We start from the raw sequence: 571473 nt of genomic DNA, 5'->3' as shown, positions 1-571473 counted from the left end.
TTGGGGAAGGCGTGCGAGGAGCCCGAAGGCGCGCCGCCACCCTCCACATCCACAAGGGTTGCTCCCGTGGGTCGCCGAGGTGGAGGTCCCCACGCCCCGGTCCTGTGTCCCGGGAGAGGACAAAGGGCTCAGCAAAGTTACTCAACGGTCCTGTCCTTGCAGAAGCCCCATGCGTTTGATATTGTTTGGAAGCCCTGGCATTTTCTTATCCGTGTTTGCTGGGATACTTGCTGCGGGGTTGAATTCAAATACCAAATCAGGCCCCAGAAAGGGCTGTCTGGGCGCGCTGAGGTCTCCATCGGAGACCGTTTAGATGGCTCCCTGTGGGGCTGTAAAGTCCCCGTGGCTGCTTCTCCGTCTGCAGCCTCTGGTACTCTGCTCCTCGCTTGGCAGGGATGCGAGTGCTGGGCGGGCAGCAGAGGGCGCCCGCGTGGACGGGGAGAACCGATAGAGACAACCGCAGAGACAGCCCTGTCCCTGCGCCTTTAGGATAGGATTAGAGTCCAGGATCCCTGACAACCCTAAGCCATTTGTTTTCAGTAAAGACGAATCAATTCACCGGACCGTAATTCGACAGGGTCACCCAACTTGTAGATGACCTGACCCATTAAGAGAGATGGCAGAATGTTCCAGGAATAGAGTCCTGGGGGGTCATAGTACTCTTTGGGGAAAACCATGAAATAATGACGTATTTACTTTTAGCATTTGAATTCAAAACAATGTCACTAGTAGAATGCATGATTTCATTATGTGAATGCAATAGAAAGTCCATAGTCATAGCAGTCTTCTATTTTTATTATTTTTAAAGCCTTTAACTTAAGAATGATAGTGTGTTTCCAGGGCTTTGGTTGTTCTTGTTCTTATTTATTTGTGGCTTATCCTTTTGTTTTGTTGCCTTCTTGCATTGGCTAGTAGACAATTAATAACAGGTGACAATGGTTTAAGAAGTATTAATGGAAAAAATCATTTAACCCTAAGGAAACTTAACCCATTAATTAATTTTTTTTCTGTACATTGGACCTCCAATATTTGATTTGGCAGGCAGGGCCTCAGTCCAGCTGCCTGGGCACTAGCTGCTTGTGAGAACATGGTTTGAGAGGCACTGCCATGGAATAAATAGCGCTGGACTGGAGGGAAGAGCCCTCAGGTCCAGTCCTAACACTGCCTTTAGCTAAAGCACCACAGGCAGCTCACCTCTCCTTCCCAACCTCCACTTCCTCCTCTGTCACAGAGGAATTGGATGAAAAGTCCCTTCCAGCCCCAGCAGTCTGTGTCTCTGAGAACATCCAGGGTCCTTCTAGACAGAATCATTCTAGGTCAGCCTCTGAGCCAGGCCAAAGTGAACAAGCTGAGAAGATTGAGGACTGAGGTGAGTCACAAGGCTGCCTCCCAGGTTGGTTCGAAGGTAATGAGTTACCTCAATTGACTGTTCACAGTCAGTTACAGATCCAATTCCTTGTTCTACTCTTTCCCCTCTTCTCGGTACTGTACTTGACTAGTCTTAAGAAAAGTTTAAAAAACAAACAACAAAAAAAGCTGTCTCAGCACCAGGTTCTGTATGAAGGATACAACAGAAGCTAATAAATACCCACCCCATCTCTGAAGGAGGCACTGAGGCTGTGGAAGTACAAAGGATCCACAAGGCATAAAGCCCTTGTCTTGAAGAAACATCCTCTCTTGTTAGGGAGAGAAGATGTAAATGAAAGCTTAAAAAATGAAAAACAACAACTGAATGAAGCAACGCTTTGAGATGATGATAGACCTCTCAGGGGAGGACCTGATTTGTATGATGCCTGTATCATAGTATAGCCCACAATTCTTTGTCATCTTATGGAAAATTCACCAACATGTAGGGAAAATATTTCCTACCTGAAACTCAGATCAGTTCACAGAGCTCTTACCTCTCAGGTAGGAATTCTGTAACAGCAGTTGAAATAGATGGAGGTGGGGAGGAGGGTGATTAGCATAGCTACAACGTTCTGCAGAGCCAGGACAGGAGAGGAGAGATGTCAGACAGGGGAGAGCTCAGGAAAGAGTAAAGGACAGCATCCCTAACAGGACCAGGCTCTACCTGTCTTCAGTGGTGGATCAGCTATTCTAGTAGTTCACTCCCGGGCCCCAGATGGACAGATGGCAAGCATTAAAGCTGCTTTTGGGCAATAAGTGGCAGCTACCTGTGGAGGGCACAGCCTGGATGCGGACTCTGGGGAGGTGGGCTCTACCTGCTTTACTTCTGTATTAGTCCGTTCTCACGCGGCTAATACATACCCAAGACTGGTTAATTTATAAAGGAAAGACATTTAATTGACTCACAGTTCTGCAGGGCTGAGGAGGCCTCAGGAAACTTACAATCGTGGCAGAAGGGGAAGGCAAACACGTCCTTCCTCACACGGCGGCAGCAAGGAGAAGTGCCGAAGCAAAAGACGGGAAAACCCTTAAAAACCCATCTGATCTCCTGAGAGCTCACTATCAGGAGAACAGCATGAGGGTAACCACCCCCATGATTTAATTACCTCCCACCCGGTTCCTCCCACGACACGTGGATTACAATCCACGACGAGATTTGGGAGGGGACGCAGCCAAACCATATCAACTTCCCATGGAAACTTGAGCAAGTCATTTCACCTCTTGGAGCCTCAGTTTCCAGAAGGCCTGGGACTCTGCCTGAGATCCTAGTATTTGGGAGAGAAATGACCTTAACCATGCTCTTTGGCTGTGCAGAAAAATGTTTTTTAACCATTAAAAAATACATAATGCAGTTTTCCTCTCAACCCACAGCAATGGAGAGGTGGGCATTTCCCACCAATCTTCAACCCAATTACAACCTGCCTTATGATAGATTTGGATATATCACAATCAGATCATCTCTGAAATAAAACCACAGGAAAAAAAAAAAAACACCTCTAGTGTGAGGCTGGGCACGGTGGCTCACACCTGTAATCCCAGCACTTTGGGAGACCAAAGTGAGCATATCACCTGAGCTCAGGAGTTTGAGACCAGCCTGGGCAACATGGTGAAACCCCAACTCTGAAGAAAAAAAAAGGCCAGGTGCAGTGGCTCACACCTGTAATCTCAGCACTTTGGGAGGCCAAGGCAGGCAGATTACTTGAGGTCAGGTGTTTGAGAACAGCCTGGCCAACATGGTGAAACCTCGTCTCTACTAAAAATACAGAAATTAGCCAGGCATGGTAGTGCGTGCCTGTAATTCCAGCTACTCAGGAGGCTGAAGCAGGAGAATCACTTGAACCCTATAGGTGGAAGTTGCAGTGAGTCAAGATTGTGTCACTGTACTCCAGCTTGGGTGACAAAGCGAGACTCCATCTCAAAAATATAATAAAACTAAAAATAAAAAAAAAGTTTTAATACAAAAATAAATCTCTAATGTGAACATTAACCCCATCCCTCTACACAATTGTGTACGTGCATGTATACACACTATTAATACGGAAATATACACATGAGCAAGCAGCCCCACTCTGTAGTTGGGGGACTCCAGCAAAATCACAGTTTTCCACATAAGTCTCTTGCTATTTACGTAACTAGCAAGATAATCCTTGAAAAACCTGTTATGTACCCCATGTACTATCATTTGAGATGGTCACTCATCCCAAACACTGAACTCACTATTATTCTGAAAGTGAAAGCCCAGTTTCTGTCAGCCATGGGGATGGGCCTTTGCCAATTCTAGACCCAGTTTAATGCTATGGATGCTGGACTCAAACCCCCCTAGAGTTCAAGGTCCATTTATATTGGCAGTACACAACTTCCTGGTTCAAAAAACAAGCCTTTAAAGATCTCATAAAACTTCTTGGACTTCAGATGGTTTTTACAAAACAATACTCAGATGAGCTAAGTGTAAATGAATCAGAAAAGAGGATTATGTTTCCCATAAAAACTCATGAGTTTGAGGATTAGGAGAAGAAAGAAAGGCTGGCAAATGCCAAACATTTTAAAGCGCTTTGAGACCATTAGTCAAACTCAAAACGCAGCCAGGTTCCCTCATCTTTACACTTTATGAGTTTTGTAATTGAAAATCTTTTCCTACATTTAAGATCAGCTACAAATCAAATTTAGTGGCTGCCTATGATCAGAAGAGCATCCACCCATGTTTTCTTCCAGGCAAGGATTTCATGGAGCTCCTTTTAGTCCTCTTTTAGGTTCATCAAGAAATTCTTAGAAAGAAAATGGGAGGGGAGAAGGAAAAGAAATAAGAAGCCAATAGGCTGTAGATAAAAGGAAGAGAGACAGAGCAAGAGCAAGAGAGAGACTGTGGGAAAGGAAAGTCAGAGGAGAGGAAGCAGGAGAGAGAGGACGAGAAGGGAAAGACAGGCAGAAAGGCAGAAAGATGGACAGAGGCAAAGAAGGAAGAGAAATGAATGGAGAAAGGGGGAAGGAAGCAGAAAGCAATGAGTGAGAAAGGGAGCAGACACAGAAGTAGGCGGAGAAAATGAAAAAATGAAGTGAAGGGAGAGAAGAATTTTAAACAGAATCTATGCCTCCATTTCCTCAGGCTGCTCATTAGGATTCTGGCAGCCTTTTCTGAACATCAGCTAGCTCTAACCTGAACATCAGTTTGTCCAGATTTGGGCTAGAATTAAATCTGCAACCTTATTAGGTGCTAGCACAGTGTGGCTGGCTGTCCCACACCTCACACAAAGTGGTAGGGACTGATAGGGACAGGAAGTCCCGTGTTCTCCTACACAAGGAGCAGGCCAAGAATGGAATCTTCAGCTCATGACTGCTCAAAAATAGGTACCTTATTCACTCACACAGTCTGTTTTGTATTTTTAACCATTTCATCAAAAAGTAAGGGTGGGGGGCCGGGCAAAGTGGCTCACATCTGTAATCCCAACAATTTGGGAGGCGGAGGCAGGTAGATCAATTGAGGTCAGCAGTTCGAAACCAGCCTGGCCAACGTGGTGAAACCCTGACTCTACTAAAAATAAAATAAAATAAAATAGAAAAATGAGGCCAGATGTCGTGGTGGGTGCCTGTCGTCCCAGCTACTTGAGAGGCTGAGGCAGGAGAATCGCTCGAATCTGGGAGGCGGAGGTTGCAGTGAGCTGAGATCTCGCCACTGCACTCCAGCCTGGGTGACGGAGCAAGACTCCATTAAAAAAAAAAAAAAAGTAGGGGTGATGGAGTTTAGAAATGTGTGACCTCCTCCACCTATGACTCTGCTTCCATGAGGAAAAAAACATGAAGCTTTACAAATGCAGAATTAAAGCAGAGGCTCATGTGGGCTCATGTGATGAAAATGTTAGTGTCCGTCTACCAAGCTGTGTGAGCAAAGGTAGAAACAGGTCTGCTTTGCAGAAAAAGATGACGTACCCCCAGGAATAGAGCAACAAGTAGAAATGAGGTTTACCCTAGCATTTCCCTTCCCTTCCCTTTTGTTTTCATATAACAAGCATTTATTGAACAACTATAGGGTCCTCACCTAGCTTCCATAGAAATTTACAGAAAATTCAGAACAGATTTCCATTTTAGATGGAGAAGTTAGAATTAATATGTTGTTTGATTGCAACCCAAAGTTGCCCCTGGACCAGCAAGTGCCTTTGTGCTGGCCCTCAGTGCCCGGCTGTGGCAATAACAGACCCTGTCCACTGGGAGCAGCAGCCTCCTGGGGTAAACAGATCCTGAACAAATCATCGCATGTGAAGCAGGTATTAAAAAGGAGTTACAGGCCGGGAGTGGTGGCTCACGCCTGTAATCCCAGCTCTTGGGGAGGCCAAGGTGGGAGGATCACGAGGTCAGGAGTTTGAGACCAGCCTGGCCAACATGTGAAATCCCGTCTCTACTAAAAATGCAAAAATTAACTGGGTGTGGTGGCGGGCAGGCACCTGTAATCCCAGCCACTCGGGAGGCTGAGGCAGGAGAATCGTTTGAACCTGGGAGGCGGAGGTTGTACTGAGTCGAGATCATGCCATTGCACTCCAGCCTGGGTGACAGGCGAGACTCTATCTCAAAAAACAAAAAAAAAAGGAACTACAGGGTGGGAAACAAGACCCATCAGAGGAAATGGGTCAGGGGCATGGTCTGCCTTGCTACAAATTTAGAGGAGTCAATCAACAAAAAGGGAACTCACTAAAAATAAAGTTTTCCTTTCCCCTCCTCACTTGCCTTACATAATCAAGATGAGTATCACACCGTGGGGACTCCTGGAGACAGCGAAATGGCTCTCTGCAGCTAGCCAAAATGTGTTAATTAATTTAGCTTTCACTGAGATTTGTTATGCTCATTTATTCAGAACTTTTGAACATTCAACATGAAACTACATGATAATTAAATAGCTGTCAACACAATTTTATTTACACTTGTCATTCACACCCTCCAAACCTCATCAGGCCACTGGTTGGCCTGCATTCAATGAGGCATAAAGGAAATATGTTCCTGCTCTCAAGGAGTTTTTCATCTTGGAAAACACTTGGATGCATACCAAAATGAGATGCACCTCAACAGAGAAATCTATGAAATACTTGCTTTTGAATCACCAGATGGCCTCCAAGTTTTATTTTACTTTGGTATTTCAGTTTTAAACACTTCTTTTTTTTTTTTTTTTTTTTTTTTGAGATGGAGTCTCGCTCTGTCGCCCAGGCTGGAGTGCAGTGGTGCATCTCAGCTCACAGCAAGCTTTGACGTTCCATTCAGTCATAGGAATTTTTCCAGTGACTAGTTTCCCTGCTTAAATTTCAGCTCAGAGGTACCCAGACACATGCAAGGTTGTTTGAGTGCGGGATGGCAATAATGTTCTCTCCATTTGGATAGAGCTATTTATAAATTGTGATCCAGTTTTAAAAGGAACCTCCTGCTTTGCTTCAATTTCAGTGTCTTTCATGTTGTTGAGTTGCTAGAATTGCTTCTTTTATTTTATATATATTTTTTGGAGACGGAGGCTCACTGCAACCTCCACCTCTCGGGTTCAAGTGATTCTCCTGCCTCAGCCACCCAAGCAGCTGGGATTACAGGCACACGCCACCATGACGGCTAATTTTTGTATTTTTAGTAGAGACGGGTTTTCACCATGTTGGCCTGGCTGGTCTCCAACTCTTGACCTCAGGTGATCCACCTGCCTCAGCATCCCAAAGTGCTGGGATTACAGGCATGAGCCACTGTGCCCAGCCTAGAATTGCTTCTTTACTTAAATTTCAGGGAGTTATTAAAGTTGTTATATCTTTTGTCTACATTAGAATTTTCATCCAATAGCACTAGAACATGATGCTGCCTGAGTTTAACACTTGATCCTATTTTTTTTTCCCAATAATCTTTCTGTCTGCCATCAAACTGAGGCAGACATTATATAGTGACCAAAGCAACCTGGAAGTAAAGAAGAAAACGAGGAGAAAGAATACTATTCCACTTCTACATATCAAGTCCTGGCCTTGTCTGCTCTTCTAAAACCTAAGGCCCATCACAGGTTGCCTCCTTCTTAATTTTTCAACCTAATCTTGGGTGACATCCTCAAACAAACCTTCTGTTCCAGCTACATTTCTCTACCTATTTAGGTTGGCGCAAAAGTAATTGCGGTTTTCACCATTACGTTACAAAACCTCAATTACTTTTGCATCAACCTAATATTTTTCTTCTCTCTCTTTGGAAGGAAAAAGAAGACCCTGATCAGTTACTAGTCTGTAGAAATATGACACCCAAATTCCTGCTTCCAAGCCTCCCTTGATATCATTCTGAAATTCTCTCACCTCCTCAACTAAGTCTTCCTTCTCCTTCAATTGGAATTCGAGATGCTTTCATCCATGAAGCCCTTTGAAATGCCCTTAACTTCAGTTTACTCTCTCTTCTAAACTCTTATCATGTATATTATCCATTCTCTTATGGCCATTGAACACGCAATCGATGCTTTGTAATAGACATAGAATACTTCTAGCAGGGGAACACTTTTTTCTCCTTGCTCATCATGAGACAAACCAGAATTAAGGCAGGTCTTGGTTAATAATGCCTGAGGTTTGCTCAGGGACATTCTGACTTGTCTTTAGCTGTTTTCAGGCAGCATTTTGCTAAGCAATGGAGTTTGCTTAAATTTCACCCTAACCTGAATTAAGTTGCTTTAACTGAATCAAGCAGTGGCCCTCGGGGGAGTGAGGGGAGTTTCCTAATCCTAAATTAATGGTTTGAAAAGTTCTGTACAAAGAATCCTGTTGTTTTTGCGTCCAAACACTGTAATATTGACAGAATTATGTCATTAAAATAGTCAGTGCTTTTAAAACATCTCTCTTGTTGTGCTCTCAACTTCCCTTGTTTCTGGAGACCAGGACATACTCTGAGAATTGCAACTAGTACAAATCATCATCATACGGATAAAATGAGCAATATACAGAAGTCCCTCTCACCACCAAAGAAACGCTAGCTATGCAAGGCAAGAGCTGTCTTTCTAAACAGAGAGGGGAGACCAGTAAAACCAGCCCAGTGTCTTGTGATTCCTCCAGGTTTCCCGGTTTTAAAGCCCAGGTTTAAAAAGCTACCGCTGAGAGGGATCGGGTTACATCTCCTGGCTGCCAGAGAACCTTACACTTAACCCTTCCCAATCCTCGACCTGGATGTTGCACTCCCATTTCACTTCCTAGAAAGGGTATCTTCTATCCATGTATGCCTCCCTATGTTCTATTCCCTACATACGAGCAACTGGCCAAAACCCCAGGTGAAGTTTCCTGTGGCCACACTACGTTCCATGCCTCATCTCTGGTGGCCTGCCTGTGCTGAGAGCAGAGACCTTGCATGTCATATCCTCCGTGCGTAACACGGTGTGCAATTCATAGTGAAGGTTCAGTGTTTGTTCAATAAATGATTGTGTACCTTCTGACGCCTACGTCAGCAATAAGAAAACTGCTGACTATCTTTTTTTTGTTTGTTTATCAAGGGCATAAACCTTGCCCAAGATCCTTAAGTTGTCAAGGGTCTGGAGATTAATTCATTCATCCATTGACTCATTCGTTCATTTGTGCACCATTCCCTAGACGTTTTTGAGGGCCAGTTGTTTTTTAATGAACCAAGAATGAGGATGAGAAATTACTTAATGGGTATAACATGTACTATTCAGGTGACAGCCACACTAAAAGCCCAGACTCCACCACTACCCGATATACCCATGTAACAAAACTGCAGTTTTGCCCCTTACATTTATACAAATATAAAACAGGCTGGGCACGGTGGCTCATGTCTGTAATCCCAGCACTTTGGGAGGCCAAGGCAGGTGAATCGCTTGAGCTCAGGAGTTCAAGACCAGCCTGGGCCACATGATGAAACCCCATCTCTACCAAAAACACAAAAAGTTAGCCAGGTGTACTGAGAGGCTAAGGTGGGAGGATCACCTGAGCCTGCGAGGTCGAGGCTGCAGTGAGCTGTGATCACACCACCACCACTCCAGCCTGGGTGACAGAGTGAGACCCTATCTCAAAAACAACAACAACAAAGAATGGGGAAAGGATTTTAGACATTTTTATTTAGGGATCTAATATTCCTGACTAAATCCAAGGATTCTCTCTGAAAGTCAGGGACGTTCTCTTCAGAAGGCATGGTGTAAAGAGATGGATAGGTAGAATCTCTTCCTATAATCCTCTTGCAGCTAATTGCCAGACAATTTACATGAGCACGTATAACAGTATCTGTAGAAAGTAAATACATGATCCTGGATATTTGTGTACCAGAAGGGAGTGAAATGCATGGTTAAGAGCACAAATTTTGGTATCAAACAACCTGAGTTCAGTTCCCAGTTCTGCTTCTAAGTATGGGAGTGAATTTAGGGGCATAAGGCCCATGTTCTGGAAGAATCTAGGAAGCAGCTGGATGGGCATTAAGGAATTAAACTCTTGAATCCCCCTTGAACAATCACTTTTATGAGGAAATGCTTTTGAGTACTCAGTACTGCCCTGAGAGCCGCTTCTCAGCTGGAAGCAGTTGGAAACCGATAATCTCAGCCTTAGATTCTAGGGGGTCTGTCAAGGCTGTCATTTTATGTTATCACTTTAAGGTTCAGCATGCAGAACAATTTCTTAGCCATCATGAAGTGTTTCCTGGTAGCCAGCTCAGGCTCTACAGATACACCACCCTAACTCTTCCAGTAAAAGAAAGCCATTTTCAGAGAAACAGAACTTCCTCCAGAGGTTTTATAGTCAAAGGTACCAAAAACTGATGCGTCTCTTGTGTTTTTCACTTGCTGGAGAGAAGCCACAGGGTTGCAATTTCAGATACGCTTGTCTCTAGAAAATAGAACTTGCCTGGGAGGGGATTTAGAGCAAAGATGGAAGAGGAGGCCTCGATTTTACAAAGAAGGATGGTGGGAAGAAGAGAAGGGAAGAAAATCATTCATAATCATTCACTGAGCACTTACAAAGGCCCATCAATGGCATGGGGGTGGGGGGGTCTGCACCTGCCATCACAGAAGGGGGCTGCTGTTTCAATGTTTGTCTTCATGACTGTTGACAAAAAGAGTCAAACTGTAAAACATTTCAAGAGATTTATTCTGAGCCAAATATTAGGACCATTACCCATGACAGAGTCCCAGTAGGCCCTGAGAACATGTACCAAAGGTAATGGAGATGCAGTCTGGTTTTATACATTTTAGGGAGACATAAGACATCAATCAATACAGGTAAGGTGTAGATGGGTTCAGTCTGGAAAGGTGTAGATGGGTTCAGTGGGACAACACAAAGTGGGGTGGGGCAGGGGATTGTTAGGTCATAGGTGGATTCAAAGATTTTCTGATACAGATGAAGCCTCCAGGTAGCAGGCTTCAGAGAAAATAGATTGTAAATGTTTCTTATTAGACTTAAAAAGATGCCAGACTCAGGTAATTATCTCCTGGATCAAGGAAAAGACCTGGAAAGGGAAGGGGATTCTCTACGGAACGTAGATTTTCCCCACAAGAGACAGCTTCGCAGAGCCATTTCAGAATATGTAAAAAAATATACTTCAGTTTCTTTCAGGGTCTGCTATTTGTCATGTTGGTATCTTATTACTGCAAAGAGTCTGTTTTGTCAGTCTTAAGTCTCTTTTAATGTTTGTTGGTTTGTTTGCTTTTGAGACAGAGTTTCACTCCTATTGCCCAGGCTGGAATGCAATGGCTCAATCTTGGCTCACTGCAACCTCCACCTCCCAGGTTCAAGTGATTCTCCTGCCTCAGGCCTCCTGAGTACCTGGGATTATAGGCATGCACCACCATGGCCGGCTAATTTTGAAATTTTAGTAGAGATGGGGTTTTGCCATGTTGGTCACGCTGGTCCCAAACTCCTGACCTCGGGTGATCCAACCGCCTCGGCCTCCCAAAGTGCTGGGATTACAGGTGTGAGCCACCGTGCCTGCCCTGTTTTAATGTTGATGCTGGTCAGTTGTGCCTGAATTCCTAAGGAAGGATGGTATAATGAGGCGTATCTGACTGCCCCTTTCCCATGATGGGAACTAGTTTTTCAGATTAACTTGGAAATACTCTTGGCTGGGAGAAGGGGTCCATTCAGTTGGTTGGAGGACTTAGAATTTTATCTCTGATCTACATGACTAAAAATTGACATTCTTGTGATTTAACAAACCACACACTTCTGCAAGCTTCAATTTTGCTATCTATAAAATGGAAATAATACCTAAAACAGGATTCGGCAAGCTTTTTCTGAAAAGGACTAGATAGTAAATATTTTCAACTTTGTGGGTCATGCAGTGTCTGTCACAACTCAACTATGCAATTATAGCATGAAAGTAGCCATAGACAATACATAAAGGCACAGGCGTGGGCAGATTTGGTCTGCAGGCTATAGCTTGTCATTGCCTAGTCTAATCCTCTGTTCTAATACACAGGGCATTGTGAAGATTAAATGAACAAATCCAAGTAACATATTTTAGTGCAGCATGCGGCAGGTAAGTGCTCAATAAATATTAGCTATTAGCATGGTTGTGATCTTAGTCTCTCCCCTCTATAAGGGCTAACTGTGTTCACTTTAGTGAGTATGGTAGTCCTTGGTGTTCCTCAGGAGATATTCCAGCCTTCTCTCTCTTAGGCACATGGTGAATGTCACAGATTGGGTTTTTGGAGAAGAACCCTGAGATGGAGTTTAGTGTACAGGATGCTTATTAACGAGTATCCTTGGGAACAACCCCGGTGGAAAGGAAAAGAGGGAAGCAGGACTGGGCAGAGGGAGAAGTCAAGTTGCCAAACAACAGGCTGAGCCAAATCCCAAAACTGTCCCACACTGGGCTGAAAGGGCTGGGCCTTTCTACCCACACAGGAAGCATTCCCTGGATGTGAGCTGCCCTGGGAAGCATATGGCCTTGGGCGAGTAGCTCTGCACTTCTAGGCCTTCCTTGGAGGGGCCAACAGATGAAGCTTGTCTGTGACAACACGCCCAGCAACCCAAGCAATAAGCTAGTGGGAGAGAAAGATGTGACCAACTCTGACTGTGAACTGCACACAGAAATAACACATCTCTTGCAGACCAAGCATTTAATTGTTATTTAAAGACCCTCCAAAGCTCCTTTCCCCTGTAGTGACCAGTGATTTCAAGATGGTGGCTGCTCGATGAGCCTGGGCCCCAGAGCAATGACAGTGAGGAGAACCCCTCATCAACCAGTGTGATGGAATGTAGTATGAGCAAAACTTAAATCTGAGTTCTTCAAAGCCACTGAGATTTGGGGGTCGTTCGTTACTGCAGTATTGTGAGCTTTCTATTGTGTGTCATCAGTAGCAGCATAGGAAGCTACATTGGATGCATGTAAATGATTTGAAGATGAGACACCTTATGATCTTAAAAAATCAAGAAACTGGTTTCAAATCATCATCATCACTTCCAGCAGCGACATCATAGCTAACGTTAGCACTAACATGAATTTGTTACTGGAAAGGGGTCCTGCTCCAGACCTGAAGAGAGACCTCTCGGACCTCAAGCAAGAAAGAGTTCAGGACAAGCCCATGAAGTGAAAGCAAGTTTATTTGAGAAATAAACAAAAGAATGGCTACCCTATAGGCAGAGAACGAGGCATGGGCTGCTTGACTGAATATAGTTATTTCTCGACTATATGCTAAACAAGGGGTAGATTGTTCATAAGCTTTCCAGGGAAAGAGGTGGAGATTTCTTGGAACTGAGAGTCCCTCCCCTTTTTAGACTATGTAGGGTAACTTCCAAACGTTGCCATGGCATTTGTAAATTGTCACAGTACTGGTGGGAGTGTCTTTTAGTATGCTAATGCATTATAATTCGCATATCATGAGCAGTAAGGACAACTAGAGGTCACTTTCATCACCCTCTTGGTTTTGGTGGGTTTTGGAGGGCTTTCTTATGACATCCCGTTTTATCAGTAGGGCGGTTGTGACCTGTATCTTGTGCTGATCTCCTATCTCATCCTGTGACTAAGAATGCCTCCTCTCCTGGGAATGCAGCCTGGCAGGTCTCAGTCTCATTTTACCCCTATTTAAGATGGAATTGCTATGGTTCACATGTCTCCGATAAATTCGCTAATTTAATGCTCAAACAACCTATGGATGACACAGGTATTATTATTTTCTCCATTTTAGAGATGAAACAACTGATGCTTAAAGAGATTTATTAACTCGTGCATGGCCAGGGGTGTGCAATCTATAGCCTGAAGTTCAAATCCAGCTAAGTGCCTGCTTTTGTAAATAAAGTTTTGTTGGAACACAGCCATGCCCATTCATTACATATTACGTATTTATGGTTGTTGTCATGATACAGTGACTGAGTTGAGTAGTTGCATATGGCTTGCAAAGCTCAAAATACAGTTGGCCCTCCATATGTGAGGGCTCCACTTTTGTGGGTTCAACCAACCAAGGATCAAAAATATTTGAAAATAAAAATAAAAAAGCAATACAATAAAAATAATATAAATTAAAACCAATACAACACTATAACTCTTGCATAGCATTTACATGGTATTAGGTATTATAAGTAATCCAGAGATGATTTAAAGTACACGAGAGGACGTGCATAGGTTATATGCAAGTACTGGGCCATTTTGTATCAGGGACTCAAGCATCCATGGATTTTGTTACCCATGGGGTATCCTGGAAGGAATCCCCTATGCATATTGAAGGACAACTGTACTTACCATCCAGCCCTTTACAGAAAAATTTGCCTACCCTCACCCCTAGCAGTAGTAAGCGGCAGAGCCTGATTCCAAACCCAGGTTGTCTGACTCCAGAGACAACACTCATAACTCAGATATAAATAAACATTAGGTAGACTTGGAACCCTGTTGGAATGTTATGAAACTTTTCTATTTCCATTTTCCTAATCGTGTGTTTTTTTCATTTAAAAATTTCCTGATGTTTACTTCCAGCAATATGACAGACTCTATATCCCAAAAATTCTCCCCCAAAAAAGCACCTTTAAAATGCTGGATAAAATAAGTAGCTAACTTGGCAAGAAATTAAAGTATCTTAATCTCCAGAGGCCAAAAATGAAGTCGGAAGCCAGAATTCAGAATGAGCATGGTAAACGTTCACTGGAGCAGGCATCAGACCCTAAGGGCATTTGCCAGTGTTTTGTAAATTAGAACTTTCAGTTTTTACATCCATGTTGGGGGAAGGGGGGACAGGAGAGGCAGGCGACAAAGCAGTGCAGTGTCAGCATGAAGACTTTGGAATGAGTCCCCAAAGGCCCACATTCCCAATAAAAGAGTGAACTAGAAAATATTTGCCATGCAAAGGAAATAGCAAAGAAAATTTTGCATCTTAACCTTGATTTTGGTTGGAAGAAAAAATAAAAGTCCCTACCCCCTACCAGAAGTTATAATCACCAGTCAGGCCTCAAGCCTGGGTTCAAATTCACTCTGTGTACCTATTCTGAAACGATTTTAAATAAACAAACCAAAAAAAAAATTTTTTTAAATGACCAGGCACTTGGCAAAGGTAAACACAAATATAAGGAATGTTCTCCAATTCAAGCCTCATAAAATTCTCACAACTAGTGCCTCAACAAAAATGAGCTCACAATTTTTAGAAAATCACAAGACCACCCAGGTAGTAAGACATCATCAGACAGGGTTAGAAACATCAAACAGTAGAATCAGACATTCAGGCTTTGGGTTGGAATTATTACACAGAGCAAGGTTAGCAAACTTTTCTCTAAAAGGCCAGATAGTATACATTTTAGGCTTTGCAAGCCATACGGTCTCTGTCAAAAACACTCAGCCTTGCTATTCTAGTATAAAAGCAGCCATGGGCAGTATGCAAATGAATGGGCTTGCCTGTGTTTTAATAAAACTATATTTACGAAAACTGAGAGTGTGCCAGAAAACCATACCTTATAAATAAATATGTTTTCAATATTTAAAAAAAGCTTTAAAACATGAGCAAGGAACAAAATACTCTTAGAAACATCGAAAAAGATTCTTAACTTCTGAAAGTAAAATAGTTGAATTTTAAAATTCAGCATATGAGTTGACTAACAAATTAGAAATGAAATGTATAATTAATAAATTGAAAGTTGGATAAGACAAAACTACTTAGAATATAGTTCAGAGAGAGAAAGAGAAGGATATCATGATATAGACATGAAAGTAAGTGAGAAGTGTTAACATTCATCTAATGAAAGTTCCAGAAAGAGTGACTAGAGAAAATGAGATGGACACAATATTCAGTCATTTGTATGGTTCCTTATATTTAGGAAGTACAAAAAATTCTAAAGAATATTCACACCCAGACTTATCCTGGTGAAATGAAAGAACATTAAAGACAAATTTAATAGCTTAAAAACAGCTAGAGAAAAAGACAGCTTTCCTGTCTTACATCTAACTTCTTAAGAACAGAGCAGAAAGCAAAAGATTACAAGATGATGTCTTCAAAGTGCTGGGAAAACTGTTTCAATTTACAATTGGATACCCAGTAAAACTTATCTTTCATAAGGATGCAATAGAATATATTTAGGTGAACAAACGCCAAGATAATTTACTATGGACAGATTCTTAGTAAAGGAACTTCCTGGGGATATATAGACTTTGGAAAGAAGGATATATATACTTCTCCAGAAAGGAGATGTGAGCTGTAAATTGTAAGAAAGATAACCATGTGATCAAAGACATTTGTAGTCACATGGATACATCTAAATAAATATCAACACTAATAAATCTAATTTGGGAAGTTATAAAAGTCAGAGGTTGGGAGAGATGAGCTTCTAAAGCAGAGGTCATATTCTATTTCTTAAAATGGTAAATATATGAATGTATGTGTGGTGTGTGTGTGTGCAAACATGCACACACACATGCATATTGTAAACTTTTGTATATATGACACATTTCACAAGATTTTTTAATAGAAAGAAAATACTGGACAATACTAGCTTATAAACTGAGAAAGAGTTAAAATACTCTAAGTTTTAGGAGGAGGGTGAATCTAATTAATAACTTTAACCATTAAAAAATTAGAATCTATACATTCTAAAATATTAGAGGAGAAAAAAAATGGAGTAGGAATTTCACCAACTAGAAAGTGTAAAAAGATGGTAAAAATAAATCCAAATATATCAATGATCATAATTAAATAAAAAAGAATTACACTTATCAGCTAAAAGATAGTTAATTTTTAAAAATCCAACCATATTCTTCTTACAAGAAACACATGTGAAACAGAAGTGCATCAAATGTTTGAGAGTAAAATAATGGGAAAAGCTACATTAAGGGAAGTGAATTTTTCCAACAAGCAAAAAATAACTTCCTGTTTGCTTTCAGATGTAACCACTGAATCCTCATACAAAGGATATGTTAGTTTCATATATCATAATGAAACTAAGAAAAAAAATAAATGTAAAGAGAGAAATCAGGAAAAAAAAAAAAAAAACCTTAGGTTAAGGATTACTATTCTCTGACAAATCTAAAAATCTGAAAAAGCATGTCCACCCGTGCTATACCCATGGAATTCAAACGAGCATTGATGGAAACCTAGGGCTGAATGGCATGAGTCAAGAGTAAATGTATCATTTCTCAAATTTGGGTCAAATGTCTTAATAACGGAGTTTACAAAATAAAATCAGATCACATTTCAAAATAACTTGCATTTGGACACAAAAGATGCTGTGATCATTTTCAATCGTATTAATATTGCTCTTTGAAATGAATGAGACATTAAACACAAAGATTCTCAGAAAAAGTAAATACAAATATAATTTTGAGATGTGAATGAATTTGACTACTTTTAAGATTCAGGAACAAATATTTATGTATAAAGGTAGACAATTGCTGCATTAAAATAGAGGAAGGGCTAAAATGTGAAGCTTATGTATAACTAAATGATTTTATAGTTATTTTAGTGGCATAGGGAAATGTCCATGATATAATTAGTTAGCAAACAAAACCATATATGAAACTGCAGATTAACAATAAAAATATGTTTAAATGTCATCAAATGTGTCTAGAAACAGGACTGGGAAGAAAAACAACAGGACACTAAGGGTGGTGGGGAAATGAGTGATTTGCATTTTCTACTTTATATTGTATTTTCCAAGGCTTTTTTTTTTTTTTTTAAAACAATGACCACTTTTATAATCAGATAACAGAAGAATTTTATTTTCAATCTTTAGTATTTTGTGTGTTTACATATATTATGGTCCAGAATCCCAGTGAATGAAGATGTGAAAAATGAATTCTAGAAAGACGAAACATGACAAGACTTTAAAAGAATGTTTTAAGAGACAGAGAAATCGCTAGCCTAATTGGTAGGTAACTTGATATAAAGTAACTTCTTCACTTCAGGTCTCAAGAATGTGCGGCAAAGTGAGTCCTAGAGGTTGCTATGGCAATGGAGGTAAACCTGATTAGGTCAGCATTCACTCTGCTTTCTAAGATAAGGCAAGGGAAAAGAACACAGAATTCTTTTTTCTTTTATTTTTTAGATGGAGTCTTGCTCTGTCTCCCAGGCTGGAGTGCTGTGGGGCAATCTTGGCTCACCGCAACCTCCGCCTCCTGGGTTCAAGCGATTCTCCTGTCTCAGCCTCCCAAGTAGCTGGGTCTATGGGCACCCGCCCCACCACGCCCAGCTAATTTTGTATTTTAGTAGAGACAGGGTTTCATGATGTTGGCCAGGCTGGTCTCGAACTCCCAACCTCAGGCGATCCACCCACCTTGGCCTCCCAAAGTGCTGGATTACAGATGTGAGCCACTGCGCCCAGCCTAGGATTCTTGAATCAGACAAATCCCCACTCTGTGCCTCTGTCGTCTCTCCTCTCCCTTCTCTCCTCCCTCATTTGTCCCTCTTGCCTCCCCAGTTCTCTCCTTTTCCCATCTTTTCCTCCCCACCTCTTAGCCTCCACTGCACTTGACACCATCAGACTGCTTTCTTCCTGACTGCCCTCCTTTCTGGGCCTCCAGCGGGTGCTGCATTTTCCTGAGTGCCTTCCTCACCGGACGTTCTGGAGGGCATCATTTCTGGACTCATCATTTCTGACTGTACCCTTGGTGCTCAGGACCTGTCCATGGGAGGTGCCAAAAATTATTTGTTGACCAAATGAATGCATGCATGAATGAGTGAATGAAGACAATTCCTCCGTCTCTTTTGTGGGCTCCTCTTCATCTGCTCACCTTTCAATGAGGACATTCTCCAAGATTTCATGCTTCGTTGCCTTTTCTTTTCATTCTGTACTTTTGTCCTGGATGACCTCTCTTCCCTTCGCCTTAGGTAACATTCAGGTGAAAATGAGCCCCAACTTTTCAACTCTACCGCATCTATTTTTCACATCTATATTTCCACTGCTTTCAGTTGGACCCATGCTCACCCCATATTCAACTTGTCAAAAACCTCATCCTTTTCTTCCCCATCCTTCTTTCTCTTAAGAGCTCCAGCTCCATTGATAATACCACCATCTCCTCAACATCTGGATTGAAGCTCAGAGGACCCTTTTACTCTCCTCCTGCCCTCCCTGATTCCTGTCTACTGAGCACAGCCATACTCTGGAATTTCATCCTTTCTTTCAATTCCATTCCCACTATCCCTGTGTCACTTCTCACCAAGATCATCACCAAACCCTGGGAAGCCTCCTTGCTTTGAATCTGCACTTCCCGTGGCTGCTGGCTTTCCTAAACCACAGAACTCCTCATTGTCCCATCATGCTCAAAAACACTTTCTGTTTCTCATTGCCTCCAAAATAAAGCCCAGGCACACAGGCTCCTCGCTGTCTCGTTTGATCTATCTTTCCTGCTTCATCCGCCTTCCCCCTTCCCCCTACCCCCACTCTGCCATCTTCAATCTGTCTGTCTCTATTATCTCCATCTCCATCCCCATCTCCCTCTTCATCTCTGTCTCTAAGGAGCCTCGCCAGGTTTCTGCAGCCAACACTCCCTTCATGCTGCCTCCGTGACCACTGACATTTCTTACCCACCCGGATGCCATCTCTCACTGCTCTCTTCTCAAACTGTTCCTCCTCCTCCAGGGCCTGTATCAAGTATTACCTCTTCTGAGAAGCCTTTTCCCAAACCTTCAGTCAGGATTAAGGGCACTCTCCTCTGTAGTCTGGTAGCGTCTGACGGTGCTTCCAGGAGAGCACAGCCCACAGTTGTTAGGTGCAGGTGGGTGGGCAGTGGGAGACAGTGAGGTGCTCCTGAAGAACTTGAGCACAGGGATAGAAGGTTTCTCCTCTAGAATGAGCTCATAAAACAATGTGTCATGGGAAAGAACAAAGTGCCTGCTAGCTCAAAGGAACAATGCCTTTTACTAGCAACAGCTGTAGCCTGTAGCCAATGACGTTAAGGAAGCTGCGAAAGGCTGTGTTAACAGAAGCAGGGCTGTTAGAGGAAGGCCAGAGTCAAAGAAGCACATTCTTGCATGTTCCAATCTTTTCCAGGGGAGGACTATGCTGATGGGGGTGGGGAGGTTGGATTTCAGGCACTGGAGTGGTGGTGTCCAGCAAGGCACAGGGCTAGTTTCTCCTCTCGTCTCACCTTGACCTGAACAAACTACCCTGGGGGCCCTCTGCTGTCTAGTCATGCTCATCAGAAAGTCTCAGCGTAAGCAGCCACACTTGAATGTGTACTGTATCATGTAGAAAGGGTGGCTCTCTAGAAATTATTCTAGTCCCCGAAAGGACTATTCCACCCTACGTGTTCATTTCTAGCCTATAAGTCAGTCTGTGGTTTGGGCATCTTCAGTCCATCACAAACTCTGTAGTCATGCCCAAGTCTAGTTTCTGGGCCTGCAAGTCATGGTAACGCCCCTGGGAAGCAGCCGGCCAGCTGTCCCCCTCAGCAGCCAGGGATTACCACCCTATTCAAGATGCTACAGACAAGAATTACAGTTAACTGTGCTCGGCAGTGTCCTCCCACAAGACCAGAGGTTGGCAGACTTTTTCTGTAGAGGGCCATCCAGGCAAATATTTTAGGTTTTGTGGGTGATAAAGTCTCTGTCTACTTAACTTTGCCCTTATAGTGGGTGCTCAGCAGCCATAGACAATATGTAAACAAACAAGTGTGTCTGGATTCCAGTAAAACATTATTTACAAAAATACACCTATTTTTATAGCCAGATTGGCCCATAACACATAGTTTGGCAAACCCTGCAGCAGGTCATGACTTCTTGACAGTAGTGACTGTGTATTTCCTCCTTGGATCCACTCATATATGCCTAGGGCATATACATCCTCACTGTATCTGTAGAATTGGACTGAATGTGTATATTTCCTCCTTGGATCCACTCATATATACCTAGGGCATATTACATCCTCACTGTGTCTGTAGAATTGGACTGAATGTGTATATTTCCCGCTTGGATCCACTCATATATGACTAGGGTATATAACATCCTCACTGTGTTTGTAGAATTGCACTGAATGCTTTTCTCCTAAATGGCCCACAGGCCTTTGCATAGTAGCGATCACAGTGAACAGAGAATCATCCCATCTGAAGGAACCTTAGAGGTACCCTCCTTGTCAGCAAAGAGATCCTTCTATAGTATCCTTGACTCATGACATCTAGTTAGCATCCTTCTGCGATGCCTCTGCCTTTGTGTGATCATCCATATACTCGCCTGATAGCTGTCAGGGACTGTTAGCATGTCCAACCCACGTGTGATGAACTGGAAGAATGATCCATCCCTCTTGTGTTGACTGCCTTCCAAGAGCTACTCAGTAAATACTTGCTATACAACTGATTATACTAGTAAACTAATTTTGTGAGCCAATTTTAGCAGAAGTTGTTTGTTTTCTGCAGAAATTTTAAGCAACCAAAATAAGGATCTGAAGCAGATAAAACATATTATCCACTAAAAGCAAATAGTGGACCCTTCAGTGGCTGCAAACTCAGCTGTGATAGCACTTGCCTTCTGCCGGCTGGGATGCAGGCTGCAGCCTTGCCCAAGAGTCAGTGGGCAAATGGTGCTCCTCCCAGCTTGGCTACTCAGACCCAGGGATCTCACAGAAGCCTGGCAAAGCTGACAGCTCTCAGGGGGCCTGTGTGGGTTCTTTCCAGTGCACACATTCGCTCTGGAGCAAGCCTCAGTATGTGGACTGGGGAGACAGACTCCTTTTGGATGGTGAGCTCCTGAAGAACAGAGACTGAGAATTAATTATATTTGAATCCTAAGCAGATAAAAGAATTCTGAGGACATAGCAGGTGCTCAACAAAATTCCCATGTGCTGCTTCAAGGAGCATTTCTTTCTTTTTTTTCTTTTCAATGAGACAGAGTCTCACTCTGTCACCCAGGCTGGAGTATAGTGACTCAATCTCCACTCACCGCAGCCTCCACCTCCTGGGTTCAAATGATTCTTCTGCCTCAGCCTCCCAAGTAGCTGGGACTACAGGTGCATGCCACCATGGCTGGTTAATTTTTATATTTTTAGTAGAGACAGAGTTTCACCATAGCCAGGCTGGTCTCAAACTCCTGACCTCAGGTGATCCACCCGCCTCGGCCTTGCAAAGTGCTGGGATTACAGGCATGAGCCACCACGCCCGGCCTTTGGGGAGCATTTCTGTATCCCTGTTACCTGATGCCTCTCACCTGAGTCTGGCCTTGGCAGAGCCACCCTAACAGGGGCTGTGCTTGATCCCAGAATGTCTTCCTCATAATACCAATTCTGCACTTTTCTGTAACACTTTAAAATTTGCAAAGTGCTTTCACATGGCCTTTCTCTTTCTCTTTTTAAATTCACACTGAAATCCTATCGAGGAAAACTGTTTCACATGTCCCCAGGCCTCACCAATTTGTGAGGTCCCATTACAATGAAGCCTCCATCTGTAGATCTACGAGTCCTCAATAACCCTGGTCCCCCCACACCCTCATCACTTGCAGTCTCCTTTATTGCCTTCTAGGTGTCCTAGAAGCTGTCTCAGATTGGCCCATGAATAGGTACACACACCCCTCTACTCTCTGGGTCCTCAAAGTTGCTCACTCATGGCATTCAAGCCATCTGAGAGCAGCACTTTGCCGCTGGTGTTTGCCCTGAGCCCTTAGGATACAACAGATTTTTGGTGGAATGAGCAACAGTGGCTCTGCTCCATCTTCAGGTAAGACTTTTGTCACCTAGACTACTTCTTCTTTTTTTTTTTTTTTTTTGAGATGGAGTTTCACTCTTGTTGCCCAGGCTGGAGTGCAATAGCATAATCTTGGCTCACTGCAACCTCCGCCTCCTGGGTTCAAACGATTCTCCTGACTCAGCCTCCTGAGCAGCTGGGATTACAAGCATGCACCACCACGCTTGGCTAATTTTGTATTTTTAATAGAGATGGGGTTTCTCCATGTTGGTCAGGCTGGTCTCGAACTCCCGACCTCAGGTGATCCGCCTGCCTCAGCCTCCCAAAGTACAGGGATTACAGGTGTGAAACACCACGCCCAGCCACCTAGGCTTCAGGCTATGCTGTCCTCCAAACCCCACTCCATTTGGCCAGAGGTGGGGGAGTCAGGAACAGAGAAACTTATGCCCAGGATGAGGGCCGAGGCATGGGACACAGTTGTCATACCACCCTTCCATTTTCCTCCTGCCATCTCTTGGCTCACTACATTTAAAAACACCTATTATAGAAACTCCCCTTTCTCCTCCAGTGAAAAAAGAAAATTCCTCATACGTATTATCACATTCACACAAATGGCTTGAGAGAAGGGTCACTTGTGCACACATCTAATTTCTGCTAAGCTTCAGCCAGCCCTGCTATCTAGGCATTATCTTCCCATTTTATGGCTAATAAAACTGAGATTTACAGGCCATATAAATAAGTGAATAGGAGAAATGGGGCTTGACCTACTTGAAGCCCTCCTCCTTTCACTCTACCACAACTAAACAACTTAACGGTCAGCCTCATCTCCTCATTGAACGAGATGTGGTCCATCTTCTATGTTTTAAAATGCCAAAGCAAAACTCTGGCCCGTTCCTGATTCCTCCTTCCTCCTCCCGTGCATGGTTACTTGGCAGAGCCAAGAAGCAGAATGACAGTTCATTAGCTTCAAGAAAAAGTCACTTCCATAGGCCATTAATGCAACAGAGTATTTTCTTTGTAAAAGTGATTTTGGCAGAAACTGGTTGTTTGCTGTAGAAATATTAAGCAACTAAAATAAGGACCCTGATTGCATTTCCAAACAAGTAAAAGCTGCCTCTGTTTAGCTCATGCTTCTCTCTAAAAAGTGGAAATTTTTATATCAAAAGTAAGTCTCTGCATTGTTCCATCCTCCTCTCAATGTAACCCTTGCCCTTTGGAGCCTCCACCTAGTGCCAGAGGGTAGACCGCTAAATAGAAAAAATAAACGTAAACCATTGGAAATAAAAAGTTCATCATTCAAAGCATTACATTCAAGCCATTGTCTCCAGTGTTTGGGGTAACTCTCGTTTTTAGTTTAGGGAAGAAAATCTGAAACAGAACAATTACATCACAAATGGAACATTTATATAGTTACTGGGATAGAAAAATATTCAGTGAAGAGAAAGGCTGCATGATTTCAATGAGATCCAGGTGGAAGAGTCCTTTCAACAAATGTCTGCACACCAGCCCATAAAAGTGATGGAAAAGGCATAAGACAAGAATAAAAGCAACAAAGTGCCAGGTGCTTATCCCCACTAAACCCACATCCTTTCTGAACTTGTCCTTTTCAGCCGCTCCTGCCTTCCACTTTCCTCTCTCCAAAGGGCTGGATTTCGTGCCTTCTGGGTTCTTTTACTCTTTGTCCTCCTCTCCTGCCCCACCAGGCAACAGAAGTTGACTCCTGGTCCAGAGCTAGGGAGTGCAGCAGGGAGAATAAAATAACCAATACAACTAGTAATAGTAACAGCAGCAACTTGTGAAGCCCTGGCTGAGCACCAAGTGCAGGACTGGATGCTGTCTGTGGATTATCGTGTTTCATTATGACACTTCTATAGTGTGGGTTCTGTAATTGTCACTGATATGGTTTGTCTGTGTCCCCACCCAAATCTCATCTTGAATTCCCATGTGTTGTGGGAGGGACCCAGTGGGAGGTAATTGAATCATGGGGGCAGGTCCTTCCCGTGCTGTTTTTGTAATAGTGGATAAGTCTCACAAGATCTGATGGCTTTAAAAAGAGGCATTCCCCTGCACAAGTTCTCTCTCTTGCTGCTGCTATGTGAGACCTGCCTTTCATCTTCCACCATGATTGTGAGGTCTCCCCAGTCACGTGGAACTGTAAGTCGAATAAACCTCTTTCTTTTGTAAATTGCCCAGTCTCAGGTATGTCTTTATCAGCGGCATGAAAATGGACTAATACAGTTGCTATTTTATAGTTGGGGAAAATGAGACTTAGAAAGGTTAACTCTCCTGCCCATCACACAGCTAGTTAGAGGCAGAACTAGCTCTCAAACTTAATCTGACTCTAATCACCCTCGCCAGTAGCTCACACACCTCTCCACAATACCTATTAATTATGGATACAATTTATTGTACTTATTTTCCTCCTTTATCTTTCCTCAAAATAAACACTAAAAGTAGATGCCATTTGGCCAGGCACAGTGCCTCATGCCTGTAATCCTAGCACTTTGGGAGGCTGAGGCAGGCGAATTGCTTGAGGTCAGGAATTTGAGACAAGCTTGGCCAACGTGGTGAAACCTCATCTCTACTAAAAATATAAAAATTAGCCAGGTGTGGTGGTGCATGCCTGTAATCCCAGTTTCTTGGGAGGTTGAGGCATGAGAATTGCTTGAGCCTGGTGGCAGAGGTTACATTGAGCCGAGATCATGTCACTGCACTCCAGCCTGGGCAACAGAGCAAGACTCAGTCTCAAAAAATAAAAAAATGGCCGGGCGCCGTGGCTCATGCCTATAATCCCAGCACTTTGGGAGGCTGAGGTGGGTGGATTGCCTGAGGTCAGGAGTTTGAGACCACCCTGATCAACATGGTGAAATCTCGTCACTATTAAAAATACAAAAATTAGCTAGGCATGGTGGCGGGTGCCTGTAATGCCAGCTACTCGGGAGACTGAGGCAGGAGAATAGCTTGAACCCGAGAGACAGAGGCTGCAGTGAGCCGAGACCACTGCACTCCAGCCTAAGCAACAAGAACGAAACTCTGTCTCAAAAAAAAAAAAAAAAAAAGCCAGGTGCGGTGGCTCATGCCTCTAATCCCAGCACTTTGGGAGGCCGAGACGGGCAGATCACGAGGTCAGGAGATCAAGACCATCTTGGTTAACACGGTGAAACCCTGTCTCTACTAAAAATAAAAAAATTAGCCAGGCGCGGCAGCAGGCGCCTGTAGTTCCAGCTACATGGGAGGCTGAGCCACAAGAATAGCGTGAACCCGGGAGGTGGAGCTTGCAGTGAGTGCAGATCGCCCCACTGCACTCCAGCCTGGGCGACAGAGCAAGACTCTGTCTCGGAAAAAAAAAAAAAAAAAAAAAAAAGTAGATGTCATTAGATGGGGAAACATTGATACATTAGTTGAACATATATGCCAGGAAATATGTGTGTGAATATGTGTGCATGTGTGTGTGCAAATTATCTGTGTGCATTACTAGGATTACTATCCATATTTTATACATCGGGTCCCTGAGATTCAAAATGATTAAATAACTCAACTGGTTGGAAGGCAGCAAAATTTGGATTTGAACCCAAATCTGCCTTTATCTAGTGTTGACTGCTAATACCATACTGCCTACAAACAGGCCTTTGAATAAGCCTTAAACTATAGCCCAGGAGTACATGCAACCTCCTGGATCTGCATCCTCAGGTACAGTGTCTGGGGCAAGGTGGGGCAGGCATGAATGCCAGAGAGAACTCCTGGGGTGGCAAAGGAGGTGAGGGTGGGAGTGGTGGGGCGGGGCCACAGGCCTAGGCAACTTGGAGATGAAGCCACCTGCTTCCCTGAGGTCCGGGGAGAAGCCACCAGGGCAGGCAGTGCAGGAAATGGGGAGTGTTTAGGTGGGACACAATCCTGCAGGAAGAAAAAAGGCAGTGATAGAGAACAATGGCAAGGGACTTCCTCCTAGTCTCATGGGAGCCAGAGGGACAGAATGATTTATCTGATGGAAAGAAGGGTAGGAAAGGCCAATTCCTGCAGTCCTCTCCCCTCCCCAAAGGCCCCTTCCAATCCTAACTGCTTCCAAGAACCTCCTTCTCCCTTGCTCACAGCCCCTTCCCCTACTCCAAGGAGAAAGGAGACACTTCTTTCTGTACCACAAAGGGCATTGCTTTGCAGTCTGCATGGGACCACTTGTACAAGTTGTGTTCCTGTATCTATGCTTCTCATATCGTTCTTCATTAGAATCACATGGTCAGCTAAATTAAGATTTAGAAATCATTTTCCTGCCAGTTTGTGCAGGGTATCTTCTATAATGGTTCCTGGAGTAACCACCAGTTACTGTGATGATTAGCCAACAGAGGAGCAGGCAAAGTCCAAGAGAAATGCCTTTCCATACACAAGAGTATTGGCTCAATGAAAAAATTAAGGGCCGGGCATGGTGGCTTATGCCTGTAATCCCAGCAATCTGGGAGGCCTAGGCAGACGGTTCACCTGAGGTCAGGAGTTTGAGACCAGCCTGGCCAACATGGTGAAACCCTGTCTCTACTAAAAACATTACAAAAATTAGCCAGGCATGGTGGCACATGCCTGTAATCCCAGCTACTTGGGAGGCTGAGGCAGGAGAATCACTTGAACTCGGGAGATGAAGGTTGCAGTGAGCCGAGATCACACCACTGTACTCCAGCTTGGGTGACAGAGTGAGACTCTTGTCTCAAAAAAAAAAAAAAAAAAAAAAAAAAAAAATTAAGGAAGACTTTTTTTTTTTTTCTTTGAAATGGAGTCTCACTCTGTCGCACAGGCAGGAGTGCAGTGGCATGATCATGTGATCTTGGTTCACTGCAAACTCTGCCTCCAGGGTTCAAGCAATTCTCTACCTCAGCCTCCCGAGTAGCTGGGATTACAGGCCCCCCGCCACCACGCCTAGCTAATTTTTGTATTTTCAGTAGAGACAGGGTTTCACCATGCTGGCCAGGCTGGTCTTGAACTCCTGATCTCATGATCCACCTACCTCAGCCTCCCAAAGTACTGGGATTACAGGCGTGAGCCACTACATCCAGTCAAGGGAGACTTTTAAAGGGATAGAACACTAGAAAATTAGAGGGAAGAAAGAAATATAAAGGGTATTCAGTTAGGAAAAGAAGAAGTCAAATTGTCCCTGTTTGCAGATGACATGATTGTATATTTAGAAAACCCCATTGTCTCAGCCCAAAATGTCCTTAAGCTGATAAGCAACTTCAGCAAAGTCTCAGGATACAAAATTAATGTGCAAAAATCACAAGCATTCTTGTATACCAGTAACAGACAAACAGAGAGCCAAATCATGAATGAACTCCCATTCACAATTGCTTCAAAGAGAATAAAATACCTAGGAATCCAACTTACAAGGGATGTAAAGGACCTCTTCAAGGAGAACTACAAACCACTGCTCAGTGAAATAAAAGACAACACAAACAAATGGAAGAACATACCATGCTCATGGATAGGAAGAATCAATATTGTGAAAATGGCCATACTGCCCAAGGTAATTTATAGATTCAATGCCATCCCCTTTAAGATACCAATGACTTTCTTCACAGAATTGGAAAAAACTGCTTTAAAGTTCATATGGAACCAAAAAAGACCCTGCATTGCCAAGAAAATCCTAAGTCAAAAGAACAAAGCTGGAGGCATCACACTACCTGACTTCAAACTGTACTACAAGGATACAGTAACCAAAACAGCATGGTACTGGTACCAAAACAGAGATATAGACCAATGGAACAGAACAGAGCCCTCAGAAATAATACCACACATCTACAGCCATCTGATCTTTGACAAACCTGACAAAAACAAGAAATGGGGAAAAGATTCCCTACTTAATAAATGGTGCTGGAAAAATTGGCTAGCCATAAGTAGAAAGCTGAAACTGGATCCTTTCCTTATTCCTTATATGAAAATTAATTGGGATTAGAGACTTAAATGTTAGACCTAACACCATAAAAACCCTAGAAGAAAACCTAGGGAATACCATTCAGGACATAGGCATGGGCAAGGACTTCATGTCTAAAACACCAAAAGCAACAGCAACAAAACCCAAAATTGACAAATGGGATCTAATTAAACTAAAGAGCTTCTGCACAGCAAAAGAAACTACCATCAGAGTGAACAGGCAACTTACAGAATGTTAGAAAATTTTTGCAATCTACTCATCTGACAAAGGGCTAATATCCAGAACCTACAAAGAACTCAAACAAATTTACAAGAAAAAAACAAACAACCCCATCAAAAAGTGGGCAAAGGATATGAACAGATACTTCTCAAAAGAAGACATTCATACAGCCAACAGACACATGAAAAAATGCTCATCATCACTTGCCATCAGAGAAATGCAAATCAAAACCACAATGAGATACCACACCAGTTAGAATGGCAATCATTAAAAAATCAGGAAATAACAGGTGCTGGAGAGGATGTGGAGAAATAGGAACACTTTTACACTGTTGGTGGGACTGTAAACTAGTTCAACCATTATGGAAAACAGTGTGGTGATTCCTCAAGGATCTAGAACTAGAAATACCATTGGACCCAGCCATCCCATTGCTGGGTATATACCCAAAGGATTATAAATCATGCTGCTATAAAGACACATGCACACGTATGCTTATTGCAGCACTATTCACAATAGCAAAGACTTGGAATCAACCCCAATGTCCATCAGTGACACACTGGATTAAGAAAATGTGGCACATATACACATGGAATATTATGCAGCCATAAAAAAGGATGAGTTCGTGTCCTTTGTAAGGACATGGATGCAGCTGGAAACCATCATTCTCAGTAAACTATCGCAAGAACAGAAAACCAAACACTGCATGTTCTCACTCATAGGTGGGAACTGAACAATGAGATCACTTGGACACAGGAAGGGGAACATTACACACCCAGGCCTATTGTGGGGAGCAGGGAGAGGGGAGGGATAACATTAGGAGATATACCTAATGTAAATGACGAGTTAATGGGTGCAGCACACCAACATGGCACATGTATACATATGTAACAAACCTGCACGTTGTGCACATGTACCCTAGAACTTAAAGTATAATAACAATTAAAAAAAAAAAAAAGAAAATTAGAGGGAAAAAAGTCTTCTCAGGGGATGAGGGAGAATGAGAGTCGAACATGAGAAGAATGGGATACCGGGGAAACCGCTGGAGTCTTGTAGATGGTACTCATATGTCAGTTTTTGTTAAAACTGAGAGAAACTCCTAAAAAAAAATCCCTTAAGCACGAAAATATCTCTGACACTGATTCACAGAGGATGAGATGCAAAGAAAGAGAAATTAACTTATGTTAACATAAGAAGCACAGCCATTCTCACATAGATGTGATGGGACTCCTGCCTGAAATACAGCAATACAGTCATTGTTTTGAGAGAGACAGGAAGAAGCAGCCTTATATGTGAAAAAAGGATGCAAAAAGATGGCCCATTTCTGTACAGAAAGTCACTCAGTAAGAATGGAAGCAGTCGGGAATTACAGGCAAAACATAAACAGGATTCCTTCGAGGGTGAGGGCTTAGGTTGGGTGCCCAGGCATGGAGGAGTCTTCCTGAAAGCAGACCACATAACTACAAGCAAGCAGTCATAGGGATAGGAACTTGAACTATCTTTATGTCTGTTGGAGGTCATATTTTGCTAAAATAGAGCAGCTTATAAAAATTTTGAGACATTCCTAGCTAACAATTTCAGCTCTCAGATCAAAGGAGAAACTGGTATTCTGCATGTAATTTTAACCAATGAGAAAGAACTGGTTTCTATATGGAAATTATAGAGACCTTGGGAGAATGTGACCATGTCTTTTGGGAGTCCATAATAGCAAGGAAAGAGAGCATTACATAAATTCCAAGGCAATGGAATAACGAACAATCCTGTAAATAGGGAAAGGATAAGTAAACTTATAAGCCAGTGTGGCCACTCAGAAAACTTTCTCATGAACTCATTTTTTTTTTAAAGGACATGTTCACAAGCAATAATAAGGGACCCATATCCAAGAAACAAGACAAAAAAAAAAAAAAAAAAAAAATGAGAGAAGGCTTTTAGGAAGGCTAAAGCCTTAGCTAGTAGGAAGTCTCAGAAACAAGTGAGATTAAAAAGGTTTTCTATGATAGATTCAGTTCAGAGAGAATGGGGTGGGAGAGAAGGAAGGAAGGAAGGAAGGAAGGAAGGAAGGAAGGAAGGAAGGAAGGAAGGAAGGAAGGAAGGAAGGAAGGGAGGGAGGGAGGGAGGGAGGGAGGGAGGGAGGGAAAGAGGGAGGGAGAAGGGAGATGGAGGAAGAAGGAAAGAAGGAAGGAAGGAAGGAAGGGAGGGAGGGAAGGATGGAGGGAAGGGGGAGGGAGGAAGAAAAGAAGGAAAGAAGGAAGGAGGGAAGGAAGGAAAGGAAGGAGAGAGAGGGAGGGAGGGAAGTAAAGCAGGAAGGAAGGAGGGAGGGACGGAGGAAGGAAGAAGGGAAGGAAAGAAGGAGAAAGGAAGGAAGAAGGAAAGAAGGAAGGAGAGAGGGAAGGAAGGAAAGAAGGGAGGAGGGTGGGAGGGAGGGAGGGAGGGAGGGAAGGAAGGAAGGGAGAACAAAAGAAGAAAGACTAAAGAAGAGAAGAAGGAGGAAGAGGATAAGGAAGAGAAGAGGAAGAAGGAAGTGACAGGTCCAAGAAGATGGTGAAATGTTGACAGGTGACAAAAAGTACAAACTACCAAATACTCAAATTCTGTCTTCTGGAGCGGGGAGAATGGATTCTGATTTCTAACTGTGCAGCAAAGGAGGTGATGAAAAGGGAAAAATGGAGCCTACAGTAAGTTAGAGAACAAGGAAAAGTCTAGGCATATTTTAAAATAAAATATATAATTTAGGCATGATTTTAAATTTCCAGGTCCAAACAAATTATATTCCAGAGTACAAAAGAAATTTGCAAATAGAATCGCAGAGCCACTAGCGGTGTGTTTGAGAAATCCTGGAGATTGGGGAAAGTGCCAGAAACCTTGGGGAATGTTCTGTTTTGCAACATACGTTGGGGGGAAAAAAACAATAGATCCTGGACACTACAGACCATAAGTTTGATGGGATTCTAATCAAGGAGAATGAGTGCTGTTAGACCTTGCAGTGGTCAGAACACGTGTTTGTTTGTTTTTTGTTTTTTTTTTTTTTTTGAGATGGAGCCTCGCTCTGTCGCCCAGGCTGGAGTGCAGTGGTGCGATCTCAGCTCACTGCAAGCTCCGCCTCCCGGGTTCACGTCATTCTCCTGCCTCAGCCTCCCGAGTAGCTGGCACTACAGGCGCCTGCCACCACGCCCGGCTAACTTTTTTTGTATTTTTCAGTAGAGACGGAATTTCACCGTGTTAGCCAGGATGGTCTCCATCTCCTTACCTTGTAATCCGTCTGCCTCGGCCTCCCAAAGTACTGGGATTACAGGCATGAGCCACCATGCCAGCTTTTCTTTTTCTTTTTTTTTCTTTTTTTTTTTTTTTGTTAGTGAGGGATGTTGTCAAACTAGAGTCTTCCAACAGTGATTACTGCGATGAGAAAGTCAGAAGCCATGCCACACAAAGGAAGGTTGAGAGGTATAAATAGCACAGATGTAAGATGCCTAAGAAGGATATCAAAGATCTGGCCAGGCATGGTGGCTCACTCCTGTAATCCCAGCACATTGGGAAGCCGAGGTGGGTGGATCACCTGAGGTCAAAAGTTTGAAACCAGCCTGGCCAACATGGTGAAACCCCGTCTCTACTAAAATTACAAAAAAATTAGCTGGGCATGGTGGCAGGTGCCTATAATCCCAGCTACTTGGGAGGCTGAGGCAGGAGAATTGCTTGAACTCAGGAGGCGGAGGTTGCAGTGAGCCCAGATCACACCACCGCACTCCAGCCTGGGCAACAAGAGCAAAACTCTGTCTCAAAAAAATAAATACATACATAAAGTAAGGGTATCAAAGATCTGAAATGTGATCATGTATATGAAGCTGCAGAATTATTGTATGTTGCCTTAGAATTGGAATCAATAATAGAAACAGAATTAGAACCAATCATAGCAATTTTAAGTAGGCAGATTTTTCCTCAATATTTGAAAGGATTTTCTGTTCGTTCGTTCATTCAACAAATTTATCAAGCACTTTCTTTGCGCCAAACACTGCACTAGGCACTGAGGGTGCATGATAGATAGGGTTCCTACTTTCATGGGATTTACAGTCTTATGGAGGAAAACAAATAATAAACAAGTAAATAAGCAACATAATCACAGATGATAGCAGAAACCAGGAAGGAAAGAATAGGGAATGAATAGAGAATAGCAGGAAGTGTCTACTTTTAAAATGGTGAGGGACAGCTGGGTGAGGTGGCTCACGCCTGTAATCCCAGCACTTTGGGAGGCCGAGGTAGGTGGATCACCTGAGGTCAGGAGTTCAAGACCAGCCTGGCCAAAATGGTGAAACCCTCTCTCTACTAAAAATACAAACATTAGCTGGGTGTGGTGGTGCATGCCTGCAATCCCAGCTACTCAGGAGGCTGAGGTGGGAGAACCATTTGAACCCAGGTGGCAGAGATTGCAGTGAGCCAAGATGGCACCATTGCACTCTAGCCTGGGCAACAAGAGTGAAACTCCGTCTCAAAAAATATACATAAAATAAAATAACATAAAATAAAATGGTGAGGAAAAACCTCTTTGAGGAGGTGACATTTGTGCCAAAACCTACATGACAACAAGGGTGGGATTGTATGAACACTTTGGGTCAGAGAGATCAACAGAGGCAAAGGCCCTGAGACTGGAAAGAGCTTGATTTGTTCCCAGAACCAAAAGGAACCAGGAACAGAGATGTGGTGAGCAAGAAAGGGGGAAAGTGAGATTATGAGATAAGGTTGAAGAGAGATACAGGAACCAGGGAATAAGATGTTGCCATCCTAAGGAATTTAGGATGTATTGTAAGAGATGTGGGAAGCCATCCAAAGTTTTGAGAAGAAAAGTCATAAGATCTGATGTATGTGTTTTGATGATCACTCCAGCTGCTCTGTGATCAAGGATCAGTGAGGGGCCAGAGGGGAAGCAGGGAGCGTATTTAGGAGGCTACTGTAGTTTCCAGATGAGAGATGGCAGTACAGGCAATCTCCAACTTACATTAGGTTGACTTGCAATTTTTCACCTCTATTTTGGTACAAAAGCAAATACACATTCAGCAGAAACCGCACTTCAAGTACCCATACAACCATTCTGTTTTTCACTTTCAGTACAGTATTCAATAAATTACATGAGGTATTTGACACCTTATTATAAAATAGGCTTTGTATTAGATGACTTTGCCCAACTATAGACTAATGTAAGGTGGGCTAAGCTAACCTATGATGTGTAGTAAGTTAGAGGTATTGAACGCATTTTCAACTTAAGGTATTTTCAATTTGTGATGGGTTTATCAGGAGATAACACCATCATAAATCGAGGAGCATCTGTAGCGAAAATTAAGGGCATAGAGTTAGAGTGTTAATTGAAAATGCTTTTGAGATACCCGAGAAATAATTTACTGATGAGTTGAATATGGAGTTTGAGGGATAAGAAGAAAAATGACTCAAGGATCCAAAAATGGACTTGAATGACAGGCACTGAATGGCCACCTGAGAGGACACTGCAAAAAGAAACCTGGCACTAGGCTCACAGAATGGACTGGAAAGACTAAGGTTACGTTTGATTCAGTGATGACAACAGAACTCCTGAAAATATGTGTCAATCACCTACTTGGTGCTGCATATCTACAAAACTTCCAAAGAACAGGCTTTTTATTTGGCACTTTTTTTTTTTTTTTTTTTTTTTTTTTTGAGAGATGGAGTCTCACTTTGTTGCCCAGGCTGGAGTGCAGTGGCATGATCTTGGCTCACTGCAACCTCCTCTGCCTCCCAGGTTCAAACAATTCTCCTGGCTGGGTGCGGTGGCTAACGTCTGTGATCCCAGCACTTTGGCAGCCTGAGGCGGGCGGATCATGAGGTCAGGAGATCGAGACCATCCTGGCTAACACAATGAAACTCCATTTCTACTAAAAATACAAAAAATCAGCTGGGCGTGGTGGCAGATGCCTGTAGTCGCAGCTACTCGGGAGGCTGAGGCAGGAGAATGGCATGAACCTGGGAGGTGGAGCTTGCAGTGAGCCAAGATTGCGCCACTGCATTCCAGCCTGGGCGACAGAGCGAGACTCCGTTTAAAAAAAAAAAAAAAGAAAAAAAATTCTGCCTCAGCCTCCCAAGTAGCTGGGATTACAGGCACGTGCCACCATGCCCAGCTGATTTTTGTATTTGTAGTAGAGACGGGGGTCTAACCATAATATGTTGGCCAGCCTGGTCTTGAACTCCTGACCTCAGGTGAGCCACCTGTCTCGGCCTCCAAAAGTGCGGGGATTACTGGCATGAGCCACCATGCCTAGCCAATTTGGCGCAATTCTTAAACTGTAAGTGGTTATAGAAACTTACAGTGCTCCCAGTGGCAAAGTGTATATATACTTTACTATATATAAAGAAAGATAGATGATTGATAGATAGATAGATAGATAGATAGATAGATAGATAGATAGATAGAACACACACATACACACAGCTTATAAAATTGTGGACCTTTTCTCATTACTTAAAATATAGAAGGCACCCATTATTCCAATGCACATAATACACATTTATACCCAACAGACACAAATACCACACATTTTACTCAAGATAGTACAACATTCTCATCTCGTTATATCATCAGAAGAAAACTATCCCTTAAAAGACAAGTTTTTGAAATTCAATGGCCTTAAGACGTTTTCATGTCAGAATGTATTTCAAAAATGAATCTCTACCACTCCCAATAATATCACTTTCCATTATGAAAAAATTCCTGCTCTCAAGTATCATAAATATTGAGTCCTAACAGCAGAACACATGAGGATTTAACCATGGCAAGAATTTTTGTTAGAATATATTGATCTTAAACAGATAACCAGCCCCAAACCACAGACAACTGTTAAGGCTAACTCTGTTGTGTTGTCAGCCATTGTATCCTATAGGAGATTGGCAATAATTAAACATAGGATTTAAACTCCAAATCACAACCAGCTTACACTCAGCTGCACCACTCAAGCTATAGCCAGACCACACAAAATATCACTGACTCAATTGAGTTTATGTGGGAACCTCACCCTGGGTCCTTTTCTCAATATTAAATTGATTTTACATTTAATTTTCTTTGTGGTAAAGAAAAAAGGAGGAGCAAGACACAAACAGCAATGTTGGCCAGCAGGTGTGGTTTTGCATATTTCTTATTCAGAGACCTCGCCTGTGGTTTCAGCTCCGATGGGCTGTTTTGTCTAACTGTCTGGGCTGCAACGTGTGTTGTCCCACAAACAATTTGTCACACCATAAAAGTTGCATATTTGGGGACAGAGATAGCACATACCATACGGCAAAATGTGCTAACCTTGCCAATCAAGATCTTTGGCCACAGGTAATTTCTTAAACTCAATGTCATGACCTCATCGGAATTTCAGTGCCCACTGAGGAATGGGTGATAACCTCTACCAGCCAGAGTCAGCCTGGAAGACACGCTTGTTAAAACCCACAAAATGTAAATGGCTAAAGAGCTTTCACACGGTAGCAAGTTTTTGAATGATTCTTTGGAGAAAACAATGTCTGGAAAAGAAAGATTTTACTACCAGATGCAGGTTTCGGCGGAAAAAAAAACTTTAATGATGTTACGATGTTTTAAAAAGATCTACTTTTGATTTTTTTCCCATTCAACGTTTGTTTTATGCAGCTGTGCTGGTGAAATGTCTTTAGAGAAAATTGCACAGTTTACAGGATAATGGAGGCAGCCAGTTGAACCGAGCCTTGCAGACAATGCAGGGTCGATTGATTAAGCATGCTCTCATCAGAATGATTCCATGCAGTCAGGAGTAGGCATCTGGGGAGCTTCTCTCTTTAAAAATCATACTACTGGCATTCTGCTTATTTTTATCCACAAGAGAAAAGTAATTATGAGCTTTTGAGTAAACAGGAGAGAGAAGCCACGAAAAAATATGGGCCTGCCAACAGGGAGAAGCAATGGAGAAGAGATTTGTGGGAGATTAGTATTGGGTCCAGAAAGGGAAGGCTAGAAATGTGGAAGGGTAAGTCAGAAAACCTTCCAAAATAATGTTTAAAAAAGATATTCAGGCCAGGCGCAGTGGCTCACACCTGTAACCCCATCACTTTGGGAGGCCGAGGTGGGCAGATCACTTGAAGTCAGGAGTTTGAGACCAGCCTGGCTAACATGGTAAAATCCTGTCTCCACTAAAAATACAAAAATTAGCCGTGAGTGGTGCCGGGCACCTTTAATCCCAGTTACTTGGGAGTCTGAGGTAGGAGAATCACTTAAACCCAGGAGGCAGAGGCTGCAGTGAGCAGAGATCGTGCCACTGCGCTCGTCTGGGCAACAGAGCAAGACTGTGTCTCTAAATAAATAGATAAATAAATATTCAGAGTATGGTAAAGCGGAGGATGGAAGAAAAACCACCTGGGCCCCTCTGGGAGCTCTTTCTTCCTGAGTCATAAAACCCTTCTGGTTTTCCCTTCTCTGGAACCACTGTCCACAATCTAGAAACAATGTGTTCTTATTTCCAGTTTTGGAAAAATCACCATGAAAATAATGTTAGGGTAGTTTTAATACAGAAGACAGGAAATGCTCATTGCAGCGAATTAATCCAGATATTGGGGAAATGGCCAAATGCTAAGGTGGTGGGGAACCAGCAATGACAGTTGTGTCCCCAAAAGTACTACTCCTTGCTTTTGGTCCCAGCCGCCTGCACATGTGCTTTGGTCTTCCATAGGAATGGTTAAGAATAGGTTTGCTTCCCGGGAGGCGGAGCTTGCAGTGAGCTGAGATCCGGCCACTGCACTCCAGCCTGGGCGACAGAACGAGACTCTTTCTCAAAAAAAAAAAAAAAAAAAAAGAGTAGGTTTGCTTTAGAGTTCATTCAATGGAACAAATATGTATTGCATATTTTCTATGGCTTTCCTGCAGATTTAGGGATGTGGCACGGGCAGATTTTCTAAGGCAGCGCCAGCACTTTGATCTTCCAGGGGCCCTGGCATCTGTACTTGTCATCTGCACATTCATATGCACATAGCAAGGCAAAGAGCAAGACCAAGGAACAGCAATCTGAATCCCCAGTGAGTTGTATGGTTTGCCTAAGCTAACAGAGTTGAGATTTCTGCTTATGGCAATGATAGCATCTCACCAATGCAAGCCAAGAGGCAATCAACTCATTTGGATTATAAAATATTCTATATGCTGCTAGACAGAGAATACCGTTTTAGAGACGAATCCTAAATTTCCTAGGCTTGCTGGCCCTTGTTTGCAGTATTATGGGCCAAATTAGGACGGTTCTCAGCCCCTACGTGGAATGTTCACCAGCATCTCCTCAAAGGTTCTCCCCAGTTAATAAAAGGGTGCCAGGGTAGTTGCATCTCCTGGTGCTCAGGAACAAGCCCACCCTTCCTCTCCTGCTCAAGTTTCATGCCACTGTGAGGTGCTGGTGGCCACTATGAAAGCCTTGCCCTACAATGCCTGGCTTTCTCCTGTAGCGGCATCTCTGAGATTTTGGAATGCCCGCGCTATTCCGTGGATCAGGGAGGCTAGCATGGCCCACATGCCAAATCTTGCACCCTGGGCTCAGAAGCCACTTGCTCAACCCCAAGCCTCCAAGATGTTTCATGAGCACAGCTCCTGCGGCTTTTGTCCTGAGCTACTCTGTGGGGGGCATGTGCTTTCCAGCTTGCCAGCCTGCCCAATCCACTGTTTCATTACTCTCTGGCCCCCATAGGCCATTCATTTGTGAGCCCTCCATTCAACCAGTGGATTGGCTGCCGGTGAAACTGCAAGTACGGTAGCAAGTTATGGAGAAGGGAAATGGTTTGTGGGAGGTAGGGGAGGTCTACTACCCCCTAAGGTCCCACTCTGGGAAGTCATCTTCACCATGGAAACATTCCCCTCCCAGACTCTGGAAAGATCGATGGTTTACTCTAGATAAGAGTCATGGGGTTAAAGATGATGTCCATCTAGATGGGAAGGGGATGTAGGTTGGGAGACCATGGCTCTGTGTCTGTCTCTGTCATTCACTGGCTGTCTTACCTGTAGTGGTCACCCCACCTCTCTAGGCCTTGTCAATAGAATCAGGGTCTCACCCAGCAGGTGTCTGAGTTCCTTTTGAGCTGTCAGTGTTCTAAGGATATGATGCTGTGATAAAAAATGGAGTCAGTTTTCTATCTTTTGATGAGAAAGCTTTATATTTGTCAATAAAAGAATTGTTATTATTCTAAATCACAAAAGCTTTTACAGCCTTTAAAATATATACAAAAACCCAAGAGAAGTGAAAACATGACCACAGAACACACAACAATTTGTTCATGAATGCTTATAGCGGCGTTCTTCATAAGAGCCCAAAACATGGAAATAACCCAGAAATGTCCATCAATTGATGAATGGGTGAAAAAAAATATGGTATAATCATACAATGAAATATATATATATGTTTTCCTTTAAGTGAGACTTGCTTTAGACAATGTAGTATTATTTGGCAATAAAAGGGAATGAAGGACTGGTACATACTACAACATGTATGAACCTTGAAAACAGTATGCTAATGAAAGAAGCCAGACGTACACACACACACTCGCGCGCGCACACACACACACACACACACACACGGCCACATACTGTATGATTCTACTGATATGAAATGTCCAGAATTGGCAAATCCATAGAGACAGAAAGTAGATTCGTGGTTGCCAAGGGCTGTGGGGAGTGGTGTGTGGGTGTAACGTGTAAGAGTGTAATGTGTAAGGGAGTGGGTGCTAATGTGTAAGAAGTTTTCTGGGCTGGGTGCAGAGGTGCACGTCTGTAATCCCAGCACTTTGGGAGGATGAGACAGGTGGGCCTGGGCAACACGGGGAAACCCTATCTCTATGAAAAATACTAAAATTAACTGGGTGTGGTGGTGTACACTGATAATCCCAGCTATTGGTAGGGGAAGCAGGGGCTGGGAGGGAGGTGGAAGGATAGCTTCAGTCTGGAAGGCCAAGACTGCAACAAGCCAAGACCACGCCACTGCACTCCAGCCTGGGTGACAGAGAAAGAGATCCTGATCCTGTCTCAAAAAAAAAAAAAAAGTTTTCTTTCATTTAATTATCTAGTATAGATATGTCACATTGTGTTTATCAATCTTCAGTTGATGGACAATTAGGTTGTTTTTGCTTTTGAATTATTATTAATAATGCTGCTATGACCATTCATGTACAAGTTTTTGTATAAACATCCCTTCAATTCTCTTGAGTATATACCTAGGAGGGGAGCTGGGTCATATGACAACTTGATGTTTAACTTTCTGACGTACTGTGAAACTGTTTTTCAAAGTGGCTGCACAATTTTATATTCCCACTAACAATATATGAAGATTCCAATCTCCACAGCCATGCCAACGTTTATGTTCCATTTAAAAGGAATTTATTATAGCATCCTAGTGAGTGTGAAGTGGTATCTAGTGTGGTTTTGATTTTTACTTACCTGATGGCTAATTATGTAGAGCATCTTTTCATGTGTGTATTGGCCATTCGTGTATTAGAGAAGTGTCTATTCACATGTTTTGACCACTTTTAAGTTGAGCTATTTGTCTCTTTATTATTGAATTGTAAGAGTCCTTCATATATTTTAGTTGCTAGACCTTTACCAAACATAAGATTTGCATATATTTTCTCCCATTCTGTAAGTTGTTTTTTTACTTTCTTGTCTCCTTCGACACATAAAAATGTTTAATTTTGATGAAGTCTGATTTTTCTCTCTTTTTTTCGTTGTTTGTGCTTTCAATGTCATAACTAAAAAACCATTGCCAGCTGGGCACAGTGGCTCATGCCTGTAATCCCAGCACTTTGGGAGGCCAAGGCAGGAAGATTACCTGAGGTCAGGAGTTCAAGACCAGCATGACCAACATGGTGAAATCCCATCTCGACTAAAAATAAAAAAATTGGCTGGGTGTGGTGACCTGCACCTGTGGTCCCAGCCACTCAGGAGACTGAGGCAGAAGAATCACTTGAACCTGGGAGGCAGAGGTTGCAGTGAGCCAAGATCACACCACTGCACTCCAGCCTGGGTGACAGAGCAAGACTCTGTTCCAAAAAAAAAAAAAAAAAAAAATTGTCAAATCCAGGGGTCACAAAGGTATAGACCTATGTTTGCTCCTATGTTTGCTTCTAAGGGTTTTATACTTTTAGCTTTTACACTTGGGTCTTTTGATCCATTTTAATTCTTGTATATGGTGTGAGGTAGAGTTCCAGATTCATTTTTTTGCCTGTGGATAAGCAGTTGTACCAGCACCAATTGTTGAAAAGAAACATTCTTATCCTATTGAATGGGCTTGATATTCTAGTTGAAAATCAATTACCATAGATGTATGGATTTATTTTTGGAATCTCAATTCTGATCCATTGGTCTCTATGCCTAGTCTATGCCAGCACTACACTGTCTTGATTACTTAAGCTTTGTAGTAAGTTTTGAAATCAGGAAGTATGAATCTTCAATTTTGTTCTTTTTCAAAATTGTTTTGGTTATTCTGGGTTAAAAACTTTTAATACACCTTCTATCCACTTTGAGAAACTGTGTTCTCTCTCTGAGATGCACTATAAAGAAGTAAAGAGAACCAACAATAATGACATTATTCCAGATTATTCTGTACTTTACCTGTATACCGTTGCTTCTCTGACTTGGGTATACTACTCAGTCTGAAAGTACAAAAGAATCTCTCTCTCTCTCTCTCTCTCTCTTTCCCTCTCTCCCTCTCCCTCTCCCTCTGCATTTCACTACATATCCCCATGGACTCATACAATATTTCCCTATCTGTAAAACCCAGAATCCATGTCCATATAAACATGGTAAAAGGCACCTATGTTCCCTTTCTGCCAATGTCATGCTTCCTGTACTCATTCTGTGATAATTCTAAAAAGGCTAGAATCCCTTCGAGTCTTATATTTCTCATAAAGAACAAGTGTAGGCCTTGGGCCAACTATTTCCACTTGGGTTTAACATCTATGAGAAGTTTAACTCTTTCTGGAGAATCAAAATAGCACACAGCAGTTACAAAGTGAAAATAAGAAGAACATCAGGTGATAATTTAAGAGTCAGAGGTGATGTACATTTCTGAAAATAAATTAGTTGTTTCATTATCCACATTTGAAATCAAATGGAAATAAAGGACTTAAACTATCTGTTCTTCACAGATAAAATGCTGTATGGTCATGACCCTGGGAATAATCCTATGTTTGACTTGGGTGTTTTGCAGAATCTAAAAAATAGAAATGTATGGTTCACTCTGTGAGTTGGTCCTGGAGTCAGTACTTCAGCCCTTTTTGTTCTGATCAATACATTTCACTAAACTAGATATAACAAGGGTTTTCAAAAATGTCACAGGAAAGCCTAAGGCAGCATGAACAATCTGGCACTATCAGGGCCACAAGAAGCACCCAGCTGCTCTCTCAAAGTTTAACAGCTATACTGGGGGCAATCGATTTGGTTCTAAGGGCCTTTTCTGCTTTAATTGGCTTTCCTAGAACATGCCTGAAGGTCCCTGTAACAGCAGCCACACAAGAGAAAAGCATGAGCCCAGGCAAACCTGCTGCTTCAACTGCTCCCTCAATCCCGCCCTCTTCAATTGAGGAGCTGCCCTCCACTAAAGGAAGACATCAAGTCCCGGAGGCAAGGAAGGCCTGTATTTAAAGAGGCACTGACTTTAGGCAGCTGTGACTCCTCTATCCCTTTATCCTCTATAACAGAAACAGCTCTCAAGAAATTCTCCGAGATGAAAATAACCTCAGCTGAGGAACTTCGATTTGGAGAGACTGGATGTGTTTAGTTTAGGACAGAAAGTGTTAAGAGAACCACAAATCTATGAACCCATAACTGACTTGCATGGGATAAAAAGTAGCACGCTTTAACTTCTAAATATATTCTTCAAATACCAGACCAAGTTCAAACAGAGACTAACATGAGATGGGGAATTTAATATTATTACCTAATCCCGGAAAGTAAAATGAAATAGACAACAATGTTACCGTTGCAACCCTGGCTGTAAGGTTAGGACTGATTTAGAGGGAAAAAAATGTATATTTTTAGATTCTGTTTCACAGGATATCCAATAATATGGCAAACATTGGGATCAGATTTGATGACAAATAATGCTGGCCATGAGAAGCAGCAGGTGGTGTGATGCTAAACAAGTTTTGGGTGTGTCTCATTATTAAAATATTCTAGAATAGCAAAGAGAGGTCAAAGGAGGTGCTATTCTAGAATAGCAAAGAGAGGTCAATACCAGCCATGTGTTGGTTCCCAGTAGCTGTGGAAGTCCCTGAGTTTGCTGTTCTGTGTCCATTCAAATTTTCTGCCTAAGTTTCTTTCTTTCTTTGTTTTCTGAGACAGAGTCTCATTCTGTCACCCAGGCTGGGATGCAGTGGTGCTATCTACGCTTGCTGCAACCTCTGCCTCCCGGGTTCAAGCAATTCTCCCGCCTCAGCCTTTTGAGTAGCTGGGATTACAGATGCACATCATCATGCCCAGCTAATTTTTTGTATTTTTAGTAGAGACGGTGTTTTACCATGTTGGCCAGGCTGGTCTCAAAATCCTGACCTCGTGATCCATCCACCCCGACCTCCCAAAGTGCTGAGATTACAGGCATGAGCCACTGCACCCAGCCCTAAGTTTCTCTCAAAGATCCCCTTTCTTCCCCGCTCTTTGACCATCCCACAATGCCTTCTGAGGTGTTGGGAGTAGGTCTCCCTCAGAGATGGCAGCCCCTTCAGCCTTTAGTCCTCTTCTCTCCTCAACTTCAGCCTGAGCTTTCCCAGAGAAATGTTTCTTCAGGAATTTGCCTTTCTCTATCCCATTGAAAATCATACTCCTGGAGAAAAGATCAGAGGAACACGATCCCATAAAAATTGGTCTGCTTGGGAATGACTTTTGACTCTGGGCAGGGATCATGACGGGGTCCAAAATAGCAGATTATTCCTCTCTCCAGGGGAAACATAAGCCTGAAAAGGTCTCAACACCACATGAAGGGTTTAACTCAAACATCAACTAAGACCAGCCTAACAACCACAGATTTGTGATAATGTTACAAAGAGAAGGTTCTAGAACTTCTCTCCAAACCACTGACACTTTGTGATGGGACTTATAAGGTTTAAACACGGGTCTGTTAAAACACATGGATTTTAAGGTTAAACAAGCAAACAATGGAAGGGGAATTTTAATTGAATGGAATTTTTTAAAAAACACAAGGAAGTCTTAGAGCTGTGCTCATTAACCAGCACCGTAGCCACTAGCCATTTGTGGTTGTTGCACACTTGAAATGTAGCCAGTGTGACTGAGGAACTGAGTTTTAAATGTTACTTAATATCAATTAATTTAAATGTAAATTTAAAAATGGAAGCAGTGTAAAATATTTTTCTAGTAGACACAACTTTATTGCTGTGGTGGGACTTGATTTTAACTGTTGTATCAGGTAAGATATTAGTGTTGCAGTGTACATGTTGTTAGCACATGTGTTATTTCTGATATTCATTATTAACTTTGGAAATATTGATTACATGTTGAAATATAATATTTTGCATATATTGGGTTAGGTAAAGTATATTATTAAAATTAATTTCACCTGTTTTTCTTTTTTGAGATGGGTTCTTACTATGTTGCTCAATCTGAAATCAAACTCCTGGGCTCAAGCAATTCTCCTGCCTCAGCCTCCCTAGTCGCTGGGACTATACACCTATAGTTTACCACTTTGGAATATGACGAGTCTAAATTCAAATCCTGATCCCAAGCATTACTTGCTGTATGACCTGGAGCAAGTTTCTTAACACGTCCGAGCTTCAATTTCCTCATCTCTAGAATGGGGCGGTAACTGTACTGTCCTGATAGAGACATTGGGAGGACAGTAAGCAAAAGCTGTGAAAAGGTGATCAATATATTTCAGCTAACACGCTCCCAAGCCTCCTTCTTCCTGGCCTGGTATCACACATCTGTGGTTTTATGCTAATGTCAAGGGTTCTTCTGGTCTCTGTGTTAGTGTAGCAGCTATAAACCTGGCCTCTGAAGTCGCAGTACCATGATTCAAATTCCAGTTTTCCCTCCTGTTAGCTGTGCAATCGAAAACAAGTTGTTTAACCTTTGAAGCCACTGTTTTCTCATCTGCTGAGAGACAGAGAGAGACAGAGAAAATGAAAAGACTCTCTTTCCCAGGATGGTTGTGGGGAGGATGAGACAGATTCAAGGGTGAGCTTATGAACTCTTTCAGGGGCTGCTAGCTCTGGTAAAAACTAAGAAAGATGGTTAGTAAAATTGCAACAAAATCATGATCTTTTTCAGCCTCTTTCCCTACCTCTACCCTACCCTGAGGAAATCTGCTGGGGCCCCAAAGCCCTCAGTCCTTTTGTGAATGCCCAAAGGCGTCTCATGGGTCCATCCCCGCTACCTCCTGAGAATCCTCTCCTCATCTCTGGAAGCTCTGCTTAGGTCTCCCTGGCTGCACAATTCCCTGGTCCACTCTGATGGCCCTGTGGGGCTTGCTGTGATGAAGCCAGTCTTTCTCCCATGCCAGCCATGCTGAGCTGGAGGAAATGCCCTCCATGCGTCAGCACTGTGGTCTATAACTTGGCCACAGATTACCTGCTGAGCCTCAGTTTTCTCCCCTGTAAAATGGGGCAATAACTGTGTCACCCTCATAGAGACACTGGGAGGATGAATTAGCTAAAGCTGCAAACACGTGACCACATGGGCCTGGCCCTTCCACTCCTTCCACTGACAGCCTCTTGCTACACTCTGGTCTCCCACTTTCCAAATCCTTTGCACCCTCGCCCTGCTGAGGACCAACATCCTGGGGTCAGGGCTGCTTGGCCATACTCCTCACCAGCTTTGAACGAGGGATTGTAGGGGAGGGGATAATGTCTGGAGCAGTCATCAACTCCATGTGTCCATCTTCTTATCCCCTGTGAAGTTCTCTGGGCACCGGGCAGAGAGCCCCAGAGAGGGGTTCCAGCCCTACTCAAAGACGCTTCCAGACTGCTACTTCTCCTTCAGCCCTCATCCCCATCTAGCTCCCATGACCTCCCAAGTTCCTCTGCAACTGTTTTCTAATTCATCCTTCTCTTCCCGCTGCACTGCCTCAGTCCAGACCCTCAACATCTCTCCCCTGAATAAAGTTCCTCTTGTGGCTGGTCCCTGCTTTCAGTTTTGCCCTGAGCTGATCCATCCTCCCATCTACCATCCACACAACTGCACATCTGCCATCGTTCCCCTGCTTGAAACCCGTCAGTTCCCACCCCATCCCTGAGCTCCTTCACACGGCTTTCAAGCCCCTCTGGGCTCTGCTTGTCACTTCCTTGGCTCTTTCCTCTTGCAGGGAGCTTTGCCTGGAGAGATACAACACACACAGCGAGCTGTTTCCCACCTCCACGCGTCAGCTCACCCTGTCCTGCTGCCTGGAATGCCCGTCCCTTGTCCCTGCTGCCTTTCTTTGCTGAACCTGCTCTAATTCCACTTCGCTTTACAACCAACCTGTGTGTGTCTATTTCTTTTTCTTAGCCGTGAATTCCCTTAGGTAGAGCATTGCATTCTATTCATATTTATGTCTCATAACACAGTTGCTGCCAGAAGGTAAATGTGTGTTGAATGAATCGGGGTGGGCGGCACATGATAACTTTAAATGAGCATGACAGGGTGGGATGGGATTTTCCTCCCCTCTCACCCTCCTCTGCCCTGCATCCCCACCCTTTGCTGGGAAAATATCTTTTGCACAATGAAGCAGAGGCAGCTGTTAGCATGATAATTCATGGATGCAGTGCTATGAAAAGTGGTTAATATTTGCAGGATAAATGTGGTTTGGGCTGTGGGGAATTTCTCTGGGAAGAACCTAAAGAATCTACTGCTGCCTCTGACTGAAAGCCATTAGCTGAGAACGCAGGGTCCTGGGAAGAGCGGGTCCAATGGGAAGAGGTGACTGGGGTTGACAGGACACACAGAGAGAAGAAAAATTCATTAGCTTCCAGAGTGGGTTTTCATATGGACTGGCAGTGATGTGGCAGAAAAGGAAGCAAGTATCTGGCCCTGTCCTCACCCTCAACAGAGTCATCTCACATAAATGAGAGAGTTCATTTAAAAATAAATAAATAGTAACACAAAGGGTAGGTGTTTGAGAGAAGGGATACCCCAGTGTCCATGATGAGATTATTACACACTGCAGGCCTGTATCAAAACATCTCATGTACTCCACAAATATGTACACCTACAGGGTACCCACAAAAATTAACAAAAGAAACAATGTTTGACTGGGTGCAGTGGCTCATGCCTGAAATCCCAACACTTTGGGAGGCAGAGGTGGGAGGATTGCTTGAGCCCAAGAGTTTGAGACCAGCCTGAGCAACATGGTGAAACCCACCTCTACAAAAAATAGAAAAATGAGTCGGGTGTGGTGGTGCACACCTGTAGTCCCAGCTACTCAGGAGGCTAAGGCAGGAGGAGACTGCATAAGCCAAGGTGGCACCACCGCACTCCAGCCTGGGCAATAGCACGAGACTTTGTATCAAAAATATTTTTTTAATTAAATAATACATATCTCCCTGGAAAAAAAAAAACCATAGTTGATATTTGTAGTTCAGAAGGACAGAACTGTCTTCTGGAGTTATATAGAAAGTAAAGGTTTTCTTACCACCCATCCATCTAAGAGACTGCATGCAGTTACATTCCTACTGACACCATTAACCTCCAGGTCAAAACTCAGATGCCCAAGTCCCAGTCTCCCCACTTGCAAAAATAACAAGGCTTATAACTTTACTATAGGTCAACTCAATAAACGAAAGCGCCATGGTATAGTGGCGAGGACCACAGAGTAAGAAACAGATTCTGATGCGAACTCTGCCAATAATCTGCAATGTGACCTTTTTTAAGTTAAAACTTTCCCAGGTATCAGTTTTTTAATATGTTCAATGGAGCTATTACTACTTGTTACATTGACTTCAGAGGGATGTTGAAGAGACAAAATGAGGCACTAGATTCAAAAGTCCATCAAAATGGTTAGGTGCTGTGCATATTCAAGATACTGGTTTGTTTAACCCATTGATTAACTAATGTTTGAAAGTTTTATTTGTTCCATGGGCTGTACAGCAAGTGCCTAACTGAGGGGGTACCTATGTGTTGGCAGAGGGACAAAGGGAAGGTGGCGTGGGAAAGAAGCAAGAGGAGGGAATGTGGAAATGAGAAAGATGTGTCCTTTGTCACAGGAGAGATGAAAGCACATAGAGCAATAACTCTCATGCAGAGGGTGTTAAGCACCAAAGAAAACAGGTAAAGTATTTCTAGAGGAGGGATTACTTCTCATCACAGAGATCACTGTCATTCACAACCAGCCACACTAAACTCCTGGGGGGTTAGTGGAGGCCCATGGATTTGGGGTAGTCAGCTCTAGTCTCTATAGGTTTTATTCTGATGTACATCAGATCCAAAGTTAGATTAATTGAGTGAGATGGTGTTGCAGATGTTTAGAGAACACTGCAGCCAAAAGGTCTGATTCCATACGAAATAAACCCACTTGTCAAGAAGAAAGCAAGCAACAGCAAGCTCATCACAGACACACCAGACACCATCCAAGTGACTTTCAGCGATCCTTTTCTAGCCTGAGCTTAAACATACACCTGCATAAAGAGAAAAATGGAGAATGAGTCCAAGGGCTTGGAGCTGAAGGGAACTAAGAGAGGCCATTTGGGAAAAGTGCAGCAGCTGTTTTCAAAATGGCCTGAGCTTTTTCTCTGCACCCAGGGGAAAATGGTACTGAAAGCGAGTCTCTTCTTCTCCCATTACTGGATGTTCACTAAGCCTCAACAGCATCCACAGTCCTTTGGGACTAACCTGGGGCTTATGTGGAGACAAGAAGTGGGAAAGTTTCCTGATAATCTCACCACAAATACTTCCTGTGACTCCAAAGGGCTCTCACAGTAATTTCAGCTACGGGGCTTCTCACCATTTCTTTGTGATCAAGAGCTTAGTCCAGGCTCTGACATTTTGGTCAGGAACATTTGTCCCTTCAATTCCTCCCTGAGTTTTCCTTTGCTCCCTTCCTTTCCTTTCTACCTAGTCTCTGAAGGCTGCATTACAAATGCTCCCTCTCGGGTGTGCTTGGGACTATTTATGGATCCTATCCATCCTTTGATTGTCTGTCAGTCGAGCTATTAACGGACTGATACATTATAAATGTCAACTGTGGGAATAAAGCTGAACACATCTATAGCCCTTTTCGACATTCCTTCGCAGTTATTTTGAGGAAACACTCTTATTCTAAAGTGGTGTGTCAGCTGGGATCTGGCCTCCCACGTGGTTTCTGAAGCACGCCCTTTTGGTCTGTGTGACTCTCTTCCATTCTTACTTATATTGTCTGTTTCACAATACCTTGTCTCTAGAAGAGTATCTAGAAAACTGATAGTGGTTGCGACACACACCAAAATCCCAGACTTTTAATTAAGATTTTAAAAATAGGCCGGGCGCGGTGGCTCACGCCTGTAATCCCAGCACTTTGGGAGGCCGAGGCGGGCAGATCACAAGGTCAGGAGATCGAGACCATCCTGGCTAACACGGTGAAACCCTGTCTCTACTAAAAATACAAAAAAACTAGCTGGGCGTAGTGGCGGGTGCCTGTAGTCCCAGCTACACAGGAGGCTGAGGCAGGAGAATGGCGTGAACCCAGGAGGTGGAGGTTGCAGTGAGCTGAGATCGCGCCACCGCACTCCAGCCTGGGTGACAGAGCGAGACTCCGTCTCAAAAAAAAAAAGATTTTAAAAATAGTCTCAATTTTTGCTGTGTGTATTAGTTTCCTTTGCCTGCTGTGACAAATCACCACAAACTTGGTGGCTTCAAATAACACACTTTTATTCTCCAATAGTCCTAGGGGTCAGAATGTAAAATCAGTTTCATTGGTCCAAGATCATGGTGTTGGTAGGGCTGTACTCCTTTTGAAGGCTTTTGGGGAGACTCCTTTTTCTTATCTTTTGAGCTTCTAGAGCCATACTCCTTGCATTCCTTGGCTTGTGGCCCCTTCCTCCATCTTCAAAGCCAATAGCTCAGCCTCTTGCCTTAATGTCCTATTTCCTTATTTGGTGTCAAGTCTCCCTCTGCTTCTCTCTTATAAGGTCATTTGTGATTGCATTTAGGTCCCATCAAGTTAATCTAGGATAATCTCTTCATAAAAAATTCCTTAACTTAATCACATCTACAAAGCCTCTTTTGACACTTAAGTTAGTATCCACAGGTGTTAGGGATTAGAACCTGGGTATCTTTGGTGGCCACTATTCAGTCTACTACACTGTGGCAAATGCACAGTAATTTACAGCATTTACCTTCTGCTAGGGATCTGAAACACTGCTCAGGAAATATGCTACACCCCTTTGTTCTCGCTGGCATCGTATGGATTTAGGATAACCCACTGTCTTCTGTTTTGTGCTGCTATAACAGAATACCTGAGACTGAGACTGGGTAATTTATAATGAACAGAAACTGACTGGCTCACAATTCTGGAAGCTGGGAAGTACCAGAGAGGCCAGCATTTGGAGAGGGGCTTCTTGCTGTGCCATCCCAAGGTGGAAGGTGGAAGGGCAAAAGAGAGAGAGACAAAAGGGGGCCAAATACATCCTTTTATAACAAACGCATTTCCATGATAACAGTACTAAACCCATTTATGCCTGAGGTTGCAATTTTTTGAATTTTTGCAATCAGAACTTGAGCAGTAGATATAAATAGCTCCCAAATGCCTAGGGTTCCAATAATGGAACCCTAGGCATAAATGGGTTTTAATCCATTTACTTCCCCCTCATGGCCTAATCACCTCTCATTAGGCCCCAACTCCCAACACTGCTGCATGAGGATTAAGTTTCCAACATGTGGTTTTTGGGATGCATTCAAGCCATAGCACCTACTATCATGCAGTTAGGAAAAAATGGGTTTCAAAAATCTAAGTATCATTAGTGCAGAAAACCTTTTTGTGTTAATTATGGTGAGGCATCACTAAAAACAACAAAAAAAGAACGAAACCCTTCCACTTAAGCAGCTCCAGATTCTAGGTTTGAAATATTTGGGAGAAGTAGAGAGAAGTGTTCCAGGAGCAAAGGCCACTCTCCTGGCCCACTCTTAACATTTGCAAGGCCAGTGCAAGAGAACAAATGAAGGCAAGCATAGATATGTCTAGAATGTTTAAAAGCATAAGCCAAGCTAGCATAATATTAAATAAAATAAGTTTTCTCCTACTACTTTGGCCAATAGACCTTCACAATGACATGAAAGCTGTATTTGAACTTAAAATTTTGGGATTTCCCACGTTTTAGCAGGGAATGTTGAGGTTACGTGTCAACAACCATCCATAGCCTCTGGCCCCTGGCTAGTCCTCTCTCCTCTTCCCATCTTTCTATCTAGCACTTCCAGGAGCTCATATTCATGTATGAACATGCCAACCCACACATGTGAAGCTCCATCTTCAACCCCCATAAAGAGCTGTTTCTTGGCCAACTGTCAGGGCCAGGGGTTAGTTCAGCAGCAGCACTGTCTGCCCTTAGACAGGCAGACCAAAGAAAGAGGACTGAGTAGGCCCTTGAAGAGCTGATTCATTCCTCTTTCAGGGTCAGTTGGGCAGAGAATTCAGAATTCTAAGAAGGCAGATCATGAACTAGAACAGTACTTATCCGGTGAAAAATGATTTTTTAAAAAAATGTTCACTCTACTGTGGATCCACATTTTTATAAAATATAATTTAAATGTTTTAGCAGTGTTAAATTGCCATAGAAAGTACTACTTACTCTCACTTTCTATACTTAGCTCATCCTGGACCAGTAGTAAACAGATCACACTTTGTGTGCCATTGGACTAGAAGATGAAGCATGGGTGAATTCGTGTTCTATGCTGCATCTCAAATTATTGCCAACTTAATGGCTTACAACAACACATGTCCATTATCTCATGATTTCCCTGGGTCAAGAGTCTGAGTGTGGCTTAACTAGGTCCTCTACTCAGGGTCTCACTGGACTGCAGTCAAGGTGTCAGCCAGGGCTGCAATTTCATCTGAGGTTCAGAGTCCTCTTTCAAGCTCATGTGGTCATTGGCAGAACTAATGGCAACTTGATTCTTCAAAACCAGCCCAGCAGTAGAGCCTCTCTTTTCATGAAGGGTTCAGCCCTCTTTTAAAGGATTTCACCTTACTAAGTAAGGTCCATCCAGGACAATCTTTTTTTGTTAACTTATAGTTAACTGATGAGAAACGATAATTATATCTGCAAATCCCTCCACCTTTGCCATATAATGTAACCTAATCATGTGGTGTGATGTATAGGTTACACCCACACTCAGGGAGGGGGAAAATAGAGAGTGCGTGAATCTTGGGTGCCATCTTAGAATTCCTTCTACCACAGTGGGCTTAAGGGGGGCACATCCCTTTAACCTGCGGACTCCTCTTCTCATAGAGAGAAAAAGGCTAGAGTATGACCCTCTAAAGCTCAGCAAAGGGCAGAGATCCCTCTTGACACAGTCTCAGAGAGATACTGCACCCTTCCTAACAGTTTAGGATTGGAACTGTGTCAACATCTCCTTCACGTAGCCCAGACTCCAGTGCTGAAATATTTTCCTTCCAATGACTGCTTGCTGCATTTCTTCTAACATTTCTTGCCTTTGCCTAACCATAGTAGTTACTTTTGAACAAACAGGATTTTCTTTTTTCATTCCTATTTTTTTTTTATTTCTTGAGACAGGGTCTCGCTCTGTCCCCAAAGCTGGAGTGGCTGGAGTGCAGTGGTGCAAATATGGCTCACTGCAGTTTCAACCTCCTGTGCTCAAGCAATCCTCCATCTCAGCCTCCCAAGCAGCTGGGACCACAGGCATGTGCTACCACAACTGGCTAATTTTTAAATTTTTTGTAGAGACAGGGTCTCACTCTGTTGCCCAGGCTGGTCTTGAACTCCTGGGCTCAAGCAGTCCTCCCACCTTGGCCTCCCAAAGTGATTCACAGGTGTGAGCCACTCTGCCTGGCCCAAACAGAAAGGATTTTCACAACTGTATTAAATCTATATTTTATAATTCTGGGGTTACAAATAGTTGTTTGCTTGGAGATTAATTGGAGATCTTCCAAAGAGTTACACAAGATATACATCACTGAAGACATTCTTGTTATGTTATTAGTAAGCACCAGAAAGCTCCAATTCCCTCTCTATCAGAGGCTGAGAATTCATCTCGGCTACCTTGTTTATATCCATAGAGATTACTGCAGGATCAGTCTGTGACCATCATTCTGATTCAAAGCACAGTAACTCTGCTATACATCCATGAGATTCTAATGCAAAATGACGGATTAATTAAACAAGCTAACAGAAGGTTACACATTCAAGTGAGTTTCGGCCTTCAACATTAGCTCCCTTAGGAGACCATACTCTTACACTAATGAGGCTGCAATTGCATAAATCATTTCTGGAATTCGTCTTTGGGAAGAATCTTCAAAAGCCTGTGGCCTATGCTTTTTAATAACCCAGTGGTAACAAATCTTCATCCACTAATAGTGAATTCGATTTTGGGGAACAAGGATATCATTTGAATCCAAAGTTCCTGATCGATTTGTAGGTGATCTAGCTGAATTATCAAACCACCGTGTATTAGTCAGGATTCTGTGGAGAAACAGAACAAATAGAATAATTAAGGATACCTAAGAGGAGATGTACTATGGTAATTGGCTCACACAAGATTGTGGAAGCCAAGAATTCCTACGATGCTGGTTCTCCAGTTTGCAAATGGCATATCATGGGACTTCCTGGCCTCCATAATATCGTGAGCCAGTTCCCACGGTTTGGTCCAAATCCAAAGGCCTGAGAACCACAGGCTGTAACTCCCAGTTTGAGCCAAGAGGGCTACCGATATAAGTCCAAGAACCAGGAGCTCTGATGTCCAAGGGCAGGAGAAGACGGACATCCAGCTCAAGAAGAAGAGAGAAAATTCACCCCTCCTCTGCCTTTTTGCCCTGTTAGAGACCTTGATGGATTAGATGATGCCCGCCCACACTGGTGAGAGGTAATCTTCTTTACTCAGTCTACTGATTCAAATGCTAATATCTTCTGAAAATACCCTTCTAGACACACCCAGAAATAATGTTTTTTTCATTTTCTGGGTATCCCTTAACATAGCCAAATTGACACATAAAATTAGCCATCACAGGGACATGTAAAAGTGCTTCTACCAAATTGCTCAAACTGTTTATAAATGCACTCCCAAAAAATGTGCAATGACTGAATTGTTGTGAATAAGATCATAGCCTACCAAAGTGACTTCTTTGAAGAATAACTTGCTATTAATGCACTGTTAAGTTTCAAAGGGGATATCACATGTATACCTATGAAATAGAAAGTAGAAATTTTTTGTGACCAATTGCCATTAAGTAAAATAAATTGAGACTCAGAGAACGTGTTTTCACAAGACCTCATGGTTAGTAGATGGCAGAGCCAAATTTATGCTCAAATCTTCAAACCCAAGGCTCTTACCATTAACCCAGGAAGGGCAATTATGTACCACTTGTGTTGCCATGGACCCTAGCCATGCTCATGGCAGACCATGCTCACAGATGACTCTTTCCTGCTGAGCTAGATTCTACCTTAGAATCCCCAATGCAACTCTCTAGGGAGTGAAACCAATGAGGCAGTGTTGATACTCAATTTCCTTTTGCCTGCTGAAGAGAACAGCACTCATTTGAGTGTGTAATTTCTGGTATATTTGTTAAAAAATTAGAGTCCTTTCTTCATAGCCACATAATATCCAAGTTAACATCTTTAGCTCTTGGTAATTGTTCCAGGCCATGGAACCTTAGGATTAATTGGTAAATAGCAGATCTAGGTGTCCTCAATCATTCATATTCTTCTTTGGAGATCTTTCAAAGAGTTATACAAGCCTGCCTGTACACATTCTTGTCTCCTAAAACTGTCTAATTATGACTTTAGTTGGCTCACTGAGGAGCCACAGCCCAGGATAAAAACAAGAACAAATGAAATGGAGTAATGACCTGGCTTTTGGAAATTACAGGCCATGCCTGTTTCCATATTTACCAGTTTATTTAAATTAAGTTGTCCCTCCACCAGCTTTATTAAGGTATAATTGACAAATAAATATTGTGTATGTTTATGGTGTACAACCTGATGTTCTTACATATACATTGTGAACTGATTATATCAAGCTAATAACGTATCTATCACCTCATATACTTATCTTTTTTTTTGTGGTGGGAACATTCAATATCTATTCTCTTAGCAATTTTCAAGTATATAAAACATTATCATTAACTATAGTCACACTGGTATACAATAAATCTCCAAAACTTATTTATTCTGTCTAATTGAAACTTTGTACCCTTTGGCTAACATCTCCCCACCCCCACTCTACCACCTCACCACTCCCCAGCCCCTAGCAACCACCATTCTACTCTCTGCCTCTGAGTTTGACTTTTGTAGATTCCACATATAAATGAGATCGTGTAGTATTTATCTTTCTGTGCTTGGCCTATTTTACTTAGCGTAATGTCTTCCAGGTTAATCCATGTTGTCACAGATGACAGGATTTCCTTCTCTTCAAAGGCTGAATAGTATTCCACTGTGTGCCAATACTACGTTTTCTTTATTTATTCATCCATCAGTGGACACTTGGGATGATTCCATATCTTGGCTATTGTGAATAATGTGGCAATGAACATGAGAGGTTAGATATCTCTTCAAGATGCTGATTTCAGTTCCTTTGGACATATACCCAGAAGTCCGCTCATAGGTGAAGGTACTAATCTGGATCATATGGTAGTTACATTTTTAATTTTTTGAGGAACCTCCACACTGGTTTTCATAATGGCTATGAGTTTTTGAAAGTTGAATTTAGTAAAGCAATCTGATAGCCTCATTGATGGTCTTCCTGAGGCCTCAACTGAAACTGATTTGCATTTTTTGACTGCTAACTACTTATTTTGACTTCAGCTTTTAGCAACAAATTAGTGTTTCTCTCAGGGTGTGTGGGGACTCCCGCATCAGAATTACTTAAGGAATTTTTTAAAATATCCTAGATATTGTCTGATGTCTGATAGTATTTCTCAGAAATACTACATTTTTAGCATGTTCTTTGTATAAGACAGCTTAAGAACCACTCAAGGTTCTATTTCCAATTAAAATGTAGACAGTTGTGAAAGACTGTTACTCATGCCAAGGGAAAAATATCTGTCTGTCTACTTTTTAAAGCCAGTGAACAATGAAGAGGAGGATATATGAACTAAATTCCTAAGAATACAGGACACAGGGAAAAGTGATTGGAAAATTTAAAGACAAGTGAATAGAAATTAACAGAGGCACAGAGAAGAAAAAGATTAAAAATAAAAATATTAATTTAGGGGGACAATATCAAATAGTCTAATATACATAGAACTGGAGTCCCAGAAAGCAAGGACAAAGAAAATTGGATAAAATAAATATTGAAAGGTATATAATCCCAGCATTTTGGGAGGGTAAGGTGAGCAGATGGCTTGTGTCCAGGAGTTTGAGACCAGCCTGGGCAACATAGTGATACCTTGTCTCTACAAAAAATAAAAAATTAGCCAGGCATGGTGGTGTGTGGTCTTAGCTACTCAGGAGACTGAGGTAAGAGGATTACTTGAGCCTGGGAGGTCAAGGCTGCAGTGAGTTGTGGCAAAAACAAAACCCACTGCATTCTAACCTGGGACAGAACTAAGGCCCTGTCTCCAAAAAAAAAAAAAAAAAAGTCAAAGAAAAAAATACACTTTATATTTGGGAGGAAGAGGGGGTTTGGAATGTGGGAGGAGAGACATGGATGACAACTGACTTTTCATCAGAAATAGTAGAATCCAGAAGATAGTGGAATCATATCATTGAAGTGTTTTTTTTTTTTGTTTTTATTTTATTTTTTGAGATAGAGTCTCACTCTGTTGCCAGGCTGGAGTACAGTGGCACAGTCCCGGACACTGCAACCTCTGACTCCTGGGTTCAAGCAATTCTCCTGCCTCAGCCTCCCGTGTAGCTGAGACTACAGGCACACACCACCATGCCAGTTAATTTTTTTTTTTTTTTTTTGTATTTTAGTAGAGATGGGTTGTCATCATGTTGCCCAGGCTGGTCTCCATCTCTTGAGCTCAGGCAATCCATCTGCCTCAGCCTCCCAAAATGCTAGGATTACAGGCGTGAGCCACCGTGCCTGGCCAAGTGTTTTAAAAATATATAACAATTGTTACCAGGCACGGTGGCTCACGCCTGTAATCCCAGCACTTTGGGAGGCCGAAACGGGCGGATCACGAGGTCAGGAGATCAAGACCATGCCGGCTAACACTGTGAAACCCTGTCTCTACTAAAAATACAAAAAAAAAATTAGCCGGGCGCGGTGGCAGGCGCCTGTACTCCCAGCTACATGGGAGGCTGAGGCAGGAGAATGGCGTGAACCTGGGAGGTGGAGCTTGCAGTTAGCCAAGATTGCGCCACTGCACTCCAGCCTGGGCAACAGAGCGAGACTCCATCTCAAAAAAAAAAAAAAGAAAAAAAAAAAAATATATATATATAAAACAATTGTCAACCTAGAATTCTACATCCTGTGAAAATAAACTTCAGAATGAGGGGAAAATAAAGACACTTTTAATGGGGAAAAAAAAAAAAAAGCTCAGAGAATGTGTTACCAACAGACCCAAAGTACAAGAAATAGGCCATTTTGTTTATATGTTTATATCACTAAAATCTCTAGAGGTTTTTTCAGCTAAAGGGAAGTTATCACAGATGGAAGCCAGATTTCAGATGGAATCTACAGGAAGGAATGAAAAGCACTAAAAAAGGTAAATATGTGGGTAAATATAAAAAACTAGTTTTTATTTTTTTAATTTGGAAAAGATGTTTGAGTGTTTAGATAAAAATAATAGCAAGTGTCGTGGGGTTTATAACATATGTAGAAGTCAAACACATAACAAAATAGCACAAAGGGATAAAGGCTGTAAATGGAATCATAGTGTTTTAAGTCATTATTTTGTCCATGAAGTGCTGTAATATTTATTCAATGTAGACAATGATAAATTAAGGTTGCATATTGAAATCACTAAAGCCATCATTATTTTAAAGAAAAAAAGAGACATAGGTAAGAAGCAATAAAGAAGATAAAAAGAATATGAAAATAATCTAAGAGAAGGCAATCAAGAAGGAACAAAGAATTAAAGAACACATGGAAAACAAAGCAACCTGATTCATAAACTCACACCATCAGAAATTACATCAATCACATGTAAGAGATTAAACACTGAAATTAAAAAGTATAGATTTTTAGACTGGATTAAAAAGTGACAGCCATCTATATGCTATGTAAAAGACATGTAATTTATTCTGATGTTTTGGGGAGGAATTTGTTTGAGTCTTTATCTTCACTTATTTTGTATTATTTTCTCTTTTCTACTTGTTCTATCATTACTGATAGAAGAGTATTGAAATCAACGAAAACTCTTACTCTATTCTCCTTTCTGTTCTATCAGTTTTTGTTTTGTATATTTCAAAGCTGTTATTAAGTACCTACACATTAGGATTGTTATGTCTTCTTAATGAAATACTACCTTTATTATTATGAAATGCCCCCTTTATCTGTGATCATATTCCTTGTTATGAACTCTGCTTTGTATCTACTCCAGCTTTCTCTTGATTATTGTTTCATTGGTATATGTGTCTCCATCTTTTATTTTAATCTATCTATATCTTTATATTTAAAGTGGTTTCTTGTTAGACAGCATACACTGAATATTGGATACTGCTTTTTTTTTTTTTTTTTTTTTTTTAGATGGAGTCTTGCTCTGTTGCCCAGGCTAGAGTACAATAGTGCGATCTTGGCTCACCGCAGCCTCCACCTCCCGGGTTCAAGAGATTCTCCTGCTTCAGCCTCCTGGGTAGCTAAGATTACAGGTGCATGTCCTACCATGCCCAGCTAATTTTTGTATTTTTAGTAGAGACGGGGTTTCACCATGTTCGCCAGGCTGGTCTCAAACTCCTGACCTCAAGTATTCTGCCCTCCTTGGCCTCCCAAAGTGCTGGGATTACAGGCATGAGCCACCACACCCAGCCTGGATATTGTATTTTTAAAATTTTCTGACAATGTCTGGCTTTTAATTGCAGTGTTTAAACCACTTACAATGAATATATTTATATGGTTGAGTATACATTCATCATCTTGCTGTTTGTTTTCTATTATCTCATCTGCGTTTTGTTTTCCATGTCTTTTTTGTTGTTGTTGCTGTCCTAGTAGCCTGATTAATTGTTGACAAACTTTAAATTTTAGAATAGTTTTAGATTTACAGAAAAGAAAATACAGTACAGAAAGTTGCTGAATATTCCATTCTTGGTTTCTCGTATTAACATCTCACATTCATATGGCATATTTATCAAAACTAAAAAATACTGATGCGTTCTTAATTATATCCTTAGTTAATTCAAATTTCTTTAGTTTTAACCAAGCATCTCTGTTCTGCCCCAGGATCTCATCCAGGATACAATGTTACATTTAGTTGTCATGTCTACTTAAGCTCCTCTTGACTGTGACAATTTCTCAGAATTTCCTTATTTTTGATGACCTTAATAGTTTTGAGAAATACTGGTCAGGTGTCAGGTATTTTATAGAATATTCTTCACTTTGAGTTTGTCTGATGTTTTTCTCATGGAGAGGTAGGGATTATGCGTTTTTGGAAGGAAGATCACTGAGATAAAGTACCATTCTCATGGCATCACCTGAAGGGTACCTACTATCAAGTTGACTTATCACTATTGATATTAACTTTATCTTCTGATTGAGGTAGTGTTTATCAGACTTCTCCACTGTAAAATTACTCTTTTCTCCCTTCTTTCCATCCTGGACTCTTTGGAAAGAAGTCATTATATGTAGCCTCCACTTAAGGGGTAAAAATATCTTTCACCTCCTTGATGGGGGAGTATCTACATAAATTATTTGGAATTCTTCTGCAAGGGAGATTTATCTCTTCTCCCCCATTTATTTATTTATACAATCATGTATTTCTGTTAGGTGGACTAACATTTATTTTATACTTTGGGTAATCAGCCAGTGCTACATTATTTACTTATAGCTCAAATTGTTCAAGCTTTGGCCATTCGGAACCTTTTCAGTTGGCTGTTGCATCCCTTTGACATACCCCTATCTTTTTTTTCCCCAGCATTTCCTTACTTTCTGGCACTATAGTCTCCTTTTGTGTGTTATTAGTGCAGCCCTAGAATCAGCCATTTCTCCAGTGATTCCTGGTTTCTTTTACTGGAGAATGGTATTAGAAACCAAGATCTGGGTGCTGGAGGTGCTCATTACTACTGGGGTGTTGTGGTTTCTAGGCCCTTTTAGCTGACAGAGCAATAAAATGTATGTATCTATACATACTAATCTGTGAATCGATATATATCTGCAACTATCTATTTGCAACCATCTGTAGCTATATTAAACTAAATTCATGAGTTCATTCTGATGTCTCTAACTCTAATCCAGTACCACATGGATCATTCTAACCTTCTTCCCTTAAGAGCACTTCTTGTGAAATGTTATTTCCTGTCCTGGTCACTTCCTTCCTCTTTCCCCTACATCATCCCACCTAGAAATAGTCTTTATAAGTCCTCCATTTCTGAGCCAATATTGTACATTTGCTCAATAAAGTCACTCTCCAGCTGTGAAATCTCTGCTTAAAAATTGTGTTAGAATGTGGAAGATCTGCAATGAGAAGCATCGAATGGCTGCTGTGTTGACTTCTGGCTCTACTAGCGGTCTATAAAGTGAGTCTTAACAGGCATTCAGCTGCTCCGTGCATCAGTTTCTCCACCTGTAAAAGGGGCATATAGTTGAACTGTTCTCTTATTAAGTTTTTGTGGGAATCAAATATATTATGGGAATAAAAATAACTTTGTAAATAAAAAGCACTGAGAATAGATAAGGAATTATAGTGACCTTTGTCCAAGTTGTTCCTAATCCTGTACCTGAGGTTGTGAAGAAAGAATAAACAATGTCTCATTTCATCCTCAAAATGAGGTACATTTTATTATTCCCATTTTACAAGTGAGGAAACTGAGGCTTATAGAAGTCAAAAACTTGGTAAGTGGTAGTAATGATAATGATAATGAATAGTTAACAATTCCTGAGGGCTTACTATGGGCCTGGCACTGTTCTAAGCACTTTACATGTATTGATTCATTTAATTCTCACAACAACTTGATGAAGCAGGTTTCTATTATGCACATTTTATAGAAGGGGAAATTGAGGCACAAAAAGGATTCTACAGGCTGGGCATGGTGGCTCATGCCTGTAATCCCAACAATTTGGGAGGCTGAGGCAGGTCGATCACTTTAGCCAAGGAGTTCAGGATCAGCTTGGGCAACATGGCAAAACCCCATCTCTACAAAAAAAAAAAAAAAAAAAAAATACAGAAAATTAGCCAAGCATAGTGGTGCCTGACTGTAGTCCCAGCTTCTTGGGAGGCTGAGGTGGGAGACTCACCTGAGCCTGGGAGGTCGAGGTTGCAATGAGCTGAGATCACACCACTGCACTCCAGCCTGGGTAACAGATGAGGCCCTGTCTCAAAAAAAAAAAAGGGATTCTACAGCTAGTAAATGATATAGTTGGTATTGGAACCCAGGTCTCTCTAACACTCTCTCTCTTTCTCTCTCTCTCTTTCCGGGTCTTTTAAAACTATTTTTAACTGCCCCCACCATTACTCATTCATTTGACAGAGATTTGTTGAGAAAGTACTGTGTGTTATTCATTGGTCTAATCACTGCAGATCCAGTAGTGAATAAGAAAAAGAAATCCTGCTGTCATGATGCTTATATTAACAAATATAAAGGTAAGGCATGATGGCATGCGCCTGTAATACCAGCTACTGAGGAGGTTGAAGTGGGGGAATCCCATGAGGATCCCATGAGGACTGCAGTCTCCAGAAGTTGGAGACTGCAGTGATCTATAATTGTGCTACTGCACTCCAGTCTGGGCAACAGAGTGAGAGACCCCATCTCTTAAGAAATAAAAATAAAAAGGCTGGGCACAGTGGCCCACATCTATAATCCCAGCACTTGGATTGCTTGAGGCCAGGAGTTCAAGACCAGCCTGGGCAACATGGCAAGACCCCACTGTGGTCCCAGCTACTTGGGGCGCTGAGGCAGGGGGATTACTTTAGCCCAGAAAGTCAAGGCTGCAGTGAGCCAAGATGGTTCCACTGCACTCTAGCCTGGGCAACAGAGCGAGACCTTGTCTCAAGGAAAAAATAAAACCAACCAACTAAACAAAAACAAATATAAGGCAATAATGTTATCACTCTTGCCTTAACTTTGAAAACATGCATCTCTGCTTACAGTAACCTCTTTCATTTAAGATCACTTAAGATTTGTTTTCTCTTAAGGGGTTATGCCAGCAGTAATATATGGAGTGTAGTATTGCTCTCACTTGATTTGCTGGTTGTTTTATCCCAGATATCAGAAAAAGGTGACTGAAGGTAGGCACGTCCTCCTCAAGAGCTGGGGTTGACCTGTTCACAATTATACATTCCTTTCTTACTTTTGTAGTACCTCTCAGTCTTTTCAGCCTCTGCTCTCCTCACTGGCAGCTGGTTCCAGCACCTACTCATTGAGAAGAGTCAGAACTCCCTAATGAACATACACATGTCCAGGCAAGGCTGGGGCCAAACAGACCACAAGACTGTTGTGAATGGATGTGATGCTCAGAGCTGCTGCAGGATGAAGCCCACAAAGAGAAGAGGACAAATCCAGAAGCCACAGAGAAGCAGAACCAGCAGCCTGGTGTGCCTTGGGTAGAGCACGGCTACTTAAGCATTTGTTACACAAGATAATAAATCTCCTCTTGGCTTAACCAATCTTGAGTTGGATCTGCGGTTACTTGCAGCTAAAAGCATCCTCACTGATGTAGCATCCCAAAGGCCCCTTTGTTCTTAAGAACACATGTGCCTCGGAATCTCTGCTATAAACTATTCCATTTCCCAGAAGGATTCTTCTACAAGCCAATGAAATTCTCAGTCTTTGTGGTCAAATGCCCTCTGTCTGCCCTCTTCTTTTTCTTAGCTTTATTTCCTTAAGGCACTACTCAAAGACACTTGGTATGCTGAAATAACTCTAGCATTATCAAAAACATTTAGTAAAGCTATGTGATGCTGACTGGAAACACCTGAAGAGAAAACAATGCTTTGAATTAAAGCATGGTTTCTAGTGTCGAGGAATAACACATAAATAGGACCCACTTAGCCATCTATGCCCACTGTGTTATTCATTGTCCCCTGGCTTTGGTGAGTGCCAAAATGCTTCTGGGCACTTCTTTCCTTTCCATTCCTTTCCTTGATTACATTCAAAAGATCTAAAAACAAACAAGCATGTTAATTACTAAGGGTTATTCATTATTTTGTTCAAAGCCTCAAAACTCTAAAGAATCAACACAATTTATTTTCTGAATTCACTCACCACAGTTTCAAACCAGCCAACATGGAGACAATCTTCAGTACTTGCTGAAAATATGCTTTCACTGTAAGCTTCAGTGCCCTGGAGCAGTGCTGTGAGATCATTCTATGAGCTCTAGGCAGCAATTAAGTCTATTTCAAAAGATGTGCAGGTAAGATTGCTTAGGAGTAGGAAGTCCAGTTATTATTATTCCAAAAATAATATAATGTTGAAATTTTCCTTGCTTACCCCAGGAGGAAAATGTCCTCTGCTTTGTCAATTCTACAAATTACATTTATTCATTTTTGTAATGGTAGGTCCAGAAAGTACAGAGAATAATAAAAACAATACCCATATGGTAGCCATAATGATTTAACAAATGCTAATGTTTGGCCATATTTGCATCGCATATAATTAATGATAGATAGCACTATTGACTCATAAAATAAATTGTTACATTAAACCAGTAGTCCCCTTTCCATTTTTCTCTTTAACGGACATTTATAATTAAACCTTTAAATTCTGAGCCTTTTGCACACATGCTTTCAGAATAGAAGAGTAGGGGCCAGGAATAGACCATAAATGCTCCAAATGGGACTTCAACAAACCTTCGTTGCCACCTGGAGTTGGGTCATGGCTCATGGGAGTCTATGTGGGATATTCACATGGGACAATTAGAAGATATAAATGTTCTGTAAGCACCAAAGTTGTTAGAGCTGAACATCTTGAGCTTCATGAAGATTAAAATTCTAACGTTACTAAGGTCTGTGTTTTGTTGATTTCGTTCAATGCACACATTTTCTGACATGTCATTTTACATGATCTTCATTTTATTTTGATTTTTTTACTATTTTACAAATTGACATCAACTCTTTATTAAAAATACCCTTTTTATAATAAAAAAGATACATTTTTTCCATAATAATAGAAAGTTGGAATATAGGCCAGGCACAGTGACTCATACCTGTAATCCCAGCACTTTGGGAGGCTGAGGCAGAGGGATTCTGAGGTCAGAAGTCTGAGACCAGCCTGGCCATCATGGCGAAACCTTGTCTCTACTAAAAAAAAAAAAAAAAAAAAATTAGCCGAGCATGGTGGCACATGCCTGTAGTCTCAGCAACTTAGGAGGCTGAGGCAGGAGGATCACTTGAACCTGGGAGGCGGAGGTTGCAGTGAGCTGAGATTGCACCACCGCCCTCCAGCTTGGGTGACAGAGCAAGACTCCATTTCAAAAAAGAAGAAAAAAAAAATTGGAACATACACAATGGGTGAGGCGATCCAAAACCTGCCCCATAAAGTAAGAAAAATTTCAACAATTAACAGACTCATTTTTAAGGGTCTATTAATAATAGATTAATTAAACAATTATCACTTAAAAGTTAGCTACAGAATTTTCACCTCAATCTTTTATTGCAAAAACAGTGGAAATCTATAGTCCAGAGACCTTCTTTAATAATGAGCCACTGATAAACACAATATATATATAATTCATATAACATTTATTTCACATTGTAATTTTTTTCAAGCATTATACAATAATGAATTTGCAACAGGCTTTTCATATTACTTACATTTACAAGATTTCATTCCAGTAGGAGTTTTCACATGACTTTGAAAGTAATTGTTAAAATTGACAACTTTTCTGTATTTTCCACACTACTCGGGATCCAGTCAGGTGTGATTTTCCTGTTTATAGGGTCCATCTCTGTGCATGATCATGCGTCTATGAAAGGATATGGGAAAAACAAAGGCATTCCCACATCTCATACATTCATAGAGCTTCTCTCCAGAATGAGATATTTTAAGTCAGCAAATGCAACTAAAAGAACTAAATGGGCCGGGCACGGTGGCTCACGCCTGTAATCCCAGCACTTCAGGAGGCCGAGGTGGGTGGATCACCTGAGGTCAGAAGTTTGAGACCAGACTGACCAATATGGTGAAACTCCATCTTTATGAAAAATATAAAAATTATCCGGGCGTGGTGGTGGGTGCCTGTAGTCCCGGCTACTCGGGAGGCTGAGACAGGATAATTGCTTGAACCGAGGAAGAAGGGGTTGCAGTGAGCTGAGATTGCGCCACTGCACTCTAGCCTGGGTGACAGAGCGAGACTCCATCTCAAAAAACAAAAACAAACAAAGACTCCATCTCAAAAAAACAGAAATAAACAAACAAAAGAATTTAATGCCTGATCACATTTCTTATACTCATAAGGCTTTTCTTCAGTGTGAGTCCTTTTACTTTTTCAAATCATGTTTCTTACAGTTATAGGCTTTCTTTCTCCAGTTTGATTGCTTTCATATCTTTGAAGAAAACTGGGAAAATTAAATATTTTCCCATATTTCTTACATTTATAGTTTTTCTCCACTATGAGTTCTTTCATGTTTGCAATGGTAACTGGAACAGTCTAAAGCTTTACCACATTTTTTTTTAATACTTTAAGTTCTAGGGTACATGTGCACAATGTGCAGGTTTGTTACATATGTATACATGTGCCATGTTGGTGTGCTGTACCCGTTAACTTGTCATTTACATTAGGCATTTCTCCTAATGCTATCCCTCCCCCTCCCCCCACCCCACGACAGGCCCCAGTGTGTGATGTTCCCCACCCTGTGTCCAAGTGTTCTTTGTTCAATTCCCACCTATGAGTGAGAACATGCAGTGTTTGGTTTTCTGTTCTTGCGATAGTTTGCTCAGAATGATGGTTTCCAGTTTCATCCATGTACCTACAAAGAACATGAGCTCATCCTTTTTTATGGCTGCATAGTATTCCATGGTGCATATGTGCCACATTTTCTTAATCCAGTCTATCATTGATGGATGTGTGGGTTGGTTTCAAGTCTTTGCTATTGTGGATAGTGCTGCAATAAACATACATGTGCATGTGTCTTTATAGCAGCATGATTTATAATCCTTTGGGTATATAGCCAGTAATGGGATCACTGGGTCAAATGGTATTTCTTTTTCTAGATCCTTGAGGAATCGTCACACAGTCTTCTACAATGTTTGAACTAGTTTACAGTGCCACCAACAGTGTAAAAGTTGTTCCTATTTCTCCACATCCTCTCCAGCACTTGTTGTTTCCTGACTTTTTAATGATTGCCATTCTAACATGTGTGAGATGGCATCTCATTGTGGTTTTGATTTGCATTTCTCTGATGGCCAGTGAGTTTTTCTCCAGGATGATTTGGATCTTCATTTTAAATGATATTTATACACAATTTGAATTACAGAAGTTTCAAACGAAACTCTCTCTTCTCCTACATAATTAACCCACACAGTCACATCTAATCATTGCAGGGCTTAAATGACTTTTTCCAAATACGAACATAATAAAGTACCCACAGCTCCCATGCCAGCCATATGGTCCTGTTGAAAATCTTTTAGAGCATTTATAGATTTTTGTTGCTTTTCCCTGGTTTACCATCATCCTAGAATAAAAGCCAAGTTCAAAAAATGGTGAAGTACAATATGTTGACAGATACAGGCATTCCTAACAAGAGCTGGTCTCCGAATAGTCTGCATGCCCAGCCAGAAGAAAGCAAACCAACAATTGAGTATTGATCCCAGCAAAATCATGCATTCTCTGTTTGGGAATACATACTGCATCTTGGAGAAGCTCGAAAAATCAGAAATCAAGTTCTGGAAATAGATAACGGTGATGGTTAAACAATGTCATGAAAGTGCTTAATGCCAGTGAGTTGTACAATTAAAAGTGGTGAAAATGGTAAATGTATATTTTACCACAATAACAAATGCTTTAGAAATCATAAAATATATAAAGAATAGTTGAATAATAGGTCAAGTGAAAATTTTTTAAAAACTAATCATTTATCATGGTTTTTGGGCAAGCAGCACTTTCGGAGTTGACAAGGTCAAGTTTCCAAGTACCACAGGTAGTTCTATTTCTCAGACACTCTGGATTGAGGCTGCCTCGTGCTTTTTACTTTCTCCACCAGGAAAAGAGCAAGCTCTCTGATGATTAAAACAGTCGGTGATTCCAAAATTACAATCTGGTTTTCCTCTGCCTCTGGACAGGACCCTCTCTGCTATCTTCTCCTGTCTGGCCATCTCCAGTCAGTCATCTGGTCACCTAAGTCCACATGGCATTATTTGATATTAAGAAATACAATTTTAATCTGTGTTCATTCATCCTTGTTTACTTTGAAATGCTTTTTCCTACTGGCATATTCTGTAGATTGGGTAACTGTGGAAAAGCCTTAATAAACTGTATGTGGATTTTGTTAAACATTTAGCATCTGTTTTCTAAAATCCACTAGTGAAGGACTCAGAAAATCTAACAAGGTGACCAGCTCATTTTATGACAGGGTCCTGTCACCTAAGAACTGTGTGCCTTAGGTACCCCGGAAATAGCTGACTCTAACCAAATAGAAAAACAAGCCATCCGCATTTCTCCTTGCCATGGCCTTAGTTTACAACCAGCCAGTATATGATGAAAGTTTATGCTCCTTTTCCACATAAGTTATTTTTCCAACTAGAAATTGTTCCCAGCTGTTCGGACCCAGATGTGTTGGCAGCCCATGCTGTGAGGGCCTTTTTACAGGTGATGAAGTCCTCAGACAATAAAGTTTACACAACTTGTATACAGCTGGTCTCCAGTATAACTTTGGACCTACCATACCCCTTTCCCCCACCAGCAAAAAGCAGCGGTTTGCTGACGCTTCACTTGGGGCACAGTTCAAAGGGGATTTCAGTGCTGTAGGCCCAAACTTACGTAGGCCCTGGACTTAGGAAGCAAAAGTAAGATAAATTACTCCGTTTTCCTCTTCCCCTGGAGAATTCAGCCTGCTGTAACTGAAAATAGCTCCAGTAAGAAAATGACCAGAAACTGTCCCTGGGATATGGCTTCCAGGAGAGGTTAGCTGTGATATCGGAAGGCGCCCATTGAGTTGACATTCGTCTTTTAGCTTCACATTGTCTCATTTTTCACTCCAGCCTCACCCTTTCCTTTACATTTAAATGAAAGGTCATTTTTATTACGTAGAAGTTGTTTGTAAAATTAGTGCAAGATGATGTTTCATCAGGAAGTTGTAGGATAAGCAGAGCAACGGATCACAATTGGGGTGACTGTACATCCAGGTTTTCTCAAGACAGTCCAGACAGTTGACGTCTATCAGGCGCTTCATTTTTAGAAAAACATTCATAACAGTGGAATTCGATAAGCTGCAATGGGTTTAGCAGCCGTCTCCTTGGCATTCTCAGTTGCCACCAGTCTTGAACAACAGTGATGAGACCTGTGCAGTAAACTGAGTCCTCACTTTAACTCCTGGTAAAATCTAAGCATGACCGGCAATACCCTTCTCTCTTTTCTCAACCATTCCCTGATAAGTGGCAATTAGCACAGTCTCTGAAAGACAGCTATAAATTATAGTATGTCCAGTTACAACTTTCCAGGGACTCAGTGGCGTTGGGAGATGTACTGACCCTGCTTCCAGCCACCTCTCACTAGCGCCTGCTGTAGCCTGGGAGGTCCATGAAGCTGCCTGGCCACCATGTCAGGAAGGTCAGTGGGAAATGTGAGAAAGTATAGTTTAGGTGAAATGAAATATGTGCAGGAAATGGAGGCTGAGCAGCTCATCACAGAGCACAGACACTGTTTGAATGTTCTTGTGTATGGTGGTTTTGTCACTTACTTTACAATTTGTCTACATCTATTATTTATTGCATTGTTTGGTATTGTTTGGTAACATACATTTCTTTTACAATAAACCCCCTGGCAGCAATCAATCAGCTTGAAAAGGTCAAAGTACATTTTTTAGTGAAAAATTAAAATATTGGGTTGTAGATGAATGTGTAATTTGCATAAAATATTTGTTGATATGTAGCATCCACTGCTGGGATGTCATAATGATAACACTGGCCACCTGAAAACCAGAAAACACGAATTTTCTGAAGAAGCGTCAGAATTTACTTCAAAAGTCAGTAGTTATCTTAAGTAGATCATGCCCAAAGATTATTATAACACACACAGCTGCATGAGGTGTGTTTTTATATTATTCTGCGAAGCTTAATTTTTCGCATAGATGCAATAACTATTCTAAAATAATTTCACTCAGTTTCCACTCCCAATTTTCTGGTGCATGCCTGAAAAAGTAAGTATTAGCTGAAAATGAGTCTCCTTTAGCAGAATGAGAACTGTGTAAACAGTGACATGACACCAGTTTTATTTCAATTTGATTGAATATATTTATGTTATAAATATGTAACGTAATGCTTTGAAGTGACATATGGTGAAGTGATTACTACAGTCAAGCCAATTAATAAGTCTATCATCTCATAGTTATCCTTCTTTGTGTGTGTGGTAAGAGCATGTAAAATCTACTCATAGAAAATTTCCAGCATGTAGTATAATATTATTAGCTACAATCATGATGATGTACTTCCAATCTCTAAATTTATTCATCCTTTTAACACATAACTGCAGCTTTGTGCCCTTTGATCTACAGCTCTCCATTCTGCACCCCATGTGCCCACTTCACCTCTAGTAACTGTCAATCTATGCTCTGTTTCTATGTATTGAACTTTTAAAAATATTCCATGTATAAAAGAGATCATGCACATTTTTCTTTCTGTGTCTGCTTTATTTCACTCAGCATCCATCACTCTCGGCTCATCCATGTTGTCATCAATGGAAAGATCTTCTTTTTAGAAGCCGAATAATATTGCATTGTCTTGGTCTATTTAGAGAGATATAGATACCACAGTTTCTTTATCCATTCCTCCATTGGATAGACATTTAGGTTGATTCCATATCTTGGCTATTGTGAGTAATGCTGCAACAAACAAGGGAGAACAGATATCTCGATGGGGTGTTGACTTCATTTCTTTGGTTATTTGTGTGTTTTGTTGGTTTTTTTTTTCTTTTCTTTTTTTTTTTTTTTTTTTTTTTGACGGAATCTCACTCTCACCCAGGCTGAAGTCCAGCAGCACAATCTCAGCTCATTGCAACCTCCGTCTCCTCGGTTCAAGCAATTCTCCTGCCTCAGCCTCCTGAGTAGCTGGAATTACAGGCGTGCACCACCATGCCTGGCTAATTTTTGTATTTTTAGTAGACGGAGGTTTCACCATGTTGGCCAGGCTGGTCTTGAACTTCTTACTTCCAGTGATCTGCCTGCCTTGGCCTCCCAAAGTGCTGGGATTACAGGCGTGAGCCATTGCACCCGGCCTGACTTCATCTCGTTGGATAAATACCTGGCAGAGGGATTGCTGGGCCATATGATAGCCCTATTTTTAATTTTTTGCAGAACCTCCATGCTGTTTTCAGTAACGACTGTGCTAATTTATATTCCCACCAACGGTGTACAAGGGTTCCCTTTCCTCCACACCCTCACCAACACACACTATCTCAAATTTTTTCTTATAGCCATCCTCACAGGTATGACACCAGTTTTATATCAGGGTCGTCAGCTGCTTCCAATGAGAAATCAGTCCATTGTAATAATAGTTCTTTTAAAAAAGGAATTTATGAAATAAAATTAAAATTCTGGAAAGTTCATTCTGTCAAAGGTAAAAAATCTGTCATCATTCTGACTGCTGTTATAAATCCAGTTTCAAAGTTTCATCATTGAAGAGAAAGTTTGCTGTTGAGGTAATAAGTTTTAGTGGCCAGAATCCTGGGGGAAACAATATTCTTACTAAATCAAGAGCCTGTGGAACAGAAATGTACTTGGACTGGAGTAGAATGTGTGTAATGTGTGTAATTAGCACATTGTACAAACCAGCTGTGGTGGCCTGCCAATGGAAATGAAAGCTGAATTGTCAAATTTACACACACACACACACACACACACACGGATCAGAAAATTCTCCCTGCTGCCTACCAATTGACTTAGAAATAGCAAAGCCTTTATAATAAACTACTTTATTCAAATCACCCTACATGTTCTACAGTGCTCCAAATTTTGTTGCATTTTGTTCAAAATAATTTGGAAGTTTTTAACCCTTTCCCTGTTTGCCCCGAGAAAACTTACCGGCAGCGCTTTTGCAGCTGCAGCGTTTACCCTGAGATAACTTTGCCACGAAATATCTTGCCTTAAACAAAAGGTATCATTTTATTTACAGCATTCCAATTTTAGTAGTGGTATTTTCATTTACAAAATGCAGTAATTCTCGATCACTGAAAATGTCAAATCTTAGAAAATGTAGCACTCCTATGCCTGATGTTAACATCGTTCTCAAACAGTTACTGGCCAAAGAGTCATTTGATGAATCTGATTTTTCCGAGATACGCAATTCTGATGTTAGTTCTGTTTAGAAGTAACTCCGAGAACCAGTTTTTATATTTTATTTTCACATTGAAAATCAGTCAGATTTGCTTTAGCCTCAAAGAGTGTGTTTATATAAAATTCAGTGAGCACTGGCAGTAAGATGCACTTTTTGTTTTTTTCTAAATGGGAACTAATGTATTGAGCAAATGGGTTCTTTTTAAACCTTCAGCTTTTGAGCTTGAAAATTAGAATTACAATTACTGAAAACCAAATTGACAAATAGGCAGAATCAGCTACATAATCGGCAGGACCTAGAATAAAACTGAAATTGAAGCATCACTTGGTCAAAAATTAAGAATTGGCTGGTGTGGTGGCTCACATCTGTAATCCCAGCACTTTGGGAGGCTGAGGCGGGTGGATCACTTGAGGTTAGGAGTTCGAGACCAGCCTGGCCAACATGGTGAAACCCCGTCTCTACTAAAAATACAAAAATTAGCTGGGTGTTGTGGTAGGCACCTGTAGTCCCAGCTACTTGGGAGGCTGAGGCAGGAGAATCACTTGTACTTGGGAGGCAGAGGTTGCAGTGAGCTGAGATCACGCCTCTGTACTCCAGCCTGGGCAACAGAGAGAGACTCTGTCTCCTAAATAAATAAATAAAATTAAGAATTAAGATGGTGGCAGCAGAACATGAAACCCATTGTGGGGTCCTTCTAGGCACTGGTTTCTGTGCGACTGCGTGGTTATAAACCCATCAAGCCAGCTCTGCAAAGGAAGACGCTGAAATGTATCCCTCAAAGCTAGCAGGGGAGGGGGTGAGCTCTAAAAAAGTACAAATTTGGAAATGCTATAATTGTACACTGGACTATCTCAACCTGTGAGAAGAATATTTTGATGGAGCCTCTATTTTTACTTGGATTTAGATTCTGTCCCAGAATAGAATGTAATTGAGAAGGTTTACAATTTTGAACCACCTAAATTTGGTGAGCCATTCAAAAGAATCACAAATAGCGACAACCTATTTGACAAGTTGTATCAATGAAAGGCTCTCTGAATAGAGGCCAAAAGTATCTAAGAGAATATTTGAGCTAGATTAGTCACACATTTAATATTTTTAAAAATTAGAATTGAGAATGGCCTTTATTTAGCAGAATAGTTTTCATCTTACAAGGTAACATCACTCCTATAGAGAGAGTAATTTTTTCAATTAAATATACTGTGGTTTACATATAAGCATCAAATGCAAGTATTCATTTCAAACTTTTTAAGCCCCAAATGCAGACAATTTTATGAAAAAAGTCAGAAATAGTAAAACTACTAAAAAGTACACTCTGCAGAAAAATACTATGACAGATAGACCAAGAAATTAAAATATGTAACATGGATCGAGTTATGATTTTAAATTTTTAAATTTTCAGATAACAAAAAAAATTTAAATTTGCTTTAATGAACACAAATATATGCCATTTTCTTTTTAAAAAATAATTTTGGCCGGGCAAGGTGGCTCATGCCTGTAATCCTAGCACTCTGGGAGGCAGAGGCGGGAAGATCACCTGAGCTCAGGAGTTCAAGACCAGCCTGGCCAACATAGTGAAACACTGTCTCCACTAAAAACACAAAAATTAGCTGGGCATGGTGGTGAGCGCCTGTAGTCCCAGCTACTTGGGAGGCTGAGGAAGGAGAATCACTTGAACCTGGGAGGTGGAGGTTGCAGTGAGTCAAGATGACGCCACTGCACTCCAGCCTGGGCAATAGAGCAAGACTCCGTCTCAAAAAATAATAATAACAATAATAATTTCAACTTTTTATTGTAGATTAAGGGTTACATGTGAACGTTTGTTACATGGATATTCTGTGTGCCACTGAGGTCTGGGACACAAATTATCCTGTCACCCATGTAGTGAGTGTAGTACCCAATAGGTAGTTTTTAGCCCTTGCCCCCTCCCCATCTCTCCCATCTAAAAGTCTGCAGTGTCTATTTTTCCCATCTTTATGTCCAAATGTACCCAATATTTAGCTCCAACTTATAAGTGGGAACATGCAGAATTTGATTTTCTGTTCCTGCATTAATTCACTCAGGATGATGGTGTCCAGCTTCATCTACGTTGCTACAAAGGACGTGATTTCATTCTTTTTTTGTGATTATGTAGTATTCCATGGTATACAGGTACCACATTTTCTTTATCCACCCACTGTTGATGGGCACATAGATGGATTCATGTCTTTGCTACTGTGAATAGTGCTGTGATTAACATATGAGTGTATGTGTCTTTTTTGTGGAATGATTTATTTTCCTTTGGATATATGCCCAGTAATGGGATTGCTGGGTTGAATGGCAGTTCTGTTTTTAGTTCTTTGAGAAATCTCCAAACTGCTTTCCACGGTGCCTGAACTAACTTACATTCCCACCAACAGTGTATAAGCATTTTCTTTCCCTAGCAGCCTTGTCAGTATCTATTATTTTTTGTCTATTTTTTAAATTTTAAATTTTTATTTTTTGAGATAGAGTTTCACTCTTGTCACCCAGTCTAGAGTACAATGACACAATCTCAGCTCACTACAACCTCTGCCTCCTGGGTTCAAGTGATTCTCCTGCCTCAGTCTCCTTAGTAACTGGAATTACAAGTGTGCACCACCATGCCAGGTTAATTTTTATATTTAGTAGAGACAGGGTTTCACCATGTTGACCAGACTGGTCTTGAACTCCTGACCTCAGGTGATCCACCCACCTTGGCCTCCCAAAGTGCTGGGATTATGGGCATGAGCCACCACACTGGCCCTATTTTTTGTCTTTTTAATAATAGCCATTCTGATGGTGTGAGATGGTATCTCATTGTGGTTTTGATTTGCATTTCTCTAATGATTAGTGATGAACTTTTTTATGTTTGTTGCTCACTTGTCTGTCTTCTTTTGAGAAGTGTCTGTTCATGTCCTTTGCCCACTTTTTAGTGGGGTTGTTTTTTGCTTTAAGTTCATTATAAATTCTGGATATTAGACCTTTGCTGGATGTATAGTTGGCAAATATTTTCTCCAATTCTGTGGGTTGTCTGTTTACTCTGTTGATGGTTTCTTTCGCTGCACAAAACCTCTTTCATTTAATTAGGTTCCTCTTATCAATTTTTGTTTTTGTTGCAATTGTTGTTGAGGACTTAATCATAAATTCTTTGCCAAGGCCAATGTCCAGAATGGCATTTCCTGGGTTTTCTTCTAAAGTTTTTATAGTTTGAGGTCTTACATTTACATTTTCAATCCATTTTAAGTTAATTTTTATGTATGGTGAAAGGTTGGGGTTCAGTTTCATTCTTCTGCATATGGCTAGCTAGTTATCCCAGTACCATTTATTACATAGGAAGTCCTTTCCCCATCGCTTATTTTTGTCAACTTTGTCAAAGATCAGATGGTTATAGGTGTGCAGCTTTATTTCTGGACTCTCTAATCTGTTCCATTGGTCTATGTGTCTGTTTTTGTACAACTACCATGCTGTTTTGGTTCTTGTAGTCTGATAGCATAGTTTGAAGTCAGGTAATGTGATACCTCTGGCTTTGTTCTTTTTGTTTAGGATTATCTTGGCTATTTAGGTTCTTTTTTGGTTCCATATTAATTCTATAATAGTTTTTTCTAATTCTGCGAAAAGTGATGTTGGTAGTTTGATAGGAATAGCATTGAATGTGTAGATTGCTTTGGGCAGTATAGCCATTTTAACAATATTGATTCTTCCTATCCACGAGCATGGAATATTTAGCCATTTGTTTGTGTCATCTCTGATTTCTTTCAGCAGTGTTTTGTAGTTCTCCTTGTAGAGATCTTTCATTTCCTTGGTTAGATGTATCCCTAGGTATTTTATCTTTTTTGTGGGATTGTGTTCTTGATTTAGCTCTCAGCTTGAACATTATTTGTGTATAGAAAGTGCTGCTGATTTTTGTAACTGTTGTATCCTGAAACATTATTGAAGTCATTTATCAGGTCTAGGAGCCTTTTGGTGGAGTCTTTAGGGTTTTCTAGATATAGAATCATATTGTCAGTGAAGAAAGATAATTTATCTTCTTCTTTTCCTATTTGGATGCCTTTTACTCCTTTCTCTTGCCTGACTACTCTGGCTAGGACTTCCTGCTATTTTATTTCTTTGAAAGTATTTTATCTTTGAAAATAGTTTTTGAAAAGAACTATTTTATAAGTGCACTAATATAAACCAATGTATTGGTCAAGAAATAAATCTTTCAGAAAAGTTAACATTCTAATTTTTATGCCCTCCTCAACTGTCAAAGTATCTTGGTTTGGATAACATATGGTTACCCTAATAATAGCCACCATTTATTAAGCATTTGTTGTGAACCCAACACTTTGCAGGTATTAGCTCATCTGACTCATAAAACAAGCCTATGAGGGCAGTAACGTTGGTATCAACCAACTTAACTGATGAGAAAAATGTACCTTTAGGTGTTTTGGCCGCTTATCTAAGGTCACGTGGCTTCACAAGCCTCTAAACCCAGGCCTTGTCTGACTCTCAGACCAGGACATTTTAACTGATCCATTAGATGAGTTCACCGTAGATTCTGATTTAAAAAGGAAAATTGCCCAGTGATGTTTCTAGGAATGAGCCCAGATCTCTGATGTAACCATCAGAAACCTGCTGCCTCCAAACATGACTAATTTGTGGTGCTCACCACAGCTGATGAGCTATCTTCGCATCCTGGCACTGCTAATAAGGGGTCACAGAAAAGACTGTTCAGTCTCCAACAGTAATTAATCACCAACTCTACTTGTGCAAGTCCCTGTGGGGTTACAAAAGGGACAACAGATCTTGCTCCTGCTCCCCAGACTTTTCCTTGAGTGAGGAAGTGGTGACATGTGCCACTTAAGTCCCCCCGGGGTAATGTCACCTTCCTCCATCTTGCAGGGGCTCTCCTCTGGCTGAGAAACAGAGAGAGAGGCAGAGGGAGAGACGTGGACAGTGACCTGCAGCATGAGGTCTTATACCCTTGTCACATATGTGACACTAGGTGCTAAAGAAGACACCAACCCTATAATACCCAGCATGAATGTTAGAGAAAGACAAAAAGTGTTTATCAACCCTTCTGGCAGAAAAATCCACCCCCTGCCCTTTTCTTAGAGACAGGGTCTTGCTCTGTCACCTAGACTAGTGTGCAGCGGTACGATCATAGCCGACACAGCCTCAAACTCCTGGGCTCAAGTGATCCTCCTGCTTCAGTCTCCCAAGTAGCTGGGACTGTAGGTGTGTGCTCCGATGCCCAGCTAATTTTTTAATTTTTTGTAGAGATGAGGTTTTGCTATGTTGCCCAGGCTGGTTTCAAACTCCTGGTCAAATGATTCTTCCGTTGCAACCTCCCAAAGTGCTGGAATTACAGGCATGAGCCACTGTGGCCGGCTGAAAGTTCTTGGATGTTATCATTTCACTATTAGTATGTGCTGTGGACTATATCTTATAAACAAATAAAGGCACATAGTTGCTTGGATAACTGGCTAAAGAATTTGCTCCAGAGAGACTAACAAATCAGGAAAACTCATGAAAACTTATTCCATTCCAAAACTCATGATATTGTACAGAAGAGATGTGCTGTACTCTAGCATGTATGATCTTCCCTTATAAAAGGGATCATGACATCATGATGCTTATAGATTACAACAAATCAAATTTAAATATGAACCATAAGGATCATAATCAGTCCATAGGTATGACACATCTACTAAGTACTCAATTTGGTGCTTTCAAAATTCCCTTATTTACTCTATCACAAATTGGCCAGGTATTGAGAGAAGGCACAAAATGGAACCTTCTGGTTGGAGGATTAGCCTCTCTTCTTTGGTAGCCCCCAGTGGCCTTAGCTCAGAGCCTTCTGGTAGACGTCCAACTATTACTAAATAAACACAATTACTGCATATTTCTGATACCAACTCGTCCTTGGCAGTCTGAGAAGGGATTTCTTGAAAAGCCATTAAAAGTCTGACTCCAAAACTCATTTCTAGGCAATCCTTATATAGGGCAGGATTGCACACGATGGGGTTCTTTTATAGAGCTGGCAAAGAGCAATTTAGGAAATTTCCATTAGCAGCTATAAGGAACAGGAAACCTGGGACATCCCAGGATCTTCATATGCTTCATATCTAACCTGCTCAGCATCTCAACAAAGTGGGTGTCACTAACTGTGTTTTACAGATAAAACTGAAGCTCAGAGAGGTTGCGTTCCTCGCCTAAAATCACACAGCCCCCGGGCTGTCAAGCCAATATTTGTAGAAGACCTCTCTAGTTCTTCAGCCTTAAATTCCACACAATTTGCTACATACATGGCACTACACTAGGCTCCATTGATTCTAATCATATATACTTTATATAAAGTATAACTTTCACTAAAATAAGGAAAAACAGTATTTTAAAGACTAATGGGCCGGGCGTGGTAGCTCACACCTGTAATCCCAGCACTTTGGGAGGGAGACGGATCACTTGAGGCCAGGAGTTCTAGACCAACCTGGTCAACATGGTGAAATCTCGTCTCTACTAAAAATACAAAAATTAGCCTGGTGTAGTGGTGCACGCCTGTAGTCCCAGCTACTTGGGAGGCTGAGACAGGAGAATCGCTTGAACCTGGGAGATGAAGGTTGCAGTGAGCTGAGATTTTGCCATGCACTGCAGCCTGGATGACAGAGCGAGAATCTGTCACCAAAAAAAAAAAAAAAAAAAAAAATGACTACTGGTTTGGATAATGTGCTATGATCATGTAAGACATTATCACTGGGGAAAGTTGGGTGACAAATATAAAGGAAATTACTCACTGTACTATTTTCGCACCTTCTTTTGAGTGTCAAATTATATTTCAAAATAACATGTCAAAAAGTCTAAAACAAAAAAGGAATAATATATCAGAGATCCTGATGTCTTAAGAAGAATAATCTTCAAAAGGGAATTTAAAAGGTGTTTCACAATAATTGCCAAGGAGTAATATTAGTTAGTTATCAATAAATACTTAATATCAATGTTTTTCTATAGTTACTGAAGGTTAAGAGAGTCTTTTTCCCTATAGACTAAATATGTGAGATTTTGGTGACTCTGAAGTTTCCTTCCTACTTGCAGTTTCAAATAAAGACATGCTGGACAATAACCCGACCCATCTCCTAAAAAAGTGGAAGAGAATATGCACCAGTTACCCTCCCCACTTCAACTGCTTCTCAATATGGACTTCTTTGTTTTGAGATGGAGTCTCGCTCTGTTGCCCAGGCTGGAGTGCAGTAGCGCGATCTTGGCTCACTGCAACCTCCAGCTCCTGGGTTCAAGCAATTCTCCTGTCTCAGCCTCCCAAGTAGCTGGGACTACAGGCACGTGCCACCACACCCGGATAATTTTTGTATTTTTAGTAGAGACAAGGTTTCACCACGTTGGCCAGGATGGTCTTGATCTCCTGACCTCATGATCTGCTCGCCTCGGCCTCCCAAAGTGCTGGGATTACAGGCGTGAGCCACCACGCCTGGGGGAGCCACTGCACCCAGCCCCAGCATGGACTTCTAGGCAGAAGTAGGGATGTGAGCACAAGGGCTTGTTAACGGGAGCCTGTCCCTACCATTTTCTCCTGTCAGCCTCCAGGGCACTAGCCTCTCCCCACTGGGCTGGCTTTAGCCTCCCACTACTGGAATTACAATCCCTCCTGGACCCCCAGGCAAAGGGGCTGACCAAACAGCAGGTGTCATCCTCCCAAGGCTAAGGTCCAGGGGCTGCTATCCTGGAAGTCGGAAGTCAGCCCAGCTCCTCCCTGGGTTAATTCTTCTGTCAATCATAGTGGCACAGTATGTCTGAGGGGTGAAGTGCAGAACAGTAACTGGAGGGGAGGAAGATACTGGATGGCACTGGTATTAGGAGGAGGACTGCCAAAACCTAGAGAGGGGAAGATATATACAAAGAGTGGGACAAAACTGGGTAATGATTTCTTGGATATGACAATAGAAGCACGGGCAACAAAAGCAAAAATAGACAAACAGGATTGCATCAAACTAAAAAATCTTCTGCACAGTGAAGGAAACAATTAAGACTGAAGAGACAATCCATGGATTTGGAGAAAATATTTGCAATCATATATCTCATAAGAGGCTAATATCCAAAAAGGAACTCAGGGGTTAGGCACAGTGGCTCACACCTGTAATCCTAGAACTTTGGGAGGCTGAGGCAGGAGGATTGCTTGAAGTCAAGAGTGCAAGACCAGCCTGGGCAACATAGCAAGACTCTGTCTATACAAAAAGTTTTTTTAAAAATCAGCTGCATGTGGTGGCATGTGCCTGTGGTCCCAGCTATTACAAAGGCTGAGATGAGATGATTGCTTGAGCCCAGGAGGTCAAGGCTGCAGTGAGCTATGATCACACCACTGCACTCCAGCCTGGGTGACACAGACCATGGCGCTAAGAAAAACAAAACAAAACCAAACCCCCACAAAATGTATATGGAACTCAAACAAGTAAATAGTAAGAAAAATTAAAAACCAACTTAAAAATGGGCAAAGGATCAGAATGATATTTCTCAATACAAGATATACAAATAGCTAACAGATCAACAACAACAAAAATGCTCAACATCTCTAATCATCAGGGAAATGCAAATTTAAATCACAATATTACCTTACACCTGCTTAAATGGCTGTTATCAAGAAGAAAAAAGTAAGTGTTGGCCAGGATGTACAGAAAAGGGAACCCTGGTATACTGTTGGTAGGAATATAAATTAGTATGGCCATTTTGGTTACTTATCCATCTATCCATCTATTTCTAGAGATGGGGTCTCACTATGTTACACAGGCTAGATTCAAATTCCTGGCCTCAAGCAATCCTCTCACCTCAGCCTCACAAGTAGCTGGGGTTACAGGCATGAGCTACCTCTTCCAGCTGGTGTAGCCATTTTGGAAAACAGTATGGAGTTTCCTTAAAAAGCTAAAAATAGAACTACCATATGATCCAGCAAACTCACTCTGGGTACATACCCAAAGGAATTGAAATCAGTTTGTCAAAGAGATATATACATCCTCAAGTTCATTTCAGTATCATTTACAATAGTAAAGATATGAAAGCAACCTGTCTATCAACGGATAAATGGATAAAGAAAATTGATATATACACATGATAAAATACTATCTGGCCTTAAAAAGGAGGAAATTCTGTCGTTCATGGTAACATAGATAAACCTGGAGACCATTATGCTAAGCGAAATGAGCCAAGCACAAAAAGATAAATGTTGAATGATCTCACTTATCTGTGGAGTCTAAACAAGTTGTTAGAAACAGAAAGTAGAATGGCAGTTACCAGAGGCAGTGAGGCCAGGCAGAGTTAAGGAAAGGGGAGATGTTAGCCAAAGGATACAAAGTTTCAGTTGGGACAATAAGTTCTGTTCTTGCACAGCGCGGTGACCATAATCCATAACGATATATTGCATATTTCAAAATTGCTAAAAGAATAGATTTTAAACATTCTCACCACAAAAGAATAAGTAGGTGAGGTGATGGCTATGTTAATTAGGTTAATTTAATCTTTCTACAATGTAGAAATGTACATATCAAAACCACATTGTATCCCATAAATATATACAATTATTATTTGTCTCATTAATTAATTATCTTAAAGAGTGTAACATAAGATTCTGGCTAAGTCCCATTCCTGAATATCTCCATGTATCTCACCAGAAAAGTTTTTAAGTATGGGACACTTTTAAACTCATGGTGGCATTTATATATTTTCCAAAATTTCAATTTGTATTTGAAAGTTCAACTTTTAACTTTGGCACCAAGTACTGACAATTATTTTTCTTGATGTGACAGGCTCTCTTTATTCATTTTTGAGGAAATCTCTGCCAGATTTCCAAGTCTGACTAACTATAGTCTGTCACTTCTTCCTTCAAGTAAAAATGGTGTCTCACAGAAAAGGCAGCTAATTCAGCTTGTAACTCATTCGCACGGGTGTTTTTACCTGAGACAGCCATCCTACATAAGTATGCAGAAGTGCTTCACGCATACTTCCTATTTCATTATACAGAATATTTAAAAATACATGCACACGCACTCAAGGGTCAAAATTTAACAATTTTTACTGCCTCATCATTCTTAAATGAAATTGGCTTTTCTTTTTCCTTTCTTTATGGTGAGTATATAATGATGAAAGTCCAATGACTAGTAGTACAGTTTGGTGACACTTGATTTTTTTTTTTTTTTTTTTTTGAGACGGTGTCTTAACACTGTCACCCAGGCCAGGCAGGAGTGCAATGGCACAATCTCAGCTCACTGCAACCTCTGCCTCCCGGGTTCATGTGATTGTCCTGCCTCAGCCTCCTAAGTAGCTGGGATTATGGATGCCTGCCACTGCACCTGGCTAAGTTTTGTATTTTCAGTAGAGATGGGTTTTTGCCATGTTGGCCAGGCTGGTCTCAAAGTCCTAATGAGAGGTGAAGCCAGCTGGAATTCCTGGGTCGAGTGGAGACTTGGAGAACTTTTTTGTGTAGCTGAAGGATTGTAAATGCACCAATCAGCATTCTGTAAAAATGCACCAATCAGCACTCTGTAAAAACACACCAATCAGCGCTCTGTGTCTAGCTAAAGGATTGTAAACGCACTAATGAGCACTATGTAAAAACCCACCAATCAGCACTCTGTGTCTAGCTAAAGGACTGTAAACACACCAATCAGTACTCTGTAAAATGGACCAATCAGCAGGACATAGGTGGGGCCAAATAAGGGTTTCAGTGGAAACCCACTAGGGTCCCCTTCCATGCTGTGGAAGCTTTGTTTTTTTCCCTCTTCACAGTAAATCTTGCTTCTGCTCACTCTTTGGCTCCGCACCACCTTTAAGAGCTGTAATACTCGCCATGAAGGTCTGCAGCTTCATTCTTGAAGTCAGCAAGACCATGAACCCACCAGAAGGAAGAAACTCTGGACACATCTGAACATCTGAAGGAACAAACTCTGGACACACCATCTTTAAGAGCTGTAACACTCACCGTGAAGGTCCATGGCTTCATTCTTAAAGTCAGTGAGCCCAAGAACCCACCGGAAGGAATAAATTCTGGACACGCTAACCTCAGGTGATCCACCCGCCTTGGCCTCCCAAGGTGCTGGGATTACAGGCATGAGCCACCGTGCCCAGATTTATGCGAATGCAGTTACATTCATTCAGCAATGCTTTTGCATCATCAATGCAAATGTCAACACCGTGAACAAGGCAAATCACCTCTTAGGGTTGTGCTCACCCTGCCAGGGGTGGTAGTGGTAATGTTCTGCTTCATGATCCGTTGAATTCACTTTGCAACAATTCAAAAAGCCATACCCTTGTGCACTTTTCTGCAGTATATTTTTTACTTTTATTAACTTCTAAATTTTTATTTAAAATTTTATTTTAAAAGGAGTTTGTAGACCATACTTTGAGAACTTCTGTGGCACAACAATGAAAGCAGGGATGGGGATAGTATTTGCTTGGGAGAATGTGGGAAGGATACCCGCAGGACTGGTCCATCCCTTTGAGCTGAGACAGGAAAGAGGAATGGAAATTTTCTGTGGGAATAAAAGGGAAGCTGATAAGCTGGGCAGAGGGAAGAGCATGTGCAAAGGCTTAGAGGCATGACAGACACAGTGTGCATGGGGAACCTCAAGGAAATCAATGTTCTTACTGCAAACAGCTCAGTGGCCACCACAGCCCAGCCTCACACCTTCACAGTTCACCATCCAGGAATAAAAGTCCACTTATCAGCATTTAATTTGTGCCTGGCGCAGTTCTACGCACTCATTTAATCTTTGAAATCACCCTATGGAGTAGATGTTGTTATTATCTCCTTTTACAGAAGAGGAAATTAACACAGGAAACAGAGAGGTATAATAACTTATACCAGATCCCACACCTAGTAAGTGATGCAGCCAGGATTGGGCACAGATGGCATGACTCCAATCTGCTATGATATACCCTTTCTCATGAGGAAGAGAGATACCTATCCAATTTCCCTTCCAATTTGGGAAATCCCAATGGGCCAACCTAGGTCACATGCCAATCCCTGGGACCGATCCTGTCAGGGGACACATGCCCACCTCACTGGGTACGTCTCCAACAAGGGAGGACCACACCATGGACACTATACAACAAGAATGAAGGGTCTATAACAACACTCAGCAACATGGATGATATGTGTCCCTAACATCATACCTCCTGTACAGAACAGTACATCCTGTGAGATTCCATTTACACCATAAAGCTCAAAACCAAGCAAAGCAATTCTGTGCCATTCTAAGCCAGGACTGTGCTCACCCTCCGGGGGTGGCAGTGGTAATGCTCTGCTTTGTGATTGGTCAAATTCACGCTGCAACAATTCAGAAAGCCATATACGTGTGCACTTTCTTGCAAGTATATTTTTTTCACTTTTACTGACTTTTTAAGTTGTATTAAGCCTGTGGTATAAAAAAATTAAAAGTGTGAATACAAGAGTCACGAAGGGGTTGTATTTAGCCAGGGTGACAAATGGGCTTCTCAGGGTGAATAAAGGATGTATGCCCCACATCCTAAGGTATAAGGGGAAGAATAATGAAAACCCAAGGATGAACAAGCGTCATGTTTCAAACGGTTTTTAAAGAACATTTTTTCAAGTTTCACTGATTTGCATTATAAATCAAAAGGAAATGGCTGGAACACAGAAGTGCCAGCTTTTTCCAATGAGGCAGCTTGCTGGACTGCACGGGCTCCACCACCCCCTGCCACCCTGGGGATAAGTGGGCGCTGGGCAGAGGGGACAGACGGTGCTGAGCCTGATACCTCCCTGTACCTGTCACATTCCTGGGGGTTTTGCTGTGTTTCGTAGGTTATAGAGGATTTCTCAACCTTTTAAACCTATGTTCCCTTCTTTAGCAGCTGTAAATATCTCACACTTTTCTTGAATGTTATTTGAAATTGCAAAATTAATTAAATATTGTGACAAAAAGCAAAGCCAGGCCCCGGGACAAAGTGCCGCTTTGTTTTCGAGCTGCCGGCGAGGCCCCCGCCAACCCCCTGAGTGTGTGCTTGCCTTCCCCTCCCCTCCCCTGGCCCCCATGAGAAGCCTTGGTTTATAAATTACAAGCCTTTTCATTTCCTCCAGGTTTTTGATGAGAGATTTGGGGATGCGGCCACCAGGTGGACGCCATGCTAAGCATTTACGAGCTTGTGGTCTGGCTTCCCCGAGGGATGGGGAACTAAGAAGCAGACTTACCTACTTTGTTTCTAATAAAACCCACAACTGCGACTCCTTACTTATTAACTAAGTATCATTTCATGGTAATAGCTACTATTTATTGGATGCCTCCCCTGTGCCACACACAGTGTGAGATGCTTCCCACCCATTCCATAACTCAATTCTTACCAAAACCCTGTGAAGGACAGAGTGTCATCATTTCTGCTTTATGGCCGAGGAAACCTACACTCAAGAGTGATTGTGTGACCTGCCCAAGGTCTCACAAGGAGAAGGCGAGGATTCAGAATAGAGATCCCAGTTAGGCTGGCCCCAAAGTGCAGGTCCTTGAGAAGCAGGCTATGTAACTATTTGGCAGAGCCAGGATTTGAACCCTTGCTGGTCAAGTCCAGAACCCCCACATGTTACACCACACCTCTAATTATTAGAACAATTGATGATTGCTTGGGCATGGGTTCTGCACGGGAGCCTTGAGCCTCACTGTCCAGGGCAGTGCTCAGTCCTCCAGGCTTACTGGGTCCAGCTGGAAATCTGACTTCAGAGGTGAGGTTAGAAGGGGCCAGGGCCTAATTATGCAAATAAGCAGCCTGGCATGGCCATCCCAGGAGAGGAAAACAAGATGACCCCGAAATGGTCCAAATAGATCACTAAGAGAAATACGGTTTAAGATGAAGAAGAGGGACAAACGGTTATCCTATATTTATAAGTAGACAACTCAACATACATTCATGGGCATACACACCCCTTATCCAGCTCCAGGAGAAGTTCAAAGCCAGCCCTCTTGACTCACACAAAGGCCAAGGGCCTCTGCTCCAGGAGGGCCGATGTGAAGATACAGCTGGTCTCCCAGAAATAAAGGGCCCCGTAGAGTAACAGGGAACAAGCCAGCAGGACTTTTTGGAGCCGGGAAGAGCAGCTCGAGAGGCCATCAGCCCGTGAGTGCCCACCCAAAACGTGGCATTCCTGCTTTCCTGCTGCCAGTTTGGTCATCAGCCTCCCACCATAAACTATGACCTCGAGGTAATCCCCAGCCTCTTCCAGGCTGCAAACTGACTCCAAACACTGGGTCAGGATGGGCTCGAGGATCCATCACTTCTGGACAAGTATTCTTCCTTGCTTGACTTCTGCAGGGTCCTGAAGCTGCTCCTATAGCTCCCCCTAACACAGAAGGGAGGCTTCTGGGATGGTGGAGGGGTCTCTTTCCCCTTTTCGGCATCCCCCCACTCCCTCATACACAGGGAAGCAGATTGTCCTGAGGGGTTGCTTACAACTTCTATACCCAGAAAGGCTGTCCACACACACTCTCCTGGGGAGAGGACCACCGTTTCCATGGGTCAAATTAGAATCTAAGAAACAAATGCAAGTTTAATCATGTGCCAGCTTCCTGCCACATTTAGAGTGAGATTTAAAGAAATAGTAACACTTAGACGCAATTGGGTCACTTTCGCGTGGATCTTCCAGCTGTTATAAATCACTGCCTAAAATTAGCAAATGTGAGTAGTCCTGACTACTTGCTACTCAAAGGGTCGTCCCTGGACCAGCAGCATGAGCTTCACCTGGGAGCTTGTTGAAACTGTATATACTCTCTCAGGCCCCACCCAGACCTACACATGCAGAATCCACATTTTTACAAAATCCCCAAGTGGTTTGTGCATACGTTAAAGTTTGAGAGGCACTGCTCTCACTCACCCAGCATCCCTTGTTCCTGGTCAGGTGTTTTGCCAGACCGACACCAAACGCTCTGTGAGATGCCAGAAGCCTCTGTGGCCACAGGCTTCCATCAACAGTCCTCTTCCTCCTGCACAGGGGGCCTGACCATTTCCTGCCCACTGTGGAAGGTCCCATCTGCCTTCCCAGTCCCCTGCATTCCTCTTGTCCTTCCTGTATCTCCCGTCTCCCCCTCTTCTACTCGAGACCTGCGTATTAGCATCTCCGATCCTGCCCCGCCCCCGACTCCCAACCTTAATAACTTTCAGATCTACCCCTCCCCCACTGCTTGCTAACTGATGTCCAGGCTCGCTAGCCTGAGATGTATTGATCAATTTGTCACTCCCTCTTCATCTCACTGTACTGTCCTCCCACAACCTGGACTCCATTACCATTCTTGGCAGATTTTTGCTCACACGTTTTGTCTGCCTTCAACACCTAACCACACACCTCTGCTGTTGCAAAGCTTTTGGGTCCTTCAACACTCGCTAAAATGCTTCCTCTCAGGGGCCTTTCCGGCAGAAGGTAATGTCCTTCTTGGCAGTGCCCATGTTTCCTTCCTCATAACATTTGTCCCTTTCCAACTCCTATTAGAACTATTGGTATATACACCTCCTGTCCCCTGCTACAGTGAACACATTTAAAGCAGGAATCATGGCTTATCCATCTTTGCTCCTAACAAAGATACTAACATACAGCAAGTCAAATCGCAAACTTGGGGCACATCATCCAACCTCTCCCCTTGTTTTCCTATTTTATGTATTTATAAGAGTTATTCTTCCTATAAAAAGTCAGATTTTACAGACTACCTTCATCCTGCCTCTGACTTCAGAGATATAAACATAGTCACATGTGTCTTCTTTCTGCAAGAAGTGGCTGTTGTTTCCAAACAAGGGGCAGCTTTAAAAACTAGAAATGAGCTATCTGTGAAAACGCTTTGCAAAGTCCTGTTTCATATCACAAAATGGAACCTGTGTTTTTATTCACCAGGAGCTCTTCTGCCCTAGAGAAGGTATAAGATTAATATTTTTGGAAGGGCATTTGTTGTCTTAAGACTCAGTTTGGCTCTATTTATGGATTCTGTCATTCAGTTGTGATAAGAATTTTCCCAGAATCGTGATGCTACACCTCAAGTATTAAGACGATATTTAATACATAGTTAATAAATTGCTTTCGTGTAAAATATCAAAATTTCTTTATTTTATTTTTTGGAGACAGAGTCTCACTCTGTCGCCCAGGCTAGGGTGTAGTGGCGCAATCTCAGCTCTGATAGCTGAGGTTGATTATCGCTGCAACCTCTGCCTCCCGGGTCCAAGCGATTCTCGTGCCTCAGCCTCCTAAGTAGCTGGGATTACAGGCACGCGCCACCATGCCTGGCTAATTTTTTGTATTTTAGTAGAGACAGGGTTTCACCGTGTTGCCCAGGCTGGTCTGGAACTCCTGGCAATATGCCCACCTTGGCCTCCCAAAGTGCTAGGATTACAGGCGTGAGTCACCACACCCGGCCTCAAAATTTCCTTAAACAAAGCTATCTTGGAAAATCTAGACTATCTAACGGCTGAACAGACATTCATAAATGGTTGCTGAATAATGAGTGAATGAGAATAAGTCATTTCCCTCAGTGCCATGATGTGTTAATCCTCAGGTCTCCACTGTATGTAAGCTAAACACTGAATTTTGAGATGAGACAAGCATGTAGTTTAAGACGAATGGCCTGATGAAAGCAGGAATTAAGAAGAGAGGTTGCTGGCCCAAGGAGACCACGTGACGTGACTGTGAAGTAATGAGGCTGCTTTCCCCATGTGGCTGGTGGAATCCGTTTTGTTGCTGTGTAGTCACACACATTCCCATCAGGCCTCAGTGGCAAACATGCTGACGGAAGACTGTTTCCCAGACTCACTAAAGCCTGGCCAACATCTAAGCTGCCACTGAAAACTCAGGCAATTTAGAAGCAGTGGAGTGTGTCCGTGGCAGGGAAAGAGGAGCACCTACTAGACTCAGCTGCAAAGGGAGTGGCGGATGGTGCAGGTGTAAGAAATGCAATCAGATTTCTCTCATTTTGGCCAAATGTGGCAAACCTAATTTGCAGCTTAAAATGGACAGTCTGGTGCCGGGCGCAGTGGCTGTAATCCCAGCACTTCGGGAGGCCAAGGTGGGCAGATCACTTGAGGTCAGGAGTTTGAGACCAACCTGGCCAACATGGTGAAACCCCCATCTCAACTAAAAATACAAAAATTAGCCAAGTGCAGTGGTGGGCGCCTCTAATCCCAGCTACTCAGGAGGCTGAGGCAGGAGAATTGCTTGAATCCAGGAGGTGGAGGTTGCAGTGAGCCAAGATTGTGCCACTGCACTCCAGCCTGGGACACAGAGCAAGACTCTTTTTTCTTTTCACCATGACCCCACTGAGGTAGGTTTTGTTTTGGGGCTACGTAGCCTAGAGTTACCTGTGCAAGAAGGAAAGACAGCTGCTAGAACCACCTGACTACCTGACGCAGGGATCATTGGTGCTCAGGTAGTTCCTGCAGAACTGGGCTAAGCCTCATTCCTGGCCTTGGAAGATGACTAAATGAGCTGGATCATTCTCTGTGCCTTGTAAAGATCTCAGAACGTGGGGGTGCCTCATCTGCTTGAACAGTCCTGTGGAAAACTTAGAAAAACCACAGTTAGTTCACAAGAGTTAGCAGACAAAAATATCAGATTTTCAAAATCACTAAAGTCTTAATAAAATAATGAAGTGGAAAGTATTTGCTTTATCTTTTTTAAAGAGAAGTTACAATGCTAACTTCTCTTTTTAAACAATGTTGTAAGCTTTAGATATTATCTTAGCAGCAGTTCTCCTGGGAAGAGCCAATAAACAAAACGCCTGTGATATTTTGTCATTGGAAATTCAGCTAGAAAAACAAAACTCGAGCAGTTTCAGTGTTTGGTCACCGAATAGACTCTGGTTTTAATTATAAACACCAGCAGTTTCAAAGATCTGTCCCTAGATGCCAAATATATCCAGAGCTGGGGGTGGGCACCCTTGCAGAGTGTACCATAAGAAGCCTGGACAAGTGAAACACCCAGCGTGTCCTACCTGTAACCAACTACCGTACTACCAAATGGAAGTTCTGGCTAATTAGTTTGAAATTGTTTCCCTTAAAGCCTTAATGGAATGAAAATCAGCTAACTTAACAGCTAGAGAAACAGTCACAACTAAATTACTTCCCACTGTTCCCAATTAAGTTGGAAACCTTGGGTGCAGTAACCACCAACATCACAAATTACAAATCTTTGCCAGAGATGAAGGCCTTCCGTTTTTCTTAGACCCATCAACAGCCTTTGCTAATAGAATTAGGTAACTGAATGTATGCAGAAAAATGGAGGAAAGCAAGCCACTTAAAATCATTAATTGATTAAATGACACATTTCATGCCAAAGGCTAGGTGCAGGTAAGACTTGAAATATGCGGCTCAGATGGCAGACCTCCACATGAGAAGAAAGCAATGACTTGTTTATAATTGCCATTCCAAGCACACTTGAGGAATCATTGCCTTCTGAAATCAAAAAGAAAAACGATCAGACTGGCCAGTCACGCTGAACCCTTTGGCTCTTCTGCCATTGTTGGTAGCTTTGGGTTACTGAGGTCAAACTAACTATGATGTCAATATTTACAAAGCAGTTTCCAAAAACTGATTTGTAAATTAGGATTGTTCTCCAATCCCTAAGAGAGGCATGATCTTAAGGAAAAGGACAGAACCTTTGTTCTAGTAAGTATATCTTGATGTCCGTCAAAAGGCTATCAACAGACTGCAGTTAGTTTGTGATTTTGGTGGCTCTAGGAAAGCTGTAATGCCCCCAAACCCATTCCTTCCCAATTTTGGTACCTGTCCAAAATTGTGCTATTGTAGCTGCGTGGCTTTGGACTTGGGCTCAGATTCCCATGAAAGACGCCCTGGAGGAGAGACACTTGGCTATTGCTACCTATGAAGGACCTAAGCAGGCCGGGCACTCTGGAAACTATAAAAGTGAGTGAGGTCAATTTCCGAATCTGATTTTGCCATCCAGCCTGCCCCACACATCTTTCAGTAAAGCTCCTTTATTCCCATCTTGAGTCCCAGGGCTTTGATGTATCTCCTTCCTTTATCACATCATTGAAGATCTTTGGTTTTACAAAGATGTAAGTGACTGATACAAGTTTGGTGTGTTAGTCCTCCAAAGGACTTTTGTATTTACCAAGATCCAAAGCCTGAACATGGAAAACCGGAGGAGTTTCAGGGAGCAGCCAGCTACATGCCCAAAACTGTTTGCTTTTTGTCCGTACGTAGATTTTGCCCAGGTAGACTTTGGGAGCTGCTCCCCAACGATGACCCCCAGTGAACACCTGGTATTCTCACTCACCCCATGATTCAGTTACCTCCCACCAAGTCCTTTCCATGACACGTGGGAATTACAGGAGCTACAATTCAAGATGAGATTTGGGTGGGGACACAGCCAAACCATATCAGCTTCCATCACACTCACAGCTAGAGTTCATAGCTGGAAGGCAGATTCCACCACGTAGAGAGATGTAGCTACTACTGACAAATACTATTACATCTCATGGTTCCCAGGTAGTCTATTAAGAAATGGCTTATGTTGACTAGAGATTTACAAACAAAATGACGGGGGCGGGGCGGGGGGGAAACAAACACACGCAACCTCATAGGAATCTTTCCAGCTATACCAAGCACAAATAAACAGAAAATGTTATTTCACTTTGCCAACTAGCTCAGACAGATTTTAAGGAGGAAAAGTTATTAGTTAAGCTTGAGAGGAAACTGGCAAGAAATGTATATGGCCTGAGGCATCCTTGTTCAAGAGCAGAACTGAATGTCCTTTCGATTCATTTGCTTATGCCACAGGATGGCCCCTCTCGTGACCCTACTCCACCCCTACCCTCAAGATCGATTTCTCTTCTTTTCTTCTCCTCCAGCTCCATGACCCACCTCATACACAGAATTTGGCATCTTGTGCAGTGCCATGCTGGACATTGTGGCTGTGTCTGCTCAGTCCTTCTTGCTGGGGTCTGCTTCTCTGTCCACTCCAGCCAATGGTTCCAGTGAGGGCCCTGGCCACCTGCCCTCAGAGGTGCACACTTGACCCAGCCTGTGCTGGTTAATACTGAGTGTCAACTTGATTGGATTGAGGGATACAAAATATTAATCCTGGGTGTGTCTGTGTGGGTGTTGCCAAAGGAGATTAACATGTGAGTCAGTGGGCTGGGGAAGGCAGATCCACACTTAATCTGGTGGGCACAATCTAACCAGCTTCCAGAGAATATAAAGCAGGCAAAAAAACATGAAAAGGAGAGATGGGCTGAGCCTCCCAGCCTACATCTTTCTCCTGTCCTGGCTACTTCCTGCCCTTGAACATCGGACTCCAATTTCTTCAGTTTTGAGACTCGGAATGGCTCTCCTCACTCCTCAGCTTGCAGAGAGCCTATTGTGGGACCTTGTGATTGGGTAAGTTAATACTTAATAAACCCCCCTTTTAATTTGCTTGCTTAAACTCAAATATATATTTCCTATTAGTTCTGTCCCTCTAAGAGAATCCTGACTAATACACAGCACTTCTCTAGAATATTTTGGCGTGCAACTAAGGAAAGAGATGCAGCTCCTCTTTGATAGTCAAGATTGAGACATAAAAGCAGTGTGTGAAAAATAAAAACAAAAATCTGAAGCCAACACATAGAGAAAGGGAGAGGTGAGACAGAGTGCTGGTGGCATGCCACTCCCCGCTTCTAGATGTCCCCAGATCAACCACACTCCTACCCCCTTGGAGAGTGGTTACGTGAGCCTCAAACATCTGCCCCTTTGCCAAAGCTAGTCAGAGTTGGATTTCTGTCCTCAGAATTCTATTACACTGTAAACACCTAAAAATAAGTGGAGCCCTTTGTCCCCAGGCAAGAGGATTCTTAAACAAGGAAGATAGGTATCATCCTTAAGATCCCCCAAGAAAATGCTACTCTTTCTTTCATAGCCTTTATTCAATATTTAAGTGTATTAGTCCATCTTCACGCTGCTGATAAAGACATAGCCAAGACTGGGCAATTTACAAAAGAAAGAGGTTTAATGGACTTACAATTCCTCATGGCTGGGGAGGACTCACAGTCATGGTGGAAGGCAAGGAAGAGCAAGTCACATCTTACATGGATGGTAGCAGGCAAAGACAGAGAGCTTGTGTAGGGGAACTCCTCTTTATAAAACCATCAGATGTCATGAGACTTGTTCACTATCACGAGAACAACCTGGTAAATACTTCCCCCCATGATTCAATTACCTCCCCTCGGTCCCTCCCATAACCCATGGGAATTCAAGATGATATTTGGGTGGGGACACAGACAAACCATATCATTCTGCCCCTGGCCCATCCCAAATCTCATGTCCTCACATTTCAAAACCAGTCATGCCTTCCCAACAGTCCCCCAAAGCCTTAACTCATTTCAGCATTAACTCAAAAGTCCACAAAGTCTCATCTGAGGGAAGGCAAGTCCCTTCTGCCTATTAGTCTGTAAAATAAAAAATGAGTGAGTTACTTCCTAGATACAATGGGGATACAGGCATTGGGTAAATACACCCATTCCAAATGGCAGAAATTGGCCAAAACAAAGAGGCTACAGTACCCGTGCAGGTCTGAAATCCAGCAGGTCAGTCAAATCTTAAAGCCTCAAAATGATCTCTTTTGACTCCATGTTTCAAATCCAGGTCATGCCAATGCAAGAGGTGGGTTCCCATGGTCTTGGGCAACTCCACCCCTGTGACTTTGCAGGGTACAGCCTCCCTCTTGACTGCTTTCACGGGCTGGCATCAAGTGACTGCAGCTTTTCCTGGCAAATGGTGCAAGTTATTGGTGGATCTACCATTCTGGGGGCTGGAGGACAGTGGCCCTCTTACAACCCCAGGAGGGACTCTTTGTAGGGACTCTGACCCCACATTTCCCTTCCGCACTGCCCTACCAGAGATTCTCCATGGGGTCCCACCCCTGCAGCAAATTTCTGCCTGAGCATCCAGGCACTTCCATACATCTTCTGAAATCTAGGTGGAGGTTCCCAAACCCCAGTTCTTGATTTCTGTGCACTCGCAGGCTCAGCACCACATGGAAGCTGCCAAGGGCTGGGGCTTGCAGTCTCTGAAGCCATGGGCCAAGCTCTATGTTGGTCCCTTTCAGCCATAGCTGGAGCAGCTGGGACGCAGGGCACCAAGTCCTTAGGCTGCACACAGCACGGGGACACTGGGCCCAGTCTACAAACCCACTTTTTCCTCCTAGGCCTCCGGGTCTGTGATAGAAGATGCTGCTGTGAAGACCTCTGACATGCCCTGGAGACATTCCCCATTGTCTTGGGGATTAACATTCGGTTCCTCATTACTTATGCAAATTTCTGCAGCCAGCATGAATCTCTTCTCAGAAAATGGGATTTTCTTTTCTATCGCATTGTCAGGCTGCAAATTTTCTGAACTTATGCTCTGATTCCCTTTTAAAGCTCAATGCCTTTAACAGCACCCAAGTCACCTCTTGAATGCTTTGCTGCTTAGAAATTTCTTCTGCCAGAGGTTGCAGTGAGCCAAGATCATGCCATGGCACTCCAGCCTGGCGACAGAGCAAGACTTGGTCTCAAAAAAAAAAAAAAAAAAAAAAAAAAGAAAAGAAAAAGAAAAAGAAGAAGAAAGAAAGAAAGAAAAAAGAAATTTATTTCACCAGATACTCTCAAGTTCAAAGTTTCACAAGTCTTTAGGGCAGGGGCAAAATGCCACCAGTTGCTTTGCTAAAACATAACAAGAGTCACCTTTGCTCCAGTTCGCAACAAGTTCTTCCTCTCCATCTGAGACCACCTCAGCCTGGATTTCATTGTCATATCGTTATCAACATTTTGGTCAAAGCCATTCAACAAGTCTCTCGGAGGTTCCAAACTTTCCCACATTTTCCTGTCTTCTTCTGAGCCCCGCAAACTGTTCCAGCCTCTCTCCCCATTGCCCAGTTCCAAAGTCCTTTCCACATTTTGGGGTATCTTTTCAGCAGTGCCGCACTCTACTGGTACCAAAAATTTACTGTATTAGTCTGTTTTCATGCTGCTGATAAAGACATACCCAAGAATGGACAATTTACAAAAGAAAGAGGTTTAAGGGACTTATAGTGTCACATGGCTGGAGAGGACTCACAATCATGGAAGAAGGCCAGGAGGAGCATGTCATTTCTTACATGGATGGCAGCAGATAAAGAGAGAAAGCTTTTACAGAGAAACTCCTCTTTATGAAGCCATCAGATCTCATGAGACCTATTCACTATCACAAGAACAGCATGGGAAAGATTTGCCCCCACGATTCAATTACCTCCACCGGGTCCCTCCCACAACCCATGGGAATTCAAGATAAGATTAGAGTGGGGACACAGCCAAACTATATCATTAAGTAACCTGGAGATGATGTATTTCCTTACTTTTCTCTCAGCCAACATGTCTTTCAAGCTTCCTCTCTAGAACGGAACCCTGATTCTCCACCATGTGCTGTCACTGGGTAGGCTTAAAAAGTACCACTAATACCTGAGAAGCCTGGTTTGCATGAGCCATGGAGATAACTCTGTCCCTCAGCGTCACTCCCCTGAACTGAACTCTCCGAGTCTTTCCTTAGAAGATTCTCTGATTCAATGCCTTCCCTGCCTATGATAGAAACTCAGGGGAGAGCGGCAATAAAATCACTGAATTAGCTGACAATAGAAAACAGATCAGCACTCTTCAGATAACCAGTCTCCTTCTTTTACTTAAACGCAGAGATTTTATCATCCTGTGGCTTTTTCTTCCCAAGCTTAGGAATCACAACACATTTAAGCCTTCTGCATGGGTTTTATTTTTATTTTTGTCCACGGGTCACAAGAACTTTGAATGCGTAGGCTTAATCTTCATCCTTTCTTTTTATATCATAGTTTTCCGTCTTCTCGGGATCTCTTTGGTATCTCTTTGGGATCTCTTCAGTCTATCTCAAAACGTAGAGCCCAAACCTCAGACTGATACATGGGTGAGGCCTTGAGCCGTGACAAGTGGAGTGGGGAGTTATTTCTCAACTCTTGTATGCCAGGCCATGAATACATCCAAGTATCAAGTTTGGGTTTAAAATAACATGGTGACCTTTCTCTCTACTCTTCTAGGACTTTCTGAGTCAAAACATGTGCCCAGGGCTTCTTGGTAGCCTCTCTGGACATGAGAGCTACTTTCTCTGTTCATAAAATGAGGGGAGAGGGCAGTCAAGAGGGACTTGCTCATATCCAACACGGTGCCTGTGTCTCTGATGCTCTGACAAGGTTATCTGAACAGGACCAGAACTCCTGCCTTGTTCTGGAGACCTGTGTAAGGTCCAGGGTTTCTCTGGGAACTCTGAAGATTTTTGAAATGATATATTGGGAGCTTCTGAGGGGGTCCCTCATTCTTTGGGGGCTCACCAGAGTTAGAATAGTTAGAATAGACTTGTTAGGGCCAGCTGTGATCCCAGTGACCACATTCACTCATTGTCTCCATTTGGTTGGGCATTTCTGTTATGTCTTTGAGTATCCTTTCTGTGACAGAGCTAGGCCCTTCCTTGCTTCAAGGAAGAAAGGTTTGGGGAGCGTGAAGATGATGTAGGTTTCCACAACCCTCTGATCTTCTGCACCCCTATGGCTTCCTCCACCCATAGGGATGAGGAGAATCACAGCTGCCAAGAAGTTAAAGATGGTTCGCAGGCAAGGCTGTGGCAGTGGGGCCGGGTGGGGCAGGTGGGGCGGCGGGGCGGGGTGGGGCAGGTGGGGCGGCGGGGCAGGGCGGGGCAGGTGGGCGGCGGGGCGGGGCAGGGGGCGCGGCGGGGCGGGGGCAGGTAAGGCGACGGGGCCGAGCGGGGCAGGTGGAGCGGGGTGGGGGGGGCAGGTAGGGCGGGGAGGCTTTGGCTTTGGCAGCAACCTGACAATCACAGGACCTCAATCTTGGTAAATGGAGTCAGCAGAGACTGCAGGTCTGGTTTCAGTGTGTTGAGTCCAGTGGGCTACCAGGAGGTTAAAAATGTCTGAGGCATATGTTTGACCACCATTAACAAATCTAAAACAACAAAACCCTTTAGAAACATAAGAGAAAGGAATTCTCAACTTCCCAAACACTCCTGGTTTAGAAGAGCTGGGAGAAATGCAGTCTATTTTAGGGGTTTTATCAGTGACATTAAAAAAAAACAGTAATACGTTTGATATTTCACTTCAATTATTCATCTAAGGAGCCCCTGGGTGGGGATAGATATGGAACCATTGGTTGCACAGTAGCCCAGAAGACAGTGTGAGATGCGGGGCCCTGGGAGCTGGGAATTCCTTCTTCCTCGTTCTGACCCCCGCAACTGCTGCCAGAAAGGTTTATGAGCCCTCATCATTTATTATGTGAGTTTTCTATATTTGGAAACACTTTGGGGGAAAATTTTCCACACTTAGAAAGTCATTACCCGAGTCTCCAGTACATCCATTTTTCCACGCCCTTCTTTACACATGGAGAGGTTTATCGTTAAGAATATTCATCTTAAATGCAGTTGAAGCAGAGACACAGAGATGATCCCGCTCCCCAGAGGTTCTGCTCCCTAGCAAGTGGCACACTCCGCCCCTCCTACGGGTCATTCGCGGTGGCTTCTGGAAGGCTGGGTGGAGGTGGGGTGTGGGCAGCTTTTTCAGAGATGGAGTAAGTGTCCGCTGCGCTTCCATGAGGAGGAGCTTGGCTCAGGCTCTGAAAGGCTTCTATCCTTTCCTCCCTCGTGCTGGACATGAACCAGTCACATGAGCAAGTCACATAAGCAAGTCAGGAAGGGTGTATTAGTCCCTTTTCACACTGCTGTAAAGACTGGGTAATTTATCAAGGGAAGAGGTTTAATTGACTCACAGTTCAGCATGGCTGGGGAGGCCTCAGGAAAATTACAGTCATGGCAGAAGGCGAAGGGGAAGCAAGGCACCTTCTTCAGAAGGCGGCAGGAATGAGAAGGAATTCAGGAGGAACTAACAAACACGTATAAAACCATCAGATCTCGCGAGAACTCACTATCACAAGAACAGCACGGGGGAGCTACCCCCACGATTCAGTCACCTCCACCTGGTCTCTCCTTTGACATGTGGGGATTATGAGAATTACAGGGATTATAATTCAAGACGAGATTTGGGTGGGGACATAAGGCCTAACCATATCAAGGGGCTAACACCGTGAAACCCCGTCTCTACTAACAAAAATACAAAAAATTAGCTGGGCATGGTGGCGGGCACCTGTAGTCCCAGCTACTCAGGACACTGAGGCAGGAGAATGGCATGAACCTGGGAGGTGGAGGTTGCAGTGAGCCGAGATTGCACCACTGCACCCCAGCCTGGGTGACAGAGCGAAACTCCGCTTCAAAAAAAAAGGACAATTATTTCCTCTCTTCTTGTGACAAAAGCAGAACACATTGATTTCAGGAATATACAGGTAAGAAAAGGCAAAGGCACCTAAAATTCCACCATCTTAGGGAAAATCACTATTACCCCCCCAACTTTCATCTACACATGTATAATAATGAAAGTAGTAACTTACTGAGGGCCCAGCACGGGTCAGGAGCTGGGCTGTGTGGTTTATATGCACCGTTCCACCTAACCCACACAACCAGTCTGCTGGTCACTCCACGGGGTCCCAGCATGGTGTGTGGATGGAGTGTGGGCTCCAGAGCCAGGCTGCCTGGTTTCGAGACCCACTCTGCCACTCATGAATGTGATCTCCAGCAAGCTGATTAGCATCCATGCCTCAGGTCCTCACCTATCAAATGGGGGTAATAACATCACAGGTGTCGCACGGGTTGTCAGGAGGATTAAATGAGTAAATAGGTGTAAAACACTTACTGCTTGGTACTCGCAAGTGCTCAACTCAGCAGTCACCTATTGTTTCCTTTGTAGAAATATGGAAGCATGTTCAGAGAAGTCAGTGACTTGGTTGAGATCCCACAAGCATTAACTGACAAAGCCAGGTTTGAAACTTAAACCTCTTCTGAGTTCAGATCTCTTATGATATAATATACAAGAGAGACAGAGAAAAAAATCAGTGTTCCCCCGCTCCTTAACGCTATTCTTTAAGTTGCAAATATCTTCTGCTCACTGTATAATACTCCAGCCCTAAATGTGCCCTTGACCGAGTCTTAGCCAGTGGGTAGAGACCTAGAGGAGTTGGCAAAGGCTCAGCTTTGTTTAGTGCAGTGCCGTCAAGCACAGGAACCCCTGGGTCTCTCACTGACAGGCAGATTCATTTCTAACAAGTCCCCAAGTGAGCTGATGCTGCTGGTCTGGGAACCACACTGCAGAGAGGCTTTTGGGAATTCTGGCCAGTGAATCTGCTTTCGCTGGGACCTTCCTGCTGCTGCCTCTTTGGTTTACACAGTTGCCTTCCATCTTCCCTTGTGTCCCGAGTCTGGAATTCTGAGTCCATCGGCACTGTGCATCACAACCTCTGACCTCTGGAGGCAGGTTCCTTGGCTGGAGCCCAGGTGGACTCACCTGGGGCCCACCCACCTGGGGGTGCCAGGTCACGTGTCACAGTCACCAGTGTCAGCTCTGGGGGTTCTGCACAAACACTGGTAGGGTTGCTGCTGATCCCGCCTGTCTGAAACACTTCAGGGGACATGTGTTTAGGACTCAAAAGAAAAGAAAGATTCACACTGGAGTCAAGCAAGCGCTAGGGGTGGTCGGGAGCATAGGAGGGTGTGAGGCCACAGCTTGGTAAGGGATCATCCACCTCCCATCAGCAAGTCCAGGGCGTCGAGTCCTTCCGTTCTAAAACCTCTGGGGTCCTCAGCAATACAAACCACTATTCCCATCTAGTGCCCTCTGGGAGCCCATCCCTCAGACAGGAAAGGGAGGTCACCTTTGACGCCCTCTGTGGAAATTCCAGGTAGTGGCAACCGAGTATAAGAGACAAACTAAGAATTCTGAGTGCGGTAATCAGAGTGGGCATTCATGTGAGTGGAATAGCCCCAGCTGCCCAAACCCTTAACCATGAAGGAAAATTCTGTCTTAAAAAGGTCTTTCACTGTGATTTTTCCATGACGTGACTAGCTTTTCATTCAGTTATCTATCCCAACAGATACCAGTAGGTCCTGACAAAACCTAAAATATGGGGAGAGAGACCCTGGAAATTAGAAACTTTTTCTTGCCTTCTTCCTCAGGACACTCTGTTTCCATAGCAGGCGATATCTGCGAGGGCTGGTTCGGTTTGCTGCTATTTTCGACATTTTAGAATGAGTTTCCCTCACTTCTGGGGATTTTCCATGGGGACATAAATCTCTAAGCCTCGTTCTAGCAAAGCGTCCTCATTGCTACCTCAGTTGGGACAAGTGAAATATTTGGAAATTCCCATGGCCTTGGCCAAGACCTTGAAGGGGCGGGTTTTAAAAAGTTCTAGATTCCCTTCTTTCCATGGCAGCCAAGGGCATATTTCCCTGGCACAGCACATCCCCCTGGAAAAAGCAAGCCCCTGGATTGGAGGCCTCTGGAAGCCTGCCTATGTAGGCCCAAACATAGCATGAGAATACTCAATGTACGCAAATAAGCAGAACAGGAAACTCATTTATTAAGCTAAACCTCCCAATGTTGGGGAGAACTTCCTGTTATCAGACATCTGAGTACGGGGTCAGGCCTAGTCCCTCCAGCCCTTGTGACCAGGACCCTGGCTCAGAACCAGAAATCTGCCTGCTGGGCCTGCCATAGCAGGAAGAGGGCTGATAGGAGGCAAGCTTGGCCTTTCATGTCAGGTCTGTCCCTTCCTGGCCGTGTGACCTCTTGGAGCCAATGTTTCTTTAAAATAGGGACAAGGATACCTCACGGGGTATTGAGAGAGTAGGGCAACGCATTTAAAAGTGATTTCAAAGCTGTCAAGTGTTAGTCCATGCATCATATCTGGGTTTATTCTGAAGATTACACTAAATAAGAAACATATATACACACACAGTGGTGTTCTGGTAAATGTTTAACAACTGGCTTTCTAGAGGGGAAAATGCCCCGGTGTTTAGCATTTGTCAGTTTCCATGCTGTAATACTCCCACCAGGGCTCATTTCAAAGTGCTAGTGTGATGTCACTGAATGTCAAGTTGAGAAGAAAGGTACAGAGTTGACCCCTCTGGGCTGGTGTGAGCCAGCAGAAGCACACCGCTGTTCCTATATTTCACTTCCTCTTATATAAAGCACTTAGCACAGTGCCTGGAAAACAGGAGTGTTGACCTCCTCGTCCTTCTCTTTCTATTTTCATTAGCTCGAGGTTCACCACCAGATAGGGAAATGGCAGTCCCACCCTGTCCTGCTGAATCTGAATCTCCGGACGGTGTGTGTTTTAAAAGCTCCCCGGGGTGATTCTGCTACGCAGCCCTGAACAGGAACTGCAGCACCACGTGGCGGGCTCCCTGGGAGCAGTGACGGGGTCCTGCTTGTGTTTGCATCCCCAGTCCCAAAACAGGGCCTGACCCATTTGGTGCCTTCCTAAATGAAGTGATGGAAACTCATTATCTGGAGCTAAAATGAAAGGGGTGAGACCTGCGGAGAAGAGTCAGGAGAGCAGGCCCCACTGATGGCCATGCACCTGCTGGCTTCTCTCCACTCTTCCACGAGTCACCCCCATTGGCCTGGGCTGTCCCCATCACCACCAGCCAGGCTTGTTCTGCTGCTGTCCCCCAGTCCTCTCTGCACAGTTCATCCTGTGGGACCTGTGCCCACTCACTCCACCTCTCTGAGTTACCCCTTTTGATCCTTGGAGCCCAGGGCCCTTTCCTGCCCCCTTTCTCTTATTACTGCATCTGTGGAGCTCCTCAAGAGCCACCCAGGACAGATGTGTCAGACTCAGACAAGGATGGGGGCTGTGAGTGCATGTGCACCTCTCCCCGCAATTTCCTCCTGCCCCTGATGCCTTTTCCTGGGAGCTCTGCCCCTAGTACAGTGTGTGTCCCTAAGAGCCCTCAGTATATGTTCTTTGAATAAAGAAAAACAAGCTACTGCGAAGGGACAACAGGAAGGGAGGAGAGGAAGGCATTATAGGTGAATTAATTACTCCAGGAAAGACCTGAAGTAATTGGTGCTTCCTTGGCCTGAGTATAATAGCAAAGGAAATTTGATTTTTAAGCCAAAAGTGTTCACGTCTCCATCCATCACTGCATATATATGTCCCACCCATTTTTATGTTCTCTCTCAATCCTTCACGCCAATATAAACACCAGCTCCTTGTCTTAAGGCAAACCAGAGAAAATGAGAAGATAAATCCAAGGAGTGGAAAAAAATTCCTAAGTCATCTGTGTTAGGTACAAACACAATGACACAATTTTCCTAACTACTAGGTATAACAATTAGACTTTGGAGGAGAAGGGAAGAGCTTACGTGCAAACGGACTAGCACAGACAAATCCAGCTTTACATAGTCCTGGTGGCAGCATGACTGAGCTGAAATATACCCTCAGACCAAGTGTGTCTTTTTGATTTAAAGAAAAAGAGGAAGGGAATTACACCTAAAATAGTCTTTTGGACAGTGTGCTCAGTGCATAAGCACTAATTCACACACAGCCCTGTGAATATCTTTTTACCCCATCTTGAAGATTAGGTAAACACACAGAGCCTCAGTTAACACGCCAGGTGCACACAATCAATGAATAGCAGAGACAAAACTAACACGGGTCTCCTGACAGCAGAGCCTGTGGCTTTTTCAGCCATGGACATAGGTTCCAGACATGGCTACTGCCATCGCTTTACAGCAAGTCCTCCAAAACAGATCCTAGGATTAGAGTTGCCATGAGCACACAGGGAGGCAAGCACTTTTCCTTTTCCTTTCTTCTAATGCCCTCCTTCATGGAGGTGAAGCACAAGAAGAGAGAGAAGGGAGGGACAGTGTTTCCAGCAGGGAAAAGGTGACCAGGGACCCGACAGAAATTCTTCAATTCACAGTTATCAAGTCTACAGGCTCAAGACACCCAGAGGAATGATGCTAGCTCTTAAAAAAAAAAAAAAAAAAAAAAAAGACAATAAAGCTTAGAGACAAGACATGATTATTTAAATTAAAATTAGATATATTACCTATTCTTGGAATTCACGTTGCCTCTGGATTCTCTTTCCCTTAATCCGTTCCTATGAGTCTTGCCCGACTTCAGCTCCAACCAACCTCAGCTAAAGTCCTGGAAGGGAGGGAGTGGGCCTTATTCATCATAGAACCCTTAGGACCTTGCAGAAAGAGTTGCTGGCAAAGAGTGTATTTAAAAAAAAAAAAAAAAAAAAGTTAAATTAGATTTTCTTTCTGCTATCTTTATTCTCAGCGTAACTTTTCTGCATCTTTCAACTAACTCTCATCCCAGGTTCTCCCTTTCCTCTCCGCTAAGCGCCTTCAACTGGTGCCTCCCCATCTCCTGCTTATGTGCAGGTGATAACAGAGTTTCAGCACTCGCAGAATTACGTTAAAATAATATGTTATGCTCTGAGTCAGAATAGACATTGTTTAGGGCAGGAACAGTTTATTATTACATTTTGTACCCTAAGCATCTAGCACAGTGCCTGACACATGGGAAAGGCTAATTCAACATCCATTAAATAGAATTAAACCTGGTAAAGACTGGTGAAAAAGTGGGCATCTAATATCTGAACTCTTTAGTCACTGCACTCTTGAGCAAAAAGTCCCTTGAGGACAGGAGTCACCATGTCAAACTAGTTATCAAATATGGTTCTAAATGCAATAGAAGTGGCTTAGCTCCTAACAGCGGGATTTCTGTATTTTTAGGAGAATCTGCTCAAAGCATCATCAATTGAAATCGCCCTGGAATCACCTGCGACTAAACAAGGGAAATGAGTATAAAGTGTGATAAACTCACAGTCTTACTGAGAGAAAAGAACAAAACAAAACACACAGCATCCACTCTGAGATGAGCTCTACATGGGCAGAGATGCTGTAGAGAGGTAAGCAGGCAGCTTCCACACCTTCTGCCCACATCACAGCATTACAGAAAGCCAGAGCTGAATGTTGGGCTCTGCCTGTTTCTTTACTGCAGGGCTTCTTAGAGACTTTCATCATCTAATGCCCAGGGCGGCTCTTCTCTTCATGGAGGGTGTCTTAGTCCATTTAGTGTTGCTATAAAGAAATACCTGAGGCTGCGTGATTTATAACGAAAAGGAGTTTATTTGCCTCTGCAGTTCTGCAGGCTGTACAGGAAGCATGGCACTGGCATATGCATCTGGTGAGGACTTCAGGCTGCTTCTACTCATGATGGAAAGCAAGGGGGACAGGCACGGTGGCTCACTCCAGTAACCCCAGCACTTTGGGAGGCCAAGGTGGGTGAATTACTTGAGCCCAGGAATTTGAGATCAGCCTGGGCAACAAAGGGAAACCCCGTCTGTTTAAAAAAAAAAGAAAAAGAAAAAGAAAAAAAGAAAAGAAAAAAAGAAAGTGAAGAGGAGCCTGTGTGTGAAGAGAACACGTGGTGAGAGAGGAAGCAGAAGAGAGAGGGGGAGGTGCCAGGCTCTTTCTAAACACCAGCTCTCTTGGGAACCAACAGAGTGAGAACTCACTCACCCCTGAGGGAGGCCATTAATCTATTTATGAGGGATCCACTGCCATGACCCAAACATCTTCCATTAGGTTCCACCTCCAACATTTGGATCAAATTTCAACATGAAATTTGGAGGGGACAATTATCCAAACCAGAGCAAAGGGACAGAGCGCACTTGGTTTCTCACACTACTTTCGCCATAGAATCTCTTGTTAGTAGAACTTCTGTGAACACCATCTGGGTAATGCTGCACCACATCATGACCTGCCCTTCATGAAATTCAACTCTGCAAACACTGTGTGACCATCTCTTCATTATGCCGAAGGAGATGTTCTAGGTTGTAGGAAGGGCCACCAAGAATGAGGGACAGTTTCTGCCCTTATGTAGCTTTTGGTCTCACATGGGAAGTCAGAAGAGGCCGAATCAGAGAACAGACAGAGAGCAAACCAGGATGAAGGGCAGAGCATGCAAATATCCTAAGCAAGGCCAAAAGTGCTATTGGAGTATAAGGGGGAAGAGACAGAGTACCTGGCTTAGAGGTGGATGTGGGACCTGTAAGAAATCCCATGAAGGGGTGGTCTTGAGGAGGCAGGCTTTCCACAGCAGACATGAGGTAGAGAAAAGCAGGGAGAGCACCAGAAGGACAGCAGGAGAAAAGACAGATGGGGAGGGCAGGCTGCAGTGTGAAAGGGTGGTCAGGAGTGTTGTGATGGGAAGGAATCTCGGGAAGGTGGTTTGGAGTCACATTATGAATGTCACAGCAAAGAGTTTGTACTTCATGCAGAACTCCAGAAGGTCTCAGACGAGTGACACTTTAGACCACAGTGTTCTTAATGCCTGCCCTTATATGATCTGTTAGTTTACAAATAATTCCCTAAGGAGATGACTTACTTTGACACAATGTGACATACAGTGAAAGCATATCCGTTTTAATTATTTTGTTAGTCTATTATCTTTGAAATGATAATATATATCCAGAAATACATTTTGTAATAATTAGTGACTATTAAGTGAAATATACTGTATTAATTACCTACTGCTTTATAATGCAGTGCTAAGATGCAGCTGGCAACTTAAAAACCACACACATTTATTATCTTATGGTTTCTGAGGGACAGGAATCCAGGCACAGACGGGCCAGGACTAACTTCAGGGTCTATCACAGAGCTGCAGTCAAGATGTCAGCCTGGGCTAGGGTCTCATCCAAAGGCCCATCTGGGTTTGCCTCCAAGCTCAAGTGTTTGTTGGCAGGATTTGGTTCCTTGAGGGTTGCTGGGCCATCTGACTTCCTCAGTTCCTTGCTTCCTTCAGGGGTATGGGGACAGGTGGCCCAAGGCCACCCCTAGTTCCTGACCACATGGTCCTCTACAGAATGGTGGCTTGCTTTATCAAAGGCAGCCAGAAAGTGTTTCTGTTCACAAGATAGAAGTCACTATCTTATGTAACCTACTCATAGAAATGACATCCTTTCAATGTTGTCAATATTTTATATAGACCCAAGGCACTCCAGGGATGGGGATTCCACAAGGCTGAGAACACCAGGAGCCAGAGATCACTGGGGGCCATCTTTCAGGCTGCCTGCCACTTTGATACTTCACAACATTCCCAGGTCAAAGTAAACTTATGAAAAACACTCATAATATTTTAAAATAATTATGTCCCAACTGTACCCATAGAACTCGGGATCAACATGGTGAAATGCCGTCTCTACTAAAAATACAAAATTAGCTGGGCATGGTGGTGCATGCCTGTAATCCCAGGTCCTTGGGAGGCCGAGGCAGGAGAATTGCTCGAACCTGGGAGGTGGCGTTTGCAGTCAGCAAGATCGCGCCATTGCACTCCAGCCTGGGCAACAAGAGTGAAACTCTGTCTCAAAAAAAAAAAAAAGAAAGAAAGAAAAAAAAAGAACGTGGGATCAGTGTGGGGAAGCAGTCAAGGATAAATAACCCTGTCAGTCACTGCTCCCCTTAGCAAGACAGGACTCCATTATAAGAACAATCATGGAGGAAGGAAAGTTATCCCCCAGACCCCAGAGAACCCCTCTTCCCTGCCAACCGTGTATCCATCCTTAGGACTAAGCTCAGCCAGTCTGCTTTCATTCAAGTCCTTAGACTCATGCAGGCATTGGAAAACGAAAGACACTCTTTTGTTCTGTGCAGATGAAATAAGATACTGTTCAGTCTGGTTCATACCCCTTCCTGGGATTGCCTCTTTCACATAAAGAATGTACCAGCAACATTCCTTAAGATGAGAAACCAAATGTTGTCAGGGTTGATTTGTGATTCTCAGAGGCAGAAAGTAAAGACAGACAGGGGAGGGTTTATCTGGATGCATGTAACAGTTAGGGAAGGACAGTCAGATTGGCTGGGTCAGGAGACGGCTAATAAAATACAGTGTCTTTGATCTATAGGTCACCAGTCTATTTAAGGTTGCCCTGAGACATTCCCTTGAAATATGCATTTTTGGAATTCTTCCAGAAAAACTTCAAACCTTAGCTTTATCTTTTTCTTTTCTGTAGTGTGCTGGATTTTGATTTATCATTCCCTATGAAGTTGTGGGTGACATTTCCCCTTTATTTGTCCAAAACCATCCAGGCACACATAAGTGGTCTCCCTATAACCGGTGGTGTGTGGATCCTGCCAGGATATGACTAGCGGTATTTCTACAACAACTTGGTGAGAAATCACCACCCTAACTGGAGCTATGAAGTGGAGGGTCTCAAGGCTGTGCTATTCAACTTGGCCATCAGACATTAACAGGGACCTTTTCCATCAGTCTACAGAGCCCAAAAGAAATGCCATAGGATATTAAACATGTCAGCACCATGCTTTTCAAGAAGAAATGTGAGAAGCTGGCTTTGGTCACCAAGATGACCACACTCAATCACTGCCTAAATGCTGGCCTGGGTTGCCTTAGGTTAGTACCCCCCTGTTTATCCAGACAGCCTAGGATCTTAACTGTATTAGACAAAAGAAATAAAGAATTTAGAGAGTAATATCAAATTATCCACATTTTGGCCTTAGGGTAAAACCACCTTGTAGTTGTAAAATGCTGTTATATTTTGTTTAAGGAGGTGTTTGGTAGTGGAGGTGGGTGGGGAGTTAAAGTTACATGGAGTTAAGTTTGGGTTTGTGTTGCCAAGTTTCACCTCAAAATGCAGTATGATTTTTCAAAAGTCAATTATATGAGTTGCGAGAAAAATTACTTGAGGAAAGAGGTCAGGTTTCCTCAAAAAGAAGGAAAAGACAAAGAGGTAGAAAAGTACAAAAACTTGGAGAGGAGAAAGCAGACATTCAGGTTCACATTAAGAGTTGACTGCACTCTTCCTAATATTTTAAAGTTTTTTACTGTGAAATACAACACACATTTGGGAAGAATGCACAAAACAAAAATGTATAACTTGATGATTTGGCAGAAGAACCATGTTAGCCATGGGCCAGGATAATAACTATGATACTGCCAGTTCTCCGGAAGTCCTTTAGTACCATCCATCCATCACCCGTTTGTACCCACAAGAGTAGCCATTAGTCTGTCTTTGGTGGTGATCACTTCCTTGCTTTCCTTTATAGTTTTTATACCAAGCATGCATCACTAAATAACACAGTTTAATTTAATCTGCTTTTTGAACTTATTATACATGTGGAAATATGCAGCATGCACTTTTTAAATTTTTAAGGTTTTTAATATCTGGCTTCCTTTGCTGAACATAGTGTTTGAGAGATTCACTCATGTTGTTGCTGTGGTGTGGCTAGAACGTTCACTTTCACTGATGCAGACCACACCATTGCATGAATATCCCACCATTTATGCATCTATTTTACTGTTGGTAGATATTTAGATTGTTTCAATTTGGGGACTATTATAGATAATGCTGCTATAAACATTCTTGTATGACAGTTTTGGTGCCTGCATTTGTGCTTGGGTGTGTGTGCACCCCAGGAGTAAAACTGTTCAGCCATAGGGTATGCATATCTTCGAAGTTAGCAGATATCACCCAGCTGTTTTCCAGAGTGTTTCTATCAGGTGGTGCTCTCATTAGCATTGTTAAGAGTTACTCCTACTCCACATCCTAACACTTGGTATGCAGTCATTTTAACGTTAGCCATTATTTTCAGTATGTAGTCATATCTCTTTATTTTAATTTGCATTTCTCTGATGACTGAGTCTACTTTTGTATTTTTATTTGGATATTATCCTCTTTTGCAAAATACTTGTTTTTTCCCACTGAACTTTTTTTCTCATTGATTTATAGTTTTTATATTTTTAAACTTTTATTTTAGGTTCAGGGGGATATTTGCAGGTTTGTTATATAGGTAAACTTGTGTCATGGAGGGGGAGGTGGTTGTTCAGATTATTTCATCACCCAGGTCCTAAGCCTAGTTCCCAATAGTTATTTTTTCTGCTCCTCTCCCTCCTCCCAGTCTCTATCCTCAAGTAGGCCCCAGTGTGTGTTGTTCCCTTCTTTGTGTCTATGAGTTCTCACACTTAGCTCCCACTTATAAGTGAGAACACATGGTATTTGGTTTTCTGTTCCTGTATTAGTTTGCTAAGGATAGTGACCTTCGGCTCCATCCAGGTTCCCACAAAAGATATGATCTCATTCTTTCTTGTGGCTGTACAGTATTCCACGCTATATATGTACCACATTCTCTTTATCCAATCTGTCATTGATGGGCATTTACATTGATTCCACGTCTTTGATATTTGAATAGTGCTGCAATGAACATTCACGTGCATGTGTCTTTATGGTAGAACGATTTATATTCCTCTAGGTATATACCTAGTAATGAGATTGCTGGGTTGAATGGATTTTCTGTTTTTAGGAAAATCACCATACTGCTTTCCACAATGATTGAATGAATTTATACTGCCACCAGCAGTGTATAAGTGTTCCCTTTACTCTGCAATCTCACCAGCATCTGATTTTTTGACTTTGTAATAACAGCCATTCTGGGTTTGAGATGGCATCTCATTGTGTTGATTTGCATTTCTCTAATATCAGTTATATTGAGCTTCTTTTCATATGCTTGTTGGCTGCATGCATGTCTTCTTTAGAAAAGGGTCTGTTCATGTCCTTTGTTCACTTTTTAATTTTTTTTTTCTTGTAAATCTGTTTAAGTTCCTTATAGCTGCTGGATATTAGACCTTTGTCAGATGCATAGTTTGCAAAAATTTTCTCCCAATTTGTAGATTTTCTCTTTACTCTGTTGATAGTTTCTTTTGCTGTGCAGATGCTCTTAATTAGGTCCCATCTGTCCATTTTTGCTTTTCTTGTGATCGATGTTGGTGTCTTTGTCATGAAATCTTTTCCCGTTCTTATGTCCAGGATGGTATAGCCTAGGTTGTCTTCCAGGGTTTTTATAGTTTTGGGGTTTACACTTAAATCTTTAATCCAACTTGAGTTGATTTTTTTTTAATATGGTATAAGGAAGGGGTCCAGTTTCAATCTTCTGCATATGGCTAACCAGTTATCCCAGCACCATTTACAGAATAGGGATTCCTTTCCCCATTGCTTTTGTCAGCTTTGTTGAAGATCAGATGGTCGTGGGTGTGTGGCCTTATTTCTGGGCTCTCTGTTCTGTTCCATTGGTCTATGTGTCATTTTTATACAACCACCATGCTGTTTTCGCTCCTGTAGCCCTGTAGTGCAGTTTGAAGTTGGGTAACGTGATGTCTCCAACTTTGTTCTTTTTGCTTAGGATTGCCTTGGCTATTTGGGCTCTTTTTTGGTTCCATATGAAATTTTAAAACAGTTTTTTTCTAGTTTTTGAAGAATGTAATTGGTAGTTTGATACAAATAGCATTGAATCTGTAAATTGTTTTGGGCAGTATTTCCATTTTTAATGATATTGATACTTCCTATCCATGAACATGGGATGTTTTTCCATTTGTTCATGTCATCTTTGGTTTCTCTGAGCAGTGTTTTGTATTCTCATTGCAGAGATCTTTCACCTTGCTGGTTAGCTGTATTCCTTGGTATTTTATTCTTTTTGTGGCAATTGTGAATGGGATTCTGTTTCTGATTTGGTTCTCAGCTTGGCTGGTTGTTGATATATAGGAATGTTACTGATTTTTGTACATTAATTTTGTATCCTGAAACTTTGCTGAAGTTGTTTATCAGCTGAAGGAAGGACTATAGGGTTTTCTAGATACAGAATTTGGGATGCTCAACCTGTATGTTTTAGAATCATATTTTTTAATTTCCACAAAAAAGTAGACTAGAGGCCGGGTGCGGTGGCTCAAGCCTGTAATCCCAGCACTTTGGGAGGCCGAGACGGGCGCATCACGAGGTCAGGAGATTGAGACCATCCTGGCTAACACGGTGAAACCCCGTCTCTACTAAAAAATACAAAAAAAAAAACTAGCCGGGCGAGGTGGCAGGCGTCTGTAGTCCCAGCTACTCGGGAGGCGAAGGCAGGAGAATGGCGTGAACCCGGGAGGCGGAGCTTGCTGTGAGCCGAGATCCGGCCACTGCACTCCAGCCTGGGTGACAGAATGAGACTCCGTCTCAAAAAAAAGAATTAAAAAAAAAAAAAAGTAGACTAGAATTTTTATTAAGACGCTACTGAATATATAGATCAGTTTGAGGAGAAACAACATCTTTACTATATTGAGTTTACCAATTCATCCGCATAGTATTTCTCACCATTTTTAAATTTAGGACTTTTTAAAAGTTATTTTATTTTTTAATTGATATATAATAACATGCAGATATTTATGTGCTATAGTGATATTTCGACACATATAATGTATAGTCTGCCAGAGAATGTTTTTTCCTGCTGATATATGTGCCTTTATCAATCTTTAAAAAGATTTATTGCAAAGTATCTGAATTTTTCATGCTATTATAAATGGTATAATTTAAAATTTTTTCCTTTTAAAAATCCTTTAGGCTATGTGTATGTGTAAATTGAGAGGTGATTTTAAGTCTATGTGGATATTCTGAATTTGAGAATAATTTTCATCAATTCTGAAGAATTGTCAGCCGTTAACTCTTCAAATACTTCTTCCCAATTCTCTTTCATATCCTGAAATTCTGATTAGATATATTCTTCTGGAAATCTGTCCTATGTGTCTCTTAACTACTTTTATTTCTCTCCCTGTCTGATGCAGAATGTTCTGAATTATCTCTAGAGCTATCCTTCCTTTCACTAATTCTTTCCTTATCTGCCTAATCTGTTGTTTAACCTACTGGTTCTCAAAAGAGGGTAATTTTGTCCCCCGGAGACACTTGGCGTGTCGTGATCCGCCAAGATGGATCACAAGTTCAGGAGATTGAGGCCATCTTGGCTAACATGGTGAAACCCCTCTCTACTAAAAATACAAAAATAAGCTGGGCGTGGTGGTGGGCACCTGTAGTCCCAGCTACTTGGGAGGCTGAGGCAGGAGAATCGCTTGAACCCAGGAGGCGGAGCTTACAGTGAGCAGAGATCGTGCCACTGCACTCTAGCCTAGGTAACAGAACGAGACTCTGTCTAAAAAATAAATAAATAAATAAATAAATAAACAAACAAAGAAATAAAAATAAAAATTCACAGGACAGCCCCCAACAACAAAGAATTATCCAGCCCAAATGCCAACAGTGTCAAGGTTGACAGACCTTGGTTTTACCTATCTTGAGAGAGAGACAGAAAGAGACACACACACACACACACACACACACACACACACACACACACACACACAAAGAGAGAGAGAGTTGGATTTGTCTAGTTCCTTAAGTCACTCCTCCTCCCTTGGAATAAATATGGAGTAAAGAGAGGCTCCTATTCTTTTCCTTCCTACCTTGTGGAACAGAAATTTTCTCTCTTTCAAGGAATATTAAGGAGAGAGGAATAGGTGTTTTTCCCAACAACTCCTGTATCTGACACCATTTTCCCACCAGTACCACCCTTAAACCAAGGCAAGGAATGCCTATGTTTTGGGATTTTCTGTTTCTCCCTCCTCCAGACACTTTTTGCTCATGCCTAGAGCCTGTATTAGCCCCATCTTCTAGACCGTGCTCAGGTAACTGGGACCCCAAGAGTTCCCTGCCCACAGGCCCAAAGCCTGCATCCGGAGGCTGCATGTGCCTCTCTTCTGTGCCCATATTCCTGAGGATGGAGTGCCCTCTGGTCTGTGAACCCCCAGGTCTGAGTGGTAGCCATGCAGAGCTATTTGTGGGTGCTGAAGACATGCCTGAGACCTGTAGCCGGCGTGTGCACATGTGTACCTGGGACCCTGCAAAGCAGGATAGGGGAAGGGAGCTGACTCTCTCTGTTCCCCTTTCTGGTTGAGTTCTGAGATGTTTAAGAACTCCAAATTAAAATATGGCCTTCCAAGTCATTATAAAGGAATATTTGTCACAATCAAAGCATAAAACCAATTTTATTTAACCATTTATTTGCTTGATTTTTAACTTTGAAATATTTAGATATATAGTAAGCAGGCCTCTATATTTACTCTGGCCTGGAACTCCACAAATGTTCATAAAGGGCCTGCTTCCATGTGTTTTACTGAAAAGCTTAATTAAGTAAAAACAAACAAAAAGCCAGTATCTCTCAGATATATGTGTATTTATTTATATAATAAATAGTCTGGAAGGAAATACAAAAAAGTGAACAGGGTTATATCTTCTACAAGAGTGGGATTTTGGATGATTTTTTTTTTTCTTCTTGCTTATTTGTATTTTCTAATTTTTTGTAGATAAACATGGAACACTTCTGTAATTTATTAAAGGAGGAGGGTGAACATTAATCAGGGCATACCTATCTGAAGAAATCACCCTATGTCCTACTGATAATGATCAGGGGAATCAACTTCATATGTAAAGCACATTCTAGTGCTGTTTGCATGTGTGTGTGTGTGTGTGTGTGTGTGTGTCTGTATGTGTGTGTGAGAGACAGACAGAGAGAGAGAGAGAAGGAGCTGGAGCTGTTATGGCATAAGCACGTCTTCTAACCAGACAGCTGTAAAAATACCAAGACAGCTTTTATCAACCCTGGCACCAGATATCCTCTAGGCCAAATTGATTCAGTAAATAGAGTGATGAAGGGCAAGACTGAAAGATATTCTGCAGCATTGTTTCTCAAACCCCAGGGTTATGACCCCCATGGGATTACAGAAACTGGAGCCAAGTTGCTGCATACTCCTATCCAGGGACTCCACCAGGCCCTGGGAACTGATAGACCATCCACAATGCCCCTTTCTCTTGATCATAACAATAACTAATTGTACACAGTTGCTCACAAAGTACTTCACATACATCATCTGATAAATTCAGTCTGGTCTGTAGGGTGGGTATTTGCATTTTTATAGCTGAGGAAATTGGGGCTGAGAGGTTCAGGAGATCAGGTGTGGTCACAGCTAGGAGGTGGTAAAGCTGAGACTTCATCCAGGTCTTCTAATCTTCTGACTTCATCCTAGTCAGCCACTTCCCCGTTTCATCAGTTTTTTGTTTTGCTTTTGCCTGTTCCTCCCCATCATTCTTTTTCTTTCCTTTTCTTAGCACCAATCTGAGAAATCCTAATGATGGGAACTTGGTTCTTTCTCATTTACTTCATAAAAATCCATCATGTTCTCTTCTTTATCCCTTCCCTTATTATCACGTGCCGCCCAGAAATGGGGAAAAGGTTGCTACAGAATGAAAATGCTAATAAACATTTCGGTATTGCGGCCCAGCAGCACTGAATGTCATCAGGCTCCTGAGTGGGGCACAGAAAAGGTTGTCAGTGTTAATAATCAAACAGTTTTTAAGACACTCTTGCTTGCATCATGTTTCTATATCATTTATTTTTAAAGCACTTTATATGCATCTTCTCAATTTGTCTTGTATATAGCACCCCTGTACAATATGGATCACTAACAGGCTACAGATAAGGGAACTGAGGCTCAGAAATTAAGAAACTTCTTCGAGACTCACAGTAATAGAGTCTTCAAGAAGCATGTCTGTCTGTGAATAGCGCTGTGCAATAATTTCTGTGTGCCTATAGACACTGATGTGCATCTGAGCCCCCAATCTGGAAAAGGTTAGCAATGCATGGGTTAGATCCTTAACATTAACATGATTTACCTCCCCCTCCCCCTTACTGGCAATAACATCACAAAAGATTAGAAAATGGCTGATACTTACCGTTCAGAAGACCACTTTAATAATATCAGTTTTCTGCCTCGTAGCCCTTGGCAGGACTCTCTTTTCACAGATCACAATGTTGGCACAGGGCCAGGAGATGGTGAAGTTGACTCAGAGGTCACTGCAGTTTATAAGTCAGAATAATAAAAAGGAAGGCAGATGTGACATCACTGGCAAGGGAAAAATTTTGGTATTGTGCTAAGCAAACGGATTACAGCTAGCTCTGAGTAACACAGGAGAAGTAAAGAGCTATTGAAGGGGAAAAAGTCCATGTAAAAAGGCAAACCACTATAGTGAGAGCTTGCAAATGCTCTCAAAATTGATCATTAACTTGTTATTTATCCTAACATCAAAGAACAAAACAATGTGCTCAAGCGAACACTTCTGTTAACCAAGGTGAAAGAGAGAAATGCTTTATGATAAAGTATTGAGAAAACATACACAGACACACACACACACACAAATTGATTTTTGAATTGGCTTTGCTGCAAGCTACATATCTAGAGTAAAAAGCACCTCTTTCTTCACTAAGCTCCAGCAATTTAAAAAATAAGAATAGAAAAATTCCAAGATAAGCTCAGCTTTTAACCCATTCATGCTTAGTGTTCCATTATCGGAACGCTAAGCGTGTGAGAGTTATTTATATTCTACTGCTCAAGATCATCACCAAGCTCTGATTGCAAACATTTTAAAAATTGCAACCTCCAGCATAAATGGGTTAAGTTCACTTGATGAAAACCAAATACAGCTACAATTATTATTAGGCCTTGGTGTGTGAAGGACTCTAAGAGTTAAAAGCAAACCAGCACCACCTTTAGCCCATAAGGGATTACTCTTTTATTAGTATAGTCTTGGGATTAGTGGAAATGTCTGTCTAATGAATGCAGCTACTATATTTGAGCACATGCCTGAATAAGCTACTTGTTGATTGAAACGTATCTATTTATAAGCACTTCTGCATGTTGTGAAAAATCCATCTGTATTACCACAGCATGGCACCCACCATTTGAATAAAGGCTCTTTGCCATTTCACTATAGGGCCTGTTGAATGAACAGGCATAAAGGAAATGTGTTGCATCCACTTAACAGATTTTATTCCTCACTCTTGGCCAGTAAAGTAGAGTTACCTTATCTAAACAGCAATTTAGATTGATGTGGATGTTACAAAAACAGCAATGGAAAAAAAGAAATACTTTTCATCAGACTCACTCAGGGATTTTAGCTAGTAAACCTACTATAATTTGGACAAATGTTCACAAAGCCTAAACGAACCAGACCTCTGCTTAGGTCATACTCTTTGAACTAAATCTAGAAAGTAGGTGGATTTACTACACATACTTCTTGTCATTTCTTTTTTACATTTCTGCTTATGAATACCACACTAATGGCATGCCCAAGAGAAACAAGTACAGCATAAGAATAGTCTTGATACACAGTCAAACAAGTTGATGCTTTCAATGGCTGCGGTCCTCATCCGTGCTAAGGCTCCATCCAAGGTGGGTCCAAGCCTTCCACCCGTAAATGGGGACCTCAGCGTGCACTCTGGGAATCTGAGCTCTGAGTTCCACCTGCTCCCACCTCTCAACACACGGCCACTGCTCTGCCTTCCAGTCTCAGTACCAGCTCTGCAAGCTTCTTGAATTTGCATTATGGTATTCCACTGAAGTCTATCTTCTCTCTTTTGCAGTTAGGGGCCCCATTTACAGTGCTTATTATGCTACCTCTGGGGAAAAGCTAGTAAGGAATTTATTAAAATTTTATTTAAAAAGAGTAAATAATATATATATTTTTTGAAACGGAGTTTTGCTCTTGTTGCCCAGACTGGAGTGCAGTGGCACATTCTTGGCTCACTGCAACCGCCGCCTCCCGGGTTCAAGCGATTCTCCTGCCTCAGCCTCCTGAGTAGCTGGGATTACAGGCACCCTTCACCACGCCCGGCTAATTATTTTGTATTTTTAGTAGAGACAGGGTTTCACCATGTTGGTCAGCTGGCCTCGAACTCCTGACCTCAGGTGATTCACCCTCCTCGGCCTCCCAAAGTGCTGGGATTACAGGCATGAGCCACCACACCCGGCCAAGAGTAAATCACCTTAACAAACCACAAGCTATTATTAACAGAGACATCACAGGATTTCTCTTGGAGAACTTTATAAATGATGCCGGGCAAACTTTCCAGATCCCATTGTTAGAAAGAGAAGATTGAAATCAGTGGTCAACTGGAAGCTTCAGCACAAGCAGAAACAATGCAGGCTTTAGCAGTTCAAATCCTGGCTCTTTCTCTTTCTAGAGTTTGTGACCCTTAGTTTTCTAGTGATATCACGAACAGACCTAGCAGGGCTCTTTTGATGGTCAAAGATGATGCTATGTGAAGTGCCTGGTACATAATGAGAACTCAGTAACTTGTAGCTATTATATTTATTATTCACAATCTGGGAAGGCAGTAAGATTAGAGGATCATATCTTCTCTATTTTTCTAGTTGAAAAAGCAAAAGAATAATTCTGAAAGCAAACGTGTTAATATTAGGAAACCAAAGTGAAACTTATAGAACATAAGGCATTTGGAAACACAAGTATTTAACCATAATATATCAACACCAAGCACCAAAGATCGTATAATAAATAATACAGCATTGTTTTAAGGTTTTTTCCTTTTTGTTTTTTGAAACAGGGTCTTGCTCTGTCACCCAGGCTAGAGTACATACAGATTCTGTATCACTAACTCTGAGGCTAGGTGAAAACGTTTTAAGAGAGAGGAACAACTTGATGGAAAGTGCTATTATCACCACACTCATCTGTCAGATGAAAAAACCAAGTAGCTAAATTAAATATTAAATGTTAGGTAGGAGAGATGAGGCTTTAATTAGAAAACCCCAAGCTTTCCCTACTTTACCTCCCCACACATTTTCTTCAATTATCTTAAACACTCACATAAGTAAGATTTAAAAAAAAAAAAAAACCTAATAGATCTATGCCTTTAAAGAAAGGAAAACATCTAATAGCTCTTGCTTTTGTGAGATCACTCCAAGATAAAAGAGGGCACAGACTTTGTCCAGCACAGCATTGGAGAACGCGACTGCGAGGAGATAGCTCTTCTGTGACTTGGTTTGTGACTTCTCACAATCACTGATGCCTTTCTACCTTGAACCCAAGGAAAGCAAACTGAAGACCAAACACTTCTACAACTTTGATGTTCTACTTCAGTCTTCTACTTGATTGCTGGAATGATTGTCCTTTTCAGTATTTATTTTCTGTCCATTTTCTATTAGGGTTCATAGCTTGATACTAATAAAAATTAATCTTAAAACCTTGTTCCATCCACCCATTCAAGCATCCACCCATCCATTCACCCATCTGTTCCTCAATGACTTCTAGAAAAGGTTTAAGTAGACCCTTAATGTTAACTCATTGTATTGGTCTTTCTCACAGGTATTATCTCTGCTATAAGAGAAACTGCTTTGGGGTATAGGCCCACTTTTTTTTTTAAGGTTAATATGCTAATAGAAAAGAAGCAGGTGGTTAAGGAATGAGAGCATTGAGCACTGGTAAGCATTCAAAACCAAAATTCATTAATGAAAGAGTTTTTTAAAGACTGTTTTTAAATGGTCAGAATACTTAATGGATTATGAATTAAGTTTCCAAAGGCAGTTGAAACTCACAAGGAAGCTACGAGTAGAAATTATTTACATCTTATATATAGCAACATGGAAAAAGAAAAAAGGGCCAAGTGATTTATACATGGGATCCAAAATTTAGCAACGCAAGGCAGGACTTAGAATTCCTCACTATGACTTTTGTACTAAGATTATTAAGCTCAGCTGCTGCCTTCAATATTTGGTTCTATAGACATTGAAAGCATTTTACTTTGGCATTTCTGTAATATGGCACCATTAATAGCTGTCTTCACCCATAATACCCTAATTAAACAACCATCTTTGGGGCTGGTAGTATACATAATGAAGGAGCAACAGCCTAGTTCCTAGTAACTAAGTAAAAATTTAGGTTATGCCATTTTTTTCTTGCATTTTCTTGATTTAGAAGTTAAACCATGGTCACATTTCCAGTTTCACCAAGTCTGTATCTTTCTGAAACAAGCACAAAATCTCAAGAACCATAAGTGTTTCTACCTCCAAATCCACTCTTTTATCACTTTTGAACAATAAAGCAGTTAATCTAATGATTTCACAAACTTGTAGTATGTGATTTTCACCCGTTTAGACTAAGGTTTTCCAAAGTATGATCTAATTAATGTTAGGCTGAAAGAGAATAAACCCTATATTTAAAACAAAATGAATTTATTTGCCCTTTGTGCCAAAATACCTCAAGAATTATAAAAATACTGAACTCAACTGTAATTAGACCTAAAGAAATAGAGAATTTAAAAAATTCAATGTACTTCAGAAAGCATATAAAATTGAGAACATCACAAAACCAAGAATGTTAAGTCGTAAAACAAATTTATTTTAAAAATCAATATCTTGCATTTCAGATATACAGATGTATCTTTTACCAGAAGGTGAAAACACCTTTTCCAGAATCTGCTTTCAGCAGCATCAATACTGATTTCGAAACTGGTTGCTTAGGTCTTGGAGCTCTAGCACTAAGGTGTCCATAGCTGTTATGTCATCAGCTAATTCCCTGGACATTTCTCCAGTGGCCACATCTGTAAAAAGTTGCTGTAATATAAAAAACAAAGCAGAAGTATTAAAATAATAAAAATTTCTTTAAAATAAAATAGATACAGAGTATGGAGTTGAAAAACCTTTTGCATAATAATACTATACAATTAAAATAGCAATGGTAGTGTTTTTTTCTGTTCACTAGCCTAGAAACGTACAAGCTGCAATTAAAGGGTGAATCAAAACAACATGCGTGAACTTATAAATTCAAATAAGCTCTGCTCTTCAAAGCATTTGCCTAAATTCTGGTTATTCACTTCAATGTTATAGGATGGTTTTTGGATGAACAGGCATAATTCAACCAAACAAAACGAGTTTATTTATTGCGTATGCAGCAAAACAAATATGTTCTATATTCAAATTCATATAAATCATACCCTCTATGCTGCTTATTTGAAAATTGATTTGGCTTAGGCCTCAGAGACCACAAAGATTATCCTAGCAAAAAAGTCCAGCAAAATCAAAATAACTGTGTCCTCTCCCTGAAAAAGGAATTGCCTTGGGAGGTTTAATGCAACATATTTCAATAATGCTACCATAGCTGAAAACATTTGGAAATGCCTCTCCAGGAACTGCCTGCTGAGCCAACACAGGCCCCCAAGAAAATCAGCTTCAGGATTTTATGACCCATTGTATGCGTGTGTGTGCACACGTGAGTACATGTGTACATGCAACTGTATATATGTTTTATTCAGAAATATCATTTACGTAGCTTGCCAAATATCTGTTTCATTGGATTTGATTATATGATTTGTACAGCATTTCATAACAAAATGTAGTAGGAACTGCTCCAATGTCATCAGTAGAGAAGACACCTTTTAGGAAAATAATCTAGCCTCATATAGTTTTTTTTGGCTTTTTTTAGTTTTGTGTGTGTGTGTTTTTAAACTAAGAATTACAGTACTTGCAAATCATAATCAATCTGCATCACTTCCCTGTGGGGTAAGGAGGAAGCACAGAGAAACTGAGGCTTAGAAAAAAAATGAGTAATTTGCTGAGACTCTGTTCTGTGTCCAGGCTCTCCAGCATTCTCATGAACAGCCCCTTCATGCCACTCTTGGCAGCAAACCTGTATAAGGACAGGGTGCAAATGGGCAGGGGAGTCACTCTGTCCTGGGAGAGCATGGGCTGGATGATTTGTTAGGTGAGTCTCTAGGTACTAGGAGCTTATTTCCATGAAGTCCCTGGCCTGGCAAGAAAAGACCCGAGATTCATTCAAGTAAGCCTATTTAACGTAGGCTGCAAGCAATTTAACATAGTTATCCTCATTCATTTTCAATCTTAATTCATTTTCACTTTTTAAAGTATTCTAAAAAAGTGACTTTTTTGGAATGCATTTCAGTATGACAAACCTAATTCATTAAACAGAAAAGGTATAAGATCTATGAAACCAGAGACTACCAAATATATGTAAAACATGCTTCAGAGGAGGCACTGGGAGGTAATTTTTCCCATTTTTGGATAATCCAGTTGGCACCTAATGAGAACAAAAATCTAAACACAGATGATGTTCTGGGGTCACATTTTCATTATTTGGGAATCTACCATAATATGGAAAGGTGTGCAGTACCTGCACAGACGATACTATTCAAGTCATGTAAGTATAGATTTATATAAAGTAGTAATTCATAAGACAAAGCTCTGCACAGACAAAAGGAAGCCACAGCACACCCTGAAGAAGTAAACTAGTGTGGATGGGTTGGTGATACAATCAAAAAGTAGGAAACAAAGCTCCCACTTTGGGAAGGGAAGTCACAGGAAAAAACCCTGCCTTTCTGACTTTGAGGGAGCTCTTAAAGATTTCTGAGAGACACAATTCTGAAGTGCTGCCAAGCTAGGAGGAAATACAGCTCTCCTGGGTCATGCAGATAAATAGGAAAAGTGAGTAAGTTAATTAAAGAGGCAAAAATGATGCCTTGATCTGAAAAGATCGAACTATTAATAAGAAAAAAAAAAACTCTGGTAAGGCAGTTACAGAGTAAAAAAGTATTCAGAAATGGCCTCTGTGTACCAGAGACTTACTCTCAGAAGTAAGTCAAAATTACTTTGCAATCCAATATGCAATAGTGAAAGCAAGTAAAGGCTAGAAAAGTAAGTGGTAAATTGTGCTAGAAGTTATATTTGTCCAAATTTTGCTTCCAGAGGTATAATCCAAATCTGGCTGCACAGTAAAATCACACAGGAAATTCAACAGATCTCCTAGGTCCATCCCAGACCTGAATCTACATCAATCACAGATAGAGCCCAAGAATCAATCCAGTTTTCAATAAAACTCCCTGAGTGATTCTTAGGCATCTCCGACCCAGCACTAGTCCATAAGTTAGTTGTTGTGAACTAATGACATATTTCAGTTGTCAAACCTCAATCGCCATCTACCTTAACAATTTTGCTCAAATCCATACACCACCTATTTAACATTTTTATCTAAGTCAATTTTTTTTTTTTACTTAAGAGTCTTTTTAAAAGGAAACATTACATTTCGACGTGAAATACAAAATAAGCAATAATATTCATGAAATTATAGGCTTGATGAGCTAGTCTACTTTTTTCTAACATGTACTGAAACGAATATATATTTGAACCAGAAGTTTACCAGTGGCATATATGCCACACTTTGGGGGAAAATGACAATAAATACAAGATCATTGTTTTAATTTAATTTAAGGAAAGCATTAAGGGCTGAATTGTGAACATTAATTTCAAAGACTTTTTTTTTTTTTGGAGACGGTATCACTTTGTCACCCAGGCGGAAGTGCAATGGTGCAATTTCGGCTCACTGCAACCTCTGCCTCCCGGGTTTGAGCGATTCTCCTGCCTCAGCCTCCCGAGTGGCTGAGATTACAGGCACCCACCACCACACCCAGCTGATTTCTGTATTTTTTAGTAGAGATGGGGTTTCACCACGTTGGCCAGGCTGGTCTCAAACTCCCGACCTCAAATGATCTGCCCACAATGGCCTCCCAAAGTGCTGGGGTTACAGGCATGAGTCACTGCACCTGGCCAATTTCAAAGACTCAAGTCACATACATTTAGAGTGGTGTAGCCATTGGGCCAATAGTATCCTCACTAACACAATCAACCATGAGGAGGCTGCTATGTAAAATATAACATAGGCCTAAAATTATCACTGATGTAAAAGAAGATTTAACAGCAATAAGCTGATATTAATGACCTTTTTCTTTTTTTTTTTTTTTTTTTTTTTTTTTGAGACGGAGTCTCGCTCTGTCGCCCAGGCTGGAGTGCAGTGGCGCAATCTCGGCTCACTGCAAGCTCCGCCTCCCGGGTTCCCGCCATTCTCCTGCCTCAGCCTCCCGAGCAGCTGGGACTACAGGCGCCCGCCACCTCGCCCGGCTTATTTTTTTGTATTTTTAGTAGAGACGGGGTTTCACCATGTTAGCCAGGATGGTCTCGATCTCCTGACCTCGTGATCCGCCCGTCTCGGCCTCCCAAAGTGCTGGGATTACAGGCTTGAGCCACCGCGCCCGGCCCTAATGACCTTTTTCTATATGACAATTCCAATTAATTCACATGTCACTCTCACCTTTGCTTTAGATAACAAGCCCCGTAAATTGAGTCGAACAGAGGAAAGCATTTGTACAGCTTCTTGGGGACTGGATTTGTTTTTACTGCATTTTATGGCCACTGGAAGATAAATATGGAGAGAAATATCCATTAAAAAGTGTTAATAATAATTCACAGGGACAAAAGCCAATTATTTAATTAGAATTTTATAGTAACAGACTTTAGAAACACTTCTACCTGGAAAGTTTTTATTTTTGAAAAAGAAAAATTGTGTACATAGCTTTTCCCTTTATCCTTCTTCTTCTTCTTCTTCTTTTTTTTTTTAAAGATACAGCATCTCACCCTGTTGCTCAGGCTGGAGGTGTGGCACACAGCCTTGAACTACTGGCCTCAGGCGAGCCTCCTGCTGCAGCCTCCCAAAGCACTGAGATTACAGGTGTGAGCCACAGAACGCAGCCTTTCTTTATCCTCCTTTAAGAATGATCATTTACAGCTCCAGGGAATTTTGAGAAAAACAGGTGATTTTTGGTGAGTTATGGATCACTGAGAAGAGACCCTAAACACCTATACATGCAGGCATTTGAGCACACACACGCACACATGTGCATAGACAAATAAAATTAGGCGAGGAGACAAAATATTATTGAAAACAAAGTACCCACACAGACAAAAACAGATGCAGCACATCTTTGTGTGGCTTTCCATGCTACCAAGTCCCCAATGGGGACCTCACAACTGCTGATGACACAAGCCCAAGGAAGTGACGTGCCAGATCTGTATGGCTCAATTCTTACTGCATTTTCATAATCAGGGTTTGAAGTACCATTCAGGAAGCACTGACAACAACCTATGTGTCTTCATTTAGAGAACGTGACCACAACCAGGTTCTTGAGTTCCTGAGCAAGGCTTGGCATCAGCAGGGAATGGGGAAGAGTGACTCACAACTCTGCTCGCAGCATTCTGTGGAACCCATTTGGCCAAAACCTGAAATTACGAAGAAGCCATCCTCCTTCCTGGTAGAAGGCCTGGCTATTAATGCTTTATGAGAACAAGTGAAGAGCTTTGTACAAACATAATGCCCAATATTTCCCCACTGACTTGTTCTTGGTTTTGTTCCCTAAATTATGCTCACCAAATTTAAACAGACCAATAATCAGATAGTATTTTAACACGACACTAAACAGCACAAGGATTAAAGTCTACTTCATACTCCAGATTGTAGACCAAGGATAGAAAATCTTTTTTTTTTTTTTTTTTTTTTGAGACAAGGTCTCACTCTGTCACCCAGGCTGGAGTGCAGCGACACAACCATGGCTCGTTGCAGCCTCAACCTCCAGGATTCAAGTGATTCTCCTACCTCAGTCTCTCAAGTAGCTGGACCACAGGTGCATGCCACCACAACAAGCTAATGTTTTATTTTTTAAAATTTTTTGGTAGAGATGGGGTCTCACTATGTTGCTCTGGCTGATCTTGAACTCCTGGGCTCAAGTGATCCACCCATCTCGGCCTCCCAATTACAGGTATGAGACACCATACCCAGCCCAAAAGATTTATTTTTGCATGCAAACACTAATGAATTGGTAGAGGCTGACTATGCCAGGCAAAACAGAGTTCTGTCATTAATTAATAATATCTTCCAAGGCCAGCAAGAACTAGGTTTGACATTCCTATTTTAGAGTAATAATGAGGAATAATAATTAGACTTTGACATTTCTCATTAAAAGGCGAAAGGATGCATAGTAATTAGCAATGTTAAGCCCATTTTCAAAAAGCAGAGTTAGCCCAGAGATAGTGAGGATTATTAGTCTGTTTTTCTTAGTAGAGGAAAGTTGTAACCACCATGCCAGCGGTATTTGAGCTGTTTAGTACCTAGCAGTTCAGATCAGAAACTGCTGTATTTCTTTTTTTAATCCCTTATTTTTATTCTGACACAAAAAAAGTAAAGCAAAAAGACAGATATACTCTATTAGTTTTCCTACTAATCCCATTTCCAAAAGGCATTATAGGTTGAGACAGAGAGAGACTGCCAGAGGGAGAGAAATAACTTGCTGTTTCAAATCATCAGAAAATCTGAAGCAGCAGCGCCTCCTCTGTAGACTGCAGTTAAAATGCATTAACTCTTATTTTAAAAACTCTCGGATGGCAAAGAGCTAAAACACTTTAGCCCACCCTTTCCCAGAAAATAAAATAGCAGAAACTATAAATGTATACCTTCCAGACAATACAAATGAGCACACAATGATGACACTGTTATAGGGAGGCCTCAAATACTATATCAAGATTGCAATATCTTATCAAACTTTCTGAAGCGCATGGCTACCTTAATGATAGCAACCCAAGGAGTAAACCATGTGGAGATTTTTAAAAATGTTATGCAGTCATGCATCACTTAATGATGGGGATACAGTGTAGGAAATATGTGGTTAGGCAATTTTGTTGTTGTGAGAACATCATAGGGTACACTTACACAAACCTAGGTGGTATAGCCTCCTATGCACTTAGGCTACATGGTATACAGCCTACTACTCCTAGGCTACAATCCTGTACAGTACGTGACTGTACTGAACACTGCAGGCAATCAGAACACAATGGTAAGTATCTGTCTATCTAAACATTGGGAAGGTGCAGCAAAAATATGGTTTTATAATATTATGGGGCCACTGTCATATATGTGGGTCCACTGGTGACCAAAATGTTGCTATGGGATGCTTGACTGTATTTCCTTTTTATAATTGGGTGGGGTGGGAGAACAATGTTTTGAAGAGTCTCACACACAGAGAAACCCAGCTTATTCTTTGAGCACTGATGTACAAAATTTAACAAGGAAATGGTTAAGATTTATCTTTGTAAATCTAAAATATCATTAGAAACTAAAGCTGGGCATCCACTCAAATATGCTTAAAATGCTGTAGGAGCATGAACACATAATTCAATGATGTCAAAGGAGAACTTAAAAGAATGGACACTTGTTTTTCTCCAAGTATTGCCCTGATGAAGAAAATGATGCCAATAATAGTTTAAACCCAACTTTAAGATGCAAAATAAAGATTTTTTCCTAGAGTATCTCTTTAACCTGCATATTTCTCTTTGACAGATTTAATACCATTACTTGGTGAGTACAGAAAATATCGTGGCTTTGACTGTTACAGACCAGCAGTTCATATAAATGCTTAGAGTTGGCAAGTTGAAGTAGATAAGATAAATTTTTCAAAGTAAATCCCACCCTGCTAATTATGTACCTAATACATCAGTGTGGGTTTCCCCAAATATCATACTATATCCACAACGACCAAAAGCATAAGGACTGGATCCCATCTAAGCCCATGCACATGAATTCTAACCACCCCCAAAACATCCTTCTATGCTCTATTAGCAGTTATCCCAAACTTTTCTACATTGCCTTTCAGCTATATAGAGCTCAGTACTTCTACCTTCTCTGCCAAAAGCTAGGTGACCCATGAAATTAGATATTTATATCCTTTAGGTCAAACACATCAAAGGTCAAAAGCAGAATTTTCAACTACCAAGCTTATTTCTAAATTGTTTGAAAGTTCTGTGACTTCTTTATAAGCAAGCCAAACTTTATCCTTGTTCTTAATTTTTCTCTTTTTAGTTTTGAGTCCCTTATCATCTACAGCTCAAGTCCTCTATTTTGGAAGGAACAGGGTGGTGGTGAGAGGGTAGAGTATCAACATCTACACCACGTGTGAAATACTGCTAAGTGTTTGAATGTTTTCATTTATTCTTCATGGGTAGGTATTATCCCATTTTACTGATGAGCAAAGTAAGGCTCAGAGAAGTTAAATTATTTACCCAAGGTCAACTAGCAAGCATGTGGTAGAGCCGGTCCTGGAGCCTAGGTCTCCCTGATTCTAAAGCTCTGCCCTTTGCATTCTTCCCTGTTTGCTCCCTATTTGTTGTAATCATTAGTGGCAGCAAGGAGGTTAGTTGGGCAGGGAAGTAGGAGGAGAACTTTAGGATTGGTTTAAGGTCCTTGTAATTCAGTTCTTAACATTGGGGGCATCATTATTTTATTGGGACTGCATCACGTACCCATCTTCAAATATAAATATAAAAATGCATTACCAAATTTAACTGACATTTTTAAAAATTAATAATTGAAAGCAATACTTATTTGGACTATATTTACCCAACAGGCATATAATTTTGTATGTAAGGTTAAACCTCTCTTCAAACAATATCCTCTACCATTCCCCAAAGGTAAGGCTTATATTTTATATTTCTTTTGTATATGCTATAGCTCTTTGCATATTGCTATGTACTCCAGAGATCTATGTGTGAGTCAAGTTAAAGTTAACAGATTTCCTTAATGCTACGTAATCAACACAAAGAGACTCAGTGTGGAATGAAGGTTATACAAAGTTGTAAAGGTGTTTCACATCTGTAAAAAAGTTTCTAATTTCTGTTACTTGTTCCAGCAGAATATAAGCCTCCATCCTGTTTCTTCTTATTATTCCAAAATGCCTATTACATAGTAGGTGGTCTATGAATGTTTGCTGAATTAAAAAAACAATGTCAATATAATGAAATAATTTGATATTATTTATAATGGAACTTAACTTTTGACCAACACTCTTTTTTTTTTAGTAGAAAATAAGTCAAAACATTCCATGGATATCAAATGTTACATCAAATACCATGTGCAAGTCCTAAGGCTCTTTGAACAACTTCCTTAAATGATGTAATATCTTTCTCCCAACAATTGGACTGGGTGTCACACTTGTATGCCTTTGAGAGGCACTGGAAGGCCTGAGGAAAGAGAAAGAACAACATTCAGTATAACAAGTAGAATTCACATTTCAAACTCTGTTTCCTGGAAGTCATATGGAACTAATTCCAATGTGAAAAAGCAGCATCTGCGTTGTACAGCACAGCGTCTAATACTCTCATCAAAGAAGGGGTAGAAATGCACACCCAGCGGCAAGAAACCATGGCAAGAAATCAAATGGATGTACCTGGATTGAGACACTTCCCTGTAACCAGAAAAATATAAAGGCCAGGTTTGGAAATCTGTAAATGTACAGATTTTCTCAGCATTTGTAGCCATCAGTTTAAAAACCCTGTTTGGAGAATGAGGCATGAACTTGGTTAAAACAATGAACTTGCTGGTAGATATAGGTAATCTCACAGATGTTTAAAACACCCTCTTTCAAATCCTTGAGGGAGAAGTCACAGATCAGAGAATTCTGGGTACTCTTAATTCCATATATGCAAGAAAGTCCATAATTCAAGGAGAAATGGAAGGACATGAAAGTAGGAGTATGCATGTGTGCAGGTGATACGTGTTCTCTGGGCTGACAAGGCCACAGTGGAAGCCAGCTGTGTGGACTGAGGGAGGAGAGAATGGCTAAGAATCCCACAGATTAGCTGTGCCGTGGCTAATTCCAAACCCACGTAAGGAGTATACTTGATTTGTTGTGGGTGTTTTGAAAAGAAACATAAAACAATTATTCCAACCTTGGAAACTCTGCAGGCTCCTTTAAGTTCTAAGATAAGAAGCTAAAGGCATAACTTGAGTGGAACTTGTGTTCTATCACACTTGTGAGAAAGGGCAGGGTAACCTTTGTAAAAGTATATGTTTTGACTTAAAAGTTCTCTTTCAATATCCTTATCTTGTTCCTTTTTCTCTTTTCCTTTCCTAGTTCCCACCTCAGATCTAAACACTCCTTCTGTCCTTGTACCCATCTACTGTAGTCTTTAGCAACGTGCCTGCAGAAAGGGGTGTAGAGTAAATAACAAAAGCCAACTCTTTGCTGCAGATTTAGTAGGGGTGGCCATTTCAGGAGGCCCTTTAGGAGGAAACAGAGAACCATGTAAGAAAACTTCGTGGAAAATAAAAAGATGAATGTTACAGCCCACAATTCAAATTATGTAGGTTAAAGACTCTGAATCAGAACTGAACTCAGGCATACTAATCTTATCTTTCAGATTCTTAAACTCTTCCTCCACCCATCAAAAAAGTAGATCTACTACAGACATGTTCAAATGAAAGGTAAGGACTCAGGAGGAACGAAGGACTTGCCTTTTCATTTTCATCAGGCTTTTCACTCTGCCCATTTCCATATACTTGAGCATACAGCCTCCAGATTTCTCCATCATTTGTCACTCTTGAAGTCACTCTGCCAAATAACTCCTGCAGCTTTCCTTTGAGGCCAGTTGTGACATCTCCACTTCGATCAGTCATCCCATTAATCACTGCCCTGACTAGAATTTTAAGAACCTTAAAAATGCACAGGAGAAACTGGTAAGCTAGAAACCAACAAACAATAACAAAAACAAAGAGCTACCTCACCATCATCAAAGACAATGACAATGAAAAACCTTGTGAAATTTGTTAAGAGTATCACCTTTAAGCTTTTGAAAAACAAAATAAAATTCAATCCTGAAGCATTCTCTAGGATCTCATGCTGACTACCTCTCTGGATGTCCCTTCAAAAGCTTCTGCAGAGGGTTCTTTCACTCAAAGGGCCCCATGTTCGGTGCTTGGCTCTTCTCACCTGGAACATTCTCTCTGATGACTGGAGGCTTCACTAGTGTCTATGCAACTCCAGCCAGATTCCCCTCTGGAGCTCCAGGACTGTGCACCTCAGTACCTACCAGACAGGTCATACCGACATCCCTCTCCATCTATCCAAGGTGAAACATAGATCTCAAATCGCTCTTCTTCCTGGAATCTCTAGGTGAGCCTATCCACACAGTTCCCAGAGCCAATAACCTGAGCATCAACCTAGATTCTCTTGCACTTCTGCCACAACTACTAATTTGATTTTCAACATTCCTAATGTTGATTTGTTTTGGTTTTCAACATTTTCTTTCATGCTCCCCATGTGCATGTTCAATGGCCAGTGAAATAGCTGTTGTCCTAAATAGAACAACATTGAAAACAACGTTGAAAACAATCCTAAATACAGCTTCTCCTACCTTAGTTTAGGCCTCATTAACTTCAATCTGGGCTGCTATAACAACCTTTCTAACTCTGCTTAAAGAAGTCCTCAGCCCCTCCTAATTACTAAAAGACAAACTGCTAATATATGTGCATGCGAAGTATCTAGTAAGTGTCTCTTTTTCCAACCACCTCAAGTTGGCTCACCATTTTTTTTTTTTTTTTGAGATGGAGTCTTGCTCTATTGCCCAGGCTGAAGTGCAGTGGTGCGATCTCGGCTTACCACAACCTCCGCTTCCCGGGCTCAAGTGATTCTCCTGCCTCAATCTCCCAAGCAGCTGGGACTACAGGTGTGCACCACCATGCCTGGCTAATTTTTGTATTTTCAGTAGAGACGGGGTTTCACTATGTTGGCCAGGCTGGTCTTGAACTCCTGACCTCGTGACCTGCCTGCCTTGGCCTCTCAAAGTGCTGGGATTACAGGCGTGAGCCACTGCGCCCAGCCTAACTTCTTGGCTATCTTATTATCATCAGTTAGTCTGTACACATTCTATCCCAGATGCTTTGAATGCTGACAGATGGATTAAACTGCAGCCCACAGCAGGTTATATTATAAAAAGGCACATCTATGATATCTACATTAGGCTGTGTATCTGAAGGCACAGAAAACACAACCTCAATCTTCCACTCCTTTGATGGTGGGACAGCAAAAGAACCAGCTTGAGGAAAGTACTGTAACACCATGCTAGTCAGCGCAGTCCATGGACTGACAGCACCGGCATCAGAGCTTGTTAGAAATGCAAAATCCTGGATAAAAATGCTGATCCATCTTGGACCAAGATTCTGCATTTCCAGTAAGCTCCCAGGTGATGCTGATGTTGACGGTCTGTACAGCACACTTCGAGAAGCAAGACTCCAAGAGACAGCTGCCCGCATCTTTATTTTTACTGTGAACTGTGGGGAGAGGATGGCATTTTATCATTTTGTATCACCAGTGTTTAATATACTGCCTGGCATATGGCAATTGCCCTGACTCAATAAATGCTTGTGCCGGAAAGTGTAGCTAAGAGAAATGCAACCAGTGTGAGATCTTGCTGTCTCCTCCTAGAACATTCTGATCTGTGTATGAGATGTGGCTGAGGAATAGGGGCTCCTCTGGAACGTGGATACTTTTAGGAATGTGAACTCAGACTCATGGTCCTAATTATCTATAGTGATAAAAGAAGACAGAAAATTCAGTTGTGCTTTTTTTTTCCTGTTTGGACAAGGTACATTATCTCTGTCTGTAAATTCACATTACAATCCCACATGTGTACTTTTAAATCTGAAAGTAATGAAAATCATATTACAATCCCATTGGTGTTTTAAATCTGAAAGTGACAATGCAGAAGAAACAGTCTGAATGTGTACTACTTGTTTCAAGTGGTCATTCTATAAGCATGTCAGGTATTAACATGTTTTGAAAAAGATGGTCTATTAAAATAGTTACTAATATGTAAAAATGAAACACAATAATGAGTGATACTTTGCTTCTTCTGGAATCCCACAGTTGGTTCAACATCCTGTCCCTTCACTTTAGCCTACTGGGGAGACGATGTGGGGAGAGAAAGCTTTTGGTGTTCTTGCCAATAAAAATGAAGAGCTGTAGTACTGGCGTTAAAGATGGAAAAAGTTGGTCAAGTGGGTGTGTGCCTCCTCTGTGTATGTGTGTGTGTTTGCAGGGGCATGAAGGGAACTGCAGAAGGGCAGGGAGGTGAAGCATCTGTCTGTTGTAGGGGGTAGACAGGGGATGAAACTGTAGGTAGGGCAGATACTGAATGCCCCTGCCCAGTTCATATGCAGATGTCCCCCGAAGAGAGAGGAGCGGGGGCAATGACCAATTTGTTTCATGCTCCCCATCTGCATGTTCAATGGCCAGTGACATAGCTGGGCCTGGAGCTTAGAAGAGTTCCACACTGGAGGAATAGATAATGAGAGTCATTGAGGGTCATGGCAGATATTGCCTAAAGAGACTGTGTTGGGCAAGAATAAGGCTGAGGATAGAATCTTAAAGAACACAACACTTAAGAAGAGGGCAAGTAGGCTGGGTGTTGTGGCTCACACCTGTAATCCCAGCACTTTGGGAGGCAGAGGCAGGCGGATCACCTGAGGTCAGGAGTTCAAGACCAGTCTGGCCAACATGGTGAAACCCCATCTCTACTAAAAATACAAAAAAATTAGCCGTGCATGGTGGTGGGTGCCTATAATCCCAGCTACTCGGGAGGCTGAGGCAGGAGAATCACTTGAACCCAGGAGGCGGAGGTTGCAGTGAGCTGAGATTGCGCCACTGCACTCCAGCCTGGATAACAACAGTGAAACTCTGTCTCCAAAAAAAAAAAAAAAAGAGGGCAAGTAGAGAACTCACTCATCAAACTAAAGGAGTGGTCAGAAAGGTAACAAAGTGATGTCATGCAAACCAAGGAAGGAGAAAGTTACAAGGAAAGTACATCCACGAAGGATCAGGAATGGAAGATTCCACTGGATTTGGCAATCATAAGGGTGAGTGACCATAATCCAGAACCAAAGCCAGAACAAGAAAGGCAGGAGAGATCATGACTTCAGACAAGAGGCTTAAAAAGAAAGAGAAAAACATAAAAACCAAGATGATTATTAACATCAGAAAAAAATGAAGAGAAGCCCCCCATAATCACAGTATCCTATAATACTAATTTTGAATATCATTTGCATAGGCATTTAGTGTATTTGTTTAACCAAAATCGTTAATATAAACATATTAGGATAAGAAAGAGAAGTAGTGGAAGTGCCGGTATGACAGTTCTCATTTACTATAAGAGGAAGTCAACAGATAATGCCTCATTTTGTTTAATTAAAAAATAGCAGTAATATAATACCTATTAATATGAAATATGGAAATGTGCAAATAGCAGAAGAGATGCTAAAGGGTTTCTTTTTTTGGGAGAAGGATTTTGAAGAGTAAGGAGGGGTAAAGAAGGAAATTGGTATACTTTGTAATGAGCCTTTACTATTATTTGACTTGTAAAACTATATACCTGTTATTGTAATATACATTTAAAAACAGAAAAAGCAGACATAAATACATTCAAAGATTGGCAAAGAAGAAGAAAAAAATGATGACGCACATGAATATTCATTTATTAGACTTGCCTTTAATGTCCCATAGTGGTGATTACCTGGGGATATTTGGGGGTGGTAGTGACTAAAAGAAGGAAAGGAGGGTTTGGGGAATTTGGGGAGTGCTGGTAATGCTCTGACTCACCTGCTTACACAGGTGTTTTCTCTTCATGAAAAAAAATTCTTATGTTTACTTATGATTTGTATACTTTTCTGTACGTACACTACATTTCAATAAAAATTTACTTTAAAATTATTCCCTGTACTTAAGAAAACCTCATAAAGTGAAGGAAAAATATGTAGTGTTATTTAAATACATTAACAAATGAAGTTAATATTCAATCTCAAAAAGTGGTTCTAGAGTGATAACAATTTTTTTTTTTTTTTTTTTTTTTGAGACAAAGTCTCGCTGTTGACCAGGCTGGAGTGCAGTGGCATGATCTTGACTCACTGCAACCTCTGCCTCTCGGTTCAGGCGATTCTCCTGCCTCAGGCTCCTGAGTAGCTGGGACTACAGGTGCATGCCACCATGCCTGGCTAGTTGTTTTTGTATTTTTAGTAGAGACAGGGTTTCACCATGTTGGCCAGATGGTCTCGATCTCCTGACCTCATGATCTGCCTGCCTTGGCCTCTGATAACAACTATTTTAAAAAACCATTACAGTAATTGTATAACTTACTGGCTAATATTATCATTCCTATTCCCACTAAGTCAGAAAATTCAAATTCCAGTTATCCAGACTGACTGCAAAAGCAATAAATTTTAATATAACATATACATAACTTTTCTTTAGAAAATAGATATTTGAGATTAAAACGAGTAAAGAGTGTTATGATAGTATTTCTTTGATTAAACGAATCACCCATGAGTACAATTACCTCTTGGGCAGTCTACAAGTTTACCAGTACTACACCCCTTGCCTCATCAAAAGTGAAAAAAAAATTAACTAGGTAAATGTTTTTATCCACGGTTACAAGTAAGTTGTTATGAGTAATTAACCTATCAGCAACAAGTCAAAACTATAAATTACTACATATATAAAAAGTGGCTCAAGAGTAGAAAATTGAAGTTTAAGATTTTAGAGGTGGAAAAACTCTCGGGGAAACAGGATCCAAGATATGGCCACAGGGATGGGTTGTCGCCGAAATAAAGACTAAGGCCTCCATTATGTCCAAAGTACTGGAGATATTATCTACCTAAACACCAAGTATCAAGACCAGCTAGATCTAGAATGGACAGGAGGCTACATAGTGGCTGAAGTAGGCCATGAACATGGGGAAGGGACTAGGAGACTGGTAAATAGCAGTAATGAGCACAGGCTCTCTGTCCACTACATTACAGAACTGTTCTATTAAAGGGGCCAATATACAGGTAGAGGTTTGAAAAGTATGAAGCAATATAAACATATAAACTATTACGATTATCATTGATCCTCAACTACCTTACTCTGTTGGAAGTGGACAGTAACGCCCACATTGCTGGCTCACTCACTGTACTGCCCTGCCCATCAGCTCACTTCCATGTTTCCTTATGGTTCAAAATGGAACTCAAGAAAAACAGAATTCACCACCATGGTGTCAGCCCTTGATACCTCCCTACTATTTCTGCTGTGAGCACTCACTATGTGTCAAGCCCTGTGCTAAGCATGTGACCTACCTGATCTCATTAAGTTCTCACAATAACCCTAGGAAGCGGGTACTTTATTACCCCTACTTTACAAATAAAAAAATTGAGGCTTAAAGAGGTAAAACCAACTTTCTCATGGTTATACAGCAAGTAGGTCATGAAGCTGGATTCTGATCACCAGAGACCTGTGACTCCTGAGCTTAGATAAGGATGAGGAGATGAAAACAATGAGGTAGATAACACCTCTTACATATATAGTCCTTCCTTTATGGCTCATGTGCCACATGCTTTATGAGCCCATGTAACCCACCCAACAACCCTATGAGGACAATGCTGTTGTTATGTGCATTGTGCAGATGAACAAACTGGAGCACAGAGGAGCTGAAGAACCTCTTCCAGGTCACACCTAGGGAAAGCAGGCTTCAGGCTTGAATCTGAATTCAGTCTGAGTCCTGGATCCTGTTATCAAGCATTTGCTACATTAATTTACAAAGCACAGCTCCCAACTCCTCTTTCTTCCTTTCTATTAAGTTCTTTTACATTGGAAATGTTTCTCTTTTAAGAAATACGTATGCTAGTAATTTTTATCATTTCTTTGCTAAATCTCGAATCAACCAGAACCAGAATGGGTTTTGTTTTTGTATTTTTTTTTAAATTAGAATTTCCCCCACGTCAGAGCTAATACAACATTTAAAAAAGAAAATTTTTATTGGGTTTATCGGCCAATCACAAACATTACTAACAGAGTAAATTTCTTTCTAATCTTTTTATTATGTGTAAGTTTTATAATATAATATTACATAAACTGTTTTATCTTCCTTTTTCACTGTAACATTATGCTATAGAATTTTTTTCATGTTTTCCACATACCCTTTAAGTATAGTATTTTGATAGATTAAAGATATTACACTGGGTTGATAGACCATAATCTATTTAGCAATTCCCCCGCACTTAGATCACTAGGCTGTTTCCATGTGCTGCCACTGTTATCAGTAGTAGTATAAATAAAACACTTCAGTGCATATCTTTGTGCCTAAAGACTTTTTTCATACTGAACCTTTCCTTAGGTTAGAATTCCAGAAACGGAATTATGGAGTTAAGAGAATAAATATTTTAAGAGAATAAATATTTTAAGAGATAAATGAGGTATTCTCTAAAAGGGCTAAATCAAATTAGGTGCCAATGAACAGTACTGTGTATGAAAATGTCATTTAATTGCATATTACCAGCACTGGGTATATAAATATTTTTTAATCTTTGATATTTTATTCTACAAAAGGTATGCACAGCTATTATTCTGAACTATGTTTCTTTCATTATTAGTGAAGTTAAACTTTTCCATTTCCTTAAATATTTCCAAATGTTTGTGGACTAAATATATTTCCTTTCTAAGAAATTTACATATTTTCTTTCTTTCTTTCTCTCCCTCTCTCTCTTTCTTTCTTTCTTCCTTCCCTCTCTCTTTTTTCTTTCTTCTTCTTTCTTTCAGATGGAGTCTCGCTCTGTAACCCAGGCTGGAGTGCAGTGGTACAATCTTGGCTCACTGCAACATCCACTGCCAGAGTTCGAGTTTCCCTAGTGCCTCAGCCTCCCAAGTAGCTGGGACTACAGATGCACGCCACCACGCATGGCTAATTCTTCATATTTTTAGTAGAGATGGGGTTTCGCCATGTTGCCCAGGCTGGTCACTCCTGACCTCAGGTGATCCACCAATCTCAGACTCCCAAAGTGCTGGGATTACAGGCATGAGCCACCATGCCTGGCTTACATTTTTTTCTTATTTTGTACTGAACTCATTTTTCCCCAATGTGAAGTTTTATTGTTAATCTTCATTATAAACTAACACAAGTTGCCAACTCCTTCTGAATCCTAACCTCGCACAACATCAACCTTGCTTGAAAAAAGGAAAGTTAATGATCTGAAAAAGTTACAGTAAACATGTGAGAAACCCTGGGGAGACAGAAGCGGGTTGGATCCTAATATGGTGGAGAATATAGCTCAGGTGGAAAAGGGCTAGGTGCCAAGGTTCACAGATGGGCTGAGAAAAGTGTTTATCTGTCCCTTTTACTTCCACTTCCTACTATCCATGACATTTACCATCAGCATGGAGAGACTGAAACAGCAGTGCCAATCCAGTACAAAGCAGGGACCATGTGTGCACATCAAGGCAGAAGGCCTGGCTAGGGTGGACAGCAGACAGCAAGGGCTTGGGCAGCCTGGCTGGCCCCTAAGGGTGCCCTTCTATTTTGCCCTCTACTCATTGAGGTTAGATAACTACTCAGGAAGATGGGTACTGCAAAAGAGCAATGTCTAGTGAAGGTAAGGGAGGTTTCCTGAGGAACCAGGCCACTTGGTGGTGGTGGGAGGTGGCAGTGGCAAAGTGTATCCAATGGGTGAGCTCCCCCTATGGCCCAGCCTCACCAGGAAGGTCACAAGTTAGGTCCTGGGCTTTAGCCCCTCCCATCAAGTACATATTACCAGTTGAACAGACAATACCCCAGGGAAATATGAGCCAACGGGAAAAAAATTAAGACATCCAAAAGTACAACCATGATAAAATAAACAAATTCAACAGCCTATGTGAAAAAGAGTTAAAGGGTCATGTGCAGAAACTCTTGTAACTTGTTTTTATAATATGTATTCTCAGGAAGTGAGAAGAAAACCAAGGGAAGAGATGAGCCCCCTTGGGTAGCAATATATATGGGGAAGGAAAATAATGTGAGGACTGAACTTGGGGTTGTTTTCACAGAGAAGGGAAGATGAGGATGAGTCTGCAAAGAAGATTAGGATGCAGCAGCTGGTGTGATAAGAAGTGTGGAATTCTGGAAGCCAACGGAGAAGAAAGGAGAAAGCAATGGTGTTTAATATTGCTGGAAACCTGAGGACCAGCAACTGTCCACTGGATGTGGCAATCGGAACTTGACAACAGTACTCTAAGTGGACTAGGGGAGATAAAACTGCAATGGCGTTAAGTTCCAAAAAGGATGAGGAGAGGAAGCAGAAATAATGTGGAGAGATGCCTGTCTTGAGGGATTGACTACAAAAAGAGCACCAGAGAAATGGGCTGATAATAGGGAAAAGTAAGTTTTAAAAATTATTTATACACAGTTTAAAACATTGGTAACTTAAAAACTAGGGCACTAAATAAATGCATTTCATATTTTCCTCTTTGTACTGTAACAAGTTATAAAGGTAAATTTTAATTCATGATGTTTATAAGGAAAGGCCCACTTGCCTTTTCATCTGAAAACTAAATCTAACAGTCTACTCCAAAGATAAGCTTTAATCTCTGGGTTTTTTTCCTTGGGGTTCTGGACACCCTTGTGGATCTAATGAGAGTTTTTCATCCTCTTCCTAGAATATGCACATATCCATATACACAAATTCTTTCAGGGTATGTCAGGGAATGTCATAATCTGCTGAAGACTAATAACAGAAACTTCTCAGAAATCCTAATTTGTCCCACATGACCTGGGATTCCAGTCTTATCTCCCAATATTGTATATGACTAAGTTTGCATCTCTTTTAAAAAGTTTTATTAGTTTTCCATCAACTCCCTTCCTAGTCTCATCAGCTATTTTGTCACTTCCAGATGTTCGAATCTCTGGTGGTGTTCACTAAAGGCAAGACTTTCATAGGAGTGGTTGAGGTCTTTCTGGTCTTCCCTTGCTGTACCTCTGTGCCTGTCACCTCTGCTACCACTAACAGCTCCCAGTGAGGTACTAGATCTACTCCCCTCTTCATGAACACCACTATTCTCAATGCTACTGCTACAACTGTTTTCTTCCTGAAACAGAGCACAAAAGCTGTGGTGTGGTGGGCTGAATAACATTCCCCCAAAATTCATGTGTACCCAGAACCTCAGAATCTGACCTGAAATAGGGTCTTTGCAATGTTAACTAGTTAAGATGAGGTGTCATTCTGGACTAGAGTTGGCCTAATTCCAATGACTTCTTCCTCAGAAGAAGGGAACACACAGAGGAGAGGAGGTGAAAATGGAGGCAGTGATGGCAGTTAGGCTGCCATAGCTGAGAAACACCAGGAGCCACAAGAAGCTGGAAGAGGTGCAGAAAGACTCTTCCCTAGCGTCTGCAGAGGAACATGGCCATGTCAACACCTTGATTTCGAACTTGACTTCTGGTCTCTAGAACTCAGTGGGGAGAACAAACTTCTGTTGTTTCAAGGCAGCAAGTTTGTGGTAATGTGTTATTGTAGCCCTAGAAAACTAACATTGCATTTTTAAGCAGAAAGACTAAGACAGTTAAAACACTGAGAAAAACTCTTCCTAGGGCACTCTCCTGGCTTCTGGAAATCATTTTCTGGTTTTAGTTCAGAAAGCAATAAACATATGAATATCACTGTCACAGCCTACCCTTACTATGGCTGGTGACCTACAGTACCCCACTCACCGGCCAGAAGTCCTTATTTTTGCATGTGCATAAGTTTTAAATATCAAATCTCTTGATCTTTTCCATAATGAAGTATGGCTTTTTGTCATGATAAAAAATGTCGTCTTCATCACCAAGCCAATAAAAATATTTGCCATGCTTTCTTTTAGTGTTTTTATGGTGTCATATTTTCAGTGATGACAATGAGGATGACAGCAGCTACATTTAAACAGCACTGTGACCAGGCGCGGTAGCCCATGCCTGTAATCCCAGCACTTTGGGAGGCCGAGGCAGGTGGATCACTTGAGGTCAGGAGTTTGAGATTATCCTGGCCAACATGGTGAAACCCCGTCTCTACTAAAAAAATACAAAAATTAGCTGGGCATAGTGGTGCATGCCTGTAATCCTAGCTACTTGGGAGGCTGAGGCAGGAGAACTGCTTGAACCCAGGTGGTGAAGGTTGCAGTGAGCGGAGATTGTGCCACTGCGCTCCAGCCTGGGCAACAGAGCGAGACTCCATCTCAAAAAAATAATAATAAAAATAAAATTAAAATAAAGGATCAGGCACAGTTGCTCACACCTGTAATCCCAGCACTTTGGGGGCCAAAGCAGGCAGATCATGGGGTCAGGAGTTTGAGACCAGCCTGGCCAACATGGTGAAACCCCATCTCTACTAAAAATACAAAAAATTAGCCATGCATGGTGGCAGGTGCCTGTAATCCCAGTTACTCAAGAGGCTGAGGCAGGAGAATCACTTGAACCTGGAGGCGGAGGTTGCAGTGAGCTGAGATCATGACATTGCACTCCGGCCTGGGTGACAGGACGAGACTCTGTCTCAAAAAAAAAAAACCAAAAAACAAAAAACAGCACTTGTATGTATCTGCCAGGTACTGTTCCCAGCCCTTTACATATATTAACTAATTTACTCCTCTTAATAGTCTATTAACTCATTTAATCCTCACAAGAATCCTACTAGACAGGTATCGCTTGGAACTGAGGCAAAGTGGTTAAGCAAATTGCCCAAGTCGACGCAGCCAGTGACTGGCAGAAATGGGCTGCCTAACTCCAGAGTATGTGCTCTTCCCTACAACACATCCTGCTTCTCAAGAAATTCCAATTTAAATATTTTATTTAACTGAATTTATTTTGGTTTCAAGCTTTTGGTCCTAAACGTTTGGGCAGCTATTTCAATACGTATTAAATATCCTATTTTTATCCCACAGATTTAAAATGCCATCATTATTACGTACTAAATTCTCATTCCTACTTGAATCTGTTTCCGAATTCTCTATTCTGTTCCATTTCATTCCTGCAGCAGATGTTAACTCTTTATATAATAAGGATATTATTAGCTTTTTATCTTTCTTATTTGTTACAAATATCTTGTCACATATTTTTTAAATGTGATCATAAAAATTCCTTCCAGCTTTCTTTTACTGCTTCAGAGTTCAAGAACTTTTATCACTATCTACTTCTATTGCCTATTCCTAATTTTTCTATGAGATTAAAAAACATTTAGCATAGATTTAGTCTATCTGGAGTTTGTTTGGTGTATCATAAACTAATCTGATAAACTTTTTAGACTCGGATATTTAGAGAGATTTTTTTCTTCTACTCTTTCTCATTTTAGTAAAATATACATAACATGCAATTTAGAATCTTAACCATTTTTAAATGTACAATTCATCAGTATTAAATACATTCATAATGTTGTACAACCATCACCAGCATCCATCTCCATAACTATTTTCACCTTGTAAAACTGAAACCCTACCCCATTAAGCCATAACTCCTCATTCCTTCTCTCTTCAGTCCCAATGACCATTCTACTTTCTGTATCTATGATTTTGACTACTCTAAGTACTTCATATAAGTGGAATCATAGAGTATTTGTCTTTTTGTGACTGGTTTACTTCACTAACATAAATCTCCTCCAGGTTCATCCATTTCGTAGCATATGTCACAATTTCCTTCCTTTTAAAGACTAATATTCCATTGTATGTACATACCACATTTTGTGTATCCATTCATCCACAGATGGAAATTTGGGTTGCTTCCATGTTTTAGCTATTGTGAATAACGCTGCTATGAATGTAAGTATACACATTTCTCTTAGAGATTCTGCTTTAAATTCTTCGGGGTATACACCCAGAAGTAAAAGTGCTGGACCATATGGTAATTCCATTTTCGATTTTTAAAGGAACTACCATACTGTTTTCCACAGCAGCTGTACTGTTTTACATTCCCACCAACAGCACACAAGGATTCCAATTTCTCCATGTCCTTGTCAACACTTATTCTTTTCTTTTCTTTTCTTTTTTTTTTGAGACAGAGTCTTGCTCTCTCGCCCAGGCTGGAGTACAGTGGCGCCATGTTGGCTCACTACAAGCTCCACCTCCTGGGTTCACTCCATTCTCCTGCCTCAGCCTCCCAAATAGCTGGGACTACAGGCACCCACCACCACACCTGGCTATTTTTGTATTTTTAGTAGAGATGGGGTTTCACCATGTTAGCCAGGATGGCCTCAATCTCCCGACCTCATGATCTGCCCTCCTCGGCCTCCCAAAGTGCTGGGATTACAGTCGTGAGCCACTGCACCAAGCCTATTTTCTGTTTTTTTTCTTTTTAATTTTTTGCTAGTAGCCATCCTAGTGGGTGTAAGGTAGTACCTAATTTGATTTGCATTTCCTTAATGATTAGTGATGCTGAGCATCTTTTAATATGCTTATTGTTCATTTGTTTATCTTCTGTGAATAAATGTCTATTCAACTCCTTTGCACATTTTTTAATTGGGCTGTAAACAGGGTTTTGTTGTCGTTGAATTTTAGGAGTCCTCTATATATTCTGGATATTATTCCCTTATCAGATATATTACTTGCAAATATTTTCTTTCATTCTGTAAGTTTTCTTTTTACTCCATTGATACTGTTTTTGGTGCACAAAATTTTTAAATTTTCACAAAGTCCAATTTGTCTGTTTTTTCTTTTTATTGCATGTGCTTTTGGTGTCATCCAAGAAATTATTGCCAAATCTACTGTTATAAAGTTCTTGCCCTATGTTTACTTTTAAAAGTTTTACAGTTGTAGCTCTTAAATTTAAGTCTTTGATTCATTTTGAGTTAGCATGTGTATACAGTGTTTGGTAATGGTCCAACTTTATTCTTTTGCATGTGGATATGCAGTTTTCCCACGACAATTTGTTGAAATTTCCCCATTGAATGGTCTTAGCACCCTTGTCAAAAACCATTTGAGTCAGGCGCAGAAGCTCATGCCTGCAATTCCAGCACTTTGGGAGGCAGAGGTGGGTAACCTGCTTGAGCTGAGGGGATGGAGACCAACGTTGGCAACACAGCAAGATGCTGTCTCCACAGGAAAAAAACACACACACACACACAATTAGTTAGATGTGGAGGCATATCCTGTGGTCCTAGTTACTTAGGAAGCTGAGGCAGGAGGGCTGCTTGAGCCCAGGAGTTCAAAACTGCAGTGGCAGTAAGCTATGATCATGCCACTGCACTCCAGCCTGTTTGACAGAGTGAGACAATGTCTCTTTTTTTTTTTTTTTTGAGACAGATTCTCACTCTGTCCCCCAGGATGGAGTGCAGTGGCACAATCTCGGCTCACTGCAACCTCTGCCTCCCAGGTTCAAGTGATTCTCCTGTCTCAGCCTCCCCAGTAGCTGGGACTACAGGCCGCACCACCATGCCCAGCTAATTTTTGTATTTTTTATAGAGATGGGGTTTCACCATGTTGGCCAGGCTGGTCTCGAAGTCCTGACCTCAGGTGATCTGCCCGCCTCATCCTCCCAAAGTGCTGGGATTACAGGCATGAGCCACTGTGCCCAGCTGAGACACTATCTCTTAAAAAAAAAGAAAAAAAAATCATTTGACCATATATGCAAAGATTTCTGGGCTCTTAGTTCAATTCCATTGGTCTATATGTCTGTCTTTATGCCAGTACCACACTGTTTTGACTACTACAGTTTTGTGGTAAGTTTTGAAATCAGGAAGCGTGAGTCCTCTAGCTTTGTTGTTCTTTTTAAAAGTTGTTTGGACTACCCAGGGTCTCCTGAGATTCCATTTGAATTTTAGGATAGGTTTTTCTATTTCTGTGAAAAACCAATCCATTCAGATTTCCTATTTCTTCATGATTTAGTCTTGGTAGGTAAGTTTCTAGGAATTTGTCTATTTCATCTAGGTTATCCACTTTGTTGGCATACACTTATTCACAATATTCTCTTATAATCTTTTTATTTCTGTAGAATCAGTAGTAATGTCCCCATTTTCATTTCTGATTTCAGTAATTTGAGTCTCCTCTTTATTTTTTCAGTGCAGTCTCTGCACTGAAATCCAGACATCACTTTGGGTAGTATTGACAACAATGTTAAGTCTTTCAATCCATGAACACAAGATGTGTTTCCATTTATTTATATCTTCTTTAATCTCTTTCTAGTTTTTGTGGTCTAAGATTTTTACTTCCTTAGTTAACTTAATTCCAAAGTATTTTTATGCTATTGTAAATGGAATTGTTTTCATAATTTCCTTTTGGGATTGTTCACTGTTAGTGTACAGAAATGCAGCTGATTTTTGCGTGCTGACTTTGTATCCTGCTACTGTCCTGAATTCATTTATTAGTTCTAAGAGCTTTTTTGTGGAATCTTTAGCATTTTCTACATACAAGATCACATCATCTGCAAACAGATAATTTTATTTCTTACCAATTTGGATGTCTTTTACTTCTTTTTCTTGTATAATTGCTCTGCCTTAAACTTCCAGTGCTGTGATGAACGGAAGTGAAAGCAAGTATCCTTGCATTGTTTCTGATCTTAGAAAAGAAGCTTTCAGGCTGGGAGCGGTGGCTCACGCCTATAATCCCAGCACTTTGGAAGACCAAGGTGGGCGGATCACCTAAGGTAAGGAGTTCGAGACCAGCCTGGCCAACATGGTGAAACTCCATCTCTACTAAAAATAATAATAATAATAATAATAATAATAATACAAAAATTAGCTGGGCATGGTGGCATGTGCCTGTAGTTGCAGCTACTTGGGAGGGTGACACAGGAGAATCGCTTGAGCCTGGGAGGTGGAGGCTGCAGTGAGCTGAGATTGTGGCACTGCACTCCAGCCTAGGCAGCAAAGCAAGACTTTGTCTCTAAATAAATAAATAAGAAAAGAAGCTTTCAGCCTTCACCATTAAGTATGATGTTTGCTGTGGGTTTTTCATATCTGGCTTTTATTATGTTGAGGCTGCTGCCTTCTATTCCTAGCTTGTTGAGTGTTTTCTAATTCAGGAATGTGTGCTGAATTTTTTCAAATGCTTTTTCAACATTAATTGAGACAATCCTGTGACATTTTTTCCCCCCTCATTCTGTTAATGCAGTCTATTACATTGATCTATTTCATATGTTGAACCATCCTCAAATTCCAGGAATAGATCCTACTTGGTCATGGTGTATAATCCTTTTTATATGCTAGTGAATCAATTTGCTAGTGTTTTGTTAAGGGTTTTTGCATCAATGTTCATAAGAGATTTTGGTCTGTGGTTTTTTGGTTTTTTTTTTTTGTAGTGTCTTTGCCTGGCTTTGGTATCAGGATAATGCTGGTCTCATAGCATGAGCCAAGAGGTGTTCCTTCCTTTTCAATTTTTTGGAGAAGTTTGAGAAAGATTGTTGTGACTTCTTTAAATGTTTGATACAATTTACCAGTGAATCCATCAGGTCCAGGGCTTTTCTTTGTTGAGAGATTTTTGATTCCTGATTCTATCTCCTTACTAGTTATACATCTATTTGGATTTCTGATTTCTTTATGATTTAGTCTTGGTAGGTTTTGTGTTTCTAGGAATTTGTCTATTTCATCTAGGTTATCCACTTTGTTGACATATACTTGTTCACAATATTCTCTTATAATCTTTTCGTTTCTGTAGAATCAGTAGTAATGTCCCCATTTTCATTTCTGATTTCAGTAATCTGAGTCTCCTTTTTTTTTCTTAGTCCCTCTATCTAAAGGTTTGTCCATTTTATTAATCTTTTCAAAGACCTAATTTTTAGTTTCATTGATTTTTCTCTATTATTTTTCTACTGTATATTTCATTTCTCGCTATTCTAATCTTTATTCTTATTTTCTTCCTTCTGCTAGCCTTGGGTTTAGTTTGCTCTTTACATTGTAAAGTTAAGTTATTGTTTGAAATATTTCTTGTGTTTTAAAGTAAGCATTTAGAGTTACGAATTTCTTCCTTAGCAATGCGTTCGCTGTGTCCTACAAGTTTTGGTATGTTGTATTTTCATTTTCATTCATTTCTAAGTATTTTCTAATTTCTCTTGTGATTTCTTTTTTGATCCATTGATTAAGAGTGTGTTGTTTATTTTCCATAATTTGGTGAATTTTCTAGTTTTACTTCTGTTATTGATTTGTAATTTCATCCTGGGGTAGTCAGAGAAGATACTTTTATGACATTTATCTTTTTGAATCTACTGAGACTTAATTTGCGATCTATCATATTGTCTCTCCTAGATAATGTCCCATGTGCGCTTGGGAAGAATACGTACACTGTTGTTCGGTAGAATGTTTTATATATGTCTATTATAAAATTCATTAACATACAAAATCCCTGCTTCTCTAACAGAGCCATACTCACCCCTTTTGGTTGTTGATGTCACAAAATTACATCTTTATAAATGGTGTGCCCCAAAACATACACTAATATGTTTAATGCATTAGGCTCTTAAATTACATAGAAAGCAAAATATGGAGCTACAAAGCAAAGTTACAATACTATTAGCTTTTAGACTAATAACTGTTTTCTTTAGTGTATAGTCTCTTAAATCATGTGGAAAACAAAGAGTACAGTTTTAAAAAATATCATAACAGGCCGGGAATGGTGGCTCATGCCTGTAATCCCAGCACTCTGGGAGGCCGAGGTGGATGCACCAGCTGAGGTCAGGAGTTCAAGACCAGCCTGACCAACATGGTGAAACACTGTCTCTACTAAAAATACAAAAATTAGCTGGGCGTGGTGGCAGGCCCCTATAATCCCAGCTACTGAGGAGGCTGAGGCAGGAGAATCACTTGAACCCGGAGGCAGAGGTTGCAGTGAGCCGAGATCACGCCATTGCACTTCAGCCTGGGCAACAGAGCAAGACTCCATCTCAAACAACAACAACAACAAACATTGTTGCAATAATATTAGTTTTTATAATTGTTCTTATATTTATCTTTATTGAGATGTTTATTTCTCTATCCAGCTTTGAGTTATTGTCTAGTGTCCTTTCTTTTCACCCTGTAGGACCCCCTTGAGCATTTCTTGTAGGGCAGTTCTAGTGGTAATGAACTTCCTTAACTTTTGTTTATCTGGGAATGCCTTAATTTCTCCCTCACTTTTGAAAGGCAGTTTTGCCAGATAAAGGATTCTTGATTGACAGTTTTTTCTTTTAGCACTTTGAAAATATCAGCCCACTGCCTTCTGGCCCCCAAAGTTTATGATGAGAAATCTGCTGATAATCTTATTGAGGATTCTTTGTATGTGACAGATTTCATTTTAATCAGTATAAACAGCTCTATACCCCTCATATCCCACCCAAACCAATACCATGCCACTGAGTTCATGTAATGGCCTTTAAATCCCTTACCCACATCTCGATTTCATTTAGGCAATAGTAGAACTTATGTTTCATTCTCTATCTCAACCCTATTTCTCACCTCCATCAGGAGCCACACTTAGGGAATGCAGCAAGCAGAGAATGACTGGGAAACTAACACTGGCCTGTGAAGAGAGTTGAAGGCCTCTCACATAGAGGAGCGGCAATTCCAACATAAATGTAGAAGAATCTCCACAAAGAGAAACTTTAACTATTGTTTCCCAACACTAACCTTGACTTCTCTGGGCTAGTCTCATCAAAGTCTTGGCCTGCAGCGCAAGGCACTGACCCGTTGAATCCTGGAGGTCCTTATAGCAGGAAGAAATAGGACTGCCTTAGGACCCATTACAAAAACTTCCAGGAGGGCTCCAGGCCAGGAATGAAGCAATTTCCCAACTCCCCTGCTTGGCTAGCTCCCTGCTCCACTTGGAGCTCTCTAAGTACTTGTTCTATTTCCTGGTCTGATAACCCTGGCCCTTGGCTTCCCCAAACCTCAGTTATCAGAGAGAGATAGGCAGTTTAGCATTGTCTTTTTTAGTGCTTCAGGAAAAAAAAACAAAAAACAAAACAAAACAAAACAAAAAACAGTTCTTAGACCGTGGAAAGGGCTTCAGGTTAAATAGGCCAGATGTCAAGACCTAGCTTTACTGCTCGCTAGCTATAAGAAATCGACCTATTAATTCACTTTGCTGAGCCTCAGGTACCTCAACAGTTAAATGGGGAGAATACCTATTTTCTAAAGCTACACTTTGTATAACATACATCCATTCCCTCCTCCTTTTACTTTCAGGTAATGCACAGCCAGCAAGTGTCCCAGGACTTCAGTTTCACTGGCAACTTGCCTCACTGTACATCAACACCATCTTCTCCTGTCCCCAAAGAAAGCATCAAATAAAAATACACACAAAGGACAACCTCAATATGCAAGAATACATATTGTATGATTCTATCTATATGGTATTCAAGAAAAAGCAAAACTGAACTGTGGAGACAGAAATCAGAAAGTAGTTGCCTCATGGGGAAAGGAGGTGATATTTCGACTGACTGGAAACGCACGTAAGATAACTTCCTGTAATAATGAAAATGTTCCATAACTATTTGGGGTGGTGATTACCTAAGAATATATACTAGTTAAAATTATCTGCATTTTTTTTGTTATTTTATTTCATATTTTTTTGAGATGTGGTTTTGCTCTGTTGCCCAGGCTGGAGTGAGGTGGCACAATCACAGCTCACTGAAACCTCAAACTCTGGGGCTTAAGTAATCCTCCTGCTGTAGCCTCGCAAGTAGCTGGGGCTGTAAGCATATGCCACCATGCCTGGCTTATTATCTGCAAATTATGCCTGAATTTTTAAAAACCTTTGTTACATACAGTTCACAAGCACGTTAATATGATGGGAAAATGTGCTTCTGACATAAATCTTCTCTACAGACTTCAAGGCATGACATAAAGAAAAAAATAAGACATGCCTACCTATGATTTCTGTCTTCGGTTCCTACTAGCCAAATTACTGCTCAAGTTATATAAGCTCTCTGGGTCTCATATTAATCAACTACAAAATGAGGAATATTTAGTATCCACCTCACACACTGTATGCCCAATAAAAGATAATCTGTGTTAAGTGGCAGAAATATAGGAAGCACTCAATATATGTTAATCCCCTTTCCTTCCTCTTCCACATATAAACAACAAATGAATGTCAATACTGCAATACTTAAATTATTTTCCCAAAATGTTGCCCAAGGTATCCAGAAAAAGAAAGAAGGAAGAAAAGGAAAAATATCCCAACAAATCAACATTAGAATTTACCTTGAGGAAAGAGGTATGGCTACATATGAGGATTTGTCTGCAAGGATATTCATGACATTATTTATAATAGTCAAAAACTGGAAAACTGAACAGGAACTAATTATGTAGAAACATGAAAATCAGTTTTATCATAGATGAATAAAAATATGTATAATCTAGAAATAAATACAAATAAGTGTTATTATAGAAAAGCATTCCTGGGTCTTACCAAACCACACATTAGTCAAAATTAGGACAAAGGTTTTTTCAACATAGTACTGGAAGTCCTAGACAGAGCAATTAGGCAAGAAAAAAAGAAATAACAGATATTCTAATAGGTAAGGACTAAGCAAAATTGTCTCTATTTGCTGACAATATGATCTTAGCAAAAACCCTAAAGAGTCCATGTAAAAACAATTAGATGAAATAAATTCAGATACAAAATCAACATACAAAAATCAGTAGCATATCTATAATACTAATAACAAACTATACAGAAAGGAATGATGGTCACTAGAGTCAGGGTAGGGTGGAGGTGGGGTGGGGAGGAAATGGGGAATTTTTGGGGAAAGGATACAAAGTTTCAGACAGAGGATTAAGTTTGAGATCTTCTGCACAGCACAGTGACTACAGTCAATGATAATGTATATTTCAAAATACCTGAGTAAAATGTCAAATATCTCACCATAAAAAGATAGGTAAACAAGGTGATGGGTATGTTAATTAGCCTGATCTAATCATTCCACATTGTATACACATATGAAAACATCATGTGTTACTCCATAAATGTATACAATTAGAGTTTGTCAATTAAAATATTATTAATAAAATTATAAGATGGACAAAAAAGAAAATGATAAAGGTAGTATATCCACTCATTCTTCAATTACAAATAGTGAGGAAAAAACAGAAAAATTTGAGGCTAATTGACCCTATGTCTGTATTAAAATAAGCATGAATTTACCCTCCTCACAAAAATTTTAATGACAATAATCCACATCCATAAAGTAGAAAGAAACAGGTACAGGATTAGAACATGTTAAATTGGAATCAGAACACGATTTTGCTATATTGAAAATTCCCCATGATTAGAAAAGTAAGAAGCTAAGACTATGACCACTAAAACATGTTTGAAAAAATCTTTTTAAGATAAAAGTTAAATCATAGTATCTGAATTCATACTAGGAAAAAATAAATATATATATATTTAGACTTTTTTTCCTTTTCTGAAAAATGCTCAAATGCATCTCTATGCATTTTGGGTCCTTTTATTCTTTCTTAAGGAAGGCCCCTGAAAGACTTCTCTTTTTTTTTTTTTTTTAAGAGACAGGGTCTTGCTCTGTCACCCAGGCTAGAGTACAGTGGTGTGATCATGGCTCACTGCAGCTTCAACCTCTCCAGGCTCAAGGGATCCTCCCACCTCAGCCTCCTGAGGAGCTACAGGCACATATTACCAAGCCCAGCTAAATTTTTTTGTATTTTTTTGTAGAAAAAGCGTTTCGCAATGTTGCGCAGGCTGGTCTCAAACCCCTGGGCTCCAGTAATTTTCCTGCCTTGGCCTCCCAAAATGCTGGGATTACAGGTAGGAGCCACTGCGCCCAGCCGGCTGAAAGATTTCTAAGCTAATGTTCTTAAAATTCCAATGATTTTGATTTGGCATCCAACAGGGCAAATCACAACTGAAAGTTTTATCAGAATCAACTATCTACATACTCAGGTTATTTTTACCAAAATTATATTCTTTGGTATCTATAATACCACTGTTACTACCAATAGATTATTCTAAATATCACTTCTTTCCCTATACATTTACAGATACTCAAATACAGAAGTATTATCTAAACATTAGCAAAAATGTTTTTCATCCTGAGAGAGAATGAGACTCCTAATCTGGGGGTAGTGGGGGTGGTAAGAATAAATAAATTGAAGTAAAATTCTTCAATATCTTTTCAGCTATTATAACTGCTTCTGCTTTGCTTTTTCTTGCCTTTCTTTTAGAATACATGAGTTAGCAAGATTTGCCATACTTAATTCATCTAAGTCAACTAAAATCAGCATTATTTTGATGACTTTATAACTCTTTACGATGTACAAATAATAGCTCTTCCAAACAATCTTTGAACAGTTATTTTGTCTAACATCAGTTTCCTTAAAACAAGTGGGTGGGGAGATCCATCTATCCATCCATCCATCCATCCAGAGTTAGACATAACTTATGATAGTATAATCCTATCCCCTACAGCCGTGTTGAGAATTAAATGAGCTAATACATGTGAAGTGCTTAGGATAGTTTCAGACACACAGCAAGCCCTCAGTAAATATTAATTATTGTTATTTTACCACACACCACTTTGACCTGCTCTACGTGCCGTGGGAAGTGAAGGAGAATAAAAGAGCAAACAGAAAAGTCACTTCCTTTCATGTGCACATACAATAAGTCTGTCTCTTATTGGAGGAGAGGCCTAGACCCATTTGGGTACCTTATATAAAACAATTCCTACTGGTGCCAAGCATGAAAGGATGATCAGGATATTCTCAAGATCCAAAAAGCCAACCTGGTGAGCCAGTTGTTACTAATCCTTAGCAGATATGAAGGAGATTACTGGGGTTAAAGTATAGATTTAAAGGGGAAATCCCACTCACAACAGAAAGACAAGCAGATCAGTTAGAAAATGGAGGCACAGGACAGAAGATTAACAGGATCAGACTGACCAAGGAAGCCGATTCTAAGACAGTTAAGAAAGAGATGACACAGCCAAGTTACCAGCAGCAATACCCAGAGGATAGAAAAGCAGACTGACAGCTTGAAGAAGACCCCTGTCTGGCTTATCAGGAAGGAGGGGAGCTTCACACTCCTTTCTGACTTGGTGTGTAAACTTATTCAGCATAGCCCTAGAGGACTTCTAAGGTCCCTTTTTGCTCTGACGGTGTGAGATTCTAAAGAATTCTAAAGAATTCAATTCAGCAGCAATGTCTAAATGAGGAGTGTTGGATGTGAATGTTTCATGTACATTTTTTTTTAATATGAAAGAAAACAATAGAATTTCCTTCAAGTGTAAGATGGAATATATTACCAATATAAATGATTTACATTCTCCTTGAGATTTTAGGAACAGGTTTCAGAAATCTTTCCTAGTAAAGAAAGATCTTAAAAATCACAATTGCAGTAAACAAGAGATATACAGTATCTTCAGTGGTCACAATACTGAGATCTGTTCAGAGTCTCATCAGTGCCCTTTGCCAAGGCGCTAAGTGTAGAAGAAGAAGAACTATCTCAATGGAAAATTTCAGCAGTGTGAACAGGACAACTATTGACTGTCAGGGGACTGCACAAACAGATTCACAAGAGCCCCTACCCTTTCTAGGGATGTAAAACTCTGCTATCCCTCCATTCACTTGGCTATCATTCTATTCAGTTTTGTTTGTTTGTTTGTTTGTTTATTTTGAGACAGAGTTTCACTCTGTCACCCAGGCTGGAGTGCAGTGGCATGATCTCAGAGTATCACTTTACACTGAAGACAGCATATTGTCTTCAACTACAATTAAACCAAAAAGGTCTTTTCTATTTAATCTTTTGGATGATACAACGGCTTTGAGTCTCCCATACATTCTGGAGGGATAACTTTATTCCACCAAACAGAGCACCATCTCATGAAACACTGCAAAGAAAATGTTAGCCATCCTCTCTATATTGTTCATACCATCTGAAGGTATACAGTAAATGCTTGTTAAATGAATGAACAAATGAGTATAGGACTTATTCCAGCTACCACAAGTCAGAGAATACACTGAGATACCCAAAGTACTAAGTAATACAGTGTTTTATTTAGTTTCGGCAAAGTGACTATGTAACCCACACATCAGATTTTCGTAACTGAGTCACAGCAATATTCAGTTTATGACTGTACAAACAAATCTGACATCAGAATACCAGAATTCCATATATCATGAAGAATATTTGACTAGAAAAAAAAATACCTTTTTCATATGTTACATGTGTTTAACAAAATTTTCCTGTGCATATTCAAGGAAATAATTTATACCGGATCAAGGATTCCTATCAAACATAAACTGAAATAACAAAATATGAATATCCTACCTGAACATCTTTGTATTTGTCACGTAAGTCCAAGAGTCGGTGATAAGCTTTAATGGCTTCTGAAAATTCCCCAACGTCAGTGCTGGTGAGGATGTAGTTTTCCCAAATTTGCCAGTGTTCATAGTTACACTTTAGAGCTTCTTGTAAAGTTCTAAAAGCTTTTACTCTATTGAAGGTCAAATTTTAAAGAGAGCAATAATGAACTCTTTTTTTATTAGAATAAAGCATAGCTAAATGTATAAAATGCTAATGTGGACCGTCAGTCCTTATTCGTTCATATTAACAAACAAAATTAGAGACCCAAACAACACAAAACCACCTCAAACTTCCCTACAAAATTCAGTGACGGACCCTATGGTATATGTAGCATACATACAGAGATACTCTTTTCCTAATCTATTTACTGGTAACAAGGACATTATTTTAAAACTGGGTATCAATCCCAGTATCACCTCAGGAGAAGGCACACTCAGGTTCCAAATCTGGAGTCAGAGTGGCCAAGCAAGTACAACTGCAAAACTGTAAGACAAAAGGTGCAGACCATAGTGGAGGGACCAGAGGCAAGGAGGTCAAAACAAAACAACACACTCCTCATGAATCTGCAACCAAAATGCTGCTAACCAAAATTCTACACCCTGTGAGAAAAAAAACCCTCAGTCAACAAAACTAACCAACAGGACATACATTTACTAAAGATAAAATTTTAAGAGGGCCAGGCATGGTGGCTCACATATATAATCCCAGGACTTTTTGAGTGGCCGAGGTGGGTGGATCACCTGAGGTCAGGAGTTCGAGACCAGCCTGGCCAATACAGGGTAACCCCATCTCTACTAAACAAACAAACAAACAAAAATTAGCTGGGTGTGGTGGCACATGCCTGTAATCCCAGCTAGTCAGGAGGCTGAGGCATGAGAATCACTTGAACCTGGGAGGCCAAGGTTGCAGTAAGCCAAGATCATGCCCCTGCATTGCAGCCTGGGCAACAGAGCAAGACTCCATGTTTAAAAAACAAAAAACAAAAAACTAATTTTAAGGGGGAGAGGGAGGAGTGAAAAAAAGTTTTTCTGAATTGTTTAAGGAATAATCTATCAAGTCTTTAAATAAATTTGTTTAGAATACTGAGACAAAGAAATATTTACATTGAAAAGGAGCAGAAAATTGTGAAACAAAAACAGGGAGAAATGAAATATGAACAAGGAGATGTGAATAAAAACTAACTGGAAATTTTAGTATTGAAAGAGGCATTAAAACAACAACAGGCCGGGCACAGTGACTCACAACTGTAATCCAAGCACTTTGGGAGGCCAAGAAGGGTGGATCACGAGGTCAGGAGATCGAAACCATCCTGACCAACATGATGAAACCCTGTCTCTACTAAAAATACAAAAATTAGCTGGACATGGTGGCGCATGCCTGTAGTCCCAGCTACTTGGGAGGCTGAGGCAGGAGAGTCCCTTGAACCTGGGAGGCAGAGGTTGCCGTGAGCTGAGATCGCACCACTGCACTCCAGCCTGGGCAACAGAGCGAGACTCTGTCTCAAAAAACATAAACAAAACCCTTAATAGCCAACAAAAACTAGAATGCACATAGTCAAGGAGAAACTGATGAACTGGAAGATAATAGTAAGGCGTTCACACAGAATTTGAATTATAAAATAAAAGCTGGAAAGAGACAGAGGAAAGAATGAGAGGTAAGACTCAAAACATACATCTGATAGAGATTCTACAGTAAACAAATGCAGAGCCTGGTAGGATTCTTTATATCAAAAGATAAAAGCTGATAATTTTCTAGAAATGAACAAATTTCAAAAAATTTTTTGATCATAAATTCTATGATCAAAAGTATATTTCACACACTGAGCATTATAAGTAAAGATAAACGAACATCTAGAAATATTGTGTGAAATTTAGGAAAGATATTCCTAAAATCCACAAAGAAGTGACGACAGATACTTATTGCATTAGCAGTAAGATGACAGAAGACAACAGAATATTACTTTTAAAGTGCTGAGTGAAAATAACTGTCAGCCAAAATTCTATAATCAGCTAAACTTACTACTCAGGAGTAAATGCAAAATGAAACATTTTTAGATATACAAAGTTAAGAGCATTTACCATCTATTGACTCTAAGAGAACTATCTAAGGGATTCCTTTTTGCAAAAATACAAGGGAACTCAAAAAGAAAGGAAACATGTCTTCAATTTCAGTCATAAATTGTTTCCACGGAATATTTTTTTTTCCTTTCTCTACTCTACCATATCACCACCTCTATCTAATAACAACTGCCTCCAATAGTGTTAGAACAAGACTCCCCAGCTTTCCCATCCACAGGGGTTGGGGGTGAAGGATTTATCCTATTGGAAAATAACTCAACAAGTAAAAATCCACACCATGAGGATTATCCTTTTTCCTATATGTCCTCCCTTATGATCCCCCTAATCATAATTTCCTAGCCTCAAAATTGTTCTGTGAATTCTTTTTTTCCTTTTTGGTAAATGTAGCTTCTTTGTAAGGTGCTTCATTTCAGATTTCAGGATTCACTTATCAAAACCCCTCTATAGTAGAGATATTACACCATTAAAATTACATCCGAAGATGAGACATTTTTCCATGGGACTGGTAGGAACAGGATATCGATGGGAATCAGATGAAACAGCAAAGAGAGCACTTTAGTGAAGAATCTTGTGACCACAAAAGGATAAAAGAAATAGTTTAATGGGCTGTTTTAAGGCATGAATAGGATCTTCTGAGAGAAGCGTTAATAATTGCCTCAGAAGTAACAATCCCATTAGCTTTGTCTGGAGCCTTAGCAAAGAAAGAAAAGAGTAAACAGGAAAGAATAAAAAAAAGATTTATCTCAGACCTTACAACTCCACCTTTGCACAAAAACCTATTTGTGGAGCTGCAAGAGGTAAGAAAGTTGAGCAACAATATGCAAGAACCCCTAAGAGAGAAAGCAGAATTCCTAACATGATTGGGCTGGAAGACAAGGCATCAAGAGCTTCACTACGTACAAACTTATCCGAGTTGCCAGAAAAACTCACTGAGATCACTCTACAACTATGACAGGGACTTCCGAGCCTGTTGCTTTAAACCAAAAAGGTCTCCAGAGAGTTTTAGCACTCAGTTGCAATCAAGAACATAATATTATCTTCTGAAGAGAATGGTAGAACAGATAGTACTTTATTTACGTCATCCAAGAGCAGAGGCAGCATTTCATGAGCTCTACGTAATATGGATTTAATGATGTCTTCAGAAATTATCTTGTGATCCCACCAAGAAAAATTAAATTAAGTTTGAAAGTAAGGCCAAATAAAAATGAAAATATATCCATCTTTTAATTAATTTATTAGAGTTTTGGCAACAGCGGTCCTTGTCTCTTCCCTTTCCTTTGCTTTTCGTAGCCAGTCAATAAGCCCAGTTAGTGGGTTGCTTCCTTTATAAAGAGTTTGGCATCTGCCCCTTCTTTTTCCACTCTAGTTATCTCATGCCTGAATTGTTACAACAGCTGTGTCCTAACTGGTTTCTCAGCCTCCAGTTTCCTCTAGTCTGCCTCACATACTGCCACCAGATAAATCTTCCCCAAAAGCTTCTTTCTTCATGAAATTACTGCACTGAAATCTCTGGCTTCCTATACTCAACAGGACAGTCTCAACTCATTGGTCAAATAATCAGAAGATGCTGCAATTTTACTTCAACCTACCTTTCTAACCTTATCTCTCACCGTATATTTCACATTACTCTATAGCTGGACTATTTTGCTTCTTATCTCCTAAAATACTACATTCATTCCTGTCATTCTGCATTTGGTCACATCATTTCCCTTGCCTAAGAGGCATCCCTCTGCCCCTTCTATACATCCTTCAAATTTCTGCTTGAGTCCAACATCTTCTCAGAAGCATTTCTGATCCAGAATGACAGAGTTTCTCTCTTCTTTGATCCTCATGGGACTAAATGAGTGGCTGGCACATAATAAGTGTGCTACAAATATCATGTATGATTATTTTAGCCTTCTTTGTATTCTCACTTGATATTTGCCACAAATAGCTTATACGCTAATCAATTTTTTAAATAAGATGGCATAGTATTTTATTTTTTAAACCTACATTCCCTGAAGGCATTGGTTCATATTTATTTACATTTCTCAATAATGTCTAGTACAAAGCAAGCAATGAATAAAAATAACTGTCAACTGAGTTGACCAATTAAACATATGTTTGCTTTTATCATGTAATAAAATGTAGAATGTAAAACTTCAGTACTACATAAAGATTTCAAGTAACATTTCTTATTTTATTACATATGAAATGTTTTCAAGAAATATACTGTATATTTAGAATTCAAGTTAATTTAGTTTGAATTAAGCTATTCTACTTAAGTTATTCTATTTCATATACATGGGTGAGAAAGATAAAACAAGGAGAAACATTGAAACCATGTTCAGTTGTAGAAAATCTCACTCATTTATTTGGGAAGCGAAGTTCTTCATATTTGTCTGATGTACTTACTTTTGTTTTAATCGGATATAGGAAGTTGATAAATTGTTCCAAGCTTCAGCATTCTGAAATGATAGAGGACTCAGTTAATTAACTATTCTCATTTAGGTAAAATTATTGCTGAAACCAAAAGTACAGCACACTTTCCTAGTCCAATATATGCTCTTTAAAATCACAATTTTCAATAAGGTGTGTTTAAAGGTAAACAGCAAAATTAAATCAAGCTGAACTTTTATAATTTAGAAAAAGGTTTAAACAATCAACCAAGAAATATAACTATGATTGTACCAATCAGCAATTCAGTTAAGATTTTATTTTCAAATTTAGACTTACAAAATAGCTAATTTACAATATGCTCTATATAGTACGTAGATTTATTACAAAAAAGACAATGCAGTATACTGTTTTTTCCTATCTTAAAAGTTTTTGCCATTATACCATCATCCTTCTTCACTGGATAGGGGGGTTAAAAAGAATCTGTTCTCCAGTATTACTACTAAGTATTTCATCCATCAAACATATTTCTCTACCTATTCCTCTACCCAATGACAAAAATAAAGCAAAAATGAATTTTTTTAAATCAGCTTAATCAGGTTGAATTTATATAAATGTTGATTCAAATAAGAATGACACAAATTATATATTTCGCTTTGTTCCACTTTTCATCTAATATAGTATATATCGCTCAAGTCCCATACATATGATTCAAAAATTAAGTGGCAGTGGACCTCCACTTCCAGACATGGCAAAATTAATAACTTTTTGAAGTCTAGCAAAGAACAATTACCAGAAAGCTGTGAGCTGAATGGAGATTTTGGAGGTCACACTGTGCTAGAAGTTATTCAAGTTCCAAATGAGCCAAAGTGGAGAGTTCTTATTGATTGCCCATGGCATTAAATTCAATCCCAGAGAGGTTATACCTTAAGAAAAGGTTATTAGAGGTCTGGGTGCAGTGGTTCACATCTGTAATCCCAGCACTTTGGGAGGCCAAGATGGGAGGATCACTTGAGGCCAGGAGTTCGAGACTAGCCTCGTCAAGAGAGCAAGGCTCCATCTCTACTTTTTTTTTTTAAAGGGTTATGAGAAAATAAGGAGAACTCCAGACCCACTTTAACGAGCTTAAAAACAAGATGATTTATGAGTAATTTAACTGAATGCCACAATAAAACTCAATCCTTCTTAAGAGAACAGAATAAAACCAAGAAGCACAACATAGCATCCACAATGCATAGAATACAATTTAAAAAAAAAAACGGTGGACATGGGAAAAAGCAGGAAAATTTCCTTCATAACCAAGGAAAAAAATCAGTTAATAGAAACAGTACTAGACATGAAAGAGACGTTGAAATAAGCATAGGATTTGAAAGCAGTTATTATAAACATGTTCAAAGATGTAAAGGAAAACATGAACATAATGAGGGAATGTTTGGGGGAATGTTAGTAAGACATTAAAGCTGTTAAAATATCCAAATGAAAGCAGCCTGACTGCTGGAACTGCTTGTTGTAACCTGAAACCAGTTTTATCTGCACCTTCTGAGATAATTTGCTGAAACTCTGGGACTAATTTTGCCCTCTCTCATCCCTCATCAATGGAAGCTTGGCAGCTCCCCAAACCCTTACTGTAAGTGCCAATGAATTCCTCTAAGAGAAATATGTAACACTTCTCCTTTTTATAAAACTTCTAACCTTCTCTTTGTTCTTCAGACTTATCAAAGACAACCTGGCATGCATATATGCTCCAAATTGCAATTCTTTCTTCTCAAATAAAATATTAAATTTAGATCTTTTTTAAGGAGTCCAAAAAAAAAAAAAAAAAGCCAAAACCCTACTAGAAGTAATAAATGAGCTCAGCAAGGTTGCAGGATATAATTAATATATAAAAAACAATTGTGTTTCTATATACATGAAGAATTTAGCTATTAACTTATTTCCAGATTTATAAATCCTATACCTTGAGGTATGACCTTCCCTCAAATGTATACTTTCCTCCAACACAAAAGGAATTGCTGTTCTGAACAATAAAAAGTAAAAAGCCATGTAAGGACAGAAGATCAAACAAACTTACGTCGGGTTCTAGAGTCACACAGCGCTGAAATGCCTTTGCTGAACCTTGATAGTCTTCCAAGGCCAAATAAGCACAGCCGAGAGAAAACCACACCCCGAGCTGCAAAGACCAAAAAGTCAAAGTCATTCAAACACACAGAAACATTTACAGAATATAATCTGAAAATTAAGATACTATCAACAAACACACTCCTAGAAAGAATGCAGAGCTATATAATAAATATTTGCCTTATATTTAGTTTAAAGGTAGAATATTTAGCAATGGAGATAAATTTTTCCGTATAATTTTCAACACTAACACTGAAAACATGCAATATTACTGCATGTGTTTCGCGGAAAAAGTCCATACTTTGTGCTAACCGAACTCCTTACTGGGCATGTTGGCCCTCTTTATCCGTGGGTTCCACAACTGTGGGTTCAACCAGTTGCAGAACGAAAATATTGGAGAAAAAAAAAACTCGATGGTTGCATCTCTACTGAATATGTACAAACATTTTTTTTTTCTTGTCATTATTCCCTAACAATACAAATTACACAGTGTTTGCACTGTGTTAGGTACCATAAATAATCAAGAGATGACTGAAAGTTTACAGGAGGATGTATGTAAGTCATACGCAAATACTACAGTATTTTATACAATGGACTTGAACATCATGGATTTTGGTATCAGTGTTGGCGGTGGGGCCTGGAAGCAATCCCCCATGCATTCTGAGGGACCACCATACACAAAGTATCAGCAGATTCACAACTGATGAATGTACTACAAACTCAAAAAAAAGAAATTTATTTTTTCATTTTCAAACTAGACCGCAAGAGCTTCTGCAGCTTAACCAGGAGCCAAACTGCCCTCGCATATATCTGCTTTAGGCAAGCCTGAAAATAATTTAGAAAAAGGAGATTCAGAATCTGGATTATCAAATAGTTACTCAAAATGTAAAGTATGACCTAAGCCAATTAGATTTGTAAACATTGAGATTTAGAAAACAGATAAAATAGGAGGTAGCTATACAGATTACAAAAAAAAAAAAATCTGTACATCATAAGGTTTCCTTAAAATTTGATAGCCTCTGTCAAAAGGGAGATAAAACTAACAAAAATTCGGCTGGGTGTGGTGGCTCACGCCTGTAATCCCAGCACTTTCGGAGGCCAAAGTGGGTGGATCACTTGAGGTCAGGAGTTGAAAACCAGCCTGAATCCAATCTGTCACTGATGGACATTTGGGTTAAGAAAATGTGGCACATATACACCATGGAATACTATGCAGCCATAAAAAAGGATGAGTTTGTGTCCTTTGTAGGGACATGGATGCAGCTGGAAACCATCATTCTTAGCAAACTATCACAAGAACAGAAAACCAAACACCGCATGTTCTCACTCGTAGGTGGGAACTGAACAATGAGATCACTTGGACTCGGGAAGGGGAACATCACACACCGGGGCCTATCATGGGGAGGGGGGAGGGGGGAGGGATTGCATTGGGAGTTATACCTGATGTAAATGACGAGTTGATGGGTGCAGCACACCAACATGGCACAAGTATACATATGTAGCAAACCTGCACGTTGTGCACATGTACCCTACAACTTGAAGTTTAATAATAATAAATAAATTAAAAAAAAAAAAAAAAAAGAAAACCAGCCTGACCAACATGGTGAAGCCCCCGTCTCAACTAAAAATACAAAAATTAGCCGGACGTGGCGGTGTGCACCTGTAATCCCAGTTACTGGGGAGGCTGAGGTAGGAAAATCACTTGAACCTAGGAGGTGGAGGCTGTAGTGAGCTGAGATTGCGCTACTGCATGCCAGGCTGGGTGACAGAGTGAGACTCCATCTCAAACAAAACAAAACAAAAACAAAAACAAAAAGCAAAAAACAAAAAATTAACAAAAATTAAATGGAATTAGTCAGAAATGCAGCCATTATGAGTTGTTTTCCTTCCAGACAGTCAGCAAAGCCAACTTTATAAGCAGATTGAAGTCTCCTTTCTTACTGACTTCCAGAAAGTCACTGAGCCAGCTGTCAGATTTGCCTGAACAGTTTAGGGTAGGAAAGAAAACAAGGTGCTCTGTTATCTATCCACAGCCTTCCACAGAGGCAGAGCAGGAGGCTGCCTCTACATCACTCCTCCTTCAGCCATTCCCACAAAACTTGTACCATATGGCTAGCAGAGGCCTGAAAGTTCTTTAAGCAGATAAAGATATTTAGCCAGTAATTAGAGATAAAGCTTAGAAAGCAAGCATACTTGGGCCATTTAACACTTTGCCATGAATTCACAAGAGGCTATAAATAACTGTTATCAGGAGACTTTATGGAGAACAGATTTTGTTAGAGGGACAGGGACAGGTAATCACTGAAAAGAGGATGGATATATGTCTAGTGGGAGCGGGGAGAAGCAGAGGTACTAGGTTGAAACTAAAAGTTAGAAGTTCACTTTTCTGAATCATGGGACTTTCAACAACCTAAAAATGAGCTCGTCACTTTGCTTTCATCTGTTTTTTTTTTATAGAATTAAATGAAAAGAGCTTCAATGCATCCAACCACACTTGCTGAACATGATACATTCTGAGAGAAACTAAAGTCTGATGCTAACATATAAAACAAGCTCTCTAAACTCCAACCAAGTAAAAAGTTTCAAAATCTGTGTATTGGCTGGGCGCAGTGGCTCACGCCTATAATCCCGGCACTTTGGAAAGCCGAGGCAGGCAGATCACGAGGTCAGGAGATCGAGACCATCCTGGCCAACATGGTGAAACCCTGTCTCTACTAAAAATACAAAAAAAAATTAGCCAGGCGTGGTAGTACACGCCTGTAGTCCCAGCTACTCAGGAGGCTGAGGCAGGAGAATTTCTTGAACCCAGGAGGCGGAAGTTGCAGTGAGCTGAGATCGTGCCACTGCACTCCAGTCTGGGTGACAAAGCAAGACTCCATCTCAAAAAATGAAAAAAAAAATCTGTGTATTATACTTCATCAATGTTAAAGTACACTCTTTCCCCACCATTTAGCATTTCTGAAATAGGGATGCATCTGAAAAACCAATAGCTTGTCAGTTTTATTGGCAACATTTTTTTTTCTATATAAAGTGGTACTTAAAGGTACTTCTTACAACTGATGGCATCTTAGATACAAAGAATGGTACCAAGTATACTTGGAATAAGGGATTCTTATTTTGAGACGAAATCAAGAATAATGAGAACTGACTTCAAGGTCCTCAAAACGCATGTGCTCTGTTTGTGTTCTGCACCAGCAAAGAACAAACACTATTTCCTATGTGTTGTTATAAAAACCACACGTGTGGCCGGGCGCAGTGGTTCACACCTGTAATCCCAGCACTTTGGGAGGCCGAGGTGGGCGGACCATGAGGTCAGGAGATCGAGACCATCCTGGCTAACACGGTGAAACCTCATCTCTACTAAAAATACAAAAAAATTAGCCAGGCATGGTGGCAGGAGCCTGTAGTCCCGGCAAATCGGGAGGATAAGGCAGGAGAATGGCGTGAACCTGAGAGGCGGAGCTTGCAGTGAGCTGAGATGGCGCCACTGCACTCCAGCCTGGGTTACTGTTTCGTCTCAAAAACAAACAAACAAACAAAAACACATGTAAATTCAAAATCTAAATAAAAACTTCATTTCTCAATCCATCTAAGAAGATTTACAAAGGTTGCAAATGTCCAAAATTAGCAATTATTCTTCTAGCTCTAAAACAGATTGGTGATGAGGTTATCTTTTATTTTTAATTTTTAAAACTACTGAATGTTTTGTAACCAGTGTCTTTAAAACCAAAACAAATTTAATGAAAATCAGACGGATGACTTAATTTAACATAAAGTATTATGGTTCTCTTTTCGTTTTACTCTTGGGTATTTTTGCAGTGTTTTAATACTCTGCATTTGAAGGAAAAATCCTAGGATCATTAACTGCTAGGTTTTATCTACTGATAACATGAAGGGAGATGAGTTTTGCACATGGTGGTGTTCTTTGAAATCATCCAGTGGCTTTTCTTTTTTGAGGTCTTCAGAATGTGGGGGACTACAGATAATATTTGGTGCCTCTTTTACTTTTTTCTTTTTAAACTATTACTTAAACTGCTATTACCAATAGTGATAGGCATCTCAGTTCAGAATAGTCATACTCTTAAGAACACAAAAGAAAAACAAAATCAAAAGAAGCTTCAAAAAAAAGCTTTTTTTTTGCTTTTCAAAAAAAGAAAAACAAAATCAAAAGAAGCTTCAAAAAAACCTCTCACGATTCCTTAGAACAGAGTTGTATATGTTTGGGTACAAAAATACCTACCTTCTAGTCCAGCGCTATCAGATAAAAATAACATGCTAGTAGCCTCATTATATTTTCTACATTTCAAAAAGTCAAAGGAAGGTGGTCCACGCCTGTAATCCCTGCACTTTGGGAGGCTGAGGTGGGCAGATCACTTGAGGTCAGGAGTTCAAGACCAGCCTGGCCAAAATGGTAAAACCCTGTCTCTACTAAAGATACAAAAAAATTAGCAGGCATGCATCTGTAATCCCAGCTACTCAGGAGACTGAGGCGGGAGAATCACTTGAACCAGGAGGCGGAGGTTGCAGTGAGCCATAATCACGCCACTGCACTCTGGCCTGGGCTACAAAGTGAGACTCCGTCTCAAAAAAGAAAAAAAAAAGGGTAAAAGAAAGGGTGAAATTTATTTTCATAACATTTTATTTAACTCTACATATCCAGTATGCGATTACTTCAATATATTATTACTATACAAAGTTATTGAGATATTTTATAACCACTTTTTCACACCAAGTCTTTGAAATCTGATGTGAATTCAACACAGTATGGATCAATTTCAACTAGTCACATTTCAAGTGTCCATTGTCACACATGACTAGTGGCTACCATATTAACACAGTTATACTGTTTCTCTAAAACACTGACATGGGCCCAATACCTTGCATCCTTCCCTTCTTTCTCCAATAAAAAACTAGCTCCTTTGGCTGAGACCCTCCCTTGAGCTTCTTTCATATACTATAGTTACTCCTGTTCCTCTCTTTACAATAACGACCAAAATAATTAGCTCTTAATGAGCATCTGCTATGTGTGCCAAGCACTGACACCATGAGCTTTCCACACATTACTCATGCGTTCCTCACACCCACCCTGCAAGGTGGTCAATCTTACTCTCCTAAGAGAGGCGACAAAGAGTCAGAGTCAGTCATGGACAGAGGAGAGGTTCGACACAGTCAGTGTGACTCCAAAGACCACATCCTCTCTGTCTCTGACAACACCATTCTGCCCATACACAAGCCATGATTTAAGGCAATACCATTCTTGTCACCAATAAAGAGAGAGGGGGGAAATATGGCAGTTAACATGTGCTGGAGAAACCCAGAAGATAATTCTTTAAGAACCAGGAGCATATCTCTTCCCTCACAAAGGCTCTCTTGATTGGGCTAGTCAGGTGGACAAAAGAAGACATAGAAAAATGGGTGGCCACAGGACGGGGCAAGAATGGAGGGAGATAATCACCTGACAGAGAGGCCCTGGTTGAGCTTTCTGCAGACCTTATTTCCAGGGCAAATCGTGAAGGCCAGTTGGCCGTAGGCAGGCAATAATCTTTAAAAGCTGACTGTCTAGCGTTTATCTCTCAGGGAGCCAATATAGAAACACAAAAGCAGGCCAACTTTTTATTTTGAACGTGATAATACTTGTACTTAACCAACGGCTTTAAATTATTTTAAAAATAATTCACAAAGAATTCAAAAGCTTGAGAGCATGGTTTCTCTGAATTTCCCTCACAAAGCCCCCTAGAGTGTGACAGAGGAGAAAGATGACTGGGATTCAAGCGGCTCTGGGTAACTGTTAAACGACCCTGGCTATGTCACTTAACCTGCGTGTCTCAGTTCCCCGAGTGTGAAATAAGCAGGGGTGGACTCGTCTAAAATTCCTGAGTTCTTCAGATGCCCTAGATTCTGAAAACCCAGAGGGGACTGGGTTTGAAGGTACACTATTGCCATCTAGTGGCACAATAAGGACACTGACAATAGAATGGAATACAGAAGCACTTCAACTTATGAGAGGGTTATGTCCTGATAAATCCATTGTAAAATGAAAATATTATTAAGTCAAAAATGCATTAAATTCACTTGATTTGCTGAACCTAATAGCTTCACCTAGCACACCTTAAACATGCTCAGAACACTTACATTAGACTACAGATGGAGAAAACCATCTAGCACAAAGCCTATTTTATTTTTTAAAAAGTGTAGAATATCTCATGGAATTTATTGACTACTATACGGAAAATTATCAACAGAATAGGTGTATGGGAACTCTAAGCATAGTTTCCACTGAAAGTGTATCATTTTTATACCATCATAAAGTAAAAAAGTTATTAAGTGGAACTATCATAAGTTAGGGATCGTCTGGTATTTAGAATCAGCAGGTTTGAAGAACTAGAAGGGAATCAGTTCAATTAAGAGACCTTAGAAATCAATTCAAAAGAGATCTAGAGGAAAATGATGCTTACAAAGGAAATAACTGGCTTAAAGCCACACAATAGTTCCTTAATCCAAGTGTGAAATATGTGTGCTGAAGACAGGGACTGTAATACTTATTAAACCTTAATAATTAAAATAAAAATTAAAGTTTGCTGCCCTGAGGGTTAGCAAAGACTAAGCACCACTAGATAATTGGCATAGATAACTTTTATAATTAAAAAGTTAATTTTTACAAGGGTTATTTAAGGCATCTTAAATAGGTACTACTTATGAGCCTACTACTCAAGCTCCCTTACTCCTGAAAGTTTCTACATAATCAATCATCAGTATTCACACTTTTGGCTGATTTCCCTCATAGGATCCACTGTTTTAAATTTTCCTGTCACATATAATAAAGGTTAATGTAGAATAATCTAATCCTAAAGCCACACCACACTCTCCACTCTTTCTGTACCCCCGCCTCATTTCTATGACCCCAAACGCAGATGAGTTGTTGAATGTAGTATCATTAAACAGGAAATGGCCACAGTCAAAATCCAAGAGTGACATCAACGGTGTCTGGTAGTAGCTTTTCCTAAAGTGATGCTTAATGCTCATATTTTTCCTAATGTGCACCGCCAACTCTTTCATAACCAAGTTTCTCATTTACTAAATTCTAAGTTCTCCTTCCACGAGGAAATACAAACCTTAACCTGTCAGCTTACTGGTCTCTCCAAAGGAATAATTTCTTCTATTTTATTGTCTTCCCTTAAACTAAAGGATCAACTAAATTTTATACATAATTTTTCTTTTACTCTAGGCTATTAATTATTGAATGCCCTTCTCTTAATTCTTGACCTAGATTTGGTTACCACTGGTCTTTATATTTGCCCAGTCTTTTCAAATAATTCACAATGCAAGGTAACATAGGTGTTTATATGTCATATGCATGTGAGAGTCTCCTGTTAGATATATCTCCCTAATTTTAGCCTACAGATAATGGGGCAGCAATGGTTTTTCTACAGTGCAACAGGCAGAAAAGTAAAGAACCACTATGTAACATCTATAATTGTGAACTTACTACGGGCCAGGAAATACGTTAGACACCTAACAAATATTGGCTCTAATTTTCTCAGCAGCAAATCCAGGTAGAGATTGTAAACTCCATTATTTAAAAGCTCAGAAAGATGAAGAAATTTGCCTTTGTTATCTTCCTCGGGATTACCAGAATTCAGAATCAGGTCTATGGTAGCAAAGCTTTCGGCCTCCCCACTATGCATCAGTCACAGCTACAGCCCAGATGTTATCACAGCACTCACATTTCTTGGCAGTTATGCAAGTTACACCTTAAGACTTTCATTCTGTACTGCTTACCAATACGAGAAGGGAGGAATAAAAAGGAAAGAATGTCTGTTTTCTGTACATATTATTCACACATGTTCATCCTGTCCTCTCTCTTGGAATGTGAGCTCCAACCTCCTTGAGTCTTCCCACCACAAATAACGTAAGTTCAAAACAGAAACTATATAAAGCCATTTCAGATAAAAATATTTTATCCTTTCCAAAGCTAAAATGAAAGAAAAAGTGAAATCAAGGAAGAGCAGCATGTACAAACCACCAAGATGATTAAAATGCCAGAGTACTGTATCGTAGAAGTCTGGTCTTGTTAAGTATAACAATGGCACTTGGAAAGGTCAGCTCCGTTAAATCCGTGGTCTCCAAGAGAGTCACTCACTAACACGTGCTGGATGGTTCCAAAACATCAATCTTATAACCTCACTTTGTTTCTGATGAAAGACCCGATGGTTCTTCATTAAAGGATGAAAAAAGTTCAAACCTGACAGCCTGGTATTCAGGGCTTTTTATAACTTGACCTCGACCAAATATGCCATTACTTCCTAGCATGCTATGATATCCTCCAGGGCAAAACTGTGAAGAGGTTAAGAGCAAGAGCTCTGGAATCAGAAAGCTCAGGTTGAAATCCCAGCCCCATCCCTCATAAATTGTAAAATCTAGTACAAATTACTTAACCCTCTATTTCTTCTTTTATGAAAGTGGGTAAAAACAGTAAGTACCTCAGTGACTGCAGAGAATTAAAAATAAATGGAAAATGCTTCTAGAACAGTACCTGGCACTGAGTAAATACTCAGCATTAGTTGCTTATTTTCACTATTATAACTGAATAAAATATAAACCATCAAAACTGTTACCAAGAAACTGCTCTCTGCAGCGTTGGTTTTTATATCTGCTAGTTTCCTTCCTTGAAACACATTTTCCCAATTTTTTCCACCTATCCAAATCCCAACCATTCTGGTAGTTCATGCCAACATTCACTTCCATCAGGCTTTTTCTGACCATTCACATCCTTATTGACAAGGCCACCCAAAAGAATCGCCAGGCACCCAAAGCATGTTGCCTATTCACCCAACTCCTTCGTTACACGCAATGCTATTCATGTCTCCTCTCTCCATTTAACCCATATAAACCCCTGGAGGGCAGGAGTCTGTGTCTTAACACAACTCTCCTGTATCCCCCTCAATACCTCAATGGTTTACAAAGAGTTCATACTTACCTAAGAGCTTAGAATATAGATGCTTAATGAATAGAAATAGCTATTATGTTAATGTTCTCATTTTCCAGTCATTTTTAATACTATTCCTTATTTCCAAAGCTAATACCTTCATCTCTTCTCCTCATTCCACTCTCCCCTAGAATGATATTCCCTATTTATCTCCCCTCTCTCCTTACAACATTCCATTTCTCCTTTATCCATTGGAATCTTTCATTTCTGCCTTCCTCCATGTAAAGGACTCCAGTATCTTTTTTTTTTTTTTTTTTTTTTTTGAGATGGAGTCTCGCTCTGTGACCCAGGCTGGAGTGCAGCGGCGCGATCTCAGCTCACTGCAAGCTCCGCCTCCCGGGTTCACGCCATTCTCCTGCCTCAGCCTCCCGAGTAGCTGGGACTACAGGCGCCCACCACCGCACCCGGCTAATTTTTTTGTATTTTTTAATAGAGACAGGGTTTCACCATGGTCTCGATCTCCTGACCTTGTGATCCGCCCGCCTTGGCCTCCCAAAGTGCTGGGATTACAGGCGTGAGCCACCGCGCCCGGCCAAGACTCCAGTATCTTGAAATGTTTTACCTGACTTTTCTGCCCCTTTGAGTACAAAACTCTACATTTGTCTCTCATCTCTCTGATGTGCTCCTAAAATGAACAGTCTATAGATTATATCTCCGTTTCTTCATCTATCACTCATCCTTTAATCTCCTGAATCTGTTTTTGAATATCATTAGTGAGCTCAAAATCCAATGACCTCTTCATAGCCCTGTGGACTTCATCATTACATGTGACATAACTCACTGACATTTGCTCTTGTTTTAGGTGCCATGAACCCCTTGCTGGGGTTTCCTTCTATCCCTCTGATCAAGACTCTGATGTACTCTGAGTCCTATTTCACCGGTGCCATTTCTCCTATCTTCTTCCAACTGCAGGAGATGCCCAAAGCTCAGGACATTGCCTGTTATTCTCTTCCATCACAGTTTTCCGTGAAGAACTCACTTTCATGGCTTCAACTAACTTCCACAGAAAAGCCCCATCTGCACGGTCAGGCCTCACTGTTGGGCTTCACTAGGGCTTTCATCTCCAATGGACTAGCAACCATTTCTGCTACAATACAGCACCATCTCCTCATATTCAACATCCAAAACCACATCACCTTGCTGGCAAAAGATATTTTCCCTTCCTCCTAAATTCCCTATAACTATCAATAGAGACATTTTTCCTTTTTAATCAGACAATTGAGAAAACTGGCCTCCTCTCTGATTCTAACATCTCCCTCAATACTGCCAGCCCAATGTGCAAGTCCCAGAAAATTTCCTCTGTAATGAGGCTTCAGTCGTTCTATCTTTTCCATGCTCACCACTCAAGCCACTGATAACTCACCCATGATATTCATTCCTTATTTAAACTTCCCATAATACCAGTTTTGTCATATCACTTTTTAATTCAAAACCACAAAGGCTCCCACATCCACAGGGTTAGATAATCCTGATACCAGGCATTTAAGGCCCTTTGGAAACTACTTCTGTCCATTATCGTTTCCTGGCAGAAACTCTCTGTTCTCTGTTGATAGATTGACATAGCACAATTCATGACCACATCCATATCTGATATACAAGTACTTGATAATACTTAGTTAGGCAACCACATAATATAACGTCCAAACTGCATCACTTCTGAAAGTGAACCAGAGAACTAAAGAAAATAATTTAAATTATATGGTTTAAAAAAATATTTATCAACCAACAAACTGTTGATCAATAAATTGGTTTTACTCCATCAGGAGACTTATAAAATGATTCTATTCAAAAATTATTTTCAAAAATAAAATTTATTGAAAAATAAAACTATATTAAAGTAAAAAACTTTAATCCTGATTATGTGAACATTAAAAAATAATAAAGGATCATTAATCAAGCTGTACAATTATAATTTTGTATATTTCCATAATCTATTACAGAATTAAAATTAATTATTCTGAGTAGACATTCATGTGTTTTAATCAGTATTTTAGTCATATTTTATGCTAATACCATGTCACTGAAATTTTACTAATGAATATATTTTTTTCAATATGATCTTAGTGTTTGTTTTTTACTTTTTCCTAAGATTACCTGCTACTTCAAAGTTGTTTTTTATTGTTAATTGTCAGATTCATTGTTTATACATTTTAAATTGTTGAAAGTTTTATTGACTCTTTTCTAGGGGACACAATCATTTTAACTGAAAATATTATTTCTAAGTATACTGATGTAGCTGGTAAGCTCAGAGCAACTTCTGCTAAATAGAACATATTCTTAATTCTAGCCTTGTTAATATTAAAACTTAAAAATATTTACTTAGTATCTTTTGGCTTCCATTTAGGGTACTGTTCTTCAACAAATATTTTTAACAAGACAAAATGTATCAAACATGTTGTCTCTATTTATGACTCTTTGTAATGTTTCACTAGATTTAGATGCTGCTAAATTATGGGCCTCTATTACATTCTGTTCTAGTAAAGGATATAAATTTATTTAATTAAAATCAGAAACTCAATTAAAAGTTTCTTACAAATTATTACTGATGTTTTAAGTGCAATGGTATTACAGTTTTTAAAAATTGCCTATTTCTTAGAAAAATATACTCAAAATTTTTTAAATGAAATTATTTGATGTATGGGATTTTCTTTAAAATGATATGAGGCCAGGCATGGTGGCTCACGCTTATAATCCCAACACTTCGTAAGTTCAAGGGGGGCAGATCTTTTGAGCCCAGGAGTTAGACACCAGCCTGAGTAACATAATGAAACTTTGTCTCTGCAAAAAATACAAAAATTAGCTGGGTGTGGTGGTGCATGCCTATAGTCCCAGCTTCTCAGGTGGCTGAGGCAGCAGGATTGCTTGAACCCGGGAGATGAAGGCTGTAGTGAGCAGAAAGCGCACCACTGCACTCCAGCCTGAGTGACAGAGTGAGACCCTGTTGCAAAAATAAATATACAAATAAATAAATAATAGAGCAATATGAGGTGGCGTAGGGAAATACAAGTAAAACAAGATCAGCCATTTTCCCAACACTGTATGTTTACTTCGTGTCTCTGTCACATTTTGGTAACTCTCACAATATTTCAAACTTTTTCATTATTATTACGTTTGTTATGGTGATCTGCAAGCAGTGATCTTTGATGCTACTATTGCAATTGTTTGGGGGCACCACAAACTGCACACATATAGGACAGTGAACTCAACTGATAAATGCTGTGTGTGTTCTGACTGCTCCACTGAGCAGGTGCTCTCCTATCTTCTCCCTCATCTCAGGCCTCCTGCCTCCCTGAGACAGAACAATATTGAAATTAGACAATTAATAACCCTACAGTGCCCCTCAGTGTTCAAGTAAAAGAAGAGTCACACATCCCCCACTTTAAATCGAAAGCTAGAAATGATTAGGGACTGCGGATCACAAAAGAACTAGAAGAGAGGCTTTTGAATGTCCTCACCAAAAGAAATGATAAATGTATAAGGTGATCACATGCTAAATACCCTGATTTGATCATAATACAACATATACCTGTCCTGTAACAGAAAATTGTACTCCATAAATATGTATAACTACAATGTATCAATTAAAATGAAAAGAAAGCTAGAAATGATTAAGTTTAGTGAGAAAGGCATGTCGAAAGCTGAGATAGGCCGAAAGCTAGGCCTCCTGCACCAAACTGTTAACCAAGTTATGAATGCAAAGGAAAAGTTATTGGAGGAAATCAGAAGTGCTACTCCAGGGAATACACAAGTGATAAGAAAGCAAAATGACCTTACTGCTGATATGGAGAAAGTCTGAGTGCTCTAGATAGATCAAACCAGCCATAACATTTTCTTCAGTCAAAACCTATTTCAGAGCTAGGCCCTAACTCTCTTCAATTCTATGAAGGCTGAGAAAGGTGGAGAAGCTGCAGAAGAAAGTCTGAATCTAGTAGGGATGGTTCATGAGGTTTAAGGAAAGAAGCCATCCCCATAACATAAAAGCACACAATGAAACAGCAAGTACTGATGGAGAAACTGCAGCAAGTTATCCAGGAGATCTGGCTAAGACCACTGATGAAGGTGGCTACACTAAACAGATTTTCTAGGAAGACAAAACAACCTTCTTTTGGAAGAAGATGTCATCCAGAACTTTCATAGCTAGAGAGAAGTCAATTCCTGACTTCAAAGGATGGGCTGACTTTCCTATTAGGGGCTAATACACCTGGTGACTTTAGGCTGAAGCCAATGCTCATTCACCATCTGAAAATCCCATAGCTCTAAAGAATCAGGCCAAACCTACTCGGCCTGAGGACTATAAGTGGAACAATGGAGCCCGGATGACAGTACTTCTGTTTACAGAATGGTTTACTGAATATTTTAAGCCCATTGTGTAGACTTACTGCTAAAAAAAAAAAAAAAAAAAAAAAAAAGATTCCTTTCAAAATATTACTGATCATATTACTGATCATTGACATAGCACCTGGTCACACAAGAGCTCTGATGAAGATGTACAAGGAGACTAATGCTTTCATGCTTGCTAACACAACAACCACTCTGCAGCCCATGGAACAACGAGTACTTTAGACTTTCAAGTTTTATTATTTGAGAAATACATTTCATAAGGGTATATAGCTGCCATACATAGTGATTCCTCTGATGGATCTGGGCAAAGCAAATTGAAAATCTTCTGGAAAGGATTCACCATTCTAATGTTCACCATTGAGAACATTCCTGATTCATGGGAGGAGGTCAGAACATCAACGTTAATAGGAGTTTGGAAGAAGCTGATTCCAACTTTCATGGATGACTTTAAGGGGTTTGAGATTTCAGCGGAGACAGTCACTGCACATGCGGCAGAAATAGAGAACTATAATTGGAAGGGAGCCTGAAGATGTGGCTGAATTGCCACAATCTCATGATAAAACTTGAAGATATGAGAAGTTGCCTCTTATGTGTGAATAAAGAAAGTGGTTTCTTGAGATGGAATTTATTCCTCGTGAAGATGTTGTAAACATTGTTGAAATGACAAGGATTTAGAATATTACATAAACTTGACTGATAAAGTAGCAGCAGGGTTAGAGAAGACTGACTCCAATTTTGAAAGGAGTTCTACTGTGGCTAAAGAGCTATGAAACACCATTGCGCGCTACAGAGAAATCTGGTATGAGAGGAGGAGTCAATCTATGCGGTAAACTTCACTGTTGTCTTATTTTAAGGAATTGCCACAGCTACTCCAGCCTTTAGTAACCACCACGCTGATCAGTCAGCAGCCATCAACACCGAGACAAGACCTTCTACCAGCAAAAGGATGATAACTCACTGAAGGCTCAGATAGTCATTAGCATCTTTTTTTTTTTTTTTTTTTTTTTTGGCAATAAAGTAGTTTTAAATTAAGGTATGTAGGGTTTTTTGGGTTCTTTTTAAGACATAATGGTATTGCACACTTAACAGACTACAGCATAAACTCAACTTTTATGTGCACTGGGAAACCAAAAACTTCGCATGACTTGCTTTATTACAATATTCACTTTACTGCAGTGGCCTGGAACTGAATCTACAGTATCTCTGTGGTATGCTTGTACATATACTGTCCACAATATCATATAATCTCACAAAGGCGAATGACTGGTTGATTGAGGAGGAGGTTAAGGAAAATAAATTTTTAAAGAGGTAGAAGAGACTGACAAAAGTAAAGGAAAAATGTATGCGTGTTAAGTGGGAGATGGAAAAATTGATAGGACATAATATTTCTCTTTTTCAGTGCTACACGCACTGGTTTGATAGCTGAGCAATTTCTTTTGTTTTTACTTTTTTGCATAAAAGTAGAGTATAACAGGAAGAATAACTACCTAAGAATAGGTATAAGAATAAGAACGTATATTTTAATTCTAGCTTCTGCCTGGGAAATTGTGCCTGGGAGATTTGGTCAGATTTCCCTCTCACTTTCTTCAGCTTTCACTATCCCACAGACCTCAGAAGCCTAAGGCTGAATTTAAGTAGTTTCAGAAGTCACTTGCAAAAATGAAACAAGTGGGTATAAGTGAACAACAGCTAGCAATCTCCAAAGCATAAATATAAGTGGTACATGTCTTTTAGTTCTCTAATGAATGCACCATAGACAATGTATTTAGTTTTGCATCCCATCCCTGATATAAGAGCAAACCCCTCTATTTTGTATAGGAGCTCTCATTTTTTAAACTTGAGCTCTCACTCACTTTATAGTTCTTTGTTTTTATTTAAGCTCTCACTTTAAAATGTGCTTAAATCTAAAAGATGAACAATAGCCTTTTTTCCTCCTAACCCTTTCCAGATACAACTATTCTTATACCAATTTGATTTCAGAAAGTTATTAAGATGTGCAAAAGCCATTCAAATACCACTTTTGGTTTGTCTAAATTTTGTTATTTAACCTAAATCTTTGGATATGTCTAAAAAAGAGGATAGAATTTTTTTAATTCCATTTTTCTATTTTCCCTTTATTACCAGTCTTAAAGGAGACAACATAGCATATATGCTTTCTCCCTCCAGACAGTTCAAACTTGGTTCACAAGTTAAAATGAGTCTATAGTGTTCAAGTTTGCATCTTGTAGTAGTTCTGTACAATTACAGCATCCAATGCCTGCATATTTTGGCATGGTTTACTGCCTGCCTGAATTGGATCCATATGAGAAGCTCTAAAATATTCTCACATAACATCTGTTTATACTGTGACTCTGCTTTGAGCAATTGTCATTTCTTTGTCTATGTAAATAATTAATTCTAAATTATATAATGAGACCAGCAAGCCCTGTCAAGTTCTCCCGTGTGACTTCCCTCTCTTCATCCCTTCCTTCCTATTGCCCCTCCCACACTGAGAATTGCCATGGCTAAAAACTAGGCTATTGGGCTGGGGGAAGTGGCTCACACCTGTAATCCCAGCACTTAGTGAGGCCGAGGCGGGCAGATCACAAGGTCAGGAGTTCAAGACCATCCTGACCAATCTGGTGAAACCCCGTCTCTAGTAAAATACAAAAATAAGCTGGGCATGGTGGCACATGCCTGTATTCCCAGCTACTTGGGAGGATGAGGCAGAAGAATCGCTTGAACCTGGGAGGCGAAGGTTGCAGTGAGCTGAGATTGCACCACTGCACTCCAGCCTGGGTGACAGAGCGAGACTCTGTCTCAAAAAACAAACAAACAAACAAAAAACCAAAAAACTAAACTATTGCTATAGTCTCTTAACTCAGCCTCCATCTAGAATCTCCCACAGCCAGTGTTGCCAAAACAATATTCCTGAATTACCTCTTTACACACCACATTCCTTCATTTAAAACAAATCTCCAAAGAAATCAACCCTTTAATGGCTCTCTATCTGTCAAATAAAAAACCCAACAGTTTAGACTCACATTGAAGATGTTTCACAACCTGGCTCCAGTCTAAGGTTCCCACTATAACTGCCCTACTTCCTTCCACCCTAAAAAAACTAACCTCTTCACCAAACCTCTGTTCCCCCTGCAAACACACACACACACACACACACACACACACACACACACACACACACACTTCTCTCTGTGTTTCTAGAGCTTTGCTCATACTCTTCACCTGCCTAGAATGCCCCAACCTCTGCCCTTCCTTTGCCTATTCAAGTCCTACCTGTCTTTCTTTTTTTTTTTTTTTTTTTTTTTTTTTTTGAGATGGAGTCTCGCTCTGTCACCCAGGCTGGAGTGCAATGGCCAGATCTCAGCTCACTGCAAGCTCCGCCTCCCGGGTTTACGCTATTCTCCTGCCTCAGCCTCCTGAGTAGCTGGGACTGCAGGCGCCCGCCACCTCGCCCGGCTAGATTTTTTTTTTTTTTTTTTTTTGTATTTTTTAGTAGAGACGGGGTTTCACCGGGTTACCCAGGATGGTCTCGATCTCCTGACCTCGTGATCCGCCCGTCTCGGCCTCCCTCCTACCTGTCTTTCAAAGCTAACTCCAACAACCTCTCTTCATTGTCTACCAAAGGTAGAAATGTTCTCTTTGGCCTCTATATAACTAGTGCTTTACACATAAATTGCTAGGTATTTCTTTGACCCATCATTATTGTTAGCTAATTCTGTCTGTGTTTGCTTCACTAGATTGCCAGGGTACAAATGGGACTATCTGCTGACTTGCTGCTATGTCTTCATTCTTTGGCTCAGTGCTATGTGCAGGGTAGACAATTAGTATATATTTGACTGAAAAAAAGTAGTTGAAGATACTATTTATTCACCCATTTAACAAATATTTATTGAATATTTAATATGTACAAGGCACTTTTACAGGCACTAGGAAAATGTAAACGAACCATACAGATGAAAATTACCATCTTCATGGGACTTGCATTCTAGTGAAGACAAAACAGAACTTTTTTAAAGAAGTAAGCTATACATAAGTGCTATGGAAAAAAATAAAGCAGGGAAGGAAAATTAGGAATATAAGGTGGGAGTATGATTTTAAATAGAATGATCATGGAAGGCCCCTCCTAGAAAGTGACCTTCTAGCAGACTTGAATGAGATATCTGGAAGAAGGACATTCCAGGCAGAGGAAGAGCAAGAGGAAGACCCTGAGGCAGGAATGTGCCTGGCATATTCAGAGAACAAAGAGGGCAATGTGGGGTGAGAAAAGGGGAGAATTGGAGGAACGAGGGAGAAGTGGTGCCGGGAGCTAGATACTGGGGAAAGTCTTGAGAGCCATTAAGAAGAGACTGGGTATTACCATATCTGACCTGAGTTTGAAAGATAAATGTGGATGCCCTTTGAGAACAGGCAGATGGGCAAGAAGAAAGGCAGGAGGTAACACAATTAATCAGGTGCAAGACAATGGGGATTTGGACTAGGATGACAGGAGGTGGTAAGAAGCAGTCTCATTCTGGACATATTTTGAAGGCAGATCTGCTAGGACTTGCTGATTGATTAGATGTGGGGTATAAGGGAAAGAGGAATTAAGCATGACTCCAAGGTTGGATGGGGTTGCTATTTATAGGGATGAGGATAAGCTTGGGAGGAAGAGGGATTATGGAATGGGGAGAACACTTCAGATACTGGAAATGCTAGGTTGGAGTGAGGAATGGGGAGATTGGGTAAGCAGTTAAGTACTGGAGTCGAGTTCAGGGGAGAAGACAGGAGTGGAGATAAAATCTGGGAGGTTGTCAGCGTACAGTTGGAACTTAAAGCTCCAGCACTAGATGAAATCAAAGATCGGGTAAGCAGTTAAGCACTGGCGTCGAGTTCAGGGGAGAAGACAGGAGTGGAGATAAAATCTGGGAAGCTGTCAGTGTATAGTTGGAACTTAAAGCTCCAGCACTAGATGAAATCAAGGAAGTAAGTGCAGACAAAGACAAGGTCCAAGGACTAAGCCTTTAGGAACCAGCAAGGGAGCCTGAGAAGGAGCTGCCAGTGAGGCAGAAGGAAAAGGATAATGCTAACATGTTGACAACAGACTGTGGGCTGCAGAGAACAATTCATGTCTGTGAGGTGCCTGGCACTGATTTAACTGAGATTGTGGCAGGCTAAGGGAGGGAACTCACTTAATCCAGTCATAAGGCAATCGCAGTTAGGGTAAACTTTAGGCAGAAGCTTCCAAGATATGCAAGGATATGATACAGTTTTTCAGAAAAGTAAAATTTTAAAAACAATATTGAGTGAGTTCTCCCTTCTACCAAAAACCAAAAACCAACCCCTCACTCCCCACCAAAAAAAATAGAGTGATAATCAAGTTAGAGGAGGGTTTCTCAACCATGGCACTACTGACATGATAGGCCAAATAATTTTTATTGTAGGGGGCTGTGCTATGTATTATGGGATGTTTAGCAGCATCCCTGGTCTCTACCCACTAGATGTCAGTAGCATATCCCCACACTTCCCCATTGCCAAAACCAAAAATGACTACATAAGTTGCCAGATGTCCTCCGGGGGACAAAATCATCCTGAGTTGACAACCACTGAGTTAGAGCCAACTGTCAACAAAAAACAATTCCTTAGTACACTCTAAGCATCCTTGCTGTCAAATACACCCATTAGTTTCTGCTGATATTCTGTACTTACAGCTGTCCTACTCTCTTCTCCAGGCTTTTTACTTGATTTGGAAAGTTCTAATTATATTCACCATCCAGAATACAGAAAGTAAGCAATTAGCTCAATCTGTCATTTTAAAAAACACACGTCTGATTTTCTTCAATGTAAAAGGCATTCCCTCAGTTATCCAGTTCAAAAATGACAATTTCTGCACGCCCATGTTCACAGCAGCACTACTCACAATAGTCAAGAGGTAGAAGCAAGCTGAGTATCCATCAACAGATGAATGGGTAAACAAAAAGAAGTATGTACATAGAATGGAATATTATTCAGCCTTAAAAAGGCAGGAGGTTCTGACACATGCTACAACATGAAGGAACCTTCAGGACACCATGCTAAGTGAAATAAGTCGGTCTCAAAAGGACAAACATTGTATGATTCCACTTTTACGAGTTACCTAGTAAAAATCATAAGATAGTTACCCAGCTAAAATCATAAGAGAGAAAGTAAATGGTGGTTGCAGGTGCCAGGATGGGGACCAAAGGGGAAATAGGGAGTTGTTTAATGAGAATAGAGTTTTGGTTTTACAGGATGAAAAAGTTCTGGAGATTGGTTGCCCAACAATGGGAATGTACTTAACACTACTGAACTGCACTTTCATTTAATTTTATTTATTTATTTTTTTCAGAGATGAGGTCTCACTATGTTGCCCAGGCTGGTCTCAAACTCCTGAGCTCAGGTGATCCCTCGGCTTCCCATAGTGCTGGGATTATAGACGTGAGCCACCACGCCTGACCCTGAACTGTACTTTTAGAAATGGTTAAGATGGTAATTTTTCTATGTTTTTTACCACAATTAAAGAAAAAAAGATAGTGTAGGCTCTGGAATCAGACCATCTGGATTCGAATACTAGCAAAATGCTTAATGAGTTACCTGGCTCCTAGTAAGTGCTTGGTGAACATTAGCCACTAATTATAAGTTAGTATTTTAACTGGTGATTACGGCAAATCAGTGTGCATGTTTTTCAAGAGCCATGGTTGACAGTTATACATGCCTTTGATTGGTGAAATGGGAAGGCAGTTATAAATAAAGTTTGGTAGAAAAAATGGCCATTTCTAATAATAAGACATTCTGATAACTGAATATCATTAAGCACAAAATAAGGTTAATCTCTCTTCCCTCAAAATTAGGTCCACTCCTGTGGATTTATCATGTCACTTAGTTTAAAGATCCAGACCCTTTTGTATTGTTTTTTCAAACCTTTAAAAACTTTTTAACATTTAAAGTTATTTATATGTATATAAATATACGTTTTTCTTAAAATGATCAAGAATCCATTCTATACGCTATCCTATTTATATAAAGGTTTTTCTTTCATTACTGATTTCAGCAAATACTTGCAAAGCCCTATGCTGTCTGCAATTTTGACTCTTGTTCATTTTCTTCCTAACGTATCTGCTCAAAATTGTACCTAATTTTAATAGTTGTATGTCAATAGTTAAGGACAATGAAGGGGAAAAAATAACAAAATGAAACAGAAAGTTAAAGTCATAGAAAGTGAATTAAAAAAAAAAACATACCTATCCACTTTTTGCAACAAGCAAGTTTACAACAAGCAAGAAGTCTATTAGAGACTAAGTTCTTAGCTGTCAAAAACAAACTCACCAGTTATCAGGTTAGAAAACGGATACTCATTCTGTAAGATCAAATCCAAAGAACAGCACAAGCACTGAGAGCAGCAGGGGGTTATGAGTTGTCTAACCTGCATGGGATTAATCTTAACTGAGCGTTCGAAGCACTCTACACACTCTTGAAACTCCTTGTTCCGAAGATGAAGGAGGGCTTTGGAGCGCTGCGCACGAGCACTGCGGTACCGGGACAACTCCCAGGCTTTGTCATAGCAAGAATGGTCTCCAAGGACATCTCCAAGCAAGCAGTATAAACTTGGTGTTTCTTTTTTCTCCAACTCTTGTCTCAGGATCTCTTCTGCCTAGAAACAATAGAAATAATGAAATTGCTTAAGAGTGACTAACAGCTTTTTTTTTTTTTTTTTTTTTTTTAGCACATATACATCTTTAATCTCACACAATCCAAATTTTTATTTTCAACGTTTGAGATTTCTTATTTCACACATCAAGGACACAGGTTGAGTAAGAGGACCAATACAAAATAAATACAGGCATACCTCAGAGATATTTCAGGTTTGGTTCCAGACCACCGCAATAAAGTGAATATTGCAATAAAGCAAGTCACAAAGTTTTTGGTTTCCAGGATATATAAAATTTGTTTTTGGCCGGACATGGTGGCTCATGCCTGGAATCCCAGAATTTTGGGAAGCTGAGGCGGGTGGATCACCTGAGGTCAGGAGTTCAAGACCAGCCTGGCCAACATGGTGAAACCCTGTCTCTACTAAAAATACAAAAATTAGCCGGGCATGGTGGCGGTTGCCTGCCTGTAATCCCAGTTTATTGGGTGGGAAGCTGAGGCAGGAGAATCACTTGAACCCAGGAGGCGGAGGTTGCAGAGAGCTAAGACCGTGCCATTGCACTCCAGCCTGGACAACAAGAGTGAAACTCTGACTCCAAAAAAAAAAAAAAAAAGTTGTTTTTATATTATACTGTAGTCTATTAAGTATGCAACAGCATTATGTCTAAAGAAAAACAATGTGCACAGCTTAATTGCTAAAAAATGCTGACACAGAGATATGAAGTAAGCACACGTGGTTGGAAAAATGGTGCTGACAGACTTGTTTGACACAGGGTTGTCACAAACCTTCCATTTGTAAAAGGCGCAGTATCTGAGGTGCAATAAAGTGAAATGCAACAAAAAGAGGTATGCCTCTAAGGTCCAAGTAAAAGAAAGGAATGAGGAATAAAAGGGGAACACTGCTTCACTGGCCCTCTGGGGTCCTCAAGGAAAAGCACCGAAGAGAGGTTTACTTCATGGTATCAGGTGGACCCATTACCTGCGCCAGGTGTCGCCACTGTGACCATATTTTACAGCAGTCTTTTCATTCACCTCTACCCAAAGGCAATGAAAAGCATGTTTCTCCTTTTTCAAAATGGTATGGTTGGGGAGCCTGGGGTCACTGAGGTATTTATAAAGGAGGGATTTTTAGCAATGTCTATTAAATTGTATATAAATTTACATATAACTTAGTAGGCACTGCTTAAAACGTACCTCTTAATCAAACTACATCCTACCTCACAGATAAAACTTGCTCATACAAGACCTATCTGATTCCAGACAGCCCATTCACTTTAGAAATTAAAAGTCATCCTCAATACATTGCACAGACTTCGGCATTATTCTCGTATGTCCACAGTTTGGAGCTACCTCATCACTCAGGCTAACTGTGTACCTGTTGCCACCACTCCTCAACTCCCTCCCACCGCCATGTCCACCACCCCACTGCTGATAAATTTCAACATAGAGCGAGAAGCACAGCAGCAGGTCTACTTTGCATCCTCATACACACACCTTCACGTAAACAGCAGTGGTGCTGCCAAGGATGCTAAGATAGCCATTGCCAAAATGGATGTACATATCTAGGAAAGCCATCCTTTAGTAGCTAAAATGAGACTTTAAAGCCCCTAACATACATCAGTTGGCAATCCAAAAGTCTGTACGTTTGATTTTCTTTAGATGGGCATATCTTTACTCCTTAAGCAGTCTAATTTTTGTGAAATCTTTTAAAAGAAGACTGCGCTTCTAAAAGTGTCTTTGGATGTTGGCTCCTCTGCATTTCTGATATAGTACAGGTTATGTATGCTTTTAGACCTAATCTAAAAGTGAAACTGGAATTTATAAAACAGTTTCTAAGAAAAAATAATGCTAAGTCCCAAATAGGCAAAACAAACATAAAGTTTTAGAATATAATCCATGTAATTCCTCTCTTCAAACATAATACAATAGCTATTAAAGTATCTAACTGTAACTCTAGTCACCCATAAAGAGACATATTCAACCACAGACTGTAGCCGCAGCAGAATTTTTGCTGAAATCATCTTACCACGTGATTGAAGGCATATCTCTTGACAGCCTGGTATTGACGGTATGATACCCACATCACCCTAGAAATTCTGGAAGCCAATTCACCTAATAAATTTCTTTGTGCTTTAGCCAGTTACAGTGTACTGTAGTGGTCTGTAATTAAACAATGACCATTATAGTAACTGGGTATAGGAATCATTTCAGGCAATGTACTCCTAGGGCAAATGGAAATATGTGATTGGTATCTGATCTGGTTGGGTTTGGAGACAGAGAGGCTGCAGTGATCATGAGGGGGTGAAACACTGGTAGTCCATGATATCCTGTGATGAAAGAATTACTTAAGTTATCATGTGTGGTAACGGAACTAAGACACCTACCTAATGCATGGCTTTGTGTATTGAGTGATAGGAGATTATGAGGGAATATAACAACTGTGAGGTAAGTTGGCTGTTTCCAAGTTCACTAGACAGCTCAAAGAAAGCAAATGACATTCAGTGTTTTAAATCCCCTAGGTCAGAGAACCAGGGAATTTCTATGATTATCTAGAAGAATTTATTTTCCCCTGCAGCTACCAACCTGGTATAGCCAAAATCAAAAGTAGGTAGATACTGCTCCTATAGGATAACTGAATTAAAATGTAGAATGAATTCAGTTTTATTAGTTCTTTTATTTTTTATTTATTTTTATTTTTTGTTTTATTTTTATTTTTGAGATGGAGTCTTGCTTCTGTCACCCAGGCTGGAGTGCACTGGCACGACCTCAGCTCACTGCAACCTCCGCCTCCCGGGTTCAAGCGATTCTCCAGCCTCAGCCTCCCGAGTAGCTGGGATTACAGGCATGTACCACCACATCCAGCTAATTTTTGTATTTTTCATAGAGAGGGAGTTTCGCCATGTTGGCCAGGCTGGTCTCGAACTCCTGATCTCAAGTGATCTGCCCACCTTAGCCTCTCAGAGGGCTGGGATACAGATGTGAGCCACCGTGCCCGGCCCAGTTTCACTAGTTCTATGTGAATGTTAGGGCATTTGGGCTCGACGCGGTGGCTCAAGCCTGTAATGGAGGCCAATGTGGGTGGATCATTTGAGGCCAGGAGTTCAAGGCCAGCCTGGCCACCATAGTGAAACCCTGTCTCTACTAATGATACAAAAATTAGCTGGGCATGGTGGCACACACCTGTAATCCCAGCTACTCAGGAAGCTGAGGCAAGAGAACCACTTGAGCCTGGGAAGCAGAGTGGGAGGCGGAAGTTGCAGTGACCTGTGATCAAGCCACTGTACTCTAGCCTGGGTGACAGAGAGACACTCTGTCTCCAAAAAAAAAAAAAAAAAAAAGTTAGGGTATTTGATTGGATTAATCGAGTATGCTTTAGTCTTCCATTTTATTTTATTTTCTCTATTGGCTTTCAGTTATACATCATTTTATACTCTTTAGCAATTGCTCTGGGTGAGCGTGGGACTATGGTAAAAGTGACACTATGCGACTTTCAAAGCTGGGGTATAACAGGTCAATCAGCCTCTGTGTGGTTCTCTTGGAATCCTCCTTGGAGTCCTGAGCTGCTCGGTAAGTAGCCCTACTCCCTGCAGTCACCATGCTGTGAAGAAGCCCTAGCTAATTCATGTGTAGAAATCCTACTGAGAGGCCCTGACATTAGATGAAGAGAGCTATTCAGCCAGTCTCCAAGTGTCCAAGACCCGCCACCATCTGAATGCAACTACATGAGTGATGCCAGACCACTGCTCAGTCAAACCCTTCCTAAATTCCTATTCTACAGAAACCATGAGAGAGAAACAATGATTGCTGTTGTTTTAAGCCACTAAGTTTTGCGTAGGTTTGTTACACAGCAATAGGAACTGCAACCATTGTTTAAAGAAAGGGTAAGTCTAGTACCAGTTACTTCATCCTGGCCAGGAGCAGAAAAGGGCACTGATTATGAAAGAGAAGGATCCAAGGATTTAAATGGAGACATTTGGAAGGATTTAAATAACAGAAATTCCCCAAATCTACTAAGTTTCCTATACCAGCAGAGTGTATCTAATAAGACTAGTGCTACTTTGCTTAAAGACACCATAATGACTGTACCCTTCCATCCCTCATTGCCTCCAGACATAAAAATAAACCAACACGCAAAAAGAACAGTTCATTTTGTTAATTTACAGAGGGAAAACCTTGGGACCATATGGTAAAAGAGATTCTAACCATGCTAGACCAGAAAGAAAAAGGATCATAAATTAAATCAGGCTGAATTAAGATATTCATCAGAAATTTTTGATTTGCAGTGCTAACTCAAGCAGCTGGGGATGGTTCTAAATTATTTGCTCAACTGCTTGACTAAAATCTGGACTCAAATGTGGCCAAAACTAAACAAAATTGAGATGCCAGAAATTCCTTTGTGTAATGTACAGGAAGGCATCCAACAACTTAGAACAAAAAGGCTGTTGTCAATTTATCACTTGCAACCTGCTCATCTACCCCTAACTATGTCCCCAACAAGGCCAAGAGGATATTCCTTTTACATTTTAAATGGGAGAACCAGCATTTTTGAAAAGTGCTATGGTAGATGTTCCGTGTAAGCTGGGGAAAAGCATGGAGGTCCTTTGTTGAAAAGGGTTTCCTGATTTTAATGGGGGTAATTAGAACCCAGGGTGGGAGAGACTTGCTGATAGCACTGAACCTAGAAGCATGATGAGCACAGTTATTTGCAATAAGCATGGCCAGAGTGATAATTAGATAATTAGGTTGGACTAGCATGGATCTTACTTGAGTAGTGACTGACTGATACTGAAACTTCAGTTTCAAACTAGATGGGCAGCTGATGAAGTTCAAACTTGATATGTATGACATTAAATTTAAAAAATTCTAGGTTTGGAGACCAGATGCCTGACCTGAGTCTCCATGCTAAGACATTGTCTCTCACCCAGTTCCTATCTTTGAGTCACTTCAAAGACTCACAGCCTTTTACAAAAAATAAACAAGAAGCCAATACCATTCAGGAAGGACTCTGGAATAACATAACAAGGATATATCATAGCTCTTCTCTAGCATTTCCCCAAGAAGTAAACATAAATATTTGCCAAATAATTGTATCCTGGGGAAATAGAAATACCCCATCTTCTTCGGGTTAGCTCTTAATGTTAACCCTTTGGGACTCAGAATATCATCATGATGAGTGGTTGGGTTAATGAAAGTCCATCCATCCCATGGTAGGCCCAGTAAGTTTCTGAATCTACCTGGTGGTGATTTCTCTAGTTCCCTTCTCTTCCCTCCACTGTAAATGTACAGTGAATTAGATATATTAAGCAACCAGCAGATTCTCTAGTAAGTGCTACTACAATATAAAGCGCCAAGCAAAAGCCCCTGAAGTGTACTCTTCTCATTAAAAGAGTAAACTCAAAGCAACACTGCATATCCAGTAAACCAGAGATTGGTGCCATTATCAAAAACGTGTGTGTGTGTGTGAGTGTGTGTGTCTGTGTGTGTGTGTGTGTGTGTGTGTGTGTGTGTGTGTGTGTGGTTTAACCTACCCATTTAAACTGAGCAGAACAAAAACGGGTCCTGGAAAATGTCATGGATTATGATAAACTTAACATAGTGGTGGCTCTGATTACAGCTACTGTTCTGGACATAATCTCTGCTGGAATAAATCATTACATGGGAAGCAGGGTACTGATACAGCAAATGTTCTTTTCTCTACACAATAACCAGACAACACCAGATGTAGCAGCCTTTTACCAGCACAGAGAGAAGAACACTTGTCCTATCTTGCCTCAGAACAACATGGACTTTATGATATAATTTAATCTGCAAGGAACTTGATTGTCTCACCATTCCATGGTCTTGATGACATCATGCTAATAGAACACAAACTAAGATTTAAAAAACTTCTGTGCCAATGTCAACCGAAAACCAATTAAAAATTATCATACAGTTGATATTAATACTTAGGGAAATCTTGAATTTATAAAAATCCATTTGATATATCGCCTCTAAGGAACTCATCTATTAAACAAATCAAGGTTTGTTAAATTAAATATTTAATGTTATATGTTGTAAGAATGCTTTAATATCTTATATTCCATTTGAAGAAACTTTTAAAAAGTTTCCCCATGTCAGAAACCCTTCTTTATGTAACACAGTCTGTGGAATAATCTGTACCTGCTAGTATGTTGCAACTTTCCAAATAAGTAAATTCCCAAGTTAAACAACTAAACTCTTGCATAGTCATATGTACTGGATTACGCTATGTCAACTTGCTTAAACTGGAAACTGTTTCCTAAAATCCCTTTTCCTTGTGATTTCATGTTAGAGTTCATCATGGGAGAACCTATTAAGGATTTGAAAGGCAGAAGTGAAGCAACAGCCTTTACTCTTGGAAAGTTGTCATGGTCTAATATGGTAACAAACAAGATGTGGAGATGCTCTGCAGATCCCAGATCCCATGCTCTGTGTGTCTACCTTGTCCTTCCAACTGCTGGCTCTGCTGACCTACAGCAACCTCAGGCCCCCATGAAACATTTGCTGTGTGGACTCACAGGGTTAATAGCTATATAGATATAATGGCTTTCCATAGATCCCTCCACAAGCCCCTGTTTCATGGTCCCATTTCAATGGCTGAAAGTATTTGGCTTCTTGGATTTCCCTTAAGTTCTGACTTACCCACTTGTGCCAATGTGTCAAGTGAACTAGTCAATGATTCTTGCCCTGATCTTCTGATTCCCTCTTCCATACCTTCATTTCCCTAGCTCTTCTCACATGTGTGTTAAGATTCAACTCCTTTAATAAACCCCTTATTCTCTAAAATACTCAAAGTGGCTCTGCTTCCATAAAACAGGCCTAAGTGATAAAATCTTTTTTTTTCTATTTCTACCTTTTAAACTTCTTATGTATTCTTCCATTTGGTAGTAATATACAGGTTAGTTTTTATCCAGTTCATTCTTAAATGCAGTAATCCCTACAATAATTCCAAGTAGTATATATTAACACGCCCATTTTTGAGAGAAGGAAATAAAAGCTTAGATTTCTTAGTCAATTGGTCACCCACAACCCAAAGAACACTAAGTTAAAAAGCAGGAACTTGATTCTAGGTTCAACACTATTCCACAGGCAGACATAACAGTATAAGAACATCTGAAAATTCCTTCCACTATAAAATAACCAGAAAACTGGCCCAAAGTGTCAGAACCAACGTTTTCAGAACTCTGAAAATTAACCAAAGACCTGCAATTATACAGGAAGCATTTATTCAAGAGAAACGGCTAAATCTTGGTAAGAAGAGCAAGCTTCATGGCATTTCAACTTGTACCATTCCAATCCCCTCTTCTCCAGTTCTGTAGTAGCCTTGAAAACCAAGAGCCTGCAATCATCGTGATAACTAGTGGCCTGGCAGCCACTGGAGGGGGCAGAATGGATTTGAAACACTTTTAAAACTGCATTCCCGGAAAACTGTCATCATATGCCCAGTCTAGTGGTTCCCTGGAAAAGCTCACTTGCAAGACTGTCTTTATTTGACCTAATTCTAAGCTTGTCCAGTGAAAAGCCTTTCAAAAAACAACTAGAAATGACTGATTAATTTTGCAGCTGCCTGAAGTGGTAAATAACAGTTGGGGCAAACAAATGCAAAGAAACAAGATAGTATGTTTATACCGGGAAAAGGCAATCAACAGAAACTATCCCTGAGGATGCCCAGATATTAGACTTACTAAACAAACACTTAAAATCAACTATTTTAAGTAATCCCCAGTACAGGCATTAAGAATATAACTCAGGCCGGGCACAGTGGCTCATGCCTGTAATCCCAGCACTTTGGGAGGCTGAAGCAGGCGGATCTCCTGAGGTCAGGAGTTCGCGACCAGTCTGGCCAACATGGTGAAACCCCGTCTCCACTAAAAATACAAAAATTAGCCGGGCATGGTGGCGTGTGCCTGTAATCCCAGCTACTCATGAAGCTGAGCAGCAGAATCGCTGAAACCCGGGAGGCAGAGGCTGCAGTGAGCCGAGATCACACCACTGCACTCCAGCCTGGGTGACAGGGCAAGACTCCACCTCAAAAGAAAAAAAAAAAAGAATTGTTAGAACAAAGGCATATTTTTATGATAAAATGTTCATTCCATCAAGAAAGATATAACAATCACAAATACATGTGCAGCTAAAAGAACTCCAAATTGCATGAAGCAAAAACTGAAAGAACTAAAAAGAAAAATAAATAATCGAACAATAGTATTTGGAGATGTCAATACCTAACTTTTAAAAATGGACAGAATAACTACACAAAAGATATAAGAAGAAGACTTGAATAATGCTATAAACCAACTAGACCTAACAGACATTTAAAGAACACTCTAGCCAACAGCAGAATACACATTCTTGTCAAGTGCATATAAATATTCTCCAGGATACACTATATGACAGGCCACAAAACAAGTCTCAACAAATGTTGAGACAAAAGACTGAAGTCATACAAAGTATGTTCTCCAAACACAATTGGGACAAAATTCAAAATCAGTAACAAAAGGTATTTTGTGGAAATTAAACAATATACTCTTAAATAATCAATGAAATGAAATTACAACAAAATTAAAAACACTTTGAGATTAATAAAAACAAAACCAAAATACGCTGAAACTTATGGGATGTAGCAAAAGCCTGATTCAATGGAAATTTATACCTGTAAATGCCTATATTGAAAAAAAAGTTTTCAAATCAATAATCTAACCTTCCACCAAAAGTCACTAGAAAAAGAACAGCAAACTAAACCCAAAGCAAGCAGAAGAAAGGAAATAACAATTAGGGTATAAATTTAAAAAACAGAAAATCAAAAAATAATAGAGAAAATAAAAAAACCAAAAGTTAAATCTTTAAAATCAAACTACTAAAATTAGAAAGAAAATAGGAGACATTACTATCAATCTAACAGAAATAAAAAGGATTACAGGGAAATACTATACTCCCCAGGTATCCTACACTGAAAATAGGATCCAAGGCTCAGACATCAAGTCACACTCTCAAAGAATCTGCTTGTTTAAAAACACCACTCTACAAATATTTATTCCACTTCAAACTATACCACATTATAGATTGTGAAGATTTACCAGAGTCTAATACCTAGTATTCTGCAACCATTGCAAAGAAGACAAAATAAATATAAACAGTTCCCAACTTACAATGGTCTGACACACAATTTTTTTAATTTACAAAGGTAAAAAAGCAATACACATCTGGTAGGAACTGTACATCAAGTACTCAAAAAATCATTCTGCTTTTCACTTTAAACTGCATAAGATACAGGACACTTTATTACAAAACAGGTTTTGTGTTACATTATTTTGCCCAACTTTAAGCTAATGTGTTTTGAGCACATTTAAGGTAGACTAGGCTAAATTATGACGTTCAGTAAGTTAGGTGTATTAAATGCATTTTATATTTATAATTATTTTCAACTTACGATGGGTTTGTTGGGAGGTAACCCCATTGTAAGTCAAGAAGCATCTGTATACAAATGAAAAATGAAATCATAAGCAGGAAAATCTTCACATTTGGAAATGCTAGGGTACTCAGGATTTTATATATTTCCTCCACCAATTCCCACCTACCACAACTCTTTTAAGAATGAGGAACATAGTGGATGGTGTGTAACTTGTTGCTACCCAACAGTATCAGTTCTGGATATTCTATTCACTGCAAGATGGGTCTGAAGGGCCAGAGTGTGTAGTTTTCCAGAGAAGGTGAGAAACACCAGAGCAGTCACCCTGCTTGGTCTGAACTGACTTCTTCTTTCCTCAAATTCTATCCCACATTTTTGTGTTAGATAAGTTAATTCTTTCTCCTTGAGATCTTATACCTCTTCTTTCTGCCAACAAAATTATCTTTCCCAAGGGCAATGCTTGCAGTATTTCCTTTCTTCAGCTAGTCATATTGCATTCCTCATTCTTCTTCACTCTTTCCAAAATGTTCTGTTTTCTCTGTCTTCCTCCACTTATCCACTCAATTTACATAATTTATTACCAAATAATGAGCTACAAAAGATGTGCCCACTGAACATAAATAAAGTACTAGGGCCTACATAACATCACTTCTGCAATATCAAAATGTGAATGGCCAGAAATCTTCACAGAATGCAAAGCTTTAGAATTTCTGGCTATGGGTTACTACTTCCCCACGGGAATATACAGATGTGCTTTTTTTTTTTTGAGATGGAGTTTCACTCTTGTTGCCAAGACTGGAGTGCAATGGCGCAATCTCAGCTCACTGCAACCTCTGCCCCCCAGGTTCAAACAATTATCCTGCCTCAGCCTCCCAAGTAGCTGGGATTACAGGCATGTGCTGCCACGCCCAGCGAATTTTTTGTATTTTTAGTAAAGTCAGGGTTTCACCATGTTGGCCAGGCTGGTTTCAAACTCCTGACCTCAGGTGATCCACCCGCCTCGGCCTCTCAAAGTGCTGGGATTACAGGTGTGAGCCACTGCGCCCGGCCAGATGTGCATTATTACACGATGCAAGAAACTTTCCATCTAAATGTCTATTAAAAATAATAAAAACACATTCCCCAAACAAACAAAAACATATTTAAATGGGCAACTGATTGCAATGAACCTGCAGCGCTTGGAAGAATCTTGTCAGATGCAAACTCCAAAGACCATTACCCCCTGACATACATATAAATCTAAGCTGTTTCAACAATCTGTTGTGATCCCACACAACTAATTATTAATTTTAATACTTTTTTTGGCAATGACTATGCGTAAGTAGTGAATCTCAGCATAAAGCTAAGTTGGCCAAGACTTAAGCAGAACCTGTGATTATAACCAGAATAACACACTGTTTACTTGACCAGGGAAACCTGCACTATTTAGAGTAAGGGTCATACCCTAAATTGCCCAGAGATGCGTGCCAGTTTTTGAGATGAATGTAGTGGGCTGGTAGATGAGCATCCAAAGGAAAGAGTCCCTCACTGCTTAGCTCCAGCCAGTTAGAACACCGGTGTGGGACTCTGGCCGCTCAGTGTTTCCACATCTTTCAATTCTTTAAGAGAGGCCAAGAAATTTATAATTTTTTAGGTGAAATATCCTTAAAATATTTATTTATGTATTTATTTATTTATTTCAAAACACTGTGTAAGGCAAACAAACTGCCTCTCTGGCCTATATTCACCCATAAGCTGCCAGTTTGCAACTTCAGATTTAGGTCATTAAACTCCCACCCAACAGTGGACATCACAGTTGCTTTTTTCCTGTTTAGCATCCCTTCCCTGATCTTCTGAAAATTGAACTCTTCTTCCCTGAGGAAAACCCACTCCATGTGTGGTCCAGGTAGTTCCTATCAGATGAGAGGGCAGAAGGCACATGACTCAAGCCCTTCAGTCTTCCACTGAATCTTTCTTTAGAGATGTGGAATTGACTATATTTTTCCACTGAGATTACTAAACTTGGGCTTCCTGTGGCCATGACGTCTGCCTCAGGGAGAGAGCTACAAAGTCCTGATGATATCATCTGAGCCCCTGCAGGAGCTCTCATACGAAGTCTACTAGAATTTTCAGTTGCAAGAACCAATAAAATTTCCTTTTTTGCCTAAGCTAGTATGTGTTAATTATTTTACAATCAAAAGAGTTTTAACATATTGCTTAAAAAACTGTGTTGCATAATCGAGTTTATAGACTTCCAACTACAAGAAGATCTGTGAGGATATATGTGCTTTTTTTTTTTTTTTTCCGAGACGAAGTCTCACCCTGTCACCCAGGCTGGCATGATCTTGGCCCACTGCAAACTCCACCTCCCAGGCTCAAACGATTCTCCTGCCTCAGCCTCCTGAGTAGCTGGGATTACAGGTGCCCACCACCATGCCCAGCTAATTTTTGTATTTTTAGTAGAGATGGGGTTTCACCATGTTAGTGGGAGGGTCTCAAACTCCTGACATTGTGATCCGCCTTCCTAGGCCTCCCAAAGTGTTGGGATTACAGGCGGGAGCCACCGCGACCGGCCATGGATGTACGTGCTTTTAATCAGATAGTTCAAATGTCAAATCTACTTACTAAATGAATGAACATGAACAAGTTAAACTAACATTTTGAGGGTTTGTTCTTCATTTTTGGCTTACCTACCTCAGAGAGGTTGAAAGAAGCAGTAACCCCTAAACTGTTTATCTTCTTCCTCAACTCCTTCCATTAGAAAACCAGACTGGAAAGCAAGACATTTGAAGTTGCCCTACCTCTAGGAAAAGGGGACTTGAAAGAGCTTCAAGGAACATTAATATTTTCCATAAATAATCACATTGGTCAACTGTGTAGTTTCTCCAAAAACAGAAAAATTGCTATTATCGACTATTAAATAGATGATTACAGAACTTGGCCAAGAAGAAGCAAGAAAGTGAGGTCAAAGAGAAAAAAATTACTGATAGTAGAAGATCAAAACTAAATTTTTCCACATAAGGCTAATTTCAACCAAACATTGGATTTTTTATTAAAAGTGTGGAAAATCACAGGAGTCCTAGAAATCTCAGAAAGGAATCTATGCAAGATACAAACCAAGGGGGATCATTGCTTTAGAACAGGACAGCAGAGAAAGAAATATGTAGCTAGAAATATGAGAGCCACATAGAATTTGGAATCTGTACGTACTTTTATCTTAGCACTGTCATACTAAAATATTCGCTCATGTGTATCTATCATATCAGACTACAACTGTGTTGGGAGTAAGCTTTGTCTATTAGTCATCTTTGGAATATCCTTATCCAGCAAACAGTAGGTAGTCTATAAACGCTGGATGAACTCAACTGGAAATAATACTAAAGTCACAAAGGGCTAATGGTATTTTCTAAGGTCCTTCAGATTCTAAACAGAAACATAAAAGATCCTTCCCATTTGGGAACAACGGGAGAACTCCTTTAGGTGACATGCTCTAGCTGAAATCAATACTGAGTATCACCATATGACTAAATTAGGACAGATCTAACAAAAATTTATCCTAGTAAATAGAGACGTCATATAGCAGAATCTGAATTTCACATGCCCTTCTAACCAAATAGTGATAACTAGGAAGCAATGCTTCTTAGGACTATAAACACAGAGGAGCAAAACTGATGGCCTGAAAGGGGATTCTGGGTATTTGACGGGTTCCCCATCCTGGTAGTGTATTTTCTGATCAAACAGTCCAGTGCTGAGAACTGAGAATTTCAGATATGTGCAAGCAAAGGAACTAATATATTGAAAACCTGCCATATTGGGGCTCATTTATATTTCTGATGATATGGTTTTTCTACAAGTTGCTACGTGGGAAATTTGAGATTTGCGGGAGGGAAGATCCTACCCTAAGCACTACTAGGATTCCAGGAAGCATTCTGTCAGGGGTGAAGCCTTGGGTTTGGGGTAAAGAATATGGGTGAAAAATGAAGCTAAGCTTCCAGTGAAAAGGCAGACAAAATATTTCAGGAAAATTATTCATACTTGAGTGAGAAGGAATGATCAAAACAAACTACCCTTTTTGGCTGTGATCTGTGCCTTAACTTTGTGAATTAGCGGAAATTTTGTGAATTAATGGAAAGAATTAAAATTCTAATGTGTGATAAGAGTGGTTCTTATCTGATCTTGCATCTGGTCAGTATATCAGGAAGGGAAATTGGCAGATCAACAACTATAGGAAGCCCTCCACGTAAAAAATGAAGGGGAAAAAAATAAGCTCTAGACCCAGAGATGATACCAACTATAAATAGCATCTTTGAGGACTACATGAAGAGGAAAATTAGGCTTAATAAACACAAGTTTGCTCCAAGAATGGAGAAAAGGCAGGCTAAGAACTTAAGGTTCCCCAATTAGCCAGATTTGGCCTCTTGACAACAGCTTTAGGATTAAAAAAAAAAAAAAAAAGCACACAAGGAACTCACAAAACATTGGCCATAGTCTAATTCTAGCCTTCTACCTTGAAGCAGAGAGCAAAAATGGATTCTGATTCTATTGAAAAGGCTGATTCTCAACAGGGAGACTGACCACTGAAAGGTACTCTGCGTCCTCAATATAGTACATAAAGATGACAGGGGCACAGCTGACAGAACTCCAAAGCACGTTTCACTCTCACCAAGAACAACCCTTTTAGCAGAATGGCAATTTACTCCTAGTCTAAATTCTTATTCTATGAGCAGCAACTGAGAGCTGACAAGTGCAAAACGCTTTGCCCCACCCATCAGACACTCCCAGCTAGACTTCTGTGTGGTAGTGCCTACTCCCACTTACTCTCTCATGGAGCCAAATGTTCACTAATTGTTTTTCACAGTTATATGTGTGACAACACCATGCTCTGGCTTGATTTTTTAAAAGTTACTTGCCAACATAAATACTCAAGGTCCAATATGAAACAGAGTAATTAAAAACAGGCCTTATTATTCAATTAGTTGATCATCTCTTATTTGCATTACTAATTTATATTTTCAATTATTTTGCCTATTTTTCTCAATCAAGTGAGCACAACAGGTTTTAACTTACAAAGCTAATATCCAATTTTTAAGGGATTAACAATAACCATGACAGGAGGCAGGTGTGGGGAAAGGGGTACCAGCTTCAAAGGAAAGAAAGGTCTGAGCTCATATTCCAAAACTGCCACTTAGTAATGCTAATCAGTAAAGCGACAAAAACAATCCATATTTTGTGGGTTGTTATGAATAGCATATGACAATTATAAAATAATTATATAAAGAATGCAGTACATATAAGGCACTCAAAATATAGCATTACATAATAATATGCTGACAGTGTCCTTAGCATTTACTGAGCAAGAATCAAAATTCTTGAAGGTTTGCTCCTATTTCTACTCCTAAAGTTAGAAGGTTCAAATGGGAGCAGAGGAATCTCATAATTTGTTTTTGGAGAGAGAAGAGTAAAGCAGTGGTTGGAGGGGTACCTTCTGCCACATGCAGATATTCATAAGGAGTGTCCTACATAGAAATTGCTTCAATGAGATAACTATTCAGTGATAACTTACTAGTTACTCATCCAGCAAATATGATTGACTTCTTGCTACATGCCAGAACTTTGCTAGGTTCTGGGGCAACAGCTGTTTTTTGTTTTTCGTTTTTGTTTTTGTTTTTTTTTTTTTTTTTTTTAATGGATTGTCGCTCTGTCACACAGACTGCAGTGCAGTGGCGCGATCTTGGCTCACTGCAACCTCCACCTCCCAGGTTCAAGTGATTCTCCTGCCTCAGCCTCCCGAATAGCTGGGACTACAGGCACGTGCCACCATGCCCGGCTAACTTTTTTTTTTTTTTGTATTTTTAGTAGAGACAGAGTTTTACCATGTTAGCCAGGATGGCCCCCATCTCCTGACCTCGTGATCTGCCCGCCTCAGCCTACCAATGTGCTGGGATTACAGGCGTGAGCCACCACGCCTGGCCAACAGCTGTTTATTTTAATAGACACAGGTCTGGTTCTTAAGCAGCTTACATTTAGTAGATCAGATGAGCCAACAAATGGGGTACCCCCAGTAGTTGGGTGCTATAGGAGTACACAGGTGGACAGCACCACGAAATGTGGGAGGAAAGTATCTGGGAAGGCTCTCTGTAGACAGCAATCTCCTAAAGAATAAGTAGCAGTTGGAGAAGGAAGACAAACGTTCTAGACAGACAACAACAATTACAAAGGTCTGAGGTGAGATGGTGCTGCAAAATCAAGAACTTACAAGTAGTTTCATTCAAGTTATTAAAGTTCTGCTGGAACTTCAGGTGCAACCTGGATGACAGAGTAGGTATGAAGCAGGGTAAAAGGGGAAGGAGAAAATGCAGTTGGCAATGGAAACAGGAGCCAGATCATAAAGTGAGGCTGGGCGCAATGGCTCAAGCCTGTAATCCCAGCACTTTGGGAGGCCAAGGCGGGCAGATCACCTGAGGTCAGGAGTTCGAGGCGAGTCTGGCCAACACGATGAACCCTCATCTCTACTAAAAATACAAAAATCAGCCAGGCGTGGGCCACACACCTGTAATCCCAGCTACTTGGGAGGCTGAGGCAAGAGAATCGCTTGAACCCAGGAGGTGGAGGTTGCAGTGAGCTAAGACCGTGCCACTGCACTCCAGCCTAGGCGACAAGAGCGAAACTCCATCTCTAGAAAGAAAGAAAGAAAGAAAGAAAGAAAGAAAGAAGAGAGAGAGAGAGAGAAAGAGAGAGAGAGAGAAAGAAAGAAAAGAAAGAAAGAAAGAAAGAAAGAAAGAAAGAAAGAAAGAAAGAAAGAAAGAAAGAAAGAAAGAAGAAGGAAAGAAGGAAAGAAGGAAAGAAGGAAAGAAGGAAAGAGAGGAAGAGAAGGAAGAGAAGGAAGAGAAGGAAGAGAAGGAAGGAAGGAAGGAAGGAAGGAAGGAAGGAAGGAAGGAAGGAAGGAAGAAAGAAAGAAAGAAAGAAAGAAAGAAAGAAAGAAAGAAAGAAAGAAAGAAAGAAAGAAAGAAAGAAAGAAAGAAAGAAAGAAAGTAAGTTAGTTAGTTGTCTGTAAGCCACTCATTCGAAACAGCTCAGACTTAACCCTGGAAACGGAGAGAAGTTACTTGGGGTGAGAATGACACAGCAAATTTGTCTTTAGGAAGACTATTCTGGTTATAGTGTGGGGAAAGAACTTCTGGGAAAATCTTTTAAACTGTATAAAGAATCTCTAGGATAGAAAAGAAAAAAACAAAAGCCCCCAAAACAGGAAATTCAAACCAACTGCTAAAAAAGTCTCAGCTGTTTCAGAAATACAACGGTAACTTGCAATTTAAAGGAAAACTTGGAGTCCATGATTACAATGATCTGCAAATGCAGCATAATAAAAGATATGACCATGTAATCTCAGGGAAGCCTTGCTTCCTAGAAACAAGAGAAAACAAGAGACGTCCCAACCCTTATCTATCCCTAACCACTCACCCTCAGTCTTTGTCTCTCATTTAGAATCAAATTTGCTCAACGAAGTAAGAATACATCCATCAGCTAGGGGAAATTGCTATAAGTGGGTCAGATAACCTTTAAATACTAAATACTAACAGGCGAAAACCAGTTCTGATACCAACGTCGAGCAAAATTAATCTTAGCTATTTTGCCTATGGTCATTAAATAACAAGAATGTATGCAGGTAGTTTCTAAGCCAGAATTTCTAATACCCTACAACAGCAGGGTGTAAACATGAGCACCGGAACAAAATAATTAGAATTAAACATTTCTCCAAATTCACCTTTTAAAAATAAATTATGCCAATTGAGCATTAAATGCAAGGATTACAATTTCACAGACTTCTAGTTAAATCAAAATGTGGTGACAACTACTGGCACATGACCAAAAGAATATGAGCTGTTTTAGAAATAAAACATTTGCTTCTAAATTATAGCAAAACTTTTTAGGGTCTGTGGTTAAAAAAATCTGCAAATATAGCATTAAAAAAACAGGTAAAGGAGGTCTTTTATGGGTTAAATAAAATACTAAAATCAACTTTTAAGATCAAGATTTTGGGGGGGGTGTTTGGCTAAAACTCACAAAAAACTTAAGACAAAGTAAATGACTATACATGTCTAAAATTGTAAATATGCACATTTTCTAGAGGATTTAGAAATAGAAGCATTTGTCATTATTACAGACAATTTTTTTTTTTTTTTTTTTGAGACGGAGTCTCGCTCTGTCACCCAGGCTGGAGTGCAGTGGCACGATCTCGGCTCACTGCAAGCTCCGCCTCCCAGATTCACGCCATTCTCCTGCCTCAGCCTCCTGAGTAGCTAGGACTACAGGCATCTGCCACCACATGCAGCTAATTTTTTGTATTTTTAGTAGAGACGGGGTTTCCCCATGTTGGCCAGGATGGTCATGATCTCCTGACCTCGTGATTCGCCTGCCTTGGCTTCCCAAAGTGCTGGGATTACAGGCGTGAGCCACGGCACCCAGCCTATTACAGACAATTCTTACAAGGTCATGTACACATTTAAAAAAATAATAATCATCACAACTGCTTAGGGAGACATAGTCAAATCCCTTCTCTGAAGGGGATGGATTCATTATGTTTTTTCTCCTGCAATTAAGGAAAGTCTCATCTTTCCATACTTTCTAAAAATAATTAAATTAATATTCTAAAATATGTTTTGAGTATTTGTGATTTACCAACTTGCTTATTTCAAATATTACTATTTCAGAAACTACCATATTTTTATATAAAGTTATTACTTATTTCTTGGCCAATGTAAAAAGACTAGCACAGTAAAGAATGATGCAGTGGGAACTACATCAGACTGGAAATCAAGATATTCATTCATCCACTCATTCCTTTGTTAAACAAACATTAGTGTCAGACAATGGGCACTAAAAAGATATTTAAGTCACTGAAGAAATACATTACTACATCATTAAATTTGAGATGCTATCAGTTGTAAGACAAACTCTGTTAATGAAAGAAAAAATGCTTTTAATTCATAACCTAATGCCTCTTGTTTGCTTTGATTTTTTTCAATCTATTCAGAAAAATTTGGCAATTCTTCCTGCCTTCAATACGTTGCTTGACATTTTAAATGATAACCTTTCTTTATACATCTCAGTACAAAACAAAGCTTCATCTATTTTTGGGTATTCTTCTTTCTTGGCTCCCATAAAGCACTTGGTTGCTGCTTTTAAAGAAAAGTAAATGGAATTGAGATGATATTTCCAGTGGCAAATATTTATTTCAGTAACACCAAATTTTCATTTCTCTACTTTGGTTCTCTTTTTCTCTGTATTCAATAACTTTTTGTTTCAGTGCAAATCATAATGAAATCCTTTTGAAGATATTTTAAATGGCAATTAAACACAACATATGTAGTGCTGACACCGTGTCCACAACTCAACTGAAATGGTGGCCTAAATGTAGCTATAATTAGCTTTCACATGCATGGGTATGGACAACCTGACAGGACAGTCACCTGACTTAGAGCAAAAGGAAGATGCTATCAATTGTTAAATACATTCCAATTTCAGAGACATTAAAATATGAAGAAAAAACATCTCATAGAATCATAGCAAGTAATGGCAGCAAGCACTCATGTCACATTATGAGGTAAGCACCATTGTATGTACTTTACATACATTATCTCACAAAAACCTATAAAGCAAATAGATTAAGTGCTTCCAGATGAGGAAACTAAGACAAGGAAGATGAAAGCAACTTGCCCAACATCACAAAGCTAGCATGAAGCAAGGCTGGCATTTGACTACCGGCAGCCAGAGACCAGAGGCTATGCTTTTAGCCACCATGCCATACTACCTTGCAAGTAGTCAATAACCAGCTTGTGATCTGAAGCAAATCATAAGGGAAACCTTTCCTTATTTACAGAAGGAGGGAGATAGAATGGATGTTTATGGGGTTCTTTTCCAGGATAAAAATATTATAACTCTATCAATCTTTTTTTGAGATAGGGTCTCGCTCTGTCATCTAGGCTGCAGTGCAGTGGCGTGATCACAACTCACTGTAGCCTTAACCTCCCAGGCTCAAGTGATCATCCTCCCTCAGTCTCCCAAGTAGCTAGGATTACAGGCATGCACCATCACACCCAGCTAATTTTTAATTTTTTAAATTTTTTTTTTTTTTTTTGTAGAGATGGGGTCTCACTTGGTTGCCCAGGCTGGTCTTGAACTCTTGGGCTCAAGCGATCTTCCCACTTCAGCTTCTCGAGGTGTTAGGATTACAAGTGTGAACCACCATGCCCAGTCAATAATCTTCCACAGTAAAACTTTGTTCTTATTCTGGTTTCTCCTTAAGTCAGTACAGTTCAAAGACCTTCACTGCCATTAATCGATTAGTGAAAGAAATGCAACTTTCACTATTAATCTAAAATAGACATACTTAGGAAGGTATTTAAGAAAAACACATGCTTGAACCACTACTGCTCTTTTTTAGGGTGATGGCAAAAGGTTGACTGTAGGTATAAATGATCTAATTTGTGGGCTTTACTCTGCTTGCCTGTGTAGTCAACTTAAGTTTTTTGAATTTTTAATCCAAAATTTAACATATGATTTCAATGTGTCAGTTTTTAAAGTGACCTACAATGCAGAGCCCCTTATGCTTCTTAAAATTCTGTTTATGTATGAGGGGAAAAAACAACAGATTAATAACAGATGCAAATATTGCAACATTTTCCCTCCTGACCCAATTTCAGGGTGGAATTAAATGTGCATTACACACTTGACAACTCTTCTGCCTCCAGAGGGGTCATCACCCCTTTGGATTTTCTTTTACAGACCAAGCCAACTGCTCTCACTGTCTCTCCTAGGTAACCTCCCTTGAGACCCATGGCATCTGATCATCAGGCAACCCAGTGATCATTAAAATAATTCCAAATATTTCACTTTGAAGTCATCCTATGGAAGAAGGTGAGTAAAGGAAAGAAACGAAAATGCCACGTCTTCAAAGCTCTTGTTAGTCTCTTACATGTCAAATCCCAATCTCAGTCCACTTTTCTCTTCTATATACACATACCACCACGCATACACATAAAATAATCTGTCCCAATGGAAATCAGAGAAAACATTTAAAAGTTTTCTGGAAAAAAGTGAAAAAAAGCAATATAAGTGAACATTGGCAAAAGTGGGCTTGAAAAACAAAACAAGTGAGAAGATGCTCCCAGAGGGAAGGCTCTCACCAGTACATCAGATTTGACTATTACATACCTTTCCATGCTGCCCGGCTCTTTCATAACAAATGACAACATCTTCCCACATTTCTAGCTTTTCAAATATCTGAAGGGCTGAACTGGTACATCCCAACTCAAAGAGCAAACTTGCAAGTTGGCGCTAGAAAAATCAAGTTGAAATAATTAATACTTCTTGGTGTAAAGAGAGATTCCTGTTTCACTTCCAAGTATACCTAATCTGCCTTTTTAGGGGTCTGCTTATTGTAATAAATGTATAATTTCTAGAATCTCTACTACTTAGAAGTTTGTAATAATTCAATACATACCTTTACTTTAGAAAACAAGCCTCTTTATAGGGTATAAGGAATTAAAGAACAATGTGGAAACTGTTGAAAATACTAAATATATCCAATTTTTTTCTAAGAACTTAAAAAGCAAAAATCAGTATTTCTTTTTTACCTAGACAGTCTGTATACAACAATCTCAATTTATGAGGCTGAGATCCAATAAATTAATTTTTAAAACTCTGAGCAGTCAATAGAGATGACATAAAATCTATGCATTAGCCCTGCTGAATTTTATTCAGAAGGGCATCATATCTAGCTCTCTCTCACTCAAAGCTACTTAGATTTATTTCAAGCACATTCTAACAAACTTAGCTTCCTAATTTCCCAGTCCCTGGCAGATTAAAAAGAGAGCAAACTGAGTTAAGGTCAGTGAAGGTTAAACATATTTAAAAATAAATATATTATGGTTTGTAAGTGTTAACACCTGCACAAATGGGAAAAAAAAATTTAAAGGTTTAAAAAAGTAGGTAAGGTTAGAATAAGGTGTAGTTTCATATTAGAGAGAGCTGTGTTGCTCTCTCGTAAGTATACTTTTACTACTCCGAAAATTCAATACATATTTAAGAGTTAAGCCCAGAAAATCCGGGACTGACAATATCAGAAAGTAAATGAAATATTCCTAAAAATTACAAGCTACAGATTATCAAAGTAAATAATGAGAATGGTCCAATACATCAGTAACCCATGAAATACAGGAGAATTTGGCTATTTTAGAGAATATAATTGGACATTTTCAAAAACTGCCCATAGCATGTGAGAGCTGGAATAAATCTTAGTGCTTATGCAGTGAGCAGTACATCTTCATTTAACAGATCAACAAAGTTGATGACATCCAAGATGACATGGCTAGCTAGTAGCAAAGTAGAGACTAATTCTCTTTTTATAATAAACTGTTCTGTCATTTCTCAATCTTTAAAATAATATACAAAGATATGGTTAGTCCCCATGATACCAGAAAAAGTAATTAACTTCCTAATGAAAAAGGATCCTTATCTAACTGCCTGAAGATCCTGAAATCCACAGCTTGCTAAGCAGATAAGCATTTGGCCTAAATTCAGTTTGAACAGTATTTAAGTTTCCTAATGTTTCTGTTCAGAAAAAGATAAAAAGCAACACCCACAATAGACACATTTTGTCATAACAGCTCATTCTGAAATGTTTATCCACCAAACCACATAATAAAAAGCACCTAACAAATTTCACAGATCAGAGTCAAAAACACACTAAAAAATTCCAGCTGTTAACACATTCTTGATGAAGAAGCTATTCCTTTTGAGATATCATAAAGCTTTTTTACTTGTCTATGTTTTATTGAGGTTCCTTCAATATGTAAACTGAACTCCAACGCATAATAAACCTCCGAGTTCACCCTGTTTTTTAGAATATAACCTACTCTAAGAAGTCTTATAATGGGGATTTTGAACAATTGGATGGTGGGTTGGCATTTATGTTTCTAACTCACTACCTATGTGTATGATCCATGATAGAGAGGACAGAAAACTGATTAAAATGACAATAGTAGATAAATCATCTGTAATCCCCTGGCTGGCTCCATCTGATTCCACTTAAGCTCTCTGTGACTTAGCTTCTTCACGTGTAAAACAGCTATTTTTAAAAATCGTTGCAATAAAATAAGAGAATATGTGTGGAATGCAGAATAAAATGTATGCATCATACTAAGTATGCAGTAAAAGTTGGTTGTTATTAGCTGATATAATTACAACCCAATGAAAAGCTAAGGAATAGAGGTAAAGTAGACTAACAGTGAGGAAACTAGAAACCTAGTTCACGTACACTTGTGTGATCAACACTGGAAAGCTAATTGCACTGAGCCTCAATTTCTTCTCTGTAACATTAAGAAACTGGACCAGGTGTCTAAGTTATTTTCGGTGCTAAAATTTTACAACATAGGGAGTTACACCTGTAATACAGGAGAACCATGTACACAAGGGGCCAGAATCCCCACCTCAGCATGTGGATTAGGAGCTACAGTAGGTATTCTCATACCCTCAGGAAGAAGAGAGTAGTCATGTGTATCTCACAACATAAAGTATACCAAATAAATGCTTTCTTTTGCTTTTTGTAAGCAACTTGGTTAAAAGGTTCCTTCTTTGGTAGAAAGTCCTTAAAATAATTTTAGTATAAGAAATTATTTGAAAGCCAGGTATGGTAGTGCACATCTGTAGTCTCAGCTGCTCAGGAGGCTGAGGCAGGAGTGATTGCTTCAGCCCAGGGGTTCAAGGCTGTAATGCACAATGATCACGCCTGTGAATTGCCACTGCACTCCAACCTGGACAATGAAGCAAGGCCTCATCCCTTAAAAAAAAAAAGTTACTTTGAAAACGCAAGCACTTATGATTCTCCTACAATTTAATTTCTAGGATTCTATTTCATATAGTTTTAAATTCTTTTAAAAATGTTTTATGAGTCTAATATCACTTTAATCAAAATAGCAATTCGAAGTAGTTAGCAATTCCCAGGTAGATACATTTATTATATCAGCAAAATATTTGAAAATTCAAACATAAATTGAAATCAATTTATAATGCATTTACCTTTCTAATGCCAAGTATTTTCCATACCCAATGACAAACAACAAAACTACCTGAATGGCCCAGTGAGGTGGTACTTGACAGCAATAGAAAATCTTTAGGCGTTCCAATACAGATGTAGTTTTATCTTCAAATTGATCTGCAAGAGCCTTAAAGAACATATATCACAATCAGAATCTATATGTATAACTTGTAATATAAATAAGTGCTTATTGTAATAGTTATACAAATGTACATATGAACAATAAAGAACTTAAGTCATTTTGATAAGGTGATAGGATATGTGAAATTTTTCTTGAATTTCTTTAAATGTGCAAAAAACTTTAAACCTAATCCACATTTACATAAACATGTACAATAAAAACTTACCAGAAAAAGTTTTCTTTTCCTATAATAGTTCTTTCAAAGAACTAGCCTTATTGATAAGCCTTTTTACTTCTTCTATGAAGAACTGTTCTTTAGTATATCTATTTCACAACATAATGCCACTTTGATGATGGCACTTTATAATATAAATCAGAGAAAAATTATATGAAGAACTCTCTTTAGGACTATTTGCTCAGGAATAAAATTAAAGGAAAAAGTAGCCTATTTGATCACAGACAGCAAATCCTCTCACTCTTCAGCAACAGAGCAATACGGCTGGACACTCACTCAGGTGAGACCATCTGTATAGTGCAGTGGGCAGCTGCAACCCACATACATGAAAGAATCCCTCTGATGTACTGAAATGTCTACAGTGGTACTGAATAACTAAACTCTCAGAAGTTACATCAAGAAGCAAACCAACAAGACCAAAATAGCTGACTCTGAGACGAGGTATCAGGGCCAACTGCAAAGTCAAAGGCTAGCGCTATCCAGTGGTCAAGTGATCCATCATAGAAGAGATCAGCATCAAAGTGAAGGAAGACACATTGTGAGATTGCTAGAGAAACATGTGGACAGCAGCCCCATTATCATGATCATTTTCTCTTGCCTCTTCACTTGCCATTCAGTTTACATTAAGTGTTCATATTTTTCTGATATTATACACTTACACCTTCTCTCAACTGAGAATTATCAAGATCCTTTGTCTACAATGCAGTACTAAAATTTTATCTTTTTTGCCAGTTGACTAGTTTTCACAGACCTCTCTTATGAGGATTAGATGGTAGTAAGAAGTCAATGTTAATTTTCTGATTTTATTATACATACTGGGTTATGTAGGAGAATGTCCTTGTCACATTTGAGGACAATGAAGCACCACGTTGGCAACTTACTCTCCAAAACTTCGGGATGCATAAGACAGTTGCACGGTTCTTGCAACTTTTTGGTAATTTGGAAACTGTTTAAAATTTTCACAAAATTAATTTTTTAAATGGAAAATTTCAAAAAATAGTAAAAAAGGTAGCAAGTCCAAGCCTCCGAAGAAAAAAAAGGACAGGAATCTACCATGTCCTGGTAAAAATCTAAGACAGGGAGACCAGTTTCTGAGCAGGGAGGTTTCTTCTAAATTGAGAGTTCTCTATTTTACACTGGGTGGCAGATACATTTATCAGCCTAAGAATATCTTGTAGTATGAGCTCAAGTGTGAAAAAGCATACATTACACAAAACTTCGTTGACAATCCAAGATGTTATTCGGTCAAGTCAGTCAGAGCAAACTGAGACATAACCAGACTCCTAAACCATCTTGGTCAAAATATGTTTAAAGCTTTTTGGCCTTACTTCACAGAAACTTAATAGCAAAAAGATTGCATGCTGCTGCCCAAAGCTGTTTAGTTGTGGGAGGGAGAGTAGAGAAGAATAACTTCTGGCTGTATACATATGGTTACAATACATAAATAAAGAGATCACTGAGTTACTTCATAAAAGGGGAACAAATTACTTCATAGAGAAGGAACACATTTTTATCAATACAGTTTTTTTTGGAAAGAAAAAATAACTAATGCTCTCTATTAATAATAAAAACAAAAGCAACATTGTATAATTTACTGTTACTAACACCTAACAACATGCAAAAAATTTATTTTCAAAAAACTCATGTTGTTGGCTGTAGTTACTGCAACTAGCTAAAACATAAGAGGTACTCAATAAATATTTCCTCATTTACTAATAAACACATTTATTATGTATTTCAGATACTCTCAGATACTTTTGGATGATCTCAGAGTATCTAAGTGTCTCTTATAACTCTCGAATACTCTCCAAAATGGCAAAGCCCACTGAAGACAGTGCAGAGAACCAACACTCATTTGACCTGGATACCATGAATAAGCCCCCATACAAAAACCTGATTAAGCTATATGTATGATAAAGATCAAAAACAGAATTCTAGGTTGGGTGCCACCCCAAGCACTTTGGGAAGCCAAAGTAGGAGGATCACTTGAGCCCTGGAGTTCAAGACCAGTCTGGGCAACATGGTAAGACCACATCTCCACAAAAAATCTTTTAAAAATAGCCAGGGTTGGTGGCATGGACCCATGGGTCCAGCTACTTAGGAGGCTGATGCAGGAGAATCACTTGAGCCCAGGGAGGTCACGGCTGCAGTGAGCTATGTTTGTGCCACTGCACTCCTGCCTGGGTGACAGAGCAAAGCCCTGTCTCAGAAGGAAAAAAAGGGGCCAGGCACAGTGGCTCACGCCTGCAATCCCAGCACTTTGGGAGGCTGAGGCAGGTGGATCAGGAATTCGAGACCAGCCTAGCCAACATAGTGAAACCCTGTGTTTACTAAAAATGCAAAAATTAGCTGGGCATGGTGGTGCATGCCTGTAATCGCAGCTGAGGCTGAGGCATGAGAATGACTTGAGCCCAGGAGGCGGAGGTTGCAATGAGCTGTGATTGCACCAATGCACTGCAACCTAGGCAACAGAGTGAGACTCTGTCTCAAAAAACAAACAAAGAAACAAAAATGCAAAAAAACCCACAAATACACACAAAACGGAACTCTAGGCTATTTTCACTCCTGCACAGAAAATATTTCTTCCTACCTTAGGCATGACAACCATCTACATAAAATTTAACTATCAACGAAAACTAAGAACATTAAATTAATATACAAAAGTTAAGGCTTGGCCAGGCGCGATGGCTCACCCCTGTAATCCCAGCACTTCGGGAGGCCGAGGTGGATGGATCACTTAAGGTGAGGAGCTCTAGACCAACCTGGCCAACATGGTGAAACCCATCTCTACTAAAAATGATCAGCCAGGTGTGGTGGTGCAGGCCTGTAATCCCAGCTACTTGGGAGGCTGAGGCAGGAGAATTTCTTGAACCCGGGAGGCAGAGGCTGCAGTGAGTCAAGATCACGCCACTGCACTCCAGCCTGGGCGACAGAGTGAGACTCCGTCTCAAGGAAAAAAAAAAAAAAAAAAAAAAAGAAGTCTTGATAGGTGTACTGTTTATTTGCCTATTTCCTCTACTGGATCCAAAGTACTCTTTTTTTATTTGCTAATTTGCTAAAAAGACAGGGACATTGTTATAGTGCATCTCTACGTTTTTCAGAGCAGGATTATTTCTAGCAACTCAACCTGAAATAATTCCATCACATCAACCAAACTGGAGTCCTTTACAGGCAGAGTAAATGGAAAAATATCAGTGATGGCAAGTGAAGCCACTTGGATTATGTCTTTGTTCTATCCCCAGCAAGCAAGTAGTTTAACTACAATGGCACTTATCTATGAGATGATTTTTTTAAACAATACTTGTATTTCCAACGGTCTAGGAGTATGGCTTTATCAAAGGAGTATTTTCTTTTACTTCAAGCATTTCAGAAGATCTGTTGATTAATTTTAAGCTGAACACAAGTATTAGGTACATTCATGAGAAGCAAACCATGTGCCCAAATAGTCTGGAAGAAGACAATGGAAGAACGTCAGGTACTGTGAGAATGGGACTGAATGCAAGTGAAGCCTCACTACTACTGAGGTATTTATGTGCATGAATGTGAACATAAACAATGTGCTCCATGAGAAAGAAGTACCTCGCAAATTTTCACACACGCCCAGAAATTTAGGTAAAGGGTCTCTAAAGCAGTGTGTCCTACCCTTTCACTTACCCATGTTCTCTTTCCGGTTTCTAAATTTCACTAATTTTACACCTGAAAATCACAGGACTTAGTCATAAGTAAAAAGTGGTATGAGGAGGTGGTCTTTAAGGAAAGATGATAATGTCAAAAATGGAGAGAGGGGGAGAAGCAAATATACCCTAAACCAATCATTAAGGGCAGTTTGAAGCAAGACAGAGTCTAGGCGGATGACTGAAGAGCTGTGAATAAATGGAAAAGGTAACAAGCAGAGAGTGAGGAGCCCCCTGGGGCGCAGTCCAGAGTAGGGGTTGGATATACCAGAGGTGACTTCATGTTGCATGGACTACTGTGACATGAGACTGTTTTCAAGTTTTAAGACTCCTTTTTAATGCCATTTACTCCCTAACTCCACCTAAAGGCATTTATACTTTTGTGTCCTTTGAGAATATGTGTTTGTGCATAAAGACCCCCTAACCCCATGCAATAACAATTCCCAAATCTTCCAGGAGCCACAGTATCACAGGTCAAGGGATATCTCTAAGGAATAGGGAATAAAATCCAAGAAAGCAATGATGTACTTCTCCTTTCAATGCTCTGTTTTCAACAGAGAAGGAATTTCCCAGAAAAACTACAGAAGATCAAAATTACATTTTAAAATTAGCACATAGAGAATGATGGAGTATAAAAGGACAATTTTGAATAACGTCTGGTATGATTTAGACTTATTTATGTGTTCTCATCTAAAAGTATGGCACACGTCTTCAAAAGAGTAGAGATAGTCCCAAAGGACCTACCCTTTTCCTGAAAGCTATTCATTCTCACGAGCATGACATCTACGTGTTCATCGGCTTTCTGAAGAGCCAGGTAGAAATTAGCTGATAATCTAAAAGTTGTGACTGATCATATGCCAAATCACTTTATACTGGCTTTGCTGTGCAATCTTTGTATGTGTGTGTGTATAGGAAGATGGACTTTATTATAAAAATATGTACATAATCCAACAGGTGAGCTGAACAGCTTTCTCTAACAGGAGTCTGCAGTCAATTCAGCTGTGATTTACAAATAGACTAGTCAAGCTCATTGCCATCTCAAACCTCCAAGCCCAAGAAAATCGCCAATGAGAACAGGGAGAATAACAATTAAAATTGTTAACACACCTAGTAAGTATCAACACTATCATTAAACTTACTGTGAACCCAGCCTTTCCTCATACATAGAACACTGTTGCTCTGAGAGATAAAAATGACTTGCCCGAAGTCATAAAGCCATGTAATAGGTGAGCCTGTCAGACTCCAAAGACCACAGCTGGCAACTTCATTAAAACCTTCTGTAAAACTACATAATCAATGTCAGATCTGTGAAAATTGAAAGCAGCTTCTCATTGGAAAAATACTAAAAACTCTATCTAACTATCTTATTTACACATAAATCCAAAAACATGGGAGAGAGGGTGTGGCCTGATCAAGGAGATGCTCAGTTATTGCTTCTACCCCAGGAACGACAGACTTTAGGGTGTGGGTTGGTAGGATCTGGGTCTACTAATAGGAGATGGGAGAACCTAGATCACCTTTTTGTGATTACAGGCTGAAAAGATGAACATTAAGAGGCAGTCCTCTCAGGAGGCCAAGATGGCTATCATGCAGCCATCCCCTTAATCAGTCACACCTTGGGTCAGCAGTTCAACCCTCTGTTTCCAAGACCCCTTTAAAATCATACAAATTATTGAGGGACTCGAAGCTTTTCTTTCTGTGAGTTATAATCTATCAATATTTATCATATTAGAAATAAAAACAGGAAAATTTAGATGTTCATTAATTCATTTAAAAAGAAAATAAATCTATGACATTAACAAAAATAGCATGCTTTTATGAAAAATAACTACCTTTTCCAAAACAAAACAAAACAAAAGTCTTGAAAAGAGTGGCACTGTCTTAATGATTTTGCAAATCTCTTTAATGTATGGCATAACAGATAATAGCTGGATTCTCAGATCTGCTTCTGCAGTCAATCTGTTGCAATATAATATTTTGCTTGAAGTTTATGGAGAAAATCTGTCCTCACACAGATAGGTAATTGAAAAGGGGAAGAGTATGTTAGTAGCTTTTTCAGCTAATTGTGGATATTATTATTTGATACTACACCAAAATTCAACTGATGCTGGTTTCTTAAAGGTTATTTGTAACGTGGAATTTGAAATCCTATCAATGAACTTTTCTTTGTTACACTAAATACTCTGTTACACCAAAATCCACTGGTCTGAAAACAAACAAAAAAGTACTCACTGGTCAATCCTGATGCTGAACACTAATTATGTAACATCATGCACTGGTTTTTTTGAAAATGAGCTGACCTTCCCAATGTTGACATATTTCGTAAAAATTTTTAAAACTACATGCATTAATATCACCATCAATCTCATCAGAAAAATCTTGTCTCAATATTTGAAATATTGGGAAGGTATGAAGTTCACAGTTGCAGATAGAGGTTTTCCAAAACTCTCATTTTTTTCTTGGAAGTTCAAAATTTCATCATTGGTAACCGATATGGTTTGGCTGTGTTCCCACCCAAATCTCATCTTGAATTCCCATATGTTGTAGGAGGGACCTGGTGGGAGGTCACTGAATCGTGGGGGCAAGTCTTTCCTGTGCTGTTCTCGTGACAGTGAATATATCTCATGAGATCTGATGGTTTTATAAAGTGGAGTTCCCCCACGCAAGCTCTCTTTCTTTGCCTGCTGCCATCCATGTAAGATGTGACTTGCTGCTCCTTGCCTTCCACCATGATTGTGAGGCCTCCCCAGCCATGTGAAACTGTAAGTCCATTAAACCCCGTTTTCCTATGTAAATTACCCAGTCTTGGGCATGTCTTTATCAGCAGCATGAAAACAGACTAATAGAGTAAATTGGTACCAGTAGAGTGGGGCGCTGCTGGAAAGATACCCAAAAATGTGGAAGCAACTTTGGAACTGGGCAATAGGCAGAGGTTGGAACAGTTTGGAGGACTTAGAAGAAGACAGGAAAATGTGGGAAAGTTTGGAACTCCCTACAGACTTGTTGAATGGCTTTGACCAAAATGCTGATAATGATATGGACAATGAAATCCAGGCTGAGGTGGTCTCAGATGGAGATGAGGAACTTGTTGGGAACTAGAGCAAAGGTGACTCTTGTTAGGTTTTAGCACAGAGACTGAAGACATTTTGCCCCTGCCCTAGAGATGTGTGGAACCTTGAACTTGAGAGAGATGATTTAGGGTATCTGGTGGAAGAAACTTCTAAGTAGCAAGGCATTCAAGAGGTGACTTGGATGCTGTTAAAGGCATTCAGTTTTATAAGGGAAGCAGAGCATAAAAGTTCAGAAAATTTGCAGCCTGACAATGCAATAGAAAAGAAAATCCCATTTTCTGAGGAGAAATTCAAGCCAGGTGCAGACATTGGCATAAGTAACCAGGAGCTGAATGTTAATCCCCAAGACTATGGGGAAAATGTCTCCAGGGAATCAGGGGTGTTCGCAGCAGCCACTCCCATAACAGGTCCAGAGGCCTGGGAGGAAAAAGTGGTTTGTGGGCTGGGCCCAGGGTCCCTGTTCTGTGTGCAGCCTAGGAACTTGCTGCCCTATGTCCCAGCCATTCCAGCTGTGGCTGAAAGAGGCCAATGTAGAGCCTGAGCCATGGCTTCAGAGGGTGCAAGCCTCAAGCCTTGGCAGCTTCTTTTAGTGTTGAGCCTGCCAGTGCACAGAAGTCAAGAACTTGGGTTTCAGAACCTCCACCTAGATTTCAGAAGATGCGCGGAAATGCCTGTGTCAGGGAGAAGTTTGCTGCAGGGGCAGGCTGTCATGAAGAACCTCAGCTAGGGCAGTGTGGAAGGGAAATGTAGGGTCAGAGCCACCACACAGAGTCCCTACTGAGGCACTGCCTAGTGGAGCTGTGAGAAAAGGGCCACCATCCTCCAGACCCCAGAATGGTAGATCCACTGACAACTTGCACCGTGTGCTTGGAAAAGCTGTAGACTCTCAATGCCAGCCCATGAAAGCAGCCAGGAGGGAAGCTGTACCCTACAAAGTCACAGGAGCAAAGCTGTCCAAGACCATGAGAACCCACCTCTTCCATTAGTATGAACTGGTGTGACATGAAGTCAAAGGAGATCATTTTGGAGCTTTCAGATTTGACTGCCCTGCTGGATTTCGGACTTGCATGGGGCCCACAGCCCCTTTATTTTGGCCGATTTCTCCCATTTGGAATGGCTGTATTTACCCAATGCCTGTACCCCATTGAATCTAGGACGTAACTAACTTGCTTTTGATTTTAAGGCTCATAGGCAGAAGGGCCTATGTGTTCTTAGGCCTTGTGTTGGATGAGACTTTGGAATGTGGACTTTTGAGTTAATGCTGAAATGAGTTACGACTTTGGGGGACTGCTGGGAAGGCATGATTGATTTTGAAATGTGAGGACATGAGATTTGAAGGGGCCAGAGGTGAAATAATATGATTTGTCTGTGTCCCCACTCAAATGTCATCTTGAATTCCCACAGGTTGTGGGAGGGACCCAGTGGGAGGTAACTGAATCATGGGGGCAACTCTTTCCTGTGCTGTTCTCATGATAGTGAATAAGTTTCACAAGATCTGATGGTTTTATAAAGAGTAGTTTCCCTGCATAAGCTCTCTCTTTGTCTGCTGCCATCCACGTAAGATGGGACTTGCTCCTCCTTGCCTTCCACCCAGATTGTGAGGCCTCCTTGGCCACATGGAACTCTAAGTCCATTAAACCCCTTTTCCCGTATAAATTACCCAGTCTTGGCTATGTCTTTATCAGCAGCATGAAAACAGACTAATACAGTAATAAATATTGTCAATTATTTTCCTTGAAGTGATGCACTTACTTCATTTATTTTTTGGGGAATTTCTACCAAATACCCAAGTCTGAATAACCAGTTCATCTGTCAATAGTCCTTTCAAGCAAAAATAATGTTCCATGGGAAAAAGTTTCTTCCTGAGACAACCATTGTACTTTAGCAAGTGGCACAAGTTTTTTGTAAGCACTTTCCATTTTATCACATAGAATTTTAAAAAGGCATGTTCTTAAGGGTAAAGACGACAAAATAATACTGCTTCATCAAAAACATTTGTAAACACAACCGTCTTTTAAAAAATTTAAAAAAAACTGTGGTGGTAAAGCATTCAGTGACTACTAACACAGTCTGGTGTCCCTAGTCCGGTGCCCCTACCTTGATTTTGACAAAGGGGCCAGGAGTTTGACTCCCCCGCCCTCCACTGCTTCTGGACCAATATGCAAATATCAACACAGTGAAAAAGCAAACAATATCTCAGCGCCCTTATTATGAAGATGGTTTTGACCTATGGACACTCTGAAATGGCCTAAGGACTCCCAGGGATCCACAAGCCATATTTGATAACTTCTGCCTTAGGATTAGTAAAAGTACAAGTTCTTCTGCCTTCCCTACAGCCCATCTACCTCCAATTTTCTCCCAAAACTTCTCCAAGGGACTCTGCTTGGTGTCTTAAGACATTAGTGTCTTCATGAAAGCACAAGTCGACCTGTTTACAATCTGCAAATTTTATAAGGGCAAAGAATAACAAATATTTATTTATTATTAAAACCTGAGTGAATGTTTTAAACTCTTAGTATTATCCTTTCTAAAAAAAAATAGTTTGCGTATGCCAGTTGGTGGCAATCGTAACACTTTGGGAGGCCAAGGCAGAAGGATCACTTGAGGCCAGGAGGTTGAGCCTGCAGTGAGCTATGATTATGCTACTGCACTCCAGCCTGAGTGATAGAGCAAGACAAAGAAAGAAGAAAAGAAAAGGAAAGGAAGGGAAGGGGAGGGGAGGGGAGGGGAGGGGAGGGAGAGAGGAGCTGAGTCTAATAATAATTAGCTACTACTTTCCTGAGTAAATGTCAGTCAAATGCAAGGCATCTGTTCTAAGTGAGCTCAATTTCAACTGGTCCCAGATAGTTGGCCCTCAATAACACCTTAAAGGTTCCTGCTGGCATTCATCCATTAAATTACAGCACTATACCCCAGAGCTTGGTGCATACCCATTTGGCCTCTGTTCTATGTGTACTTGGGGAGAGAGAAAAACATCTGGAGATGCTAAAGAATGACAGGCTACCTCTACTTAAAACAGCCTTTCCCAAACATGCCCATAATCATCACCAACACGCTGACCCTGAATCTCTGGGGGCTAGGCTGAAGATCTATATTTTAACCACCCCCCACCATTCAGCAAATTTGGAAAATGTTGTGTAAGGATGTTAAGATGTACGCAGAGTGTTATCACAGGGAAAACTAAAGCATGAATTCAATCATCATAATCTGACCTTGTCCAAAGAACTTAAGTCCGTTCCTCCTTGGGAATCTGACTAAAGTCATTATTTAGTGTCTTTGAAAGTGTGCTTTACGCGAGTATATTTTACTTCATCCCATTAATACATTCCTTTATTATTACCCACTTTTCACTTTTCTGTAACTTTCTAGGGCTGTTTTTTAGTATCACTAGTAAAGGTTACTTTATATTGTGTGTTACTTGTCCCACTCTTATCCCACTTACCTATAAGCTAGTCGTTGCATATTTTTTACCCCTCTATTCTCAGGAAGTTCATATCCTGGATTCAGTCCATCAGGGTCCCTCCGGGCAGCCCCCTTTCTTGGACTTATCAGAAGCCAATTTCATTCATCCATTTACATGTTCTTTTCCCACACAGGACCATATCCTGAGATTCTGTGCCCTCCATTTCTTCCCTCCCCTTCCAACTTAATTATAGGACTTAAGAGTTCTGCAACCTAAACCTTTCTCACAAAAGTCTCGATTAACTTCTTCCTGCCTGTGCTCATTCCACTCCTTTCCTCCAGATGATGCCAGTCTTCTACTGATATCACGTTTCCTTTGTAAGCCAGTTCTCATAGCTTCCTTAGAAAGTAGGGCATAGTGGATAAAAGCATGAACTTCTAAATCAGGTGGACCTGAGTTGAACTCTAGCTCAGCTATGAGACCTTGGGTAAGTAATTTAAACTTTCTGTCCCTCAGTTTCTTCATCAGTAAAAATGTAGATAATGCCTCTACCCTAGGATTAGTTACCATCTGGCATATGAGTGTTCAGTAAATGGAAGTAACAATACACAGTTAATTAAATGGTAGTAACTACACACAGCTCTGTATAAACAGTAGCAACTATAATTATTCCAACAAATAAAACCACAGCTACAATCACATGAGCAACTCCTAATATACTTTTCAATAACTTTCAAATGCACATAGTTATTAATGCAGATGAAATACAGAGCCAGAATGAAAGACACATGTTCATATCTCAGATATTTGAAAATCTTGACAGCATGACACAGCGCACTATACAAGAGGCACTGTAATTATCTCAATGTTGTTCAGGTTTCTCAGGTAGTAATGACTGCTTTTAATCAGTTATGAAGGAATGGCAGTTTTCTTACTCTTGTACCTAAACTTTCCCTCCTATAAAGTGAAGATGATAATAAGAGTCGACGATTATTGAAGATTGACTATGTACCAAGCACTATTCCATTTCACAAGTATCACCATTGGTATGAGGTTGACTTGACAGCCATGCCCACCCTAAGGAAAGTGAAGCCAGGCACGGTGACTTATACCCAGAATCCCAGTACTTTCAGAAGCTGAGGTGGGAGGATCACTGGAGGCAGGAGTTCAAGACCAACCCGGGCAATATAGCAACATCTCAACTCTACAAAAAAATTAAAAAGTTAGCCAGACATGGTTGTGTGTGCCTATAGTCCCAGTTACTTGGGAGGCAAAGACAGGAGGATGATCTGAGCCTTGGAGCTTATGGCTAGAGTGAGTTATAATCACTCCACTGTACTCCAGCCTGGGTGACACAGCAAGACCCTGAAAAAAAAAGAAAGAAAAGAAAAGAAGGAAGGAAAGAGAAAGAAAGAAAGAAAGAAAGAAAGAAAGAAAGAAAGAAAGAAAGAAAGAAAGAAAGAAAGAAGGAAGGAAGGAAGGAAGGAAGGAAGGAAGGAAGGAAGGAAGGAAGGAAGGAAGGAAGGAAGGAAGGAAGGAAGGAAGGAAAGAGGGAGGGAGGGAGGGAGGGAGGGAGGGAAGGAAGGAAGGAAGGAAGGAAGGAAGGAAGGAAGGAAGGAAGGAAGGAAGGAAGGAAAAGAATAGAGAGAAAGAAAAGTGAAGCCCACATGAAGTGAGGAAGTTTAACAATCTTGGCCATAGCAATTTGTGATTTCTCTTCCTCTTGGATTGTGAAGTCTATGGATAATGAAATCTGGTGCTATTGTGACAACAACCTTCCTGATACCGAAGAAGGTGGAGAAAAGCAAAGATATGAGAATGAGGATGGGAAAAGAGAGAAAAAGAAAGGCCTGATGATCTCTTTGAACCCCTGAATCCAGCTATCTCCGAGACTGGGATATCCCTAGAACTCTCAGTTATAATAGCCAATTTATTTCCTTTTCTATGGCCAGTTTGAATTGGGTTTCTGTCCCTTACAACTAAATGACTCCTCATTGAGACCTGTTATTAAAAATTCTTAAATATTACTGAGAGAGAAGGTCAAGAGTCATGAAAAGCTCTAAACTTCTATTTGTCCATTATAAGCACCTTACATTTAGAGGGATTTAAAATAAGCATGAAAATCAAATGTAATTTTTCAAATTTTGAAGCCATACCCACTCATTAGGCAAACCAAATACAGCCACGGTCAGCTTAAATGACTAGATCATGTGCTGCACTCCACTTCCCAGTCCTTCTTTAATGACTCCATAATGGCAGCTGGAGATTCTCTACTCAAACAAATAGTTACACATCAAGGGCAATACCAAGTCTGCCAAGTATAATGCACGTGGACGTACTTCTGTGAAGAAGATACGTGAAAACACAATAGAGCACGTGAATATTCTGAGATGCTAACACATGAGAGAGAAATCTTTAATACAGAATAAATGACTAAAGGAAAGCTTTGTCTTCTGGTATGCTAAAAAATACAGAATGAACATATTTCCCATAAATTAAGGAGTTAATTTGAACTTTAGGCTCTTATTACTTCTTAGAAGCACATGGGGTAGTGATTTATGCATTAATTCACTATTTTTTAGGAAACCCAATAAGAAAATGGCTTCATCTCTTTTCCTTTCCCTTAAAAAAACACAACCGACCAAACTGAATTACTACCCTATGTTAATCTCAGTGTAATCACAGTGACTATTCTGTTCCTGTTAGCTTTGGCACTGGGATTTGTTACTACACTAAAAATTTGTACTGGAATGATATCAGAAAGGCTGGTCTCTACAGCTCTCAGATTATTGAAGTGCCAGATGAAAACATAGTCTTTAACTCAGCTAACTCTCAATTAGTCCTGCTAATAAGTAATTCAAAATTCCATTTTTCTAATTAATCATTTAGCAAACATCCATTGAGTGTTCATTTTGTGAGTTTAAAAATAAGTAAAATATAGAAACTGACCCCTCAAGAAGCTCACATTCTAGCTGTTATGAAGGAAAGGTTTCCAAATAGAGCATAATAGAATTAATAAATGCTAAAACACAGCTGTGACAACAGAGGCCAAATATAAACCATATACATACGGTCCGTTGATTTTTCAATGAAGGTGCCAATAAGAATGGGGAGAGGCCAGTCAGCAATAAGGACAGAAAGTAAGGAGTGTTGGAGCACTCCTTACTGAGTCTACCTGAGAAGTGAAGACCCTGAAGTAACATAATTCACATATTATGTTGCTATTATTAGCTACAGGATACAACTAGACTTCTGAAAGCCCCTTCTCATAAAATTTAGAATGGAGCTAAGACAGGTCAGAAGCCTGGGCCGCTGAGGGAGACTTACCCTCATGATCAATATTTGGCTGGGGGATGGGAGGTGGCAGGTTGGCATAAACCATCCGTTCCCCCTGTGAGAATACCAAGGGGAGCTTCTGGTACTGTACATCCACAGGGAGGCATCCTCTATCCCTGGATGTCTTCATGGGAAACTCTGGGGGTACTGGGAAACCCAGATCTGCATCTGAGATCATGCTGTATTGTCTCCAGCTTAGAGTTACTAAATATTACCTCCTGCAGTTGTGTCTGTTAGCTTCTTTCTTGTAATCATAGTCTCACCCCTTTGAGAACCACACACTTACTTAATTATTCTCAAGTTGAGATGATCTTCATAAGCTAGCTCTCTGTCCCAAACTACTGTATTGCTGCCCAATGTTCTTCTTTATGAGCACATGCAGAAGGCAATTCTGAAGAGCTGCTTTGACCTGAGATCTTGCTCTGGTCTAGGGGCATAAAAGGAGGTCCTGTGTTAATATATTTGATGCAGAGCTAATATAAGTTTCCCATATAGTTAACCTCAATACCTGTCATCTGGGTTGTTGCATCTCTTTCTGACCCTGCTATTCCATCCTTTAAACATTTTGACCTTTTTTCTTGATGACTAGGTCCCTCTCCCAATCACTGCAAAGCCTTTTGTATCTTTTGTAGCCTCCCTGAGTGTATTATCTAAGAATATCTCATACATTGTTTAGTCCACTGCTCTATGCACAGTTTCATCTGTTGGATGTCACTCTGGTGAGGGTGATCCTGCATTCCATACTATGACTTCCGTAGCTCAGAACCACTGGCCAATGCTTCAGACACCATACTGAGAGGAGGTTCTCCTCACTGGGTCTCTATCCTTTTTTTGTGGCTTTTCACTTGGGATCTTGATCCTGCTACCAGCTCCTCTGGATGCCTCCTCTGCCCCCTAGGCTTGGTTAAGCACAGTGCCTTCTTGCACCACTTAGGAGATACTATCTCAGACCTCACATGTCTGTTCAGAAGGAAAGGAATGAAAGAATGAAGCAACAGGAGGTATGAGGCTTATTTAAAAAGAGAAGCATCTTTGTTATAACAGCAAGAGTGCCCAGTTGCCTCAGATTCCTGGTTCAGAGCCTTAGGGGAAGATTTAGAGGGAAGACCCATGCCAACCCTATAGAAGCCTGCTAGTTAGCCACTCTCGGGTCACGGTGCAGAGTCTGCAGTCAGCCCTGCACTCAGTGGAAAAGCCTCTAAGACAATGAGACCCACACCGCTACAGAGGGGACTTGTGCTAACTATCAACACAATCGGCTTTGGCAATCATCAGCCATTTAAGAAAAAGCAATACCCATGAAAAAGAAAGGCCAAGAGGAACATATAAGACAGGTCATACCTGAGGATAGATAATTCACAGGAATAATTTTTAAAATTCTAATTAATAATGCGCAAATAAATTTAAATGAGGTACTGTATCTGTAAAACACAAAAGACTATTATGAAAAAGGACAATCAGAAAAATGCAGATTTACTGGAAATTAAAAATAATTGTCAAAATAAAAAAATTTATGAATGGACTAAATATTATTAATTGGGCTTATGGTCAAAATTAGTAATACAGGAGAAAAGATGGGAGAAATCTCCTATAACTGCAATAAAAAAGACAAACAGCTTAGAAGAGGCACAGAAGATAGATCTGGGAGGTCTCTACATAGTTCTACTAAAATTCCAAATGCAGAACTGAATTGGATAAAGAAGTTTTTTAAAGAATGAAGAAAAAAGTATAATTAATTAAAGTATAATTAAATTGTTTCATTTATAGAGCCATAATTGCTTCTATTTAAATAACCCAATATATAATCCAGAAAGAGAAATAATAATTATATAACTAACATTTATTAAGCACTTCCAACCTGAGATGCTGATCTAAATATTAACTCATACAATGCTCATAAAAACTCCATTTATTCCATTATTTATGTGAGCCATCTGAGGCATAGAGACGTTCAGTAGCTTGTCCAAGGTATAAGCAGGTATATTATATGGTAGCGCTGGGAACAGAAACCAGGCAGTATGACTCCAGAGCCCATGGTCAAATTTAGATACATCCAGAATTCCAAAAAATAAAGAGAAAATTCTAAAAAATTTCAGAACAAGAAGAAAAGAAAGAACTTAAAACAAGACAAAAATCAGACTGCCATACTTACTAGCAAACTTGGATGACAGGAGATATTAAGGTAATGACTTCATTTAAAGTCCTAAAGAAAAATGATTTTGCAACTAGAATTCTATACACCCAAACTCCTGAATTATGATGGAAAAATACTTTTCACAAAGACGCAAATTTAACTACATTTGTTCTTCATATGAAAAAATTACGCAATGAGGCAATACAAAAAAACAAAAAAGGAAACAAGAAAGACAATAACTAACAGGAAAGCAGCAGTGGTAGCTGACCATGCAAAGAGCAAAAAAAAAATTCAGTGGAGAATCCCCTGGACCTTGATTCTTGTGACAGCTTCCTTTAAGTGGCAAACACTTAGACACAAAGCACTGCATTTCCTTCTCCATGGGTCCAATTGCACCATTTGGTGTATAATCAACAATCAGTACACTCACAGCATCATCATTACAATGCTGTAAGACTGGGTTGAAGTTTTAAAAAATTCAACATATAGGCCAGACACAGTGGCTCACGCCTGTAATCCCAGCACTTTGGGAGGCTGAGGTGGCAGTATCACTTGAGGTCAGAAGTTTGAGATCAGCCTGGGCAATGTAGTAAGACCCTGTCTCAACAAAAATACTGCAAATTAGTTTGGCGTGGGGGCCTGAAACAGGAGGATCACTTGAGCCCAAGAGTTCAAGATTGTAGCGAGCTGTGATCATGCCACTGCACTCCAGCCTGGGTGACAGAGTAAGACTGTCTCAAAAAAAAAAATCTGAGCCAGGTGTAGTGGCTCACACTTGTAATCCCAACACTTTGGGGGATTAAGGCTGGAGGATTGCTTGAGCCTAAAAGTCTGAGGCCAGCTTGGACAACATGGCAAGACCCTGCCTCTACAAAAAACTTAAAAATTAGCCTGGCATGGTGGCGGGTGTCTATGGTCCTAGCTACTGAGGAGGCTGAGGTGGAAGGATCACTTGAGTCCAAGAGGTCAAGGCTGCACAGTGACCCATGTTTGTACCACTGCACTCCAGCCTGGAAAACAGAGCGAGACCCTGTCTCTGAAAGAAAAAAAAAAAAAAATATATATATATATATATATATAGAACAAACATACGTGACAAAAATTACCCAACAGAATATAGAGTAACAACTCCAACAATTGAAAAATAACATAAAAATGGAAGAGGAGATGAGAGGTGCGCTGATTTCTTCCTTAGTTATAGTGTGGAATCAACAGATTCTATCTAAAAAGTTGACAAATCAAGAGACAGAAGTATTAAAGAAATGTAAATACTTAAAGTTATAATGGAAACCACTAGAATAACAACTAAAAAAGAAATAGCTAAAAGTGAACTCAGAATTGGGGAAGAATTTATATCTTTCATTTAAAATCCTCCTGAGTGAACTATTTTATTATATGCAGTACTAAAATTTTTAATATGCAGTTTAAAAATAAAATATTAATTAAAGGACACTTTCAAAAATAGAGGATTAGTTAAATAAGTTGTAGCACTTCTATTTAAAAGAGTAACATATGGCTGCTGGAACGAATGAGCTAGATTCACAAGTATTGGCATGCAGAGCTGATCAAGCTGTTATGTTTAGAGGGAAAAGGTATAAAGCAATGAAGACTGGATGATCCCACTTATGTCAAAGTATATTTATGTTTACGCACAGAAAGAGGTTTAGAAGGTATAAATTGTTGAGACTGGAAGGCAAGCAAGAGGAAAAGGAAGCTGTTGTTTTTTACTTTCCACTTCCATATTGCTTATATTTTTATAATGAGCAGTATCATTTATATAATTAAAACAAGAAGAGTGACATAGTTTAAAAACACAAAACACACTTCACTACTACTGACCGTGGACTTGGTCCAGGTGTTACATCTAATTCCTGCAGAGTGTGGTAATTCCATCAGTATTTAAAAAAAAAAAAAAAAAAACATAAAGGTTCTCTTTCTCAAATTACTCAAACACAAGTACAAGCCTCAGAGTAACAAATCTTGACAGTACATTACTGTGACTAATATTCCTCCAATCAAGGGTTTCATTATGACATACCCTTAATCATTACTAGAAATTAATGAGATAGGTCATGAGGGCCATATAAAGAAAGGACTACCAACTTTAAAGAGAAATGTTTCAGCCCACACAGGAGCAATAATCTCCACAATGGTAACAAACATGGTGTTTTGGGTCTTCCTCCCTCCATAATTAACCATGATAAAAATCCCCACTCCTTCAAAGCATGCATGCAACTACACAGTATCAAGAACAGATGTTCTAAAGCTGGAGGAATCACATTAGCATACTTCAAACTGTACCACAAGGCCACAGAAACCAAAACAGCATGGTACTGGTACAAAAACAGACACACAGGCCAATGAAACAGAATAGAGAGCCCAGGAACAAAGATGCACACCTACAACCATCTGATCTTGGAGAAAGTTGACAAAAACAAGCAATGGGGAAAGGACTCCTTATTAAATAAATGGTGCTGGGATAACTGGCTAACCACATGTAGAAGACTGAAACTGGACCCCTTTCTGACCCCATATACAAAAATCAACCCAAGATGGATTAAAGACTTAAATGTAAAACCAAAAACTATAAAATCCCTGGAAGATGACCTAGAAAATACTACTCTCAGTGTAGGGACTGGCAAAGACTCCATGACAAAGATGCCAAAAGCAATTTCAACAACAACAAAAATTGACAAACTGAACCAAATTAAACAAAAGAGCTTTTGCACAACAGAACAAACTATCAACAGAGTAAAGAGACAATCTACAGAATGAGAGAAAATATTTGCAAATGCACCCGACAAAGGTCTGATATCCATAATCTATAAGGAACTTAAACAAAAAACAAAAAACAATCCCATTAAAAAGTGGGCAAAGGACATGAACAGTCACTTTTCAAAAGAAGACATATGCACAGCCAACAAGCATATGAAAAAAACACTTAACATCACTAATCATTAGAGAAATACAAATCAAAACTACAATGAGATACCATCTCACAACAGTCAGAATGGATATTAAAAAGTCACAAAACAACATGCTAAAGAGGTTGTGGAAAAAAGGGAACGCTTATATACTGTTGGTGAGAATGTAAATTAGTTCAGCCATTGTGGAAAGCAGTTTGGCAATTTCTCAAAGAACTTAAAACAGAACTACCATCAGACTCGGCAATCTCATTACTGTGTATATACCCAAAAGATTATCAATCGGTCTACCATAAAGACACATGTGTGTGTATGTTCATTGCAGCACTATTCACAATAGCAAAGGCATGTACTCAACCTAAATTCCCATCAACAGTAGACTAAATAAAGAAAATGGGGTAGGCATGGCCAGGTACAGTGGCTCACGCCTGTAATTCCAGCACTTTGGGAGGCTGAGACAGGCGGATCACGAGGTCAGGAGATCGAGACCATCCTGGCTAACACAGTGAAACCCTGTCTCTACTAAAAATACAAAAAATTAGCTGGGCATGGTGGCAGGCGCCTGTAGTGCCAGCTACTTGGGAGGCTGAGGCAGGAGAATGGTGTGAACCTGGGAGGTGGAGCTTGCAGTGAGCTGAGATTGCGCCACTGCACTCCAGTCCGGGCGACTGAGCGAGATTCCGTCTCAAAAAAACGGGGTACATATACACCATGGAATACTACAGAACCATAAAAAAGAACAAGTTTATGTTCTTTGCTGCAACAAAGATGGAGCCAGAGGCCATTAACTTAAGCAAACTAATGCAGGGACAGAAAACCAAATAGTGCATACTCTCACTTGTAATTGGGAGCTAAACGTTGGGTACACATGGACACAAAGAAGGGAACAACAGACATTGGGGCCTACTTGAGGGTGGAGGGTGGAAGGAGCATAAGAATTGAAAAATTACTTAATGAGTACTATGCTTATTACCTGAGTTTCAAAATAATCTGTACACCAAAACCTGAGACACACAATTTATCTATCTAACAAACTTGCGCATGTACCCCTGAGGCTAAGTTAAAAGACAAAAAAAAAAAAAAAGAACAAATATTCTAAGAAGAAAAAAGTCATTTAAAAATTGTGAAATCTGACTTCATTACCACAGTTAAGAAAGTCAAATTGCAGTATAAACAGACTCCAGGGACAGAAAACTGCAATAATCTCAAATTTCCAATTCAATGCAATGTCCTCCCAGAAATCCAAGGAGGAAGAAAAATTTCCTTGTTGGGCAAACATCTTCAGAGGCACAACTGCTTGGACAGGGATAGACTTTCATGACTTAAATTAACAGGTGTAAGAGATAACCAAGTAATTAAATTCATTATCAAGATTATTTCAGTAATAAACATAAAACAATCTAACATTGATCTCCAAAGACTGAACTGAGTTTATCTAACACCAAGTAAAAGGAGTTTGATATGAAAGAAGACAATGACAAATTTGGTTTGCACAATTTTTTTTTCAAAAATGTTTTGGTTTGGACATAAATAAGATGGTCCCTTTGAATGTATGTAGTTTCCATTAATTTGCTTCACATTTGGATTACAAAATGTTTTAGCCCCTTTGTGTTGCTGTAACAGAATATTAGGATTGGGTCACCTACAATGAGCAGAGATTTTACTTCTTATAGTTCTGGAGACGGGGAAGTCTAAGATGGAAGGGCCTGTATCTGGAAAAGACCTCTTGCTACATGATCCCATGGCAGAGGCACAAGAGGGAGAGTGAGAGCAAGAGAGATAGAGGGAAGGAAGCCAAACTCATTCTTTTATCAGGAACCTAACCCCTGAAATACTGGCATTAATCCATGAATGACTTAATCACCTCTTAAAGGTGCCATTTCTCAATACTTTTGCATTGAGGATTAAGATTCCAGCACATCAACTTTGGGAGATGCACACGAACCACAGCATATAAAAGGATGTGATCTTATGATAAAATGTTGAATATAAGAATTTAAGGGTGGGTGCAGTGTTTCACGCCTGTAATCCCAACACTATGGGAGGCGAAGGAAGGTGAATAGCTTAAGCCCAGGAGTTCAAGACCAGCCTGGGTAATGTGGTGAAACCTTGTCTCTAAAAAAAATACAAAAATTGACAGACATGATGGCGCACACCTGTAGTTGGGAGGCTAAGGCAGGAGAATCAGGTGAGCCCAGGAGGTAGAGGTCGCAGTCCCGAGATCATGCCATTGCACTCCAGCCTGGGTGACAAAGTGAGACTCTCTCTCATTAAAAAAAAAAAAAAAAAAGAATTTAGATCAGATTGGGACGGAAAGGCTGAATGACGATAGAGAACACTATTTTATACTCCACTGGTAGAAAAGTAGGGTATAAATGATTACTGAAGAATATAATCTTATTTTATTTCAAGCAGCTTCTGAATCATAGCCATTAAAATAGTTTCCATAAACATGATTTTCTTCATTGTCACTAACATCACCACTGCCTTGAACATGCAATACAAAATTGCAGCCTAAAATAATTTCAGAAGACAAGATGTTTTTAATAGATTGTCCTCAATTTGGAGTTCCTTCTTCTTCTGCGGATCTTATAATCGTGATTTATTTACCTTTAGGTATGGTGAAACATTTTCTTTTCAAGTTTGGCATGTCTCACTTAGAGATCTCTTCCAAATCTGCCATTCCTTAGGACTTGCCGTTGAAGCCTTCAGTGTAACTGCCTGCAACCGTGTAAGTCTGTGTAGTCCAGACTGTCACTAACTAGCCAGACAAACTGGGGCAAGGTTACCTGACTTCATCACACCTGCATCTCCTCAATACATAATAGAACAAGATCAAACTTTTCCTTAGGGGGGTCCTTTCTAGCTTATTTTTCCTCAAGTCTTTTTTTTTTTCTTTTTCAGACAGAGTCTTATTCTGTCACCAGGCTGGAGTGCAGTGGCGCGATCTCGGCTCACCACAACCTCCGCATCCTGGGTTCAAGCAATTCTCCTGCCTCAGCCTCCTGAGTAGCTGGGATTACAGGCGCCCGCCACCATGCCCAGCTAATTTTTGTATTTTTAGTAGAGACAAAGTTTCACCATCTTGGCCAGGCTGGTCTTGAACTCCTGACCTCAGGTGATACACCCGCCTCGGCCTCCCAAAGTGCTAGGTGTGATTACAGGCGTGAGCCACCACACCCAGCCTTTTCCTCAACTTTTAACAGTTTATCATTTTATCACTTTACACTGCTGTGGAAGGGAACAGATTTTCAAAGAAACTAAAACAGAATTAAAAAAACACAACACTGTCTTAATATATACATGTAATTTTAAAATCATTTTCCTCTTTTTCCTCAGGGATGCAGTAACTTCAACAAACAAAGTAATATCAAGTTCTGAATCAGGGGAATTGGCAGAAGTTCAGATGATGAGCTAAATGCCTCAACACTGACAGAAACAGACAAATTGTACATTCATCCTGTCACATGATCTGACTAATTTCCAAGATTTCTGGGTTGGGGAAGTAAAGAGCATTTTCTACAGTACTACCCTGCGGGGGCAGAAGTAACAACTCTCTAATTCTGTTCTACAGTTAGTGGGCTACGCAACTCTCTTGATAATGCAGCATTTGAATGGCAAAATGAACAGACCCCAAATATAGTAAGGCCAATGCAAAGGAAAAATGCCAGAGCACAGTGATTTGACTCTTCTTCGTCTTATTTTTTTTTTTTTTTTTTTTTTTTTTTTTTTTTTGAGACAGAGTCTTGGTCTGTCGCCCAGGCTGGAGTGCAGTGGCGCAGTCTCGACTCACTGCAACCTCTACCTCCTGGGTTCAAGCAATTCTCTGCCTCAGCCTCTCGAGTAGCAGGGATTACAGGCGCCCACCACCATGCCTAGCTAATTGTTTTGTATTTTTACTAGAGATGGGGTTTCACCATGTTGGCCAGGTTGGTTTCGAACTCCTGACCTCAAGTGATCCACCTGCCTTGGCCTCCCAAAGTGCTAGGATTACAGGTGTGAGCCTCTGCTCCCAGCCTTCTTTTAAATCCATGTTTCCCACCCAAACACATTCTTGTTATTTGATATCTAAAAACATAATCTTCACAAATGCAGGTTTAGAATTGAATAGATATATACAGGCTGGGCGTGGTGGCTCACACCTGTAACCCCAGCACTTTGGGAGGCTGAGGCGGGTGGATCACTTGAGGTCAGGAGTTCAAGACCAGCCTGGCCAACATGGTGAAACCCGTCTCTACTAAAAATACCAAAATTAGCCAGGCGTGGTGGCATGTGCCTGTAATCCCAGCTACTTGGGAGGCTGAGGTAGGAGAATCGCTTGAACCCGGGAGGGCAGAGGTTGCAGTGAGCTGAGATCACGCCACTGCACTCTAGCCTGGGTGACAGAGCGAGACTCTGTCTCAAAAGAAAAGGAAAGGAAGGAAGGAAGGAACGAAGGAAGGAAGGAAGGAAGGAAGGAAGGAAGGAAGGAAGGAAGGAAGGAAGGAAGGAAGGAAGGAAGGAAGGAAGGAAGGAAGGAGAAAGAAAGAAAGAAAAGCTATATACTTATAAACACATAAAAGATTCACTTTTTTAGTTTAATTAGATGCTATAAAAGAAAAATGAATGCTGACCTACTTATTTTATGTGCCAAAGTTATTGAAAGAGATGGCTAAAGGGTAAATTATTTCTAGGTCAATATGTCCTTCACCAATAAGTGAATGTAGTCTAGCACTATTTCTATTAAGAAGGCCAAAACTAGCCTGACCAACATGGCAAAACCCGAACCCTACTACAAATACAAAAAATTAAGCAGGCGGTGCATGCCTGTAGTCCCAGCTACTCGGGAGGCTGAGACAGGAAAATCACTTGAACTCAAGAGGCAGAGGTTTCAGTGAGTCGAGATCACGCCACTGCACTCCAGTGTGGGTGGGAGAGTGAGACCTCCCATCTCAAATACAAACAAACAAAAAAAGAAGGCTGAAGCCTTAACAACAACAGACACTTAAACTTTTTCCATAATGTAAAAAAAGTATTATGTGTATTTCCTTAAATAACTATGTTTTAGTCATTTCAACATTTTACAATTTTAGTGTAAACTGAATTTTTAATAAACTTTAAAACAATGGTGTAATCCACCATAATTGAAGATGCTAATCAACTACATCTTCACCTTCCCTCTTTGCTCTACATGGTGAGGTCTAGCTGCGGGAGTGGGGACAACAGATTGCCTTGAACTATCAGCTTTTTCAGCATCACCTCAGCTAGAGAGCACCTAGCCTGAGGTCATGCCCGTTCCTGAGGCTGCCCATATCCAGTGATAGGGAAGAGAAGGCAGAGGACAGGTCCAGCCATTTCAGCCCAAGGAGACAGCAAAGTGGGAAATACTGTAGGTTCCTCTGAGCCAACACCTTGGATTGACATTTTCTTCTGCTTCTTTCTATTTCTTTTCAACAGGTGTTGCACCCTAGTGACATGAATTTTGTGTTTAGATTTGGGTCCCATCCCCAAAATATCTCATTATGTATATGCAAATATTTCAGAGTCTGAAAACAATCCAAAATCCAAAACATTTCTGGTCCCAAGTATTTCAGATAAGGGATACTGAACCTGTATCAACGGTTTTATCACCAATGATATTAATCATAATCACGAGGTTACGGTAGTGTTTGCCAGTTTTTTCCACTATAAAACAATACTGCTTTGAACTGTATAGGTTCGCTTATATATGGGTTTTCATCCGCCTCTGCCGTCCATGAGACAGCAAGACCAATTCCTCCTTTTGCTCCTCCTCCTCAGCCTACTCGATGTTAAGACAATAAGGAGGAAGACCTTTATGGTAATCTACTTCCAGTTAATGAATAGTAAATATATTTTCTCATTTTTTTTCTTAATAGCGTTTTTTTCTCTCTGCCTTACTTTTTTTTTTTTTTTTTTAATGAGATGGAGTCTCATTCTGTCACCCAGACTGGAGTACAGTGGCACAATCTTGGCTCACTACAACCTCCGCCTCCTGGGTTCAGATGATTCTCCTGCCTCAGCCTGCTTACTTAGGATATAGGCTAAACTGCTATAACAAAAAGATCAAAAAGTAGACTTAAGCAAGACAGAATTCTGTTTCTCTTTCATTTCTAAATTCAACAGTGCTATAGTTTGAATGTGTCCTTTAAAAGTTCATGTGTTGGCAACTTGGTGACCAATGCAACAGTGGTGGGAGGTAGAAGCTCTACCCTCATGAATGGATTAATGCTGTTACCATGGGAGTGGGTTAATTACCATGGAAGTGGCTTTGTTATAAAAGGGAGCTCTCTCTTGCATATACTTCCTTTTGCCTTCTACCCTTCTGCCAGGGGATGACCCTCACCACCTCCTGGCACCATGGTCTTGGGCTTCCCAATCTCCAGAACTATAAGAAATAAATTTCTTTTCTTCATAAATTACCCAGTGTGTGGTATCCTGTTATCACAGCAGAAAATAGACTAAAACAATGAATGGCTCAGAACTGCTAAAAGGGCTCAGCCACTTCAAAACATCTGTGGTCTAAGTTGGCGGCCCAGTTCTCCTGATTTCCCAGCCAACGGGAAGGGACAAAGTACCAGGAGAGCACACATTCCCTTTTAAGGGTATGACCCAGAAGTGGTACATATTATTTCATCCACATCCTAGTGTTCACAACTTAGTTACCTGGCCTCTCCAACATGCAAAAGAGGACCAGAAGTCATATGCCTGGATAAAATTCAGGAGGTTCTATCGCTAAAATAAAGAAGGGGGCCAGGCACGGTGGCTCACGCCTGTAATCCAGCACTTTGAGAGGCAGGTGGATCACCTGAGGTCAGGAGTTCAAGACCAGCCTGGCCAACATGGTGAAACCCCGTCTCTACTAAAAATTCAAAATTAGCTGGGCACAGTGGCACGTGCTTGTAATCCCAGCTACTCAGGAGGCTGAAGCATGAGAATCGCTTGAACCTGGGAGGCAGAAGTTGCAGTGAGCCAAGACTGCACCACTGCACTCCAGCCTGGGCGACAAGAGTGAAACTCCATCTCAAAAACAAAAAGACCGGGGAGCAGGGAGAATGGATATTGTGGTTCTAAAATTAGCATTCTCTGACAGAGAAACCCCACTTCTGTTTTTATCACAGCATTCTGTCTGTGGATTTATTTTTAATACAGCAACAAATAATACGCTTAATACTTATTCAAATGAGCTAAAATTTTGTCACAATAAGAAATTTAGAATAAGATAGGCCAGGCATGGTGGCTCATGCCTGTAATCCCAACATTTTGGGAGGCTGAGGTGGGCAGATAACTTGAGATCAGGAGTTCAAGACCAGCCTGGCCAACATGGTGAAACCCCATCTCTACTAAAAATACAAAAATTAGCTGGGTGTGGTGATGGGCGCCTGTAATCCCAGCTATTCAGGAGGCTGAGGCAGGAGAATTGCTTGAACCCAGGAAGCAGAGGTTGCAGTGAGCCGAGATCATGTCACAGCACTCCAGTCTGGGTGACAAAGCAAGACTCTGTCTCCAAAAAAAAAAAAAAAGTAAATAAGTAACGAAAATGTAAGATTACACCCCATAAAATAAAACAGGAATCCATGAGTTCACAATCAAGTAAATAAATACATAGAAAAACAAATGAGAAGAGAAAGCTCTTCCTTACAGTAGAATACCAATTTAAAAAATTATTAAAGAATCATGGAATTAGAAAATTACCAGTTGGCAATACATAATGCTAACTTATGCAGAGAAGATACATCAAAAAATAATAAAACCAGGCCAGGCACAGTGGTTCCCACCTATAATGCCAGCACTTTGGGAGGCCAAGGCAGGAGGATTGCTGGAGGTCAGGAGTTTGAGACCAGCCTGGACAACATAGTGAGATCCCATATGACAAATTAAAAAACTGTCCAGGCACAGTTGCATGCACCTGTAGCCCTAACTAGTGGTAAGGCTGAGGGATGAGACAGGAAGAATATTTGAGCACAGAAGGTGAAGGCTGCAGAGAGCAATGATCGCACCACTGTACTCCAACCTGGGCAACAGAGCAAGACCCTGTCTCTAAGAAGAAATAAATGAATAAATACACACATTTTTTAAAAATGCTAAAACCTCCTCATTAGTATAGTGGCAAGTAAAAATAAATAAATAAAAATATAAAAACAAAAGAATAAATGCTAAAACCAATGGGTGAAAGTCAGATGACAAATCAGATGGTCTCATAGTAACTCCCTGTGTTAATCTGTTTTGTGTTGCTGTAAAGGAATACCGGAGGCTTGGTAATTTATAAAGAAAAGATGTTTATTTGGCTCATGGTTCTACAGGCTATACGAGCATGGTACCTCGGCTTCTGATGAAGCCTCAGGAAGCTTTTAGTCACGACAGAAGGGGAGGGAAGCAAGTGAATCACATGGCGAGAAAGGAAACAAAAGAGAGGCCAGGCTCTCTCAAACAAGCTCTCACATGAACTAACAGAGGGAGAAGTCACTTACTACTGTGGAGAAGGCATTAGGACATTCATGAGGGGTCTGTTCCCATGATCCCAACACCTCCCACCAGGCCCCATCTCCAACAATGGGAATCACATTTCAACAAGAGATATGGAGGGGACAAATACCCAAACGATACCACTCCCTGAAAATGTTTATTAATTACAATAGGAAAAGAGTAACTTTACTTGGGGAGAAATCTCACAAACACAAGCTTACTGAATGATCAAATAACATCCCCAGTGACAGCATAAGTGAACATCATGTGCCACCTGAGGGGAGAAGAGTACTACATTATTTCTATAATATGACAGCCAAAATTCTATGACCTGAATCAAATAATGAAACATCAGACAAACTCAAACTGAAGGGCAGTCTCCAAAATAACCCATAATCTTCAAAAGCATCAAAGCCATCAAGGTCAAAAAAGGACTAGGAATTGTTCTGGAATAAAGGAGCCTGAAAGGATATGACAGTGAAATGCCAGGCTTGGATCCCTGTGCTACAAAGGACGTTATGAGGACAAATTGATAAAGCCTAAACAGGATCTCATGGTGAAGGGTATATGGGAATTCTTCATACTGTTCTCATGACTTTTATGTAGGTTTGAAATTTTTATAAAATAAAAATAAATTTTTGGCTGGGCACAGTGGCTCACGCCAGTAATCCTAGCACTTTGGGAGGCAGAGGTGGGCAGAGCACTGGAGGCCAGGAGTTCGAGACCAGCCTGAGCAACAAGGTGAAACCTCCATCTTTACTAAAAATACAAAAATTAGACGGGCATGGTGGTGCACGCCTGTAATCCCAGCTACTCAGAAGGCTGAGGCATAAGAATTGCTTGAACCCCAGAGGCAGAGGTTGCAGTGAACCGAGACTGTGCCACTGCACTCCAGCCTGGGCAACAGAGCAAGACCCTGTGCCAAAAACAAGTAAAAAAAAAAAAAATCACTTTCATTAATTACTGTAGTCTGAATGTGTCCTCCAAAATATATATGTTGAAACTTAATGGCCAATGTGAAAGTATTAGGAGGTAGGATGTTTAGGAAATTATTAAATCTTGAGGGCAGAGCCCTCATAAGCCAGACTAGAGCCCTTATAAAATGGTGTCAAAGGATGGGTTCATTCTCTTCCACTCTTCTGTCATATGAGAACACTCAGACAGTGCCATCCATGAGCAACGAGGCTTTATCAGACACCAAATACGCCAGCACCTTGATCTTAGACTTTCTAGCCTTTAGAACTGTGAGAACATGAATTTCAATTCTTTATAAATTAAATTACCTAGTCTCAGGTATATTGTTGTAGCAGCACAAACAGACTAAGACACTGACGTTATGAAATCCTGTATCTATTGCAAGATTTTCCATTTTTCTTGGTAATAAATTTGCATCATGGATGGTTTATGAGAAAATGTGTGAAAGACTAAATGCTATTGACTCATTGGATAGGAATAAACATTAGCATTAAATGAAGAACGTTACTTGAATATGGATTAATCTTACATGTGGTTAGTTCATTAATGAATATTTTTTGCATCAGGATGAATTTTATTTCTTTATACAACCCATACCTATGGGGCTGCATATCTTTATTTATTTATTCTTATATTGTCTCTTTTAATGCTTACCATAAACCTGTAAGTGCTATTATTATTATTATTATTTTTTTTTTTTTTAATTTTTTGAGACAGTCTTGCTCTTGTTGGCCAGGCTGGAGTACAATGGCACGAATTTGGCTCACTGCAACCTCTGCCTACTGGGTTCAAGCGATTCTCCTGCCTCAGCCTCCCAAGTGGCTGGGATTACAGGCACCTGCCACCATGCCTGGCTAATTTTTGTATTTTTAGTAGAGACAAAGTTTTGCCATGTTGGCCACGCTGGTCTCGAACTCCTGACCTCATGACCCACCTGCCTCAGCCTCCCAAAGTGCTGGGATTACAGGCGTGAGCCACCATGCCCAGCCTAAGTGCGGTTATTATTATTATTAACCTCTTTACAGATGATGAAAATGAGGTTTGGAGAGGTTAAGTACCGAGTTCACAGAGTTGCTAAGTCACAGAGCTGGGCTTTGGAACCAAGAAGTTAAATTATAGAACTTATTCTCTAAACAGTAACAAATTATTTGAGTAAAATGTAAGCCGTCTCATTCTTTCATTCATAGCAAACATGTATGCTTATTGATAGCAATAGAGAGTTGGAAGAAGCATACAAATTGCCACATTAATTCCTACCTGTGTCTGCCTCATTGCCCGTTCCACTCGGCGTGTACTTCCTCTCTCAAGTTTTGTCCGGAGGATCAAGGCCGATGTCTGAATGGCCCAGAACTTTGGTTGTGAAAGCAAACACTGATAGAAGCAGGAGGAAAAAAACATAGAAAAGAGATAAGCTAGGTGATCTCATTCTGAATAGGACAAAATTAAGTCTTCCAAAGATATCAGGGTACAGTTAAACACAGATTTGAAAATCTTCCCAGTGAACAAAAAGTTCTTTTTCTCAATTTGTATTACAGAAATCATTCTAAAACATATAAGAATGCTTTCTGGCATTCGTTAAGGTAGGGACTCTCCAATTTTAATGAAAATGCATTCCTAGAAGGGGCATCTTAACAAAGACTGGCCTATATCAAAACCGAATATGCACACAGTGAAACCTAACCCCAGAGAAAGCTGTGACCACCATTACTCAGAGAATATAGTAGAAACCATCCAGTATGATCACAAATGTAGTGGGAAACAAAGCGAAAGTACTGGATAAGTGAAAACAGGGACAAAATGTACTATGGATAAACACTGACTCCTTGGTATAATAAGCACAATTTAAACTCTCTTTGATGACAACTTGGAATCTGATATTGTCTCTGGGTTATCATTCACAACAGTTACTTTCAGTAAAGATTACTACAAATAGAGGAGAAAGATCTGTTTATTTATCTGAAAGTTGACGCCATCCTTGGTCCTTCTCTTGTTTCAAAAAGTCAGGTCTGGAAAACATCTTAGAGTACAATTAACCACTGAAAATGTAGCTACTCATTAGAAGCACCTGGGAAGTTTGGTATTCTAAAAGCACATCAGATCTCTGAGAGCAGGATGTGGGTGGCAGTTTTGGTGACTGTTTTTTGTTGTTGTTTTTTTTTTGAGACAGGATCTCACTCTGTTACCAAGGCTGGAGTGCAGTGGCATGATCACAGCAAGCTACAACTTCGGCTTCCTGAGTTCATACAATCCTCCCACCTCAGCTACCCCAGTAGCTTGGAAGGCAGACCTGCACCACCATGCCCGGCTAATTTATTTTATTTTAGTTTTGTAGAGACAGGATCTCCCTATGTTGCCCAGGCTGGCATCAGTGTTTTTTAAAATACCACTTCCCTCCCCCACCCCAAGTAATTCTCAAGTGTAGCAAACTTTAAGAACTATTAGGCTAAGATAAAGTATTTGTCTTTTATCAAATTCATTCATAACTCCAAACTCTCATTAAAGGTTAGCAAGAAGTCCTTCAGCCTATAACTCCTTACAGTTCATTTCACTCATTTGTATTACCTGCTTGACTCCTATAGGCATTTGAATTTTTAACCTCTAATCTAGACCAACTAACCTCTAATCTAGACCAACTCCCTTACAATTAAGAGGAAAACGAAGCACCAACAGGTTAAATTACCTGCTCAATGTCACACTTCTATTAATAGCAAAAGCTAGTACTAACACTTAGTATCCTAAGCCCCAGAACACCTTTATATTATTTTATAATATTTTCTCCAGATAAACTTGTGCTTATTTAAATAGCTAAATTAAGATATGACTACTTCCTGGACATGGATGATACTACCACAGAAACATTAGAAAGTAGAGTAATGTAAAAAGAGGACTCAGTAAAGAGCGTTGGAGATGGTGAAGGAAGAGGATTAGGTAAAGAATACATGAATAAGAGAGGAGAATCAAAAGAACAGAACGTTAGTGAAATTTGTTCATTACTTCACTTGAGCACCTACTCCCTACATGGCAGTGTGTACTAGGCCCTAAGGACAGAAGAGCAAACAAAACAGACAGGATCCCTGCCCCCATAAAACATACATTCTAATCTTATTATTATATAATTAACTTTGCAAATTAAGATATTTTTATCCCCTTGATATATAGTTTCCAAGATTAATGTATAACCTCATCTCATTGGCCTCCATTAACTTAAATCTACAAAAAGAATGAATTTACTGACATAAATAGGTGCATATGGCCCTATAAAAATATGAATGATGAAAGAGAAGACATTAAAAAAACTAATTCTTTAAAATGTGCAACACTACTTGTCAGATTTTATTATAAAATGTGATCTCAAGAATTTTCAGGCAGGGCATGATGGCTCACGCCTGTAATCCCAGCACTTTGGAAGGCTGAGGAGGGTAGATCACCTGAGGTCAGGAGTTCGAGACCAGCCTGGCCAACATGATGAAACCCAGTCTCTAATAAAAATACAAAAAGTTAGCCGGATGTGGTGGCAGGTGCCTGTGATACCGTTTACTCAGGAGGCTGAGGCAGGAGAACCGCTTGAACCTAGGAGGCAGAGGCTGCAGTGAGCCGAGATTGTGCCACTGCACTCCAGCCTGGGCAACAAGAGCAAAACTCCGTCTCAAAAAAAACAAAAACAAAAAAAAGAATTTTCAAAGGAAAGGACTTTTCTCCTCAGGTAAATCTGCAAAACTGATTCCACTACCCACAATGGGTCACATCACTGTCTTCATTTTCTTTTCATCTTATTAAAGGGATTATCATCTATAATCCCATGACAACAGAATGGAAGAGTACTGAGGAAACGGCTCTGTAAAACAGTGGGAAAAGTCTGCAGAGTAAAAGATCAAGAGGCATCCCAGCCCCACCAAGTGACCTGGGGAAGTTACTTGATCTCCCTGGATGTCTCACTTTCCTCCTCTCTAAAATTGGAGCGGCATTCCCATCTCTCACAGAATTGGGAGCATTAAGTATAAATAAGTAAAGCTTAATGGAGCCTATGAGAGTTCCCACTGAAGAGCATATCTGGCCCCTCCAGGAGCTCCAGTGTTAAGCTCACCCTTAACAGAAAATCTCTCTCCGGAGTGGGCATGGGCAACAGTGCTCACCTTCCAACCACACTGATCATTCTGCCAGCAACAATGGTGCAGTGCACAGACCAGCTCAGCCCATGGGCTTGTAAGAGTTAAAACCTACCTTTAAAAAGGTTGTCCCAAAGGCTTGCACAGCAAAGGGATGAAATATCTTCCTCAGATAAACAACAAAGTCACGCTGTTTTCTACACTGGTATGAGAACAAGAGGCTTGCCTAAGATTTTTATTTGAAGGTCAACCAAAACATTCTCACTAAACACTGAAAATAAGATACAATCTGACAGACATTTGAAAAGCTTTGAAGAAGGAACTAACTGGATAATAGCATCACTAAAGAATGTAATGATGTCTACTTGGCTGGGAGATATAAAGACTTGAAAAAGTCTTTCTGAAAGAAAGCAATTGCACATAGGCTATATTCAATATATTTTATAAAACACTGCTGCCCATGAGGTGAGAATTGATCATAATATGGGACATTGGGTAAATAAGAAGAAAACTACACAGGAAATATGTTGATTTATGAAGCTCTATTGACTTATTAGAAAATGGCATTTTAAAAAAATTTCAGCAACCAAATGCAATGGAGAGAACACCAATCTAACCTACCTAAGCAGCAGGCCAACCCCAGCTGGTGAGAGCTCAAGCCATAATCTGCACAAACATCTGGATAGAGTTAACTCAGAGTCTTCACCATGTCCCCCAACAGGGGGTTACTGCTCTTATTTCCATTCCATGTAGAACTTGAGAAGTGATCACCCCTATGCCTTACAAGGCTGGCTCTGTCTCATTTAGGTCTTGGCCTAAATGCCACTTTGTGAGGGAGCCTTCTCAACCACCTCATCTAATGACTCCACCTCTATTCAGTGATTCTCTATCACTGCATCTAGTTTGGTTCCTCCAGGGCAGAAGTCCCAGCTATTTGATTCCTAGTGCCTTACATACTGTCTGGTACACTGCAAGAAAGGGATAAAAAGAGGGACAAAGAAAGAGACTTTTCCTTTCTCTTCTGTTACAAAGGGACAGGGGCATAAAAAGGTGGTTCTTCTGAAACAAAAATGTAAACAGTGACTGGTGCTTATGAAAATCAACCTAATAGATTCTTTTTTGGAGCATTCCCTAGATAGAATTGGGAACATATGCTCCCAAGGACACAATATTGTAAATAACAACTAGCTATCATGACAGAATACTTTTATTACTATGACCTAGGCAATCTGGGGTCTACATAGGCTTTTGTAAGGCAGCTCAGAAACTTAAACACTACTTAAAATATTTTTTCTTTAAGACAACACGTACCAAATGCTAAAAAAAGAAAAAAGAAAAAGAAAATTACTTTACGGCTGGGTGAGATGGCTCAACTATAATCCCAGCACTTCTGGAGGCTGAAGCGGGAGAATCACTTGAGACCAGGAGTTTGAAATCAGTCTGGGCAGCATAGCAAGCCCCTGTCTCTACAAAAAAATTTATCAAATTTGCTGGGTGTGGTAGCATGTCCAGGTAGTTCCAACCACTCAGGAGGCTGAAGTGTGAGGATCACTTGAGTCCGGTCAAGGCTACAGTGAGCTATGATCATACCACCGCACTCCAGCCTGGGCTGAACAGAGTGAGACCCTGTATCAGAAATAAAAATCGTAATATTCCATTTGCTTCATGGCAAGTAAAAATTAAGATTAATTATTACTGGCCAGCCACAGTGGCCACTTTTGGGGCTGAGGCAGGCAGATCACTTGAGGTCAGGAGTTCAAGACCAGCCTGGCCAGCATGGTGAAACTCCATCTCTATTAAAAATAACAAAAATTAGCTGGGTGTAGTAGTGCGCACCTATGATTCCCGCTACTCAGGAGGCTGAGGCATGAGAATCGTTTGAACCCAGGAGGCAGAGGTTGCAGTGTGCCAACATCATTCCACTGCTCTCCAGCCTGAGTGACGGACTGAGACTGTCTCAAAAAAAAAAAAAAAAAAAAATTAATTCTTTCCTAAACTAGCTTGAATTCCTTTACCGTCCCAGCCATTATCTATGTGTCCTTGAAAAAGCAGGTTAAGCTCTGTGGGACTAAACATGTCTTATTCATAAAGAGAAAAATGTAGACTAAAAGTTGACCAACCACCTCCAAAATTCTGTAGTAATGAAGAGAAATTAAGTAATGAAGGGAAAATAAATTCCAAAGTTCAACTTCGTCGGATTTTGGTTATTTTCTATTTTAACATTAAGCTAAATGCAATTATTACAAACTTCATACTTACTGAAATATCTTATAAGCACATTTCTTTACTATTCAGTAAAAGTGTAAGAAAGAAGTACTTGAGAACAGCTAAATTGCTCAGATGCCAAAAATTAGTAAAGATAAAAAAAGAGGTTGTAATTATCAAATCGTGACTCATCAGATTTGGAATGGTGTCTTACATATTAAGAGGTTAAATAAGCAACAGAGTTTCAGCCTTGATTATAAGAGGCAATGCGTGACTGAGTACATAGACCTAAATATAAGCTAATATAATTTGTTATTACCATAGAATTCTAGCTACCCACTATTTCTTTTTGTTGGTTTGTTTTTGAGACAGTGTCTCATTCTGTTGCCCAGGCTAGAGTGCAGTGGTGCAGTCTTGGCTTACTGCAACCTCCGCCTCCCCGGTTCAAGTGATTCTCCTGCCTTAGCCTCCCTACAGGCACTTGCCATGACACCTGGCTAACTTTTTAAATTTTCTGTAGAGACAGGGTTTTGCCCAGGCTGGTCTCAAACTCCTGGGCTCAAGCGATGAGCCCACCTTGGCCCCCCAAAGTGCTAGGATTACAGGTATGAGCCACCACGCCCATTGGCTACTCACTAATTCTGTGAGTGGAAAACAAAATACATCAGGGAATAACAGGAACTGTAAAACTTTTAGTGACCGCTGTGCATTCTGCAGAAGATACTTTATGCTATCTTTGTATGAAAAAAGTAAATCTAAGCATTAGAAAAAATTCTCTCCAAATTAAATATAGTATTCCACATGATTCAGTAATTCCATTTCTGGGTCATGCCTGAAAGAACTGAAGTCAGATATTTGCAGACCAATATTCCTGGCAGCATTATACACATACCCAAAAGGCAAAAACAACTCAAATGTTTGTGAAGGAATGGATGATAAAACGTGGTATAGGCTGGGTGCGGTGGCTCACGCCGGTAATCCTAGCACTTTGGGAGGCCGAGGTGGGTGGAACACTTGAGGTCAGTAGTTTGAAACCAGCCTGGGCAACATGATAAAACCCAGTCTCTACTAAAAACACACGAAAAAATTAGCTGGGCATGATGGTGGGTGCCTGGAATCCCAGCTACTCGGGAGGCTGAGGCAGGAGAATTGCTTGAACCCGGGAGGCGGAGGTTGCAGTGAGCCAAGATCGCACCACTGCACTCCAGTCTGGGCGACAGAGCAAGACTCTGTCTCAAAAAAAAAAATTAAATTAAATTAAAAAACAAAAAACAAAAGACATGGTATAGAAACAACAGAGTATCAATCTGCTTTAAAAAGGAATTGCATTCTGATATACACAACACAGATGAACCTTGAGGACACCATGCTGAGTGAAATCAGTCACAAAAGAACAATTTTTTTTTTTTTTTTGAGGTGGAGTCTCGCTCTGTCACCCAGGCTGTAGTGCAATGGTGCAATCTTGGCTCACTGCAACCTCTGCCTCCCAGGTTCAAGCAATTCTCCTGCCTCAGCCTCCCAAGTAGCTGGGATTACAGGTGCATGCCACCAAGACCGGCTAATTTTCGCATTTTTATTTATTTATTTATTTATTTTTTATTTTGTTTTGTTTTTTGAAACAGAGTTTTGCTCTTGTTGCCCAGGCTAGAGTACAATGGCGCCATCTCAGCTCATTGCAACGTCTGCCTCCTGGGTTCAAGGGTTCAAGCGATGGTCCTGCCTCAGCCTCCCGAGTAGCTGGGACTACGGGCATGCACCATCACGCCTGGCTACTTTTTATATTTTTAGTAGAGACGGGGTTCCACCATATTGGCCAGGCTGGTCTTGAACTCCTGACCTCATGATCTGCCCGCCTCGGCCACCCAAAGTGCTGGGATTACAGGCGTGAGCCACCACGCCTGGCCTGACTTTTTATATTTTTAGTAGAGATGGCATTTCACCATGTTGGCCAGGCTGGTCTTGAACTCCTGACCTCAGGTGATCCACCCGCCTTGGCCTCCCAAAGTGCTGAGATTACAGGCATGAGCCACTGCACCTGGCCTACAAAAGAACGAATATTTTATGATTCGCCTTAAATAAGGTACCTAGAGTAGTCAAACTCATAGGGATAGAAAGTATAATGACAGTTGCAAGGGCTAAAGGGAGGGGAGAAAGGGAGTTATTGTTTAATGGGTGCAGAGTTTGGGAAACTGAAAAAGTTCTGTACATGGATAATACTGATGGCTGCACAACACTGTGAATGTACTTAATGCCACTGAACTGTACCCTTAAAAATGGTTAAGATGGTACATTTTGTGTTATGTATATAAAAAAACATGTATTTTACAAAACCATTACTGTTAAAATCCTTAAAAAGACAGAGCAGGCTGGGCGTTAGGGGCTCACACCTGTAACCCCAGCACTTTGGGAGGCCAAGACAGGAGGATTGTTTGAGCCCAGGGTTTGAGATCAGCCTGAGCAACACAGCTAGACCCTATCTCTAGAAAAAATAAAAAACAACAACAAAAAAATTAACTCAGTGTGGCAGTGCACATCTCTGGTACCAGCTACTTGACAGGCTGAGGCAGGAAGATTGCTTGAGCCTGGGAGGTCCAGGTTGCAGTGAGCTGTGTTCATACCAGTGCACTTCAGCTTGGGCAACAGAGCAAGACCCTATCTCGAAAAAAAAAAAGCAATCTTACATTCAAATTTAGTATTGCTAAAAACATAAAACATATAAAGGACAAAAATATAATTACACCCAAAATAATATTTCATTCCTTTTTTTAAGCCACTAATAATTTCTTTCCTTCTTTTTTTTAATAGAGACAGATCTTACAATGTTACCCAGGTTGGTCTCGAACTCCTGGCCTCAAGTGATCCTCCTGTCTTGGCCTCCCAAAGTGCTGGGATTACAGGCATGAGCCACTAGGCCCAGCTACTAATAATAATTTTTATGAAGCATCCAGTATGCATATATACAATGCTCCCAAATTTCAGAATTTTTTTTCCCAAATGCTGGGTTATTTTAGCACATGAAAAGGCTCTGATATGATTCCATATAATTATAGTAAACACTTTATTTTTAATTATTTATTTCTCCCAAGGGACACATTTTTATGAAGATACAAAATACATGTTGTTAATTCTTTATTTCATATTTTTATTCCAATAATTCATACTCATATTTCAGAAATGCTATGAAAATTTCTGAACAGTTCGCTCTAAATCTGGTCCTAAATAACAGAGGTTACCAAAAGGCTAACAACTAGAGAGTTAGCCTCTTGTTCTGAGAAAAATGCAGTAACTACTCAACTGCAAAAGCCACTAAAACGGTGGTTCTAACCAGAATTTTATTTGTTCTGGATACAAGTTTCCTGTTTTTGCTGTTATTTATTTTATTTATTTATTTTTATTTAATAAACACATAACACATTCTATGTGCTGGTCAGGAACTGGTCTAAGTGCTTTACAACAGTAATGGTATCTTTTCATAAAAAGAAGTGCTAACTATGGTCCAGCGTATCACTTTTTGTTTTGTTAGAGCTTTACTGTCCTGTTTGACTGTCCGAAGGTCTCAAAGATGTTCTCCTACATTCTTCCTCTAAGAGCTTTATAGTTTTGCTTTTCACTTTTATATATTCGATCTATCTGGAATTACATTCTATATACAGTATGATGTTAAGATGCCCATTTTTCCTATAGAGATATAAATTATCTAGTAATTATTGAAAAGCCTATCCTTTCTCACTGTATTACAACTCCACCTTTGCCATAAATCACATGAACTGTACATGTATGGATCTGTTTCTAGACCACTGGCTGATTTATATTTCCTCGTGTCAAAACGTCTTAATTCTGTGTTTTTAAAGAGCATAAAAATAACCTCGAGAGCTTGGTAAAACACAGAGTTCTTGGCTCCAACCTCAAAGGTTCTGATTGAATAGGGTTTAGGGTGGAGCCGGAGAAATTCCATTTCTAACAAGCTCCCAGGTGACGCTGATGCTGCTGGTCCAGGGACCCCAATTTGACAAGCACTGTCTTAAAATAGGTCTTGCTATCTGACAATAGAAGTCTTCCACTACAGCTCTGTTCTTCAAGACTGCCTGAGCTATATCCTTAGCCCTCTGCATTTCCATATGAATTTCAAAGTCAGCTTTAATTCCATGAAAAAACAACAGAAACAATAAAAACAACAAATTCAAACTGCTGGGACTTTCTTAAGGATTGATTAATTATGTAGGTTAATTTGGAAAGACTTGAAATTTTTTTTTTTTTTTTGAGGCGGAGTCTCGCTCTGTCGCCCAGGCTGGAGTGCAGTGGCCGGATCTCAGCTCTCTGCAAGCTCCGCCTCCGGGGTTTACGCCATTCTCCTGCCTCAGCCTCCCGAGTAGCTGGGACTACAGGCGCTCGCCACCGCGCCCAGCTAGTTTTTTGTATTTTTCAGTAGAGACGGGGTTTCACCGTGTTAGCCAGGATGGTCTCGATCTCCTGACCTCGTGATCCACCCGTCTCGGCCTCCCAAAGTGCTGGGATTACAGGCTTGAGCCACCGCACCCGGCCAAGACTTGAAATTTTAAAACATGAAGTCCTCCAGGAACAAGACATATCCCTCCATTTATTTACATCTTCATTAATTTATCTTATGTTTTATAGATTTTTTTTTTTTTAGACAGATTCTCACTCTGTTACCCAGGCTGGAGTACAGTGGTGCCATCTCAGTCCACTGCAACCTCCGCCTCCTGGGTTCATGCGATTCTCCTGCCTCAGCCTCCCAAGTAGCTGGGATTACAGGCGTTCACCATGACGCCTGGCTAATTTTTTTGTGTGTGTGTTTTTAGCAGAGATGGGATTTTACCACGTTGGCCAGGCTGGTCTTGAATTCCTGACCTCAAGTGATCTGCCTACCTCGGCCTCCCAAAGTGCTGGGATTACAGGTGTAAGCCACCGTGCCCAGACAGATTTTTAGTATAGAGATCTTATAAATCTTTTGATAGGCTTATTCCTGGGAATTTGATGTTTTTTGACATTATTACAAATGCTTCTTTTCTCTTTTTAATTTTTAAAAACTGTGGTAAAATACATATAACATAAAATATACCATTTTAACAACTTTTAAACATACAGTACAATGATGTTAAGTACGTTCACATTATTGTACAACCAGTCTCCAGAACTCCTTTCATCTTGTAGCTGAAACTCTATACCCATTAAACGACTCCCAATCCCCCTTCCCCCAACCCCTAGCAACCCGTACTGCTTTTTGGTTCTATGAATTTTGACTACTCTAGGCACTTTATGTGGAATTACATAGTTGTAAATGCTATCTTATTTCTAACCATGGATTCTATTAACTGTGGTAATCTGATGAAGTATCAGCTCACTAAATTATAAGTATTTGGTCAAAAATCAAAATGGGTTTGAAAAAGAACCCTAAGAAAGTTGGTGGATTCATAAATCCCCACTTTCATGGCTGGGTGCGGTTGTTCACACCTGTAATCCCAGCACTTTGGGAGGCCGAGATGGGCAGAATACTTCAGCCCAGGAGTTCAAGACCAGCCTGTGCAACATGGGGAGACCTGTCTCTACAAAACAAACAAACAACAAAAAAAAACTAAAAAATTAAAAAATAAAATCCCCACTTCCAGAATTCTTCACTGCTGAAGAACCTCATGCCATTTGCAACCATGTACTTATCCATGAGATGGAATTTCCACCACTTTTACACATCAAAACAAAGGCCAGAAACCACTTACAAATGAGTGATAACATTTGTATGCCTGTCTTAGGAAAAGTTCTCTCATTTCTTACCTCTCATTGACCAAAATCCATAAAAGGTGACCCATTGAACCAGTAAACTTTTACAAGTATATAATTTTTCATATACTTTTAATATTTTTATGATTGTTGTGAATAGCAAAATAAACTTTAGTAATATTTATTTTATTCATCGTCATGTTTTATAAATTAAAGAATCAATTTAGCAATTGTTGATAAGGTATGTAAGAGGATATTTTGAGAACAAAAGAGAGGCATTCATTGAAGATTAAGAGATGCAGGCCGGGCGCGGTGGCTCACGCCCATAATCCCCGCACTTTGAGAGGTTGAGGTGGGTTGATCACCTGAGGTCAGGATATCAAGACCAGCCTGGGCAACATGGTGAAACTCTTGTCTCTACTAAAAATACAAAAATAAGCTGGGCGTGGTGGCGTGTGCCTGTAATCCCAGCTACTTGGGAGACTGAGGCAGGAGAATCACTTGAACCTGGGAGGCGGAGGTTGCAGTGAGCCAAGACTGCACTACTGCACTCCAGCCTGGGCAACAGAGCGAGACTCTGTCTCAGAAATAAAAGAAAAGTAAATATTCATATGATGACGAGCTATATATGTACATAAGAGGGACTTATTATTTTATTCAGCAAGCAATTTCCCACTGTATGGGCATTTCCCTCATGCCCCAGAAAAGTAGCAAAGAAAATTCTGTACCACCATCAAAGAGGATTTAGAGTGTTGTTTCTATTAAAAACAAATTTCCTTTTCATTCTTATGACTGCACATTTCAAATAATCTCCTTCCAAAGGTCACTAGGATCTCTTCAGATGACACACAACCAGGCTACTCCTTTAAACAATGAAAGCACTTTCAGATAGCTGCTTTTTCCACACATAAATCAAAGCCAGCTCGGAGCTCTCCTTGTGCATGATTGTTTGGCTACACTAAAGCCAAATCGAAGGATGCCCACCCAGGTCATACTGACCTCCCAAAGCAAGGAACAAAGAAATACTATAAAAAGCAGAACTACCCCTGCTTTTTCATTATCTACTTAAAAGAGCATTCATTTTTGAAATCAGTACCAAATGACAATAAGTTTAAAATTCCAAGTTTAATCTATAAATAATTCTCAGTAGAAGTGGAAGAGCAGCCCAAATCCCCTATCCTTGCGAGGGAGGTCATTTAAAAACCTGCTCAAATCTATTTTTCCCTAAATCTCACTATTACCCTCAATGAAAGGACCCAAATACAACTTACATTCTCCCATCTCCTTGCCTTTGCTTATGCTATTATCACTCCATCTAAACCCTATCTGTTGTTCAAGTTGCAACTCAAGTCCTCCCCGAGTGAACAAAGCCTTCTTTGACTGCTCAGTCCTAAATATTGTCTTCCTTTCTTAGCAACTAGGGGATATCTTTATCTGTGCTATCGATTTGTAGTTTAAACTGCCTAGTATTGCTAAGTACAGTTTCATAAATTTATCTGACCTGGGCTAAATTAAAAATTCCATGAAGGCAAGTCCCATGCTTTATGCCTTTATTTTTTCTACAGTATCTAGTAGCATGCTTGAGAAATTCTGGGACTCTGGATCTTCTGCCTTTAAGCTTTTAAACCTCTCTCTGCTATGCAAATTTTCATATGGACAGCAAAGACACCAGCGATCAATCTGTTGGTCCCTTGGCTTCCTCAAAAAAGAAAAACCTCTGCATTCGGGAGACTTTAAGCAAAATGTTCTATAACAAAACCATGTTTTTTTCCTCATCATTGTTAAAGCAAGCAATGTTACTCGAGGACCTGTTGTACACTGTCTCGATTCAAGTCAGTTTCCAAAAACCTGCTCATGATGACCTTAAGCAAGGGCTTACTGTATATCCTTCACCCAATTCCCCAAATGTTAATGTTTTGCCACATGACCAATAGTTTACTTTTCATACCAGATATAGATTCTACTTAAAACCGTATTTACAGACTTAAAATAAATTCTACTAATTACCTATTTTTATATCGATTAACACAAGTTGCTACAAATCATATATTAATACTTCACTTTATTTCTATTACCTATGATATTCTATATGCAAATCTCATGTGCTAAGAAATCTTAAGATTTTACATTCATCCTAGCTATCTTTCTATTTGTTATTTCTGTCAACTCCCAATCAAAAGGGGAAAAAAATTTAATTCAACAAATATTTTTTCAATATCAATAATCTGTGTTAAATGCAAAGGGTCAAAAGTACCCCCAACTTGAGCTCTAAACAGTATATTCCTCCCATTAAATTTGGGGTTTCTTTTACATGCAGGTTTCCAAAAATATATGGGGAAACCTAGCTTGATTTTGCCTCAAAAAAGCGGTAAACTTCATAATGAATTTGAACACTAAGCAATTTCCTATTGGGAATTTGTTCTCCTAAATTTTTGCACTTAATAATCAGGTAAATTGAATAGTTTGTGTTGTACTTCTGAAACTGGTGGCATAGAATAATCAATATTGAAACCCAAATCTACATTGATAATCTTAAATAGTATAGCTCTAAATAAATCTGTTCATGTGCATTCTTCCCTTTAGTGAAGTATATGACAGATGAATAAAATCCATATTCAGTATTGTGACCTGTTTTGACAAATGCATACACCTATATTACCACTATTAAACCAAATTGTAGAAATTGCTCATTATCCTAAAATATTCCCTTGCAACATTTTATAATCAATCTGTGATCTACTTTCTGTCATTACAATGTAGTTTTGCTATTCTAGAATTTTCATTAAATGAAATCATACAGCCTGGCTTCTTTAACTCACAATAATGTGTCTGAGATTCATCCATGCTGTTGCATTTATCAGTATTTCATACTTTTTATTGTTGAGTATTATTTCATCAGAGGGCTACACGGCACTTTATCATTCATTTGTTGATGGACATTTGGGTTGCTTCCAGTTTTAAACTACTATGGATAAAACAGCCAAGAGTATTTGTCTACAACTCTTTGTGAGGACATATACTTTCATTTCTCATGGCTAAATACCTGGAGAAGCAATTGATGATTAATTTTATAAGAAAATGCCAACCTGTGTTCCAAAGCAGTTGTGACATTTTACATTACCACCAGCATGTATGAGAGTTCTAACTACCCCACATGGTGTTATGTAAGTCTTTTCAGTAACGTATAGTGGTATCTTGTTGTGGTTTTAATTTGCATTTCTCTGATGACTAATGTTATTACATATCTTTCAAGCTCCTTTTGGCCATGCATATATCTTTGTTCAAGTGTCTGTTCAAATATTTTTATCCATATTTAATTGGTTTGTTTCTACTATTATTATTGAGTTGAAAGGGGTCTTCATCCTAAGTAAAAGTCTTCTGTGAGATACATGCAGTGTAAATATTTTCTCCTAGTCTACGGCTGGCGTTTTCATTTTCTTAATGTTGTCTTCAAAAAACAGAAGGTTTTAATGTTAATAAAATCCAATTTATCAATCTTTTTCTTTTATGGTTCATGCACTTAATGTCCTAGCTAAAATTTCTTCACTACCCAATGTTATAACAATTTTACTTGAAGAAAACATAGGAGAAAAATTTTGTAACACTGAGATCAATGATTTAACTTCATGACTGACCTTCACCTATAAATTTCTTCTGTGTTTTCTTCTGTGGTCCATGGATAAAATACGCAGTTTAATTGTTTGGTTTACAAACATCTGGGGTTTTTCTAGATACGCAATAGTTATTTATGTCACTTAATTCAATTATGGAAAAAACTATGTACTATATGTAATCAATTTCTTAATTTATTCATTCATTCTTTCATTTACAGAGATTTGTTTTATGTCCCAGTATATGGTCTTGCTGCACTTACCATATACATTTGAAAAGACCATGTATTCCAAGTGTATTCCATAAACATCAATTCAGTCAAAATGGCTGACAGCGTTGTCCAATTTATCTATGTATTTACTTGCTGTTTGCCAAGTTGTTCTAACAATTGCTGACAGAGGGGTGTTAAAATATTCAACTATGATTGTAACATTGCCTATTTTTCAATTTAGTTCTATCCATTTTTGTTTCATGTACTGTGTAGCCATTGTTAGATACATACACATTTATAATTATTATGTCTTCCTGATAAATATTCCCTTTATTATTATAAAGTTGTCCTCTCTGTCTCTGGAAATATTTTTTGTAATGAAGCCCATTTTACTTTATAATAATTTAGCAAATCTAGCCTTGTTATACTTACTGTTTTCATGGGATAATATTTTCCATCCATTTATTATCAACCCATCTGATTCTTTACATTTAAAGTACATCTCTTGCAGGAAGCATATAGTTGTGTCTTGCTTTTTAATTCCATTATCAATCTTTGACTTTTATTTGGAGTATTTATCCATTAGCATTTAATATAATTATTCAAATGGCTGGGTTTAAATATACCATTTTACCCTTTTTTTATTATTGTTCCATCATGCTGCTTTTCCTGCCTTCTTTTTAGATAACCTGAATATATTTTACGGTTGCCACCTTGCTTTATGGATTTTTAGCCAGCTGCCTTTGCATTTTTAAGTGGTTGCTCTAGAATAATAATATCTTTAATTTTTCACAGCCTATAATAGTGGAAAATTAATAGTGTAATTCTTCACATAAAATGTAGAAACTTTGCAACCGTATAGGACCACTTGTTCACCCTTGCATGCCTTCTAAATATGTTAGAAAATACCAAGAAATGGCCAGGTGCAGAGGCTCATGCCTGTAATCCCAGGCTTTAGGAGGCCGAGGCAGGTGGATCACCTGAGGTCAGGAGTTCAAAACCAGCCTGGCCAACACGGTAAAACCCCATCTCTACTAAAAATACAAAAACTAGCTGGTTGTAGTGGTGCATGCCTGTGATCCCAGCTAATCAGGACACTGAGGCACAGGAATTGCTTGAACCCAGGAGGCACAGGTTGCAGTGAGCCAAGATTGCGCCATTGCATTCCAGCCTGGGCGACAGAGTGAGACTCCATCTCACATATACACAAAAGAAACCTAAAAATAAAATCACACAATGTCATTCCCTTCTTCCAAGCAAAAAAGTCATCTCCAGAATCTTTCTGCCTTTGATCATTCCCCAGTATCACCAGGTAGTTGAATTTTTTGTTTTTGTATCTTGCCCACAGGTAATTTTTTTCTGCAGAAGGATAGCTCCAATAATAACCACTACAGAAGCAGCCGGGCGTGGTGGCTCACGCCTGTAACTCCAGCACTTTGGGAGGCTGAGGCGAGCGGATCACTTGAGCCTGGGAGTTTGAGACCACTCCGAGCAATATGGTAAAACTCCGTCTCTACCAAAACACAAAAAAATTCGCCAGGAGTGGTGGTGCACGCCTGTAGTCCCAGGTACTCAGAAGGCTGAGGCAGATAATCGCTTGAGCCTGGGAGACAGAGGTAAGCTGAGATCGTGCCTCTGCACTCCAGCCTGGGCAACAAGAGTAAGACTACATCTCAGAAAAAAAGGAACCACTATAGAAGCAGAAGTCCTCCAAATGAATTTTAGAATCAGCATGTCAATTTCTGCAAAGAAAAAAAAAGAAAAAAAAATGCCTATGGGGATTCTGATTGCTACGGATTTAATTTTAAGCTCAATTTTACAAGAATTTTGAATTCAACATACTGAGACTTATGATCCATGGATATGGTAAATCCATTTATTTAGATAATCTTTAATTTCTCTCAATATTCTTTGTCATTTTCAGCATAGAGGTCTTGCACTTTAGTTGTAATTATTTGTAAATAATTTGATTTATTTAAGGCTACTGCGAATGATTTTAAAATTCTTTTCCCAAGTATTCATTGCTGGTAAATGTAATTGACTTTTTTATGTTGACGTTATATTGTAAGAACTTGCTTGTTAGTTCTAGTAGCTTTCATGTTCATCCGTAAGGAGTTTTTCTATGATATAAACATGTCACCTGTGCATAAAGGTAGTTTATATCCTAATTTCCAATCTATATACCTTTTATTTCTTTGTATCTTCTTATCTATTGCACTACTGGGATTTAGTTCAACGAGAAGAGAAGTGAAGAAAGCAGACAATCTTCCCTTTTTTCTGAGCTTAGGGGAGAAAGACTACTTTTCACCATTAATGATTTTAGCTAGATACACTTAATCAGGTTGATATTCTCTTCTATTCCTAGTTTACTAAGAGTTTTTATAATGAAAGGTGTTGAATTTTGTCAAAGCCTTTTCTGTTTCTATTAAGATAATCATTTGGTTTTTCTCCTTTCTCTATTAATAAGGTGAATTGCATTGTTTCATATTAAACCAATTTTGTACTCCTGGGGTAAACACTGGTCATGATATATTATCCTTTTTATACATTACCGTTTCACATATTTTATCCAATTTTATAGTTGTTGACAACAGAAATTAAAGTCCAGTAACAGTTGGCCAGAAGGGAAATTCTAGTAAGCATTAACCTCAAGACATGGTTAACTGCAGAAGCCAAAAAAAAGTGATCAGTCCCCAGGTCATTTCTAATTTGTAAGAGAACTTAAGGAACAGTCAGGCTGGGCGCAATGGCTCATGCCTGTAATCCCAGCACTTTGGGAGGCCAAGAAGTGCAGATCACCTGAAGTCAGGAGTTTGAGACCAGCCTGGCCATCTGTACTAAAAATACAAAAATTAGCTGGATGTAATGGCATGTGCCTGTAATCCCAATTACTCGGGAGGCTGAGGCAGGAGAATCACTTGAACCGGGAGGCAGCGGTTGCAGCGGGCCAAGATTGTGCCACTGCACTCCACCCTGGGGGACAGGGCGAGACTCTATCTAATTTAAAAAAAAAAAAAAAAAAAGGAAAAGGAAAAGGCAAAGCAGAGCAATTAGTTTCAATGAGAAGGTGAAGGTATTTGCAGTTACTGTTTCCTCTTATTTAATGTGGTTTTTTTTTTTTTGGTTGCTGTCCAGACATTCTCTTTATGTTTTCTTTTCACCAGGCTGACTATGACATGTGTAAGTACAGTTTTGTTCGTTTTATTTTGCTTAAGTCTCACTGTGCTTGTTCCTCTACTCTGTGAGGTAATTCTGAAGAAATTAACTCTAGTAACAAACTATCAAAAGTACAAACACTAACAGTTGTATTGCCTATCTTAATAAATTACAGTTAAGAAACGAGTAATTCCCTAGAAGAAAAATGGGTAATCATTTCATCTGTAAAATGGACTAGCAAACTATGTTATGATCATAGATAAGTATTAAATAGCTTTAAAGTCAATAGCAGAAAAAGAAAATACATAAAATACAATGTGTAACTTCCAAAGATCTTTTTCCTTCTTTCATTTACAGAGACCTAGGGGCTTCAGGTAGAGTCAAGAGGCAAGCTGCCAGTATCAATTCACACTCACTTAAACAAACTTTCTTTTTTTTTGTTCTTCCCGAGTCAGAGTTTCACTCTGTCGCCTAGGCTGGAGTGCGGTGGCACAATCTCAACTTACTGCAACCTCCGCCTCCTGGGTTCAAGGGATTCTACTGCATCAGCCTCCTGAGTAGCTGGGATTATAGGCATGCACCACCATGCCCAGCTAATTTTTGTGTTTTTAGTAGAGACAGGGTTTCACCATGTTGGCCACACTGGTCACAAACTACTAACCTTGTTTTCCACCCACCTCAGCCTCCCAAAGTACTGGGATTACAGGCATGAGCCACCCCGCCCAGCCTAAACAAACCTTTGCCAAGGAAAACTGAAACACCTGTATGTATTAACTAAACTGCTCCCATTTTCAACAATAAAAGGAAATTAAAAACATTACTAAATGTCACTGACTTGGCTCATCTGAAGGGAAATAATGCAGATAACATAGCTAATTTTAAATTATCAAGCTGATACAACATAAATGGCTCTCTAAAACAATATGGGTTATTTTTACTCTGACTCAGCTTTCCTGAAACATGCAGATACAATATCTCAGAAATAGCACCACATAACAGCAACCTTAAACAAGTAAATATATTCCTCTTAGTACAAGTTTCTGACTTTGCTAAATTAAAACATTTCCCCAGCATATTTCATATATATTTCAACCTGCCGTACCAAAATGAAAACACTGGCAAAAATTTCTCCAAAAAAGAGATTTCACCATCATTATAGTAAACTCTGGGACATTTAATTAAAACTGAACAAAATTCAGGACCAAGAGCCATTCATTTGTTTATTCAATATATTTTTACCAAACACCAAATAACCACTGTCCCTATCTCTCCAAGTGCTTACAGACTTCTGGTAGGAGTATTAAGACTTCTATTGGTCGGGCGCGGTGACTCATGCCTGTAAACTCAGCACTTTGGGAGTCTGGGTGGGTGCATCACCCGAGGTCAGGAGTTCGTGACCAGCCTGGCCAACATGGTGACGCCCCATCTCTACTACAAATACAAAAATTACCCAGGTGTGGTGGTCTGTGCCTATAGTCCCAACTACTCGGGAAGCTGAGGAAGGGGAATTGCTTGAACCCAGGAGGTGGAGGTTGCAGTGAGTTGAGATTGCGCCATTGCATTCCAGCCTGGGTGACAAGAGCAAAACTCCATTGCAAAAAAAAAAAAAAAAAAAAAAAAAGACTTCTATTATACTTGCTCTTCTATCAACAGAGGAAGACATCTTGTAGCCTCAATAGTTCACAACCCTAGTCCCAGGCTACCAAGCTGCTGCTAGAGCAGGGAAATGGATGTCCAGCAAGAAAAACCATGCTGTTTCTTTCCTCTCTGTTCCCTTCTCTTCCACATGTATGGCCAATTCCAAGCAGATCTTATCCATTTAGCCTGCTTGAAAAAAGGAATGCTCTACTACAAACTAGCATCACTGAATGCTATGAGTGTACCAGCCTCTACCTACTCTGGAGTACTTTCATAGATGATCTGCAATATGATCCTCAAGTAAAGTCTTCCGTGTTGGGATAGGGGAATTTTACTCTTTCCCCCATTTTACAGAAGAGAAAGATGAAACAGATGGTTATTCCTAGTATCACGTAGTACTGCCTAAATCATGGAACTAAGTAAGTGATGCAGCTCTTGAACAGAAATCAACCCTATTCCAAGGTGTAGGGCATATATTTCATTCATTTTCTTATTCTGCATGCATTTATTCACAAGAACTATGAGTAAAGCATTGAAGCACTGTCATAACCCTTGTAGAGAGCCTAGAACAGAGCCCAGTCTCTAAAACTGAGAGTTTATAGTCTTGTAAGGAAAAGACATATATATATAAAATAAGCCAAAATATGAACCCTGCAAAGAGAGAGGGACAAATAAAAGTTCAAGAGTTCAGAAGTGGGATAGCACCTAAAAGTGGTCCCTCTTGTCTCAAATACAAATGCCCCTTAACATATGATGGAGTTACATCCTGATAAATCCATCATGAGTTCCAAATGTCCTAAGTCAAAATGCATTTAATAACACTTGTCCTACCAAGCATCATAGCTTAACCTAGCCTGCCTTAAATACGTTAGCCTACAGTTGGGCAACATCATCTAACACTGAGCCTATTTTATAAAAAAACCACTGAATATCTCATGTGATTTATTGAATACTGTACTGAAAGTGAAAAACAGAATAGTTGTATAGGTATTCAAAGTATGGTTTCTACTTGAATGAATATCATTTGCACACCATTGCAAATTCAAAAACATCGTCAAACTATTGTAAGTTGGGGGCTGTTTATACTCTTTTGGAGTTACATACGATTTAAATAAAGCTTCTTTCTTCATTGAAACCAGGGACTACTTTTAATTCATCATCTTATCCACTTTGGTATCATGCACAAAGAAGGGACAGGAGGAAGGACTGATAGATGAAGAGTTGACGAGGGCTGACAGGTTTTTCTGATATATTTCATATGTTTCATTTGGGATTTAAAAAAGGTCGGGAGGACAGTGCAAAGCCCAAAGTAAATGTGGGGCTCTTAAAAGTCCTCCTTACATAGAAGCTTCTTGCCCTACTTCTCACCAATTAAAGATTTACTTGGGATTAACTCATCTCTTTAGAAGAGTTAGGCCACTGTAATCAAACATTTTTCCTCCAAAAAGAGGTCGGTCTTCAGGACGGTTCTGATTTGAAAGAGGGTGGGAGGAGAGCAGAAAAATTACACAGAATAAAGGCTTGAGGGGAAAAGTATAAAACCTGAATTTATGACCTTCACTGCAAGCTAGGAGTGACGAGTTACCCACCATCAGAAGAAGCTACTAGAGTTAATTACTTCACAGGTACCTCCCAGTGCAAGGGAATGAGAATAGGTTAAAGAAAGGAAAAGTTTTAAAGAAAGGGAAACCCTCCCACATACACACACAAGAAATGCTAAAAAATTAACTGTCTGAATGTAAAAAGAGTGTGTTAGTGTCTTTTCAGGATAACTGTTAATATATATGCTGCAATATATATATATGTAATATTTATGCTGCAATAAACTGCCTATGAGACCAATCCCAAGAAACTGTTACTACTGGCCAGCAAGCGCATTTCCTGTCATATGCCAAGCATCCAGGTCACCATTTATCACCTAGACACTTGAACCCATCCAGTCCCTACCATGACTCAAGCTCATGGCCATTCCAGACCTTCCCTATCCTTCCCCCATTCCTCATTTCACACAGATCTATGTTAATGTCACCTTCCCACTGAGACTTTCCCTGACCACCTTGTCTAAAACAGCTGTGCCCATCCCATTCTTAGTCTCTTAACCTGCTTTATAGTTCTCCTCAGCACTTCGTGAAATAGCTGGTTCTCTCTTTGTCTACTCTGTATTTGACGTAAACTCCAGAACAGAAAAGGCTTTGTTTACTGCTATATCCCCAATGACTAGTACAACACCCGTATATATTATTTAGTAGATATATATTAGCTGAATCAATAAATGAAAAGTACATAATACGTTTTTATATGCCCTTTAAAATTTGTTAACACTTTGTCAATTCCTTTATAGCACATGTAATAAATAATGAGGAACATTTCCACAGTTACCTAAAACACACATAATATGATGATGCACACCAAAGACTTCGGAGGATACTGAAGTGGGAAAATAAAACACGCAACCAGAGGACTCATACGACGAACACCTAACCAGTTCCAATAGGGTATGTAGGAAATAGTAATGTGAAAAAATTATATTACAGTACAAGATAAGCTAGCTTTTTTTGTTTTGTTGTGTTGTTTTGTTTTGTTTGTTTTTCAGGCAGAGTCTCGCTCTCTGTCACCCAGGCTGAAGTACGGTGTGGCTCACTGCAACCTCTGCCTTCGGAGTTGAGGCGGTTCTCCTTCTCAGCCTCCAGAGTAGCTGGGGTTACAGACACGTGCCACTACACCCAGGTAATTTTTGTATTTTTGGTAGAGACACGGTTTCACCATGTTGGCCAGGCTGGTCCGAACTCCTGACCTCAAGTGATCCACCTGCCTCGGCCTCTCAAAGTGCTGGGATTACAGGCATGAGCCACCTCACCTGGCCACAATCTACCTTTTCTTTCTAGCCAGTAAAAGTATTTTATTTTGCCTTATCTGAAAAATAACAAAAAAAGAAAACATCAGAATTCCAACTGATTCCCAACTAAGATAATGAAAATGCCTTTGAAAAAATGATATATCTTAAGCAACTTGTATTCATTAAAGAACATATGTATCTTCCTTTATCCATAAAGCCAAAATATACTGACTGACCCCTTCATCTGTGACTTTTCTCTTCTTAAAAGTCCTTCTTGATCTAAAATCCTCAAATATCTATTAGTCCATCTTTCCTTCTCACTGCCATTCTTCTCCAACTGTGGTCTTTATTAACTTTATTTCCTTACACCATAATCCCCCTGAATTCTCTGTAATGAGGTAACTGTGCAGAGAGTCCACTAAAACTGTCCTAGAAGTAACCAATGCACTCTTAATTGTCCAATCCAGTGGTCTCTTCTCTGTCCACATTTATCTCCTGACTGCTCTACACTGTTGAATACTGATGAGCACACCATGCTCTTGACACCTCTCTAACCCATGGTCTCCTGGCCCTGCTCCCAGCTCTCTTTTTCACCGCAACCATGTAGGCATAGCCCTCGATTTCAGGTATACGAGTTGCAGACTCTATCAGCAGCAAGATACATGTGACTTAGAAACTAAAATAAGATTTTTCTCCATTTATTTCCTTAGGTGGCAGTGTATCAACATAAACAATCTAAGGCAAGACCATACCAGAGGAAATAATTTACCAGGAAAAAAATGAAATGGAAGAGAAAAAGACATTACTCACTGATGTAAATGCCAGAAGCTCTTCTTCAGTTAATTTATGCACTGGGTTATTCTTTTGAAAATTCGTGCTTTAAATTAAGAAAAAAGGTAAATTAAGATGCATGTTGCAGCTAATGAAATATAATTTTTAAAAAGCAAAGTAAACTGCTATATTTTATATATTTGAAAGCAGATATTTAAATATTATGGGGGCCGGGCGCAGTGGCTCACGCCTGTAATCCCAACACTTTGGGAGGCCGAGGCGGGCAGATCATGAGGTCAGGAAATCCAGACCATCCTGGCTAACAAGGTGAAATCCCGTCTCTACTAAAAATACAAAAACTTAGCCAGGTGTGGTGGCGGGCGCCTGTAGTCCCAGCTACTCAGGAGGCTGAGGCAGGAGAATGGCGTGAACCTGGGAGGCAGAGCTTGTAGTGAGCCAAGATCGCGCCACTGCACTCCAGCCTGGGTGACTGAGAGAGACGTCATCTCAAAAAAAATAAATAAATAAAATAAAATAAAATAAAATATATATATATATACACACACATATATATATAAAATGGTATTATATACAAATGTGGAGTTTGTCAAAGATAAGCATAACAATAAAATGCTGACAAATAAAATGTGATTGGTGTACTAAATGTCAACATAATTTATCTTTTTTTTTTTTTTTTTTTTGAGACAGGGCTCACTGTGTCACCCAGGTGGGAGTGCAGTGGCACACACTTGGCTCATTGCAACCTCCACCTCCTGAGTTCAAGGGATCCTCCCAGCTCAGCCTCCCGAGTAACCGGGACTACAGGGATATGCCACCATACCCAGCTAATTTTTCTATTTTTTGTAGAAACGTAGTTTCACTGTGTTGTCCAGGCTGGTCTTGAACTCCTGGACTCAAGTGATTGCCCACCTCAGTCTCCCAAAGTGTTGGGATTACAGGCATGTGACACTGTGCAGCCAACATAATTTATCCTCCTAGGAAAAAAGAAATTCAATATGTGCCACTCAGCAAAGAAAATGAAAAGAATTATTATGACACCAAGTCTTATTTATTAAACTCATGCTTTTAAAAAAATGTTTTTATAACAGCTGTCAAGGAGGCAGAACAACAGGCATTCTTAGATCTTGCTGATCCAGGATCAATTACATTATTGGTAGAATCATTTTAGAAAACAATTTGGGCTGGGCACGGTGGCTCGTGCCTGTAATCCCAGCACTTTGGGAGGCCGAGGCAGGCGAATCATGAGGTCAAGAGATCGAGACCATCCTTGCCAACATGGTGAAACCACATCTCTACTAAAAATACAAAAAATTAGCTAGGCGTGGTGGTGCACACCTGTAGTCCTAGCTACTCAGAAGGCTGAGCCAGGAGGATTGCTTGAACTCGCAAGGCAGAGGTTGCAGTGAGCCAAGATTGCACCATTGCACTCCAGCCTGGGTGACAGAGCAAGACTCCATCTCAAAAAAAAGAAAGAAACAATTTGGCACTATCTTTGTTAACATTCATATATACTCAACTCAGTACTTCCATCCTAGATATAGAGCCCAGAGAAATTCTTGAACAGATATATCAAGAACCAGATACATAAATATCCATAGTAATACTGTGTATAACAGGAAAAATCTGGAAACAATCCAAATGCCCAAAAGGAAAATGACAAATTGTTGTATAATCATCCAACAGAATGCTATACTGCAAAGTATATTGCAGCTACATATAACAACATGAATCACAGGAATACAATAATGAGAGAAAATAAGCACATCACAGAGGACTATATGTTTATTATAAGATACCACTTTTATAAAGCTCAAAAACAAGCAAATTTAAGCAACTGACTTATAAGCATACAAAACATGAAATTAAAATTTCTTTTAAAAGGCAACAAAATCACAAACATGAGATTCAGAATAACAGTTGACTTTTCACCAGTGTTAGTTTTATTATTAGACTATTCCAAATGGAATATTAAATATTCTTAATATATGGAAATATGAAATATTCCACATATAATTATAATATATATGGAATATATATATGTGGACATATAATACATATGGAATGTAATTCCAAATATTCCATATATTAATTTAACAAATTTTAAAGGGCATATAAATGTATATAAATATTCCATACATTAAGAATGAAAACAGGCCAGGCGCGGCAGCTAACGCGTATAATCCCAGCACTTAGGGAGGCTGAGGTAGGTGGATCACGAGGTCAGGAGTTCAAGACTAGCTTGGCCAAGATGGTGAAACCCCATCTCTACTAAAAATACAAAAATTAGCCAGGCATAGTGGCAAGTGCCTGTAATCTCAGCTACTCAGGAGACTGAGGCAGAGAACTGCTTGAACCTGGGAGGCAGAGGTTACAGTGAGCCAAGATCGTGCCACCGCACTCCTGCCTGGGCAAAAAAGCAAGAATCCATCTCAAAAAAAAAAAAAAAGAAAACACTGCCTTATAAAATAGTAACATATCTTTATAATTTTCAATACTGTTTAAGGATTTTATAAAGACAATAAATTGTTTATATAATAATTTTTAAATGAACCAATTTTTAGTGTTGGAAAAGAAAAAAATCAATGAATGGAATAGGAAAGAACTATGAAATGATTTTTTAAAAAACACCTACAAGACAAACACACATGAATGCATACAAGCAGTCAGGTAGAATGAAGTGTAAGAGAGGTGGGGCAAGTTCCAGCATTTCATCTTCAGGTAAAAATCCAACTCAAGCAGGAGGCCAGTGAACAGCAAGAGTTTAGGGAAGGAGCCTGAACCTATCCCCACTGTTGTACCAATCTACTATGTATAAGAATTTACCTTCTCAGGCTAGGCACAGTGGCTCACAGCTATAATCCCAGCACTTTGGGAGGCTGAGGCGAATAGATCACCTGAGGTCAGGAGTTCAAGACCAGCTTGGCCAACATGGTGAAACCCTGTCTCTACTAAAAATACAAAAATTAGCTGAGCATGGTGGCGGGTGCCTGTAATCCCAGCTCCTCAGGAGGCTGAAGCAAGAGAATCGTTTGAACCTGGGAGTTGGAGGTTGCAATGAGTCAAGATTGCACCATTGCACTCCAGCCTGGGACGACAGAGCGAGACTCTGTCTCAAAAAAAAAAAAAAATTCTGTCACTGGAATCAATAATGTTACAGGAAAATTGCTTTGGATTTAGAAACAGAACTCTGTATGTGTGATCCATTTTAAAATAAAAAGGAACTGTAGAACTGAATTCAACTTTTATATAAATGAAAACTTACTGTTGCATATATGAAGTAAAATGCTATGTGGTGAACACTGAAGGGTGAGTTCTACTGAATTAAAAGAATAAGATTTTGGCTGGGCGCAGTGGCTCACCCCTGTAATCCTAGTACTTTGGGAGGCCAAGGCGGGTGGATCACCTATGTCAGGAGTTCAAGACCACCTGGTCAACACGGTGAAACCCCATCTCTACTAAAAATACAAAAATTAGCCAGGTGGGGTGGCACATGCCTGTAATCCTAGCTGCTTGGGAGGCTGAGGCAGGAGAACTGCTTGAACCTGGGAGGCCGAGGTTGCAGTGAGCCAAGATTGCACCACTGCACTCCAGCCTGGGTGACAATACAAGACTGTCTTAAAAAAAAAAAAAAAAGAACAAGATTTTTTTCAAATGCTCCCTTTCTTAAATTGCCTATTACTAATTTAACTGGTATCAATATTATAGCTTTATGGGGGATTCTATTTTGAACATCAATAAATCTTTTGATGACAAATGGGATATTCATTTAGTCTAAAAATACCTTTCAAAGAAGTTTTTTTTTTTGAGACAGAGTTTCACTCTGTCACCCAGGCTGGAGTGCAGTGGCGTGATCTCGGCTCACTGCAATCTCTACCTCCCACGCTCAAACAATTCTCCTGCCTCAGGCTCCCAAGTAGCTGGGATTACAAGTGCCCACCACCACACCTGGCTAATTTTTGTATTTTTAGTAGAGACGGGATTTCACTATGTCGGCCAGGCTGGTCTTGAACTCCTAACCTTGGGTGATCCACCCGCTTTGGCTTCCCAAAGTGCTGGGATTACAGGAGTAAGCCACCGTGCCTGGCCAATAAAATGTTAGTTACAAAATAAAAGAATAACTTTGGAGAAGCCTAGCAAACACCACTTTAATCATGTGATCAAAGTTAACATCACCAGTAGATGAGCAAACCCAAATCATATTCTACTTGGTAGGATGCAATGAGAATAACAGAACTTCATTTCTCTGACATCCCAGCTAAAAACGCATAATGTGGCTGGGTGCAGTGGCTCATGCCTGTAATCCCAGCACTCTGGGAGATGGAGGTGGGCGGATCAGCTGAGGTCAGGAGTTCGAGACCAGCCTGGACAACATGGTGAAACCCCATCTCTACTAAAAATCCAAAAAAATTAGCTGGGCATGGTGGTCTGCGCCTGTAATCCCAGCTACTCAGGAGGCTGAGGCAAGAGAATTGCTTGAGCCCGGGAGGCTGAGGTTGCAGTGAGCCGAGATTGTGCCATTGCACTCCAGCCTAGGCAACAATAGCAAAACTCCATCTCAGGGGAAAAAAAAAAAATGCATAAGGTGAATCTAACTATTTAAAAAAAAAAAAATCAGACAAACTCAAATTGAGGAAAAGTCTAAAAATAATGGACTTGTAAATTTCAAGTGTCAAGATCATGCAAGTCAAGCAAAAATGAGGAACTATTCCAGACTGATAAAGGCTAAAGAGACATGACAACTAAATGAGACACATATATTCTAGACTGGATCTTTTGCTCTAAAAGAGAATATCTGGACAACTAGCAAAATTTGAATGGGGTCTGAGAATTAAATGATAGCAAAGTATGAATGTTAACTTTCTGATTTTGACAGCTGTATTGTGACTATGTACAAATATACACCAAATTCTTCAGGAATGATACAGTATCATGTTGGAAACTTACTTTTTTTTTTTTTTTTTTTGAGACGGAGTCTCGCTCTGTCGCCCAGGCTGGAGTGCAGTGGCCGGATCTTAGCTCACTGCAAGCTCCGCCTCCCGGGTTTATGCCATTCTCCTGCCTCAGCCTCCCGAGTAGCTGGGACTACAGGCGCCCGCCACCTCGCCCGGCTAATTTTTTTGTGTTTTTTAGTAGAGACGGGGTTTCACCGGGTTAGCCAGGATGGTCTCGATCTCCTGATCTCATGATCTGCCCGCCTCGGCCTCACAAAGTGCTGGGATTACAGGCTTGAGCCACCACGCCCGGCCGGAAACTTATTCTTAAAAGTTATTTGTATTGCCCTGCCCTTAAACATTTTTCACGAATTTGATATTATTTCTAATCAGAAAAAAAAGGAAAAACTATTTCGACCACAGATAGGGTTCTACAGTATTAAAAAATAATCCTATCCTTTGAAATGTAAATATCCTCAAATCTCAAAATAGTCATTCTCACCTGTCTTTAATATTTTATTAAGAATCTACTCCTAGCTAAAGCTAAACAAAGAAATTGTGCTTATAAAGGAAACAGAAGAATACATATACCAACTCATAGGAGATTCGTAATGTCTAGTCCTTTAATTGGCTCTCCAAGTATTTCCTCTTGATCTTCATAAGCACTAAAAAATTCCCTATTCATCCAGAATTCTTGGAACCTCCTTGAATGAAGATTCTCCACACGTAAGAGAATCAATATGCAAAGTGTTCAAAGTAGCCAAGTCAGTCATTAACTTACCAGATTCCAAGGATAATAGCGAGCTCTTCAGCACACAGATCGGGCATCTGGAACTGTTCACAATCTGCTAACTTTATGTCATTCAGAATGGTGTCATCATTGAGCTCAAGATTCTAGTGGAATACAAAAGAAAATACTTAAACCAAAAATTAAATTTTATTCATTCACCAAAATGGCATGTAATAAATTGCTAGAAAGGATAAAGTTAACTTACCTTGTCTACCTATGGTCAATAGGCTGTTTCTTGTGAAACACATATTTGGAAACAATTTACCTTCCAGCAATGAAAGATGTGCCATTCTATACCTCAAGAATGCACTAACAATGACAATAATAGGCAATAACAGCTATCATTCATTGAGCCAAGTATGCAAAAGCCCCTCTGCAGATAACTTGACATTTTTCAAATTCATCCTCACAATAATCACAGACAATAGGCATTTCTATCCCTATTTATTGATGAAAAACAAAGAATCAGATACTTGAAGCTCATCCAAGATCACACTCAAAGTATGTGACAGCATCAGGATTCAAAACTGGATCTTTCTATTCTGCCTCTAAATTCTAATCAAAAACATCAACTTCCCAACTCTGTGTCTCAGCAATATAGTGCGATCAGTTGAGAAATTTCTCACAAATAGCTTGTTATCAAGGATGGAAATGCCAAACTGACAAGTTCGTTCTAAAATTTATATGGAAATGCAAATGATCGACAATAACCAAAACAATTTTAAAAAGAATAAAATACAAGGAAGTACTTGATTTCAAGAATTACTATAAAGCCCAGACAGTATGGTACTGGCATAAAGACAGATATATAAAGTGAATGGAAAAGAATACAGTCCAAAATGTTAGACCCATGCATATGTGATGGATTGATTTTCAGTAAAAGTACCTAGGTGGTTCAGTAGATAAAGCCTTTCAATAAACGATATTAGAGAACTTTGGGAGGCCAAGGTGGGAGGAAGCTTGCGGCCAGGAGTTTGAGACCAGCCTGAGCAACACAGCAAGACCCTATCTCTCCAAAAAAAAAGTAACTAAATGATGTCAGAACAACTGGATATCCATTTGTAAAAAAAAATGACCCTTCATGTTTATCTCAATCATATACAAAAATTAAATCAAAGTTAAACACAGACCTTAATACAGAAGTTAAAACTAAAAAAACTTCTAGAATAAAACATTCAAAAAAAAAATTTGTAACTTTGAGATGGAAAGGCATCAGTCCTTAATTAGGACACAAAAAGCATGAATTATAAGAGAAAAACTTCATAAATTAGACTTCATCAGATAAAAAACTTCTGTTCTCTGAAAACATTGTTAAGAAGACAAAAAGTCAAGCTCCGGATCCAAATATATTGACAAAACATGTATCTGAAAAGGGACTTGTATCCAGAATATGGAGAACTCTTAGAACTCAATAAAAAGACAAACAACCCAAATAAAAAATCGGCAAAAGAGGCCAGGCATGGTGGCTCATGCCTGTAATTCCAGCACTTTAGGAGGCCAAGGTGGGTGGATCACTTGAGGTCAGGAGTTCAAGACCAGCCTGGCAAACATGGTAAAACCCCGTCTCTACCAAAAATACAAAAATCAGCCAGGCATTGTGGCATGTACCTGTACTCCCAGCTACTCGGGAGGCTGAGGCAGGAGAATTGCTTGAACCCAAGAGGTGGAGGTTGCAGTAAGCTGAGATCTTGCCACTGCACTCCAGCCTAGGCAATAGAGCGAGACTCCATTTCAAAAATAAAAAGAGAAGAGAGAAAAAAAAAAAAACTTATGTTCACACAAAGACTTACATACATATTTTCTAGGCAGGTTTATTAGTAATAGCTGCTAGAAATAACTTAAACATCCACCAACAGTTCATATTGGTATTTCAACATGGATGAATCTTAAAACCATTAAGCCAGACACAAAAGATTACATACCGTATGATTCCATTTATTGGAAATTCTAGAAAAGACAGATCTAATCTACGACAGAAAGCAGATTAGAGAGCAACTGACTGAAAAGAACTATGGGGGCACTCTTTGGAGAAACTTTTTTTCATTATAGTGGTGGTTACATGTGTCTAATTGTTAAATCTCAACAAAGTGTAATTCAAAATAGGTATACTTTATGTAAATTATTCCTCAATAATCTTGGGTGAAATTTTTTTCTAATTCAACAAAAAAATAAGGAAGACTTTAGGAGCTAAATGAAGCTAGACAGAAGCTGGGCGCAGTGGCTCATGCCTGTAATCCCAGCATTTTGAGAAGCTAAGGTGGGTGGATCACCCGACGTCAGGAGTTTGAGACCAGCCTGGCCAGCATGGTGAAGCCCTGTCTCTACTAAAAATACAATTCTCCAGGCATAGTGGCATGTGGCTGTAGTCCCAGCTACTTGAAGACTAAGGCAGGCTACAGAATGAGACACCATCTCAAAAAAAATAATATATATTTTCAAATTGTAACTTTTTTTTTTTTTTTGGAGAAAGTCTCACTTAGTCACCCAGGCTGGAGTGCAGTGGTGTGATCTCGGCTTACTGCAACCTCCACCTCCCGGGTTCAAGCAATTCTCCTGCCTCAGCCTCCCAAGTAGCTGGAATTATAGGCACACACCACCACCCCCGGATAATCTTCTCTGTTATTAGCAGAGACGGGGTTCCAGCATGTTGGCCAGGTTGGTCTCGAACTCCTGACCTCAAGTGATCCTCCCACCTCGGCCTCCCGAAGTGCTGGGACTACAGGCGTGAGCCACCACACCGAGCCACATTGTAACATTTCCAATCAGGATATATTTTGTAATCACTATAAATGGTATAGTAGTGTTCTTTCCTTTTCCTGAAAAATGGTTATTAAACAGATGGTGTATATTACAATCTAATAATGTGTTTGACACAAGGAAATATGATATATAACCAACTTAACAAACAATTATCTTCCACCCATGAGAATAAAGCTATGTTTCTATATAATCTATACCTACATCATACAACTTGTACTCCCATCTTCAAGTAGTAATTAACAAAGACCCTAAGATTATCTGAATGTATTTTATTTCACATATAAAACGATTAAATTCTGGCCGGTGCAGTGGCTCATGCCTATAATCCCAACAGTTTTGGGAAGCTGAGGCAAGTGGATGGCTTCAGCCTAGAAGTTCAAGACCAGCCTGGGCAACATGGTGAAACCCCATCTCTACTAAAACTACAAAAATTAACCAGTCTCATAACCTGGTCTCTAAATAGATAAACAGGTAAAACTTTTTTTTTTAATTTTTTTTTTTTGAGACGGAGTCGCACTCTGTCGCCCAGGCTGGAGTGCAGTGGCACAATCTCGGCTCACTGCAAGCTCCTCTTCCCGGGTTCACGCCATTCTCCTGCCTCAGCCTCCCAAGTAGCTGGGACTACAGGCATCCACCACCACACCCAGCTAATTTTTTGTATTTTTAGTAGAGACGGGGTTTCACTATGTTAGCCAGGATGGTCTGGATCTCCCGACCTCATGATCCATCCGCCTCAGCCTCCCAAAGTGCTGGGATTACAGGCATGAGCCACCGTGACCAGCCAAAATTTTTTAAATAAAATAAAATAATCCTGAAAAAAATTTCTGATAGTCACATGTAATATGTTAAAAATGTTAACCATATTGGACGGGCACGGTGGCTCAAGCCTGTAATCCCAGCACTTTGGGAGGCTGAGACGGGCGGATCACGAGGTTAGGAGATCCAGACCATCCTGGCTAACACGGTGAAACCCCATCTCTACTAAAAAAAAATACAAAAAACTAGCCGGGCAAGGTGGCGGGTGCCTGTAGTCGCAGCTACTCGGGAGGCTGAGGCAGGAGAATGGCGTAAACCCGGGAGGCGGAGCTTGCAGTGAGCTGAGATCCGGCCACTGCACTCCAGCCTGGGTGACAGAGCGAGACTCCGTCTTAAAAAAAAAAAAAAAAAAAAAAAAAAAAAAGTTAACCATATTAACCCTGTAACATGTGTTACATGGTTAATCCCAGCACTCTGGGAGTTGAAGCAGGAAGATTGCTTGAGCCCAGGAGTTTGAAACAAACTTGGGCAATATAGTGAGACATCATCACCATTTAAGAAGCAAGCAAGCAAGCAAGCAAACAAGCAAACAAGCAAGCAAGAAAGCAAGCAAGAAAGAACAAGCAAGCAAAAAAAACATTAAATTCTGTATTAAATTGTACATCATTTGTATACATTTCTCATAATACTTATCATATCCTATTTATCACCAGGAGATAATTTTCTTTTTTTTTTTTTTTTCAAAGGGAGTTTTGCTCTTGTTGCCCAGGCTGGAGTTCAATGGTGCAATTGCACTCATTGCTCATTGCAACCTCCACTTCCCGGGTCCAAGCAATTCTCCCACCTCAACCTCCCAAGTAGCTGGGATTACTGGCACGTGCCACCACAACAGGCTAATTTTGTTTTTTTGTTTTGTTTTCTTTTTTTGTTTGAGATGGAGTCTTGCTCTGTCACCCAGGCTGGAGTGCAGTGGCGTGATCTCGGCTCACTGCAAGCTCTGCCTCCCGGCTGGATTCACACCATTCTCCTGCCTCAGCCTCCTGAGTAGCTGGGACTACAGGCACCTACCACCACGCCCGGTTAATTTTTTTTGTAGTTTTAGTAGAGACAGGGTTTCACCATGTTAGCCAGGATGATCTCCTGACCTCGTGCACCCACCTTGGCCTCCCAAAGTGCTGGGATTACAGGTGTGAGCAATTGCACTTGGCCTAATTTTGCATTTTTAATAGAGACAGGGTTTCACTATTTTGGTCAGACTAGGCTCGAACTCCTGACCTCAAGTGATCCACCCACCTCAGCTTTCCAAAGTGTTGGGATTACAGGAATGAGCCACCATGCCAGGCCAATCACTGGGAGATAATTTTCTATAGGACAACTCCACATCAAAAAACAACAAACACAGCAGGGCACGGTGGCTCACGCCTGTAATCCCAGCACTTTGGGAGGCCGAGACACGCAGATCACCTGAGGTTGCAAGTTCGAGATCAGCCTGACCAACATGGAGAAACCCCGTCTCTACTAAAAATACAAAATTAGCCAGGCGTGGTGATGCATGCCTGTAATCCCAGCCACTTGGGAGGCTGAGGCAGGAGAATTGCTTGAACCCGGGAGGCGAGGTTGCATAGAGCTGAGATCACTCCACTACACTCCAGCCCGGGCAATAGAGTGAGACTCCGTCTCAAAAAACAAAAAAGAAAAAAAAGTAATTGGGGGTTCCTGGGATCAGAAAACACATGCATAAATGCTAAAGGGCTTCATGGAAGCAGCTAGAGTGGACTATAATTAGGTAAACTGACCAAGAGTCATAATTGAAACTAAAGAAGAGAATTCATTAGACATGTCAAATAAACATACTAAGGCAACCACCACCCAATAATGGCAGAGAAACAAAAGCTCGATCACAAAACTAGTGAAAAGGAATTCTGATAATCTGTTTATATATTTAGAAAAAGCCTAAGAGATTCCAAGAGAAGACAAACACAAGGAAACAAACATGACAGCAGATAGAAAAATTGGTCTCCACCCAGGATGCCTTTTGAATTTCTAAAAGAGGGGTAATATATAACTAACTGCATTACTAATTCATAGTTACTGAATTCTAGAAGAAAAGGACTATTTATCTCTATATACGGGTTAGGAAAAAAGACAGTTTAAACACGGGTTCTCCCTGACCCATAAACCTTGAAAAGGCAAAAGAAAGAATAAAATGAAGTCCGTCCCCAACCCACTCAGTGTTTCTATGGTACTCACCTATTGAAATTGTTAGATTCAGGTATTAATTGAATGTAATAACTTGCAATCCTACTTGCCTTGGTTAAATGTTCCTGAGGAGTGGGTGCTGGAGTGAATTCACAATTTGAAAGGACATCCCCTTCCCTTCTTACATCTAGAATCAGTTGTGCCACATAATTTTCCTGGAACCGTGTTCTTTTTCCCAAAGCACCTGAAAAAACAATAAAATTATATCTACTGAGTTACCTATCAGATCTACTGTACAGTCATGAAGAGCAATATTTTCAGAGTGCTTTAGAGTTTACAAGATATTTTCTCCATTTCACATAAGAAAGTCCTGAGGCCCAGTCTCAGGTTTTAAATGACTTATAAAATTAGAAAGTCATTAAGCTCTGGTATCAGACTCAAACCCAGGATTTCTGCCACTAGATTCCACGTACTAATTATTGCTTCAAACTACCACCCTTTGAAAAAAAAAAAAAAAGTAACACATTGAGCATTGTAGGTAGAAGAACTATTATTATCTCTTTTTCACAGATGACAAAAACAAAAGTTCTAGAGAATACAATCACTTGTTCATGATCACAGGGCTTCTCAGCATCAGAACTAGAGCTGAAAGACAGGATCTTTTGGTTCTAAATCAACAGTTTATTACACTATCTGACTTCATGTAAGACCAAAATTTTTTCATTATGTCTCTGAAATAACTTGCTGCAGAATAGCTGTTTTCAAACCACTTTAAGGGAAGCAAAAGTCCCAACATCCACTCTCTGGACAAGGTCAGATTACAAAAACCCTTGATTACAGAGACCAGTCTAGGAAGTCTGGATTTTACCCTGTTATGAGTCTGGCTCTAAATTATATATTAACCTTTTAAATATGTTATGCAAAATATAGACACTGAAATTGTTCAACATAGCTTACTATTTCATTTTTATTTTATTTATTTGTTGTTATGAGACGGAGTCTTGCACTGTCGCCAGGCTGTAGTGCAGCGGCACGATCTCGGCTCACTGCAACCTCCCACTCCCTGGTTCAAGTGAATCTCCTGCCTCAGCCTCCCGAGTAGCTGGGATTACAGGCTGGTGCCACTATGTCCAGCTAATTTTTGTATTTTTAGTGAGACGGGGTTTTGCCATGTTGGCCAGGATGGTCTCAATCTCCTGACCTCATGATCTGCCCGCCTCGGCCTCTCAAAGTGCTGGGATTACAAATGTGAGCCACAGCACCTGGCCACAGCTTACTTTTTATAGTAAGGCTATAGATGAGTGGAAAAAAAGAATAAACTGATTCTCGTATTTGTGCACACCACACTTGTATTTCTAAGTTCTTCAACCCTAACTTAGAAAACAAAATATGAAGAACTAGCTAGTAAATATACCAACATTTAAGTATTATGCCATCAAAAGTCCCAAAAAAGCCTCCTAGGATCAAAATATTTAAAAACATAACTTCTGAAACTAACCTCACAAGATACATTACATATATTTTCATATACAGACAACTTACACATGGCCATTGTTCCAGCTGATACACGGCCATTGTTCCAAGTTACAAGCTCAATATTAAACAATTTTACCCTCACACACAATGTAACAAAAGGTAGCTACAATCTGAGACAAGCCCACAAAATCATGTTTATTCATAATACATCGGAAGGATTTTACTTATAGAACTAGCTCGATAAGAAGCAGAGAATGTGGCTGGGAGTGGTGGCTCACGCCTGTAATTCCAGTACTTTGGGAGGCCGAGGCAGGCGGATCACTTGAGGTCAGGAGTTCAAAACCAGCCTGGTCAACATGCTGAAACCCCATCTCTACTAAAAGTACAAAAAAAAAAAAAAATTAGACAGGCGTGGTGGCGGGCACTGTAATCCCAGCTAGTCAGGAGGCTGAGGAAGGAGAATTGCTCAAACCCAGCAGACTGAGGTTGCAGTGAGCTAAGATGGCACCACTGCACTCCAGCCTGGGCAACAGAGGGAGACTCATTCTCAAAAAAAAAAAAAAGCAAGATGGAAGGAATAGGTGGGTATTTACAAGAAAGGGCAATGCAGAGAGGCCAAACTTAGTCAGGAAAGGCCTCTATGGGCCCATCCCCCAAAGGCTCAAAAGCATGTTTCTGTACTGCCTAGCTGCTATTACTAACACGTCTAAATAGATCAGTGCAATAAATGGAAAACTCTAGAAATAAGGAAAATATATCATTTCAAATTTGTTATAAACTATAAATTTGTAAATGAAACCTTTAAAGTCTACATTTGTAAAGCAAATAGGATATAGAAAATCAAATACCAACATACAATACAAACTGCCAATGTATACAGTTTTATCATAAAAATAAAATCAATTATCCACAAAAAATAAAAGTCTTACCTGTCAAATCAATTTGTAATTGGCTGATGTTCTTAGCAATATTCAACTGATCTTTTGCTTTTCTGTACTCATAATAATATAAAAACACATATGCACATTCCAGATGGAACTGAATAGCCAAATATCGACCTGAATCATCTACGAACAGATTCTGTAGTTTCATCACTGTAAGACAAAAGATAAAACATTAAAAATTATGAGAATAAAAATATATTAATGTGGAAAATAGAGTCTATAAAACATAAAGTATATAGTACATAGTCTCTGTTGTTAAATAATTTTAAACGTTAAGACGTGAGGAATACAGGAACACTAATAGTTACCAGCCAGCATTCTCTAAGCACTTATATGCTCCAGACATGAGCTAAGGACATTATGTACACTATCTCCTTTATTCCACACAATCCTGGGAGATGATTCATAACCTTGCTCTTTCTCAGAGGATTTGTCTAAACCACGCAAAAAAAAAAAAAAAAAAATTTGGTGAGGGGACGGGCGCAGTGGCTCTCACCTGTAATCCCAGTACTTTGGGAGGTTGAAGCGGGCAGATAACGAGGCCAGGCGTTCGAGACCAGCCTGACCAACATGGTGAAACCCCATCTCTACTAAAAATACAAAAATTAGCCAGTATGGTGGCGTGCGCCTGTAATTCCAGCTACTCAGGAGGCTGAGGCAGGAGAATCGCTTGAACCTGGGAGGCAGAGACTGCAGTGAGCTGAGATCGCACCACTGCACTCCAGCCCGAGCGGCAGAGCAAGACACTGCCTCCAAAAAAAAAAAAAATGGCCAGGGGTGGCTGGCTGTCAAGAAGGCCAATAGGAACAGCTCCGGTCTGCAGCTCCCAGAGAAATCAAGGCAGAAGGTGGGTGATTTTTGCATTTCCAACTGAAGTACCAGGCTTATCTCACTGGGACTGGTTAGACAGTGGGTGCAGCCCATGGAGGGCAGGCCAAAGCAGGGTGAGGCGTTGCCTCACCCAGGAAGCACAAGAGTTCTGGGAACTCTCTCCCCTAGCCAAGGGAAGTCCTGAGGGACTGTACCATGAGAAACGGTGCATTCTGGCCCAGATACTAAGCTTTTCCCATGTTCGCAACCCGCAGACCAGGAGATTCCCTTGGGTGCCTACACCACCAGGGCCCTGGATTTCAAGCACAAAACTGGGCAGCCATTTGGGCAGACACCAAGCTAGCTGCAGAAGTTCTTTTTCACACCCCAGTGGCTCCTGGAATGCCAGCAAGACACAAGAGCCATTCACTCCCCTGGAAAGGGGCCTGAAGTCAGGGAGCCAAGTGGTCTAGCTCAGCTGATCCCATCCCCATGAAGCCCAGCAAGTTATGATCCACTGGCTTGAAATTCTCGCTGCCAGCATAGCAGTCTGGTCGACCTAGGATGCTCCAGTTTGGTGGAGGCAGAGGTGTTCGCCATTACTGAGGCTTGAGCAGGTGGTTTTCCCCACATAGTGTAAACAAAGAATCTCTGGGACACAGCTAAAGCAGTGTTTAGTGGGAAATTTATAGCACTAAATGCCCATAGGAGAGAGCAGGAAAGATCAAAAATTGACACCCTAACATCACAATTGAAAGAACTAGAGAAGCAAGAGCAAACAAATTCAAAGGCTAGCAGAAGGCAAGAAATATCTAAGATCACAGCAGAACTGAAGGAGACAGACACACGAAAAACCCTTTGAAAAAAATCAATGAATACAGGAGCTGGTTTTTTGAAAAGGTTAACAAAATAGATAGACCACTAGCCAGACTAATAAAGAAGAAAAGAGAGAAGAATCAAATAGATGCAGTAAAAAATGATAAAGGGAATATCACCACTGATCCCACAGAAATAGAAACTACCATCAGAGAATACTATAAACACCTCTACACAAATAAACTAGAAAATCTAGAAGAAATGGATAAATTCCTGGACACATACACCCCCCCAAGACTAAACCAGGAAGAAGTCAAATCCCTGAATAGACCAATAACAAGTTCTGAAATTGAGACAGTAATTAATAGCCTATCAACAAAAAACAGCCCAGCACCAGACGGATTCACAGCCAAATTCTACCAGAGGTACAAAGAGGAACTAGTACCATTCCTTCTGAAACTATTCCAATCGATAGAAAAAGAGGGAATCCTCCCTAACTCATTTTATGAGGTCAGCATCATCCTGATACCAAAACCTGGCAGAGACACAACAAAAAAAAGAAAATTTCAGGCCAATATCCCTGATGAACATCGATGCGAAAATCCTAAATAAAACACTGGCAAACTGAATCCAGCAGCACATCAAAAAGTTTATCCACCACAATCAAGTTGGCTTCATCCCTGGGATGCAAGGCTGGTTCAACAGATGCAAATTATTAAATGTAATCCATCACATAAACAGAACCGAGACAAAAACCACATGTTTATCTCAACAGATGCAGAAAAAGCCTTCGATAAACTTCAACACGCCTTCATGCTAAAAACTCTCAATAAACTAGGTATTGATGGAATGGATCTCAAAATAATAACAGATATTTATGACAAACCCACAGTTAATATCATACTGAATGGGCAAAAGCTGGAAGCATTCCCTTTGAAAACTGGCACAAGACAAGGATGCCCTCTCTCATCACTCCTATTCAACATAGTATTGGAAGTTCTGGCCAGGGCAATCAGTCAAGAGAAAGAAATAAAGGGTATTCAAATAGGAAGAGAGGAAGTCAATTTGTCTCTGTTTGCACATGACATTATCGTATATTTAGAAAACCCCATGGTCTTAGCCCAAAATCTCCTTAAGCTGATAAGCAACTTCCGCAAAGTCTCAGGATACAAAAACAATCTACAAAAATCACACATATTCCTATACACCAATGATAGAGAGCCAAACCATTAGTGAACTCCCATTCAAAATTGTTACAAAGAGAATAAAATACAACTTACAAGGGAAGTGAAGGACCTTTTCAAAAGGAGAACTACAAACCACTGCTCAAGGAAATAAGAAAGGGCACAAACAAATGGAAAAACATTCCATGCTCACGGATAGGAAGAATCAATATTATGAAAATGGCCATACTGCCCAAAGTAATTTATAGATTCAATGCTATCCCCATCAAGCTACCATCGACTTTCTTCACAGAATTAGAAAAAAACTACTTTAAATTTCATATGGAACCAAAAAGAGCCTGTATAGCCAAGACAATCCTAAGCAAAAAGAACAAAGCTGGAGGCATCACACTACCTGACTTCAAACTATACTACAAGGCTACAGTAACCAAAATAGCATTGTACCGGTACCAAAACAAATATATAGACCAATGAAACAGAGCAGAGGCCTCAGAAATAACGCCAAACATCTACAACCATTTGATCTTTGACAAACATGACAAAAACAAGCAACAGGGAAAGAATTCCCTATTTAATAAATGGTGTTGGGAAAACTGGCTGGCCATATGCAGAAAACTGCAAATGGACCCCTTCCTTACACCTTATACAAAAATTAACTCAAGATGGATTAAAGACTTAACATAAGACATAAAACCATAAAAATCCTATTAGAAAACCTAGGCAATACCATTCAGGACATAGGCATGGGCAAGGACTTCATGTCTAAAACACCAAAAGCAATGGCAACAAAAGCCAAAATTGACATATGGGATCTAATTGAACTAAAGAGCTTCTGTACAGCAAAAGAAACTACCATCAGAGTGAACAGGCAACCTACAGAATGAGAGAAAAGTTTTGCAATCTACTCATCTGACAAAGGACTAATATCCAGAATCTACAAAGAACTTAAACAAATTTACAAGAAAAAACAACTCCATCAAAAAGTGGGCGAAGGATATGAACAGACATTTCTCAACAAAAGACACTTATGAGGTCAATAAACATATGAAAAAAAGCTCATCATCACTGGTCATTAGAGAAATGCAAATCAAAACCACACTGAGATACCACCTCATGCCAGTTAGAAGAGCGATCATTAAAAAGTCAGGAAACAACAGATGCTGAAGAGAATGTGGAGAAATAGGAACACTTTTACACTGTTGGTGGGAATGTAAACCAGTTCAACCATTGTGGAAGACAGTGTGACAATTCCTCTAGGATCTAGAACCAGAATTACCATTTGACCCAGTAATCCCATTACTGGGTATATACCCAAAGGATTATAAATCATTCTACTATGAAAACACATGCACACATATGTTTACTGCAGCACTGTTCACAATAGCAAAGACTTGGAGTCAACCCAAATGCCCATCAATGATAGACTGGATAAAGAAAATGTGGCACATATACACCATGGAATATTATGCGGCTATAAAAAAGGATGAGTTCATGTCTTTTGCAGTGACACGGATGAAGATGGAAACCATCATTCTCAGCAAACTAACACAGGAACAGAAAAACAAACACTGCATGTTCTCATAGGAGTTGAACAATGAGAACACATGGACACAGGGAGGGGAACATCATGGTGGGTAGGAGACTAGGGGAGGGATAGCATTAGGAGAAATACCTAATGTAGATGATAGGTTGATGGATGCAGCAAACCACCATGGCATGTGCATACCTATGTAACAAACCTGCATGTTCTGCACATGTATCCCAGAACTTAAAGTATAATAAAATAAAATTTTTTTAAATGGCAACATAAGGTGTTGATGCAAAGTACCATGAATATGCAACAGTTAAACATATTTATGTAGTATGAAAATGTATGCATGGAAGAAACTGGTTAGAACCAAATATCAAATTGGTAAGAAAAAGAAAAAATAAAGAGTTGTACTTCAATGAGACCCTTAAAAAAAAGAAAAAAAAAAAAGAGGCAACACGGAAAATCTGATGATGAAGAGGATATCAGTTTACAAGTTTGCTTCATAGAGAATGTAGAATTTCTCCCTTGAAAGAAATGGGGAGGCTGGGCATGGTGGCTCACGCTATAATCCAAGTGCTTAGGAAGGCCCAGGCGGAAAGACTGCTTGAAGCCAGGAGTTCACGACAAGCCTGAGCAACACAGAGTGGCTTCATCTCAACAAAAAAATAAAAACGTTAGTCAGGCATGGTAGAGCATGCCTGAAATTCCAAGTACTCAGGAGGCTGAGGCGGGAGGATCATTTGAACCCAAAAGTTCAAGGTTGCAGTGAGTTATGATTGTGCTACTGCACTCCAGTCTAGGTGACAGACTAGACCCTGTCTCTAAAGATCAAAGAAAAAGGGAAACAGATAAACATCCATATGTCCAATACAGTATGAACATCAAATAAAGAATAAGTGAATATTAGCTTGGCAGTCAGATTCCAATTTATTTCTCTCAATATCTAAGATGAAAAGAATGGAGGATAATAACCTAGTAAAACAGCATCTGAAATAAAATGACTGTCAAAATTAATTACATATAAAGACAGGCTAGTTGACATACACCAAGTAACAAGGGTGTCTAACAGGTACCCTTGTCCAATTGATCCCCCAAACAGAATTCCCTTCTATAATATCGCTGACAAACTATATCTCACAAATGTTTCCAATATGTTAGCCAGCATTTCACAAAATAACCTACCAGAATGAATACATAATGAATGAATGGAACACAAAGGCTGATGACAGTTTTCCCATCATTCAAACTGAAAGAGAAGTGATTTTTACTGATATCTACTCTGCCTAGCAATGGGTATTTTACATGTTGTGTTATTTAATTCTCACAATGATGTATTGGAGGCTGACATTATCGCCACTTAATTCATTATAAAATTGAGCTCAGGCTGGGCACAGAGCCTCACACCTACAATTCCAGCACTTAGGGAGGCTGAGTAAGAGTATCACTTGAAGCCAGGAATTCAAGACCAGACTGGGCAACATAGCAAGACTACATCTCTACAATAAATTAGTCAAGCATGGTACTATGCTCCTGTAGTCCCAGATACTGGAGAGGCTGAAGTGGTAGGATCGCTTGAGCCCAGGAGGTTGAGGTTGCAGTGAGTTATTATTATACCACTGCACTCCAGTCTAAGCATCAGAGCAGTCTCTGAAAAAACTTTAAAAGGCCAGGCACAGTGGCTCACACCTGTAATCCCAGCACTTTGGGAGGCCGAGGCGGGCGGATCGTGAGGTCAGGAGATCGGGACCATCCTGGCTAACACGGTGAAACCCCGTCTCTACTAAACGTACGGGCGTGGTTGCGGGGGCCTGTACTCCCAGCTACTCGGGAGGCTGAGGCAGGAGAATGGCGTGAACCCGGGAGGCGGAGCTTGCAGTGAGCAGAGATCACGCCACTGCACTCCAGCCTGGGCGACAGAGCGAGATTCCGTCTCAAAAAAAAAGAAAAAAATTTTAAACAGGGTCGGGTGCAGTGGCTCATGTCTGTAATACTAGCACTTTGGGAGGCCGAAGCAGTGGATCACCTGAGGTCAGGAGATTGAGACTAGCCTGGCCAACGTGGTGAAACCCCGTCTCTACCAAAAATATAAAATTAGCTGGCCGTGCTGGCACGCTCCTGAAATGCCAGCTTCTCAGGAGGCTGAAGCTGGAAAATCACTTGAACCCTGAAGCTGGAGGCTGCAGTAAGCTGAGATAGAGTCACTGTACTCCAGCCTGAGCAAAAAAAGAATGAAACTCTGTTTCAAAAAAAAAAAAAAAAAAAATTAAATTAAATTAAATGAAATTAAAATTAAAAAAAGAAAAGAAAATTGAGCTCAGTTTACTGACTAGTCACCTCATTAAGTAGCAATGCCAGGATGTGAATCCAAGCTTGTAGGGAAAAGGGGTACGGAGAAGTTGTCAGGGGAAGGATAAAGGTGCAGAGCTGATGCTACAAAAGCCCAATCTACTTTATCACCTATAATCTGGCAGAAACACCTACAGCTAAGAAACAGACACCCCTTTGTCTTTATGTGAGCTGAAATTTAAATGGGTCTAAAAAAGAAAGACAGTGTTTTTCTATAGTCCACTTAAGAGATTCTCTGGAGTCAAAGAGAGTAAGTCAAGATGCACATGCCTCACCTCAGAAGGCACATAGGCATCCTAATGTGAACTTCACTATGAAAACCCCTGAATAGATTTCATCCATGCAAACCAAACCCAGGAAAAGCTGGATTCAATAATACTTAATGCTCTTGATGAGGGCTTCTTTTTTTTTTAATGTTCTTCTCCTTTTGTCTGCCCATTATTCCTGAGTGTCTAGTCATTACTCTCAGAAATATAATAACCTTCTATGACCTTAGTACAATTCACAAGTGACACAATTTTGCTTGGCTGCCAATGACAGTAATCTTCCCAAAATGTTCTGGATGCAAAAATCAAGGGATACAAGGGTTGGCCAAGGTTCTTAAAAATCTTCTCTCAAGTATCATGGAAAGGACATTTACTGCATTTAATAAGGCTTACTAAGTTGTGATAGCTCAGGTAGGTCTACTATCAAATTTAAACTGTACTAAGAATACATAAATAAGTCACACAAATGCCCTAAGTTGGTTGTATGTATCTATCTTCCCTCCCATCTACCTACCAACTTTTCTGCCCACCTATCTATACATATGTATATATGCATGTACTATCAGTATAACTGGCTTTGTGATTGTACTTCCGTGCTTTCTCTGCATTATCTTATACGTTCAGAGATCAAATGTTGGATAAATAAAGTAGGGGAGCTCGGGCATGATGGCTCATGCTTGTAATCTTAGCACTCTGGGAGGTCAAGGCGGGTGGGTCATCTGAGCTCAGGAGTTCGAGACCAGCCTGGCCAACACAGTAAAACCTCATTTCTACTAAAAATACAAAAATTAGCTGGGCATGGTGGTGTGCGCCTTGTAGTCTCAGCCACTCAGGAGGCTGAGGTAGGAGAATTACTTGAGCCTGGGAGGTGGAGGTTGCAGTGAGCCAAGATCATACCACTGCACTCCAGCCTGGGTGACAGAGCCAGACCCAGTCTCAAAAGAAAACAAAAAAAAAGAAAAAAAGAAAAAGCATCCATACCTACCTCATAGTTCACCTAAAGAACCGCAAATACAAAGTAAAAATCTTAAGACGAGCAAAAGAAAATAGGTGGACTAGTTACACAGAAAGAGCAATTGGACCAATACTGATTTCTCAACACCAACGACGGAAACCAAAAACATAGGCCAGGAGTGGTGGCTCACGCCTGAGGTCAGGAATTCAACAGCCTGGCCAACATGGTGAAACCCTGTCTCTACTAAAAACACAAAAATTAGCCGGGTGTGGTGGCCTGCAATCCCAGCTACTAGAGAGGCTGGGGTGGAAGAATTGCTTGAACCCAGGAGGCAGAGGTTGCAGTGAATGTAGATTGTGCCACTGCACTCCCACTCTAGCCTGGGCGACAAGAGTGAGACTATCTCAAAAAAAGAAAGAAAGAAAGAAGACAGAAAAGTATCTTCATGGTGCTGCCTAGTCAACAGTTCAAGGAGAGAAACAAGAATATCTCCAAGCAAACAGAAACAGAGAGTTTATCACCAAGATATGCTTGTTCAAGTGGAATAACTGCTAAATTATTTTACATCACTTTTAGCATACAAAAACGTAACTTTTGAGTTTCACCTGCCCTAAGTGGAAAGAATAATGAGAAAACGTTGCCCAAAGGCAGATGAGAAAAGAGACAAAGGCTACGACCTGACACAGCAGTTTCAAACTTCAAAAAATCGTACATTTTCAAAGTTTGGAAAGTAAGAAGGCCCAATCTCTGTATGAACAAGTTTAAGAAGGATTGAGGCTTTTATCTATTTTTAAAGCTTCCGACATAGAGTAAAAGTTGAAAGCTGTCAGAAGTATTCAGCAGAAAAACTTTCCAATGTAATTAAGCTACTGATGAAGACATAAAACTCTGAGGAAAAAAGAGCAATGAAGATAGAGAACTGCTGTTTCCCCCAGAGCAGTACAGTCATCCAAACATCCACATTCTCCTGAGAAGCTGAATTTCATAAATATCGGACAAGCATAAAGAAAAACAAATAACGTCTCCAGGTAATACCTGCATAGAGATACAGATTCAGAAATAACAATAGTATGGAAGATGATGGCTTGAAATATATCTGAACCCAGGCCAGGCACAGTGGCTCACACCTGTAATCCCAGCACTTTCGGAGGCTGAGGCAGGCAGATCACTTGAGGTCAGGAGTTTGAGAGCAGCCTGGCCAACATGGTGAAACCCCGTCTCTACTAAAAATACAAAAATTAGCCGGGCGTGGTAGTGAGCACCTGTAGTCCCAGCTGCTTGGGAGGCTGAGGCAGGAGAACCGCTTGAACCCGAGAGGCAGAGGTTGCAGTGAGCCGAGATTCCACCAGCACATTCCAGCCTGGGTAACAGAACAAGACTCCATTTCGAAAAAAAAAAAGAAAGAAAGAAAGAAAGAAAAAAAAAAGAAATATATTTGAACCTGCAAAATGAGGAAAAGTTACAGCTGGTAACTCTGGATTAGAATAAAAATAAGTAGGGGTCGGGCATTGTGGCTCACACCTGTAATCCCGGCACTTTGGGAAGCTGAGGTGGACGGATCACTTGAGGTCAGGAGTTCGAAACCGGCCTGGCCAACATGGTGAAACTCCATCTCTACTAAAAATACAAAAAAATTAGCTGTGCATGGTGGTGGGCGCCTGTAGTCCCAGCTATTCGGGAGGCTGAGGCAGGAGAATCGCTTGAACCCGGGAGGCAGAGGTTGCAGTAAACCGAGATTGCGCCACTGTACTCCAGCCTGGGCAACACAGCGAGACTCCGTCTCAAAAAAAAAAAAGAAAAGAAAAAAAAAGAAATATATCTGAACCTGCAAAATAAGGAAAAGTTACAGCTGATAACTCTGGATTAGAATATAAGTAGGGGCTGGGCGAAGTGGCCCACGCCTGTAATCCCAGCACTTTGTGAGGCCAAGGCGAGCAGATCACTTGAGATCAGGAGTTTGAGATCAGCCTGGCCAACATGGTGAAACTCCGTCTCTACTAAAAATACAAAAATTAGCTGGGCGTGGTGGCGGGCGCCTACAATCCCAGCTACTTAGGAGGCTGAGGCAGGAGAATCACTTGAACCTAGGATGTGGAGGCTGCAGTGACCCAAGATCACGCCACTGCACTCCAGCCTGGGCAACAGAGCAAGACTCCGTCTCAAAAAAAAAAGTTTGTGACTGTTTCAAATTTTAATTGTTCCAAGGATTTTCTTGATAAGCCATGAAAACCAGGGAGGAACATGGCCTATCATGTCTAAATAGGAAAGTGCTTCCCAACTCCAACTCATTTCCTCTAAAAAAATCCTCTTCCTGCTATACTTTGCAAGCTTCATTTCCTATTGCAGACCCCTCTAATTTTTCATTCGTTCTCCTGCCTCTCTCCCTTCCCAACTATCTCCCTCTCTTCCATTGTATAACCTTTAATCCCTATCGATTGAGTTATTAGTGATTCTTAGAACTGTGCTAGATCAGGCAGGGCACAGTGGCTCACACCTGTAATCTCAGCACTTTGGGAGGCCGAGGCGGGCGGATCATGAGGTCAGGAGATCCAGACCATCCTGGCTAACACGGTGAAACCCTGTCTCTACTGAAAATACAAAAACTTAGCCGGGCATGGTGGCGGGCGCCTGTAGTCCCAGCTACTTGAGAGGCTGAGGCAGGAGAATGGCGTGAACCTGGGAGGCGGAGCTTGCAGTGAGCTGAGATCATGCCACTGCACTTCAGCCTGAGCGACAGAGCAAGACTCTGTCTCAAAAAAAAAAAAAAAAAAAATTGTGCTAGATCTTACTGCAAGGTTTAAGTCCTACTCTTCCCTAAAAATGGGGTGGGGTAGGAAGAGCTAGGTAGCTAAGAAGCAAAAACACACTATTATTATTGAATGAGTCAATATGCAGTTAGTTTGATTCTAAATTGTGTGCCATTGACCAAAAGTAGCAGAGGGGGAAACCCATAAAGATTGGATAATTGAACAAACCTCATCAGAAGGGTGGGGCCGTAAAAGATGGGTAGAATTTGGCTGCAACCTCACATCAAGTTTGTAAGGTTTACCAAGGAGGGTCTATGTGTGTCTTATCCATGGGCATAGGCCCAGCACCTATCACAACTCAAATAATATCCTCGGTGTGAGCAAATATTCTAAAAACCCTTTCGTGGTGATCACCAAGGAGATGAAAATCCAGCATCCTCATGATCTAGCTCTTCCCCATCCAGAAAACCTCATCAGCTGAGACACACGCCCTTCACACTCTGCTCTAGGCATTCCAAACTACTGCAATTCCCAAATTCACAAAGACGTTCCAAGTCTCTGTACCTCTCTTTGTACATAGTACAAGTCCTTTCCAAGTTCTCTACCTAAAAAATCCCCACCATTCTTTAAGATTCAGTGCAAGTATCAGCCACTTGGTGAAGCTTTCTCTGACCTCCTGGTTCAGAACAATCACATTCTCTCCCTTATTCCTTACTCTGCATTACCTGTTTGTCCTACCTGTATTTTAGTCCTTATCTCACTAAGTTCACTGATATCCACAGCACCTAGCACAGTGTCTGAAACACAACATGCACTCAAGAGTTTATTAAATTAAATATCAAATTCAGCAGGAGATAGAAGGCAGGTCAAAGATAAAACTGGGACTAATTAAAAATTTCCTCATTAAGGCCGGGCGCGGTGGCTCACGCCTGTAATCCCAGCACTTTGGGAGGCCGAGGCGGGCGGATCACAAGGTCAGGAGATCGAGACCATCCTGGCTAACACGGTGAAACCCCGTCTCTACTAAAAATAGAAAAAATTAGCCAGGCGCAGTGGCGGGCGCCTGTAGTCCCAGCTACTCGGGAGGCTGAGGCAGGAGAATGGCGTGAACCCGGGAGGCGGAGCTTGCAGTGAGCCGAGATTGCGCCACTGCACTCCAGCCTGGGCGACAGAGCGAGACTCTGTCTCAAAAAAAAAAAAAAAAAAAAAAATTTCCTCATTAAAAACATAAGACATTATGAAATTGGCATTTAGAACACTCAAGCCAGTACTCAATAGCAGTGTTGTTCAATGCAACTTTCCCTGACGTTATTGAGCAGTCTACAGCTGCACTGTCCAGATGGCAGCCATTAGCTACATGTGGCTTCTGAGCACCTGAAATGTGGCCAGTAACTGAGGAGCTGAATTTGCAATTTCATCTATTCTACTTTATTTGAATTTAAGTAGCCATACATGGCTAGTAGCTACTATATTGAACAGTACAGCTCTAGTTAGCAGAAATACTGCATGAAAGTGACAATATAAGATTTTGTAATTAATTTTAAAAGTACTGGGTGACAGAGCGAGACTCTGTCTCTCAAAAAAAAAAAAAGTACTTTGTAGCAATCATTAATCTTAACAATGAAATGAGCTCCTTCACCAAGTAATCTCTGAAACTGTCCAATAAAAAAGGGGATAATTTTTTAGACACAAACTTCCAAGAGTCCACCATTAGTATGAGTGAGAAGCTGGACTACAAAACGTCACATTACTTTATACCTGGAAAGAATTCAAAGATTATTTTATAAGGAAGCAAACCTTGGTTTAGAAGTCAAGTGAACTGCTTAAGTTCACATAGGGAATCAAGAACTAAAAGCTAGACTTTAAAATGCTATGTCAGGCTGGGCATGGTGGCTCATGCCTTTAATTCCAACACTTTGGGAGGCCGAGGTGAGAAGATCCCTTGATGCCAGGAGTTCAAGACCAGCCTAAGCAATATAGTGAGACTTCTAAATTTTAAATTTCTCTACAGAAAAATTTAAAAACTAGCCAGGCAGGCCAGGCACAGTGGCTCACTCCTATAATACCAGCACTTTGGGAGGCCAAGGTAGGCAGATCACCTGAGATCAGGACTTCAAGAGCAGCCTGGCCAACATGGTGAAACCTTGTCTCTACTAAAAATACAAAAAAACTTGGCCAGACGTGGTGGCAGGCGCCCGTAGTCCCAGCTGCTTGAGAGGCTGAGGCAGGAGACAATCACTTGAACCCAGGAGATGGAGGCTGCATTGAACCGAGGTCACGCCATTGCACTCCAGCCTGGGTGACACAGCAAAACTCCTTCTCAAAAAAAGGCCAGGTGCAGTGGCTCATGCCTGTAATCCCAGCACTTTGAGAGGCTGAGGAGGGTGGATCATTTGAGGTCAGGAGTTGGAGACCAGCCTAGCCAACATAGTGAAAACCCATCTCTATTAAAAATACAAAAATCAACCAGGCATGGTGGTGGGCACCTGTGATCCCAGCTACTTGGGAGGCTGAGGAAGGAGAATCTCATGAACCTGGAAGGCAGAGGCTACAGTGAGCCAAGATTGCGCCATTGCACTCTAGCCTGGGCGACAGAACGAGACTCCATCTAAAAAAAAAAAAAACGTAGCCATGTGTGGTGGCACGCGCCTATAGTCCCACCTATTCAGAAGGCTAAGGTAGGAGGATCACTTGAGCCCAGGATTTCAAAGTTGCAGCGAGCCGAGATCGCACCACTGCACTCCAACCCGGATGACAGAGCAAGACCCTGTCTCAAAAAAATAGTAATAACATGAAATGCTATACCCTGTTATCACCTTAATTGTGATTATTTCACAGGTGTATACATATACAACATGTCATAAATTGTACACCTTAAATATGAGATCTTATTGTAGGTTAATTAAACTTAAAAAAAAAAAAAAAAAAAAAAAAAAAAGCTGGCCAGGCACGGTGGCTCACGCCTGTAATCCCAGCACTTTGGGAGGCTGAGGCGGGTGGATCACGAGGTCAGGAGATCGAGACCATCCTGGCTAACACAGTGAAACCCCGTCTCTACTAAAAATACAAAAAACAATTAGCCAGGCATAGTGGCAGGCACCTGTAGTCCCAGGTACTCAGGAGGCTGAAGCAGGAGAAGGGCGTGAACCCGGGAGGCGGAGCTTGCAGTGAGCCGGGATCGCGCCACTGCACTCCAGCCTGGGCGACAGAGTGAGATTCTGTCTCAAAAAAAAAAACAAAACTGTTTTTTAAAAGGCACACTATATCCACTATTACACCATCTTTGGCTCTACCTCATAGTTGTGAGGAATAAGCTAGTTAATATAATTAAAGACTTCAAAGAGGGCTTGATATGGTGTATACACTACAGAAATGTTAGCTGCATTATCAAAAGCAAGGGAAAGCGTTGGCAGGACTTGGAGTAAGAAACTCCACATCGTTGGCCGGGCGCGGTGGCTCAAGCCTGTAATCCCAGCACTTTGGGAGGCCGAGACGGGCGGATCACGAGGTCAGGAGATCAAGACCATCCTGGCTAACCCGGTGAAACCCCGTCTCTACTAAAAAATACAAAAATCTAGCCGGGCGAGGTGGCGGGCGCCTGTAGTCCCAGCTACTCGGGAGTCTTGAGGCAGGAGAATGGCGTGAACCCGGGAGGCGGAGCTTGCAGTGAGCTGAGATCCGGCCACTGCACTCCAGCCTGGGCGACAGAGCGAAACTCCGCCTCAAAAAAAAAAAAAAAAAGAAACTCCACATCGTTGTGCTGGTTCTTGGGCAACTTCTCTAAGTCTCAATTCTTTGTAAAATGATTTAGCTAGACAAGATTTTCTCTAAAGGGCCTTTCCAAACTAAAGATTTCAGATTAGGATAAAAGCTGTAGATATGGAAAAGAGAGATCAATATAGGTCCCTTGGGGAAGAACTGGTAAGATTTAAGAACTGGCTAGAAATGCACAATGATGGAAAACAATGAGTCAACAATGGAAGCAAAGTTTTGAGCTTTGAAGATAGATAACCCAAGGTTTAAATTTAAAAAGGAGCATGTTGACCCAATAGGCATATATTATTATTTTAATAAATCAGGAGGTTCTCCCTGGAAATGAATATTTGTGACATTCTGGATCAAAATGTCACCCACACTTAAAATGTATGCTAAAACCAAAATCTCTTCTCATGAGATTACTTAAATGCTATGCTAAAATGAAATCCTTAATGGACAATTATAATTACAGACAATGATGTTTAGTACATTCAATAACATTTATTCCAAAGTAGCAAATTTATAAAAAGAAATCAATGTATGCATCAGTTACCAAATGACTGTTTTCTTTCTCTTTTTTTTCTTTTTTTTTTTTTTTGAGGTGGAGTCTCACTCTGTCACCCAGGCTGGAGTTCAGTGGTGTGACCTCGGCTCACTGCAACCTCTACCACCGGGTTCAAGAGATTCTCCTACCGCAGCCTCCCGAGTAGCTGGGATTACAGGCACACACCACAATGTCTGGCTAATTTTTATGTTTTTAGTAGAGATAAGGTTTCACCATGTTGGCCAGGCTGGTCTTGAACTCTTGACCTCAGGTGATCCACTGCATCAGCCTCCCAAAGTGCTGGGATTACAGGCATGAGTCACCACGGAGACTGTTTTTTTGAACACTTTTTCAATGTGGAAACAACCTAATCCCAGAGTCACAGAGCTGCCTGAAACGTCACAGCAGGACTTGATGACAAAGTATTTTAACCCGGTTTCTCTTAGTGACTTTATGAGGTCATCTTCAAACAGCTAAAGTGCAATATTACCTCTCATGCACTATACATAACATGTTTTCAGCACTGGATGCCACGATCAATTGTTGTATGCCCCGAAGTAGTTCTTTAGAGAATCATGCTTTCATTTAGTGTGACATCCAAAAGAATGCTTTAGATTGTACTGAGGAATATATTTTCAAGATTCTGACCTACTCCTATTATAGACGTAATCAGCCCAGCAAAGTTATGCTGACATTATGATAGGCTCTATTCCACTGTATTATACTGGTGTAACATGTCTGGACAAAAACCTAAATATCATACTTGTTCATAAAATCCTTTGCTTATATTTCACAGAATGAAAAAAACAATCCTGCCAACTTTCTGATGATCCTTCAAGGGCAAGATTTCAAATACAATACCCTTCTCTGGGCACTGAATACTATTTCAGTTGTAAGTGACCGTTTGGACAACATCTGGATCAAATCCCAGAACAAAACATTTTAAAAATGAAATCGTTCATGAAAGGTTATAATTCAGTACTATCTATGAACCTATTTAGACCTAGCCAAAATGGACCATTTTATGACTAGATAAACTGAAAAGTGCCATTGATTAGCCTAGAACAGCAACATAAAAAATTCTTAGTTGCAAGGCAAAGCAAATGACATGCTGAAATACAACACAGAAAAGAACTGAGACCTCTTGGGGAATGAGTCACTTAAAGTCACATTTTCCAGCTATCTTAGTTTCTGGTTTGGAACTTAATTTTAACTCATAGAATAGAATCCTCTCCAAAACATACCATATGGTTCCTACCTTTTATTTTATTTTTTTTTTTATTTTTTTTTTATTTTTTATTTTTTTGAGATGCAGTCATGCCCTGTCGCCCAGGCCGGAGTACAATGACGTGATCTTGGCTCACTGCAACCTCTGCTTCCCAGGGTTCACAAAATTCTCCTGCCTCAGCCTCCTGAGTAGTTCGGATTAAAGGTGCCCGCCACCACGCCCAGCTAATTTTTGTATTTTAGTAGAGACGGGGTTTCACGATGTTGGCCAGGCTGGTCTCGAACTCCTGAGCTCGTGATCTACCCGCCTCGGCCTCCCAAAGTGCTGGGATTACAGGCGTGAGCCACTGTGCCTGGCCAGGTTCCTATCTTTTAAAAAGATACATAAGGAAAGCATACAAGGATGTCGGTATGAGAGGATCAGGTTCCAGAACCAATCCTCGGATACCAAGGGATGACTTACAACATTTACGCTCACATCTAATAGGCCCTCTGCTTGACCTTCAGCCTTATGTTACCTAAACATCTTGAAAGAATATAAATTAAGTCCTGGAACAAACAACATAAATGAATCAATTATTATACTGATTGAATAATACTTTCATTATTATCTCTATTTGAATTATGTATACATGGTCATTTTATCTAAGATTAGCATATGTTTATGTATTTCTGTCCTAGAATAAAATAAAAACTGAGAAATTAGTTTCAGCCACTCACCTGGCTTAGGAATATTTATGACTAAACAAGCTATAGTCCTCTCCACTGTATTCTGGCCTAACTTGTTACTGTAAAAACTCTTGAAGGATTGCGGGCTCAGTGGCTCACGCCTGTAATCCCAGCACTTTGGGAGGCCAAGGCAGTCTGATCACCTGAGGTCAGGAGTTCAAGACTAACCTGACCAAAATAGAGAAACCCTGTCTCTACTAAAAATACAAAATTAGCCAGACGTGGTGGCACATGCCTGTAATCCCAGCTACTCAGGAGGCTGAGGCAGGAAAACTGTTTGAACCTAGGAGGCGGAGGTTGCGGTGAGCCAAGATCGCGCTCACCTGGAGTACCCAGGCACTCCAGCCTGGGTAACAAGAGCAAAATTCCGTCTCAAAACATAACATAACATAACATAACATAAAACTCTTGAAGGAAACAGATGCCCAAAAGGTACAGGAGCCTCTTATATATGCATATATGCACATAATATATATATATTATATATATAATATATATTAGATATAACACGAGAGTTATGTTATACCTTCATGAATGTGCTACCTCCATCAAGTACAGATCACTTTTCTCCACACAGAATGATGCTAACTACCACTCCCCATGTCCCTTGGACACACACATACATATTCATTCCATACTCTTTGAATCTGAAAGGAGTCTGGGCTTTGGAACCAGACACAGCTAAAGTCAAATCCCATCTCTGTAACTCAAAAACTCATGGTCAAGTCCAAGCTCATTTACGTTCACGTATTCCTTCACCACAAGAGAATCTGTTTTTGTTTTGTGTGGCAACTTTCGCCAAAAAAAACCATCCCCAAAACTAGGAAGACTGGAAACCAAGTGTTAAGGCACCTAAGATTCTCCTCTTTTTCAAAGTCTTTCCCTAGGATACAGGAGGGATATCTGCAACAAAGGCAGCAGGAGGCACTTACATGGATGTTTGGTTTATAATTATTTGGCAAATTTTTCATTTAAGTTTTAGGTATTTTTCTGCATGTATATTATACGTTACAAAAAATACTAATAAAATCAAATACAAAATAGCCTCCCTACCCATTGTTAACTTCAGTGAAACTTGTTTTCTGTCAACTGTTTTCTTACGCTTTTCTTGATATACTCAATAGGATATAGGATAATTTCTTATTCTTTGTGTCATTTAATACAATTTACTCCAGCTTAAGTTAGTTAAGGACTTTTTTTTTAAAAAAAGAACTAAGAAGAGTACATTTGTTTCCAATGAGGCTTCTTAAAGAACAGAGAAAATATTACAATATCTTTAAACAATTTGAGATAAAATCATACAGCAAATCACCCTTTCTCAGTAGGTAAAGTAAGTGAAAGTAGGTATCTTTTTTAAACTAAAATGACCAAAAGGAACTCTATAATCTGACAACATAACAACTTGTGATATTCTACATCAAAAAAAAAAGAAAGAAACAACTCCAAACAAAAAGGCACTACTACCGGACAAAAAAATAAACGAAAAAGGAGTATATCAGTCAAGTAATTAGAACGGAACTACATGCCCATATCAAACAAAATCTGCTACATACCTTGATCAATACAGTTTTCAGCAAGAGTAAAAAGCAGAGGTGAGCGTTCCTCAAGCAAATGCTGATGAATATTCACACATCTCAAAGTCCACCATGGCAAGCTCTAGGAAAAAAACACCACGTAAGCTGAAATAAAAGGATACTTTAGAAAACTTTTTACATTAACTGAGATGTTTAGAATTTTTTTACATTCATAAAATTAAATTTATTCCTCAATAAGATTACCCATCCACTGCTCTCTTTAGTAATACCAAAACCCACATCTATATCTTCCATAAGAATAACTAACCTCACCTCCATTCTCTCAAAGCCTGTATTTTTTTTTTTAGCCACTGGACTTCCTGATGCCATTTTGAACTTGTCATCTCCTCCTTTAAAATATAAGTTGTGGCTGGGCATGGTGGCTCACGCCTGTAATCACAACATTTTGGGAGGCTGAGGCGGGCAGATCACAAGGTCAGGGAGGCTGAGGCGGGCAGATCACAAGACCAACCCGGCCAACATGGTGAAACCCCATCTCTACAAAAATACAAAAATTAGTCGGGCGTGGTGGCAGGCACCTGTAGTCCCAGCTACTCAGGAGGCTGAGACAGGAGAATCGCCTGAACCCCAGAGGCAGAGGTTGCAGTAAGCCAAGATCGTGCCACTGCACTCCACCCAGGGTGACAGAGCAAGACTCCTCAAAAATATATATATATACACACACACACACACACACACACAAACATACATATGTGTGTGTGTATACATATATATATATATATATATATATGTTGTAATTGCCAGGTGCAGTGGCTCCCGCCTTTGGGAGGCTGAGGCAGGTGGATCACCCGAGGTCAAGAGTTTGAGACCAGCCTGGCCAACATGGTGAAACCCTGTCTCTACTAAAAATACAAAAATTAACCAGGCAAGGTGATGCGCGCCTGTAGTCCCAGCTACTCAGGAGGCTGAGGCAGGAGAATTGCTTGAACCTGGGAGGCAGAGGTTGCAGTGAGCCGAGGATGCGCCATTGCACTCTAGCCTGGGCGACATGGCGAGACCCTGTTTCAAAAAAAAAAAAGGTTGTATTCATCCTGCTCTGTGGCACTCTCTTACCACTTTAATCCAAGTACCAACTCCTTCAGAGGCCTCCCGCAAGAACCCCCAAGAACCCCCTATGGGGGTGATTTTTCCATCACCTGAACTTCCAGCACATTATCTGTAATTCCCTTGCAAACACATTCCACTGCATTTTATGTATGTCATCCCAGGTTCCAATATTGTCTACTATCCAACAAGATAAGAAATCACGTCTTATTCATCTCTATGTCCTCCTCAAAGCAATATATTTTACACAATCTACACAGTAAGAAATACGTTGGATTCAGATGATCCCCCAAACTGAGAAGATTGCTTCCACACCCGTATGAAACCTCTTCCTTACAGTCTTCTGCTAGTGTGGCGCATACTGATCTTTCACTTCTTTGAATTTCTACACTGTTCCTAAAAGTTGGCACCATATTGGACAGCACTTGTTTTTCAAGTTTATAACTCTACCTGAGCCATACATTTCTGAGGGCAGAAACCGTTTTTTTTTTTTTTTTTTTTTTTTCCTTTTTGAGGCAAAGTCTCACTCTGTCGCCCAGGCTGGAGTGCAGTGGCGTGACCACACCTCACTGCAGTCTGGACCTCCCCAGGCTCAGGTGATCCTCCCACTTCAGCTTTTCTAGACACAAGAATTTAGATACATCCAGTCAAAAAGATTTCACTTTTAAGAAAACACATAATACAAGGCCAGGCACAGTGGCTCACACTTGTATTCCCAGCACTTTGGGTAGCGGGAAGCTCACTTGAGGCCATAAATTCAAGACCAGCCTGGGCAACACAGTGAGAACCCATTTCTACAAAAAAAACTTTTAGATAGCTGAGCGTGGTGGTGCATATCTGTAATCCTAGCTACTCAGGAGTTTAACGTTATAGTCAGCTGTGATCATACCACTATACTCCAGGTTGGGCAACAGAGAAGACACTCTGACTCTTAAAACAAAACAAAACAAAAGAGCATGCTGAACTCTTAAAAATCAGATCTATAAATTAACTCTCAAACCAAAAATCTTTATATGGGGGAGGGAAGAATAAAACAAATATAGAAAGCATAGCCTATTTTGCTACTAGTAAGTGTAACAGACCTTTTTTCAGTTTGTCAAGAATTGCTTAATATAAAAATAGAGAGCCGTCACAGTAGCTCATGCCTGCAATCCCAGCACTTTGGGAAGCCAAGGTAGGAAGATCACTTGAAGCCACAAGTTTCAGACAAGCCTGGGCAATGCAGTGAGATCCCAACTCTACAAAAATAAAAATAAAAATTGAAAAATTGAAAATTGAGGCCAGGCACGGTGGCTCACGCCACCCAACACTAAGGGAGGCTGAGGCAAGCAGATCATCGAGGTCAGGAGTTCGAGACCAGCCTGACCAACATGGTGAAAATCCATCTCTACCAAAAATATAAAAAAATTAGCTGGGTGTGGTGGTACATGCCTGTAGTCCCAGCTACTTGGGAGGCTGAGGCAGCAGAATCACTTGAATCTGGGAGGCAGAGGTTGCAGTGGGCTGAGATAATGCCACTGCACTCCAGCCTGGGCGACAGAGTAAGACTCTGTCTCAAAAAAATAAAAAAAGAAAGAAAAAATTGATGCATTAATAAAAAAGCAAACTGAAGTCTTGCTTTAGATAATTTCTAGATTTTATCTCCTGATTATAACACTTATTACAGAATGGTCTGATTGAGAAGTCACAATAGTCAAGAACCTCCCAGACAGCAGGGAGCAGTAGTATACTCACAAGGCACCAAATAAATATTTGCCAGTTTATCCCATTTTATAAATGGAAACTGATATTCAGAGAAATTAACTAGCATAAGGTCACACAGCTGTTAATTTCAAAACCAAGACTCATTTTACTCAACCACTTACATAATACTAATTCTAGTCTATATACTTCATAGATTAGGGGTTATGGGAAAATCTGCTTCTTCTATAATTTCGCAAAAATAATATCATCATAAATAATTTGATACATTTCTTAGGAGTCAGGTTACTCAAAAATTAATTTAAAAGGTTAAAATTAACTTGGATAAGTATGTAATGTTTCTTTACTACTTTATCTTAATTCATCAAATAAGCCATTTTTAATAACACCCTTAAGAGAATGATATAAGCCAGGTGCCTGTAGTCCCAGCTGCTCAGGAGGCTGGAGCAGGAGGATCACTTGAGCCCACAAGCTGAAGGCCATCCTGGACAACATAGCAAGACAACATCTCAAAAAAAAAAAAAAAAAGCCGAAAGGAAGGAAGGAAGGGAGGGAGGGAGGGAGGGAGAAAGGGAGGGTGGGAAAAAAGAAAGATATAGTAAAGACACACAGGAAAAATCTATAATAGAAAGAATAATGCTTCAATTGAATGATAAGAGAAGCCAGGCAGGATGGTGTGCTCCTGAAGTTCCAGCTACTCAGGAGGCTGAGGTGGGAGGATCACTTGGGGCCAGGAGTTCAAGATCAGCCTGGGCAACATAGTGAGACCCTGTCTCCCATCTCAAAAAAAGAAAAAAAAAGAAAAAGAAACTCAAAATTTCAGCACAAAATGATGTATACATAGTGATATACTACAGGAAAACGGGTTTTTAAGCAGAAGTCAAAAGTTGTTTATATCTGGCAAGCAATTAAGGTAACTTGCCTCTGCAACCCTACAAGAATGACATCTACAACCAGTAGAGCACATATTTATTAATTCTCCTAAGTTGTTGACAGTATATATATTATTTTTCAAATGATGCTTAACATACTTTTTTTTTTTTGGAGACAGTCTCACTCTGTCACCTGGGCTGGAGAACAGTGCGCGATCTTGGCTCACTGCAACCTCCGCCTTCCGCATTCAAGCAATATTCCTGCCTCAGCCTCTTGAGTAGCTGGGATTACAGGCACGCACCACCATGCCTGGCTAATTTTTTTTTTTTTTTTTTTTGAGACAGAGTTTCACTGTGTCACTCAGGCTGGAGTGCAGTGGAACCATCTCGGTTCACTGCAAACTCCGCCTCCCGGGCTCAGGAGATTCTCCTGCTTCAGCCTTCCAAGTAGCTGAGATTACAGGGACCCACCACTACACCTGGCTAATTTTTGTATTTTTAATAGAAATGAAGTTTCACTGTGTTGGCCAGTTCGGCCTCAAACTCCTGACCTCACGTGATCCATCTGCCTCGGCCTCTCAAAGTGCTGGGATTACAGGAGTGAACCACCGTGCCCGGCGACGCCTGGCTAATTTTTGTATTTTTAGTAAAGACAGGGTGTCGCCATGTTGGCCAGACTGGTGTCAAACTCCTGACCTCAGGTGATCCACCAGCCTCAGCCTACCAAAGTGCTGGTATTACAGGCGAGAGCCGCTGCACTCAGACAACGCTTAACATACTTGAAGAAAATTTTTGAGCAACTTAAAAACCTTCTCACTCATTCATTAGTGACCATAAGATCTCAATAGAAAGAAAATAATGCCATTTGGCAGCCTCATGGCTTGGCGATACTTTACTTAAAGCGGCAGGGCACGGTGGCTCACGCCTGTAACCCCAGTAATTTGGAAGGCCGAGGCGGGTGGATCACTTGAGGTCAGGAGTTTGAGACCAGTTGGCCAACACAGTAAAACCCAGTTTCTACTAAAAGTACAAAAAAATTAGCAGGGCATGGTGGCACATGCCCGTAATCCCTACTAGGGAGGCTGAGGTAGGAGAATCGCTTGAACCCAGGAGGCAGAGGTTGCAGTGAGCCGAGATCACGCCACTGCACTTCAGCCTGGGCAACAGAGCAAGACTCTGTCTCAATAAATAAATAAATAAATAAATAAATAAATAAATAAAACAATAGCGCAAAGTAATCGTCAGTCTATAAGACCATTTAACTCAGATCAACTTACTTAGGGGAAAAATGTTTTACTCAAGTTACTATCACTAAGAGCTCAAAAGATGAAGCCTCATATATGCTAAGACATGTTGAAATCCATGTATTAAAAACCCTTCAATTAGCCAGGCATGGTGGTACACACCTGTAGTCCCAGCTACTTGGGAGGCTGAGGCGGGAGAATCACTTGAACCTGGGAGGCGCAGGTTGCAGTGAGCCAAGATCGCACCACTGTACTCCAGCCTGGGCGACAGAGCAAGACGCTGTCTCAAAAACAAAAACTCTTCCAGGCTGGGAATGGTGGCTTATGCCTATAATCTCAGCACTTAGGGGAGATGGAGACAGGTCAGTCACTTGAGCCCACAAGTTCAAGACCAGCCTGGGCAACAGGTGAGACCCTGTCTCTACAAAAAAAATACAAAAATTAGCTGGGTGTGGTGGCACATGCCTGTAGTCCAAGTTACTTGGGAGGCTGAGGTGGGAGGATGGCTTCAGCCCAGGAGGCAGAGGTTGCAGTAAGCTGAGTTCATGCCACTGCATTCCAGCCTGGGCAACAGAGACAGACCCTGTCTTAAAAAAACAAAAAAAAAAAACAAAAACAAACAAACAAAAAAACACCCTCTAGTGCAATGGATTCCAAATCCTCTGGCTCTCATGAGAGTTGCAAATAGAGGCATTACTTCCCTTCTTACCTCTTCTTTTAAAACAAATTTAGGCCAGGTGTGGTAGCTCATGACTGTGATCCCAGCACTTTGGGAGGCCAAGGCAAGCAGGTTACTTGAGGTTAGGAGTTTGAAACCAACATGGCCAACATGTTGAAACCATGTCTCTACTAAAAATACAAAAAATTAGCCAAACGTGGTGGTGGGCACCCATAATCCCAGCTACTCAGGAGGCTGAGGCATGAGAATTGCTTGAACCTGTGAGGCAGAGGTTGCAGTGAGCCAAGATCACACTACTATACTACAGCCTGTGCGACACAGTGAGACTCCATCTCAAAAAAAATAAATAAATAAATAAACTTTAGTGTATAATCTTAAATGCTTAGGAAAGTAAGCCCTTACATAGCACAGACCAAGTCTCCTTTCACCTATAGAAATACTGTGATTCTTGGGCAGGGCACAGTAGCTCACGCCTGTAATCCCAGAACTTTGGGAGGCTGAGGTGGGCGGATCATCCGAGGTCGGGAGTTCGAGACCAGCCTGACCAATGTGGAGAAATCTCATCGCTACTAAAAACAAAAAAATTAGCCAGGCACAGTGGCAGCCGCTTGTAGTCCCAGCTGCCTGGGAGGCTGAGGCAGGAGAATGGCATGAACCCAGGAGGTGGAGCTTGAAGTGAGCTGAGATCACACCACTGCATTCCAGCCTGGGTGACAGAGCGAGACTCTGTCTCAGAAAAATAAATAAATAAAAATACAAAATTAGCCAGACATGGTGGCTCATGCGTGTAATCCCAGCTACTTGGGAAGCTGAGACAGGAGAATCACTTGAACCCAGGAGGCGGAGGTTGTGATGAGCCAAGATCGCGCCATTCCACTCCAGCCTGGGCAACAAGAGTGAAACTCCATCTCAAAAAAAAAAAAAAAAAAAGAAACAACTATTGTGTTTCTTAAAAATTGTCAGCCAAAATTGGGAGATTTCACATAAAATTTAGATGTACTATTTCTGACACTATGGGGTCTGCAGCACACCAGGTTGCAACAATCAGATGAAGCAGGGGTCAGCCAGGCACAGCCTGTGCACAAATCCAGTCCACTACTGGTTTCCACAGAGCTCACGAACTGAAAATCGTTTTTACATTTTTATATCACTGGGAAAATCAAGAATAGTATTTTGTTAATGTGAGAAGTATAGAAAATGTAAGTTTCAGTGTCCACAAATAAAGCTTTACTGGAAGACAGTCATGTCCATTTAATGAAACATTGTCTACAGCTGCTTTAACACTACAATGCAGCAGAGTTGAATAGCAGCAACACAGACTGCACACTGCATAGCTGACAACCTCCACTAAACCTCCAAAGACTGTCTTTTCTTTCTGCATATTAGCATGCTGTGTGTATATTTGTCCTCACTAGTTTATATGAAGAAACCATATAAATCCAACCCAAATAATGACATAACATAGAATGTGAGCCAGGAAACAGAAATTAAGACCCATTAAATTTTGGTCACTGCTCATTATCCTGTATGAAATTCATAAAAGACTATGAGGTATGTCTTTTTTTCATTGTTTTTGTTTTGTTTTGTTTTGGTTTTTCTGAGACAGAGTCTCGCTCTGTTGCCCAGGCTGGAGAGCAACGCCGGCTCACTGCAACCTCCATCTCCCAGGTTCAAGCAATTCTCCTGCCTCAGCCTCGCAAGTAGCTGGGATTACAGGCGCCCACCACCACACTCAGCTAATTTTGTATTTTTAGTAGAGATGGAGTTTCACCATGTTAGCCAGCCTGGTCTCGAACTCCTGACCTCGGGTGACTCGCCCACCTCAGCCTCTCAAAGTTATGCACGTGAGCTACCGGATTGTGCACGTGAGCTACCGGATTGTGCACGTGAGCTACCAGGTCCAGCCCAAGGCATATTTTTAAATCAATATTTAAGATTTCTGCAAATGAACATTTATATGTATACAGTACACACATAAATCCTATTAAGGAGGTACAATATAATCTCATTCTAAACTAGATCAATCTCATGAGGGAAAAAAAGTTTTTGCTTATTTTCATCAGATTTTTAAATTACATACATAGAAGACTTAGAAAACAAAATAAACCAAGACATTGTCAGCAACACATCTACAGTCTGGTGTTAATAAGCACAAAAGTCACACCAGGGTATGAATCTCATGGATCCTTCCCTTACCTGAATAGCTGTCAGTTTATGTCTTACATTCACTAGGATAACGCGTGCTAATAAAAGCAGTATGGGCTTCAAGGTCAGGCTGTAGATCGATTCACCATCTAGAGCAAGCAGGCTCAGAACAAATGCATCCAGTCCTTTAACCTGAAAAAAGGATTATAAACTAAGATGATATAATTTAACAAAAGATTAATCTTTATAGGTCTTATAATAATACAAAGATTTTCCAGTCAACTCAGTTTTGAAACAAAAGCATTAATATATTACACAGCAATTGGCACTGGACAGAATTATAACACTGCAAATGCCCTTAGACATCTATAAACCCAGCCCGCCCTGATGGATGGCCATCCATCTGATCAAACTTGATTTTTTAGGTTTTTTTTTTTTTTGAGATGGGAGTCTCACTCTGTTGCCCAGGCTAGAGTGCAGTGGCGCGATCTTTGCTCACTGCAACCTCCGTCTCCCGGGCTCAAGTGATCCTCCTGTCTGGGCGAACAGCTGGGACGCCAGGCACGCACCATCACATCTGGCTAAGTTTTTGTATTTTTAGTAAAGATGGGGTTTCACCATGTTGGCCAAGCTGGTCTCTAACTCCTGACCTTAAGTGATCCCCTGCATCGGTCTCCCAAAGTGCTGGGATTACAGGCGAAAGCTACCGCACCTGGCATGTTCAAACTTTAGAGAAACAAGGAACTAAAAAAAATGATAGCATTGAAGAGATATCATCACTTCATAAATTTACTTACAACAAAATACTATCTCAATGAAAAGCATCCCTATGTTAAAGTATTTATACTAAATAGTGTATTTGATATTTATATTAAACACCAATATTTCACTTAAGCTTCAATACATGGAAAATGTCATTATAAAGTAAGTCTCTCCTCCGTAATTTCTATCAAGCCAAACAATCAACAAGGTCTCATACATCAAATGCTGAATGGGCATATGACCACGCACCAGAGTGAGCAGAAGACTGCAAAATAAAAAGGATGCCTCTGAAAAATGCACTCCTGTGTTGTACAGAGATTTTTTACAATGGACAAGGTTGTTAAAATTTGGATGGCAGAATTTTAACAACTGCCATAAAATAGCAAGCAAGAATCCTCACCCATCAAGAACATGGGTTCCAATGTCAAAGGATAGTGTCCTTTCTCTGCTTCTCATTAGTTTGTGAGTACATGTAAATTTTTCCCACAATTTTTTCCCGATGAAGCCTCAGTTTCATCAATTATAAAATGAAATACCTGGGCCCAGTGCAGAGGCTCACACCAATATATACTACCTGGAGAGCATTACCTGTGACACTCAAGCTAGGCTGTGAGTACAAAGGAGATTTATTATTTAAATTGTATACATTTCATATGCTCTTTTAAGTGTTGGTGGTAGTTCCAATAAAAAAGTTAAAATCAAAGACTTACTCAAAATTTCCTACAACTCCAAATGATCTCCATCAAGTCTGATTTTTCACTGATAAAAGCGGCAAGCTCAAAGCATCCTTTTCCCACAAACACTATGCTGTTCTCTCCTCTAAATTCCTGCTCATATGACTGCACCTAGAATGTATATTTTCCTCTTCTCTATCCATTTTCTAACCACCCTTCAGGTTCTAGCTCAAAGTCCACTTCCAACTAAAAGGTCTTCTTTGACAAAATCCAGCTTCCAGAAATCTCTTTGTTAATGGCAATATTTCTTATGGTCTGAACTTCTCATGAAATTCATTTTCATACTGTTTTGATTTGCTACCTGAATTTACAGGTGCTTCTACACTAGTGTAGAAGAGTACTGGATTTTGGAACCAGAAAATGTGGATTCCAATGCCCCAGCTATAAGATCTCTGACAAGATTATTTTGCCACGCTGAGCTTCAGTCTTTTCATCTATAGATTACCTCAAATCTGTAAGGACCAAATTGACATAAGAAATGTGAATTAAGGCCAGGCGCGGTGGCTCACACCTGTAATCCCAACACTTTGGGAGGCCGAGGTGAGTGGATCATCTGAGGTCAGGAGTTCGAAACCACCCTGGCCAACATGCTGGAACCCCGTCTCTACTAAAAATACAAAAATTAGCCGGGAATGGTGGTGAGCGCCTGTAGTCCCAGCTGCTTGGGAGGCTGAGGCAGTAGAATCATTTGACCCGGGAGGCAGAGACTGCAGTGAGCCGAGATTGCACCACTGCACTCCAGCCTGGGCGACAGAGTGAGACTCTATCTCAAAAAAAAAAAAAAAAAAGGAATGCGAATTAAGCACCATTCAAACCACACATCAGTGCTCAGGAGATATTTATGGCTTTGGTTGTTTGGTAGATTTCTAATCTATACTATAGGGCCATAGAAGCCAGAAACTGATTCATACATAAGAGAGGGAATGAGATGTTTCATAAATACATTTCTAGATAATTGAAGCTTATCTCTTTAAGTGCTACAATCATTTGGGGTTTGGGGTTTTTTACCCCCATTTTGGATGAAAACCTCTGTAGAACATAAATTATAAATTCCCTTCATAGACATAAGATACAAAACATCTTTTAACCTTTCAATTATAATTAGGATCAGCATTATGAATTAGAATTACTCTAATGAAGTATATATAGTGACTCACTAACCCGATATGCAAAGAGTTAATTATTGTGGTTTTCACATTATGCTTGTTTTTGCACTTCTTCTCTTCCTACTGCCCCCTCATCAAATTATTAAGACATAGCTCTAATAATTCTATTCCACATTTACTTGCTACTCCTAATTCTTTTTTTCCTTTTTTCTTATTTTTTGAAATGGAATCTTACTCTGTTGCCCAGGCTGGTGTGCAGTGGCACAATCTTGGCTCACTGCAACCTCTGCCTCCTGAGTTCAAGCGATTCTCCTGCCTCAGCCTCCTTAGTAGCTGGGATTACAGGCGTGTGCCACCACGCCTGGCTAATTTTTGTATTTTTAGTAGAGACGGGGTTTCACCATGTTGGTCAGGCTGGTCTCGAACTCCTGACCTTGTGATCCGCCCGCCTTGGCCTCCCAAAGTGCTGGGATTACAGGCGTGAGCCACCGTGCCTGGCCTACTTGTGACACCTAATTCTGAGAAACCAGGTAACACTAGGTCTGTTTTGCTGCAGAAGCTCTGGATGCACTTTGGTGATTTTGAACATAGCTATCAATCACTCAGCTTTTTCCAGGTTGAGTGGTTGATAGCCATGTTCAAAATCACCAAAGTGGCTGGATAAATCAAAGTTCTTACTTTGATTTAAACCATACTTCTTTTGTAGATATCTCATACTAGCCAGACCCTCTACATAGGAGCTCAAAAATTCCTGAGGAACTCAAACTTCAAGCTCTAATGATGGCACACTGGCACAGATCAATAATATTATCTTCACAATGGATAATAATCACCATAAAGCAATGCTGTGCCAGGCACTTTAATAAAGTATTTGTAATTTAAAGCCACCCCTGGGAGCAAACCACTCCTGGGAGCCATTCTTAAGTATAGTATCAAAACTTACCTGCAAGCTGGGAATGGTGGCTCACACCTGTAAACCCAGCACTTTGGGAGGCTGAGGCAGGCAGATCACTTGAGGTCAGGAGTTCAAGACCAGCCTGGCCAACATGGTGAAAACCCATCTCTACTAAAAATACAAAAATTAGCCGAGTGTGGTAACGCATGCCTGTAATCCCAGCTACTGGGGGAGCTGAAACAGAAGAATTGCTTGAACCCATGGGGCAGAGGTTGCAGTGAGCTGAGATCACGCCACTGCACTCCAGCCTGGGTGACAGAGCAGACTCTGTCTCAAAAAATTAATTAGTTAATTAATTAATTAAAAACTTACCTGAAATAAAATTAGATTTCCAGATTTGCTGTTTTGCCATTAAAGATCTTTATGTACAGTGCTCACATCTATAATCCCAGCACTTTGGAAGGCTGAGGCAGGCAGACCACTTGAGCCCAGGAGTTTGAGACCAGCCTGGGCTACATGGCAAAACTCCATCTCTACAAAAAAATTAGCTGGGCATGGTGGCATGCAACTGTAGTCTCTGCTACTTGGGAGGCTGAGGTGGGAAGATCACCTGAGCCTGAGTAGGTTGAGGCCTGTAGGTATAGGTCTAGCCACTGTACAATGGCCTGGGTGACAGAGTGAGATACCATCTCAAAAAAAAAAAAAAGTCTTTATGTAACTGAGGTGATACAATCAACTAAACAACTGGTGCAGCTGTCTGTACTTTCATTAAAAACACAGCCAACATGGCTCCATAAAATGGAGTGTGTATGAAGAGGAGTTTGACAATGGAACTTCTGGAAATATGTGAAAATCTGATCAATGAACAAGCATTCTTAGTAGTTTTGTGCAAACCATAAAGTCATGTTTCTTTCCTACCTACTATTAGTTCCAGTTTATAAAGATCTGCTTATAAAAAATAAATACAATAATAATTACATACAACATTCTCAACAAGCATACCTCACTGAATTGCTGGGACAAGACAGATGACAAAAAATCCTGAGGAAGTAAATCAACAGGAGGCCCCGTCCAGTTGCTCTGAACAAAAAGTTGCAAACTGCTCACACCAAGTAGAAATATCAACTGTTGTCTGCATATAAGAATGGTTAAAGAAATAAATATGAACTACTATCACTGTATAATCTCAAACACACTATTCCATTTCAGTTTTATTAAGAAAATAATATCTATCAACATTTATTGAGACTACCCTAGAGTATTACCAAAAAAAAAAAAAATTTTCTGAAACTTAAAACAATTTAGGTTAGCTAGGCACAGTGGCTCACGCCTGTAATTCCAATATTTCGGAAGGCCACGGTAGGAGGACTGTTTGAACCCAGGAGTTCAAAACAAGCCTGAGAAACATAGTGAGACCCTGTCTCTACCAAAAATTAAGAAGTTAGCCAGGGCTGGGCACGGTGGCTCACACCTGTAATCCCAGCACTTTGGGAGGCCGAGGCGGGCGGATCACGAGGTCAGGAGATCAAGACCATCCTGGCTAACACGGTGAAACCCCGTCTCCACTAAAAATACAAAAAAGCCGGGCGTGGTGGCAGGCACCTGTAGTCCCAGCTACTCGGGAGGCTGAGGCAGGAGAATGGCGTGAACCCTGAAGGCGGAGCTTGCAGTGAGCCGAGATCGCGCCACTGCACTCCAGCCTGGGTGACACAGTGAGACTCCGTCTCAAAAAATAAAAAAAATTTAAAAAATAATAAAAAAAAAAGAAGTTAGCCAGGTATGGTGGTACATCCCAGCTACTCAAGAGGCTGATGCATGAGGATTGCTTGCAGTCCAGGAGTTCAAGGCTGTGGTAAGCTCTGATTATAGCACTATACTCCAGCCTGAATGACAAAGCAAGATCCTGTCTCTCTTAAAAAGAAAACATTTTGGTCTACAATATCCAATATTATAGCCATGAGCCACACATGGTTTAAATTGACATTAGTTAAAATTAATAAAATTTACAATTCAGTTCCTTAGTCACACTTTCCATATTTCAAGTGCTCATAGTTTACAGTGTGGCTAGTGGCTACCATCTAGGCAATGAAGATAGAGAGCACTTCTATCTCCACAGAAAATTATCCTGAACAGTGTTGATTTAGGTTCTGATCAGACGTCTGTAAGTTTTTCTTGCATTCCCTTTAACAGCTCTGACATTGCAAGATGTATAGAAAACTGACTTTATACAAAAGAAAAGTGATGATATAAAGTTGTTGCTAACCTTTTACCGATCCCATACCACCAAATGCTAGAACAACAACAACAACAAAACATAGACATTTTAGTGAAACTTGTATTTTTCAGTCTTGCTGTGATGTGAGACAGGGATAGGCAAACTTTTTCTAAAGGGACAGATAGGAAATATTTTAGGCTTTGCATATCATGTTTGTTTTTTTCCAACCCTTTAAAAATGTAAAAACCATTAATTCTTAGCCACTTAGTTAGCCTGCCAGCCGTAATGTGCCAAACCCTAAATTAGGACCTAAATAGGTACAGATTCAACTCTAGCAAATAACAGCCAGGGAATCCTGGAGTTTCATTCTGAAGAGAAAGTATTAGGAGCCACTTTTTTCCCCACAGCCCCTAGGCCCTTCCTTAAAAGGAAGATTCTTTGAGAAAAAGAAAAAACAAAAAATCAAACATACAAGCCTATGGTAGCAAAAATACAAAACTCCGGATGCAATACAAAGAATAAGCAGCATTAGAGAAAAAAGATAACAAGAGAGCTGGTTTCAGAAGTTTGGAAATTTGGAGAAAACAGCCTTAATAAACTGTCCTAATCAAAAAACAAAATCCATAAAGCGAACTGAGAATACACTTTAACTTTCAAATGTCTGAAAATAAGTCAACTGAAATGGCTCTTTTTAGCTTTGTATGACAAGATAGAAATGTGATCTATCAGTGAATAACGCATTTGGGTGAATGTGTTGTTTTAATGGGGACCACAAGGCTACTTGCTATGAGAATGCACACGTATCACAAAGCAATAAGAATCTGGCTGGGCAGAGTGACTCATGCCTATAATCCCCACACTTAGTGAGGCAGAGGTGAGAGGATGCTTGAGCCCGGGAGTTCGAGACCAGCTTGAGCAACATATCAAGACACCATCTCCACAAAAAGGAACTAAAGGAAAAAAAAAAAAAAGAATAACACCAAAGGAACATAACTACTAGTAAACTAAAAAAATGAAATGGAGGCTGGGCGAAGTGGCTCACGCCTGTAATTCCAGCACTTTGGGAGGCTGAGGTAGGCAGATCACCTGAGGTCAGGAGTTCAAGACCAGCCTGGCCAACATGGTAAAACCCCATCTCTACTAAACATACAAAAAAAATTAGCCAGGTGTGACGGAGGCCTGTAATCCCAGCTACATGGGAACCTGAGGGAAGAGAATCACTTGAACTTGGGAGGCAGAGGTTGCAGTGAGCCAAGATCATGCCTCTGCACTCCAGCCTGGGCAACAGAGTGATACTCCATCCCAAAAAAAAAAAGAAAAGAAAATGAATAATATTAATTTTCAAAATAAAATTAAAAGCCTCTAGTAGCATTCTTTTGCAAACTCCTTATGAATATGGGTTATGCTTTATTCATCTTCAGAACCTCCACATCTACTATAATAGTTTATTTGTTGAAGGACTAAATGAAGCTATTTCCTAGAAATAATGGTAAAATAAAATTGCATGTATTTATAAGATAATTAAAGCTTGACATGGTTGCCACAGATAGTAGATGAAAGACAGAGGTATCAAATTTATAACAGTGAAATATAAGCCACTGAAAAGTTTAGGTTTCCCTGCTGTACTTGACCCTATAAAATTACACAAACTTTAATGGAAGAAGGTAAACCAAGGGCTTCATAACAAAAACATTAGTTCACTGAGTTCTATAAAGATAATAATCTAAAACATAATAAATAGTTACAAATTAGCACCCAGCTATGCAGAAATAACAAGATTGAAAGTATGTTTTTTGGTATTTTTTTTTTTGAGACAGATTCTCGCTCTGTCGCCCAGGCTAGAGTGTAATGGCACGATTATCGGCTCACTGCAACCTCCGCCTCCCAGGTTTAAGCGATTCTTTGGCCTCAGCCTCCCTAGCAGCTGGGATCACAGGCGCACGCCACCATGCCCAACTAATTTCTGTATTTTTGTATAGATGGGGTTTCACCATGTTGGCCAGGCTGGTCTTAAACTCCTGACCTCATGTGATCTACCCACCTCGGCCTCCCAAAGTTCTGAGATTTCAGGCATGAGGCACCGCACCCAGCCTGAAAGTATGTTTTTAAGTTAAAAGGAAATAAGGTCTGAAGTTTTGCTGGTGGGTGAAGCCAACAAGACCTAAGCATTTGGGAGCTCATGGGAGTGGGTTAGCAGTTAACACCCAAATATGTGCCAGTCTCACATATGAAACCATTTTATCCTGCACCACTTTACTTTTTCATTCTGGACAAGAGTTTTTACATAGATTACTTGGTATATCATGAGTCTTGAGTAAATGTAAGGCAAGGTTTCTCAACTGCTAAAATCAGTGCCTTACCCTGTCAAGGTGCTATTAAATGTATTCAGTCTGTTCCTCTATAAAAATTTCAAATAAAATTCTACCTTTCCATTGTGTCCAAATCTGTTGAGTAATCCAGGAATGTTACTACCTGCTTCTCCAGGTAGCTATCAATCTTTTCTTCAGCGGTTGTTGCTGAATTAAAAATATTTTGAGTCACTGAATTTAAGAATATGGCTTCATAGTTCCCTTCCAGCAGCAATTGTAGGAAAGATCCAGTCTCTGTAACATAAAAAATTAGTGCAGTAATCCAAAAAAATTTTTTTTCATACCGTAAAGGATAACATTATTAGGTAAATCTACCATTTCAGTGTGCAAAAACAATCTATAGACTTAAAATGTTTACTGTATGTCAATCACAAGGCACTCAGTAAGTCCCCATCATTCTACAAACATTTTCTCTCCTAGAATTAGCAGCTCACTCATACTGACTATGAGCCCCAAAGTGGAAGTCAGCCCCAGAAATAGCATTGCTCATTAATAGGTATTTACTCTTTTGCTGGGAAATTCACAAAGATTCCTACTGACAACAGAAAAGTTTCCTTAGTCAAGGTTCTAAGACTTTTCACAATCTGGCTCCTTCTACCTCCACTATCTTCTCTTCATGAAAAGTCACTCCAAGAACACTAGTTTACTCATTATTTCCCTAATGTCCCATGCATATTCCTGACTCCACACTTTGCACTTGTGATTTTGCCTGTTGAACTCTTCTCCACTTGTTAGTCTTTCCCTTTAACCCAAAATCAGCTCAAGTCTGACTTCTAGGAAACTTTTCCAGACCACCAAACTTCAAACTTCCTGTCACTGAAAGCACCCACTGTGTCACATGAGTGCCCACACACACATACACACAGAGTACTTTACACACTACATTATTCGTTATTACTCTTCTGGGTCCAGCCTAAATCCCACAACCAGATGTGCCAGTAAATGTGCCTTTTAACTCTTTTATCTCTCTGGTAGGTATTCATTGCTCACAAGAATTAATCTTTGCTGCTTAGGCCGTTGCGTGGTGGCTCATGGCTGTTATCCCAGCACTTTGGGAGGCCGAGGCAGGTAGATCCCCTGAGGTTGGGAGTTCCAGACCAGTCTGACCAACAGGGTGAAAGCCGTCTCTACTAAAAATACAAACTTAGCCGGGCATGGTGGTGCATGCCTGTAGTCCCAGCGACTTGGAAGGCTGAGTGAGGCAGGAGAATCGCTTCAACCAGGGAGGCGGAGGTTGCAGTGAGCGAGATGGCACCATTGCACTCCAGCCAGAGCAACAAGAGGGAGACTCCATCTCAGTAAAAAAAAAAAAAAAAAAAAAAAAAAAAAAAAAAAAAAAACCACAAAACTTTGCTGTCTCCTTTTAGCTTCTCTGCTTACCAACTTACTTAACCAGTAAACAAATTACTTAACCAGAACCGGGCGCGGTGGCTCAGGCCTGTAATCCCTGCACTTTGGGAGGCTGAGGCGGGCGAATCATCCGAGGTCAGGAGTTCGAGACCAGCTAGGCCAATGTGGTGAAACCTCGACTCAACTAGAAATACAAAATTAGCCGGGCGTGGTGGCGCGCGCCGTAATCCCAGCTACTCTGCAGGCTGAGGCAGGAGAATCACTTGAGGATACCACCACAAGGAGGCGGAGGTTGCAGCGAGCTGAGATCGCGCCATGGCACTACAGCCAGGGCAAAAATCAAAACTCCGTCTCAAAAAACAAATAAATAATTTAAAAAGATAATAAATAAATAATAAATACATAAATAGATAAAAATAAAATTACTTAACCAAACTGTATTTACAGGTCTTCACCGCAAGTGGGATTAAAATGGTATCTGCCTTAAGTATCTGCTATAAGCATTAAATGACTGAGTACATCTTAAGGGCTTAGAAAAATAACTGGCATTGCCATTGTTATTATTACTGAACCTGGGCGGTAAGACGTTTTGGGCAGAGTGAGGTCCACGCCCATGATGTCAAAGACTCAACGACCCAAAGCCTGAAAGAATCAGCTAGATTTTGTTAGCAAAAAACGAACGGAGGGATGAGAATCAGTCGCTGCCATCCCTTTTCCTCACAGTTCCCACGATAGCCTAAGGCCCTGGTAGGTGCGCCTCTCACCTGAACCGACGAACCCCTCCTGTTTCCATTGCTGCCGCTCTGCCTCAGTGGGGAATCCCCTCAGAATTGCCAGCTCCGGGGTCCACATCACCCCAGACACAGCTGCAGCCAAAACAGGCTCCCACGAGGGCCACACGGGAGTCAACAAAAGAAAGTGAAAAGTGGAGAGTCCAAAGACGCTGAAATCTAGTGGCGACGGTTACCGTAAATACACCCGCGGCCCTAAAACTCCATGTGCGGATACCACCACAAGGAGGTGGCCATAACAGCAGCGCGGGGCACCTTGGGAAAAACACGCACGCTCTCTGGTCCGGCTTCCGCCTAGGAGACGAACCCGAGCTTGGGTACGGAGCCTGTCGCGTGGGTATGCCCCACCCCGGGGCGGGCAATAGGAGGAGTTGAGGGCGCGGTCGCGCTCAGCCCCGCCCCCAATGGGACCGCTTCCAAGAACTGTGAACGTGGAAGTGAGTATGCCTCCCACCGAGGGCTAGGGTTCAAATGCAACTCAAAACGGACATCTTAGCCAAAGCAGTTTGATTGGAAGGGCTAGAGTTGTGATTCTGAAAACATTTTGGGTTTGAACGCTCTTGACAACCCGATGAAACCCACAGTCCTTCGCGCAGAGTGCAAGTGGGCCCTTGCTCTCAGGGTTAGAGTACCCTCTCAGGGAATCACAGACCCTCTGACGTGGAGTCGGTGAAGCCCAGGTTGGAACCCCGTCAGCATAGCATGGGTCTTTGGGTGAATGAGCGTGTACGGAAAGGATCTGGTTTTGACACTGCCACTACATGAATCATGGCCAGGTGGGAAATCTGCCCCTGCCGCTGTTGCAGGGAAATTTTTGGAACACTGTCTGAACGCTGCAGAAGAGTGATCACAAATTTCTTTGTAATCCCACAAAGAAATTGCAAGGGGACAAACCAGCCTCCCCTGCGTGCTTGCTTGCGAGGACAGAGCTGGTACCTTATTTGTACTTCTTTCAATCTTCCTAGCAACATTCCTAAGAAACAGCCAGAGGGCGGGCGCGGTAGCTCACGCCTGTAATCTCAGCACTTTGGAAGGATGAAGCAGGTGGATCACGTGAGGTCATGAGTTCGAGACCAGCCTGGCCAACATGGTGAAACCCCGTATCTACTAAAAATACAAAAATTAGCCGGATGTGGTGGCGCGCCCTGTAATCCCAGCTACTCGGGAGGGTGAGGCGGGAGAATTGCTTGAACCCAGGAGGCGAAAGTTTCAGTGAGTTGAGATGGTGCCACTGCACTCCAGCCTGGGCAATAGGAAGGAGGGAAGGAGGGAGGGAAGGAGGAAGGGAGGGAGGGAGGGAGGGAAGGAAGGAAAGAAGGAAGGAAGGAAGGAAGGAAGGAAGGAAGGAAGGAAGGAAGGAAGGAAGGAAGGAAGGAAGGGGGAAAAAAAAAAAAAACAGTAAAGAGCCACTCCAGAATGTGGAGGGAGAGGAACTCAGCTCAGCTCATTTCAGTCACTGCCAGCAGATACCAAAGGAAGCCGGACCTGACTGTGATTGGAGAAGAGCGGATGCCCTAAAATGTCCTCCCATTGAGAAGTAATTAAAAACTATTTTTCTAGAAAATGATACTTGACCAGAATGTCTGTTCATTTCCTTAAGTACAAAAGCCAGCACTGTCTAAACTAATTTGAAGATGAATGTCTGTAGAAACACACTGGCCGCTCTGCCAAAGTTCCTCATCTGTATGTAGCACCCCATTGATCCACATAGTAAACTTGCAACTTTCACTTAAATTCAAGGTTGGTTTGTTTTAAATGTGGTATGCTAGACCATGATGGTGACTGAAGTCTGCCTCATCTCCCTTCAAGCAAAGTGAATTCCAGTAATAAAGTAGGGGGGGAATATGATCTCGATTAAAAGTATGTACATAGTGAGTGGAAATTGAACAGGCAATGAGATATCTACTGTAGGATTCAGTATAGAATGCCTCGGCTGACGAGTCTGTTGGGAACAGAGGAGTCTGTATGTCACTATCTGAAAGTCTTTTTTTCTTGGGCTGGTCAGATTTCTCCAAAAGACTCTTTAAATCTCCTATCTGGAAGGTGAGGCTCTGGCTGCCACAGTTCCAGAACCCAGTGGAGACAGAAAGCTAGAAGTCTCCATATTCAAGACCAAGAATGAGTTAAGTAAGAGATACTTTTAACATAATTTAGCCCTATCCTTGGCTTGTTTTATGCCTCTACTCCATGTTGTTTCCTTTCTCGTCTCTTATGTCAAATAGTTCCCAACCTATTACAAAATTTCATCTTCTCTAAACTAGTGATTCTAGCTAAATGTTTATAGTAACATTTGGTCTACAGCAAAAAATAAATACAATTATAACACCTCTATTTCAGAATACTGGGTGATAAGGAAACAAGGTTTTGCATCATTTCTTCCTAAAGGAGAAAAAGTAGGAAGGAGGAGGGGTGGAGATGTAAATTCAACAATTATTACAAGAGGCTAGGAGATTGGAGAAAATAATGGCGCCATGGGAGCATCAGAGGGGTCAAGGAGGACCCAGATCTGTTTGGTTGCACTGACTAGAAGGAAGCACAGGGCAAGGACTGGCTCACTCTCTAAAGGAAAGCGGTGGTTGCGGGGCCATTGTTCCAAGGGACACAGGGTTTGGAAAGAGCAGGGGACAGCGGTGTCAGGAGAAGAAAGAATTGTTACGTCAGGAGAAGGCTTCTGGAGAATATTGGTCTTGGGAGACCAGATTTTAAGCTTCATACAACAATTTTATAAAAAGCATTACTCAAGTATAATTGGCAAGAAGTGCACATATTTTAACTGTACAATTTGTTAGGTGTTAATATATGTATGTACTCATGAACCATCACCACAATCAAGATGGTGAACATACCCATCACTCCTCCAGGTTTCCTTGTTCCTCTTGATAATCCCGCCCTCTTGCTGTCCCCATCCTCCACACCCCAAGCAACAACTGATCCGCTGTCACTATTGATGAGTTTGCATTTTCTAGAATTATATAATGGAATCATACAGTATATACTTTTTTCTGGCTTCTTTCACTTAGCATAATTATTTTGATATTCATATATAGTATATATCAACGTTCGTTTAAAAAATATAACTGAAGAGTGTGCATTGTATGAATATATCACAATGTGTTTATTTATTCATCTGTGGATGGATGTTGAAGTTGTTTCCAGGTTTGGCTACTTCAAATAAAGTTGCCACAAACATCTGCAAACACTGTTAAAATTATTATTAAATGTGAGCTCTGTTAATGAATATGAAAGGAGATGGGTCATGAAATGCTGTTCGCGATCCTGACTTCCTTATGCTTGAGCTAATGACAGATCCAGCCTCCCTTTCACCACTTAAAAAGATAGCAGACAGAATTAGTTCAAACATATGGCTGGGTGCGGTGGCTCACTTCTGTAATCCCAGCACTTTGTGAGGCCAAGGCAGGCGGATCACCTGAGGTCAGAAGCTCGAGACCCACCTGGCCAAGATGGTGAAACCCCGTCTCTACTAAAAATACAAAAATTAGCTTCGCGTGATGGCACACACCTGTAGTCCCAGCTACTAGGGAGGCTGAGGTGGGAGGACCGCTTGAACCCGGGAGGTGGAGGTTGCAGTGAGCTGAGATCGCACCACTGCATTACAGTCTGGGCGACAAAGCAAGACCCAGCTGGGTGTGCTGGTGGTGCACACCCATAATCCCAGCTACTAGGGAAGCTTAGGCATGATAATCGCTTGAACCCGGGAGGCAGGGGTTGCAGTGAGCTGAAATCATGCCATGGCACTCCAGCCTGGGTGACAGAGCCCACACTCTGTCTCAGGAAAAAAAAAAGAAAAAAAAAAAAGGTTTTACGTCTTAAGTCCCATAGGTGCTAATAGATACTAACAGAAGAGGAGAACTATTGTTTGAGTATACTGAGGGCCAGGTACGGTGGCTCACGCCTGTAATCCCAGCACTTCGGGAGGCCAAGGCGGGCGGATCACGAGGTCAGGAAATCGAGACCGTCCTGGCTAACATGGTGAAATCCCGTCTCTCTTAAAAATACAAAAAATTAGCCGGGCGTGGTGATGGGCGCCTGCAGTTCCAGCTACTCCAAGGCTAAGGCAGGAGAATGGCGTGAACCCGGGAGGCGGAGCTTGCAGTGAGCCGAGATATCGCGCCACTGCACTCCAGCCTGGGCGACAGAGTGAGACTCTGTCTAAAAAAAAGAAAGAAAAGAAAAATAGAAGATGGGGTGAGGTGGGGGTCGCCCGCTAGAAGCAAGGACAGACTGATTGAAGGGAGAGGATAGATGGTATGCTTCCGTGTCTCCACAGTGTGATGCTTTTTCCCTAGCAGTTGGCAAATTGAGACCAACTGATAATGAGATTAAGCTATCAAGTACTAAACATAGGATCCAGGACATAGATACCAAAACATGTTAGCAATTATTAGCTAAGTATTAGGGATTCCTCCTTTGAGGCAGACGAGGGTATAGTTTTCTCATTGTGAAATCAGAAGCCAGATGACTGAAGAGTATAAGCTTTTCCTAGAGCTGCATGAAGTCTTCTCAGGGATCTGTCCTTCCTTGACTCACAATCCAAGGTGATCGCTTCGGCTCAGAGACCGAAATTGGTGATAACTGGAAGACTCCCAAAATACTATTGAAATGATGAATGTTATTTAGACTGACAGCTTCCTGGGGGTAGGGTCAGACTCATATATGACATTTTATCCCAAGAATCCAGCACATTGCAGAGCAGGTACAAGTGCTCAGAACAAGTTAAGGCATTATCTTTCCTTGGTAAAGAGGCATTTACAAATCACACCTAAGAGTAGGGAGCTTCAGGCCTTTCTGAGCTCTCCCTTGCTAAACTTCTTTGGGAGATTAACTTGGCCCTTTGGGTCAAAGGAAGTATTTGCCTTGCTTCAGGAAGTAACTGCTACCTCTGGGGTATGGAGACAACTGGGGGAAGATTTTTTTTGTTTGTTTTTTAAACCAAGACTACCATATGAGTGATTTGGGCTTGAAAAATATTTTTTTTTCATTTGTGAATGTATAGCAAAAAACAACAACAACAACAACAACAAAAAACTAACAAAGTTTTATATAAAGAGGAAAAAAAAAAACAAAAAAAAAAAACAGGACAAATATTTGAAAATTGTCCAGGCTTGGGAAATCTCATACTCATCTAGCAAGAAGGGCAATAACAAAAATAGCAGCTCCCAGAAAGGGGGCACAGACAGGTTAAAGGAGCTCTAGCTGGTTCCTCTAAAGATGGGAAAAGCTCCAGAGATGGAAGGCACTCTATGGCTGCATTTGCTGACTTTGCAGACAGCAAGGTGAAAAAGGGAATAAACCAAAGAAAAAAACCTATAGAAAGGCTGGGGGAAAACAACAGCAAGGAACAGAAGTGGTAGGAGTAAGAACGAGGGAAATGCATGTCTACCTTGTGACCCAGAGCAGTACAGGGAGGTGGGGAGGAGCAGTGTCCTGGGGACCCCAGCAGACAGAAGTGTCTAACCTGAAGCCATAGGTCTCCCAGCGGCCCAGGGGAGCCTGCAGCTGACATGATTGGACTGGGAATTCCCTCCCTGGAGAAGTGAGACGTGAATAAACTGAAAACAATTAAAATGGTGGTGGGCTGCAGTCTCTTCCTGCAGAGGAAAACAGCTGGTGCAACCTTAAGAGGGGCACACACGAAGGAAGCAGAGGAAAGCAGACTTTTGGTGGAGTTCATGGGAGCACTACGGGATCACATCCAGGAGCTAAGGGAGAAAGGCGGCCAGAGAATGCCTCTTCTATTCAGGAAATGTATAGGCTCACAGGGTTCAAGTCAGTCCCTTTAGAGCTTGAAGCAGCAGGAGGCTAGAAACTGAGAGAAAGGAGGCTTGGATAGCTGCTAGAAACTGGGCAGAGTTTGAAGAGGAAAGAGAAAGGTTGGAGCTTCCTTTCAACGTGGCTTGTATCTTCCATCCACATTTGGACTCTGGCTTGTCACCACCATGCCTGCCTCTGCAGGGTGGGAGATGGGAAGTAGCTCAAGCCTGTTGCAATTCAGTTGCAGCCAAGCCTACAACAATACCAAAAATCAATCTCAGTTAGAAAATATATAGCCTTTTTTTGTCTTTGCATAGGGAATCACTTCAAAAGAATAAAATGTAATTAAAATCAGAAAGCAACAGATCAACAGATGACTTCACAATTTATTTTTTTTTTCTTTTTGAGATGGAGTCTCACTCTGTTGCCAGGCTGGAGTGCAGTGGTGCGATCTGGGCTCACTGCAACCTCTGCCTCCTGGGTTTAAGTAAATCTCCTGCCTCAGCCTCCCAAGTAGCTGGGACTACAGGCGCGAGCCACCATGCCCAGCTTTTTTGTGTGTTTTTAGTAGAGACAGGGTTTCACCATGTTGGCCAGGATGGCATCAATCTCTTGACCTTGTGATCCACCCGCCTCAGCCTCCCAAAGTGCTGGGATTATAGGAGTGAGCCATTGCACCCGGCCCCACAATTGAAAACTTCTATGAGAAAAATTAAACAAAAATTAAAAGGCCATCTGGACAAATACATGGAAGTTTGACAAAAACTAATATTCTACTATAAATAGCTGATACGTATTAAAAGACTCTAAGAAAATACACAAAATAGGGAAAAGGTATAAACTGGTAACTGACAAAAGTAGAAATTCAAATGGGTAATAAATATAAACAATATTGAATGCAGATTAAAACATGTTTGATGATAATGCTAATATCAGATCAAAAAATTATAATCTCCAATGCTGGCCAACACATGGCAACACTAAATGATTTTCCAAGCGTGAATCAGTACCTCTCCGGAAAGTGGTCATTATATGTCAAAACCTTTGACCTAGGAATTCTACTTCTAGGATTTATCGTAAGAAAATAAAGATAAGACCATGCTCATCACAGCGTTAGTTATAAAGCAGAGACAAAAGCAATTCCAAACTGTCCAACAGTAAGAGATGGGTTAAAAACATCCATTAATTTTCTTTTTAAGACAGGGTCTTGCTGTTGCCCACAGTGGAGTGCAGTCATGTGATGTAGGCTCACTCCACATCCTGGACTCAAACAATCCTCCCACCTCAGCCTCCCAAGTAGCTGGGACCACAGGCATGTGCCACCATGCCCAGCAAATTTTGCTATTTTTTGTAGAGACGGGGTTTTGCCATGTTGCCCAGGCTGGTCTCAAACTCCTGATTTCAAGCAATTCTTCTGCCCCGGCCTCCCAAAGTGCTGGGATTATAGGTGTGAGCCATCACGCCCAGCCTACAGTCTCACTTTTTACATTTGTCTGACTTTGGACATTTTTGTCTTAATGCTAGGAAGGTATTTAAGCAGTTTTACTTTTCGTTTTTTTACTTTTCATTAAGATAAAAACTTTAGTTAAAAGTTTCACAAATAGACCAATTCACTTTACTGATTTTCACATCTCTTCAAGCTCTCCGCATGTGCTCTTGGACCTAGGTCATTTATGTCTGTTAGGCTTTGCTCCATCCTTCCCCAAGGACTTCTCCCCTGGCTCCCCAGCCTAAAAACATGCTGAAGTTATTCTCATATCAAAATATATGTATTTCCCAAAGTCCTGTCAACTGTCTCTTAATCTTCACAGTTTATGTGCCCGAGTTTATGACCTATTGCTTGGATGTGAGCAGGCTTTTAACTGATCTCCTTCCTTCCCAACAGCTTGCAGAACGATCTTCCTGAAATAGTCTAATCAGGTTGCTTCCTTAGAGCTACTTGTGAGTTCTCCTTCACCTACAGGATGTCAAAGCTCCTCAACAGGGCAAGCAAAGGCCTGGGACGAACTGACCCCTCCTCTCTTTCCAAAACCACTGCCTCCCATCCCATTTGACTATCCTCACTTTGCCTGTTAAAAATCCTCTAACATGGTGCCATCAACCTGAGCTCTCCTTTTGCTCTCCTGTGACTGGATTATCTTGTTTCTGCCTGGCTAACTTCTTTATCCTCATCCTTGAAGACTCAGTCTGCACTCAGGAAGCCTTTCCAGACCATTATCACCTCAGTGCCCACCCAACGTTTTGCCTGAGATAAGGATTCTCCTCTGTGCTCCCAATATTACCCTGTAAATAACTCTACCAGAAAACTTACCAGATGGCACTGACATGTTTTCATGTCTATCATTCACTCCTCAAGTGCAGGAACTTGCAACTAGTAAAGAATGAGTGCTCAAATATTTGTTGACAAAAAGTCTGGATCTCTGGTGGAACGTTTTAATGTAATTGGTTACAATTTAGGTGTTTAGACTTTGGTTTTTAAAAAATATGAACTGGACCTTATAGTACTGGTATTGTTACTTTCATTTTATATGGAAGACAAACAATACATTTGATACAGCTTTTTATCAACCAGCACTCACGGTCCAAAAACAAACAAAAACAACAAAAAATAGCCTAGAGGATTAATGACTTTTATTATTGCTGATAATTTTATACTTAGATTTTAGCTGGCATGTCTGTGGGTGACATACAATTTTTTTCTTCTCGTAAAGTACCACTATATTGTCATTCTTGGTGTAGCTCACTGCCCACCAGACCTAACACTATGTATTTTAGAATCTTTGATTTCCTGTCCAAATACTATTTGTTTCTCCTTTTTCCATGCTGAAGGAGCTCTATACTTCGTACATAAGAGAGTATCATTTCCCCAAGATCCCCTTTTTCTTCAGAGCAATTAGTCTTTCAGAATACAGCTTCTGCTGGTCAGCTCCAGATTCAGGTCTCAGCTCCAGCTCCTGCCTCAGCCTCCTGAGTAGCTGGGATTCCAGGCACGTACCACCATGCCTGGCTAATTTTTGTGTTTTTATAGAGATATGATTTCACCACATTGGCCAGGCTTGTCTCAAACTCCTGACCTCAGGAGATCTGCCTGCCTCGGCCTCCCAAAATGCTGGTATTACAGGCTTGAGCCACCGGGCACGGCCGCCACTTTTATTTTATAAAAATACTGTCAAGGATCACCTTAGCTTTTCCCCTGCAGTAACTGGTCTTGGAAAAACATCCTTTGTTTTCCCATTCTTCAGTCTTGAAAGTGTTCAATTCTTTATAGAAATAGCATTTCACACCATGGCAAGGGGGTTTAGAAACAAGACATACTAATTTACCTAAGTCTTTATTTATTTGGCTCTAGGAAGAATTTGCATGAAAATGAGCCTGTATGGCAGGTACAGAATGTACTGTAACAGCACCAGAGAGGTACATCCTCTCTCCTCTACAGAGCCTCAATGTTTAATACATACATGTGACTTTAGTCATAAAACCACATAGTCCAGGAAAAAAGAAGCCCTTTAGAAAAAAAAAAAAATCAGTTTAGAATGACTTTCAAATTGACCATTCCTTTTCAAATACTTAAATTCAAATAACAGATACATTCAGAGGCCCAAATGTTGGCATAGAATAAAATCACGTTCATTTATTTTTTTCTGCATCTTAGAATTAGAAGGCATAAAATTAAATATGTTGAATGTAATAAATTCATCCATACAAGTGCAAGTCTCCAGATATAATGCATTTCATGGCAGATTTATTATTTTAAAAATGTACCAGTAAATCAAAAAAGAGGGAGTATGTCCATTTAACTTTTATTGAAGTGTATGTAAGAGGTCTTCAGAAATCAAATGTGAGCATGAAGATATGGCCAAACATAAAATCTATCAAATTCAGTGAAAAGTTGCTGACTTTAAATAGTAGTTGTAAGAATGACCAATATATATTCTTTGTTAACAACCCCTCACTCTACAGTAAAAAATAAAATAAAATAAACATTCAGTAAACATTCTTTCCTAAGGTAGTTTCCCTTATATAGCAGTGATTTATCCATTTCTTTGTATACACAAATTTGTTGAACATACCAATCAGTGGTTCTCACAATTGAAAAATAAAAGCACAAAAAAGTTTACACTCCTGTACAGGTAAATAAAAGATCACCTTGAATTAAACTGGATCTCCTTAAGGGCATAGTATAGTTTCAGTTTCATTACCTATTACATAATTAGTTTCTTACATACAAATATTGACATATTTGGCTTGTGCTTCGAAGCCTTTGTGTCTATGAAGTCCATGTCAATGCAGCTCATAACTGGAAGTCACTGGGGAGTTCTTTGCTGCTGCTGGGTTTAACCTGATCGTGCATTAGAGTCTCCTCAGCACCTGTTGTGGTCCTGCACACCTCTGGGGCATCGTCAGTGTCAGGATCCAAGCCTTCGGGGCAGGGAAGTTTTAGCAACTCTTCACGAAGCTGAGCAGTGTGACGCTATGCAGGAGAAAAGGACTAATGTTAGAACTGTAAACCCTCTAGCACAACATCATTTGAGGCAGGAACTAAATTTTAACAAAGCCCAAAGCATTAAGCCTACAAATGTTTACTGAGCCCCCCCTTGTGAAAGCCACTGGTACAGGCACTTGATATAGCAGGTAGTAAGCAAAACTGACAAGAATCCTTAACCTGATGTTGCTGAAAAGACGTCAGTAACCTACCAGTAGATCCTACTCATGTTCCCAAGCTATCACAGAAATAGCATTACTGACAACTTAAAGGACATTATTAGATACATATACTCTTTTATTTATTTATTTATTTTTGAGACGGAGTCTTGCTCTGTTGCCCAGGCTGGAGTGCAGTGGCGTGATCTCAGCTCATTGCAACCTCCACCTCCCAGGTTCACGTCATTCTCTTGCCTCAGTCGTCCGAATAGCTGGGACTACAGGCATGTGCCACCATGCCCAGCTAATTTTTTGTATCTTTAGTAAAGACGGGGTTTCACCATCTTGGCCAGGCTGGTCTCAATCTCTTGACCTTGTCATCCACCTGCCTCGGCCCAAAGTGCTGGGATTACAGGCGTAAGCCAACGCACCCGGCCTAGATATATATATTCTTTTATTTTGTTTTAAGATAGCTTTGTTTTGTCATTCAGGCTGGAGAGCAATGGCACAATCACAGCTCATGCAGCCTCAACCTCCTGGGCTTAAGCAATCCTCCCACCTCAGGCTCCCAAGTAGTTGGGACTACAGGAATGAGGCACCATGCCTACCTGAGTTTTTATACAGATAGGGTTTCGCCATTTTGCCCAGGCTGGTCTCAAGCGATCCACCTGCCTTGACCTCCCAAAGAGTTGGGATTGCAGGTGTGAGCCACTGTGCCCAACCTATACACTCTTTCAAATTAAACACCATAATCCCTTGATTTGTCATACATGCTGACTCTGGCTAAATATTTTTGAGAGAAAGACAAGTCCATAAATTAAAATAAATCCACTGATACTTTAGCGAATGAAAAAAATATTTATCAGGTAGTAGGCCATATGTAAAATGTCTGCAAATGTTCACACTAATTTTCCCACTTAATGCTCAGAATAAACCTTAGAAATAATTTTATCATTAGAATTTTTTTTTTTATTTTTTATTTATTTTTTTTTTTTTGGAGACAAGACCTCACTGTGTCACCCATGCTAGAGTACAGAGGCACAATCTCAGCTCACCGCAAACTCCACCTCCCAGACGCAAGCAATTCTCGTGCCTCCCGATCAACTGGTATTACAGGCGAGCACCACCACGCCCAGCTAATTTTTTTATGTTTTTGGTAGAGACGAGGTTTTGCCTTCTTGGCCAGGCTGGTCTCGAACTCCTAATCTCAAGCAATCCGCCTGCCTCAGACACCCAAAGTGCTGGGATTACAGGTGTGAACCACTGCACCCAGTCTATCATTAGAATTTTTTTTTTAAATTAAGTTAAAAAGAAGATCTATAGATATTAAATAAACTTTGTTTTGCTCTATATTGCAACTTAGAGAAGGATATAGGCATGTTAATTGGGAGTGCGTGGTTGTCTACACACGCAAAGATTTGGTTCATAATTTTCTGGTGAGAGAGAAATGACCTTAAATAATCACACCAAAGGCTTTTAAAATTGTGTCGGCCAGGCGCGGTGGCTGGCTCACGTCGGTAATCCCAGCACTTTGGGAGGCCGTGGCAGGCAGCTCACGAGGTCAAGAGATCGAGACCATCCTGGCCAACATGGTGAAACCCCAACTCTACTAAAAATACAAAAATTAGCTGGTTGTGGTGGTGTGCACCTGTAGTCCCAGGTACTTGGGAGGCTGAGGCAGGAGTATCACTTGAACCAGGGAGGCAGAGGATGCAGTGAGCCGAGATCGCGCCACTGCACTCCAGCCTGGCAACAGAGTGAGGCTCCATCTCAAAAATAAGATAAGATAAGATAAGATAAAATAAAATAAATAAAAATAAATAAATTGTGTTAACAGCTGACTTTGAAAATTAGCTAAACAACATTTATAGAACAATTTTTATGTATGTGACACTGTGCTAAATACCAACAACAAAAAGCAATGAGTAGAATGAGGATAAAATCTTTAAGCTTATAGAGTCTAAAATTCTGGCTGAAATTATAAGACACACAAATAGGAAAAAACAACTATACTTTGCAGCTATTTGCAAAGTTTCAAAGCACATTTACATGCCGGTAAGTGAAAATTTCCCCAGCCTTGATTTTCCTTCCACTGTGGACAACAGGTGAAAACACTAACCAGGGAAGGAGAAAGAAAAATCCGGCAATCATGAGGACCCAGTTAAGGTTGGGGATTGAGCTAGTTTGGAAATTTGTCCCTGCCCAAATCTCATGTTGAAATGTAATCCCTGTGTTAGAGGGGAGAGAAATGGGGATCATGGGGACAGTTTCCTCCTGGACTGGTGCTGTCCTGAGATAGTGAGTGAATTATCACGAGATCTGGTTGTTGTAAAGTGTGGCACCTCCCTTGCCCCTACTCCTTCTTGATTCCGCTTCGTCTTCCGCCATGAGTAAAAGGTCCTGAGGCCTCTTCAGAAGCAGAGTAAGTGCCAGCTCCATGCTTCCTGTACAGCCTACAGAACCATGGGTCCACTGAATGTCTTTTTGTTATAAATTACGCAGTCTCAAGGATTTCTTTATAGCAATGCAAGAACAGTCTAATACAGGGATACTATGATTTTATTGTGGAGTCAAGCTAAACAACTACATACTTTTCTTTCTTTTTATTTATTTTTTTAAGAGGGAATTTTGCACCCTTGTTGCCCAGGCTGGAGAGCAATGGCGCAATCTCGGTTCACTGCAACCTTCACCTCTCAGGTTCAGGTGATTCTCCTGCCTCAGTCTCCCCAAAAGCTGGGACTACAGGCATAAGCCACCACACTTGACTAATTTTTGTATTTTTTTTTAGTAGAGTTGGGGTTATACCACGTTGGTCGGCCTGGTCTTGAACTCCTGATCACAAGTGATCCGCCCGCCTTGGTCTCCCAAAGTATTGGGATTATAGGCGTGAGCCACTGTGCCTAGCCAATTATGTACATTTCTTGTGCAGCACTCAACAGCAAATGTATAGTTAAAATGATATAAATTTGGATTAATTCAGAGATGGAAAATTCCAGGTGACAGTGACACAGAAGAAATAAAGGAATGTGGATATAAGCAAGAGACTGAATGAAAAGAAGCTAGACTTGAGCCAGTTTTGTATAAGTGAAAAACATATCTAAATAGATATTTGGGGAAGATCAGCCTGGTAATGCACTACAGGAGGAACTGAAAGGGGGAGAACCTGGTACAAGGAAGCTGGACAAACAGACAAAGCTGTGGGAACTCAACAGAATCATGAGTTGGGGAGAGGGACAGTCCCCTCATGAAGGTCCTGTATTGACAGGACCTAGTACTGACCAGGGGTGCTGGATGAAGGATGAGATACATAATACTTGAAGATTCTAAGACAGAGAAAAATGGTTTAAAATCAAGTAAAATTAAGTAAACAGAAAACTAGAAAACTTGATTTGAGGAAAATCTCCTTTAAGGAGATGATGACAGGGCATCTACGTAAAAAATGTCAGTAATACAATTCAAGAGAAAGTTAAGAGCTGACAACAGTTTGAAGTGTCAATTTTAGAGAGTAAATGGCCAAAGTCAGGGTTACAGATACAATGAAGAAAAACCAGAAAGAGAAAAAAAAATCGTTCTGAAGGCCAAAAAGTAAGCCTCAGGTAAACAATTGCTCAGGAAAAGAGAAAAAGGAAAACATACTGAAAGGATTAAGAGCGTAAGCAGAAAAGCCAAGACAGTCTACAGATGAAAAGTATACTACAAAAGACAAACATTAGGCAAATGTTATCAGTGTTTTAACAGGTAGGCACAGAGGGTTAGAAACGCTTATACTGAAATGATCTAATCGTCTATCAGTTGGACGGGGCGCGGTGGCTCATTTGAGGTCAGGAGTTCGAGACGAGCCTGGCCAACATGGTGAAACCCCATCTGTACTAAAAATGCAAAAATTAGCTGGGCATGATGGCAGGCGACTGTAATCCCAGCTACTCAGGAGGCTGAGGCAGGAGAATAGCTTGAACCCAGGAGGTGAAGGTTGCAGTGAGCTGAGATCAAGCCACTGCACTCCAGGTTGAGCGACAGAGCAAGATTACATCAAGAAAGATAGGCAGAAAGAAAGACAGACGGATGGAAGGAAGGAAGGAAGGAAGGAAGGAAGGAGGAAGGAAGGAAGGAGAGAGAGAGACAGAAAGAAGAAAGAAAGAAAGAAACAAAGAAAGAAAGAAAGAAAGAAAGAAAGAAAGAAAGAAAGAAAGAAAGAAAGAAAGAAAGAGAAAGAAAGAGAGAGAAAGAAACGAAAGAGAAAGAAAGAGAAAGAGAAAGAAAAGAAAAGAAAAGAAAGAAAGAGAAAGAAAGAAAGAAAGAAAGAAAGAAAGAAAGAAAGAAAGAAAGAAAGAAAGAAAGAAAGAAAGAAGAGAGAGAGAAAAAAGAAGGAAGGAACAGAAAAGAAAACAAAACAAAACAAAACAAAATAAAAATACAAAAATTAGCTGGGTCTGATGGCAGATGCCTGTAAGCCCAGCTACTCAGGAGGCTGAGGCAGATGAAACGCTTGAACAAGGGAGGTGGAAGATGCAGTGAGCCAAGATCACGCCTGAGCAGCAGAGAGAGACAGCGTCTCAAAAACAAACAAACAAACGAACAAACCAGTCAAGGCAGGGTTCCATGAAGTTAAATTTAAGCTGAAATATGAATGGAGGTGAGCAAGCAGAAGAGCTGAAAACTAGAGGAAAATGGAAACCATGTGTAAAAGCCTGGAGGAGGGAGAGCAGACGAAGTGAATAGAGAAGTGAGCTGGGGTCACTGGCTTTGAGAACTGGAGAGAGGGTAACTTTGGTAAAACAGAAGTCAAACTGCAAAAGGTTGATTAGTGAAACAAAGGTTAAAAAATGGAGGCAAGCAGCGTCAACTGCTATAGTCTGAGGGTGAAAGAAGACAATCTGTTTCATAATAATAGAAGCAAAATAGAAGTAGCTTAGGGAATTTTTCTGCAAGTGTTAGTTTCTCTCTTTTTAAAAACATTTTTATAGTGAAAAAATTCAAACATATACAGAAGTGGGCAGAAGAGTACAACGAACTCCCATGTATCCATCACACAGCTTCAACCATTATCAACTCATGGCCCATCTTCTTTCATCTATATCCCCAGACTTTCTCCTTCTCATTTTATTTTGAAGTAAATCCCAGACATCATACATTTTGTCATTCACAAATATTTCTGTACATGTCCTGAAAAGATAGGGATCTTTTTAAAAATCACACCTAAAAAACTAACAAATCCTTATCATCAAATAGTTGCTTGAAGTGAAGACAGCTTTAAAGTTAGAAGATAACAAGCCAATAGAAATGGAAAAACCTGAAGATAGAAAAAGGGAAGATATTGGTGGAGGATGAAATGAGTAAAGACATTCAGATGCAGGAAAAAAGGAAGGCTGTTACAAAGAAAGATCTCCATGGGTAGACACAAAATCTTCCAAACCATCACATTTCACATTTCCACTCTGTGAACGTCCAAACTGAAAACAATTGCTTGTCTCCCTTAACACAGCCACTGCTACCATCAGCTGAGGGAGAATCTGCAACTCACATCTCCCTCATCCCTCCAAGTAATAAAAATATGGAAGGCAGGAGGCCTAGGGGAAGACTAAGGGAATAAAAGAAGTCCCTCAAGTCTGGCACGGTTGCTCATGCCTATAATCCCAGTGATTTGGGTGGGAGGTGGGAGGATCACTTGAGCCTAACCTAGGAAACAGGGTGAGAGCCCCTCTACAAAACTGAAAATAAAAAAATTTAGCTGGGCACTGTGGCAGCTGCCTGTAGTCCCAGCTACATGGGAAGCTGAGGTGGGAGGACTGCTTGAGCCCAGGAGTTCAAGGTTACAGAGAGTCAGTCATGATGCCACCACTGCACTCTAGGCCGGGATAACAGTGAAATACAGTCTCCAAAGAAAAAATGAAAAAGGAAAAGGCATTCATGGAGCACATCTTGTCATCCTTATCTTCAAGGAACTTTACAAAACTCTGCTGACTCAGTCCTTGGACCCACTTTTTATTTTAGGAACTGTCAATCTACTAGCAAAAAAAAAAAATGCATCTTTTCTATAGACTTCTGAGTAACAATTTATTCCTCTGAACTGAAAATAAATATTATGTTTCTTTAATTCCCTCCCTCCGCTTATCTTCTGGTAGGCATGGTTCTGTCAATAATTACACAACTCTTAAAGCAACAAGGCTCATGTTAGAAAGGCTTACTCACCTTGAGAGCTGCTGCATGGTGAGACATAGTCCTGCCTACCCGCTTATCACTGCTGTACTGCTGGATATCCGCAATCCACTCCTCACACTGGGCCATTATCTCAACTCTTTTCAAGTAAAAATGTTTGTGTATTACCTTGAGAAAAAGTAAGCAGGAGAACAAGCAGTGTTTACAGTCAAATTTAAAAGACACAGTAAATGACATTACAACGAAATAAAATGTATTATAAATACATTTAAATAAATATATGTATACTATAAATACATTTAAATTAGTATTTAGAATATTATTACAAATACATTTAAAGAAATAAATATACAGACATTGCAATGTTTTTCTGTCCATAAAACTCAATTTAATCAACTCTACAATATTAGCAGGGAAAAATGAAGCTCATGATTTGAGATGACATGTGTTGAAATATATATATATATGAAATTTATGGCCTGGTGTGGTGGCTCATGCCTGTAATCCCAGCATTCTGGGAGGTCGAGGCAGGCAGATCACAAGGTCAGGAGTTCGAGACCAGCCTGGCCAATATGGTGAAACTAAACATACAAAAATTAGCCAGGCATGGTGGTGGGCACCTGTATTGCCAGCTACTTGGGAGGCTGAGGCAGGAGACTCGCTTGAACCCAGGAGGCAGAGGTCGCAGTGAGCCGAGATCCCATCACTGCACTCCAGCCTGGGCGACGGAGCAAGACTTGAGGGGAGGGGAGGGAGAGATTTATAGCAGAAAAGAGTGTACAATCCCGGTCAGACACTTGGAAAATTAATCCTGTTCAGAGACCACAAGACACATACGATACAATATATTCAGAAGGCAAATGCAAATTAATTAGTAACCAGGAGAAAAGATTTTAAAAGATAACTCAAAGAATACCTAGATAAGTATATTCTAAATGCCAAAGGCATTCACACAGAAATCCCCAGAAATGGATCCCCCAGAAATGGCACTATTCTTACTTGCTTAATTGTATCTTCTGTTTAATTTATAGATAGGATTTTATTTTAGGAAGTTAAATTTCCATATTATTACTGTGGTTTACATTTGCGATTTTTAAATTCTATCTTTGAAAAACTGAGTAAAATTTCTACCAACATATAGTAGTAAGAGTCTATTTCTGACAAATTTAAACTAGAAAACAATTATCAATTTGGAAACATTACTCTGTATTCTGGTTGAGCATTGCCCAGGGAGCATGTCTGCCCTAAAGAACAGACAATCAAACCTACAAAGGGAAAATCACTAGAAAGCTCTGGGAATGAATGTCAAACACCAATACAATCCCACCACATTTAATAGTTACTGGGTTTGAAGCCTCTGGGATACAGAAGTATGACACAGCTTTAAATGAAGAACAATGATAACAAAATCAGATGGGAGGTGAATGTACTGGAAAAATATATTTCAAAGAACAACAATAAACAAAAACAAAAAGCCCAGGGCATTCTAAGAGTAGTGAGTGGCATTTGATTAGGAAAACTGGGAAAGCATACATGGCCGACGAGTGGCGCCTTTAAAGCAAGCTAGGTTCTAAAGACTGAGAAAATGATTGTCTCAAATGATACATATTTGCTTTCTGTAAACGTCATCCCCTTCTCTGAGTTCCCTGTGTTTATCCTTCCTGAAAAAAATGATACGCATAAAACGAATTACTTTTTTTTTTTTTTTTGAGACAGAGTCTCACTCTGCTGCTCAGGCTTGAGTGTAGTGGTGCAATCTTTGCAAAAGTAACGTATCCAACTTTGTCATTCAAAGGACACTGGAATATAAATTTACTCAGTAACAGCAAAAGCCAAAGAAAAAGAAATATTCATCAGTGCCATCTGATGAAGAAGAAGGCTTCATAGTATTCATGCAGAATATCTGGATAGTTATATTAAAGATCAATTTTATGGCAGGTAAATATACCATTTTTTTCTCTAAAATGTTAACTTTCCAGCACAATTTAAGAAATTAATGATCAAGTGAAACAATTTTAAGAAAGAAAAATGTTTCTGGACACAACTACAGCAAGTTGTGATGCTAAAGTAATTTGATATGGCAGGTGAAAAGTATAATTGTATTTAGGCACACTGGAGAGACAACTAATCATAGGCAAAGAGTTACACACACACACACACACACACAGAGCAACATTTCAGGATGAAGTGAAAAAAACCACTTCGGTGTATTAATACAGGTTTTGGAAACTCATATCATCCAATTTTTTCCTAAAGAAAAGGAAATGTGGCCAGGCACAGTTGCTCACGCCTGTAATTCCAACACTCTGGAAGGCCAAGGCGGGCGGATCACCTGAGGTCAGGCATTCGAGACTAGCCTGGCCAACATGGTGAAACCTGGTCCCTACTAAAAAATACAAAAAGATTAGCCAGTTGTGGTGGTGTGTGCATACAGTCCCAGCTATTTGGGAGGCTGAGGCACGAGAATCACTTGAACTGGGGAGGTGGAGGGTGCAGTGAGCCAAGATTCCGCCACTGTATTCCAGCATGGGCAACAGAGCAAAGCCTTGTCTCAAAAAAAAAAAGAAAAAAAAAGAAATGGCATTCTCCTTATATATACACATTAGTACAAGGGCAAAATTTCTATTTGCAAGACAAATTTAGAAACCATCTTCAATAAAAAACAGTTTTATGAGAAATACTTCAGAAACATATTTGGAGAGTTTGCTAGTAGAATGGTAACTAATAAAAATAAAGAACAGGCCGGGAGCAGTGGCTCACGCTTGTAATCCCAGCACTTTGGGAGGCCAAGGCAGGTGGATCACCTGAGGTCAGGAGTTGGAGATCAGCCTGGCCAACATGGTGAAACCCTGTCTCTACTAAAACTACAAAAATATTAGCCAGGCATGGTGGCACCTGCCTGTAATCCCAGCTACTCGGGAGGCTGAGGCAGGAGAATCGCTTGAACTTGGGAGGTGGAGGTTGCAGTGAGCCAAGATCATGCCATTGCACCTGGGCGATGAGAACGAAACAGGACGGGACAGGAGGAAAGGAAAGCAGAGGAGAGGGAGAGGAGAGGAAGAGGAGAGGAAAAGGAAAGGAAAGGAAAGGAAAAAAGTTCTCAAAAATTTAGTCAGATGTCGTTTAGAATACAGATGGTTTTATACTTCATCTGTACTATCTACTACCATTTTTTTTTTTCCTGAGACTCTGTCACCTAGGCTGGAGTGCAGTGATGTGAATACAGCTTACTGCAGCCTCAAACTCGTGGGCTCAGGCAAACCTCCTGCCTTAGCCTACTAAGTATCTAAGACTACAGGTGCCACCATGCCCAGCTAAATTTTTTAACTTTTTGCAGAGATGGGGTCTTTCTATATTGTCCAGACTTATTAATGATCTTTGGGATTAACCCTAAAACCTACATATTCATATACTAGATACATATAAAAGCAAATATAATACCTAACAAACTATATTATAAAATGTCTTTTTTTTTTTTTTTTTTTTTTTTTTGAGATGGAGTCTTGCTCTACTGTCTCCCAGGCTGTAGTGCAGTGGTGCAATCTCAGCTCACTGCAACTTCCGCCTCCCAGGTTCAACCTCACCCCCCAAGTAACTGAGATTACAGGCACCTGCCACCAAGCCTGGCTAATTTTTCTTTTTCTTTAAGTAGAAATGGGTTTTCGCCATATTGGCCAGGCTGGTCTCAAACTCCTCACCTCAAGTGACCCACCTGCCTCGACCTCCCAAAGTGCTGAGACTACAGGCATGAGCCACCGTGCCCAGGCTATATTGTAAAATGTCTTTAACAAAGTATTTCACTAATTTTATTGAACATACCTCTTTAAAACATGGTGAAGGGTTTCTGATTTGTTCTAGCATTGCCCACTTAACTGTTGCTTGTCGAATGTTTCCATCATATTCTCGAGAACTCTGTGTGCCACTGGGAGTGCCTCTAGATCGTTCGTATCCCGGTTCATTAAAATAAGGCTCAGCTACTAATATAAGGGACTGGACAGACACCAACACCTAAGGAATAAAGGAAAAGAACAGCTATGATGGGACATTTTTACTATGGGTTAACTGATATCCTGCTCTATCCACAAAGACTCTTCTTTAATATGTGTTTCCACAAATTTCTATCACAATAAAATCAATGTTTATGATTATAACCTGAAATATTTCATTATAAAAGCAAAATAAAATTAGGCACGATACAGCCATAAGTAACACTTATACATCTGTTTTTACTCTTGAATTCTTGAATAATAATAGATATGAAAAACCTATGAAAAAATTTTGTTTGTAAACAACTCATACCAACATTCTGCTCCAACTATTCTTAAGGAGCATAAAGCCAGTCATTCACTTTTTTTTTTTTTAAATAAGACTGAGTTTCACCAGGCTGGAGTGTAATGGCATGACCTTGGCTCCCTACAACCTCCGCCTCCGAGATCAAGCGATTCTCCTGTCTCAGCCTCCCGAGTAGCTGGGATTACAGATGCCTGCCACCACGCCCGACTAATTTTTGTATTTTTAGTAGAGACGGGGTTTCATCATGTTGGCCAGGCTGGTTTTGAACTCCTGACTTCAGGGGATCTGCTTGCCTCGGCCTCCCAAAGTGCTGGGATTACAGGCGCCAGCCACCGTGTCCGGCCTAGCCATGCGCTCTTTAACAATACTCACTTAGAAAAAAACTGCCTGAGATCATTTTAAATTTTTATTCCAAGGAAAATTAACTGCTACAGTATCACAAAAACCTTATTAGAAATTCTCATTTTATTTTATTTCTTTGAGATGGAGTCTTGCTCTGTTGCCCAGGCTGCAGTGCAATGGTACAATCTTGGTTCATTGCATCCTCTGTCTCCTGGGTTCAAGCAATTCTCTTTCCTCAGCCTCTCAAGTAGCTGGGACTACAGGCGTGCATCGTCACCAAGCCCGGCTAATTTTTTTAAAATTTTTAGTAGAGATGGGGTTTTGCCATGTTGGCCAGGCTGATCTCAAACTTCTGACCTCAGGTGATCCGCCCACCTTGGCCTCCCAAAGTGCGGGGATTACAGGCGTGAGCCATCGCACCCAGCCAGAAATTCTGATTGACGAGATGGTCTTATGGTTCTAAGACCACTTCCAACCCACCACTTATTTACCAGAAGGCTTGTTTCTCCAATGTAACATATATAAGAGAGGTGATTTCTAGCTAATACAGTATTTTCAGTTAACAGATCTACAGAAGTCAATAAAGTAACATCTTTGAAGGCAGGAAAACATCAGATATTATCTACCCAATTCATAAATGAAAAAGAACAGCAATTACACTTTGGTTAGGCACAATGATTAAACAGTCCCATAGATATGCATCTTATAAGTCAAAGTTAAAGAGAACTTTAAAAATGAGTACTCAAAAGTAACATATTTGACCCAAAACAGAAAGGGTTAAATGTGACCTGAAGTGACCACACTGATGCCAAGGTCAACTATGGGAAAAATTTTAATTCATATTATTTCTGAGACAAAGATCTCATATTTTTAATTTTTATTTATTTATTTATTTATTTTTTGAGACAGTGTCTTGCTTTGTTGCTCAGGTTGGAGTGCAGTGGTGCGATCTCAGCTCACTGCAACCTCTGCCTCCCGGGTTCAAGTGATTCTCCTGCCTCAGCCTCCTGAGTAGCTGGGGTTACAGGTACCTGTGACCCCATCCCACTAATTTTTGTATTTTTAGTAGAGATGGGTTTCTCCATATTGGCCAGTCTGTTCTTGAACTCCAGGCCTCAAGTGATCTGCCTGCCTCCCAAAGTGCTGAAATTACAGGCATGAGTCACCTCGCCCAGCCAGAGATCTCACATTTACTGACACTTCTGAGATAACTTTCCAAGGCATAGTTGTTAGTTACTGTCCTCTTCCCTCTTAAATAATTGTCCTCTTCTGTTAATATAAGTAGGGTATAATTGCATTTTTGTACAAAAGCACAGAAAGAAATTAAATATCCATTACAAATTTATAAAAAAGGACTCATTTATTTATTTAACCTCATCTCCTTTGATACACAGTATGGTTTTATAGATCTCAGTTAGAGTAATCTAAAAATTACTTTAGATTCACAGCCTATTTTGTTTAAAACAGCAAAGTAAAGCCCACTAAAGGAAGCATAAAAAGTTATGCAGATGCTGGGGCCTATTTGACAGTGAAAGGTGGGAGGAGGGAAAAGATCAGAAAAAAATAACTACCGGCTGGGCGTGTTGGCTAACGCCTGTAATCCTAACACTTTGGGAGGCTAAGGCAGACAGATCACTTGAGATCAGGGGCTCGAGGCCAGCCTGGTCAGCATGGTGAAACCCTGTCACTACTAAAACTACAAAAATTAGCCAGGTATGGTGGTGCGTGTCTGTGATCTCAGCTACTCAGGAGGCTAAGGTGGAAGGATAGCTTGAACCTGAGACGCAGAGGTTGTAGTGAGCCAAGATGGTGCCCAGCCTGGGCCACAGAGTGGGACCCTGTCTCAAAAAAAAAAAAAAAAAAAGAAAAGAAAAAGAAAAAGAAAAAAGGCAAAACAAAACAAAACTACTGTGTACTAAGCTTAGTACCTGGGTGACAAAATAATCTGTATAGCAAACCCTTGTGACGTGAGTTTACCTATGTAACAAACCTGCAGTGGAACCCCTGAACCTAAAACAAAAGTTAAACAAAAAAGAATGAGGGTTTTGTGTACCAGAAAAAAGGAACAAGAAATTACATCTGAGAAATAAATGTGGCTATAATTTATTGTCTGCTAAGAGAGAAAAATATAAAGTTTATATTTGATAACAGGAACAACAAAAGATTCATTATCAGAGACCAATACTTCCTGCAATTAAATTCAAAAAATACTTTATGACATGGGTTATCTTACCACTGGGTGGCCCAGCAGACATTACCTTTTTGGAAGAGCATAAATGCCACTTTATTTTTCAATAGTGAACTTGGCTATTTAATAGCGATAATACACATTTTAAGAAATTTCTGGACCCCTGGATTGTCTGAACTGGACAGTCATTTTAATGCACACTATATTTTACTTGAGGCAGGAAATAAGCAGAGAAACAGTAAACCCTTGGGATGAAGGATTTCCTTTTTAAAAAAAAATCTGATTTTCAGTATTATAAAATAAAACTTTAGGCTTGAGAAACAGTGTAAAATATTTGAAGTCATAGGGATCACAGTATAGTTATCTGTACATTTAGAACCTGTATTTTCATCATCTGTAAAATGGGCATCAGATCTACTTGTGTTACAGGATGAATGAGAGAATTAAATAAACTTTAAACTACAGAACAAAATCAACTCTGCACTAAAAATAATTTCTATAAGTATATTAGAGGCATGCAAAAAAGCAGCCCGCATGAATTGTCTGATCAACGGAACTTCACTTAAAAAGCTATTTGGATCAAACCAAAAAATAGTATTTATTTTACTTTTACCAGGCTAAAGTGTTTTCTTAGAATCTGAGTCGAAAATCAATTGGTAATTAACATAAAAACATATAGTATACTTATATATTATATATATACATATATTTACATTGATGTAATAATAATCAGTATGTATTTTCAATCCATAATGTAGGCTCACTGATTTGAGTCAATTTGTTGATATTTTCAGAGTAAAGACTTTTATTGACAGGCCAAATTTACTGTCTCTCTCCTTTTTATTGATTGCTTTTATTTTTTAGATAGAGTCTCCCTCTGTCACCCAGGCTAGAGTGGAGTGCCGTGATCTCGGCTCAATGCAACCTCCTCCTCCCGGGTTCCAGCGATTCTCCTGCCTCGGTCTCCTACTTGCTGGGATTATAAGCACACAACACCTCGTCTGGCTAATTGTACTTTGTATTTTTAGTAGAGATGGGGGTCTCACCATGTTGGTCAAGCTGGTCTCGAACTCCTGACCTCAAATGATCCACCCATCTCAGCCTCCCAAAGTGCTGTGCCAACACATCTGACCCCCTCTCCTTTTTTAGTTTCATGTTAGCATTTGCACAACCATAAGAGTCTCTCATAATCTGTTCAGGAACAGAAATCAAGAAACACAGAAAACAGTGGGCACTGCGCCTGGCCTGGTATTTTTTTTGAAGGGAGTTTTGGCTAAACTCTATTTTTGTTTTATGCCCCAACTTGAGATTTTTAGATTACACATAAGATGAGACTCCACTATGCTAATTTCTCACCTATAAGCTATTTAATATGTATTTCCTAGTAATCTATCTTTTTTTTGAGTTTACTATATTCTTGGTCACTAAAAATTTTTAAAAATACTACACAGTTCTTTATTTCTTAAGTGAAAATATCAGAGAAATTTTGTTTACTTGCAAAAAGCTTGAGGTCTGAGGATTCCACTTCTCTTCTGGTCTTCCATGCCACGTGTTTAAGATGCTTAAACAAACCTGACAAAGGAAAAAAGCGTCAACAGAACTGAAAAAAGAGTGCTTAACAGAAATGCTGCAGAGTATATAAAACTTGAGATATTTTTGTAGGATGCCTGACGAGGTGTAGCTTTTTATCTTGTTTCCAGATGCGTATTCATTACGAGTATTCTGGTTAAATATTGAAAAGTTATATGCTGTAGTTTAGTATTTTGTCTTTGTAATTTACAGAAGTTATTGGAGAAAATAAACTTGTTTCATTTAAAAAAAAAAAAAAAGAGAGAAAGAAAGAGTGCTTAAAAACAAACTGTCCTAATGAGAAGTAAAAACACAATGCTATCATGTCAAAATATCTCAGTTTTATATGTCTCCAGACAAAACCCTAAGGGTTGGTCTGTTAAAACAAATTGGCATCTTCAGATGTGATTCAAAGTTGTGTGGCATTATAACTTTTTCATAATGCAAAACGGACCAGCACCTATTATATGTCAACACAAATAACATTTTAATGAAAACTAAATTATTTTAAAAGGAAAATATTTTTAATTAGCACATAGTTGTACCTATTTATGGGGTACAGTGTGATATTTCAATATGTGTATACAATGTGTAATGATCAAAATAGGGTAATTATTGTATCCATCACCTCAAACCTCTCAGTGTTGGTAACATTCAACATCCTCTCTTCTAGCTGTTTGACAAAACAAAATTTTTATTTACTATAGTCACCCTACTGTGCTATACAACAGCAGAACCTATTCCTCCTATCTAGCTGTAATTCTGTATCCATTAACCAACCTCTCCCTATTCCCTTCTCTGTACCTTTCCCTCCCAGCCTTTAGTACCACTATTCTACTCTCCACATTGATTGAGATAAATTTTTTTAGCTTCTACATGAGTGAGAACATGCAGTATTTATCCTTCAATGCTTGATGTATTTCACTTAACATAATGTCCCACCAGGGACTAAGTTGCTATGAAAGGAAGGATCTCGTCCTTTTCATGGTTGAATAGTATTCCACTGTGTATAAATAACCATGTTTTATTTATCCATTCACCTGTTGATGGCCACTAAGTTGATTCTGTATCTTGGCTATTCTGTACAGTGCTGCAATAAACAGCAGTGCAAATATCTCTTCAAGATTATGATTTTATTTCCCTTGGATGTATTTTCAATAGTGGGACTGATAGATCATATGCTAGTTCTATTTTTAGTAAAATAACTATTTTTAGTAAAGAAAAGTGGTACTATTCCATATTTTTGTATATTTCTTTCTCAATTCTGAAAATGCAAAACAGCTTAAGAGACCTTGATTTAATTATCTGCCTCTACATTCAACTAGCTGCAATATACTCCTTTGATTGAAGTATATGGATCAAATCTAGCCTCACATAAACAGACGCCCTAAAAGAGTATTCAGGCTTCCCAGGGTTCCTCAAAATATACTTAAAGATAACGTTAGATACTTACTCACTTAGCAGGGAGAGAACTGGGGACACTTAATCTGACCTGTAACTACTCTTGTAATAAAAATAAAACTGGGCCATATCACGTGTTCTTCTGGCATATACTCTATCAACATAAAATATACTCATCAGATTTTGTAAATTTTTAACAATTTCATATAATGGCCAACAGATTTGGATAACAGGTGGATAGGTGGTTCTTTTTTTTTTTTTTTTAGACAGAGTTTTGCTCCTGTAGCCCAGGCTGGAGTACAATGGTGCAATCTGGGCTCAGTGCAACCTCCGCCTCCCGGGTTCAAGCACTTCTCCTCCCTCAGCCTCCTGAGTAGCTGAGATTACAGGCATGTGCCACCACGCCCAGCTAATTTTCTATTTTTAGTAGAGACAGGGTTTCTCCATGTTGGTCAGGCTGGTCTCAAACTCCCGACCTCAGGTGATCCACCCGCCTCAGCCTCCCAAAATGCTGGGATTACAGGCGTGAGCTACCAAGCCCAGCATAGGTGGTTCTTGTAAATGCAGAAAGGTCTGTCTCATTACTCTTTCAATGCTCTGTGAAAGCAAGAACGCAAAATACATTAATTCATTCAACAGGTAGTTGATTAATAATTTAAAAAGAGTTGTATCTGTAAAGTCTTGTGTATTATTCAAAGTGCTGTCATACATATACCATTTGACCTTTAGTGCAAGCTTGTGCAACCCGCAGGCCACATGCAGCCCAGGACGGCTTTGAATGCAGCCCAAAACAAAATTGTTAAGTTTTAAAAAATATTATGAGATTTTTTGGCTATTTTTTTTTTTTTTAAAGATCATTAGCTATATTGTTTGTGTTAGAGAATTTTCGTGTGGCCCAAGACAATTATTCTTCTTCCAAAGTGGCCCAGGGAAGCCAAAACACTGGACAGCCCTGCTTTAGAGCATTCTTGGGACTAACAATGGCAGATATGTATCCTCATACCTAACTGTAGATATAGGACCTAAGGTAAATGCTAACAGTGTGTAAACTTGAAAAATAAGTCCACAATTGTGTGTACCATGGAACACATAGGTAAGTATGATGGTAAAAGACTATTAATTTAAGACTCCCAAGCCCTGACCCTCTATGCAATGAAGCCTTGAGAATTATTTTCTTAAATACATCTTAATATTTTACACTTACACTCTATTCAAGTTACAGTGTCTCAAGTAAAGTCAACGTTGCTATTTCTTCTTCCCTACTCACTTATAGAAAACCTGTTGTTTGTTCTTCCAAAGAAAGTTCTGCCTCTGGTCAAATCTTTTGTAACAAACCCAAAAAACTAATTCTAGTTTTATGATTTGAGCTAATGATAATTTGCAACCACATATCTGAGGCAGGCTGTACCTTTTGAAATTCTTCTCTTCTAGATTTTAAAACACTGAACACTCAGCACAGAATTTACCACTGAAATTTTATCAAAGTATCCAAAATACCTCTGAAAAAAGAGATTACTCTTCTAAATCTAATTTTAAAAGGTTTATGGTAATATGAGATGATTTTTATTATATCTTTTGGTCAGCTTTTTTGTAAATGGGAATGCATCTTCCTACTTTTAATACAAGAAAATGTAAAAACACTTGAATATAAAGTACACCTTAAAATAAGTTCATAATAGTGTGTATCATAGAACTTTACGTTAAGTCCCTGAGTAACTTCTTAAGACTGTAAGTGCTTCTTAACACTTAACTGTTTCTGCTCTTTTCACTTTCTTCTCTTCTATTCCTTAAGCTAATCTGGATGTAGGGAAGAGAAGTACAAAGAAACCCATGCCCTCTTAGAAAGCAGATAACTGAAACAAAATTTTTCTTCAAATTACAAAGAACCTTTGTATACAATCATTGGCATTTGAAACAAAAGACTGCAATTAAATTACCTTGCCGTCATTATAAAGGTTTGGATTGAATCGCACGCTATGACCACCAGTTGTCTCTAGATTCACAAGAGGCGGTGAACTGGGATAATCTTGAGGAAAATACACATCAAACTCAAAGCAGCCATTTGCGTAAGGGGTGTCTGCCGGACCAGTTATTAAAACCTGGATATATATAAACATACAAAAGCCTATGTTAATATTCCTAAACATTGATATTTAGAAAAATGCAATCCAACATAAGAACAACCTTCGTTTTTGGAGATGGAGTCCCACGCTGTCACCTAGGCTGGAGGGCAGTGGCATGATCTCAGCTCACTGCAACCTCCGCCTCCTGAGTTCAAGCAATTCTCCTGCCTCAGTCTCCTGAATAGCTGGGATCACAGGCACCTGCCAACATGCCCGGTTAATTTTTGTATTTTTAGTAGAGATAGGTTTCCCCCTGTTGTCCAGGCTAGTCTCAAACTCCTAGCCTCAAGTGATCCGCTTGCCTCAGCCTCCCTAAGCGCTGGGATTACAGGCTTGAGCCACTGTGCCCGGCCGAAATAAGAACAGTTTTCTTTTTTTTGTTGAGACAGTCTCACTCTGTGGCCCAGGCTGAGGTCCAACAGTGTGATCTCGGCTCATTACAACCTCCACCTCCCGGGTTCAAGCAATTCTCCTGCCTCAGCCTTCTGAGTAGCTGGGATTACAGGCACACACTACCATGCCCAGCTAATTTTTGTATTTTCAGTAGAGATAAGGTTTCACCATATCAGCCAGGCTGTTCTCAAACTCCTGACCTCAACTGATCTGCCCACCTTGGCCTCCCAAAATGCCAGGATTACAGGCATGAGCCAGCATACCCTTTTTCTTTTCTTTTTTTTTTTTTTTGAGATGGAGTCTCACTCTGCCACCCAGGCTGGAGTGCAGTGGCGAGATCTCAGCTCACTGCAACCTCCGCCTCCCAGGTTCAAGTGATTCCCCAGACTCAGCCTGCCAACTACTGGGATTACAGGTGCCTGCCACCACACCCAGCTGATTTTTGTATTTTTAGTAGAGACAGGGTTTCACCATGTTAGCCAGGCTGGTCTGGAACTCCTGACCTCAAGAGATCTGCCTACCTCGGCCTCCCCAAGTGCTGGGATTACAGGCATGAGCCTATCCAAAAAATCAAAAGGAGCAAGCAAACAAATAAAACTTTCTACAAGTCAATGGGCCAATAGTTTTAGCTGTGTATCTATGGAAGACAGAATGCCTAACCCATGAATTAAATCATAAATATAAAGAAAAAGAAAATTTTCTTTTTCAGGTTAAATGTTAAACATTTTCTTGATGCAGCAGACTCTTGGAATTTAAGGCCAGATTATCATGTGTTAAACATAAAAGTAGCGATTATATATTATTGTATTACCCGTAATTCACAGATCTTAGGAATTTTAAAAAACACAAATTTCCTAGAAAAGAAAGAAAATGATTAAGTTTTGAAGAGTGACACTATAAAACAGGAGAGAAGTATCTTGGACAACAAAACGGAAATCCTGTAACATTTTTTAACTGATCAGCATTAAATCCTTTGATACTGTGACCAGCTTCATACGATCTTTGCTCAAGGATGATGGCTCTTTTGATATTGTCTAAATTTTTATTTTCAACAGCAGTGTGATCCACACACTCTGAACTAACATTAGAAAAGGGCTCTTTATGGAGGCTGCAGTGAGCTGTGATCACATCACTGTACTACATACAGCGTGGGCAACAGTGAGACCCTGTCACCAAAACAAAAGGAGTGGGGTGGGGGGGCTCCTTTCACTGCAGTCTAAAATGGTCACCAAAATTTCTAGTGTTTTGTATAATTTATTTGTATAATATTTCTAATTTTGTATAAATATTTGAGTATGAGCCAAGGAGATAAGGGAGAATGCTTCGTTATCATTTTTTACCTTCATGATGTCAAGTCGCTCCTCATCACAGCGTACAAACACACTAGAGGATGAAGACAGAGGCAGTGAGGTTGAAAGTGTCACAGCTTCCTGGGCAAGGCGGCGAGCTCGGGCAGCACTGTTCGCATCATTAGCATTTTTCACCTGAGACATGTAGTGGTAATTGACTTTAAATCCCAATTTCCCATCTTCATCTTCAGAAACCATTTCAAATGTATCTAAAAGGAGAAGAAAAAATAAAACCCAGAACTGGAAAAAACTGTCCAGTTCCATAATGACAAAAATCACAAATAATTACTAGTCCTTCTCTCACCCAACTGGAGAGAACTTCCAACCATGGAAGAATAGTAGAAGTGTAAATGTTTACATAACACCTATATATTAGCACTGCCAGATGGATTAGCACTGCCAGATGGATGGACTGTTGTCTTTCACATGCTACAGGGATACATTTTAAGTTTTATAAAAAACAATCTACCAGATGCAAGAAATGGGCCCATTACTATGCCCAGTGGAAAATTTTTACATCATGTAGAGGACAGGGTCTATTAACTCAAAGATTTTTTTTAAATGATTCAATCAAAGACAATGGCTACTTGATAAAACATGCACAGCCTGTTTTAATCAATAATTTCTCTTCTGTTAATTCGTCCTATAGAATCTTGGATATGCACAAATATTTACAGGTAATGATAGCCATTGAGATGTTGCATATGATATTTAAAAACTGGAAACAACCTAAAGTTCCACTTACTGGTTAAACAAATGGCAGCCAATGATATTATGGAATATTAGGCAGTTAGTAAGTATCAAGTTGTAAAAGAATGATACTACCACATATTTGATACATATGGTTGAAAATGCAGTTTCTTAAAAAAGCATCAACTGAAAACTTGTATGTTTTCAGACATATTTTGAAAGCCAATGGGGAGCAAACTTGATTATGTTTAAAGTCACATACTTGGAGAGTTTATGATTTTATGTAGTATGAGAGAACTCTTCTAGCTAGCTAACATTAATGAAGGGCTCTGGACATATGATTCTAAATTTCTGACAGGTAGTAACTTTAAACCAGAATCTCTCACACGTAAGGATCCATAAACACATTCATGGTCATGAAATGAAACTTTCCAGATTGAAAGAACTAGTTAAAGAATTTGTAGACATGAAATGTAACTAAACACTTTCAAGTACAAGAACAATGCCACATATTTTTAAAAGCCATTAGCTGACATATTTTTGATGACCTAGGAAGTGGAATGAAATCTAAAGCCCAATAAAATATTTATGTACAACAGAAACACACATACACAAACACATGTCTGCAAATTCTTTTCTGACCCTCTTCCCCTCCCCTTGAGTGTTGGCTGCACTTAATGAGTGATAGTGTACACTTTCTAAGACAAGGTCATAACAGGCACTATGGCTTTTTCTGAATTCCTGACCCATGTAAGGAGTGAGATAATAAAGGTCAGATTTTTTTTTTTTTTTTTTTTTTTTTTTTTGGAGACAGAGTCTTGCTCTGTCGCCCAGACTGGAATGTCTCGGCTCACTGCAACCTCCACCTCCCGGATTCAAATGATTCTCCTGCCTCAGCTTCCTGAGTAGCTGGGATTACAGGCACCTGCCACCACACCCAGCTAATTTTTGTATTTTTAATAGAGATGGGGTTTCACCACGTTGGCCATGCTGATCGCAAACTCCCGACCTCGTGATCCGCCCACCTTGGCCTCCTGAAGGGCAGGAGTAGAGGCGTGAGCCACCATGCCCAGCCATGTCAGTTTTTTAAAGCAAATAAGTTATAGTGGTAATTTATGTGACAATATATAATACAGAACTATTTGATAAAACAACAAACAAGCCATAAAAAACCTTGGTAATTGTTAAATACATATAAACTAAATAAAGTATTTGGTTTTAGTACTTTAATACACAAAGGAATTTTCAATAAAAAAATTCAATAAAATATTTATTATTTAAAAACCAAGTTAATATTATTACTTAGAGTGAAGTTAACAGATTAGATTGCCAAGCTGAGTCAGGAAAAAGGCTGTAAAATCATTAGACACTGACCAAAACTCTAAGAAAAGTATAAATCACTTTCATATATATTATCTCTTGTGCTCTTTATGGCAAACCTGAAAGGTAAGCAGAGCAAAAGCTAAATGATTTATAATGAGGTTTCAAAGACAATAGGACAAAAATCTCTTTTCTGAATCCTACTTTAGCATTTAAAAAAATACAGTCCAAGATTTTTGGGTTGTTTCTCAAGGATGAAAAAGCAGCATAGACAGTAATAGTTAATAATGGTCATCAAAATTTGGTATGTAAGTGTTTTCTCATAAATCAGTACCATATAAAGGGTACTGATACGATCTTTTTGCCAGTTCTTACTTGTCAAGAGTTTTGGAATGGGAAAAGCTAGAACTGAACTACGTGTAACTACATTTTCTAGAAGTGAATTGCAAGGCAATCTAAAATGGCAAGAGTAACAGACTTAGTTCAAAATTCCGGGTCTTGGCTTCCTTCAGGCCAGGATGTACAGAAATGAAGAAGTAAATAAGGAAAAACATTTTCTGCCTGTTTTGTAGACACTTGGCTTTGATTTCATTTTTTCTAGGCTCTTACAGTCCTATTGAAGTCACAGTTTATAACTAAAAATATAGACATAAATTCAAGAGGCAAAGATGATAAAAAATGTTGACATGTATGAAGTAAAATTCATGTTACAAGCAATTTTTAAAATCTTTAATTTGCTAAAACACATTTCAATAGCACTGTTAAAAAATAGAAAGTGAGATCTTAAGCAAATCAAAAACTTCATCTTACCAAACTGTAATTTCTTCATAACAGCCACATATTTTTCTTCAAGTGACTTTAATACTGACAAAGGTTTGGGTTTCATAGCCGCCTTCTTGGAGTATTCACCTAGTTTTTTTTCTGTTATTTAATATTTCAAGATAAATAACATAAGTATACATTTAAAAAAATAAAACTAAAAACAATTCACCTCTAGAGTTCAAATTTTGAATTCCAAAAAATTGTCAACTTCTTCCCAATTATCTTATTACAACCACTCTGAAAATAACAAATTTCTATTTCATAAACATAATAAAGCAAACAACATAATCATCTTTATGAAAAGCAGAAGTGAAACAATAGATAATTCAGATCACTTTCTTCAGCTAACATAGGAAAATCTCTTTCTCTCTCTCTCTCTCTCTCTCTCTCTCTCTCTCTCTCCCAGGCCTGGAGTACAGTGGTGCAATCACAGCTAACTGCAACCTCAACTTCCTAGGCTAAGGTAATTCTCCCACTTCAGCCATCCAGGTAGCCGGGACTACAGGCACATGCCACTATGCCCAGCTAATTTTTCATGTATTTCGTAGACACAGGGTTTCACCATGTTGCCCAAGCTAATCCCGAACGCCTGAGCTCAGGTTATCTACCCACTTAGTCCTCCCAAAGTGCTGGGATTAAAGGTGTGAGTCACTATGTTGACCAAAAATATCAATTTAAGCTAAATTCTCATACACAGTCTTAATGTACTATTTTCTATCTAATACAAAGGCATTTTTCAATTTCATGAATTTCAGTGGGAAGAAATATTTATGATGTATGTTCTCAGCCTACTAAACTTAGCAATCATATATAGCAGAAATATTTTAAAATTAGACTATACATGATTGAAATCAGATAAAGAACAAAACCTAACAGAGAACAAAATTTTTAGGTAAATGAACTTGCTTTAAAATCATTAACATAAAGCAAAAAGAGAAAGGCAGTTTTCAGTAAGTGAATGAAACATCTTTAAATCAAATGAAAAGTGGCATAATAGGAAAAGTTTTGTACCTTGATTTGCTTGCCGCAAACTGGTGGTGGCTGCATAAACTATCTCAGCAGTCTTTTGGATGTCTGGTACCAAAAGAGTAAGTCCTTCTGGTTCTTGATCAGATGCATCTGGTTTTACTCCTGTTTTAACATTTTCCCTTTTAGATCTGAATTTTTTTTAATATGGAAAGAAATGCAAGGAAAATTAAGATTTTACGCCTAAAACACCTTCATAAATCAATAATAGTGGCAAAATATAGAAATGAGAGTGTGCATTTGTCACACACATGATCTGTACTAACTTGCTTTTGAAGCCATTGGTTAATAAAGTTATGGGTAGGTTTTCCCTTCTAACATAAAATCAGACAAGAGACAGACATTATACAAATGTCATCCTGTATAAGACCCAGATACCTGATGTCCTTAGAGACACACTTTTAAAAACACATCTAATTATAAATATTGAGAGAGAGAAATCACTTATATACCTAAAATATTTGAGAATTAAAGGACCACAAGCAGTTTTTAAATTTTAATACTATTTGTATTTCACTCAGAATTAAATTTCTAAGGAAAAAAAAACATATTTTAGAGTAAAATGTAGGTTCATTACTGGGTGTCTTAATACAATGTGTTTCTATACACTGGATCTTTTAATGAAATACTAAGTTTTAGGGCATGTTCATTTTAAAGATATTATTCTGTCATTTCCTGTCAGGATCCAAAATGTACCCAATTTCATTTCAAATTGTTATCACAATAGGATGTGTTACAGCAAAGTTTAAGAATATAGGACATTAAATTTTTATTTAAATTTTCTAGATAAATGTACTAGTAGTTTAATACAAGAGTCACTGAACACAACTAAACATTATTTCCTTTTCTCTATTCCAACTCTCAGCACGTTATTCACATAATAAACATCTTTACACTACTGCTTAGAACTTTAAAAATCTACATCTTTATAATTCCTTAAATAGATCATTTGAAACAAACTAAAATCATATATAAATAAAAGTGTTAAAAATATTTATGCTAAGGTATGATCTAAACTATACATCACTTATTTTTTTAGTTGTATACCTACCTAAAAAGGGACTTGGTCATTATATCAAAATACGATCTCACAAAGTGGTCATGGAGCCTTAGAAAACTATAAAAAGGATAACAGACAGTAGAAGAATCCTTAACAAATAGGCTGGGCATGGGGGCTCACGCCTGTAATCCCAACACTTTGGGAGGCCGAGGCGGGCGGATCACCTGAGGCTGGGAGTTCAAGACCACCCTGAACAACATGGAGAAACCCCATCTCTACCAAAAACGCAAAATTAGCTGGGCATGGTGGTGCATGCCTGTAATCCCAGCTACTCGGGAGGCTGAGGCAGGAGAATCACTTGAACCCGGGAGGCGGAGGTTGCAGTGAGCCGAGAGATCGTGCTATTGCATTCCAGCCTGGGCAACCAAGAGTGAAACCCCATCTCAAAAAAAAAAAAAAGAAGAAGAAAAAGAAGAAGAATCCTTAACAAATAATACTATGTCATCTACATACAAATGAACCTTTCCTTGTCACAAAAACAAAAATCTGCTCAGAAGCAATTCAATCCTTAAGGTAGATAAACAGTAAACTAAGAAGCCACTCAAGTGGGTAGGAAGAATAAATGAAAATAGTATCATGCATGTGTTCTGAATTTAGTTCCTATAACGTGTAAACAAAAACTAGTTTCTACAGAGATGTTTAACTAGAAGGTAAAAACTTAATGTCACTTGACTTAACTGAAGGGTAGAATATGTCACTGAATGACTGCCTTTTCTCCTGTGGTCTCTTCTTATCTTCCCTGAGCTATAAGAAGTCAGAGAACACATAGCCACTTTCCTTTACCACTCAGGAAATGACTTGGCAGATGTTACACTGTACACCATTTCAGTCATCAACTGTCGTCTGTGTACATGTATCTGAATACATGTTTTTGTACATACAAAGAGAGTATAGTGTATGTCTGAAGACTGAAATATCAGAGGATTTTACTGCTACAGTCAACTACTATACTGTGTCTTTTATAGCTATGAAATTAAGGTGAGACTGTAGTTTAACAGTGAGTCACTTCTTAATAAAGATATGATTCTGGCAGACTAACTCAGATTACCAACTTCTGCATTTGTCAATAGCTATTAACAATCAGTGTCGAACACTGAGAATGAAGAGAAGTGCATAAGCTGCTTGACAGTACCCACTTTGAATTTACAAGGACTCTTCCTCCCCAGTTGTAAATGATTCTCTATTACCAGGTCTTGAAAAAATTATTAAGTAACAGGGCCACTGAATAAGAAAACAACAGTAAGTTGTTTCAGAAAGCAGTTATGATTATAGTCATAATAAAACATCATTTCCTAAGTCTATAATCAATGAGTTAATCCACTGTACTCTCAATAAAGATTTCACTTAAAGAAACATATCTTGCAGAGAAGGAAGATATGAAAGTGAAGCTCTTTTTCCAGAAAGGTTATTTTCTCCTTGAAGAAACAAGAATCTCTAGCATGGAGCATGAACTGCATTAATCCAATTTAGGTCTTTATTGTATTTACCACCCCAGTGTGCAAATTACCTTTGGAGCTACTGATTCTAAATCTCAAGCTCTATTCATGCCAATTTCCTAACTCTACTTTTAAAAAGAAGATTAGTAGGAGATTATTAAAATAGTGCACAAGGTTAGGATGATAAAATTTTATTTTTTTACCATAATTAAGAAAAAGTAAAAGAAAAATAATTGTGCAAGAATCCTCAGAAGTTTAAAAAAATTATTTACACCAAATGTGTGAAAGAAATGATATATATTTCATATTGAAGACAATGGTTGAATCATAAAGCAGATATATATATTAGACCTTTGCACCAGGTTCTAATGAGAAATTTTTACTTGAATAGTCTCTTTGACAAAAACACACCAAAAAAAAAAGAAAATCTCTAAATGGTGAGAATACTTTGAATATATGAAGAACACACACTACCTGCCTATCAATGATTCTAACTAGTCATTGTCTGACATTAAACTATAGCCAGTAGTCTCTTCTCTATAAAAGTTGCAGGTTACTGTCAACCCATATGTAGGCCCAGCTCATGAAAAAAGGCCATACCTTAGCTCACATCCTGAAGTCTGTGTGAAAAGCTATTTGAGTTCAAGGCACCTAGCTGGAAGTAGGTCTTTGTGACTGACAATGGATCCAACATGGTAAAAGCAATCAGCGACGGCCGCTACCATGGTATCCGCTGCTTTGTGCATACGTTGAATCTGGTTGTGATCACTGCCCTGAAGAAATACGAGGAAGCAACTGAAGTTTCTACTATTGCACAGAATTATCTGCAAACATTTTCCACTATGCTGTGAATTCCAACTAAATAGCTAATTAGTTAAGAAAACTTTGGCTCTGTGACACATATCTGAAGTAGGATGTGAGCAAAATGGGCAAATCTTTCTCCTGAAAACAAAACAAAAAAAAGCAAACCCATACCTCAACATTCAATTATATTGAACTGCCTCTACCAGTATCTACTGCCCAAATAAAGTTGAATATTAGTAAGACTAAAAACACCATGCCAGAATTTTCTTTTATAATCCATAAACCAAAAACAGCTTAATACAGCTATTTCCTTGATAAAACAAGACCCCTTTAGCCCTTTGCACTCCTAAATCTAAGCTAAATGTACTGCAAAGTTGCAATAAACATTTTAAAAAGGGAAGCCATTTGAAGACGTTATCTGGAGACTACATGCTGAAATGTAGATTCAGAACTATTAAGAATTAGCACTGCAGAAGAAGATTCTAAAACTGTAAGAGAATGAAACTTCTACATTTACCAAAAAGCATGGATCACACTGTACTCCTCAGTTCTAAAGTTCTTTGGTAGTAATTATAGTTTAGAGTAGAGGTAAACTGAAAGATTAAATAAAAATATTACTGTAGGAAATTGCTTCTAATATCTCCAGGATGCACGAAAATAATTCTTGAAATGCACCAGTAAATGGACAAAGATCTCCACACAATAAATGTTTTCTGTGATTAATTTAAAGCTTAGTTTTTAACTCTATGATCCCCTTTTGTTTTTACGTAATCTCTAAGTGGAAGTACTAGTTTAATTTTTAATGATTTAAATGAATGTTGCAAGACAAATCTTCCTTGTCTTGGTAGCATACGTGAGAATGAAAGAAGGGAATACTTAAAATAGTTATAAGAAGCCTTTAAAAATAAAACCTTGATTTCTATATTAGACACAAATATACTAATTTTTAGGCCAAATAAAACACCACCAGACATACAGAAGGTACTGCATGCTACTGTTAAATAGAGTTGCCAGAAATAATATGCTTCAGCAGTTTACCAAGGGACAACCCAACTGAGCCAAAGAAGAGATATTAAAATAAATATTTGCCTATCTGTGTGAAAAAAGACTGACGAACAACTGAACTTGTTTACCACCATCAAAAACAGAAACGTTTAAAGAAATATACAGGTATAACAAATGCTACCTGTCTAAGAAATCAGGACGTTTTCATTTTTAGGTATGAGAAGCAGATGTAAAAGAGGAGAACCAAGGGAGTGTTTTTCAACAGAAATCACAAGTAGGAGGGCTGGAACTGGAACTGAATTTTTTTAACTAAAGTACTAGAAGATCCAGCTTATGGGGGTTAAAATAAGAGAGTCTGGTAGAAAATATGCCTGGAAAGATGTAAATCAAGTGATCTCCCATTGCTGAGGTATATAAAAAGGAAGTGGGGTACTTCTACAAGTGACTTCAGTTATTTAAAAGTATGATGAACAACTTTCCATTAGGAAGAAACTTTGAGATAGGTAAGAAAAACAGCTATAAAAGATGCTTGCTTCAATGCTGTTCAAAGAGAAGTTAAATATCCAGAACACTTTATACTGAACACAGAGTCATTTGTGTCATGCCCTGATAGCAAATAAGACTTTTTGATTCACAGTAAGTTTCTCTCAAATTTTTGGTGAAACCATCAAACACCAACTATACTAAATATGATTTTTGCTTATTGGAGTACAGCAGAAAAAGTCTGCACAGAAGATCAGATATAAAAAAACTGCCTTCGTTCCTGCTTGAAGGAAGCTATGAAGTATCACATTTATTCAAAAGTAAAACTACCGTGGCTATATTTTAATTTCGTCTTAAGATAATACCAGCTGGAATGACCAGCAGGAGATGAATTTCACCAGAACTAACTTGTAAAAGCTAAAGGGTCCCATCTTCAAAGTGACTATTTTGTGGGTAACAGAATTTTCACAATAGAAAATAATATTTAAATTTAAGTAAAAACAACATGTATATACAGATTAAAGGTATTATGTTATCCATGCCAGAAATCCCTTTACTAGTGGAGGTAACTGAGAGTTACTTTCAAATTCTGTCTTTTTTAACAGTCTAAAATAAAATGTTGAACAATACTCATAAACGGGGAGTGTTTTTGCTTACTCTTTAAATATCAAATATTGCTGCATAAACCCTTTAATCATCTCTTCTTGACAAAGGAGCTAAAGATATTAGAAATATTGGGTACATTAAACCACAATAAAATGTAGGAAATGAAAAATAATACTGTGTTCGTGTGTGGGAGCAGGGGGCTTCTAACGGCAATGCTATTTTATCACCAACACATTCCTCTATTCTATGAAAGTGGATACCAAATCTCTTGAAAAGACAGTAGAAAAGTACATCCATCAATAATTAAGAAAATTTCAGAAAAATCTTATTTATTTATTTACTGAGACGGAGTTTCACTCTTATTGTCCAGACTGGAGTGCAATGGCGGATCTCGGCTCACTGCAACCTCCGCCTCCCGGGTTCCAGCAATTCTCCCGCCTCAGCCTCCCGAGTAGCTGGGATTACAGGCGCCTACCATCATGCCTAGCTAGATTTTTGTATTTTTAGTAGAGACGGGGTTTCACCATGTTGGCCAGGCTGGTCTTGAATTCCTGACCTCATGTGATCCACCTGCCTCGGCCTCCCAAAGTGCTGGGATTACAGGCGTGAGCCACCACACCCAGCCTTATTAATTCTTCAATTAGTACAGCAAGAAAAACATCAGACATGGATAAAGCTGACCTACTCTTCATATAAGTGATTATAAAGTTGCTTATACTAGAGAGACAACCAAACACAATGAGACTCAGTTTACTTTGGTAATACAGTAATTAGGCACAACTAGAATACTATGGATACTTAGTGAAATATGCTGTCTTTTAATATGCTATCATAGGATATTACAAATTATTCAGGAGAGTGAAAACACATGAGTAAAAGGAAAACAGTAGGAAAATTCTGTAAAATCCATATTATTCTATGTAGTTTTTAAATTATCAAAAACACTATTTTCTTCTCTTTTTATTTTTCTGAGATAGAGTCTCACTCTGTCGCCCAGGATGGAGTGCAGTGGCACCATCTCAGCTCACTGCAACGTTCCACCTCCCAGGTTCAAGCGATTCTCATGCCTCAGCCTCCTGAGTAGCTGGGATTACAGGTGCACACCACCACGCCTGGCTAATTTTTGTATTATTAGTAGAGACAGGGTTTTGCCTTGTTGCCCAGGCTGGTCTCAAGTGATCCACCTGCCTCGGCCTGCCAAAGCACTGGGATTACAAGCATGAACCACCACGTCTAGCCCAAAAGCAGATTTTTTTCAACTCAAAATATTTTACTCCATTGCCATCATTTAAAAATAATTTTTTTTTCTTTTGAGACAGAGTCTCACTCTGTCCCCCAGGCTGGAATGCAGTGGTGCAATCTTGGCTCACTTTAACCTCCACCTCCCAGGTTCAAATGATTCTCCTGCCTCAGCCTCCTGAGTAGCTGGGACGACAGGTGCGCGCCATCATTTCCAGCTAATTTTTGTATTTTTAGTAGAGACAGGGTTTCACCGTGTTGGCTAGGATGGTCTTGATCTCTTGACCTCATGATCTGTGAGCCATGGCCTCCCAAAGTGCTGGGATTACAGGCGTCAGCCGCAATGCCCGGCCCCTTAAAAATAATTTTAAAATATTGTAAATATTAGAACCAACCCAGAAGCTCCATGTTCTGATATTTAATTAATCATTTATGCATAAACCTAATTATTATTTGGGAGTTAAGTTTAATTTAGCAGATAAATGTATTTGATTGAGACATTAGGATATATGAGTTCTTATCATAGCTATGTCACTAACCATGAGATAATTGAGAACAAATAAGTCTGTATGAACTTCGTTTTGCTCATTTATAAAAAGGTGGAATTTGAACTACCCAAACTCTAAAATCCATAGATAATATGAACAAGTTACTATTGTAATGTGCCCAGAAAGACTTGATATGAAGTAAATTTTACTTAGCAACAGACTTCAAATTCAGTAATTAAGACTGGCTGAGATTTTGGCTGGGTGTAGTGGCTCACAGTTATAATCCCAGGACTTCAGGAGGCTGTGGCAGGTGGATTGCTTGAGCTTAGGAGTTCGAGACCAGCCTGGGCAGCAAGGGGAAACCCCATCTCTACTATAAACACAAAAATGTGCCGGGAGTGGTGGCGCATGCCCGTAATCATTTGGGTCAAGGTGGGAGGATCGCTTGGGCCTGGGAGGTGGAGGTTGCAGTGTGCTGAGATAGCGCCATGCAGCCTGGGTGACAGAGTTTAACCCTGTCTCAAAAAAAAAAAAAAAAAAAAAGAATGCTTGAGATTTTGTCTGAGATAATACAGTGAAAACTGTCGTGAAACATAAAGCTCATATGATGCAATTTGATACAGAATAAAGTGATCATTTTATACTAATGTGATGCTTCTGAGGTAGAAACACTGAGTCAATTTATAATTTAAAAAAATTTTTTTAATCACTTAAGTAACAGAGTAAGTTGTATTCTGGCACTTAATCAGTGTTTTCCAACAACCAATTAAGGCTTAAGTTTAGCCATTAAACAAGCGTGAATCCTAATAATCAATGAACTATTTGGGTAGTGGGTAGTAGTGGTACATAAAAATAGACGTAGCTAGACTATGGTTCAATCAACTTATCTTTCTTCATCAATACTCTTTTCCATGATGAACATCAACAGTATCAGGAGGCTTAGAAGCTAAATCTCAGCTTTATTACCTATTACTAAGTTTGTAATGTAACATTCTAAGTAACAGATTCATTTTCTGTCAAATAAGAATAGTACATACTTTCTTGCCTACTATATAGAGCAGAAAAATCAATATACACCTAAGCAATTCAGAAACTATAAATCCTACATAAAAGTTAGGGCTGTATTATTAACTCCTCATATTTTTATATAACTATATACAACTATGTATTTATTACAACATATGCTCCATTTAGGGCAAATCGGCTTATTTTCAAGAAATAAGAAGAGAAAAAAATGAAAGCACAGAGACTAGAAAAGAAATACTGTACTAACTGGCTAGGCACAGTGGCTCACGCCTGTAATCCCAGCACTTTGGGAGGCCGAGGTGGGTGGATCACCTGAGATCAGGAGTTCGAGATCAGCCTGGCCAACAAGGCAAAATCCCATCTCTACTAAATATACAAAAATTAGCCGGGTGTGGTGGCACGCGGCTGTAGTCCCAGCTACTCAGGAGGCTGAGGCAGAAGAATCGCTTGAACCTGGGAGGTGAACGCTGCAGTGCACCAAGATCACATCACTGCAATCTAGACTGGGTGACAGAGTGAGACTTTGTCTCGAAACAAAACAAAAACAAACACTGTACTAATCAAAATTTAATTGGTAAAACAAAAGGAATGCATGAAATAATTTTGTTTTGTATCTGCCTAAGTCGTCAATCAGAACATTTCTAAAATTGATTTTCACCAAATTTTGAGCCCTCACAATTGGTATGGAATGAGGCTTGGAGCATATGCATCAATAAACATCTTTTCACAGGTTGTCTTTGGCCCATGTGCAACATTGCTTGCACCTGATATGTATCCTTTGTTACTTTTCAAGTCTCTTTTTCTGTCTTGGTCCTTAGGAAACTATTTCCTCCCACTCTTTATAGGCCTAAACCTAAAAAATATTACATACAAAAATGACTAAACTATAAAGCTAAAGAAGTAAGCCAGAATCTAAGGCTTTGGGGATAGAATTAATGATAATCTGGTACATTTTTTTCTCTGCCAGAAATAAAAGGGTTTCAATCACAAAGCGATTGAATATTGCCAGCCTATGGGCATTAAAAAAAATAAAACGTTTATGGTAATAGGCATTTTCAAACACTAGCCCAGGGAATGGATCTCACCTAGAGTGCAAGTCCTTGATGGGTGACTACTAAGTTTTTTTTCTTCTGCCTAATATGACAGTAGGCAAGTAGAGGAAATAAAGTTCTTAAACAATTCCTCTGAAATAAAATAAAGAACTACTTAACGTTATCCAGGCAAAAAAATTAAATAGAACCAACATTTAGGGTTTAATCAACCATTTTCATTCAAACTATTATTAAAAATAATTATAATTGAACAAGAAAAACATACAATGCCAGCATCCTGATATGCTCCACTTTTTATTGTTTAGGTTTTAAAAAACCTTTTTTTTTTTTTTTTTTTTTTTTTGAGACAGAGTCTCATTCTGTAGCCCAGGCTGGAGTGCAATGGCACTATCTCAGCTCACTACAACCTCCGCCTCCCAGGTTGAAGTGATTCTTCTGCCTCAGCCTCCCAAGTAGCTGGGATTACACCCACTGTGCGCCACCACATGCAGCTAATTTTTGTATTTTTAGTAGAGACGGGGTTTCACCATGTTGGCTAGGCTGGTCTTGAACTAATGTCCTCAGTTAATTTGTCTGCCTCAGTCTCCCAAAGGGCTGGGATTAAAGGTGAGAGCCACTGCACCCAGTCAAAAAAATTTTTTTAATTTAAATATTATTTTAAAGAATAGAGATGGGGTCTCGCTATATTACCCAGGCTTGTCTTGAACTCCTGGGTTCAAGTAATCCTCTCACACCTCAAGCTCCCAATGTGCTGGAATTACAGGTGTAAGCCACTGCACCCAGCCTATTCTTTAGGTTTTAAATGATAGATGATATTAGAAGAATGGTCTAAGTGAAATTTACAGGCCAGGCACAGTGGTTTGCGCCTGTAATGCCAGCACTTTGGGAGGCTGAGGTGGGCAGATTGCCTGAGGTCAGGAGTTCATGAACAGCCTGGCCAACATGGCGAATCCCCGTCTCTACAAACAATACCAAAAAATTAGCCAGGTGTGGTGGCAGGCACCTGCAGTCCCAGTTACTTGGGAGGCTGAGGCAGAAGAATCGCTTGAACCAGGGAGGTCGAGGCTGTAGTGAGCCGAGATCAGGCCACTGCACTCCAGCCTGGGCGACAGAATGAAACCCTGTCTCTGGGGGAAAAAAAATTACATTTTAGCATTATAGGTACAGGTAAGGTACACAATCAAAATGCTATTAAACTGATGTACGAAGTGTCACATATATTCCTTAAAAAAAACAAACAAAAAAACAAACAAACAAAAAAAACTTTAATTTCTGAAGAAAATCCTGAGAATACTTAACTCTAACCTTGTCTTTTAGTTCAAAAAATGCAAAATGTTGAATGTAAAATTCTCTATTTTGGCATAACATACTGGCCTAATCTTTTGTTCCTCCAGAAGGAATGTTATCTCAGAAATTGCCTTAGTTCAAATTCTGGTGATTAGTAAACCAGCCAGCATCAATATTCATCAGTTTATCTGTGTTAACTTTTACACTTAACACCACGCAGTTATTACAAATCGCAAATCTTGAAAGGGGGTATTAGGAAAGACAGTAAATTACAGAAACACAAAACCCTGAACCAAAAAATATTAAAACATCGTCTTTATGAAGCTCTTAAAACAATCTGTAGAGTGAATACCCAACAACTGCCTAAGGAATTGTCAACTTTTAAAACACAGACTAAATCACAATGAAATACCCCCAGCTGCCACCTTACAGTGTCAATAGGTTACTGTAACAGGTAAATCAGAAAAGATGAAATTAACTAAAAGTACACTCATTCCTTGAGCAGTGCACTAGTTTACACTATCAATCCCATCAGAGTACTGTAATTATCACACACCAAACTATAAGAGATTAATCACTTAGTATTAAGGTGTAATTGAGGACAATTTAAAATATGGCTTAAAGTCTACTATTTCAAAAATAAAAATTCAGAGGCTACCTTTCAGATATATGTATGTATGTATATTAGAGATATTATATATAATTATGTACTTGATATATTACCATATATAATAGTGAAAACTCTATAGTAAGAGAACTACAGGACATAAAAGAAAATCCCATGGTATTAATCCCGAGTTCCTTCTTTAAGCAGTCATTCTGGTATTTTGTTTGTTTGTTTGTTTTTGAGACAGAGTCTTGCTCTATACCACAGGCTAGAGTGCACTGGCGGGATCTTGGCTCACTGCAACCTCTGCTTCCTGGGTTCAAGCAATTCTCCTGCCTCAGCTGTCCCAAGTAGCTGGGATTACAGGTGCGTGCCACCACATCCAGCTAATTTTTTTGTATTTTTACAGAGAAGGGGTTTCGCCATGTTGACCAGGCTAGTCTTGAACTCTTGACCTCAGGTGATCCACCTGCCCCGGCCTCTCAAAGTGCTGGGATTAGAGGCGTGAGCCACCGCGCCCGGATAAGCAGTCATTCTTACCAAAACCTTTGGATGAACAGAAAGTTCAGTGATATGGCTGCAATATTGATTCTATCTACTCTACTCCCTAGCACACCACCTAAAAGGAGTACAGTGTACAAGGCAACCCAACTAATATATCAGGGTTTTACTTACCATGTTGCCCAGGCTGGTCTTGAACTCCCAGGCTCAAGCAATCATCCTCCCACCTTGGCCTCCCAAAGTGCTGGGATTATACACATGAGCCACCATACCTAGCCCAGCTTCCTTTTCAAAATTCAATGATACATCCAAGACCTGGCTGTTTTTACATCTAAAATACAGATAAGGCCAGGCGCGGTGGCTCACACCTGTAATCCCAACACTTTGGGAGGCGGAGGTGGGTGGATCACTTGAGGTCAGGAGTTCAAGACCAGCTTGGCCAACATGGTGAAACTCCCTCTCTACTAAAAATAACAAAAATTAACCGGGTGTGGTGGGGGCCTCTAATCCCAGCTACTGGGGAGGCTGAGGCAGGAGAATTGCTTGAACCCAGGAGGCGGAGCTTGCAGTGAGCCAAGATCACCATTGCTCTCCATCCTGGGTGACAGAGTGAGGCTCCATCTCAAAAATAAATAAAAAAAAAATAAAATATAGTTCACTTCTCTTTTCCACTGTTGCACAATTTTACATATATGAATATTCTGTGGTATAAACAATCCTCCTTTTGACAGACATGCATTTATTTTTCCAGTGTTTTATTTAACAAACAAAATCTGAATTATTCCTGATTGTGTCACTTTGCACACATGGTCTAATATATTTCAAGGATTAATAAATAAACACTATTTTATTCACAGTAAATGGTTCACTCATGTTTATACTATCTCCTATTTATGGCAAATGATAATGGTCCATCCGGGTAACTTGAAGTTTCCTCTTTAAAAGCCTGAGAAAAACTTTTTTTTTTTTTAAGTTGATCTAAACAAAAATTCTAAGTAGAAAAAAAAAAAAAGGCAAAGGAAAATTTAAGTAAACAGTAGCATAGGTGGTATAACATCTTAAAGTTCTTCCTCACAAATGCCAAGGTTCTGCAGTCTAATAAAGAATTTCCACCAAGAAAATTTCCTTCAGTTTTCAACATGAAAACTGACTTATTTAATAAAATTAATAAAATTTCATTATCATATGAGTTCTCTTTTAGATTTGGGTATATCCCAAAATAATATAGACAATAGGACACAAAACTGAGTGTTGTATAAGTGTTCCATGTCTACAACTTCAGCTGGGTGACAGCAAACAGTAGAGGAACAGGAAGACATGAACATGTATGGAGTCTCACCTTGTCATTCCAGGACCTTAATACAAAAGATTTAAGATGGTTTTTGATTTAATGACTTAGCTTCTATCAATTGACGGATCATAGCTTTCTGCCTGAGTCAGTCAAATAACCAAGTAGTAGGATTAGTGTTGGAAAATTTCTGCCTAGCATTGTAGACATCCGATTCATATATAAGAACAAAGGAAGCCATGTTCCCAGATCCATATATGCTATGGCACTTGTACTCTACTGAAGGAGATCCCTAGAGATAAATCTGCAGTTGCCAATATGAACACATACAATAATGCAATTAGTAAGTGACTTAAAGTCTGAGTTCCATGATTGCTTTTTAAGACAAATATCTGGAGCATGGAAACTATTTCTACCTAGGAATTATCTATCTATTAAGTCCATAATATAACAGCAACAGTGCTGATGAGTACCAAGAGTGCTGATCAGTCCCCCAAAACAGTAGGACAGGGAGAAGACATGTACAGCTCTATCTGCTGAGATGAAACAGATGAAAATCTCTTCCATGGTAGTTTGGTCTTGTTCCAACTTCCCCTCCAACCATTCAACTACACCTGGAAGACCATCTTTCTATAACGCAAACCTGATGAGAGCAGCTGAAAACCTTTCACTGGCTCAACATCACTTTTAAAGGTAAGTAACTGTGATACATTCCTCTTTATCCTCTAGCCCCTGATTTCCTCTCCAGGCTCATCTCTCACCACTACCTTCCAGTTACACTACACTCAGACACACCAAACTTTCCAAGGTTCCCAGAATACGTGATGCTTTCCTTCACTGCTAACATTGTTTTCATACCCTTGGGACACCAATCTCTTGCCCCTCTTCATTTGTACTCTATTCTTGGTTAATTCCTATATCTCCTTTAGGCCTCCAAACCTGGATTGATTTTCCTGTAGTATCATGACTTCTACTAGTATTACTAATATGTCAGATACTATGTTGTTACAACTGCCAGGCTGGCTCAGCGCAGTGGCTCACGCCTGTAATCCCAGCACTTTGGGAGGCTGAGGCGGGTGGATTACGTGAGGTCAGAAGTTTGTGACTAGCCTGGTCAACATGGCGAAACCCCATCTTTACTAAAAATACAAAAATTAGCTGGGTGTGGCGACCGACGCACACCTGTAATCCCAGCCACTCAGGAGGCTGAGGCAGGAGAACTGCTTGAGCCCAGGAGATGGAGGTTGCAGTGGGCTGAGATCATGCCACTGCACTCCAGCCTTGCCGAGAGAGTGAGACTCTATCTCAAAACAAAACAAAAAAAAACCTGCCTGGTTATTATTTCCCCCATTTATACGTCAGCCCCTTAGAAAGAAGACCAATTTTCTAGTTATGTGCCATGGACATTAAAAAAAAAAAAAAAAAAAATCTGTGAGGTGAATGCATCAGTAATGATTTTGTGACCAGGCCAGATCTCACCTACCAATGTTAATCATGAATGTCTTATAATCATGAATATGTTACAAATTAGGTAAATTTAAGGTAAATGATCAACCTTTCCAGCTTTCTGTCTTTTTTCTTTTATTTGTTTTTGTTTTTAAACATGTGGATTGGGTCTCACTCTGTTGCCCAGGATGGAGTGCAGTGGTATAATCACAGCTCACTGTAACCTCAAAATCCTAGTCTCAAGCGATCCTCCCACCTCAACCTCCTGAGCAGCTAGGACTATAGGTGTAGCCCACGATGCTGACTAATTTTTTTTTTTTTTTTGTAGAGACAGGGTCTCCCTAGGCTGGTCTTGAACTCCCTTGTCAAGGCTGGTCTTGAACTCCCCGCCTCAAGTGATCCTCCCACCTAAACCTCCCAAAGAGCTGGCACTGGGATCCAGCTTCTTAATGATGTCTTTCTATCTCCTCTTGTAAGGTTTTGGGCTTGGGGGTGCACAAACCTATGGAATCTCCTCCAGTCTTTGAATTATCAGATCAAAATTAATTGGGTTTAGGCTCAGGTTAGACTTCAAGATAGATAGGATATTCTCGGCAGTAATAGTAAACATCTTCTTTACACCTGACCTTTTTCTTTAATGTCTCTCATCCCCAAAAGGAAGGTTAAAATTATATTACAAATACAACGTACACATCATTTCAATGAATATCATTATATGCAACCACAATCATTACCTAGAGATCTGCAGAATACACAATGAATCTATTTTCTTTATCTAAGATGATAAAAGAGTTAAACACAATTTTATTTGAAGAAAAGAAATTTGCATGTCTTGAATATGCTTGTTAAAAACAAAGACAAAAGAGAAATAAGAATAAAAAAGGCAATATATTAGGTATATAAATAAAAATAAGTAGTAAACTACTATTTCTCTTACTTAAAAAAAGAACTATACCAAATACATGTACTTTATTAACCCTTGGATTTCACAGTAATACAGACAAAAATAATGTAAAATGTTTCTGAGTGTGTGATACATTATATGTATGTATGTGTGTGTGTGTGTGTGTGTGTGTGTATGTATTTATTTTTTGAGACAGTTTCCCTCTGTCACCCAGGCTGGTGGGTAATGGTGTGACCTCAGTTCACTGCAACCTCCGCCTCCCAGGCTCAAGCAATTCTCGTACCTCAGCCTCCCGAGTTCCTGGGATTACAGGTATGCGCCACCATATCCAGCTAAACTTTTGTATTCTTAGTAGAGATGGGTTTCGCCATGTTGGCCAGGCTGGTCTAGAACTCCTGGCCTCAAGTGATCAGCCCACCTCAGCCTACCAAAGTGCTGGGATTACAGCTGTGAGCCACCACACCCGGCCGCGATACATAGCATTTTTAAAGTTACAGCTCCAAAACCTCAAAAAACACTAAAATAGATCCTGAAAGTGATACATTAACGGAACATATTTTCCTGAATGATTCTATTCTCAGAGTATTCTAGGTTTTTTGTGAAATACAGTTGGGAATGAGGCAGACAGGTAGGGTGGGGAAACTTTAAGTCAGTGTTAAAATTAAACTAAGGCCACTTTCTGTGGGTATACGCTCTAAAGGAATAATGTATTTGTCAATTCTATTAGAAAAAAATACATCTTAAGTCGTGACAACTGGAAAAGAATAGATTTTACTCTCTCTGTGAAGCTGAAAATGAATTCTCTATATGGTAAACCTTGAAAAGGAAGATATAATAACATTATTAGTCTTTACTGGTTTCTTCTTATAACAGAGACTGCATAGATTAGCAGAGACCATGAGAGTTTCAACTAAAAAGTATATTCAAGTCTTAATACAAAATACAATAATGTTTATTAGTAATCACTAAAAATATGCACTGCACATGGTCATGGTAAAGACAAAACTATCTAATGAAATGAGTTTTATGGACAGTCATTATATCTTCATATGCATATTTTGTTGGTACATAATTTATAAGTCTGAAGAATGTTCTCTGGATGAAGTAAGAAGAAAAGAATTTAAATGGAATAATTTCATCCAGTTAATCAAATAGAGAAATAAAGAGCTCCAGTTAATTGAAACTCAGTTATACTCTATCTGAAATTAAATTTTCATAGTGAATTAACTGGTATATTTTTATATAGAAGATCCCTTTCTCAAAAAATTATACAGTGTGTTATGTGAACACGAAATAGATTAAGCTAAGAAAAGCAAATAGACCAAAGCAGCACTATAGGTGTCCAAATTTCCTGCAGTAAGAATATTCTATAATTACCTTAGAATTCAATACTCTAGAACTCCATTTTTGCAGAATCTAATAGAAATTATAGCATAAGGAAATACACAGTTTAAAGAAGGATACGGCCGGGAGCGGTGGCTCACGCCTGTAATCCCAGCACTTTGGGAGGCGGAGGCAGGCAGATCACAAGGTCAGGAGATCGAGACCATCCTGGTTAACACGGAACCCTATCTCTACTAAAAATGCAAAGAACTAGCCGGGCGTGGTGGCGGGCGCCTGTAGTCCCAGCTACTTGGGAGGCTGAGGCAGGAGAATGGCATGAACCCAGAGGTGGAGCTTGCAGTGAGCCGAGATCGTACCACTGCATTCCAGCCTGGGCTACTGAGTGAGACTCCGTCTCAAAAAATAAATAAATAAAAAAATAAAGAAGGATACTATTATTTACTGGTTTAATTTTCACTTTGTAACACTATAAATGTGTGATACTGTTTTTAATCAAGGCTAAACTTAAAACAACATTCCAAATCATTACATAATTTTTGATCTAAAAGACAAAATATACCTGGGTAAAAAACACTCAAGGTTTTATAAATTTTCAATTTTAGTTATAAGCTAACAGAGTCATCCCAAAACACAGAAATATAAGGTACAGAAATACAGGGCAAGATTCCCCCCAAAAGACATGATGGCAGTTTCAAAGCTCCGTATATATTATACATATTGATTTACTGAAAACTATGTTTATTCTACAAGAATAAGCAACACAGATGGCCAGGGAAGGGAGTAAGACATTTTAGTAGACATTTCGCAAGGAGGCATTAGCTCAATGAGACATTCAGATATTCAGTTCAATTATAATACCACACTATTGTTACATTATTACACTGGCTTCCTTGGTTACCAGTGAGAAAGATTCTGGGTGGAGCCACAAGATAGGAGGGGACCAAATACAACACTATTCTCTCCTCTATAACAGAAAAAATATCACACTATCAAAGAAAATATACCTTTACATTTTCCATTACTAGTAACAGAGTTGCATGACTCTACAGCTTTTTATCTCTACCAACTGGCTCTTCTTTTCATCTTTTCCATAATTTATGATTCTCACTGCCTGGCAACGAGCCATCACCACCATATAATTCATCCATGTAATCAAAAACCATTTGTATGCCAAAAGCTATTCAAATAAACAAATAAAGTGATAACAACAACACATTAAGCCAACAAAGTCAGGATTCTTTCATAAGGTGATTATTCCCTCATAGGCAAAGACTGACAAGAACTATTCTTCCAACGACTAATTCTCTATGATCTTTTGACCTACACTATTTCTTAAGTTATAGGTTCTTAAAAGACAAGTGCGAAAAAGCAAAGTAAATACAGCACAAACACGGTAAACGACATTAACTGACTCAAAAGATAATTGACAAAGGAGTAAACTTCCATTAACAGTATAAATGCTTTAAAATTCAGAATTAGGCCATCTTTGAGGAATAAACTAACAATCACTGAACAGATTCTGCCATGAGAAAAGAAAAGGTCACTGAACAGATTTTGCCAAGGGAAAGGAAAAGGTTTCCTAGGTTATTTAAAGAAGAGTTTTTGACAGAACTCATCCTCTGAATCTACTAATGTGTAAACAAACTAAAAATAACAATTCAATTTTCCATAAAGATAAGCATTACAACTTATTTTAATTCCATCAAATACTGAATCCTTTGACTTCTAAAATAAAACAGAAGCAATCCATAAACCTAACAATTATACTTCTAAGATTGTATCTGCAGAAACTTCTGCAAGCCCCAAAAGATGTATGTATAAGGTTATTATGAACTGAAAATAACCTAAAATCTAATAAATAGTTAAATAAAATATAGCATCTAAATACAACAGTGAATTCAAAGTATTTAGAACAATGTCAGTGATACATATTTACTGAAACTGAAAGATGTCTCTGACATCAACATTGTGTGAGAAACTAGCATCTATTTGTCTAACAGGTACAATGGGACAGCATTTAAGCAAAACTTGACACCTATAGCTGTAAGATCACACAGGGAGATACTGAATAAGCAATTGTGAATAAATGTTTCTAAGTGTAGAATTTGGGTGGATACTTTTTCTTTGTATGTTTATATACCGCTTGTGTGTGAGGGTGTGTATATTTTTCTCTCTTTTTTTTCTTTTTTGAGAAAGAGTCTCGCTCTGTCGCCCAGGCTGGAGTGCAGTGGCGCGATCTCGGCTCACTGCAAGCTCCGCCTCTCGGGTTCACAACATTCTCCTGCCTCAGCCTCCCCAGCAGCTGGGACTACAGGCACCCGCCACCATGCCAGGCTAATTTTTTGTATTTTTAGTAGAGACGGGGCTTCACTGTGTTAGCCAGGATGGTCTCTATCTCCTGACCTCGTGATCCACCCGCCTTGGCCTCCCAAAGTGCTGGGATTACAGGCGTAAGCCACTGCACCCAGCTGAGGGTGTATATGTTTTTAAAAAGCATATATCACTGAAAAACAAAAACACACATGGAGTTATTTAAAAAACATTGTTAGAGGCAAACTCAAGAGAAATAAACATAATATAGTACCTTAAACGGTTGGTATAGGTATCAACACAGGTCTTCATTTTGGCTAATAATGTACCAACAGAAGTTTGACATTCTGACTGTTCTTCTTCCTCTTCACCATTCTCTGTAGAAAGGGGCAACAACAGGGGCACCATGGCAGTACAAGAAGCAATGGCCCGGAGCAATTCCAACAGCGCCCGATAAAGTGGCACATGTCTTGCCATGTCCAGAACTATAAGGAGAAGAGGAAAATGCACAAAATGAGAAAATGTACAAAATAAAAGTAGGTCCACAGCAATGTAGCTTTTACCTAGATCTTACCTAGGTCCACAGCTGACCCAGTCGGGCACAGTGGCTCATGCCTGTAATCTCAGTACTTTGCAAGGCCGAGGCAGGCAGATCACCTGAGGTCAGGAGTTTGAGACCAGCCTGACCAACATGGAGAAACCCTGTCCCTACTAAGAATACAAAAATTAGCCAGGCATGATGGCGCGTGCCTGTAATCTCAGCTACTCGGGAGGCTGAGGCAGAAGAATCGCTTGAACCTGGGAGGCAAAGATTGCAGTGAGCCAAGATCATGCCACTGCACTCCAGCCTGGGCCACAAGAGTGAAACTCCATCTCAAAAAAATTACAGCTGACCCTTGAACAACACAGGTTTGAACTGCACTAGTCCGCTTATATACAGATTTTCTGCCAGCCTGAGACAGCAAGACCAACCCCATCACTTCTTCCTCATTAGGCTGCTCAACATGAAGACTCTGAGTATGAAGACTTTTATGATAATCCACTTCCATTTAATGAACAGTAAATATATTTTCTATGATTTTTTTCTTAATATTTTCTTTTCCTTAGCTTACAGTATACAATGCATACAACATCCAAAATGTGTTAATTGATTGTTTATGTTATCAGTAAGCCTTCCAGTCAACAGCAGGCTATTAGGAGGTAAGTTCTGGAGGAGTCAGGAATTATATTTGGGGCCGGACACTGTGTTTCACGCCCATAATCCCAGATCTTTGGGAGGCTGAGGTGTGACGATCAATTGAGCCTGGGAGTTTGAGACGGGCATGGGAAACATGGTAAAACCCCCATCTCTCCAAAACGATAACAAAAAATTAGCCAAGCATGGTGGCACACACCTGTAGTCCCTGCGACTGGGGAGGACAAGATCATGCCACTGCACTCCAGCCTGGGTGATAGAGCAAGACCTTGCCTCAAAAAAAACAGGGGGTTACACTTGGATTCTCAAGTATGTGGGGGGTTGGTACCCTTAATACCTGCCTTATTCAAGGGTCAACTTAATAGGTTAGCTGCTAAATGGAAGAATGCAGCAGATATTTATGAAGCACCAATATACAAACTATAATAATAGGCACTTTTGGAAAACAAAAAAGTAAAGTATCAAGTTTAGGGGAGAACAAGAAATATAACTAAATATCTAGTTATATTACATATAGAAATGATTAAATACCCCAGATAATATTTATCAGTATGAGGTGGAAACTTTTTTTTAAACTAAATTGAAATGATGAAGTTATTTTATCTTTTGTAAAAATGAACGACAGAATTGTAATTTATCCAAAGTCTATTTCAATAAATCAACTTTCTTTTTAGTAAAAAAGAAAATGTTGCCTATGTTAGCTTTAAATTACTAGTTATAAATCAAATTAATTCTGTATTAAAATCACTTGCATCTAAGAGTGAATTCCTTACTCTAGTAACATACATTGCTTCTAAGGCTTTTATAAGTTTTGTTGGTTTTTGTGTTGTATACCAACTGGAATTTACTTTGGTGAACAATGTGAGATAAGGATCTAACATCTCTCTTCCAATGACAGTTACTGAACAGCCATTCCATAAACATTTACTGGCAGGGCGTGGTGGCTCATACCTGTAATTTCACCACTTTGAGAGGCTGAGGCTTATGGATCACCTGAGGTCAGGAGTTCAAAACCAGCCTGGCCAACATGGTGAAACTCCGTCTCTACTAAATAAGAAAATTTGGGCATGGTGGTGCAGGTCTGTCATCCCAGCTACTCAGGAGACTGAGGCAGGAGAATCGCTTGAACTCAAGAGGTGGAAGCTGCAGTGAGCTGAGATTGCACCACTGCACTCCAGCCTGGGTAACAGAGCGAGACAGTCTCAAACAAACAAAAAACATTGAATGAAAATCTGTTGCTGGACAGGCTGGAATAAGCAGTAAAGAAAACAAAAATCTCTACCATCAAGTATCTAATGTTCTAGGCAAAGGACATATGAGTTACATTATTTTCAGGAGCTAGTAAGTATTCTGAATGCTATATAGAAAACTAAAACAGGGGAGGAGAATTGTGGGAGTCCAACTAGAAGTAGGAATTGCCTCAGTGCCCACAGAGCTATATGGGGATTAAGCTGTAACAGGATGAGGCATCACCTAGCATCCTGTACTTTCTATGGTAACTGATGTGAAAGAGATCTCTACAACTGATGTAAAATAGAGACAATCAGAGCTTAATAACAGTGAGGCTATTTGGAGTGACGTTCAAAGTGATGGAAGAGGAGGTCATTTTACACCTTCCAGTGATGATGCAGAGGACAGGGTAGTATGACTGTTTCCACACATTCTTTCCTTGTTTCCACACATACTTGAGTATGAAAGCCCATTTTCCAAACCATGAACAATGTCACAACATCCTACTTACTATAATTTTATAGTATTATAAGACAGTATGTTATTCAGGAAAATCCAAAAGTTACTAATTGATAAGCATAAAACACAATGCCAGTACTTGTGAGGATGTGGAAAAGCTAGACTCATGTACAAGTAAAAGTGCAAACAGGTATAGCCAATTTGCATTATCTATTAAAATTTTAAAGGCCTATATTCTATGACTCAATAATAGCACTTGTTACTGTCTACTCTGTAAAGAAATGTTCAATACAATACTGTTTTCAATAGTGAAAGCTGGAAATGGTCTAACAATAATACCATAATCAATAACATTCATAGTAATACAATAATACTGGGAGACTTCAACACCCAACTCACAGCACTAGAAAGATAATTGAGACAGAAAATTAACAAAGAAAACATTGGACTTAAATTGGACTTTGGACTAAATGGACTTAACAGACATAGGACAGTCTACTCAACAATGACAGTATATACATTCTTTTCAACAACACATGAAACATTCTCCTAGACAGACCACATGTTAGTCCATAAAAGGAGTCTTAACAAATTTTTTTAAACACTGGTATCATATCAGGTATCTTCTCAGACCACAGTGAAATAAACCTGGAAAATAATACCAATAGGAACATCGGAAACAGTACAAATACATGGAAATTAAACAGCATGATCCTGAATGATCACTGGGTCAACAAAGAAAGACAAACTTTAAAAATTTTTTGAAATGACTGAAAATGAAATGCAACATCAGAAAAACTGTGGGATACAGCAAATGCAGTGCAGAGAGAGAGAGGTTTATAACCTGCCTCAGAAAAGTAGAAAGGTAACAAATGAACAACTTTACATGTACCTCAAGGAACTAGAAAAGTAAGAACAAACCACGCCCAAACTTAGAAGAAATAACACAGAACTAAATGAAATACAGCCGCCCCCCAACAAAAATATACAAAGCATCAGCAAACTGAAAAGTTGGTTTTTGAAAAGATAAACAAAACCAATAAACTATTAGCTAGACTAACCAAAAGAGAGAAGATCCAAATAAACAGAATCAGAAATGAAAAAAGAATACAACTGATACTACAGAAATACAAAAGATCAGGGACTATTATGATCAATGATATACTCACAACCTAGAGGAAATGAGTAAATTCCTGGAAACATACAGCCTCCTGAGATTGAACAAGAAACAAACTGAACAAGTAGTGAGATTCAATCACAATAAAACAGCTCTCCCCCCCCAAAAAAAAAAAAAAAAGGCCCAGGACCACATGAATTCACAGCCAAATTCAACTCCTCCTGAATCTATTTAAAAAAATTGAGGTGGAGGTTATTCTCCCTAACTCATTTTACGAGGCCAGTATTATGCTGATACCAAAACCAGGCAAAGATATAATAAAAGAAGAAAACTATAGACCAATATCCCTAATAAAGTCAGACACAAAAATCCAAAACAACAAACAAGTAAATCAAATCCAACAACACATCAAAAAGATAACACAATAACTGGGCATGGTGGTTCATGCCTATAATCCCAACATTTTGGGAGGCTGAGGCAGGAGGATCACTTGAGACCAAGAGATCAAGACAAGCGAGGTCAACAGAGCAAGAACCTGTCTCTACAAAAAAAATTTTTTAAATACTAGCCAGATGTGATGGCAAAAAGCCTGTATTCCCAGCTACTTGGGAGGCTAAGGTGGGGGGACTGCTTGACACCAGGAGTTTGAGGCTAAAGTGGGCTATGATGACAACACTGCACTCCAGCCTGGGCAACAGAGGAAGACCCCATCCCTTAAAAATTAACAGGCCAAGCGTGATGGCTCACGCCTGTAACTCCAGCATTTTGGGAGGCTGAAGTGGGTGGAAAACTTGAGGTCAGGAGTCCGAGACCAGCCTGGCCAACACAGTGAAACCCGTCTCTACTAAAAATACAAAAATTAGCTGGGTGTTGTGGCACAAGTCTGTAGTCCCAGCTACTTGGGGAGGCTGAGGCAGGAGAATCACCTGAACCCAGGAAGTGGAGGTTGCAGTGAGCCAGGATCACACCACTGCACTCCAGCCTGGGTGACAGAGCAAGACTCCATCTCAAAACAAACAAATAAATGGCCAGGCACTGGAGCTCACACCTGTAATCCCAGCACTTTGGGAGGCCAAGGTGAGTGAATTGCTTGACGCAAGGAGTTCGAGACCAGCCTGACCAACATGGTGAAGCCCTGTGTCTACCCAAAATAAAAAAATTAGCCAGTCTCATAAGCTGATCTCAAAATAAATTAAAGGCCACATATGAAAAACCCACAGCTAACACCACACTTAATGGGAAAAAGCTGAAAGCATTCCCTCTAAGAACTGGAACAAGGCAAGGGTTCTCACTTTCACCACTCTTATTCAACATTGTCCTGGACATCCTTGCCAAAGCAATCAGGCAAGGGGGGGAAAAAAAAGGCATTCAAACTCAAAAAGCAGGAAGTCAACATTTTTCCTGTTTGCTGATATGATCTAGAAAACCCTAAAGACTCCATCAGAAACTCTTGGATTTGATACATGAATTCAGTGACAATTCAGGATATAAGATTAATATATGAAAACCAGTAATGTTTCTAAACACCAATAATCATCTAGCCAAGGATTAAATCAAGAAAGTAATCTCATCTACAATAGTTACAGGAAAAAAAAAAAAAAAAAAGACCAGGTGTAGTGGCTCACGCCTGAAATCACAGCACTTTGGGAGGTCCAGGCTTGAAGATTGCTCGGGTCCAAGGGTTTAAGACCAGCCTGAACAACATAGTGACACCTTATCTCTATAAAAATCAAAAAGGAAATTAGTCAGGTGTGGTGGTTCATTCCTGTAGTCCCAGCTACTTGGGAAGCTGAGGCAGGAGAATCGCTTGAGCCTACCAGGTCGAGGCTGCAGTGAGCTCTGATAGCACTACTGTACTCTAGCCTGGGGGACAGAGCAAGACTCTGTCAAACACAATTAAAAATAAGATAAAATAATAAAACATAAAACAAAATACCTAGGAATATATTTAACCAAGGAAGTAAAAGGTCTCTATGAGAATAACTACAGGCCAAACGTGGTGGCTCACACCTATAATCTCAGCAGTTTGGGAAGCTGAGGTCAGGAGATCACTAGAGGTCAGGAGTTCGAGACCAGCCCGGCCAACACAGTGAAACCCTATCTCTACCAAAATATAAAAATTACCTGGGCCTGGTGGCAGGTGTTTGTAATCCCAACTACTCGGGAGGCTGAGACAAGAATCACCGAAACCTGGGAGGCAGAGGTTGCAGTGAGCCCAGATCGCACCACTGCACTTGCACTCCAGCCTGGGCAACGGAGGGAGACTCCACCTCAAAAAAAAAAAAAAAAAAAAGACCCAGGAGACTCCAAAAGGTGGGGTTTGAAAAATATCTACTGGGTACAATGTTTACTGTTCCAGTGATGGGTACACTAAAACCCCAGACTTCACACTATGTGTAAGAAATGTGTACTTTTTTTTTTTTTTTGAGACTGAGTTTTGCTCCTGTCGCCCAGACTGGAGTGCTATGGCGTAATCTTGGCTCACTGCAACCTCCGCTTCCAGGGTTCAAGCAGTTCCCCAGCTTCAGCCTCCCAAGTGGCTGGGATTACAGGTGGATGCTACCATGCCCGACTAATTTTTGTATTTTTGGTCAAGATGACGTTTCACCATGTTGGTTTGGCTGGTCTCGAACCACTGATCTCAAGTGATCTGCCCACCTCAAACTCTCAAAGTGCTGAGATTACAGGCATCAGTCACTGCGCCCAGCCAAAAAAGGTGAACTTCTAAAAAATAACTTTACATTAATATTTATATATACATTTTTTTGCACCAAGGTCTCACTCTGTTGCCCAGGCTGGAGTGCAGTGGTGTAACCACTGCACTTTGTAGCCTCGACCTCCTGGGCTCCAGGATCCTCCTGCCTCACATGCCAGAGTAGCTGGGATTACAGGCACATGCCACCATGTCCAGTTAATTTTTTCTATTTTTTCGTGGAGTTGGGGTTTCACCATGTTGCCCAGGCTGGTCTCGAACTCCTAAGCTCAGGCAATCTACCTACCTTGGCCTACTAACGTGTTAGGATTACAGTGATTAATATTTCAAACAGATTATCCTGAAAAAAAGATAAAACTTTCATTACAAGGTTTTCTTTTGACCATTTCTCTCCTTCCCCACTCTTGTTTTTTTTTTTCTTTGAGATGGAGTCTCACTCTGTCGCCCAAGCTGGAGTGCAGTGGCACGATCTCGACTCACTACAAGCTCTGCCTCCCAGGTTCACGCCATTCTCCTGCCTCAGCCTCCCAAGTAGCTGGGACTACAGGTGCCCACCACCACGCCCAGCTAATTTTTTATTATTATTTTTATTTTTACTAGAGATGGGTTTTCACAGTGTTAGCCAGGATGGTTTCGATTTCCTGACCTCATAATCCACCTACCTTGGCCTCCCAAAGTGTTGGGATTACAGGCGTGAGCCACCACGCCCAACCTCCTTCCCCACTCTTTTACCAGGTACGTCATTTTGGTATACATCCATCTAATCCATTTTCTATATGATGATGTTTCTATGTGTGTACTATTATGTGGATTAGGTATTATCATCCCCATTGTGTGTATGGGAAACTAATATTTACTAAGTTGCACAAGCAGCTAAATAGGAAGTAAGAAGACCAACAGTGAAAACCTGGTACATTTAGCTTTAGTGTTTTTCCCATTATCCCATGATACTTCCTGAACTATTCAGCATGGCAGTTACTGGCCATATGTTATTTAAATTTTAAATAAAATGTAAGAAAACTAAGAATTCAGGTCTTCAGTTGCACTAACCACATTTCAAGTGTCCAACAGCCACACAAGTCCTTAATGAATGGCATCGATACAGAGTGTTTTCATCACAACAAAAAGTTCTTTTGGATAGTATCATCTTCAAGAGACAAATTCCTGACATTCTGTTTTATAAATACAAGCCAGGAAAGGTATGTGCATATGGGGATTCCCTCCAAAAAATTTTTTTTTCTTAAAAAAAGCATAAGAAGTGTGAAGGCCAAGTGCAAGTGGCTCACGCCTGTAATCCCAGCAGTTTGGGAGGCCGAGGCAGGTGGATCACCCAGGAGTTCAAGACCAGCCTAGTCAACATGGCAAAACCCCGTCTCTTCTAAAAATACAAAAATAGCCAGGTGTGGTGGCGTGCGCCTGTAATCCCAGTTAATTAGGAGGTTGAGGCAGGAGAATCACTTGAACCCTGGAGGTGGAAGCTGCAGTGAGCCAAAATTATGCCACTGCACTCCAGCCTGGGTAACAGAGACTCTGTCTCAAAACAAACAAAAAGAAGTGGGAAAAGAGTAATTTCTTCATTCTCAGAAAACTGATTCTCTAATTGGAAAATAAGACAAATTCACAGAAATACTATTAGAATACTAAAGTCTGTGGATGCAAAATTCACATAAATGAACACTGTTAATTTTATATAACAGTCAACTGCAAAATAGAGAAACTGCACAATATGAAATACAACAAAAATACACAGAAAAACTTATGAAGAAAATATCTATGCTGCAGGGCAGAGATGATAAGTCTCAATAAGCAGGTATCATATTTACGATGGGCATATTCAACAGAATAAAAATGTCAATAAAAAAATATGTGAGCTGGATGCAGTGGCTCATGCCTATAATTCCAGGATTTGGAAGGCAGAAGGATCTCCAGAGCCCAGGAGTTCAAGACCAGCCTAGGCAATATAGAAAGATAAAATATCTACACAAAATTTTAAAAGTTAGCCAGGTGTAGTAGTGCCTGCCAGTAGTCTCAGCTACTCATGAGGCTGAAGTGGCAGGATCACTTGAGCCCAGGATGTCAAGGCTGCAGTGAGCCATGATTACACCACTGTACTCCAGCCTGGGAAAGATCCTGTCTGTATAAAATTAAAAAAATTATCTGGGCATGGTAAGCTGCAGTTAGCCATGATTACACCACTACATCCTAGCCTGCGCGACAGAGTGAGACCTTATCTTAAAAAAGAACCTATTTCTGTTTATTAATATGCAATTTTTAAAATTACTAAATGCCCATTATGTAGTCATAAAAAATGAGAATATGCTTCATGCTGTAATGCAGCAAATTTGAAAGTACTATAATGTCATTTTGGGGTGGGGATGGGACAGCAAGGTATAAAAACGGGTTATACGGTAAACATAACATATAAATGTTAATAAAAATAAATGATTATTTGCGTAAACATAACATACAACAAAACACAAACAACAACAAAAACATAAAAAGAGGGAGACTACATGATATGGTTTGGCTGTGTCTCCACCCAAATCTCATCATGCATTGTAGTTCTCATAATCCCCCTGTGTTGTGGGAGGGACCCGGTGGGAGGTAACTGAATCATGGGGGTGGTTACCTCCATGTTATTCTCCTGATAGTGAGTTCTCACAAGATGTGATGGTTTTATAAGGGGCTCCCACTGCTTTGCTCTGCACTTTTCCTTGCTGCTGCCATGTGAAGAAGGACATGTTTGCTTCCCCTTCTGCCATGATTATAAGTCTCCTGAGGCCTCCTCAGCCCTGGAGAACCATAAGTCAATTAAACCTCTTTCCTTTATAATTCACCCAGTCTCAGGCAGTTCTTTATAGCAGTGTGACAATGAACTAATATATATTTATATTTACTTGTTATATATAGATTTCCTATAAAGAAATATAAGAAATTAGTAGCACTGGTTAGTACTATCTGTAACTATTAGTACTATTAGTTAGATTAGTACTATAGGGATAACTATAGTTTATCCCTAGTGAGCTGTTATCGGCAGGCTATAGGAGAGAGGCAGGAAAACAGCTACCACCTTAAAGCTTTTGAATTTTGAAATGTGGAGAACAGAATACTTAAGAAAAACTTGATGTAATTTAATTAATAAAATGTGTTTTACAGAGGAGAAGTACATGATATTGTATATTTAGGTACGTGTTGAGTTTTATAAAAACTAGATACTCCATAGTGTCTAACTTCCTCTTTCTACCCAATATGAAGATAGATGGTTTCTAAACTTGATGGATGCAAAATATTCCACTGTAAGGTTCTAAAACATTTAATTAGTAAGTAAGTTTGAATATTTTATTTGGTTTATGAGAACTCAGTTTTTCTTGCTAGCATGAAAGAGGGAGGATCACTGCAGATCTGCTCCCTAGTGAAACTGGTACATACTCTTTAAAAGAACACAACTATCTAAAATCTCTGGAAATCGTCCTAAAAGCATGCAGCAAACGAAGAAACATTTAGTAAGAAACTCAATAAGAGAAGCAAGAGTCTGTGGTATGTGAATCAAGATGCTGCTCCTTTCCTCCCCAGCCTCAGCTCAATGAGAAAGAAAAACCACTCCAGCTGGCTACAGCCAAGAACACAGGCGTCCCTCTCCCAAGAGTCCAAGTTGGAAAGCTATGCCTTAGTACACAGCTGAAAGCCTGTCTTCCTAGTGGTGTGAAGGGCAGGATGTCAGCATTTCTAATCCACCACAGCAACCTGCTGCTGCTAAGTTAGAGGCACGCATGGCTGAGAAGTTGACATTTAATCCCCTCTTCTAGCCAGCCCCCACTCTTGGGACAGAGAATTTGTAATATTTCTCTAGAAAGGATACGTGAATAGTCAATGAACACATGAAAATATGCTTAACATAATTAGTCATCAGACAAATGCAAATTAAAACCACAATGAGTGAGAGACCATCTCATACCCAGTAAGATTATTGTAATTTTAAAAGTCAGGTAATCCATGTAAATCAACAATTCCACTCCTAGGTATATTACCAAAGGAATTCAAAGCAAAAATACCAAGAGATATTTGTATGCTAATGCTCACTGCAACTGCCAAAATGCAAAAACAAATAGATATCAACTGATGGATAAGCAAAATGTGGTACACAGCCATAAAATGGAATACCGTTCAGCCCTAAGAAGTTATCACCTACTGATACATTCAACACCAATAAACCCTGAAAACATTCCGCTGCATGGAAAAAGTCAGTTTAAAAAGATCACATATTATATGATCTAATTCACATAAAATATTCAGAAAAGACAACTCTATATAAGGATAGAAAGTAGACTGTCAGCTGCTTAGGGCTAGAGAAGATGAGGAGATGGGGGATGATAACTAAAGGGTACAGGGTTCTTTTTTTTTTGAGACGGAGTTTCACTCTTGTTGCCCAGGCTGGAGTGCAATGGCATGGTCTCGGCTCACTACAACCTCTGCCTCCCGGGTTCAAGCGATTCTCCTGTCTTAGCCTCCCAAGTAGCTGAGATTACAGGTGCCTGCTACCACGCTTGGCTCATTTTTGTATTTTTAGTAGATACGAGGTTCACCATGTTGGCCAGGTTGGTCTCGAACTCTTGATCTCAGGTGATCGACCCACCTGGGCTTCCCAAAGTGCTGGGATTACAGGCATGAGCAACTGTGCCCAGCCAAGGGTACAGTGTTTTTTATGAGATGATTAAAAAAATTTATGAAACTCACTTTGGTAACAGTTGTACACACTTGTGAATATAATAAAAATCAATGAATTGTATACTTCAAATGGGTGAACTGGAGGGCACTGAATTATCAACCATTAAAGCTGTCACTAAAATTTTTTTCTCTTAAGTACTTATTCATATATATTTGTTCCTTTTTATACTGAGATATTTATTTTCTTCAATTACTTTATAACACTAATACAAGGAAAAGCACCCAATAAACGTTGCACATATTTTATAAATATATTTTATTTTTCAAATATATGAAAATAAAAGACTAGAATGTACAATCATGTAGCCTCTTTTCAACTTGAGACTGGCACAATAATGAAGCCTTCAAAAAACCTTCCCTATTCCACAGTTTTCTCCTGTCCCCCCTCCTCCCATTTTAGCTCCATTTGCTGGAATGGAATCCACAGAAGTTTTGAATGATTTCCCTGTCTACACTGAAATATTTGAAAGATCAGAATTTATACTGATATAAATATAGCCAGGTACCCAAAGATTACCACTTGCACTGCTTTATGAACTCATTTAGCAAAGTAGTGCACATAGTATTTCACTTTTCTCAACCCACTTCATGTAACACTCAAAGAGAAATAAAACAGAGGACACATTGTTCCAACCAAAACCCCAGCAAGTTATTTTGTGGCTACCAATCAAATGATTAAGTTTATATGGAAAGGCAAAATACGTAGAATAGCCAGCACAACACTGAAGAACAAAGTCAGAGGACTGACACTATATGGCTTGACTACCTGACTATAATGCTACGACAATTAAGACAATGTGGTACTAGCAAAAGAATAAGCAAATAGATCAATGAATGAAAATGGAAACAAAAATCTGTATGTGAATGTTTGTAGCAGCTTTATTCATAAATACCAAAACCTGGAAGCAACCAAGATGTTCTTCAAAAAGTGAATGGATAAACATACTTACATATTCATACAATGGAATATTTTTCAGCAATAAAAATGAAGTAGCCACCAGGCCATGAAAACACATGGATGAAACTCAAATGTATATTATTAAATAAAAGAAGCCAAACTAAAAGGCTAGATCTTATGATTACAACTATATGACATGCTGGAAAACACACAACTATGGAGACAGTACAAAGAACAGTGGTTACCAGAGGTCTGGGGATTAGGACGGGATGCAGGATTAACAGACTTTCTTAGGGCAGTAAACTCTTCTGTGTGATCCCGTCATGGTGCAATACATAAAACTGTGCATTTGTCAAAACCCACACACTGTAGAACATAAAGAGCAAACTCGAATTTCAACTATAAATTTATTTAAAAATAACATAGCACTATTAGTTCATCAATTATATGTACTACACTAATGCAAAATATGAATAATAAGTAAACTGTGAGTAGGAACTTCATATATGGGAACTCTGTATTATCTGCTCAATTTTCTGTAAACCTAAAAATACTAGCAATTCAGATAAAATTATAAAAGAATACAAGTAATACAAGATATGTTTATTTTTAAAAATTAAACTGTTATGAAGTTATCAAGAACAACCAAAACCACAAAATGAGAATCTTCTTCTCCATACATGAATAATGAAAACAGTCTAGCATGCTAACGTTCAATAAAGAAGAGAAGGGGAAAAAAAGATCCCACAAATTTGCAAGCACACATATAATTAATAATTCCAATTTTTAAAATCTAGAAATAATATATTTTTTTTGAGTCAGAGTCTTGCTCTGTCACTCAGGCTGGAGTGCAATGGCGTGATCTTGGCTCACTGCACCTCCCGGGTTCAACCAATTCTCCGGCCTCAGCCTACCGAGTAGCTGGGATTACAGGAGCCCACCACCATGCCCAGCTAATTTTTGTATTTTTAGCAGAGATGGGATTTCACCATGTTGGCCAGGTTGGTCTCGAACTCCTGACCTCGTGATCCGCCCGCCTCAGCCTCCCAACGTGCTGGGATTATAGGCATGAGCCGCTGCCCCCAGTAAAATCTACCACACACACACAAAAAAATATACACATACACACACATACACACACACACACACACACACATATATACAGATATATATGTGTATAATCTGATTAAAGCATTATTTCTTCATATAAACACAAAGATAATCCCAGAAACTTTAAAAAGACTTTAGGTTCAAAAAAAACCTTGAATATAATTTACAACTAAAAAAAATCAAAATGAAATGAAATTAAACGATTTCAAATTTCATAATTAATGAATATTAATTAGAAAGTATATCACTCATGGGCGGGCACAGTGGCTCATGCCAGTAATCCCAGCTATTTGGGAGGCCGAGGTGGCAGATCATTTGAGGTCAGAAGTTTCAAACCAGACTTGTTAACATGGTGAAATCCTGCCTCTACTAAAAACACAAAAATTAACCAGATGTGGTGACACGCCTGCAGTCTCAGCTACTCAAGAGGCTGAGACAGGAGAATCGCCTGAGCCTGGGAAGTGGAGGTTGCAGTGAGCTGAGATCGCACCACTGTACTCCAGCCTGGCCAACAGAGCTAGACTCCATCTCAAAAAAAGAAAAAAGAAAAAAAAAGTATGTCACTTGCAGGTCAATTTTTTTGAGATATAGTCTCACTCTGTCACCCAGGCTGGAGTGCAATGGCACCGTCTCGGCTCACTGCAACCTCTGCCTCCTGGGTTCAAGTGATTCTCCAGCCTCAGCCTCCCAAGTAGTTGGCACTACTACAGGCACCTGCCACCACGCTCAGCTAATTTTTGTACTTTTCGTAGAGATGGGGTTTCACTATGTTGGCCAGGCTGGTTTTAAACTCCTGACCTCGTGATCCACCCGCCTCAGCCTCCCAAAGTGCTGGGATTACAGGCATGAGCCACTGCGCCCAGCCTACTTGCAGGTCAATTTATAAAGCACGATATGTTATATTAAAAACAAAAAAACAAATCAGGTTGGGCACAATGGCTTATGTATGTAATCCCAGTGACTCAGGAGGTTGAGACAAGAGGATTGCTTGAGGCCAGGAGTTTTGAAACTAGCCTGGGCAACATAATGAGAACCTATTTCTACAAAAAATTTAAAAACTTAAGTGGGCACGGTGGCAGGTGCCTGTGGTCCCAGCTAATCAGAAGGATGTTTAAGCCTAAGAGTTGAAGGCTACAGTGACCTATGAGCACACTACAGCACTCCAGCCCAGGTGACAGAGCTGGACTGAAGAAAAAGAAAGAAAAAAATATAGTTACATTATATTCACATGTAAGAATAAAGGCATAGATAAAATAAGACAGCTCCTCTGAAATAAATGAAACATGCTATTCCCTCTTATTTAACTGGTATCTATTTTACTCTATTGAGTTAGCATTAGGAGAGGCCAACTGGGAATCTTACATTATGGAAACAGAAGAAGATATTCTCTTCTTATCAAGGAGTATGAAGGCAAAAGCTAGCAAAACAAGGTAATAATAAGCATTGCCCCATGAGACTGGGAATAGTCCAAAAAATGTGAGAGATAAAATTGTGTGTTTATTTCACAAAAATCTTTAAAATTTAAAAAATAACTTTAAATTTCATTACTATACTTTTAAAAGTATCTCAAGATATCAAATTTCTTTATTTTAAACTAAAAATATCAAGTTTTTTGTATTTCTGTATTTTTCTTGACAACCGTTACATAAATATGCTTATCTTTAAGTGAAATACTATGAGATATTAATGCATATGACAATCTATGCCTATGTCTGGAAACTGATGTGTTATTTATATCTGAGTTTTTATTAGTAGTAGTTTTAAAAGATTTTGAAGACCCCCCCAAGAGGAGAACTTGGAAAACTAATGGAGAGCTGATTTATGCTCTCCTTTTAAGACATGTGCTTTTCTTATCAATTAATGTGTACCAGTGGTCAGTCAGCAACAAGAATGGAGAAAGATAATAAACTCTTAATAAAAACCTGCCTGTTAAAGCACAAAACAACATAAAAACTATTTCGATCTTGAATTATTTAATTCTATTTTTGCCATGAAGAGCTTCATCAGAAAACCCTTAGGTATCTTTAACTTTAGCTCCTTTACATATACTTCATTGTTATTACAGGATTCAATGTGCTGCCTGACTGACAAAGAAAGAACAGAGGCACAACACGCTGTTAGGCAATGCCATGTCTCCAAGTGGAGCTTGTAGCTCCTTTACTCAGCAAGGACCAAATGCATGTTTAATCAGTGTTACAGCTTACAACCAGGCAAGTAAAGTCACTATCCTTCCAATCCTCAAAAGGACCTGTTGCTGAATTATGCATAGCTTGAAGACTATCTTGGAATTGTCATTAACAGCTACAGATGCAGGTGTGTGACATTACTATACTTATGCCAATAAACATTTTATACCAGTAGTAACTGGTAGTACGGAGAGGAATAAAATCACTTTCTGCATTTGGAACTACAACATTTCATGAGGAAAAGTATCTTCAAACAGCTGAAAAGAAAAAGAACAGTGTAAAGGTTCATCAGACAGAAAATTCAAGAGAAATAACCGTAAACATTAGCATTTTGGAGGAAATATGTGATTCAGCATATACAAAAACCTAAAAATACTAAAAAATAGAACCTATTTACAGTGTGACTTACTACTTGCAGAGGCCAGCAATTTATATCAAATAGATACAGTGAAATTTACCACAGATTACTAACAGAGAAGATACATTCCTTCAGGATATACTGAAAACATTTGCCATCTTTGACATAAGCTTGTCCAGGTTTTGTTCGGAAGCCCTCCATGAAGAGAAAAGGTTCATTCATCACTATTGTGGACTAAAGCAACATAACTGGTAACACTTTATTCCTGATGCAAAGTAGGGTAAGGAGCACTTCTCTTTTAATTATTTTAAAACGCTGACATTTAGTAACTCCATTATTTCAAGCTTAAATATGTGATATGCTTAATCTGTGGAAATAAATATTTTATTAAGAAGAGATGAACTCTGCTATTAATTGCTTTACCAAATATTAGTAAAATGGAATTAGTTTCAATACTAGATTATAAAATTAATGACACAATGATCCCCTAATCTTCAAAGGAAAAAATTATTTTAAATCCCTATTCTGCTCAACTGCTCCCCAAAAGAGTTGCTTTAAAAAGGAGTTGAGGTTCTAAACTTACCAAATTGTATACACTAAGTATGTGCAGTTTTTTTTGTATATAAATTGCAGTTCACATTAAATACATCAGCCTAGTTAGATATGTAAAAAATTTTAAGAATCTTTGTAGCTACTAAATATAAAATACACAAATGGCAGAATCTAACTTCTACATTTTCATTATATTTTCGGCTCTTCAGCCCAACTGTTAAAATAACAGATTTTAAATTCTATTAAAATACACTCATTTACTATCATTTTCCAATACGTTAACAGACTAAAGTAGGACTGCACACTGGGCCGGGCGCGGTGGCTCAAGCCTGTAATCCCAGCACTTTGGGAGGCCGAGACGGGCGGATCACGAGCTCAGGAGTTCGAGACCATCCTGGCTAACACGGTGAAACCCCGTCTCTACTAAAAAATACAAAAATTTAGCCAGGCGAGGTGGCGGGCGCCTGTAGTCCCAGCTACTCAGGAGGCTGAGGCAGGAGAATGGCGTAAAAACCCGGGAGGCGGAGCTTGCAGTGAGCTGAGATCCGGCCACTGTACTCCACCCTGGGGGCGACACAGCGAGACTCCGTCTCAAAAAAAAAAAAAAAAAAAAAAGGACTGCACACTGAAAAACTATGCAAGAAACACAACACATATAATAAATACATTTACCAGCTCTCTGCTAGTAAATACATTTCCTAGCAATTTTCTAGTATTTACTAGCTAGTACTTCTTGTCTAGCAATTTTCGAGTATTTACCAGTATTTCTAATAATTACCAGTATTTCTAATAAATATATTTTATAGCAATTTGCTTCACAATCATTCTCTTTTTCTCTAAATGAAGACATTTTCTGAGAAAACTGGCACTTCTGTCATCACTACAGCAGAAGATGTAAAGAAGCAAGAAGAGAAAGAAAAAAAAGAAGAAAGTATCTTGACTATGTTAGGTATAGCTGGAACAGTACTTAACCTCTTAGTGATTGTTTTTGTCTACATCCATACCACACTCTGAAGGTCTCGTTCAAGGGACTGCACTCAGGGCAAAATCTGGCTCTAACAAGAAAGACTGAGAAGACTATCCTTTAAAAGCACACCTCCAGAATATTAAAACATATATCCCAGGGTAACTCCCTGCTCTAAGAGCAATTACTATATGATGCTTCCAGCTTGAGGAATAAAATTACAACAAAGCAAATAGGCAAATTTTAACTTTTCACGGAGGAAAAAAACAGGGAAGACAAAACAATGAATATGGACACTGAAGATAGACTACTCCAAAACATGCAAGATTTGGTAATGTATACAAGACACAACAGCAAAAATGCCACAACAACTTTTCTAAGAGTACATATAAAATATATATTAATTAAAATAAAACTGCATTTAGGTTTACATTTTTTTTAAGCCTCTAGTAATCTACTTAATACAGGAAAGGGAAATTTAGTCAGTATGGGACAGAAGACTATGAAAATGTTTAGAAAAATAAAGTTTTAGTTAGCATTAATGAACACTGAATATTTTAAAAACTGTCTTTGGAAATTATATTTTAGTATCTCAAAAGAAATAAGTATTAGCATGACTTTTGGTAGTTAAGCAGTTGTAAACATAAAGCCACACAGAAAAATAAAGACTACATAGAAAAGAAACTTTCTTGTTTCAATAAAGTATTGACATTATTTCTCTTAATAAATGCGGGTAATACAAAATAAAATTACCATTGTTAACATTTTAATATATTCCCTAAGTAAACTGGAGTAACTCTTTTTCTTTTTGTTTTTTGAGATGGAGTCTTGCTCTGTCACTCAGATTGGAGTGCAGTGGCTCGATCTCGGCTCACTGCAAACTCTGCCTCCTGGGCTCAAGCAATTCTCGTGCCTCAACCTCCCAAGTAGCTGGGACTACAAGTGCCCATTCACCACACCCAGCTAATTTTTGTATTTTTAGTTTCGCCATGTTGTCCAGGTTGGGCTCGAACTCCTAACCTCAGGTGATCCACCTGCCTCAGCCTCCCAAAGAGCTGGGATTACAGGCTTGAGCCACTGCACCTGGTCTGTAGGACTTTTTTTAAGCATTTCATGATTTACCATAAAAACATCTAGTTTGCATAATAATTATATAGTGTAAATACAACTGGCATAAACAAATCTGGAAACAAACACAACTCACACTTAACTGGGATGTTTGATAGAAGAAATGGAGAGTTACGGCTAATCTGGTAGGTAGTTACGTGGAAATCTGATTAAGAAAGTATACACTTTCTTAATAGCTGGACTATAATGTGAAAGGTGACAATATAAGGATTAGGTATGTGAGCAGTTCATAGGAAAGAAAGGACTACTCTGGGTAATCAAGAATGGTATCCCTAAAGTGTGTGAGAAGTGAACTAATACTTTATCCTTACAAATCTGTACAAATCAAAGCAATTCAAAACTCATCTAAATTTTAAGCAACCAGTCCTCCCCTTATAAAACTTACCAGTCATAATTATTTAACACATAGAATGATATGTTCTATACGAAAGTTATTTCCATATTGGATGACCTTGACAAAAATGAAAACTCTAAATAAAAGGAATTAACATTTGTTGATAAGCATTTACATTATAGATACTTAGTGGCCATCAACATATCTTATGAGTGACCATATACAGAAATAAATACATTAAACATGGGCAAGTGTTTTAAATTTTATTTGTATTGCTCAGCTAATTCTCACAAAAACTAGAGCCATATTAAAATACTATTAAAGTAAAGTTTGGGCTAAAAATAAAGTGTCAGGTTACTCTACCTGTTTTTTTTGAGATAGGGTCTCACTCTGACACTCAGGCTGAAGTGTAGTGGTGTGATCACGGCTCACTGCAGCCTCACCCTCCTGGGATCCCACCTCCCAAGTAGCTGGGACTACAGGCGAGTGCTGATTGTTTGTTTTTTATAGAGACAGGGTCTAAGTTGCCCAGGCTGGTGATCCTCAAACTTCAGCCTCCCAAAGTGCTGGAACTGCAGGTGTGAGCCACCACTCCTGGTCTGCTACTCTACTTAGTAGAATAATCTGATAGATTATTTTATTATTTATTTTTTATTTTTTTGAGAAGGAGTCTCACTCTGTCGCCCAGGCTGGAGTGCAGTGGCTCACTGCAACCTCGGCCTCCGGGGTTCAAGCGATTCTCCTGCCTCAGCCTCCTGAATAGCTGGGATTACAGGCACGCGCCACCATACCCAGCTATTTTTGTGTTTTTAGTAGAGACAGGGTTTCACCATGTTGGTCAGGCTGGTCTCAATCTCCCGACCTCACGATTCGCCCGCGTTGGCCTCCCAAAGTGCCGGGATTACAGGCGTGAGCCACTTCACCCAGCCTATTTTACTTTTTCATAAAGATGAAGTCTCACTATGTTGCCAAGGCTGATCTCAAACTTCTGAGCACAAGCAATCCTCTCATCTTGGCCTCCCAAAGTGGTGGGATTACAGGCATGAACCACCACCACAGCAGCCAGACTCTTTATTAAAACAGTACAAAGAAACGGCATAATTTGACAGTTTCAAATGAACTAATACCATGAAAGCTAAAAATAAGGATATACAGTTAAGTATCATGTTATGACAGCTCGGTAATTTTTAATTGTTTCTCAGGCAGTGTATATCAACAAAATAAAGTGTTTAAAAATTATATATTTTCTATTGGTATCAAATCTTATCTTTTCCTGTAAGAGCACTAATACAATTTCTATGTCCTTTTTAATCTAGAGAGCCCTGAGACCTAGCAAGATGGCTAGTTTCCAACTGCAAATTTACTTTGAAGTAACTACTAAGTAATTTGAATTTAATAAATATGGTCATCTTTAAATTAAGACATTTGTCATAACAACAAAATTAACCTTATTCTCAAACAGTATACTCATGAAATTAAATACCAACTCTTAAAGAAACATATCCAAAGGTAATAACAAAAACAGCTTTAAACACACAAAATACTCTGTGAGAAAAATCAGATGGTATATCAAAATGCAGTAATGGGTTTTGACACATTATAGTTTGTCATAAAACTGTCAAACCAATATTAGGGAAATCAAAAATTTTAATCCTAGTATATACCATCATTTAACTAAGATAACCAGCCAAATCAGTACTTTATAATTTTCCCAATGAAGTCCTGTGCCTGCTCTCTCATGTCTACCTTACTCTAACATATCAGTTACTCATTTTTCTTTCTCATAATGACAAAATCCACTTATACCTTGCTTTTAAACTTGAAAATAAGTGAGTTTTATAATCACCATGTTACCGCTAACCAGTTAAACTTGAACTGAATACATTTTTCTATATTTCATTTGTTCTTCCCTAATCTGTAAATTGTCAGATTAACCAGGATAACAGCAATTTCCCTTTATACTCTGAAAGAATATTCATCCCCATATAATAAGATCAGTATTAAAAAGGTAAAGATTTGATTTCAATAAGAATTTGTAGCATACCTCACTAAGTTAATGGCAAATAATTTAATGTGTGCTGAGTTTTAATATGCTGTTTTCTAAAAAAAGGAACATATCATTTTCTAAAACAGAAGGCTGGGGTCTCTAAAGTAACATTCTGCCTGTTAACATTAACATTTGAATGTTACCAAATACTTCTAAAAATGAAACAGGAACTCCATCTAGTGGCCGGTGGGGTAACTCCATACTAACAGCGGCTGGAGAAAAAATCATTCTGGCATACAAAATGCAACTTCCAGAATACCATTTGCTATGAAAAGTGGAAGTGAAAATGTTGAGAAAGAAATTAAAATGAGAAAATAATTAATGTATTTTCCTATCTAGAATACTAACATATGTCTTTATTTTAATAAGCAATAAGAAACAAATTATTAAAGCATCAAACTTACTATTTTGAGTAACTGGAACCATGATGTTAACCTTTGATAAATCTGATTAATTTGGCCTAAATATGAAGATTTATGTTTCTGCTGTAATGCCACCAAACACTTTTTTAAAAGTCTCCATTCATTTATAGGCCGGGTGGTCACTCATGCCTGTCTATAATCCCAGCACTTTGGGAGGCCGAGGGGTGTGGATCATTTGAGGTCAGGAGTTCGAGACCAGCCTGGCCAACATGGTGAAACCCTGTCTCTACTAAAAACACACAAAAAATTAGCAAGGCGGGTGGCGGGCGCCTGTAGTCCCAGCTACTCGGGTGGCTGAGGCATGAGAATTGCTTGAACCTGGGAGGCGGAGGTTGCTGTGAGCCAAGATCATATCACTGCACTCCAGCCTGGGCAAGAGAATGAGACTCCGTCTCAAAAATAAAATAAAAAATAAGTCTCCATTCATTTACATATCTAAATTTTCCTCTCCACCCATTTTAAGACCTACAAAAAGATGTCAAAATAGCAGGAAAACTACCATTAAGTCATAAAAATTTTATGCTAGAAACAGTGAATTCAAAAAGATGAAATATCAGGAATTTATCTTTTTTCGTTTTTGAGACAGTTTCACTCTTGTTGCCCAGGCTAGAGTGAGATGGTGCCATCATGGCTCATCACGGTGCCATCTCCGCCTCCTGGGTTCAAGCAATTATCCTGCCTCAGCCTCCCACACAGCGGGGTTACAGGCATGCGCCACCACACCCAGCTAATTTTGAATTTTTTTATTTTTTATTTATTTTTTTTTTAGTAGAGATGGGATTTCTCCATGTTAGTCAGGCTGGTCTCGATCTCCCAACCTCAGGTGATCCGTCTGCCTTGGCCTCCCAAAGTGCTGGGATTACAAGCGTGAGCCACTGTGCCTGGCCAGGAGTTTATCTTAAGAATACTAAATGTATAAAGCTCTGGATACATAAATGTTCCCAAAAGCATCTAATAATTTTAAATTTTACAAATAAAATAACAATCTAAAAGTAAATTAGGTTAAATAATGGTACAGCCATTATTATGCAAGTAAAAAGTTCTTAGGCAACTATTTAATGGCTAAATATACTTAATGATTAAATCACTAAATATAATCAGTGCCTGCCTCTGGAGAATAGGATCTGTGTCTCAGTTGTAGAATTGTGACAAGTTAGTAATGGAAAAAAGGTTGTCCTTTCCCCTAAGGAGCTTGTATGCTTCCTCTATTCTGGTAATAATTTTACAACAAACAACATTCTCTTATGACCTTTGATGCAAAGATGTTCAGAACTAAAACTGAAGATCAATTTTATGAGCAATTATTGTTGATCCTTATGGCCAGCTTAGTATTATCATTTAATATGTTCAGGCCAGTTTTTAAACTTCTATTGAAATAAAACAGACTTAGCTAACCAGCTACATAGTAAACTCATTAATATGAGAACTTGAAGGTTTTATTAAAATGAGGAGCAGACTCTGGTATTCATCTCAATCTATAGTCATTAAACATAAAAGTTTGAAGATTACAAAGTATCTAACGTATACCTGTAGCCAGAAAATAAGGGCAAAAAGGGTGTGGGACAGAAACCACAATTTATATTTAAAATCAATGACAGACCAATCTCTGCACTGAAAGTAGGGCATAAACTAGTATGTTCCCTATATTTTTCTTGTCTTGCTCACCAATCATTTAAAAACATGTTATAGAACGAAAATGGGCATTATTTTCTAAAGTTCTCAGAAAAGATTATTATATTAGGTCGGTGTTTTTGTATATCATCTGCTAGCAATATAAGCAAGTCATCCCTTGAATACAATTATCTCAGGCAAAATTATGAGGACTACTCTCACACTTACAGACCAATCTGTACAATATTCTATAAAATAAATGGTTATATTCTATAAAAAATATCAGTATTATGAAAGATAAAGGTAGACTAGGAACTCTTCCAGATTATAGGAGAAGAAAAGGACATGACAACTAAATGAAGTAAAAGATTGTGGAGTGGATCCTGTCACATACCTCAACTCCCACATTGCCAAAAATAATACTATATACACAAATGAAAAATTGGGCCGGGCGCAGTGGCTCAAGCCTGTAATCCCAGCACTTTGGGAGGCCGAGACGGGCAGATCACGAGCTCAGGAGATCAAGACCATCCTGACTAACACGGTGAAACCCCGTCTCTACTAAAAAATACAAAAAACTAGCCGGGCGAGGTGGCGGGCACCTGTAGTCCCAGCTACTCAGGAGGCTGAGGCAGGAGAATGGCATAAACCCAGGAGGCGGAGCTTGCAGTGAGCTGAGATCCGGCCACTGCACTCCAGCCTGGCCGACATAGCGAGACTCTGTCTCAAAAAAAAAAAAAAAAAAAGAAGAAAAAATTGGAAAATAAACTTTAGACTAATTTTCCAAAATAGAAATTTTACTAAGTCTAAGGAAGACTCTGGCTAGATAATTTGTTCAGATTTTTAAATGCCACTTAAGGCAGGGCGTGTTGGCTCACGTCTGTATATCTACACTTTTGGAGGCCAAGGTGGGCAGATCACATGGGCCAGGATTTGAGACCAGCCTGGCTAACATAGTGAAACCCCATCTCTACCAAAAATACAAAAATTAGCCGGGCATGCTGCTGCATGTCTGTAATCCCACCTACTAAGGATGCTGAGGCAACAGAATTGCTTGAGCCTGAGAAGTGGAGGTTGCAGCAAGCCAAGATCGTGCCACTGCATTCCAGCCTGGATGACAGAGGGAAACCCTGTCTCAAATAAATAAATAACAGCCACTTAAAAAATTAATTATTACTATTCTAACCAAAACTGATAACTATATATTTACATTTTTATATTTATATTTACTTATATAATTATATATTTACTTACATACTTATTTTTACTTATATAATATTAAGCTGTGTTTTCCTGAAAACAATCCGTATTTAATATCATTTAGGAGGCAAGCTACCGTTTAACCTACCAAATACAAGTTACATCATTTTATCTTAATACAAGGAATTATCTCAAAATAAGTATTTGTTACCACATCCAAATATATCAATTAGAATTAACCACTGGACAAGATACCAAATTCAAGAACATCTAAACCTAATGAAAGAAATTTCTTTTTTCCAGGAAAATAATGAATCACAAAAGAAAGGTCAAACTTTGATCTGTCACATTAAATTTCTAAAATAGTTCCAAGATATAATATCTAAGTCTCTGCAATTCCATACATTTACCAAAAATCAGTTTGTTAACATACACACCTTTCCAGGAAGTGCACTTACATGAATAGCAATTACTGTAAATATTATGTAAATAATCCTGGATTTCCTTTTTGACAATGAATCATAAAGGTAAAAGCTCAGTGTTATAAGAGAGTCAATTTCAGACTAAAACAGAAATTTAAAATTTTTGGTAGGTCAGGTCTTCAAAGTATAAGGATTAAGAAAATATTACTTCAATAATAGAGATGTGAGATAAAGAGAAACCCATCTCACCCTATTCAATTGTTCTATATAATCTAAAATTAAAATTATAGTCTCAAACATTTTAATCAAAAAATATACTACATGCATTTGACATCTACTTTTTTAAAAAGACCAATCTGATGTACCAAACAAGTCAATCTAAACAAACAAAAAAATCAGTCCAATACTTTCATGAAGGAGTTTGAGACAGACTGCGACACGGCACATTTTTAAAGGACAACAATCCTCCTGATACTGGGGAATATGGGCAATAATCCCTTCAAATACTAACACTTTTACCAAACATCCAATTGTGTCACTTAGCTGCTACCAACCACAAAATAGACTACCAAGATTCACTCCCATTGTTTTCCTTATCTATTCTTCCTTAATAAATTAATGAAATACATACATGTTTATTTTCATGAGTAAGAATATAAATAAAGACAGAGATAAGAATATGAGAACAGAGTTGAAATAATAAATAATAAAGGTTTTGGCTGAAAGAAGTAGCTGTTAACTGCTTGTTTCTCTTGGAAATATCTATACATTTCTGAACATGTAACTTTCTATTCTTAGGAAAAGAATACATTTCTTAGATGATAATTCCGTAACCAAAGAAATAATAAACTATATTATTCAATCAATAATCAGCTGTATACTGGCAAAATAAGTAGCTATAGTACTTTTATTATTGAATTTTAAGAAATTAATCATCTTCTTATGAAGTACCTATGGACTTGAGTGATTTATGTATCTGCTTTTCTTCAAAAATAACTGTTGTCAGCAATTGTGTTTGACAAAAATATTTAAAATCCACAGAAGTTTGACTATATTCAGATCAGAATGATGTCATGAAGTTGTCAGACTTTGTCCTATTATTTTCAGTTACAGATAATTAAAAGGAAAAAGTGTACTTTCACCTTTCACAGATAAAGACAAAGGAATAATGAAACTTTTATTCTGTGTTCTAGGGTAAGTGATGACACAGTATCAAATTAAGGGCACCAAAAAAACAATCAAATATTTCCAGAATACTTTTTAGGAAATAAATCCATCAAGTATTTCAATTGAAGCTTACTATTAGACAACAATAAAATAAGCAAACAAAATTATTCATCCACAAAGACATTTACAGGGATTATTTACCTGAATCATTTCGTAGATAAGATGACATGGCTGGGATGAGGCAGGACTGACTGAGAAGCTCAAGAAGTACAGAAGGAAGGGCATTACTGTTCTGCCCTCTAGTCTCATGAGATGACTGAGCTTCTCCATTTACCGCACTACTCACAGGATTTATGTAACTGGCAAGAACCTAAAAATTGTTGAAATTAATTTGGATTTCAGTTTCACATACTTCAAAAATTTTTATGGTAGGTTAGAAATTCAATCTGAATACTAACAGTACATATTTTCTACTTAAACAGTACCTTATATGATGTTTTAAAATAACTATTTGTTTAAATTTTCAAAAGGGAAGGATCTGTTTTGTCTGAGAGTGTTGCTTACAAAGGATGGTACATTACATATGACTAGACATATAAAAACAATACAACTGCGAACATAACATAGTATCAACTCTGTATTATTTACATATTTTATTGAATAGACTCAATTCACAGTTTGAGGGTAACAAAATCTTATAACTTTATACTAGAAGGAGCATTCTAGAGTTGCAGAAGACACATTCAACGTGTTAACCGACTTCAATTAGCTGATGCAGGAAGCAAAGCTAATCTTTTCATTAAGTATTTCCCCTATACATTTCTGTGGTATAAAGACTTTCTATTCTTGTTCAATTTGCCTGAAATCTAGAAAAGTTATTTATCTATCTATTTTTTTGAGACAGAGTTTCACTCTTGTCGCCCAGGCTGGAGTGGAATGGCGCAATCTTGGCTCACTGCAACCTCTGTCTCCTGGGTTTAAGTGATTCTCCTGCCTCAGCCTCCTCAGTAGCTGGGATTACAGGTGTCTGCCACCAAGACTAGCTAATTTTTGTATTATTAGTAGAGACAGGGTTTCACCACGTTGGCCAGGCTGGTCTCAAACTCCTGACCTCAGGTGATCCACCCACCTTGGCCTCTCAAAGTGCTGGGATTACAGGCGTAAGCCACCACGCCCAGCCAAAAAGTTATCTTTAAAAATGTAAGCAACCATGAATCTGGGAGGTGGAGGTTGCAGTGAGCCGAGATCACGCCACTGCACTCCAGCCTGGGTCACAGAGTGAACTCCGTTTCAAAAAAAAAAAAAAAGTAAGCAACCAAAATGCATATAAAAAAGTAACAGTTTAAAAAAAAAAAAAAATGCCCACATACAACACATTAAACAAGAAAATGCCTGTAGGAAGATGCATCTTCCAGCTACTAGATAATTTCATCCCTGCCACTTTCCTCTCAGTGAAGAAGCTAGTTGAGAGCGAAGAAATACAGTTACAAGTAAGCAAGAACAATCTTTATCCAGTGGTATCTTAGAATGCACTGGGAAGAAGAACCACAAGTGGGCATAAACATAGCTGAGGATAGTTGGATTAGTTATCAATATTTTAAAATAATACAAAAAAACACATTATTATGAACAATATCAAGTTTACAAAATATACCTGCAGAAGGCAGGTAACATGTTCCTCTTCCAGCCTTTGTTTAGTTAAGGCTTGTTCCACATCCCACCCAGAAGCTGTAGAGCCTGTTCCAAAGCCAGTTCCTTTGGCCCAATATAACTGTTGTTCTTCTGTTGATGTAGGGTTATGAGAGCTTGACACCTGTGGCTTAAAATAACAAAAAATGAAAATCAATTACAATTTGTTTTTGCTTATCTTCAAAAATATTTATCACTGGGAAAGTAAAATGATGCAGCTACTATGGAAAACAGTTTGGTGGTTGCTCAAAAAAACTAAACACAGATTTTCTGTACGGCCCAGAAATTCCACTTCTAGTACTAAAACAGATTAAAAACTGGTACTGAAATAGACACACGTTTTCAGTAGCACCATTTAAACTAAAAGATTATTAGAAAATAGCCCAGATACCAACCAACAGATGAATGAATCAACAAACAGGATATTTATTCAGCCATAAGAAGAAATGAAATACTGATATATGCTACATGAATAAACCTAGAAAACATTACACTAAATGAAAGAAGACAGACGCAAGGAACAATACATTACATGATTCAATTTATATGCAATATCCAGAATAGGTAAATGCATGGAGACAGAATGCAGATTGCTAATTGCCAGGGGCTGGGGGAAGGGGTAAATGGAGACAAAGTGCTTATATTTAAGAATAAATAAATAAATATTTTAAAATATTTATCAAGAAAAGAAGGGATAAACCACCCTAGAACCTAAAAAGTCAATGACTCAAAATTGAATTGAGATATGAGCAGATCTTTTTAGGATATAGTAAAAGGGTATCTCAACTATTCCTAACCCTTTGCATGTTTATATACATTTTATAAATGGTTTGTAAACTTCTTCCAGAATGAACCTGGAATTGTATCAAACTTAAGGATTGATCTGGGAAGAAATAATACCATTGCGCTATCATATCTAACCCATCGAAGATATACATGAGCAAAGACAGATTCCCCTGCCTCAGCCTCCCAAGTTGCTGGGAATATAGGTGTGAGCCACCAGGCCTGGCTAATTGTTGTAATTTTAATAGAGATAGAGTTTCACTATGCTGGCCAGGGTGGTGTCGAAATCCTAACTTTAAGTGATCTGTCTGCCTCCACCTCCCAAAGTGCTGGGATTACAGACATGAGCTACCATGCCTGGCCAAAAAATTCATAAAGAGGTATTATACATATTTTTCAGATTTATTCATAGAAATTTTCTATTTTTGGGGCTATTCTAAAATATATCTTTATAAAGCTCATTTTATGTGTCTGTTGCTAGTATGTAAACATTAACTAATTTTTATATACTGACCCCATGTTGTATCATTAATAAACTCACTTATGCCACTAATTATTTTGGTATTTTCTTTTCTTCTTTTTTTTTTTTGGAGACAAAGTTTTGCTCTTGTCGCCCAGTCTAGAGTGCAATGGCGCAATCTGGGCTCACTGCAACCTCCACTTCCTGGGTTCAAGTGATTCTCCCACCTCCGCCTCCCGAGTAGCTGGGATTACAGGCGCCGGCCACCACGTCCAGTGAATTTTTGCATTTTTAGTAGAGACGGGGTTTCACCATGTTGGCCAGGCTGGTCTCGAACTCCTGACCTCAGGTGATCCACCCGCCTCAGCCTCCCAAAGTGCTGGGATTACAGGCGTGAGCCATAGCACCCAGCCTATTCTGGTATTTTCTACAATACAATTAAATCATATTGAAATAATGAGGAATTTTTCTCTTTCTTTCTTGAATTTCCTGTTTTACTGCACTGGCTAGATCCCCACCCACAACGCCCATTCTATAGTATTATTCTTGAAAGTTCAAAAAGGAAAGGAAGAAGGATCACAGTATAAATTCAGCATATCTTGGCAAATGGGAAAGCTTATTAAGCACTTAAATCCTGTTTTTCAAGTAGATAGATTTCTTTTTGGTTTACTAAAGGAGACTAACAGAGAAAGCAATTAATTTATAATGTTTTAAATATCCTCTTAGATGTGAAAATGGAACACCCAAGTCTCTGAAAGATTACTTCAGAAAAAAACTTTACTCTGTACTCCCTAATTAAAACTAGTTTTTTTAATAACTGAAATAATTAAAAGTGAACCTACCTCAGTTTGATTCACGCTAGAGTTTGGAACTCGTGGGGCATGGTGGCTCAAAGCAGAGAGACAGACAAGAATGAGGTGTAAGGCTCCAATTTCCAACGCCATCCGCCTTAGAAGTACACCATCATCAGTTGTCAAAGGTGTAGTGCTAAACAAGCTACGAAGGACGTGGAAAGGAAGGGTTGGAAGCACATTGGCTGATGGAGATTGAAGAATATGACCTAGATTGAAAAAAGAAGACGACTTCAAGATTAAAAACAGTTAAAGCACAGTAAGAAGCTACATACAGGATCATAAATTAATAATGACACTGTAATACAAAATAATATCACTAAATTATTTAAAAACCAAATACTACAAATAGAACGGTAATATCTTAAAATTTAATCACGAATAAGTGTCAGGAAAAACTGTCAGACACAGTACATATAAACCTCAAAAAAAATGGAAACATGTATGATAATAGCTATAGATTATGTCAAAATTATTACAAATAAAATCTAAACTAAAACCTGAACAATAGAAAAGAAGCATTAGTAGTATCTTAAACAGTAAGAAAGTAACTGCTTTCCTTGGGAGTAGCTTTAACCATGAACAGATAATGAACAAGTAAAACTATTTTTTTCCCAACAGTGTTCTACTGGGTTCTAGCCAGGAAGGGGTATTAAATGCAAAGAAAGCAATGCTACGTGGATGGTACACGAAACAATTATTACAGAAAGAGATATCATAACTATGCTTTTTAATAAAAATTCATTGTATATGCATTAAAAATAGTGTGAAATTACAGAAAGGCTTTTTTTTTTTCCTTTTCTGTTTAGGGTTACACCTACTTTAACACTGTAGTAACAGAGTGTTGAAATATCATGGTTCTTATTACACATTCTATGCCTGTATCAAAATATCATATGTTTAACATAAATATGTACAACTATTGTATCAATAAAAAAAATGGTTCTTACCCCTCTACCTACTTAAAAAAAAAATCAGATCAAGCAATTAGAAATTCCTGACCTACTAAAATAAATACAGTTGATACCTGAATAACAAAGGTTTAAACTACACGGGCCCACTTATATGCCAACATTTATGAGGGATTTTTGTTGTTAGGAAAATATAAAGGAAAAAATATTTACTTTGAATATTTGATAGCTTCAGAGTTTCGAGATCTACAAATAAATTCATATAGTTTTATTAGATTAAATATACTTTGTAGTACAGGACTTAACAGTTTATTCTTTCTAAATGGCATGTGAAAGAAATCAACCGAATCAAAACCTTGTGATTTTAAAATAACATAAGGAAGTATTAATTGTCTAGTAAATATTAAGAGAATAAACAGTAAGTGAAAATGCAGAGGTCACCCAAATGAAAATCTACTTGTGAGGCTATCCTGTAATTCTTCAGTTTTTCTTTCTATTAAATAACAATGCCAACCCAAAGGAAACAATCATCACAGCCTTCTCTTATTATTCTATATTATCATTAATACATATTATGGCATTATTTTCCTGATTCTGTTCTCTTTAATCTAAGTATTCCTACCAGATTCATTTTCTAAAAAAAACTATATTCAACACATTACTGATCTTAACACATTTTAATAAGCCTTTACTGCTATTCAAAATAAAATTTAAAGTTCTTAAGCAAGTTTTTTCCATGATCTGTTACCAATATTAGCTTTTAAAATGCTCACAATGCTGCTTTTTGTACAAATTTTCATCAGCTAACTTACCCCTCTCACAGATTTTAACCTGGAAACACTGCTCATTCCATTTATTTTCTTTCTGAGATAACTCATCACAACCTAAATCTAACCTGTCCTTCAAGGCCCCACTAAAAACTACTATCCCACTTCATTCACACTGCTGTGTAGTAAATAAATAATCTCTCTCACACGTGTGTTTCTCCATAATACTGCACTCAAGAGTGCTCAAGGGATTTTATAACTTGCTAAGTCTACATGTTTATATACATCCCTTGTTACTATTACTGGAGAACATTAGCTACTTGGGGGTAGCTCTAAATAACTGCTTCATGTTTAAATCCCTCCAGTGATGCCCAACAGTTTTGTCAGCACAAGGAAAATAATTTTTGAATGAATACAGAGATGAAAATGAAGATTCCTTAGGATTTATTATAACTAACCACCTACAACACCACCTACAACAAATCATCTAACAGCTTAACTATGAAGGAAATAAATGATGAACAACAGGCAATGATCTGGATAACTTCACACAATCTATTCACATATGTACTGACAAATTTAATACTAAACACTTACTTCCTTCTCCATCATCTGTTACTCCCAATACCAATCTAAGAAGGCACTGGGCATGTTTTCTCTCTTTCAGTAGCACTTCGGCATAGCCCGGAAGACGAAGAAATAATCCAAAAGCAGCCAAAGAATGGGCAGGTATGGGGGACATGGTCTGTACTGCTGACTTGATAGGTGGAGGTTCAGCCGCGATAGTTTCTGGTGCTTCATAAACTAACTCCCCTGACTGTTCAATGGTCACCCATTCAAACTGATCACTATCCTTTGGCTTTTCCTGAGTGGTAGATGTTACAACTGGAGCACTCACCTAAAGAAAAAGAAAAGTGTTCGCTTGGCTGTTCACATTTTCAACATCAGATTCAAAGTAAAGACTTAACTTTAAATGATCTCTTTAAAATATAGGACTATAAGGATTAATAAAACTACTTGCTTTAAAAAACAAGCTTCCGGCTGGGCACAGTGGCTCACGCCTGTAATCCCAGCACTTTCAGAGGCTGACGCAGGTGGATCACTTGAAGTCAGGAATTTGAGACCAGCCTGGTCAACACGGTGAAACCCCGTCTCTACTAAAAATACAGAAATTAGCCAGGTGTGGTGGTGCGCGCCTGTAGTCCCAGCTACTCAGGAGGCTGAGGCAGGAGAAACACCTGAACCCAGCAGGTGGAAGGTGCAGTGAGCCGAGATCACACCACTGCACTCCAGCATGGGTGACAAAATGATCTCAAAAGAATAAATAAAAATAAAAACAAGCTACCAAACATCAAGACGCACATGACATCCGAAGTATGGCAGCGTCTGCCAAGTGTCGCTATATTAGTTATTTCCACCTTTATAATTAGTTAAGTATCTGTATGCAGATTCTTGAGACTATTTACATACCTTATTTCTCGCCAAACTTTTGAACAGTTAGTCTTAGCATTTTTATAATTGTTCCTAAAACAATTACTACTACTGTGGTTATCAAAAGGAGACTTTCTAATTCTGTCATTCTTTCTACATTTGTTAGTTGGCACCAAGCTATAAGGAAAAACATTCCTTTCTTGTCCATTAATTTCTATCAATATGGACTCTAACTTTATTACATAGGTATATTGTTACTATCATTATTAATTCTGATGCTTGAGGGAAATAAGAATTGGTCTTGAGACCCCATTAAAGCAGGATCCTGCTTGCTATTAACTTGTCCCCCATCGTTCTTTAAGCATTTCCTTGCTTTCTAACACAGTAAAACATTCTAGGCTCATGTTCTATATATATACCCTTCCTCAATACTAGAATTTCTCCAAGGAGCCCTGATTTCTTTTAGTGGAAAATTTTTAAAATGACAATATGGAAGATATATGCGCATACATCACTAGAGGGAGTGTGCCTCTGGGTCCTATCAGCAAACATACCTAGAAAATACATGTATGTGCATATGTGTAAATATATATATAGACATAATTTCTAGCATGTATTCTTGAAAACTGTCAAGGCCATCAGTAGGCCATGAAAGATAAATAAAGATAGTAGAATTGTTATAGATTGAAGACTACAAGACAACAAAATGCAACAGATGATCCTGAACTACTAGTACCCTCAAACCATGCAAAAGAAAATTGATTTCTTTTTCTTTGGCCCTAAAGAACATTAGAAGGACAACTGGCAAAAGCTGAATAAGATTTGCAGTCCATAGTAGAGTCAGTGCGAACTTCTGATCTGTATAATTGTACTGTGGTTATCTAAGAGAAGTTTCCTGCACTTAGGGGTAAAGGAGCATCGTGTCTATAATTTAATCTTAATAATTCAAAGAGAAACTCCGATTCTGAGCATGGTTGCCCTACAAACTTTTCATTTCATTTAGAAATATTCTATTTATCTTGCTTGGCCATGAATAACGTACTTCACTAAATACTAATTTGAGGTTCTACATGCAAACATATAATGAAATGAATAGTGAGCTCATCACAGAGTTATCTCATTATTCACTTAAAACATCAGGATCATGCCTAAGCTTCCCGTATGACTTCAGTAGTAGATCAATAGGTAACTCTGTGGGGTGATTTTTAAATGAACGGTGAAGTAACTCTGTGATTAGTTCACTATTTCTTCCTCCTTTAACATATATGTAAAAGTCTGAAGCTGATCTACAGCTTAGATCAGTCTTAAGTTGATCTACAGCTACACTACATACATCTGTACACTGAATAAAACAGCTGCAATTTCGATGCCAGCCTATTTTGACTACTGAAGCTTAGGCCAGAATGACAATATGAAATAGCCTAATTGTAAGAACATGGGAATTTGGGCACTTTTCACTTCTAAACCATTTTGAAACCCTTTACAAGTAACTTTTTTTAAAGTACCTCTATATTTATTATTTTATGCTGCACAAAAGATAGTTTCATATAAAAGTGCCTATATGATAACAGAACATTGTTATAGAAGCAGAACTTTATCTCAAGTGTTTACCTTAAGTGTTTTCTTAAAAGACTATTTCTCAAATGATGCCACAAACCAAATACAATGAAAGCAAAAAGACAGTAAAACAAAAGAACTCTTGATTTACAGCATTCAAATTCTTCAACAAGTGAAAGACCCTCAACTTCATGAATATCAGAAGAGCAAATGAAAACCACTATCATGTATCATTTCCCATCTCCCATTACACAGATAAAAATGTTTAAGTCTTATATTAGATACATATACAATTCTTCACAACAACTTTTTTCATTATAGCTAACAACTGGAAACAATAAAAATGCCAGTCAACATTAAGACTAATATACACAATAAGGTATAGTTAAATATACAGCAAGTATATTATAGCTATACAAATGAGACCACCACAGGTTTAGGCATCAACAAAGATTAATTTCAGAATACAGGTTCAGCAAAAGCAGCATACAGTAGAATATAAACTGATTTTTATACAAATGTCAAAAGTATAACTATTCAAACAGAACTGCTTTAGGGTATTAAGATGGATTTAATTTTTTAAACCATACATTATATTCGCTTATATTATGTCACATTTTGAAAGTCAAAACTGAAAAGTACATAAAAGCATGCTTTTGCTCAATTAACAACAAAGAAATGTTATTTCTGATATACTAGGATAAAACATCTCAATTTCCCAAAGGAAAGAGTCTAATAAGGACGTGCTCACTTTGAATAATGTCTAAAACACAAATAAATTATTTTAAATTCGATAAACAAGATATGATTTATATCACAGGCTTTTAGGAATTACGATATTCCAACAATGTGATGCCTTTAATTCTGATACTCATTATATGTCACAGCAAACTGAGAAGACATGATACTTTCTAAAGTAGTCAAATGCTCCAATTTAAGAACAAAATATGAGTTTCAGTTTAAATTGGAGAAACATAGGATTAACGTGATTTCAAAATCACAGTCATGGTACTTACAAATGAAAACAGACTAAAAATTCAGTATGTTTGATTATAATTCTTTATGAGTGTATACATACAAATGTACACATGTACTTCTTATGTTGATTCTGGTTGTATTTGTCAAGGAATTTATCCATTATATCTAAATTATCAAATATGCTGGCATAAAGTTGGTTATAATAGTACCTTATTTTATTCTATAGAAATTACAACAATGTGCTTGCCATCATTTGTGGATGTCCAATTTGTGTGGTTTCCCTTTTTCTTGAAAAATTTTCATAGTTCATCAATTTTACTAAAAGTCTCAAAAGACAAAATATATGGTTTTCTTGTTTCTCTTTGATTTTTTGTTTTATATTTAACTGATTCTGGCTCTTACTGTAATAATTCCTTGCTTCTGATTTTTGGTTAACTGTACTCCTGTTTTTCTAGTTTCCTGAGGTGGGAGTGTACATCACTGATAAATCTCTTAATTATAAGCATTAGCTATATCCCATGTCATGCTGGCATTATCATTTTGAAATATATTGTGTAGTATGTATTGTGATTTCCTCTTTCATCCATGTGTTATTTAAAACTATACTGCTTAAGTTACAAATATGTGAGGTTTTCTAGATCTTACTGCTAATGATTTCCAATTTAATTCTGATGTGGTTACAGAACATACTGGGTTTGATTTTAATGTTTTTAAAATGCACTGAGACTTTTATATAGGCCAGCATACTGTCTATCTTTCTTTGGAAAGAAGTACATCCTTAGGTCCATCTAGAAGTTCTGGGTGTTTCTCCCAAAATCTCCTACATCCTCACTTTGTTTCATTTACTGAGAGATAAATGTTATAATCTATTACTGAAATGTAGATTTATCTAGTTCCCCCTTCAGTTCTATAAATTTCTGATTCATGTACTTTGAAGCTATTAAATACAAATTTAGGATTGTTATGACTTATTTTGAATTAATACTTTCATATTTAATAATCCTTTTTATTTGTTATATGCTGGTCCATAATTCAACTTTGTCATATATTAAAAAATAGGGATAGCAGCTTTCTTCTTTCAAGCACATCTCTTTAGACAGCATATACTTGGGCTTTGCTTTTTTCTCTATTCTGACAAATGTTTGCTTTTCAAATGGGGTATTTAATACACTTACATTCATTCATTCATTCATTCATTTATTCGTTCATTTAACTACAGAGATGGAGTCTCACTCTGTCACCCAGGCTGGAGGGCAGTGACACGATCTCAGCTCACTGCTACCTCTGCCTCCCAGGTTCAAGCAATTCTCCTGCCTCAGCCTCTCAAGTAGCTGTGATTACAGAGGTGCACCACCACTGCTGGCTAATTATCATATTTTTTAGTAGAGATGGGGTTTCACCATGTTAGCCAGGCTGGTCCTGAACTCCTGAGCTCAGGTGATCTGCCTGCCTCAGCCTCCCAAAGTGCTGGGATTACTGGCGTGAGCCACCGTGCCCTGCCGTACACTGTACATTGTTGATGAGATGTTGTATCAACTCTTGATTTTAAAATCTTCCTTGGAGTGTGTTTAGTTTTGTTTAGCAGATAGGGAAATTATTGGTAGATCACCCTGAACTTAGAGGCTTTTGTAATTTATTAGAAAAGTCTATTTTGATTTTTCCCTTATTTCTCAAGTGAATCTTCATTAGGATGTAGCCTTTACTCTCAATGTATGGGCCATTTGGAATTCCAATGGAAAAGCGAAGATTTTTATCTCTGAGCAGGACTAAAACTGTAAATTGTATGCTCTCTGTGATAGACAGCAGCTGAAATCTCTGTACAGCTTTTTCAGCATTCTAGTTCATGCTTGCTCTCAAAATGCCTATGTTTAATAATTCTGGAGCAAGCTAGAGATGTGCAGAATTTGGAGCTGCTCAGCTTTGGCTTCCTCCTTTCTGAATTCCTATTTTCCAGCCAGTATAGAAGAATCAAACTCCAGCCAGTACAACTATGGCTTAAGTCTGAGTTCTACCTGTACCACCTAACAAAGACTGAGGGATACCCCCGAGAAAAGCTGTATAGACACTAATATCACTGAATGTGATTCTATTAATTCTGTGTTTAAATCCTCTTAAATTCTGTCTTTAAATTTCTGCCTGTTTCTAGTTGCTCTTCAAAGCTTTTAAGTAACTTTTAAAATATATTTTGTCTAGAGTTTTTAACTATAGAGACAACAGAGTTAATCCCATACTTGTTATTCTGCCATCACTGATTTTTGAGAGGCGATGGGCGAGGTGGGTGAAGAATTGTAGAAAATGTTCTCCAATGGGTATAAAATTCTAGGATGACAGATTGTTTTGCTTTACCTTGTTGCTTACTGTCTTCTAGCATTTTAAAGTTGTAATTCCCTGGCTCATATGGTTTCTGTTGAAAGGCCAGTTGTTAGTGTTATTGCTGCTGTTTTGAAAATATAGGTCACTTCCTTTATGCCTGGCTTTAATATTCTTTCATTGCCTTAGAATTTTTCTTTTTTCTTTTTGGGGGGATGAGGTCTTGTTATGTTGCCCAGGTGGTCTGGAGCCCATGGGCTCAAGTAATCCTCCCACTTCAGTCTCCTGCGTAGCTGGGATTTCAGGGATGCACCGCAGTGGCCAGCTGTCTTTGTTTTTAATCACTTTTACCATGACAGTTCCAGGCCTGCATATCCTGCATGAAGTTAACAGTTTCTTACATGTTGAATTGAGATTTAAGTTTTACATCTATTTGGGAAATTTTTCTTCTTCTCAATATTGTTTCTGTCCATGTTTCAACTCACTCTTTTTCTGGGTCTATAAATTCAGGTACGTTAGAATTTGTCACTTCAATCCATATAGCTCTTAGGTTCTTCTCATTCCTTACACTTTCTATGCTTCAGTTTGAACCATTTCTTTTTTTTTTTTTTTTTTTTTGAGACAAGAGTCTTGTTCCGTCACCTAGGCTGGGGTGCAGTGGCACAATCTCGGCTCACTGCAGCCTCCGCCTCCCAGGTTCAAGCGATTCTACTGCCTCAGCCTCCCGAGTAACTGGGATTACAAGCGCCCACCACCACATCCAGCTAATTTTTGTATTTTTAGTAGAGACGGGGTTTCACCAAGTTGGCCAGGCTGATCTTGAACTTCTGACCTCAGGTGATCTGCCTGCCTCGGCCTCCCAAAGTGCTGGGATTACAGGCATTGGCCGCTGCACCAAGCTGAATGATTTCTTTTGATACATCTTCCAGTTCACTACTGTTATTATCTGCAGTGTCTCTTTTCTGTTTTTTGGTTTTTTTTGAGACGGAGTTTCATTCTTGTTGCCCAGGCTGGAGTGCAATGGCACCACCTCGGCTCACTGTAACCTCCACCTCCCGGGTTCAAGCAATTCTCTTGCCTCGGCCTCTTGAATAGCTGGGATTACAGGCACCTACTACCACACCGGGCTAATTTTTGTATTTTTAGTAAAGACAGGGTTTCACCACGTTGACCAGGCTGATTTCAAACTCCTGACCTCGGGTAACCCTCCTGCCTTGGCCTCCCAAAGTGCTGGGATTACAGGCGTGATTACAGGATTACAGGCTGGGATTACACCATGCCTGGCCAGTGTCTCTTATTAAACACACCTAACAGTATCCCTAATTTGATATATTAGAAATTCTCAACCCATCCCATATAGCTAGTATTATCCTGACACCAAAACCAGACAAGGGCATTACAATTATAGACCAAACTCTGTATTAGTTTTCTACTGCTACTATAACACATTGCCACAAACTCAGTGGCTCAGAACAGCACAAATTTATCATTTTAAAATTCCAGAGGTCAGAAATCCAAAATAGGTCTTATAGGACTAAAATCTAAGACTGCATTCCTTCTAGAGGCTCTTGGGGAATAATAGTTCCTCACCTTTTCCAGCTTCCAGAGACTACTCACGTTCCATGGCTGTTGGGTGCTTCCATCATCACATCATATCCTCTATTCCTGGCTTCTGCTTAGACGGCTGAGGAAATCCACGAGTTATATGCCTAATCTCTTCAAAGAGCCCTCTATGTGACTGAATACTCTGACTTTTGATGTTTCTAAGGCACTAGCAAAAAGTTGTCCAGCCTCACCCTTGGCTTACACTTCGGAGCATGCTTTTCTGATAGTGAATCTCTAAATGTTAGCACCTTCTGTCATCTGGATAGGTAATTTCACAAACTGACAAGCACTAATTGCTTGTATTTCAACAGTTCTTCTCTCAATTTGTATCTTTCCTCTCACATTTCACTATAAGCAGCAAGAAAAAAACAAGTTGTACCTTCACCACTTTGTGTGGAAATCTCAGCTAAATATCCAAGTTCATTACATGCAAGTGCTGCTTTCTACATTTAGGATACAATGAGTTAATATTTCCGCTACTATATGACAAAGATCCCTTTTCCTTCAGGTTCTGGTAACCTGTTCCTCATTTCCTTCTAAACCTCTTTGTCAGCACTTTAAACACCGTATGTATACCAAGTCTGCTTATGACAATTCAGATATTCTCTAAGACATTACAGGTTTTATCCCCTATGATCCTTACTTTCATCTAGGCCCTCACTGGCAGAAGCTTTATCATCCACATTTTATCTAACAATCTGTTCAAGGTAATCTAGATTTTTTTTAAAATCATGCTACTCAAAATTATTCCATACTCTGCCAAGTACCCAATTCTAAAGTCACTTTCACATCCTTAGGTATGTATTACCAGGACCCCATTTCCAGCTACTAATCAATATAGTGAACCACACTGAATACTAAATTAGAAAAAATCATTTATGTTGAACAATAATAATGCTGAAAATGTTGGGGTCTTTTCTGCTTCAAACTTTTGAGTAATTACGTCATTGTCTAGTAAGAAATAAAATTTTACTTATTCTCTGTCAATCACCTTATAACAGAGTTATATCACCTTATAATAAAAATATCTTTTTGAATAGTAGGTAAGCAATAACATAAATAAGTATTATTGGGGGTTGCATTTTGTCCTCCCAAGATATGTTCAAGTCCTAACCCCTAGTATCTATGAAGGTTACCTTATTTGGAAATAGGGCCTTTGCAGATGTAATCCAGTTAAGATGAGGAAATAACGGTTTGGAGGACCCTACATTAAATGACTGGTGTCCTTATGAGGAGAGAGAGATACAGGGACACACAGGAAAGATGCCCATATGATGATGTAGGCAGAAATTAAAGTGATACAGCTACAAACCAATGAACAGCAAGAACTACTGGCAACCAAGAGAAGCCAGGAAGAAGCAAGGAAGGAGTCTTCCCTAGAGCCCAAATTCAGAGGGAGCATAGCCCTGCTGACATCTTGATTTCAGACTTATAGCCTCCTCAACTGTTGAGAATAAATTTCAGTTGTTTTAAGCCAGGCAGTTTGTGGTATTTTGGTACAGCAGCTCAGGAAACTATAATAGAGTCTAGAGCTACTATACCAAAATAACCACACACACACACACACACACACACACACACACACACACACACACACCCCCGACATGAAATCAAACAGAATAATTCCCCTACTTCATTCAACAAACATAAAGTTTTGTTTTTACAACTCTCCACGCACCAAACTTCCTACTGATTGATACAAGAGCATGGAAAGCACAGACATTGACAGCGTCGTAAATGAACACGGGAATAGGTTATGTTTTTAAGCCACCAAAAATGGAAATGGCACCTGAAACAGGAATAAAAGGTAAACAAAAAGATACATATTGGTAGCAGTATACACTCCTATTTTACTCTCCTATTTCCAATAATATCTCTGATAAATATCACACTTAAAGCAGTATAGAAAAGAGAATGCTAGTGTTACAACCATGAAATCAAGATAAATGCTACAGTGTAGTAAGTTTGGCAAATGTGCTTAATCTTCAACATTTCTTCCATACCTACTAAAGGTCATGAAGCTCTGTACAGACTGATCATTGAAAGAGTTATATAATGTTCAAAAAATATAAAGCAAAGGGTATTTCTACAAAGTTAATCCAAGTACATTAAAAAACAAACATAAAAAGAATGAACGGCTTAGCTACAGAATGATATACTCGACTAGGAAATTTTATCTTACCTGTTGAATTACTTCTGGATATAACATGGGTAGTCTTTCAGCAATAAGAGCCAGTCCACCCATTCCTGCAAAAACTTGTAATGGTGACTGAATGGGACAGGTTTCAAGCAAAGATTCATCCAATATCCCATCCATGCATTCATCACCTGGAGTGAGAGCCTCATCTTCTGGACAGCTAGCAAGTAAGTCTCCATGATCTAGACAATAAATTACAAATAATTGAATAGGTAAGAAAGTGTATATTTTTATAATATTCTTTCATTTACAAAAGCAGGTATTATTACTGTTTTCTTGCTATTCAAAAAAGAGCACAAAACATCATTTATTTAGATATAGCTGTATTATGGCTAGATACTACAATGACCTTTAAATGACTTATGATACTACCTTCTTTAGTCTTGTTATTGGAAGAATGGTTCATGGACTAGTAGCATGGGCATCACCTGCAAGCTTGTTTGAAATGAAGAATCTCCATTTTAACACTATGACGCAGGTCATTTGTAAGCATACTGAAGTCTGAGAAGCACCGTCCTTTAGGGCATACTTATAACTTATATCCTATGTTAAAATAAGTAAGTTCTCAAAAGTACTCATAGCAAATAATATGCTCTAAAGTATCCTATTAAGAAAAATTAATGACAAAGACTTCTCTCACTGAAAACAAAAAATTATACCATATACCGTATTAGTTTAACTCTGAATTACTCACAAAAGAAAACCAAAAGATCACGTAAGGAGACCCTTTAAACATTAAAACAAAAGAGAGAAATAATTGTGCTGAAAAACTGGGAAAAGAAAATGTACCAAAATTTGCTGAAGAATATAAAAGACCAATAACTAAAGATTGAATTTTAGTCATGAAAAAGATGGCAAGTTTAAATAAGTTCATACCATACTCACACTATGAAAATTACTTATATAGCATTTATAGGAGTAAAAAATTAGAAACAACCACAATGTTTCAATGATTGGAAAACAAATAAATTTTCTTACATTTGTATAAAAAAATAGCCAATTCAAAAATGGACATTCAAAAATTTTTAAAGGAATATAAGGGCCAGGTGCGGTGGTTAATGCCTGTATCCCAGCACTCTGGGAGGCCATGGCAGGCAGATCAGTTGTGGTCAGGAGTTACAGACTAGCCTGGACAACAAGGTAAAACCTTGTCTCTACGAAAAATACAAAAATTAGCCAGGCATGGTGGTGGGTGCCTGTAATCCCAACCACTCAGGAGGCTGAGGCAGGAAAATCACTTGAACTCGGGAGGCAGAGATTGCAATGCGCTGAGATTGCGCCTCTGCACTCCGGCCTAGGAGACAGAGCAAGACTCTCGGGAAAAAAAAAAAAAAATTAACGGAATATATAAGTAAAAAACAGAAATATGTGATCCCAATTACATGAGAAAACATGTTTATATGCATGAAATGCCACTCAACATAAATTATAACTAAGTTGTAAGTTGAGTTTCTCACTTTTATTATAAAACAATTCACATAGCTCTCACAGAAATATTAGAAATTAAAGTACACGCGCTCATAAAACAAATGATGTTATAAGAAGTATTGCAACTTAGTTTCCAAATGAAATCATGGCCATTTTTTATATTTACAAAAATTCAGTCATAAAAAAATTATATCTTACGTTGATATAATAAAAACACAAGTCAATCAAGTCATTAGCTATAGAAATCTCTGCCTCTTTGTATGACAGTCTGTAATTTTTAAAGTAGTATTACCCACATACCTTTTTCAGGGTGTAGTCTTTTATAAGAATCTGTTTTTGATAGACTTGGGTCTGTTATAACTCTTGATCCCAATTTAACAGTCAGATCTATTGAGCGGTAACCCTGAGGAAGTTTTCGGTCATATAGGAGAGTTAAAAGCTGGGCAAGTGTCATTTCAGCTGGCAATGGCTGGCCTAAAATGATATAACTAAGTTAAATCTGGAAACCAAGAAAGAAACATTTACTTGGTTTAATTATTAACTGCTTTTACTAAATTATAGGCAAGAGTTTGATTCTGAAACCAATTTCAAAACAATTAAAAAATTCAACAGCCATTAGAAAGTTTACAAAAAGTGAGTTTATTTCTGACATATAATAATGCACAATAATGTCTACAAAGTGTTAAAAAGTCACGGGCAAAACGTAAACAAAGGAACAGATATTCCCATAAATCTGATGTGGGCCATTTTTTTCTATAAAGGGCCAGCTAATAAATACTTTAAGCTAGGGGAGCCATATAGTCTCTGTTACAACTGCTAATCTACATTGTAGCAGAGAAGCAGCTATGGACAATACACTAGTAAACGGGCATAGCTGTATTCCAACAAAAGTTTATTCCAGGCAGAAGGGGAGACTCACATCACCTAGGTAATGGGCCATGAGAAATGTCATGTCACAAGGACCTCTCCGGACAGAGGTATCCAACCCACCAGTCAATAGTTAGTTGACCTCCACCATGAATCAACAATGTAAAGCTAAGAAGAAAAATTCCTTTGAACTGAGTTGGCAACCTCATTTTAATACAGCATGAAAATGGTGATAAAATACAGAACAGGTATCCCTCATCCAAAATGCTTGAGACTAGAACTGTTTCAGATTTCAGATTTTTTTTTTTTTTTGCATTTTCTAATATTTGCATGTACACAATGAGTTATCTTAGGGAGGGGATCCAAGTGGAAACACAAAATTTATGTTTGTGTGTATACACACATACACACATCCCTTATATACATAGCCTTAACGTAATTTTATATAGTATTTTTGATTATTTTGTGCCTGTAATAAGGTTTGTGTACCCTGAACAATCAGAAAGCAAAGGTGTCACTATCTCAGCCACCCATGCCAGCAATGTGTGACTGTTAGGCATCATCATCATTCCTGACTCTTAATCTACACACTACCGATAGGCAATCGTTTTCTTACATTTATTCACACATTAAGTACTTAACAGTAAAAATATGACATACCATTAACACAGTGAAAAAATAATGTGTCAGGGCAAATAAGCAGCATAGTAGCATCACCAGGATACCTGTTTCAGTTATTAAACAAACCAACCACAGGACTGGGCATGGTGGCTCATGCCTGCAATCCCAGCACTTTTGGAGGCTGAGGCAGGTGAATCACCTGAGGTCAGAAGTTCAAGACCAGCCTGGTCAACATGGTGAAACCCTGTCTCTACCAAATATACAAAAATTAGCCAGGCGTGGTGGCGGTCACCTGTAATCCCAGCTACTCGGGAGGCTGAGGCAGGAGAATTGCTTGAACCCAGGAGGCAGAGGTTGCAGTGAGCCGAGATCACGCCATTGCGCTCCAGCCTGGGCAACAAGAGTGAAACTTAATCTCAAAAAAAAAAAAAAAAAAAAAAAAAAAAGGAAAAAGCAACCACAAACAACAGCAGGCTTTCAGTCTTCACCTATGATGCTGTGTTTTTATTAAAAGGTTACTATAAACTGTGTTTTTTAGGTAAGAAGAAATATCAGAAGTAGCTGAGGGACCAGGAAGTGGATCCTACAGGGGATGAAGAGACATTCTGCTGGAAGGCTCTTAAAAATTCTTCTTACAGAGTCATCTGCCTCATTAACATGGTTTTCAGCTCAGAAGACTCTCTTCAATTTTGAAAACTGACATGGTTTGTCATCCTGTTGTTAATGCACGCTGCTCTAGTCCTTCAATATGCCCATCATACATTTTCACCATGTCTTCTTCTATAAGCACCTTTTCTGTGGTGTTAACTTGATCTTCTTCGTCACTATCATCACCCTGATTCAAAACCATTTCAGCTATTTTACTACCAGCCAATGAATGAATAACTGAAGCATTATTATCAAAGTTGAAAACTTCTTTGACATCTACTTCTTCCAGCTTACTGCTGAACTCTGAAGGTATATTTTTTACATATGTAAGGAGGTCAGAAATCATTTTTTTTCACTTGACATACAGAATCCTTCAAAGTCACACACAGTTCATCATTATCACTAAACATAGTTGCAGGCCAGAGGTTGTGCCAGGCATGCTCAACTGTGTCTTTGTCACTGTGTTCCAAGTATTGGCAACAACATACATGGCATTCTTTATACTAAACTCCTTTCGAAAATTTTCTGTACCCATGCCTCTGTTCACTGCTGCCAGCATGCTGTTCAAGAAAGGGGATTTATATTTTCTGTTCATTGATCTAAAGATACCCTGGTCACATGGCTGAATTAATGAAGTCACATTTAGGGGAAAGTACACAGCATAAACATTAGTTTCGAGATTTTTAGCTGGAGGATGAACTGGGGGATATCAAGTAATAACAAACTCCTACATCATTCAGTCTAGCTTACGGGCAGTACATACAAGTCACTGGTACAAAATGTTTATGAAACCAATCAGAAAAGATGCCTGTGGTGATCCATACCTTTGTGTCAGCGTAACCATGGACTGGTAAGAAATTCACTCCTTGAAAACAGCAAGTGTGAAAGGTTTTGCCTATCAGAGCGTGTTTGTACTTATGTATGCCAGTTGCATTAGCACATCCCAGGACAGTTATTCTGTCCTTGGTATCCTTAATTCCTGGAGGGGCTGTCCCATCAACTGTAGTCCAGTGTCTTTTTTGGGACAATAACACCAGAACAGTGATATTTCATCAGCATTATAAACTGTTCTGGCAGCAGATTTTCATCAGCCATGACTTTGGCAAATTTATCAAAGAACTTCTCCATTGCTTCATGATCATCAGATGCTTTATCACCAATCTTTAAAAATGTAATATCGTATCTTCTCTTAAACTTCTGCAACCAGTGTGTTGAATATTCACAGTCCCTTTCAACATTCAGTTCATCATGATAGATCATTACTTGTTTCATGATCAGCATACCATTAAGAGGCACATGTTCACTGCCAACACTGATGGATTCACTATTTCAATACACAATATGTTCATGTTTAGCTTTATGAAGTGCTTTTTCTATTTTTCATTAACCTCTATTCACCACTTGCAGCATAGAACATCAATGGTTTATCTTTGTTTGTTCAGGTCATATATGGTGGTCATTCCAACACCATACTCTCTTGAAAGATGTTTCACACTTACATTGCTGTCCAGTTTCTCCAACAGCTTGTTTTTCTGTGCTACAGATAAACATAAATACTTCCTCTTTTTATCACTATTATCCATAGGGGTATCTGGGGCCTTTTTGAAATTTCCAACACCACAGAGCAAAAAAACAGTTATGCACATACATGTTGGCACCATATGGGGCATTGTGGGAAACCTGCTGTTGGCACGTCTGGCATGCACATGTGCAATTTTGTTACCCACTGTGGATATGTAGGGGGGAATCGAGCATGCTAAAAAATACCTGAAGGGGGCTGGGAAGGTCTTTTTCCTCTTGCGGACGCTGAATAAACTGTGTGTTGTGTACCTGTGTTTAGACTGCAACCGTCATATGAGGTCAGATGTGGAATTTTCTACTTGTGTCATGTCAGCACTCAAAAAGTATCAGACACTGAATTTTTGGATTAGGGATGCTCAACCAGTTATCACCTTGAACAACAGACAGGATAGTGCTCAATAAATTTGTTTTATCTGGGAAGAACATAAGGCTTAACTACCAGTGGTCTAAGAGTTCCACTGCTTGAACTAGTCCTACAAATTTTCCCCACAATGTTTCCTAAATAACTTGTCATGAACTCTCTAAATATTTATTTCATCAATCATTTCATGGCACACTGACAGAAAAACTTAGAAAACCAGTGAAATAGAAATATATAACTTGACAGTGTTAAACAGGACATGTAATAGATTACTACTTTGCTCTCACTTCTCTTCAGAGGAACTGTATGGAAGAGGAAGTCTCACTAACTCATTGATCTCATCAATGGCACCTGATTAAAATGCTTTTGGTGATTGTGCCTCTGATTTACATAGTTTTAAGGCTACTAAAATTTCTTTGATGTTTATTTTGTGGAATATTACCTGCCAAGAGTTTGTGAAACAGGTGAAAAACTGGGACAGTAATTATTTTGTTGGCAGCCTCTGCTCCTGAAGTACTTCCTATTTTATCAGGTATTGTCCTCCCCCTCCTGGATGGTGGGCGAGGTGGTGTAGCTGACACAGCACGTTTAGACTGAGACTTCAGCCCTAAAAGAAAAGGATCAGTAAGATTCTACATAGTCAACACACTAATATGAAGGAAAACAGTGTTTTTAAAATATTTTCATAAGGCATGCATTCCTAGCTAATGTCAAAAGACAGAAATGTTCTTTCTAATCCAATATCTAATCTCCCAATTCTATTCATCCTTCATGACAATAAATAAGTAATTTTGGCATTGCATCTGTAACTATTTTCCTAAACAGTAAAAACTACAGCTAGCTGCTATAATCTCTGAAATACAGATGACAATCCATTTAGTGGAAATTGAAAAAAAATAAAATAAAAAGATAAAAATCTAGTATTAAAACATCATTACAAGTCAGCTTTGTATGTTAATTGTATTACATAAATTTCCTGTAACTAAAATAGTAGTATTTTATAGAAACCCAAACAAAATCAAGATTATAAAAAATAGAAAGCATACCAGAGGCAACAACAACACTGTAATTGTCTTGAAATCCATTTTCCGCTTTAACTTTTTCTTTCTCTTCATGGTTTTTCTTTTCTTTGTCATCTTTTTGTTCACTAATTAATTTAGCTGTGATACTTGGAGTATCTGTAAGAAGATATTATCTAAAATACACTGCTTTTCCAAATCATTAAGAAGGGAAGTAATAAATATTTCAGAGAAAGATTATGCAAGATAGTATTTTCCTTAATACTAAGGCAATATAAAGGAATTTAGGAGAAATAACATGAGGTAATGGCCTGATATCTAATCTTTACTGACACTGATGAAGAAGACTCACCACTGTACTTAAGCCAGAATATTTAAGTTCTAATCTTTATAAAGTATTATATACAGTATTTTAATGGTACCACCTCCAGAAACAATAAAAACCAGTAGCATGAAAACTTGCTTTATTTTAGCCATAGTTCAATGTGCTTGGCAACTGCATCTAATTCAGTCCTCACAACGTAGAAATCAAGAAAGAATGTTATTTTCAAAATGAAGAAACAGCCTTAGAAAGGCTACTGATATAATCTGTAGACGGCAAATATGGGACTCAAGTGCAAGATTTAGTCTATAGCATTAAACTAGACTTCTGCTTATACTGCAAATGAAAGTATAAAGGAACAAATTTCTGTAACCGATTTCCTGTTCTGTTAATTTTTATTTAGGCCAAACACAGGAATCTTAGATAACAAAATAACGTGTTTTAAAATTTAAAGTGTTTTACTTTAAAAAATGAGTATTAAGGGCTTTCATAGATTGTTATTACTCTCTGAATATTTCTTTCATTACTATGGCATATAGCACACCACTAAAAATTATAAATAAATGGGTGATCATATAATGTGATTTAGTTATTAAGAAATTTAAAGGCTCAATGAATTGTTTTGAAATCATAATTTTTTTCACTATATAACTATTATCAATTCTCCAGTTCTCTCTCTTTTATTTTTAGACAAGCTCTCGCTGTGTCACGCAGGCTGGAGAGCAGTGGTGTGTGTAATCACGGTTCACCGCAGCCTCAACATCCCAGGCTCAAGTGATCCTCCCACCTCAGCCTCGCAGGTAACTGAGACCACAGGCACATGCCATGAATTTCTGTATTTTTAGTAGAGAGGAGGTTTCGCCATCTTGTGCAGACTGTTGTCGATCTCCTGGGCTCAAGCCACCTGCCTCCCTCAGCCTACTAAAGTACTGGGATTACAGGCATGAGCCACTGCATCTACCTCAATTCTCTTTTTACTTCCCTAATTTAACACAATTATGATTCAGTCTTTTATGTTAAAAAAGTTGAGATAATAAAACAATAAACAACATCTTTTGCAATAACTCCCATTTTATAGTTTTTAGTATATGAAAGTGATTCCAATTTATACAGCTTGTTAATACTAATTGCTAATTGCCTATAGACAGTTTTGTGAAGTAAAAAATTTTATACACATTACAAATGCATGGTGCAACAATACATTTTACTTTCTAACAAAAACAACCAAGCAACCAAAAGTGGCAAACATACTGACACAGGTCAGAGTGAAACATTTAAATAATAAGAAATTCACAAAGTTAATTCATAGCATAATCAGGTAAGAAAAACACATAAAGAATATTAGGTAATAATTTACTTAGTGCAATTAGAAGTTTAGCCAATTTTCATTTATTACCCTTATTTCAAAAGTAAGTATAAAGAATAAAAGCCATTCAAACACTGAAAAAAGTTTTCTCAACCTCCTTTTAAAACTGCTCTGGTTTCTAATATTAATTTCATTTTTTATTTTTATTACAAATTTCTATTTTATTTTTTTCTCTGTACTTGAATGGATGCAAAAAGCTGCTCTGTTTTAGAATTCCACTTCTGGCCAAGAAGGAATTATAAGGATCAGGTTCATTCTCCCACCTGAAATAACCATTAACTAGAAATACATATTAATAATACTTTTCAGACCCTGAGCATCAGGCAGGGCAGGGCAGTGATGCCTGGGTGAGAGGAAACCAATGAGATGACCCCTAGGATTGTGTGAGCTGTCTGGAAAAGAATTCCTAAGTCACAGCTCAGCACAACCTAGGTGTCACCCTAGACTGAGGATACAAGAGCCAGGAATCCAGGAAGAAGAGATCTGCATCTATGCAGATTTGCATCTAGAGATCTGGAGATCCCTGAATCTCCAAAGATCTATAAAGGGTCTTCAAGACTTCAAATGTACTGATGAACATATGTGAGCAAACCACCGAAGGCCAGCAAAGGTACAACAGAAAAGTAGCAGGGCAAACAACCCCAGGGTTTCAGGGAATAAAATGCTTTGTGTTCTTAGACATCTAGTGAATTCCTAACAGAGTACTCACAAGGACAGAGCCTTAATAGTGGGGTCAAATGGGATTTAGAAATGCATTTTCAAACCTGGTACTTTAATTCTACTCTAATGTAGTACATATTTAAAGGTAAAATTCATTAAAATTAAAAATTCAATTTAAAAATTTAGTTTCTTAGTCTCATTGCATGTGCTTAACAGTCACCAAACTAGACAACACTGGTTTATAAAACAAATACCAACAATTACAATAAGTCTGGCCTTAGATTAAAAGCTGCTCTGATCCTACTTACAAAGATTAAAAGCAAGTCTAAAAGCAACAAACTGTTTTCAAATAATATCATTACATTTCATGAAAAAATAAAATACGTATATTAGAATACAAAATATTTAGCACCCCAAAAAGTAAAATTTACATTGTCTGGCATCCAAGAAAATTCTCCAGGCAAATAAAGAAGCGAAAACATACAATCCATAAGGAAGAGAAAAATAATATAAACAGACTACTATGTTCAAGAAAGTTGAAGAAAATCTATATACTTTCAGTAAGGACAAGGAGATATAAAACTTCTAACAGATCAGACACAGGAAATTATCCAAAATTTAAAAATAGAGAAAAAAAATGATAGGGGGAAAAGAGGAAACACAGATTTGGGGAGGTGTCAAACAACTTCGCATAGCCTAATAAGTGAGTAACTGTAATTATAAAAAAAGGGGAGGCAATTATTGAATAAATAATTGCCAAAATATTTCCAAATTTAGTGAAATATAAAACACACAGATTCAAGAAATTCAATAAACTCTAATCATAAGAAATGTGAAGAAAAAATTGTAAGGCACACAATCATCATACTGTTTAAAACCAGTGACAGAAATTTGTAAAAGCAAACAGACTGACACATAAAGGTTATTATTTGAAAGTAATATTGTTGGCCTGGTGTGGTGGCTCATGCCTGTAATCTCAGCACTTTGGGAGGCTAAGGAAGGCAGATCGCTTGAGGCCAGGAGTTTGACATCAGCATGGCCAATACGACAAAACCCCATCTCTATTTAAAAAAAAAAAAAAATTAGCCAAGTGTGGTGGCATGCAACTGTAATCCCAGCTACTCTGCAGACTGAAGCAGGAAAATTGCTTGAACCTGGGAGGGGGAGGTTGCAGTGAGGCGAGATCACGCCACTGCACAGCCGGGGGGACAGAGTGAGACTCCATCTCAAAAAAAGAAAGGAAAAAAAAAAAAGACAGTGACAGAGAAAATAATAGGTCACTTCCTTTTTGGCTAGTTTTCATATTCTCTTGTTGTCTTTGCCTTTTTTTTTTTTTTTTTGAGATGAGGTCTTGCTATGTTGCCCAGGTGGTCTGGAACTCATGGGCTCAAGTAATGCAGAGAAAGACTCCATCTCAAACAAACAAACAAAAGAAAGTAATACTGTCAAAAGCTATACATAGTAGGTAAATTTACGGAGGCAACACTTCTGAATTACTTATTCTTACACATGTTGATATAATATAAACATACAAGTCAATATATCATAAAATATGGCTAAAGAGTATAAATCCACTTCAAAGAACCAAAAAAAAATTGCCAAATAGAGGTTACACTCAGCACATATAACTTTTGAGGTAGTGTACTTCCAAAGCAATTAGCTTTATTTTTGTGCAATATAGAAAACTATTTTATAAAATATTTTGAATGCTAGAATGTTTTAGAATAGCACTCTTCCATAGTAAAGACTAAAATGTTCAATTTTCAGTTATTTTGTATTAGAATGTCTACTTTTGCACTTCAAGTTAAACATATGAAATATCAATATCAATAACTGAACTTTAGTGCTCTTCTCCACTTTCTTCATTTATTTAATTTTGTTTGTATGTTTTTTGAGAGTGTCTCGCTCTGTCGTCCAGGCTGAAGTGCAGTGGTGCAATCTCGGCTCACCGTAACCTCCACCTCTAGGGTTCAAGTGATTCTCCTACCTCAGTCCCCCAAGTAGCTGGGACTACAGGTGCACGCCATCATGCCCAACTAATTTTTGTATTTTTAGTAGAGGTGGGTTTCACCATCTTGGCAAGGTTGGTCTCAAACTCCTGACCTAAGGTAACCCACCTGCCTTGGCCTCGTAAAGTGCTGGGATTACAGGCGTGAGCCATCATGCCCAGCCCATTTATTTGATTTTTAATTTTCATTTTTCTTCATCATGTAGAAGGGACAATTTCAGGAAACTGATAGAAAATACCCTCTAACATCAAATTTTCAAAAAAGTTTCTCTGTAACAGATAAGGCAGCCATTTTCAAATAATTTTTAAAAATATTTATAATAGTATGCTAACAACTTGTAAGTTGTAAAACGGCAGGAAAGAATTATGATTTTATGCATACACAGGTTAGACACAGTGATTGTAAAGCAGAAAACAATCTTGCCTACCTATAGTGATTATATCCATTCACACGGTTTCACTTACCATCTATGTATGGTAACAACTCCCAAATCTCTTCAACTCTTACTCTGGGCTTCAGATTTGTATTTTAAACTGATAAATTTTCAACTTTTTTCTTAGATACTCCTAATACTGCTTCAGTTCACAGCTTCCATTAAAAATTTAGGTCCCTTCTTATATATACAGATAGAAATATACCTACTTACATTTATGTTATAACACAAGCAAACATTTCTAGTTTATTTTAGAAGTTGACAACAGACATAAGATCACAACTATCTTGTGGGGTGGAATGTCTATCTTGCTCATGTTTATCATCTTAGGACAAATTTGTGCTTGCACTTTGCAGATGCTCAATAAATTCACTCACTAATTAGAATTTCAGAAAGGCAATACACTCCAACTATCTAAAGTTGATATGGGCCAGGCGCAGTAGCTTACACCTGTAATCCCAGTACTTTGGGAGGCTGAGGCGGGAGGATCACTTGAGGTCAAGAGTTCGAGACCAGCCTGGCCAACATGGTGAAACTAAATATACAAAAAAATTAGCTTGGTGTGGTGGCACAGGCCTGTAATGCCAGCTACTTGGGAGGCTGAGGCAGGAGAATTGCCTGAGCATGGGAGGCAGAGGTTGTGGTGAGCCAAGATCATTCCACTGCACTCCAGCCTAGGTGATAGAGTGAGACTCCCCTCTTAAAAATAAATAAATACATAAAATAAAAAGTTGATATGCCTTTGTCATCAAAACCTGCTTTTTAAAAAAGTATTCCATATGTTGTTTAAAGGTATCATCCTGTAAAATACAGGCAAGAACCTAAGAGAAAATGTTCTCTCTGCTTTATTCACTGACTACAATAAATAATAAGGTCACTAGTCAATTCTACCTACTCCATTTATGTCTTGATCACTGATCACCATCTTCAATTTAGTAAATGTTTATTAATTAGAATCTTGCTATTCAACCTAATATCCTGCAACTCATCTAATATAAAATGACCAGATGGTTTATTGTGAGAACATGCCATCAATGATTTGTCTGTATTTCTAGCTGCCCATTTGTCACAGTGATACTTTAAACCATAAAATTAGGGGTGCCTAAATGTATTTTACATTTTGTCCACTTGACTGGCTTCTTACTTATGCTTCAAACTATAAAGATGTCATGAACTTTTCTAGTCATTAATGGTTACCAAGTGGATGCAGAAATAAAGTTATAAAAACAACAAACCTTCATATATATGAAACATAAAGTTAAAGAAAAACTAATACTTAAATCTGACTTGCCTGACACTCTGTCAAGAACATCTGATAATGTTGTTGAGACTGGCAAATGAAGAGTACGGAATTTGTGGCCTGCTCCATACATTGGATGCTGGATGACGTGGCTAGTAGCATTAATTCTACCTTTGTACAGCTGAAAATCAAGAAATCAAAGAAATCAGGAAGTAACTTTTTGGAATACATATTGTTATAAAAAAATCTCAAAAGCACCTAAGAATAAAATACTCAATAAATACTACAAGATATAATTAATTTAGATATGGCATATTTGTCATGATTTGTTGGTCAACTTTTGCATTATCACTCTGTACCTAATATTTTTTCATTTTTTTCCACAAATCAAACTATAGTACTCAGGGTAAGGTAAAATTATGTTATTCCTAGGCATGAGGGAGAGTGCTATTCCGAAATTGTCAAGTTCTGCCATTAGGTACAAAAGCTGTGCTAGTTTCAGTTTGCTATATTAGAAGTTAGAACATAGAAGATAACTGCAGGCTCTGATATGAAATTATAAAATACATGTATACACAGCCAATGATTAAGTGTTAAATACTCACTGGACATGGAGACTGAAGAAACATTGTCACTTTCTCATCTTCCAGCATCAACTGTAAAAATAATCTTCGTATAAACCCTGAAATGTTCCCAGATGTTGGAAGGTTCCCTCTTTGAGGAGATGTCTGAAATAGTTCACAAAGAACCTGGCAAGACAAAATATTTAAAAAGTTAAATGCAAGATTTATATGCAGCTTTTTATTTTGAAAGATAAAAAGGAAATAGAAAATATGAATTAAGTTTATTTTAACATATCAAATCAGCAATTAAAGAACAAATGTCTCTGGGGGTCTAGGGTTTAAGATTTTGTTTTTTTAAGGAGGAAAGAAATGATTTTATCTTAAAATATATGAATACTGAAGGAGATAAAAGTGTAAGAAACGTATCCAGGGTTAGAAAAAATTACTACTAAAGGGTGTGCACATAATGAATACCTAGCATAATGAATTTCTGTTAACTTTAGTCAATATTGGTGTGGTTATCATAAAATAAAAATTATGAAAAAAGTACATTAAAAATATGTAACAAGGCCAAGCGTGGTGGGTCACGCTGGTAATCTCAGAACTTTGGGAAACTAAGAGAAGAGATCACTTGGGCCCAGGAATTCCAGACCAGCCTAGGCAACATGGTGAAACCCTATCTCTACCCACTGCCCAACCAAAAGAAAATTAGTTGGGCGTGGTGGCATGTGCCAGTAGTCCCAGCTACTTGGAAGGCTGAGGCAGGACTGCTTGAGCCCGAAAGTTTCAGTGAGCCGTGATTGTGCAACCACTCTACAGGCCTGGGCAATAGAGAGATCCTGCCTCACCCCACCCCCAAAATATATATAAAGCCTTAATAAGAAACCAAAAGAGAAATCAATGGGACACAAAGAGTTCATGCTACCCAGAAGCACAAACCAAATTTTCAAATACCTAGAATCATGCCCTCGGGTGAAGCTGGTAATTTAAGCATTTTCTTTTAATATGCATATTTAGCAGCGATATTTTCCCAGTAATTAATTACTACAGGCAGTAAAATATCTTTCTCTTCTTCTTCTGTTTTGTTTTGCTTATTGTTGAGACAGGATCTTGCTCTGTCACCCAGGCTGGAGGGCAGTGGTGTGATCTCAGCTCACTACAGCCTCAACCTCCTGGGCTCAAGTGATCCTCCCACCTCAAGCCTCCTGAGTAGCTGGAACCAAAGGTGCATATCACCGTGCCCGGCTAATTTTGGTTATTATTTCTTTTTTTGGTAGAGAGGAGGCTTTGCCATGCTGTCCAAGCTGGTCTCAAACTAAGCTCAAGTGTTCCACCCACCTTGGCTTCCCAAAGTGCTGAGATTATAGGTATAAGCCACAGCACCCAACCTGCCCTTCTTCTTAATAAAACTAACTCCTTCAATATTTTATAAAAATTACAATATCTATTTTTCTAGGTACTACAAAAGTTTGACTTGAATGAGCACTATTAAATAAGAAGGGGAAAAGTTATTTACCAGTGTCTACCATTCTCATATAGGCTCTATCCTAGGTACGTTACACAAATTAAAATATTTAACCATCTCAAAAAAATCCTTGAGGCAGGTATTGCTAGCCCCATTTTATAAGATTAACCCATATGCCCAAGGTCACATGAGGTAGCCAATAGCAAAATTTGGCAAACAGCTAACTAGAATTACTCTTGAAATAATTCTACCTTTCAGGATTTTTTTTGGCCACATAGACGTAATATATGATAAATTATCTTCCAATTTTTTTTTTTTTTTTTTGAGATGGAGTCTCACTCTGTCGCCCAGGCTGGAGTGCAGTATGATAAATTATCTTCCGCTTTTTTTTTTTTCTTTTTTGAGACAGAGTCTCACTTTGTCACCCAGGCTGCGAGTGCAGTAGTGCGATTTCGGCTCACTACAACCACCACCTCCCTGGTTCAAGCAATTCCTCTGCCTCAGGCTCCCGAGTAGCTGGGATTCCGGGTGATTGCCACCACACTTGGCTAATTTTTTTGTATTTTTAGTAGAGACAGGGTTTCACCATGTTGGCCAGACTGGTCTTGAACTCCTGACCTCAGGCAATCTGCCCACCTCGGCCTCCCAAAGTGCTGGGATTACAGGCGTGAGCCGCCACACACAGTCTATCTTCCACATTTTGTATGTGATTTATGTGGAGTCTCCTATCTGAAACCTAATCTAATGCCCACGTAAAGAGATGCAAACTATCAGTATGGCAATCTCATTACACAAAAATACAATGCCTTAATGCACATACAGTATTCAGTGACCAGTGTCAATACTGTTCCAGCAGCTGAAATTTTTTCTTGGTCTTTTTCTTTTTGTTTGTGGAAATTTTTTAAAACAAGGGTTGTATGATCTAGCTAGGATCCCAATGCATTTGCCAGTCATCTCGTTATAAAGAAGTGATTCAAGTGACAGCATATTTTGAGGGGGAGAAAGGAGATATCAGTACTTTATAGTTTAAATTCGGATCCTTAAAAGCACTCAACACTTACCAAATTTATTTATTTATTTATTTATTTATTTATTTATTTTTTTTTTTTGAGACGGAGTCTCGCTCTGTCACCCAGGCTGGAGTGCAGTGGCCGGATCTCAGCTCACTGCAAGCTCCGCCTCCTGGGTTTATACCATTCTCCTGCCTCAGCCTCCCGAGTAGCTGGGACTACAGGTGCCCGCCACCTCGCCCGGCTAGTTTTTTGTATTTTTTAGTAGAGACGGGGTTTCACCGTGTTAGCTAGGATGGTCTCGATCTCCTGACCTCGTGATCCACCCATCTCGGCCTCCCAAAGTGCTGGGATTACAGGCTTGAGCCACCGCGCCCAGCCACCTACCAAATTTATTATCACCTGGCCTTTATACATGGCCTTTTCTTATGTAATACAACAACTAAAACATAAGTTAGTTTTTCTCTTACCTGTGCCATCAGCTTTTGATTATTTGGATGGCATGAAATGCACTGCAGAAAGAATGCAACAGTTGCATTCTCAATTGCTGTGCGCTGTTGAGTAGTCAATCCTGTTGTAGCAGCTGAAGAAAGAGAAGCTGATCTTGCACTGGTCTGTTGTGCACCTAAATTATGGCTTCCAGAAGTGGACCCAGAGTGACACAATAAAAACAGAAGTGCTGTCCAGAGTGGATTGACTTCAGAACCACCAAGCCAATCTTTCATAATATGGCTATTGCCAACTTCCGTCAAAAACCTAAGAATAGGAGCAACTAGGTCTGCTGTGATGGGCATCTTATTACATTGTTGTGGAACATGATGGCGCCTGAGTTTGTCCTGGGAAATATCTATTGACTGAGCAATGCTTTCTGAGTTAGAAATGTGGCTAAAGCAGAAACTAGCCAGACTCCTCACAAGAAGAGAAGGCAAACCTGAGTCTAGTAATTGTTTAATAGCTTCAGGAGATTGAGAAGAGGAAGCAAGGGTAGCCAAATGTGATTCAGTTAATGCGAGAGGTGCTTGTGCATTTTTAGAGTCATCTGTTAAAGATGAACTAAGATCCTGCTTTTTGCTATCATCTGTCATGGACAGTCTATGGTGACACTGCACTGGAGGAGGGGTAATTCCCATCCAGCCCATGAGCAAAGAAAAATAGTTTGGGTGTACGTGACACATTGAGCAAAGTAGACTGTCAACAGCTTTCTTCAAAACCATATTGCAGGGAAGAGACATGGACCAATTAAAAAGTAACCTAGAAAAATAAGAGATACCATATTAATGATACAAGTTTATTTTTAGAAGAAACTGTTTCAAATATTTCTATTATAGTTCAATCTATACTCTGACACATTATATACTTTATTTGACATTGAGTAACATAACATTGTAAGATTTAAGACTGCATATATATGTATGTATATATATATTTAAAATTTAAGAATGTAGGTACACTGGAAGTTGAGTTAGACTCGTAAATGAGTACAGAAAATCAAGTAAACTATTGTAAAATTGTTCTACCATTCTGTGTGACCTAAAAAAGTCATGTAGAGAAACAAACAAAAAAGATCATGCCAAAGAAATGGTTGACGTTAAATTCCCCATGACAAATGGCTTAAATTCATGTTTGCAAATAAAAAACTATCGGTGAGGCTCAGTAATTAAGTCATGGATTATGCCAACTGCTAAGGCCAAATATGATGACCTACTAAAGAACAATAGGCCCACATTTTGTGTGTCACAGGAACTCTTCAAAAATATATTCTGCTGCAGACTTAACAGTTACCTATCAGTAAGTTCAGCAAAGACTTAGCTAAATATGGTGAAGAAACATGGGTAAATAAAAACTACTTGTCAAAAGGACAATCTAGAAAAGTCTCAAATTTTCTAGCTTTACATCTTCGTTCTTTTTTGAGATGACATCTTGCTCTGTTGCCCTGGCTGCAGTGCCAGTGGTGCCATCATCATAGGTAAATGCGGCCTCTAACTCCTGGGTTCAAGTGATCCACCCACCACAGCCTCCCAAGTAACTAGGGCTAGAGGAATGTACCACCATGCCTGGCAAATTTTAAATTTTTTGTAGAGATTTGGTCTATCTATTTTGGCCAGTCTGGCGTCAAACTCCTAGTTTCAAGTGATCCTCCCATCTCAGCTCCCCAGTTATTTTTTTTGAGACGGACTCTCGCTGTGTTGCCCAGGCTGGGGTACAGTGGTGTGAGCTCAGCTCACTGCAACCTCTGCAGACTCAAACAATTCTTGCGCCTCAGCCTCCCAAGTAGCTGGGACCACAGGTGCATGTCACCATGTCTGGCTGACTTTTTTTTTTGAGACGGAGTCTTGCTCTTATCGCCCAGGCTGGAGTGCAATGATGCAATCTTACCACACTGCAACCCCCGCCTCCCAAGTTCAAGTGATCCTCCTGCCTCAGCCTCCGGAGTAGCTGGGATTACAGATGCACACCACCACGTCAGCCTAATTTTTCTATTTTTAGTAGAGACGGGGTTTCACCATGTTGGCCAGGCTGGTCTCGAACTCCTGACCTCGTGATCTGCCCACCTCGGCCTCCCAAACTGCTGGGGTTACAGGCGTGAGCCACTGCACCCAGCTTTCTGACTTCTGCCTTTTTGTACAGACAACGTTTCGCCACGTTGCCCAAGCTGGTTTTGAACTCCTGACTCAAGTGATCTTCCCGCCTAGGCCTCCACAGTGCTGGGATTACAGGTGTGAGCCACCACGCCCCGCCCCAAAGTTGTCTAGCTGTACTTTCCTGCCACAGTTGCACATTAAAGATAATATAATCTGGTGGGAAAATTTGCAACTGAGAATAAACACTATGAACCACAGAACCATCTACATTAAGCATAATTTTAGGTTAAAAAAAAAGGCAGTACTGCTAATATATCTTCTTAAAACACAAAAATAAATTAGTATTTGACAATTCATTTCAAAAGTATACCTGATTATATTTGCTACTTTCAAAATATTATGTTTTTCCGAATAAACATGTAAAATATTCTATCAAGTAAACACTAACTGATCTAGTACTAGGGGGAAAAAAAAGGATTTCACAAATCATACTTACTCAAAGAGTTCTTGGTCCAAGAGTGCTGGTAAGTCGTATTCTACAAGCAGCTCATAACTATGCCACAGAATGGCTGCCACACAGTGCAAATGAGAAGGAGATGGCATCAGAAGACCATACTCTATTGTTGAGGAGTTAGGACACATGTAGTTCATCCTGCCACTTCTCTTCATAGCAGCCACTCTTGCAGAATCACTAACCCATTTTAACAAGGCCTGAATTCTTAAATGAAGAAAATGAATTCATATAACCAACTATAGCGCAATTGGCATATAGATAAACACCATCTCTGCATGGTGAGTAGGGTATTTATAAGAATAATATACCAATTGTTCATGATTGTTTTAATCCAAAATGGGGAAAAAAGGAAATCAGTAACAACGCCAATTTTCCAATAACCTTACCAATTTCAACCATCAAAAGGTTTGAGATAACACACTAGAACAGTGACCTGGGGCTAATTCTTCTTTGTGCAAAGTCTCATGAAATACAGCATGTTTCACATCCCTGGACCCTAGCATTAAACACTAGTAATAGCCACCCACACTCATTCATTCTGCAACAGAATACACCCTCAACACTTACATATATATTTTAAGTATAATTTTTATAAGATGGAAATTAAGTTTTATTTATTTTCTCTGCATAGTACTTTTAAAAACACAGGTATCTGTCATTTAAAACTGACATTAATAACAAGATTATAGGTCAAGTACCACACTAATCCCAATCCTCTGGAGATGGGAACCAGTAAAACACAACCCAATTTTGAACCACTACCTGGGAGCAAAAGACTTTTTAAAGCAACAACACTATAGAGTTTTGGGCCGGGTGCGGTGGCTCACGCCTGTAATGCTAGCACTTTCGGAGGCTGAGGCGGGCGGATCACAAGGTCAGACGATCAAGACCATCCTGGCTAACATGGTGAAAACCCGTCTCTACTAAAAAATACAAAAAATTAGCTGGGTGTGGTGGCAGGCGCCTGTAGTCCCAGCTACTCCAGAGGCAGAGGCAGGAGAATGGTGTGAACCCAGGAGGTGGCACTTGCAGTAAGCCGAGATTGTGCCACTGCACTCCAGCCTGGGCAGAGCGAGACTGCGTCTCGAAAAAACAAACAAACAAAAAAACTATAGAGTTTGTACAAAAAACAAATGGGATGAGATTTCTCAAGTTCTTAAAACATTCTGTTTACATTTACTTTATTTTCCTTCAATTTCTATTTCAGAATATAAGATTCTTGGCTTCACACTAAAAGCAATGGGGACAGGAAGGTATATAATACTAATTCTGAAAGATAAGACTCTTAAACTTTCGATTTTACATCATGGGGAATAAAGAGAATTCAGAAGACAAGGAAGACAATTTTCTCAGTCTAACAACCTTGTCATTAATGTCAGTTTTTTTTTTTTGAGACAGAATATCGCTCTGTGGCCAAGGCTGGAATGCCACTGTGGCACAATCTCAGCTCACTGCAAGCTCCGCCTCCCGGGTTCACACCATTCTCCTGCCTCAGCCTCCAGAGTAGCTGGGACTACAGGTGCCCGCCACCACGCCCGGCTAATTTTTTGTATTTTTTTTTTTTTAGTAGAGACGGGGTTTCACCGTGTTAGCCAGGATGATCTCGATCTCCTGACCTTGTGATCTGCCCGCCTCGGCCTCCCAAAGTGCTGGGATTACAGACGTGAGCCACCGCGCCTAATGTCAGTTTTATATAACAAACATTCACGTTTTAAAAAGTACTATGCAGAGAAAACGAATTAAATTTAATTTTATTCTTATTAAAAAGCCACAAGAATATTTAAAAATTAAATAATCCTAACAGATTTCAAGCAACCTGTTCTGGAAAAATATTTAACAGTGATGTTTTAAATATATTTTAACCACTACTAACCATTATGATTCAAATTTGGCATAAATTGTTATTTACTTTATCAAAAACAATTGCAATCTATGTTTAAATGTAATCCATAATTTTAATAATTTATGAATATATTAATAAAACATCAAATGACTTCATTTTAAACATAATCAAAATATTAAGAAGTAACATAAATCAGGAAGAAATCTCTATAAATATGTTTTTCTAATATGGATGCTACACATTAAAAACAGAGAATGCCAAATATTTGCTCAAAAATTTGTCAACAAAAATATGTTTCAAAAATACTTCAAGTTGGCCAGGTGCAGTGGCTCATGCCTATAATCCCAGCACTTTGGGAGGCCTAGGCGGGCAGGTCATGAGGTCAGGAGATTGTGCCACTGCACTCCAGCCTGGGTGACAGAGCAAGACTCTGTCTCAAACAAAACAAAAACTTCAAGTTGGTATCAATTTGGAAGTAAAAGACATCAAGGTAGAATGACATCAGGACAACTCATCAAAATTATCTAACTGTAAAAAAAATTATATTTAATTAATTTATTAATATAATTAATGAAATTAATATATTTATATATTTAAATACTCAGCCAAAGTGTTCAAATGTCATTTACATGGTATGATATTGTTTCATTCTGTGGTAAATAGCAGGAAAGAGTACAGAAAGCAATGAAAAGACTTTGATGAATATGATAATCAATAATAAACAGAACAACCATTATCAAAATAGTCGAAGTATTAATTATAGACACAATATTCCTACATTCATATACATGTATTAAGTACTACCTAAGATAGTATGACTCTGATACTATCACTTTACAAGGTTCCTTTCACAGCATAGCCAACTTAAAAACATGTTTTATTCCATTCCTCGAAAGCAGTATTAACTATCAACTATAGACACAATATTCCTACATTCATATACACGTATTAAGTACTACCTAAGATAGTATGACTCTGATACCATCACTGTACAAGGTTATTTTCACAGCATAGCCAACTTAAAAATATGTTTTATTCCATTCCTCAAAAGCAATATTAACTAAGAATTCTATTTAAGTTCAAATTTGCTTAAAGTATGTCCAAATATATATAAATGTATGTTTAATGTTCACGAAAACTTACAGAAGTCACATCGTGTGAGGCATATGGTAAACATACAATATATAACAGTATTGTCTTTTACGAGATCATCTAAGGAAAAACTGTCAGAAACATTCACTACAGCATGATTATGTGCATGTGTGTGCTTAATTAAATGAAAAATAAAATCATACCTGTCTTTTGTACCAGGATCCTGAGTTGTTCCAAGCTGGTAAAGAATATCTATCGTAGAGTCAGAAGAGAGTCCATTTAGTCTTCCAAAAAGTAAAGGACTATTCAAATCTTGCAACAAAGAATCCAAAGAAAAAGTTTGCTAAATAAGTAAGTGAACCATGGGAAGATTTACTTAATTTAATTAAGTTATTCATTAAAAATGAAGCTTCCATAAATTCCAACAACAAAGAACAAACTCTAAACTAATGAAACCAGCTTGGGTGCAGTGGCTCATGCCTGTAATTCCAGCACTTTGGAAGGCCAATTCAGGTGGATCACCTGAGGTCAGGAGTTCGAAACCAGCCTGATCAATATGGAGACACCCCGTCTCTACTAAAAATACAAAAATTAGCCGGGTGTGGTGGCAGATGCCTGTAATCCCAGCTACTAGGAAGGCGGAGGTTGTAGTGAGTCGAGATTGCACCACTGCACTCCAGCCTGGGCAACAGAGTGAGACTCCATCAGAGAAGAGAGAAGACAGAAGAGAGAAGAGATAAACATAAACTAAAAGAAAAAATAATTCCCAAAACAGAGCTCAGCACAAAGATCGCATAGTTCAACTGCTGTTACTTTACAGACACGTAAACATTTAAATACCAAAGTTAATTATCACCTGTAGGATCACTGCCTGATGCTGCACAATTTCTCAGGAGAATGTCTATGAGCTTCAGGCCAATTCTAGTAGACTGCAGTCCTATCTTTACAAGCACAACCTCGATGTTGGGTGAATGCATTCCACAGTAAGGTGACATCAATAAGGCCGCACAAGTCTGCAGCAGATTGGCAGTAGGTGCAGCTGCACTTGCCATCATTCCTTCTAGATCACTTATGTGAGTAAGGCAATGATGTAATAACCGTAACCATCCAATACTGAAAATACAGAATGACTTGTATGATCAATATAAGTCGCTCAAATCATTTCCGGGTAGAACATAACTTTTTAAAGATCAGCATGTTGTGTTTCATAAATAGCACCAAACAATCTAAGAAATGTTTTTTAGAATGCTGCAAATTCAGTAAACAGACAATAAGTTTCCCCTATTAGATAAATCACAACTGGGCGGGGTGGCTCACACCTGTAATCCCAGCACTTTGGGAGGCCGAGGCAGGCGGATCACGAGATCAGGAGTTCAAGACCAGCCTGGCCGACTTGGTGAAACCTCTTATCTACTAAAAATATAAAGATTAGCTGGGCATGGTGGTGGGCGCTTGTAATCCCAGCTACTCAGGAGGCTGAGGCAGGAGAATCGTTTGAACTCGGGAGGCGGAGGTTGCAGTGAGCCTAGATTGCACCACTGCACTCCAGCCTGGGCAACAGGGCAAGACTCCACCTCAAAACAAACAAAAAGATAAATCACATACAAAAGGACTTGTATTCATAGTATGTGTTTGCTTTTTTAAGAAATCAGCCAGAAACCTGCTTTGCATGCAATTATATATGTCGATAAACTGATTACTACCATAGACTTCTAAAACTATAGTCTTAGCACCTTGAGAATAGAAATACTAAATTCTTTTTTTCTTTTTTTTTTGAAGATGGAGTTTCGCTCTCTCGCCCAGGCTGGAGTGCAGTGGCGGAATCTTGGCTCACTGCAATCTCCATCTCCTGGGTTCAAGCGATTCTCCTGTCTCAGCCTCCCCAGCAGCTGGGACTACAGTTGCACACTGCCATGCCCAGCTAATTTTTTTGTATTCTTAGTAGAGACGGGGTTTCACCTTGTTAGCTAGGATGGTTTCGATCTCCCGACCTCGTGATCTGCCTGCCTTGGCCTCCCCAAGTACTGGGATTACAGGTATGAGCCATGGTGCCAGGCCTTAAATTCATTTTTATCAGGCAAAACTTTAAACAAAATCCATCTATAAAACATTCAGCCATCAAAATTTATCAGAAAAATGTTGATTAAAAAATATATTGAGGTCCTTGTTTGTTTGGTTCAGACACAATCCTTCTGTTAACTAACATTTAGGAATTACCATATAAAACTAAATCCCTGTTTCTAAGGTCAGTTGGTATGGTTCAGATGCGTTCCTGGTCATAAGCATTTGCAAATTCCCGAAACAGAGTGTGATACAAAAAAATTACAAGCCATAAAATTAGAATGTACACCTACATGTAGTATACAGATCATCTCAAAGACTAAACATACATATACCTTAATTTTAATCAGTGTCAGCATTCTGTTTCCACAAAACTGTCTGTATTACACCTAATAAAATTGTATTATATAGATACCTATGGAACAAAGACCTTCCTAAGACCTATAAAAGAAAAAACCCACAAAATAAGTAAGCCCCCTATCTCCCAACCCTGCCCCCCCCAAAAAAAAAAAAAAAAAAGGACAGAAAGCTTTTTTAAATAATAGGAAACAAAACATACCTTGTTTTAGATACCTGATCTTCAGATGGAAGGAATGGATTATTAACCGTTGCTGAAGAGGTGGTACCAAAAGCAGTGAGCCCCAATAATTTAATCTGTGAAAGGCCTAATGTGCTGGCATCTCGTGGACGATGTAGTCTAAGGCAGACAGCAGAAGCTACTTCGGCTTTTACAAGCTGAATTTTTATGTAGGTGAGGCCACTTGTGACAACAGGCGTGGACAAAGGTAGCATATTTACCCCATCTGCACTTACTTCAACAGACACTGAGGAAGGGCAGGCTATAAAAATAAAACGGAATCATCACAACAGACAAAGTAAACTAGATTGAACAGTTTGTTAAAATCCCAGGAAAATAGCAGCTTTCACAATTGTATTCATCATGAACTTGTAAAAAGAAAATGTATACAACAAAATATAGTTCGACAATGACTTTCACCATGATTAATGTTGGAGCTACTTTTCAACTCAAAATATTTGATCTACAATAAAAATTAAACAGTCTAATATTCACCTAAAAAAAGAGGAACCAAAGATGTGTGAAGCACATGTACCTGATGCTCCCTATGAATAAAACGAGACAAATAGGTAATTATATCATCATTTCTACTTTACTCAAAATTATCACAAATAATATGAAACTACATATGATTAATATGCTATGGTTTACTGTTTTAAATAATTTGGGGGGAAAATGTAACAAAACTTGTTTTTCTACCAATTATTATATTACTACTAGATTGTGATATTTTTTAAACATTGAGTTTAACCTCACAGCTGAGTTTAGAAATTGCCTTTTTTTTTTTTTTGAGAGACAGTCTTGCCCTGTTGCCCAGGCTGCAATGAGTGCAGTGGTGCGATCTTAGCTAACTGCAACCTCCGCCTCCCAGGTTCAAGTGATTCTCCTGCCGTAGCCTCCACAGTAGCTGGAACCACAGGCAGGTGCCACCACATCTAGGAATTTTTTGTACTTTTGGTAGAGACAGGGTTTTGCCATGTTAGCCAGGCTGGCCTCGAACTCCTGACCTCAAGTGATTCACCTGTCTCGGCCTCCCAAACTGTTGGAATTATAGATGTGAGCCACTGCGCCCAGTCTCCTTTTCAAATTAAACCAAATATCCACAGGATTTTTTTGGTTGTTTGGGGGTTTTTTTTTTTGTTTTTGTTTTTGTTTTTTGAGGAGGAGTCTCTCTCTGTCGCCCAGGCTGGAGTGCAGTGGCGTGATCTTGGCTCACTGCAAGCTCCGCCTCCTGGCTTCACGCCACTCTCCTGTCTCAGCCTCCCGAGTAGCTGGGACTACAGGCGCCTGCCACCACACCCGGCTAATTTTTTGTGTATTTTTAGTAGAGACGGGGTTTCACTGTGTTAGCCAGGACGGTCTCCATCTCCTGACCTCATGATCTGCCCGCCTCGGCCTCCCAAAGTGCTGGGATTACAGGCGTGAGCCACCGTGCCTGGCCAAGACTTTTAAAAAAATCAATTCTTGCTGAAATTTAAGGAGTCCCCAGTGAACAAACAACTGGAACTACTACCAAAAAATTATTTCTTTCTAGCTTACATGGAACCCCATATAATAAATATATGTCAACTAAAGCCTTTGAAATTTGGTTTTATTTTTAATTTCAGTGGTAAAATAAGAAGGAATTACATGCCAGCTTTACACTGATTACTAGACAGTCAACTTAATTTTGAAATTTACACTTCAGATCCTTTTGAGGAAAGTATTACCTGCATTTTACACAAGCAGACATAGTAAAAACAGATTAAGTAATCCACGCTCCCACAGGAACAAATATCACACCTTAGATTCAAGTTCATGTTTGCTTCTAAAGACTGTTATTTCCACTATATCACAACATATTTTCAACTTCTGCTCTAATCCAATAATAAAACCAAATTTCTTAATCAAGAACACTTAAGTAGGGAACATTTAAACCAATTAATTTTTCACAGGAGTTCCCCCTTTGTAATATGCTTCCTATTTCAATCCCATGTGCAAAATCCAGCTGAACTTCAAAAGCCACCACTTATGACTAACTCCTCTGCTTTCCAAATAAAAGCAATCACTTTCCAATTTTAGAGGTTGTGTACATCTTATATTGACTTATATTTTGCCTTTTAATATAGTTATTTTTGACCTCCTAAAACACTCTGTATTAGCATATTTTCCTTCTACCTTTATATTATCTGTTTTTTATCTAAGGAGTGTGGATGCCACAAGTAATTAAGATATATCAGTCTAATCTTGCAAATACATAGAAAAAAACTGTTTTCTCCAAAGATGCCAGGAATCTACAAAATTTCCCATAGCTCCTCATGCAATTATTGAGTGATATTTGATAGCAATGAGAATCAATCCATAAATGTAAGCATATGTATTATTTTAAACAATTCTGGCAAAATTATAACTATATTGAAAGCATTTGTGAACCATATAAAATACAAAATGGGCTGGGTACAGTAGCTCACACCTGTAATCTCAGCACTTTGGGAGGCCAAGGCAAATAGATCGCTTCAGCCCAGGCATCATAACAAAACCCCGTCTCTAAAAAAAAAACACAAAAATTTATCCAGGCATGGTGGTACACGCCTGTGGTCCCAGCTATACATGAGGCTGAGATGGGAGGATCATTTGAGCCTCAGAGATCAAGGCTACAGTGATCTGAGATTATCAAAACTGTACTCCAGCATGTGTAACAGAGACCTTGCCTCAAAAAAAAAAAAAGCAAATGAGTATTTCATATTCTTTATAAATACCTGAAAGAGTTCGTGCTCTTAAGGGATAATTAATATTTCGTAAAAATTATTTTGAATTATTTGCCTTACAAAGTTCAATAAAATGTATTCAATGAACATGCATCAAATAAACGATACAACATTACAAGGATACTGACATATTACAACAAACACAGTATGAATCTTAAAATCACACTGAAGTAGTCAAAATATAATATTATTCAAAAAGATAGTTATCTTCTAAAGAAGTTGGAGGGCAGGCACACAAATCTATGCTAATTTCATATTACAAGGCTAAGACTGAGATCCGGGCTGAAAAAACTAACATGGTAAAAAATGGGAGTGTAATAAACTCATTTCAGCTTAATACTGAGGCTTAGTAAATTTGAGAGAAAAGAGAAAGCAAAATAATATATAACTGGAACATATTTGTTTAGACTTCATCACATAATCTTTTTGTCTGAGGTTAACAGTCATTTCCACTAAAATGACTTGGTAGTATTAATTATTTCACTAAAAACTATTCAGAAGTTACACACTCTGGTAATCACACCTAAGTGTATTTTTGCTTACTAAATATTTTTATTTTCAAATGTTTCTAAATTAAAGTCTGCTCTCATGTTGCTTCTTTATAAAATATTACTCACTTGCAAGAGATGCAAGATGAGGCTGGATATGTATCTCCTTAAGCAGCACTGCTGCGGGAAGGTGAATGGTAAGGTCACACCAAGCCTCCTCTGGAAGAAAGATGTAGGACCAAGCAGCAGAGCGAGCTCTTCTATGAGGAGGTGTGGCCTGCAACAGCACTTCAGCTGGCTGGGCAGTAGGACTGCTAGATGTGATTGTACCTAGAGAAGATATTTTACATAAAATAAGAACTTGCAAAAGAAACATAACAAAGCTTTAAAATCCATACGAATAAAATTAAACTAGAAAAAGTAATTGAAAACATGAACAACTGATGCTGGTAATGTACTTAGTATTCTAAGCATGACTGTAGAGGTATTCACAAAACATTAGGAAATCCTGTCAACTCGCAAGGTGACAAGTTCGTTATTAACTGCTGTCTACTTTATACTCATATGATACATGAAAACTAAAGATACAGCAATAAACGTAGCTCCATAATTTTCTAACTGTTTAAGTAAAAAACAATGTCCAATATATCTCCACCTTTAAAATAATCATCTTTATTCTAAGATGTCAATGTCTACGATTTAGAAATATGAAAAGAAAAATTAAAAAGAAACTACGTAAACTGGATAAAAAAGTAAATACCTAAATTCAAAATTTTTAAAAAAGATAGTACCACTTTAAGGCCAGGCACAGTGGCTCACGCCAGTAATCCCAACACTTTGGGAGGCCGAAGTGGGGGATCACTTGGGGCCAGAAGTTCAAGACCAGGCTGGACAACATGGTGAAACCCCGTCTCTACTAAACACACACACACACACACACACACACACACACACACACACAGCCAGTGTGGTGGCACAGGTCCGTAATCCTAGCTACTCAGGAGGCTGAGGCATGAGAATTGCCTGAACCCCGGAGACAGATGTTGCAGTGAACAGACATCGCGCCACTGCACTCCAGCCTAGGTGACAGAGTGAGACTCTCTCACAACAAAACAAAACAAAACATAGTACCAATTTAAGAAGGAAAATGAGATTTAAAATCGATTAACATTTACAGAGAAAACTTACTGAAGAATCTCTATTTAGTTTCTTAAACTGTGCTTCTATTTTGACTCACAAATAAAAACAAACTTTACTGCTAAAGAACTGTTAAAACAGTCCCTCTCGGCCAGGCGTGGTGGCTCAAGCCCATAATCCCAGCACTTTGGGAGGCTGAGGTGGGCGGATCACCTAAGGTCAGGCATTTGAGACCAGCCTGGTCAATATGGTGAAACCCTATCTCCATTAAAAATACAAAAATTAGCTGGGCATGGTGGCAGACACTTGTAATCCCAGCTACTCAGGAGGCTGAGGGAGGAGAATTGCTCGAACCCAGGAGGCGGAGGTTGCAGTGAGCCGAGATCGTGCCATTGCACTCTGGCTTGGGCAACAAGAGCAAAACTCCATCTCAAAACAAATAAAAAATTCCCTCTCGTAAGTAGAATGTCGAGATATCCACTACCTCTAAAATAAACTGTTTGTAATTAAAATAGCAATATATGATATCATCAACTGACTTCAACTAATTTTGTTTCATACCAGCTAATAAACTGAATAAATTCACATAAGATTTAATAACACTTTTCTTACCAAGGGGTGCAAAGTTATGAATCCCTTCGGCATTGTCAGGCTCAGAAGCTAGTATTCTTGTTTTCAATGTGCTGTCAACAGCTTTATTTGGCCCAGAGTCAAGAAATTTCATAATAGTTGATACCATACTTCTTGCAGTGTTCACAATAGCCCTTGTACTAGTGACCATATTATTGCATATGAGCTGAACACCACCTAAATTATAAAGAATAAGTAAGGAAATCAATATCAGGACAGATGGTTCAACATCAAAAGTAAACTTCCACAAAAGACTACAAAAATGAAAATGTAACATACTATCACATAACTACACTTAAATGATAGTTACTGAAATATTATCTTACCCATATCATGAAATGCTTTCAAGGCATCACTAGTATCCAATACTCTCAAAATGAACCACAATAATGGCTCAGATAACTGGCAAGTAGCAAGAGAGCCCTAAAAAATGAAATATGTGTATTATGACTTTATACACTCCTGCGAATAAGAACTAAACTCAATGCATGTAATATTCCTTCCTAGTTAATTTTTGTAACCTGACAGCCTTAAATACACTAAATACAAAATGTCTGCCAAAATACATAAGAAATCTTACCTGAATAAGAAAAAACCATCTTCCTCAACTCAGATTTTAATTTTTTAAAGCATCTGTCTTCATCCATTATCTTTTCCCTTTATGTGCATTTAGATACCAATTTCATTTAAAATTTTAACCATCTAAAGTACCTTTGTATTTTCTAATAGAGAAATATATACATTCAACAAATGTTTACAAAAATGATAATTATACACTGCTATATAGAAGACAAAAGAAATTGTTCTAATATCTGCATTTCAAAATGGGAAATGGACAAGAAAGTAAAATAATCTGATTCCTATAATTTCATTTGTAAAAACGAAATACAAAAAGGAAAAATTTTGTCACCTATTTTCTTTAATCAGCCTAATCCCTTTTAATGGGGAAAAAAAAAAAGTTGAATACACAACATAAATTTCAAAAAATTTCACATTACATCTTCTTACACCTCAGTATTACACTATGCTATTTTTAGGAAAAAGAGAAGAACTTCTTGAGACCCAATAAATGTTTTACTCTTGTATTACTGTGGTCACCTCTGAAAATACCACTTCAAAGAAACTTTATTCTCCAACTTTTATTAATAATCCATAGCCCTCTTGCACTGATGCTTTTCACTGTCCAATATATAATAAACACACTTATTTGTCTCTGTCCTATAATTTTGCACTTACATTGCCAGAAATTTATTTGAATCACTGCAACTGTTGTTGGCTTGAACTTACTTGTCTGCCCATATATCCACAGGCCATGTATGTTAAAATTGGTTGCAGCATCATGTGGACTGTAGAAGCTTTTTTACTAAGGGTTGTCAGTATGGTAAATAATCCATCCCCAACTGAAATAGCATCCAACCCACCATGAAAGTTTTCATGTTTAGTGAGATGTAATCCACTTGCTCCTAGGAAAAATAAAAGATTCCACATTAAACGATTAAAAGTATATATATCCAGCCAGGCGCAGTGGCTCACGCCTGTAATCTCAACACTTTGGGAGGCTGAGGCAGGTGGATCACCTGACATCAGGAGTTCAAAACCAGCCTGGCCAACATGGTGAAAACAAATAATAATTAAAATATAGAAGCTGAAAAGCCATTTTTTCCAAAACGGCTGAAGAATTAACATATAACAGCTGTTTATACCCTCTACACATAACCCGAACGAACTCCTGGAGACTAAAATATCAATGACAATATTCAGTAGAGCATGGTTTATGGCTATCTTCTTACATGAGATACCTCTATATCACCAACAATAAAAATAGGTTGTTCTGTTACATGACTCAGAACATCACTCTACATACTAGCTATATACGTCAAGAAGAAAGGACATAAATAGAAAAATAAGTAAAACCAGCATGTAACTATTCTTTTTAATCTAATCAAAAGGAAGATATGGCTGTTTCCCATACACTGACAAAGAAAAATATACCACCAGGTGAAAATATATTAGAAATGGATTTTGCCACAGTATACAGATGTTCAATTATTTTAAAAATTTAATGTAATGTATTAACATTCAAAGAGGTAAAAAAGTTAAGCAACAGCATATAAATTTAACATTGATATGTGTCACATAAAATGTTACAGTATGAATAAAATTTTACATTTTATTTTCAAAGCAAATGTGAACAAATAATACTTGTCTTTAACACAAAATGATGTGAAATAAGAACTCAAGATCAGCCTGGCTAACATGGTGAAATCCCGTCTCTACAAAAAAAAAAAAAAAAAAAATTAGCAGGGTGCAGTGGCTCACACTTGTAATCCTAGTACTTTGGGAGGCTGAGGTGGGAAGATCACCTGAAGTCAGGAGTTCAAGACCAGCTTGCCCAACATGGCGAAACCCCATCTCTACCAAAATACAAAAAATTAGCCAGGCATGGTGGCACATGCCTGTAATCCCAGGTACTCGAGAGGCTGAGGCACAAGAATTGCTTGAACCTAGGAGGCGGAGGTTGCAATGAACCGAGATTACGCCACTGCACTTCAGCCTGGGCAACACAGCAAGACTTCATCTCAAAAAAAAACAAAACCAAAAACAAACAAAAAACTAGGAGGGGCATGGTGGTACACGCCTGTAATCCCAACTACTTGGTAGGCTGAGGCAGGAGTATCACTTGAATCTGGGAGGCGGAGGTTACAGTGAGCTGAGATCGCATCATTGTACTCCAGCCTGGGAGCAAGACTCTGTCTCTTGGAGGGGAAGAAAAAAAATTAGCCGGGTGTGGTGGCAGGCACCTATGGTTGCAGCTACTTGGGTGGCTGAGGCATGAGAATTGCTTGAACCTGGGAGGCATCTCAATAAAAAAGAAAAAAAAAAACCAAATTGACATAACATTTTTCAATATTTCACTTTAATTCATTAATTGAAGCCCCTATACAAAAGTCCTCACCAATAAAAATCAGTCATGAAAAGCTGAAAGCAGTTTTACAACACAAAGTAAAAAGAGAATGAATCCATATATTGCTTACAAAAAAAAAAAAAAAAATTATAGTACTAGAGACAACGGTAAGATTAATATTCTCAATACATACCAATTATCATTGCCATGGCACTGCTATTACACAGGCCCAGAGCAGACAAAATCTGGCTCATAATTTGTTGGTTGGCTAAGACTAAGTCAGCAACATATGCAGGCGATCCTTGAACACTGGTACTGCTTCCATTGCCATCTTTGCCTCCTGAGACTTTTTCTTCATCTGAAACACTATCTGTTGTATTTGTGGTCACAGACACTCTTGCACTGTATTCCCTATTGCCTGAAAGAGGCAGCTGCACTAAAATGTTAACAAGTTTTAACAAATCAAACATGAGTTGATCCCTTGTCATTTCGCCACAAACTGCTTTTGCATCACCTGGACGAATCAGGTTGGCAAAGAGTCCCCCAAAGCATGCTCGAGCACCCACGGAGCTATCTGATCCACTTCTTGACATTACTTTGTCTGAGCAAGTGATATAGTGATGCACTAAAAATGTAACAGATTCTATCACAGCAGAAATAGTACTAACTGAAACAACTTCAAAATTCTGCTCCAGAGTGAATTCTAAGAGCTTCACTTGGGCATCAAGAGGTCCTTGGCCTGTCTGGAAAGCACCCCTGCAGAGAGAGAGAGAGACAGAGAGAGAGAGAGAGATACTATAAGAGAGAGGATTAAAAATTAAACAATTTTAAGTAGTTCTGAAAGCAGTAACTTATCACAATATAAGAAGTTAAACAAGTTCTTGGTATTCACTATTTCATTAGGTAGATAATAGTTTTCATCTCTTTTGGAATTCTTGTTCTTGACTCCATTTTAGACACACTCAAAAACAACCTTCCTTCCAAATACAAAACTAAGGGACAAGTATATACGGAAGTGATTTTGAAGCTACAGAAAAAAACACTTCAAAATCACAAGGCACTTCTTATAATGAAATGAGTTATAATTTTTTCCATTCTCAAATAATGCTATTGTAAACATTCCCTACAGATAATGACACGTAAAAATTAAGATTCAAATTATTCTTATGTATCAAAATTGAATGCTCTTCAAATTCTGCTTATGCCTAAGATACAGAATGCTGAAAAGGGCATCACCCTCAGTCTAACAGCAAGAAAAAGACAAATTAGGCCAGATGCAATGACTCATGCCTGTAATCCCATCACTTTGGGAGCCCCATGCAGGCAGATCACTTGAGGCCAGAAGCTCGAGACCGGCCTGGCCAACATGGTGAAACCTCATTGTTACTAAAAACACAAAAATTAGCCGGGCATGGTGGCGTGTGACTGTTAATTGCAGCTACTCAGGAGATTAAGGCAAAAAAATAGCTTTTGAGTTTGAGACCTGCCTGGCTAACATGGCAAAACCCCATCTCTACTGAAAATACAAAAATTAGCCAGGCATGGTGATGGGCCTGTAATCCCAGCTACTGAGGAGGCTGAAGCATGAGAATTGCAGGAACCCAGGAGGCGGAGGTTGCAGGGAGTCGCGATCACACCACTGCACTACAGCCTGGGTGACAGAGCCAAAATCTATTTCAAAAACCAAACAAGCAAACAAAAAAAGACTGCCTAATATATAAATACATAAAAGGCTGCACAGTATTGCATGTTTATAACATATATAAACAGTAAAAACACGACAACTATGTCACAAAAGATGGAAGAAAGGAACTGAAACTACACTGTTAAGTTCTGACATTATATATGAGTGGAATAATATTTGAAAATAGAATGTGATTAAATAAAGGTGTATCTTGTAAAGCTAGGACAACTAATATGAAAAATTTTCGGTTACAGGCCACGCACAGTGGCTCACGCCTATAATGACAGTAACCCAGGCGGATTGCTTGAGCTCAGGACGTGGAGACTAGCCTGGTCAACCTGGTGAAACCCCATCTACAAAATATACAAAAATTAGCCCTGTGTGGTAGCATAGCTGGAGTCTGTAATCCCAGCTACTCCAGAAGTTAAGGCATGAAAATCGCTTGAACCCAGAAGGTGGAGGTTGCAGAGAGCCAAGATTGCACCACTATGCTCCAACCTGTGCGACAGAGCAAACCAATGCTGTCTCAAAAATAAATAAATAAGAAATTCAGTTATAAATAAGAATGGAAGTGAAATTATTTTAAAAGTTGCTTAATTCAAAGTCAACAGAAAAAGATTTTTTAAAAGGAATCAAAAATAGATGAAATAAATAGAAAACTGGCAAAATGATCAATTTTAATCCAGCATGTCAACAATTACATTAAATGTAAGTAGTCTATATAGGCCAATTCTGACATTGTCAAACGCTTGTATTAGAAAAGAAGAAAGGTCTAGAAAAGAAGAAAGGTCTAAAATCAATTATGTAAGCCAGAAAGATCAAATTAAATTCAAAGAAAGTAGAAAGGAAAAAATATCTATAAGCTGCTTCTTTTGAAAATAATATTGATGAACTTCTAGCCAGAATGACCCCAAAAAAAGATAAAAATTACCAACATCAGAAATAAAGGAAGTAAACTCACTATAGATCCTATAAACATTAATAAATATATATTTCAACTAACAAATTCAACAATGTAAAGGAATACTTCCTTCACAAAATTATCAAGGCTCACTCAAGAAGAGAAAACCTGAATAATCCAAGACCTAGAAAATAAGTGAAAATTTTGGGGGCAAAGAAAACTCCAGCCACAGGCTGCTTCAATGGCAAATGCTACCAAATACGTAAGTGACAATACACATATTACACAACCTCTTTCAGAGAATAAATTCAGCAAGTTATAAACACATTGATATGTTATGACCAAGGGTGTCTATCTTGAGAATGCACATTAACTGACAGTTTAAAAAAAAAAAAAAAAAAAAATCAAACTTGGTGTAGTGGCATATGCCAATTGGGCCAGCTAAGAACAGAATGAGACTGAAAGCCTGCTTGAACTCAGGAAATGAAGGTCAGCCTGGGCAACATTGTGAGATCCCAACTCTTTAGAAAACACCAATATACTTCAACGTATGAACAGATGAAAGAAGAAACAACCTATGATCATTTCAACAGATGCAGGGAAACATCTAACAAAATCTAGAGACATTCATAATTTTTTAAATGTCTCAGCAAGTTAGAAACAAACTGGAACTTCCTCAACTTACTATCATGTATCTAAAAAAGAGCTCCAGCTAGTAACATATCTAATTATGAAAAACAGTGTTTCATAAGATATTCAGATTGAGAAAAAGAAGGAAGAGTAACTTTTACCATATGTACTCAACAGCATACTGGAAGTCCAAACAAGTACAACTGGAGTGGGGAGGGGAACCCCATGAGACATATGCATAGGAAAGGAAGAAATAAAACTAGCTGTATTCTCTGACATAGCCAAATAAGCAATACATCTGCCCAAACTGATCTACAGAATGATGCAATCTCACTCAAAACGATTTTTTTCTGGTAAATCAATAAGTTGATTATAAAATTTATAAGGAAAAGGAAAGGAATTAAAATAGCCAAAATTACTCTAAAAGAATAAAGGTGGAGAGCCTACACTACTAGATTTCAAAAAATACTATAAGGGAACTAAGACACTGAGGTAATGCACAAAAAATAGACAAAAACATAAAATCTATATAATACACTGTATGAACAAATGAGGCTGGGTGTGGTGGCTTACGCCTGTAAACTCAGCAATTTGGCAGACGGAGGCAGGTGGATCTCTTGAGGCCAGGAGTTTGAGACCAGCCTGGCCAACATGGCGAAACCCCATCTCTACTGAAAATACAAAAATTAGCCAGGCATGGTGATGGGCCTGTAATCCCAGCTACTCAGGAGACTAAAGCATGAGAATTGCATGAACCCAGGAGGCGGAGGTTGCAGTGAGCCGAGATCACGCCACAGCACTCCATCCTGGGCGTCAGAGCAAAACTGTCTCAAAAAAAAAAGAAGTGTATGCATAGACCAAAACAAATATCATTGATTGATATTTGAAAAACTACAAAGGGAAGCCAATGAAAAAAGGAAAATATTTTCAAAAAATGGTATAGGAAGGTGGGATGCGGTGGCTCATGCTTGTAATCCCAGCACCTTGGGAGGCTGAGGCTGGTGGATCACGAGGTCAGTAGATCAAGACCATCTTGGCTAACACGGTGAAAGCCCATCTCTACTAAAAATACAAAAACACAATTAGCAGGGTGTGGTGGTGGGGGCCTGTACCCCCAGCTACTTGGGAGGCTGAGGTGGGAGAATGGCGTGAACCCAGGAGGTGGAGCTTGCAGTGAGCCAAGATGGCGCCATTCCACTCCTGCCTGGGCTAAGAGCGAGACTCCATCTCAAAAAAAAAAAAAAAGGCAAAGGAAAAGGAAAAAAAAAATTATCCTGAAAGCAAAAAATAAAAAGCCTAAACATAAAACATAAAATTGTAAAATTTCTAGAAGAAAACGGAGTATTCTATGTAACTTTGTGTGAGGACGGTATTTATTTATTTATTTACTTTTTTATTTTTTATTTTTTATTTTTTTTGAGACGGGACTGACTACAAGTGCCCGCCACCTCGCCCGGCTAGTTTTTTGTATTTTTTTTTTTTTTTAGTAGAGACGGGGTTTCACCGTGTTAGCCAGTATGGTCTCGATCTCCTGACCTGGTGATCCGCCCATCTTGGCCTCCCAAAGTGATGGGATTACAGGCTTGAGTCACCGCACCCGGCCGTGAGGACTTTAAAAAACAACAACAAAAAATATGTAGACGTTGACAATTTAGATTACATCTAGAATTTTAAAACTTCTGCTTTTTGAACGATACTTAATAAAGTGAAAACAGAGTCCAAAGACCAATAGATAGCATTTGCAAAACACTCATCTGATAAAACTGAATGCCTTCTTTATACTGAGTATTTCTTTCAGTGTATATTATATCATTAACTAAAGCGCTGCTGGATCTTTCACGGAATACCAGAGCCTTTATTAAAAACAAACATAAACTAACGTTCTTCTTGGGCCACAGCTTTGTGGACCCTATTAAACTAGGCCATAGAAATGTACTGGGTATATGTGGGGTGAAGTGAGGTGGAGAAAATTCCTAAACAGTTTTTGTGGCATATAAACCTCAAAACATCTCTGCTTAAATATTAGATGTGACTCAACTACAAACAAGATTAATAATCCTTTAAAAAATGTTAGAGCAAATGTATTAAAAGTTTAGTATGAAAATCTCCACTGTTGTGAACTCTGTGAATCAGACTATGCTAAAGCCTACAGTTAAAATTAAAAAGCCTAGTTAAAAGAAAAATAAAACAAATGGTGACTAATCTTTACTCTTCAGGTGATTCTATTTATGTCATTCAAAATTTCACAAAATCCTCACAAAGTATGTATAAATATTGTTTATTTGAATAAAATTAGATGAAAAAGTGGCAAGAGCCACTACTGACTTATTCCTGATCATTAATTTATTTGAAACAGAGTGTTGTTCTGTCACCCAGGTTGGAGCACAGTGGCACAATCAGGGCTCACCGCAGCCTCCACCTCCTGGGCTCCACTAGTTCAATCAATCTCCTGCCTCAGCCTCCACAGTAGCTGGGATTACAGGTGTATACCCACACCACCCAGGCTGCTCTCAAACTCCTGGGCTCAAGCGATTTCCCCACCTCAGCCTCCCAAGGTACTGGGATTACAGGCGTGAGCCACTGAGCCCAGCCCTATTCCTTATATTAATGGAGACTTTTTGAAATACTCAAGCATGCCAGATGTTTCATTAATTATGTAATTTGTTCATCATGTAGTTTTATTGTAACTTCAAAAACAAAATAGCACTTTATAATTCATTAAGTTTTCAGCCAGGCACGGTGGCTCAAACCTGTAATCCCAGCACTTCGGAAAGCTGAGGCGGGCAGATCACGAGGTCAGGAGATCAACACCACCCTGGCCAACATAGTGAAACTCCGTCTCTACTAAAAATACAAAAATTAGCCGGGTGTGGTGGTGCATGCCTGTAATCCCAGCTATTCGGGAGGCTAAGGCACGAGAATCGCTTCAACCCAGGAGGCAGAGGTTGCAGTGAGCCAAGACTGCACAACTGCACTCCAGCCTGGCAACAGAGCAAGACTCCATCTCAAAAAAAAAAAAAAAAAAAAGTTTTTATCAGAAAGTAATGTTGGATTTTAAGAAATATAGAATGAAAAACAATGACATTAATAAGAGATAGATGATATTGAAACATTCATGCATTACAATAATCAACCCATTATGGTCAAAATTTATTCTTATAACAGAGTCTGATTTTGTTAATAAATTTATTTAGAATTTCTACAGAAGATTAGTATGTAATTTTCTTTTATAAGCTCTATTTTTCAGGTTATCTTATATATAAAATCACTGGTAACTTTAAACAGCTTCAAAATAAATTTCACCTTTTAAAAAGCTTATAATAACTATTAACCATTAAAAGCAAGTCAACTGTATTCCTTACATATTAAAGACATTAGAGACAGAAGGACTTGGGAGAACCATAATGAAATGAAAAGAAAACAATCAGGAAACACACCAATAAATCCTTCCCTCTTACTTCCTACTGTCCTCCTGTTTATTTTTTTACAGATAAATTCCCAATAAATGTTAAAGAAAAGTATATTTGGAGAATTACATGTTACTTCTATATCAGGAACAAATTAGTACACAAAAATTTACCTTTCAGTTGAAAGTATATGAATTAGCTTGAGCAAAAATTCACTGAATATCTGAGGACATGTTGAAGAAAGATGCACTTGTAATCGAGTAAGAAATTCTTGCATAGCTTGTGTAGCTGTGGGACCAACCTGAAAAGAAATGTATATTCACTGAAAACTGCTTACTGATAACATTTTAAAAATCATTCATTTAAAAATTATCAGGTATAAAGTCAAAAGCTATACACTGTAACTTTTCATAGGAGAAAAGCAAAAGTATTAATGATAGCAGGAAATGAATTTTTTAGGTCTTGATGTATTTATTTTGAACTGCAAATAAAAATACTGTTAATACTTTTTCATTATGGTTTATACAGCACAACTATATTAGGTTTATTGAACTCAATACTGAAAAAAGTTCACCTGAATTACACAATAAATACTTTTATAATGCTTTCTAGAGTATAAATAACTTCAACATAGATTTTCACAAATAACTTTCTTAATTATCCCATTTCAAAATCAAATAACTCAGGAGCAGAGAGGTAAAATGATCCATAAAAGGTCATGTTTCTAACAACTAGCAAAGCAAGCTTAAGCTAAGTGAAAAACAAAACAAAAACTAAATAAATATAAATTTATACCAAGTCAAAAAAAAAAAAAAAACTGCTTCCCCAAACTTCTAACTCATCAATGAAAGAAATGATAGTGAACACTGCACTAAGTAACCTGAAGTACATTTTGGAATGTGCTCTAACACTTCTACATATTATTTTACTTGATCCTAATTTGGCTTGATGAACAATTCATAAAACCTTGGAAGAGTTCTGGAAAAATAAAACAGAACATAATCCTCCAAACTATTTTAGAGTTAAATAAAGTTAATTTCTGATACTGAGCATACAAATCATAGCTTTCTTATCAAAACTTTCTATACAAAACCAAGATATCAGTAGGAAAGCTCAATCTTCAACAACTTAAAAAGTTTTAAAAAGTTATTTCCTCCTGTCTTTTATTAAAAAACAAAGAAAATATTATTTTTTGCAATGCCTTGTTCACTGACACCTAGCTATACCAATAACTAGTTATGTAATTTGGGGCAATGTAGCTGATGCATGTTTTCTTACATGTAAAATAATTAAGTCAGAGTTGGTGATCCCGAGGAGTCTTCCTGTTACAAATTCAATCAATCTTTAAGTATAATAATCACTTGATAACATGTCTCTGCCCCTACCAAAACCCTGTCCCAATCTAATTGTAAGTTAGTTTCCTCTCTCTTACTTGTTCCTTGTCTCATTTATTTTATTAAGACATATAAAATTAAAATATATTAAGTGTCAGAGTATTGACTAAAGTTCTATGAAGGCAGATATTTGATCTTGGTAAATACTGTATCTCTAGTAGCTAGAATAAGCACATAGAAGCCTCTTAAACACCGAATAAATGAATTAATAGGAAAAACTGGACTGTTGAGGACAACTAAATCAGAATTTATCTGGCAGCAAATCCAAGAATTTTAAAATGATAAACTTGCAAGATAATCTTGAATAACCTTGATTTTAAAAGATGTTTTAAATGCTAAATATATTTTTACTTTAAAAGAAATATAATGAAGTAGAAATATTTACACAGAAGCAGTATAACATAACAAGAAATTAAACTGATATACAGGAAAATTTACAGTGAAACAGAAAATGTTTATAAGCCCTGAGCAATATTGTCATTTTTTGCTAAGCAAAATCATTAACATCATAAAACGTTTAAGGTAAATTGATAATCTTGATGGAAGTAATCAAATATGACATATTAAAATGTATTTTGATTCCAAAATTTTTGAAACATTTCTCTACCTTTGCAGTATTTACTCAGAATGTCTCCAGTTATCCAAAATTAATGCCAAAAATATGTATCTACATGAAAACCCAGTATCACTGTTCTAAGAGGTTAACTTACCACCTGCTATTATTTAGTGTCAGTATAGCGATTATTACAAATAACAAAACCTTTTTTATTATATTGATACATAAAAGGCTATTATTTAATACTTTAGCAATTAAAAAATTACATAGCTTTACATTACAAATACTGTTTATTGAATAGTCTGGGCATACCCAGGCTAAACATCACATTACCTGTGGACTGTGTTGATTTGTTCCATGTGGACTGGTGCCAGAAAGAAATTTCACTAATACATGAATAAGGTTTGGATCTGAAACCAACAAATGAGCAGTACTCTCCTGAGTTCCAATGGCACTGCTGGAACCAGCTATAAAACATTTTTTGAAAACCTCTTAAGAAATGAACAATGAAATAATGGAAATGCAGTATTTAAAAGCATCTTTTAGTTCCAAGGAAAATTCATATATTCCTAGTAATTACAGTTTATTAAAGGGGTTTCAATTTCTTTCTTTTTTTTTTTTTTTTTGAGGAGTCTCGCTCTGTCACCTAGGCTGGAGTGCAGTGGTGTGATCTCGGCTCACTGCAACCTCCACCTCCTGGGTTCACGCCATTCTCCTGCCTCAGCCTCCCAAGTAGCTGGGACTACAGGCGCCCGCCACCACTCCCGGCTAATTTTTTTGTATTTTTAGTGGAGACGGGGTTTCACCATGTTAGCCAGGATGGTCTCAATCTCCTGACCTTGTGATTGGGCTGCCCGCCTCAGCCTCCCAGAGTGCTAGGATTACTATCTACCATCTGTCTCCTCCGCTCCCTTCTGATTGTGAAAACACCTCAAGCTTAATGTACATCTTATTTAGCACAGTCAAATAGAAAAGATATAACTAGGTCCTGACTCTTATTTGGAAAGCCTATTCTAACTATCTTCCCCTTCCAGAAACAGTCATACTTTTCAGGTAAACTTTTGAGTTTTCTAAAATAAGTTGTGGCAAAATTATTCCTTTCTGCATGTTAGTTGTATACAGGTTAACTGTGAACTAACGTACAGGTAACACAATAGTTTTCTGAGATGAATAAAATATCCTTTGCATGAAATCCACCTTCAGTATCATAGTGATGCTTTTGATCTCATTTTTGGAAAACATATTCCAAATGAAAAAAGATACTAGCATTTTAATGCTAAGCAATTACTTAAATTATTAAACAAAACCCAGGAATCTAGTTATGTATGTTTATGAATATAATAATGAATAAATCATTTTTAAGTACAAAGGTATCTTAAAAGAGTAACATAAAAACTTAGATGAAATGTAAAAACCTGCCTTTGTACTCTAAAAGCAATCAATTTTCTTTTAATAAGTTTTTAAAAGGTAAAAATACGATTTGAACATCTAACAAGACGTATGAGACTGTATTATCAAAGTAAACAAGCACAAAGGATATACAAGAACTAATTCAGAAGAGACATGTTAAAATAAAAAACTCCATCACTTTTATTGGAGACAGAGTCTTGCTCTGTCACCCAAGCTGGAGTGCAGTGGCGTGATCTAAGCTCACTGCAAACTTCGCCTTCCAGGTTCAAGTGACTTTCATGCCTCAGTCTCCCAAGTAGCTGGGACTACAGGCGACCACTAACTTTTGTATTTTTAGTAGAGATAGGGTTTCACCACGTTGGCCAGGCTGCTCTCGAGCTCCTGACCTCAAGTGATCCACCCGTGTCGGCCTCCTAAAGTGCTGGGATTACAGGCGTGAGCCACCACATCTGGCCAACTCAATCACTTTGACAAGTATACCACTCCTTGGAAAATTCTGTTTTAAGAATCCAACAGTAGAACACTAAAGTACATGTCAGAGATTTAAATGAATAAATTTATGAACTTACAATTAAGCTGCATGTTTGTCATGAGTGTTAGGCTATGAAGCACAAGGCACCACGTCCGGAGCAAAGTATTGGGATACCAAGCTAGCACTGTGAGAAAGCTAGTTATTGATGCTAGGCAGAAAAGAGAAAGGGAAAATATTTTTCAGAAAAACAATGTTTATGAAGAATTAAAAGTCAAAAGACTAAATTAAAAAACAAGACAATATTTCTTTAAATCAGCTCTTTAGTGTCTCCAAAACATGCAAATAAAAGGAATTCTCCATTAAATACAACTAAAGCGTGAAGAATCAGTAACATTTTAGGATAAGGTTTAAAGCTCAGCCCACTACACCTGAAATGACATGTTATCACTATCAGTTTGTTGTACTTTCCAAACTATAGGCATTTCTACTTCAATACAATTTACTAAAAATCTTCTCTCTACAAAACCGGCAGCTGAAAACAATAACGGATACTGGAAAAACTGGTATTATAGGCGTGCGTCAACACAGCCGGCTAATTTCTGTATTTTTTTTCTAAAGACGGGGTTTCACCATGTTGGCCAGGCTGATCTAAAACTTCTGCCCTCAAGGGATCTGCCTACTTTGGCCTCTCAAAGTGCTGGTATTACAGGTGGGAGCCACTGTGCCCAGCTAGGAATAACTATATATATAATGTTTTGTGTTTTTTTTTTTTTTTTTTTTTTTGAGACAGAGTCTCGCTCTGTCGCCCAGGCTGGAGTGCAGTGGCCGGATCTCAGCTCACTGCAAGCTCCGCCTCCCGGGTTTATGCCATTCTCCTGCCTCAGCCTCCTGAGTAGCTGGGACTACAGGCGCCCGCCACCTCGCCCGGCTAGTTTTTTGTATTTTTTAGTAGAGACGGGGTTTCACCGTGTTAGCCAGGATGGTCTCAATCTCCTGACCTCGTGATCCGCCCATCTCGGCCTCCCAAAGTGCTGGGATTACAGGCTTGAGCCACCGCGCCCGGCCAGAATAACTGTTTTTTACTCTTTTGTTTTTTATATATATTTAATATTTTTCATAATAAAATTAAAAACAGATGAAAACAAATTTTACAATAATAATAATATAGTGGAAGAGATGGAAACCTATCAGTTAAAGAAGGGTTGGCTGGTGCTGAGACACTGCAGATGTAAGTAGAACCCATGACCCAGTGGGGCTGGCACTAACATTGGAAGACTCACTGTGTAAGAGCCAAGCAAGCTACAGGATGCACCACTCAAGGAAGAAAGCATCAGGAACAGATTCTCATTTTTATTTTTCTTTAAATATAACTAAAATAGATTCCTGTAGCTAGAGCTGAAGGCTAATTCTTTTCCTGTTGTATTATTTTACTACCACCATTCCCACACTCTTATATTTGCCAAGAAACACACACAACTTCTACAGGAAACTGACAAGCTTCTCCAGCTGACTAATTCCTCCAGGGGCTAACTCATAGTTTTAAAAAATGAAAAATAATAAACCAACCTGCCTTGACAGATCAGACAAAACTTCAAGAAAATATAAAAGAGTAACAGAACATTGTAAATTTTAGTTGCATACAGGCATACCGCAGACCAGAGAGTAAGAGTCTTCTATTCTCAGCAAGGTCTCCCTGTATCTTTCCTGCTAATCAGTAAGTCAGTGCATCTTTTTAAAAAGGTATTCTGCTTTTTCCCCACTAGAATGTTATAACACTTAATGACAAAGATTATGTATATTTTAACCTAATAATTACCTTTTAAGCTTGTTATTTAGACTATAATGATTTTTCTCCTAATAAATCTTACCTTGATTTAATGAAATGACAGGTATTCTATTAGCATTATATAAAAATATGTCTGCTCCATTTTCTTTGTTTCCAGATGAACTAGAATTCAGGCTCAGTGTGAGCCACAATTGGAGAAGTGACTCCAACTGAAAAAGAATGAAAATTGACAGGAGAAAAATGTACCTATTATATTATGAAACACAATTTAAACAAAAATCTTATGTTTAAATTCTTGTCATGAGTAAATAACCTTTTCTATTAAACACTTCTTCTTCACACTGAAAAGCATCTTCTAATTAATTAGTTGATCAGCAAACACATCTTAAAATTCTTGAAGAAACAAAATTTACCTGAATTAAAACTTATAAATTACCTCATAAAAAGGTTCTTCTAAATTAAAACAGGTGATTCAAGTCACTTTTTTTCTTTGAGACCAGGTCTGCTATATCTTGAACTCCTGGCCTCAAGCCATCCTCCCGCCTCAGCCTCCCAAGTAGTTGGAACTGTAGGTATGTGCTATTGCACCTGGTTAATTTTTTTACTTTATTAGAGACAGGCTCTAGTGTTTTGCTGCCCAAGCTGGTCTCGAACTCCCGGCCTCAGGCAATCTTTCTGCCTCAGCCTCCTGAGTAGCTAGGACTACAAACTCAAACTACCATGCCCTGTGATTCACGTCTCTAAATCACAGGTGTGTGTATGCCTAGCAGGAATTAAAGTACTGAAGCTTAAAATCATTAAAATTATCAGTGGTCCATCATTGAGAAACTGTGATTACTTCGGTAATCAAAATATTTCTAATGTTTTTCCAACTGAATATAATAAAGAACTCATCCCTGACAGGTTTAGAATGAACTTCCCAATTAGTTTCATTTTTTACCAGGCTAACGTTAATATGTAAAAATACACCATTTCTCCTGAAGTCATACCTGAACATGATGGACTTGAAGCATGGAAAAAAGTTTGTTGAAACAAACATTTAACATTGGGACAGATGATAACTGTATAATAAGCTGGCTGGTTTGGTTTGCTGCTTGTAAACCCCCTAGAAGGGAATCATCTGTTCCAGTGGGAGACTGTGATACTGAAAATTAAACACAAGTATAATTTTATACATAAAGTATCAGGATATGTGTTAACTGGTTATTCATCTGTATAAATAGGTTAAATTGTTTTTAAAAATCAAAACTACATTCTTTAGAATGGTTCAAAACAGTATTTAGTATTTGAAAAACGAGGTTTTATAACATTACTTGGAAGTAAAAAAGACAATGACCAAAGAGAGAAGTTCCCAAATTCATAGGACTCAACCAATAAAAAAAGGCAAAGAACCTTTTCTAGCAATTTTTATTTGCATTTTTTTTCCAATTAATAAAGGAGGGAAAGTAAAGGGAAAGAAATAAGACTCCTGACTATTATTGATAAGGCAGTTTTAGAATAATCTAGATTCTAATTTATTCATCTTTAACAATGACTATAGATTAGAATCATCTGGGGAGCTTTCAGATGTTCTGATGCCCAGGTTACATACGAAACTAATTAAATGAGAATATATTCATGGGAATCAGAGAAATACAAGGACACTAAGAGCTTTATCATATATTTAGAGCCTTATTTTATTATTATACTAAAAAGAGAGACAGCTGTGCAGAGGATAATCAAAAGATAGACTATAAAGAGGATACACCAATTTCAAACAGATTTTTTTATTCTTTTTTTTTTTCCAAATATCCTTTCAATAGAATTACAAAAAGATATTCTAATAAGTGGTTTTAAATAAGAAATGTCTAACAAAGAAAAGGGCTGCTTTGGGCAGTACTGAGTTATCTCTAATCATGCAGACACTGGACCCTACAAAAGGGATCCCCACATTGCCTGGGAGATAAGATACAAGAATATTTGTGTACCAATACTAAGATTATAGAACACTAGACCATTCCTTGTTTTTCCTTTTTCCCTTCCTTTGATACCCTCTAAAGCAAGAAACAAATGAAGATTGCAGACTGAAAGAATTCAATTTAACATAAGGAAGATCTTAAAACTCTAATTTCTCTGTTGAAATGGGTTGTGAATTCTCCATAAGAGAAGTATCTGTAATTTTATTGGGTTCTACCTACTATCTCTACCCCTTCTTCACTCTGCCCTAGAGAAGGTGAAGCAATATGCAGGCCTAAGAAAACAAAAACCAGCACCCTCTTCTCAGCACTGCTCCCCAATCTGTCCTTGAAAAACACAGTGCTATTTCAACTGTACTCCCCTGAAGTCTATCCAGTTCCAGACTTGCATAAACCTCATCAAGGAAAGCAAACCATAACGGATGGCCAGCTCTTGCAGGCTACCTGTTTCTTGTAACACAGCCATGCCCATTCATTTACATATCATCTATGGCTGTTTTCCTGCAACCAAGTCAGAGTTGAGTAGTTTCAGTACACACCATATGGCAAGCAAAGCCTAAAATATTTACTATTAGTCCTTTATGAAAAAGTTGGCCTTTCTTTTCTGTAGGTTATTAGGTAGTAAATCCTCTCAATTCTGGCGTTCAGTTAACAGGTCTATTTGGCTGTCATCCTACACTATATCCTCTATCCTAGTCTTTAAGGATGATAAAGATGTTACTATAAAAAATCTATTTCATCATAAATTTGGAATAGTGCAATGAACTCACAGGCAGGTATGCAGGCTTCCATAGGAATTTTAACCTTACAACAATAAACAAAAAATCTCCACAAAATACAGTGGACGTTTCTACACTGAACTGAGAGCACTACATGGCGGTATTTTGTATGACACTCCCTGCATTTGTTAATCCTTTGTCTTAGTTTTCAACTTGCTAGTAACTTGGAGCCGGGAAAGTGCTACATACTAAGTCCCCTCAGACTCACATCATGGAATTTAAAAATCTGTCCTTGATGAATCCACCTGAAAATGATGAAGAATTGAATCATTCACCTCAATACTCTAAAAATGGTAATTTTACTTACACGTAGGAGATGTATTTGTTAATGCCTGTAAAATGGAATCTGCTTCCAGGGTAGACATCATTTTCAACATGAGTTCTGCTTGCTGTTCAAGTCCAACTTCTAGGCGAGCATCCAGGGCTACAAAAAGGAATTGAAAGAAAAAGAAAACATTGACAATTATTACCCATGTCCTACCTCCTACAATAAAATGTTGACATCTGAACCCAAAAGAGGATGACGAGGAGTCTGTTCTTACATAACAACCACCTAGCATGCAGTATCAGAGCCACAGCAGGAGAAGAATATCTGTGGAAAGGAGGGTAGAGACAGGCAGTTGGTTATATAGAGACAGAAATATTAAATAAGTGAAGCAACAATAATGGAAACAAAGACATTAAAGATAATGAGAAACAGGTTTCTCACTGTCAGAATAAAGTGCTATAAATACAGAAAAGAAGAAAGCTAAAATGAACCCTATGGAGTTAGATTAAATCCAGATACACTGATGTGAACTGATCATATTCAAGATATACAGACAGATATAGAAATATAGACGCCAAGTGTGTGTGTTCACACGCAGACACAAACACATACTCCCTAGCTCTGTCCACCAGGAGGAAATGGAAACAGTCCCAAAATAGCAACACATTTATCTATGACGAAATCATCATTTGTTAACCACATTTCTCCTTTAAAAGTTTTTGAAATACCATGCTCCTTTAAGAAGTGACTAATTCCCGGGGGGGGGTGGGCGGCGCAGATTAAAGTAAAAGATGTGCCTGGGCTATCATGTTTTGCCAGAGAACAAGGAAGTGCTAAAACAATGATGAGAAAATCTCAAGGGGGATCCTATTGGTCAAATTTGAGACAATTTGAACATCAAAAAACAGATGACAACACTGTGAATATACTGATTGACAGTGAACTACACACACACAAAAAATGGTCAAAATAATAAATTTGCCAGGTGTGGTAGAGTATGCTGTAATCTCAGCTACTTGAAAGGCTGAGGTTGAAGGACTGGGCTCACCCAGCCTAGGCAACATAGTGACACCCTGTCTCAACAAACAAAAAGGAAAAATTTTATGTTATTTACATTTTTCTACATTAAAAAAAAAAGTGATAATAAGGTATAATTCAGTGAATAAAAAAGGCAGCCATGAGTCCATTCAAAACTAAATGAATAAACTATTACAGTAACTTTTTCTTTCTTTCTGGTTTTTTTTTTTTTGAGTCGGAGTCTTGCTCTATCGTCCAGGCTGGAGTGCAGTGGCATGATCTTGGCTTACTGCAACCTCTTCCCCCAAGGTTTCAGCAACTCTCCTACCTCAGCCTCAGCTCCCGAGGATTATAGGCGCCCACCACCATGTCCGGCTAATTTTTTTTATATTTGTAGTAGAGATGGGGTTTCACCATGTTAGCCAGGCTGGTCTCGAACTCTTGACCTCAGGTGATTCACCTGCCTTGGCCTCCCAAAGTGCTGGGATTACAGGCGTGAGCTACTGCGTCTGGCCAGTAATTTTTTCAAAAAGAAACTTTGTAAGGAACAGGGTAGTTATAGTTTCCAAGCACCATTCTGCTCCCCAGCCCCCAAAAAACTTTTTATAGCAGCTGGGCACGGTGGTTCACACCTTTAATCCCAGCAATTTGGGAGGCTGAGGAGGGCAGACTGCTTGAGCTTGGGAGTTTGAGACCAGCCTGGTCAAAATGGTGAAACCCCATGTCTACAAAAATACAAAAATTAGCCAGGCGTGGTGGTGCACGTCTGTAGTCCCAGCTACTTGAGAGACTCAGGTAGGAGAACTACTTGAGCCCAGGAGGCAGAGAATGCAGGGAACTGAAATCACGCCACTACAATCCAGCCTAGGTGACAGAGCAAGACCATGTGTGTACCCCCAAAAAACCCAGCGACAACAAAACATTTTTACAGAGGGGAAAAGAGTAACTTTACAAGGGAGAAGTCGAGCAGACAACTCATTCATCAAGTGGTTAAACTTAACATCACCAATAGTGAGAGAGATCAAAATCATGGGCCACCTAACTGAATGAAATGGAGGCGGGAGCATTATTTGTGGGATATTCCTGCAAAGATACATTAACTCAAACTAATCACAAGGAAATAGCATACAAACACAAACTGAGGATCGTTCCACAAAATAACTGGCCTGCTATCTTCAAAAGCATCAGTGTCATGAAGGTCAACTCTGAGGAACTACTGCAGACTGAATGAGACTAAGGAGACATGACAATTAAATGCAATGCATTATCTTCCCTGGGCTCTTGTGCATAAAGAACATTATTTAGACAACCACTATAATTTGAATGGGCTCTCAGTATTTGATAGCAGTAACGTTAATTTCCTGATTTTGAGGGAATATACTTCTTGATGTGTATATGTAGAAGAATGTCCTGATTTGTAAAACAAAACAAAACAAAAATGACATCAAATTATCAATGTACTCTCAAATGGTTCTGGAGAATAAACAATTCTCTGCTTTGAACTTGAAACATTCTGGTAAATGTGTGTTTCAAATTTTTAAAAAATATTTTATAACAGAAGGAGCACGGTTGAAAAGGGGAAAATATATTTTATTTAAAAAATTAAACACATCTCATATATCCTACATGACTAGAAAAGTGCAAAAATAAAGCCGGGCACGGTGGTTCACTCCTGTAATCCAAGCACTTTTGGAGGCCAAGGCAGGCAAATCATTTGAGGTCAGGAGCTTGAGACCAGCCTGGCCAACATGGTGAAACCCTGTCTCTACTAAAAACACAAAAAATAGCTGGGCTTGGTAGCATGCACCTGTAGTCCCAGCTATTGAAGAGGCTGAGGCAAGAGAAGCACTTGGACCTGGGAGGAGGCAGTGAGATGGGATCACCCTATCCTGGGCAACAGAGCAAGACTCCATCTCAAAATAAAAAACTGCAAAAATAATATTTAACTATTTAATGTAGCTTCATTCTCTTTATAAATAAAATACAAGTTTACTATTAAAGTCAACAATTAAAATACAGCACAATTAATTAAAATCATTGCCAATCCCACACAACACTTGCTAGGTGTTATTCTGACAGTCAAAAAGATAGAAGTTCCTCCAAACTGACTACAGAGAAACAGTTCTGAATGGTACTCATGGCACAGCTGTGATACTAAACCCACTGGCATACACCCAGGCTTAATTTCTCAAGGGACAAAGTATACATAAATATGAGACTTGTTTTAAGAATAGCATATGCCTTAAAATACAAACATACACTTACCCTGAGAGACTGAAACACTAACTGTCTGTGATCCGTTCTTCTCCGTGTTTGCTGGTGGCTTTGCTACAGGAATTCCCAGACCTCCAATGTAAGGGTTGTAATTGTAGGTTCCATAATCAGCACCCCAATAATCATACCATGTACTGCTTATTGGCTTAAAATAATGGAAAAAAAACTGTGGTTTATTTTTGCCTCTTGGTTGAATGACACATTATTTACATTATCTAAACCCAAACAGAACTACAAACTAAATATTCTATCCACCCTTTAAATTTCCCAAATCCCCTTATAATTTTAATGATTTATAAGAATGGTCCAGTAATTTCCTCCTCACTTTCTGCCAAAATCTAAAAATACCTTATGTGTTTAGAAATTGAAAGTAGCATTGCTAATAAAATCTCTTATGGACCAAAGAACAGTACCACCATAAAGTATTATAGGTGATTCTCCTTTAAAAAAAAGAAGTAGGCTAACATATAAGTAGAATCTGCAATGAACTCTGCTCGGATGAGGTTTAAACGGCTGTCTGAAATGTTGGTGATCTATAACTATACTTCTGTATACTTAAAGGTGGTTTTCATTACTGTATGATAATTATGAGTAGCTATATTAATAAAAATGTAAGTTTTCTTTATACCATTCCATTGATGTTTTTTAAACTACAATAGTAGTACCTACAGCAATTTAATTTTGAATATGCTGAATAATGAGTTGCATTAGTGGTAAGTATGTATATTTTCCTCTTGTAAGTAATTACTAAGCCAAAAGTATGAGACAGAAGACTTTCCTTTCAAATATATATATAAATATTATTTTTTTTTGAGATGGAGTCTTGCTCTGTCGCCAGGCTAGAGTGCAGTGGCACGATCACGGCTCACTGCAACCTCCGCCTCCCAGGTTTAAGCGATTCTCCTGCCTCAGCCTCCTGAGTAGCTGGGACTATAGGCGCGTGCCACCACACCCAGCTAATTTTTATATTTTTAGTAGAGACGGCGTTTCACTACGTTGGCCAGGCTGGGCTTGATCTCTTGACCTCGTGATCTGCCCGCCTTGGCCTTCCAAAGTGCTGGGATTACAAGGCATGAGCCACTGCGCCCAGCCTCTTTTCAAAGAATATTCTAATGTATCATACCTTAAAAACCTTGGCTGCAAGAGGGTCCTTTTCCAAATCAATATCTAAAGGATCAATATCAACTTCCATTAGATCCTGAAGTAACTCAAGGTCAATTTCTTTATCTTTTTCCAAAGAGGACAGAGGCGGTGCACCTTCAAATAATTAAAAGTGATCTTATTGGTGGAGTATATCACATAAAATTTAGATGACATAATGCTTTTAGTTACAAAAAGTTATTTTACTTGCATGTTACATATGCCTAATAAAAAAAAACCTCTATGTATGCAAACATTTCGCTCCATAATACATAATAAAAACAAAGATGCACTGATAATTGCTTTCCTAAAGACCACAGTATTAGGTCTTGTTGAAGTAAGTTGCATAAACTTTGCTATCAAAAATAATTACCAACATTACTAAATAGTATACATTCTATTACATCTAACATGTAATTCATTATATTACATTCATTATTACTGGTAATGTTACCCAGTATTAAAGAGAAAAGCAAAGAGGACTGAAGTTATAAGAATGCCATTTACTGGCCAGGCACGGTGGCTCACAACTGTAATCCCAGCACTTTGGGAGGCAGAGGCGGGCAGATCACGAGGTCAGGAGTTTGAGACCAGCCTGGCCAACATGGCGGAACCCCATCTCTACTAAAAATACAAAAATTAGCTGGGTGTGGTGGCAGCCGCCTGTAACTCCAGCTATTCCAGGGGCCGAAGCAGGAGAATCGCTTGAACCCAGGAGGGAGAGGTTGCAGTGAGCTGAGATCGTGCCATTGTGCTCCAGCCTAGGTGACAAGAGCAAGACTCCGTCTCAAAAAAAAAAAAAAAGAATGCCATTTTTACCTTATTTTTCTGTTATGAATTAGAAATTACTCTCTCTCAGATGTCTCCAACTTTTTAAGTAGCTTTCTTATAACCCTTATAAGTACCCCCTTATAGCTCTTACTTTTCCATCATTCCCATCCTCTTAATCAATACAACTTTATAGAATGCCTAGTAAATGCCAGCCTGTATGATGGTTTGAGTATAAGTACATGAAGATTAATAAAATAAAACTCTCCAATCCAATAAATTAAGAGAAATTCAGAGGTGGGGGTGCACTATAATTAAAACTGAATACAACATGATATGTCTATAAGAGATATTTGAGAGTACAAAGGAAGTACAGACGGCGAAGTCCCAAACTCTGCTGGGAATGACAGAAAAAGCCTCTTGGAGAAAGGCATGCTTTATGTGAACCTTGGGTAATGAAGTGTTCATCATGCACACAGGAAATCTCTTCCAGATAAAGAGAATATCAAGTAAAAAATAGAAAATCGTGAGCAAATATAAGATTAAGGAATGACAAATGGTTGAAAATGACTGCAGCATCTGACATATACCAGTTAATAGCCAAAATAGATTTTTTAAAAGTAAGGGGTATGGAGATGATCAAGGATGATGCATGCTAATTTATAAAGATACTTTTTAAAAAGGAAAAAAAAAAAAAAAAAGAAAAAAAGAAAAAAAAAATACACCAAAAAAAAAAAAAATCACATGCTGGATCTTAAAGAATAAGAGCTTTTAAACTGCTGTCTTCATCACTTTGTATCTTTACATGTTTTCTACATTGCGTTTTCTTCATCATTGCCAAATCACACTACATCAACATAATTAGGACACTATGAAACGACAGCATTTTGTTGTAATGAGCATTCATTCAGAGAACCAAGACAAAATGTATTTACGAGGAAAATAATGGATCTAGTTTATAAGGCCAAACAACTAATAGAAAAATATAAAAATCAACTTTATTTTTCTCTAACATTCTTTATTTTGAAATGTGTTTCCATTCAATAGAATAAAGAAGAAACATAATGTAAAATTTACCTGTTATGTCATGTGTCAAAGGTTCATCTACAGTTTCCAGCAACTGAACTGAGGACTGTTGAAGGGAGTCATCAGAGTCACCAGCTGTTGCACCTACATCATCACCCACTGTTCCTTCCTCCATGGCTTCTGCGGCTACTGGAGCCAGTAATTCTCCTGTATGTAAGGGGATAGTCCTGTTTTAATAATTTATACAGATTTCGGAAACATATTAAGGCATATTTTTTTCCTCCAGTTTAGTCACTGACAGAATAAATGCTCTACTAACTATAAAAGAATCTGAGGCAAATGAGTTCCTACCCACCTAAGGAATGCTAGGACTCCCTCCATTACCTTCAAATGCTAGAGACAAGTATCTAGTAAACACGTAACATGTACAAAGAGTTATTTTAAGTACTTTACATATTAACTCACTTATTCACAAAAACCTTATACAAAGATTATCCTTATTATCCTTATGTTATATAAGAAGAAACTGAGGCAAAGTGACTTTCTCACCCAGTAAGCGGCACACCACTGATATTAATAATAAAGCAGTCTAGCTCCAATATTCATGCATTTTAACAACCTAACGCCTTTCTAAAGCCTTGCATTTATCACAACTATCAATATACTTAAATACAAAAGTAATTCTCAATGGTTACTACTGCTATAACATTAAACCGATTAAACAGACCTTTATGCTTTTAGGGGGTTAAAGATCCCTTTGAAGATTCTTAGTTGAGCAATGACAAGGTAATTCTGACATACTCTATGAAAAAAAAATCCTAACACACCTGCTAAAATATCCTGTAGCATACAAGTTAAGGAATACTGAGCCCAAGCACCACCCCAAGATATATCTCCTCTATTGAAGTCAGTTCCAACCAAAAGTAATAGCAGTCTTTCCAGCTGGGGTTCGTTCACAATCTCACACAGATGAATAGTTGGCCTCGTGGCGTTTGCAATGCGTGCAAGAACCTGTAACACATTTTATAAAATCATACACTTAAATAGCAATTACATGTTTTTTCAAACAATAACAGAAGTCTACCAATACTTTAGCACTGAACAACAGGTTTCAATAATGATGTATGAGTCTGGTGTCAAAAAAATATTGCTTGCAAAAGAATGTAATTTCATGAATCAAATATTAAAATCTGGTTTAAAATCTAATTGTACAGTTAAGAATTAAATTTCTACGAACAGTGAATATGCCACAGAAAAGCAATCATGACATTAAAAGTCCTTTTTTTTTTTTTTGAGACAGTCTCACTCTGTCGCCAGGCTTGAGTGAAGTGGCGCAATTTTGGCTCACTGCAACCTCATTGCCCCCAGGTTCAAGCACTTCTCCTGCCTCCGTCTCCCGAGTAACTGGGACTATAGGTACACGCCACCATACCCAGCTAATTTTTGTATTTTTAGTAAGGACGGGGTTTCACCATGTTGGCCATGATGGTCTCAATCTCTTGACCTCGTGATCTACCCCTCGCCTCCCAAAGTGTTGAGATTTCAGGCATGAAGCACCACACCCCGCCATAAGTCCTTCTTTAATATAATTTGACACTTATTTGTGTATTTCCTATTTTAATTAATATAAGAAAGGCAGGTTTGAGATAAACATATCCATATTACTTGCATTTCAAACCCTCAAGTTTTAACTAAATTAAAATATAAATCAGGTTTCCCTAAGAAACAATTTGAAAAGAATTTTTTCTATCTTTTAAGACACAATTAAAAAAAGTAACTGCAAAAAAGCAAAACCAAAAGCAGCATCATTTCTCTTAATCAAAATTGACTAAAAACATCATTCTTTCCTAGTTTTTAAATCCCTGTAAGTCTACTTTTTTTTTTTTTTTTTTTTTGAGAGACGCGGTTTTGTCACGTTGCCCACACTGGTCTCAAACTCCTAGACTCAAACAATCCACCCACCTCAGCCTCCCAAAGTGCTGGGATTACAGACATGAGCCACCGCGCCTGGCCAACCCTACAAGTCTATACTTATAGTTTACCTACCTTACAAACAAACAATAAGAGATCAGCATGACATGTAAAATCCATGGAGAGAAGAAACAGAACAAGTTTCTGGACTACGGAGATACAACGTTCATGGGCCAGAGTAAATGGAAGTGGTTCTATCTCAGGACTTTCTTTTGTTGTTGTAACTTCTGTATCTAAATTAGAACGGGACCATTCTGCTGTCCGACGTAAACGAATTAAATCCTTAAAGTGCTGCACACAAAAATTCACAGTATTTAAATCAATGTTTACTTAATGAAAAGTTTTTCAGTAGAGATAGATTTAAGTAATGAAAATGTTCACGCCATATTACAACTTCTAAAGAGCAAAATTTTTAGATACACTGTAAGTTTCAAAAGTAAGAATACTAAAAGCTAAACTGACCAATATGCCTTACTTCCTACTTGGAGTAAAGTACCAGATATATAACAGAACTTCAGAAAAGTGAAATTCTACAGACGTTCACTGTAGATAATACATTAAGTTATTAAGTCGAATCTAACAACATAAACATTACCATAACATCCTAAACATAATTTGTAAAAGGTTGAAGGTAAAGAAAACTAACATAACATCAAGTACAAAATATTAATTTGAGTTACTTCAAAATCTGGTGGAATAATTATAATTTCACATTATAGAAAGACTACAAACTTGTTTGATACATATACAGTATCCCTCAAAATTTTAAAAAGTAAACATCAAGGTTTTAAAACTTCCAAATCAGTTGAACTTCACTTTCACTTACAAAAGACATACTACATTTGAGCCTTGTGAGCACCACTGGACACAAGTTTCAATTCTAAACTCAGACACCAAGATATTCCAATAACAATACTAAGGGGAAAGAGAATGCCACATTTTTTCATTTTACATATAAATTTTACTTGTGAGGCTGATACAATGATATTTGCAATCATCTTGTATAATTTTGTATTGTAAAATGGAAATAACTCTATCAATGCCACATTAGCAAAACTATACATTCCACTATCCTTTATCTTCAATTTACTGGAACTCAATCCACATTGAAGGTAATACGTTAGAATAACACTTAAAGCCCACATTTATCATACATTTCCTTCAGTTAAACTACTCCACCAAAAAAAATTCCAGAGTAGATTGGCTACTCTGTTAAGCAGAATAATATATATTCAAGTTTCTTGATCATAATTAAAGATCATAACTCCTTGACTTTTCTGAAATAATTATATTGAGAAGTACAGATCATACCTTTGAAGTGGCCTGCTTTAGTTTTGCTTGTTCTACCAGGAGTTTATATGACGATCCTTTGTTACTTTGTATTTTTTCTTTTTCCATCTGTTCTACCAATGCCTTCTGCTTTGCTTTTAGTAGGTTAAGTTGCTTTATAAAACAAATAAACAACTTAATATTTAACAATGTTAAAAAAAATTACTATACTCACAGAATTCACACATCAAACTAATGGAACCCATATTATCTTGAAAGATGTAGTATAATTTTAACTGTTTTGTTAATTTTTTAAAAAATCATTTCAAATCCCAACTTTGAGATCTCTCCCCATTTTCATTAAAATCTCCCTTCCCCATGGGAGTAAGAAATAACTGGAAGACTTTTACATAAACCACTAACATAATTGAGTGAAACATATTTTTTAATAGAGGGGGAAAAGTTTATTTTTAATTAAATATATGGGAAAAATATTTTATTGCTTAATGTTTCTTAGCTCCGTTTTTATGGAAATCTCAAGAGTAGTACACATTTTGGTATGTCTATATTTTTTATTAAAATTGGGATTGAGATCATTGTAGCTACTTGCTACAATGTAGCTTAAGAAATAATTAACCTATATACAAATAAGAAATAATACAGAAATCTCTTGTACACTTTACCCAATTTTCTCTAACGATGACATTTTGCAAAAACTATAGGATAATATTACAAGGTATGGACATTGATAGAATTCGCCAATCTTATTTCTCCACTTTCAGTTGCACTCATTTGTGTGTGTCTGTGTATATACTTAGTTGGATACACTTCTACATGTGTTAGTTCATGTATCCACAATAGTCAATACCAAACAGTTCCACCACAAGATTCCCTCATATCCTTTTATAATTATATCCACATTTCCCTCCTGCCCTATCTCCCCCATCCCTAAACAATGGCAATCAGCAGTCGACAACAATGAACAAACAGACCAAAGAAGAGAAACAACTCTCTGTTCATAAAGACCTGACAATCTGTTGAATGTGTTCTCCATATAGCAATGTACACAGTGTACACAGAAAGTTACATTAAAGTACTAGAAAAACATAGCCAAAACTATAAATGAATAATAATTTAGTCAGTAACTTATTAAGTCTTCCTTCTCAGAGAACACTTCCTAAACTACTACTATTGACACATGTTTTTTTTTGGGTTTTTTTCGTTTTTTTTTTTTGAGACAGAGTCTCCCTGTATCGCCTAGGCTGGACTAGTGGTGTGATCTCAGCTCACTGCAACCTCTGCCTCCCAGGTTTAAGTGATTCTCCTGTCTCATCCTCCTGAATAACTGGGACTACAGGCACACGCCACCACATTGGCCAGGCCAGTCTTGATCTCCTGGCCCCAACTGATCAACCTGCCTCAGCCTCCCCAAGTGAGCCCTGCCTGACACCTGTTTTGGTATCAGGAAAAAAACATTACTAATATTATTTTTTAAAATCCACTTGGCTGCTATCTCCACAGATGAAAAAAAGCTCTATCCTAAATTAAAACTAGCATGTACACATAATTTTAAAAACATTAACTGAGAATTTCTACAAATCAGTATTTTCAGAAAGTAGTTTCCAAAGTTCTATAATTAACGTACACAAGAAATATAATCAAGGAAAAAAATGGTTTTTAATTTCTTCTGAAACAGCCAGTTTAAATTATTGTACAAATACAACTTGTTTTCACGAAGCCATTTTGCAGTAAGTTAGTAACCTGATGACCAATCGCCCTGATTACTTTCGTGTATAATTCCTAGAAATAAAAACCTTCTACAAATCACAGTTACAACCATCAAAATCAGAGAAGTAATACTGACGCCTGACCACCAATTATCCCTCAGAGCACCTTTTATGTTTCACCAATTGTGCCAATACTGTCATTCATAATGAAGAATCAAGTAATAATATTTTACAGACAAATACTCACTGAGTGACACACTAGGTTTTGTTTTCTATCCTAATTAAGTGCACTGAGCATAAACATTAAAAGATACAAATTACTACAACCTAAAATTGGTTAAAAGTCTCAAAAAGAAAAGCCAATTGAGGACGATGCTTCTCATCATTTTTCCTGCAAAGGACTGAACTAGCTCATAGTTGAAAAACTTAGAAGTGAAAAATAAACAACTTATTGCTAAGTCTACCTTTTAAAAAAGCCCCATGAATTAAAAATTTTTTAAAATATAAAAAATAAAACAATAAAATAAATTTGAAAAGCCCAAAGCTTTCATAACATGCCAGAGCTAATGATTTTCACATAGAATCTTCGTACATCTTAAAGCAATAACAAAAATATTTTGTGGCCGGACACAGTGGCTCAGACCTATAATCCCAACACTTTGGGAGACCAAAGTAGAAGAATCACCAGAGCCAGGAGTCCGAGAGCAGCCTGGGCAACAAAGCGAGACCCTATCTCTACAAGAAACAATTTACAAATTAGCCTGGCATCACAGGCTCTAATCCCAGCTACTCGGTAAGCTGAGGCAAGAGGACTGCTTGAGCCCAGGAATTTGGAGACTGCAGTGAACTGATTGTTCCACTGTACTCCAACCTAGGTAACAGAATGAGACCCTGTCTCACAAATAAATAAATAAATATACACACACACACACACACACACACACACACATATACACACACACACATCTATATATGAAAAAGGGAAAAAAAGGAAATGGAAAAAGAAACCAAAATTAAAACCGGAAGCTAGATAGAGGGGCAGAAGATGAATACCCTTTATCCAAAGGTCAACTAAAAGCCACTGAGAATTAAATGAAGGAAAATGGACTGAATTAAAGCAAAACAAAGGAAGAGAGGTTTTTGACTAGGCAAAAGATAATGACAACCTCATTTAGAATGGTAGTAATAAAGATGTATAACAGTAAATAGTTAAAGGAACATCAACGAAGTCTGTAAACTATATATTGTCATCGTTTTAACAATTAAAGAAACTGAAGTCTCCAAAGTGTTAGATAATTTTCCTAAGCTAAGAGCCCATTAAATGTCATACCTCGTATCTGATGGCACATCTATCTCATGCAACCTCCAAAACAATATTCTCAAACATTAAAAATTTTTAAATGTATTGACAATTACCTGTTTATGATGAACAAGCTGTTTTCTGATTTTTCTGGAATATAATCTATCAAGGCTACTGCTGCCTTTAGAAGATCTATTTAAGCTCTGAGTGTGTAGATTATTGTTAATAAAACTCCACTGATTACCTACAGGCGAAGGAAAACTTGTATTAATCATTCTGTTAAATGTGATTTTAAAGTACCTTTCCTACCCAAAAAACAAAAAACACAATTATACATGTGCCAATCATGAAAAGCAATTTTAATAATAAAAACATTGTAAAGAAATTGCTAGAAGATCTGACTGTATAAAGATTGGATAACTGTCAATTATCTAACGTAGACCCTAAATCATTTTAAAACCAGAGTTCCCTCTGTCTCCAATCTTTCCTTTAGATAATAGCGATTTTCCTCCGCAATTAAGATTAATCTCTACACAACTTTGATGATGTCATTCAATTTTAACAACAAATACTACTATTGTCTATTTCAAACACAGATACTTTTAATCAGGGACCAAAAAAGGATACTCAATAATTTAATTAATAACTGCCAAAATAAGCTTAGATAGTTCAGAGCGCATAACTGTCTACCTATACTTACTCTCCTTTTTTGGAATATGTCCAGACTATTCTGTTTCATTTAATTCAGGCCCAATATCACACTTTACCCATCTCCAATCCTAAAACATCTTTTCTTAATCCTAAAAACTTTTTTCTCTCTTTACTACCTATTTATCAAGTCTTAGTTCAAGTTCTTAAAACCCTAAAACTCTTCCACCAATGTTTCCATAGTATCTACATGTATAAACAAACATACTCCCAATACTATCTGCTATATTCCAAGATTACATTACAGTTTATTTTATATTTTTCTTTTTTTCAAGACTGTTTCTCAGCCAGGAGCAGTAGCTCACATCTGTAATCCCAGCAATTTGGGAGGCTGAGGCACGTGGGTCACTTGAGGTCAGGAGTTCAAGATCAGCCTGGCCAACATGGTGAAATCTCGTCTCTACTACAGATACAGAACAATTAGCCAGGCATGGTGGTACATGCCTATAATCCCAGCTACTTGGGAGGCTAAGACTCAAGAATCCTTTGAACCCAGGAGGTGGGGGTTGCCATGAGCTGAGATCATGCCACTACACTTAACCTGGGCGACAGAACGAGACAAGACTTTCTCAATATGAATGTAGTTTTATTTATGTTAATTGTATTTCTTACCTCTATATCCTACAACTGAGTAAACTATAGATATACATTATTTTTTTTAAATCACTATAAAACAAATTCCTTATACATATGAATTCCCCATCATCTTCCTAAACACAATATGCACTATAAACAACTGATTCCACTATAATATCTCAAGGGAACTTTTAAAAATACTGAGTTCCTGACAATGTACAAAATTCCAAATTTTATGGATCTCAATGGCTTACATACTAGATGTAAACTGTATGTAGGCTTACATATCTCAATGGTTTACGTACTGGATTTAGCTATCTCAAATCCTTTATCTAAAAACTCTTATTTTCAGAACAAGAATCTCTGAGGAAAAATAAAAATAAATAAAAACAAAAAGCCTTGTTAAATGGGAAGAGGGGAATAAAATAACTTCTTCGCAGGTTGATTTAATTTTTAAATTTTTCTATGCTTCGAACCTATAAAGAAAGCTTACAACTCAAAATCTGAGAATTTCTGTATTTAAAAATAAAGGTCATTTGTAGCTAATTAGCAGATACCAATAATGCTAAATGAAATGACACATCATACTAAGAAAAAATAAGAACTCTCTGATTTCCCTTTCATAACTCATTTATATGCATGCTATTATAAAGTCTTTAAACGAGCCTAAGGGAAGACACCTTGTGAAAGTCATAACTGTATTTAGAAACTAAAAGTCAAGTCCAGACAAAGGAGCTTGTCTATAAAGTCGACCAAGTATAAATGTTATCTTTAAACAGAATTGTAGTAAAGTTCATTTGTATTTTCTATAAATTACATACAGCTGGTAGCTCCAGGCCAATAGCCAGTTCTGGAACAACTGCGAAGTCACTCAAAATCCCCACCAACGTATTATTATAAACTTCTGATACCTGTCAGAAACCTCTCCCTGTCTTTACCATTCAAAGGTTTCTTTGCAGCTGCTGCTTCATCTTCAACAGTTGCCACATAATCCAGCAGCCTGGACACTAGCATAACAACCCAACTGATCATGGGAATATCTAGTACTCCTGTAGAGAGATGAGAGTAAAGGAAAAACATCCAGATGACTTTAGGGTCCCTAATTAGGTCTGATACTATAAGTGAAACAAAAAATTTTATAAATTCAAAACATATCATATCATTACTAACACTAATATTTATATGTAATAAGTCTAAAAAACAGACACCAACAGCCAGAAACTGAGTAGAACATCAAATCTAATGAAAGACAAAGACTTCAAGGTATAAAAACAGATTAAGTGTAGGCTGAATCCAAAGTGTAATATATAAATTAGAAAGCAAGGTATAAGAGACTATTCTTAGACTCACAGAAACGGAAATAAAACATCTAACTCTCAGCTTATAATTCATATAGCACTAAACTATGTTCTAATGTTTTTATTCTTACAAAAAAGTTTGCTCAAACAAAACTCATTATTGTTGATTGGAACAAAACTGTGCCTTACAGCTTAAACTTATATAAGGGAGTTTGATTTTAGTTATAACAGTATAGGAAAAACACACTATACTAAGTTCAAATAATGAAAAGGTAATAAATTTTAAAAGTAATAACTACATGGCAGTCAATCACATGAAGGTTGCTCATTCTTAAAAACTTACATCATAAAAATATTAAATGTGCTGCAGTTAATATTAAAATATTTCAGAGAAGGTATTTTATAAAAGCAATATTTACAGGAATACTGTTTTTACTAAAGAACACTGCTTTCTATTAATACCTTCTGTCCTCCTATGCATGGGTAACTGTGGCTGAAGAGGTGACAATAAATTATCCAAGAGATTAAGTAAGCTTTCTAATACTCCACTATTACTAAGTGATCTTTGACCAATGCAGGAAAGTAACATGAAGACCCTAAAAACAAAACAAAACAAAACAAGAGAGAAAATAATAAGAATCAATGTGAGTGTTCAATTTTTAAAATAGCTTACACAGAAATTTAACAGAGTAATGACAGAATGTTTGCTTTCTTAAAACATACCATATATCAGACTGGGAAAGCAAGATTTGTATCTGGAGGTATGAAGTTAAAATTAGTTATTTTTCTAACTACTGGTTATATTTTCTAATGTTATTAACAAGAAATCAAGCACTTAGTGAATGAGAGAACTTTATTAGCCACAAACACATTTAGCATATAAAGGGCCGGGCGCGGTGGCTCAAGCCTGTAATCCCAGCACTTTGGGAGGCCGAGACGGGCGGATCACGAGGTCAGGAGATCGAGACCATCCTGGCTAACACTGTGAAACCCCGTCTCTACTAAAAAATACAAAAAATTAGCCGGGCGCAGTGGCGGGCGCCTGTAGTCCCAGCTACTCGGGAGGCTGAGGCAGGAGAATGGCGTGAACCCGGGAGGCGGAGCTTGCAGTGAGCCGAGATTGCGCCACTGCACTCCAGCCTGGGAGACAGCGAGACTCCGTGTCAAAAAAATAAAAAAATAAAGTAACATAATATAATAGAAATACTTATAAACACAGATCTAGGAAGTCCACAAGTTCAATTAGAAAACTAAAGAGTACAGTCTAATTATTATTTATTATCTTCTTCAATACACAGTGCTGGTGCCCTTCACTGGTCATTTCACAAACTCTGAGATCTGCTTCATATTCACAACTTAGTATCCACATTTCAAAGATTTCAAAAGCTGACCAGTAACTGTGAAAAGTACAAATCATTAATAACAAATACCTCCAACATTTTCTGACCTACCTATCCTGTGGAAAGATGAGAAGCTGCTCTGAATTGTACAATTCCTGAAGGACATTAGAAAGAAATTGACCCCACCATCTTTCACCACCACATAGTTGAACAAGCAGAAGACCAGTATGTAACCGTATCTTTGGGGTTCCACTGATGCACAAGTGTTTAAAGAGCTCTTCACAGGCCTGGGCATGAAATGTGCTCTGCAAAACTGCAGGAACAGAGTGTCCTATTACAAGAAAGAAAACAGTAAACTTTCCTATTTAAATGTATTATATAATATTAAAGCATGCCTAAACACACTTTCCTCTTTTCTAGTAATCAGTAGATAATTATATTCTATTTATTTTGCAATGTATTTACTCCTTATATGTAGAAATCTGTTAGTTACTTGGAGAGGGAAATATTTAGCACTTAAGTAAAATTACATTTCTTGCCTATGGAGCTGGATGTATCAGACGACTGTGTCAGTGAATGTGTGAGCTTGCGTAATGATCAAAAATACCTCCTGGCTAAAAAATGATACCTTTATATTAGCAATTTATGAAAAGTTTCACTGTTGAACTTCCATGCAATACTTAATACCATGCCAGTAGCACAATGATGTGCATGTCAATAGCAGAAACCCAAAAGAAACACATAAAAATTCATTTAAGAAATATTTAAAATAACAGGGAGAAATGTATTAACCTAAAGAGACATTTCATAAATATTGACATTTTTAAAAATACCAAAATTTACAATATAAAACATTGACACAAATCCTAAAACATGCAGCAAAATCATATCAAGTATATTCCCAGCCTTTAAAATATGTAAGCCAAATACAAACCATTAGAAGCATGAAGCAGGCTGAGCAACGTGTCCAATAAATATCTGATGATAGTACGTAACTGCTCTGTGGAAGACGTCTGAATTAAATCTTCTGGATTTGATGTTTCACTCAACATCTTCCGGCTTGCACCTAGCGCCACTTTGAGTCTCTGCACTGCATTATGAGCCAAATTTAGTTGAAGCTGTAGCTGAATACAATCTTGATAAGCAGAAAAAACCCTACTGTCTTCCTCGACTGCCTTATCTGGTTTTCGTAAAAAGTACTGTGCATTGTTAGCACTGTTTAGAGGAGGAAGATCAATACTTTGCAAAAGAGATTCCAGACGATGACAAGCCAAGTTATATCTAAAAGTAAAAAATGATCGAACAAAATAATTCTTGTAATGTCCTCTTTATGTACATGTACAAATACTAAGAATTAAATCTCTTAAACCTGTTAACATACAACCATTAAAAAGAATTACCCACTTGATAGGTACTAATACATGCAGCCCATTAAATTAATGACAATATTTTCATGCATTAGGTGTTACTATAACGTGCTAATCTCCTACTTCCTTTTGCTCTTATCTGTACACCTATGAAAAGATATTTCTTGACAGAATTATAAGCAAGACATTATATAAAATACAAAGTTTCAATAAGATTAAAATTTGTACTCTGTACTAACCTGCACTGTATATCCTCCTGTAGAGCAACCATCATTGCTAAATGCTGGTCAATTTCTGGCTGGTTTGCAGATTCTCCCTCTCCCTTTAGAGGATCATGCATTAACTTCAGTTCACTTTCCCAAGGTAAGATGTAGGTGTGACCATAGTAAAATCCTAATGGGATTTTGGCTCTGGCATTTGTACTCCCATAACGTCCAATGACAGTGATCTGAAATGAAAAATTATAAATATACATATATGCACATCTGCCACAATAAAAATCTGAGCAAGGTATTTTAAAAGATAGTTATATTTTTAAATTGTTTATTTTTCATAACTTGTCAGAAACATAGAAAGTGTATCAATTTACTTTCTTAAAGTTCTTTACCTTCATGAATCTGCACACGGGAGGTGGTATTAAGTCATGAAGAATTAGTGAATGGGTGCTTATATCAGTTGCCACTACCAACCGCCTTCCATCCACCTCTTCTCCTAATGTCCAAATGTCAATTGACAAAGAGGCCAAGTCTCCACAAGTGGGAATCAATACATCAGTCAACAATATAGGCCTCCCAAAATCCAAGGTCACAAATCTCCTTGCTCCTATGAGAGAAAGAAGAAACAGTTGACCAAAAATATATCAATTAACCAAATGATACACTCAAAAATAGTTTGGAGCACTCATCTTAAAATATGAAATCAACTCACCAAACTACAAACAGGAAAAGTAAATGTGTAAAAATGGCCTTATCAATTGATTCAAAAATTTTCTGAAATACATGTCTGTGTTAGTTTTGAACCCCAAGACTTAAGTAGAAAATTAAGAGTAGCTGGGCACAGTGGCCGGTGCCTCTAGTCCCAGCTACCGGGGACCTGAGACAGGAGAATTGCTTCAGCCGAGGAGTTCCAGGCTGCAATACATTAGACTGCTACTGTGCCTGTGAAGAGCCACTGTACTCCATACTGGGCAATACAGTGAAACCCCGGTCTCTCTTCTTTTTTTTTGAGACAGAGTCTCGCTGTCGCCCAGGCTGGAGTGCAGTGGTGCGATCTTGGCTCATTGCAAGCTCTGCCTCCTGGGTTCACACCTTTCTCCTGCCTCAGCCTCCCAAGTAGCTGGGACTACAGGTGCCTGTCACCACGCCCAGCTGATTTTTTGTATTTTTAGTAGAGACGGGGTTTCACCGAATTAGCCAGGATGGTCTCGATCTCCTGACCTCGTGATCCACCCACCTCAGCCTCCCAAAGTGCTGGGATTACAGGCGTGAGCCACCGCACCCGGCCACCCCTCTTTAAAAAACAAAAACAAACAACAAAACAAAGCAAAAAAACAAGAGTAAGACTGTTACTGTTATAGTTAAGGCAATCAACAAACAAGCTTCTTTAAAACATTAGAGTTTTTAAAAATTAAATCAGCAAATGCAGTATATTACTTAATTTTGTAAAGGATGAATCTACTCTTCTTTCAGCCATTGGCAACTTTTTTCTCAATTTCACAACTAGATGCATTTAAATACCAAACAGTATTACTTGATTTAGTTTCCTTAAGCCCTGCTTAACTTCCTGTGAAGTTGCATACTGCATTCATTGGGGTTTAGATGCAAAGTGAAAGCAGGACTACAATCATATATAATCAAACTACCACTGAAAAAGGCCTTGGGAAGATCCTCTAATGGATCTCAAACAATGCTTTTTCCCAGTATAGACGTATTCCAGTCTCTTCAGCTCAATGCCAGATGAAACAGGTGAAGAAAAAGCAGATTTGCATCCCTCATTTCACCCACATTACAAGAGTAAGTTCAATTAGTAGAACAGAAGGCAGATCATTAATAATGTCATAATTCCTTTTCTTCTTTATTGTGTTGGGGTGGGTCAGCTAGTAACCTTACCAGCTACATTTTATAGTGAAGGAAAACAACTAAATTAAACTTCTAGGAATAGTGCTATTCTCGACGGAGCTAGTTTAAAAGAAAACAAGGCAGTTACTAATACTTCCCTAAAAAGAAAAATTATTAAAAACAAAGAAAGAATATAGTTATCCTCCTCAGGAGGCTTATGTACTGCAGTCATTGCTATGTATAAAAAACCAAACTACAGTGTAAACAACTGCTCATCTCCCATAAGACTGCAGAATAACAAATTTCCCCTCTGAATGTCATCGACACTAATGTTGTTACCAATGAACGATTAGTTGGGCAGAAAATACCATAAGACTTTTATTTTAGCTTTCAAACTCCTTCTTAAAAAGAGGAAACAACCACATTGCAATAACACAAATATTATTTAATTCTTCATATAATGATACATGCTACAGTGTATACTATAACCTTATTACTTCCCTGAGGATTTTCTTGAACTCTACTGCTGCTAAACCACAAAAATGTTTGTGGTAGTTAAAACCAACTTTTTTAAGAGAAAAACTGTCTACAGTTTATTCACAAATATGTTGCAATTGAAAGCATCTATCCCAATCACAGTTCTTTAGTATATAAGCAGAAAACAAACTTAGGTAACATTCAAACTATTCAGAGCCTACGATATGTTGTTATTCTTATCCAGTTATTATAGTAAGCAGTAGTTCTGTTTGCTCTTCTCAAGAAAGAGTTCCACTATAAGAAGGCTAGTTTTAGGAATATTTTGAGTGTAATTTCTAGTATAATGGTGATTTGGCCAACTACAATGAATTATTTATGTCAATAATACATCAGCAGTCAAGATTCATAAACAGATCAAATCCACTACCCAACAGTACTCTTTATGCAATTTGGTGGGCACAAAGCTTGAACATGTAAGTGCTTATCTTGATAAAATGTACTTACCGAAGAGGAAATGCGATTTGCAAAACAAAACAAAACAAAAATCAAACTGAAGAATAATGAGTCTTAAAAAGGCTGGCAGACTAAGCAAAAAAAAAAAAAAAAAAAAAGAAATATTTTAAGAAAGTGAAGATTACCTGAATGCATTCGCTCTATAATAATGGACTGGTGAGGCGGAGGTTGAAGAAAATGTGAAGCATGAGAAATTGCAAGGGCTAGACCAGAACCAAGTGGATTCTAGAGCGGGGGGGAAAAAAAAAAAGTCTAACTTTATACTGATATTACTATAGTTCTATAAAAACTACTAACCGTAATATCAAATTAATAAGTTTCTTCTCTTAATGTATGTACTGTAATATTTTATAAAAGAAAATAATTTGATACATCAAGTTGGTATTAAAAATTTTGTCTTCTAAAGTTAGAGTATATTTCAAGATATTTTTAAATGTCTAAGCCAACACCTATTTAAAACATAATTTACCATTCTGGACTTGTTGGAATTTTTGTTATGTGCAGCAAGATTGACTGCTGGGGGATCAATGACTGAGCCTGGGAAAAGCTGTGCAAGTTCGGCATTAATCACAACGGAAACTGCTTCATTGGGTGGAGTGAGTGGTGGAGTCATAAAAAGAGGTGTTGTTTTTGGAGTGGGTGGAATAACATCAGATGGATGAATGAAGAATCCAGGGGCAGCCACTGGGTTGGAAGGCACAGAGTTGTGAACAGGACCTACTGCTGATGCTGCTGCAGCTGCTGCAGCTGTTGTCTGATGTAACTTGGCTTCCAGCTTTGCTTTCTGCAAAAGAAGTAAAAGCAACATATATAGACTAATCCTGCCTACCTAAATTGTAGCAGAATACCACATGGGCATATATTATGAAGATAAACATGATTAAATTGATCATACTTAAAGATGAAATTAAATCAAAATTGGACTCAATATAAATGGATCATTGCTTTGCTATGTACACTTTAAATATTTAACACAAAATTTCCTGTGTTATTTGGGAACTAGGACTCTTTCAAGGTAATGGTGAAAAGGAAACACAACAATTAAATATAAATAAGGAATATCTGCTCAAAACAAAATATTTTAAGGAGGTGAATTCTCAGGTTGACTAATGTAATACAATTTGTCACCTGAAATTGCCACAGATTTCACTTAAACCAGTGGTCCTCAACTTTTTTGACACCAGGGACCAGTTTCATAGAAGACAATTTTTCCACAGATGCAGGGAGATGTGGCGGAGGCACAGGCGACTGGTTTCGGGATGAAACTGTTCCACCTCAGATCATCAGGCACTAGACTCTCATAAGGAACATGCAACCTAGATCCCTCACACGCACAGTTCACAATAAGGTTCATGCTCCTATGAGAATCAAATGCCCTTGCTGATCTAAAAGGAGATGGAACTCAGGTAGTGCTCGCTTGCCCACCGCTCACATCTTGCTGTGCGGCCCAGTTCCTCAAAGGCCATTTACTGGTACTGGTCTGTGGCCCAGGGATTGGAGACCCCTAACTTAAGCCACAATAAAATTTATAAAGCATCTGTCATTATTTGTGAATTTTAAGTCACATTAATTTAACTGTTCTATAAAATTTTGTTTTAGGAACTATACTCCATGTAAATAGTAACTAGTAACTGTACATATTCTTTGATCGAGTGTTTAGAGAACGGATTTAACACTGCACAAAAAATATCAATCATATTCCCTCAAATATGTATCAAATAAGATGTATTCATACAATGTCAACCAACTTAAATATCACAAAGACTTTACCTCAATTTTTGTTGAAAATGATTAGCTCAGATCAGTCAACCTACATTTCTTTATGAAAATAATGGTCATTTTTAAAGTACTTTTTCAGCTTTTGAAGTTTAGAGACAGCATGAACAAAGAGCCAAATAGTCTCCAACCTGTTGCTGAAGCTTCAAAAGCTGCTGCTGTTTCTCTTGCAGCACCTGTAGCTGTTGCTCGGCTGAAGCCATTGCATGAGAGAGAGACTGCAAAGCTACCTGGGCTGCTGAACTCAGGGCTGTCGAGGCTTCCCCAACTGTCCCAGACGATAGTCCACCTACTGCAGGAGTAACCCCGAAGGAACTCACTGGCATAAGACAAGGGGTAAAAACAAAAACAAAAAACACCAGGATGAAGAAAAGGTTAAAGAGAAAACATGTTCAAATATTTTGGCACTATCTGGAAAGTATAAATAAGGAAACATTAATGGTAAAATAAAGTATATTGATAATACTATCACTAAAGATCTAGGAAATCCAGGAATGACTTTTTTTTTGAGACAGGGTCTCACTCTGTTGCTCAGGCTGGAGTGCAGTGGCGTGATCTTGGTTCACTGCAACCTCCACCTCTGGGTTCAAGAGATTCTTGTGCCTCAGCCTCCTGAGTAGCTGGGATTACAGGCATGCACCACCATGCTGGGCTAATTTTTGTATGTTTGGTAGAGATGGGGTCTGCCATATTGGCCAGGCTGGTCTGGAACTCCTGGCCTCAAGTGATCCACTAGTCTTGGCCTCCCAAAGGCTAGGATTACAGGTGTGAGCCACCACGCCCAGCCCAGCAACGAGGAATGACTTCTTAAAGAAAAGCAAAATCAGAGACAGTATACTTTTGAGTTTGCAAATATTTTTGTTAAAGTCATCATTAAAAATGAAAGTAATCTTATTACACAATTTGAGCATAAGAAATAAATTTGCTTTACTAAGTTTTCTTACTGTAACAACATACCCCACTTCACCTACCAAAAGGACCCAAAAGCCCTTCAAATATAAGATCTTCATTTAAAAACAGATGAAAATGACACTTCCTCATTGTAAAGCATATCCTATACAGAGACAAGGCCTACACAGAATAAGCTACCCAGAATACCAAATGTTTTACACACACAGTAAAACTAGCACACACTTCTACCCATGAACATTATCAGTAATAAAGACTTGATGAAACCCTACAAGAGATTTCTCTGATTTTCCATTTCATTGTTATTCAAACAACATTATAAATAATTCTTTCTGCATTGTTTTCCAATATTTATGAGAAATATATTGGAAAAGCTGGGATAAAAACTTCATTTCACAACTTAATCCAGTATGTCAGCACAAAACAAAAGGTAGGTGCCAAGTTTAATAACAGCATAAATATTTCTAACAGGCCTTACTACAAACTCACAATGGAGGGAAAGATAACTGCTATAAGAATAGCAAATATTTCGTATGCATTACCATGTGGCATTGTTTTAAAGAATAACTACAATTCACTTTATGGGCAAATTTTTGGCCCAGGCATCATGACTCCCTTTTTTTTTTTTCTTTGCTGATTAAGTAAAGAAGGCTCAGAGAAATTACCCTGTAAACTCATAGTAGTAGAACTAGAAACAGAACCAAAGCATATGTAAAGCCAAAGCCAATGAAGGGCATAGTGTTAAGCATGGAAGCTACATCAATTTATTTAATCTTGGCAAGAGAAAAGTATTAAGTTCTAACTAAGCAAAGTTTTTGTTGCTATTATTATACGTATGAGGTACTAAAATAATCCCATTTTCTACATAATAAAACTAAAGCTGAGGGAAGTAATTTGCTCACAGGTAGTAGATAAAGGGGAAAATCCAGGCAATCTAACAGCCTCTCTCTTTAAAAGCAAACAAGGGCTATATTGTGCCAGAATTCCAATAAAATTTAAAAATAAGCTAAAATAAACAACATACCAATAACAAAAACTGTACATATCCTCTCATAATTAAATTTCCTTATGTAAAAAAACAAAACCACCACTCATTACAATGCAGTCATACTGTGCCCTTCATTTAGCCAATACCAATTATAAGCTTGGTCAAAGATAGTGCAATTGGCTGGGCATGGTGGCTCACGCCTGTAATCCTAACACTTTGGGAGGCTGAGGTAGGTGGATCACTTGAGGTAAGGAGTTCAAGACCAGCTTGGTCAACATGGTGAGACCTGTCTCTACTAAACACACACACACACACACACACACACACACACACACATTAGCCAAGCATGGTGGCACACGCCTGTAAGCCCAGCTACTCAGGAGGCCGAGGCACGAGAAACACTTGAACTCAGGAGGTGCAGGTTGCAGTGAGCTGAGATACTGCCACTGCACTCCAGTCTGGGTGATGGAGGGGGAGGGGGAGGGGGAGGGGAGGGCAGAGCAGAGCAATTGCATCTCATAGAATATGCGTGGTCCCAAAATAAAATTCATCTGCTCCTTCAAGTGTTCCACACCAAATCAACAGTTATTAATTCTAACAGTAAAGGGGAAACTGTTAGACTTGCTAAATCATTCATACCATGCTTGTATTTTGGGGTAATACACGTGGTTTTTAATACTGTGAACATTTACATTTAACTGATTTTAAAATCTAATGCCCAAATAATACAGGGAAAACCAAGTGAATCCCTACAAACAAACAGAAGATGTAAACAATCCAAGGAAAAATAAGCCATCCTGATACTACAGACTATAGAACTAATCAGAAATCTTTTGCACAATCCGAGTTTTCAATATCCTTTCTATTTTTATACTGCAAAGGGCCTCAAAAACTCTAGTTATAAAAAAGATAGGGCTCAGCCAGGTGCGGTGGCTGATGCCTGCAATCCCAGCACTTTGGGAAGCCAAGATGGACAGATCACCTGAGGTCAGGAATTCGAGAACAGCCTGACCAACATGGTAAAACCCTGTCTCTACTAAAAATACAAAAATTAGCTGGGTGTGGTGGCGGGCACCTGTAATCCCAGCTACTCGGGAGGCTGAGGCAGGAGAATCACTTGAACCCAGAAGGCAGAGGTTACAGTGAGCCAAAATTGTGCCACTTCACTCCAGTTTGGCAACGGAGTGAGACTCCGCCTCAAAAAAAAAAAAAAAAAATATATATATATATATATACACACACACACACACATATATATATATATATGAACGAGACAAAGATGAGTACTACTATTACCATTTCTGTTCAACAACATATAGGAAGACCTAGAAAGCACAATATAACACAAGGAAAAACCAATAATAAAATGATTAGAAAGAAAAAAGTAAAACTATTAATAGATGACATGATTGCAACATATTAAAAATTCTCTAAGAAACTACCAACTATCTACAAACTACTTTTAAAATAATATAGCACTGTCACCAGATGTTGACAGTAACATATACAAACCAATTATAGTTTTATACACTAATAACAAATGAATGGAATGTAACATTAAAAGGAAGATCGCTTATAACAACATAACAATTAAATACATAACTAAGAATCTAAAAAAAAAAAAAAATGTTGAAAACCAGAAAGCATAACCAAGAGAAATCAAAGACCTAAATATATTATAGAATATATACCGCCAGTGTGTATTCTGGATCACAGAAAAAAAACACACACACAAGTGTTAATGCACTTAAAAGCTCAATATTAAGATGCCAACTCTCCTAAACTGATTTACATATAGGCCCTAAATTTTAAAAACAAGTATTTTGTGTAGAAATTGACAAACTAAATCTAAAATTCAAACAGAAATACAAAAGACCTAGAATAGCAACAACAATCTTTTTAAGAAAAAGAATATTCGTAGGTTGTACTCATAGGTACATACCCAAGAGAACCGAAAACACACATTGACCAAAAAAACAAAACAAAATAAAAAAAACCTATCCCAAAATGTTCACAACAGCATTAGAGATAACAGCCAAAAAGAAGAAATCACCAAAATATTCACCCATAGATGAATGCCTAAACAAAATGGAATATTCAGCCAGAAAAATGAGTAACGTACTGACACAGGCTAAATGGATGAAACTCCAATCTGCTGGTTGCCAGGAGATAGGAAGGGTTTGGGGAGAATGGGAGAAAACGCTAATGGATGAAGAGTTTCTTTCTGTAGTGATGGAAATGTTCTAGAATTAGATAACAGTGATAACTGCATAACATTTTGAGTTTTATTTTAAAAAAAAAATTAGAAAATCAATTTTTAGATTTTTACTATCAGATATAAACACTTAATATAAAGTTACACTAAGACAACAGAGGCTGGGCACAGTGGCTCACGCCTGTAATCCCAGTACTTCGGGAGGCCAAGGCAGGCAAATCACTTGAGGTCAGGAGTTCAAGACCAGCTGAGCCAACATGGCAAAACCCCATCTACGCTAAACATCCAAAAATTCACTGATGGTGGTGCATGTCTATAATCCCAACTATCAGGAGGCTGAGGTGGGAGAATCACTTGAGCCCAAGAGGGGAGGCTGCAGTGAGCTACGATTGAGCCACTGCACTTCAACCTGGGCTACAGAGCATCTCACTCTGTATCAAACAAAAAAAAAAAAAAAAAAAAAAAGAAGAAGGCAATACAGTATTAACAAAAGACCAAATAAATGACCAATGAAACAGAAACAGACCCACATATACATGAGATACTTACTATAGAGGCAACACTACAGTAAAGTGGGAGCAGAGTAGTTTTCCCATAAATGATTAGATAGCAGAAGATAGAACAAGTATTAAAAAAAAGATGGATTAGAAGAAAATATCCATAATTAACTAAGGAGACATAAAACAATTGAAAATTCTATCAGTTATGATGATGAGATATAACGTATATAAAAATGAAGGCTCAAAAAGACAGGAGACAAAATGGAGCAGAAGCAATATTTAAAGAGTTAACTGGCTATTTCTCTAAAGCTGTGAAAGATATCAGTTAAAACTTCAGGAAGCTATCAACTAAAGATTCAAGAAGTCCTATCAATCTGAAGCGGAATAAACACAAATGAAACCACATGTAGGAACATCACAGAAAAATTCTGAAAGCAAAAAAAGGGGAGAAGGGCAATCTCAGAAAGTTTGAGAAACGACCTTTAAAAAGCAATAATAAGACTGACAGATGACTTCTAACAAATACAATCTAAGCTAAAAGACAAGGAAAGATTACCTTTAAATCACTAGTAAAAATAGTAACTTAGAATCCCTATAGAATTCTTTATTGTATTAAGTTTAATCATGTATTGAAAATCAGATGACACCGCAAACCTGATTATGTTAATTTAACTGATTACAACACTGGTTTCATAATAAATTATAATTAATTTAGGTAATTATGATCAGATATTAGATCTGTTTTGAAGTATTTTGGCAAAGAAAAAAAGAATAGCCAAATGTGAAAAAATAACAATGATATTGGAATTTGGATAATGGCTATGCTGCTTGTTCATTCGAGTATTCATAAAACTTTGAACTTTTTCCCAAAAAAACCTAATTGAATGTGTCATCAGTAAATAAGTACAAAAAGAGATATTAAGAATATTTTTCAGACCTAAGAAAAATCATACCAGATAAAAGCTCAAAGACAAAGGAATAAAAAGCAACGAGAATGGAATTATAAGGTAAATTCAAGTGAATACTGAATATAAAAAATTATAATAATGTATTATGGGAATTCATATATACTTCTGGAATACAGACTATATATTCTGGATTATGGGAATTAATTATGTATTATGGAAAAAAACATATACTTCTGGAATCAGAGTAAATACTGTGATCTCAATGATATAATTACTAAAAGAATGGTTCAAGAATAAAACGGAAAAACTGACCAATAAAAAATATAACAAACCCTAAAAACAGAAAAGGAAGAAAAAGAAGCATGTAACCAACCATCAGGACAATGAGAAATAGAACAGTACATATAAAAAATCATGGCAGACTTAAACAGGAATATATCACTAATTACATTAAACGTAACTGAATTAAACTCTCCCACTGAAAGACAAAAGTATCAGGCTGGATTTTTAATAAATCCAACTACATGCCATTTATACATAGTATATCTAAAACATAAGGAAACACTGAAAAGTTGAAAGTAAAAAGATGGAAAAATATATACCATACAAACAGCAGTCAAAGAAGGCTGGTGTTAACTAAGTAAACATCAGACGAGGTAAATCCTAGGAGAAATAGCAAACTTAAATAGCAAATTTAAATAGCAAAGATAAAAAGATAACTCATGCCAGGTGCAGTGGTGTGTGCCTGCAATCCCAGGTACTTGCAAGACAGGGGCAAGAGGGGCATTTGAGCCCAAGACCAGCCTGGGCAACACAGCAAGACCCAATCTCAAAAAATAATAATAAAAGATAATTCATAATGATAGAAGAAATTTCCAAGAATTCACAACCATTCTAAATTTATATGATGGTCTCAAAATGTATAAAAATTGATGACAAAAAATAAACAAATCTACCATTTTTTAACATACTGGCCTCATTAACTAAAAAACAAACAGGTAAAATAACCAATAAAGATAGACAATCTGAAGAACACAATAAGCAAACTTGACCAAAAGGATATATAGAGTACACTTCACCAACAAGTGCAGAGTTAACATTATTAAGTATGGATGGAATATTTATAGAATTTGACCCTCTACAATTCTCAACAAATTTGCAAGATCAATAATCTGAGTATTTGACTCCACAGCATTTAAATAGGAACCAATAGCAAAAAGATTAGTTACTTACTGAAACTGAATACCCTATGAAGCAGTGAATCAACTTCTACATTCCTATTCAAAAGTATATCCATCAGTACTATTAGCTCCACAATGAAACAACTCAAATGTCTATCAGCAGTATACAAACCAATAGTGGACGCATAAATTTTTATTCGGACAACAGAATTCTAAACAGCAATGAAAAAGAACCAACTGTCTATACACAATGATATAGATTAATGTCATAATCATAGGATTGAAAAGGCGGCAGACCAAATATACATACATGTGCAATTCTATGTTATACAGACCTTACTCAATCACTATTCAAGAAAGCATCATTAAGTGGTTATTCATAGAAATCAACAAAAACCAAGTAACTACTCTAAAAGGATGATGTTTAGCTTCTGGAGAAAATGAGGAAGAAATAAATGGAAGTGGTCATGAAGACACCCTTTGGGGTGCTAGAAATGTTCTTTCTTTACTTATCAGTCATCACATAGACAATGTGTACCATGATAAACTACTGAGCTGTGCAATTATTTTCTGCACTTTTCCGCATAGGTATTATTTTAATATTAACATGTTTCAAAAAAGCAAACAGGAAGTTGAGAGACTACAATCATCTTTCAGCTCCTTATAATCACTAGTCAGCACTTTGCCTTAACAGTTAATAAAAATCTCTCTTTAGGCAGTTTCATTTTGGGTGAAATAAAGAGGTGGTGGCATATATACACACACACTACCTCTGTAAAGACAAGAAACTGGTTCCATTGCTTGCTTTGCAGGGGGAGAAATGGGTGGCGAGTGTGGAGAAATACTTCTTCAAACCTAACCTTTTATCTTTTAAAAATTATGTGCCTTCTAAAAGCATTACTTATGCAAACACATGAATTTTCTTAAGATAAAATAAAAATCCAGGATACTTAATTTCTTTTTCTTTCTGAGATGGAGTCTCACTCTGTCACCCAGGCTAGAGTGCAGTAGCACAATCCTCCACCTCCAAGTTCAAGCAATTCTTGTGCCTCAGCCTCCCAAGTAGCTGGGACTACAGGCACCTGCCACAACACCCAGCCATAATTGTTGTATTTTTAGTAGAGATGGGGTTTCACCATGTTGACCAGGCTTGTCTCAAACCAGGATACTTAATTTTTTTTTTTTTTTTAAGACGAATCTTGCCGTTTGCCCAGGCTGGAGTGCAGCGGCGCAATTTTGTCATGGCATGTTTCTATTCTAATGTAAATGTAAAAGTTTCTACAAAATAACTCTATATTCCAAGAAAACAAATATAAATTAATTTTGACCTTTCCAGAATCACCATATAAAGGAAATATTAGGTTTTTATCTAAAAAGCTCATATTCACTACACAAACTGTGAATTTCACATAGTAGTTACCTCCACAATTGGATACATAAGGCAATTCCTAACAAAAAGACACTCAAATAAAGAACTGATAAATTCCTTTTAAAACCTCTTGCTATTCTGAAACCAGCTAAGATTAAATTTTTCATGACTTTTGTAGCAAACCGTTTTTGCTTTTTGTTAAAACTGTTGAGGAGACTAAGATGGTACCCAATTACACAAAACCATCAACAGAAGAATCACGTTAAGACAATATTCAAACCCTTCAGTGACTAATATAGACATAAAATCATAAAACAATCTTCTTAATTGAAAGACTTCTATTATTCATACTGCAATAGAAGTAACTATAAATAAATACCGATCTTCCTACGTGAGGAGGAAAAAAAATCACAGAAAACAAGAAAGAAAATAAACAAGTTTCCACTGATTGATGGTCAAAAACTTAATTTTTAAGTAAAGTTATTTAACACACCAAGAACATCACATATTCAACAAACCCAAATAGTACCTCATCACATATTCAAGGTGGTTTTAAACTAGTTCGAAAAACAGTATTCCCTCTTTACTCATATCAACCTTCTCAAAAACATCATTCCATAGTAGAAAACATGTAGTCTATTTTTACTCTTCCATTTCCACCATATTTGATATTTTTCAAATTAAAAAATTTCTGAAAGTGCATACACATAAAAACAGAATGATTTAAGACAGTGCTCTAAGTGGGTACAGGGAGAAAAAAAAACCTATCAACTGACTTAGCAAAGAATATAAAACAATTTATATTTCCCCCAAATGTCTCTCCCACAAATAAATTTCCACTTAACATAACAGCAATGAAAATTACATAATTAGAACTAATATTTAAATACATAAATATCACTTTATTACTGCATAAAGTATATAATAAAAGAAGGTATATACCAGTAAACGTACTTGCATCATCCCTTTCTATTCTGGTTCCATCACTAGTTGACACACAAGTAAAGTGCAGAGGTTCAACTTCCAAAAGTCCAGTGAGAGATGTGAAACTACCCTCAGCAGCTGTGCAACTACTGACCTTTCCATTTCCTAATGGCAAAAGACAAGTTTTATAACATGTGAAGATAATTTTTAAAAAGCAATAGTCATAACAATAATTACAGCTGCAACTTCAATTTTAATTAGAACATACAAATACACAACTCTTACACAGTGCTTGAATCACAGGCATGGTATTAAGAAAACTGACAAAACAGCAGACACCAGTTCCCCAGCTACAAAAGCAGATTTGGATAAAAGCAACTTAGTAGCCCTTCACATTAACAGAAACATGAGTGGTAGTTTCCTATAACATGAAACTTATATTTAGTAACAAGTGATTTCAATCTCAAATGGGATGAAAAAAGTAGTAAATCAGCTACTGACATTAGCTATCACATATGTAAAATCAGAATACATTCTATGATGTCAACTGCATAAGTATAAGACATAAAACAAAGGACGATCATTTCAAAATATTAACAAGATTTATACATTGTTTCTTGTATTTTGTTCATATTATCAGTTTTATAGAATAAGGCACACTACTTCATAGTCACAAAAATAGTTTAAGCTAGCATAAGTAGTTTTTAAAAGAAAAAACCATGTAGCCACAACTATATGACCAATAAAACCACAGCAAGAAGACTAGAGGGAAGAACACAAATGAATTCACAAGGACTGTGTATGTAGTTTGGGAAGGCAAGGATTATATTCACTACTTTCCAATTTTTTTTTTTTTTAAATTAGCACTCATATAAACAGAATTCACAGATGAAAAGAATGGGGAGATATAAAAACTGTCATTAACAGCTGAAGGACTGTCAAATACAAGAATAAACTATCATAACCTTGTTTCCCAATGTCTTATTGGGGGTCAGCATAGGGCCTTACACGTGTTCCGAAAAATGCTTATTGCACACTTACTCAATACAAGAACTGGGAGACCGAAGAGTAAAAGGATAAGTCCCAGTCCTCATGAAGACTATATTATATGTTAGTGATTATTAGGAATTAACGCAACTTTTTTTTTAAGCTGCAAGGTTTTACTTAAGAGAAATTTAAAGGACTAGTAAGTCAAGGGGCAATCAATACTAAGTCATGGGATAACAAAATGCTTCTCTGATGAAATGAGGGCATTCATGGGAAGAATAAGAGAGTTTTATACATTTGTTCCCTTGAAGTGGGAGAAAAGCCATGCAGAAAGAACATGAGTGAAATCCCCATAGTAAAGAAACATGGCACATTTAAGGAATTGAAAGAACAATATGGCTAGAGGGAACAGTTCTCAATTCTAAGATCCCTCTACATATCTTTAAAATATTAAGAACCCTGAAGAGCTCTTGTTTTCATTGTTTTACTGGTACTTACCATAGCAGAAATTTTAAGATGTGAAATTTAAATATTAATTCATTTAATAATAAACGCATTAAAGGTTAAAATAGCATAATTTGATGAAAAATAACTGTTCTCTGAAGCAAAAATAATTTAATGAAAAAAGTGACAATGTTTTACCTATTTAAAAATCTCTTTAAAATGTGAAGTATCAGAGGATACTTGGATTCTCCTACCTGCCTCTGCATTCGACATGTTGTAATATGTCATTTTAGTAGAAGTAGGTGAAAAAATCTGGCCCAACACAAATATGTAGTTGGGAAAAGAATACTTTAACATACTTGCATATTCAAAAACTTGACAAGTGGTAATTTCTTAAAGGTTACAATGTGGTATCTGAAATCTTACCAATGAACTTCTCAAGCTCTGTTACATTAAGATCAGCTGATATATCTTATACTTTTAAGGAACTTTACCCATACATAATGGTGAAACCATTGCATTGATCATTTGGAAAATATTGGTTCACCACTGTATACAAATATTCCAAATGTTGACACATTTCATTATCCAATATTGGAAAATTACACTCTCTAATATCAGATCCCATGAGAAAAGTCCACATACTGGGAAGCTATCAAGCTCACTATGGGAGATATGTTTCTCATTCACTTTTCAAAAAACACTGTCAAGTAACACAGTGTAAATGAGCGTGGTTTGTCTGTCAGTCATTACTGCAAATAAAAATGGTACTCCAAGAATCAAGCAAGTAGTTCAGCTTGTAACTCAACTGCACAATTCCCTGAAACAAGCATGGTACTTTGGCATGCCACAGAAGTACTCTATGCATATGTATCATTCATCTCAGAATAAAAGATGTGTATTCATGGGTTAAAATTTTAATAAAATTAATAATTTTTACTGCATCAAGGGCATTTTAAAATGAAACTGATGTTTTTATTACAAGTGCATAGTGAATAACACCATGTTTTTTCACAATTGATAAAAATGTCAATGAAATCAAAAAGACAAATAACTTCATTCTACTATCATCAAAATAGTTATGACCATATAGATCCCCTTAATGATCTCAGGAACCCTTTGGGGGTCTATAGAACACACTTTGAGAATCACAGGGCCAAAGAAGACTAAACAGGGCAATGATACAAGATAAAATGGCAAGGAAAAGACAGTCAAATCATTTAGGATTTTCTATGCTGTATTACAAACTCTGAACTTCAGAAGATGGGAAGACATGAGAAGTATTCTAAGGAGAAAGGTAAAGTAATTGAACGATCACACTCAATGCAATGTGGAGAATGTACTGAAGTGAGGCAAGAATAGATGTAGGAAGATCACTGTGAAAGCTATTATTGTGGTCTGGGTTCAAGATGACTGTAACTTGTGATCATGAGAAGTAAGAGAGTGAACAAACTCGAAATACAGTCAGCTCTCTGTATCTGTGGGTTTGGAGTCCATGGATTAACCAACTACAGACAGAAAATATTCAGGGGAAAAAAATGAATGGCTGAGTCTGTTACAGCCTTTTTTTCTCGTCATTATTCCCTACACAATACAGTATAACAAGTACTCATGTAGCATTAACATTGTATTAGGTATTATAAGTGATGTTGAAACAATTTAAGGCACACAGCAGGATATGCGTAAGTTGTATACAAACTGCACTACACCATTTTTTATAAGGGACTTTAGTATCTACAGATTTTGTTGTCCGCGAGGAGTCCTGGAACCAATTCCCCACGGATAGAGAGGAACAACTGCGTACACTAGTGGAAAAATAGGTGCCATATGGTGGTATCCTCAATGTGGGAGATAAGAAAGATATAAGTATCAAGAATGACACTCACATTTCTGTCTTGTGCCACAGATGCCATTAAGAACAACAAAAACAAATGCTGTAGAAAGACTAATAATGAGGAACAACATGATGAGACATTAAAGTGGAGACATATCATGATTTCTAAATCCCTTGTTCTGAGTCTTCTTTACTCATTTGCAAACTTGACTACCTCAGAGTTTGGAATGAACCTTACAGTCTTTCCCTTACACTTTTACCCTAATGGATTTAACTGCTTCTTTTGGTATACTGAAGGCATTGGTATCTCCAATTCTAGTCTCCCCTCTTAGTTCCAACCATAAATTGCAATGGCCTAATTGATGCGTCACTTGGATAGAGAAGACAGAAAATGGTGAGATGGGCATAAGGCAATCAGAGCCTAAGGCATCAAATACAGCAATAACACATATATCCAAGTCAGCATAAGTAATTAAAAAGCAAGTGACAGACCAGTACGTGTAGTATGATCTATCATTAGAAGCTATATTAACGAATACGGGTAGCAAACAAGTTTAAATAGCTAAACATCCAGTTAACAATAGTAACTTAACAGGGTGGAAAGGTTGGGGTTGAGGCATTTTACATTTCATTTATATTTCGGTATTTGATTTTTTTTTATTTTGCTTTTATCACACCTCATAAGTTACTTTTCAACAAAATTGAACTTCTCCCTCAAAATTTATTTATATCTGGTTATTAATCTGTTTGCAAATTTTCTAACATTTTTGTTTCCTAACAACATTTGTAGTAAGTGTAATTAGATGGAAGAAAAAAATGGTCACTGTTTTATCTAACAAAAATAGACAGTAAATTTTAGCACTTAAAAAGATTATGTAAATAGTAATGCATACATCCGAAAAACACATTCTTCAGAAAGTATAAAAGGATATATGTAATGTATACAAAGCTTACCTCAAGAAAGTGACAGATGCAGAAAATTATCTTTTGTTTGTGCATCCTTATTTATTACAGTAAGTATATATTACTAATTTTGTATTTTTGAAATAGGAAATTTTTTTAACTTTATAAAGGCAGCAAAGATATATCGAATAAAACTGAAAAGGCTACAACAAATAAATCAAATTTTAAATAGTCTCATATAAGCATTAAAATCACAGTGAAATGAAATGCATAACAGAAACAAAAAATTAAAGTCACAACCCTTTCAAACATGACTTTAATATACTGGGATTTTCTTCAGGGGGAAAGAGGAAGTTAAGAACTTCTAGCAAATATTTTAATGATTCATATGTTAAGTTCTAAGGAATTTTAGTTTCTAAAGAAAAAACATCATGACTACAATCTGTTAAGTCAAATGGCAACTTAAATCCAAGATACAACATTCAGAATTTCCTTTAATAAAAGAAATCACTACCTGAAAGGACATCTGATAAATCAATTTCATCTGACTGGACACCAATGCTGCTGTTATAAACATTTTTACAAGAAGAGCCACTCATCTCCAAATCAAAGAGGACTGGATCAAATGGTGAGCTATATAATCCATATCTGAAAAACAAAATAATGCACTAACAATTTTCCTTTCAGCCATCTAATTAACAAATTACCTTTACTTAGTTTTAAAAGCAGTCTAACAGCGCAGAGGGAGATGCTGACTACATTTGACCCATCAAATTCAGTGAATCTCAACTATGTTCCCTGCAATCTATACTCTAAAGGACACTGTCCAGAGACTCAACATATGTGATTCCAATAAGCTGGCAACTAAGGTACTAAGACTGCCACCTGCAGATTGAAGCTAGGGTAATCAGGCACCATTCTCTCCCCTGAATCATTACAACACAGCCTCAAGTACAAAGGCTTTGAGTAAAATGTTATCAAAATCAGAACATCTAATCTAGGAAATTCTAAAATCTTTGCTCTAAATAAAGGAATGCCCTACTTCAAACGTAGACCATCAGGCAAGAACTTAAATCTAACCTTCTGCTATTGCTTAATTCATCATGTTACAAGTTTTAAAATATAAGTAGCAGGTAGAAGAATACTAGTTATGGGACAATAAGTGATTCACACAATTCCATCTATAAAGTGCATAGACAAACAGACACATTACATTCTTCTTCCATTAGCAGGGGATACCACTTTTCAGTATTAAATAAAATTAGCCCTCTGAATAATTATCATAAGGATTTATCAAACTGTTAAAGAGTAATTTCTGGCTGGGGACGGTGGCTCACGCCTGTAATCCCAGCACTTTGGGAGGCCGAGGTGGGCAGATCAACTGAGGTTGGGAGTTCACGAACAGCCTGACCAACATGGAGAAACCCCGTTTCTACTAAAAATACAAAATTAGCCGGGCCTGGTGATGCATGTCTATAATCCCAGCTACTCGGGAGGCTGAGGCAGGAGAATCGCTTGAACCCGGGAGGCAGAGATTGTGGTAAGCCAAGATTGCGCCATTGCACTCCAGCCTGGGCAACAAGAGCGAAACTCAGTCTCCCAAAAAAAAAAAAAAAAAAAAGTAGTTTCTGAGAAAACAGAAGACAATAAAACCTCAGACTACTATCATGTGGAAAAAGTAAGGTATAAACTAAACATTTTTGCAAGAAAAATACTATTTTCAGCATATATATATAAAATAATAGTTCTCTGCAACGGCGTGATCATACTCAGAGACGCCTGCTATTAATCATTAGATATACTAAAATACCTTGTCTGAAGTAAAGCTTCCATTGGCGTTAGCCTGTCCTGTAACTGTCTGGACACTGCAGTAAGCAAAGATGCACAAGCTGTACTGCATCCAGCCAGATCTTCATCTTTCACATAATTCAGTAAGACAAAATACCAATAGACAGAACCTGGAAACAACAACAACAAAATAAATGTTTCTTTTTCCTCCTTTTCCTCTAATAATGAGAATTTAAGATTACCTGTTTATCAGAATACCTCCTTTTGCTAAAAAGATACTCCTTTTTCTGGAAAAAACAATCTTATGGGCAATTTACAAAGACAACTCCGTGGAGGGATCGAAGAGGACACTTAAAATATAAACAACACACTGACGCACAGTCTTACACTAAGAATTTCAAATATTTCTGAAGAGTTTCATAAAGTCAACATAGGTATTTAAGTGTATAATAATGTGAGATGACTCTGAGGGACACTTCAAAATAGCTGAAAAAGTGAGGAGACTGCAGGTCCTTCAAATCATCCTTACCGAAATACTGTTTCTCTGTACAAAACTTTTTAAAAATAGTGGATGGCAGTGAGCTTCAAACAGCCCATTTTAGTGAATGAATGGGGAATAAAATTATTCTATAATGTGTTAGGTACAAATCAACATTGCTTAAAAGATTATCATGACAAGTGTATTTTTGCTTTTTTTTATTAACTGCTACATATATGCCAAAATTTAAGCATCCTAACTTTAAAACTATCCTTAAGAAGCTTTTAAACATTAGAGACTATCGTAACTAGTTGTAATGAGCAACTAAGTCAAAATGTTCTATTCCAGAGTTAACAGTTGTAGCCACAATATGTTCCATGTAAATACAAACACACTTTATCTAAATTAAGAGAATAATAACTTTTTAACAACTCTGAACAAACTTTTTTTTAAAACACAAACATGAAATCTTTATGAAATACATAACTCACTGAGGTACTTGTTGAATAGGTTGTTTTTTTAAACTCCTGGCCTCAAGCAATCCTCCCTCCATGGCCTCCCAAAGTGCTGGGATTACAGGTGTGAGCCACTGTGCCCAGCCTGAATGGTTTGGTTTTTAATAAAACAGATTGTGAAAAATATCTATCAATAAAATTTGACTTAAAAGGCCAAATTAGTAGCCCTTCATAGTAACACTATGTACTAGCAAACACAGTAAGCATCTTTAAAAATCTTCATTAACCTTATGTATGTGGTATTTTAGAGAACTGCTTTATGAATTCCTACTTGATAACTACATTCATTCTTTTTTGATACACAATAATTGCACATATATAGGGGGTACATGTGATGTTTTGAAATATGTATGCAATGCATAATGATCAAATCAGGGTATTTAGGATATCCATCACCTCTCTGCATTGGGAATATTTCAAATCTTTTAACTATTCTGAAATATAACACAAATTACAGTCACCCTACCATGCTATCAAACACTAGAACTTATTTCTTCTAACCATACGTTCATACTCATTTATCAACCTCTCTTCAAATCCCACTCACACCCTCCCAGACTCTGGTATCCATCATTCTACTCTGTACCTCCCATTACATTCATTCTTGAAAGGCATTTCCACAGAGACCTCAGGTGCTTTAAAACAACAACAACAACAACACCACCACCACCACCACTAGCACCTTTTAGGAAATTCCAGTTTGTCATAGTTCCTACCAATCACACAAAACATATGCGTGTGCAGTAACACCTGGACCGTTTTACTTATTTATGTCACCTCCCTGGCACATGCTGGAATTCTAGCTTCTGACATCTGATCTGTTATAGTCAGTAAACAACCAAACAACTCATTGATTGTAATGAAGTACAGAAAAATAGTTATGAATTAAGATGACTTGATAGTAACATAACTGTCCCATCAATCTTTTCCTTGGAGTATTATTGATGGAGTATATGCCCACCCAGCCACAATCTATCGATCCCTTCAAAAAATACAGATAAGCTACAGAAAAGTGAACTTTAACAGAGAAAACATAGTTACAAAATAATCCTAAGTAATATATATGAGATGTTCCATATGACTACAACTATTTGTGATTAATTTTACATACCACCAGTTGCTGCTGCAGGTAAAAACGACATATTATCAAGTAAAGCCTTCAACAGAACAGATCCAAATCCTGGTTGACATGGGTCACATTTGCCATTACTGAAAAATTTTTTAAAAGAAAAATTGTAAAGACATTACTCAAGGTCTAAATTGTACCCTAAACCCGGTGTGGTACTTAAAAAATCTTAGCTCTATAAAATACCAAAAGATAACAGGGACTGATTATACTAAGGATCATTGTAAATTTTTTCTTATGCATTAAACCATTATCTTTACAACAGTCAATACTGACCATTAGCTCTTAGACACTTCCTAAATACAGCAGCAAGCAGGAACCTTTAAACATTAAGAACCCGTATATGCAGTTTCAATTTCTACGGTTTCAGTTATATACATGGTCAAGTACAGTTAAAACACAGGTGAGTACAGTACAATAAGATATTTTGAGAGACCACATTCATATAACTTTTATCATAGAATATTATCATAACTGTTCTATTTTATTAGTAGCTATTGCTAATCTCTTACTATGCCTAGTTTATAAATTAAACTTTACTGCAGGTATGTACATATAGGAAAAACACAATACCATATATATGGCTCAGTACTATCTATAGTTTCAGGTATCCACTGGGGAGGGGAAGGGTCTTGGGACACATTCCCTGGGGACCAGGGCAGACTGTTCTAATTTGTTTCAGGGTTTAGAAACAAGGGGTCTGCACAATGCTACAAAAAAAGTCGGTAAGATTGTTATATAACAGAGAAAACACTTTAGGGCAAGAAAAGACAACCAAGGAAAATAGGAGTGAAAGGGGTGTAAGAGTTCCCTTGCCAAATTCTCCAAACTGCTACTAATAGGCAGAGAAGCTCAGCAGACTTCTTTTCTTAAAAGTTAAATAGGCCAGGCGCGGTGGCTCACACCTGTAATCCCAGCACTTTGGGAGGCTGAGGCGGGCAGATCACGAGGTCAGGAGATCAAGACCATCCTGGTTAAAATGGTGAAACCCCATCTCTACTAAAAATACAAAAAAAATTAGCCAGGCATGGTGGTGGGCGTCTGTAGTCCCAGCTACTCGGGAGGCTGGGGCCGGAGAATGGCATGAACCCGGGAGGCATAGCTGGCAGTGAGCCGAGATAGCGCCACTGCACTCCAGCCTGGTCAACAGAGTGAGACTCTGTCTCAAAAAAAAAAAAAAAAAAAAGTTAAATACCCTTATTTAACATGACACTTTCGCCTAAGAACCCAAAATTCTTGCTAAGATTATCAACAATCTTCATCAACTTTTGAAATTCTCTTAAATTACACATACATTAAACAAGGATCAAATTACACTATAAACAAGGTATCACCCACTAAATTGCAGGTGTACCTAGAAAGTATGCTTTCAACTTAAAAACATACCAACCTAATGCACAAGGCTAGAAATCGGGCACACTTATGGGCTATACTTCGTCCTGCCTCAAAGAAGCAAACACGTACGATGTCTGACAGACATTTTCGTGTTTTTGAAAGTAAGCTCTCATTTCCTTCCTTTGAGCTGCAAAACAATAGCAGACATTTTGACTCAACTTGTATTTTCAATCAAAACATCCAAAAGGCAATCAACAGTGGTAAGCAAAATTTTAATTATTAACCTTCCAGGTCCATTTGAATGAACTCCAGCTAACCAACAGAGAGTATCCAACACAAGGCTCTGGGAATGTTCTGTGATCTGGCCATCATCTGTTTTTCTGCAAAGAGTGTTAAGAAGCTTCTCATGAAATTCTGAAAACTGTAACATGGCACATCGTTGCACTCTAAAAAAAAAGAAAATATAAACACATTACCGACCAAAACAGAACAACTAAAGCTATCACAACCTGGCTGGTAATGCAATGTTTCATTTTAAATCATGAACATCGCAAGTACATTTAAAAACAATTAATAGCTATATGTCAAGTATTTCATTTGTAGAAAAAAAATTTTTAAATTACATTTACAATAATGTGTTATAATGTATTAAGGAATGTGCATAATTTCTTTTTGTTCTGTTTTCTCCAGAAATTGGGTGTTTCTCTGTTGTCCAGACTGAACTCAAACTCTTGGGTTCAAGAGATTCTCCTACCCCCAAGTCTTGAGTAGCTGGGACTACAGGTACACGCTCCCTTGCCTGACGAGTGTATGTCAAATTAATATCTATCATCCATTCCTGCTACATAACAAGCACTGTGCAGACACAAGAGACAAACCAATGAAGTATAAAGACGACTCATACTCTCATCAAGATTATAATTATTTAAGAAAAATTAACAAAAATTTTTAGGTAAAAGATTTTTATATTTGTGTGTCTATATGTGTGTTGCTATGTTTTGCACTTTCATTACTGTAAGAATAGCAAGATAATGCAATGAAATTACCTTTCCTTAGAAATTGATGTTTTCTTAAATCTTCGAATGGTGACAGAGACCTCTTGAAGTAAATCACAGCCCCGGAGGTTTTCAGATTTACGGGTGCCACTTGTATTTTCATTCTTAACATTAGATGATTTTTCCTAAACATTATAAATAATAATAAAATTCAAAAAAAAAACTAAACTAAAAATCATTTACCATTAAAGTTATAAAATAAAGGAAAATAATTGAATTGTGGCCATCAAAACATAAATCTCAAATTAAAATGACAGCTTTTACCCTCATATTCAGTAAATGACTAATTTTCTCTGGAATTACAATAGGGGAAAAAAAGAAAGACACAGCCACTATTTTAAAGGCAATAACCCAATGATTACAGATGATAAAACCAAAGTCCTAAATCCAATTCCCACTGGGTGTGGTGGCTCAGGCCTGTAATCCCAGTGCTTTGGGAGGCCAAAGCAGACAGATCACTTGAGCTCAGGAGTTCGAGAACAGTCTGACGAACACAGTGAAACCCCGTCTCTACCAAAAAATACAAAAGTTAGCCAAGCATGGTGGCAAGTGCCTTTAATCCCAGCTACTTGGGAGGCTGAGTCAAGAGAATCACTTGAACTCAGCGGGTGGAGGCTGCAGTAAGCTGAGATTACATCGCTGCACTCCAGCCTGGGCAACAGAGCAAGACTGTCTCAAAAATAATAATACTAATACTAATAATAATAATAATAAATAATAAAATAACTACGTGAGATATGTCAGGCTCCCCAATTGCTAAGGTTCACTTACTTTCAATATTTAAAAAAGGGAGATAACAGAACCTGCTATGCCTACCTCAGAGTTATAACGAAGATTACATCAGATAAAGTATACAGAAGTCCTTGAAAAACTGGAAGACCTATATATATATGTAAGATGATTGGTATTACTGATCAGTATCAGTATGATACCTTATGAATAATGATGATAAACAAAACCTCCTTCCTGAGTTCCACGAAATCCAAGATAAGTCAATTGTAAAGAGCTGCACGGTTCACAGCTACTTTCAGAAAATCAATCATAAGGATTAGAACCTCTCTTAAAATTATTCCCCAACTTCTTTCTGTATACTCCCAAATATTCACCAAAAACAAGATTGTGAGTTGCCAATAGAGGGCATATGAAGAAACTCTCATACCAAAAAAAATAAATATTATGGTCTAAAATAATTATAAAGGGAAATATCTGCTAACAATTACTCTCTACTCAGTACACATTATAAAAGCTAGGTAATTTGCCTAAAGTTAATTCAGGCTGGGTGCAGTGGCTCACGCCTGTAACCCCAGCACTTTGGGAGGCCAAGGTGGGCAGATCACCAGAGGTCAGGAGTCGAGACCAGACTGGCCAACATGGTGAAACCCCATCTCTACTACAAATACAAAAATTAGCTGGGCGTGGTGGCACATGCCTGTGATCCCAGCTACTAGGGAGGCTAAGGTGGGAGGATGGCTTGAACGTGGCAGGCGGAGGTTGCACTGAGCCGAGTTTGTACCACTGCATTCCAGCCTGGGGGAAAGAGTGAGACCTCATCTCAAAACTACGAAATAAAATAAAATAATAAAGTTAATTCAAAACATTTCTCTTTCCAAATATATTTAAGTCACTCCAAAGAAAAAATACAAACAAATCAAGTGTATAGTAAAACATCACTGAAGGGTCATACTACTTCTAACAGTGTGTTAAATCTGATCCACAATGTTTACAACAGTATTGTTATTGTTCAAAATGACAGTTTCATACCTTGCCTGCTGCAACTTTAGCCAAAAGTGAAGCAAGTGAGTAACCCTTGTTATTCTGGTGTTTTAGGGATGGAAGCCTTACTACAGGACGTATTCCACCATTACAAATCTCTTCTGTTCCTCTTTCATTCACTGCCTTGACATGGATTAAAAACGAACGATATTTTCCTCCTGCCATACCTAGAGAAGTGGAGTAGAATGGGGAAAATAACTGAATCACCAATAAATTCCACTGGTTTTCATCTTCACAGAACAAGATCAACAACTAACTCCACAAAAAGTACAGTAGGCCAGAACTTTCAAATTATACTGTTTGAGCAGAATAAAGTTGAACCACCTGCACATGCTGTCAGCAAAACACAATGAACAAAGGAATGATATGAATAGTATAAAACCATTATCTTTGACTAACTGAGATAAACATTTGGCATGTTTTTTCCCCAATCTTATTCATTTTAATGGTGAAAATGTTGTAAACTACACACACACAAACACACACACACAAAACTGCCATTAAGCTATCATCCAGATAATTACAGAATATATATCCATCCAGTCTTCTTGTGCATACATGTACACACATCCATATATATGTGCATATATACACATAGCATTACAGTACTGATGGTTAAAAATGTGCATGCAGGCTTTGGAGTCACTACCTGGGTTTGGATAAAGGCTCTGCCATTTATTAGGCACGTGACAAATTATCCTCTCTGTGGCTCAGTTTTTTAATGTAAAATGATACTAATAGTTCCTACCTCAGAATTAACTAAACCACTCTTAACTGTGCTTGGCACAAAGAAAGCACTCAAATAATTATTATCACTAGTACGTGTTTTATATTAAATAAACTGGGATACTATACAATCTATATATAAAATACATTTCTTAATTATCATCAAATTACTACATCTGCTAGCAAACTATCAGTCTGTTGCTGCATTACCAGGTATTAAATCTTTTCAAGATTATAAATGCTATCACTCTACTTAGCTACCTGCCTGCTGTGCTAGCACTACACTGTTACATTTTTCTTAACACTACTGTACTATTCTCTGTGTTGTGGTATCTGACATTCTGTTTCAAAATTTCTTTGGCCAATGTTACCCCTTTACTCTTCCATAAAAACTTAGCACTTACCTTGTTCAGTTTCAAAGATGTTAGGGAGAATTTTATGGAAAAAAAATCTTAGTATACTCTAAGAAAATTAATACTTTTAACAGTACTGAGGCTTTCCAAACACATGTAATTCTATACTCCATTTTGTCAAAATCAGCACTTTTGGCCAGATGTGGTGGCTCACACCTGTAATCCTAGCACTTTGGGAGGCCAAGGTAGGAGGACCCCTTAAGCCTAGGAGTTGGAGACCAGCCTGGACAACAAAGGGAGACTGTGTCTCTAAAAAATAAAAAATTGTTTAAAACACCAATATTTCTATTTCCACATAAAAATTTAAGATTCACACTCTCATTGAACAAAACTTATAATCTAAACAATTTGAGATTTTATTACTTTTTGTTCACTACTGTATCACAGCATGAAACCTAACACATAACATCTCGAAAACCTAATGACAATAAGAAAGCACAAAACCTGCGTATATACAGGCTGAGTATCCCTAATCTGAAAATCCAAAATGCAAAACTCTTTGAAAGCCGACATGATGCTAAAAGGAAATGCTCATTGGAACATTTCATAGTTTGGATTTTTTGATTAGGAATACTTAAGTATTCCACAAATATTACAAGTATACCACAAATACTCCAAAACCAGAAAAAAACCTGAAATCTGAAACACTTCTGGTCCCAAGCATTTCAGATAAGGGATACTTGACCTGTATACTATGTCTGCAATTAAACGGTTATGTGTAAATGTGGACAAACATTAGGAAGCAAATGTACACAAATGTAAATAATTGACATATAGATGGTCAGCTATTTTCTTGGGTTGGAGAAGATCTCTACATCCCACCCCACTCCAAATTTCCTTAACAACTGAACTAGTCATTTTGTGTTGTTTTTTTAAATTCACCCCCAGGATACAAAAGCCGAAAACGTCCTACTACTGATATTTCTATTTATTATCAACATGATAGCCCATTATTTTAAAACATTCATTATAATCTGCATTTGTTTATGACACTCAAATCATTGTATGATACTGTCAAAGCTCTTCTAATAAAAATCCTCTTTTGGCCTGGAGCAGTGGCTCACGTCTGCAATCCTAACACTTTGGGGGACCCAGGCAGGCAGATTGGCTGAGCTCAAGAGTTTGAGACCACGCTGGGCAACACGATGAAACCCCGTCTCCACTGATACTACAAAAAATTAATCAGGCATTGTGGCACACGCCTGTAGGCCCAGCTACTCAGGAGGCTGAGGCACGAAAACTGCTTAAGCCTGGGAGGCGGGTGTTGCAGCAAGCTGAGATCACAGCACTGCACTCCAACCTGGGTGACAGAGCGAGACTCTGTCTCAAAAAAACAAAACAAAAACCTCTCTTAGCCAGTTGCAGTGGCTCACGCCTGTAATCCCAACACTTTGGGAGGCCAAGGTGGGCAGATGACTTGAGGTCAGGAGTTCCAGACCAGCTTGGCCAACATGGTGAAACCCCGTCTCTACTAAAAACACAAAAATTAGCTGGGTGTAATCCCTGCTACTTGGGAGGCTGAGGCAAGAGAATCACTTGAACCTGGGAGGCGGAGGTTGCAGCAAGCAAAGATCGCGCCACTACACTCCAGCCTGGGTGACAGAATGAGACTATCTCAAAAAAACAAAAACAAGCCAAAAAAACCTCTTTTAAGGGAAGATACTGTAATAATATATAATAAAACTCTGAAAAGACAAGACTCTGATGTGATAGGAAGGGTAAAAATGGCAGAACATAATGTCTGCTTACTCAAAAGAGCTCTGTTACATCACACTAAGTCATCCTGTAGTCATTTCTTCTATGTTTTTTCAAAAAGCACTGAGACTTCTAAGACACAAAAAGTGGGATCAGATAACCATACAGTTACTTATGACAGGAAATGACCTCAGCTACCAGCAAACTGATGAAATTTCAAATGAAAGTCCCAAAGAAAACAATCTTATTTTCTTGAGATCAGGTTTTTTTAATCTTTTTCACAACTGTGGTATTATTAATTCTGCTTTTGTAAAATACATTACTTCACCTTTAACAAGTTTGGGGCTTGTTAACGTCAACATCCCAGCATGCCCTGATAGATCAAGGCCACTAGCAAGCCATACTGGCCCACATAGAATGTCTTCTTTATGATCCTCCAAAAATGGACATAATCTAAGACCTAAAAAGAAAAATACATATTTTTCTTTTAAATTCATTTATTTAAAATGTAATATTTAATAAGCAAATATCATCCCATTTACATATAATACCACCACAAAAATTACCATACTTAGAATGTGTTAAAATAAGAATTGTCATGCTAAGGAACTATAATCAATTATTTGTTACGTTGTTTTCCATTCCCATATTATTTTACAATTCACCTTTATTTTCAAAAAATTATAAATCACGACTTGATTTCAAATCCCAAGATATTAAAAACCAAGAATGCAAGTATTAGCGCAGCTGTGTTCACAAAAGATGAGCTGAAAGTTAAAGCATATTGCCAAAGCAGAATTATAGGTTATTTTTTAATTGTGTTCTTGAAACCAAGTTTTTGCAAGCCATAAGGAAATCTTGCCCGACATGTTGCATTCAGATCACTACTCCTTTTACTGTCATGGACAACAGCTCTATAATTTAACTCACACTGTGATTCCTCTACATCCATGTGCTGCATTTCTTCATTCAAATCAACCAGGGACGGTTTCCCATTTTGTTCCACTTCAATGTTAAGAGCTGGAGACAAAGGAAAGGTGATCTGCCTATCTACTGCTGTTTCTAGAGGATAAAAATATTAGTAAACTTAATTTTCTTTAATATCAATGATTTATGTGCCTAAAAAATCTAAAATTTCCTGTTAAATTGGGAACTTGCGTGATTTTCATCACAGATGCTTTAAAATGGTTGGAGGAAAATTTTGATTCAATTGTTTTATACATTCTTCTTTTAATGGTAATAAAATATTTGCCTAAAGAAACAATCTGCTGGCACCTAAACTAAAAGTTCTTACCCTAGGCTGCATACTATAAGCACTTGCAGAGCTTTAAAACTACTAAATCCTGAGTCCTCTACCCAATTAATTCAAAATCTGTCAAAAGATTGCACACATACGAACACACCCATATACACACAAACTCACATAAATACACAGACACACATACAGTCATCGCCCCTCGGTATTTGTAGGGAATTAGTTCCAGGACCCTCCCAGATGCCAAAATCCATAGATGTTCGAGTCCCTTATACAAAATGGCATAATATTTGTATACAATCTTATTCATATCCTCCTGTAATATTTTCAATCATCTGTAGTTTACTAATAAAACCTAATACAATGTGAATCCCATGCAAATACTATTTATTTATTTCAGACAGAGTCTCACTCTGTCACCTAGGCTGGAGTGCAGTGGTGCAGTCATAGCTGACTGTAACCTCCAAATCCTGGGCTCAAGTGATCCTCCTGCCTCAGCCTCATGAGTACTGCCACCTGAGTAGTGCCACAGGTGTGCACCAACACACCCAGCCAATTTGTTTTTTAATTTTTGCAGCCATGTGGTCTTGCTACACGGCCCAGGCTGGTCTCAAATTCCCGGGCTAAAGTGATCCTCCTGCCTTGGCCTCTCAAAATGCTGGGATTAGAGGCATGAGCCACCATATGTGGTCTAATATTACTTTTTATTTGTATATTTTCTTATTGCATTGATTTTTTATTTCCCACCCCCACCCAAAATAATATTTTCAATCCATGATTGGTTGTTTCTGAGGTTGGTAGACTGCTGGGATGTGAAACCCACAGATAGAGAGTGCCAGATGTATGCGTACTTTTTCAAAAAGGAAAATTTTCAAGTTTCAATGTTTCAAACTGGAGTTAAGTTGCCATTTTACCGTGAAATTATCCCCAGCCCCTTAAACTAACTTATTAAGGAGAAAACACTGAGTAGTAACAGCTAGTTTCTAACCATGCTAAATGTGTATAATCTACTTTAATAACTCAGTACAACAAATTCTGAACTTGTAAGAAAGCTAAATAAAAATGAGCGTATTTTTAGCACTACATGAAAGGCTGGCTTCACTAATAACCTTGAAAGTAACTTCCATAACAGTTCTATTCACAATCAAGTCTTCTCCTAGGAAAAGAAATACATAAAGCTAGTAATGCTAAAAGTCAAACTAATTTACACAGGAACTAATCCCACTTCCAAAAAAGCATAATTATATGATTCAAGTTTATGCAATTCTGAATATTACTGGGTTACTGAAAAGTTTTGAAATGTTCTCTGAATTACTTTTCTAAATAAAATCACAAAAAGTAGAGCAGGCAAATGGCAATAACAGTCAGAAAGGGACACGAAACTTAGCCAAGTTGAAAATTAGTTTTCAGAAATCAACCACAAAATAAAATCTTCAACAATAAATTTTGATCCATTCTTACCATTGACTTTCCCTAATCCTGGAGCTTTATTTTTCAGCAGTGTCACTTGTATCTGTGGAATATTGGTGATGTTTGAGTTCAAAACGAATTTGAAGTCCACATGTCCAACCATACAAGCTTTAGGTAGCACTAATTCAAATACATGTTCATCCCAGCTGTTGCTGTCAAATAAGGGGAAAAATGCTAAATAAAGCAAATATCTTACTTCAGCCACAACCATATTATCATTAAGGTCACCTTTCTCCTTTTGGTTTGCAGCTTCCAACAAAATTTAGTGTTTCTCAATGGGATCAAGAGAGAAAATAGCTCCCAAAGGAGAAGGTTAAACATAGGGCAATGAATGATCTTACTTTAGAAATCTACACCTGCCTTGAGACTTGCACATACCAATAAACTCTTATTCCTCAAAGTGTGAACGATTTAATGTGAACATCCTGCAAATTCCTGGTACCCACCCTACATCTATGAATAGGGTCCCAGAATCTTCATTTTAAAACAACAATTTCTTGCATTTCTTATATATATTCATTCTTGGGTTTTAAATGCTATATATATGCTGGAAAATGAAAATCTCCAAACTCCTCCACTAAATTTAAGGCTCACATCCAAAAGTCTACTAAACATCTCAAACTCATTATGAAAAACCCACTCTCAAATCTCAGTAAACAGAAACTTCATTTTTCAGTGAACTCAGGCCAAAACCTGAAAGCCATCCTTTATTCTCCTCTCTCACACAGTATGTTCAATACATCAGCAAATTCTATTCCTTGTACCTCCAAATTATATCCAGAATCTAACCACTCTTTTCACTACCTCCATCACCACCACAATGGTCCAAGCTACCATCAGCATTCCTGAATTAGCACAACAGCAACCAAACTAGAACCATTCTATCACTGCCCTCCACCACCACAACCATCATTCTAAATACAGAAGTCAAAGTAATCTTTGTAAAAGATAAATCATACCACATCACTCCTGTATTCAAACTTGCTAACACTTTCCCATCTCACGTAGCATGAGAGTCTTTTTTTTTTTTTTTGAAATGGGGTCTCACGCTGTCACCCAGGCCAGAGTGCAGTGGCACAATCATGGCTCACTACAGCCTGGACCGCCTGGGCTCAAGTGATTCTCCCACCTCAGTTTCCCAAATATCTGGGACCACAGGCACATACCACCATGTCCAGCTAAATTTTTTTTTTTATTATTTATAGAGACGAGGTCTCCCTATATTGCCCAGGTAGGTCTTGAACACCTGGGCTCAAGTGATCCTCCTGAGTCAGTCTCCCAAAATGCTAGGATTACAGATATGAGCCACTGTGCCTGACCTTTTATAAAGGTATTCATTATCCAGCTCCCAGGTACCCTCTACCTCTTTTTTTCTTTTTGAGATAGAGTCTCTCTCTGTAGCCCAGGCTGGACTGCAGTGGAGCGCAATCTTGGCTTACTGCAGCCTCCACCTCCCAGGATCAAGCAATTCTATGCCTCAGCCTCCCGAGTAGTTGGGATTACAGGTGCACACTACCACACCCAGCTACTTTTTGCATTTTTAGTAGAGATGGGGTTTCACCATGTTGGCCAAGCTGGTCTCAAACTCCTGGCCTCAAGTGATTTACCTGCCTTGGCTTCCCAAAGTGCTGGGATTACAAGCATGAGTGATCATGCCCAGCTCACAGCTACCTCTTTGGATCTCCCTCCCTACCACTCTTCCCGATATTCACAGCACTCCAACAACAATGGTCATATTTCTCTTCCTAGAATTCACAAAATATACTCCTCAGGGTTCTGTATTGCTATTGTCATGGAAGACTTTCTTAGGCCCCTTATATTGAAAATATCATACACACTGTCTCTCTTTTTCTCTCACTTTCTCACACTTACATGCAATTACCTATCCAACAACTACTCGATTGCCATACTCTGTTTTAACAGTCTTCATAGCTTTTATGCCCATATGGCATGGTATATGTATCTGTCTACTTTCTATTGCCATTAGGAGGTAAATTCCATGAGACCCGTATTACTAGTGACTATAACAGTGCCTGCTTTTATTAAATACAAAACAAGCATTTGAGTATTTGTTAAATAAATCTGTGAACTAAGTGACCAAACTAATTGCAGTAGTAAATTACTCTCATTATTTTATCCTAAAATTCAGAATAAGAATATAAGTTTCCAAAATCAGTGTGACAAATAGAAGGAACAAAGTCATCAACATGCAAAAATTAGCTTACATATTTGTTAGAGACAACACAGAATTCCTAGGTATATTACTGTTTATCTTTTAGACAGTTTAAAAGATAAACAGGTCAGGCACGGTGGCTCATGCCCATAATCCCAGCACTCTGGGAGGCCAAGGTGGGTGGATCACCTGAGATCAGGAGTTCGAGACCAGCCTGGCCAACAGAGTAAAACTCCATCTCTACCTAAAATACAAAAATTAGCCAGACGTGGTGGCACACGCTGTAATCCCAGCTACTTGAGAGGCTGAGGCAGCAGAATCACTTGAACCCAGGAGGCAGTGGTTGCAGTGAGCCACTGCACTCCAGCCTGGGTGACAGAGTGAGACTGTCTCAAAAAAAAAAAAAAAAAAAAAGATAAACAGTAATAAACCTAGGAATTCTACATTGTCTCTAACAAATATATAACATTAACTTAAAATTAAACCTCTTCGGAAAATCTTTTACCTGTCGGTCTGTAGTTTCCAAGTTCGAGTATGCTGAGCAGCGTCACCATGGTGTTGCTGATGCAAATGTTGAGGGTGCCTCCTTTGCTGCTGTTCTTGTTGAACTTCTACCCAGCATGGAGGAACAGTCGCTGAAAACCTTGGAGTCAAAGTCTCAAAGCGGGTTAGCTCCACTAGAGATGTCAAGATTTCGAGGGTGAATGGCTGGTCCACCAATAAATCAACTCCTTAAAATTAGGGAGAGTAGTATTTGAAATAGGTGTTTAAAAAAAAAAAGAAGAAGACAATGAAGTTTTAATTCACGGTTATGTTTTCTATTGCAACACTTGCCAAATATTCTGAAAGTTAATAAAGTGGACTCAAGTATCTACATATAACTAAGATAACTAACTCTGGCTAAATAATAGCAAATAACAAAATTCTAACTTAAATATTTAAAATTAGAGACAATACTCACTATTGAAGAAACCCAAACCCGTCAGAAAAGGTCTTACTGAACTTTAGCCCTAATAAGGACGGCAAGAAAAGTAGTGGTACTAAAGTGCAAGCCAATGTACATCAGACCAAAATTCACTTTTAGACCCTGTTTTTTACAAAATAAATGCTAGACATCAGCAAGTACATAACATATGCCCTTTTATAATGAATAAAAAACTAAAACAGTCAAAAGCTATATGGTAAATAAATACTTACAAACTGAAAAATTAAATTGTGTTTTTTCTATTTCTGTGGCAGTTAAGAAAATCTTGTGTACATGCTAGTATTATAAAAGTAATAATGTGCTTCATACTGATTAGGTTTCTTTACAAAAGCTATGCATGTATTCATATCAGTGAAATGTATAACATTAAAAAATGCTGAGAAGCTGTTGTTCCCATTTTTAAAAAGTAATGAAACACTAAAATATAAAATCTGGTAGGTTTAGAATATTTTCACAAAGAAAAAAATGATGGCAAGTTCTATAAAATTATTACAAGTTTAATTCAAATTACATCTTTTTCTCAAAGTCTAGACCCTTTTAAATCTGATTAGTTTGTAAATATTAACAGCATGTCAATCTCCTTTCTTTACATTATTTCTTCATTACAAAATTCATCTTTCCTCTACTAAAAAGTAGTTTTCTGTACTTTACATAAAAAACTTTCTCCATTCAACCAATAACCCATAAAATATGAGAATATGCAGTATTTTAGCTTTTTATACCAAGTTGTATACTTAACCAAGACATCTTGGTTAATTCAAGTAACTGGAGATTGAGAAGCAGACTACAATGATTTCATAAAAGCCTACAAGGCAAATAATGATTTTTCGGCAGGGAGTAACATGCTAGCAAAACTTCTTTTGAAAAATTAGCTCTGGAGGGCAATATGGGACAAGGATGGGGGAAAAAAAGGCAAAAACAACAAATAAATATAAACAAATCTATCTGGAGATTCAGGATGGGACAACATATGTGTGAATATACCCCCTAAATATATACTCAGTGACAGCATTTTTTTCAGCTTTTCAATTCCAGTAGTAATATTAATAAATGAGCCAGTCTACTAATTTTATACTTACTTAATGAATTCTCTTTTATATGATTTTTCCCTCCTCTAATTAGACTAAAAGCTCATTAACGGCTGAAATGTTTGTTTTCACCTCTTAGATGACTTCACAAATATTGAGTAACATACCACACAGGTTGAGAATCACTCCTTACTTTAATATGTTTACATCTTCCGACAACTAGAAAAAAGACAAATAATACCTAATCATTTTTAAAAAATCATTTAAAAATTTAATATCATACCTGAAATGCCGGGACTTGAAGGATTTGATAAAGGCTTGGAACCTTCTGAAGATGGTTCTATTCCTTTAGAAAGAGATCCATCCACTAGTATATCAGCTTCATCAATATCATCACAGGTTCCTCCAATTTGGAGAAAATGAAGCTCACCACCTACAGTGCAGCAAATTTCATAGATACATGAAAAATGGGTAAACATTCAAATATTCAAATGTAATATTACTTAGGAAACAATTTAATGTCACTTCATAGGCAGATAAGGAAAGCTACCAATGTGATATATTTCCAAGAGTTTAGAAATTTAATTGCCAAGGAATTACAAATTGAAACCAAATTTTTAGGAAGAAAATGATAAATACATAAACACACATGAAAGCAGGTATTTATCTAGTACTTACTTTTATGAGACAGTATTTTAAGTGCTTTAATTAATTCATTTACTCTTTACCAAAAACTCGTGTGGTAGAACTATTACTGTGGCTATTTTACAGATGAGGCACTAGCTATACTGGAATCCACAGCCAAATCTCTTAATCTCAACAGTAACAAAACTTGACAAATACTCTTATTTTTTAAAGCATTCACAATAAAATGAAGGCAACTAAAATTTCTAGTTTAAAATCTCTGTCACAGGAAAAAAACTGACAGCAAATTTAGCATTAGTTAAGACAAAAAAATAGTATATTCTAACATTCTAATTTGGAGATTCACTTCTAGCACGGCAGAAGGAGGAAGATGATAAATCCCCTTCCTGAAAGGCAACTATAAAGCTAGACAAAACTGTAATTTAACGAGGGTGAGGTAAGCAGGGAAAACCAGCAGATTCACTGTTATCTCCAGATGGGACTCAATTGATGGAGAGTTTCCAGTTTAAAGTGGTGATTTCAATGGGAAACAAACAAGGTCTGCTACTTGAGGTCACAATTCTGTCTGGGGCAAGCAAAGCACTAGAAACACCAGGGATTTAACACAGAATTACATGTAGTGAGAGAAGCACAGTGGGCCTGGTAAACGCTCCACAAATCCCACCTTGACCAGAGGTTGTACACGTGTCCAGCAAAGACCAGAGGGAGCCCAAGCCATTACTACATCCTCAGTCAACTAAGACTCCATGCCTATGCAAAAGAGACCTGAGAAAACACAACAGAAAATAAAAGCCAGGGCACACTTGAGCACAGCCTTACTGGCTAAAGGTATTTGGACACTACAACCTATCAATCTTTGGCTGAATACTAAGCTATGCTGCCACAGAAGAAACAAAATAAGAAACAAGTCTTACAAATTAAAACTAGGCAGAATAAATGACAGAAATCAGCAGCTGCACAATACAAAAGAGATTTCACAGATTCAGCCAGATGAATTACAAAACAAAGCAATAACCACCTGGCAAAAGGTAGGGAGATCCAAATCTAGATTTCTATAGTGTTGTCTTAAATGTCCAGTAAGTAAATAAAATATTACAAGACATGCAAAGAAAGAGGGACCCACATTCAACATGTGAAACACACACACACACACCTTAAAATGTCTTCTCAGACTTCAGATTTAGCAAAGACTTCAAGGATCTATTGTAAACATTTTTATAGAATAAGAGGAAGTCAGGGGTATAGAGAATTACAGGAAATAATGGTATAAACAACTCAACAAAAAAAAATATTTTTAAAAAAATTAAAGGCTGGGAGCAGTGGCTCACGCCTGTAATCCCAGCACTTTGGGAGACCGAGGTGGGCAGATCACCTGAGGTCAGGAGTTCAATACCAGCCTGGCCAACATGGTGAAACCCTGTCTCTACTAAAAATACAAAAATTAGCCGGGCATGGTGGCAGGCGCCTATAATCCCCTGAGCTACTCAGGAGGCTAAGACAGGAAAATCACTTGAACCCGGGAGGTGGAGGTTGTAGTGAGCTGAGATTGCGCCACTGCACTCCAGCCTGGGCGACAACAGCAAGACTTTGTCTCAAAAAAAATTAAATTAAATTAAATTAAAATTAAAAGAAGCTTGGAGACCTATGGGACAGATAAAATATTAAGAACATACATGTAATGGGAATTCCATGAAGAAGAGAATTCCACCTGAAAAAATAATGGGCAAAAACTTACCAAATCCAATAGAAAACTGCAAATTTACTCAAGTTTAATGACCCTCAAATAGGATAAACAAAGAAATAACACACATATATATAAGCTCTTGAGCGTGAAAGGCAAAGGGAAGATCATGAAGACAGCAAGACAAAAATTACTCATCAGACATGAAAACAACAACACAAATTAATAGATCACTTATGAGAAACAACGGAGACAGAAGCAATGGAATGACATTTAAAGTACAGAGAGAAACTGTCAACAGATTCTCTAGGTAGCGTTAATCCTCAAAAATGAATGTGAAATGAAGAGATTTCCAGAAAAACAAAGACTGAGAGAACTTTATGCTAGCAACCTGCCTTATGGTAAGTAATAAAGAAAGCCCCTTAAGAGGAAGGAAAGCAACATCAAATTCACTAGAAAAAATAAAGAACAGAAATGGTAAGTAGGCGAATACAATAAATAAATGTTTTTCTCATTTCTTTGCCAACTTTTAAAAAAAATAATGGTTGTATAAAATAATTACAACACGTTTTGTTGGTTTTGTGGTTTTTTTTTTTTTTTTTTTCAGACGGAGTCTTGCTCTGTTGCCCAGGCTGGAGTGTGATGGCGTGATATCGGTTCACCGCAACCTCTGCCTCCCGGGTTCAAGTGATTCTCCCTGCCTCAGCCTCCTGAGTAGCTGGGATTACAGATGCCCACCACACCTGGCTAATTTTTGCATTTTTAGTAGAGACAAGGTTTTGTCATGATGGCCAGGCTGGTCTTAAACTCCTAAGCTCAGGTGATCTGCCCACCTTGGCCTCCCAAAGTGCTAGGATTACAGGCATGAGGCACCGCACCCAGCCATTTTGATGGGTTTATAACATACTTAAATGTAATGTATGGGGTGGGGGGAGATAAGAGCAAAGTTCCTACATATTTTACGAGAATAAAGTATTATTCTGAAGTAGACTGTATTATTAAAGCACCAAAATATAACTCAAAAAAAAAAAGCAGTATCAGAAAAAGAAACCAGAATCAACATAAGGACCAATGATTTCATGCCAAATGGCAGAGTAGGAAGCTCTAGGGATCAGTCCCTCCACCAAAGCAACCACTGAACTAGAAAGTGTGATTGGAATCATGTATTTCAGAAATATGGGACCGAACAGGATATTTACAGAGAGACTGATCTCTGGTAAGACAGTGGCCTACATGAACCAGCTACCATCCCCTCCATCCTCAGCCCAGACACAGCTGTGGGGAAAAGTGGCACATGTGCTGGAAGCAGCTGGCTGGTGCCAGGGCGGACAGGAGGGACCTTTTCTTCCCAAAATTGTGCATTTTGGTTGGTCTAGCAGTTACCTAAGGGACCAGAATAGACTCCTGCCTGGGTTTCACCCTTCTGAGATTGCAGCTGCTTCTCCAAGCAGCAGCCACCAGAAGATTTAAGGGGAAAAAGCCGAAACAGGATCTACAGTAAGATTTAAAGAGACAGAACTCTTTTTTGGGAGGATAAGAGTGGGGAGAGGGTTCTACAGCTTTTGTACAAACAGTTTGAAAATGTCACAAATGGATGGCTGCAGCTGGAAACAAGCAAAATCTCCCTGAGTGAGAGAATAAGATTTCTAGAGGTACCACATTACAATACTCAGAAGGTTCTGACTACAACAAAAAATTATAAAGCACTCAAAGAAACAGCAAAGTATGGCCCATTTACATGAGGAAAAAAAAAGAATTATCAAAAACCATGCCTGAGAAAGCCCAGATATTGGAATTACTAGTCAAAAACATTAAATGAATTCTCTTTATATAGTCAATTAGCTAAAGGGAACAACGGACAAAAACTAAAGAAAAACAGGAAAATGATGTATGAACATAAGATTATCAACAAAAAAGTAAAACTGGACTTTTTCAAAATGCCAATGTTTTGTGCATCAAAGGACACTATCAAGAAAGTAAAAAGACAACCCACAGAATGTGAGAAAGTATTTACAAATCATATCTATTAAGATATGAATTCTGAATTTCTAAAAAAGTTCCTACAACTCAACCAAAAAAAAAAAAAAAAACAGACAATTCAAAAGTGGACAAAAACATGGACATTTCACATGTATCACAGAAATACAAATGACCAACAAACACATGAAGAAATGCTCAACATCATTATTCATTAGGAAAGTGCAAACCAAAACCACAATAGATACCACTTCACAACCACTAGGGTGACTATTACCAAAAAGACCAAAAATAACAAATGTTGGCCAGAACGTAGAAAAATTGGGACCCTTCCAAACTGCTTGTGGAAATGTAAAACGGTGCAGACTCTGTGGAAAATAACTTGGTGATTCCCAAAACGTTAAACATAGGCCAGACGCAGTGGCTCACATCTATAATCCCAGCACTTTGGGAGGCCAAGGTGGGAGGATCACCTGAGGTCAGGAGTTGGAGACCAGACTGGTCAACATGGCGAAATACCATCTCTACTAAAAATACAAAACATAGCTGGGCGTGGTGGTGCATGCCTGTAATCCCAGCTACTTGGGAGGCTGAGGCATAAGACTCACTTGAACTGGGGAGGCAAAGGTTGCAGTGAGCCAAGGTCGCGTCATTGCACTCCAGCCTGGGCAACAAGAGTGAAACTCCATCTCAAAAAAAAAAAAAAAAAAAAAAAAAAGGTTGAACATAGAATTACCATATGACCCAGCAATTCCACTCCTAGGTATATACCCAAAACAACTGAAAACAGACACTCAAATATTTGTACACCAATGTTTATAGGGGCATTATTCACAATAGCCAAAACACGGAAACAACCCAAATGCTGAGTTACAATAGTCACCCCTTACAGTAGCCACAGTTCCAAGACCTTGCAGTGATGACTGAAACTGTGGATAGTATCAAACCCTATATATATATATATATATATATATATAGTTTTTTACATATATTCATATATATGTACACATATGATCAATTTATAAATTAGGCACAGGAAGAGATGAACAGTAACAAAATAGAACAATGATAGCAATATGCTGTTCACAATTTCACAAATTCACATATTATGGTAAGATTTGTTCTTACCATAAATCTTAGAAACTTGCACATAAAATTTTTTTCTTTCCTTTTTAAGTCAAAAATGTTCACCTTTTCAACATAAAGAAAAAACTTCAAAACGGCTTCACTTTGACATATCCGATAGCTAGCATCACTATTCTGAAGCTTTAGGGCCATTATTAAGTAAAATGGTTACCTGAACACAAGCACTGCGATACCAGTGACAGACAATCTGATAACCAAGACAGCTACTAAGTGACTAACAGACAGGTAGTGTATACAGCATGGAGACACTGGACAAATGATTTGTGTCCTGGGTGGGACAAGAGATTTTATTACACTACTCAGAAGAGTGAGTAATTTAATAATTATCAATTGTTGATTTCTGAAATTTTCCCTTTAATATTTCCAGACCATAGCTGAGCACAGATAACTGAAACCACAGATAAGGGGCAGGGGTTGGGGGGGGGGGGGGGGCCAGGGGCCCTACTGTAATGGAATATTATTTGGCATAAAAAGGAACAAAGATGTGATACATACTACATGGGTGAACACTAAAAATATGCTGAGTGAAAGAAATCAGACACAAAAGGACAAATATATGATTCCACTTATATGAGGTATCTACAATAGGCAAAGTCATACAGAAGTAGAATTGAGGTTACCAGCAGCTGAGGGTAGAATGAATGGGAAGTTACTGCTTAATGGTTAGAGTTTTTGTTTAGGATGATGGGAAAGTTCTGCAAATCAGTACTGGTGGTTATACAACATTGTGAATGTATTATAGTCGCTATATTATATGCTGTAAAATAGTTAAAATAGTAAACTTCATTACGTATATTTAACACATTTTAAAAAGGAAAAAAAAATTATAACACATCACCCAACAATTCTACTCTTAAGAACTGAGAGCCTCAGGCCAGGCACAGTGGGTCAGGCCTGTAATCCCATCACTTTGGGAGACTAAGGCAGGTAGAGCACTTGAGGTCAGGAGTTCGAGACCAGCCTGGCCAATATGGGGAAACCCCGTCCGTTTTGTAAAAATACAAAACTTAGCCAGGCGCCTGTAATCCCAGCTAACCTTGGGAGGCTGAGGCAGGAGAATCACTTGAACCCGGGAGATGGAGGTTGCAGTGAGCTGAGATCAGCACCACTGCATTCCAGCCTTAGCAACAGAGCAAGATTGTCTCCAAAAAAAAAAAAAAAAAAAAAGAATAGAGAGCCCCTTACATATATGCACCAAGGAACTTACACAAGATGTTTATAGCAGAAAAAAACAGAAATAAACAAGATGTCCACTGACAGGAAAATGCATCAATTATTTGTGGGTTTTCTGCACATTGGAGTACTAAGTATAAGTGAAAATTAAATGATCTACAAGGCATGCAACGAAACAGGTAATCTTAAAACATAATGAGAGGAAAATCAAGTCCCGCCAAACTAGTTAAGAGTTTGGTATCATTTTTATAAAGGGCAAAACCAAGCAAAATCAATAAAATATGTTGTTGAAATATTCACATCTGAAGCATAAAACCAGTTTTCTTTATAAAAGGAAAGACGTAAAAATTATTGAGTAACAGTTATCTGCAGGAAAAGGACAGAGTTTGGGAGAGGGGAGGAGGGACACATTCATAGATGCAAGATATCCGTACTGCTTTAGCTCTTGGTTTGCCAGTAGGTCTCTGGATGTCCCTAATAAATTATTCTTTACTAATGTTATGTAAATTTTTTTTCTTAAAAAAAAATCAACAAAGGGATTAAAATGGTGTAATAAAAATATTTATTCAACGCAAAAGAATGCAGTGAAGGAGTAACAAAGGAATGTAAAAAACATTTTAAAAAATCAAAATGGCAGACATAAATGCAACCATAGCAATAATTACATTAAGCGTAAAGTCATTCAAATTTAAAAGGGTACAGGTTATCCAACTGTATAAAAAAGCAAAATTATATGCATCTAAGAGACCCACCTCAGATTCAAAATCACAAGTTAGTTGAAAGTAAAATTGTGGAAAAGATACATAATGCAAACTGTAACCATAAGAAAGTCAGAGTGATTTTATTAGTATGACACAAAATAGAGACAGAGGAATATTTCATAATGACAAAAGGGTCAATACATCAGAAAGATGTAACAATTATGAAACAGTCTAACAAAAGAGCCGAAAGACAAGTGAAGCAAAAGCAGACTTAAAAGTGAACGATTCAACAAAAACATAGTTGGGGATTTCAATACTTGCTCTCAAAATTGATAGAAGAAGGCTCGATATAAAATCAGGAAGACTTTAAAAACTCAAAAACATACACTTACATAAGTGAAATTTATACAACACTCTAACCCATGGGTGCCGAACACACATTCTTTTCAAGTGCACGTAGAACATTCTCCAGGACAGAACAGATGCTGGGTCAGGAAAAAGTCTCAATAAATTTCAAAACACTGACTTCATATAAATTATGTTCTCTGACAGCAATGGAAATAAGTTAGAGATCCAGAACAGAAAGAAATCTAGAGCAACCTCAAGTATTTGGAGGCTAAACAAAACACTTTTAAATAATCTCTGGGCCAAACAAGAAAACAAAAGGGAAATTAGAACATATTTTGATCCAAATGAGAAAAAAGGAAAAACAAAATGTATCAAAATTTAGGAAGTATCACTAAGACAGTGCTTCCAAAAATATTTATGGCTTTAAATTTACTGTATTAGAAAAGATCTCAAACCAATAACCTAAGCTTCTACTTTAAGAAACTAAAGAAGGCCAGCGCGGCGGCTCACGCCTGTAATCCCAGCACTTTGGGAGATCGAGGCGGGCAGATCACGAGGTCAAGAGATCAATATCATCCTGGCCAATGTGGTGAAACCCCGTCTCTACTAAAAATACAAAAATTAGCTGGAAGTGGTAGAGCGGGCCTGTAGTCCCAGCTACTCGGAAGGCTGAGGCAGGAGAATCACTTGAACTGGGAGGCAGAGGTTGCAGTGAGCCAAGATCACATCACTGCACCCCAGCCTGGCGACAGCGTGAAACTCGGTGGAAGAAAGACAGAAAGAAAGAAAGACAGAAAGAAGGACGGACGGACGGACGGACGGAAGGAAGGAAGGAAGGAAGGAAGGAAGGAAGGAAGGAAGGAAGGAAGGAAGGAAGGAAAGAAGGAGGGAGGGAGGGAGGGAGGGAAGGAAGGAAGGAAGGAAGGAAGGAAGGAAGGAAGGAAGGAAGGAAGGAAGGAAGGACAGAAAGACAAACAGAAAGACAGACAGACAGACTAGAGAAGAGCAAAATAAACCCAAATCAAGCAGAAGGAAACAATAACATTAAAATGGAAATCTAGTAAAAGGGAAAACAGAAAAACAACAAAGAAACAAATGTTACTTAAATCAGAAGCTGGTTGTTTTGGGGAAAAAAAAAATCAATAAAACAGATAAACCTCTAGACAGATTGATCAGGAAAAAAAGAGAACATACAAATCATCAATCAGTATCACAAATGAGAGCAGTGACATCAGTAAAGAGTCTGCAAATATTAAAAGGAATGTAGGGAGCCAGGCATAGCAGCTCACATCTGTAATTCCAGCACTTTAGGAGGTCGATGCAGGTGAATCACTTGAGGTCCGGAGTTCAAGACCAGCCTGACCAAGAGTGAAACCTCATCTCTACTAAAAATAGAAAAATTAATCAAGCATGGTGGTGCACCTGTAGTCCCAGCTACTCAGGAGGCTGAGGTTAGAGAATCACTTGAACCCAGGAGGCAGAGGTTGCAGTGAGCCGAAACTGCGCCACTGCACTCCAGCCTGGGTGACAAAGCGATACTCTGTCTCAAGAAAAAAAAAAAAGGAAATAAAATAAAAGGATTGTGGGGAATATTATGAAATTCTTTATGCTAAAACTTGATAACAACTGAAAAAATATCAGAATTCACTAAAAAATTTTAAAAACCTCAATAACTCTCTATAAACATAATTGAACTTATATATTCAAAATCTTCCCACTAAAAACATCTCCAGGCCCAAAGAGCTTCACTGGCGAATTCTACCAAATATTTAAGGAAAAATAAGACCAACTCTACGCGAACTTTACCAAAAAATTGAAGAAAGAATACTTCCCAACTCACTGATATCAAAATCAGATAAAGATTACAAAAGGCAAAAACTAAAAAAGATTACAAGGAACATATAATATCCCTGATGAACAATATGCAAAAATTATGAACAAAATTTTAGCAAATTGTATCCAACAATATATAAGGTAATGCATTATGACCAAGTGGGTTTTATCCCAGGAACGCAAAGTTGGTTTAATATCCAAAAGTCAATCAATATATTTCAATACACTGAACTAAAAAGAATAACCAAATGATCTCCATGGATGCAAACAAGTATTTGACAAAATGTAACATTCATTCCTATTGGAAACTCTTAGCAAAGCAGGAACAGAAGACTAAAGGAATGATTTCCACAAGAAACAAGTACCAAAACAAGGATGTGAACATATAGTCCAATAATCCCAGATAGTGAGATTATTAAAGACTTTCAAAGCAATTATGGCTCAACTTCTTATTATTCTCCTTCTGAATATCAGTACAGATATATAGACTTTATGTTGTTGGGGTCATATTTATATTCAGTATTGTTACATTTCACGGTATGTTCCCTATTAATTGCGGCCTTTTAAAAAACTTTATTTTTTAAGCATTAATATTTTGTCAAGTATCGTAACTGCACCCTATCCTTATACTCCACTGATACACCTTAGTCTTATTTTCTCATTTAAGTCTTTCCTATTGATTTTAAATGTATTTGCACCAAGCAGAACACCAATTTATCTTTCATTTTAAACTCCACACTTTTATAAAGAAATTCACACTATATTTTATGCCTTTTACAAAATTTCATATATGTAGTGTGTATATATTCTATTCCTGAATTATCAAAGATAGCTTAACAAATCTACATTTAGTATATTATTAATCCCATATAAAATTAACTTAAAACATATATTAACTATAGATTTATTTTTATGAAAAAACTCAATTCTCCACAAGAAAAAGAGTTTTATGTTATTTGAATATACTCAGAAGACAGGGTCACATCCATTTGATTCAGTCTGAGATGCTTTTTAAAAATCATACATATACATACATTTTAAGACATCAACTTTTCTTTCCCCTTTGTTGTTATCTTTTCAAATGCACCTTCTTTAGTCAATCCCTGAAGAATTGGGAGATCATTTTGAAAGCAACTAACTTCTCAGGTTTTTCTTGTCTTTCATCTGGATAAATTCCCCATCATATGCGATCATGTTCTAGGAATTCCGGACTGTACAAACTCCAAGAAAACAACCATCTATTTTAAATACTTTTTTGTTTGTTTGTTTTGTTTGAGACGGAGTCTTGCTCGGTCGCCTAGAAGTGAAGTGACGCAATCTCAGCTCACTGCAACCTTCTCCTCCTGGGTTCAAGTGATTCTCCTGTCTCGGCCTCCCAACCAGCTGGGATTATAGGCACGCACCACCATGCCTGGCCAATACTTTTATTTAAATGTTAAAAACCTTAATAACTTAAATATTTAAGGCGTAAATACTATTTCTCCTCTGAGTTACCTAAAGCATATCTCATCAAATAATTGAAAGCATTAAAAACCCTTATTGCATTTCTGGAAAATAGTAGTGTCTTATAAAGATGTGCCCCAAAGGGCCGTGCCACCTAGGTTCAAGTCCAGCTCCATTTTGGATGACCTACAGCAAGTTAAATAATTTTCAATTTTTAATCTTGCAGATGAAAAGAATGCAAAGAATTCAATGTAACATTCTTCATCTTTTGTTGTATTATGGCAGTATAATGCCATTTAAAGTGCTCTGATGTTTGAATGCTGGCTCTGACATTTATTAGCTCTATTACTTAACAAGCTACTTAACCTCTCTTTCCTTCAGTATGTTTATCTACAAAATGGAGACAAAAATAGTACATTAAAGTTGGTGTGATGACTAAACGAACACAGGTAAAGTTCTTACAACAATGAACTGCAACATATATGACCAATAAATTCAAATTATCTCTGATACCACATAGAATTTTAATGGTTGTTCTGAAATTCTCATCTGTAATTCAAAGTTTTATTAGTCTAAAGTCATTAGACTACACTGTTCGTTTTCTAAATTAATCTAGTTGGATTTTTATGATATTTGAAGATTTTTTTCCATTAACTTTCACTAGAAATTACAGAAATTTCACCAGGCACAGTGGATCACGCCTGTAATCCCATCACTTTGGGAGGCCAAGGTAGGTGGATCACTTGAGGTCAGCAGTTCGAGACCAGACTGGCCAACATAGTGAAACCTCATCACTACTAAAAACACAAAAATTAGCCAAGTGTGGTGACGCGCACCTGTGGTCCCAGCTACTCAGGAGGCTAAGGCAGGCGAATCACTTGAACCTGGTAGGCAGTAGTTGCAGTGAGCCAAGATTGCGTAACTGCACCCCAGCCTGTTGATAGGGTGAGACCCTGCCTCAAAAAAAATAAAAATAAAAGTAAAAAACCAATTTCACTACATATAGTTCAAAGAAGACAATCTAACCACTACATTAACCATTATGTTCCTTGGCTAAACTCTTGAAATCTATTTAAAGAGAGGAAAAACAGTCTAATTACTATCAGAACCACAGATGAGATGCATACATAACTCTGCTCAAATCCTAATTCCACTGCCATGCCTTAGTTATAGTCACTTAGGCTTCAACTATCTCCTAGTTCTAAATTCCTACTAGACAATCAATAGAACTATTCATTTTGCCTGATACTGTCAGTAATCCTTTTCAAAAACTACTTTATCTCCCTAACTTAAAATGTACATAAAGAAAAAAATAGGCCAGGCACAATGCCACATGCCTGTAATCCCAACACTTTGGGAGGCCGAGGCAGGCAGATCACTTGAACTCAGAAGTTTGAGACCAGCCTGAGCAACATGGCGAAATCCCATTTCTACAAAAAATTACAAAAATTAGCTGAACACGATAGTGCGTAGTCCCAGCTCTGTACTGTAGTCCCAGCTATTCAGGAGGCCGAGGCGAGAGGACAGTTTGCGCCCAGGAGATTGAGGCTGCAGTGAGCTAAGATAATGCCACTTGCACTCCAGCCTGGGCAACACAGTGAGACCCTGAGAAAGAAAAGAAAGGGCCGGGCACAGTGGCTCATGCCTGTAGTTCCAGTACATTGGAAGGCCAAGGTGGGTGGATAACCTAAGGTCAGGAGTTCAAGACAAGCCTGGCTAACATGGTGAAACCCTGTCTCTACTAAAAATACAAAAAATTAGCCGAGCTTGCTGCCACGCGACTGTAATCCCAGCTACTTGGAAGGCTGAGGCAGGAGAAACACTTGAACCCAGGAGGCAGAGGTTGCAGTGAGCTGAGATTGGGCCATTGCACTTCAGCTTGGGCAACAAGAGTGAAACTGGGTCTCAAAAAAAAAAAAAAAAAAAAAAGGAAAAGAAAGGAGGGGAGGGGAGGGGGAAAGAAAGGGGAGAACAAAAGGAGGGGAGGGGAACAGAAAGGGGGAAAGCGGGAAAGGGGAAAGGAAAAGGAAAAGAAAGGAAGGAGAAAAAAAGAAAAAATAATTGCACACTATCTTAATCTATATAACGCTTCAAATTTTGCAAAACTAATCCACTGCTAGCCAAAGATGAGGAGTAAATCGGACAAAAAAAAATGTATTCAGCAAAACTAAAAATTGTTTGCTAAGTATTTTTATTTCAGAAGGAAATAAAGACCAATAACTGTGCCAGAAACTTTACAGACATTATTTCACTCTAATAAGCCTAGGAAACAGACTTTCTTATCCTAGTTTATAAACAAACAAAAACAGGTTTAATGAATTTAACGTAACTTGCCCAAGGTCATAAATCTGAGCAGATGCAGAGTCAGGGACTCACTTAAATAAAAGCATGTTATTTTCTTGAGGTTAAAGCAGAAGATATTTGCTAAGTGACCTACTAACTTATTTACAGTTAGAATCCTTACCTAGGGCAGTAGAAAAAAGTTTTAAGAACAGTTTAAACAGAAGGATTTACCACTTCATTACAAAAAAATTCCTCTCCATCTATGTGAATCTAAAATTCATACTAGGTATGCACATAAACAAATGCCATATATACATGGATTTTATAAGATTTATAGCATAATCAAACAACTTACCTTTGGTGCACGCACACAGCCTGTCTGTGCCAGAGCAGTAAATCACAGAAACAAATGTGTCCTGTTCCTCAGTGCCCTCCTTTTTGGGAGGCTCCACTTTGGCCAAAATTTCAAAGTTTGAAAGATCTAGTATTTTTACATATCCTCCCTGAGTAGTTATTACCAGGTGTCCAAGAGTAGAAATGTCAGACGTTTTTTCTCTCTCAAAACCATTCTTTGAGGTTAACTGCATGTCCTCAATAGGTTCCTCACAGTCATCCTCTCGATTATCCAATATATCTGGTGGAAGCAAAATGAGCGAGGTAATTGTGTCCTGGGGATCTTTGATATGTTGTATTTTTATTGGTTCCTCTTCTAAAGTCACTATCCGAGTGGCATAATTCATTTTATAAAGTACTAAATATCCACCACTAACATTCCTCTGCTCAGGCTGAATTATCAAAGGAGTCTGTACATCTGCTGGTGATTCATGTTGGATTACACTAATATTTGCACCATTCACTACAGCAAGATTTGATTCCAGCTCACCTTTCCGTCTATTACATAGTGCAGAGTTTAATTTATTTAAATTATTCAAGGCCTCTACTTGATTTATTGCACTCAAGGATTCAACAGGGCATGTCCGCAGTCCTACCAACAAATGAATTCCGTCAGCACAAGGAGTTATTGAGTCTATACAAAGATTCTCCTCCTCTGCAAACTTTGGCAGCCTCAAGCACTGAACCAAAGTCCCAGGCTTGGGAAACACAGAGTTCCACTTCTCAGAATCCGGAGAGGTAAGGTTGGCTGCTGCATCTGCAAATTGCTGAATGTAAGTCACAGGAGGATCCTGCAATAACAACTGCTCCTGACTATCCAGCTCCATTTCAATAATCTGTGGAACAGTAAAACCATCATCATGCAAACTTTTACTCATAATATTGTTCATCTGTGAAAAGATCTTTCCTGCTTTCTCATCAGATTCCTTGATGCTATAAAGAAGCAAAACCGGTAAAGTCCTCCTTACCAGAGGAGAATTTAGTTCTGAATTAGTGCAGGATTCATTGTCAGTTGACCCTTGTTCTGATATACTTTCACCCTGAGTTCTGCTCAAACCATCCAGTGACCTGTGAGAATTACTACTAATGGGTGAGGTAGCAGGAGATTTATATGTTAATAAACCTCCAGCTAATAAACACGGAAAAGGAATGTTGTGCTGTTCCTGATGCTTTTCCTTTGTCTTTTCACTCTTAGAGTTTGTTAAACAAGGATTTGCCCCAAGTTCTTCAAGATCCTTAACAGTATCTTCAAGCACATTTGCAACAATCTCCCACTGAAGTTTTTCTGGCTGTTGCAGAATGCTGAGTGCTGTTATATCAAGGCTTACTTCCATGGCTTCCTTCTGTGATGTATGCCCTTCAAAAAGGAACAAGGTTCATTAGACACAGCCTTGTAAAGATAAATAAAAATCAGTGGTTTAAAGTTTTCATTAAATTTTTCTACTCATCCAGTCAGTACATTATGACTAGATAAAGAAAACTATATATATATATATATATATATATATATATATATATATATGGTTTTTTTGTGTGTGGTTTTTTTTTTTTGAGACAGATTCTTGCTCTGTCACCCAGGCTGGAGTGCAGTGGTGCAATTTCGGCTCATCACAACCTCCGCATTCCAAGTTCAAGCGATTCTAGTGCCTCAGCCCCTCCCAAGTAGCTGGGATTACAGGCGCACACCACCACGCCTGGCTAATTTTTATATTTTTAGTAGAGACAGGGTTTCACCATGTTGTCCAGGATGGTCTCCAACTCCTGACCTCAGGTGATCCATCCACCTCAGCCTCCCAATGTGCTAGGATTATAGGCGCGAGCCACCGCACCCAGCCTAAAAAAATTTAAAGTGCAGTCAGCCCTCCATATTCACAGGTTCTACATCCACGGATTCAACTAACTACAGATGGAAAACATAATTTATTTATTTATTTGGAGATGGAGTTTTGCTCTTGTTGCCTAGGCTATAGTGCAATGGTGTGATCTCGGTTGACCAAAATCTCCACCTCCCAGGTTCAAGCAATTCTCCTGCCTCAGCCTCCCAAGTAGCTGCATCACCATACACAGCTAATTCTGTATTTTTAGTAGAGATGTGGTTTCTCCATGTTGGTCAGGCTGGCCTCGAACCTCCCAACCTCAGGTGATCCACCCGGCTCAGCCTCCCAAAGTGCTGGGATTACAGGAATGAGCCACCGCGCCCAGCCAGAAAAGATTTTTTTAAAAAAATGGATGGTTGCATCTCTACTAAACATGTACAAACTTTTTTGTCATTAAACAATAGAGAATAAAGACTTTTTACTCAATATTACATTGTATTAGATATTATAAGTAATCTAGAGATCATTTAAAGTAACGGGAAAATGTAGATGTACATAGGTTATAAGCAAAACTATACCATTTTATACAAGGGACTTGAGCATACCTGGATTTTGATATCTAGAGAGGATCCTGGAACCAATCCCCCATAGATACCAGGCTATTTTTTTTTCTTTGTTTCTTTCTTTTTTTTTTTTAAACATACTCAAATCTAAGATGAACTTCCTTAGAAAAACCGTACAAGTATTCAAGGGACTCAAAATTATTTTCAACTTAGGCCAGGCACAGTGGCTCACATTTGTAATCCTAGCACTTTGGTAGGTTGAGGTGGGCAGATTACCTGAGCTCAGGAGTTCGAGACCAGCCTGGGCAACATGGCAAAACCCCATCTCTACTAAAAATACAAAAAATTAGAGGCTGGGCGCGATGGCTCATGCCTGGCTCTATTCTGCTTATTTGGATAGTGTCAACCAAACTTCCTGAGGTAAGCAATTAGGTTTTTTCTAGGCACTCTTCTAAAACTCAAATTTCAATTTGAACCCTTCTTTAACTTCCTACCAAACATTCTTCTCAGTCTTCACAAGAAGCCATGTATACTTAATTCGGATCTGTGGTTCAAATACTGAACTTTTCTCTATGCAATCCTCTTAGATATCTTCAAACCTCATAACTTTCAACTAAAAAACAAATGTCTCTTCATCTGCATTCACATTTTTGAAATTAAGAAATATATTTCAATAGGCCAGGCACAGTGGCTCACATCTATAATCCCAACACTTTGGCAGGCTGAGGCCGGTGGATCACTTGAGGTCAGGAGTTCAAGACCAGCCTGGCCAACATGGTGAAGTCCTATCTCTACAAAACATAAAAAAATTAGGTGTAGTGGCAGATGCCTGTAATCCCAGCTACTCGGGAGGCTGAGGCAGTAGAATCTCTTGAACCCAGGAGGCAGAGGTTGCAGTGAGCCAAGATCATGCCACTGCACTCCAGCCTGGGCAACAGAATGAGACTCTATCTCAAAAAAACATAAAAACAAACAAACAGAAAAAAACAAAAGAAATATATTTCATAATTCTTCAGAAAGTATCATCCAATTTGACTAAAATCACTTAGAAGTGTGTGATTTCCATTAAATTGGACATGTTCTGATAAGCTTGAAACGGTAATTTATCACTTTTTAAATACTTTGGGAAGAGAAGACATCATTAATATCAAATATATATACAGGACTATCCTATAAGCCTCCATAAAGTCACCAATAGTCTTTCAATGTAACGAAATTAGTTTAGAAGATACATACTTTTACTGTGAATGAATAAGCTACTTACAAATCCTTGAATGAGGCAATTAAAAATTTGGAACTGGAAAGATATTTTCTCTTACCATATCTACTTTTTAATACTACATAAAGACAATGTTTAAACCCCTAAATGAAGTGTTATATGTAGTCAACAAAAACACATGATAATTTTCAAGACACTAGGAGCTAAAGTAAACATGGTATCTTTAAAGTGTGAAAAATCAAAACAGGCATAGATGAAAAGAACAAAGGTAGAAAAAGGGTAAGAAAATTGACCAAATATGAGTACTATAATTGCAAAAACACGTACTGAGATCCTTAGACCCAGGGAAAATAACAAAACTACAGCACACAAAGGAAAGGTTCTAGTGAGAATCAAAAAAACTTAAAACAGCAAACACTTTACAAAGGAAAAACAGAAGCCCACACTTCAAGGAACTTAACAAGACCAAGGAGTTATTTTTTGAAAGAGTTCAAAAACTTGGCTGGGTGCAGTGGCTCACACCTGTAATCCCAGCACTTTGGGAGGCTGAGGCAAGTGGATTACCTGAGGTCAGCAGTTCGAGACCAGTCTGGCCACAGAGCGAAACTCCATCTCAGAAAAACAAAAGAGCCAGTCTGGCTGGGCACGGTGGCTCACGCCTATAATCCCAGCACTTTGGGAGGCTGAGGCGGGCGGATCACCTGAGGTCAGCAGTTCGAGACCAATCTGGCCACAGAGCGAAACTCCGTCTCAAAAAAACAAAAGAGACAGTCTGGCTGGACGCGGTGGCTCACGTCTATAACCCCAGCACTTTGGGAGGCCGAGGCGGGCAGATCACCTGAGGTCAGGAGTTCAAGACCAGCCTGGCCAACATGGTGAAACCCTGTCTCTACTAAAAATACAAAACTTAGCCAGGTGTGGTGGCAGGCACCTATAACCCCAGCTACTCGGGGACTGAGGCAGAAGAATCCCTTGAACCCGGGAGGTAGAGGTTGCAGTGAGCTGAGATTGTACCACTGCACTCCAACCTGGGTGACAGAGCAAGACTCTGTCAAAAAAAAAAAAAAAAAAAAAAAAAAGACAGAAAGACAGAAAGACAGAATGAGAGAAAGAAAGAAAGGAAGAGTAGTAGTTTTTGCAGAAGGACAATAAAATGGGAAAAGAGCATTAGCTTCCTCAGTCTACTCTTTTTAAAAAAAAAAATTTTTAACTTTTCTAGAATGAATTACACATTTATACATTTTTAAGGGCATTTTCCTGCCTTATTTGGTGATTTTTTTGTTCATTGCTAAGAACTGCTTCAAAAGACTGCTGAGGATGAACCCAAAATTGTCCAGTGTTCCATTTAGTGCCTTTCAAAAAAGTTTGATGACAAATTAGAATTTAAAGAATATTTTTACTACCAAATGTTAACTATAATTTTTGTGAACTGTACTACACAAAACCATTCCTCTTCTAAAAAGATTTAAGTTATATATGTCCTTAGTACACAGCATCTGACATTAAACAATAGCCACAAGTTAATAACAGTCACTTTTTTAAAATACTGGCTACTTCCCAGGCACTGTGCTTTATATGCACTTACCTTATCTAATTCTTTTTTTTTTTTTTGAGAGGGAGTTTCTCTCTTATTGCCCAGGGTGGAGTGCAATGGTGATCTCAGCTCACTGCAATCTCTGCCTCCCCGGTTCAAGCGATTCTCCTGCCTCAGCCTCCTGAGTAGCTGAGATAGGTATACGCCACCACACCCAGCTAACTGTTTTTCATTTTTAGTAAAGACAGGGTTTCACCATGTTGGCCAGGCTGGTCTCGAACTCCTGACCTCAGGTGATCCACCCGCAGTGGCCTCCCAAAGTGCTGGGATTACCGACATGAGCCACCAAGCCCGGCCTAATTCTTAAAACTCTAACAGACTTTAATACCGCTATGCCATATATCAGAAGTGCAATCAGACTATATTAAGTAGAAGAGTTAGGATTTAAATTGACAAAGTAAAACTATTTTGAAGCATATTACTAGCTTTTCCTACAAAATAACATTAAAATACAAAGTATATTATTTTGTCCTAATATTTTATAAGCTAGTAAGGCATTTTACTTGATATTTTAATGTCTATAATTTCATACAATAAAATGTAGTTCTGTATTCACCTATATGAATAAAGAGCTTTAAACACTACTTTTAGTTAACAGAATACATTATACAAATAAAAAGATTTAATTACTTGACATGTGACAAAAATTTAATGTAACTATCCACTTTAATTCCTTTGGCTCAAATAGGTACCATTTAAACTTTAAATACGGAATACTATGTACATACTACTAATTTGAGATCTCTGACACACAATATTTCAGTCTTCTGTGTATACTAGCAAAAATTTAGAGTTAGCATTAAGTAAGAAATTCAGAATTAAGTGGTAGTTAGCTGTATACACAACTGTGTGAAGAATTTTTTAAATACATTATCTAATACTTTTTACATACCTGTCACAGAATCTGATCTGGAATGCTCTTCACTGTCTGAATCCTCCAGTAAATCATCACTTAAATCAAAAGACAAAGTAAACAATTTGAATTTCCAAAAAAGTATACATCATATGAGCAAGCAAAGAAAAAAGAGTTTTTTTGGGGTTTTTTGAGAAAGGTCTCACTCTGTCACCCAGGCTGGAGTACAGTGGCAGGAACACAGCTCACTGCGGCCCTGACCTCCTTCTGGCCTCAAGCAATCCTTCCGCCTCAGTCTCCCATGTAAGTGGGACCACAGGCACACGCCACTATGCCCAGCTACTTTTTTTTAATTTTTTGCAGAGATGGGGTCTCACCATATTGCCCAGGCTGGTCTTGAACCTTTGGGCTCAAGCAATCTTCCCACCTCTACCTCTCAAAGTGCTGGGCTTACAGGCATGAGCCACTATGCCTGGCCTGAAAGTACAGTGTTAAAATCACTACTACATATCTCAAACCTAAAAAACAATTAAAATTGGCTTAAATGAAATATAAAGAGTACTTTGATAACATAACTGATTAACACCACTGACAAAAATCTTCTTAAATCATTAAATGTCTAACTGAAATAGGGTGTGCAAACCTCTAAGAATCTATAACAACATCTGTAGGAATTTGAAGACTACTGTGTGACTAAGGACAGCTTGGGCAAACAAAAATATAAAAGCAGCAGCTAATAAAATCAAGCACCAGCTTGTAGTAGTAAAATGTTAAGAACTATTCTATTACTGAATTCAGGACAGCCTAAAACCAAACATAATAGTTGTATAAGCACGTGTGTATGTTTGTGTACTCACATGTACATAAAATTTTATTTTTGTTTTGTATTTTGTTTTGGAGAGACTAAGAACTCCTTTACATACAGAAGACAGGGGGTCATCAGGACAAGACAAAGTCTTATCTCAATCTCCTGACCTTGTGATCCACCCACCTCAGCCTCTCAAAGTGCTGGATTACAGGTATAAGTCACTGCGCCTGGCCTACAATGTTATTTTATACATAATATAAATTGGCATTCTGCATTGAAAATGATATTAAGGATATTACTGCACTCCAAGGCAATATTTGAAATATTTTGGGGCAGCTAAGCGGAAGTTCACTTATATATTTTTGAAAAAGTTTCTCTGTTTTAGTTTTTTCAGGTGATAACAGTCGCCCATAAACCAATTTAGTGCTATAATTTACAAAAGCAAAAAATGTAAAAAAGTTTAAAATCAGCTGCTAATTCATTAGTCTCATTGGCTGGTTTCAGAGAAATAGGGTAAGTGTAAAAACGAATTCAAAGAATAAATATAATTTGGAATTATCAAAAATGAAGAAGTCCAAACCAAGAAAATACAATAGGTTTTAAGTATAGAATGGCTGTTATATTAAGAAAAATAAATAACCCAGTATTAACCTGTTGTACTAAGATGAACAATTAAAATTAAGTAGTAGTATGTTTTAAAGGAATTCAGGTGTCTTGATATTTCAAAGAGGGCTGCCAGTAAAAGCCTTAAATTAGCAAAGAATGTTTTATTCTGAAAGTTTTCAAAAATACAATCAGAGAACAGGCACAGTGACTCACACCTGTAATCCCAGCACTTTGGGAGGGCAAGGAGGGAGGACTGCTTGAGCCCAGGAATTCGAGACCAGCCTGAGTAACATAGTGAGACCCCATCTCCACAAAAAAAATTAAAAAATTAGCTGGGCGTGGTGGCACATGTCTTAAGTCCCGGCTACTTATAAAGCTGAGGTAGAAGGATGACTTGAGCCCAGGAGGTAAAGCCCAGGTGACAGAGCAAGACCTTGTTTCAAAAAAAAAAAATTGTAAAATCACATTCTTTTAAAATATTTTGTGACAAAAATATTCTCAAACTATTACATCACAACTTATATGGCTAAGGCCAGGCGCAGCGGCTCACATCTATAATCCCAGCACTTCGGGAGGATGAAGCAGGCAGATCACGTGAGGCCAGGAGTTTGAGACCAGCCTGGCCAACATGGTGAAATCCGTCTCCACTAAAAATACAAAATTTACCCAGGCATGGTGGCGCGGGCCAGTCCCAGCTACTCGGGAGACTGAGGTATGAGAATTGATCGTGGGAGGCAGAGACTGCAGTGAACCAGGATCGCACCACTGCACTCCAGCATGGGCGACAGAGCGAGACTCCCTCAAAAAAAAACAAAGAAAAAAAATTATATGAACAAAATAACTAAATTGTACACTTACACGAATTTTATGGTTTGAAAATTACACTTCAATAAACTTTTTTAAAAATCACATGCGGCTGGGCACGGTGGCTCACGCCTGTAATCCCAGCACTTTGGGAGGCCAAGGTGGGTGGCTCACCTGAGGTCCAGAGTTTGAGAACAGCCTGGCCAACATGGAGAAACCCTGTCTCTACTAAAAATACAAAAAATTAGCCAGGAGTAGTGGCAGGCACCTGTAGTCCCAGCTACTCATGAGGCTAAGGCAGAAGAATCGTTTGAACCCGGGAGGCAGAGGTCGCGGTGAGCCGAGATCGTACCACTGCACTCTAACCTGGGTGACAGGGTGAGGCTCTGTCTCAAAAAAAACAAAAAAAAACAAAAAAAACAAAAATAACAAAAAAAAAAAAAAAAAACAAAAAATCATGCATTTTAAAAATAAACTAGAATACATATAAACGTTACTATAATTCCATAGTGTAATTATGACTACTCTGTATTTCATCAATTTCCATTCCTGCATTTTCCCGTTTTCCTGCAATAAGCATGCACTATTTATGTAATAGGCACTGTATTTACTAAAGACTTCTACATTTTGCAAAACTTTTTACAAAGCAATACACATGCAAAATAAATATTACAGTTAAAGTAAAAATGTTTAGTTAAGATTATATGTGTTTCTGAAAACTAGACATACTAGTAAGGGTACCTTGGTTTATAGCAATCCCATAAACAATTTTATTTACATTCAAGAAATTTTTACCAATCTGACCTGATATACAAATGACAAGTGAATCATCTAGAAAAAAATCTTAATTCATTAAAATTAAATGTATTACCAAATCTTCTTCCTTAATTCAGAAAAAAAAATTGTCTTCTAAGAAAAAATGGTCAAAAACAATTTCTCCTTCCTTCAATGTAAACAACAAATAAAAATAAATTTTATAAAAACAATTCTAAGCAAGCTATATTGCTAATTACTTTAAACTTCTTGGATAAGCTTAGATTTTTTTCCAATTAATGTATTATTCTTCAAGCTAATGAAACCCACATAGTATATTTTATAACCAAATATATTGGATCTTGTGCCACACAAAGTCAGAGGTAGTATGGCTCATTATATTCACTATCAATTCCAACAGGACTGCTCCTACTTCTTGGGGAGGGGAAGTGCAGAGAGCAGGCGTAAGGTTAGGGATGAAGTTTCACCTCTTCAGCTTCCTCCTACCACATTAACTTAATGTTTTTGTATGATTTGTTTGAGACTTTCTTCAGAGAAAACTGACCTTCGACCCTAGATTACACATTTCTTAAAAGCAAGTAGAGATTACCTCAACTCAAGCACGTTACCCCATATAATGTTGAGGAGTATTTCCACTAGTAATACAGAATACATGTTTATCTAAAATGCACATTTTACCTGGGAGACTGTGACTATATGTGTGTGGGTATATGTAATCCTAGAAGTATATTTTGATTCAATTTTTAATACCCAAATTACAAAACCTCAAGACAAAGTTCAAATTAAAGTAAGTGCCTAGAAGGACATATAAATTTCATTATCTTCTATTACTTTTCCACTAACTTCTAAGAAATCAGAGAAATCAGGCACACTTAATATCTAGTACTATTGGCAAAATATGGTCAGAAACTCAAGACAATAGTTAAGCTGCTTTCTCATTAAGCTTTCACAGAGATTTATATTAATAGAACAACCACAAGGCTTTATTCAATGTTATTACCAAGAGGAACTAGATAGAATACACATATTGTAAATTTTCCACTAATTCCATTAATGAAATAACTTCCATTAATAAAATTTTACATTACTCCTTAATGAAAGTACATCCCACCAAAGGGGTTGTGAAGTAAAATGATAAATCACTGATTACAGAGTAACACCCATCACATATCAGTAACATAAGGAGCCCCTGGAAGTGAAATGGCAGATATTCTCAGTCTATCAAGACATCTGATCACAGTTAAATAGCTCCATTTCACATGGCTGCCTACAGAATCTTTTTTCCCCCCCACCTACAGAATCTTACTAGCCCAGTTCAGTCAAAACCGTAGTGGTTCTTAGGAAACAAGTAAGTGAAGGAGGGTGATACTTAGACTCTCCCACCCCACCTACATCAGATGCAGCACAAAAATCAGGAATCTCTCAGAGAAGTTGAGTGAAGGAGAATCCAGAACAGCAATTTTACCAAAATATTTCTCTAGCAATAATTATGGTACCTCAACTCACTGCTGACTACTGGTACACTGTTTTAAACAATTAGATCTTCTTACTTCACCTCAGGTTATTCCATTATTATTATTCATTAGCACTGCCATAATTTGAGGTGCTAATGAAAAAAGGGAAACTGAAATCATCTAGTTCAACTGCTCTATGAAAAAGATTTAGTGGAAGGTGAAACTACAGTATAATTTCATTTCATTATTTAGACTTTTCAATGTGACTTTTCATCATCTATTGTTCAATGTGGCGATTATTTCCAATTGACATAGATTGCGATAGAATGTTAAGTATATTTTATAAACTATGCTGTTTCTGAAGATTTTTCTTCAAGAATCACAGATTTCAGATTTCCAACCAAACATTTACTCTCTGATCTCTTAACTGCATAACTTTTTTTCCCTCCTCTTTAATTATTAGAACTATAAGAATATAAAATTTAGGAAAACATGTTAACATCTATTAAATACTACTAAAACAAACTCACATACCTATCTCCTTCCAATTTTGGTATATCTGAGCAACTAGAGGAGTCCTCCAGCCACGCCAAAGTTGGTCTCCTTGAATCAACTCCTGAGCTTGGGTCTCCTGAGAGAATAAGCTGTTGTACAATTGCTGGATCATAGGCATTAATTTCAAACTTTAAGTGCACCTAAACAAATGAAAAGCCTAAGTTTACAACCGATTTTTTTTTCAGTTACTAATTTGTTACTTCAAAATTCAAACATACCTTCATAAGTTTGGAAACATCCCATATGCAGATCTTCCCTCGTTTAGTTGCAGCAGCTAGAAAATGAGGGCAGCTCCCCGACCCAAAGCAAGATATTCTGTCAGTTCCATCCGTACAAGGAAACTGTGCAGGACTTGTTGCAAGAGTGACTGACAATGGCACATTCTGTGTGTGCTCACCTTTCACAAATGGGCAGTTTGGGGAATGTCTTTCGTGTTCAGACCTTTACATAGATTAAGAAAGGAAAAGTTTACTAAAAATAAAGCAATTCAGTTTGTACATTAAAACAGAACTCCAAGATCATCACCTTTTTTTTATCTGAACTTAAACTATTCATCATTAAAGACTTAATATAACCAAATCATTCAGTATTATGAAGATCACTCTAACATGTTCAACCATTTATAATATTCACACATTCAATATTCCAAACATTTAACAATAGCAGTTGTTACTCACTTCAACTGATTATAAAGTCAATCTCAGACAAAACTGAGAAACTAATGCTATAGTGTAAGTAATGCTATATTACATACTACAAAATTGTTTAAACTCTTATTTCCTCGCACTGGTTTCCTACAGCTTTGAATGATTAACTACTATGTTTCAATTTAAAATTCTCCATATCTATCAGGGGCCACAACTATAAATAATATACAGTTGAAACTCAATAAATGCCACTCATAACACAAAGTTATTTTACTAAATATTTTACTACATTATTTTACTAAAAAGTTTTTTAGTAAAGATCTGAAAGCAGAAAGATCTGTAGTATGAATAAAATAATATAAATTAAGAACACAAATATACCTTATGTATCCACTATACGATCAAATCAGACAAATAACTTTTAAATAAAATGTATTTCCTAAGAGCCTTAGGAATGTAAAGTTAATAAATTATACACTACTTCTTTCAAATAAATGCTTACTGAACAAAAAGAAATGTTAAATTAAAAACGTAACAAATTTAAGAAATATAAAACATAGGCTGGGCACAGCGGCTCAACCTGTAATCCCAGCACTTCAGGGGACCAAGGTGGTTGGATCCTTGAGGCCAGGAGATTGAGACCAGCCTAGGCAACATAGTGAGACCTCATTGCTACAAAAAATAAAAATAAAAATAATTAGGTGGGTGTGATAGCATGTGCCTGTAGTTCCAGCTACTCAGGAGACTCAGGTAGGAGGATCCCTTGAGCCTGGGAGTTCAAAGCTGCAGTGAGCTACGATCGTGTCACTGCACTCCAGCCTGAGCGACAGAGCAAGACCCTGTCTCTAAAAAATAAAAAATTTAAAAATTTAAATTAAAATATTAAATAAAATACTAGGACCTCAGATCAAGACAGGTATAATGACTCAAATATTGTAAGCAGGATCAACTTAGCACCTATCTGCTCAACTTTATGCTTCCTTTATATTTCTTTCTGGTTACTCCTTATTTTTATTTCTATTAGCTATAATTATAAGGCATTAGAAACGTCAGGATCCTGCTACCAAAACAAGAACCCATGAGCCAGGCATGATGGTAAAGCATACAGTCCCAGTCAGTCAGGAGGCTGAGACAGGAGGACTGCTTAAGCCCAAGAATATGAGGCTGCAGTAAGCTGTGATCACACCTGTGTATAGCCAATGCACTTCAGCCTGGACAATATATCAAGACCTCGTATCTAAAAAACAAAATAGGCTGGGTGTGGTGGCTCACGTCTGTAATCCCACCACTTTGGGAGGCGGAGGTGGGTGCATCACTTGGGGTCAGTAGTTCCAGACCAGCCTGGCCAACATGGGGAAACCCCATCGCTACTAAAAATACATATACTGGGCGTGGTGGCGCACACCTGTAGTCCTAGCTACTTGGGAAACTGAGACACGAGACTCTCTTGAACCTGGGAGGTGGGGGTTGCAGTGAACCGAGATCACACCACCGCACTCCAGTCTGGGCGACAAAGTAAGACTGCGTTTCCAAAAAAAAATAAATAAATAATAAAATAAAATTTAAAAAATAAATGTTTCTTAAAATTGTTTTTAACTCATTGTTTTATTTCCATGTCAAAGAAAGAACTTTACACATAAAACATGCTACTCCTTACAATGTATGTATTTCTTTTTACCATGCACCTACAACTTACACATATAAATCCATATATAAATCCTGGGCAATTTTTAATATGCAGATGTCTTTCCTAATCCTTTTACAGCGCATCTCCAAGCAAATGACATTTGGGCCAGGTTCCCTCCTAGCTAAATCTAGCATACTTTACCACACTTTTCATCTCTCTCTTTTTCCTGAGTTTTAACTTTTTCAATAAAATTTTATTTATACAAGTTACACACGGCTATATAAAATAAAGCTAAAGACCCATATCAATTTTAAAATCTAATCCCAGTAATTTCCAATCCCACCTCCAGGAAACCATCATTACAAATTTAAGTGATACATTTCTAAAATATTTTTTATAAGTTTACATACATAAATGTACATATAGAAAATATATGATGTGGAAGTACGTGTGAAAAAACTTTTAAATAAAATACAGGGTTTTAAATTGTTAAACAATTGGTGTCACTGTACATGACATATATATTTTATCATGTATTCAATCACCAATCATTCTATTAATACAAAAGATTTCTTGATACAATAACATATCTGAAAGTTACTGAGAGTGATTAACAGAGATCTTACTGTTCATTCCCCTTAACCGTTGGACCACAGTCTATTATATGAATATACCACATTCTACTGGGCTATTCCCCTCCTGATGGGCATTTAAAAGGATTCGATTTTTAACTGCAGTGACCATCCACTTTATGCCTCTGTGCATACAAGAGCAATTAACTCCCTATGATAGGTAAATAGAAGTGGAAATGCTAGTTACTAGGGTATGGTCCATTTTTTTGTGTTTTTAACTTCAACCTCCCTCCAAAGGAACTCTATCTAAACTCACAGTCAAAATATGACTCCCATTCGCCCTTTCAAATTTTTCCTTTCCCCCTTACCATTCAGAAGGTGCCTAGGCTCCCCAGCCTCCATTAATCCTCTTTCCTCCTACCCATTTGGAGGACTTGCCCCAGGCCTTCAGAGACCCCATCAACTTCTTAAGTGTTTGAGGAATCCCAAATGCTGGTGCAAAGAAGTAGTAGAATCCCTGAATCCCTGGCCATGTCACGAAAACATGTGTTTTGAACAGCCTAAGTTGGAAATTTTAATCAACTTTCCATAGAAAATATTTACAAAGAAGATAACATTTGATAACATTGTACAATTTTTCAGGTATAGGTTAAATAACTTTTTGAGGATTGGCATAGGGACCTAAAATATATATATATTAAAATGGTTTCTATATATATATATAAAAAAAGATGGATTCTATGGGGAAAGACAACTCCAAACAGAAACTCAACTTAAATTGAAAACTGTTCATACAGTAGGTCCCCCTCTCATCCACAGCATCACTCTTTTTTTTTTTTTTTTTTGAGATGGAGTTTCACTCTTGTCGCCCAAGCTGGAGTGCAATGGTACAATCTCGGCTCACTGCAACCTCCACCTCCCCAGTTCAAGCGATTCTCCTGCCTCACCCTCCCTAGTAGCTGGGATTACAGGTGTGTGCCACCACACCCAGATAATTTATTGTATTTTTAGTAGACAGGGTTTCACCACATTAGCCAGGCTGGTCTTGAACTCTTGACCTCAGGTGATCCACCCGCCTCGGCCTCCCAAAGTGCTGGGATTATAGATGTGAGCCACCATGCCTGGCCCACAGCTTCACTCTCTATGGTTTCAGTTACTCATGGTCAACCATGGTCCCAAAATAGATGAGTACAGTACAATAAGATATTTTGAGAGAGACAAACACAGACAGACTGACCACAGTCACAAAATTATTACAGTATATTGTTAAAATTGTTCAACGTTAGGACAGGCACAGTGGCTTACACCTGTAATCCCAGCACTTCGGGAGGCCAAGGCGGGCAATCACCGGAGTTCAGGAGTTGGAGACCAACCTGGCAAACATGGCGAAACCCCATCTCTACTAAAAATAGAAAAATTAGACGGGCGTGGTGGCACACGCCTGTAATCCCAGCTACTCAGGAGGCTGAGGCAGGAGAATTGCCTGAACCCGGGAGGTAGAGGTTGCAGTGAGCCAAGATCGTACCACTACACTCCAGTCTGGGCAACACAGCAAGACTCCATCTGAAGAAAAAAAAATCGTTCAATTTTATTAGTTATTGTTATTAATCTCTTTCTGTGCTTAATTTATGAATTATACTTTATCATAGGTTATGGATGAATAGGGAAAAAATATAGTATGTATATGGTTCAGTACTATCTGCTGTTTCAGGTATCCAATGGGTACTAGAATGTACGCCCTGCAAACAAGTGGGACTACTGTATTCAACTCTCTGCCTGCAGATAGATACAACTTGAATTTTTCATACAGTATTTTCCAATCTGAACTCCACAAGTACACTGCAATATGTTTTAGCAAGTTTGTCCCACACACATCAGCTGATTTAACATTCAGAGACTTCAAACTAATTTTAATACAAAGCAAGCAACATATCCTGAAACCAAAACCTGGTTCTATCACTTACTAGCCATATGCCCCTTCAGCAAATTTTATTCTCTTCATTTTAAAATGGGATAGTAACTCCTATCTCATAGAGTAACTATAAAGGTTAAACTGGAGAATATTCATAGTTCCCTCCTATAAAATGGAGATTACAATAGTACCTACTTTACAGGGAAATATGAGAATTAAATGATTTAAAAATATATAAAGTATTCAGAATGGTACCTAGTATACCATCTTATAAAAAATTTGCTCTAACAATGTACTGTTATTTCTATTAATAAGAGCTCAGAATAGTTATTTGTGAAAATGAAGTTTCAATACATGATCTCTAATGTTAAACCAGGTTCTAAAATTTCGTGCACTAAAATTCAGAGACATCAAAGACTCCCTAAAATTCCTTCAAAATTAGAAATGTATACCATAAGGCTCTCTTCAAGGATTCCCTATTGACAACCTGCTCTCAAAAGACCAAGATTCAACTGCTAAAGCTCATGCTGGGGTTCACTTTACCATAGCTTTCTGGTTTTCAGTTAGAGTGTGGTTCTATTGTTTGGTACTTCCCTCCTGTACAAATTTTAGAAAGTCAAACTTAACAGACACTGTATGCCAAGTGGTGTGACAGAGTATAGACAGGGCTATCTCATTCTCAGGACAATGACAAAAATATAGGTGGCAAAAGGCAAAAAATTATAAGCAGAAAAGTAAAATTTAGAAGCATATTTACATGACTGACTTAGCCTATTATGTCCAGAAACATCAAGACTCACCAAGGTTCATCAGTAGGTTCCCAACAAACGAGGCATACACTACAAGTAAAACACATGGCTCTATCATCTCCAGATGAGGCAGGCTGCAAAATTATAAAGAAAAGAGACAGAAAGGGTAAATCATTATTAAAATAGCTTTATAATAAAAGTTATTTTTAAAAGTTCATAATTTTAAGTAAAATTCTATACTGAAAATGAGAAAATTAGCCTATAATATTAGGTCCAACAATACACTGAAACCTCCAAATATTTATTAATTGCCTGTATTATTTGAAAATTCAGAAAATGACCACTAAATCAAAGAGAGGTACACATATATGCAATCCCTGATCTAGTACTTTTCTAACTGCTATAATAAAGTATCTGAAATATTAAGTATAAAAGAAAGATTCTCGCTGGTTTACACTTATTTACTGTGGTTGCTGTTGTTGCTGTTGTTGTTTTTGGGATGGCATCTCGCTCTGTCACCCAGGCTGGAGGGCAGTGGCGCAATCTCGGCTCACTGCAAGCTCCGCCTCCCGGGGTTCAAGCGATTTCCTGCCTCAGCCTCCCGAGTGGCTGGGACTACAAGCGCCTGCCACCACACCCAGCTAATTTTTTCATATTTTTAGTAGAGATGGGGTTTCACCACGTTAGCCAGGATGGTCTTGATCTCCTGACCCTGTGATCCAACCCCCTCAGCCTCCCAAAGTGCTGGAATTACAGGCCTGAGCCACCGCGCCTGGCCTCTTGTTGTTGTTTGTTAAAGAGACAGAGTATCTTTAAAACTGTCTCTTTTAAAGAAAGAGAGTCTTAGGCTGGAGTGCAATGGCACAATCATAGCTCACTACAGCCCTGAACTGAACTCCTGGACACAAGTGATCCTCCAAACTCAGCCTCCCAAGCAGCTGGAACTACAGAAGTGTTCCAAAACACCCAGCTAATTCTGTTATTTTTTTTGTAGAGACACGGTCTCCCTAAAGTATCCAGGCTGGTCTCAAATTCCTGGGCTTAAGTGATCCTCCTGCCTTGGCCTCCCTAAGTGCTGGGATTACAACTGTGAGCCACTGCACCAGCCAATGGGCTTATTATTAAATACTAAATCCCATACAACTATACAAGAAGGGCAAGTAAAAAGGGAAAGCAAAGTAGTCAATCTAATTCACATCATATGGAATCTAATTCATACAACATGGGACAAAATGCTATATATATTTCAAACCAAGGGCCAGGTACAACTTATATATATACACACACATATATATGTATGTATATATATTTTCAAAACCTGAACTGAAATATACCTGAAAACTAATATGAGTATTTGTGAACATTTACTTTATAGATGCAAATTTATTATACATTTTAGAAGATTACAAATAATCAGCTCCTAACACTTCCTAGAATCAGAGGATTCTAGGAAACCCATTATTGGACCTCTCTGCAAAGACAGAATATAATGAACAATAACTCACCAGAAAAAAAATATCAAGGCATCACTTAACAGAGACTCTTAGAAAATTACACCAAATTAAAAGAAAGATGACAAGTTGCTAGAAAAATGGTCCATGTTCAATCCTTAATTTAGGGAAATAATTTTACTGATTCTAATATTAGCCAGTCTCCAAACTTACCTATCTGTAACTGGAAATCTGACAAATTTTGAATAAAATATTCATATATATATATAGTTTTCTGGTTTAATTTTAGTTCAGATGTTCAGAATACTTGAAGATAACGAAGGAATAATCAATCTTCAGATTCTAAATGAAAGTTACTTTAATGTACTTCAAAATGTACTTGAATTCTTAAATTAGGCCAAGTGCAGTGGCTTACACCTGTAACCACAATACTTTAGAAGGTTAAGGCAGGCAAACTGCCTGAGCCCAGAAGTTTGAAACCAGCCTGGACAACATAGTGAAATCTCATCTCTACAAAAAATAAACAGACTTAGCTGGGCATGGTGGCACATGCCTGTAATCTCAGTTACTTGAGGGGCTGAGGTGGGAGAACTGCTTGGGCCTGGGAGGCTGAGGCTACAGTGAGCTGTGATCACGCCACTGCACTCCAACTTGGGTGGCAGAGCAAGACCCTGTCCCAAATAAATAAATAAATAAAGTTAAATAAGCATGCTTTATTTAAACTGGCATATAGGTATTAGACTTCTTAAGATTATTTTAGCAGTGGTCAAACAGTGATAAGCCAGTCTATACCACTCACTTTAAGTTTCCTATTAAATAACATATTAAATAACATCTAGCTAAAATCATTTTTCTTAACTTCCCTCTAATTCGGCAAAGCTTTTTATAATGTCCCGTTCTTATGCCTCTGTACTATGTTAATCTTTACACCTTATACCCTCCCTCCTCTTTTCCTACATAAAACTATGACTATTTTTCTTCACTAATTCTTCCTCTACCTGTGCAACTTAATCAGTTCTTTAATGCACAGATATTCAAGTTGCAATGCACTACTTGTAATGCTGCTTCTGTAGTTATCTAGTATATGGATAATTTGTATCCCAACTATAACGAGAATTTTAAAACTGTAAAACTTCTTTTATGCATTACCCTAAGCATCTACTACTGTGTTATGAATGCAGATGTCAAACACTGGAAATAAACATGCATCAAAACAGAATACTTGTCAAAAACCCAATCTGAAGAATATTGTCTATTTGTTGATTTTATTAAAAAATTATGGCCTAGCATAGTGTCTCACACCTATAATCTCAACACTTTGGGGAGGATGAGGTATGTAGATCACTTGAGCAGGAATTCGAGACAAGTCTGGGCAACACCAGAAATCCTGTCTCTACAAAAAAAAAAAAAAAAAAAAATTAGGTTGGTGCAGAAGTTAGCCAGGCCCAGTGGCACACACCTGTAGTCTCAGCTACTCAGGGAAGCTGAGGTGGGCGGATTACCTGTGCCTGGGAAGGCTGAGGCTGCAGTGAGTAGTGATAGTGCCACTGTACTCCAGCCTGGGCAACAGAGTGAGACCCTGTCTCAAAAACAAAAAATAAAAATAATTGCTTTTAAAAAAAGTTGTATCTAATCTGAAAGAAAATACTCAGTTGTTAATTGCTTAAACAATTTTTTCCTGGCCAGGCACGCCTGTAATCCCAGCACTTTGGGAGGCCAAGGCAGGCAGATCACCTGAGGTCAGGAGTTTGAGACCAGCCTGGGCAACATGGTGAAACCCCATCTCTACAAAAAATACAAAAATTAGCCAGGTGTGATGGTGCACACCTGTAATCCCAGCTACTCAAGGAGGCTGAGGCACAAGAATCACTTGAACCTGACAGGCGGAGGTTGCAGTGAGCCGACATTGTGGCACTGCAGTCCAGTCTGGGCAAACAAGCATACCTGCATACAAGCAAGCATGCAACCAAGTTGCATAAAGTAAGTTTCTGAACAAGTAAAAGAAAAGCGGTAACTTTGCTGAAGGCTACAAAGGCATACTGAGAAAAGTACTTTTCTACATTCTTTTTTTTACCTGATGATAAAATCCAGCTTGAGCCATGGGATCTGGTTGTGCCCACCTATAGCCTACATGAGGCCATGAGGTAAATGTCTCCCGTCTGTTAGCTTCACTATACATCAGTGATCTAAAAGTAAACATACTTTATGTAATTGAAGTTAGGCATCAAATCACAGTGAAACTTCTATTTAACAATGCAGAAAATAATTTTACTGGGTTATCAACAAAAACTGCAAATGGTCTGATGAGCAAGTTCAATATTTTACTTTAAACTAAAAATGATAATTTTTAGGAATTTCCCTTAAACAGAAAGGGAAGGAGAAAACCTGATTGGTGGCTGCAGCTGATAAACAATTCTAGGGGTAGATTACATACGTTTTCATATTAAAATACATCAGCTCACCAAGAGTCAAAGTATAACAGAAAGTACCAGAGTTATATATATATATATATATATATATATTTTTTTTTTTTTTTTTTTTTTTTTTTTGAGACAGTCTTGCTCTGTTGCCCAGGCTGGAGTGCAGTGGTGTGATCTCGGTTCACTGCAAGCTCCGCCTCCTGGGTTCACGCCATTCTCCTGCCTCAGCCTCCCGAGTAGCTGGGACTACAGGCACCCGCCACCACGCCCAGCTAATTTTTTTTGTATTTTTCAGTAGAGATGGGGTTTCACCATGTTAGCCAGGATGGTCTCGATCTCCTGACCTCGTGATCCGCCCGTCTCGGCCTCCCAAAGTGCTGAGATTACAGGCGTGAGCCACTGCACCCGGCCCAGAGTAATTTTTTAAAGGACCATAGTAAACTTTAGAAGAGTCCAAAAGATTTTAAGAATCTTAAAAGAATTAAAAGAATTTTAAGAAAGGATAAGCCAAGTTTATTCATCCTAACACAAAATTACAACTGATAACAGAAAGAAAAAGTGGTAAAGGTCATGACAAAGAAAACAGGAAAATACTCTTCTAAATTCTTCCCTTAAATTATCACATGATTTTCTATAAAATTGCTAGTAACTTCAGGTTCACTCATAGTTGTATTCAAGTTTTTAAACAAATAGCTGTTGGGTAGAAAAGCATTCTCAGTTTCATGTTATATGTCTTTAGGATCAGTCTTAGAACAGAAGACCTATCTCATTTCGTTATACTACCCAACAAAACAGCAGTAGCATCCAATAGACCTAACTCAAACCTTCCACAGACCTAAGTTCATCAAAGTCTTCATAGGCTCCTAGATTCATTTTTAATGAAACAAACACCACAGTCTATATCAAAATTAATATTTTGGGACATTTTAACACCTCTAAAAATATTGAATATCCTATCTAATGGCTGCATTTCCTAAAATAGAACATTTACCACAGCTTGCACTGATTTCTTTAGAAACACTGCAACTGTTTGCAAAGAAAATAGCTCTGCAGAGCTGACTCTTTTATAATCTCAAAATAGGCATAGATCTCAGACAAGAAGCACTTGTTCTAATTACGTATTTTTCCTTTTTTCCCATCTCAGACACATCCCAAAGAATATTTTAATGACAGCCATAGGACATATCACCAGATAATCTGATTAAAAATTATAGTCTGCATTTTGCCCAAGAGATTACTCCTACAGAATATAAAAATTCTCCCCAATTGTTAATACAACTAATAAAAGTTTTATATGTAACAACAAAATCACTTAACAAAAAGATGGCAAGTGATTAAGCAAAAATCAGTTTACCGAAAGATAAATTAATAAATATTGCTACTGAACTAGAAGAGTCATACTAAAAATAATAGAAGTTTAAAATGAATTCATTCAGTAGTGCCTTTGATAACATCAGCACATACTATTTATAAATGTACTTCAGAAAGATGCTTAGGAAATTACAACTCACATCCAATGGAAATGTAAAAATATAAATACTATAGCTGGGCACAGTGGCTCACACCTGTAATCCCAGCACTCCGGGAGGCCAAGATGAGTAGCTCACCTTGAGGTCAGGTTCGAGACCAGCCTGGCCAACATGGTGAAACCCTGTCTCTACTAAAAATACAAAAAATTAGCCAGGCATGCCAGGTGCAGTGGCTCACGCCTGTAATCCCAGCACTTTGGGAGGCCAAGGCGGGCAGACCATGAGGTCAGGAGATCGAGACCATCCTGGCTAACATGGCAAAACCCCATCTCTACTAAAAATACAAAAAATTAGCTGGTCATGGTGGCAGGTGCCTGTAGTCCCAGCTACTCGGGAGGCTGAGGCAGGAGAACGGCGTGAACATGGGAGGCGGAGCTTGCAGTGAGCCCAGATCGTGCCACTGCACTCCAGCCTGGGTGACAGAGCGAGACTCTGTCTCAAAACATAAAAAAAAAAAAAAAAAATTTCGCCGGGCACAGTGGCTCATGCCTATAATCCCAGAACTCTGGGAGGCCAAGGCGGACAGATCACCTGAGGTAGGGAGTTCGAGACCAGCCTGACCATGGAGAAACCATGTCTCTACTAAAAATACAAAATTAGCCGGGCATGGTGGCACATGCCTGTAATCCCAGATACTAGGGAGGCTGAGGCAGGAGAATCACTTGAACCTGGGAGGCAGAGGTTGCAGTGAGCCGAAATCGTGCCACTGCACTCCAGTCTGGGCAACAAGAGGGAAACTCTATCTCAAAAAAAAAAAAAAAAAATTAGCTGGGCATGGTGGTGGACACTTATAATTCCAGCTACTCAAGAGGCTGAAACAGGAGAATCTCTTGAACCTGGGAGACGGAGGTTTCAGTGAACCGAGATCGCGCCATTACACTCCAGCCTGGGCAACAAGAGTGAAACTCCGTCTCAAAACTAAATAAATAAATACTAAATGAGAAGGCAAACAAAAATCTAATCAAAATTGCTGGGTGTTATATTTCAGTATTGCATTTCTAAACCTCAGTACTTTTAGTAAGAATCTCAATGCCATTTCAAATAGCAAATCATTTAAGTTTTTAAATGAATGTGGTACTGGCTTTCTAATTAAACAAAATAGGCATTCAAAAAAACTCTAACAAAGAAAATGATGGTTTAGGTATGATTTTTGTAATACTGTTTAAATCTAGTGCAAGCAGCATAAAAAAATGTTAACTCAAAATTATTCTTATTATTTTTTAAACTCTTTTTTTTTTTTTATTGTAAAATGATAGCACTTTCCTTATACTCACCTTTGGGCATGATAAGTTAGGCAAAATTTATCTCAAAGGTCACGAAATGTCATCAATGGAAAAACAGTTATTATTCACGGAATAATTATAATAATTTTAATTTAACTAAAATATTTACTAAGCAAGCACTAAACTGGAATTTTCAAAACGCGGCTTTATAACCCCTTCAAATACTTTTAGTGTACTAAAAAATAGTTTTTAAAAATAGCAATTCAAGCAGTAGTTTACTTTAAACCTGGTTTTTAGATTCTAATTCATATTGAATTTTTTAATTTCAAAATGAGGCTAGAAATTTTGAAATTTTTAAAAATCATAACCAGATTTTCTAGTTATTCTTGTTTAATGCAAAAACTAATCAATTCTATCTCACTGTCACCTTTCTTTGTAAGCAAGGTTCATACCTGTCTACAGAACGGCCTGGCCCCACTCCGAGTTCGGGACGTGCACTAGGTAAGAGGTAAGACAATCTGTCCATCACTGAGGACGCCACAGGTAAGGCAGCAACATTTTGATTTATTTTCTTGAGTTCATTTACAATGGCACTGGCAATGGACTTCAACACATGATGAGGAAGATGAAATGTAACTGTGGCCCACTGAAAGAAAATGGGAGTATAAGCAAAGGAAAATGTACTCAACAGTTTTAACCAAAATCATAACTTAACCATTATCAAATAAAGAACTACTCACCAGTTTCAAGTCAGTTTTCTTCATTAGTTTATCATTTAAAGTAGAAACTTGCAGTTATAAAAAAATATCTTACAAGAGTCGAGATATGGAACCAATCTAAGTATCCATCAATGGGCGACTGGGTAAAGAAAATGTGCACTAAAGGCCAGGTGCAGTGGCTCACGCCTGTAATCCCAACACTCTGGGAAGCTTAGGAGGAATTAGTTTTAGTGATCTGGTGACTGCAGTTACTAATCATGTACTGTATATTTCTTTTTTCTTTTTTTTTTTAGATGGAGCCTCACTCTGTCTCCAGGCTGGAATACTGAGGCGCAATCTCGGTTTACTGCAACCTCTGGCGCCTGGGTTCAAGTGATTCTCCTGCCTCAGCCTCTATGAGTAGCTGGGATTACAGGCGTGTGCCACCACGCCTGGCTAATATTTTTGTATTTTAAGTAGAGACGGGGTTTCACCAGGTTGGTCAGGCTGGTCTCGAACTCCTGACCGGATGATCTGCCCGCCTCGGCCTCCCAAAGTGCTAGGATTACAGGCATGAGCCACCGCCTCCTGGTCCATGTATTGTAAATTTCAAAATTGCTAAAAGAATAGTATACATTCTCACTACAAAGAAATGGTAAGTAGGTGAGTTGATAGATATGTTAATTCGCTTAATTTAATCTTTCTATAATATATACATATATTACAACATCACATTATACTCCATAAATAAATACAATTATTTGTCAATGAAAATTTTTTAATTTTTAAAATGAAACCTCAACTAACTACCCTGGAAAAGACAGTTCAGAACCAGACAGTAACACACGTTCTTATATATATCACCAAAAATTAAGGACAACTAAAATCATCTGTCATTTTTCCTATTCATCCAGCACAATGTTAAGCACAGAGTAGGCACTCAAATACCTCCATCCACAAGAATATATCTAGACAATTACCATTATTGGAGTATATGAGGATTTAGTTCAGCATAGCAAATGCATGTTTTTGTTGCTATTGTCACCATAATCCAGCAATAGCAACTAAAAACACGGCCTTATAGTCACACATCTGGATTCTGAGCCCAGCTTCGCCATCAACAATATTCGATAAATGTTAGCCATGATTATTTAATATTACAAAAATTACTGAAGTTAGACCACAAAAATGCTAAGTACTATTCTCCCAGAGAAATAAGTCTATAATGTAATTTCATCTTTATATCCTGTCCCAGTTTACCCATGAATGATTGCTACTCTTGTTTAGTACACTCAAGGCAGACTAGTATATTATTACTTATCTATACAATACTGGAAAAACTTGTGGCCAAAAACATGACTTGAATTGCTAAAAAAAGAAAAACAGAGAGAGAGAGAGAGAGAGAATAAAAACTTCTAGACCTAATTAATCTGTTCACAGATCACAGCTTTTTATTGAAAGGGAGGATGACACCCCTTGAGAAAGGATCCTACGATACCCCAACTATATACAGTACTGTAAATAATACTCCAAACTTTCCCTCAAAAAGACCTAAGGGCATTCACTACAGTGACTGTGCATGGGGGAAAAGATCTTTCAGGCATTACAAAAAAGTAGCACTGAACTGACCTAAAACATCACTGTGGTCCACGAAAGAGGGCACGTAGGATGGTCAAGCAATTAATAAAGTTTTGGCCCAAAGCTGTCTTCGAGAGTTCTATGGGTCTGTAAATCATTATTGTATAATAGTTACTTCCCCAGTCCCTGAATGCATAATATAAAACAGGCAACTGAAAACAATCCCCAAATCAGCTCTCTGCTCTTCTCTGTGGACCAGTAATACAGAAAACACCAAGTATAAGCCCCTAGAACTTTCCTTCTCTACAAAGATATTAAACTAAAGCAATGCCACATTCCTGAAGAAATTTTTTAGATTAATGCCACTGTGAAAGATTTGAGGCTGGGCACAGTGCCTTCATACCTATAGTCCTAGCACTTTGTGAAACTGCAGATGGAGGTTCGTTTGAGCCTAAAAGCCTGAGACCATTCTGGTCAACACAGCAAGATCTCGTCTCTGCTAAAAAAAAATAATAGCCAGGTGTAATGGCATGCACCTGTCATCCCAGCTACTCAGGAGGCTGAGGTGGGAAAATCACTTGAGCCCAGGAGGGCAAGGCTACAGTAAGCCAAAATCACACCATTGTACTCCAGCCTGAGTGAGAGAGCAAGACCCTGTCTTGGGAAGAAAAAAAAGAGAGAGAGAGAGAGACTTAAAAGATACAGAGGTAACCAAATGACCTCGTCCCCTTTACTGGCCTGTTGTAAATGGATCTTGAAGAATGACTGTGGATGGTAAACTATCAGGTGGTGACTTCAATTTGCAGCTGATTTTCCAGATGAGGTATCTTTATTAAAGCAAATCAACAAATCCCCTGATATCTGGTAGGCAGTTACAGTTCTTTCCAATATGTTTCTATCTTTAGTTTTAAGGACTATCCAAAAAGTCCACTTTCACCTGGCAGAAACAATAATAAATTTTCCCAATCTTTCCCTAAGACCACATCTCACGTTCTAGAAATCCTGATCATCATAACATCCTGCAGATCAACATACTGGTCCACTACATCATGACAGCACACTGATTGGTCCAGATGAAGATGAAACAGCAAGGAAATTAAATGCCTTAGTAAGGTGCAAACCAGAGAACAAGAGTCCCCAGAAAAACTCAAGATTCTGTAGCTGTGGTTAAGTTTCAGCGGTCCAGAGGTCTGGTTAGGTCAGTTCCCTCCAAACTGAAAGACAAGTTGCTCCAACTTGTAACACCAACCACAGAAACAAAAGCCACAATACTTAGTGGGCCTACTTGGATTTGGGAGCCAATATTCAGCACACTTCAATGTGTGCTCTAATCCAAGTATCAAGAAATATATAACGGTGCCAATTTTGAGTAAGGTGCAGAACAAGAAACTCTGCAACAAGACCAGACTGTACTGCAAGATACTCTGCTACTTTTACCTTACGAGCACTTTCAGTGACACTGACACTAGAAGTCCATGGCAAATAATGATGCTGTAAGGAGCCTGTGGCAACCTAACTGAAACAATCACACAGCAGAATACTACGATCTTGGAGCAAAGCCATACTCTCTCATGCAAATGACCATTCTCCTTTTGAAAAACAACTCCTAGTTTCTTACTAGTCCCAGATAGAGAATAATATCTATCTATGAAACTAATGTCTACGAATTCAGAGCTGTCCAGATGTTATCTGACACACCAACCATAATATTGAGCACAAGCAACAAGTATCCTTCATCAAGTGTTTTATAAGAGATCCATCTTGACAAAGTCCAAAAGAAAAAACTGAATAAACAAGTGGCTCAGAATTCAATACCTACTCCCACTATAATGTCTCCTCCTTGTTCTACACCAATAGCTACATGGGGAACTCCTTATGATGAAATAATATGAGGGGAAAACACTCTTGGTCCTGATTTACAGATGGTTCTGCATGATATGCTAGTGCTACCCTGAAGTGGATGGCTATAGAGTTACAGCCATCCACAATCACAAGGACAGTGGTGAAAGTAAATCTTCTCAATAGCTAGAACTTCAGTCAGTATATGTGAGTATTCTTGTATGGATTTAGTTGGCCAGAAGTAAAGATCCTCACTGGCCAGAAGTAAAGATCCTCACTCATTAACGGAGAGTTGCTAATTTGTTAGCTAGATGGTCAGGCACTTGGAAGAAACAGGACTAGAAGACCAGCAGCAAGGAGGTCAAAAAAAAGGTCTATGTATAGAACTCCCAGAGGGCAAAAATATTTACGAAATATGTCAATGCACACCAAAAGGCATCCATTTCAGAGGAAATGGGAGAAATTATACACATTATATACATGACAGTAAGCCTCTCTCCAAGGGCACTCCAGTGCTTGCTCAATGGACCTGTGTGCAAACTACCATGGCAAAAGATATGGAGGCTATGCACAGGCCCAAAAATGTAAACTTCCCTGTACAAATACTAACCAGGCTACAGCTGTTGCTGATTGCCTAATCTGCCAAACAGCAGTTAACAAAGTTGGGTGGCCAATATCACGCCATTTCCCAGGGGGAATAGCCAGCTATCTGATGGTAGGTTGATTATACGGGATTCCTAGTCATGGACTAGGCAGCAATTTGTCTTCAACATAACAAATATATATTTTAGGTATGCATTTACCTGTTCTGTCCATAGGCTTCTGCTGTAACACTACATAGTCCATTGCCTGTGGACTGACAGAATGTCATGGTATTGTAGAAAACTTTGCTTCTGATCAAGAAAAGTATTTCAAAGCAAAAAAAAAAAAAAAAAAAAATTTTCCCACTGGTCTTACTGTGCATTATCCTGATGAAGTTGGCCTGGCAGAAAAGCTCAATGGTCTACTAAAGACTCATTTTCAACACTAACTGCAAGAAACATGCTGAAAGGTTACAGGGTTCTACCTTACAAGATAAAGCATATGCTCTGATTCAACCAAAAATGTATGACAGTTTCTCTAAGCATGCCCACTATTATATTTAATAAACCCATTCACAGATTTTTTTTTTAAGCTTTCAGCTCTACAGGTCTTACTCCCAAGGGAGGAATGTTCCTGCAGGGGTACAACAACACTTCCATTGAAGTTGGTGTTGAGATTGCTACCCAGCAACTTTGAGGTCCTCTTGCCACTGAATAAATAGGCAAAGAAGTACGTTATTCTACTAGTTTGTATGACTGGAAATGACAAGAGGAAAACTGGATTGATGCTAAATAACAGAGGCAAGGAGAACTTACGCAGAACCCAGGAGATTCTCTAGGATGCCCCTTAATACTTCCAAGTCCAATAGTAAAGGTGAAGTAACAATTACAACTTAAAATACAGCACAAGCCAGGCTTGGTGGCTCACACCTGTAATCCCAACACTTTGGGAGGCCGAAGCAGTGGATCACCTGAGGTCAGTAGTTCGAGACCAGCCTGGCCAAAGTGGTGAAACCCCGTCTCTACCAAAAATACAAAAAATTAGCCAGGCGTGGTGGTGGGCGCCTATAGTCCCAGCTACTCGGGAGGCTGAGGCAGGAGAATGGCTTGAACCCAGGAGGCGGAGGTTGCAGTGAGCTGAGATTATGCCACTGCATTTTGGCCTGGGTGACAAAGTGAGACTCCATCTAAAAAAATAAAATAAAATAAAATAAAATAAAAACATAGCACCACGGAGGATTCAGATTCTTCAAGAGTGAAGATGGGTTGCTCCACTACGTAAAGAATCCTGACCAGCTGAGGTGCGGAATGATGATAGAGCTGATAAGAAACAGGTAATAGGAAAAAAAAGAAATTATATTATCTTCTTGACTATTATGCATCCTCTTGACCATTATAAACTGAGGACTAGGCTGGGTGCAGTGGCTCACGCCTATAATCCCACCACTTTGGGAGGCCAAGGTGGGCAGATCACAAGGTCAGAAGTTCAAGACCAGCCTGACCAATATGGTGAAACCCCATCTCTACTAAAAATACAAAAATTAGCCAGGCGTGGTGGCATGTACCTATAATCCCAGCTACTCAGGAAGCTGAGGCAGGAGAACCACCTGAACCCAGGAGGCAGAGGTTGCAGTGAGCCGAGATCATACCACTGCACTCCAGCCTGGGTGACAGAGAGAGACTCTGTCTAAAAAACAAACAAACAAAAAATTAAATTAAAAAATTAAATAAACTGAGGACTAGGCCACACGTGGTGGCTCACACCTGTAATCCCAGCATTTTGGGAGGCAAAGTTGGGTTGATCACAAGGTCAGGAGTTCAAGGCCAGCCTGACCAACATGGTGAAACCCCACGTCTATTAAAAATGCAAAAATTAGCCAGGCATAGTGGCACGCGTCTGTAATCCCAGCTACTCAGGAGGCTGGGGCAGAAGAATTGCTTGAATCCAGGAGGCAGAAGTTGCAGTAAGCCAAGATTGCGCCACTGCATTCCAGCCTGGGCAACAGAGCAAGACTCTGTCTCCAAAAACAATTTTTTAAAAAGCATAATAGTTTTGTTACATGAAAGTTCAAATATATAAAGTATGAATGGAGATGCTAAGTAGCCAACAGGGTAGACTGTGCCAGTTAAACTGTTGTCTCTGAGTTCCAAATCTACCCTTTAATTCTCTGCTCTATCAGGTTGGGGCTAGGACTCTGCATACTATATTTCCTCTTTTCAACCAGTTTCCTGGCTTTTAGGTTCTCCCAGCAGCAGTACAGGAAGGAAACTGGAAAGAAAGATGAAAGAAGAAAGACTTGCTCCTTCTTATTTACTGGCCACTGCCGTCAGCACTGTTTCAGCAAAGGACCTGACGCAGTAGTTGATTCTTCCAGTCTTCAGCATTTTGTTTTGGTTTGGTTGTTTTAGCATTATGAGATCCAGTTTCATAGAGCTCCCTCAGAGATACTACCAACAGTCAAGTAGCATCTCTCTTCAGAGATCTGAGTCCCAGTTTTGCAAGGTCCTCATCCATGCTCCTGAGCTACCAACTGGGTAGCAGTTCCTAGTACCAGATCCACGGGGCCTATTCTCTTAAGTTTCTAGGTTCTGATAACCCCTAATCTTTGTTCCTCCAGACCTAGGTGAAAACTGCTTCCTACAGTTATCTCTGTTATCTCAGGATATCCTTTTCACTTTTTCAGTTTTCAAACACCAGTTAATTTCTTATAATACATTATTTCTGTTGAAATTCATAGTACAGTTTCTGTTTTCCTAAATAAAATGTCCCATCAATAAAGTAAGGTATAATAAAATCATGATATATCTACCAAAAAAAAAAAAAAAAAAACTCAATGCAAATATTAAGAAGAACACAGATGATCTCTGAGGGTATGAGAAGATATCCAAGATAAATTCTTGAGTGAAAAAGAGCAAGGTGGCCAGGCTCGGTAGCTCACGCCTGTAATCCCAGAACTTTGGGAGGCCGAGGCAGGGGAATCACAAGGTTAGGAGCTCAAGACAAGCCTGGCCAACATAGTGAAACCCCACTTCTACTAAAAATACAAAAATTAGCCAGGCATGGCAGCGTGTGCCTGTAATCCCAGCTACTCAGGAGGCTGAGGAAGAATAGCATGAACCCACGAGGCGGAGGTTGCAGTGAACTGAGATCACACCACAGCACTCCAGCCTAGGTTACAGAGCAAGACTCTGTCTCAAAACCAAAACAAAAAAAAAGCCAGGTGCAGTGGCTCACGCCTGTAATCCCAGCACTCTGGGAGGCCGAGGCGGGCAGATCATCTGAGGTCAGGAGTTCGCAACCTGCCTGATCAACATGGTGAAACCCTGCCTCTGCTAAAAAATACAAAATTAGCCTGGCATGGTAGCACACACCTGTAATCCCAGTTACTCAGGAGGCTGAGGCAGGAGAATCACTTGAACCCGGGAGGCAGAGGTTGCAGTGAACCGAGATCACGCCATTGCACTGCAGCCTGGGAAACAAGAGTGAAACCCTGTCTCAAAAGAAAAAATGAAAGAAAAAAAGCAAGGTGTATCACAACACAATACTAGTATATTTTAGCATAGTTACAACTGTACTTGAGAAGAAACTTTGTAAATGCCCAAGTTACTTATAGGAAAATGGCTTTTACCTTCTACCTTAAACCCTTCAATATGGAAGTTTCATATGTAGTATAACTTAGAAAAGGTCTTAAAAGAAAAATATGGAGGAAATCAATAAAAATGTATCCAAGGATTTAATTAAAAGCACCCTCTCTCATATACATCCCAGTATGCCAAAAAATTTCAGAGAAAGCACAAAATGGCTCAATTTCCAAAGACACAGTCCATTCTTATCCAAGCATCCAAGCTCACAGCCTAACAAGGAAGCTTCTTTCATCAGCTTCTTGACCAACCCAGGTCTATCAGGCACTAAGGAAGATTAAGGAAGCATCAGAAAACACAATAAGCAAAATAGTCCCCACAAACTGAAGTTAAGCTTCGATTAAAAAGTTTCAAAGTTTCAACTTTTTTTTTTTTTTTGGTAAAAGAGTCTCACTCTATCCCCCAGGCTGGAGTGCAGTGGCGCAATCTCTGCAATCTCGGCTCACTGCAACCTCCGCCTCCCGGGTTCAAGTGATTCTCACACCTCAGCCTCCAAGCAGCTGGGATTACAGGCGCCTGCCACCACACCTGGCTAATTTTAGTATTTTTAGTAGAGACGGGGTTTCGCCATGTTGGCCAGGCTGATCTCAAACTCCTGACCTCAGGTGATGTGCCCACCTCGGCCTCCCAAAGTGCTGGGATTACAGGCGTGAGCCACCATGCCTGGCCAGTTTCAACTTTAAGATGACTTATAAGCACATTTTGCTTTTTAAAAGAAAAACCTAGAATTAGAACATTTCCAAAAGGAGAGGAAACAGCAAAAGAATGGAGGTGTCCATTGTAATATGACCCCAAAAGAGGCAGTCTATTAACTTCTTACCTTGGCAACTTTGTGGTTTGCTGCAGTCTCATGAGATGTATTTTTTAAACCATCTTTGAGCTGTGTGATGAACAAATCATAACCCTCCGTACTAGAAATATCTACCTTTTCTAAACATGCTGATAAGAGCTGCTGTGCCTAAAAAAAAAAAAAAAAAAAAAAACAGAAAATTCAACACAAGAACAACAAAAAATTAAATTTAGATCCTCATTCAGATAGTTTAATATGCAATGATTATGATAGGTACTATACTAAACTTACCTTTTAACAAATCTAATTAATTAAACAATAATTTAAAAGCCTGTTATAAAATTAAACGAGATAAAGCAATGTATTCAGTGCAGCAGTACTACATAGTAAAGTTTAAATACAAAGTAGTTATTATAAACCAAATCAAGATAGAAAAATGGACAAGCTGAAACCATAAGCAAAAATAATACAGGAAAAAATCTGAAGAGACAAACTTAAAGTCCTTCAATGAGCTTTAAATACTCAAGTTATACAAAGTCATAATAGAGCACACTAAGTCAGCAAGTAATATGAAAAGGCCCTTTGCGTTGTTATCCACATATTCAATATGAACTTCCATAATAAAGATATATGTTAATATAAGGTAAAGAGTATATCTACACTGGGCAAATCAAACCTAAGACCCCATACTTTAGGGAAGATAGTGACAAACTAATATGATGCAGTAAAGGAAGGCTGGAATGCTGGAAGATCTACAAACAATATTATCCGAACAACAGTTACAGCTGTGAGGAAAGTAAAACGAGAAAAAAAAACAGTAGATGTAACAGCAGACAAGGCGGAGGAAGGGATAGAAGTTAAACATTTAGCATTTCACTGTAGTAGGAAAAACACTGACTTGAGAGTTAATAAGTGTTCAAGTATTTTATTGTAATTCTTTAAATCTTTGTTAAACCTGAACATAGTTTGATAGTGTTTTTCGCTGCTGATTATATATCCTGATATCAGCTGGTTTACATTCCTTAAATTAGGAGGAAAAAATGTTCAATTTTTTCAAATGGTTTTTCAAAATTTCTACTTGTTCAAATCAAGTAGAACTAATTAATTATCTATCCAAAGATTTTAGACATGCCTCCAGACCCAAGACACTCTGATGAGAAAAAGATAGCTTCTCTGTTTGTGGAACTCAAACTTCCAGCAACATGCTTTCAATATTAACATATAATAGACTACATTATATGACACTAAATGTAAAATCTAAGTGGATATACCTTATTGGACATACTTTTTTGATAACCTTCATAATAACTTAGCATGAACACAGAAATAATATCTCACTTTATTAGAGAACACAATATAACCTTTTACATTCTATTTAAGGTGATGCAAAATCCAGTAATTGTGAAAAATGTACTTTCAAACTGCAGGATATGAACCCACACAAAAAGAATTTAAGTTGGGCTAGACTTAAAAATTAAGTAAAGAAAATTTAACACTACAGAAAAGTATATAGGGCTAAAACTTAAAACTCAAATTATTGAAAGACATGATGCATAGCAAAAATTACTGGTTGTGTGGCCGGGCGCGGTGGCTCACGCCTGTAATCCCAGCACTTTGGGAGGCCAAGGCAGGCGGATCAATTGCAGTGAGGAATTCAAGACCAGTCTGGCCAACAAGGTGAAACCCGTCTCTACTAAAAATACAAAAATTAGCTGGGTGTGGTGGTGCACGCCTGTAATCCCAGCTACTCGGGAGGCTGAGGCAAGAGAATTACTTGAACCCGGGATATGAAGGTTGCAGTGAGCCAAGGTCGAGCCACTGCACTCTAGCCTGGGTGACAGAGCAAGACTCTGTCTCAAAGAAAAAAAAAAAAAAATACTGGTGTTTACCAGTGTGTACTCCTCTCTCATTTTAAAATATTTAAAACAAAAAGGAAAGAACCATCTTTTTCCCAGTCTCCCTCTCAGTTTGGTGTGGCCATGTGACTAAATTCTGTCTAATGGGGTAAATATGAGGTTATATGAGAGAGTATTTGAGTTGTGAAAGGCAGAAGAGAACAAGAACAAATGAGTAGGAGAGGGGGCGGGGGTTAAGGGACAGGGAAAAGGAAGGAGGGAAGAGTGAGATGCCACAGTGCTATCCTCTAGCCTCCGGCCCTCTCTTTCCCTGTGACTGGGAAATAATGAGACCTAGAGCAGCTGTCTTAAAACTCCCAAGCTAACCCAAGTGTTGAGGTTGGCAATACTGGCCATACATTTAGCCCTGGACTGTTAATGGAAACAAGCTATCCTGTTTAAGCCACTGTTTTTTTTGGGTCTCTGTTACAGCTGTTTAATCTGTGCTGATGCACCATTCACACCTAAAAACACCACTTCAACAAGAATTAATTATACAGAGAAAAGGTGAGTATTAATATTTAAATGAAGTTGTGGTCAATAAGTAAATTCTCTTTTTATAGCAATACATACAATAACGTCCTTAAAGTTTGACTTAATTTCATTTAACATCTAATATATCTAATATTACATTAAGTAGAGGACCTCATTGATACTTATTTCAACTTACCTCTGTAACGGGTAATTCAAGCTGAACCACATCATCCTGCTTTGAAACTGGAGTTTGCAGAGCAGTGTCTAACAACAAGATTCCATTAAGGTCCTTCCTACACCCTACTGCATAATCATCCACAAATATAACTTTATCCACAGCAGAAATATACTGACATTTCACCTGTCCACCTGGTTTAGCTGTTAAAAGAACAAAAATTCAACACTTAAGATTTTCAGGCTAATGGTCTATTAAAAATAAATGTTACATAGCGACTAAACACAATATATTATCCTGAATTGGATCTTAAACTGGAAAAAACTTCTCTGAAAAACATCATTGGGCCAACTGGATTAAATTCAAATATGTACCATAAATTAAATAAAAGCATCAATGTGAAACTATCAAAATCTGACAACCAAACTGCTATTATAAAAGAACATCATTGTTCTGAGAAATAAACACAGAAACAGTATAGGAAAAATGAGCAAGATATATGCAACCAACTCTCAAGGAGAATAAAAATACGTATGTGTATATCTATACATATAAGGGAATAATCAGCAAATGTAGTAAAATGTTTAAAACTAGTAGAGCTGGGTAAAGGGTATATAGGGAAGTTCCTTGTAACATACTATTCTCGCAATCTTTCTGTAAGTGCAAAATTAAAGTGTTCAAAATAAAACTTTAAAAAATGAATTATTGGATGTCATTTTTTACAAAACTCAATAAGCATAAAGACAGCATGGACAGTTATTAGATACAGTAGTGCCCCTCCTTATCTGCAATCTCACTTTGTGCAGTTTCAGTTACCCAGTCAATAGAAGCCCAAAAACAGGTAAGTACAGTACAATAAGATATTCTCAATCAAAGGTCCAAAAGTAGGTATAGTACAACAAGATATTCTGAGAGAGACCACATTCACATAACTTCTATTATATTATAATTGTTCTATTTTATTATTAGTTGTTAATCTCTCACTATGCCTACATTTTAAATTAAACTTTATTATGGGTATGCATAAGAAGAAAACGCAGCTAACCCTCAAACCATACAAGTTTGAACACCATGAGACCACTCATAACATAAATATTTTTCAATATATTGAAAAAAATTTCAGAGATTTGTGACAATTTAAAAAACATGCAGACAAAACACATAGCCTAGAAATATCTAAAAAAATTAAGAAAACAGTATGTCAGTGATGCATAAAATATATGTAGATATTAAGTCTATTTTATCATTCACTGACATAAAATATACATAAATCTACTATAAAGTTAAAATTATCAAAACTTACATGAATAGTATATAGCACGAGTCAAGAAAAACATAAACAAATGTAAAAAATACAGTATTAAATCATAACTACATAAAATTAACTGTAGCATACATTATAAAACTGATAATTTTGTTCCTATTGCAGTAAGTTCAAGTATTACGAGTATCCACCATGTGACCCTAACCATATCCAGGTGAGCAGTTCATCTCTCAATTGTTAATTGGTAATCGCAGTAAAAACTGATCTCTCCTTATTCTCATATATAGTGTAATACCATAAACCCTGAATAACACTATGAGACCCATACGAGGTGCCACTAGTGATGCTGGAAGTGTTCCCAAAAGGCAGAGACAAGTCATATGATTACAAGAAAAAGCTGAATTGCAAAAAAAAGAAAAGAAAGAAAGAAAATACATTTACGGCACTATATGGCACTTATCAATACTGTAAATATATGTCATCTGTTTACAAAATGAATCCTGTGTCTGAAATGGCACGTAACCACAGCTGGAGACCTCAGTCTACGATATATATCAAGCAATTCAGCTTTTTCGGCCCGGCACAATGGCTCATGCCCGTAATCCCAGCACTTTGGGAGGCTGAGATGGGCGGATCACGAGGTCAGGAATTTTTTGTTTTTTTGTTTTTTAAGAGACAGGGTCTCGCTACATTGCCCAGGGCAACTCAAATGCCTGGGGCTCAAGCAATCCTCCTGAGTGGCCAGGACCACAGGAGCACACCACTGTGCCTAGCATGTCAACATACTTAATGGTAAAAGACTGAATACTTTCCCATACAGATCAGGAAGAAAACAAGGATGTATGCTCTTACCATTCCTATTCAATACTATACTAAAAGATCTAGTCAGTGCAATAAAAACTGAGGATATAAAAGGCAAACAAATCTAAAAGAAATAAAACTGTCCCTTTTTACAGAAATATGATTACCCATGTAGATAAAAATCAATCGTACTTTTCTATACCAGCACAGATTAACCTAAAATCGAAATTTATTTTTTAAAATACCAGCTTACAATAGCTCTAAAACATACTTATACATATACACAGAAGGTGTATATGTACGCTGAAAAGTATAAAAGGCTGATGACACAAATCAAAAGCCTAAATAATCCCATGTACATGGACTGAACAAGTCAATCTGGTAAAAATGTCAACACTCCCCAAATGGATCTACAGATTTAACGGAATTTCAATCAAAATCCCAGGTGGGGTCAGCATGACGGCTCACACCCATAATACACTTCGGGAGGCCTATGCAGAAGGATCGCTTGAGCCAGGAGTTTGAGACCAGCTTAAGTGAGACCCCGTTTCTATCTTAAAATTTCAAAAATTTAGCCAGGCATAGTGGCACACACCTGTAGTTTTAGATACTCAGACACTGAGGTGGGAGATCACTTGAGCCCAGGGGTTCAAGGCTACAGTGAGCTATGATCGCGCCATATAAATAAACTGACTGAAATGTATTTGAGAAGACAGTACCACAAGAAAGTGTGGTACTTGCAAAGGACATATAGCTCAATGGAACAAAGTAGAGCCAAGAGATACGACTATATAAACACAGCCACTGGATTTTTTTAATTATGTAGTTTTTTAAATTGTGGTAAAATACACATAAAATTTACCATTTTATCATTTAAGTGTACGGTTGAGTAGTATTAAGTATATTCATGCTGTTGTTTATCCATCATCACCATCCATCTCAGAAGACCTTTCATCTTGCAAAACTGAAACTCTGTACCCTTTAAACAGTAGCTGACTTTTATCCCCTCTCCCCAAAGCCTGGCAACCACTTTGCTACTTTCTGTCTTCATGAATTTGACTACTCTAAGTATCTCACATGAATGGAAGGAATCACATAGTATTTTTCCTTTTGTGACTGGCTTATTTCCCTTAGCATAATGTCCCGAAGGTTCCTCTACATTAGAGCCTATGTCAGAATTTCCTTCCTTTTATCCATTCAACTATCAATGGACAGGCACTTAGGTTGCTTCAGCCTTTTGGCTATTTCGAACAGTGCGGCTATGAACACTGGCGTACAAATACCTCCTTGATTCCCTGCTTTCAATTCTTTGAGGTACATACCCAGAAACAGAACAGCGATCATATGGTAATTCTATTTTTTCCTTAATTTTCTGAGGAAACTCCACCATTTCCCATAATGGCTGCACCATTTTATATTCCCACCAGCAGTGCACAAGAGCTCCAATTTCTCCACATCCTTACCAACACTTATTCTCTGTTGTTGTATTTTGTATATGGTGTTAAAGTTCAACTTCATACTTTTTGCATGTGAGTATTCAGTCTTTCCAGCATCATTTGTTGAAAAGACTGTTGTTTCCCCCAATGAATGGTCTTGGCCTCCTTGTTGAAAATCATTTGACCATATATGCAACGGTTTATTTCTAGGCTCTCTATTCCTTCAGTCTATATGTCTGTCTTTATGCTCGTACCTTACTATTTTGATTACTGTAGCTTCGCACTAAATTTTGAAATCAGAAAGTGTTAATCTTCCAACTCTGTTCTTTGTCAAGATTATGTTGAACTATTTAGGGTCCCTTGAGATTCTACATGAATTTTAGAACAGAATTTTTTTTTTTTTTTTTTTTTTTTGCAGAAATAAAAAAAAGTTATTGGGATTTTGATAGGAATTGCAATGAGTCCGCAAATTGTTTGAGGCAGTACAGATATCTTAACAATATGAAGATAGTATGAAGTTCTGGCAAGGATGCAGAACAACTGGAACTCTCATACATTTCTAAAGGAAATACAAATGGTACAGCCACACTGGTTTGACAGTTTCTTAAAAAGTTAAACACACACTTACCAAACGGCCCTGTAATCCTACTTCTATGCATTTACCCTAAAGACATAAAAGCTTATGTTCACACAAAAATCTGTACTCAGAAGTTTATAGTCGCTCTGTTTATAATCATCACACACTGAAAACACCCCAAACCTTTTTTTTCCTTTGTCTTTGTCTTTTTTTTGAGACAAGGTCTCACTGTGTCACTCAGGCTGAAGTATGGTAGCGAAATCACTGCTCACCACAGCTTTGACCTCCAGGGCTCAGGTAATCATCCCACCTTAGCCTCCCAAGTACCTGGGACCACAGGTGCACACCACCATGTCTGGCTAACTTTTTGTATTTTTTGTAGATACAGGGTTTTGCCATGTTGCCCAACCTGGTCTCAAGTGATGTGCCCACCTCAGGTTCCCTAAGTGCTGGGATTACAGAAGTAATAAGCCACCACACCCAGCCCCAAACATACTTCGAAGAGTGACTGGCAGAACAAATAATTATACATCAATACAATGGAATACTATTCGGTAATAAAAAAGGAACGAACTATTAATACATGCAAAAACTTGAGAGAACCTCAAGGGCATCACGCTAAGTGCAAGTAGCTAGTATCAACAGGTTATATACTGAATGATTACATTTCAATAACAATGTAGAAAACACAAAACTCCACAGTATGGAGAACAGATCAGTGGTCCCAAAAGATTAGTGGTACAGGGAAGATGCAACTACAAAGGGATACCACAGGGAATTTTTTCAGGTGTTGAAACTGGTCTGTATCCTGACTGTCATGGTAGTTTACATCAATCTATGCATGTGTGTGTAGCTGTATTACCAGTACACAAAAAAAATAGGCAATTTTACTTTATAAAAAATAAAAATTTTTAAATGATATTGTAAAAGAATAAACACGCCCGGGCACAATGGCTTCAAACCTGTAATCCCAGCACTTTAGGAAGCCGAGATGGGCGAATCACTTGAGGTCAGGAGTTTGAGACCAGCCTGGCCAACCTGGTGAAACCCTGTCTCTACTAAAAATACAAAAATTAGCTGGGCGTGGTGGTGGACACCTGTAATCCCAGCTACTGGGGAGGTTTGAGGCAGGAGAATCACTGGAACCCAGGAAGTGGAGGTTGCAGTGAGCCGATATCATGCCACTGATCTCCAGCCTGGGCGAAAGAGTGAGACTCTGTCTCAAAAAAAAAAAAACCCACACAATAAACACATGGGGCAACAGCCTATTAACTATGCTATTAACTAAGGTGGGGGTAGTTCATAACACATCACTATGATCTAAATTCTATAAAAATATATTAAACAATAGAAAAGGCCAGGCACGGTTGCTCATGCCTGTAATCCCAGCACTTTGTGAGGCCACGGCAGGCGGATTGACTGAGCTCAGGAGTTTGAGACCAGCCTGGGCAACACGGTGAAACCCCTGTATTTTGTCTCTACCAAAATACAAAAAATTAGCCAGGCATGGCAGCATGAACCTGTAGTCCCAGCTGCTTGGGAGGCTGAGGCAGGAGAATCGCTTGAACCCAGAAGGCAGAGGTTGCTGTGAGCCGAGACTGCACCGCTGCACTCTAGCCTGGGTAACAGAGAGAGACTCTATCCCCCAAAAAAAACAACAAAATAGAAGAAAGTAAAAAGAAATACCAAAATGTTAACAATGCCCATCTCTAGGTAACGAAATTACACGTGCTTGTTTTTCCCTTAGTCTATCTAACATCCTATAAGGTATATCACTTTTAAAATTGAAAATTCCTTTTTTTTTTTTTTTTTTTTTTTGAGACAGGGTCTCACTCTGTTGCCCAGGCTGGAGTACAATGGTGCAACCTCGGCTCACTGCAACTTCTGCTTCCCAGGCTCAAGCAATCCTCCCACCTCAGCCTCCCAAGTAGCTGGGACTACAGGTATGTGACACCACGCCCGGCTAATTTCTGTATTTTTTGTAGAGACAGGGTTTTGCCATGTTGCCCAAGATGGTAAAATTGAAAATTTCGAAGGAAAGAAATTTTTTCAATTACCAATTCTAATACTTTAAGAAATAGTGTACAACCCTAAAAAACTTGCAAAAATGTCACAAGAAATATATTATTTTTTCAAACTGACAACACACGTAAAACTCCATTTCCACTGAGATCTCATCAGACTTCAATGCTTAAAATAGCCTATTAAAATGTACTATATGCAAAGATCATTCAAAGTCAATAAAGAAGATACAAGCCTGTATCAGAACATCTCCTGTAACCCAAAAATATATATACCTACTATATACCCACAAGAATTTTTAAATTTTTTTAAAAAGAAGATACACAATTAATGTAAGGTTCTCACAAAGCTTTTGACAGATAATTAACCAAAAATGAAATCATTTAATAAGAGAAAAAATGTTAGTAACACTATAGTATTAAAAGCCAAAATGAGTATTCCTGTAAAGCAGAACTCACTGCAAAACAAGTCTGGGAAAGGTCAGTGGCTGCACCATGAAGAAAAGGTAACAAATGATAAAACACAATACAAGCACAGTGTTGTTTCAGGCAAGAGAAACAACATCTACTTAAGCACAGAAGAGGTTCACCAAAAGATACAAAATTACTGGAATTAAGAGTTCCAAGTTATGATTCTCTTCCTTCACATTAACCAAAAGTGTCATCAGACCACTCTTATTTTCCTATAATCTTTAGTATCTGGTATCATTCGTTTTGAAAACATAATCACCACAAAAAATTTATCATGGATAAGGCTCAATCTTTAAAGACCTACTACTCCCTGTAAGATACTTGCTGTGGGGTTTTTTCATATACATTGTTCGATTTATCATAGTTAAATGTCTCAAGGTCTTGGGACACATAAGTTACATTATTCCTTTAGGATGCTGACCTGGAGCATGCGCATGCGCGCACACACTCTCTCTACATCTCTCTCTCTCTCTCTCTCTCTCTCTCTATCTATATATATATATATATTTTTTTTTTTAAGAGAGAGGGTCTCACTATGTTGCCCAGGCTAATCTCGAACTCCTGGTCTCAAGCAATCTTCTCAGTCTCCCAAGTAGGTAGGACTACAGGTGTGCAATCTGGCTAAACTGGCTATAGTTAAGTAAAATTTGAAGACTAACTTTCCAACTGATGTTGTGCAAGAGAACCCTTAACCATCTGTAAATCAATGGCGCCTGACGAGGTGGCTCATGCCTGTAATCCCAGCACTTTGGGAAGCTGAGGTGGGCGGATCACTTGAGGTCAGGAGTTTGAGACCAGCCTGGCCAATAAGGTGAAACCCTGTCTCTACTAAAAACACAAAAATTAGCCGAGCATGGTAGCAGGTGCCCGTAGTCCCAGCTACTCGGGAGGCTGACGCAGAAGAATTGCTTGAACCCGGGAGATGGAGGCTGTAGCGAGCCGAGATCACACTATTGCACTCCAGCCTGAGTGACAGAGCCAGACTCCATCTCAAAAAAAAAAAAAAAAAAACAATTGCTACTGCTGCACAAAGATGCCAATGTGAGAAGCAACTCAGCTACTAATCAATATAATAATCCTACAGTTTGGAACATGTGCCCTTGTGAATTTCTATTTAGAGCTCATATTTGAAATTACTGTTTTCTGTTTTAATATAGATGCCAGATATCTCCTGAATGGTAGTCACAAACATCTTCATCACTCCTCACAGAGCCTACATTTTAAGTCAGCCCAACTCGAATTCCATCCAAATATGAAAATCTATCTAGCTGTTTTTGTCTATTATATAACAGACAAACAGAAATGTCCCCTGGATATCTGCACTGATGCTATCTTGCATCATGCAGATCTTTACTCAGACACCACCTCAAAGAGGGCTTCCTAAGACCACCTAAAAGCACAAATTTAATATATCACCATCCTTATATCAGCTCTAATTTACCTTATGGCATTACTTACTATAGTATGTCAAGAGGTAATTAATGCCATAATGACACGGTGGCTCACGCCTGTAATCCCAGCACTTTGGGGGGCCAAGGAGGGCAGGTCACTTGAGGTCAGGTGTTCCAGACCAGCCTGGCCAACATGGTGAAACCTTGTCTCTATTAAAAGTACTAAAATTAGCTAGGCATGGTGGTACACACCTGTAATCCCAGATGCTAGGGAGGCTGATGAAGGAGAATCACTTGAACCCAGGAGGCAGAGGTTGAAGTGAGCCGAGATCACACCACTGCACTCCAGCCTGGGAGACAGAGTGAGACTCCATTTCAAAAGGGGGCGGGGGGAGAGGAAGCTCTCATTTATCCCAAACACACCAAATAAACCTCTCTAAAGTCTAGGGAGTTTGAACTCCTGTTTTTTTATTTTTTTATTTTTATTTATTTTTATTTTTATTTTTTGGTGTGGGGCACAGTCTCTCCCTGAAGACTGTCTGAAGTGCAATGGTGTGATCTCCGCTCACTGTAACCTCTGCCACCTGGGTTCCAGCGATTCTTCTGCTTCAGCCTCCTGAGTAGCTGGGATTATAGGGGCACACCATCACACCCGGCTAATTTTTTGTATTTTTAGTAAAGACGGGGGCGGCGGGGTTCACCATGCTGGCTAGGCTGGTCTCGAACTCCCGACCTTGAGATCCATCTACCTCGGCCTCCCCAAGTGCTGGGATTATAGGCATGAGCCATCATGCCTGGCCAGGGAGTTTGAACTTCTAAACCTAACTGCACATTAGAACACGCTGGCATAGTTCGAAGAAGGAGGAAAAAAAAAAAAAAAAAACAGTATGCCTGGGCTGCACTCCAGGCCACTTAAGTCAGAATACTGGGGCCCAAGCAAGGTATTTTCTTAAACGCTCCCCTGATGATCCTAAATGAACAACAAAGGTTGAGAACCACTGCCCTGTGCCATCTCTCAGTCTTCCTGTCTCTCCTACTTCATAAACCAAAGAAAAAGTACATAAACAAATTATGAAGATTTAAATTCCTGGTGCCCGCAATAAATCTTGAAGAAGACATTCCCATCTTTCCCACTCAAAAATTCATTTCCTCTAAAGAGTAAGCATAGTATTTAGCTCCTCTAAGATACATCCCTGATTTAACATACTCAAACTTGATGATAATTACTTTTTAGGGGGAAGGGAGGACAGCGGGAAGACAGAGTCTCACTCTTCTCACCCAGACTGGAGTGCAGCGCTGTGATCTCGACTGACTGCAACCTCCACCTCCCAGGTTCCAGCGATTCTCCCGCCTCAGCCTCCCGAGTAGCTGGAATTACAAGTGTACACCACCACACCCGGCTAATTTTTGTATTTTTAGTAGAGACGGAGTTTCATCATGTTGACCAGGCTGGTCTCAAACTCCTGACCTCAACTGATCTGCCTGCCCTGGCCCCCCAAGTGCTGGGATTACAGGCGAGAGCCATCATGCCCAGCCTAATAATTACTTTTTTTAACAGCACTGTCCCAGCCACAGACTGTTTTGTTGTTTTGGGTTTCTTTTGTTTTTTTTTTTTTGAGACGGAGTTTCACTGTTGTTGCCCAGGCTAGAGTGTAGTGGTGCGATCTTGGCTCACAGCAACCTCTGCCTCCCGGGTTCAAGCGATTCTCCTGCCTCAGCCTCCCGAATAGCTGGGATTACAGGCGTGCACCATCACACCCAGCCAATTCTGTATTTTTAGTAGAGATGGGGTTTCATCATGCTGGTCAGGCTGGTCTAGAACTCCTTACCTCAGGTGACCCACCTCGCTTGGCCTCCCAAAGTGCTGGGATTACAGGCATGAGACACCACGCCAGGCCACAGACTGTTTTAAAAAGCAATTACCGTATTATTTTTATTTGTATCTCTATTATCTCCTCTCTGTACTTCCTTCTTTTTGCAATTTGTACCTCTATATTATCTTCTCTTCTACACCCAAGTTAATCTTAACTTTTTTGTATCCCTTACATTTGAAGTGCTGCAGTTCTACAGTTTGCAAAAATTTCTGTACCTTGGGCCGGGCGCGGTGGCTCAAGCCTGTAATCCCAGCACTTTGGGAGGCCGAGGCGGGCGGATCACAAGGTCAGGAGATTGACACCATCCTGGCTAACATGGTGAAACCCCATCTCTACTAAAAAAATACAAAAAACTAGCCGGTCGAGGTGGCGGGCGCCTGTAGTCCCAGCTACTTGGGAGGCTGAGGCAGGAGAATGGCGTAAACCCGGGAGGCGGAGCTTGCAGTGAGCTGAGATCCGGTCACTGCACTCCAGCCCGGGCGACAGAGCGAGACTCCATCTCAAAAAAAAAAAAAAATCTGTATCTTATCAGATGATGAAACAGCTTGGGTATTAAAAGCGCCTTTCTCCCCTAGGCTAGAGTGCAGTGGAACAATCACAGCTCACTCCTGCCTGAAGTGCTGGACTCACGTGATACTCCTGCTTCAGCCTCCCAAGTCGTTGGGCCTACAGGCATGTACCACCACACCCAGCTAATTTTTTATTTTTTTGTAGAGATGGGGTCTCACTATGTTGCCCAGGCTGGTCTCGAACTCCTGGCCTCAGACAATCCTCCCGCCTAAGCCTCCCAAAGTGCTGGGATTACAGGCCATTTGCCCATTTTAAAGTTGGTATCTCAGAGAAGTATCTTGCCAAAGGCACCCTTTTCAGCCATCAGTGTACAACACACATATCAGAGAGGTACCTCCTGCTTGCGTCCCCGCTGTTCTTACATACTACATTACAGAAATACATTGTTTTTTAAGTTCTATATATAGTTATAGCCAACATTCCTAAGGACAGAGTACTAAATGTTTAACAATTTAAGCATAGTTACAACTACAGATTTCCAGTTTAAAAATAACATAATACACCAGGCGCAGTGGCTCACATCTGTAATCCCAGCACTTTGGGAGGCCAAGGGAGATGGATCACGAGGTCAGGAGATCCAGACCATCCTGGCTAATACAGTGAAACCCTGTCTCTACTAAAAATACAAAAACATTAGCCAGGCGTGGTGGCGGGCGCCTGTAGTCCCAGCTACTCGGGAGCCTGAGGCAGGAGAATGGCGTGAACCCAGGAGGCGGAGCTTGCAGTGAGCCAAGATCACACCACTGCACTCCAGCCTGGGCAACAGAGCAAGACTCCGTCTCGAAACAAAAAAATAAAATAAAAATAAAAATAATATAATACATCCATATTTACCTCTGCTCCCTCCCAAGATCCCACTGAAAAGACACTAAAGGAATAAAGAAGATATAGAACAAACCCAAAAAGATAAAAAGAACAAGTGAAGAGAAAATAGCAACAAAATTTTTGAAGTTGGAGGGCAAATGGAAAAGCATTAACTAACTTGTTTCCTCTCCTCCTCAAAAATCTTAAAGTAAGCCAGCACGGAAAGAAAGCCCAAAACATTCATGTTGTATGCTTTCTCAAATACACAGGTAAAAGAGGTCTAATAATTAAAATTGCTGGCCGGGCATGGTGGCTCACGCCTGTAATCCCAGCATTTTGGGAGACTGAGGCAGGCGGATCACCTGTACTCAGGAGTCCAAGATCAGCCTGACCCTGTCTCTAGTAAAAATACAAAAATTACCCCGGCATGGTGGCATGCACCTGTAATCCCAGCTACTTGGGAGGCTGAGGCAAGAGAATCGCTTGAACCCAGGAGGCAGAGGTTGCAGTGAGCCAAGATCACATCACTGCACTCCAGCCTGGGCAACAGAGCAAGACTCCATCCCCCACCAAAAAAAATTAAATTAAATTAAAATAAAAAATAAAAATAAACAAAATAAAACTGCTTAAAAGCAGTTGCTTTTTACAATATTTTCTCAATTAACTAATACTGCAACCAAGCTCCAATCATAAGTGGGCCCTAATTTTTTACCTTAAACTAGGAGTTCTTGTACTTTAAAATATGGGAACCATGGCCAAGGTGGTTCAAATTCACCTTGTTATCTACATAAGGCAGACAAACACTTGTTGAACTGAACTATATAATTTAAGACACCAAAACAAAAAGTAGGGCCGGGCGCAGTGGCTCACGCCTATAATCCCAGCACTTTGGGAGGCCGAGGCGGGTAGATCACAAGGTCAGGAGTTCAAGACCAGCCTGGCCAACGTGGTGAAACCCTGTCTCTACTAAAAATACAAAAAATTAGCTGGGCATGGAGGCGCGCACCTGTAATCCCAACTACTCGGGAGGCTGAGGCAGGAGAATTGCTTGAACCCAGGAGGCAGAGGTTGCAGTGAGCTGAGATCACGCCATTGCACTCCAGCTTGGGCGACAGAGCAAGACTCTGTCTCAAAAAAAAAGTAACATTTATTGACTGCTTATGGTGAGTCAAGCAACATTCTGTATGTATCAATTTATTTAATCTTTACAATAACCCAGTGAGTTAAGTACTAATTATGAAGCACAGAGAGAGGTTAAGCAGTTTGCATAAGGTCACATCTGGAACTTAAATGGTCTGGCTCCAGAGCCAATATTCTATTCTTTCTTAATATCACTAAAGTCAGTCAACAGAAACAGAGCCAAAGTACATATGCATAGCCCAAAAAGAGATTATGCTAAATTAAGTTTTTATAAAGAACTCAGATGCTTTCATAAGACAATTATCTTCTAGGGCTATTGAGATCCCAATTCTATATCACATTTATCTCTCAAAGAATAGTTGAGAATAGGAATGCTGCATGTACCAAAGTTAGCCAGGAATTAGAACTGGTTTGAATCATTTACAGTTTCTATCACTGGGAGATTGCACATTTTAGCCAAAAAAATTTATTTCTTGAGGACTACGCAGGCACCATGACTTCTCAGAGCAGGCAGCTCTGGGCCTGAAGTTTAATCAAGAAGCTCTTAAATCAGGAAAGAAAAAAAAAAACAAACACCCAATCTAAACCTCACTGAAGCTACAGTAAAGTACAAAGATCTTCCTCTTATTTATGACCACTATACAGATTTCTCAAATCAAAGTCATTGTCTATATTACTGAGGGACTGACTCTAACAACCTAGTGGGAAAAAAAGGGTCAGTATCTATACAGGAAAAGAAAAAAGATACAAAGAAATGTAAAATTGGAGTGTTTGTCTAAGAACACTGAGCAGGGCTGGCCGCAGTGGCTCATGCCTGCAATCCGAGCACTTTGGGAGGCCAGGGCGGTCAGGTCACAAAGTCAGGAGTTCGAGACCAGCCTGACCAACATGGTGAAACCCCATCTCTACTAAAAATACAAAAAAAATTAGCCGGGCCTGGTGGCGCACACTTGTAATCCCAGCTACTCAGGAGGCTGAGGCAGGAGAATCGCTTGGACCTGGGAGGCGGAGGTTGGAGTGAGCCGAGACTGCACCACTGCACTCCAACCAGCCTGGGCAACAGAGCAAGACTCCATCTCAATAAATAAATTAAAATAAAATAAAAACACTGAGCAGGTTTTTTTCTTTTCCACTGCAACACAAATCTGGAATTCACTTCGGAAACTGAAGAGACATGACACATATACTGCCATCAATATCCACTGATTAATACCCGCACACATATACCTTCACTTACTTATGTACATATACTACATAAACAAATGTATGTGCACACAGAACTAGTAACACAACTATCTTAACTTCATTCTGACATTTAGCCACACCAATACACTAAAAGATATTTATCAAAATATAGATTACTGTTTATTTGTTACAAATATTCATATTTCCATCTACATTTGAATGTTATCTGCCTATCCTCTATGTGTAAACATTTAGTGAACTTTTTTTAAAGTAATCACGAGGAGTGTGGCAATACTGACCAAGCAGCCAAGAGACTCAAGGGAATTAGCATTCGCTGAGCACCCCCTATTATACATTTGTCATGCACTGTTAGGCACTTTTAACGTGTTTGACCACTTAATCTTCCCCACCATCCTATTAATCATTAATCTTAATTTACAGATGAGGAAGCTGAGGTTCAGGAGGTTTAAGTAGTGAGTTCATAAATGAACTAAAATTCAAAATTCAGGACTACCTAACATAAAGCGCATGCTCTCTCCACATAATCTCAAAAAAGCTCATAAAAAAGACAAACAGTATAAAATGTACTACACTGGGGAGGAACATTATTTCAGGAAGTAAGAGAAACCATCACCCCCAGTAATTAAGTAAGAGAACACCTTAACAATATCTTACTCTTACATAAAAGCAAAATCTAGACGGGTTCTGCAGGATGGTGGAAAGTGGTAAATCAGAAAAAAAACTTAGGAAGTTCAAAGTTCAGTTTAAGTTCAAAAACTGAATATAGAAAAGCTTTAAGTAAAAGAGAAGAAAAAAAAAGCAATGTTTTGTTGTTTTCTGTTTGTTTGAGACAGAGTCTTGCTCTGTTGCCCAGGCTGGAATGCAGTGGCACAATCACAGCTGACTGCAGCCTCAACCTCCCAGGTTCAAGCAATCCTCCTACCTCAGCCTCCCGAGTATCTGAGACTACAGGTGTGCACCCCCATACCCAGCTAATTTTTTTATTTTTTTCTAGAGACAAGGTCTCTCAACTACTGGGCTCAAGCGATCCTCCTGCCTCAGCCTCCCAAGGTGCTGGGACCCCAGGCATAAGCCAGAGCACCAGGCCAAAAGTAAGATTATTTACAGGGAATTAAAGTAGATAAGACAAACATTTTTGGGGCACTTGTCTGGTAAGTACACTGCTACAAACATTTTACATGCATTAACACTTCATCCTCACAATGAGTACAATTATCATCCCCCTTTTGCAAATAAGGAAACTGGAACAGAAATACTAAATAATTTAGTCAAGGTTATACAGGTGTAAAAATTAAAATAATTCTGTGTAATGGGATGAATTTTTTTTTTTATTTTTTAAGACACTGGGATCTTAACCCAAGCTATCTGTGTCCAGAACCAAGCTCCTTTCTACCTATTATGCTAAATTTCATGAACAAACAATAGCTAGGGTAAAGGACATATCTAGTAATACGAACAGTATGGTCAAGTGGTGTGTAGCTTTTTTATTTTTAAAATCCAAAGTCAGGCCAGACGTGGTGGCTCACACCTGTAATCCTAGCACTTTGGGAGGTTGAAGCGGGCGGATCACAAGGTCAAGAGATCGAGACCATCCTGGCTAATATGGTAAAACCCGTCTCTACTAAAAATACAAAAAAAAATTAGCCAGGCGTGGTGCAGGTGCCTGTAGTCCCAGCTAGTGGGGGGTGGGGGGGTGCTGAGGCAAGAGAATAGTGTGAACCCAGGAGGCGGAGCTTGCAGTGAGCGGAGATACTCCAGGTGGAGTACGCCACCCTACTCCAGCCTGGGCGACAGAGCGAGACTCCGTCTCAAAAAAAAAAAAAACAAAGTCAGCAAATATACAAAAAGAGACAAATGAGCATATGAAAAGATGCTCGACATCATGTCATTAGGAAATTACAATTTTTAAAAAGGAGACACCACTACACAACTACTATAATGGCCAAAATATAAAACCCCCAAATGCTGGTGAGGAAGTGAAACATTCATTGCTGATGGGAATACAAAATGGTACACAGTCACTAAGAGTCTGTCGATTTCTTACAAAAGTAAACATACTCTCACATGTGACCCAGCAATTGAGCTCCTTAGTATTTACCCAAATGATCTGAAAACTTATGTCTACACAAAAACCTGCACATAAGTTTTTACAGCAGGTTTATTCATAGTTGCCAAAACATGGAGCTAGCAGGATGTCCCTCGGTGTATGAATGAATAAACTGTGCTACATCCAGACAATGGAATATTATTTAGCACTAAAAAGGAATGAACTACGAAGCCATGAAAAGACACGGAAGAACTGTAAATGCATATAAATAAAGAAGGCAATTTGAAAAGTCTACAAACGGTATAAATACAACTATGACATTCCGAATAAGGCAAAACTATGAAGACAGTAAAAAGATCAGTGGTTGCCAACAGGGAGAGGGGAGGGAGCAGTTGGGGGGAAAAGGAAGGGAAGGATGAATAGGCACAGCAGGGGATTTTTAGGGCAGTGAAACTATTCTTTATGATAGTACAATGGTGGATACGTGTCACTATACACTGTCCAAACCCACAGACTGTACAACACCAAGAGTAAACCCTAATGTAAACTATGGACTTTGGGAGATGACGATTGTTAGTGCTAAGTTCACGAATGGTAACATACCACTCTGGTGCAGAATACTGACGGGTGGGAGGCTGTGTGAGCATGGAGATAGAGGGTATATGGGAACTGTCTGTACTTTCTACTTAATTTTGTTGTGAACCTAAAACTGCTCTAAAAAAGAAAAGTAATTTAAACAAAAAAAAGTCAAGGAATGTGTTTATTTAGCAATTCGTATATAAGGAAGTACTAATATACTCATTGTTATATATGCATCAAATCAAAAATACTCAAGTTTATATTGTATATTCGGGCTGGGCGCGGTAGCTCATGCCTGTAATCGCAACACTTTGGGAGGCCAAGGTGGGCAGATCACTTGAGGTCAGGAGTTCGAGACCAGCCTGGCCAAGATGGTGAAACCCTGTCTCTACTAAAAAAAAAAAAAAAATTAGCCAGGTGTGGTGGTGTGTACCTGTAATCCCAGCTATTGGGGCGGGTGAGGCAGGAGGATTGCCTGAGCCCAGGAGGCAGAGGTTACAGTGAGCCAAGATCACACACTGCACTCCAGCCTGGGCCACAGAATGAGATAAATATATATACACACACACACACACACACACACACACACACACACACAGTATACTAGGGATCCTGGGTCCTGGGGAGGGGATATATAAACAAACAAAGTACCTCCCCACAAGGACCTTGAAATATGCGACAGACCTTATATATTTACAAAAAGCTAAATAAAATGGAATTTAAATTTAAATAGTTCAAGATGGCTGAAAAAATACCACAGAAGAGTAATCTGCCAGATTACTAAAATGGACACTAATAGGACAATATGTGCTTAGGGCTTCAGTCATTTCTGGCTAAAGGGATCAGGAAGTTAAGATATGCTCTAGATCTTGAAAATGACTAAGACTCAGCTAAATGACTGGAGTGAATTGGTGCATTCCAAGAAAGAACAAAACTACTGTAGTTAGGAAAGAGAATTAAATGGACTATTTCACAAAATTTATAAATAAGGAGACAAGACTAGAGAGACTAGTAAAGGCCAGATCGTGCAGCTCAGAGCCTCAAAAATCTTCACTCTTAAATACTGACAGGGAGCAAATACCCAACCTGTGTACATACTGATAGCTCTTAATCCAGTTAAAGTTTATTTATAAACATTTTATATCAGATACAGATAATATAAAGACATATACTAGTAGTCATAGTTAAAAATTCACTGTCTTTGCCACCTAATACATATACATACAAGTCCTGTTTCCATCCTTCAACTTCAAATCTACAGGCAACCCATAACCCTGTAAACTGAACCCCAGGCATCCATAAGACATATTACTCTATTACCTAGTAAAACTCTATATGGTTATCCCCAAGCTTTATCCCCTCAGACACAGATGCCTTTCCTCTGCGGTAGAAAAGAAAGTGGCCCATTGCCCATAAACGGGAAAGAGGGATTATGTTAGGACCATGATCACTACTGGCATCTTCTCTCTATTTATAGGGCTGTCACCCTCTATTAATCATTAAAAGCAAACTTAGTAAATACCTGCAGATTCCAAGTAAAGCATAAAATGCAGCATTCCCTCCTCAATCATCTGAACTGGGGCAAACAGGACCCTATACAACCTCTGATAATTAATAATAATAATAAACTTCAGGCCAGGTGAGACAGCTCATGCCTGTAACCCCAGCACTTTGGGAGGCTGAGGTGCGAGGATCATTTGAGGCCAGAAGTTCAAGACCAGCCTGGGCAACACAGCAAAACCCCATCTCTACAAACATAAATAAATTTTACAAATAATAATAAATTTCATTTCTCAGATATGAAAATGTTTCAGAATACATCCATTGTTAACGTTCAAATTTTTTCTGTAATCCTTCATTCCATTCACTATAAACCCTTCTACATATTTTAATTCATATACTCAATCTTCATGCATGGGGACCTGCAATTTTATCCAATCCCAAACTCTTCTAATTAACAAATGCCCCAACAAAACCTGTTATCCCAAATCAATGCTATGTTTCACTTATCTACCTATACCTTCATGTTATACACCTAAAACCCTCCACTTTAGTAATCTGCCACTAAAGTGAATATTGTCTTCCCTTCCATGTACAGGCACATAAATATATGTCCAATTTCCCCAATCAACAAACCCTGACACACATTATTATTCTCAAACATGGCCTCCAGACATAAAAAGCACCCCACAAAATTCCTCTATCTATCCAAAACACTTGAATACTTTTGTTAGACTTTCTTTAGAAATCCTAGTACATATGATACCACTGATTCCAAGTTAAAAATCACAAAAATACTACATCTTCAAGATAGAAACATATACTAAAAAGTGTAGCCATGTATGAAAAGGATAAAATCAAATTACAGATAACGTTTATGAAGAGGGAGGGTTGGAGAAATGCAGTCCAGGAGAGATTCAGCTGAGATTTTAATCCTATTTGTAAAGTTTTATTTCTTAAGCTGAGTTGGGGATGCATGGTATTCACTGTAATTACTCTTCACACCTTTTCATACTTGAAATATTTTAAATGACTTTGAAAAGGAAAGATATCCAATTACTAATGAGCATCTCCCTCTTACACACAGCGACAAGCCTTTATGTCCAAGTTGCAGTTAACTGTTCACTGCTACATCTGGGCCACCCCTATCATTTACTAAGCCAAGAAAAGAAAAAATTACAAACCCACCTCCCAAAACTTTCTCTTAGCTTTATTCCAGGTTTATATCCTAAAACTATACATAATCCAATTCTTTCACAACTCTCACATCGACAATAATTAACATGTCTAATTTCACGTTTGCATCCCTAAATTGCCATTTACTCTTACAAATGACTTATTATCCACACAGTAAACTTTTCCTTGTTGTCTACGTTAAAATACAAGTGAATTGGTTGACCACGTAACTACTTCCACTTGGCTAAATGCAGACAGTTGTATACGTTATATCTCTATGCAGGAGTACAATTCACTCATATACTAACTTTTCAATCTTAGCCTACAACATCCAAATTAAGCCACCCATCATTTAACCACAAATGAAATGTCATCTCCGCCAAATGTAACTCAGCCAGGGCCATTCCAAAACCACTCCAGTCCGTCCACTGAGCATACACCTCACGCATCTAAAAGTCCCGTCCCTGGACCAAGGTTTACGCCACCCAGAGGTGCTCTCTTCCAATGGTGAGACTCAGACACACCTTCAAATCCCAATTTTCGGGTCGCTGTGGGAAAACAAGTAGAGATGGCCTGAACTTACAAACCCAAAAGAATCTATTTCATACACCACAGATACTGACTTTCTCGTCACTGGGGCGTAGAAGTTGGAAGCCCCGAGCAAGGGGACCAGGTCTAGTAGTCTTTGGCGTCCGCAGAGTCCTACAGTCGTCGACCAAGCAGTTCAGGCAGCTGGCCCGCCTACTTCCCTCCCCACCCCCACCCCGGCCCACCCCACCCCCACCCCTACCCCCACCCCGGGCGCACAGCCCGCGGTCTGTCCCCGCACCTGCGGGACCTGAGAACAGTAGATTGCCGGCTCCTCTCCCACAAGTGAGGGCTTAGGTGCCGGCTCGGACGCTCCCCGCCCCTCGCCTCCGGCCACCAGCCTCTCCGCCCGGGGTCAACCCTTCCAGCCTTCCGCTCTCATCTAACCGGGCGCAGGACCGACAGCCTCTCCAGGGCCTACCCGGGCCTGGTTTTCTCCGGTGCCAAGCTCCGAGGCCTCCTCACCTCTCGCAGGGGACCAAGCCAGACCGGACGCTCCAGGCCCGAAAGGCAACTCCCCTTCCACCACTCCCCGACTCGCCGGTCTTTCCTCCCAGCTGCAGCCGCTGAAAAAGCCAAGTCCTAAGGTCCCCCTCCATCAGCTTCCGGGCCTCCCTTCACGGTCGGGCCCGAACCCCCAGCCCTGCCCTCCCGCCACCTCGCTTCCCCAAGTCGCGAGGCCGAGCCCCGGGGCTGGGCGGCTTCTTTCCCCGGCTTCGCGCCCGCCCGGCGTGCGGCACACTCACCACTGAGCGCCGAGGCCTGCAGTGTGGCCCCCGAGGTGCCGTCGATGACTTTGATGGTCCCGCGGCTAGTGACGGCCAGGATGGCGTTGAGCGCAGGGTGGTAGGACAGGCTGTGCAGCCCGTCGGCGTCGCAGTGCATGCAGCCGTCCCGCAGCACCAGCCACTCCGAGACCCCGGCCGCCCCCGACCCCGCCGCCGAGGAGCAGCCGGGGCCCGAGGCCGCCGCAGCCGCAGCCGCCATCTTCCGGCCTGCGCTCAGCACAATCACACTGGGAAGCGGCTCAGTGACAGTCCCAGGAGGTGCAGCACCACCGCCAGTCACCATCCGGGGCCAGGGGGCAAGCGGAGCGCGTTAGCCGGAAGTGAAGTCAGGCGCCCGCACGCACGCGGAACGTCGATCGCCCGGCCGGAGGGGCCAAACTCGGAGGGAGGCTGTCGGGGGAAGGGAAAAAGCAGGGAGGGAGGCGGGGCCCCGGGAGCGGGCTGGAGGCCGGCGGGTGGAGCATGCGCGGGAGGGCTCGCGCGTGCCACGCGCCGCGGTTCTGGCCAGCTCCGCGTCCGCAACGTCCCAGTTTCTTCCTGCGAGCCTGGGGAGTGGCGGCTGACGAGTCCGCCCCGCTCCTCGCGGGGGAAGGGGGAGGGGTTGGCCTCCGTGCATTTCCGCTAGGTGGGGACCCCCGCCCTTGCGACCTGTCTGGTACGCCCGGAGGCCTTTTGCAGCAGTTCCAGCTGCGCCCTGACGGTTCCCGGTACGTGCGGCACAGCTGTTCGGCCGCAGCCGGAAGCGGACCTCTGGGTCTCGGCCACGGCCCTGGTGTGAGAATAAACAGTCTGAGAAGCCTCTCGTTTGGATTGGAAGGAACCGAACGACCTTCCCAGACCTGTACCTTTTACCATGCCTGCCCTCCCCATTCCTAAGGCTTTCTGTTGAAGAAACGTACCAGATAGGAGGTGCTGGAAGCTTAGTTTCTCTATCCACATTCGAAACATGCCGAGTTATGGGAATTAATGAGGGAGTGGGTCTGTGTGCGTGTGGGGCGGGAGTGTTGGAGGGCTAGCAAGGACTAGTCAGTCTGCTAATCATCCCCCCCTTGGAGAATTTTTTTTTAACTTTTTATTTTGAAATAGATTCACAGTTGAAAATATACTACAGACTTCTGTGGTCTTTCTCTCCAAAAGCCATAACCCCTATCTATGAGAAAAACATTGGACAAACCCAAACTGTAGGACATAATTTTAATACCTAAACACTACTTGAAGATAGTACAGAGAGATCCAATTTACTCTTTCAGTTTACCCCAATGGTTGCATATTACATAATTTTAGTACAGTCTCAAAAGGAGGGATTTGATAGTTGTGTGATGTGTGTATAGTTCAATGTCATTGTATCACATGTAGATCTACACACCATAGTCAAGATGCAGAGCTGTATGTTCTATATGTTTTGTGATCATTACGTTATTTTGGAAAGACCTAGTTTTCCTTAAAAACCTAATCAAAGAGCTGTTGTGAGGATTAAGAATCGTTGGTAAAATGTGTAGAAGAGCATCTGACAAGTATATAGTAGGTGCTCAATAAAAATGAGTTAATTGCCCTCTCACATTTCGTGCGAACTTCTTCAGGAAATCTTCATGGATTACCTCAACTACATCTTAAACGATTAGCCATCCGGCTGCATCTGAAACACTTAAGAGATTTGGCTGTATTCCTCTCTTCTTGAGGTCCCTAAAATACAATGAAGTTCCTGGGCCGCCAGAGAGTGACATTCCTTGCTCATCTGTGGGAGTTTTTTGTTTGTTTGTTTTTTGAGACGGAGTCTCACTCTGTCGCCCAGGCTGGAGTGCAGTGGCGTGATCTGGGCTCGCAACGTCCGCCTCTTGGGTTCAAGCAATTCTGTGCCTCAGCCTCCGGAATAGCTGGAATTACAGGTGCCTGCCACCACGCCCGGCTTTTTTTTTTTTTTTTTTTTTTTTTTTTTTTTTGTATTTTTAGTAGAGACGGGTTTCACCATCTTGGCCAGGTTGGTATTGAACTCCTGCCCTCGTGAT

The 571473-nt window shown here is 39.1% G+C and overlaps 2 protein-coding genes and 1 long non-coding RNA gene across 11 annotated transcripts; all 3 read right to left on the bottom strand.

The window, feature by feature from the left end:
• Window positions 1–9434: 9434 nt before the first annotated feature.
• On the bottom strand, window positions 9435–19891 carry LOC119627106 (uncharacterized). Its single transcript, XR_012095499.1, has 3 exons — window positions 19310–19891; window positions 18244–18617; window positions 9435–9617 (listed from the first exon to the last, which is right to left on the bottom strand). It is a non-coding gene; the product is annotated as an uncharacterized lncRNA (long non-coding RNA).
• A 98226-nt stretch (window positions 19892–118117) lies between these two features.
• TTC27 (tetratricopeptide repeat domain 27) lies at window positions 118118–305724 on the bottom strand. The gene is made up of 20 exons (XM_007970975.3): window positions 305396–305724; window positions 303338–303515; window positions 299700–299829; window positions 295252–295392; window positions 287474–287576; window positions 268995–269159; window positions 266700–266833; window positions 260866–260978; window positions 255172–255238; window positions 232119–232232; window positions 202557–202652; window positions 199642–199764; window positions 178801–179028; window positions 158010–158108; window positions 155957–156009; window positions 151449–151614; window positions 127922–128119; window positions 126537–126648; window positions 121898–121998; window positions 118118–118353 (listed from the first exon to the last, which is right to left on the bottom strand). The coding sequence occupies exons 1-20, from the start codon at window positions 305481–305483 to the stop codon at window positions 118231–118233; spliced, it is 2532 nt and encodes an 843-aa protein (XP_007969166.1). The 5' UTR covers window positions 305484–305724; the 3' UTR covers window positions 118118–118230.
• Window positions 305725–314509: 8785 nt separating this feature from the next.
• Window positions 314510–569985, bottom strand: BIRC6 (baculoviral IAP repeat containing 6). 9 transcript variants are annotated; one of them, XM_038006769.2, is made up of 74 exons: window positions 569426–569978; window positions 549256–549437; window positions 546721–546858; window positions 538015–538208; window positions 534465–534576; window positions 530991–531073; window positions 525651–525873; window positions 525412–525572; window positions 520471–520529; window positions 514348–515742; window positions 501046–501195; window positions 499255–499480; window positions 496568–496728; window positions 494782–494913; window positions 494180–494311; window positions 491006–491184; window positions 489236–489369; window positions 488474–488635; window positions 488245–488376; window positions 486840–486937; window positions 484758–484905; window positions 483462–483595; window positions 478798–478944; window positions 469917–470104; window positions 468479–468793; window positions 468135–468234; window positions 465570–465784; window positions 465202–465410; window positions 464530–464876; window positions 463707–463926; window positions 462718–462851; window positions 461896–462006; window positions 459790–459917; window positions 456689–456820; window positions 455453–455668; window positions 454234–454417; window positions 453458–453613; window positions 451596–451729; window positions 450464–450617; window positions 447221–447337; window positions 445169–445323; window positions 444262–444388; window positions 442491–442601; window positions 440845–440978; window positions 438735–438862; window positions 432133–432695; window positions 430322–430497; window positions 429361–429457; window positions 429017–429211; window positions 427397–427597; window positions 424015–424294; window positions 422251–422507; window positions 421598–421706; window positions 418442–418663; window positions 415834–416614; window positions 412931–413074; window positions 412377–412506; window positions 406323–406454; window positions 405719–405883; window positions 401499–401672; window positions 399756–399952; window positions 390290–390590; window positions 388006–388223; window positions 385886–386050; window positions 384433–384601; window positions 358668–358878; window positions 339493–339638; window positions 338470–338580; window positions 335641–335858; window positions 333722–333883; window positions 330309–330386; window positions 325811–325999; window positions 322025–322159; window positions 314510–315665 (listed from the first exon to the last, which is right to left on the bottom strand). In XM_038006769.2, the coding sequence occupies exons 1-74, from the start codon at window positions 569748–569750 to the stop codon at window positions 315486–315488; spliced, it is 14628 nt and encodes a 4875-aa protein (XP_037862697.1). In that variant the 5' UTR covers window positions 569751–569978; the 3' UTR covers window positions 314510–315485. The 9 variants fall into 9 exon arrangements, 8 of the variants coding, with proteins under 8 accessions (XP_037862697.1, XP_037862696.1, XP_037862695.1 ...); XM_038006768.2 differs by having other exon boundaries at window positions 461869–462006; window positions 463707–463908; XM_038006767.2 differs by having other exon boundaries at window positions 461869–462006; window positions 569426–569977.
• Window positions 569986–571473: the final 1488 nt, after the last annotated feature.

This window comes from Chlorocebus sabaeus, chromosome 14, assembly GCF_047675955.1.
Source record: "Chlorocebus sabaeus isolate Y175 chromosome 14, mChlSab1.0.hap1, whole genome shotgun sequence".
In the NCBI taxonomy this organism is placed as follows: Eukaryota; Metazoa; Chordata; class Mammalia; order Primates; family Cercopithecidae; genus Chlorocebus; species Chlorocebus sabaeus.
This window is presented reverse-complemented; position numbering and strand designations above follow the sequence as displayed.

Coding starts and splice junctions, on each gene's coding strand:
- TTC27 (XM_007970975.3), bottom strand. CDS start 305,483: ATGTGGACCCCGGAGCTGGCAATTCTGAGGGGATTCCCCACTGAGGCA. Junction 269,160..287,473: donor TGAAAACTGTATTGATCAAG/GTATGTAGCAGA, acceptor TTTGTCTTACAG/TGATGAAACTACAGAATCTG. Junction 202,653..232,118: donor GGGCAATGAGGCAGACACAG/GTAGGAATTAAT, acceptor ATGTTCTTTAAG/GCTCTTGCAGATCAATTTGA.
- BIRC6 (XM_038006767.2), bottom strand. CDS start 569,750: ATGGTGACTGGCGGTGGTGCTGCACCTCCTGGGACTGTCACTGAGCCG. Junction 488,636..489,235: donor ACATCAATTTCTAAGGAAAG/GTAATTTCATTG, acceptor CTTTTTTTTTAG/AGTGCAACGATGTGCCATGT. Junction 484,906..486,839: donor ACCTGCAGCAGCAACTGGTG/GTATGTAAAATT, acceptor TGTTGTTTCCAG/GTTCTGTCTATTGGTATTTT.